Source organism: Cuculus canorus, chromosome 6 (assembly GCF_017976375.1).
Source record: "Cuculus canorus isolate bCucCan1 chromosome 6, bCucCan1.pri, whole genome shotgun sequence".
NCBI lineage: Eukaryota > Metazoa > Chordata > Aves > Cuculiformes > Cuculidae > Cuculus > Cuculus canorus.
The window spans coordinates 28,831,104-29,382,643 of record NC_071406.1 but is presented as its reverse complement, the minus strand read 5'-3'; the positions used below and the strand labels follow the sequence as shown (position 1 = coordinate 29,382,643).

General features: G+C 43.4%; 9 protein-coding genes across 28 annotated transcripts; 6 read left to right on the top strand and 3 right to left on the bottom strand.

Moving 5' to 3' along the window:
* The first annotated feature begins 23,927 nt into the window (after nucleotides 1-23,927).
* Nucleotides 23,928-131,777, top strand: BMPR2 (bone morphogenetic protein receptor type 2). Its single transcript, XM_054069872.1, has 13 exons — nucleotides 23,928-24,254; nucleotides 80,107-80,280; nucleotides 81,445-81,624; nucleotides 108,919-109,029; nucleotides 109,499-109,590; nucleotides 111,596-111,826; nucleotides 114,934-115,048; nucleotides 116,701-116,861; nucleotides 118,574-118,721; nucleotides 119,716-119,852; nucleotides 123,536-123,708; nucleotides 124,808-126,087; nucleotides 127,809-131,777. Exons 1-13 carry the CDS (start codon nucleotides 24,209-24,211, stop codon nucleotides 128,057-128,059), a joined length of 3,099 nt encoding a protein of 1,032 aa, XP_053925847.1. The 5' UTR covers nucleotides 23,928-24,208; the 3' UTR covers nucleotides 128,060-131,777.
* Nucleotides 131,778-148,400: 16,623 nt separating this feature from the next.
* Nucleotides 148,401-176,461, top strand: FAM117B (family with sequence similarity 117 member B). The gene is made up of 8 exons (XM_054070229.1): nucleotides 148,401-148,869; nucleotides 156,274-156,425; nucleotides 161,082-161,174; nucleotides 161,673-161,786; nucleotides 167,729-167,872; nucleotides 168,904-169,129; nucleotides 169,894-170,014; nucleotides 170,590-176,461. The coding sequence occupies exons 1-8, from the start codon at nucleotides 148,440-148,442 to the stop codon at nucleotides 170,912-170,914; spliced, it is 1,605 nt and encodes a 534-aa protein (XP_053926204.1). The 5' UTR covers nucleotides 148,401-148,439; the 3' UTR covers nucleotides 170,915-176,461.
* A 19,317-nt stretch (nucleotides 176,462-195,778) lies between these two features.
* WDR12 (WD repeat domain 12) lies at nucleotides 195,779-207,625 on the bottom strand. Its single transcript, XM_009559775.2, has 12 exons — nucleotides 207,433-207,625; nucleotides 205,856-205,950; nucleotides 205,103-205,209; nucleotides 204,144-204,259; nucleotides 203,472-203,626; nucleotides 202,666-202,711; nucleotides 201,767-201,852; nucleotides 201,445-201,585; nucleotides 201,243-201,348; nucleotides 200,320-200,452; nucleotides 199,430-199,502; nucleotides 195,779-198,681 (listed from the first exon to the last, which is right to left on the bottom strand). Exons 1-12 carry the CDS (start codon nucleotides 207,578-207,580, stop codon nucleotides 198,604-198,606), a joined length of 1,284 nt encoding a protein of 427 aa, XP_009558070.2. The 5' UTR covers nucleotides 207,581-207,625; the 3' UTR covers nucleotides 195,779-198,603.
* Nucleotides 207,626-208,265: 640 nt separating this feature from the next.
* CARF (calcium responsive transcription factor) lies at nucleotides 208,266-258,628 on the top strand. 14 transcript variants are annotated; one of them, XM_054069255.1, is made up of 20 exons: nucleotides 208,266-208,301; nucleotides 213,818-213,939; nucleotides 215,463-215,684; nucleotides 216,475-216,595; nucleotides 218,798-218,927; nucleotides 220,479-220,563; nucleotides 226,429-226,618; nucleotides 228,960-229,080; nucleotides 230,015-230,158; nucleotides 230,608-230,841; nucleotides 231,241-231,403; nucleotides 232,377-232,452; nucleotides 233,852-233,982; nucleotides 235,008-235,377; nucleotides 238,822-239,517; nucleotides 243,754-243,797; nucleotides 245,070-245,164; nucleotides 245,452-245,651; nucleotides 248,665-248,826; nucleotides 249,872-258,628. In XM_054069255.1, the coding sequence occupies exons 2-15, from the start codon at nucleotides 213,829-213,831 to the stop codon at nucleotides 238,938-238,940; spliced, it is 2,217 nt and encodes a 738-aa protein (XP_053925230.1). In that variant the 5' UTR covers nucleotides 208,266-208,301; nucleotides 213,818-213,828; the 3' UTR covers nucleotides 238,941-239,517; nucleotides 243,754-243,797; nucleotides 245,070-245,164; nucleotides 245,452-245,651; nucleotides 248,665-248,826; nucleotides 249,872-258,628. The 14 variants fall into 14 exon arrangements, with proteins under 14 accessions (XP_053925230.1, XP_053925231.1, XP_053925225.1 ...); XM_054069256.1 differs by lacking the exon at nucleotides 243,754-243,797; XM_054069250.1 differs by lacking the exon at nucleotides 245,452-245,651.
* A 13,042-nt stretch (nucleotides 258,629-271,670) lies between these two features.
* On the top strand, nucleotides 271,671-399,354 carry PLEKHM3 (pleckstrin homology domain containing M3). 6 transcript variants are annotated; one of them, XR_008450557.1, is made up of 11 exons: nucleotides 271,671-271,967; nucleotides 277,378-277,510; nucleotides 281,987-282,839; nucleotides 295,695-296,630; nucleotides 307,673-307,818; nucleotides 313,342-313,535; nucleotides 325,178-325,241; nucleotides 343,865-344,022; nucleotides 376,262-376,433; nucleotides 395,505-395,766; nucleotides 398,561-399,354. XR_008450557.1 is itself a non-coding variant. In XM_054070674.1 (10 exons), exons 3-10 carry the CDS (start codon nucleotides 282,236-282,238, stop codon nucleotides 398,588-398,590), a joined length of 2,304 nt encoding a protein of 767 aa, XP_053926649.1. In that variant the 5' UTR covers nucleotides 271,671-271,967; nucleotides 277,378-277,510; nucleotides 281,987-282,235; the 3' UTR covers nucleotides 398,591-399,353. The 6 variants fall into 6 exon arrangements, 4 of the variants coding, with proteins under 4 accessions (XP_053926649.1, XP_053926648.1, XP_053926651.1 ...); XM_054070674.1 differs by lacking the exon at nucleotides 395,505-395,766 and having other exon boundaries at nucleotides 398,561-399,353; XM_054070673.1 differs by lacking the exon at nucleotides 398,561-399,354 and having other exon boundaries at nucleotides 395,505-397,133.
* Nucleotides 379,938-384,381, top strand: FZD5 (frizzled class receptor 5). The gene has a single exon (XM_009559773.2). The coding sequence runs from the start codon at nucleotides 380,017-380,019 to the stop codon at nucleotides 381,739-381,741; it is 1,725 nt and encodes a 574-aa protein (XP_009558068.2). The 5' UTR covers nucleotides 379,938-380,016; the 3' UTR covers nucleotides 381,742-384,381.
* CCNYL1 (cyclin Y like 1) lies at nucleotides 387,997-422,647 on the bottom strand. Its single transcript, XM_054070678.1, has 10 exons — nucleotides 422,266-422,647; nucleotides 408,534-408,608; nucleotides 406,083-406,117; nucleotides 404,337-404,437; nucleotides 402,856-402,891; nucleotides 402,109-402,160; nucleotides 399,374-399,493; nucleotides 397,149-397,315; nucleotides 392,508-392,670; nucleotides 387,997-389,709 (listed from the first exon to the last, which is right to left on the bottom strand). The coding sequence occupies exons 1-10, from the start codon at nucleotides 422,489-422,491 to the stop codon at nucleotides 389,593-389,595; spliced, it is 1,092 nt and encodes a 363-aa protein (XP_053926653.1). The 5' UTR covers nucleotides 422,492-422,647; the 3' UTR covers nucleotides 387,997-389,592.
* A 15,096-nt stretch (nucleotides 422,648-437,743) lies between these two features.
* On the top strand, nucleotides 437,744-444,093 carry METTL21A (methyltransferase 21A, HSPA lysine). Its single transcript, XM_009559771.2, has 3 exons — nucleotides 437,744-437,958; nucleotides 439,850-439,961; nucleotides 441,251-444,093. Exons 1-3 carry the CDS (start codon nucleotides 437,815-437,817, stop codon nucleotides 441,646-441,648), a joined length of 654 nt encoding a protein of 217 aa, XP_009558066.2. The 5' UTR covers nucleotides 437,744-437,814; the 3' UTR covers nucleotides 441,649-444,093.
* A 60-nt stretch (nucleotides 444,094-444,153) lies between these two features.
* Nucleotides 444,154-489,211, bottom strand: CREB1 (cAMP responsive element binding protein 1). Of its 2 annotated transcripts, XM_054069444.1 has the most exons (8): nucleotides 488,914-489,211; nucleotides 469,030-469,151; nucleotides 465,416-465,562; nucleotides 463,505-463,605; nucleotides 460,491-460,633; nucleotides 458,963-459,145; nucleotides 456,953-457,107; nucleotides 444,155-453,086 (listed from the first exon to the last, which is right to left on the bottom strand). In XM_054069444.1, the coding sequence occupies exons 2-8, from the start codon at nucleotides 469,141-469,143 to the stop codon at nucleotides 452,946-452,948; spliced, it is 984 nt and encodes a 327-aa protein (XP_053925419.1). In that variant the 5' UTR covers nucleotides 469,144-469,151; nucleotides 488,914-489,211; the 3' UTR covers nucleotides 444,155-452,945. The 2 variants fall into 2 exon arrangements, with proteins under 2 accessions (XP_053925420.1, XP_053925419.1); XM_054069445.1 differs by lacking the exon at nucleotides 469,030-469,151 and having other exon boundaries at nucleotides 444,154-453,086.
* Nucleotides 489,212-551,540: the final 62,329 nt, after the last annotated feature.

The following is a 551,540-nucleotide window of genomic DNA, read 5'->3' as shown; positions in this document are numbered from 1 at the left end:
AAATTCTTTCTTCTCAAAGAAGGAATTGAAACCAGCTGGGCCAAAACACAAAATATTTCCTTTTGCACAGTGGCAAAAAAGGAGGTTCGCCTTTGAAGCGGTGTAGAAGCACATTTGAAAATTGCTTTAAAACTGGGATGGTCACTGGGCGAGTGGGGCCGGCACTGAAGCCTGAGCTCAGGCTCTATTGCCGCAGGATCCGCAAGGCCATACAAAATGGAAGCTACTGTGGATGAGAAGCTGTTATTTATACAGCTGTGGACGTAACACCATAACACTGGAGATAAAGATAAATGCACTATAATTGCCAATTACTCAATTGGTGGATTGCGACATGTTGAAGCAATAATGGGCAGTGCTGGGGCAAGGGAGAGTGCTTCTTCCCCGTGGCCAGCCTGCCCACACCTGCCCGGGAACAGCAGGACACAGTAAAACCCATACTTGCCCTTTAGTACCGTTCTCCACATTTCTCATTGGTTAACAGCAGCAGGCATGGGAAAGGAAGTGCCAAGCAGGGTGAGGAACACCAAGAGTTCTCCCGTTCCTGGAGCCAACCATGCCATGTGCAGCACGAGGGGACCGCTTTGAAGCAGCGAGGTGTTTGGTGCTTCCTTTTGTGGTCCCTGTGCAGGAGCTCCTCAAATCTATCTGAGGTTTCTGAAGCAGGACTGACACAGACCCTAAACCACATGTGGTCTCCTGAAGAGGCAGTTTCAGCTGCAGGGATTGGTGCAGTCAGCTCTTGTTTCTTGTTGCTCCATGACAATGTGTCCATCCAAAGAGTTATATCCATCCAAATACCATATCCATCCATTTTAACCCCAAGGGGTACAGTGCCTTTAGGCTGCAGTAGTTGAAGAAAATAAGCAAAGATGCACAAACCATCCCAGCACGCCCTGGACGTGGGAATGTGTCACAGGTGAAGTGTAAAAATAGAAATCCACGTGCTGGGATCTCTTAAAAACATCTCCTACAAACCTAAAAAAGAAGCATTTGTCTGGATGGTAGTTTCCTAATGCCAAATGCCAGGAGTTATTGCTCCTGTACCTTTCTGGAGACTTTCTGGCTGGGCAATGTTCTCTTTCCAGAGGAAATCCTTTTAACTTTCAGCAGTTCAAGACTAATTGGGTGAAATAATAGCTTGGCATTCCCCCAAGCAATATGATTGTTATCTTTTTTGTTGTCTGCAAAAGTCTGGCTTGTTCCACTCCTATGAGTCACGGAGGGAATGTGGATGTTGGACCGCCCTGGTATCCAGGGATGGGCTTCTGGTGAGATGGGCATGGGGTCCTTAGTCAGAGGTGACTGTGGGGGTCTGAAACATCCTCCACAGAGCTGAGGTAGTGCTGCCTGTCCCTTCTCCTGCCTTCGCCAGGGCTGGTGTTGTCTTGGTGGTGGTGTGTACGTTTCTAGGCATTTTTGTTCTCATTAGGTTATTCAAAGGGCTTTCTTCGTTGGCTACTGCTCTGGTTTCTCCAGGTGACTCATCTTACAATAATTACGGATTCCTGCTTTGTCTTTGCCAAAGCACTAACTATTCATCAGCTTCAACTAGCATGTTTTGATGTTTTCTGGGGAGACATAGATTTTGATGGTTTATTTAGCCTAGAAATAAGCCTGATAGAGTAAACATTGGAGCTTTGAACCTCTCAGGATTTTGTTGCTGTACGGTGGATTAAACAAACTGAGGTATTTAGCACAAGTCTCTCTTCCTTGTCCTGGAAAAAAAGAAAAGACGTCGAGCCTCGGGGCACAAAGCAGCAGCAGTGGTTTTGCTGTAAGTACTCTGCCTTCCTCGTGTCCCTGGGGCGGCGCAGCTGCGTGCTGTGCGGCTCTGGCGCAGGAGGGGACCCGCTGGCTTCGTCCCACTCCTCTCGTGCTCGAGGTGGGTGCGTGCCAGGGACCACGGCTCACCCACGTGAGGATAAGGCTCTGGTTTTACTTGCGAGTGGCATCAAGCAAACGAACAACAGGAAGCTGCAGGGATGACCTCGTCTCGGGTCTCGTCTGGCTCATTTGAGTCGATCACCAACCAGTTGAATCCAAACGTGACTGTGCCAGTTGACCCCACAGCTCCTCCCTCTGCTCTCAGTGGGACTCCTGTGGGGCTGCAAGTGCTGTTTTTAGCCTCTGGACCACGGAGAACCAGAATGATACTTTGTGCGTTGCTGTTTCCCACCTCCATGTGGAAAATCCAGCTGGCCAAATTCCCTGTCCAGCTGGGGGCTCTATCTTCCCTCTGTGGTGGCTTGGAGCAACGGGGAAAAGACTAGAAGCAGGTGGAGATATGCGAATGAGGAAACGATGCTGCATAAAACACCCTCGGGACCCAGGAGGCTTAACCTCAACTGAAACCAGGATTTCCCTGGAATCCTTGCCTTGCTGGAAGCAGGGCATCCAAGCAGCACAATGTCTGTTGAGAAAGAAATAGTGGGCCACTGTGAAGGTCTCCACATCCTTGGGTCAGATCGAATGCAGGGCCTGACCAGATGCAATTGGAAGCTAAATCTGGAAAAACAAAGAAGTGGCCAAAACAAGCTAAGGGGATATGAGTGCAGATGCATCCGTATTGCTCTCGATTTCTAAGCAGCAAGGTCCCTGTGGCTGCTTGGCTGGCCATGCCATCCTTCACCTACTGCCTGTCTTGCAGGAGCATTTAACCATCCTCCTCCAAGCTGTGCCACCGGATGCTTTTCCTCCTGCCGCCACCAGGTCAGCAGCTCGTACCTGCCCAGGAGGCACCAGCCCCTACAATTTGTTTCATAGATAGGTTTTGCCATCACAAGCAAAGCAGCTCCCTGTGCAGGTGGCTTTGCAGCCAGTGTCCCAGCTGCTTGCTTGGGACAATTTGCGGATGGGCTGTCCCACCTTGTGCCAAGGTCCCTCACACCCTGACGAGGTGGAGAATGGCACTAGTGGGGCCAAGGGGCTTCCTAAGGCAGGACATGATGCTGTTTGACTTCTGCTGTTCATGTTTATCTCTTTCTGTGTTACTGTGCCTTTGCTGACAAGGAGCTCTCGGTCTCCTGGGCTGCTGCTCTTGGAGCACTTTTTTTTTTGTCTTTCTCCTTTTACCATCTTTACAGCTTATTTTCCTTCCTGCATCTGCAAGGCTGCCTCCAACAAAGCCCTGGTAGACAATCTTATCTCGCAGCACAACCAGTCCCCGCTCCTTTCACTACACTATCTCATCTGCTCAAAGGCTTGGCTGGATCAAGGCTCCTGTCGGGGAGCCCGGCTGCTCCTCACGCACCCCTGCCTGCTGACGCCAGCGCTTTGCCCTCTGGCACGGGCATGGGCAGAGCCATGTCCTGGCAGGGAGAGCAGGAAAGGGACAGCTGCACCACTCTGCCTGGGAAAAGGCGCTTGGAGATGTTCACCCTATGCTTGCTGTTTCTGGAGAGGAATGCTATGAATTCAATGGGTAGGAAACTCACCTGAGTCTGTTTTTTCCCCCTTGGTTTATTCACTTGCTTTGAAAGGCATTTTATCTTTTCTTTTTTTTATTTCCTTGAGTTTGAGGGTTTACTATTTAGCGATCAAAACAGTCCACAGCGGAGCATCTGTGGGAAGAGCCTTGCACCGATTTCAGGAGAAGAGGTTTTAAAACCCCGCAGGGAAAGACAAAGTGAGGACATTCATTGCTTATTCCTTGAAGCAGATGTTCCTGATAACTAATGCACCTGAAACTATTAAAAAAAGTGCAGATACAAATAGCACCAAAATTAATTAAAGAAAAAGAACCATTCCTTTTGCCTGGCCACACCCTGCAAACCAGGAAACATCTGATCTTGTGCCAGAAGTGGAAAGCGGTGTGAATCCCAACCAGGGCAGTCTCCCCGTCTCATGATATTTGCTTCATTCCTATTGCTGCGGCAGGGTGGTGAATTTAGTGGAGCTGTGAGGGAAAATCTTCATTTTCCACAGACCTGTAGAAGTTTCCAGTCTCTTGAAAAATCTGCAGGAAATTCAGAGTTACCGGATCCAACTCTCATTGCTATCAGTGGCGATCTTCCTATTTACTTTTAAAGACACTCATACAGGGCCTCACCCAGACGGTGTTGATAGGCAAATGCTCGAGATGACTTGTTTTGTAGTGAAGGTTAGAGCCTTGTTCAGTACCCAGCCATCTGTTTTATCAGATTGTTTACCTTTTGTTTCCAAAGTCCAAATGATGTGCATCATTTTACAATTAAAGGAGCCGAGGCACTACTATAGGACACCACTCCTGTCACTGTATTTAAGGCACGGAGCAGAACCACAAATGTTCTTTTTTACTAAATATTTTTTTAAGCCCTGGGTTTGGTTTTATTTTTACTTCTGCTGCTGCTGCAGGTCCTTTCTCACTGGCTGGAGGTGTTCAAGGCCAGATTGGATGGGGCCTCGAGCAGCCTGATGTGGTGGGAGGTGTCCCTGCCCAGGGCAGGGGGGCTGGAACTGGATGAACTTTTAAGTCTCTTCCAACCCAAACTATTCTATGATTTCCTGGAGCCTCTGGGGATTTCCAACAACAGGCAGCAAGAGCAGGGGCATCCCTTGCTGCCGCTGCTTAGGAGGGTTTGCACAAGCCTTCACTGGAAGCCACTGGGCGCAGGATGCCAGAGGAGGTGGATCCTCCAACGCCTCTTGGTGTTGTGAGTCACAAGTGCAGGTGCCACTGACACTGTGACAATATAACAGCACAATCCAAACGTACCTGTGCAATCTGAAAGTGCAATCTAGGGCAACATCTAAAAGTAGCTCCAGGCATTAACGAAAAATTGAGTGCTATGACCCATACCATATGATCAACTAAAAAATTGAGAGGAGCTTTACAAGGATCAGCTTCCGAGGATTGGCTGGCTCCTGGTACATACACTTTTAGGGCTTATTTTCCCTTGTTTTAGCATAAAGCTTAGAAAATTATGCTGACAAAAGCCAAAACATTGATTAATCACATGACTCTATGGGCTGTCAAAACTATCAGCCAGCGTGAATTTTGCAATAAATCATTTGAGCTTGCAACTCTGACGCTGTCAGTTGAACAACTCCTATTTGTTGAGGTCAAAATTACAAAAAAGGGCTTGAGTGCCTTTTTAACCTAAAAAAAAAAGTCTATGGAATAACAGAATTTGTGCTTATTATGTTTCTCTGATTTCTCAATCAAATTTGCTCAATATAAAACTTGAACATCTGGGTTTCCTTTGGCTGTCAGCTGCTGATTGCCATCCCCTCGTGAAACCTTGACCTTTAGAAATTGCTGCAATGAGCTGTTTTGCCTGCCTATAGTTGTGTTTTGTGCCTGCTAAAGATGCAGGATTTGCTTCATATTTTTTTATGCCTGTCTCTCATTTTCTGTGCTGTTAGTTCAGTGGCAGAAAGCATACAGAAAGCGTAGGAAATGCTGCCTCGCTGGAGCAAGTCCCTCGAAACAGCAGCTCCCTGCCACCACCTTTTGCTAAATTAATGATGTTGGGTGAAGAGCGGTTCCTCTGCCCCTTTACAGAAGGTGTATGTTGAGATCCTGCCGGTCAGCTCATAAATGCAGAGCCACTCTGAGCTGTTAAGGGCTGAGCTCCCAGTGTGCTGGGGGGGGCTTGGAAGAAGGGAGGAGGAAGAGAGAGAGCGAGGATGGACCTGAGCATGGCCTTTCCCCTCACCAGCCCCTTGCCAGCGGTCCCGGGGGTTTCTGCATCTGCAGAGCAGGCAGGGGCCATGCAAACCCCCGTGGGAGCCTGCGTCAGCCACTTGTGCTCTGCGCTGGGGGACGGTTTGGGTCAACTTCATATGTGTTTTTGGCCAGACTGGTTCTGCAAACCAAAAATGAGTGTCCTTACTCTAAAAATTAGCATTCAGGTGTTGGATCTGACACAGCTCCATCATTGCATCATGTAGACATGCTTTAGAAATCCCCTTCAGCCGAGCTGTGTGAATCATCACAAGATGATGCCTACAGGAGTGTGCTTGATGATGTCTTCTGGCAACTACTTCTCCGAAACAAAGAAGCCCAGGTGCTCTCTGAGGTATTTTTGCTGTAAGGGTTATACAGAGAAGACAGCTTTCCTTGTCTTTCAAAGGCCACAGCTAGAACAAGCTTATGAAAGCCAATGAATGAAGAATCCAGTATTATTGCTGGGATTAATACTCTCACCGTGAGCCACCCTGCCCTGGTGTGAGAAGGGTACCGTGGCGAGGCAAACACCAGCGTGCCCGCAGGATCTGTGCCACACTCCTTGTGAAGGAACCTGACTAAGAAGGTGCCAGAGATCCTTGCCCACCCCAAGTCATCCCTATGTGGAGTGGATTTGCTTCTTCCCACACGCCTGTGGGTTGAAGGAGACAGTCTGGCTCTGCACGTACCCACTGCACAGAGTGTACATCTTCGTCTTGCCCATCTACGTGGGGATTAGTCACATCAGGGCTTGGATGTTGTAACTTTGGTGTAATCCTACCGTGTCTTTAGTAACTTGGAGTCTACCTGGACAAGACAGGAAAAGTTTAATGTCTGCTGTGAAAAGCAGAAACATATGCGAAGGTATTAAGTCCTTCAGCAAGAATTCACATGTCATAAAGAAGCGAGACTAGAAGTGGTACAGAGGTGATTTTCTTTTTTATTCTGTCATCACAGACCACTTTCAACCGCAAATTTCTTGATAAATATTGAATATTAATGACACAATTTGATTTTGAACACAAAATCTCCAGGGACATACAGTCGTAATACAGCACACCCCACATACCCCCATTTCTAAAAGAAAGTTAAACTCCTCCTGATCCTGTTCAATGTACTTATTTTAGTCTTTCTGGACTTCTATAATCTCTTCAGGCTAGTTGAGATGCTGCAGAGACCCTTGTTTTGCTTTGGCTGCTGATCCCACGGAGCCGCAATGTCACAAGGGCAGCGACCCCCTGAATTCCCAGGGCATGAGCCAACGGAGGGAGCCCACAGGGACTGAGACCCTTGCAATTTGTGACAAACATCACATGAAATGAGCTGCCAGCACTGGGGACATCCCAACCCTCACCAGAGTTACAAAAAGCAAGAAAGTGGTGAGGAGACCCGTTCTCATCAGTCAAGGTGTGATTCTTGTCCTGAGGCAACTCAGTTTGTCCTGTTTTGATTCAATCACCAAACAAAGCATCATCTCTCTCACGGCATGCAGGCTACCGAAAATACAGCGTGCTTACCCTGCTTTGTTTTGTTTGCACCACATCATGCTTTCATTAAGTTTCTGTCGAAGCATATCAAACACTGTTTTGGGGGGATTTCTCTTCAGCCTTTCCAGCATCCCTCATTGCTCACCAGCTGCACTCCCTCTGCTGCTGTTGCCCTATGGGGAAAAAGCCTCTTACCTAAATATTTGCAAAACAACCTGTGCCATAACAAACCCTCTTGAGCTTCGACAGGGGCTGGACTGCTGAACTGAGTAGGGGGAAAAAAACTGAGAGGTAAAGGTCTGTGCAAGCACTGAGCCAGCCTGGGGGCTGTTGAAGGTGCTGCTGGGCAGAGGGGGAGGAGGACAAGAGTCCTGCCAGGCTGAGAGATGCTTTTGAACACTGTGCTTTCATCTGATATGATTTCATAAAGCTAACATTTAAGGGTCAGATGATGTGATATGCTGTTTTCAGACGTTGCATACACAAGCCCAGCCCACTGTTGAGACAAAAGTGGCTTTAGGCCCCATCTATCTCATCCATCTGTTTGCCGTTTGCCAGCTGGCATGAAAGGTTCTTTTATCTGAAACTATTTCCAGCTATTTCTCCTGTCAGAAACTCTGAAGTGTTTGTATAACTTCAAAGAGCTATTTCCAGCATTTTTTGCTTTGGAGAATTCTAGCTTCAGATTTTACAACAGGTATTTGAGCACATTCCCTTTCTTTTGGAAGAGCTAGTACAGCAGGTCATCTTTCATAGGAAGGATATGTTTCCTGCTCAAAATATCAACAGAATCATAGAATGGTTTGAGTTGGAAGGGACCTTAAAGATCATCCAGTTTCACAGACACACACCCCGCCCCAGCCATGGGCAAGGACACCTTCCACTAGATCAGGTTGCTCAAAGCCTCACCCAACCCATCCTGGCCTTGAACACCTCCAGGGATGAGGCACCCCCAACTCTTCTGGGCAACCTGGGCCAGCACCTGACCACCCTTACACTACAAATTTTTTTCCTTATATCTAATCTAAATCTCCCCTCTTTCAGTTTGAAGTTGTTCCCCCTCATCCTATCACTACATGCCCTCCTAAAAAGTCCCTCCCCAGCTTTCTTCTAGGCCCCCTTCAGGTACTGGAAGGCTGCTATGAGGTCTCCCCAGAACCTTCCCTTCTCCAGGCTGAACAACCAAACCTCTGTCCTCGTATGGGAGGTGCTCCAGCCCTCTGATCATCTTCATGGCCTCCTCTGGACCTGCTCCAATACATCCATGTCTTTTCTGTGCTGAAGGTTCCAGAACTGGACACAGTCCTCCAGGTGGTGTCTCACCAGAGAGAAGAACAGAGGCAGAATCCCTTCTCTCGACCTGCTGGCCACACTTCTTTCGATGCAGCCCAGGATACATCTGGCTTTCTTGGGTTGCAAGCCCGTACTGTTGGGTCATGTCCAGCTTTTCATCCACCAGCACCTCCAAGTCCTTCTTGGCAGGGATGCTTTCAATCCCTTCATCCTCCAAGCTGTATTGAAACCTTGGATTGCCCCGACTCAGGTGTAGGACCTTGCACGTGGCTTTGTTGAACTTCATGAGGCTTACACAGGTCCAGTTCTTGAGCTTCTTCAGGTCCCTCTGGATGGCATCCCTTCCCTCAGGCGTGTTGATAAAATCACACAGCTTGGCGTCATCAGCAAACCTGCTGAGGGTGCCCTCAACCCCACTGTTCATGTCACTGACAAAGATGTTAAACACCAGTCCCAACACCAACCCCTGAGGAACGCCACTTGTCACTGGTCTCCACTTGGACATCGAGCCATTGACGACAACTTCCTTAGGCACCATCAAATCCATATCTCTCCAATTTAGGGACAATTTAGAATGTGGTGTGGGACAGTGTCAAATGCTTTGCACAAGCCCAGATAGATGATGTCAGTTACTCTTCCCTTATCCACCAACTCTAACTCTGTTATAGAAAGCCACCAAATTTGTCAGGCACAGTTTGACCTCTGTGAAGCCACGTTGTCTGCCACCAGTCACCTCCTTATTTCCCATGTGCCCTATCATTGTTTACAGAGCGATCTGCTCTGTGATATTGCCAGGTAGCGAGGTGAGGCTGACCAGCCTGCAGTGCCCTGGGTCTTCCTTATTTCCCTTTTTAAAAATGGGAACTATGTTTCCTCTTGTCCAGCCAGTGGGAGCTTCACTGGTCTGTCATGACTTCTCAAGTATAATGAATAGCAGCTTAGCCACATCATCTGGCAGTTCTCTCAGAACCCATAGATGCATCTTTCTTGGCCCCTCTTCCCTCCAGAGCTTCATCCCATGGGACTCTTACCAAGCAGATTCCTGAAGAGGCCAAAGTCTGCTGTCGTGAAGTTCAGAGTGGTGAGCTTGCTGTGTGCCCTCCTTGCCCTAAGGATCTTGAACTCCACCATTTCATGACCACTGCAGCCAAGGCTGCCTTGAGCCTCACATTCCCCATCCACCCTTCCTTGTTGGTAAGAAGGAGGTGCAGCATAGCACCTCTCCTCATCGGCTCTTGTATCACTTGGAGAAGGAAGTTATCATCAATGCACTCCAGGAACCTCCTGGATTGCTTGTGCCCTGCTGTGTTGTCCCTCCAACAGATATTGGGGCTGTTGAAGTCCCCTGTGAGGACCAGGGCTTGTGAACGTGGGTGGCTCCTATCTGTCTAGAGGATCTCATCTCCTTGGCTCTTCCTTGTCTGGCAGACTGCAGCAGATCCCCACTATAATGTCACTTGATTCTGCTGTCCATCTAATCCTGACCCATAAGCTCTCAGTCAGCTCCTCATCCATCCTCAGCCGGAGCTCCATGCCCTCCAGCTGGTCACCGACATGGAGGGCAACATCCCCTCCCCGTCTCCCTTGACCATCCTTCCTAAAGAGCTTGTATCCTTCCACCCCAGCACTCTAATCGTAGGATCCAATACACCATGTCTCTTTGATGCTAATAAGATCAAAACTCTACAAATGTGCACCCATCCCTAGCTCCTCTCATCTGTTTCCCGTGTGAGGTATATTTGCATAGAGGCATTTAAGTTGGGCACCCAGTGAAGCTGACTTACTGTCTGGAGTGGCCAGAATTTCTTAGCACGGCTCTTCAGGAGCTCTCCTGCTGACCTGTTCCTTCTCCAGGTTCTGGGCATCTATTGCTGGCACTGGCATCAAATTATTAGGAGTAGGATGGACTGAGGATTCTCTCCCCTGGCAACTTTCATTTTCTCCTGTTATTTTTGGTAGCTCTTTAGAAATTGCACGTTGGCACCATGCTGCTCGTGGCAAGCCAAGCCCAAAGCACAAGTGGGAAAGGTTCCTGTGCTCAATAGGTCTGAGACCAGAATGGGAGAGGTGCCAAGAAGGGAGCAGCGTCCTGATGCAGCTGTGGGGCAGCTGCTCTGCCAGTAGTGGCCACACCTTGCTGTGGCCTTAGACCTTATAGCGATTTCCCAGTACCTGAAGGGGCTGCAAGAAAGCTGGGGAGGGACTGTTTACAAAGGCTTGTGGTGATAGGATGAGGCACAATGGGTATAAACTGGAGAGGGGAAGATTTAGACTGGACATAAGGAGGAATTTCTTCACCATGAGGGTGGTGAGGTTCTGGCCCAGGTTGCCCAGGGAAGCTGTGGCTGCCCCATCCCTGGAGGTGTTCAAGGCCAGGTTGGATGGGGCCTTGGGCAGCCTGGTCTGGTGGGAGGTGTCCCTGCCCGTGGCAGGGGTTTGGAACTGGATGATGTTTAAAGTCCCTTCCAACCCAAACCATTCTATCATTCTATGATTTCTGGATGCTCTATTTGAAACTGCACAGAGGCCTCCAGGTGCAAAGCCTAGAGCTGCTGCTGGGCTCTGTAATTGCTGGGGAATTGCATGAAGATCCTGCTGTGGGAGGGAAGATCCTTATGCTGTTCTCACGTGCCTGCCACTAGAGGTTGGTTTTAATCCAGATCAGTTATTCTGAAAAGACATTTTTGTTTCTATTCAACCCAGACACCCTAAAGACCAGTGCAACTCTGCAAAAAAAAAAAGGAAGAGGGACAGCAGTGATGGTCACTGTGTTTTGTCATGGTGACACCCAACTACTATGCAGTCAGTATTTCAGTAGCAGCTTTGATATGTTTCAGTGGAAGGAACTCGGCACCGGTGAGACCGCACCTCGAACACTGTGTTCAGTTCTGGGCCCTTTGCTACAAGAAGGATGTTGAGGCTCTGGAGTGTGTCCAGAGAAGAGCAACGAAGCTGGTGAGGGGGCTGGAGAACAAGTCTTACGACGAGCGGCTGAGGGAACTGGGGTTGTTTAGCCTGGAGAAGAGGAGGCTGAGGGGAGACCTTATTGATCTCTACAACTACCAGAAAGGAGGTTGTAGAGAGGAGGGTGCTGGCCTCTTCTCCCAGGGGACGGGGACAGGACAAGAGGGAATGGCCTCAAGCTGTGCCAGGGGAGTTGCAGACTGGATATCAGGAAAAAAATTTTCACCGAAAGGGTCATGGGGCACTGGCAGAGGCTGCCCAGGGAGGTGGTGGAGTTACCATCCCTGGGGGTATTTAAAAGATGGGTAGATGAGGTGCTCAGGGACATGGTTTAGTGACAGATGGTTGGACTCGATGATCCAAGAGGTCTTTTCCAACCTGGTGATTCTATGATTCTGTGAGCTGCAATACGAATCATCACTTACTTGTTTCAGGGAGCTTTGACTAATGTGTCCTTCCCTTCAGAGCCAACAGCCCGATGTTCCCACTTCCCTGAACAGCAGCCAGCTGAAGGAGCAAGCCCTAAAAATTGTCCAGGCTCTCCTGGTCGTACTGCATGTGTGGACAGTGGCGTAAAGAAGAGAACTTTGGCTGCCTCCCGGAGAGGTGTCTGATCCACAGTGGAGGCTATTGCCTGCTGTGTCGTAATCAGTCAGCTTAAACAGAAAATCTCTGTTTTGTTTTTCTTTTTCTTCTTTTTTTTTTTTAAGATGTAGCAATTTGTAGCCAAATCACAGGGTCTCCAGGGAGCATTCTGGCTGAAGAAGTGATTCAGATTTTGGCCTAACATAACTTCAAGATAAAAGCTTTTAAGTAATCATTAATTCACAGTCGCAGTTACTTTGACTTCTCTCATTATCATTCTTAAGTTATTTTTTTCATGCTGGGAGCTGGATTTTCCTGGCACTGAGTCTGTTTTCAGCAATGTATACACCACAACTGCTGACAACTAGGAGTCGGATCCCATGTTCCTCGACCCCGGCTCTAGCTTGTTTTTTCTGGCACCGCTTTAAAGTCTCCCATCTGCACTTGCCTCCTGATGACCAGCTGCAGTCCTTCAGCTGCGTGAGAAATGCCTGATGTTATCCTGTTGTTCTCGCACTCCTCCAGACCCCATTTCTCGGTCCTGCGCCGGCTGTGTGGCCCTCGCCTGTTCCTAGATAGAGCCTTATCAGGGCTGGCCGTGGCAGCACTCCCATTGCCTCCCAGCCTTCCCTTGTGGTTAGTGGAAGACCCATTAGCTTTGTGCATTTTAGCGTGGCAGAAACAGTGCTCCACTGCTTCTCTGGTTTTATGGTCCTCTGTGCTTCTCTGTAAGATACTCCCCTCTCCCTTGACCTCCATGCCAGCTAGGATCTGTAGGAGATCATCTCTGCACCCTTCAGCTGCTGAGAGCTGGAGGGAGAGCACTCTCTCTACCTGCCTCGCGTGTCCACTGACTGGGACAGTATTTTCCAAGACTGGGTCTGGGACATGCAGGTCTCCAAGGTTGCCCCATATCCTGCTGCTGGTCCTCTTAGCAGCATTTTGAAGGAGTACAGCTGTTTTATGCTCAGATTCCTCCTGTCTTGGCTTACTAAAAGTATGACTTTTTAAGGGATGTGTGCTGGTTAGTAACAAGCAGTTGTTCTTGCTTAATTGGGAGGCTGGATATTTCTCTGAGCTTGCTTTATGGTTTAGTGTGTGCAGGGTGTACTCGACAGATTAACGGTAAGTTCATTTCTGCCTCACTGCTTGTCTGGGTCTGTTTAGTTCTGTTATTCCTGTTATACTCAGTGTCATTTTTGTTTTTTGTTTTGTTTTCCAGGCCTCTTTCTTTTCCTTACTTTTGCTCAGCTTAAAGGAATCCTTTTGCCTAGCTTTCTTGTTATTCGGGGGGCGTGTGGGGTGTGGGAAACTACTATTACTGCTGAGGGCTTTATGCCTCTTTATCGTGCCTCACCAGGCAGGGCATGCAGGAGCTTGTGTATGCGTGCTCCTTCCCTGTCCTCATTCAGGTGTCAACTTAACTTTCATCTTCCTACACCTCCCAGCACGTGTTGAAGCTTTGCCTGGCACTCAGGGTTTCCATTACCCCCAGTACCGCAGCTGACGTGATGTAGCAGTCTTCAGCCATCTCACTTCCAGCTGTCACCCACCAGCCACCACCAGGAAAGCAATGTTACGCCAGGCTGGGAACTCCTCCTGGAGCTGTGCTCCCACCGGCAGCAGCACTGGTGGTTGGGCACGTACTCGACCCTCAGTCGGGAGAGCAGGAGCGTCCCAGCCTGGCTACGTTTTGTGGAAAGCCATTTTTCTGATCTCCTTTCCTGCCTGCTGGTGCCCCACTGGTTTCCATGGTATTCGTGGTTGTGTAGGGGTAGCAATTTCAGCATCCTGGCAGCCTCCCAGGCTGCCTCTCTATAAAATGCTGTACAGTTTCAAACAGATAGATATTTTTCTTATTTTTCCTTCATCTAACAGAGCTGCTGTGTGCTTTTAAGCACTTAATCTATTCCATCCTTCGCTTATCTCACAGGCGCAGTGTGAGTTGTGCCCGTTCTTGCTGGCAAGTTGCTTTTGGATCCTCTGATAAAAGGTTTGTTGTAAAGACGAAGAATTATTTTAGCAGTGCAATAGCTCTGATTTCCAGGGGATGGTACAGAGCATCCTAATAAAACAATAACAGAAAGCCTCTGAAACAACAAGTTGATTCTTGGAGCTAAAATTAAATGGGATGGCATTCCCATTCACTTCTAGCCTATCGTGTAAGGACTCCTTCCATATTTTCATTCACCCTCTGAGAGCTGTAGCACCATCAGTGGATGTGTGCTCCCAGCCTAGCTACACATCTGTAATGGCAGTGCAGAAAAACATCACAGAAATCTTTCTTGTTACAGATGAGGCCTAATTCCTGTCAATCCTCTGTTTTGTTTTGTTTAAAAAACAAAACCAAAACAAACTGGGGCTTTGCTCTAAGCAACAGTTGGAGTGAGCAGAGCACACATCTGGTCTCAGCTTCACGCAGGCTTTCATAATAGTCTCCAGCCATAATAGTCTCATTTTCTGGAAGCGAGTCATTGTTGCTCTTTGAGTTGAATGAACTCTGATCAAGCTTGGACCTCGTCGTGTCAGGGTGAAAAAACACTTCACGTCTGAGCTGCAGGAGGCCAGAGGAGGTAAAGTGAGGGGTGCTATGTTTGAGTATGCACAGAGTAGTCTCTGTTTCATTTAATTTGGAAAGGGTGATTAAATGGTGACCTTCTCAGCTCAAGACGGCAAGTCTGTCATCTGTGGCTTCGGCTGTTTTGGGCTGTTTTATCCAAGGATAGGACTCATTTGACAGACAGGCTAATACTAGATTGAAGTTCCCTGTTGTTGAGACGGGTTTAAAGGCCCCAAGATGAAGGAAGATGCTCTTTGATGTCCTAAAGGGAAAGGGGCTGAGAATTGCAACACATATTAACTGTTTGTATCTGTAGAAAACAGGGGAGGAGAGAACACAGTAGTAACAGCTGCCCCTGGAATTATTTGTGCACGTTTGACTCCAAAGCTTGCTGCCCAGCTGGCTGGAGGTCACTGCAAGCACTGATAAGTATTTGCCAAATGCCAAGAAGAAGACAGGACAAGGTCAGAAGCTCTTCTGGTAGCAAGGCAGAGCATGTTTAGCAAACACCACTATCTCCCACATTGGGGTGAGAGATTTCATCAACAAAATACGCAGGGGAGGTCTGAATGCTAGTGGAGGGCAGGAGAAATCTGTTTTACGGCTTTTGGCTAAGATGAGCAAAACATGGGATTTATCGCTTCCTTCAGAGTGAAGGATTATCTGCTGGCCTGCCCCAAGGACCTGCTCCTCCAGGGAGGCACAGAGAAACCTTTGAGTCTTTTCAAGTTGCATCTGAGTGCGGTGGTGTCAGTGCAGCCGGCCACAGTAGTCTTCTGCCCCTCACCAAATGTCACTGCCTGACCCCTGTCCCATCACTGTGTCTGTATCTCTTGGGGCCCAGACAAACAAGCAGGGCAGCTGTGAGGTGGAGAGAAGTGAAGCCCAGCCCTGGCTCTGCAACAGTGCATGTACCTGCTCTTGATTATCCAAATTCGGGGACTTTTGAAGTGGGGCTTCACGACTGGCAGCCCTTTGCTCGGCTCTGCTCTCATCCTGCCTGTCTAGCGGGGAGTTCCAACTCAGCGTGGCACTGTTCAGTGGTGCAAACAAACAGCTGGGAGGGCTTGCAGGTCTTCTGCATGCCGGGGTGGCCGAATAGAGCATGTGTCCTGCGTGACCACACCTCCCCTAGGGACCACGCACATTGCTGGGAAGTTGAGGGAGATATGAGGGCAAATCTGGAAACGGCCTTTGGAGACCCGATGCTCATCTGTGAGTCAAAACTTGTTAGAGATCCGCAATTTCAAATGACAGAAGATAGTGTGGGTTGAAGGGAGTGACTGTGCCCTTGATGCTGGCTGCATGCCCAAGCAACTCCAGACTGGTGCCAGTGGCTGGAGCTGGTGGTCTAGCCTGCAGCATTTCAACAAGGGGATTCCTGATGGATGTTTTGGGGAAGCAGTTAGTTGGGCTTATTTTTTCAAACTGATCCATGAGAGGCGAGCAGGCTGTACAGAGAAACTGACTCATTTCTAGATCTGAAGGAACATTCTTCACAGATAAAAATAAGTTTCAAAGTTGTCAGGCAACAGATGTCATATTACTGGCAGAAGCATAAGGGATAGAAATCTCCTGTTTGGTGTAGTAAAAGGTAGTAACTTTACTTTTATGTTTCTCCAGGTGATGTTCTCGGAGCTGGCCTCATACAGGAGAGGAATGCTGAGCAGGCACACACAGAGCAGCACTTTCCCCTGGAAGCCATGGTTCCAAGGGAGATAAGCCCTCTGCCATTGTGCTTGTGGTGGCAGGAAGGCCAGCGTTAAAAAATCCTTCAGTTCTAACTCTGTTTCCACTGTTTTTTTGCTTTTGCAAGAGAAGACAAATCCTGCAGAAGCTCTGCTGTTGGGTTCATATTTGATGTATCCTTTCTCACGGCAAAGGCGGACTGTTGTAAGAAGCCTGAGTAAAAGCTGTTGCCTTGACACTGCTGCTGACTCCTTGAAAACAAACATGGAGAGACGAAGGAGCCAGGTAACAGCAGAGAGTGAAGGCTGCACCGAGAGAAGCGGATGTGGGCCCTGTTACTCGAAATGACTGCCCAAACCAGCAGCCTCGGAGGAGAACCACAGCTGCAAAGGAGCTGCCAAAGAGAGGGTGAAAAAAGGTAGGGGACAAATGCAATCCTGACTGTGCAGCCATCCTCACCGGCCACCCAGGCTTGTCAGGCAGCAAGGAATATGTGGGAGCCGTTCAAAGGGTACAATGGTACCTGTATCATCCTGGTATCATCCAGGGACAAACGGTGCCACCACTGCCTCCACTCAGGACGTCCGTGGAGCAGTTACATGAATGGCTGTTTTGCCATTAAAAGATGTAATATAAAATAACAAGAAACAACTGCATTTCGTAGACACTTCTTCTCTCCTTTAGACACTTCTCTCCTAACGCTTGTCAAGCTGGTATGGAATTCAAGCATGGCCAGCCATGAGCATGCACACAGGCTGCTTCTTCCAGACATCCACCATGGTAAATTGAGTGCAGGTCCACCAATGATTTAACAGAGTTTCATTTTGTTCTCCAAGGGTATTTTTATTAGCTTTCTGCTAGAAGTATTGTACTGATTAGAGAAATATTTTTAGGTCTAATAATCTGCAAGAAATTAAAGAACAAAAAGGAAAAGATGGCTTTTGAAATCCAACCTTACACTGCCAAATCGTTCATGTAGTGAGTGATTAAAAAATCCTCAAACAACAACAGCAAAAAAAACCACCCCAAAGCCAAGAAGAAAATGGAAGGTAATAGTAGGAGAAGAGTGTGTTGGAGATGCCATGAGTTCTGTTCTCAGCTGCCTGTCGTGAGTATGAGAAAGCTCGGGTAGCTCTCAGGAATGAAACCCTGCAGGTCTGCTATGATGACATATCCCTCTGTGATAGACCAGGAGATGATTCCGCCACCACTCATCACATCTCTATTTCTGACTAACTCCATTGTTGGATTTAATGAATAAGTGATGTTTTGAGTTGATAAACACCCTGAGGCAAATTTTCCTTTTTCTGTTGTGATGAACAAGCCAAGAGATTCAGACAAGCTGCAAAGGGCATTAATGTACGATTTCAGGCTTAATTCAAAGTGGGAGGCGCTTCTGAGAGCTAGCTTGAAAGTTTCTCTCACCTCCACCCCCAAAACAGAGATAAAGTTTCCACAGACTAAGCAGTGTAATCTCTAAAATGAGACAGCAACTGCTGTGAACGCTATTGGTAGTTCATTATCACAGAGAAATACCATGTGTTATGAAATGTAAAAATGTCTATTAACAATTCCACTGCTCATCCTTTTAGATACAAAACATTCCCTCTATGTGTTTGTCCCACGATGTACACCTTCCTCTTCCTTCTCCTTGAGTACTGAAGACTTACCTGTCCCAAACCTACCTCCTTCCTTTTCCAGGCTTGACCCTCGCATCTTTGATCTGGCAATTATAGGCTTCCTGTGGGAAACCACTGGCTGTACCAAACCCAGAGAATGTGAGGCAAGTATAAAACAAGCTTAATACTAGAATAAATCTTTACAGTCACTGCCAAAAAAGCAGTGGAATTAATTTTTGCATTAATTAAAAGTCTCCTGTCAAAAGGTAAACAAAGCTGTCACAAAATTTCTCTTCTGACATAGCGTGAGAATGTCAAAGACTGTTGTGACTTCATTGCAGAGTATGGTTCACGTTGCAGTAAGTTACACAGCAACACAGAATAGTTAGAAAAGCCCAGGTCTGAAATCACTTACTTCAAAGTTCAGACTTGCAAATATTTAATTCTTTTCAAAGGTTCGAAAGTTATTACTCTTTTCTGTGCTTCAGTGACGGAAAAAAATGAAGTCCAAACAGCCTTCAGACAGACTTTTATGAGTCTAAAGGCCAAAAGTAATGTCTGGCAAAGATTATTTAACTGGACTAAAGGCGAAACAAATTCTCTCTGAGGCATGGATTTTGATTTACCATTTCCTTCAGGCTGTTGGTAGTACTGCACGCTTGAGAGCCTGCTCTGGTGTGCGATACCACTGGAGGTTTTGGCAGTCTCGCATCTTGCCAGGGCAGACCGATCGTCATGGATAGTGTTTTTCCTGCCTATCAGAAAGAACAGAAAGGAACTGACTTTCCCCAACAAAGGACATTTCCAGGGCATCAGCCACAGCTTGATCTCTCTCTGTCTCTCTTTTGTGGATTCTGTTTTCCCAAGAAGAAGCCAAGCCCTGGAAAAGGAGCAGAAAGCAACAATGATTCAGACGAGGTGAAAGGGGTGTTCAAAGGTTGCAAGAAGGCTCTGAAGGGCAGGGTGCCTTTCGCTATTCCCAAGCAAATGTGTCCATGCTGGAGTAAGGTACTACTGGGTCCAGGTTGCTTATAAAGTCCCTGGAAGACTCACCATTTTCTTTCCTGCATGTTACGTGCTGCCCTCCCCATGACCATGTCTTCCCCCAGGGACCCTCACTATCCTGACCTCTGACTCCATGGGGGGGTGTTAATGCCTCTGTATAACACCTTGGATTTGACACTGATGGGAAACGCTATACAAAATAAGTAACTGAATACTTCTGACGGTAACGAGGGCTCTGTGTGATTACTTGTTTGGTTGCATTGGCTGAAGATTTAGCTGCTAACTCAGCAGACTGTAAGTAGACAGTATTGTCTTTTCAGTTCATTCTGGCTGCAATTCAGGATGTTAATAATAATCTAGAGACTATATAAGGCTTGGATCCTAGCTATCAGAAACCACCTCTCCATGTACTGTTACAGGAGGCAAGACTGGGGAGATGATCTTGCTGACAGATCCCTAATTTGGCAAGGAGTGGCAGGTGTTCGTGGTGAAAACCTGTACCAAATCCATTACTTATTGTTATTACTTAGGATCCAGAATGGGGGTGTTTATTTGTAGGAAAGTCTGTGAACATCTTAACTGCTCTTTTAACATAAGTTTATGCATCCAAGTCCATGCAATGGGGATGCTTTGTTTTTGAATTAAGAACACAACATCCTCTAAACGCTGAATGTCGGGGTCATGTTATTATCCTCTTTCCCCAGCACATGACAGCACTGAGAGAACACTCTGGCCAAGCTGATCAGCAGCCAAATATAATTTATGGCTTGTTTTAAACTAATTTGTTGACTTCATGAAAGGCCCTGTCAAAAAGAACAGCCCCCTGAGTCCTAACAATGATAACAGTTATGTTGCGTCAGGGCTGAAAAAGTCTTGGAGAACAGTCAACCTATCCTGGGAAATCTTTGTAAAGTGCCTGAACGTGGCACTTTCTAAAAAAGAAATAGGGCTCAAGCTGTTGTTTGATAGTTGATTTTGGTTTTATTCATGTTTTATTCTTTTTATTTTCCACTGATTTTTCATGCTTCCAAGAGATTATTCCATAGTTTTCCATATTCCAGGTAATTAAAAAGAAACACGTGCTGTGTAAAGGAGATGTTGCTAACAAGGACACATTTAATTTCACTTAGGTACGGTGTTGAAGTTGCAAGTGATATCAATGTGTTTGCGTCTGGATCAGTATGACTGGCAGCAGGGAACGGCCGAGCTGCAGATCAGCCTTATTTCTCATCTCAGTGCCTCTCTTAAGCACAGGGGCAGCCCCAGCCAGCATGCTGCAGGCTCTGTCCTTCCAAGCTCCCTTGCCCAAGGGCAAGACGAGTGCTCTGCTGTGGATTTGGTGCACATCAGACTGACATCTCGGAGAGTTTGCAGCCACCACACCCCGGCTCCTCTGCTACCATCCTTTGTGCCCCACGCTTGCCCTCCTGGTGCAGCCTTGCCCTGGCTGTGAGAATGGCAAACAAGGCTTCAGAAGAGCATCTACTTTGTAAGGTCTTTTCTCCTTCTAATTTTTAACCGTGAGGTCTCCATTAAGCTCAATACCGTTGTTTCACAGGGTGGAGTCCTTCCTGGTGGCAATGCAGTGCTTCAGTCAGAATATTTCCTTTTAAATCTTGCTAAGTTTCACATATTTTCTTCTCTCCCCCTACCCTTGCCTGAACCCACACGATGGATTTACTGTGCTGCAGCTCTGCAAGTTTTCATTGCCCTAAATATTTTTCAGTGGGTTTTATTTGACATTGCTGAATATTAGCCTAGTCAAATCCTAGCGTAGAGATAAAACAACATTGCAGCAAGAGTTATAAATATGTTCTGGTCCAAGCTCGTAACAATGAGTGAGTCTGAGGGTGACAGTTTAGATCTCTGACCTCTCACCACCGTGGGAAAAGGAAGCTGCTTCTGTGCTTAGACAGCAGCGATTACTTCCTACATCTGTGTGGTGAAGCTGGGGTCAGCCCCTCCTTGGCCCTGCCAGCTCCTGAGAAACAGGGGTGCAGTGGATACAGCTCTGCAGCTCGGCATCGCTGCTGACCCTTTGCAGTCACACCAGGCTAGGAGGGACCTGGCCCTCGAGGAAAAGGCTTTTGCAAAATTCAAAATAGAGCAGGGAAGGAGAAAGTCTTGCAGACTGCTGGGATTGCAAATATGGGAGATTAGTCCAAGGACCTGATATAAGCTCAGGCGAAGCAGATCCACAGCCCCGTAGCCTTCACAAGGGTGTTTTCTTAATCAGGATCTGGGCTTTGTTAAGCTGAGAGGAAACAATTGTATTAAAAATGGCACGTCCTGTTCCTTCTTTCTAGGAAAACACAGAACAAAAATCCAATTCATTTTGTGGAGAGAAAACAAGAAAAGTAAATATTTTACGGCAGAATATCTGTTTTGTACAATTTCTTGTAGAGAAGAACTCTCAGTATTAATTAATGAGACAAAACAAGAACCATTAAAACAAATGAGACTTCTGTCATTTACTTCAGGCTGAGCAGGTTTTGATACGCGTCATAAACAATTACAGTAATTTTCTTTTACCATCTGAACAGTGAAAGTGCTGCGCAACCCACACAGTTAGGTTCTTGTTTCCTGTGAACAAAGTAGATCTCGCTTCCTTTATTGGTTGGGCAGAAGGTACATTGCATAGTTTGGTGTCTTTGCTGAACCAGAAAAGAGCACTAGATTTTGGCTCCACCAAAAATAATACTCAATGTTGGTTTTTTTTTTTCTCTTGGAAGTAAAACTATTCTGTTTGTTGTAGGCTGCTTTGTTTTGGTTTCTTTTTTTTTTTTCTACCAATGGTTATTCTTGACAGTTCACATTCCATAAATAACAGGAAGGATACTGGGGTTCACGTGCGGTTGCAGCTCTGGAGAGTGGCAATACAAATCACGATCTGGGATTCTATATTTTGTTGTCTCTCACCAATATATTTTAGATCAGCATGGACTGGAAGTATTGTAAAAAAACTTTTAAAACATTTTCATAGCTATCACCCACATAAACTCAGTTTGACCATATGAATGACAAACTACGTGTCTGGTTGAAGCATCACAAAGATAAAAATCCTATTAGAATTTATTTAATAGTTCTCTTGGTGATGCAAGAATTGGATTACATCTATTTTGCCTGTTACAGCTTGTGAAGAGGAATGGAGTTGTGGAGAAGCACTTTATTATCACTAAAACTGCAACTCTGATTTGCAACCACTCTACTTTTTGTAGCAGCGTTTAATAGTTCCAGGTGTGCGATTGTATTTTTCAATTTGTATTACTTATACCCCATGCTTGAAACTGGTGTAGGAATTCAGGCACAGGGACTCATTTCCCGGAACTGACTCTTTGGGGAGGCTGCCACAAACGCAGCTGCCTTTTGTGTGTAGGATGTTTTCAAGAACCTTTTTTCTATGCTACATCCAGTAAAACTGGTTTGAAAGAGCCTTGCTTGGCCAGAACATCAGACACTGCATTCCAGTCACAGTTCTCCCCTCAGCTGCTGGCCTCCATTGATGATCTTGCTGGTCCTGTGCAATATAGCAAAGGTTAAAGCACACAAACAGCACAGCAACCTGTGCTGTGCTGTTTACCTCTGTTTTGAAATAATAAAATCTCTTTAAGAGGCAGATAATGGTTTTGCTTGGGAGAGTCAGGTGGCTGAAGCTCTGTGAGCTGGGTAGACCTGCCTGAGGAGCTCCTGTAATGCAGGGTGGCTCTCTAATGGAATGGAACAGGTACTGTTCCCAGGGCTCACAGTAGAGGTCAGCAAGGACAGTGACAAGAGGGGCCTGAAGTGGAGGACAAGGCAGAATTTTGGGGTTTTTTGAAAGCGTTCAAAGCTTATGCAATCTCATGGACTACTTTTTTTGTTATTTACATTTATTTTACCTACATCTTTTGTTATTGTTACACCTGGAGTTGTGATTCTTGAGCTTACATTTTCCTGCTAAGAGGCTCGCAGAGCTGTTCCCTGCTGCCCGCCAGGAGCAAGCCCTTCCTGGGCAGGTGTTGGAAGCCTTCCCCATGCCAGATGGGGCCCGGGCCTGGCTCACACAGCCACCCCTCACCTCCAGAGCCCCTGGCTTATCATCAAATCATGGAATAGGTTGGGTTGGAAGGGACCTCAGAGCCCATCCAGCTCCAATCCCCCGTCATGGGCAGGGACACCTCCCATCAGACCACGCTGCCCAAGGCCCCATCCAACCTGGCCCTGAGCACCTGCAGGGATGGGGCAGCCACAGCTCCCCTGGACAACCTGTGCCAGTGCCTCTACCATCTTACAGGGAAGAAATTCTTCCTAATGTCTAATCTCAATCTCCCCTCTTTCATCTTAAAACCGTTCCCCCTCGTCCTATCCCTACACTCCGTGATAAAGAGCCCCTCCCCAGCTTTCCTGGAGGCCCCTTTCAGCTCCACAAGCTGCTCTAAGCCGTCCCTCTCTCCCCACGACCCCCTCCACCTCCTCCCAGTACCGGGGCCCCTTACCACAGCCCCCAACATGGCGGCCGCGCCTCGCGCCCCGCCTCCTGTGGGCCCCTCTCTCCCTACCTGGAGGCCACCTCTCTATGGTGGGGGGAGAGGGAGCCGTGGGGGCTGGGGAGGGGGCGTGGTCGAGGTGGGTGTGTGGCGCGGCGCCCAGGCTGGGAGCGACTCCTCCTTTGTGTCTGCAGCCGCTGGGGCGGGGCGGCCTGCGGCTGGGGGCGGGGGGGGGGGGGGGGCAGGAGAGGAGGAGGAGGAGAAAAAGGAGGAGGCAGGAGGAGGAGGGGGGCAAGAGAGGGAGGAGGAGGGCAAGAGAGGGAGGAGGAGGCAGGAGAGGGGCAGCAGGAGAGGGACGAGGGGGGCAAGAGAGGAGGAGGAGGAGGAGGAGAAAAAGGAGGAGGGGGCAAGAGAGGGAGGAGGAGGCAGGAGAGGGGCAGGAGGAGGAGGTAGGAGGGAGGCAGGAGAGGGACAGCAGGAAGCAGGCAAAGAGGAGGAGGAGTGGGACAGGAGGAGGAGACAGGAGAGGAGGAGTTAGGAGAGGCAGAAAGAGGAGGGGGCAGGAGAGGCAGGAGAGGGAGGGAGGAGTGGGACAGGAGGAGAAGGAGGCAGAGGGAGAGGCAGGAGGAGGAGGGGACGGGAGGAGGAGGCAGAGGCAGGCGGAGAGGCGGAGGAGGGGCAGGCGGGTTGGCGGGTGCGGGCAGCGCCGCTCTCTCCGCTGCCCCCGCTCCGGCCGCCGCTGCCCGCGGGGCCGATGGGGCCGTAGGAGCGCCCTGCGGCGGCCGGGGGGCGATGCCCCGGCGCGGGGAGGCGGCCGCGGGGCGCTAAGAGCGCGGGATCTTCGCCTTCGGGTTTTTTTTTCCTCGTTGCCGTCCTCTCCGCCGCCGGGGATGCGCGCCCTGGCGCTCCTGCTCCTGCTCGCCGGGGCCGCGGCCGGTAAGTACCGGGGGTCCCTCGGCATCCCCGCCCCCCCCCCCCGCCCCCTAAACTCCCCAGCGCTCGGCGTCAGGGCAAATTAAACGCGCTTTATTGTGTAAACGAACTCGCCCCGCGTCGCAGCCCTCGTCCAAAGGCTCCTTCCAGCTTGGGGGAAATAAAGAGCTCGCCTTTTCGCTTTGCATGCCTCGCCCAGGCCATGCGGGGAGCTTTAATTTATGTTTTAATATATATTTTAATCCCCGGCGGAGCCCTGCCTGCCCGGCCGGGGGATCTTTGGGCACAGCCATTTTTAATTCTATCAGCATCGCGGCTTTTTAGGGGCCTTCAGCCTGGGCTGCGGCTCGAGAACGCTCTCGCTGCCAGGTAGAGAGGTGGATTTCTCTTCTTGGAGGACATACAAAGCAAAAACGGAGCTATTTCCATTGTGGGATGTGACTATAGAACGCTCACACCGACTGCTGAATGCATATATATATATATTCATATATATGTGTGTGTATATATATTCTTGGAGGAGTTACAGAGCAAAAATGTGGCGATTTCCCTCATCAGTTGTGATTATAGAATGCTCACGCTGACTACAGAATGGAGATATATGTACCTACTGCTATGTATATATGATTTTTTTTCTTAGAAGAGATAGGAAGGGAAAATATGGCTATTTCCCTCATCAGCTGTGTTCATAAAACACACTGACTGCTGAACGTGCATATATATATATATATATGCACACTACTGCCATGTATATATGTATTTTCTTTTTTGGAGGAGATACAAAGCAAAAACGTGGCTATTTCCCTCATCAGCTGTGATCATAAAACACTCACTGAATGTATATACATATATTTGCTGCGATGTATATATATTTTTTTTCTTTTCTTGGGAGGAGATATAGAAGCAGAAATGTGGCTATTTCCCTCGTCGCTCGTGATTATAGAACAAGAACAGTCACACTGGATGCCAAAAGATCTTGAAGAGTACCCTCTTTTTAACGAGAAGTTGGAAGCATATATGCTAAGAGCGTCCTTAATCGTATTTTTGGACAGTCTAGTCATATTTCTAGTGTTGTTGGGAAGCTCGGTGTCAGACAGGTAGGATGTTGGGCCGTAATATTGGAAGAGAGATGTATATTGGTCTGGCATCTTAGGTTTTCTCTTGTGGTGACAGATGAGCAGGTTGGAGCCTTCTGAGCATTTTCCAGCTTTGTTAGGCACTAATGGCAATTCTTGCTGTATGCATTTTTCAGCGGTTTCGGGAGACTCCTAGGACTTTGGTCTGTTTTTACTAATTGGGACCCAATATGCAGTGCTTGCTTTTTTTAGTGTTATTTTGTAATCTGATGTGTATAATTCATAAATGAGTCCTTGTAAGAAAATTGCTGCATCTTGCTGAGATGAGCCAATAAGGTGGTTCCTGTGTTACATTTCGGTGAGGTTTTTAAATTGAATTATTTGTCAGAGTTGAAGATACTCGGTGTCATTATTAGGAAAATCCTGTAAATGACATGTTTAGGCAGCTCCTTCACTGCTCTGACTGGGTAGTCCCTGATTTTCTTGCTTCTGCTTTTTAAGAGGTCTCTTTCAGGAAGGTATTTAAATGAAAATGTTGCCTGTACCATCCTGACCTTTGCCTGCCATTATTTTAGATGGATGTCTGCAGCATCTCTTGGTCGTAGTTTCTGAGGAGTGTTTCTCTTTTTCTTTTTTTTCTTTTCTGGAAGAAAAGGGACTTCTGAAGGTCAAAAGTCCTGATATGAAAGTGCATAAATCAAGAATGCCCAGCACCTTAACGTTTCTTTCAAATACAAATTCTGAAAAGTGTAGGCTTTTTTCGCCCTTTGTGAAAACTTTGTGGAGTTGGTAATTTCTTAGCCCTGATTGAGGGAGGGAGAAGGGTTACTGAAGGAGTGAGTCTGGATTTGAACCAGGCCAAGGGCTGGGCAGGTGCGGGAGGAGCCCATGGTTGCACAGTTTTGCCAATTCACCTCAATCCTGACAGGGCAACAGCATTCCTCGTGTTTCAGTTCTGGTTTTGCATTGTTAAAAGGGTATTAACGATGCTAGCTTGTTTGGTTATTTTGGGAATAGGAACCTATTTTCCCATTGTGATTTATTTCTTAATTGTGAAATTTTAACAATCTGCATTTCATTTCATAATCCTTTGGAAAAGTAATTACACGACTGATTGGGGCTTTATTTAAAGTAACTAGCGATGGATTTTAAGTTTGCACTGCATTTCAGGAAAAAAATGTCTGTACATGGGGAAGCTACACTAATGTGTAATTCTGCCCTTTTATGTTCATGAAAGAGCCAACACTCTTTCTTCTCTTCCCCTCCCCCAGAGTATGAACTGCGAGCTCCCATCTCAGTGAAAATGCTGCCTTTGTAGCTCTGAAACCCCCTATTAATTCTTATTTCTGATTAGCGAACGGATAGTATATCTCAACAGTGTATAAATTGAGTGTTTGTAAATGCAAACCCATGACATCAGAAGGAAAGCGTTTTCATAACAGGTTTATAAATTTCTGGCTGGAGGAGAATATCTGGGCCTCCTTGGGGAGTGCTCCACAAAGAGCTGGGCTTGCTGTGGCCTGGAAAGGAAAGATGTAAAGATGCATAAAGAAGACAAAGAAAAAAAAAAAACTTACGTCAGGGCCGTAGATGACAGTTTCGCTCATAATCTGGAATATGAATGAAGAAAGAAGGTAGTTCTTCCCTCACCTTTGTAACTGGAGATGTAATGAACTGGCTCTAGAATCAGAATTATTTGCTGATTATTAAGTGAAAGATATTACTGGCATTCTCCGTAAAATCTAGATCTTGACAGGTATCTGATAACTCTGTATTTAAATCCCTTGCAAAGGGAAATGTAAGGACATTTTTGCTATTCTAGTATTCAGTGAAAATCTGAGAGATTTCAAAAGTTATATTGGTAAAAAATTGATTTGCGTCACTTTGTTCTTTATTTCGCAAATGACCTGAAATACCTCTTTGTAAATCTTTTGTTTAGAACTATGAGACATAGTTATACACCCTAATATTTGAGAGGATTTGGATGCGTTAACGGTGAGGGTTGTCTGAAGAGGTGGTTGGTGAACCTCTGAGCTGTTCCGCAATATTGCTGAAGAATTTTGTTTGGGTGTTCATATGGGCCTGATATTAAAGATATAATCTTTCCTCATTTCACTTGCTTGCCTTCTGTGATATGCAATACTAAACCACTTTTCCTTCTTTATACGTATCCAGGGTAGACAGCATTCCATTGTCTAATATGTAAATTATTTGTGGAAAGTATAAAGTGAAAATTAAAGCAAACAGTATTTCCTTTTATCTTTGGAAGTCTTTCCGTACGTCTGTATCCATGTGGTTCAGCAGGGCTGCAAAATTTTCAGAGTGAATGAAATTGGGTAGAGATTGAAGTATTTTTTTTTAATGATAATTTAAATTATTAACTGAAACGAGTGAACTGAAGCATCTTCACCCAATTGTGTCTTGCCAGTTAAAGTTACTTTAGTGTCTCAACATAATTTATTTGAAATATGAATTGTATGACATGAGGAAAAGCCTCCTTTGGCTATTCAACTCAGTTCTTCTAATTCAGTGTTTTGAATTAGTAACTGACTATGTGTCTTGCATATTAAGCAGCTTTTAAACCTATCTGCACCCCAATTTCTGCATCTTCACTGGAGCTGTACCCATTGTCTGTGGTTCATTCAGATGTAATCTAAAACTTGAATTTATTTGTCTGTTTGACTTCAGAGCTGTCTCAGCAGTATTAGCTGAGCAGATGGAAACAGACTGTTTGCTTGAGTGGCACGGTGGGTATGCTGGATGGATCACCACGTATACAAGTGCAGCCTGTACGCCAGCCTAGGACTTCATCAACCGTCTAGTGGTATAAAGAAATAGCATAGCTGTGAAAGCACAGGATTCTGCACAGAGCCACCCACCCTGCTGAGAAGAGCCTTTTTCCATTAGGTAAATTGGCCTGTGTGAACCACTGGGATGTTTCAGCCGAGCGGCTTCCAGTTTCTGAGCAAACCTCACTATTTCTGTACTGCACTGTGAAGGGATGGGAGCTGCGCTCATCTGGTGGCTGAGGAGCCCAGATTTAAAGCTCTGAGACATTACACAGATACCTATTTAGCCTGGTATGAATGGGTTTACCCTCGAGGGAACCACGTGTGAAAGCTTGGCTGAATTGTCTGCTTATCCTCTGATGAAGGCAGGCAAGCCTCGCTCCACCCAGGACAAAGAGGGAAGCGTAACTGTATTTCATGTGTATTTCTTATGGTGAACTTTATACAAATTGATTGTTTTGATTGCATCTCTCTAGCAGGTTTTATAAACTTCTCTAAAAAATAATTTATTGACCTTTACATTTTTTTCCCCCTGCCTTTTTTTAGTCCATTAAGTATTTCTCAGTAGTCTAAATAGTCAGCAGCGTTGTTTCCTTGGTAGATATCACCTTCCTCTGCCTTGCTCACCAGAAGGAGGAGAAAGTTGCTATGTTAGGTTCTTCAGAAATGCTTTATTCCTAACAATACAGTGCGCAGCTTACTGTCACTGGAGCTATAATGTGTTTGGACTCAGTCTGACTATGCGGTGAATGTGTGCTGTCATTTTCTGAGCAGAATCTAACTTTCCCAGCCAGAGCTGCGTGTAGGCAGTGTATAAAGTTTTATTTGGAACAAAATGTTTATGCCCTGAACAAACCAGGCTTGGCGATGCTTTATATTGGGAAGGACAGGAATCTCTGCATAACTTACAGGCAGTTTTAAACATTAATTTTATTAAGCTTGTAGATTTAGTGGAACTGCTCACTGGTTGAATTTCAATTAAAAAATAAGTGGTATAGAAGAACTATTCTCAAAATCACTAATATTTCAATATTCAGGCTGATTTTCTGTGGGTTGTTTTACTTTTTTTTTTTTCTTTTGACTTCTTTTCTGTTTTCTTTATTTTGTTTTTGTTTTCTTTTGTTTTCCTTTTTCTCTGAAACATAAGTTCACTGAAGTGTAAGGCTGGAAGAGACTTCTGTTTCCTTCAGTGAAGAGGGATTTCACAGCTTGTGTAGGTAGTCTGGCCTGTTATAGTGCTCAATCATTATGGTTTTAATAATGCATCAGCAGTAGTATTTTTCCCCCTTCCATTCTAATGCACGATTGTTTAAGATATGCCTTAATTAATAGGTGGCAATCCATCTGAATGGGTAGTGTGGAATACACACATAGACAATTGCCCGGGAACTCAGTCTTGATAAGTTCACATGATGAAGGGTAGTGTGTCACACTTAGCTACAGGAATTCGCGGTGAGAAGCTTGAGTTGACTCCAGTGATTTAAAATGAAAATTTTGCAATTTAAAAAAACTGGTTTTGAAAACTTAAGATGTTGCTAAAATTTTGATTTCTGATGGTGCTCTCCTGACTGGAGGGGTCTGTTTTGCAGAGCGGGGAGCTGAGCTGAGCAGCAGCAGCAGCAGGAGTGGGGTTGGGTGGGAGAGGTCAGTCTGGGTGTGGGACTGGGAGGAAGAAAGGCTAGCAGGACAGTAGAGATTTGAAAGGATAAAGGATGAAGGATTCAATCTGTTTTGCGGTGGGATGAAAACCAAGGTGTATTAGAGATCCAGACAGAGATGGTGTCTTAAGTTTGTCAGAGTTGATTGGAAATTAGTGCCAGCAGTTGTGTGGTGGGATGAAGTTTTTGCGCTGGAGGAGAAAAAGAAAACTTAGTTGTAGGTAGCAGCTTTGAAAATTTCAGTTCTCTTCTGTGAGGATGAGATGCCTAGTTATTTAGATAATGCCTTTACCTTTCTCCCCTTCCCTCAGTCACAGAAATTTGGAAACCACAAGGTTTTTGGGTGGTGATGGTGTTTTATTCCAAGGGTTGATTGTCGCCTTGGGTTGGCATGGAATCATGTTTTTTGTTGTAAACTGTAAAGGTGTCTCTACCTTCTGGATCTCTCAGTACTTTGTATTCTCTATTTTGTTTCTTAATTCTGTGAGAGGAAGGGAGAGAGGGGAAAAAGGTACTGTTGATGAAGAACACTGTCATTTCCATCTGCGAACCCTTCCATCTCCACCAGTATCTTTTGAATCTGCAGGCCCATTTCAACCATATGCAAACGATGCTAGACGTCTCAAGAGATTAATTTGCTACTGTCTTTATGAAAACTAAGAACTGAATAAATGGGACAATTGCAAGTCAGGGGTTCCCTAAGGGGAAAGGAGAGCAGAACTCAGTCCAGGTAATATTCTTTGCTTAAAACTGCCTACCCGGTCAGTGCAGGGATGCTGGTAATCGTGTTGATGCGTACACCATTCTGGATGAAGCACAGTACATTTTGTCTTTTGTTCATTCAGTGTGCTGTAGGAGATCTGGGGGAGAACTGGGGATCTCGTTTGTGAAAGGGGTGGGAGTTGGGTGAGAAGTGTGGGAGGAAGGGCATGTTTATAGGCGTAGTCTACTGCTTGTGGGACAACTTGTGTTTCTGAGACCGTGCAGTGTGCAATTTTTTAAACTGAATTTCCAAAACAGTGCCCAGATCACTTTACTGGATGATTACCAATACATTTATGGCTTCACAGTGTGTATGAGTAACTTGCGTTTTATTGTATGCATTGTTTTTCACACTTTCAAAACTGGATTTAATTGATTATGCTGTGTATGCACTTAGCTTTAGTTCAGATATCCAAGACACTAAACTTTCTTATCTTTTCCAGTGGTGTTGTAACTTAACGCTTTTCCTGTGGTCTCTTTGAACGTTCGTTATGTATTATGCTTACTTGAACCTGTGAAGTGCATGAAAAATAGATTTATTATTTTCGTTAAGCAGAAGTAATGGAAAGGCAGGTACTGTCACCTTCTGGGTTGGAGTAAATGGCAGACAATGACACAGCTCATGGTGCAGTGAACTTCTGAGCTGCTGCGCTGTCACCGGCAAGTACGCTGGGTAATGCTGGCAGCAGTGCACAGCAGCTTGTGCTGTTATGTTTAGCCAAAAGGTTATACTGCATTCATGCTCCTTGTTCTACTGTACATACTTGTCCTATTTTGAGTTGTAAGCAGGATGGGTGTAAGGAAATATGGGTAAGAGGCTTTTTTTTTTTTTGAGTGGGATGACTGAAAGTATAATCGTAGGTCATGTACGTTAATTGGGCCCCTTAATTTATAGATTAGAGAATGCAGCACTTAATTAATAGCAAAGTATTGGGCGTTGGCAGTGTCATCTCCCAAGCTCATCATTCTTGGCATGAAGTACACTTCCCTCTGCATAAGCCACAAAGGTCAGGTTCACCCGGTGTGAGAAGCTTTAGCGTAGTTCTGTGATAAGAACAACTAACTAAACATGCTCTTCTTTTATTGCTTTTGCCTTCTCAGGCTTACTCAGTTTGGCTTCCTTTCTGTTAAAAATAAAACATTTTATTTTTGCATACAGAGTGGTATGGGTACAGATACTATAAAACAACTCTTAGATCATCCATATTAGAGAACCTTAATTAGATTTTCTAAGAATTTAAGCTAATTTACAGTCTTTTGCTATTCTGAAATTTGTTAGACTTGACAAACATATATCGGTAAAAAAATAATGGGTAGTGTTGATGTTCAAGCTATTTTCTATAGCAATGATTGTATTAAATAAATTATCTTACCGGAGCACGTTTAGTTGTCCACTGCTAAAAAATGTTTGCTTTTGTTAGTGGTGGAGAGGTTCTGTTGTATTTAGTTTGTTGCTGGATCTACTTGAAAATTAATCCTTCCTTCTGGTGGTGCCCTTTAGAGAGAAATCAGCAAAAGTGGCCTGGCTGTGGGGCTTTGTGTTCCTGTGCTTTCTAACTTGCAAAACCCTTGGTGTGGATATACTGTACACTGTAGATGTGTGCTACATGCTGTGAACTTTGCCAGTAATTTTTAAAACTAAACCCTAGAAGTTATTTTTCTATGTTTATTTGCAGGCAAGGGCCCTTTTAGCTGAAGGTTAGGATTTTCTTCATGCTAACTAGTTCTTAAATATAAATTTTCATTACGTTTGGTGTCTGACATATGAATGATATGTAGAGCCAATATAGTAAGCTGAGGAAAACTTAAGATTGCACTAGGAAAATTGTAGTTTGTGGCACCGCCATAAGTATGCAAAACAAAACCAGACACTTAGTCCAGGGACAGTCTTTATGAGTTAAAATAATTTAAGTTGCAATCGGAGAAGGATAAAAGGAACACTGTAATGAAGTTCGTCTGGATGCCACCACGGTGTAAGTTTCTAATGTTTGCATGTTTAGAGTTCTTTTGCCTTTATTTCTAGCCCTAATGGCCTGGTGGAGGAGCTGTAGCCGGGGCAGCTGCCCCCACTGAAATAGTCCCTGGCCCAGACTGTGCCAGCTGTAAGCCAGACTGAGCTGGGGCAGGGTGCAGCCTCCTGCCTGGCAGGGCTTGCTGCTGGAATTGGAGCTGGATGCGCCTGGGAAGTGGGAAAACTTGTTCCAGCATTCGGTGCTATTCTTACTCTGCTTTGCAGGCTGGGATGAATGACTCCATGAATCTAAATGAGTGAAAAAAAGATCTGGAAACAGTTTATTTCTGCTTAAATCAGAGTAAATAATTTCTCATGCACACCGCAGCAGATTTGGATCTCTCTGTAAACTTTTTTATATGGAACATATTCAAATCCCTGATTCTAGTGTGTGTTGCACAGACACAGTGAAGACAGCTGGTAATAGGCATATATGTGTGTGTGTGTGATTGTAGGTATATATATCCTTATATACTTATTATGTTACTGAAATTCGGGTATACCAACCTGCTTCACTACTAAAACCTAATATTTTAATGTTAGCAAATTAGCTGCTTGCTTGATGTTCTTAATTTCCAAGAAGTCCATCTAAACAGAAGTCCATCTAAACAGAAGTCCATCTAAACAGAAGTCCATCTAAACAGATGTATGACTGATCAACTTTACAGTTATTAATTATATCCAGAATCTATGAGGTTGTGTTAAATACTTTCTCTTTTAGTTATATTATGATGAATCTGGCATAATTATATTTCAGTTAAATTTAGTCTGTAGTAGTTAATGCTGTTGCAGCAGAACAGTTGTTTGCCCATAGTTATTTAGCCTTGTTTTAGAGGAGAATTTAAAATCTAGTAAATATTTTTTCCTGAGTTTTTCAGTACAAACTTAGAAATATGTTGTCACAAATAAAGAGACTTTCTTCACTTTTATTGTTTCTTGTCAGAGGGGTAATACCCTTAATGAAGGTGTCAGCAAATTTACCTTCTCTTATTTTAAGAGGTAGTGGAACCGAGTGTTTGTGTGCAAAACAAATAAACCCCTAATTGATTATTTTACCACTCTGTGTGCAGATTATATCATGCTACTTGAAATTGAAGATGTGGCCTTTGGGCACAGGAATACACAGTCCAAACATGACACAACGTACTAAAGGCATTTAGAAAATGGGGAAAAGGTGTGTAAAATAAGGAAGACTACAATATAGTATAATAACTCAAACAACTTCATCGTTTCATTTGGAGAATGCAAGAATATTTTCTTCTTGCTTTCCTGCATATGGGGGGAAAAAAACAGTGAGGTCCTAAGACACTTGAAAAATAAGTAATGCTTAATATGTGAGACTGGCAAGCATATTCTGAGCAGAAGTCACTTCACTGAAGGAAATCTAGAGGTGTTTAAGAAGGAATGCAGTAGAAGGGATGTTAAATTGGGTCCTGCTGAGAAATGGAAGAGTTAAATGTGAAAGCAACTATTCAGATGTCACATACTTCAAATCAGTCATCAAAACAAAGTCCTTCATCTTGAAGCAAATGGAGGTCTCCAAAAAAGGCAAATACCGTCAAAGTGATGTCATGGACAACAACTTGATTTTCTCAGCTGGTTTTGGAAGGGTGGGAGAAGGGTTAGTAACAAGGGAGCTGAGCTGAGAACGTAAGGCATGCAGAGGAATGAAAACTGTGTTTTTTAACAGGGTGTAAGCAAAACTGGATAGAGGTGGTGATCGAGGAAAGAGAGAAAGAAGATAGGCTGAAAAGTTAAAAAGCTACACAGTTAATTAAGATTCTCATTAAAAACACTGGGACCTGTTGGAAAGAGTGGTGACTTGTAGCACACAAGGCAATGTGTGTTACACTCCTACTCCTGTATCCTGTTACAGAAAGAAGCTTGCAGTAGTGAAGTAAGAAAGCATTTGGAATTGCCAGTAAATCCAGAATGCATCCTCTGGAATTGTGTCTGAACTGCACTGTGTATAGCTGGTGCTCATAGCAGCCACAAGTTTTTGTTTAAACTGCTTGGAGTGTAGAGAAACAGATGAAAACTAAAATTTTAACTTTAAAAAACCCCGTTTTTATGTGGCAAATAATGCAAAACTTTACTGAGCATATTTTTGTACCAAGAAGCTGGTAGTTGTGCTGGCTGAAATAAGAATTTGCATAGAATCTCAATCCTTTTTATAACTTTACCTCCTTGCGTTTGGTTAGGATTAATCTTCCATCAAATTGTTGTTAAATATTTGTGAAAATCGGTGCAGTGTCTCAGCTAATGCTCGATTGAAGCATTTGAATGACTATGGGGTTTTACAAATAGCACCTATTTTTTAATGATGCTTTACTACTAACAAGAGGAGATACGGCTCTTCTGTGGTGGCACTTTTCATGTATTTGTCGTGCATATGGTATCTTTTTCTGCCAACTTCAGATTTTAAAATGTAGTTTAATAGTTTTCAGACACCGAGATTCAATGTACGTTTTACGATGCTGTTATATATAACTTTTAATCTTCCTGCAATATGTTCATGCATATAATGCAAAATAAAAACTAAACAAAAGACATCAACAGCCTTTAGCCAGGCTTCTAATTGAAGTTAAGATGGTTCTAAATACTAAACTTCTTACTGTATCAGCTAACTCTTCTTCTGTATCTGATTACTGAGGGGAAAATGAAAATTTATGCGGATGTTCTGTATTTAAATGGAAATTTAAACAAGTCACTTTTCTGTGCTGAAGTGATGCCAGTTATGAGCTTCTCAGCATTGCTTTCTTTACATATTTTTGCGTTCATGCTATAAGTTAAAAAGCGGAATCACTTTGGGACAATGAAGTTCAGTACAATTATATTCTATTTTCACATGCTTATTGTATAAGATGCTAGTGTAATCCCACCAGCCTTCTTAGTATTCCAGTGTTCTGAATACTTAATTGATTTGTACAGATTTACAGTTAGTTCTTAGAACTTGACACAGATTTTAGAGATTGGGCATTTTAAGTGAGACTATCAGGAAACACTGAGAAGTAAGGCTATTACAATATCCATGCTTCTCCAGATAAAACTAGACATCCTGGCTGGATGTTATTACAGGGGAAGGTATTTATGTCTTGATTCTTTTCCTAGATTTGCCCACCCTTCTCCACCCTTGGCTGTATTATTCTTTTTAGGATAGTTAGTATAAGCATGTAATGAATTTACATTTATGTTACTGACATGTGCTTTCAACATATAATTGCAACTAAATAGTTTCACATAATCTAGGAATGCCGCATAGAAACAGTTATTGCTTTTAGCTGAAATATATAATGACAAATGAGGATGACGTATATGATAGAATCTGATAGTAAATTCCTCTGTGGCAATTACATAAAGCACTTAGTTTCAGCACTTAATTGATAACACCACGTCTTGCTTCACTTCCGTGAGGTGTGGGAATCTGAGGTGCAGAGGTAACTGCATTCCATCAGGTTTCAGTCTAGACAGGCACGAGAGCATCATTCATCCTGTACCAAACAAGAAAGGCTAATCACCTTCTTAAAAGTGACCTTGCAGCTAAAGAATGTGCTGTGGTGGGCACACGGAATGGCAAGTCAAGAGCTCAGTGCATCACCAGCAATACTCTTCCTAGAGTTAAGGATCCCAACTTGAAAGGATGCCGTCTGGATTGCAGAATGCTGGTTTCCTCTCATTTAATAGGAGTGGTGGTTTTTGAAAGAAATGGTTTAATGAAGTGCTGTTCAGTTAATTATATTTGCTTTGAAGGAAAAGCTTGTTATCTGGTTGGGGTGGGAGGAAGTCTAAGTACACTTAGTACACTTTTATAGCCACAAGTATTAGGAAACACTATTGGAGACTCATCTTTCTCCTTTAATTGAAGAGTAGTAGAGTGAGTTTGACTTTTTCAAACAAGGTTTCCAAAGAACGGGCTTTTTATTTTTATTTTTTTTTTTAACAAGTAGATGTGTCTGCGTCCAAGGTGTATCAAAATGTGAAGGTAAACTGATGTAGGACAAGCTGAGCCTAGTGTAATTAGTTCTGCAGGATTTGTTGGCTTGATTTCTGTGTAGACACTACCAGAATCAGTTGGGGAGGACTGCTGAGGGGAAAAATGATGAAGCTGTTGAGGAAAATGTGGAAAGGTAATTTCAAGTTTTCCTGGTGATGTGAAGACAAACAGCGAGTAGCAGACCTCAGTAGTAGCTTAGGAGGTACAAGCAGTGAAATAAAACTTAACAGCTTGAGGATGAATGTTAAGAACCATAAATAAAGAGATGTTAAGGGGCAGGATCGGTTCAGACGCAAACTAAATAGTTAGCCAATTGCTTTGCTTTAGTTGCTCATGTGAATGCTCCTAACTTGCAGTGAGTGTAAAATAGTTCTTGGGAAGAAGTTGTGGTCTTGCACCTATGAAGTCGCTGCAGAATATTTCACGTACAGTAAATTGCTACTGTAATTTCATATTTTATCTTACCTGGCTTTGTGTCCATCATTCCTTCTCCCATGTCAATTGTTCAGCTTGAGCAGGAGATGATAATACCTCTGCAGTTTAAGATCCTAGTGAAGCATTTAAAGGAGGGAAGCTGCAAATGTTATGTTTAGCAGAGGATAAGCATAATTCTAGTTCTGTTTTAATTAGCAAAATCAGAATTACCTAAAAGCAGGGCATTGAAACAAACATGAAATCAGTCATATAGAGCATCAGAAAATCATTATTATAACTATCTGTCTGACCTTGATTCATCTGCGTTGTGCATAATTGTGACAGTTTTTTTTTTCTCTTCAGGATCTCTACCTCATTTGGTAGAAAAAGGGGTAATTTCAAGTTCTTGCAGAGAAGAGTTTCACAGTTGCAGACCTTCCTCCATCTCTCTTCGCCTGTTTGTAGGGGGTTCTTCACTCTTCTTTCTTGATAGTCTCCTTTTTGTTTTCACTTATTCCCTTTGTTTCTGTTATTGTCAAAAGACATTTTTATTTAAACTTGAACATTACTGTTTCATGCATTTTTTAGCTTTAATGAAAAGCAGCGAGTTGTATCACGTTACTAAAAAGAGATCTTTGATAAGTGCTCGAATCAACTGGGATGCTTAAAGGAAGTGCGAAAGACTGAAGTTTATTCTTCCCTAAAGGAATGCTTAGCTTCCCCGACTCATCTGATATGCTTTTTAAAAGCGGCGCTCTTTTATTTTTCCGCTTTTAGTGTCTGCAGAACACAAACTCTGAGAATCTCGATTGATAAATGACAGACCCTCTGTGAATGTGTGATTTTTGGTGGGGGAAATGTGGTGAGGTGAGGTTGGAGGTGGTATAGGGCAGCCATTGCCTATGTGAACTTGGCTCAGTGTAGCACTAGAGAGGTGGCTCGTCTGCTAAACTTCTGTTCAACATGCATGAACTTGAGTAATTAAGGAAGCAATTTCAGAGATACACTTAGATAATGCTTTCGGAAGAATCATATGAAGCTTTGGTTAGGATTTGGGGAGGGGGCCCGTTACGGTAAAATTGCATGGAGGGCTCTTCCAGTCCTTGAGGAACATGCAGGTTCCATGGCAGAGGTTTCCAAACTGTTTCTTCTGTAGTGCAATTTATTCAAGAGTTCAAGGACTTTTGAAAGGCAAGCTGATAATGTGTGTTTTCACTATGCGTAGAGGCAAACTAAAATTATTTTCAGTGTTGTCAACTGCTGTACGGGGAGGGGAGAGGGTGTGACAGTTCAAAAGGAAAACCATCATGCTCTTTCAGAGATCTGTATCTGTTCATTAGTGTGACAGTGGATACCTTTCCTTGTAGTTCTGCTAGAATTCTTTTAAATTCTCATCTTTGTGTTTAGAGTTGTATTGTGCAAGACTGATGAGATCAGGCTTTGGAAGTTAGCTTAGAATTGCCGTGGCCTTTGCTTGCTCTGCCCTTCCTATCCTTCCGGTTTTTATTCACAAAATGTATACAAATGTGAATACAAAGACTGTCCTCGTCTCAAATGTCTCCGCTAGAGGAAAAGAAGAGTTCCTCTCTCCTTTCCCATACTTGGCATATGATGGCATTTATCCAGTTCTGGTAAGGAGTGCAGAAAACTTGTAGCATATGATAATAAACCTCTCATAGCTTTAAGATAAACAGAATTAAACTAGAGGCAGAGTTAACTAGGTCTTTAGCAATGATACTCCTAGAGAGAAGCTCCTAAATTCCTCTTTAATGATCCACCAAATGTTTGCTTTTGCTTATCAGAAGCTGACAAACCACACAGTGCTGTCTGTCTCTACAGATTCCTCTGCTCCAGTCAAATTGTCTTGAGCGCAAATGATCACACCAAGTAGCAGTGCTTCAGGAACACAAGCAAAATATGCTTGTGTGAGCATTAAACAACAGCAAGTTAAACCTGGATCTCTGCCTGGCCTGCAGGTTTGTGTTCAGAGCCTTACCTTGTTAAGGCTCGCTGTTTCTGTGTGGAACAGAAATAGATGCATTTGAAGGCAAAATTGCCCTCTGCCCTCCTGGGCAGAAGTTGGTTTGGAAGCAGTAAGCCGCTTTTGCTTTCAACCTGTTGATAGCGTTGAAAACAGTACATTGCTGCAAGCTGCAAGCCCGGGTAGGTTGTCAAAGTGGCAGAGAGAAAAGGAAACGGTAGTTAGGGTTGGTAGATAGGGCAAAGAAAGGAAATGGGAGCCTCCCTTGAGTGCAGCCACTAAGCAAAATAGTTAAAAATAGCTGCTTTTCCCCTCTAAGCAATTGTCTGAGTTGCCATAAATGTTGTTGATTCTTGGGAGCTGGAGACAAGTCTCATTCCTGGGATTTTCTGTTCTGAGACACCAGTTGTGTTTTGAGAACTTGTGCTGCACGCACCACTGATGACTGCAGTCCAGTGTTTAGAAGAAAGAAGAAAGAAAAAAAAATTGAGGCCAAACAGTGGTTGTAACAAGAAAAAGCATCTGAGTACTTACAGACGGTATAGACAGCAGAAGGGAGGAGGACCATCATGAGATGAAGTGTCTCACTTTTCCTTAGCATGCCGCCACAAAGAGGAACAGATCTCTGGCTGGCAGGCTCCTGGCCCATTGCCGTCCATTTCATCATTTTGGGTTTCTTTTCTTGTCATCCCAAACTGATCGGGTTTTTTAGACATTTCATGACAGAAAGCTGGTTGTGAAAACATTTTACTTACTAAAACTGCACTTATAGAGAAACGCTGGGAAAAGTGGTGATTTCATTGCAAAACACACAGCTGTTACAGATAGCAATTTTTAAATGAAATTTTGTTTTCAGAAGATTTAGAAATGCATTTATTAATTTCCTACCACTGTTAAGTCCTCTGTTTCAATTCTATACAACTAGTTCAAAAGAAAAAACGTTTTCATTTGAAATATGTTTTGGAGTGTTTTACTGTGTGCATTACCTTGCTGCTTAGCTAAACTGATTTTTTTAATAATCATTCCTGACCTCTTGGTTTCTTCAACTTATTACCCCAAGCAGGTCACAGATTCCAAATCTCTGTGGGTTTGTATCATCCACTCGTCCTCTTAATCTGATTGAGCTGCTCCTGTGAATTACAATAAACAGCTAAAACAGCTGAACAAATGACTAAATAGGATTTTTAGGATTTTTTAGTGTGTATAGTTGCCCAACTAGGTGAATATATGTTAATGATTCAGCAAAAATGTGGTCCTTATTTGGTAGGCACATAGTGGATGTTCCTTATTTTAGGTTAAAGTCAATTTCTAATCTTAAGCTGTGTCTATATCTAAACTAGCAAATCCAAGTGTCTGTACTCTGACGTGCTTTCACTGCATTCCTTAGAAGCAGCAGTAAACTAGAACATTCCCTATGTAAACTCCCCCCCCACTTTTGACAGTGCATATCCTCGAGTTTTGTTATTGCAAAAAAAAAAGCCAAAGCACAAGGATGTGAACACAATGCTGAAATTTCATTTCTCTTGTTTCTTTTTTTCATCTTTGTGTCTTTCCGCTGTGCGTTTTTACTTTTTTTTTCTGTCTTCTGTCAGATGTGCTCCAAGTGCCTGTTCTGCTTGTGTAGGGGAGAGAAGAGGTAATTTGAGCCTTAGCATTATCCAGTTACGTTGCTGGAATGTTTTGGTGTCTAATACTAGTGTATGTAAAATAACTCTGAGCGCTGCCTTCCCTGTAGATTTTAAGAAGCTCCTAGACACAGAAGACATCTAAAATAGTGTATGGAACCCTAAGAGAGTTTTCTGTTAACCTTTTCTGAACCTATTCATTTTTCACATCCCAAGTAGTGAGTTTGGCATGAGGGAATCCACTGGGCTACTATCTTGAGTATCAATAGAAGTGGATTATGTGGGTTTACTCAGACGTTGCCAGTTTCTCAGCACAGTTGTGTGCATTTTAAGTTATATATACTGTGGCAAAACCTAAGGTAGTTGTGGCTATTTTTTTCTTGTAAGCAACCGATTTCCACTCTCTCCCTATTTGTAACAGACTTTATTTTTGCTAACATGAGCTTTGTAAGTTTTCTTAAGGCTCATCCTTTATGTGAGAGAGAGAGAGAGAGAGATCAGGATGACTATGATCTTAAAATCAGTAACTTTGAAATTAAGAGACAGTAGTTTAAGTTGTCTTTGGACATTTGGAACATTTAGCACCGAAGTTCCAAAAAGGAGGCTATAGTGTCATTGAATTCCTGAATTACGATATGCTAGTTGACAAACCTTACACTGTTGCCATATTAAAAACATTATGAATGGACCATGAACACTGAACTATAGTTTCGTTATTGGGAGGGGGGATGGGAAACTTAATAACTAGGTGCAGAGTTCAAACTGTATTAATGAAAAAGTAGAGTAGAATTAGAAGTATCAAGATCTGTTGTGACATACGGATGAATAGTGGATGAGAATAGAATAATGAATGCTATAGTATTGGTTCGTACATGAAAAGATAAAAGATTTGTAACAGAAAAGGTTATTTAAATAATTTACTGCTTGGAAGCACAAGAAATGCTAGTGAGGTGCAAGAATGGTGATAACATAATTGGAGCTAAACTTTTTTTCCTTCTTGTTTTTTTTTCTAAAGCTTCAGCCACAGGCAGTAGATTGGTGTGAAGAATGAATCCTCTTCACAAGAGCTGTGTGATAAAGGCATGTGAAAATAAAAATAAGATCTGAATTAGTCACTGGAAAAGGTTGTACAGAGAGGATTTGTTTTCTGCTTCAAGTCTCTGTAGATTTCTTAGTAGTTAACTTTTGTTGCTGGCCCGACACATGCACACACTGTGTGTGTAATTACCTGTCTCTGTCATAGTATGAATGCAGTTCTGTTTCCCCCATAAGTAGTTTTCTTTGGTACCAAACACAGAAGAATCTTCAGAGAACCAATATTTTAATTAAAGATACATTTTATCTTATTTTTGTTTGTTGATGTAGTTCTCTAAATACTACTGAATACAAATGTAAGCTAGCCATTGAAGTAGCTGAATTGTCTCTTCAAACTAGGTATTTGAAGCACTGGAGTCTCTTTGCTCAGTTAAATATGAGATCTGCATGTCGTCATTTCTCATGTGGAAGATTAACCCTTGTCAGGGATGGGCATTTGCTGTAGTGAAGCATCTGTAAGCTTTTGATTTCTTTAAAACAAATATTTTCTGCTACTGCTATCCTTGCAAATGAGGAAGAATAGTAGAATTATTAATTGGTATTATTCCGAGCGCCAGATAACAATCAGGGAGTATGTCCTAGTAAGATAGGGCTGTGTTTTACTAGTGTTTCTTATGGGGAGTTGAGACGCAAAAGAGAGTGGATTGCCTCAAATTGTCTTTAGTTGGTTTTTGTGGAGTACTGTTTGAGTTCTGCATTTGTAGGTACTGGATACTTCTTGTATCCTATGTGACGTCATTTTTAGAAGTGATTTTAGTTTTGCTTTGGAAACTGTTGCTCATCTTTTGCGGTTTCATAAATCGGCATTTCTAGAAACTTTATCTAGTCTGTATAAGTTTGCAAAGACTTTTTCCCTAGCAGTGTTGTACCTTCTTCTGTAATGCTGATTCTCCTTACACGACATTCCATATCTCATCAGTATATTTGGGTGAATTAGCAGAACATTCAACAATATCCTTAAAATTTTGAGATTTAACTCCACTGATTACTATGAAAAAGACTTTCACAAAGAGTCTTGAGGAAGAAGAGAATTCTAGGACTGAAAAATGAGTCTTGCAGGCTGTCTTGCATCCACATACCCTGGTGAGAGCTGCCTGCAATAAGAATATGAGGATATGGAAGCAATTAATTTAAAAAAAAAGGGAGGGGAAAAAAAAAAAAAGAAAAAAACAACCCCAAATCCAAATCTTCGTATACTGAAAACAAGATCTTATTAAAAAGAGAAAACCCTCTTGCTCTGTCCTTTGAACTGAGCAGTTTATTTCCTACTGTTTTTTACTACAATAGTGGGTTTTTTCCTAAGCGCATCATTGTGGCCAGAATTATGGAATAAATGCCAGGCACCTAGAGGGTGAGCAAAAGAAAAAATAAAGTTGCCTCTACAAAGCAGAGTTCCTCTTTATAGAAGACTACAAGCATTTCCTATCTCTTTTCTTTGTTTAGGTTGTATCTTCTCCCTTGCTTTTGATCTTTGGTTTTGACCTCTTTTGCTTTTGTCCACTTCTCTAAGCAGTGGCACCACTGCTGTGCTCTCCACTGGCCTGTGTTCCATCTCCTCTCTTTTTCTTGAGTTTTAGCATTCTTAGTATTTGGGTTTCTTCTTATTATGTGTGCTCCCCAGGCAAGAGCAAGGAGCTTAGGACAAGTCATGCGTTTAGTTCCAGTTTTACCAGCACGGTTTCTTGGCTGATGGAGGAAGAACTACAAGTTCACCTTTACAAAGCAGGTGAGCATTTTTTCCTGCCTATGGAAGCAGCATGCGCAACAATCCAGTGTCCACTGCTGCTCGTCTGTGAAAAATTGAGTTTCCAAACTAACAGCCTCTTCTGAAGTTTTTAAGAGGCCTATAATTTTGGTACTTTGTCAAGAACATGAGCAATCCTCCCTCTATTCCTCTTCCACTTCCCCAAAAGAAAAAAAAAAGAGCTAGCCGCAAACCGACCAAAGGCCACACCCTTGGTATGAGGCAGCCTGTCTGCCACATCTTAAATCCAGCTTCGTCCAGTTTTAGAATCTGTCAACAGAGTACTTTCAAAAGATATTTTAATATGGACTTTGCAGACTATTTTTTCTATTCTTTCTCTCAGGCATGACCGCATCATTTTAACAGAACCTTGTTTTCACTTCTTGGTAGAAAAACACTTGCTGCGTGAAATCTGTGACCACACTGATAGTTTGGCAAATGTCTTTTAAGCAACTGAAAGTAGAGTTCTTCTAGGATGTGTCAGATCCTTAATTAGAGGCAGAGTTCCAGGTTTGGCTATAATAAATATAATTATTCCCTCCCCTCTCAATTTAAATTAGAAGTAAGTAAATATGAATAATTTCAACCTGACTTTCCCTCAATGCTGTCCTTAAATGGCTAACATTGAAAAAATGGTTAACAATGCAATGAGTTTAGAAGAGGTGCTAAAACTTGAATTTCAGGTTATGTACATGAACATACTTAGCTGAAATAGTGTGAAGATAAACTAGAACAGGAATACTTGTGGTGGTGGTTAGTTTCACCAAACCAAATCGAGATAAAAAGCCAATGACAAATCAGACCTGGTGTGTTAATGCAAATTTTTATAACCTATTTATGCAATCAGATCTTGCACTGTTTTGCAGTTTTGATGAAAACTTTCCTTCTTCTTGAATTTGTTTTGTAACATTATTAATGAGCCTTTAAAAAATTAAATACAATATTCAGTAAGAGAATTTCAGTTTGCAGGGAGAAATTTGTAACTTGTTGCAAAAAGCTTTTGAAGATAAGCAAATACTCCACTATGTAACGATGGAGATTTGGTATTGTGGCTGTTCTGCAGCTTGTCCCTACTCCTGATGCTTCTCAAAGAAGTTTCTGGCTAAGGAGGACAGAATTCTAGCAACGGCTCCATCTTGCTTTCTGCTCTGTAAGGAGGAGGGCTTCTATTCAATGTGTGTTTTTAAGGGATCCGTTCACAGGTTGAGCATCTTCATGCAAAGCATAAACTTCTTCAGAACTGTGCACACTCAGAGTTCCACAGTCATGCTCTCAAATAACAAATCCTTACATCCTTGTGGGGAGAGATCTTTGTGTTCTCTCTCCGGGACTGCCCCAGTGACAGAAACTGTGTGTTTGACAACCGTTTTTACATAGGAGTGGTTGTTCTAAAGGCCTTTACAGGAGGAGTAAAAGTTTTCCTGTCATTCCTCTTGTGAAGACAATGGTACAGGTTTTAATGGCTTGGGCAGGTGAAGGTGTGCAGCAGACTGGCATGGATGAGGTACCTTACCCCTTCTGTGTTTTTAAGAACCTGCACGAGGCAGTATAGTTTTCCAAGGGAACCAGCAAGAAGTCTGATATTTCTTAATTGACTGTTTTCTCTCAGCCTGAGACTTGATGAATCTTAAAAGGAATATGTGTGACTGGCTCAAAGACATGGGGATGGTGTAGAGTACCCCCTCCTTGCTTTATCAGTATATTTTATTTGGAGATTCCAGCGGCTGTGTTGAAGTAGTTACCCTTCATGGAGGGGAGTTTCATCCTCGTCTTGATAGAATTTACTTGGTGGTTCCCACAGCAAGCAGAGACCTGCTCCAGAGCTGCCTACGGGCCACTGATAGGGCTCTGGCTGTTGGGGGGCATTCAGGTAAGTGGACATTTTGGCACTCGTGCTTTAAATTCCCCAGTGCTGCAGTTCCAGTCACTGCTTATGATGAAATCATAGAACCAGTAAATTATTTACAGAGGCAAGGCTGGATTGGCAGAGGTGCCTTCATTGTGAAGTGAAAGCTCCCTAAAGCAATGAAACAACAGAGAGCAGAACTGGGGCAGAATTTAATGAAGTAAAGATTTTGTGGCAGCCAGCCAGAAGGCCAGATCGGATTTTCTGAAGTAGTGGCTGGGTTTGTCTTCATAATCTGATACTGCAGCCCTGGAATCTTGTAGAGCTTTCTGGTTTTGTCTATGAGGTGAATAAAAGTGTGATTGCTGTAGCATCTTCTGCTTCTCATAATAGCTGCTATGGTTTTGCTTATCAAGAACTCAAAGAGATTCACAGATCTTCTTCTCAAGGCTTATTAGCAAGGCTGGAGCGGCAAGGTCACTTAAGTTCAAGTCAAGCTCGTTTAGAAACTGGATATGTTGACCACTCTTGGTATGGCTGAAATACTGTATTGAAAACAACAGCAGCAGCAGAACCACAGTCCTTCCTCTCCACCTCCAAACCTGCTCCCACTCTCCATACCTGGCACAAAACCCTGACCGAAACAGACTTGTTAGCAGATAAAAAAATTCTGTTGTGGCTCTCCCTCATGTATTATGTGGGCTTCTCATGTCCCTTTTCAGTCCATATCCTTGTCTGAACAGAACACTAGTCTGTCTTGGATGGGTGTAAGGGAGAAACCCGATAGAAAGAGCTGTGTTTTAAGGGAAATTTCAGAAGAACTCAAATTTCAATATCTCGTGTATTCTTGCTGCTTTCAAATATTCAGTTACCCAAATTTCAGTTTATTCTCTAGTATTACCCTTACTCGCTTTAGGTTTTGTCAGTACATCTTTAAAAACAGTCTGTGCAAGTTTATAGTTGTGCAGTTGAAGTTAACTTCAAGATTAAAGTGGCCCTGGTGTTTGCCAGGGTCGGTTCTAGCATTGTGATTTGCAATTGGCATTACACCTTCACCATTCATCCCATTTTTGCTTTAGTGAGCAGTTTGTGTTGGTACAACAGGTTCAGTGTTACCTTGAAAATCAAGTAGCCCATGAGATGATCTGCTATTTTATTCCAAAAAGTTTAATATACAATTCTAGCTGCACTTATTTTATGTAGATCAGTTTTAACAAGAAATAAATTTCACTCTTCCATCCCCCTCTGCCCTCTCTCCTCACCCCATTTTTTTAATTTCAGGGCAAATAGAAATAGTTTCTCCGTGGAGATGGTATTTATTGTGGTTTAAAAGATGCCGTATAAATATGTAACTGTGAATACAGAATTTGATTTTTTGCATGGGTTTGCTTTTTAGGAAATGTCTGCAAGTAATGGTAGCTGAACTTTTGTCCATAGGTGCCCTTTGAGGTAGTGAGAGACAGAAGAGTATTTACAGTTCTTCTCTTTCTTGTCCCCAGTTTTGTTGTGTTCTGGCAAGAGTCTTCAGGATCCAGGCAGGAGACTGCAGTTCCTGGAGCTGATGATTTAGTTATCCTTCTACAGCAGCAATCCATCAGGAGATCTCTCTTCCAGCTTCTCTCCTGCTCCTAGCTGTGTATTCCTTCCTTTCCCCTGTACTCATCTGGAACCCCTCATTAAGCAGCTTTATGTCACAAATCTGGCAGAAATTTAAGTATTGTGTTTGTGGGGCTACTGACCTCGTTTTCTGCCAGATAGGCGAGTTATAGCAGCTCATGGAGGCTCGTGCTGTGGGTCACCTCCTGTGCTTGTTAAATAGTGGGAGTGTGCAGTGCTTTTGTACCGTGCTTTGAAATCTTCAATGTTACTAGCAATTATTCTGAGAAGGAAACTTAGCTCTGCCTCCTCACTCTATTTATTCAGGAACTTCAGGGCTGTTGGATGTTGAAACAGTATCTGTGTATGTACTTAGATTCTGGAGTGGCTAGGTTTCTTAATAACACACTTCTAAATTCTCTTTTAAATTTAAAGAACTTGTGACACTTGCCTCTGCTGCAGAATGGGCTATGTTTCTTCTTTTGTCTTCTTGGCCCAGAGTTTCATAGTGGGCTACCTAAACTTACCACTTAAAACATGCATTAGGCTCATGAACATAATTTGTCTGTAAAGCATGATTCTTCTGAATAGGAGATTAATGATTGTAGACTATTATAATGTTATGACTGAACACTTCAAATTTGGAGCTTACGGTAGGATTTTGTAGAGTAATCTAGTATTAATGTGATGTGCAGAATGGCTTACAAGGTGTAAGCAGATAAAATAAATGCTTACTAAGTTAAGTTCATGAGATAAAGTTTTTAAGACTTGCAGAGAAAACTGTATCAGCTGCTGTATATCTGTCCTGTAACAGCTAATATTCAGATCTGAACTCCCTTCATCTACAGATACATTCACCTGCCTTCCAAGCTGAAATATTTGCCTGCTTATTTTTTCATATTTTAGTAACCAGATTGAAAATATGTTCTGAGTGATGAGATGTTTTTTACTTTCATTATTGTCAAAGTTCATTCTCATAAAACTAACTTAAGGTCATTTTGTTGTGATACAGCGCAATTGTCTTGCTTCATAATCTGTCGTATATATACACATCTGCTTCGTTCGAAGCTCTCCCCTTCACAGTGGCTTTACCTTATCTTATAGGAAGACCTGAGATGTTTGCATTGGACTACAGCACAAGTAGTCTTGAATTTCGTGGATGCTTGTGTATAAGGAAAGGCAAGTCTGATTATTGGCAACACTTGAGATTCCAGAGTCCACTGGTATTTGTCCAGGTCATTGGGAGTGAAGTTACTCAGAGTCAGCGCGAAGAAGGAAGTAACAGATAAGAAATGACTCGGGAATGTTTATATGGAATAATGACACACAGGAAGCTATACAGGAACAGGAAGTCCGAAAAGACCAAAGCCAGTGAGTTATAAGATTTGGGGAGAATCCAGGCACCAGTAACTAGCAAGCCCATCACTGATTTTTCTCTTCCACTTCAGTGATGGTTGCACAGCAGCCTGGATCGGGGGTTTGGTATTTTAGTGTATGTCTGGCGGTGATTTCCACATCCCCACCCCCCATCCCCAACCCCACACAGGTAAATGTTTGTTTTCAAATGCATGATTATGGTAAATTTCTCTACTTCTTGCTTGGATTCTAGGAGTTTCTAGAGGCTTGTCAGAAATGAGTGTAAAATGTTTTTCAGGAAGGAAATTGCATTGCTAGTAAATAATCCAATTAAATTTTAATGCAGAGAGTGTATGGATGTCTAATTTCTCTGGGACAGCTTCTGTCATTCATAGTTACTGAAATAATGAATGTTTTCTCTGTAGTTCATTTAAAGGGATCTTCAGAGAACCTCTTTGCATATTCTATCAAAATATATGCAAATTGACTACCCACAAGTCTATTCACTGAGCTATCAAAAATATATTGAAGTACTTCAAACGAATTGAGCCAAGTGAAGAGTCTGTGTCCTGAAGTGATATCAGGAACACAGCAGATTCTTCCTATTTCTCGTTTCTTTAAGAGGAAATTTGGAATTTCTTAATCTGTTGGTGGATGTACTTGGTAATGGACTGCTGTGAAATAGTTGCTGTTGCCTTTCAGCTCCACAGAGGTGGAAGAATGAAGTGCTGTGAAATTTACTCTGCAAAGGTTTAGTAGCTTACTCTTCTTCTTACAATTCTGTATGGTAATTACTCAGTACAGGACTGAGGTGTTATGGTGTTACGACTTAAACTTCCATAAAATTCCCATAAAACCACTGTGACAGTCAAGTCACTGATTTTAAGAATAATTTTCCCATAAAAATAGTTCTTGATTTTAATTCTTGGAAGTGGATGATATCACACAGTGGGATACTGAAAGAACCAGCAAACAGTGACAATTCACTGTTTTCTAACACTTCTCAAGTTAGCATTTGGTGAGCACAATTTTCTATTTCAGTGATCTGACCATGGACTCCAAAGGATTGGTTTCTTTGCATTTGTAGATCTCTTACATGTTTGATTTGCATTGGAAGGAAGCAATGCAGCCCAGGGTGCAGTTCTGTACCAGCTGAAGTTGATCTAAACCTAGAGCTGCCAGGAACCACCTTCCTTAACTTCCACACCCTCCCCCATGCCCTGCTAGCCAGTTGTTGGCCTTGCCTTCTCTCCCCTGCCGTACTTCAGTATGCAGTGAGACCCTTCACAGAGCTGACTTTTCAGAACTAACCTGTGCCATAGTTAGGTTTTTTTTTTCCCCAGATCATCTCTCTGAATTGGTTCACTGTGCAGTTTCGTGCATATCGGCTCTGGCTTAAGAGAAACAGCAGTAAGTAGGGGAGGGGAAGAGGCAAAATGGTGCTAATCCTACTTCAATTTGTTTTAAGAGGCAGTATAATGGCCCCGGGAGAGGAAGAGAGAATTATTCCTGGATTACTGAATAACAGGGTTATCTGGAGTTATTGAGCAGCTGATTAGAAAGGAATCTTTGCTTGACCACAAGTGGTCCACAGAGCACAGAGAGTTGGTAGTTCACAACTGATGTGTAAAAACCATATTAAACAATTTAGAACTACATTGCCTCAATTAAAAACTTGTCATAAGGGTCGATGTTTTGGGAACTTCTTGTCTAAAAAGAAAGAAATGTCTTTCTTTCATCTTCTGTTCCCATTGGTAGTTTCCTTGATTTATAGGAGAAGGAAGCTTGCTTAGGGCTTGATCATATTGTCTGCCCAAAGCCCACTAAAAGCACCTTTTTCTGCAGTAGAAAAAGGAACTGAATAGGTTTGAGCTGGCTGCATGTTATACACTGACTTTCCTTATCATCTTTTGAATTTCTGTTCTGATTCTTTTTTTTTTTTTTTTTTTTTTTTTTGTAACTCTGTTTCTGTCACTGAGTAAATAGCAAGTGGTGGGAATGCATAAGTGTTGGATTTTTTTCTTTAGATTCCTTTTAAAGGACCCATTTCTCCTTGAGAAGTAGTGCTTTGTGGTGCTTCCCAGCCCTTCACTTTTGTTTCATGCAGCCTCCCTAGAACCTTTAAATATGCTAATCCTTGGCAGCAGGAGGGTAAAGGCTTTTTAAACTTTTTGATTTTGTGAGCCTTTGGTTACTTAAGATAATAAGAAAATGTAAATAATAAAGATATGTAAATGATGTGCATAATTATTTACTAAGAAATATACTGCAGACATAGATTGCTTTTGAAGGGTTTCTAGAATAACGCGGAAGAGATAGTAAGAGATAGTAGAGGACATTTCAACAGCAGAGCTCTGATAAATGTTTCTGGCTCTACCACTGAATCATATTTGATAGCTTTTTCCATCACCTACCACTTTAAATGACGATGTTGTTGCTGTTCTAAAAAACTACTTATTTATATCAATAGTCAGTGCAATTTTATATAAGCTTATACTTAACCTATTTATAATTTAAGGATTTCTTACTGAAGATTTGATTGTAGCTACTTTTTTTCTTTTTCCCTTTTCCCATTTCTTCTGCTGCTCCTTTTCTAGATTATTTGGGTAAGTGATAGCTGCCTTATGGGAACAAGCTGTTACTCTGTGATTTTTACATCACATTTGGATAAGCTAGAAGTGTTACACACAGAAGAATCTGCAAGTAATTTCTGAAGAACTTGAGATTTTAACTAAGTTATTTGTGTTTATGAAGAAAATAAGGGACTGATACAAATTTACTTGTTGCTATACAGCTTTATGGTTTTAGAGATATTAGTATGAGACAGAAAAAAGTGAACTAAACCATGCTACTGACTTTATCACCGTATTAATGATCTACTGCAATCCTGCTAAATATGAGGTTCAAAATTGCTTTTGTATGAAGTAATTCTTTATAATTGACTTTTGTACAGTTGGATAAACCTTTTTTTCTTTGTGAGCTGGTAAACAAATGTTTTTGGTAGTAAATTATGGACATTCTTAGCAGGGGCTTCTGTGTACTATGGCTGTATATGTCTGTTCCAGCCCTAGAGAAAGATGTAAGCCTTTTCAAGACTGAAGGAGATCATTGCTAGCAAAATGTTGTGGTGGTGTTGGTTTGAATGCAAGCAATTTCATAGCATTACTTTCCTCAAATGAATATTGATTAATGACATTAAAGGGTATTGAATTGCATTTAAAATTTCAAATTACTTGACATCCGTATTTGCATTTTAGTTGAGTAAACCCCGTTATTGCTTTTCTGTGAAGGTTGTGATTTGATACAGTTGGTTTCTTTTCGAAGATTGTTGATAAGATTATGAAAAGGAGAAATACTGAATACATATCTATGGAGGAAAACTTTCTAGAGGTTTTTTTTACATAAAATGCTCTAATCTCTGACATGGAGAGCCCTAAGCTGCTGGTTCTTAGAAGCCAGAAAGGTGTACAAAAATATTATGTTAGTTTGTGTGACATCTGAAGCTGGGCAGCGTTGGAAATCATCCAAAAAACACATGCAATGTAAGTGCAGGGTTTCAAAAAATACTCTGTTCTGTTAGGGGCACCAAGTAAGTAACAATCTGCAGAGAAACTAATGTAACAGCCTGAAACCTCTTCATACCCTGAGCAGTCAGCTTGCTTGAAATGCCTTTTAATCCTTGTCAAAAATGTACATTGGGTCATTGGGAAAATCCTTTTGCCTCATACAGAAAGTAAAGCTCTTCTGATCATTTTGCCCATACGTTAAGAATGCCAAGAGGTCAGTGTTATGTGTTTTCCCTGTCTACTTCCATGTTAAACATTACGGAACAGATTTGTGCTACAAAGAAGTGGTGGTACAAATAAATAAGAAGTGCAGTTTTCAAAAGAACACGGTTGGCCTGTGAAGAAGGAAGACATGGGAGGTGAGTGGCCTTAACCTGAAGCCTCACCCGTATGGTGATTTTCACCATGTTGTCACGTAGGCACCGAGTGCCATCCTGCCAGCAGTGGGGGAGGTCCGGCTTCCTTGCAGCTCCTTCCCTCTGCTGCGGCTGATCCTGCTGCTTTTCTGCTTCATTACTCTGATGTGGGTATTGTTGATGCCTTTTCACTCTCAGTCCCCCAGTTTAATTCAAATTCTAGTGTATCTAAAGGACAAGGTCTTTAACCTCCTTCTCTCAAAATATAGCCTGCACAGTAAATATTCAGTGGTGTGATTATGGAACTATGTTCATTTGCACTGTTACAAAGGCAGATCTAAATGAAATCCAGACGAAAATCTTAGTCCAGTTTGGTGAGAAAATGATAAATGGAATAACAAGTTTTTCATGATAGCAGGTTGCTAAATTACAGGTTGCTGGATATTGTTAAGAGCAGCAATGTTTCCGTCTCCTCTGTGCTGTTAATTATGTGGAATGACTGTCTCTTCTCAAAGATCCTTACATATAAATCTGTATTTTTACATTTCACAGATGTTAATTTGTATATATATTAAAGTCTGAAATTAGCCAAGTGAGATGTCGATGTTAGTACAAACCTTTTCTACAGTACTATATGGTGGGTTGCCAATTCATTTTAAGATCAGTGACATCTAATAGACAAAATCATATTTAGGTATACATGTGGTTTTGCATTTCAGCTGATAGCACTATTGTGCACAAACTGAAATATCATTTCTGATTAATGTAGGAATGGATTGTGACAGCAATGGTAACCTAGACAGTGCTTTACCACTTTTGTGCGGATGGACTTCTAATCTGCTGCCTGGCATAGTCCTTTTGTTTGAACCCTTTGCCCGCCCTCCTTGTACTTTTGTCTATGCTCCTTTGCTTGCTATTCAGATTTTTCACACCTTGTTTGTGCTGTTACTACTGTATTTAAATGTTCTGCCTTTCTAAAATTATCCAAATGCAGTGCTTCATTTAACAATATGCAATGAAATGCCTTTCATAGGAAGCAAAGTCTTCATGCAAAGTGTCATTGGAGAGACCCATACCCCCCTTCTATCTCTCCCAGCAGCGGGGAGACATTGGGTGTTTTCTATAACATATATTATGACTCCACTCTGTGCTTGTTAAAGTTCACCCACATCTTTTATTAGATGCAGTTTCTTGCTGTATTTATGTATAATAATAACAGTGTGAAACAGATGAACATGTTCAGCTGTACATGATCAAGTAGTAGCCTTCTGCTTGCCTTTGGGAAAAAAATGGTCCATTTGGACAAGTCTTGCCTGCGTGGAGAGAGCAAGTGCCAGTCCCAACCTAGGATTTACTTGGTATTGTCATTAGATATTGTAAACAGAATGTAGCTGAGTCTTTTGATGTAAGCTTTGTAAGTGACTTTGCTAAATACTGTGTACTTACTGTGTAAATGTGATTTGTATATATAACTTGGGCTGAGAACAGTTGTCAACATGAGATGGTGAAGGGAAGTATCAGCAGTAATGAGAGTAAATGTCCTACTTATTAGAATCATAGAATAGTTTGGGCTGGAAGGGACCTTAAAGATCATGCAGTTCCAACCCCCTTGCCGTGGGCAGGGACACCTGTTGCAGTGTCTCAGCACTCATGCTGAAGAAATTCTTCCTTATGTCTAGTCTAAACCTGCTCCTCTCCAGTTTGTACCCATTGCCCTTCGTCCTGTCACCACAAGCCTCTGTAAACAGTCCCTCCCCAGCTTTCTTGTAGCCCCTTTCAGGTACTGGAAGGTCACTCCAAGGTCTCCTTGGAGCCTTCTCTTCTCCAGGCTGAACAACCCCAACTCTCAGCTTGTCCTCGTATGGGAGGTGCTCCAGCTGACTGATCATCCTTGTAGCCATCCTCTGGACCCGTTCCAACAGCTCCATCTCCTTCTTATGTTAAGGATTCCAGAACTGGACACAATACTCCAGGTGGGGTCTCACAGGAGTGGAGTAGAGGGGCAGAATCACCTCCCTCGACCTGCTGGCCGTGCTTCTTTTGATACAGCCCAGGACATGGTTGGCCTTCTGGGCTGTGAGCACACATTGCTGGCTCATGTCAAGGAGCACCCGCAAGTCCTTCTCTGCAGTGCTGATCTCAATCACATCATCCCCCAGCCTGCATTGAAACCGCAGATTGCAGAGTGCAGGACCTTGCACTTGGTCCTGTTGAACCTCTTGAGGTTTGCACATGCCCACCTCTCCAGCTTGTCCAGGTCCCTCTGGATGACATCGCATCCTTGCAGTGTGACAACTACACCACTCAAACTTGCTGATGGTGGACTCGATCTCGCTGTCTATATCATTAATGAAGATATTAAACGGCACTGGTCCCAGTACCCTGAGGGACACCACTTGTCATGGATCTCCATCTAGACTTCAAGCCATCGACCACTACTCTCTGAATACAACCATCCAACCAATTCCTAATCCACCGAACAGGCCACCCATCAAACCCATATCTCCCCAATTTAGAGAGAAGAATGTTGCTGGAGACTGTGTCAATGGCTTTACAGAAGTCCACATTGGTTTTGAGCTTGCACAGTGCTGAGCTTGAGGAAATGGGTTCTTTGTTGGCACATAACATACTGAAGTTATACTTTTCAGATGGAATTCGGCTGCTAGTGGGATCTGAATATATGTTCTCACGCAGTCTCCTCTGCACAAGTGATCTTTTTGAATGGAAACATTTTGGGTCTTGTTAGCAAGGATTTGGGTTATACCCTGTAACTTGACAGCAAGTCAAACTCAATTAAATTATAATTTTAATAAAGTTTGCAGATTTTAGAGAAAAGTGACATTTCTTTCCAAATAAATAAACTCCTGACCCAAACAGGAAGATCCCATTCCATAACTAGGTAAGAGAGAGCACTTTCTGTGCAAAATTCATTATATTCTGGCCAGTTTTTTTTTCTTGCTTGAAACTAAATGTAGAGCAGCTTGGAAGCAGAGAAACTCCTCTCTGTTACATAGGTAGGTTGTACTGTAAGTTTTTATTAAAAAAACGCAAACAACCAAGAGCTTGTAGTCAATCAGAAAAGGAAATCCTCTAAAATACAGATATGAAGCATGAAAATCATGGTAATCTAAAAAATGTGGAAATATGAGGACATTACATTGTTGAGCAAATGACATTAAGTAGCATCTCTGTGTTATTATTGTGTTTCTTTGGTTGAGGACTTAGATACTTGTTTAAAGGAAGAATCTTCTGTCTTGTAGAACTTGGTTCCTGTTGCATTGATTTGCCCTGTTGGTGATGCTTGGGAAAGAAACTGGAACTTGACTACTATTGATTTAATTTTGTTTTTTCAAATATTAAATAGTTAGCTGGATTTCTAACAGTTTCAATTAGCATGGTTTCTTTTGCATCAAATGTTATGCTGACTTGAAAAGCACTGCATGTCAACTGTGTTAACTGTTCTGTTGCGTTAGCACCCCCTTTGCTTCGAGGAGAGTTGTAGTGACGTCGGATGAGCTCGGATGAAGCCTGGAATATAAGATATTCTAGAATGTCTGTCTCTCTATGTTGGAAGTGAAAGCCCTGCTGCAGGCACAGCCAGGACCTTGTTGAGGGCCACTTGGAGTGGGGCCAGGGCTCAGAGACGGGGAGCCTTGGCTCATCCCTCACGGAGAAGGGAAGCAGTTCAGAAAGGGAGGGGTTGGAAAGGAAAGGCTTCTTCACCCGGGGGCTGCTGTGTTTTATTGTGCTAAAAGGGTTAGCTTAGTTCTTGGAAATAAGCTTGGGACGTAACTCCTGCTAGCTGTTGTGCAAATGGAATGTGTTCCCTCCTGTCCCTTGCTTTTCCTTTGCGTTAGTGAGACACAGTGTCTCACAGCAAAATGGACTTCTCTTGTGTCACTGTCTAAACGAAATCGGGAATACCATACCGTAAAGATGTGAACATCACCACCTTAGAAAAATGTGGTCTAGTCTTCACAGTTCCCAATCTTTGGAAGCTGTAAAATATTTCCTGAAAATAAATATTTCAATCCATTCATTTTCTTAACAAAGAAATGACTGAAATAATTTCTCTAAGGCTTATAGCTACTTTTTCACTAATATTAACAGTATGTTCTTTATATCAGTTACCGGCAGAACTTTGGTAATTTGTAACTTTTCAGAAGTATCCAGTAACTGAAGCAACTGTGTTTTAAGAGATAAAAGAACACTTTCTGAAATTAAGTTCTTCTGGACACAGTGATTTTCAGCTTTGATGCCTCTTTTTTCCTCTGTATTTAACCTGTAATTTTTTTGCTCAGGGTAAGATTTAAGGCTTTCTAAAAAACACAGTAGCTCTGAGCAGCACCAATACAAAAACCTTTTCATTTAAGTGCTACCCTGCTGAACGTTTTGAACAACTGAGAATGCAAAACTGTGCCCTGAGATGTCTGTGCAAAGACAAGCCAGAGTAATTTAGTGTAGCTGAGCCATTGTCACGTTAATTGGTTGTAGCAGTGGATCGGGCAAGTGTGTTACTTGGATGTGTCTGAATCAGTCTCTTCTGTCTTTCTCGTGTTTTTTTTTACCCCAAAGTGCCAAGAAGGATTGCAGGGGGAGCATGAAAATGAGTTACAAGCTGCTGCCAGCCAGGGCTGTCGGCTGTGAGAGGTACTGTTTGCTCCTGCTAGCTGACTTGTTTTGCGAATTAGCAAAACCAACTCTCTTCGAGACTTTTCTTTAGAAATCAGTTTAATAGCTTATCTAGAAAAACTACGGCATTCTTAGCGCAGCCGGGGAGACCTCTTCTACCTGAAGCTATAAATGGTGGCTTTTGTTGGTGGTTGTACCGGGTATATGGCAAAATTTATACAGTGCTGTTTTCTGATTTCAGAACAGAACCTGATAATGAGTCAGAATATTCATAAAACTAACACATGGCCCCTCAGACTCCCTAGGACTTGCGAATTCAGCCAAACCCCTTTGTAGAGATGTGGCAGACAGACTGTCGTGCAATTTACTGGTTGAGACCCGTATTTATATTTTTGTGTAGCAGGGAGTATGTCTTGAAGGTATTTGTTACCATTTTTCAGAAACTGGGCTTATTTAAACTCATGAAAAGTGAAGTGCTATTGAATGAGATAAATCGTAGTGAAGGAGACTGTAAGCTGTTGAAACATTGCTGTTTGTACAGCTGCGGATCAGTTAATAGAGACATAAAGAAGCAGGCCAGAATGGGGATCTGAATAGTGAGTCTCGCATTGTCTGAGGATTGTACAGTTACTGGGTTAGCTGGGTTGGCTGTGAAGGAGGGCAGCAGCCTGTCCCATCCCATGGTGTTAATAATCCCCTGGGAGCAGGGCAACGAGAGTGGCTGTACCACTGAGTGCTTAGAGCTTTTAAAACAACTTTTGGTTTGCAATCTGGATAAATTGTATGTGTTGTCTGAAAGAAAACATGCTTCTTGTTTGCTTTTTCAAAGGGATTTAGAATTACTGTAAGGATTAGAAATGCTGATGTTGAGTCAGTGCAATGGTGTTGTCTTCTGCTAGTATGTCTTAGGAATATGGGGCGAAACAAGAGTAGAAATGAATGAACACTTAAGTATTCAACTGGCATATCAACATATGGCTGATTCTTGAGCTAGGGGAGTCGATTATTATTTTTTGTAGAATATCAGTTTAATTTTTAGGAGTGCTGGCCTCTGAGAGGGAGCACGTAGCGATGGCTATCAGTCTCTCTAGATATCTTTTACAAGAAGTGGTAGTTCTGCAAGTATTTAAAACAACATAGTTAAAAGCTGAAAATTTGAAGTACTGCTGACCAAGCTGAAAACCTCAGGTTTTCCCCTCCAGTCTAAAAAGTTAATGTGCTCCAAGTATTCAGTGTGCTAATACTGCAGAAGATCAACAGTTACTGGTAATAGTATGTAGGAAAAGTATCTCTGACTGCTGCAGCTTATTTGTTTAGTGAAGAGTGAAATACAAAATAAAATTATACAGAAGCTTTTGTTGTTGACTTATTTTAAGCTTAAAAATACCTTTATTTTAAAAAATAAATTTAAAAAATGACCTATACCTTTCACATTTATCTCAGAATTTCTATTTGATAGTTTAGAAGGTTGTGGCTTTCCTTGACACAATCTAAATCATGCCGTGGGTCCTTAGAGCCATTTTTTGTGGCCTGGGACCTCTACAGCCATAGGTTTTGCATGCCGTCTTTATTCCTGAAAGTAGCTGAGATAGTTAGAAAGAAGAATTTAATTAAAGTTTTGTTTTTTTCACAAAAGACCCACAAGTGAGAAGTGATTTCCTTGAACTTTTTAGATCACACACATGAAAAGTTTTAGAGATTCTGAGTAACTTAAGATCTGAATCATCTCTACTTGAAGTTAGGCAGACAAGTATATGTGACATTTTTCTGTGCCTTGATGGCATGCCAGAAATGTGTAATCAAATTTGCATGTCTAGATTTGCATTTAGTAACTGAGGATCCATGTATATAATTTAGAAAATAATTTTTGTTTAGATATTCCAGTTAAGAATTTAGACGAGGATTTAAGTAGCATTCTGGTGTTAGCACTAGTCTCTCTTAATTGCTTGCAGGTTAGATGTTGATAATGCTTGAACTTTTTCTCAGACCTGAACTTTATATCATAGGACATCCGTCAGAAATCGCGAGCACTCCCTCACTTGTGATGTTTAAAAATGAAAATTTATTATTCAAGAAAAAGAGCTCGTTACTTCTAACACAATGGCAACTTAAATTTTTTCTTTGCACCTTCATCCCTGGTGACTGTCAAATTCCTCCTTGCAGTAGATGGACTTTGCAGGGACTCCAGCTAATTGGCAGCTGAGGTTATTTTGAGTGTTCGGGCCCAGAGCTCCAGAAGGGAAATACAGATGGTATTCTACCTAGTGTTTTTCAAATCTGACCTAGACAACACTAATAAATTACTTGACCTGTATATTTTCCTCCGTTATTTTTTTTCTTATCAGAGAGGGGATTCGTACTTCTTCACGTTTTCCTACTTTTTGAGTTCTTTGAGATGTGTGCCAGCTATTTGGGATCAACTAGGAAATGTTTTCTCTTCCACTCAGAACCAAGGCGTCTGTCAGCTATAGCAGAAGCTTGTCTTTAGAACTAGAGACAGTGTTCTTTGATGTATTGGTACTTTTTGTTTGTTAAGTGCGAGGACAAAGAGCTGAGTCTCCCGGGCGTAAGACTATCACTTGTACATAACCGTATTGCTATTTGGAAATCAAAGCTTGCGAGCATCCTGTAAATGCTGGCATCTGTGCCTGCTGTAAGCAATGGTAAATTGCTTGTCTTTCTTTGCACGATGCCCTTGCTACTTGATTCACACCAGGAAGGTGCAAAAAGGAAGGTACAATAGATATTAGAAGTTCACCTTGGCACTGAGGGATGCCTTCTGCAAACTCTAAAAGGGATTAGACGAAAGCCAGATGAATGTTGTTCTAATCATTGTTAAGAGTAGAGCCCAAGCCAGAGATTCTATCAGTAATTTTGATTGTTGTTTCTTCCATGTGTTTTGGCAATGGGAATACAATGGAGAACTGATGCATTTTGATGGAGTGTTAGTTTTTGGTTGCATATTCTAATGGCAGTTATAGCTTGTAGCGGCACCTGAAATGAGTTTCAGTTTTTGCTTCTGTAAGGCTGAATTCCATTAAATACTCTGGTAATGAGTCAAAGAGCTGGGCTACGAGAGAAATCTCCCATGAAAGGGGATTTCTACCTCTGCTGAAATATATGGCAAATCTGCCGCTGACTTCGAGGCCAACCCTTGGGTTGTAAAGGGGACTTGAATAAATAGCTTGCATAATTATTTTCTTGTGCTGGTGACGTTTCACCTGGGCATTTGGATGCAGATGTCACGATACTTTTAGTTTTATTTATTTTCAGAACTGTGAAAATAGGTGAAATTATCCCAGTCTGTGTGGTCTTTGCAAGAGCATATTCTGTGGCAGATGTCCCTGCTAGTCTTGGGAGGCTTTGTAGGAGAGAGAGGCGCCTTATAAAAAGCAAGCTAGACATGGCATTTTGTTCCATCTGGAATCGGAATGTGTTGCATCAAGGAAGCTTCAAGAGCTGTAGTTGCTATAGTGATGTGTGCGGCGATGTTTTTCAGTACTTATTTTCTTTGAACACGTATAAAAAGTAAAGCTTAAGAAAATAAAAAATTGACAGCATCAAACTCATTTAGCTTTAAATAGTGGTTTGTGTGGAATTTTTTAGATCAGTTTATGTATATCAAGAAAACTGTAAAATGAAAAGAATGTCCGTTCTGTTCATCCTACTGCCAAGAGTACGTTTTGTCTTTTAATAGACAAAATTCTTAATTCTTTTAAGATGCTGCTTGTGCCAACGTAGGATTAGCGTTAGTGTGTGCTTCAGCAGAAGGTGATGGGGGGTGCATGCGTACATCACTTAGGATTCAACTGTTTGTAACCCCTCGTGAACAGACACTGCTGTGAGGAGCTTAGGTCTGAATGTAGATTACAGCACAGCAAGACACTGTGTGTTACAGTTCTTCCATTTCCTCCCCCGTTCCATTGCAGCTGCTCTTGCTTGGAAAGCCAGTCTGGCTGTGCTGAAGAGGAGCAGGGACGTCCGCAGGGTTTCTCTGCTGCTGCCCTGACGTCAGCTCTGACCCTAACACTGCTGGCTAGGACTTGATTGGAATTTAACAACTTTAGTACAACTTAAAGTGCAAATAATTGTGTGTGTGTGTGTGTGTGTGTACTAAAAAGCTGTAAAAGTGAGAAATGTGGATTAGATCCAGTGACAAGACAAGGTTTGGCAGAATTGGGAGCATCCCACGTGCCAGAGCTGCTCCAAGAGCCGCTGTGCTGGTATAAAGTAGGAGGCACTTCTAAGTCATCTTTCTTCCCCCTGCTAAATCTCTTGTGTTTAATGTGCACCTTTTCTTTCCGTTGGAGCAGTTCTGGTGTCTCCCACCTCTGCCTAGCGCGCTTTCATTGAATTCTTAAGAAATTTGTATCCATGAAGTCTTTAATTTTCTGTCAAATTTCGTTGAAAATAGCAAGTGTGCAGTGATTATTGTGGGGGTAAAGGAGGACAGAGCCTAAAAAAACCTTTTACTTTCTCATCATCTGGTGACTCTAGGTTATAGAGCAGATCTGATTAAGGGGGGACTGCTGAATTTTTGTGCAGGAGGAACTAACCAATATGGGGAGATCTCCACTGCTGTCCATTTTACTGCAGCATCCGTTGGGGAATACCCTCAGGCCCAAGCTCTTACGTGCTGTTGGTCTGGCGAGCCGGGGCTCACCAGCAGGGTCTTCCACAATGAGTGCTCGCGTCACTTGCATTACTGTAGCCCTGAGAGGTCTCTAGAATTCCTTCCACCCAATTCTGGAGTTACACAAGTGAAATTCTATGAAACGAGAACTAATTGCTTCCCCTGTGTGTGGACTTTGATAAATGCTTTGTACCAGTAGGCAACATTACAATAACTAGGACAATTTTGATCTTTATTGTTTTAATATTTTTGATACATCCTTGGATGGAAGCATGAATTGGTTCTTGTCCCTGTTTATATATAAAGATATAATAAATATAATGATTCAGAGTAAAAAATGCCTAAGTGTGGAGGTCAAGCCACAGGCTGAAGAATGCCGAAGACAGTCCCAGTGGGGCTGTGTAGTGCGTCAGCTTAATGCATGTGCGAGTATGGGGGTATGGATAGTTTTCAATTGTTAAAAGAGGGAAACTTGGTTCTTCGTTGTGGACATAATATTAATTTCAGTACAAGCTTGAATGGAGACAACAGAGTGACTTTGTGGCTTGGCAGCTGCTCAGAGGAACTGTGCTGTATGTATAGAGAATGACCTAGAAAAGGTGTGTTGGTGCTTGTGGGAGAAACAGCATCTACTATCAAGTGCATCACGGGAGAGGAGGCACGCAGGCAAGGAAATGATAAGCAGATTGGAAAAAGCAGTGAGAAACTGAATGTCAGAAGACTTTGAAAGGAAGGATGGGAAGTGTAATGAGGTTAAGCATGAAGGGGAGAAATAGTAAGACAGATAACCTTACTGCTTGACAGGTGCGAAAGGGACATTGGAGGGAGCGGAGTGATGAACTCTGTGCTATGGCTTTAAATATTGTAGGTGAGACACATTCTGCACTCATTGTTTCAGTAGCTTTTGAAGTTGAAATACTATACCATCCCTGCTATTACAGGAATGGTGTTTTATGAGTAAACTGTACTGAGAGTATTCAGAGATTGCTGAATTTCATTCCACTTAAATCGTCTGTATTTTTCAGTTACAAGTTAGTTCGCAGGCTTGGCAAAATTACTGTCATGTCGTGTTAATGCTCTTCTGTAGTGTTGAAAAGAAGTAACTTTATTTTCAAATAGAAAACCTGATTCTTTTTGTTGAAGACTTTATTAACATTTTTCCTTTGCTTTCTTATTTGGTTTTGTATTAAAAGAGCCTCAGCTGAAGGGAATGGTGACTTTCTGCTGAAGAACTTACTTTTGTAGTTTTACTTATTCATTGGGTAGAGAAAGCTTGGTTGTGACTGAATAAAATTCTTAGTTTTTCATTCTTGGAAGGCTCCTTTCTCTCCGTAACTGGTAGTCACTGGCTTGCTGTCACTGGTGGGAACAGTTTCACGTTTCCTCTGTTGGACTTCCACGGTTTTCCTTGGCTATTGCCATACAAAGATAACCTTGCCTGCTTTCTTGTTTTCTTGGTTTGTGTTCTATTCTCCTCTTTACAGAGAAGAGACTTGCATATCTCTAGTATTTTTGTTGTTTTACTTCCAATTTTGCATTCATTCCAGAGTTTTTGTTATTTTCCTTCCCGTTTTGCATTGATACCGGTGTCTCACATCCTTATGGTCCTGTGTTCTTAGGGAGCACTTAGTTCATGCTAAGGGATGGGGGTGGCAGGGTTAATGAAGCAGAGCAGGAGCTGCTTTTTTTCTGCTTTGTAAAATCCCACAGATCCTGTTGTTGGAAGCTTCTTCACTTCAATTGCTGTTAGTTTTTCCTGTACCTGAATAATACAGTGACAGGGTAACATTAAAATGCACATCAAAGTATTTCCCGTTTTCTCATCCTCATTGTCCTCGGTGATGCACAGCTAAGAGTTAGAAGACAACAAGATATTATGGAAAATACAGCTCTTAAAAATAATGAGGCCGCAGAGGTGTGAATGAAATTGTGCATAGACCCTCTTAGCAATCTTTACTTGGGTGGATTGATAGGGAGGGGGATTTCAAGAGGTTGAAAAAGCTTGCAAACCTGAGAGGTTTACCTTTCAGTTTTGCGCTATAGAGACAAGCAAGATTTGGAGAGTAACCACATTGTAAACAAAGGAGCTGAGGATAAAACTGAGGTAAGCTTCTTTTCTTTAAATACTCTGTCTCATTCAGACAAAGCATTTGAAAATAATGAATGACTGTGGCTTCATCTCCTACAGAGGACGTTCAGAGACCTTTAAATCCCCAGAAGATGAGGGAAAGAAGACAGACTAGAGAGGAAGCAAGCAGAGGAGGAATAATTTATCTAATCTAAAACCTTTCTGGAAAGCCATGCTTTGAATAACTGGTGCATATTTATACTCCTGTAGTTACTCCTAGCCAGTTGGCCCTCTCTTGGCTGGCTGTGAAATTCTGGTTTTGGCTTCCTCTTCTGAGATACGGAAGCCATATCAATAGCTAGAAGCTGCGATTGAGGTGATCCTGCTTTTCTTCCTGTACAGGAATCCTAGGATTCCACATATCATTCCAAATGACAGGCCAAGCCAGTGTTAGTCGAAGCAAACCATATGCAGAAAAAAATGCCCCATCCACACTTCTGATAACAAGATACAGTTCCACTCTGTCCACTAAGATTACTTCTTTTACCAACTACCAGAGGGATAGACTCAGTCGGGTACTAGTCTTGGGTTTGCTTCAGCGTCATCTGAAAGGAGTGGTTTTACCAGACGAGTGAATCACTGCTGTAATTTCCTTCCGCGTCTGAATTTCCTTTATAGTTGTATCAAGTCGGGAGTGACGCAAACATTCTCCTGTTACCAGTACTGCAACTCATAAAGATGTTGAAAGAACACAATGCTGAAGTGTTAGTAAGATGTTAGTAGAAAACTGAAAACATTTCCTTTTTTTTGGTAAGCAGTGCAGCAAACACTTCAGCATCTTGTTAAGTGCTGAGTTCTGCTTCTTTCCTGTTTGGTAGTAGCTCACTCTCCAGTCAGAACAATAATTCTTTCTTATAGCCTCAAGGAGGAAAGTGTTTGGGCATAATTAACTACTTGGACATTCTTTAATAACAAAGGCATTTCTTTTATTCGGGGCTAAGAGAAATTTGTATTTTGAAATTTTTTCTGCATTTAAACTGAAAAACTATTTGAAAATGTTTTGAAGATACACCTGTGACTTCCAAATTGCTCAGCTTTTCTCTTTCCGTGACTTTACCGTAGCATCTGATAAGACATTTTCAGCAGCAGTTTAATTTTCAGTAAGATTTGGGGAGAAGGTTGATAATTCAGACCTTCACTGCACATCATCCTTAGCTGTGAATGACAGTGTTCTGCAAGTCCCTTCACTTCATCAGTTTGTCAGGTTTTACTCAAAATGTAGTTTATAACTTCAGATTTTCTAAACCAACATGCCATTTAGATTCCGTAAGTTCAATTATTTTATGTCTGAGAAATAAAATAATGTGTTAATATCATATTATCGTGCTATACTCTTCTCTCTGGCAACAATGGAGTATTCCTGAAAGCACTTTCCAAGTAAGCTAGCTGTCTACAGCCTATGATAATCAGCTGTAATGGCATACAGGCAGCTGGTTTGCTAATCCTTTGATTGCAGTATTAGTTTGTCTCAGAGATTCTGAAAACCTGTCTGATCCTGTAAACGTGTTTAGTGAATATTGTAGAATAAATTCTATCTTGCTTGAAGATTCTAAAACACATATTCACGTTATGAGTTGTGATTTTCACTGTGCTTTTGGGGTTTTCCCTTTTATGATAGCTGTGTTTGTGTTAAAAGAAAAAAGAAAGACTTCAGTTCTAAACTTGTTTAGCAAAGAGATTTTGCTTAAATTTATCTAACATTGGAAGGATTTGTATTTTAATCACCAGAAATTGTTCTTATCTGGCTTATCACCATGTCAAGTAATTCAGGCTCAGATCAGGATCTCTTATTTAGAGAGACATTGCAAATAGGATTTCCATTATACAAGCCTATTAAAAAGCATTGAAAACCTATTTTGTGTGTATGTGTGGCTTACTTAAGATATCCAGTAGTCTGTGCAGCACTACTTTTTTATAAAGAAATGTAACTTTAATAATATATGTGCAAACATGAGTGGTTTTCCATGTTATAATTTAATTTTCATAAATTAGACCCAATTTGTTAGAAAGTAAGTACATTAATTAATAAACCTGAACTGATTTTTTTTAAAAGCTGCTATTTAATACTTACTGCAAGTTCTATTGCTTTCTAATGTTCCCAGCTCAAATTAAAGAGAAAAGCTTGACTCATTCAATTCATAAATGATGATGTTCTCAGTAGTGGCTGACATAGTGCTTGATCATAGACTTTTTTTCTAGAGACACCTGAACTAACTAATATTTGTTCAGTGTCCCTATAATAAATATATCTAGCACTTTGTGCTTTTGAAAATCAAGTCTTTCAAAACCGGTGAAAATGTAGAGAAAAAACCCTCCTTCTGCCATTGTGAAACCTCTACTTATTTTTTTCTTTATTAGATGAGATTCATCTTTGTTCCTTCCTTATCACTCCCAAATGCCAGGATGCTATTTGTGCTGATTTTCTGCCTGTAAAGCATAAGCATAAAGTGGAAACTCTAAAGATCATGGGCTGAAGTGCTGATCATATCTGTGTCTGCGATAGGGAGCCATGGGGTGTGTGGGGAACACATCTGGCTCTGTCCTTACTCCTGGCACAGCTGGTTGCTGGGTTAGGCTCACTCTTGACCCGAAGAACCTGGTGTTTTCTGCTCTTACTACCTGTTGTGTCCTGAGAGATGTTTTAACTCGTACTACCTGGGATATATATCTAGGGTGAAGAATTAAGATGGCCTTTCGAGCATATTTGTAGTTATCGTCCTTGGGTGTGTAATGTGAAATGTTAAGCAAGTTGATTGCAGCCTTTCCTTGAGTGTCTATATTTTCGGAGTGCCCTTTTCCATGTTTCCTGTCATTAGCATCAACAAAGATCATTAAAAACAATCTTCTGCTGTGTAACATGAATATGTTTTTTGTTTCCTTGTCTCCAGAAGTTTGTTTCTTCGGTGTGACGTACTGTACTTGAGTACATGAAAGCCAGTCCTTGAAACAAAAGTGTTCAGTAATCTGGTCTTGTCTGCATATACCAACTCTACCCTTTTAAACTGCATCTAAGTTTAGAAATCAGAAGTTAATGGAGAGCTTGTCTTGACTAGACACTCATTTTTCTGACTATAAAAAGTTTGCAGAGGTTGGCTTATATCACTTTCGTAGCTGATAAGGTTGTTATTGGTTCAACAAAGATTTAAATGCAAGAGAATAAATGCATAAAGAAAAGGTATAAATTTGTTTTAAGTAGTCCAGTGCTGTACCCATAAATTTCTAACTAGTTAAGCACTGTAACGCCAAGAAATGTATGAATGGTGACCTCTGTTCAATGGGCTGATAACCTTGAAGGGTAGCAGAAGCAAAAGTCAATATTTTCTGGTTTTGCCCAGTTCAATAAACACCCATAAATACCTTTAGCTCACAATTCTTTCCATACCTTTTCTCAGTTAAGGAACACAGAGTAGGAGTGTTTGAAGTAGGTCCCAAGTTCCTGCAGCAATCCACAGTCTCTTATGAGCCCTTGATAGTACTCTGTCCTCTGCATGAACTGGCTCTCACCTTCCATCGGCTGAATTACCGTGCCCAGGGAGCTGTCGTGTTGGCTCGTGACTCACGGTGCTGCTGCTTTGTGGGATATTCTGTGGCATACCATTAAATGCCATAAAGACTTCAGATGTTTTTGAACTTAAATATACTTTCTTTGAGGAATTTGGAAAAGGTGAGAGGCTTGGTGTGTCAGGGTGGAGGCTGGTTTCAGAGTTCAAGATTTCAGGGCTGAAAATATTATACTTCTGTAGTCAGTGAAAATGTAATGTAATATATACTGAGGGCAAAATAAGATTACAGTTTTGGAACTTAATCTCCTTGTAACTTCGGGTGGCAGAATGTTTGCCAGTTTTCAAGTGTTTCAGTGTAAATTCAGTAGTGTAAGCTTCCTAAAGATGTGTATGGGAGGAATTTTTGTAATACACTGCAGAAGACAAGCTGTGTGGATACAGTCCTTTTCCAAATTTAAGCTACTGAAAAATTTTCAAGAAAAAGGTTTAGTAATATATACAGTGGAAGCGGCCGCCTTGCTGGCTAGAAACACGAGTACGTCATATGTGTTAGGGGAATATCCTGTCACAGACTTTTTTTCAGGGTAGTCTAAAGTAAACTCTGAAATATTCTATTTTGCTCTGGGAAGTTTGTTACATCTGACTTTGGGGGAGCAATACCACATCATTAGTTTGCTTTACTGTTGCTTTTGCTGCAGAGTTTCCTGTGTTATTCCATGCAGATACTTCACTTTGACAGCCTAGATAAACAAAAGCCAGATGCTCATACCCAGAAAAAAACCCTGAACTCCAGCCTAGGGCGAAGATAAAGAATTCAGGGGTTTTCGGTTCTGTGAATAGACACCAGCCACTGGAAAAGATTATGTGTGACTAGGGCTGTGATGGTTTCTGTTCTGACACAATCGCTAAACAGTAACATGAACATACTTATTTTTCTTTGAATGGAGACACAGTCGTTTAGGAAGTGAATAATATTTAGAAAAATAAATTAGAAAAATGCTAGATTTATTTAAATCCTGTAATATACGTATTCATGCTTTCAGAAGATTAAATGTAGGCTGGAATTTTTCTAGGAGATGGAGAAGCTGGATGTCCAAAACCTGTGGAGTCAGTGAGAGCCAGCTACTTCCTTCCCTTTGTTTGTCCAGAAATTTGGGCTTAAATGACCTTTAGCTTGAATCGGAGTAATACTTAAAGTGGAAGATGTATATTGAAGCTGGCTTACAACGTACTTTCTGTTGAAAATGTATCATTTTCTTTTGCCCAGTGTCAGAAGTCCGAGTAGATTCTTTCTGAGCTGACTCAACTATGTGTAAAGTCTGGAATTCCTGTTTGTTCATGGGGTAAAATAAGCAATCGTTTCATCTTGAGACAAGAAGATAGTACAAACCAGACAATGTTATTGGAAGCCACAGAGATACTTCCTGCTATATGAATTCCCATAGAAAATTGTCATCTTCAACTTTATTAAAATTGTGGAAGTTCTAAGATTATTGCAAAAAACCAAGGATTCAGAGTCCAGAGTAAATGTTTTTATGCTTTGTACTCCACTAGTGTGTTTAAATTAGATTCTCCCTGAAGTGATTTGGGTATTTAATGATTTAATCATATAAATTTTATGCTAATCTACTTCTTTCCAGTATTTGAGCTTGACAGGTTTTTCAGAAAACTTTTTGAGAATGCATGGAGCCTTCCATTTCCGCATAGGATATGCTAACAGGTTTTTGCTTTAATATGGAATGTGGAGTTCTTTGAAATGGCTGTAAACTGGCTGTAAGTTGAATTCTGGTGACAAAGATGAGTACTTCAAAGCCAACAAGGCGAATGCAAAAATACCATGACATCTTACTATTTTTACATTAAAAAAAAACCAAAACACAGACCTCCTGTAATCTTTTGGTACAAAAGGTTTAACTATTTCTTAAATGAAAAGTTATGTGATAAAATATCATCGGTCCAGCGTAATGACTGAATTTTGTTAATGTTATAGTTTTTTAACGTAATAGAGTGGGGTTTTCGCTGCTAGCGGGTGATATATTTAGAAATTTCATATTGGACATGTTGGTAACCTTCCTCTACTACCTGCTAGTTGTATACCTTTCATTTTAATTCTGTCTTGTTAAAAATCAATGGTAATTTTGTACAGGGGGAAAAAAATAGAAGGAAGAAACCTGCTGAACTAGACAGACTTAAACAATAAAAACAAATGTCCTAACTGTGTGCCAGCTGAACACAGCGATAAAACAATGTTAAGGAAGATGCTGAATCATTGAGGAAGGTAGATTCTTTCTCTGGAGGAAATCTTGTAAGGTGGGGGAAGCTCAGATTAGTGGCTGGGGTAGAGGTAGTCAGAGGTCAACTTGTTAGGGCGCTAGTTGAGACTTTATGACACATGGTTTTAACTTGGTAGTGTGTCCTCCTCTGACCCTGACTGAGTCAAGAAGGTACAGCCTTGTTACAGATTCAGCTTGAATCGCTTCCCATATCAGTGGAAAAATGCCTCAGCCTGTCAATGTAAACCATGAACCAATGTTAAATCTTTTGGTACAAATTTGCTCAAAATTCTTTCATTTTTTTCCCAGCAGATTTATGCCAGAACATAGATGTTGCAAGCTTTCTTGCCACTGTACCTTGTGGTCTTACTAGATGGGTAAGATTTTGATTCTGTGATAATGCCCAATTTGGATGAGGTTAGCACAGTGGGGTGGTCTGGTTGTCCTCAGAAACTTTTAGAAGGTTGTGGAAATGAGGCAGTGAAACAGTTGATGGGCAGTAAGCTCAGGTATTTTTGCATAAAATCTGGCAATGTTTGGGGGCTACATAATTTGTCAGCTGCTAGCAATAAATCTATGCCATCCTGTCGCTCTACTGAATGGCTCTGCTCGCTTAAGCTGGGTTCTTCTGAGGTAATGCTTCCATTGAGAGTAAATTCAGGGGAAAGGAGGACAAGGTCTTCGCTGAAGAATCTGAGTTGACTAGAGGAGGACTAGTTGACTGGAATTGCAGAGTAGGACTTGGGTGTGCTGGTTGATGAGAAGCTTGATAAGAGCTGGCAATGTGTGCTCCCAACCCTGAAGGCCAACCGTATCCTGGGCTGCATCAAAAGAAGTGTGCCCAGCAGGTCGACAGAGGGGATTCTGTCCCTCTATTCCTCTCTTGTGAGACCTCATCTGGAATACTGTGTCCGGTTCTGGAATTCTCAACATAAGAAGGATATGGACCTGTTGGAATGGATCCAGAGGATGGCCATGAAGATGACCAGAGGGCTGGAGCACCTCCCATACGAGGACAGGCTGAGAGAGTTGGTGTTGTTCATCCTGGAGAAGAGAAGGCTCCAAGGAAGTCTTGGAGTGACCTTCCAGTATCTGGAGGGGCTACAAGAAAGCTGAGGAGGGACTGTTCACAAAGGCTTGTAGTGATAGGACAAGCAGCAATGGGTATAAACTGGAGAGGGGCAGATTTAGACTAGAGGTAAGGAGGAATTTCTTCAGCATGAGAGAGTGGTGAGGCCCTGGCCCAGGTTGCCCAGGGAAGCTGTGGCTGCCCCATCCCTGGAGGTGTTCAAGGCCAGGCTGGATGAGACCTTGGGCAGCCTGGTTTGGTGGGAGGTGTCCCTGCCCATGGCAGGGCAGTTGGAACTGAATGATCTTTAAGGTCCCTTCCAACCTAAACTATCCTATGATTTTATGACTGTTTACTTTTTGGCCACTCCGTCGCTCTCTATTTACATTAATTCCAACTAACAAAATTTCTGGTATGGTGGATGCATCTGATCTGAGGCGTATAACACTGGTGGGTTGCAAGGAGTACCTGTGTTGGTGGCCCTGTTGCAGAGGGGCTGTGCGAAGAGGGTCAATGCATTTTGGGGGGAGTTCGATGGGAGTCCATGGACCGTGTACTGCAGTGGTGCAAGACAGCAGTGCCTGGGTGGGAAGTGAAGCATGAACCTCATGCACAACATGCGAGATACAGCACAGCTGCTATATGATCTCCTTCTGTTTTATTCATTTACGGCTAACATACCACTGGTACTTCAGAATGGAGCTGAAACACCAATGTACTCAAGTACTCTTGAAGAGTACACAAGGGAAAAAGTTGGTGTCTGTCACTGCTGGTAGTGTTTATCAGCAGACACCACTGTGTTAGAAAGGGGGCAAGGAGAGAAAAGGCATTTCAAAGTTACTTTCTTAAAGGTTAGGTAAAAGAGAAGGAAAGTGTATCCATATAGAGGAGAGAAGACACTTGACTTTTCTAGTCTTACGCTATTTTGATGGAAAAGGGTCTTGTAATGAATGATATAGTCATCTGCATGTGCAGTCACTTAATCACTTTGAAATGGTTATCAGTGCTTGCAGTCATTTTAGTTTTGGCACTAGTTCTCAATCAAAGTCTGGCTCTGTGTAATTGCCAGCATTTGAAACCATGATGTTACACAGCAAAAGCAGACAAAACCAAAATAATTCTCATCAATGAAGGCTAAGGACATGCAGTACTGTGAACAGATTATTCCAGATTTTAACACTGAGTATAAACTGTAAGGGGTTTATTGTCAAAATATATTTAGCAGTATATCTTGAGCTATGTAATGTGTCCTGTAAAATATAGGAGAGCTTTAATGATTGTGATGTTTATTTCCTCTATTTTTGTTAGAAGGAGAGGAAAGCTTATGACCACAGATGTGAATTTCTGAAGCATTTTTCTTTACTTCCCTCATGGAAGTTCCTACTGTATTCTTTTGTGCAAATTTCCATTCTTTCTTATTCACGTCTTTAATATATTAATCGAGTGGTTGTGTTTGTGGAGCCTGCCTGGAGGGCTTCTAGCAGAGAAGTTTGCTGTAAAGCTCCCTGTGCTCCCTGGCTGACTGAGCGCTCTGTGGCTCGGTGTTGCACTGTGCAGTTCCTGACATCTTGCTCAAAAAGTCCCTGGACCATTTCTGGTTGGTTTAGACCTTCGTGCTCTCATGCCCAGTCCTTAAGCAGACAATTTATTTCTGTTCCTGACCAGTCAGTGCAGGTCCCTACCGTGCAGTTGGTCAAACACACTACAAAGCCAAGTACTGGAAGTGTAAATACATGGAAGATTACCAGCAGTTTGGCTTTTTCCTTCCACTTGAAGTTAGTATTAAAGGTAGGCTATTTGTAGGAGAATGACTTTTTTTAAAGAGACGTCTGCTTGTGATATATTTTTATATAAATGTATACACGTTTAGAAATACTTGTAATTAAAACCTCTGAGGAGAAAAAGATTAAAAAAGCAGCAGTAGCGTGCTTGATAAGATGATTCCTTCAAGCTTCTCTTTCTCCATGCATCATGCCAGGATTCATCTATCAACACTTGAAAAGATATATACTCAAAGGAGCCGCCTGATGTACATTACTATAATCACCTTCCTTCTAATAGCTTGCGTTATGAAGACACGTGCTATCTCATAACCCTGCCTCCAGGGTGATGATGTTTCCCTGTATTGTGTAAATAAAAACTCCATAGAGAGCTGACAGGGCCAAAAGAAAACAGGTTTTGTGTCTATGGCTGTTCTGATGAAAGTCTCACTAATTCAGGTAACGAGTTACAGAAAAAAAAGCTTTATCTTCTCAAAAAATCTGTTGCAGCATAATAAAGTTCCCACTTGGATACGTGAGGGCCTCTATTTATAGAAGTCCTATTACAGGCAAACAAATGCTTAGAAACTTCTCACTTTGTCTTTTTTCAAGTGTTCACCTATGTGGTCATGAAGGCGGTTGGGCATAATAACTGACACGATACCCGTGTACGTGATCTGTGATGCTAGCAAGTCTGTTCTTGTAGGTTACATGCAAGTTTGTCTTCTGACTCTTATTGGGTTCTTCTGTGTGTGACTGTTGTGTCAAGATATGTATTGCCTGGCATTAATCGTCAAGTGATGAATGTTTATTTGTTTAATTATGTTTAATTCCAGTAACTAGAACATGAAGTAGAATGATTCTTTGTAGCATTTGAGCAAAATTTGGATCCTTTTTACTTCTTTCCCCCCCTCCCTTTGCACTTGATGCAAAATCCATGCACTACGTTGAATAGATGCAAGGTCAGGAAGCGTCAATTAAGTACTAATGGAACTGGCTTCCTATGCTATTAATGACAGCATGACTCATGTTCTAAGGATTTGCAGTTGAATTCCTGTAACTTTTGGTATTTCTGCTGTAATTGTTTTCAGTAATTTTGTTTTCTTAGAATACAAAGTGATCGCAGAACAATTAGTATATTAAAAGCAGTAACAACCTATTCATTTATTTAAACTTGCGCTAGTACAGATGAATTCATAGCACATAAGATGTATACTCATGTATATTCATAGCAGACAAGATTTCTAGCATGGACAGTAGATATGCTTGTGATTTTCTTTTTATCTTTGCTGTCCAGAAATATTTTTAGTGGGGAATGAAGACAAATAATCAACAGTAAACGTATTTTTGTAGCGTATCACCACTAAGTTCCAGAATTCACATATTTGTGTGAATCACTTCTCTGTTCCTGAGCAGTTGGAAATAGGAGTGCAGTTAGAGGGAGAAAATACTGAAAATAGCAATATAATATTTTTTCTTTAATAACTTGGCTTTTTCGGCTTTTTTTTTTGTTGTTGTTGGCTATAGAAGTGATAGGCACTAAGATTGTAATCATATCAAAAGCTGAGCTGTATGCTAAAAGGAAATTCGTGAAGCCCTGGTGCTTTTTCTTGTGGCCATGTAATGCCATGGGGATGAACTCCACGCCCCCTTCCAAGCACCGCAGCAGTAGGGATGAGCCACAGGATGGACTTGGGAAGCTAAGGGCAATTCCCAGTTCCTTTCTGATTTCAGGAAAGTAATTTAGTGTAGTCTGTTTTCTCATTCTCCTTTCGTAAGATGACAGGTTTCAAATCTGCTTCAAGTTAAGTCTGTCAACGTGTGTGTGGTGATCAAATGGACCAGTAATGGCAGCTAAGCCAGCTAAGAACTTCCACGTTTCAGAAATTACTTCCTGAAGCACTCATACTCAGTTGTAATGCTGTGTTTTTATGTAAACATACGTGTAAAATGGACTAGAGCACACAACAGAACTAGTCTTGGATTTTTTCTGGTTTATGATACGGAAGTGAAGAGCTTGCTCTGGTCTCACAGGTTTTTCCCTTGGTAAAACTTCCCTGCTTGTCTTCATTGGAAATCTCAGCTGGATGAGAGAATGAAAGCTTAAGTTTCTTTTATTGTTTTTATTGAATTATTTCGACATAATTTGTCTGGCGCGTAAGTTCAAGAGGAATGGAGAACAGGCATTTAATTATAAATCCTTCATGTTCTGTTGTTTAGGTTTGACTTTTTGTCCTTTCCAATGCCAGCCTGTGTGTTGCTACTACAGTTGATTGTAGTAGTGAATTTTCAGTGATGTATGACTCGTAAGCATTCAATTGCTGTTTGTTTGTTTCAAAATATCTCTCAGTCTTTCATTAACAGTGAATTACAAAAGGCCTGAATCTATAATTAGTTGTGTGTGATGGACGAATACAGTTTACTATGAAACTTACTGTATAAAGATAATAAAAGTGCCAAAAATCCTTCTCTTACTAACGTAATGTGAAAGAAATAATAAATAGTGTGTTTTCAAGTTTTGGAGGTAGCCTTTAATGTGACTTTCTCCTTTTTGTAGTCATAATTTCCGTATTTCTAAAATTACGCTTTTGTCGTGTACTGATTTAACCAGATAATTGTGTTGAAGTCCAGTGAACTTTCCAGAGCTGTGTTCCTGCACCCTTCTCCCTGAAAAGAAGTTGCTCATTTGATTTAGTACATTTGTAATCACTGGGGGAAATACATGCATCTTTGGCAGCTTTTTCTGTTTGTTGTGCCTTAGACCTAGTGATCAAAGAGTTATTACAGACTTACACATTTATAGAGAAACTACAATCCAAAGGAATTGAATTTTATTGAATTTATTTTTGTGATGCTCAGCTTGTGCGGGAGTAATGAGACTGATAGTTTGAAAGGGTGTCTAAAAAATTTCTTATAGTAAGAGCGAGGCTCTGACAGCTGACTTCAGCCGTGCAGCAGATGTCCTGTGAGCCCTGTGCTGCCACTTTGGTGCTAGCTCTTGGTTTTGTTTTTATACCAGGAGAGTTCGTGTCTGGGCAACTATACTGTATGACCTGATCTGTAAATGACGTCTGTGTCTTGCTGGTTTGAGGATACACTGCTGGTGTGTCTTGGGTCTGTGGAATCAGTAAGGAAAGGAGCACTGCACAGTGAACTGTTCCTGGGTTCTTAATATCTGGTGAGCACATCTATCTGCGGGGACTTTGCACTTAAATTTTTTGATGTAGGTGGATATATCAAGTGGATCAGTTCAAGAACCTCAGTCTTCATAGGATAAGTTATTTTAATAACTTATATATAACACTTTATTTTCATTAAAATTAAATTTAATTAAATATTAATTAATTAAAATAAAATTTAATTAATTAAAATACAAGTTTATTTTAATTGCTCTTCTTTAATAAAGACAACGGCGTATTTCCTTGGATTTGGATCTATTTGGACTGAAGACACACAGGAGAATCCAGTAGTTCTATGCTTGCTTTATCATTTTGCCTGCCTTGGAGACAAAAGATAGCAGGTAGCCCAGCTGAGGAATACAATATTTCTGTCTGGTTGCTGTACATTGAGTACCTTGAGACGTGTGCTCCGCAAGAATCGCAGAATTGTTGAGGTTGGAAGGAACCTCTGGAAGTTGTCTTGTCTGACCCCCTGCTCTGGCAGGGTCACCCAGGGCCGGTTACCCAGGACTACATCCAGGATGGGCTCTTGGAAGAAGTAGCTTTGGAACTGTTTCCAACTAAGCTGCTGTTGGAAACTGTTGGTGGCTGCCCTTTAGTGTTGCAGGGGTAGAGCTCCCAAGGGGCAGGTAGATGTGTTTCAGCTCTGAAAGCACTGTGTGTGCTGTTGGCTCCTATAATGGCTGAAAACTGACATAAAAGGTCATCCATGAGGACCACATGTAGATCCAAATGGACAACTGTACTTCACCTTGAAGCTAAGACTTCTGTTGTAATAGATAGAGGTTCTGGAGTGCCAGTTCTAAACTTTGTGTATTTTTATAGTAGTTTCTCCATTTCTCTGGGGGAAGGTTTAAGACATGCTCGTCTAGACGGGAGTTTGCTTTCAAGGCCTGACTTGTGAGTATTTCAATACTAAGAGTTTTTTAGAGCTGACTAGTTTCCACTGCCTGGAAGAAGCAAACCTTACTGCCAAATTCCCTGAGCAGGAATGTGCCAAAATCATGCAAACAAATTGAAGCGACTCGCTGTTGTTCTTCAAGATGGTTTCTAGACATCTGAATGCCCGACCCGATTTTCTTCAGCATTACAGTTTCAACAATGAACCTACAGAGGCAACAGAGAGAAATAAAGTAGCTTTTGTTATGTGTCCCCTGTTCTCCAGATGTTCTGTGCCATCAGGGAAGGGGCAGGGGTCGGCACAGTATTGCAGCGGGTACTGCTCCCACAGGGGCTGTGCTTGTCTAACTTATAATCGAAGCAGGAATGTGCAGTGATCAGCATGAAAACTCTAGCTGTTGGGTGAGCAACCTTTATTTTTTGTTGGAAGAGTTTCCCACTGAGATCATCTGACATTAAACAGTGGCAAGTTAGCTTGCGTTTTTATTAGTTTGCTATGGAAGTGATGAAGTTGGCACTCCAGTCACGGTGGATGTTGTACTTCTCATGCTTGCCCCTTCCTCCCTTCTGCAGGTATAGGGCAATACATTTTTTTTTTAAATCAGAAAAGCCTTTGGTAGCGACTGTTATTTTCTGTAGTGAATGGTCAGACAGCAGCTAGCACAACGGTTAACAACTTTTCTTTTTCTTGAGTATCTTCGGCATGTTCTTGCCTCTCAGCCTTGAGACTGAGAGATACTAAGAGATTTATAGATGGGTGGAGAGACGAGAATTGTAGGCAATTAAAGCTGTATCTGTCACTGGAGCACAGGTGTGACACGTGTAACTGTATTTATGAGTAGAAAGCAAACCAAAAGGTGAGGGTGGTGGGTTTTTTTTCTTCCATTAGTTCAGAGGTTAAAAGATTTTTTTTTTTTCTTTTATCGTATTTATTTATTTATTTTAACCTAGTGAGATGTTATGAAAGCAGACTTTCCTGGAATTACTTATTTTTTTTAAAGCACAGGCTTTTAATAAGGAAACCAAATATGCGTGGCTGCTTTCTAAGTTCTGTCATTTTAAATGTATTTTTCACAGGAAAGGCAAATTATGAAAGCGCTTATCTTGCAGCAATTTGAGCATTTTGTAAACACCAGCATCTCAGATGACCTTAGTCCCACTCAGCTATCACATGCAGCTGATTTAAAAACCTTTGTAGTGTCCCTAGGAGCAGATATGTCATATTGCACAAGGCCGTATAATTCTGTCCTGTTCTCTCTTGAAAATTATAGTTTTATGATAATTTTTTCTCCTTTCAATTTTCAAAAAGCTAGTCGGCTCTAGTTCTCTTAGAGCAGTGGAGAACTGTACTTTCATATGTTGTTTCTTGGCCAGTCCCATGTCATGGAGCAGAGAATGCAGGACAGATGCTTCACGCCTGGCATACTCAGCTGTTCCTGAGAATAAAACCAGTACGTGCGACTGGCGAGTACTGCTGAAGGCAGCATATGCTAGCAGTTAATGTGTGACCTTTTTGTCCTTAGTAACTCAACTAACTCTACTTAGAAAGAAAAAAATGTTAGATATTAAATTTAGGGAACTGAATTTCTGAATATCAAGCTATTGCTTTATAATAAATGTATTTATCACTTCAAAACTCTAGTTCCAGATGTAAATTGTATACTGAGCGATATACAGAGAGGTGAGTGAGTAGCGTGGACTGCCAGCCAGGTTATTGGAGTATGTGAGGCTGCAAGGGATTGCATTACAGTGTCTTAAGAAGTTCCTGTCCCCTCAGCTGAGAGTTCTACCACCGCTGACCTGACATGCAGCTCAACTGATTGTACAGGACCTACTGAAAAATAAGCTAAATAGTGCTATTTTTTTAATTACTGCTGCCACAGAATAATCTGGGAGTCACTGGGAGGCTGCTTTTGTGGGCAGTGCAGCTATTTATGGTTGTCTCAGGATAAGAGAATTTTTGACTGCTTAATGAACAGTAATGGCCTTAGAAGTGAGACAGGCATTGGAGTCTCTTGATTTGTCTTTGTGTTACTGGATCATCTGTGCTGGTGACACCATGAAACAGCATTTTTGCAGTAAGTCTGCCGTGACGGGATGCAGCTTCTTTGGAGCCAGTGCTGCAGAATCATCAAATAAATAAATTCTTAGTGAAGAGACATTTTATACATACCCAGTACCTTTAATAATTTAAAGTTACCTATGCTATAATTTTATTTTAAGTTCAAATTACATTTTCCCAAAAGACCAATCTACTTTACCTTGCATCTTTTCACTAAGAGTGTTTTCATGGCAGTTAAAGAACTGGATGAAATCTCGTTGTTGAGATACACCATACAAATTCTTCTTGTGGGATGTTTGCTGAGGTGTGCTGCTGAAAAAAGGGCCTTGTAATTACACAGCTGGCTTTCTGTGCATTTTATAAAATCATAGAATCATAGAATCACCAGGTTGGAAAGGACTCACTGGATCATCGAGTCCAACCACTCCTAACACTCCCTTAAACCATGTCCCTAAGCACTTCATCCACCCGTTCCTTAAACACCTCCAGGGAAGGCGACTCACCACCTCCCTGGGCAGCCTCTGCCAGTGCCCGATGACTCTTTCTGTGAAGAACTTTTTTCTGATATCCAACCTGAACCTCCCCTGGTGGAGCTTGAGGCCATTCCCCCTTGTCCTGTTCTCAGTCACTTGGGAGAAGAGGCCAGCTCCCTCCTCTCCACAACCTCCTTTCAGGTAGTTGTAGAGAGTAATAAGGTCTCCTCTCAGCCTCCTCTTCTCCAGGCTAAACAACCCCAGCTCTCTCAGCCGCTCCTCGTAAGCCTTGTTCTCCAGCCCCTTCACCAGCTTCATTGCTATTCTATTATTGTTCAAGGGAAGAACAAAAATATTGTAAACGTGATCACTACCAATGTAGGATTTGTTTGTCTTGGACTTGATGCCTTTCTAGAGATTTTGTTTGGATGTTTTTACTCTTCCTAAAGAAAAGATGACAGAGCCATATTGGCATGGTCGACTCCTTTCTTTGAGGTGATATAAACAAAAAGTCAGTAATCATATGGATAAAATGGATGAGTTCCTAAGATACTAACATTTTGAAGTTTATTAACTAGATATTCTTGTACAAATCAGTATGGTTTTTCTGGGCGGTTTCGGTTTTGTTTTAATAAAAAGCCCCAGTGACTTTTCAGGTGATCATGGGTATTTATTTTTCATATGTTTTGTAATGTTCCTGCTGGACATACCACAGGGAGACTTTGCATGCAGTGTTGGTCCTGTTTACAGGCAGTGTTTCCCGGAACTGCTGGTCGATTGTACAGGCTTTACTCTGCCCTTAGTATTTCTGTTGGTGGTTGTTAGTGAAGTGGTGTGAAAGAGCCCAAACTGATAAAAGAAGTAAAAAAGTAAATGTCAGTGCAACAGCTGGATAACAGAAGAAAGAGAGAGCTCAATAGGAATAGAGTGGAAAAAATCCTCTGAGTTAGATAGGCCCTGGTTTGGATGGGAATCTGAAAAAGATCTATCTTTGTTTAGTATCTGGAAACAAGCAACACATGCGGTTGCTGAAGAAGCCAGCTAGCAGTTGCATAACTTACACTTGAGGACAAATGATGTAGATGATGCAGACTATGCAATGAAGGTTTTATTCTGCACCTGTGAACTTCAGATATTGGCACATTCATTTTGAAACTTCTGCTGATAATTTTTTTGTCCTCTTTATGGAATTCACTTTGAGATAGAACTCATTTTTATTTTTGACTGTTGGAATACAGTTTAAAAAATGGATATGTATAATTCAGAATGCTTTGGAATGTAGGTTTCCAGAAGACCTTAATCATCCTTCTGGTAAAGTTAATATTGTATGTGTAAAATCACTGACAAAAAATATTTTCCATTCTTTGTTTAAAGCTGTGCAGAGCGAGGAGCGGCTATGTGCATTTAAGGACCCGTATCAGCAGGACCATGGAATCAGTGAGAGCCGAATCTCCCAGGAGAACGGCACAATTTTGTGCATGAAAGGTAGTACCTGCTATGGACTTTGGGAAAAAACACGAGAGGGAGACATACATCTGGTAAAACAAGGTATGTAACGTTTTGGTGTAAGTGCAGTAGTTTTCCTACTGATCTTGTCAGCTGATACGAAGATTAACAGCTGCAAAGCCAGGTATTTTGTTTGTGCAATGTGCAAATGCATCATTTTAAATTTCCCATTTAGAAATTTTAAATATGAACAGAAAGAGTATTTGAAATAAATGACTTCTAAAAGAGACCAAAGAGATCGATGCACAGCTAAAGGAAAAAACACTCAAATTGCCTGTTACTTAGTCTCCAGAGAAAGGGTGGCTTTCTTGAGTGTATCTCATAGATCTATTGATGTAATGATAAATTCTAGAATAAGTGTCATGTTAGGTAAAAAATCTATATTCATATTGACTGAATGTTTGTTGACAAAGGAAGTTGCAGCTATAGCCCGGAGGTGTCACATATCACTGACAATTCGCTGCTATTCTGTAGGGAGAGTGAGGGTAGGGAGGAATGAAAGACCTCTCAGTTGCTGGAGACGTGTTTTGATAACCATTCTCTGGGACTCAGCTCTTGATTACTTGGGTAAAAGTTAATGTAGCATAAGGCAGAATGTATTTACAAACATCCTTTGCAGTTGTACTCAATGTTGTTGTTTCACGTTTGATCTGGTAATCTGCTGAAAGCAGCAGTCTGACTGCTCACCTTTGCCCCTAGGCAGCCTCTTTCCCTTCCAGGCATTTGTGTGTAAATGAGGTTTAACTGCTATTGACTGTACTTGGGAAGGAACAGTTGCTGCAGGGAGAAAGGCCCTGTGTTAACCAAGAAATAAGTTCTGATTTTGTAGAAAAGTCCAGTGATGAGTGTGGTAATATTGTCTGTGGTATCAAGAAATGGGGAATGCCATGCATCTTCTTAGAACGCTCAAGAATTCAGGTTTTATCACATTGAGGTTGGCAGCTGGACACCTCTCATGTTGGCTTTCATTGCTGCCCATATTTCTTCTTTTTGGCTGTGGTAAATTCTGAAAGAAATTCTTCAGGTTTGGGCGTAAAAGGTGGTAACGAAGTCAGACAAGCAAATTGTGATAACTGTTTTCATCCCACTCTGTAACATTTAATTTGTTAACGTATGGATTTCTATAGGTGTGTTTAATTATCCTTGCAGTAGAACTAATTTTATGCTTCCTTTAAAAAGACTCCTTTAATGTGCCTCTTTTTACAGGTTGCTGGTCTCATATAGGAGACCCACAAGAGTGTCATTTTGAGGAGTGTATAGTTACAACCACACCTTCCTTGATCCAGAATGGAACGTATCGCTTCTGCTGCTGTAGCACGGACTTGTGTAATGTTAACTTCACAGAAAATTTTCCACCTCCTGACCCTACTGATACAACACCTTACAGTAAGTCAGATGTTTCCATCTCTAATTTTATGATTTAGGAAATTTAGAGAAAGGTCCTTATTTCGTGGTACTGCAGAATGTGAGACCTGTGACCTTTCTGTTTACGTGTAAGAGAAATAGCAAACAGAACAAAGCTTTTCCATATAGAGTTTATCACATTTATATATGCCACAGTGCTCAGCAAAGAACAAGTTAATTGCTTACAAGACAGTTGTTTCTATAAGGAACTGCTGATTACATTATCCTAAATGGTCTCTAATCTTGGGTGCTTGGTATTTGGGTGCCCAACTTCAGAAGCCTGTGGGGATGCTCAGAAGGATTCAGACTTCTCTTAAAACAGGCCAGTAAGTGCATTAACATTACGGTACCTTTGAAAAGCCTGGCCTGTCTATTCAGTCATAGTTCACAGATAGCTTTGAGTGGTTGAACCGGTCTTCTATCAGGCTGTTGAGATTCTCTCCAGCCGCCCTATAGTGCTTTGAAATCTGTTTTCTTTCTTTTGCGTATCTCTCGTAGAGAATAACTTTGGCGTAACGTTCAAAGAGTGCTGGTTTGAGCAATGTAGTTTTCTTCCAGATTGGATTGTATGTTAAATTATTTATTATAAAATCAACATAGCATATGGATCCGAATCAAGAGATCAGACGCCTTAATCTCCTGTTACAGAAGCAAGATTATGAGTAGCAGGCAAACTGTTATGCTGTGTTCCAAGAATTAAGAACCTGTAAAAAGGCTGAGTTTGTGTGGCGTCATCTAAACATTTGGATAGCCTTTTCTAAATAAGAATTGTGAAAGAGAAATTGAATAGAGACAGGTATGTAAATGGCGGTGCAACTGTTTCTGTGTTGTGAGATAAAGATGTCTTTAATTGGATAGTATTTACAGCTGTAGAATGCAAAAATAATAGTTTGTGTCTGGGAGTGATATGATTTGAATTTACTTAAAACCCTAAGATAGTGGAGGTGCTGATGCTTTCAAAAGCAGCTGTAGGATGGAATAATTCGAAGCAATTTTGGTCAAAATGAGGGCTTGGCACACTAAAAAAAAAAACAAAACGCAGTGGCGTTTTACTGGGAAACTACAGTATAAATCAGTGAAGAGAGTTGCTAAGACATGGGTAAGACATGGTGCCTCTCAGCTGATAATACTGTTTGTAGAACCAGTAAACAACCACCATTTGGAATCAGTGTCTGAGCTGAGCACTGTGCATTGCAGAATAGACTCTGGTAATAATCATCCAACCGGGCTCCCCAAATGTGACTGAAGTTAGTGCTGGGCAAGGGATTTAGACCAAAGGGGGATAAAGGTGTAAACACAATTCTTTGTCCCCTCCTATCCTCCAAAACAGGAGGACAGAGTTCCTACAAAATCACTTGTGCTCGTGCTTTTCCAAGAGTAGAAATTACAAGCTGAATTAATTCAGTTATTGGATGATGAGATTGTCAAATAATTTAAGTGGAAATTTTAATACTGAAAGATCGAGCTTGACTTGCAAAGGAGGGGGTGGCAGGTTAAATTTTTAAGGGAGTCCTTAATTTACCCAGCTGTAATTGAGTGCTGCAGCATACATTTCTACTGACTCAAACTGTTTAGTGTTATTGTGTCATCTTCCATTTTCATAAAATGCAAATTTATCTTCAGGCATAAGCAAAGTAGGTTGCTGCCTAGCACAGTTGTCTGTCTGCTTTGTCTGGATGAGAGCTGGAGATTGGCCATTCCGGCAGCAAGGATGGCCTCCTCTGCCACTCTGGCGTTTTGTGTGTAAAGCATCTGACAGGGATGGGGCAGCTCCTAGTGCTCTAAATTCTGTATACCCACAGCACTGTGGAAGCAGGGGTGTTTCAGGAATGTGGAAGAGTGAAAAAAGAGGGAGGCCGTGGCACTTGGACTTCTGCAACCTTACTGACCCTCATTCCAGGCACTGGATTCTCCAGTGTCCCTTTTCCAGCCCTCTCATCTGCTTCTAGAACTTAGTGTGGTGTTCTAAGATTTAGTTTTGCTGCCTTGAGGACAAAATTCCTGCTTTGGCCAAGTTGTTTTTACGGAATTGCTGGTAAGCTTTGTGGCTTGGGTGTTTTTCCAGTGTATTAAAGTTGTCAGAAGGCTTTTAAGGACGTTGGTAAGTTCAGCTGCACGGGCTGTGCCAGGCTTTGTCACCGTACCTTTGATATGATTAAACTGAAGAGGTTACAGGCATAGGAGAAATTTTATTCAGAAGGCTGTTTCAATACAGCACGTGAACTGCGACAGCACTATTGCATCTATATTTTGATAAGGCATTAAAAATGTTGTATGTTAAATAGTTCTTGGATAACAGAAAGTTAGGTCTGTGGCCTCCTAAAATCGTAGTTATGGTCCCGTAAATTTCATAGCAGGATTAATTCAGCCAGTAGTTAACTAAGTATTTATAAATGTTTTTCTGATGATTTCCAGTAAAATCACACAGAATAAAAAATTCTTGGAATTACAAGTGGACATTTAGCTATAGTTTAAAAGCTAACAGAACTTGAAAACACTCCTGATGAACCGAGTCCATGTGAAACTTCGTCATTAAGGAAAATTGTAGGTGTTCTTTTAAAGATATTTCCTTGCAGCTATATGAAGGATCTATAGAAAGACCAGAATACTGTTAGGCTCTTGAGCCAAATCCATCCAGAGAAATAATGGAAGAATTAAAAAAATAACTTCATACAATCTTTTGATTACGTTTTTTTGTAGGACAATTAACAGTGGTGTATTGAAAGATGTAACTAGACTATAAATGATTCATGAATACTAAATTTAAGGTAGTTAAGATCTTAAAGCATGTTAGGTATAGCAAATTATTGTCATAAAATATAGCAATTCTTCTCTTAAACGTTGCACTTATTTTTTTTATGTCATTGTCTTTTAGGATGTCAAAAGATGTTTGTCTTGCGACCATACTTGTGTGGAATGGAATACCTTTTTTGTTTTAGTTCATATTTGGTCAGGGCATAAGAAATCCTTCCTATCTTGTAACTAAACTTATAAAAATGAAAATTAAGGACAAACAGGTTCTTGAAGCCTTAAATTTAATCCTTGCTGCTTCTTAATGTGCAGCTGGTAATTTGAAACAATCATATTAACTGAGTAGTCATAATATTCTTCTCTTCTGCCTTAAAGATAATCCAGGTAGATTTGAGTAGCTGTTGGTTGCTAGTCCCTCCAGCTAGAATTTTGCAACTGCTGCAGGATGGGGTGTAGTCTAGAGCCCACAGTCAGAAGGTATTCAAAATGCAAAGATCCAAATAGCTGCTTCCTGATGGCAGAAGAAGTAGAGGTTGGAGTATGGTGTTTATTTCAGATCTGAAGATTTGCCTGTGGAGTTTGGAGCTACTAAAATGCAGAAGTTCAAAACCAACCTCTCAACCTAGCCTTGCACTTTTGGAGAAAAATATGCTTTCTTATGCTTTTCTAAACCACTTATGGATAGATTCATTATTCTCCCGTCTTCTGTTTTCACAAAAAATTGAGCAAAAAGAATTCCATTCTAACTTCAGCCAGTATGTGCATTACCCTTAACCTGACCTAAAAGGGGCCAGCTATGGCTTTCTGGGCAAGTGTTTTGACATGTGTGTTCACTCTGTTGGCTTTGTCAAATATTATTTGGAAACTTGTTAAATATCTGCTTTTTATATCTATAAAATGCTTCCTAAATTCTGAGACTTTTGAAGACAAGTTCATTAGTTGTACAGTCAGTCGTAATGGCCATTAAAATAGAATTTAAGTGGCTAAAAAGGTAAATACTCTCCCTTGTTTGTCATTCACGTTAAAATAACATCAAGATGAAAGTAACAAAACTGGTTCATTTTTTTTTTTCTTTAAGCATGCATTCCTGGCACTGCAAATAAATGAATCTTACAGCAACTGAGTCTTAAGAATGTATCTTTGTATGACAGGTGATGTAAATACATGATCTATGGAAAAAATCCGCAGCAGCACAGTTGAGCATTACTGATACATATTGTTGTTGAAATGATGTAGGGTTTTCTCCTCATTGCAGATAAGGGTGGCTACAATTTTTAGACAATTTAGAAACATGAAACAAAGAAGTGCAGTGAGATTTGGATATAAAGAAACTGCCTCACACAGTGGAGAAAATTGGTATTTCTTTATTCTAAAGCACTGATATGTCTATCAGTTTGTCTTTCTGCTGTATCATCCTGGCCTTTCTTTGCCAGCCTTCTCGCTACATATATAAAATACGTATACAACTGTGTCTTCAAGTGCTCACCAAATTCTGTGGAAACTCGGAGGAAACCTACCGTTAAAAAATAAAGTAATTATTAGTGTATGTTGCCGAGTCAGGTTAATTAAGGCGGTAATAGATAGATTTCATTTAGCTGTTGCTTTTGAGAGGCAGCAGTTAAGCTTATGTTGCTGTGGGCGTGTGGCCCAATCCAGCTCCCACGGAAGTGGAGTTAGATCCTGTAAGGCTAATTTTGGAAAGTTGTGACCATGCTCTGTCTCAGTTGTTATCTTAAGCTGCTTTTTTTTCTGGAGAGCAGCATCTGATATTAATATATAATTGAAATGCATTTACTTCAGCTGAGTTCTGCTTGCAATACTTGCTCAGCTGAGTGTTTATAGCCAATGTTTGAGCTGGTCTTTCATTTCTGATCTGCCTAATCTAAGAAAACACCTTGTAAATAAACTAAATAAGCATTTTCTCTTACTTGCGCTATATATTTTTTCAGGTGATTTGGATGTATAGCAAAGGAGAAATGACAAACTTTTGCAAGCTGGCAGATCTTCTGTCTTAGAAGGTGGAGGTGGCACCGAACCCTGCAAGGATTAAAACTTGTACCTTTGAAGTGACAGGGAGTCAGTCAGGAACATGTTCCCTTCGGTGAAAAGATAAGCCATTAGATGTCGTTAATGTACTTTCACTGTATTATAAGGCAGGCGAGGAAATATTAAGACAGTAATTAAGGATCTTAATAGCTCTAAAAAAGAGGTTTACTTTGAGACATCTTAAGGATTTGGTGTAAGAGGACAGCACTGTGCCTCCCAGGAAGTTACTTTAGGGCACTGCAGCAAACGAAGATGCTGAGCTGCTGAAGGAGATGGAGATGAATGTGCGTGGAGATTTCTAAGTATGTATCTCTGTTAAAGGAGATTATATGTGGAACAGTTAAGAGAGGGGAAAATCAAAAAATGGGTGTTTCTTGGGAACAATTCTTCAAGATACTGACGTAGCAATGACGTATTTTGGGGTTTTGGCCAGCTGCTGATAAATGTATATTTTCTTGAGCCTTCAGTTGCCTTTCTGTCTGCGATTTAATGCATGTTTAAAATAAATTCTTCTATTACTTATTTTTCCTGTTTATTTGGTTATGGGTAATGAATTAACTGTGGAGGGGGTTGTGACACAGGATGCACGTTGCTGCAAATTTTATACAATTTGGAAAAGTGTGCTAATTAAGGCTGTTGCTTGTTGCAACTGTGAGAAAGATGATAGTATTAATTTAGGAGGGAAAAGGCAGAAGTGAAAGTTGTTGCAGGGAGCAAACAGACCATTAAAGCAATTATGTAGAAGTTTGTATGGAAATTCGGGTGAAAGCCTCAGTTTCTGTAGACTCAGTGGAAGGTTTTGCAAGTCACCCAAGATAACTGGTAATGCTTGTTGAGTAACTTCAGTTCAGTGGTTCTCGTCAGAGATGGGTATATCAAAAGCAGAATCTCTTAAAGGTTGTTGATAGCAGCACTTAATGTTTTAACTTCTAAGACATCCCAATCTCCTGAGATTAAACTTGCGTCTTTACTGATTTTAAAAGTAAAGCTTTGATGTGCAATTGAGTCTGAACATGAAATGCTAGCTGTGAAGGCAAAGCCTACTTAGAAAGAAAACTGTACATGTAAATTTTTTCTCTTACCGAAGCGTTTAATCAGGAAGATGAAATTGGAGTGTTTTACTTGCACTGAGATTGAAATGTTTTGGAAATGTTTGGAAATGCTTAAAAATTTCTGTTATGCACCAAATCCACAAAATGCTAAAAACTGTGTTAAAGTAAGAACAAACACGTTTATTTGAAAAAGGCAAACCATTTCAATACTATTTTTGCAAAAAAAGACTCTTGTTTTTTATGAGTAAATTCCCTTTTGCTTTGTGAAACTGCTGTTTGGGGCGTGCTTGATAGGAGAGCTGTACACGGTAACTGCAGAGCTGTGCCAGCAGGAATTGGAACTGTCTTATAATAGAATTATAGAACAGTTTGGGTTGGAAGGACCTTAAAATCATCCAGTTCCAACTCCCCTGCCCTGGGCAGGGAAACCTCCCACCAGACCAGGCTGCCCAATGCTCCGTCCAACCTGGCCTTGAACACCTCCAGGGATGGGGCAGCCACAGCTTCCCTGGGCAGCCTGGGCCAGTGCCTCACCACCCTCAGCGTGAATAAATTCCTCCTTATGTCTAGTCTAAATCTGCCCCTCTCCAGTTTATACCCATTGCCGCTTGTCCTATCACTGCAAGCCTTTGTGAACAGTCCCTCACTAGCTCTCCTGTAGCCCTCTGAGGGTCTCAGACCCAACCCTGGAGGTCTGAGAACGAGGACCTTTGCAAAGTTCTTCTAAAAATCTGTTGGAATCTAAAACAGAGTTTTTTGGATGCAAGTTGCGATTTTATTGTGATGTTGCAATAGTGTTTGTGAAATGCTAGACTTATAACTACACTCTGTTTTAGTGGGCTAAAACATTTTACTTCAGAGTCCTTAAAGAGATCTCAAGCTTTCAAGGAGATGTGAGTGTAACTTTTAGGTTATTCATTTGATGTAATTGTCTGGTACACATCTTTGTCATCTTTGAAGTGTCCTGCATAATTCTAGTACTACACAAAAAATATTTTATTTAATTTAAGGTCTAGAATGAAGAAAGGAAACATCCCTTTTCTGAAATAGAAGAAGTTTTTTTTGCCGCTGTCAGTAACAGTGAAAAATGTACATTTTAAACCCACTAATATCTGTAAATGGGCAATTTGCAGATCTTGTATCATGTGCAGTTCTTGAGGCACCAATCTGTATCTCTGCTGGAAATTAGTTGCTTGTAGTTTGTATGTTTTATGCACTTCTAAGAGTTTAAAGATCCACAAATATCTGTGGGTAATGTGAATATGGTAAATATATTTACTTCAATTTACTGGGAATGCTGAATATTTCTGACTTTCATATTGTTCTGTAATAAATTCAGTGGCATAATTAGTCTCTATCTGTTGTGGCATTGCACACTGGGGCTTTATTGTGAGTGCCTTATAGACCCAAGGCAAAAGTAGATAAGGTTCTTAGGAATGGGGTTCTTTCAGAATGAATTAGGGAAAATGACGGAAAAAAAAAAGGAAAAGCAGTAGGTAAATAATTGTTTTGCCTCATCTTGAGGCAAAATGGAGAACAGACAAGGATGCTATCCTTTTTATGTCTTTATTCAGAGGCTGCAATAGGCAATGTAATACATGTATGCTATCTATACAATACCATTACAATTCCAAAATAAATCCTACTTTGCTATTTAACAGCCCAGACAATTTAAGAAATAGGTAGGAGCAGTCTGGAAGGCAGATCATATGCTTTTCAAGGACGTTCTGAGTCAACAGGCTTTCTGATATAGTAGTTATAATAGGCTTCTAATAACTATTCCACTCAAAAAATTTTAAGACTGAGTGCTGTAAATCTTAACATTCAAGAGCAGGTTAAGACTACACCACCACCATGGAAGCATTTCTCCTTGTGAATGTGGTTAGGTGACTCCTCAACAAAGAATATGGACTGAATTAGCCAAGATATTGCACATTACAGTCATTACCAAGTAAAATTAAAACAGTCTATATTTTATGAACGTTCTACCTGTCCATGTGCCTGTGCTTTTTCAAATAACTTATTTTCACATCAGCTTTGTCCTCATCCCCCTCGTCTTATCATGCTGTGAGCAGGAGTGGCAGAAATGGCTGTGTGCAGGCTTCTTGCGGCTGCAGCTCCTGACAGAGGGTATTGACTTGAAAATACTATAGTTGTGTCTCCCTGGGCTGGCTGGAGCTGCTAATCCTGCTGAGTACGCTGCTCCTTGTCATCAGCTTTGACCTGCGATGTTACTCTTGTAGCATTCCTCATATCTGATGTTTAGCCTGGCTCTACTCAGGTTTTCTTTAACAATGTTGAAATGAATGAAGTTAAGATTAAAAGGAACAGGAACTCTGCAAAGTTCAGCCGTAAATCACTGATAGGTGCTGCCAGCTAGTACTAACAGCTGTACTAACCACTCGTGCCCCATCACCGGTTTTGTCGGTCCCCACTACAGTAGGGGTGAGAGAGGTCTTTGTCCATAGGCTACGGAAATAGTAAAGAGGCAGACTCAAGACTGGAAATGTGAAGCACAAACCAGAACATCACTTGTAAATATTGGGTCTGGTTTTGTCTGCTCAGTACTATATTTGTGTGGAATAGCGTTTAGACCATGGAAAACCTTTCATGTCTTTTCTTGCTCCTTAATTAGACATTTTTGATAAGCCTCTCCTTGGTTCTGTCCTGTGGGCTAAGCTTACGGGCAAAAATCTGATCCTGTATCATGGTTTTGTCTAATATGTTTTATCCCCTTGGTTTTGAAGTGAGTACAATTTAGGAAGGAAGCTTTAGGTTCTTGGCATCCACTTAGATGCGCCCCCTGTTAACCCAGCTGCTTTCCAGTATTACCTGAGTTACATCCACAGCTCAGCGCAATGGAACTTAGCCTCCTCAGAAGGGACTGGAAGTCCAGACAGATGATTAAAAAATGTTGGCTCTTCAGTTACTTGTTAATCACTGTTACTTTTTAAGCCTTCTTTGGTAATTTTTTTTCTTTATCCGGAAAATAGCATCATCTTGAAAATCCAGTGTGTTACTTAACATTGATTTCTGGCCCCTTGCTTTAAGATGTAGCATACAGTACATCTTCAGAGAGGACACTATCTGGGGGCAAACCACTAATGGTATTTCAATATGGCATAATCTTAGAAACTGTAGGTAAATAAGGTGTTTGGTTTTTAACAATGTGATGAGTTGTGTCTAAGAACACTTGAATTACTTTTAGACGAAGTATTTAAAACAACTAGAATGATGTCAGTTAGATATCAGGTGGCACCTGGGGCAGAGCAAGCTGTGGGCAGAGAGAGCCCCAATCCCTGACAAAGGGAGCAGCAACTGTGGGGCAGCCGGGCTGCTCTGTCGGGTCTGGCTTGCACACGTCCTGAGCTCAGGCTCTGATTGTAATCTGTGCTTATCTTTGTATATATGCACTAAATTATTGCTCTTGATGTGATTTCATTTGGTTTTATTGCTTTCACAACCGTGCTCTTGGAGCATCTTCTATTGGAAGTATAAAAAAAAACTTATGAGCTGTACTTGCTGTAAGCTATAGTTTGTCTCTCTGCACTGCTTCAGATAAAATCTCTGTGTGTGGATGCATACTGGGGTTCAGGGTTTTAAATTTGTTTCCCTTACAAAGAAAGGTTTACATACTTTTTATTAATAAAGTGAATGGGAATTTCAAGTACGTGCCTCAGCTGTTTATTGTGAACCTGCACTAACTCGGATTCTGGGTGTGAAGTTTTGGCATCTAGCTCCCGACGTGTCATCCTGATGGTAAATGTCTCCCATTATTTCTGAAGAACTGAGTTGTTGGGGATGTTCTGAAGTCGTACAGATCTCAGGTGATCTTTTGGCTTTCTGGCTAACAGAAACCATATGCTGGAAGACCAAAGAGTTCATAGAGCATCCAGGGAAGCCAGTGCAGAGACAAGCAGCGTTGTGTCAGTGTGCTCCTGGTCAGGTTACTCCTGATTATACACCAAGTGAAGGCTTTTTCAAAGCTGTCACTTTCAAGACCAAGTAATTCCTATTTTTGTTGTCCAAACAGATGATGACGGTATATTCACTAGAATATTGATGAAGAGTCACATGAATGTAATTGTACCTGTTGCAAAGCCTTCAAGAAAGCAGAGGTTCATGTTGATATCAAAAGTCTGTGTACGTTTGTGTTAGTTATATAGCCCAGAAAGCCACTGTTGTTAATAGGGCAGATTAGGGTAAGAGGAATTCCTGAAAATGCTATAAGGAGACTCATATGAAAGATAGAGAGTAGTATTTGTCAATCTATGTACTTCTGTATGCACATACTGAGTCTTTATGTCTTTCCATTTTACCTTGAAGTTTTTATGGTGTTACTCTTCGCAGTCACATTGCGGTTTTGTTTTCTTTCCATGACAGGTTTGGGAATGTTCCTTCCTTATGTCTTGAAACAACTGTTGTTGATGTGTGCCATTTATTTTTATTACTTTTGCTGTTTTGTAATTAATAAATAAAATGAACAGTGCTGTGTTGCTATGGTCACTAATTAATAATAGAGTTGGTAGAGTTGGGAGACTGAGTGTTGTGTCTATTTTTGTATGCGACAGAGACTTTCCGTTGTTGCAGTTCTTATTAGGATCAGGTCTGTGACGGGATATCTGACTTCTAATGCTAGGTGTTAGAAATTTGTAGAATATATAAAATGCATAGATTCATTCAGTATTCAATGCTGAATAATCAATAGGTTCTTTCTGCTTTCAATATTAGAATAGGTATGGTTCTTTCTAAATACTAAAGGTCATCAGATTGATATAGACAGTCCATACGTTTCTTTCTCAGAAGTCTGTTTGGAATATCTGTTTTATTTTGAGATACTGAGATATTTATTCTATAACGCATTTGATAATTTGAAAGAAATCAATATATTCCTTAGTCTTAAAATCTAGCTTATGAGTTTTATCTTATTTCAGTTAATTTACATTGTGTACTTCATACAGAATTGATTCATGGAAGAACATTTGCTATACAGATACTTCTAAAGGGGAGAAGTTAGTAATTCAATCTCAAAGGGTGAGAAAAGATATTGAAAAAGGAAAATGTGAAGATTTTCTATTGCCTTAGCTTTTCTTTCTTATTTTAGAGTAGGAAAAGAGATTTGATGCTTTCTGAGAGATCTGAGGAAGGTCTGCTTTTTCTAAGACATCCGATACCAAGTTGCATTGAGAGTTTGTGATCCAGTTCCTTTAAATTCCTTTGAAGGTTCCAGTAAGATGGATTCAGTGTTTCAGCACTACGGTTCTGTGCATTTATTTTAAAGTTTGAGCCTAAAAATATTCCTTATGTTTCTTGGCATTGGGCCAGTTGTTTCCTAAAAGTTTCTGAAGTATCTGTGAGTGACATTAGGCAGCTCTTGGCTTTGGCCTTTTGATTTTTTGCCTTCCTGTAGACTGGCGACATGAGGCTCAAATAGAAGCTACCTGCAGGACTGTAAATATTTTCTTAGACTAGCAAAAAATTCCTTGTTTCAGACATTTGTATTGACTTGAAAACTATATATACTTTGAGCAAGGGTAAGGTATCCCTACATCCCGTATAAAAGCACTTCACACTTTTGTAACACTTGGACATGAAATACGAGTGTTGGAGCCATAGCAGTGAATGTGGCTTTTTTTTTTTTCCTATACGAAATCAAAATGTTGCCATTTATCTTTGAGTGATGGTTCAGAGCCCGGTCTGTTAATCTGTTCACAAACTGAATGCATGTTGCTGAAGGAATGCGTAGCTGAGATGTGCTCTAGAAAGATGGACCATTGATATGGAGCCACTACAGTCATTGTTGCTTGGTTATATTTCTGTTTCTCCTATTAAAGCATTAACTCACTTTAACAGTAGTGATGTAGGACACAGAAATAGAACTTTAAACCCTAACAAGTTAGTAAAAATGCTATAAGTATGGTTTTTACATATAGTCCCTTTGACAGGAGGACTATATATATTCACACCTCGAGTACTGTGTTCATTCCTGGGCCCCTCACCACAAGAAGGATGTTGAGGCTCTGGAGTGTGTCCAAAGAAGGGCAGTGAAACTGGTGAAGGGTCTGGAGAACAAGTCTTACGAGGGGTGACTGGGAGAGCTGGGGGTGTTTAACCTGGAGAAGAGGAGGCTGAGGGGAGACCTTATTGCTCTCTACAACTACCTGAAAGGAGATTGTAGAGAGGAGGGTGCTGGCTTCTTCTCCCAAGTGACAGGGAACAGGACAAGGGGGAATGGCCCCAAGCTGCATCAGGGGAGATTCAGACTGGACATCAGGAAAAAGTTTTTCACAGAAAGGGTCATTGGGCTCTGGAACAGGCTGCCCAGGGAGGTGGTCAAGTCACCTTCCCTGGAGGTGTTCAAGGGACAGGTGGATGAGGTGCTGAGGGGCATGGTTTAGGGAGTGTTAGGAATGGTTGGACTCGATGATCTAGCGGGTCCTTTCCAACCTGGTGATTCTATGATTCTGTGGTTTAGTGAGGTGCTGAGGGGCATGGCTTAGGGATTGTTAGGAATGGTTGGACTCGATGATCCAAGAGGTCTTTTCCAACCTCTTGATTCTATGATTCTGTGAGGTGTTGCTGTTGAAAAAAAACCCCAAACCACCACCCCTCAACAAAACAAAACAAACAAACAAAAAAAAAACAAAAAAAAAAAAAAAAACCAACAGACCAAAAAAACCAACCCCAAGGGTGGAGGAAATACCTACATTCACACCATGAACTCCTGAAAGGTAGATGTCTAAACTGCTGCAAATATAAATTGGTTATATTCTAGCTGCAGTTCTGTTTCCTCCATTTCTATTCTCTGAGGATATAATTGCAGTGAGTAAGGTAAAATGGATGATGCTAACTGAGCAACACTTAGCAAAATGTTCTTCTTTTGAATGCAGGTCCAGACACTGCTGTTCTACAGCAAAGAAAGTAGAGAAAACAGGGAAGCAGAGAAAACCTGCTGAAAACTTATTGCAAAAGAAAGCACAGGAAAATACCAGATGTCAGTGATAGGTGAACGTATGGAAAATATTTAAACTGTTTTTTGAAAAAAAATCAGATGACTCTCAGGTGTAACTGGAGCTTCCCTGCCTTCATCAGCACTTTCAGCTGATGAAGTCGTGCACTATTTGGCTGTGCAGATGAAGCTGGGAAATGCGCAATGCCACACGTAGGTTTGGGCGAGTGGAGCAGTGGACACACCTACCTTAGACACTCCCAGCTGTGGAGCCATTCATAGCATCTTGGGAGCAAACTAAAAATGTGTGTGGGTGGAATAAATATAGACTGTAAACCAAAAGCATTACACATCTCCTGAGCGCTGTGCCAGGAGCTCTCGGAAGATGCTGTCCATGGGCTGTGCCACTCTTGCAGACAGTGCTTGTACAGGCACACTCACGCTGGGAGAGTGTCAAGGAAGATGCAGGCTAAGCCTGCTCAGCTTTGGAGTTATAAATAAGAGACACCTCCTGTCCAGCACGAAGAGAATAGCTAGTGGTAATGGCAGTGGGAGAGAATGCATCAAGGAAAAGGTTTGAAACTAATTTGAGATTTCAGCTGCATAGCTCAGGTATACTAACATTATTTTCCTGGTTTTATACAGATCAGTTACATGGGAATTTTTTTTTTAATTTAAATATTTTAATTAAACCAGAAAACATCAAGCTCTGCTGTGGGGAAAAGGTTTTCTTAATAGTCTTGAAGTGTTACATATGTGTTATGAAGACAATAACAACTAATTTTTGCTAGTGGGGGTAGCTAATAAATTGTTAATCCTTAATTTCACTGAATATTCCAGAGTAGACCACGTGAGAAAAGATACCAAAGATATTAGTCTGACTAGCTTCTCCCAGCTCTGCTGAACTTGATCCTACGCTGAGTTGTGTGTGGTGTTACAATCTATAGCAGACTACCCAGAGCAGGGAGTAGAGGTGAGCACTCTGTTGTGTTTGCTGTGGAACAGAAGTTTCCTAGAGTATGGGGAGTGCAGTGCTAAATATTTAACTAGCTGAGGTCCTATGTCATCTTTATGTTCATCAAAGACGTGTTCATACCTGTACGCATGATAACTTCTGAGCGAGCTGAGAGGTGAATGTGAACTGGTAAATTTGGAGTTTTCTCTAGCCACGCATATAAGTTTGAAATGATCACTTCTACTCATTTACAGTTTCTGCTTGAGCAGGACCTGACGAATGGCCCAGCACGTTCAGTGCCACAGTGATGCCAGAAGCACACCATGAATTTCTTCACTGTTAATGTATTTGTAATTATTGTGACGAGTTATGTCAGTAGCAGTGTCTTATTCCCAAAAGTGCTGTTGGCATAATGCTGGCCTGTGTTACAACGGAGTCCTTGGCATGAGATTGCAAGGCATTTATCCTAGATTATTATAAAATGAAATAGTTACAAGGTAAGTGCTGGTAGCTGAATTTTTTTCCATCTGCAGAAGCAAATATGTACTTGCAAATGCTTTTTGAAGTTTGAGTATCTGCTTGCAGCTGTAATTTAGATGTATTTCCAGCGTTTGACAGAAATGTGCTCAAGTACTGGACAAATTGCTACTTGCAAGGTGCAGTGAACTGGGCTCCTGACAGACTTATCTTACAGCAAAGGGATGTTTAGGAAGCAAAACAGAAAATATATCTTGTAAGCATTGTAGATATAATAGAACACTTCAGTTTTCTTCTTAAGAGGATAGGTTGTGAAACAAAACTCTTTAGACTCTTGTCTAAAATGAAAATTCCTGCTCATAGGCATAGCTGATGTGATTACCTGCAAATTGTTAGAAGGGGTCAACAAGGAAAACAAACCGAAAAAAACCCCAACCACCAAACTGTAGCATAGGCTGAAAGTGTGAAGTTGATTGAAGTCTACACTTTTAATTGGCAGTCTTAAATCCTTTTTGTCCTGGTGATATTTCATTTTAATGGTGCTCATAAAATGCGTATTCCTAAATCTGATTTCTTTTAAGAGTAGCATGAGAACAATGGGCAAAAAAATTTCAGAAGACAAGTGTTTGAGGATGTCTCAAATTTCAGGTAATCAAACAGGTACATATTAGAATTGGGCAGGTTTCACGGTGTCTTTGCTGAAATACGGAAATGCTTTGATGGCATCCAGTTGGAAGCAGAGTATTTTGAAAACCTTGGCTATGACTGCTTGGATTTTGTGATGTAGTAAAACAGGAACATCTGTCGGGAAAGAGTCAGTGTTAAGTTTAATTTTATTTTGTTGTTTCACAGAGAAGGTTTTTATTTGTTTAATGGGACTTGAGGGTTTTGCCATTCATTTAACAGGATTTCACAGTACACTCAAGATTTGAGTAAATCAGATTGACAGAAGCCTTCTTTGTATTCATTTTTTAAAAGGCTGCTTTTCCCGTTCTAATTTCTACAGTATATGTGTAAATAAGTGTCTGGTGAAGATATCAATCTCAGTCTTACTGTTTAATTGTACAGCATCGTTAAAATAGCTGAAACCAATAGTCATGACTGTGCAACTTAAGGGATCGATTTAAGAAAATTTTTAATTACTTTGAAAATATATTTGAAGTAGAACAGTTATAGAGGCTGCATCATTGCATACGTAGAAGCATTTTATTCAATCTGTGAAATTAATCTAGCAATCAAGCAGATTCCAACATTGTTAGCAAATTAGTTCCAAAGCATTATGAAATGTCTCACTGTGACCTATTCAGGTCTGTGTTGAAATATGTATTCCTGGTTTGAAACAAGTTTGTTACTGTAGGGCAGACAGAACGTGTTATACGAGTGCAGTCAGCTGTATTTCTTATATACCCACAGTGTAACATGGATTGATAGCTTTGATGCCAGCCTTCGTACCTGATTGATGTCTATTTGTTTTGGCAGGGGTGTTGCATTAGATATCATCTTTCCTCCCCTCCCATGATCTCCCCCGTTGTCTTTCGTACCCAGTTCCCTGCTCAGCATAACCGCAGTTGTACAGCACAGCTGTCAGGGCACCACGGGGCTGGAACAGGCACCTGGGAGTAGGAGGCAAAGGATGCTTGAGCTGGCTCTTGCGCTGCGAGAAATGAACATCAAACGGTGTCTGTATTTCATCTGAAATCAAGTACTTAGATCTGTAGACGGGTTTTGCATAAGTGCAAACTAATGATTACTATTTATCATTATTGCCTTTTTCATCTTCATGCTATTTTAAAATAATCAGAATAACCTTTGAAGTTGGGGAAGGTACTGTTTTCCCATTATATAACTGGCTAACATGAAGCACAAAGAAACAAAGGAACCTACCTAAAATCAGGCTATTCTATATCAGAGCCAGAACCAGAACTCAAGTTTTTCTTTGCTTTATATTTCAAATTCTGGAGAATTTTACTTTCCTCTAGGGAAAAAAAAGCATTTACAATAAAACATGCATTTACAATAAACACATGCACTCGTTTACCCTCGTACAAGATGCACTCATCTGTTTGAAGAGGGTCACTCCAGCTGATGCCTTGGAAACAGTAGCTGCATGTCAGTGGAGACTATTGATCTCGCTGGGGTCCTCCAGAGGCTAAAGCCTTTCTCCTCACCGGGCTGTTCTTCCTGCTTCGCCTTCCACCCTGCTGAACGCTAGCCCTGCCTTTGTCTTCCCCCGGGTGCTCTCTCTCTGTTGGACTTGTCAAGTTTCCACAGCTTTTTCTGTCCTTAATTTCCTTCTGCTTAACAATGTCCCCAAATAGCTGCATCTCATATCTGTGGAGGACCTTTGAGAAGGAGTTTCTTCCTGCCCAGGAGCCAGCTGGATCTCCGTTTAAGCAAGGATAAAAATAGAGGAAAATAGTCCTTGCTAAGGCCTCTTGGCTGAGGAGGAGAGCTGACTTTCAGCAGGAACAGGAGAGGTTCAGCTGCCCCCGGCCTCCTCTGCTCACTGGCATGGACACAGATTGCAGCAGAGGGAGAGCGGTGTCTTCAGCGATAGCGCTGTACTGGATGGGACTTGAACCAGGAATGGGAGTGAAAGACTGAGATGCGCTGATGCTGACTGAATGAGAGTGCCTAAGGTCTTGAGGAAAAGAAGGAGAGACACTGTCTGCTGCGTTCCTCAGGGACCCTGAAGCAAGAGAGGAGTGGAATTTTTGACTAGCCCCAAATTCCCGCTTTCTGCTTCACCACTCAGTTCCTTCTAACAATGACTTTGTCTGGGAAATACCTGGTAAGACCAACCAGTCTGATGTTAGAGACTGGGGAAATGTAATGATTATTGTTGTCTTAAAGTTACAAAAAACTTAAAATATTTTTGAAGTCCTAAAAAGAGAATCTGGTAAAAGTTAGAAATTACTTGGCCAGGTAGAGAAGGTGACTGGGAAAAGCAGAGACTATTGAGGGAGGATAATGGAAAGACCGAACACGTACTTTCATGTTAGACTTTGTCCTTCTAAACCGTAATAGGAAGAGCTGGGGCAGATGCATACCTTTTGGAATACCACAGGTGGTGTTTGAGTTGGCATTAGCCAGACAAACACAGTCTTTAGTAACAGTGAATGCTTCTAAAATGTCAAACAGGTTTAACTCGCAGCTCTTTACCACATGCCTTCAAATTTGAAATTACAAAACCTTTTATGTGCAAGAATGTATGTGCTGTACTGTGTTATACTAGAAAAATGAAAAACTTGATTTAAAGAAAGGAGAAAGAGCTAAGTTGTAGTACTAAAATATTTCCTGCACTTGAGGATTACACTTGAGGATTAGTGTTAAGCTGATTTAGGACATGAAATCTGAAGTACTAGGACACAAATCAGAAGTGTAATGAAGGGTGTTGTCAAAACTCATTCTCACCCTATCTGTTTAGATTCATCTTGGGTTTTTAACTGAACAAGTCAGTCACCCAAAATTGTGCTATAATTCAGATTTTGTTGCATGTTTAGGGAAATTGTTTTGGAATAAACACACCATACACTCACGTCCATTAAATTAGTTTGGTTTTCATCACCTGTTGCTGAAGTCAACAGGAAAAAAATATTCCTGAGCATCAGAGGTGTGCAGCTTTTTTGACAGAGCGTTAGCTCTCGATGTGCTTGCCCGCCCAGGAGCAGGCGGCACAGAGCTGATGGTGGGCAGAAGCAGCATCACATCTTCCGCACCATGGCTGGCTCTGCCATAAACAGCCATAAACAGAGACACCCGCTGCTCTGGTGCTCCTCTGGGGTGCACCCAGCGAGTGCCTGCTTGGACAGGCCCAGTCACCCTGCGCTGCTGGGGCTCCACTCAGCCTTCCCACGGGGGAAGCTGCTGGCAAGGTGAGGATGTGGGTTTGTAGGAGAAAAGGGAGCATGACCCATTGGTAGTTAGCATTCCTGGGCTTCAGAGGTCTCGAAGATGTGAAAAATGCAGGGATCAGAACTGCCTTTTCTAAAAGATTTACGGTTTGTGGGGGGAGGGGAGAGTGTTTGCTCACCAGTGTAAAAGTAGACATTTCAGTGTTTTGATGTCATTTTTGGGGCTCTACTATTAGTGCCTGGGAACAGTACAAATATGAAATATTTACCTATTGAGCCTGTTGGATTTAAAATAAGTTAAAATAGCTTTAAAGAGGTTTTCTGAAGTACTTTTTTTTTTTTTTGCTTCTATTGTAGCAAATGCGTTTTTTGATCCAGCATTTTTACAGAGGCTGGAAGAGTGCCATTATATTAAAACTGGTGTTACCATTTGGTTTGATAAGGAGGAAGCCCTGCTGGTGAAAGATCAGTATAGGGGGATAATGTAAATATTTTTCAGCCTTTTCATTAGAAACATTTTTCTGACTATTTTATTTCAGTATAGATGATGTCCCCAGGATGCAGTTAAGTGGCCAGATTAGCTTTCCTTTAAGCTTGAAGGCAAGTTTGAGGTGCAGTCAAGTTTCCCTATAGAGGCAAGGTATTTCTTTTATCTCTATAGTAATCAAGTATTTATGGGTATACAGAGAACTTCAGAAAGATAATCTAAATTTGGGGTTGCTTGGGAATTGCTGTGCATTTTACATAGGTCATGATTATAAGGGTCTATTCAGTAAAGTTAGAAATTACTTGGAGAATGCCTGAACTCAGAGAATAAAAAGCAGAAAGAGATGTTGTACTGGGTTTTTATCAGCTCAGGAATTACTTCTGTACAAACATGACACTGCTCTGTCTGTAGTCATCAAAGAGGGAGCTGTTAGGGATTGCATAACCCACTACTTTGCCAAAGAAATTAACACACATGCTTAATTTTTAAGTTTCATGTATCAGTGCAGCCTTCAGTTTTGAAAACAAACAAAAAAGGTGAATCTAATAGCCCCTGTCTGGCTCCGGATCAGGTGCTTGGTGGCAGCTGGTACCCCAGAGGATGACGGAGACACTGGCAGGGATTCCAGCCCCTGGACCTGCAGGCTGCAGGGACAGCAAGGGAGCCTTCCTCTTCAAGGCAAAGCCCAGAAAGCTCACATCCAAGCTGTGTTTTCTGACACCAGATTGTCAGAGAGAGATGTGCCCGCTGAAACCCTGCCATCACGAATGACTGACTTCTAGCTGCAACAGGATTCCTCTGGAGCATGTTATGGAAAATAAATTTTACAGCCCAAGCTTTATGGTGTTTTAAGATGTTCCCTGAGGAGGCAGACAGGATCTGTGATGCATCGTTGCCAGGTCATGATGTTACTGCAAGTCTGGTGCTTGCTTACAGCCCAGGTTCCATACAGTCATGCGATTATTTGAAAAATTAATTAAAATTTTAGCTTTCCTAATGTGGAGAAAAACATAAAAAAAATGCATTAGGAAGGATAATTCATGACAATAAGTATATAAAATTTTATACAAAAAGTTAAAATCACTCACATATGATGATGCTAAGTGCAAAGTGGAAACATATTTGGTGACTGTTTAAATCTTTTCTTCAAATAATGGAATGATTGAAACTAAGTGCAAATATTCTGCTTTGTCTAAGCCAATAGACGAGAAACCAGGGATCTGCTTTTAAGTCCAAGGAAAACACATCCGTTTTCAGTTATGAAAGAAAATTGCCTTAGGGTTACTTGATGGCAGGATTATTTTGTTAAAGGATGTTGCACCATCTCCCACAAAAAATACGGTTCCCATTGTGCTTTTCAGCTGTATGAGCACAGAGTGCTCAGTCCTCTTCCATAGAAGTTTCCTTGCAAACTGCATTCTGCTTGCAGGTGCTTGGATGTGAAATAGTGTTCCTTGCCATAGCTTTGGTTTAAGTATTGAACATGGTCACACTGATAGGTATAAGATATTTATATTTTATACTGTTTTATTACAAATTTTGAACATGGATTTTATTTTTGTTAATAATTGGTTAAGCACTTATAGAAGGATGCAGCCTCACTTCAAGTTTATGGGCTCATAAATCAAAATTAGGATAATAGTTGTTTTAAAACATGCACCTATAAAAGCTTAGGTGAATGGCAAAAGTTGTTTAGGAAATGCAATTTTTTGCCTTTCATCATTCTCAGCTATGCATACATTTAATGGAAAGCTGGCAAGAGCTCCTGCTGGAGTCACTGTAAAAGTCTGCAGAATGTAACTTTGAGATGTTCCAACCTTGTAGTTCCAGCTTAACTAAAAATGTGGGTTTAAATGCATTTAGTTAAATTGGTATAGAAGACTGTGTGATTGGACTTCTTGTTTGCATATATGAAAGCCTGACATAGGTCCATGGTATCTAAAAGGCTACTATTGTATTTCTTCGTTACAAGTTCTCTGCTTGTTTTTTCTCATTCACATTTTCTTCTCTGCAGGGAATAAATTTAAGATTTACTTAAAATAGTTAAGAGTCATTTCAGCGTAGTGCTTATAGTAGAGGCTTTCTTGTCATTCGCTCTAGCGTGATGAAGACTCTTCTTGTGGGACAGTGGATCAGGAATGAGGTAGTGGACACTTGGCTAGAAAGAGATGTTGGTTCCTGTCCAGCAAAGAGGCAAAAAAAGACCTGATGAGGTGTTTTGGTTTGGTTGGAATGTGCTGGTAGAATGCAGTAAGAGGTGAGGGCTTATTTTACAGTTTGTGGAAGATTTCTAGGACATGGTTGATACGAGCTGTGTGTAGACACAACAAATAAACAGATGTGATTGAGCTCTGTGGGCCCTTGGAAAAGATTGCTAATTGTATGTTTCTTTTCAAAGATGAATTTTACCACTGTCACAAAAGTTGTGCAGGGCTACTGTGAAAAGAAATGTGACTTTAAAAGCGAACAGAATTAATTATACTTGAAAAGTCACTTTCCAGTCTGCAGAGCATGTTTGCAGTTGTCCGCGCTGTAGTCCATGCTGCCCCCACGGTCCGGACTTCCATTTCATGATGACCGAACCGTAAGTTTTCGCTCATGCTTGTGATCCCATCCTCAGGATCATTAAGATTCCTTCATGGAAAAACAACTCCTACAACAGATTGCCAATGAACATATTGAATCTATCACATCAAAGAAATAGTTGTAGGATGGCGTGAAGCCTGCTTCTTGTTAAAGCAATCTGTATGGGCAGATCTTTGAGTCCCTTGTAATTGTACTGGCTGTTATCAGAGTCTGTACAGCTGTAGTTGTTCTGAAGAATCAGATGTTATTGTTGTGCAGTGAAAGTTAAAGGATGATTTTTTCCCTATTTGTTGCAGACTAACATTGATACTTACTTGTTGATGTGGCAATTTAAATAAATATTAATGTTTTGTTACCTATCAGCTGTCAGACAACTTGGCTTCTGATAAACTCGTACTAGAAATTCTGTGGGCAAGTAGAGAATTATTTTTTAAAACTGATTTTCATTATATAGAATAATTGTATGCTTCTCTAAAATGTTTTTATACAATGCTTATCTAAACTTAAACATACACATATATTTTCTAGACTTATTTACGACTGTGTGACAGACACACAGCTGTGAGTCATTTACATGGAGAATATGCAGACTGCTAAAAACTGAATGAAAAGCTTTAATAGCCATATAGAGATCTGATGGAAATTTATATGCAAATGTCCTTTATTATATGATCACCCCCACATAAATACATAGCATGGAAACAACATTTCAAAGCCTAAGGTTTCATATTCAAACATTTGCAGATTAGAAGCAAAGGACGTCAGTGCTTGTATGGTTTTGAGGCCATCTCCTTGTGTGTGTTTGTGTTGTGATACAGCCTTTAATTATACAATCAATATTTTCCCTGTGGGATTCCTAGTTTTTCATCACAGCTAACACTCACTGCCTTTTCTTCTGGCTGTCTTAAGATGTCGCGTCGTAAGCAGTGATCCCTACAGTGTCCCAGGGAGCTCTTTCTCTATTTCTGTGTGTAGAAAGGTGTTTTCAGGACAGTTTTCAACTGCTATAAGGAGGTGACTATCCTTCCTTCTCCTTTTTTTCCCATTCCATTCACTTCATGCCTTGTAGTTTTATAATAATTGTAGCAGGGGCAACGATCTGTTCAGTGGTGAGGTAGGAGATGTGTAAACTCTGCTTGTGTTCCTCACAATTGGTCAGCCAGGCTGGTTTTACGTTCACAGAGCAGACTTTGGTGCCTGAACTGATGCACTAACGTCGGTAGTGGTGGATTAGTTGGTGCTTTATCTGGAGTGGCCACGCAGGAAAGATATATTGGGGAGGGAGATAGCTGTCTGCAGGTCTCGTAGTATTTGCTGTTGGGAAAGGAAGATACAGGAATTGAGCATCCTTTTTCTGACTCCCAGGGAAGGGTTCTGTATGTTCACAGACTCTTTTTGGCTGTTGTTACCTCGGTTTGTCTCTGTTTTCTTTGATTTCTCAAGATGTTCATTGATAATAGGATAAATGCTACTTTTTAAATATGGAAGCAGGAAGCGTACAGAAGAGACTTTCATTTTTGAAAGTTAAATTACAGAGAAATAAAAGAAGTAGCTTCTTGAAGTATAGGCACAGGTTGGAATACTTCTGCATTAATTAATATTACAAGCTTATCGTTATAGTGGGAAAGTTAATTCGAAGGAAAAACATTATTCCTCCTGATGCCGTTAGCACTGTCAGAGGTTTTCATACTATGTCATTCCTGGGGAAGATTAGGAAGGCAGCAGCAGAGCACCAGACGCAACCTCCACATGTGGCAGTATGGAAGCTTGAACTTAAAAAATAATTTACCAAAAGTGTTTGGAAACTATTGTGGCAGTGATGTCTGAGAGAGGAGAGAGAAGTCCCTAATGTGGTAGAAGTGCCTGCAGGGAGGATCTGAAGTGCAGGGCTGGGTTGAGCCTGATGACTCACTTCTGAGTGCTCGGAGCATTCCCCTTCAGAATTTGCTCTGAAATACATTCTCAATTATTTGTGTGCACCTTTGACAAAATTCTGTCTGTACACAGGAGCTGTTGTACTTGGAATTTTGGAACCCGAAAACAAGCTCTTTATTGATGGTGAGGTCAGGACGTTTCTGGGCATGGTGGCTTATTGGTTACCAGCTGCTCCCCAGCCAGGAGGAGACCGCCTCTGTTTTAACGAGTCGCACTTTGTTTCTTTTTCTTATTGAAAAAAAGACGATGGCTGTTCTACTATTTGCTGTGATATTTCTTTGTGATGGGGCTGGTAGACTTCGGAAAAGTGCTGACAGTATCAGAATTAGAATCATGGAATCATAGCATAGTTTGGGTTGGAACAGACCTTAAAGTTTATCTAGTTCCAACCCCAATTACTGGCAGAAATGTTTAAAGGTAGATGTGTGTATATGCTGGGTGCTTTCTAAATGGCATCCTCACACTGCTGCTTGAGGGGTTGGTAGCCCAGTGAGTGGTGCTCTCCCTTTCCCATGCCAGTGGGATAAAAAGTTGGCTCCTACGGTGTTTTGAGACTTACACCAGTTTCTGTTGGTTCTAATTTTTTGTTTTGGCAGATTTTATTTCAGATCAGGGAGCAAGCTGTAGGGCAAACGTCTTGTCATTGCAAATAAACTTCAAAACCCAAATGCACTGATTTGGGGATGGGGTTGTTAACAGTTTCAGACCAACAAAGTCTTACTTTAGAAATTTTGTGCTTTGTGATACACATGGAGCTACTAATAGGAAGTGTAATATCAAATAAACTTTGGTATTGAATTTCCTAATCTTAAAGAGTCAGGGCTGTTTCAGACAGGCAAGTTGTTTCAGGGGAGAAAACATGAGAAGAGATTTGTGTACATATGTATTTTACATTCTAATTATAAAAGTGCCTTGCTTAAAGGTCAGTAATTACTTTTATTGACCCACACTGATCTGCCTTCTGTTGAGCTGGTTAAACACATCTCCAAATAATAGCAAGAGAAATGTGGCCTGCGTGTGTATGTATATTTAGATTTTGAATATGTATTGTTTTACTTGAAAGTAGATAAAAAAAGGATACAAAAGCACCTGTAAGTGCTTTGAGAGGTCCTGTCTGGTTTTAGCTTTGATAGCATTTCACATGTGGGCATTTAGAGGCAACTCAGCAGCTGGTGTAAAAGGCTAAAGATGAGACATATCCAAAAGAAGAGACAGATTGAAAAAATGAATTAGGAAGAGTCGTATTAAGCTTTGGGAGGTTTTAAAACTGGGTCGATAGGTGACCTTTTTGTTCTATTTAAGAAAGACTGATAATCTGACATGAAGTTATTAGTCATACCAAGCAGACAGAGGGCAGATAGAAATAATACTTTTTGTGGTCTTTGGGGGACCATCTGGGCTTTTGGCATTATGTTTGTTTTGTGCTTTGCTTTTCATGTAGATTTATAAGTAAAAGATAGTAAAATTGTCCTTGCTGGGAAATGACTGGCTGTCATATGAAGTGTTTTGCCCACTCATATTGTTTTGAGCTGCACGTTATCACTCCATTGCAATGTTCAGTTACCCTTACTACGAAATTTGTAGTTGTTAAATTTATAAATGTTGTTCAACAACCTGACAGTAGTGACTCACACTGTCTTGGACTGACTTGGCTGTTGGAATGTTGACAACGTTATTTTAAAATGCTTATGAGAATTTAAAAATTGGTTCAAGATAAGCCAATATAGGAGTTATTAAGAAACAGCTCTGCTTAAAAAAAGTTCAAACATTTTGTCCTGTTGAAGGCTGGGGATGTTCTTTGAGGTTCCCTGGCGGCCGCAGGGATGCCCACCAAAGAGAGAAAGCCCCCGGAGCAGATGGTCCATGAAGGACTGGGAAAGCAAAGCAATGATTCTTTTTCGTTGCATGTTTTTTTACTGCAGATCGGCACAAAACGTTGTTATTTGTGGATTTTCTAGTAGCTCTCCAGCTGCATAATGCCACCATTCACTAGCTTCTAATGGGAAAAAGAGGGAGTGTGCCAGTGCAGCCAGAGCTGTTCAATAACCCTTGCTCGGAATGCCCAGGAGGGGAGGCACAGCAAAATCCAGTTCCAGGGAAGAAGAGGACCCTCATGGTGGAGGCATGTGGTTAACCCTTTGCTTGTAAGAAGAACTAGGGCAGAGCAATCAACCTGAGGTATTAGATGGCATTTGGCAAACAGTGGTGGAAACAATTACTGTATATTTGGCAATGGGGAGGTTGTAAATGGCTGCATTGAGTTGTGTGGTCTGAGAGAATACAGGTGGGGTTGTAGCAAAAAGCTCAGCCGCACAAAACCTTTCGTAGCACATATTAGACACTATCTTGAACTGATGCAAACTCCACCACATTTAATATATATTTTAAAAGATAAGCCAATAAAATGTAAATTTCATTAATAAAAATATGAAAGTCAAAATTATTATTTACCTGCCAGTGATTATTCAGCTTCTTACACTTGTGTAATGTTTTATATCGCTTTGTATGATGTAAGTTTCCTTTATGATGTTGTGGGGTTTAATATATATGTATGTATGTATATGTTTTGAATTCATAATCTAGATAAGAATTATAATGTGTATCTCCTGATCTCCTCCCAATGGAAGTCACAACTCTCATTCCACAGCACAGTGCTCTGTGGCAAAAGCTTGTTTTCTTAGTGAAACTTATTTTACCAAAATCCATAGTGATGATATTTCTTTTGAACAGATGTAGAGTTGATGGTGTTGTGATTATCACAAACTCCCTCTTATTTAAAGGGTTTATCAGATATGAGCTGCATGTTATTTTTGGTCAATTTTTCACATACCTCTGTCATAGCTGAAACTCTCCCTAGTATTGCGTTTTACGAGCTTTTTATTATTTCCTCTTACCATTGTGGTTATGTAAAAATGGAAGCCGTTGTCTTTTAAATTTGCTTTCTCTTCTTATCTTCTTCTCCTGTGTCTGTCCGCACTGGGAATTGGAGTAAGTGAATCATGTTTAATTTCTTTTAAATGCAGTTCAAGCAAAGTGAATTTGACAGTTTATTCAGCTAGTGCAGACCGGGAGAAATTGTATTTCAGTCTCATCTAAACATTTACCTGATGTTTAAGCCTTGTGCGCATTTTACGTTTTGTGGTTTTAGCATAGTTAGGTCTCATTACAGTCTTTTAAGGAGTACTTTTAGCAATATATAAGACAAGTTTAAACATAGTTCCCAAACTTGGTTTTGAAGCCAAAGCAAATGAGGTCTTGTAATGCCACATTCCAGTGATTCTGACATTAGAGGAGTATCTGCAGTAATACATTTTTATATTAAAGTGGCTGAATCTTTATATGCTTGTAAGAAGCAGCCTGGGGTCTGGCATGGAGAAGCATTAAGAATATTCAAAACACTGACAGATTTCCCATGGGGGTGTGCATGTGGAAGAAAAAGCAAGATGCTTACAATAATTACATTTTTATGAAACTCAAATGTTGTTTTAAAAAAGGCTCAATAAGACTAGTTATTTAAGGTTTTCTATTGTTTTATTGTTGTTTCTCGTTTCTTGATACTTGACTGCAGTCTGTGGAGATGTCTCTGTCTTTTTGTGAATGAAGGAGTGAGAATTATGTTAAAAATTATCTGAGCGCTGAGACAAAACAAATCAAAACCCCGGAGTGTTTTGAAATATTTGCACAAACGGACTTGTATCAAATTTATGTTGTAGATATTTGAATACAAAATGTTCATTATTCATTATATTTGCAGCATTATTAGCAAACTTCTTTGAGATTTCCATTCTGGTTAAAATAATAAAAAACTTGGAAAGATTGCAAACCTGATTCATACCAGGAAACCGGATTAAGGCACAGACAGCAGAGCAGGACTGCATGCATCAGCTTGGCCTTGCATGGCTGAGCTCAACTTTGCCTGCTAAAAGGAAGATTCACTTCCCATTGTTGATGCCTCTCTCTGTGGTGGGAAGGGAAGACTGGGGAAAAGCTGCCAGTGAGTGTGCACTCAGCTGTGTTTGAGCCGATCAGCAATTTTACCATCCCTATGTTTTGAGAGTTCAGTGCAATGTCTTGCAATACGGAGTACAGTTTGCTTTTTTCCCCTTGTAATAACAGTTACACGGTTCATAGTGTTGATGCTTTCAAATTTACAATTAAAGAGTCTTCATCTTGTTCTCTTTCAGATTCTTCTCATTCTTTTCATCGAGATGAGACTATAGTTATTGCCCTTGCATCTGTGTCTGTACTGGCTGTTTTGATTGCTGCTCTGTTCTTTGGATACAGGATGCTTGCAGGTAGGGTTTGATGATCTTTTTTCTTTGATTGTACTTTTGATTATTTCTCAAAGTTATACTTACGTCTTCTGTTCTCCCCAGGCCCTATTATATGTTTGTACATAATGCTCCCCTTTCTCCTCTCTGGCACTTTATGGTGATATCCTTTTCATAACTGTCCAGAAGCTGGCATTGTGGGACCCATTTTTCTTCAACAAATCCTCTGCTCAACACGCTTATATGGTGTTGTGAACATGCTGTATAGTAATTGCCAGTGACCTTTAATTATCGAAATAGTTGTATAGAAGATAGCCTTAAGTTTCACTGCTGATTTTTCTGACTCCCAGAAGATTTTACAGGATTCCTTTTTATTTATATCCTTGCCTACAATAAGTGTTTCTGCCAAGTCCCAGGTAAGTTGTATTGTTTTCACTTATAGCATAGCAAATCAAAGGAAACTGTCTGATTCCCTCCCCACCCCCTTCCACAGGAGACCGTAAACAAGGTTTGCACAGTATGAATATGATGGAGGCAGCGGCATCAGAGCCCTCTTTGGATCTGGATAATCTGAAGTTGTTGGAGGTAATAACTGGGTTTCTTCATCTTCATTTTTATTCAATGTATCGCTTGTAGTCACTTCATCTCCCAGGTATAGTTACAGAAATAAGGTATCAGTAAGGTATCCTGTAAGGTTGTAAATCACAATTTAAAGAAGAAACAAAAAGGAAAGAAAGGTTACTGGGGTTACATTTTGCCTATTTTGTTAGTAATGTTGTTGGTATTAGCAAGTACATGTTCTATCTTGAGAAGAAAATACTAAACACTGGGAGGTAATGGGGGAAATGAGAATGTGTTGTATTTCAGCATTACATGGAAAGATGTAATGCTCTTTGCCTGACACTGATTGCTTTAAGTACGGTATCCTACCGTAGTCATTTGAAATGCTTTAATAACTCTATTGGAATATGGAATTTACAGCAGATAGGGCAGTATATTTCAGTAGTGATGCATTTATGTATAGTCATTCTTCACAGTGGGGTACTCTCTATTTCCATGGCAACTACAGGCCAAACAGAACTTTCTACTCAGCTTGGTATTAGATGTATCATCAGAAAACTGCAAAATGTTATGCTTTCAATTGATATGCTTGATAGAACTTACAGAATTTTTAAAAGCTTTTAGGCAGAAATAAATCGGTAGAATGACGTAGAGGGATTCAGAGTGGTATGGTTCTCCTTTTTGCCTGTTAGAAATCACACCTAGCGATGCAGGCTGCTGGCATGTAGTACCCCCTGCAGCGTGAGCTGGGCAAATGGGGACAACAGGCTAACCAGCAAAGAAGCTTGGCTGCCTTCTGCCAGCAAAAAAGTACTTGAGGCAGTGTTTACAAGAGTATAAGGATGTGTATTGTAGAAGTGTGCAAAGCCCTGGATGGAATTATTCTTACTGACAGGCAGGCTTGGAAAAAGCAGGGACTTGGTTCATAGATCTGCTAGAGTCTCCTGTCTTCTTTATTAAACCCTGAGGAGCCGACTCTTCACCCCCAGTCACAGGGTGTTGTCCCTGTGGGTCAAATACATTCTGGTTTGTACTTTGAAGTGACTTAATGCTGCTTTGCAATCCGCTGACATGGAAGGACTGAGAAATGGAAAATCTGTCTGTAAATGATTCTTCATTGCTGAAAACTTTCCCGTTGGACAGTTTTATAATCATTAGAAGCATTGCTTGTGTGAGCTCTTCTATTTAGTTATCCACTCTTCCTACATTTTTAAGTATTTAAAAAGTAAAAAGGTCTGTGAAAAGGTGAAAAAAAAAAAAAAGTAAAAAGGTCTGTGAAGTCCTTAACTCTTTTATGTCTAGGTCTTCTCGAAAATTATTTGAATTAAATAGATGCTTAAATTCTTACGTAGTTAGATTTTTTTGAGCTTTAGAAACTAGAACTCTTCCTGAAGGTGGTCCTGTGTTTTGGTTTAGAGTAGAGATTGCATCTTTCTTCAGTTGCCATGGAGATAGTCTTCACAGAATGGCCTTTCCTATCTAACCTAGTCGGGGTAGAATAAAGATTCATAGGACTTAATTGTTCCTTTCTGTTAAAACCTGTTTACCTCTTTTGGTATCTATTTTGCACTACAAATGCATATATTGTTCTTACTAATCTAAAAGGTACAGCTTATAATGCTATCTTAAATCTAAAATGTTTATCTTAATGCCTGCGATTTCTGGAGTTAATTAAAATTGATCACATAAAAGCTATAAATGTTTAGTAGGCAAAAGTTTAATAAGAGGATTAGCAGCACAAAGCACATGGATTTTATTGATTCTCTATATAAAATGGCTGAATAGATTATTTATGATATATTTACTAGGTATTTAGCCTATATCTATTTAGTAAGATGTAAGCTGGCCTATGCTGAGGTTTCCAGCTCCAAAATAGCTTTTATGACAGCATTCTAATTTTAGTTTTCAACACAAAATACCACTGTGTTCACTATTTTTATACTTTAAGTCAGTAAATAATTTAAAGCGGATATTTGGATTTTGTCTTCATTTATTATTTAGTGCATTGATTATATACATTTTTTTGCAGTTGATTGGCCGGGGACGATATGGAGCAGTGTATAAAGGCTCCCTAGATGAACGTCCAGTTGCTGTGAAAGTATTTTCTTTTGCTAATCGTCAGAACTTTGTCAATGAGAGAAACATTTACAGGATTCCGCTGATGGAACATGACAACATCGCCCGCTTCATTGTAGGGGACGAGAGATTCACTGCAGATGGCCGTATGGAGTATTTATTGGTCATGGAATATTACCCCAATGTAAGTGCTTCAAAGAAATCAATTGGATTGGTTTAGATTCCTAAGAATAGCCACATAAAGAGAATGTACCATTGTATTTGCCATTGGTTTTCATTGCTTCCTCTTGCACAGTAATGTAAAAATAATCCATATAAATTACAATTTTAATGAACCTTACTCTGATTCCCTTCAGTGTGTAAAGGTGATGGCTGAAGCCTGTTTTGTTATGGGGACAGTAGGGCAAAAGCTGGTTATTCAAGTAGCAAAAAAAAAAACCCAGAACAGAAATAAATAGCAGTAATGCTGGCCTGTCTTAGGGTGCTTTGGGCTTTACCTATATGCTTGTGTTGGAAGTTAAATGCGTATGTGCATAGAAATATCTACGTATGTATGCAGATGTAAGGGAACATAGCACTTCACAAATACAGAAACAGTGATCTCACTGTAAAGTTTCATTTAAGATACACGTGATCATGGCAGCTTATAGAATCACAGAATCGTTTGGGTTGGAAGAGACCCTAAAGATCATCCAGTTCCAACCCCGCTGCCATGGGCAGGGACACCTCCCACTAGATCAGGCTGCCGAAGGCCTCATCCAGCCATATAAGAGATGGGCAACTGAGAAAAGATTGCAGAGACTAGAAACAAGCATAGAAAAAGCTTCAGTCATGCCCGTACCAGATGGAGAGTGGCAAAGCACATCAGCTCTGGCCTGCTCTGGCAGAGTAAGCTTATTTTCTACTAATTGAGTTAAGTGAAATCAAGCAAGTATTCTGCTCCCGGGAGGGCATAGCATAACTGTCTTAACAGGTGATCTGGTTTTGCTGTTTTCTTGAATGAAAGGATTTTCTGCTGAAATGTAATTTGAGTGGAAATTGTGTCTTGTTGCTTATATAAACAGGATCTGTTAATGATCTGATTAAATGCACAGATGAGGCTTATGACATCATATTGTCAGATTCTCAATATGGTATTAAGAACAGCAAGATTAGTCTAAAATCAGTCCACTGGTGGTTTGGAACTCATTGGAAAAAGTGCACAGCAAGTGTATTAAATACCCAGTGTGATGCTTAATTCAATGAGCAGATGTTCTGCTGTGTGTGGAGCTCACAGCAGAGAAGGAACCCTGCTGTGGCAGCCCTGCTAAAAGGGAATTGCAGCGTGCAAACCGGAGCCTTCAATCTTATTTCAATAAGGAATAAGCCAAACAAGATGTGCACATGAAATACTTCCCATTTAAAACATCATTCTCCCTCGAAGTACTTTCCTTCTTGGAAATGGGAACATATGGACCAGTACATGTTCACACAAAAAACTGTTCCTGGTGTTGCCTCAGTAAGACAGATGGGTTTGACCCAAGTTGTGTTATTATCCAAACATGCCTGCAGACCAAAGAAAGTAGGTGAGCAAATAATGAAAGGAGAAATAAACGTATTTATCAGTCATACTGTTCTGATGGTACTCTAAGGTGTGGCAGGTGAGTAAGCAGTGAATAAGTTGCAAGGGATGACATAGTAGGAACAGCCACAGGATTGTCCCCCCAGTAGTCAGACATTTGTGTCTTTTTACAACAACAGAGGAAGTGTTGTCAATGCCTAGTAGAATCTTATGATTGTTGGAAGAAAAACACTAGTTTTATAAAGTGATTATGACTTTTAATACAGTGAAGAATTCCCAGTCACACCATGACCACAGGACTGGACAGGCTGGTATCTCAGCCCGCTAAGCCAGGAAAATCCATTACTGCACCCAAGTTTCTGGCAGTGAAGGCTAATAAGAGCGTTTGCATTTCTTGAAAAGCTTTAAACTATAAGAAGAATTTTTAACTCGTTTCTAGGTGGATCCTCAGACTTTTTTTTTAATTAGCAAAATCTATTTGAAGTTCATATAACAGTGAAAAAAAATTCTTAGGTAAACCTGAATGAGTGAAATTTGGTCTGTGTTTTCACTGAGGAGCTTATCTGTTCACGGGTTCAGTGTTCTGCACAGGCTAAATCTGGAAAGACTTCCGTAATTCTCATGAGAAGTGTCAAGAATTTGGGTTTAGTTTTAGCATTGGATTAAAAAAATGTCTAATGCTTCAATCATTTTAAATTATCATATCTATGTGCTTCTGTCTGAACTGTGCGTATGTTACATACCTGCGTGTCCACTCTGAATGGACTCAGATGGCTCACACCAGAGTTTTTCCAACCAAATGTTACATAACTGATTTGCAAGGAAAGATGTTACACATTGGTGCATCTATAAGGTGACGGATATAAGTAGGCAAAACCAGGATAGTTTGTAGTCATAAATAAACATTATATTTTAATATGTATGCAGAGACAGATGGACGACCTGTTCTTCAGGCATGTGGATTTAGTTTGTTTAAACTGAGCATATTGTCATTGGGGACTGCGTGCATAAAAACTGCTCATAGTGTCTTAGTTTGCTGGATCTGACTCGTTTCGGAGAGTAGTCTCAGTTTCTAGAATATCTCAGTATTATAATTGGCAGCCTTCTCATTTTCTTGGATATTCCAACACAAATTACTAAAAATTCCCCATTTTTCACATTTAACTTCTCTTTCTAGAAAAGGGGAATGTGATGTTCTTTTTTTCCTGTTTCTTCAGTGTGTGTGGACTTGCTCCTGTTCTGAATTGCCTTTGGGTTTTTTTAGTTTTGGTATATAAATAGATTATAGCAGAGGACATACCAGCGAGAGGTGCTGAGTATTCTTCTTCAAGTGGTAGTGGTTCCCAGACCGCACTATTTAGTAACGCACGCTATTTTGTCTGCAGTTACCTTTTGTATTTTGTTGTCCAGCAAAACTTCTTCAGAAGAATAAATCAAGTACATGCTATGTTTTTGTTTTATAATTAATATCTTTATTCCTAGAGGCAGTCCCGCTTATCTTGTCATAAATTTTCTGTTCTGCTGCTTTTATATAAACCAAAAGGCAGCAGTGGATATTAATGAAACTTTGGTCCAGTCTTGTGTTTTAGAACATGTGAGTAAACACAGAAGCACTTGCAGGATTACGCCCTTGAGGAGCAATGGATAAAACTGACTCTCCTAAAGATTTTGAGTTTTTCAACTGGACAGTGGTTTTAATCCAGTATTTATGTATTTTTATTTTTTTTTAGGGTTCTTTGTGCAAATATTTGAGTCTCCACACAAGTGACTGGGTGAGCTCCTGTCGTTTGGCACACTCTATAACTAGGGGCTTGGCGTACCTGCACACGGAGCTACCTCGAGGAGGTAAGGCCAGGAAAGGCTGCTGAGATGTTCAAGATAGTCAGCTCTCAGGTAGTAGATTCCTGCCTTTCTGTTTTCCATGCAACAGTATGGTGAGTAGGAAATGATGAATGCAAATGGAGATTACTTGGAACTTCTGATATGTTCAGTCCTTCTGAATGGTCTCACCTTATGGGCTGCATCTGCGATGCTTGTATGAAAACGCAGAGTAAAAGCCAGCAGAGGCTGAGAGAAAAGCGAGAGGAGGAGGCAGAGTTGTGCACTGCTGCTGTGTCATGGCAACAGATTAACGAAGACCTGAAGCACTGGATGTCTGTCTAACAGAAAGCAAACAGATGGGGTGTTCTGTTTGTTTTTGCAGTTCAGACACAAATCACCAAAGCAGTTTTTAGTTTGTGTGTGAACTGTATACACAAAGACAAATAATTAAATCTTCTAACCCCACTGTAGTTTTATTTATCATATCTCTTGATTTTTGTCTAGGGATGTGGGCCTGGTCTTCGCTGTGTACAAAGGATACTGGTGGACTTACAGTGTTCTATTAGAGCATCGGATGTGAAAATATGTTGATTTTTATTTTTGTATCTCTGCTTGCATGCTTCAGCCAGCATTTCAGCAGCTGAAGTATCATTATTATAAAGCAGATATTCTGAGATATGTGATGTATCAGGCTGCAGAATATGGCATGGCACTGAAGTGTTAGCTTTTTGGCAGTAAATAAAAGTGTGGTAACTTTAATTTTACATTAAAGTAATTTAATTTTACATTAAACTTTAATTTTACATTAAAGTGCTAATGTTTGAATTAAAATTCCAAACCATATAGCTGAAATGTTAAACATCAGCTCTAGCGAAGGATAACAACTGAAGATGCTGTTAAAATTGCAAGGCTGGAAATACCTAAATCAGTATACGTATGTGTCACTGAAACTGCAGCTATCATCTTAACTTCATTATTTTGAAATGTGCAGACAGGTGTGTCCATTAGCAGCCAGAAAAGGTGTAAACCTTCCATCCTGAAGAAGAGACAGCTGTGGGCTGGTCTGTGAATGCTAGGAAGGAACTCATGGAGTAGAATAAATTCCACAGTAGAATTGGTTCTACGGTGCTGGCTGCTTTACTAACAAAATAAATTGCATATAAATTAGGAACATCTGAGGTTATTCTTTGGAAAAGATCAGATCCTTTGCAAGACGAATGTGTTCAGAGTCTCTGGAATAATGTTGTCTACGTATCTTCTGAATAGGCGCCAATTCTAATCATAATGTAAATTGTTGGTACCATATTTGACACAGGAGTGTGGATATGAGAGAGAGCATTTGGAATGGCTGTCAGGGCTGTGGCAGCAGATCTGTGCTTAAATACACACTGTCTCCCCTGCCAAAATCATGCTGAAATATCCCTTGGAAAGAAGCTTATTGGCAAACACGGAAACTGTATATAGCAGTAGCCTAATACATTGTATAGATAGAATGAAACTCTGAATTTCAGTCAGTTTTCTATAGATAGCTCATTTTAAGAAGCAAAAACATTAGCTTTCTAAAAGAAAAGTTGATTTTCTGTTTATAATAGCTGAGCAGACATAACAAGGTTCTTCATTTTGTCAAACAGTAGAACTGCTCAAATAATAACAAGCTCTTCCATATGTCCAAACAGACCATTACAAACCTGCAATATCCCATCGTGACTTGAACAGCCGCAATGTTCTGGTAAAGAATGATGGAACATGTGTAATTAGCGATTTTGGACTCTCCATGAAGTTAACTGGAAACAGATTGGTACGCCCAGGTGAGGAAGATAATGCAGCCATTAGTGAGGTAAGTATAAGTGAAGATAAACCAGTGTATCAAGGAAGACAAATTGGTATGAAAGTAACGCTGAGAAATAGTTGTTTCTGTTTTTACAAGGAGAATTTTAAGGTGGTACAATTCCTGTGAGGGGGAATTGCTACAATATGGGTGAGAAATGGCTGAAACCTTGATAGAAAGAAACTGCTTTTATTCTCAAAACACTCAAAAACGAACCTGGTATTTTGAAAGGTGATAGACTATCAGCCTCAGAGACTGAAGCTTTCTCTGTGAGATGTGAGAAGACACAAGGTAGTTTTGGTTGCTGTGTTGTTTGTCATGATGCGGTATAGGTCCATTCAGTCTTCTGCTGCAAACATTCACTGAAGACCAAACATTCTTTGGTGGCTTTGGTATTAATTTTTCTAGAATGGTGACATACTGCATTCTACATCCTACCACCATCCCTGTGCATCATCTGAAGTTTCCTGGTCTTTAAATGGATTTGTCTGAGAGAGAGTAGGTGCAGGTAGAAAGACATGGACCAGCTGAGAAAGAACAGGGACAAAGTTAACAGGGGATGCTTCAAAGAGTACTTTATGGGAAAGATTGAACAGTGAGGGTTGTTTAGGGAAGTAAAGACTGAGACAGGTCTTCAAGTATGTAAACAGCTGCTACAAAGAGAAAGGAATAAACTGTATTCAGTGTGGATAGAACAAGAGGTAGTGGGATTATGTTGCAGGAGAGAAAATTTAGGTTAGTTAGGAAGAAATCTTTCTAATCTGTAGAAGGCAGCCAAGGTCTGGAATGGACTGCTGAGGAAGGCTATATGGATTTGGTATCATTTTATGAATTTAAGGAACAGATTGGGAAAACATCTGCTAGGAGTGGGTTAGAATGGATGCTGGGAAGAAGAAACCAGTTTCTTAAGCTTTCTTTTTTATGATGCTGTGATTTTTTGTTGGTTTTTGGGCTTTTTGTTGTTGTTTTGTAGAAGCATGAATGCATTGACACCTGAATATAGGCTACTGAAGTACAGTGAGACTATTTAAAACAAAGAGTAAAAGTCCCCAGTGGTTCGGGATATTTGTTGGCTTTGTGCTTTTACAGAAAACCTTTACATTTCATTCAAAGAATGTGTTTGGCAGCGCTCATCACCTTCCCTTTGAAAGCAAGTGCTCCATTAATAATACCTATTGCACAGGTCCTCTTTTTAGAGCTCCCCTTTTTGAACAAAGAAACGGGGAAAGCACTGTTTAAAATGCAGGGATATGGAACAGTCCCGTGACAAAATGCTGTCCTACATGTACCAATGAGTGATTGCTCTAACCTAGCATATTTCCTAGTGGAAATGAATGGATATCTTCCAAAGCTGTTAGTAACCGTTGGCCATGCAAGATGTGAGGGAGAGTCTTGCTGACAGTCCAGGAACAGAGAATGAGTTCCTTGTTTAGCAGCATCCTCTTCCATAAGTAACACTTCTGTTAACATCATATTGCATATGAGAACACTGAATAAGGGACAAAATTACTTTGATTTAGTACATACAAAAAAGTGACAGAGTAAGGGGAAGGGATTTATTATGAGCTCCTAAGCTGTGTTTCGAAGCTGAGGACATTGATTAGAAGAGAACTGCATTTTCCTTAAATGTAAAAAATATCAAACAGAGTAGGGTATTAAAAAAAAAAGTCTTATTTGGAAATTACTTCCTGTTCTGAAGCTTGACTTTTATGCTTTTCTAGGTTGGTACGATCCGCTATATGGCCCCAGAAGTGCTTGAAGGAGCAGTGAACTTGAGGGACTGTGAATCTGCTTTGAAACAAGTAGATATGTATGCACTTGGCCTTATCTACTGGGAGATATTTATGAGATGTACAGACCTCTTTCCAGGTAAATAAAAGAACTGGAAAAAACAGTAGTAGTAGGAAGTGGTACCAGCAACCATAGCTACTCCCTGGTCATAGCTTTTTAAAGTGAAGAAGGGAAATAATTTTCAGAGTTGTTTTTGCCATTAAGTCGGTGCCATCTAGCGTTCAACACGATTGTTGTCAGTACTGGTAGTGTGTAGCACGGTTCGTGCTGAAAGACTTTAAATTACCTATTCAGGTGGTTTGCAGAACTCATGGAAAGTGCATTTTTAGCATTATTATTATTGTTGTTGTTTGTTTATTTTTTTATTAATTTTTTAAATTATTTTTATTATTATTGTCCAGAGTTTACAACAATTGAGAGTTGGGCTGATGGCAAAGACGGTACTTTCAGTTCTTAGAACTGATAAAAGTGCCTGAGGTGTCTTTCAGGCTTTCCTCATGAAAGAATGAACAGGAAAGTGCTGTGATTTAATGTAGCCTTTTGTCAGTCATACTTTTACTTATGAATAGTGACATTGAAAATAAGAGGAAGTAGACTTTTTAAAATTTAGCACAATGATTGTGAGATTGTGTCATATCCACTGTCTTCTTCCTACGACAGAGCATATAGAGTTAATCTGGCATGCAGCATTCTCTCTGTAGTCAAACAGCTGCACTTTATATGCAGAGACCTGTAATCTCGCTGGGCTTCCACCCAAATGGAAGTACACAAATATATTCAGTCAGTGACGTTTCACAGAAATTAGGTGTCATCCTCAGGCTCTAAGACATTCTGAACATGCCACTCAACCAGGAAAGTCTGAAGATGGTATCCTTTGAGAAGCTGCTGAACAATGCTGAATTCATCTGCTCTTAATTCAACTTTTTTTCTATGAAGCTAGGCTTTGGGGGAAGGTGGAGTACCTCTCAGTAGACAACAACTTTGATAGTACCTTTCATCACCTGAAAGACCTTGTTCTGTCTTTTAATCAGTGATTATTTTTTATCTCTTTCTTTCTTTCTGTTGCTAACAGGGGAATCTGTGCCAGAGTACCAGATGGCTTTCCAGACAGAAGTCGGAAACCATCCCACTTTTGAAGATATGCAAGTCTTGGTGTCTAGAGAGAAGCAAAGACCAAAATTCCCAGAAGCGTGGAAGGAGAACAGCCTGGTAAGATAGAATATTGTCAAAGAAATTATCATTTCACCAACTATGGGATCTAATAACTACTTAAAAGCAATTTTTTAATATGTTCTTTTTTAAAAACAATATTGTTATCATTTAAGGAGTGGGAGCTGCTTCTGTCAGAACTGGTAAATATTGAATTCAGTTCCTAAAAAGCTATTGACATGAAAGCTAGATTCCTTTTAAGGAAAATACAATCATTATTATTGGATGCTGAAGTGCGATACACAGAAGATAACTTGGTATATTAGTTGTTAGACAATAGCTGTAGTATTAGGTATGAAGTGCCCACATGTTCTCTGTATGTTTGATGAGAAACATAGAGCATTTTCTGCTTTTTGACATCTTATGAACTAGTAACACCCTAAAATAGTTGGCAAAAAATGTGAATATTCTCTTCCAAAACTAAAGTCTATAAACTTTATTATAAACTTCTTACGAGGTAATATAGTTCTCAGAATTTGCAGAGGATACAGCTTATAGCAATCGTTTCATTATATCTGCATTAGAAATTTTATATGGCTTGATTTGATCTGCAATTTTTTTTTTCAAGACTATAAACGTAGTACTGTTGTTTGTTGTTTTGAATTAGTATGGCTGTGGCTTAAAGTCTTGCTTGCTGCTGCAGGCCAACAAGTTACAGCAAGACAGCTGAACTCTGGTAAGAGTCTGTGCGCTTGCTTTCATCTGCAGCAAAGGTGAAGTAATGTGAATCCCCTCAGCTTAGCAGGGGTTGTTTGCCTTTTATTGCAAGGAAAATGAGATGCAAACAGTTACTGGGTTCTACCTGATACACAGTGACTTATTTAAGCTAAAATAGTTAGATTGCGAGTATGAAAATGACATATTTGACTCTTATTTTAGAAGATGCTTCTAGTTATTTCCTTACTGAAATTCTGCCCTTCAATCTTTAGAGACTGCTCGTTGATAAGTACGTAGCCACTGGGTAGATCATGGGGAGCCCGAGGTCTAATCTATGCTGGTACTTGTGAAGATGCATAAAACCATTTTCAGAGAGGAGCGTAGCCTCCAGTATTAACACTGTCGTAAAACATGTTGTAACTGAGTTGAGAGCTTTATAGAGTAGTTCTTTTATTGAACGCTTTTGGCCAGCCAGTCAAGGGAGAGCGGGGAATCCACACCCAAATTATATAGGAAATCAAGCAGCGACTCTTTTAACTATAGCCATGTTGGCAAGTTGCAGTGTTGGAAGAACCAAGCTTGACAGCTGTTTTTGAAGACAGTTATAACTAAAACAGTTCAAGAAGGTTTGTTTTGTTTTGCTGACTACTGTTTTAAATGTTAATTATGTTCTAACAAGCTGGTAGACTCCAACATGATTAAACACTGAGCCGGTAAAGATCCCCATATTTAAACTGCCTGACACAATGTTTGTGTTGTCACTAATTTTTTTTTTTTCCAAAAATTCAAAATGATTATAGTAATAATGATGGTAAGTCAAGTCCGGCTCTTAAGGATGTATCTGTGCTTTTGCTTTAAGAGAAAAGAAAGCTAAATAAACAATCTGTAGTTCTCTTGTGGATATTAAACAACCTGCACAACCTAGAACAGTCTAGGATAACATCTGAATGAGAAAATTAAGCTCCAGATAACCTCACCCTAGACCCAGGTACTAACCTCCTATATCTAATGCGTGGAATAAAACACTTTTGTCTGTTTAAATCTATGCTGGCATGTTGGGTTACAACACTTCTATGCAAACTCATGTATTAGAGAAATGTATTTGCCATTTTCATTTGAGAAATGCAAATGAAAAGCAATGATTTATTTTTTAGATCACATAGTTAAGGATCTCAATATGTTGTGGAAAGCTAAATTTATGATTACCTGTGCAATCTGAGACTGTTTCTTGAACTTATGTGTTATGATACAGACCTTGATTAGCAGTATTCTTTTTCACAGTAGAAATCAACCATCTGAGCAGATGATATGCCTAAAATAATGTGAGACCTATAAGCTGAGCTGGGATGTTAGCAGCATTCTTGTCTCATTTCCCAAAGCTGAAGCAGAGCCCAAGCTTGACTTCAAAGGTCAGAACTGAAGGACAACAGAATAAAAGAATGCAGATTTCCTGTCCCTCCTATGTTTTTTTTAATGAGTGCTAGAACTTCTAAATAGTGCTGTTTAGTATAGATGTCTTTGAATCCGAAATTACTAGAAAACACATTTCTGTGGTAGTTACGAAGCTCTAGAACTTCAGTTTTGTTAACTGTCAGTACAGTCATCACTGTGCTCCTTTCATGATCCTTAAAATATCAAAAGGAAATGGTCTGCTAGAAAAGAGGCAATATTAATTTAAACACTGGTTAAAATTACTGGTGGTGAATCCTGCTGGGGAGAACAGGGGGCAAGACAGAACAAAGGGGCAAGAAAGGGGATTAAGGTGTCCATTGACTTACAGGGATGTCTGAATTGTGACTAAATGAAGTCCTAAAGGCTGAATAAAGGCTTTTTATTCTGGGAGAGAAAATGGATCCAATACACTATCCTGTTGTTGTCCCTGAGGGTGCTCTTAGACTCATGTCCCTCAGCTAAGAGAGGCGTAGGTGCTTACCGCCTTTTCATTCTGCTGGGGGAAGGGAGATGAAAGATTCGTTTGTGTGAGAGCTCATCCCCACCTGTGCAGCCGTAGCTGCATCATAAGCAACAGTGACTCGCCAGGTGCGAGTGATGCCAGGAGCCGCTCTGTGGGCGAGGAGCTCTTGGCTAGCCTGCAGAGCTAGTCCCAGCTCTCCCTGCCAGAACTGAACAAGGCAGTTCTGGCACAGAGACAGTCAGTGGGGCCCTCTGAAAGCTGTAGTGCTCAGCTGGGAGTGGGCACAGTCACTGGTGCTGGAGAGGTTAAAAAGCGGGGCTGTAGAAGTGAGATGTTTTGGAAAACTCTATCCTATCCATGGACCATAGTTTGGCAGCAGAGGCCAATAAAAGTCGGCCTGGTTTTTGTACTCTGGATGCAGTGGAAGCAGAAGCGTTCAGTGCTTATAATTTCAGTTCTCTCCTTTCCAGGCCTCTGACCATATGGCACTGTGTTTTGGAGGTCTTGAGCTCCAATTCTGACTGCATCGTTCACCCCACAGAGTGATCCCAGGAAAGTCTGTCTGTTTCTTTCTCCCATGTGTAAAACAAGGGCAGCAGTGATCTCCTCCCACAGAACAGACAAATTCACTGATATTTATGAGGCATTTGGACATTAGAGCAAGAAAAGCATGATGAAATGAGCAAGGTTGTGCTATTTGCATGCAGTGCAGGGAAGCAAGGCAGGCACCATTAGCTAAATCGTGAGGATAACGACAGTGTTTCCAGAGTATCATCAATCCTTAGTGTACAGCTTTCATAGGGCAGGTGGAGTGAGCGGAGCATGCACACAGCAGCGAGGGCTGGCTGAAGGTTGTAAGGACAATGGTGAATGCAGCTTTTCCTACATAGTTGTCTTCCTGGTTGGTGTGTGTGACGTATGATAATGTTAGTGCTGCACATTGCTATTCGTAGGGTCAACCAGCTTTGAAGGAAACAGTGTGTCTTCCATTTCTCTTTCTCACCAGCTTGTGACTAGTTCATGCTATCCTAAAACAGTATATGAGAAGCACAATATAAAGGGGAAATAAGACAAAGCGGGTTTGTTTGTTTGTTTGTTTGTCTCCTGGCAGGCTGTGAGGTCACTTAAAGAAACAATTGAAGACTGTTGGGATCAAGATGCTGAAGCTCGACTAACAGCGCAGTGTGCTGAGGAGAGGATGGCAGAACTCATGATGATTTGGGAAAGAAATAAATCAGTTAGTCCAACGGTCAACCCTATGTCAACTGCCATGCAAAATGAGCGGTAAGAAGAGAAAACTTTTGGTTTTACTCAGCAGCGAATGCCCAATATGATGCTCAGCTCGCTCCAGGAAGGAAGCTAGAGCGTGCTGCTAGATTAACATTTCTGCAGCCATGCATTGGGTGTGTGTTACATGAGCTCATCTGTATATGGGTATTGTATGATGCAATCTTGATTGCCTGTGTTTATAAGATCTCCTATATGTCTCCAGAATTCAAGTGTCTTTTATGTAAACAACAGTACTTCTCACAGAGAGGCCTTTTAAACTGAGCTTAGGCAAACTGTCCAAACAGGCTTCCAAAGATACGAAGTGACGATGAGTTGTCTTTAAGGCCTCTTCTTAAATGATGCATAAAACTTTGTTTTAAAATGTTCTTTTAAAAACTGTGACTTTTCAGGCAATATGAGTTCAGGGAATCACCGAGTCTCAAAACTGTGGCTTTTCGGTTAAAGAACCACAGGGCCATTGTTTAAGTCATTGTTATTCTGACCCCAGGGAGATAAGTGCTGTGCATTCTCTGCTTATGTGTTATCCAGAGGGAACGAGAATATGCAGAACTCACATTAGTGCTTAATATTATGCACTAGATATCTGGATTTGGGAGAAGAGTAGTGTTGCTATATGTGGCAATCTTTATTGCAATTAAAAAAAAAGAGTTCAAATTGTAGAATTCCTAAGCTGTTAAAATAACAGATTTTTGTCATGGTTTAGGACCTTGTGACTTTTTCCTCAAGATCACTTTCTCCATCTTGTGTGTTGAGTTCTTGTCACCTTCCTTTGGCATCACTTTTCTGCAGCTAGAACAATACCTTAGCAGTGGACCGGACCCACAGCATATTGGACAAATGGAAGAAAATTACCATTATCTGACTTAGTTTATAAACAACATCCATGACAAAATTGCTGTCCTGGTAAAAACAATTTTCTGCTACACGGAATTTTTCAAGGAAGTTACTGAAGGATCTCAGTTTGTACTGTGTCTGCCTTTAGTTTGTGCATGAAAAGAAAGAGAAAGCCTTTCAGCTCTCTTAAATGAGAGGCTTTGTGATATAAGGTGATTTTTACATACATGATCTTAATATCACTTATTTTTTCTTAAAGGAATCTGTCGCATCATAGGCGTGTATCAAAGATAAGGCCGTATCCAGATTACTCTTCCTCTTCCTACATTGAAGATTCAATCCACCACACTGACAGCATAGTGAAGAACATTTCTTCGGAACATTCGATGTCCACTACACCATTGACTTCAGGGGAAAAGAACAGAAACTCCATTAACTATGAGCGGCAGCAAGCGCAAGCTCGCATCCCTAGTCCTGAGACGAGTGTCACCAGTTTGTCCACCAATACTACCACCACCAATACAACCGGCCTCACTCCTAGCACTGGCATGACCACCATATCCGAAATGCCTTATTCGGATGAAACTAACTTGCATACTACAAATGTCATGCAGCCAGGTGGGCCCACCCCTGTTTGTCTGCAGCTGACAGAGGAGGACTTAGAGACAAATAAATTGGATCCAAAAGAAGTGGATAAGAACCTGAAAGAAAGCTCTGATGAGAATCTGATGGAGCATTCACTGAAGCAGTTTAGCGGGCCAGACCCGCTCAGCAGCACTAGTTCCAGCTTGCTTTATCCGCTGATAAAACTTGCAGTAGAGGTGACAGGACAGCAGGACTTCACACAAACTGGCAATGGTCAAGCATGTTTGATTCCGGATGTCCCGTCTGCTCAGGTCTATCCTCTACCTAAGCAACAAAACCTACCCAAGAGGCCGACTAGCCTCCCCCTAAACACCAAAAATTCAACAAAGGAGCCACGGTTAAAATTTGGTGGCAAGCACAAATCAAACTTGAAGCAAGTGGAAACAGGCGTTGCCAAGATGAACACTATCAATGCTGCAGAACCTCATGTCGTGACAGTTACGATGAATGGAGTGGCTGGGAGAAGCCACAGCATAAACTCTCATCCTAGCACAACCCAGTATGCTAATGGGACAGTGCCGTCTGGCCAGACAACCAGTTCAGTAGCTCAGAGGGCCCAGGAAATGCTTCAGAACCAGTTCAGTGGAGAGGATAGTCGGCTGAATATCAATTCAAGCCCTGATGAACATGAACCCTTGTTGAGGCGGGAGCAGCAGGTTGGCCACGATGAAGGTGTTCTGGACCGCCTAGTAGACAGGAGAGAGCGACCACTGGATGGTGGCCGAACAAATGCCAATAACAACAACAGTAATCCGTGTCCAGTGCAAGACGCAGCTGCAGTCAGTATCCAGAATGTAGTGAGAAATCCTGGGCAGACCCAGACTAGAAGAGCACAGAGGCCTAATTCGCTGGATCTGTCCGCCACAAATAGTTTGGATAGCAGTAGCGTGCAGTGTAAGTGCCTGCAGGACTTGAACAGTTTCCATGACACTTCTTAACTTAATAATTTTGTATATCCGCTTGAACAGAAAATACTTCTGTCTCTCTTGTACTTCCTCAAAGCATGCTTACTAAATCCTGTATGAATTTAATTTCTATCAGCACAATTTCAGTCTTCTTAATTAAAGTCACGTCCCCATCAACTCCAGCACATTAGGTCACGGTCTTCCTTCCACGTACATGGAATAAATCTGTTCCTTTATAACCTATTTATGCTGACTCTAGGAAAGAGTAATTTCTAATTTCCATTATTCCTTGCAAGGCACCTACCTTGGCAGCTGCAAAGCGTATTGAAAAAGCTTCCTGTTTTTTTCCTTCAGGGACACGTTATACCTTCTTTTCCTTACTTCTCCTCATTCTCTTAGGAGTAGTTGACTCCAAGATGCATTCATTAAAATAATGTATTACAATAAGTACTTATACACTTCATTACTTATGCAGTAGCCCAGCCCAGATGGATGGTCAGACATTCTCTGCTTTGCTATCTGAGCTCCAAGAGTTATAACATTCCTTTGTCAGTTTACCGTGTACATATTAAAAATTAGTCAAAGTAGTTAGAGAAGGAATTGATTTTAATAGACTCCTTCAGAATAACTGCCTTAAGAGTTTTATGGCCAGAAATTTAAGAGGTTACAATGAGGCTCTCCTTTATGCAGTAAGAATATAATTGTGTAGTTAAATGAAGTTCATCCTCAGAGTTTTGTCTTTGGGCCTGTTGGAGCTGTTGGAAAGGCTTCCTTGTGTGCAGTTTTAAGAGATTATATTTCCAGAATGCACGGTAGCCTTTGAAAGGTGCTTGCGAGCCTCTGACTGTGTGTAGACAAACGCTGTGATTCCAGTGAGAGAATCTCAGGTGCCAGGCATGCTTGGAAAGAAAAACTTTAGAAACAAACCAGAGCAGATCTTTAAAGAAATGTAGTTGAATATGAATATTCAGCAGCGGAATGTTTAAACCTTCCTTTTAAGTAGGAAACGTTAATTTTTGTCTTAACATGTTGACTTGAGTTGAAATCTTACCTGAGGTAAAGGAAAAAGATTATATCAGTAAATGTCCTTAATTGAAGGGTAAGTTAAAAAAAGGGGTTGGAGGTTAAGCAAAGGGAAAGTTTTTTTAACAATCAGATTTTGTACTGCTGAGATTTTTGTCATGATTAAAGCTGGTTTTGCCACTCAGAATGCCAAATCCTGACTTAGGATCTTGACAGAGAATGGACCATTTTGTCCAGGTGAAATGCCTTGCCTGGTGCTGTAGGATTAGGAGACCTATGATTTAATGATGCTATTAAAAGCCTAGCCTTTGCCATCCTGTGGTAGCGACATTTTTTTGTACCTCCTATTACAGGTAATGTAAGATACAGTGATAGCAAAAGCCCCTCAAATGTCAAATGCTGATTCTGCTGTTTGATGCCAATGTGCATTCAAGGTAACACAAATTACTTCATTGAAGTAATTTCTGACAGAGGACAGACTCTGACCCCTTGTTGTAGTGGCAGCTGCAGCTGATGTACCCATCATGCCTCTGCCACACAGTTGCTGTCGTGTGATAAGATTTTGTTCTTTTTTTTCTGTTTTGCATGAGTAACAACCCTAGACTCTCTAATCTTATCTTCCTCATAATACTATTTTCTACTCTGTTTTTGTTTTTTTTGTTTGGTTTTTCTTTGTTTCGGTTTCAGTAGGTGACTCCTCACAGGATGGCAAATCGGGCTCAGGAGAAAAGATTAAGAAACGTGTGAAAACTCCATACTCACTGAAGCGGTGGCGTCCTTCAACGTGGGTCATCTCCACTGAGCCGCTGCACTGCGAGGTCAACAACAACGGCAGTGACCGGGCAGTCCACTCCAAATCCAGCACTGCTGTTTACCTTGCGGAAGGAGGCACTGCCACCACAATGGTATCTAAGGACGCAGGAGTGAACTGCCTGTGAAATACTTTAAAAGCCAACAAATGACCTTTTTTTTGCATTATTTGAAACAAACATGCAGAAGACATTTTAAAAAACTGCTTTCTCCTCCTGTCAGCAACCCCTATCAAGGACTCGCTTTAAATAGATTTCAGCTATGCAGAAAATTTTGGCTTATGCTTCCATATTTTTTATTTTGTTTTATTTTTTGAACGTTTTTGCACTTTTATTTAGTATCGCTAAAGTTAAGTCTGTCTGTTTTGACCACGGAATATATATATGTGTATCAAAAATGTGGTCTCAAAATATTTTTTTAAAAAAAAAGTAACAAAAAAAGTATTGCTGATAATCAGTTTGGACCAGTTTCTGAAGGTCACTAAGATCACAAGCAGACTATAAGACAGGTTTGACTGCAGTGGTGTCTTGTAACCATGTTTTGATTTCTGTGCACAAGCTAGTCTGTATATTTCTATGTTACAAAGTGTATTCTCTTTTGAACTCCCTATTTTTCTTGTGTCATGTTGAAATGTGCAATAGTCTGTAGTTCACACTACGCTTTATTGAAAAGTGTGTTTCTAAAACTGCCACATATTCCCCTTTTTGTATTTGTTAATTTTTCCCTGACAGTTGAGCAGTCAGCCGGTCATGGCAGGGAACTTTGCACACTGTAGCCAGCTTGAAACAGCTGCCTCTAACACATTGTGCTCTGAGGTGACAATGCATGAGTTTTCCCCAATTTGAAAGGGCTTTATAAAGAAAGAAACAAAAATATTCTGAGCTCAGTACCTTTCCTTTGATCCTTCCCAATCAAGATGTGTTTCCATTATAGTACTAGATGCCAGCCTGTGAAGTTCTGAATAACAAAACATTGAACAAATGTAAGGACACAATATCAGCCGTTTTCCCTTTTATTTTGTGTGCAGTTTCACCCCCTGGATTTATGTAAAAGCTTATTTAGATCGTTAATGATGTACATTGAAAAATTGATTTTATTCAGAAATCTCAATAACTGTCATACTTTAAAGCTCTCATGAAATAGGTTTTGAATGCATTTTGTTTACACAGAGAAAAAATCATGTATCTTATTTGGCACAAAACAGTTTTATGAGTCACAATCTTTCCTGATTTACCTCCCTACAGACAATCTGAGGTAAAATCAGCCTGATTACTTACACAGGTAGGTGCATCCTAATTGACTGTTGTTGCTGAGGTGAGTTGAAACTCGTCCTGCCTTCACAGTTCTTAGAGCCCCTCGTTCATCTTGTTAGAATTTATTGCATGCTTTTAAAATTCATGGTTATGAGTGTGTTTGGGGGGAGGGTTGGATTTTTTTCCCTCTCTTAGACCCTTCTTTCAGTTTGTGTGCACATTGCTTTTAGGTATCCATGAACAGGAGTATAGTATCTATTGAGATAAATTGGTTTTTAGCCATCTCAAGGAAACCTTGTCTTTTTTAGAATTATTTTACTGTCTACTGAAAGAAAATTTGTTTCCTTATTGGTCAGGACCTCCTCCCACCCAAGAAATATCCATCCACCTGAGAAGTATTCTTTCCAATTGAAGGCAATTCAGTAAAAACTATTTAGATAAAAAAAATATAACACATGTCAGTCTTTGGTACCGAGTAAAATTTTATCGCTGTATCTCAAAACTGGTGATGTTCAAAGAAAGAAAATCTATTCAGTCAGCCTGCCAAGCTCCGGTGGCAGGGTACTGGCAGCAACCAGTTGCCCCTCCAGCCTGTCTCCTTTCAGCTGATTGAAGCAGATGCTCTGTGCTTTCAAGCTCATTTGTTTCCTTGCTGTTAGATTATTTTTCCCCCGAAGTAAATTTTGCCAACCTTGTTCTTCTGTATCAGATGATACAACTAACATAATATATGCCTTGCTCTTTCTGATTATTGGTGTTTCCTAAACTCCCTTATTGATGATTGATTGCTATGATTTTCTCCTGTAATGCTTCTTAATGTTGCTTAGATATCTCCAAGAGGTAACTCTATAAATCCAGATTTTGTTTAACTGTAGTTGTAGAAATACAAGCCATGAGACACATTTTGGACTCCCTGTGTTCTTTGAGCACTAGTTCAAGTAGTAGCTCTTGTCTCTGAGGTGCAATTCTGTTACCCGCCTGTATAAATACAGTTATATCCCCCTTCTTCAGCCTTTCTCTGGTTTTACTTTTAATTCACTCTCCGGTTCCCCATCTGCTGCAATCTCGCATCCCAGATGTTGAAAACCTGCCAGTTGCTCAGCTGGGTTTCAAGACCTGAATCAGAATTTCTGGCTTCCTGTCCATAATGCTGGCGGAGTTTTTCTTCTCTTCTGGCCTTCTCCGTGTGAGTCTCCGTGTGAAGGGCGGTGTGTTGCTTTGTGGTGATCGCTGTCGTGCACATTGAAGATTCTTCACTTCTTTCCCAATGGCTTTTTGCCTTTCCTTGCATGTATCACCCGAGAGTGTTTCAAAATGCAGGCTGAAAAACATATTTAGGATATTCTCATCTTACTTGAAACACTTTGGGGGGAGAAAAAGTTGTTTGCTCTGACTGATGCTGCTTTCTGCTAAGACAGATTTGCACCAGTCCTTTAGCCTTTTTTTTCAGGGCAGTCCTTTGTAAGAATTCCCAACTTTTTATGTTCAATGAAATAATTTTAATACGAGATGAAAACCTTCTGCAGTTTTGCTTAAATATTCTTAAAGCAAACATATTAGTTTCTTTCCCTTTATCTATTTCTGTGACTTGCTGGAAGGCCTTTGGGATAAATTATACTTAGTAGAAAGCATTGGCTTTGCAATCTACCATGGATAAGTATGTTTTGATCATGTTACAAATCATGTACTTTATCACAAAATACCCTATAGATTAAATAGAGAAAAACTGTTTATTTTTAAGTGTCAGTCAGACTCTTCAGTAGGTACCAAAATATTGTAATTCTGCACATTTAGATGGGATCAGATTAGCAGTTTGGGTTTAGTGCTTCATTTAGTAATGCCCCTTTTTTGCTTAGAGCACATAATCCAATCTCCAAGGAATACTTTCTCTATAAATTAAATGATATTGAAATGTATCTCATACCACGGGGAATGATCCTTACCCGAACAAAGTACATGTAAGAGAGAGAATTCTACAGATCAGACACATGGGTAGTTGATAAATGTCTTATTATCAGGGGAGACAAGCGTGTTTTGTTTCTTTGTGGTGTGCTGTTGGTGGTTTTTTTAAGCAAAAAAGGGTAATGATGAAAGTTGATAATTTTCTATCAATTTCTCATGTATGTTGAAGACAAGATAAATATAGCAAAATGAAAATAGAATGATAGTGTAAATACCTGCGAATTGTGCCACTATCAAATAGGCAACAGTAGAATATTTGTTATGCTAATTTATAATGTATAGTTCAAGTAAAATGTTAGAACAAACACTTGTGATGTTTGTGTATATAAGCCAAGATCCAAAATTTTACTGGTTTTAGAAAATGATGTGTGAGTAGTAGCCAGAAGCGTTGCTTAGGTTGAAGCACTGTCTCCTTTTCCCTTTCCTGTAAGAGAGACTCGCCAATCTAACATGGTTTTTAGAATGTGAATTCTAACCATTTGATCAGGCATGCCTCAAAGTCAGATTGATTTTCTTCTAAAACTGATATTTACAAGTCAGATTATCTGCAACACTCCCCTGAATTTGCTTATAATGCTCTATTGCTTCACGTGCTATACAGTTATTGTTAAAAATGCCTTTCTTGAAACTCCCAAGATGCACTTAAATTGCACAGTTAAAGGTAAAGGAATTCCTAATTTAAAAGAAAACCAGTTGATATTTTCATCATTAGACTATTCTTAGAAACAAAGAACATTTCTGTTGGTGTTTTGCTTTCTTACTGCCATTATTTCTCTCCTGTTACAGAAAATTACTTAATTTTCAAAGGCCACATGGTTTCATTTTTTTCAGTGCACTGGGGACAAAAAACGAGGTGAGATGGATGCTGGCAGGTTTCAGGAAACAGACAACAAAAAATCCCTACCTTAGAAATATGTTTAGAAAGCACATGTGTTCCCAGCTGTTAACTTTCTCTAAATCTCTTTAATCCTACCTGCCTTACAAAGGAAAATGAGGGAATTCTGTATTTGTGTGGAAGAGATTATTTGGCCAAATTTAATAATAACAAACTGTTACTTATACAATGCATACATATTTTTTATATGCCTTTGTTTCAGTGTTCAGTGCATTTTGCTCTTTCCTTTTTTAAATGTTAAAAAAAAAAGTTCAGTAATATTGCTTTTTTTAAGTCTATGTTCAAATTATAATTTTCTTTCATGAAAAACACTCTTAAAGATCTTATGGAAAGTTCCAGCCTAATTAGGTAGAATTTTAAAATTCACATATTTAGTCCATACAGGAGAAATTAATTATGATGTCATTTTCGCTTGTAGAAAAGTGATGGCAGTTCCCATTGCTGAAAGAGGCTGGTTTTAAGTCATACAAATAATAATTACCCACCACAGTAATATATTCATGACCTGATGCCTATTGAAGAGAATTTAAATAGGGTTGATTACTCTATGGAAGTTGGATTATAGGCTGGACAGCTCAATATTTGGCATAAATTTGGATTATTTGAATTTTTGTCTAGTCTCCCACTCTCCATTTTAACAGGTAAATATACAAACCTCCTTTTTTAAAAGTGCGTATTATTTTCTGCTCAACTTTAAGCCTTTCTTCAGTGAAAAGCTGTACAGATCACAATGAAGCCAAATACATCTATTTTATGTAAACTCTGTATGTACGTAGATGCATATTTATGTTGTGCATGAATTCCAGGATTACATTCTGTGAGTTACAGCATCAGATGGTGGCTTGGTAGTAACGTTCTTTCCCCTATGCCAATTTTAAGTTGTTGTTCAAGCATCAGTGTAAAATTGGGCCAATACTGGGCACAACATCTCCCGTGACAGACTTGTCACTGATTGTTTAGGTGGAGTGGATTTACAAGAGAGAGAAGGTTGGGAGTGCACGTGACAAACTTTATCTGAAGCTAACTAATTTAAGGTACCTCTCTTAAAGATCAAAACCCAAAATACTGATAATTAATTATAATTTTTACAAGGCTTCTTTATGTAGTAGCTATAGTTACCTGTGTGGTTGCCATTTAAACATAAATTCTTTAGACCATTAAATCGGGTTACATTTTAAGCTTCTATATTGTCCTATAAAACTGTAGCTGTAGAAATACACTCTGTTTTGACCCCCCCAGCAGGTTCAGTTCTGAAGTGAAATAGTAAGAAATCAGATTTCTCCTTTCGGGGGGTTTCTTCTGCACTAACTGAAATTGGTAGAACTTCCGCTTGTGCAGACAGCAGGTGTAGGCGCTCCGTCCCGTCCCAGTGGGAGCTGTGTTTGGTACAAGGTGTCTGAAAGAACCAACAGAACCAAGTTGGTTGCTTGTCTGCCATCGATGACGAGCGAAGGAGGGCTGCGTTCTGCTGTTGGAGGTGTTAAAATGTTTCCTGGGAGGGTCAGCCCTGGGAAAGCTAAGGTGGAATGTGACACCGCATGGGCAAACCCTGGCTGCGGAGGTCTTGAGGGGTGTTAGGGGTGCCTGGGATCAGGCTGGCAGGCAGGTCAGTATGGGTGCCAGCAGCTGTGCCTGTTGTCAGGAAGCAGAACTGCACCATTGGGAGGGGAAGGTGTCAAGTTAAAACCTCACTCACACCAAAAGCCTTTCCTGTTGCTCTGGGCTTCACGCAGGTCGGATTCGGTGGCTGCCGTGGTGCGTTACTGATAGAGATTTCTTTTTCTGATTATTACCCGTTTCTGATTATTTCACTGTGGCTCAATCCACGTTTGTGCATAATAACCGGGAACTAGTCGGAGTTACGTTTATTTATAACGCAGTTTTGAGGTGTTTTTAAAAGCCTGTTGATCAGCAGTTGTGTGCATTTCAGGTCACTCACTTTGTTAACTTCAATGTGTAGGTTATGCTTCAACAGACACAGTAACTGCCAGGGTAAGGAAGGAATTTCTTGCAGTCTTCTGCAGATCTGCAAGAGGAGCACGCAGCCATCGGGCACAACGTCTTGCCTGGTAACTAATTTAAAGCAGAAATACGCCTTCAGAACTTCCTAGTTTCAAGGTCTCCCAAAAACCAATTTTTGTAGCCTATTCACTCGTTTTTTAGGACAGAGCAAAAATGTGTGAGGTTTGTTTCTAGAGCACTTGATTCACTTTTTTTCTTTTGGTGCTTCAGAACTGTATGATGAAGTATCGCACTTCTGTCTTGTTTATTCAAAAGGAAAGAAAATAGTAAATGTTTCTGTAGTTTGTAAAAAGTCACAAGAACAAAGAAGCAAGCAAGTCCAAGTTACAGCTGACTTTCATTTGTCACTTTTGAATTTCCTGGTTTGTGACTCTCCTCTCTCTTTTACACTGTTGAAATGTATTTTAAAAGGTTTATATGTAATGTTTCTTGTCTGCTTTTTGTCTCTAGAGGACAGTGTGCTCTATTCACATTTATATAAGCTGGAATAATATTTTGCAATCGCTGTTGAGTATTTTCCCCCAAAATGCAGTAGAAGAGGAAAGTGAACATGGCAAAGACTGATTTGTAGGGTTTGGTCTTCTGTAGAAGCTGAAATAAGGAGATGTGAAACTGCCATTTTCCTTGTGAAAGACTGTAAAGAGAGCATTACTTTCTGAGCGAGCTTTTCTGGGGAAGAGGGGGAGAAACCCTAGAATACAGAGTCTCATCAGAACCCTTTTGTTAACGGGTATTTTTGGTTTTTCTCTCAAATGACTGAGAAAATATCATGTATGAATTTATAAATAATTGCTTTCAGTTATTTCTTTTGTATAAGCTGCCCAGTACCCTTGCTATGCTGTACAAGTTGTGTTTCATGGAGCAGTGTGAGTATGAAATAAAAAGCTAATTTTTGGGTTTTTAATCATCTGTGGTTGCCACTATGAAAGCTGACATTGTTAAAGCCACTACAGAGTTTTCTATGAATACTTGTAAGAATTGCTTTGTTATATATAAACCTAAATAAAGAGATTGTATTGATACAGAGACATTGGATAAGAACATTTAAAAGGCTATTCTTTAGGTCTAAAAGAAAAGGCTTGCTGTAAAATGGTGCATTATTCCATTTATTAAAGATCATATTAATGACAAGAAGCATTTGGGTTCTGTGGAGTGTGTTTATGGTGTTACTGGCTATGAGTAATAAGAATGCTCGAGGAATGAGAGGAAAACCCCTGCTGCATCTGTGTTTGGTTGGGTGAAGGATAACGAATTACTTGATTACTGAGTGCTGGAGTCTCAGACACCTTAGCGTGTGACAGATTGCACTGCGCTGTCAGCAGGTAATAGGGTGCAATAATGAGGGCTTGCCGTCGCTACAGAAATGCAGTGCCCCTGCTTGCTTTTTTGCCCGTTCCCACCGATCAGCCAGCGAAGATACTTGTCCTGGCAACTAAACACAGTTTTGTAGGCATTTCAAAGCAGTAGGGCCTTTCCCAGCCTCTTGCCGCACCTTGTCTGTCTGCAGGGTTTAAATGCAGAAATAAAAGGTGGGGGGGGAGAAGAAAACAGGAGATAGAGGCATTAAAACTAAATGCCATTCTCCTTCAGTTTTGGTTGAGCTGTGCTTGGGTACTGCAGGACTGACGGCAAACGGGCTCGTGGGTGGAATACAGCAAGCTGCAACCTTTGCAGGTGGGACAAGAATTAAACTAGGAGGCCCCTATCCTTCCCACACAAACTACCACAAGGAGACAGTGTCGTGGCATTCTTACCAGCAGGAGCTTTGCCAGCTCAGAGCTCCTGTCCTGTCCAACAGAGCTCGAAGATGGGAATGAAGTCGGTAGAAGGGCCCTGCAGGTTTGCCCTGCTGCCTGTCCTCACCCAGGAGTTCGCCTCCTCTGCCTCTGGAAGGTAACGGGCAGGGAAGAGACAGTTCTTTTTTTCTACCGCTGTGTCCTTTGGTTTGTTTCCTCGTGTTTTTCAGCTGATGCAAGAACGTCACTTTGAAGGCATTTTCTGGGATTTCTCACTTTGCGATGAGGCGTTCTGTGGCAACGAAGGAGGCACAGACCTTGTGAACTCTAAGCATATTCTTTTAATCAGCACAGCATACAGGAGTCAAATTAAGTACTACTGGCATCTCTCATTCAGGCATATCTTTATACAGCTCTTCAGTTTTCCGAACTTCAGACAAACAGGATGGTTTGGGGTTTGTCTATTATAGACTCATGACTGTTTTCAGACATATCTCCAATTCACTTATTCCCAGGCAGTTTTTCCAGCTTGGCCTTCTCACACATTCAAGGTTCGTTATCCTGTGTGTCTATCTCAGAACACCTGGTATTTTTAATAATGTTTATTCTAATACGCTTGGTACCACCTTCATGCTTTATCTTAGTCCCAATTAATCTTCCATATACTTGGCGTTGCTCCCACAGAGCTCTTCCCCTAGTTTCCCCTCTTCCAGTCGTGCTGTGGGAGCTTCAAACTGAGTCGTTCATTGTAACTACCGCCCTAGGAATGGTAGATACACCATGCCAGTACACAGATGATGCTGTTCATTTGATCTCTTCTCATCTTTCTCGTCCTCTGTGTGACCCCGGTGTGAGGGAATTAATGCTCTGTGGCCTGATTGCCACGAAGGCGGTCCTGAGGCTTTAGGATGTAGATGCTTATGCACGTGGAGAACAGAGGGAAATGAATACAAAAAGGTCCCTAGGACCGAGTAGCAGCCCCGCTAAGTCACCTTCCCTGCCTGACCAGAAGGAAAATAACAAATCTTCAAAACAAGCCCTGTCTTTCTTTCCCTTTCTAGCCATCCAAATGCTCGCTGAGCTTTGAGGCAGCTCTTCTGCCTATGCGTGTGGAGGGAGCGCAGTTGTTACCTCCTCAGTTCTCATTCTGATGCACAAACTGAACCGTGTGTCCTGCTACCACCGCGCTGCAGCTCTGAGGCAAAGTCTTACACAGGCTGCAACTGAACTCAGCTTAATGCCATGTCCCCAAAGTGGTGAACTCTTCGGTTCCACTCCCAGGGTTTGTCTCGGCCTTGGGAAGGGGTTCCACATTAGCACCGGCTCTGTAGCATCCCAGCCCCTGCAGCGCTGCAACACGCCTCACCCCTGAAGGCACCGAGCGCTGTACTCTGGGACCTCGCTGAAACCAGCGATTTGCGTTATACCCAGAGCCGGGGGACACATCCTGCACTTCAGTTGCTTTATTGTTTGTATCTCCCCTCCTTACTTAATTCTCATTAATTTATTTTTCTCTACCCACAGTGATGATTTTTGCAAGCAAATAAGGAAGCGGTGCAAGTCTCATAGCTCTGCAGCCAGAGAACTGCCTCCTACGTGCAAAGAAAGAAGAGAGAATGAGGAGCTTCATTTCTTGCCATCATAAACAAGGAGGAAGCGACAAACGGAGGCAAGGCGGTCGAGCCACCTGCCTGTCCGGCAAATACCCTTGTGAACCGCAAAACCCCTGCCCTCTGCGGTGGACCGCAGCAGCCCTCGTCCTGCAAGCAGGGGCAGATTCGGTGTCCCAGGCTGGGTTTGCAGCTGCCTTGGCGGTTTCTGCTTCAGAGAAGGATTAGATTAGGATAGTTATTGGCAAGGAGAAGGTCTCTCCGTTAATGAGAGCACTGTACTCGCAGGCGGTGGCTTGCTGTTGGCTCAAGACGACTGAACAACACCAGCTTGCAGGAAAGGAGAGGCTGGCCGGGTCTCACTATCTTCAGGGCTTTAAGGACAGGCCTCCAAAGCTCTTTGTCTCCAGGGATCGTAATGTTAGTGGGAGCCTCAGACCTTGAAGAAACCTCCCAGGACCTCAGACCTCCCAGGAACGGCTCCAAAAAAGTCAGCTTTCCCACAAGGCAGCATCCAGGGAGAGTCAGTGGGGCCAGGGATGCCAGGAGCACTAGGGAACCGTGGGGAGCACAGACTCGGGAGGAGGGGAGAGAAGCTGGTGGCAGAGCTGCAGAGAGTCAGGAGGGACACTGAGCTGACCAACACAGAAATAACAAGAGCTCCTGCATGCCCACCTTCCCCAGGGCCCTGGGCCTGGTGCTGCCACCAGGGATGGCGGGGAGCGTGTGGGGACACCCCCGAAGCCACTGTCCCTTCTTGCCAACAGCAACAGCCGCTCAGCCCAGCTCTATGCCGGCAGGTGTGGCTGAGTCCTGTCCTCAGGGGATCTGAGGAGCCGTGACTCAGCTCTGCAATAACAAACTGCTACCGGGGAATTTTACTGATATATTTTTTACTGGGTGTGTGAGCTACTCAGGCTTAAGAAACAGCCTCCTCACAGATTTCCCCATGCGACCTCACACACTTACTTCAGCCAGCTCTCTCTTGCAGAAATAACAACCACTTTTATTCGGCTTTTGCTTTGCTAACGGGAAATGGAAGTAAAACAACAATAATTATATTCCCCTTTGTTCCAGAGCAGCGATGCAGCTGCAGAACGTACTTTGTGGAACGCAGCCACAACAGTCTTCCATTTGTTTCCATTCAGGGTTTTTTTTCCCCATTAACTTCTCGCTAATTCTGATGTTATGGAAATTCTCCACGTGCAGGAGATTATAGACATCTGCTCGCTGCCATGACCCAAAGCACATTCTGTTGGATAAGAAGGTTAATTTTCCATGAGCAGGAAAATTCAACTATACTAAAATGTTTGTATCTGTATAAATTCAGCTTTTCTTGTTAGCCTGTAAGGTTTCATTTTTCCATCCAACGAGGAGCTGAAATGGTTTGACTCCTAGAATTGCAATGGTCATCTGCTTTTCCGCGAATCTTCCTCTTCCAGCTCTCTGTAGCACAGGGAAAGCCTGTGAGAAATCCACAAGTGGTGATCCGTGCTGAAGTTGTGCTTGGGTGATCAGTCAGGCTTCTTTCACAAAGAAAACAGATAATGCTGCCTGAGGACAGCTGGTAGGCTCTGGGGCAGCCCTGTCTGCCAGGAGTGGCCGGGGGAAGGCGATTATAGAAAACAAATCTGCATTTACTCTGTGTCATCTAAAGCAAACAGCATTTCTAGATGGGGCTGGTATGGGCACGGAAAAATGTTAAGGATGCAAATATTGAGAAAGGTTGGAAGCACCTAATCTGAGTGCATTTCAGTTCATGATGGGAGGGACAGGAGCTTCCCAAGACCCTCTGTCACAGTCCAAGCACCTTTGGAGAATGAGGACTTACTCCCAGTACAGGGCAGGTGTGGTTTGGGCAGTTGATGGACAAAAGCAGCATCTCAAGTGCATGAGGTGGATTGGAGGAAGGAGAAAGAGCATGAGAAGGATTGGAGGGAGGGTAAAGATACTTGTTTCAGGCATCAGCAACATGGCAGGACTCAGCACTTTTCTTTCGCCCTATTTCTTTGTTGTTCCTGCCAAGTGCTGCTAGGAAAGGGTAGCGTAGGCCACTGTGATAAAGAGAGTATAGAGATAGTACAGCTCGTTTTAGAGTGTCACTAGTGCCTCCAAGCAGCTCCTAGGAATGGTACTGGCTTTTTTTTGCTTCCCTCTCACTTATCGCAGCCTTTGTTCACCAGAAGTTCATGCCATGGGCTATCAGGTTTCCTAAGGAGAAAGACCAGAAACACACTATTCAGAAGGTCCTTTTATGTGCATGGAACCGTGTGCATAAGAAGTAAGGTGAGTTTCTGCTCTCTCTGGCTTTGTTACTGATGGTTCACCTACAGTGACTGGTGTTTTACCATAATCTGTGATAATATTGAAATTATACCTGTTTCCTCAACCTCCTTCTCCCTTTCCCTCTCTTTCTCCCCTTCCCCCTTTCTTCTTACTCGTAATAAAGCTCTACAGCTGTTACTGAAAGTAACTTCTAACACCTCCAGACCTCTGGATTAGTGAAAAATGAGATCTGATACAAATCATTGCAGTGAGTTGTAGGTCTGACTCTGGCCCATGAGTCCTACTGGTGTGGCCAAGGCACGTGCGGATGGCCAGAGAACCTCCCGCAGGAGGGATGCCTTGCTGGATTTCCGCTGAGCTGGGAAGTATTTATTGTGACCCTTCATTTCTGTCGCCATGCCAAGAATTTTCTTGCAGGACCACTCAAAATTCTGAATCAAGCCTCAGAAACAGCTAGCTTAAAATCACCAGTAAGCAGGCTAATGTCATTTATTGTTTGCTCCTGGAAAACCATAATGCAAGTAAATAGTGTTTGAGTTTTACCCTGTGACCATGAGGGATTGAAATGTGCTTTTAAGGCACAGGCAAGTAGAAGTTCCCATCTGCTTACATAAGCTGTGAACTGAGACTGTAAGTGAAACCGGAGGTATTTGCAGCCGCACAGAAACAAGCAGCAGTATCAAAAAGGTTTGGTTTGGGCACTGTGTTAACCCCGGCACGGCAGCAACCACACGAGGTGCTCACAGGTTCTCCTGTTGCAAACCAACAGTGGTCAGCAAGGTGCAGACTTGGGAATGCTTCTATCCCAGGTTGGGGTGCAGGAGGTGGGTAGAGGAACTGAACTCCATTAGAGGAGGGTGGGAAGGCGAAGGAAGGGCAGGGTAGCTCATGATCTGCCCCTGCTGGGATGCTACTGGGAGACCTCTGGCTCTGTGCTGGTGCGTGGCAGAGCTGAGCAGCAGTTCCTGCATATCATGCTTCTCCTCGGTTTGCAGCCATGAGGCAGGTGTGCTTGGGCAGCTGCTGCTCTCCTTGGGGGAGACAGGCACAGCCCCGCATGCAGCTCGGGGTGGCGTTTATGCTGTGGCTTCTCCTGCAACAAGAGGGTTTCTGTGAGCTGTCAGGTTGGGTGCAAGCGTGTTCAGAGAGGCCAGGCAACACATGAGGGTCACAGAATCACAGAATCACCAGGTTGGAAAAGACCTCTTGGATCATTGAGTCCAACCATTCCTATCTGCCACTAAACCACGTCCCTGAGCACCTCGTCTACCCGTCTTTTAAACACCTCCAGCGATGGTGACTCCACCACCTCCCTGGGCAGCCTCTGCCAGTGCCCCATGACCCTTTTGGTGAAAAAGTTTCCCCTGACATCCAGTCTGAACCTGCCCTGGTGCAGCTTGACAATTCCCCCTTGTCCTGTCCCCTGTCGCTTGGGAGAAGAGGCCAGGTCCTTCCTCTCCACAACCTCCTTTCAGGCAGTTGTAGAGAGCAATAAGGTCTCCCCTCGGCCTCCTCAAGGCTGAACAACCCCAGTTCCCTCAAGTCAAGTGTCTGCATCACCTTCCATCGACCACCACTGCACAAACCCCATTGCTCCGGGCAGGCTGATGAGGCTTCTTTAGAAAGACCCCAAGCAGACCTAGTACAAGAATTTAGCGGTGTTTGCTCCAAGAGCAAGAGACAACCTGCAGGCTCATCACTATGAAGCTTCAGCCTAGCCATGCCAACCACGACTGCTGGGGTTGTCTGCGTGCTCTTGCTGAGCCCACTGTGCCTGGCAACTTGTCTGAGCCCTGGCTGCTAACAGCAGTGGGGCTTGGTGCTCTGCCCACCTTTGCTTTCTTCATCTTCTCAAAGATCACGTCCCCTGATGGCTCTCCGACTCCGCTGGAGACAAAGTCAGGCTGAATGTGAGGTGCAGCGTATCGAGATGTCAGGACAGGATGGCACAACCGAGAGAGACTGATGGCTGGTTGAGATTTAACCAAACTCATTCAAAGCTCCCCCGGCCGAATGCAAGGAGGATTCAGAACACTGCCTGATCCTTTCTTTTTAAGTAGATATTTTCCCAAACCAGAGAATCCCATGCTCCCATCACACACTCTTCTAAAGTTAATCAGTTTAACTACAGGGCCAGTATATGGACGTGGAGGGAGAAGCAAAATCATTTTGTCACACCCTCTCAGTGCATGAATAAGCCACGCCAACACGCTTTTCACGATATCTTTAACTTTTCTAAATGTCACAAAAACAAACAAGCAAAACAAGATTGTGGGCCTGAATCAGAAGGAACGATCTCTCTTATCTGCTCTTTTAAGTGAAGAATATCTACTGTTGTATGCTATTCATCACATATACAGGATGTTTATCATCCTACCACATGGCCATAAAATCCACATTGTTGAAATATTGTCATTTATCAAATGAATTTGAATAACATCAACAATTGAAATAAATGTTTTACAGTATATAGTTCCAGTATATTCACAGTACAAAAATTGTGCCAACAGTTAGTGGGAGCAATCGGTGTTCAACGTTGATAAATCAAGTTTCCTTCTATAGTTCGTACAAATTCTTCTGCCCTGAGACTAAAATACAGAAAGACACGTTATATCTCTATACACCACACAAATACCAGCAAATCTCCGTATTATATTTACAAGCTCTGTAAATATGTGCTAAAAATGCTATGTTTATGGAAGGTAATTTTAAAGAAAAATTACTTGCTTCCTGAAAGGAAGGGAAGTTTTATTGTTGGAGGGAGGAATTATGAACAAATTCAGCATCTTTCTTGTAGGATACCTGCAGGACATTAAATTGTATATTGTTTAAATTATGTAAGTTTCTTTTCTCCGTGTTAGCAAAACCAAAGACTCAGAAATGCAGTGCACAAAGTGGTCCTTCCCGCTGCTCCATCACTTCCCTCCCCAGAACGCCAGAACAGCTGCGGTCGCTCTCAGCTGGCGAGAGCTCATGCTGGGGAACCAAGTTTGACTCCAGCTGCCCCTTCCCTTCAGCTGCTTGTTTTTGCTTAGGGCTGCTGCTGCCTTTCAATGTGTGTTCAAAAAATTATCTGTACGTGTGAAAAAGCATGTGGCACGTAGGTGAATTGATCCCTGGTTTCTAAAGAAATTCAGCGCACACATCTCCCAGGTAATTGCGGATGCCGTGTGCACACAGGGAAACATCTTCCAGGCTGCAGTTAAGCGTTGCACTGGGAAACAGGGTTTGTTTGTCAAAAAGGTGTTATCTTAATGCCAGCGAAGCCTCAGGTTGTTATTTATAAGGTAACTTTTCTTAAGGATTATACTTCCTAAAATGTGGCAAGAGCACATTCTGCTTTAAGTTGTCTTTTGCTTAGCGCATGTAGTTTGATTCATGTCCAAGGTCCCATCTGTTGTTTTTTATTGTTTTAATCTTAATACCTTATTTCAATCTGCTTGCCTCCTCAAATCCCACCAGATATTCTGGAATATTAACTAGGATTTTACAGGTTTTGTGTGAAGCAAATTCTGTTATACTTGTCCTATATTTTCAAATGTCTTTTTCTCCCGTTGATGTTGAACACCCACATAAACAAACAAAACAAACTCACTCTGCAGGGGAGAGATGAGAAACGCAGCGAGATATCCTGGGGCATAATCTAATGTTTAGATTAGACTCCCAGAATCTTTAATCTTTCAACCTTCAATATTACTTGCAGCAACTGTAGGCAAAACAATTCCAGGCAGTACATTGCTCTTTCACGTATGCTGCTTTGCATTAATTTAATTTAGAATAAGACAAGAACATGTTTGAAGCTACTTGGAGCAGAGTCATTTTTCATAGGGTTTGCTATTATTACTATTATCTTTAGCTGTACATTTCTCATAGATATTTCTATGAGCGGTGAGTGGTTCTACTTATAAACTTTCAGGCCTTAGTACAACAAAACTCCCGATGTGATGACACCAAGCTGAGTGGTGCAGTTGTCACACTGGAAGGACAGGATGTCATCCAGAGGGACCTGGACAAGCTGGAGAAGTGGGCCTGTGAGAACCTCATGAGGTTCAACAGGACCAAGTGGAAGGTCCTGCACCTGAGTCGGGGCAATCTGCAGTTTCACTACAGGCTGGGGATGATGCGGTTGAGAGCAGCCCTGTGGAGAAGGACTTTGGAGTGCTGATTGACGAGAAGCTCAACACAAGCTGGTGATGTGCACTCACAGCCCAGAAGGCCAACCATGTCCTGGGCTGCATCAAAAGAAGCGTGGCCAGCAGGTCGGTGGAGGGGATTCTGGCCCACTACTCCTCTCTTGAGAGACCTCATCTGGAGTACTGTGTCCAGTTCTGTGTCCAGTACTGTGTCCAGAACTGTGTCCAGTTCTGGAGTCTCCATTATAAAAAGGGCATGGAGCTGTTGGAACAGGTCCAGAGGAGGCTACAAGGATGATCCAATGGCTGGAGCACCTCCAATATGAGGACAGGCTGAGAGAGTTGGGCTTCTTCAGCCTGGAGAAGAGAAGGCTCAGAGGAGACCTCATAGCGACCTTCCAGTACCTGAAGGGGCTACAGGAAAGCTGGGGAGGGACTGTTCACAGAGGCTTGTAGTGATAGGATGAGGGGCAATGGGTGTAAACTGGAGAGGGGCAGATTTAGACCACACATAAGGAGGAATTTCTTCACGCTGAGGGTGGTGAGGCACTGGCCCAGGTTGCCCAGGGAAGCTGTGGCTGCCCCATCCCTGGAGGTGTTCAAGGCCAGGCTGGATGGGGCCTTGGGCAGCCTGGTCTGGTGGGAGGTGTCCCTGCCCATGGCAGGGGGGTTGGAACTGCAAGATCTTTAAAGTCCCTTCCAACCCAAACTATACTATGATACCGTTCTCTCCTCTTCAGCTTGGTTGTTTGTTTTTTTTTCCCTCCTCCTTTCTCTTTGTTGTTTCTGATTGAAGCCTCCTTCACTTAAAAAGCCCCAGGACGCCCTTCTGAAGGGCTCCATCCTCTGTGGCTGACAATTCTTACAAACCTGAAAAGTGAGACTATGTGTGCAAGCTCTTCAGGATGCTTGGGACTGGCCTACCCAAAGCCTTGAAGGTTAAAGCTCTTGTCAGAGTCAAGAGCTTCTTATGAGAGGTCAGACTGGCAAAAGAGAACAAGACGGATGCGTTTCTGATGATGCGGTTGTTATGAAGTTAGGTCTTGCATTCTCGATTAATTAAATTTCTTTTGAAGGATATGATGCTTGCTCACTGGTACTGTAAGGACTAGTAAAATGGCCTGCAGGATAGCAGGATGGATCAACCAAAACTGGCTACAAGAGGCTCTGCCCAGTCTTAAGAACAATATTGGGCTACCCTTCAAAGTGTCTATTAAGGGAAGGCACCAGAACCCTGGCAAGTCACCATCAGTTCTGCTGTATCTCTTTCTTAAAGTGTGCAATTTACTTAAGTTGCCTTAAAAATCATACACACAGAGCCACTTCCCAGTCCTTTTCTCATAGCCATTGCAAGCCATGCTAGTGTACTATGGCAAAGCAACATAACCCCAGATACCCCACTTAATTAGTGAAATATCCAGGAGATAGTGCTCTTAGTGCTAGGAATGAGTGAGAGGCAGAGAACAGCATGGGCAGCGTACTGCCAGCATAGGAGGTTAAGGGGTCTTGTAATTCCCTCAGTGACTCCATGTACGTATTGAAAAAGGGAACCTGAGCTTCATGCTGCTCCTCAGGTAAATGCCCAGCACATCTAGAGAAATAAATTGAACTTGTTGCTGCTTTTCTGTCGGCCCAGGACAGCACACAGTTACGCTGAAGCAGGTTAACCTTGGCAGCATTTGTTTCATTTCTTTGCTGAAATATTCAGCCAAGAGCAGAAGATGCAATCTCCTTTGGAGTTCTTCCTGCTGTGACAGCACCCATTGCCCGTGCCAGTACAGTTGCTCAACAGGCTCTCATCCGTTGGACAGTTTATTCTCCCCACAAATGCTGGGGTTGTTTTGAAGCAGTGTGCCAGAAAGATATAAAATATTCTGAACACATTCTAATTCCTGTTACTGTATTGAAGTGGCCAAAAATGAAATGTATTGATTCAGATTTATTTGCGTGATGCATGTTATGAAGCCAAGTCACGACTCTGAATGCAGAAGATATCTGTGGCAATTATAGTACTTCTCACGTTATTGTCACACTGCAAAAATGGCACTGCTCCACACAGTTGTTAGGGGAATATAAAGCACAGCATTTATGTATACTGCTCGTCAGCAGTTGTATTGCTTTGCATGCATTAGACGTGAAAGCTGAACATGTAAAGTCATGTACTCAGACCTAATCAAACACCATGTACTTCATACATTCATTTGTTTAAACTGTAACAAATGCGTTACAACAGGATCTTACTCCTACACTTTATGGAAATAATGGAAACAGCTAAAGCAGGATTATGAATTACTCGAAAATAGTTGTGAAACTTTTTTTTAATTACACAAAAAAACCTAGACCAAAACCCCAGCCCCCAGTAACTTGGATCCAGTTCCCCCCAGACTCTCCTTGTAATTCACACCTCACAGGATCTATGTTTTGTTTGGGCTGTCACACTCCTTACTGCTTTCCGACTTTGCCAAACACTGAGCAGGCCAACTTTGAATGACACATTTGATCTGGTTACATGTGGAAGCTTTAGGCTGTGGTTTCTTCACACCCATGATGCCCTTACTCAGGCCTTAATGCCTAATGCAGTGGTGCAGTGATCCGGAAAATAGAAATGAACCTCGTTGTTGGCATGGAGGTGATGAGCCTTCTACCAGTGTCACTTGAAACAGCTTTTTACTGACTTCTGTCAAATTAGTGACTCCAGACGCACTGGAGTTACACATGATCCCCATCCACTGGATCCATCTCTGCGCCTTCAGCTCCTCTATGCCTCATATTTTAATTAACTCCTTGGCCTGCATGAGCTTAGCAGACACTGATATGCTCAAGTGCCACCCCCAGGAGATGAGGAGCACGCCACACCTCACCAGAGGCTTTCCGAGATGTACCGCTTCGTAGTCGTTGTGAGGGACTAAACCTAGGCATTGCAGATGTGCAAGCTGTTGGATCTCTCTTAAAAGAAGGCGTGCAGTGAAACCTGCAGTTCAAACAAGTCAATCCAAGCACATGAAGAGTGCCCTCAAAGGCAGACTGCACAAAAACAATTTGCAACCTGCTGAAAATAGGGACACAAAAAAGTGAGGGAAGCGCTCAAAACAGTAACCATAAAAGAACAGCAGAGAAACAAGCGTTGAAGAGGTTTTACTAAGTGCGCAGGACCAAACCTCACTGTATGGCTATCAAAGCAGCTGATAGAATCACAGAAATTTTGGGTTGGAAGGGACTTTAAAGATTTTGCAGTTCCAACCCCCCTGCCATGGGCAGGGACACCTTCCACCAGACCAGGCTGCCCAGGGCCCATCCAACCTGGCCTTGAACACCTCCATAGATGGGGCAGACACAGCTTCCCTGGGCAACCTGGGCCAGGGCCTCTCCACCCTCATGGTGAAGAAATTCCTCCTTATGTGTAGTCTAAATCTGCCCCTCTCCAGTTTACACCCATTGCCCCTCATCCTATCACCACAAGCCTTTGTAATCAGTTCCTCCCCAGCTTTCCTGTAGCCCCTTCAGGTACTGGAAGGTTGCTATAAGGTCTCCTCTGAGCCTTCTCTTCTCCAGGCTGAAGAAGCCCAACTCTCTCAGCCTGTCCTCATATTGGAGGTGCTCCAGCCCTTGGATCATCCTTGTAGCCTCCTCTGGACCTGTTCCAACAGCTCCATGCCCTTTTTATAATGGAGACTCCAGAACTGGACACAGTACTCCGCGTGAGTTCTCACGGGGGAGTAATGGCCATAGTGTTCTATAGCAACATAGAGGAACACTGGAAAGAAGCAGGTAAGCTCTGGCACCCCAGAGCAGGCATTTGCAATAGAGAAAGGATTTATGGATCCCTTCACGGCTTGAAGCCGCTGCAGTGTGTTTACCCGCCGTCTGAATCATCTAAACACACGAACCCCGGCCCGTTCCACGCCTGTGTCCACCGCTCGGACGGACACACCGGGTTAAAGGGCGGCGGCAGCCCACCGGTGGTGATAAAAAGCTGCGCTGAAGATGCAACTAATCTAAAGAGAAAGAGTAAACACCGCAATTAATGGAAAGGGGGTCAAGTCTGCCCGGATATTAACCGCGTATCGGGAGCCTTTACTGCTGGGCTGGCGGCGAGGCGATTGGACGAGCGGCTGCCGCCCCCCCCGCCCGCAGCCCAGCACGGAGGAGCCGCGCCAGCCCCGGGGGCGCCGCGCACGTGCGCTCGGACACTCGGCGGCGGAGCCCGCGACCAATTGGAGAGCGTGGGGGGCGTGGCGCTGCGCGGCTCGGCCAACGGGAGCGCGCGGAGGGGCGCAGCGCGGCCAATGGGAGAGCGGGGGGTGCAGCGCGGCCAATGGGCATGCGGAGAAGTGGGCGTGGCGCGGCGCGTCTTGACCAATGGGAGAGCTCGGGGGCGTGGCGCGCGGGTGCTCGGGGGCGTGGCGAGGCGCGTTTTGGCCAATGGAAGCGAGAGGAGAGAGGCGGCGAGGCCAATGGGAGCGCTCGAGTGGGGGGGACCGCGGCGCGGCCAACGGGTGCGCGCGGGGGGGGCGTGGCGCGCGGCTGGGCACTATTGTTGATGAGGCGCTCGCAGGCCGGGCGGCAGCGCGGGGCCGCCTGAGGCGTCTCTGGTCCTTCCCGCAGGACACCATGTCGCACCAGCGCGTGAGGCGCGGCGGCTCCCCGACCCCGGGCGCGTCGCCGGGGGGAGGCGGCGCGGCGGCGGCTGGCGGCGGCGCGGCGGGGGCGAGCGGGCGGCCGCAGCCCATGCGGGCCACGGTGCCGTTCCAGCTGAAGCCGCAGCCGCCACACGGCAGCCCCACGCGGGGCGGCCCCGGCGGGGCCCCGCGCGCCTCCCGCAGCGCCAGCCCCGCGCGTGCCCCGCGAGGCGGCGCCGGCCCCGCCGCGGCCACGCAGACCCCGGCGGGAGCGGGGAGCAGCCCCCCCCCGCCCCGGCACCAGCACCTCTCGCCATGCGCCTCCCCGCAGCCCGACGGCAGGGCCCGCGCCCCGCGGCCGCCGCCCGAGCAGGGCAGGGGGTCCCCCGAGAGGAAGAGCCCCGGCTCTCCCGGCTGCAGAGGTGAGCGACGCGGGGGGGTGGCGGGGGAGTGCCGCGGCCACGGGGGCTGCGGAGAGGGGGCACGGCGCAGCGGCCACCCGGGCTCTTCGGGGGCGATGAGGACGCACAGTGGCCACACGGGTGCTTGCGGGGGGAGGGGGTCGCATAGCGGTCACAGCGGTGCTTGGAAGGGGAGGGCAGTGGCCGTAGGAGACGCGTAGTGGTCATAGGCGTGCTGGGGAGGGAAAAGGGGTGACAGTGGCCACACGGGGTGTTGGGTTGGGGGTGATAGTGGCCACACGGGTGCTTGGTGGGGGGGAACACAGTGGCCATATAAGACACATAGTGGTCACAGTGTTGCTTGGGGGGGACAGGGGAACGACACAGCAGCCACAGGGGTGCTTAGAGGGACAGGGGGGACGAGGGCCCTTAGTGGTCACAGGGGTGCTTGGGTCGGGGGAGGGGAACACGACGCATAGGGGCTACGCCGGTGCTTGGGGGGGGGATGGGAGTGACACACAGCAGCCACATGGGTGCTCGGGGTATGGGGAGGACACGCATAGTGCCCACAGGGGTATTTGGGGAGCGGGACACACACAGAGGAGTGCTTGGAGGGGGGATTGGGACGCACAGTGGTCACGCGGGTGCTTGAGGGGGTAGAGGGAGCACACAGTGACCATGTTTTGCGGAATCAAACCCCAGGGGTGCTTGGGGGGGCAGGGAGGGACAGTGGCTACAGGAGTGCTTGAGGGTGGGAAACGAGGGACGTAGTGGCCACAGGGGTGCTTGGGGCAATGGAGGCACACAGCAGCCACATGGGTGCTTGGGGGGAAGGGCCGGGCACAGTGGCCACACTGGTGCTGTGGGGAGGGGAGACGACACAGGGGTGCTTGGGGGGGACGAGGGCGCATAGTAGCCACAGGAGTGCTTGGGGTGGAGACACAGTGACCGCACTGGTGCTGCGGGGAGGGGGGACGACACAGCAGCCACAGGGGTGCTTTGGGGTGTGCGGGGAGACGTACAGTGGCCGCAGGGGTGCTTGGGGACACACACAGAGCGGCCACACGGGTGCTGGGGGTGCAGTAGCCAGCGAGGGGCAGGCCCCAGGGCAGTGCCCGGGCTGTGCGGCGCCTCCCGTCGTGGCGGGGGGAGGCAGGGCCGGGCCGGGGCTGTGCCCGGGCTTGTGCCGCTGCGAGCCGCCCCTGGCACCCGGGGACGGGCGTGTTGGAGGGCTCGCAGCTTTTGTTGTGCTCCGTTGCTTCCTGGCTCTTAGGAGAGGGGCAGAGAAAGCCCAGCGTGCCACGTGGGGAATTGTAGCCACTCCTGTAGTACGTGTGCAAGGGCTGCCAAAGGCTTCCTGGGGAGAGGGAGTCATCGCTGTGGGAGATGCACTTAAGACACTTGGTACAAACTTCGGGTGAATGTAGTGTTTAGGGGCTGCTGTGAAGCCTGCACATCTTCCCTTCCCATGTGTACGTGGAGGGTACGTGGTTTTGATCCAAGCTGTGTCTGCGCGCTTGTGCTTGGGAAACTAGCTAGCGCTGTAGGCATTGAACACAGATGGAGGGGAAATGTGTTCGGTTTCCCTTGGTAGCTACTTCCAATGTGAACCCTGCAGAAGGTTGTGTGAACTTGAATGGTGATGAGCTTAAGCTGCAGCAAAGATAGAAAATAGTGTGACAGTAGCATTTGTATTGTAGCAAACTGCTTTTTAATGTGTTTGAATAATTAAAACGTAGTAAGAACGCTGAAATTTAGGTAATACGTGACATCTGTTTGAGGATAGAGGGTTACATGCATAAGTCCTCGTTCTTGGGATATAAGTTTGCTCAAAAATGCATGAGTGAGCATTTGTGTTAATGTCCTTAAATCAGGAAAAATCTGTGAGTTTTGAGATACCAAAGCTTACAGCTACTCTTTTTCATGAAACTACGTGTAGTAATCTACACAATAAAGCTGACTAGCATTCAGAAGTGTATATGCAGAAATCTGGGACCTACATGATTCCTTTTAACTCTTCTACTTCCTCTAATGTTGCTTTTTCCCTTTGTAAAATGACGATTATAACCAGAAAACCATGTTGGGGTTCTAACTTTTTTTTTGTTTGGTTTGGTTTTGTTTTTTTCCTATCTTGGCTCTTGAGGAGCAATGCTGCCAAATGTGACAGTCATAACCAGTTGGTACAGTACTTAAGCTAAGATATGAGTGACTTGATTTTCTCTTTTTGTGTTTCATTCAGCCTTACCTCCTCAAGATTACCATATGCCCGCTTGTCTGTGCTGTGACAGAGCAGTGCCACAAAGGTGCCTAGGTTCTGCATTAGATTTTCAGCTTTCCAGATAACAGTAATGTATTTTGGTTAAGGAAATATTCTGAGGCTTTGGATTAAGGAATGTGCATATTCTTCATTTGAGATTCTTGTTAATAAGTAATCTGAAAGACTTTATACACATCACAAAATGCCATCTTCTGGCCTGGACAATGAGGAAGAGGATAGCTAACCTTAAGATGAAGGTTCCAAAGCTGTTTATAAAGGCATGCATCACACCACTTGGAGTGGAGAAATCACGCTATCTTCAGATAATTGCATAGTCACCTGCTGAAACCGTGCGAACGTTTTTACTGGGTCTAGAAATTAGTCTATAGAAAGAAACAAGTCATTTGATCATTCAGTTGTCGTAAGATGACTCCTCTAGCTTTTTCCAAGATGTGTGAAAACAAAAGAGCAGTTGCATGGTTTTGAATGTAGCTTTCATCGACCTGCTTAACACTTGAGAACCTGAAATTGTGCATTTACATATGTGACTTAATAGCTTCTTTTGGTTTTTTTTGGTGGTGAGTTTTTTTGGGCTTGGGATTTTATTCAGTTGGGGTTTTTTTGTTGCTGTTTTCTGAACTGAATTACAACTAAATGTTGGAAATACTTAAATTAATTTTCATTTGTTAAGGGGATGATTACAAACTGAAGATTCCATGGCACAATTCCTCAATTTCTGTGCTTGCCGTCTCCCTCCTAAATGTGACCAAGAGCCTAGGTCTTCTTACTAGAGGGTTTTGATCTTTTATTTGCTCTCCCTGCAGTGTTTTATCACTGATTTCACAGACTTCAGCTTCTACTTCCATGTTGAAGTGCTCTGTCCTTCCCATCAGTGGTGTGGCCTCATTTCTGTACTGTGAGGTCTGTCCAGCAATCTTCAGCTGCAGTTGGGTTTTCACATACCTGTCTGCAAACCACCCCTGTCTGAGGAAGTTGTTTTGACCTACCAGTAGACTGTTGCGAAATGAGACAGAGAAATGTGTATGCTTTACCTTTATTTTTAGTGTTATTTTTATGTTGGCTTATCTACTGAGTAAGGATCAAATGTGATCTTATTTGTATTTTTATACAAAACACAGTTCAGCTCAAAAACATTACAGTGCATCAGGCTGTGTAAACAGGAAGGCCAAGACAGAGCCATAGCAGTTGTTTACTGACCCTTTCAGGTGCCTTGAGGTTGTGAGACATTTCTCTACTGTATACTAAACTTTTTGTCTATTACATTTGGCTGTATTGGACTGGACATTTAAACTCGCTCTGAAAATTAAGGAGGAAAATTTGGTTAGTTCTGTTTGTAACTATATTGTCCTTGCATCATTTGGAATAGTAAGTGAAAAAGTAAAATTGAAGCCTACTTGTGTGAAAGGAAATTAGGAAAGTTTTTATTACAGTACATGGAAGATCTTAAGGAGTTCAGATGTGAAACCTTCTTTGGGGTAGGGAGAAGGAGTGAAGCTTCATTGCATTCTTAAGTGACACAGTAGAATTTATTCTTTTTAAAAATTTAGTGGGTGATACAATAATAGCTGCTGACTTGTCAACACTAATTACCAAGGTTTTGCATTAGTTACATAAGATATTACTGTAGGATAGGAGAGTCCTGAAGGCTTTGTGTACCATTGCCTGTCAGTTTTGCTTACCTAAGCTGTTTAACAAATGCTAGGTGTAAAGACAGTAAATTCACTTTTGCAGCATCATGCTTTAGGTTTCTTATGGCCAACAGTGCAGAGGAGTTACTTGAATTAAAAATGTTTCCATTCACTAGAACAAAGTAACTGGAACATCTTGGGATTTCTTAGGTTTGGTTTTGTAAAACAATATTAGTTCAGTCATTCTCCTACCAGGACATGGGTTTGAATTACTGGAAACAAAAGTGGGAGTAGCTGTTTTTCTACATTTATGTAAAGATAATAGCCAAGGTTCTCTTCCAAAGGGAATATCCACAGTTGTGCTGTGTGTCTGTTCTTAGTACTGTCTGAGCCTGTTGAATATTTTCAATAACCCTCCCCAAGTCAATGCTCTTTTTTTCCTTTCACTTAGTTATTGGTAAGCACCTAGATTTGTTCAATGTTGCTCTTCAGTCACATTGTTAGACTGCCTTAGCGTAAATGGCCTTTAGAGGTGCCTGACTTCACGATTGTGATGGATGCGTGTGATACCACTTTACCTGTAGCAGCTTTGGTCAACCAGTTGTACTGCATTGACTTGTGAAAACATGGTAACTTGCTTGTTATTTTCCCACGTTATGGACTTTGTTTTGTATTGTGTGTGTTCCATTTATGTTTTGTTCTGTTATTTTACTTTGTTTGAAGCCAGATTGCAGAAAGACTGTTTCTAAATAGATTTGGAGTAGTGGTGGATGGATAAGAGGGTTGATATTTATCACAAATACTGGTTTAAAGAGATAATCAGGCTAATTAAAACAGATCTAATATTTAAGAAGCGTCTATTTGATGAAACAGCTCCATTGTTTTTCATCAGCCACAGCTGTTGTAACTGTTATCTCTATGGAGGCAGATCTCTTGTTATGTAGGTCACATCAAGGAAAAATAGCAGCTGAGCGCTGGCTTCAAGTATTGTAGTGGAGAACGCGATGAAAACATTGTGTGTGTTCCCATTGAGATGTTTTGAAACGGCAAGAGTTGTGTAGTATGCTTTGGCAATTTGTATTAAGGCATGTTGTGAAGATTGAAAAGTAAGTAAAGACGTATCCAAACTTCCTTGTCCCATCTAAATAAAAGTAATTTGAAAACAATTAATGGAAGGAATTTTTAAGTCAGAGGAAAAGAGAGTAGATACAGGCTTTATGCCTTGAAATGAGTAGCTTCCCTTGAACTTAAATAATAAACAGGCTCTTCAGTTTTCCTTCTCTCTATTTGCCCAGCAAAATATTCTTTTTTTTGTGGAGGAGGAGAGAGGGTAATAGTTTCTGCTGCTTTGGTTTTGAAGCTGTCTGCTGCAGTGGCTTTACAGATTATGTGATTGACTATATACACTTCCTGATTTTTACATTTTTTTTTTTTCCACATCCTTTCTGTTTCGCCTTGGTAAAATGAGAGAAGCTGCTTGAAAAGGAAGAAAAAGAACTTGGAGAAAAAATAAATAGGGAGAGTGTGGCAGCTATTTCTGAGACAAATATGTTTGATATAACTTTGAAAGCAAGTGTAGTTTGTAAGGAATGGCTTTAGCATGCCATATTCTCCCATGGTACAGACAGAAGAAATCATTTTGATGTCTTTTAATACAAACAGACCCCTCAGTGTTCTGTGTGGTGATAGTAGCAATCAGAATTTATCTGATACTAGGGTCTTAAGTGCGTGGTGACTCCAAAATTGAGCTTTGCTGCTGCTCCCTGCAAGTGGATCTGTTTTGAGCTCAGTGATAAGATTTTTGTTGTTATTGATACTAGCAGAAATATTAAACCAGATGAGGTTTCTGGACTGCTGTATGTGAATGTGGCTGATGATAGTGCTAGTAATTATTTCCTTATAGTTTAGTTGAAATATTTTCCACATTTTTAATGTGTACATTTCTAATGTAAAACTTGCATAAGCGTTTTTAATATTGAATGTCACTAGAGTTGCATTTGAAAGACAGATGTTCTGCAAGACTGAGATGTCTGCACCATTGAAACCTATACCTGATGTATTTTATTAATATTTGTGTATCTTTAGTAGATAGAAATGTTTTAGAAATTGAATTCTGGACTTCTGATGGTAGTATTTCTATTTTCTGACTAGCAGTTGGACGCTAGTTGGGCAGAACCTCTTTTGCCCACAAATGAGTTTGTGTGGAACACAAATTGCTATGTTATTTATGCTTTTATGCAGAGTTCATCATAAGGTACAATCAGGAAGGATGTATGACTGAGTTTTTCCAGTGCCCTTGTAAGGCTTCCAGCTGATCTCTATATCTTGTTTGCTGTGTTCTAGCTGTTTAGTTTAGGCCTTTGTGTATTAATTGCCTATAATTAATACAATTCTTCCAGGTGTAATTTTGTTGGGAGTAAATGAACTGATAATGAGCTTAGGACATTGTGGTCTATGGATTTGCATTTTACATCTAGAATAGCTAGTAACAATCTGTGGGAGCATATGTGTGTGTATCTAAACTCTGAGTCTCTCCTGCATGTCAGTCTCTTTAATTTAACAAACCTCAATTAATATTTTGAGGAACGGTTCTTCAGTGTTTATGCTTACAGAACCATAGAATGATTTCAGTTGGAAAAGACCTTCACCAAGCTGAAGCATCAATTCAACCCTGCTAAGTCTGCTATTAGACCATGTCCCCAAGTACGGCTTATTAGCTAGCAGCAGAGTATTTTACGGGAATTTCACATGAAGATGTCATTGACAGATGGGATAGGTGCTAATTTTTGTGTTTAAGCGTATTCTTCCTTCTCACGTTACTTCCTGTGCTTGTTATGCTTACCTTTTTCAGTAAGGGTTCCTCTTAGTGTCTAAATTGTTCTGAAAAGTGATATCAGTATAAATGCTAAAAATGAGGGGTGTGGAAGGTGTAGTGTTGTGCAAATGAGAATGTAAAGGGAGGAGATGTCCTGATTATTTTCTAAAATGTAAATCACTGCCTTATCAAAGTTGACTTCTGGGTCTAAACATTGGACATAGCTCTGCCATATATTGTGACCTGGGTGGTTAGTGAAACATGTCAGTTTATAGTGTCCTTTTAATGAAAGTGGGCGAAGGCTAAAGAGCTAGTGGTATCGACTCTAAACTTGGCATTAAACTGAAAAAGTTCAGCACAGTTTTCCCTTTTTAGCCTTTATATATGAGGGAACTTAGCTATTTTTTATTTCTTCCAAGCCTTCATCATTTAAGACTCTAATGACTATTGTATCTTTGACAGAATAAGTGCTGGTGTGTATCAGTGCAACATTTGTGACATAAGGATGTTTTCAAGGAAACCATAAAAACACATTTCATTGTTTATTACTGAATACAGCCTAGAAAAGCCAACTTAATTCCTATATTAAAATACCTCCTTGTATGCTTAATAACGTAGTAGTTCTGATTTGATATAATTTCTTGTAGACAAGATAATTAAGCTCTCTGTCTTGCTTTCTTTCTAATCAAATGTTCTTATTCTAGCTGATAAATCAAGACCACCTTCATCAAGCCCTTCCAGTACTTCTCGACGGACTTCCTCATTGGATATGCTTGCTGCTCCATACCTTGCTGGACAGTGGCCTCGTGATAATCATGGACAAGCTGCTCCGTCTATGCGAGACAAAGCCACACAGGTATGACAGATTTTTGTCTTCAGAGTATTTAGATGTGAAGACTGGATTTAAATTTAAGTAGCATTTCCCTTGAAAACATTCACCTAGGCTGTCTTGCTTGCAAGTTCCCTATTCAAGTTGCAGCAATGCTACCTTTGCTATTATGGATGTGAGTTATTTGTGTTCTTCTCGAAGAAAATGCTGTGAATGCAGTATCTCTTAAGTGTTCCACTTTCTTGCCTCAGAAACACCAATGTATCTCCCATCTGTGTTTCTTCATTATTCTTACAGTGTGCAGTACACTGGTTGCACTGGTGGTAAGTACTATTTAGCTCAAATTCATACAAGAGCTTAGGGACTGCTTGTATGTATGTCTGCCTTAAAATTTAATTAAAAGGCTTCTGCAGCGCCTGTGTAAAAGTTATTGTAGCCTTTTTTATGATAGAGGCGGTTCATCCTCTGATTGTAAAATCAATCATCTTCTGATTGATTAGTGTTTACCTGGGCTCTATGCACCAAGTGCAGAATTATATACATTGAAGAGCTGCCTCATTGAACTATCAATGATGTTTGGATTTTGCTCAGCTGGAAAGTATTTTAAAACTACCAGATTTGCCAATAAATTTAACCAACTTGACAAGATTTCTTGAGCTTTTAGTGATTTAGTCCTGTACCACCTGTAAAGGCAACCAACAAACTATTGAATGAAACTGGTATTACAAGAGTTACATAGTCATCAGGACACTTGTTTTATCCCCTTGAAGTAGTTGTTGTTACATGGTATCTGTATGCAGAAGTGATTGGAGATAGATTTCTCCCTAGAATATCCAAGTGTTTTGTTTCTCCTTCTGTGGATGCAGCCTGGCAGTGGATTTTTCTGCCTTGTGGAGTAAAAGAAAGAGCCAGACACATCAGGTTTTACCTTCCTATTCCTAGAGCATGGTTTCAAGAACAAGTCTCTGGCAGTTCTAAAGAATATGAGCAAAATGCAGTTGGAAGAGAAACTGACAGTGTGTGACCTGCTTGATGCCCTGCTCAGATTGGATAACAGTAACAAAAATGTGGCATATAAGTTTACCTGTGGTGCCAAAAAGGGTGTAGAGTGTTGAGCAGGTGTTACCTGCAGTGTTGTTTCTGTAGGGCCTTCTCAAGGTCCATAACCTTTTGCAGAAAGGACCACAATTTGAAGAGCATATCAGTTGAAAAGTAAGGTGTTTTGTAGGGGAATATGCCTATTTGTATAAGGTGGAAATAAAAACTGGTGAAGAAAGGAGAGCTGATGAACAAGTTTTCTGTGCAAGAAAATGATTTGGAGAAATGGTTAGAAGATGAGTGAAAAAGGTAAGCAAATCGTATTGAGAGGAGGAGGATGAGGGAAGACATACGAGATACAAGGAATTGCTGTTCATGCTTAGCTATTAAAAGGCATTGTTAAAGGGCAGAACTGAATTAGTGTGGGTGCCATAACGATTTATTTTCATATTTGATTTCTTAGGATGATACTTTTTTCAAAGTAACTGTCTTTCCGTACTAGCCCCAAAGTATTTGTTATATTCAGTTGATACCTCTCAGCTTAGTTTTGGTTTCATCTGATTCATGGTTGGGCATTATAATTGTTGTATTTTACAGGTAGATTTGATATAATTCTTTTTGGCTTATGTTTTTCTTGTCTTATTCTTCCAATTCTGGCACATCTATGTGCTAGGGTAAAGGGGCCTTCATGTATAAGGGGAAGCATCTTTGCAAAGATTAATGGGTAGACTGTAAAGGGCATTTGATATTTCTGCAGAATGAGTATATTTAGTGGTGATTGTTAGCATACTGCTGAGGGAAATGGCATGATCTGTTTGCACTTCCTAATTTAAAATTTATCAAACCAATGGAGACTTCTGGGATGCAGATAGACATCTCAAGACATTAAGACATTGTTGCTTTTAATCTTTCTGGTGTGCTTGAAATAAACCATTTGACCTAGGGACGAGTTTGAAATGTGATTTAAAATAGTTATTTCCCAAGATAGTATAGTCTCTCCATTTGTATTGTTTAGCATTTCTGAAGACATGGTGTTTGAATGGAGTTTCGCTTACAAGATACTCTGGCTCCAGTGTGTAATTTCAGATTTCACAAAGTCTGATGCGAAATGGATGCGTTCGGATTTCAAGAGTGTTTGGAACAGGAACTGAATCCATTAAGATGTAAAATATTTTCAAGTTGAGTAAGCAGGTTATCTTGATTTTGTGTTTATGACGTAGGGAGTACAGTCATTCAGGAAGCAGACCTGAGAAAAGACAGCACCTGGTGACACTTGGGCTTGCAGGTCTTTATAGAGGTGCCCATAGATGTTAGCTGAGAACTGTATTGAATTCCTGGTCATGCAGAGACTGTCTATCAGACTCCTGCTTTGACTGATTATTTTGATGAAACCTATCTATAAAATCAGAGTCATTTATGTCCATGCAGAATGTTTGTTGGATGGTGAATAATTGTATTATTGAGTGTCCTAGGGTCTGGCTAGAATTTGTATATGCAGATATGTAAGTGCTGCTAAAACAGGTGTTCGTAACCTTATGTTTTTTTCACTTTGAATCAAATCTGTTTGGCTTTGCCTGTGGTTGTTTAAAATACAGCTGTGTCAAAATACAAGTTAAAATGAGACAATTGTTTTCTATGTTTCTAATTCATAAAGAATAATTCATTTCAGCTGCAAAGTTTTTGCCTCTAAGACTAAGTATTCTACTATCTGCGATAAACAAGTGAGTAGTAGTGCTTTAAGAACCTAGGGAAACAGAAATCCCTCTTTGTCTATTTGTTATTGGGTTTGTGTTTCTTGAAAATAAGTATTGTAAACTGTGGGGGATGAGTAGGAGGCAAGTTGCTAAAATAGAATTACACATCTGTCTTGATGTAAAGGTCTTCTATAATTTAATGCCTTATGCCTACTCTAAAAAGATTTCTAACTTTGTTTTGAGGATGAGTATCAAAGCAACTTTTAATCCTTGAAAATTAATTGGATATTAATTTATGAAATAAGTCTTGCATCTTAAGTCAAAGTCTTGAATATAACTTACATTGGAAGACTGACTAGAGTGTTAGTTTGATTCTTGTAGGCAAGTGCAGTGGTTGTGCTGAGTCTGAAAGTTAGAATTAGTGGCTAAAACTTACTGTTCAGGGAGATAGAGGATAGGATGAGACTCCAGATTTACAATTGAGAATTGACTATAGACAAAGACTGGTACTGCTGAATGGGGCTTATCAATTAATCTAATCTATGATGACGATGAGTGCTTTTCTGGAAGAGTAGATTGTAATGGATTCTAGTTTTGCCACGAAATAGGAATTTCAGCGTAGTACCTTTATTATCCAGAGTTGTCCTAATTAGTTTTTGAGTTGGAATGATGGAAAGTACCGATAGCAGAGGCTTTATTTATATGAAACTTCTATCTGTAACTGAAGCCAATAGGAGTTGCAGTGTGTATATTTGGAGTTAGGCCTTCATTTTCCCTGCAAGATGGGGATTAATGCCATATCATTGAAGGCCTTGTGAGTTTGTGTTCTGAGTACAGATGGAGGAAGTAAAGTCAGCTTGTGGCTTGCAAACTGTTAGACTCAAATGTAAAAACAACTGTTGCGTGCTGTAGATGTGAAGATTTTGAAGCAATCGAAGCTTCTGATGTAGGAGAAAGTGAGTTATCAATGACTCCTTAGGATAAGTTAGCTAGATATCTGCTGTCTGCTAGGAATTGTGCTGTTGCAACAGTGAAATAAAAAATTCTTTGTTTCTTTCAATGTGCAAGCTGCTTCCAGAAATCCTTCCCCCTGCTTCATTAGGTGTATTTTCTTGTGACTGCTAGGAGGTTCCTGATAAGTGTTGCTATCCTTATTGGAGCGTTTATGGTTCACTGCTCTTGAAGGCTGTTCTGGGTATGGTTAGGTGGGAATATAAAGCTGTCTATAAAGCATGCAGTATTATCAGAGCCTTGCGTGTGCATTTTGCTACCTTAAATAGTTTATATTTGTGATAGTTCAAATTTCTCAAAACTTTCACTTCAGTACGTTTACAAGTTTCTTTATTAAATATTGAAGACTGTTGGTTTAGTGAAACCAGCTTAGTATTATCTATGTTGTTTTCTGCTTGGCCTGAGACAACTATGAAGCTGAAGCCCTTTGAGGCATTAATAAATTAATTTCCTGCTTTGAAATGGCTCTAGTGGGGCTTCTGAGCAAGAACACTATTTTGAAGCTGTACTATTGCAGGCTTTTACAATGTTTATACCTGTGTTGATATGTCAGAAATAACAAGGTCAGCATCTGTCCAGGAAATAAAATATACTATCTCTACCATGTTCAGTACTGTCATACTGGCTCTTCAGAGCTCTGCAGCAGCTTGTGGTACATCTGGCAGTTAATACTGTCTTATGCTCAATTTGGAAGAGACATTAGCACATCTCTGTATTAGAGTAGGTCTGACTGTTGTTGTGGATTTCTTAATTGTATAATTTCACTCCACTTTTTCATATTTTACTTATCAAAGGCTTTTAGTTAGTGACTGTTTTTTCACTCTGAGTTCTGAGTGTAGCAAATCTGAACACTGTTCTTTCTTCTAGTTTGTCTCAAAATATTCTGCCAGAAAGTAGGAATTACCTTTTTTTAATTAATCTTGTAATCTTTTTGCTGCAGACAGAAAGTGCCTGGGCTGAAGAATATTTAGAGAAGAAGAAAAACTCTCACAAACGTTCAGCGTCATGGGGAAGCAATGATCAACTCAAGGAGGTCAGAAATCTTGTTATTTAAGATACATTTGGATTAAACTTTTTACTGGTAGGCAGTGTTACTGTGAATTTTGAGGAAGACATGATTATTGTACTGCATTGTCTTATTATAGAGATCATGGGCTTGGTAGAAAATAAATAGCTGTTCATTCTGTATTGATTTCATATAAGAATGAATAAGGTTTTTTTAATCTGAATGTATGGGAAAGAAAGTGTCAAATGCAGGTGACTTTCCTCATCAAAGGAGGAAATAGAGCAGTGACCAAACTACTTTCAAACTTTGTATTTGAAGTTCTTTTGATAGACCTCCAGATCTTCTGGGCTTCAGCTGAACAGGTAGCTAACAGGTTGGCAAGAACTTTAGTCTAATTTAGTGCTGGCAACAATTATGAATGTTATGATAGTAAAGAACTTTTAAGCGTGATGGAATAAATCGATGAAACTATGTGTACACCTGAATATATCTGGTGAAATCTCATGTGGATTTTTCCTTTATTAGATTGCAAAATTGCGTCAACAGTTGCAGAGAAGCAAACACAGCAGCAGGCATCATCGCGATAAAGAAAGACATTCTCCATTTCATGGTAACCATGCAGCCATTAACCACAGTCAGGTAAGGCTGTGCACATTTTAGACATATTGGGTAGCTGGTACTATTTTTAACTCCTTTCAAGGTTGTGATTTTTCTTAAAGGGAACCTAGAAATTCCATGTACTGTTAAATATGTTGTAACAGTAGGTGAATGCTATGAAATAGATCAGTTTTCTTTGATTTTCTCAAGTATATGGAGTCCTGGCTCTTTCTGTTACTTGGCTGGGTTGGCTTTGAGTTCCCACTTTCAAAGAATTTCATAATTGGATCCTTCCTTAAAGCAAAACTCTTAAAGTGCATTTGGCAGACTGTGCAAAAGAATGACGGATAAGTTTAATCTAAAATCACAGATTATCATTTTCATTGAGTATCACTGTAATGAGTATGAATTTGCATATAGAATATGGCATGGAGCAAACTGAAACAATACAGTCAGTATTGTAGTTTCTGCTGTTCACCTTTTTGCGTCTTGACAGTAGCACTTGTCTACTGCTATAATGGACTGATTTAGAAAGCTTACCTGACAAAAGGCTATTCAATGGATTTTTTATTTTTAGGTGCTCTGTTAGAAGTATTTATGCTTTTGGTGGCTTCACTCAGTCTTTTGTAAGATTTTTTTTGCCTGTTACTTATGCCTTGAGCCTTTAAGTAGTGATCTCTTAAATTGCGATGGTTAGGCCACCACATGTTCTCTGTGCAGTTTGTTTTAAATGAAGGCTGTTAATGAGGTCAGGTTCACAGAGAAGTAATATTTTTAGCTTAATAGGTAGCAGGTGGAAAAAAAATACTTTTAGACACATGCATCCTTTTTCAACTCTGTTTTCCTTGAGTAACTGTAAGAAAATCAATAGAGAAGTTTGGTCATTTTTTACATCAGAGAACTTTTTCCCCCCCCACTGTTATTTTATACATCTATGTAGATTATACAGCAAACGGTTTTGGCAGCAGCAAAAAGAACAACGCCTTGCAAGTCAATGTAGTTAAAAAACTGTGGAACTGTCAGTATTGTCAATTGAGAAATTACTTTAGCTGTGAAGCTGTTCTACAAATCTAATGGTATTCCAAATTACTCCTGGAATGCAGTTAGCATTGTCCTAATAAATATTGCACTTTGATACCTGTTAGTGAAAACTGTTTCCATTCTGTTGTTCTATACTTCTGGAAATAATTTAGGCCAGGGACAGAAGCCGTTGTGAATCAGCATGTGTCCTGCTTTACGAGTACTTATCCATTCTGATGAAAGATGAGATAAACAGAAGGAAAGAACCATACCTACAGCCCTGAGCAGGCAGATTCTTTTGCAGATAGAAGTCAGGTGTCTTGAGTGAATATTTTATACTTTAAGAATGGAATAAGGTCTCCCCTCAACCTCCTCTTCTCAAGGCTAAACACCCCCAGTTCCCTCAGCTGGTCCTCATAAGACTTGTTCTCCAGCCCCTTCACCAGCTTTGTTGCTCTTCTCTGGACACTCTCCAGAGCCTCAACATCCTTCTTGTGGTGAGGGGCCCAGAACTGAACACAGGATTTGAGGTGCAGTACCAGTGCCGAGTACAGGGGGAGAATAACCTCCCTGGCCCTGCTGGTCACGCCATTTCTGGTACAAGCCAAGATGCCACTGGCCTTCTTGGCCCCCTGGGCACAATGCTGGCTCATGTTCAGTTGCTGTCAATCAACACCCCGAGGTCCTTCTCCTCCAGGCAGCTTTCCAGCCACTCTTCCCCCAGTCTGTAGCACTGCACAGGGCTGTTGTGCCCCAAGTGCAGGACCCGGCCTTTGGCCTTGTTAAACCTCATGCCATTGGTCCCAGCCCAGCAGTCCAGCCTGTTCAGATCCCTTTGCAGAGCCTCCCTACCCTCCAGCAGATCCACACTTCCACCCAGCTTAGTGTTGTCTGCAAACTTTCTGAGGGTGCACTCGATGCCTTCATCCAGGTCACTGATAAAGATATTGAACAGGACTGGACCCAGTACTGAGCCCTGGGGGGCGCCACTTGTGATGGGAGGTTTCAGAATGCTAAGCTATTGTCACTTTGGCATAGATAATCTTAGGTTTTAATTTTTAAAATGAACAGTGATGTTACTATTCTGAAAAATACCCTCCCCAAATAAGTATATATTTTTTTTTGCATCATAATTACTTTAATAATTTATGTTCTTGACATTTTGCTTCTTGGTCTTTTGCATGGAGGTCTTTTGCGTTCTGCCAAATTTTAGAGTATGTGATTAAAATATTGCAAAACAGATAATTAGTTTTGGGGCTTGTGAAATGAACTATAAAACATAAACTGAGCTAAAGCAGCTTTTCCAGCAGTGTGTTATAAGACAAACCATTGTTTTTCTTGGTAAATCTTGTGCCAGCTGTGTTGAGCTATTTGCAAAAAGGGGAAAGTTACAGAAGGCTTCAAAAAGAGTAAGTGAAGAGCTTAGATTAATGGCATTTAGAGGCTGCTTTCTAAGTCAGAGTGAAAAATCTGTAACTATAGGCATCAAGGGCAAAGTTCCTAGGCTTTATCATTCCCTTTTAGGGAACTGCTAAACTTGAATTTCTGGCAGCAGCTCAGTTCCTTCAGGATTTGTGGGAAGGACTGTATGGAAGCACTTGCAGTTACTGTTTAGAATATTTATAAATTTTTTTACATTCCCAACTTGAAGAAAACTTGCAGTTGCTGACTCTAGAGGATCATACAAAGATTCCTGAGCTTGAGGAGTTGGATTCCTTACAGGGCTGAGAAAATGTGTTGGGAGATTGCCTTGGTAGTCCCTTCACAGAGACCAAGTAAACTCTGTTTAACATCTTGGAAATGGTTTACTCTTCTAGTTAAAACTAAAAGAAGCAACTCCAGTGGATTTATTTCCTCTTTTCTTTGCTACCAATAAACACTTCAGCTTTGCCACAGTTCTTGAGTTTTACCAAAATTTTTACAGTGCTTTGTACCATTGAAGCCTCCAACTCATTGTTTAATTGTGCTTCTTTCTTCTATGAGTTTTGTCTGAAGAACAAAGTCTGCACAGTCTCTGTGGAGTAAGCTTGCTAGCTATTCCTGTCCTACTCAGAATCCGGAAACAGTTCGCGAGAAACTTGATGAAGTCCTTGCTGCTGATTCCTTTTTTTTTTTTCCAGAGTAATTTAATTTTTTTTTTTGTTTTTATCATGTCAGGAATATTCTGTTCTCTCTCCCAAAGGGGTCTGCAGAAAGGTCATAGCCTCCTCAGGTGATCTCAGGGTGCTGCTGAGAGCTGGATTTTGAGTTATTGCATGGTACTAAATCTGTAAACAGGAGTCAAACCAATGAGCTCTTCCTTTATTCTCAGTGTAAATATAATGGAGAAACTAGAATTAAGGTCAGAGCTGAAGCCAGGCAGAAGAATAGATGGATTATAGTTCTTTCAGAATATTTTTTCCTCAGTGCACTGGCTGATGTTATGCGGCTCCTTAACAGTATGAACCATCAAGCCCTCTCCTTTCACTCTCCTGGGAAGTATGTGTCTGTAATGCCTTACCAATCAATCCTAATCAGCCACTAATACTGAGACAAGCTGCATAGTGTTTGCAGTAGATTTGTATGTTTGTTTCATTCTTACCACCTTACACAGGTAGAATATTTCATTTTTGGAGAGAAATTGCCATGATGCATTTGAACTCAAATTGGTTTGATGTTAATATCCAAAAGCATCAAAAGACCTTGGATTCTGTTTAAAGTTCTGTTGCTTGTTGAAAAATTGGAAAAGCTTAGAGCAGTTTTCTAAGAACTCAGTGAATAATTCAGGTATGAGGCTTGAGACATGGATGATAACAAGAGTTTATACCATACTTGTAAGTTTCAGGACTCTACCCTGCACCAAAACTCCCTGACAGTGCATTATTATGTGAGCACTGTAATTACTATGCCATATTTAGCACCTTGTTTCATTTTGTGCATTCCTAAATGTACAGTCGAAGGTTGGTAGCCTGTTCCTGTATGTCAGAGACCAGCTCTGTGCAGATCTGAGGGCAGTGTTTCTAGTATAAAGTTTCTTGTTTTGAGGACAGTCGTTCTACTCGTGTAACGGAACCTCCTTCACTTCCACCCTCCAGCACTCTGGATTAACAAGTCATCCTCAGTCATCTGCAGAGTATTATTTTTCTTGGAAGTGAAACATGCTGTATTGAATCACGGTGAACTCTATTGGAGCGGCTTGTGGGTTTCTACTTTGAGCTCTTCAATTAAGACTAAGAAATTCTAAGAATTTCTGGGGTAGGCAATCATACCTAAAACATGGAGAATTCCCACGTTTTGCTTATGGTTGCTGAAATCTGAATTGCCTTCTGCTTTCTACTTTTTAACGAGTTCAGTTTGTCCTAAGAATGTGTACAGGTAATAATTGGGTACGTAAACTGTCTTTATTATTGCCTAAACTTGTGCTGCTATACCCGTATTAAATATTGACTTGTATTAGTTTACTGGATTGCTCTTCCAAGGTATTTGGAACAGCATTAGCAGGGTTGCTTTCTCAGACTTTTTGTGCTCTTTCCCAGTGGTTTCTGGTTTCTCTTTTTCATCTTCAAGCAAGACTTTTGAAAGCCTTTCCAAGTTTGGCCATGATGAGAATGTTTAGTTTTGCTGACATAAACAGAGTAACAAGCATTTCCTGAACAGAAGCTTTTGTAATCTTTGTACAAGTCTTTCTTTTTTTTCTTACAGCTATCTTACTGATTTTGCTTTACTGAAACATTATAATTCGTAAGTTTTGCTACCTTACATTTGTGATTCTGAGGATAAGTCTGCATTACGATCTGCACTTGGAATTCTCTTGTTTACATTAATTTTCCTAAGATAGTTTTTCCAGCAGATAAATTTTACTTGGTTTTTGAGAATTTGCGTGTGAAGTTGCAGTGCTTTGCTGTCTGTCTGTGCGGAGCCTTGTAATTAGAGAAAAAAAATCAAATAAAAAGCAACCAGAAACAAGTCACTTTGAAGACCAGGTGAGAATACTGCTGTCCTTAATCAGAAGAGGACGTGCTCCCAGTCACAGCACGCTAGGCCACACTAGAATCTAGGAATTGTACCCAGGAATTCTACTGTGATACTAAGTCTCATGCTGTTCTGAGTTGAACTAAATGTCTGCAGGAAACATTCCATTGTCTGTAGTAGTGACCTGCGTACTCACCATGAGTCTGTGTTGAAGGTCTGACCACTATCTTGTAATGTCCTGGCAGCATGATTTTTTTTTAACGAGGGAGAGGATGGCAAATCTCAGTGTTGTGGTGTACCAAAAGGGTAAATGTCATTAACATGTTTTCTGAGAATGCAGTTGTTGTGCATACTTTGAAACACTGGATTTTTAAAATGTTAATATTAATTCCCAAAGCAACTATGTATTAACTTTTGGGTTTGGGATTTTATTCCTTCTGTAAAAGTTTTCCTAAATTGTTTTGTCAACCTTTTATTCTGGCTTGATATAGTTACTATGTTGGTCTTCATTTCTAGTATAGTGTAACCTTGCATTTGTGGAATAATTTTCCTTCTGCGTATGTCATATTACTGTAGGTAACAGCAGACTTCCATTAAAATACCACTTGTAATTTCATTAAAATTGTAAACCCAACAGTGAAGTGAAATTGTAGTATAGCTTAATTCAGAAGGGACACAAATATATTTTAAAGGCTTCGAAATTACTTATATTTAAATGTTTACTGTTAGATTTTCACTTGTAAAGTAACACTGAGCTGGAGGGAGACCTTATAAAGGGAGGTTCTGAGACTAGATTGTTGAAAACTTTTCCTATTAGAAATTAGATTTGAAACAAAATTCAGGGTGTCTATTTCTGCATTTAAGATATCCATTTTAGTACAACTGCTAGAGTTTCATCTAAATCCTTAAAACTGAGGTGTGGATGTGTTCTTTAAAGGTTCCCTTTTGAGCAGAAATAGTGACTATGCATAGTAAGGAAATCTGTTGCTTTCTCCCTGTCTCTGCTTCTTCAGGCTCCCATCCCAAAGAGTGCTCTTGTTCCTGTGATACCTATTACCAAATCAACAGGATCACGATTCCGAAACAGTGTAGAAGGACTGAATCAGGAGATTGAGATAATAATTAAGGAGACGGGTGACAAAGAGGAACAGCTTGTTGTATGTATCTGCCACCATGATTGCTTTCTATACTTATTTTGGGTTGCTTTGATGTTTTTAAGAGTCATAAACTTTACTTTATGTAGTTTTTGAATTAATTTTCTCTGGAATAAGTTTTGATTTATTTAATAACGGTAGTTGAAAAGCCTATTGGAAAGCAGAAAGAAGAAAAGCATTAAAGCTTGAATCTGAACCTTTTCCTATGTGATTACTGTGATGTAACTATTTTTCCAATAAAATAAATCTCTTATTTGGAGAGCATTTGTAGTAACTTTTTCTTCTGTCTGCCCATGCAGAACTGTCCTCATACTGCTTGATGTATAACTTGCCCATTTTTAACGTTAATTTTATTTTTAGATATTCTTTGAGGTAAATTTAGTACTAAAATATCAGAAATACAGGCCACTAAGACGATTAAGGGCCTGGAACCTCTTTCGTAGGAGGAGAGGCTGAGAGAGCTGGGACTGTTTAGCCTTAAAAAAGAGAAAGCTCAGGGGGATCTTATCAATGTGTATAAATACCTAATATGCAGGAATGAAGAGGAGGGAGCTGCTCCCTCGGTAGTGCCCAGTGACAGGGCAAGGGGCAGTGGTCATAAATGAAAAAAATTAAATTCAGTCTGAACACAGAAAACACCACCTTTTTTTTGTTAAATGTGTGAGGGTGCTCAAAACTGGAGCAAGTTGCCCAGAGAGGTTATGGAATCACTGTGGAGATATGTAAAACCTGACTGGACACAGCCCTGGGCAGACTGCTCTGGCTGACCCTGCTTGAGCAGAGGTGTTGGACTTGGGTGATCTCAAGAGGTCCCTTCTAACCTCAGCAATTCTGTGTGTCTGTGCAAGATTGAAAACTGTTGTCCTTTGTTGTCAAATCCTACTTTATTTTCTGTTGTTGTCTTGTGTAACGAATAAAACTTTCTACTCCAAGCACCTGAAACTTCTGTTAAACACAAAAAACCCTTCAGTGTTACTGAATTTAAATTGCTAACCAGACGAGAGCAGCCATCTCATACCTTTTCCTTTTAACAGCCTCAAGATATTCCAGATGGCCACCGTGCACCACCTCCATTGGTTCAACGTAGTAGTAGTACTCGCAGCATTGATACCCAAACACCTGGTGGAGCGGATAGAGGGAGTAACAACAGCAGCCGCTCTCAGTCAGTGTCTCCAGCCTCATTTCTTACCATTTCTAATGAAGGCAGTGAAGAAAGTCCATGTTCTACAGATGATCATCTTGCTGATTCCAGAGATAAAGGTACTGCGTAACTTATTTAACTTATTGCAAACTGTTAGTTCATTGCTGAGTGCATGAACATGTAGTAAAACAGGGAATTCATGTCTCACATCCATGGAGAAATGGTATTTTTTTTTAATTATTCCAAATACTGTGTGTGCAAGCACGTCTAGTGCTCAGTTATTGAAATTGCGTAGACGTGACTGAGGAATGTGCTTCCCAAAGAAGCCTTTTGGTTTTAAATTACTTCAAGAAAGCTGAAGAAGCAAGAGGTGGAACAGTCAGGTAGACTAGTCCTGTTGTCATGTGTTTAGTATGATCTCTGACAGAATGGGCAACCTTGCAGCATTTCATACATGTGCCTATGAAAGTTTGTGTTTAGGGATTTTAATTATGCTTTTTTACCGTAAGTCTTCTGAGATCTGCTAGGAGAAATTTACAATTGAATTTAGACCTTTTCTAGATTTAAAATAATGTGGCTTCTGCCAGTTTCTTTTGAGTAGATGGTACTGGCATAGGACCATAGATTCAGGTTTACAGTTACAAACTGTCCAGGAGTGAACAGAGATTGCAGTGGGGTGTGGGAGTGGTATAAGGGGAAATAGAAAGGAGGAGAGAGATTGAGATAAAGGTTTACAAATGAAGACTTGGAGATGAATTGAAATGTTCCTTAATTTTGTAACATGGGTAATGAAGTGATTTTCAATTTGGGGGGCGTTTAGACATAGTTGTATTTATTTTTATAGTGTGACACATTTAAACAATGAGATATTCTGTTCCTGCAGAGAACGGGAATAATTCTCCCTTGCCGAAATATGCTACCTCACCAAAACCCAACAATAGCTACATGTTCAAGCGTGAACCTCCAGAGGGCTGTGAAAAGGTGAAAGTCTTTGAGGAAAGCTTGTAAGTTTATCTTTACTACATAAGAAGTAACATTCAACATATGTGGTTACCTGTTGGTTTATTGACTTTGTCAGATCAAAATTACACTTTTACAGAGATTTGGGCCACACTAAGGTGATCATACAAAGGAAGCAGAAGTCTAGAAGAGTGGATCCCTCTGTGATCGAACAGCTCAGAGATAGGCCATACTAGGAGTATTGCTATGCCAGCTTTCTTTCACAAGGCTTGCTATATAAGTTTCTGGAGAACCTGATCAAGAATATGTTCTCATAGATTAGATTTGCCAATTCATGGGCAGGGTTTGTGATCCCCGATATGAAGTTAGTGCATGTATTCCTTGGGTTTGGAGATAGCCTGTCCTAATAATGTGCTGTTGATCTCATGCAAGTGGTTTAAATAATTTTGCTGTTTGCAGTGTGGTGTGAATGTCATTAAGGTATGATTGATCAGCTGAAATACTTCAAGTTTAAACTTCAGCTTGTTTCTGGTGATGCATACAGCAATATATACCTGCCATTAACAGAATTTGATTGTTCAGTGCCATTTTAAAACTATTGTGTGTTTTCCCTTTCTAGGCCAAAGCCACTGCATGAAATTCCAGCCTTCTATTGCCCTGACAAGAATAAAGTGAATTTCATTCCTAAAAGTGGCTCTGCTTTCTGTCTTGTCAGCATCCTCAAGCCACTTCTTCCCACACAGGAGCTCACGCTTAAAGGCAGTACACACAGCCTGACTGTCTCCTCCACCATGACGCCCAGTTTGTTACAGCCCATTGCTGTGGCTGCCTTGTCTACAAACACAGACCAAGACAGGATCTCTCATGGAACAAGTACATTAATACCACAGACCTCTCTACTCCAGCCGTCAGGATGTATTGAGGAAGCTGAAGGACAGATTTAGATTGTCTTGATGTTTTTCTGGGCAACTACTGGGGAAAGAATTGGAACCAGTTGACTGGACCTTTCTGTCCACACTATTTACATCATTTTAACAATTTATGACACTGTCATAATTGAACTGTTTGTATAACTGACAGTTTGGTAGCACAGTGAGAAGTTCAGGAGAATGCAGCAACTGATACTTTGTTGCACTGTCTGCTCATGAAGACTGGTTCTGGTTTGCTCCTGCTTTTTTAAACACTGGTGAAAACAGACTGTCATAATCCTTTGCCACTTAAAGGACCAGTTGTTGTGATGCTGGCTGTCCTTTGACTTTTTTTCCCATTAAAATAAAAATCTGAAGACCAACCAGTTGATCCCATTAACCATTGTAATGTGCAGGGGGAGGGGCAATCGGATGGTTTTGCAAGATGTCTTTTGTATGAAACTGTGTATTTTGTAACAAAACTTGCCTTTTCTGGTGCATAGCAGATGGTGTTTAGAAGATGCTTTCCTGGTGACAGTACACAACCCCCTTTTTTCTTTTTTTTTGTACGGAAGGTTCTTTTTTACTTGGCTGTTTTACAGCTGCTGGGACCAAAGGGTTGCTGAAGTATTTCAGCAGTCTGGAATTATGTGACCTTGCTGAACAGCCTCAGCCCTAACAAAATAAGTTAATGTGTTTGAAAGCTTTGAAACGGAAGAGTATCCACAAAGCAGTGTTAGTATATAGTGTACATTTTTTGATCTTGGACATTTGTGCTCCAGAATAGTCACATTCTTAAAACTCCTTCCTTCACAGAATTCCCATCAGTGTCTTGTTTATTGGCTGGAAAACTGCATTTTAAAGCACTTGCCCAGTATTGTTCCATTTGTCCATAAGATTTTTGTGCAGGGTTGGGGGGAAAAACATGTTATCCTCTTTACTTAGTGTACTTTCTTGCAGAAAATATGCCACTTGCCTCTTAAAGGCTTGCTTGGCTACTTATGGAGTTAGCCTGAATCATTAATTGCCCTTGGTACAAATTTGCTCTGACATGACTCATCACTGTATTATAGTCTCTGGCCACATCCTACTGGAATATCTGTGCATGACCTTTTGTCATAGTGGTGTTTTGTGTGTCCGTTGAAGGTGATGGTTTGTCAGGCATGGTGTCTGTTACACAGAAGTTTACAGCAGCAGATACCTTCTTCCTTTTTGGCTAGCAACTTAGGCTAGCGTGTAAAGCAGAGGATTTTTTGATACCTGGTCTTTTGTTACTTTGAAATTGTAAAAAAAGATGAGAAGAGGGGGAAGGCGATTGAAAACAGAAACTGTTCAGGAGCTTCAGTGAGGTTTCTCAAGTGTTCCTAGAGTGATTTCCTTGGGTTTGAGTAAATACAGTGTAGATATGCAAAAAACTGCAATGACCTGAATACCAGTGTCATATCAACTTACAAATCAAGGTGACCTTGTACCTCTTTTACAGATTTAGATTCAGTGATTTCAAAGTAAGCGTCATCATGGACAGTCTCTGGTGCTGAGTATTGGTCTTTTACACACAAGCAGTTCTCACTGGTTTGCAGGTTTGCGTAGGCATCGCTCCCATGCATCAGTTGCATACTCAGGTCCCCTTGTAACTGCATCTTTAACTGCAAATACAACAAATTCTGTTCAGTGATTAGTATGCTTAATTTGGTTGCAAACATTTCACTTGGGAGAAAGAGAAAAGAAAAAACAACAAACCTGCATATCTGTGCAGATAGACCATAGTTTTCATGCGCATTTACTGTTCCTTTAAATCCTATGTGGACAACTATGATAGCAGAAGTACTTTACTCAGCAAGTAAGTGTAATTCACAATAGCACACACAAGTCCTGTGCTCACAGTAAAATGATGCCCTTTTTAAAACTTCATGCAAAAATTCAGCAGATTAAAAATGTACCAGGAAGTATTAGGTTATTAGACCTGTTAAATCAGCAAACAAGCAGAATTTGGTTTACTGTCTTTTTTCCCATCGAAGTAGATGGGACTGTGCAGGTGGAACTAGAGAACTCTGTTTTGAAGTAGCAGCTCTGAGTTACATTGAAGAAGTCATTGAGGGACAGAGTTTTAAAATGCATGTCTTTTTGCATCAGATTTCTGTAATTTGGCCAACTTATAATTCTTTTCTAGGTTTTGCAGACATTAGTTTCTTCTGAAACAGTTACAGTACAACTTGAAGTCTATAATTTACTGCTTTAGATAGGTTTGTTTAGACACTTCATATGACTGCATTCATGGGAGATCAGATCATTTGGGTGAAGGAAGTGCTTATAAGTCTGGTTTCTGTAACAATAGCATGTAAAGAGCTTCTCCATCGATGCCAAACTGCCTAGTGCTTTATCAGGAAATCTTAACTGAATGGTTAAGAACCAAAGGGCTAAAGTTAACAAATAGCCTTTTTTACAGCCTTGAGACTTAAGTGACTTCACCAAAACTGTATTTGATATTTGTTTTCGCCACGGAGTGACTCTCCCAAATAGCTGTGGGCTTTCTTACTCTAAGACTTTCCTCTGCACCTGTTGTAGTCCTTGAGCATCTCTTTGGTAGTTTACGTTGTGTGTTATTGGATGGTATACTGTACAAATTAGTGAGCTGCTCTGATAAAAACCAAATGTATGTATGTGAGGTTTTTGCTTTTTATAAAAACAAAACTGCATTCAGGACAGCATTCAGTCTCTTTTATACGCAGGACAACTCTACTGTTGCCATGGCAGCTCTACTTTATTCTGAATCCACACTGAAGACTCAGAATTAAGAAAATATGACAGCTCTTGATCTGAGACCAGCTTTTACATGTGTGCATACAAAAATTAGCCTTAAACTTTTTATGTGCTGTCTTGTGCCATAGTAGAGCTGTTAGATAAAGTATTTAAATCAATTTTGAAATAGCTTTGAGAGTGCATGGAGCTTTTTAAAAATTCTTTTATGTATAGAGTGGTATATTCATTTTTTGGGTAAGGTTGACCCATGCATTTACTCAAGCACAGTTTTACTGAAAGAATTCAAGTTCTTTTGGCATACTTTAAATCCAAACTATGCATAGACCTGGTCAGTTCCTTGATTGCCTACTTCGTAGCTAAAAATTAAAGGTCTGTTCTTAGGCACAACTTGACACATTTGGTACTCGTTGTTTTCTTGGTATTTCACGCTTCTAGCCACACTTAAAGGCTGGTGGCACTGTTCAGTAACACTGACAGTTGATTTTGAGATGTACTAAATGGTGTTTCTCCAGTTGTAATTTCTACAGAAGTCACAAGGAAGGAAGTGATTGTAATGAAGGTCCGTGATGGCAGCTATGACTATTGGAATCCTTTTTACAAAAGCTCGAGGCATAAGGGAAGAGGACTTTTGTTAATGTTTGACCTGCTTCAGCTGTTCTGTTGGTGCCATAATCCTGTAGCAACAAATTTAAGTACTTGGAAAAGTGACAGATAATGCTTCAGTAAAAAGAAAGAAATTCTTGGTTGCACGTACGTGTCCCAAGTGATGAAAAAAGGGAGTGAAAATTAATTATTGCGTACTGTGGAAGTATATGATGGCAGTTTCTGATTTACATAAAGCAATAGCAGCTCTTTAAAAGTATATTTAGTCTCAGGGCTATCTTTTTGTTTGTTCTAAAATACAATTTACTGGAATTCAAAATCTGAGATTGTTGGAAAACACTGAAGCTTAGCCTTTTGAGAAGAAAAAAATCAGTCATTTCCATTAACCTTTGTTCTGCCTCAGGCCTAACTTCTTGTTGCTTATTGAGTTTAGTAGAATTCAATAGTACAGCAGTAATTCTTTGCTGAAGGAATCTGTTCTCTCCCTGCTATTCCTGAAACGCTAACTGATGTTTTCACAGTAACTCACTGCCCATTATATCCATATTTCCTTGCTGGATGTTTCCTTTCTGAGTACCTGACAGCTTCTCTGTGAACCTGAAATGGCAAAGGAGAATGCATGGAAGGATTTGTAGTTGCACAGATCACTGCTGCAGGTGCCTTCTTGGGTATCTTGTTTTGCATCTGCCTCATCATGCGCACACGCATAGTCTGTGTAGGTCTGCCTTTTCTATCTTTCTGGTTTGAAACAGGACTGGTATTTCTAAGATTATTTTTTTTATGCAGGCCTGTTGTCATCCAGAACTGACACACGCTTACTCGTGTCTCCAAAGCAAAGCTTGTGTGTCATTCTTACTTGTTTTTATGAAATGCAAAAAAAAAAAAAAAGGCATCAAAACACTTGAGAATGTCAAGACTGTCCTTTCTCCATATAATTCCATAATCTAACGTGTGTGCCCTTCATCAAATGTCATAGCCTACAGGTGTCATTATGGCTTAGACACAAACCAGGTTGGCATGTATTAAAACAAAAATTTTGCTCTTAGAAAAGGTGACAGAAGATTACACCTTTCCTAAGCTAGGGAGGAGAAAAGCACCGTGGAAGATTCGATTTGTGATCAAAGAGTTCTTATGGAATTGCTTTTCTCAACCTGGGTATGCAGGAAAACAAAATGACCACTTGCTGCAAAGCGTACCTGTATATTTTCTTGCCATGAGTTTGTGAGTGTTCTGCAACTCTGAAAATCGGTTCTGTTCTTAGTGCTTTGTTTATACAAAGAATGACCTAGATGCATTGTTTTGAAACTGTTGCTTTGTGCATCAAGTGAGGAGAGAATGTTAACTATTCACAAGTGTGTTGTGAAATTCCAGTTCTGTACCCCAACTGAATTGCAACAGTCTTTTTCTGAATACTCCAAATGTAAGTGGAGTCCTGTTACTGCTTGCTGTATATCATTGCATGTCATCAGTAAATACTTAAGGTATGGTCTTTCTTTAATAGTTCTTCATTGGGATTTGTATTTGACTGCAGAGACTTCTGTAGTGTTGACGGGTTTATCTGAATTGCAGAAGAAGTCTTGGCCTGCTAACACTGCAAGTTAACATTTCTTACAGAAATTCCTTTTGAAACAACTCTTTGGAAAATCTAGTAAGCTAAAAAAAGAAAAAATGAAAACCCTTTCTGGACGCTTCATCCACCCTAATTATCAATGTCCTGGTAGCTAAAGAAGAATATTGCTTAGTTTTATCCTAAATTATTTCATTTATTGACATGCACTTTTGAGGGTAGCGGTCAAGGGGTGTCCAAAACTGCCATTAGATTTGCATTTGTATGAAATTGGCTGTTATATTTTCCTCTGTTACACTGTGATAACTTGTGGAGGTGTTTTTAACTATCTTGTACTGCTCAGTTACTTATTGCATGTAAGGCAATTTTTATAAGCAAGAGGAATTCCAGGGATGTTCTGCAAAAAGGGCCTATTCTGAGGTGATCTACACTGGTGTAAAACTAGAGCAGCTCAACTAATTTCAATGGAATTCTTGATTTAAACTAGTCTCTTTGCTATGTGTAGTTTTGCCAGTACTGTTTTGCACAATGTTATTTTGAATCTCGAGTTCTGACTTGTGAACTGGTTTCTACTGAAAAGGGTGAAAATTTTACAAACTGCAATAGTGGAATGTTTTTGGGATATTTTTTTTTTTTTGCCTAAAATAAAAAATCGTCACTTTGAGCTATGGGCTGATCTTGGATTTATTTTTAGTATCAAGGGGTTTGGTGTGCTCTGACAGCTTGAGGGTTTGCCTAAGAATTTACCCTGAGGGCAGTAGGTGTTTACTTCAAATAAAATACCCACTTTTAACCCTTTTGGAGGGAATTCATCAAGGTAGCAATCTCTGATTAATCCACAGTTTTATTCCCCCAGTGAATCCTCAGAATCGTCCTGAGAATCTGCCTTTCTCCATCGTCATCTGCAGTAGGTTTGGTCAGTTCCTGAGCACTTTACAATTCCACGCTTAGGGGAAGATACCACAAGTCCTGGATTTTGGGACCAGAAGGATTCAGTGTGTGTTCTGGGAGTGAAGGTGTGGGAACCGACATGAGGAAAAAAAGAACTGGATTCCTGTTGGTAGGTTCACACTGCTGCTATTCAGTAGAATGCAAGTGCCGAAGCCTACGCGGGAGGGGGCTTGGGCTGCTTGTTGCAATAGTCTCATATTCCACGTGGTTCTGTTTGCTCTGAGGTATGTACGCCTCAAAGCAAGGAACGCTTGTGCTCTTCTGTCGGCGGAAAGGGTTAAGCCAATACTTATTAAGCAGCATCGGGCTCCCAAGAGAGAGCATTTCACAACCAGAATCCATGGGTAAATTTGCCTCTAGCTCAGAAGCTAATTGGTTAAAATGTTAGAGGAATTCGCAGCTGTTGAAGTCTGGAGCAGAATACAAGAATCTTTCCTGTATTTGATGCTTTCTTACATTCTTTTTCAGCTGTTCTGTTGTCTGTGGATGTTTATCTGTCTCCGCATAAAACAGGACCAATTCTTTATTAAATAGGCTGTGAACGTATTCCCCATTAAACTCTTTCTTCACTACTAATTACAAATCTAGGATTTATGGTTTCATGCATCTAAGGAGGATTTTACTGTAAATACATCTGGTGTTTGAATTCTTTTCACACTTTGTATTACATATAGGTAAACTGCAAGATGTTAAAAAGCAAATGAAGATAATCTGTGAAGGCAGCTGAAATCCTCTAGTTCTTGATTTACTGTTTTCAATTGTGAGTAGTTCTATTCCTTAGTTTAAATAGCTGCTCATTTTGTTTCTTCAGATTGTGAGAGGGGGGACGGGGCACGAGGCTGGCTAGTAAAATTACTCAAGTATCTCATTTTTTTCTTAGTTAGGTCTGACTGCATAGTTAGTTGGTATAGAAGTTGTAAGCTGAACACTGCCTGAGTTTTATCCTGCCCCCTTTTGCCTCTTGGCTCTCTGCTCAGCATTTGGAAGTTGTACAACATGGTCGTCCCACCCAAACATTGAAATTTTCCAAATGTTGCCGTTTTAAAATATTCCTTCTGTATGGAGCATTTACAGAAGTACCGTTCAGCTTCCAGGAGTGCACTAGTTGAGTGCTGTGTAGGGTAAACTTAAAATTAGAATAGGGTGGAGGAAATACTTCAGGTGAAGTTCTTCCACGTTTGAAATAGGTGAGGTTTGTCACCACTGTACATAACCTTTTTCCAAGTCTTACTCCTGCTAAACAAGCCTTCCTTGCCTCCTCCTGCACCGTCCTTTTACAGAACCCTGTTTACCATACAGGGGCTGTGGTCCTGTAACTGGTGCTTGTCCTGATGTAAGAATGTGTCTGTAGTGAATAACACTTTCACATTGTGGTGGCACTGCTTGTAGGAAAGAAAAAATCCAATAGCAGATTAATTACTGCAAGCAAAATGGAACACTGTTGTTCCGTTGCTGTGCTTGTGAGCACAGGTACGCAACTGCTGTGATTAAGCTGTTGATTAAGAAAGAGTTTGTGACACAGTACACAGTGGATGTCTTTTCTAACTATAGATGTGTAGCTGACCGGTTTAAACACTGTTCCACTGTAAAAACTAATTTCACTGTTGATGGAAATGGTTGTTGGGGAGGTTTCCCTGTTTCCTAGCTGCTGTTTCCTAGTTTGTGAATAGTGAGCACTGCCAGAATTCATCTGGCTGTGTGTGTCAGGAAGGAAGGAAGAATATCTTCTGTTTGCACTTCATCTTTCCAAACCTCTGAAGTAAATTACAAGTTAGGGAAGAACTTGACCTACAACATCTTGGACTGGACAAATCAACCAGAAGACTGCATCCTGGCTTAGCCCAGATTTTTTGTGCTGCTTTCACAAATTCAAGATTTTAATTGTCGTAAAATATTTTTCTGTATACAGAATTCATAGAGGCGCCGCTCAGCTGCAAGATGTTTTTGGGTGCTCTGTAAGGTAGATGAAGAGCTATAGTAGAATTTGGGTTACAATTTGTAGGTAAAATTACCTGTAATTGCTGCAGTGGATACAGTTAACATCAGCTGGGAAACTACAAACTAGCCTAAGCAGTCAGATAATTATGAGTTACTTCTCTTTAGATGAGGTTTTTGTTTTCATCTTCCATTTAAATAGAGAAGTTTGTTAAAGAAAAAAACAAACCTCAATCATTTTCAACCTTTTGTGGGCTTGTAGGTGTTTAATCCCTTGTTGAGAGGTTGCTTAATGGCATTTTCCTGCAGTATGTATGGAACAATTCCCTTTCTCCACGCAGAAAATGATCTTTGCATAATGATTTTTTGGTGCAAGTTGTAAGCCACCCCTTCGATATAGGTTGTTGACTTTCAGCTGCTGACCCGGGAGCTGTTTGCTAAGTTCCAACAAATTTCTTCAAAATAAAACTGCGAGGGGATGTCCTTGCCCCAAGAGAAGGTTGGATGGCAGCGTTCTCCTGCAGGTGTGACAGCTGCCATCCCAAATCACCAATATCCATCCTCAGAGTAAACCAGGTACACAGAGAGTGGAAGGTCACACAGTTCAAGAGTTGCAGTATGGGGGGATTCTGATCTTGAACTGCAACCTCTGCACGGCATCAAATGCAGCTGTTCACAGGCAATAGTCGCACAAATGTGTTTCTAGTTGCATTGCTTATTTAAAGCAGTATCGCGTCCCTGTGTTCTTTTCTTCCACAGCACCTTCAGTTGTGCCATACATCTCTTGAGAGCCACAACCTCAGTTACGACGGCCTTTAAAACCCACTGTTGTGCTGTGACAGGGTCTGAAATGGAAGGGCAGCTGCTGTCTGCGTACACTAAAAGAAAAGTTCAAGCCGTGTCCTGCCGTGTAATTCTCCATGGCCTGAGGCTTACTGGAACACACAGAGGGTTGATGCTATCTTTCATGCAGCAAGAAGTTAATTACAGGTAAAGCACGGGTATAAACTGGAAAGGGGCAGATTTAGGCTTAATATCAGGAAGAATTTCTTCACCGTGAGAGTGAAATTTCTTCACCATGTCCTGTGAAATTGTGGATAGGCAACACAACAATTCTAAAGCCTTCAAAATGCAGTTAAAAATGAAAAGTCATGGCTTACTCATGGTTGGGAAATTATACCATCATCCTATCCACTTTTATGTCCCAAATTCAGTTTTGCTGTCTCAGAGGTGTGAGTCCTAAGCATGTTCCTGGAAAATAACTGAATTTAAAAGAGTCCATTGTATACCCTGGAGTATTTTCCTGGAACTAGCGTTTGCCTGGTAGCTCCAGGGATTTTATTTTTAGAAGACGATGGGATAAAAAGTAATTAGTGCGATCTAGTTCCGCCCCCCTTCCTCTGTGATGCATCAGAAAACAGATCTTTTCTGCATTGAACCATACCACCTTAGCGGGCTTTCAAATGCCTGCAAAATATCACCCGAAGTGTTAGAGACTGAGTTTGGTCTTAAAGCGCATAGTAGCATCCTCTAATGTCTTTCTCCTTGGAACTTGAATGTCCACCATCATGCCAGGTGATCATGTACGTTTGGATCAGGATTTTAAGCATTCTTTACAATGGTAAAATGAAATTGGTCTGTATTTAAGCCACTATAACAAAATACTGTAAATATTTGCCTGTTACATAACTCTATATATATTAACCAGACCATTTCCTGAATATTCAGTGGCATCTGGATTAAAAAGGAGATCCAGATCTGCAAGAAGACTGAATCGTGTTGATACAGCTTCAGTTGTAGTCTGAACATCCATGATAAAGATAAGATGAAGTAATGTTCCTGTTAAATCTAATAAGGCATTTTAAAATAATGGAATATAATTTGTTGGCCTACAGAATATCTTGCAGTCAATTTAAATAACTGAAGTATTTTCTTGTCTCTCAACAAGCCGGAAGCGCTGGCCTAATTTGAATTGATTGGTACACGTGATGAGGTGGGAGACTGAGTTGCTTCACTAGTTGAATGCAACTAGAAGCATGTTACGGATGTTAGAATTAAGGACTTGCTGAAGTAGAACCTGTTGATGTTTCTTACCAAAACAATATTTCATAATCTAATATAGAACACAATCTACTTAAACCTTTTCTCCCTTCCTCAGCATGACTTCCGTAACGTGAGATTGAGTACAGCCAATGTCAAATATAAGAGTGTTCGGTACTGTTTTCTCACTGGCACATTTTCTAGCACAAGTGCAAAGTCTGGATCAGATTCTCTCCTTGTGCCGGGAGTGCCGTACTGCTGCCTGACACTGTAGCGCCGAGTGCTTTCCCTTACAAGTGCAAAAGGTGGTTGACCTCTGAAAGACAGAAAAATGGGTATGTGGAAACCACTCAAGTGTAGTGGGAGCCTAAAAAGACTGAAGGGCTCAAGTCACATGTGGGTTTATTTTTCCATTGTGATTCAGATGTTGTCTTGACTTTCACTGACTGACTTTCTGGGAAGTAATGAGCTTTTGAGAAGTGATGGAGATCAACGCCAAGCTTAAGGTGCTGTAAAACACGAGCTCTTAGGTCTAGAGCAATACAGAGGCTACACTGAGGTTACTCAGGTTTTTTTGTCTTTCCTTTGAGCAGCTTAAGGGAACAACACCCAAGTAGACAGCATTGACTGCATCAGGTATTATCCTTCCCTGATGTTTGTGTAGTGCTGGATCCTATGTACTTCAAAGAGAAAAACATGGTCTTCAAGGTCTACAATGATTCCATTATCTGAAGGGGCTACAGGAAAGCTGGGGAGGGACTGTTCACAAAGGCTTGTGGTGACAGGATGAGGGGCAGTGGGTATAAACTGGAGAGGGGCAGATTTAGACTATGTGTAAGGAGGAATTTCTTCACCACAAGGGTGGTGAGGCACTGGCCCAGGTTGCCCAGGGAAGCTGTGGCTGCCGCATCCCTGGAGGTGTTCAAGGCCAGGCTGGATGGGACCTTGGGCAGCCTGGTCTGGTGGGAGGTGTCCCTGCCCATGGCAGGGGGTTGGAACTGGAAGAGCTCTGAATTCCCTTCCAACCCAAACTGTTCTATGATTGTCAGAATTAGAGATGGTTCTTTTTATTTTTGCTTTCGCCTGAAGTACTGATACTGAAGGACTAATTTGTTGTGTGCAAGACAATCTCATGCAAACTTTGAAGTGGTTTTTTTTAGTGAATTTACAGGAAAGTCTACAGCAAATCTGTTTAATCCCTTCAAGCCTCTTCTGAGTCTTATTTTCTTTTACAATTAGTCTTGAAAAAGCCACCTGGATGAGTATTTTTAAATGTATGTTTGAAGAATATGCATTCAAATTGCAGAATTCTGAATCCAACCGATTTTTTGAAAGTCTTTGAAAGATGCAGTTCTGTTCCTGGAGCCAAGGGCAGTGTGTGGAGTTATCTCCCATTTGTATTAGTCAGTAGTGGAATCGAAGATACCGAGGGTGCAGAGTGCAGTCCGTGTCTCTGTCCTATGTGATGCCTGTGTCTCAGATTATGTGATGACAGAGGGGCTTTCCCACCTGCAGCAACCAAATTTATCTCTAAATATTTAGACCGTCCCGTCAGCATGTGCTTATGGTCTGAATGGTTTAAGTATTATGTGCCATATCACAATTGCTTGGTAATCTAAATTTGTCCCTAATAAAGCGATAGTAATTTTAGCCCAAATCATTTTGCTACAAGAGTCTTGTTTTCTGTGGAAGTAAGACTCTGTCTTTCCTACAGAAAATACTTGAGGACCTACGATATTCCTGATGTTTTCAGTGCCGTGAAGATGGGAATCCAGAGGAACTGCCTGTGCTTTCTGATCATGTAACTGACTCCTGAGGTGGCTGCCTACCTTGAAGACTTAAAAATGTATTTTTACTTTGCTGGATGATTTCTCCAATACTGAAAGAATCAGGATTTACTAAGGGATCCAGATGCCTGGAGTATTATTAGGATATATTGCCCCCATGGCAGGGGCGTTGGAACTGGATGATCTTTAAGGTCCCTTCCAATCCAAACTATTCTATGATTCTATATTGAGAATTGACTACTTGTCCTCTTCTTTCACTTTTCTCGTTCCTAATATGTAACAGAATTTTACTTCTCTTCCTTTAGTTCTCTAGTTGTCTTCTCTCCTGCAGAGCTTAACAATGCGTAAAGTAGGACAGTGGGATGTAACGTTTTTATGTATAAACTTATTCAGATAACTGTAGTATAACCTATTTTCAGGAAGAAAATTAATTTCTGTAAGTAATGAAGTTGCATATGGTTGTAAGTGGCTTTCAGGTGGCTCCTCTTAAATAAGTGAATATTCTCATTGGACGTGCACGGTGTTTAGAAGTATCGTTGTGCTCCGGAGTAACGAACTGCAAGTGGCACACAACTTGCTGGTTGGCCACTACGCAGAGCAAAGGGGGTTTTGCTTTCTGTGACTGTATCTGGGACATCTTAATCCGTAGCTGGTTTGATTCATCCTAACGCTGGGTGTGCCTGGAAGGCCTTAGCCAGCTGTGCCTCCCCTCTGCAGAAGATTGTCACGCGTGAGCCTCTGACTGGGAAGCATTTGAAAATGTAAGTAAGCATCTCGGGTTGTGCAACTCATGGTCTGGCGGGTTTCAAGTACTTCCTCCTTCTCATGCAGAATTTGTGTGGAAAACGTGAATTACGTTAGCATGTTGGGTCTTCTGAATGACTTTTGCTACAGATGGGAAGCAATGATTTATAAAATATTAATTGTTGCTGACTACATTAACCCTATGGTATTTATTAAGGCTGATCTCATGGAAAAGCTGTTCCACCAACCCTCTCTTCTGAAGAACAGTAATAAGGAATGTCAAAAAGTAATTTTTAGTACAGGTGTTAAAGGCATTATTTGTTTATTTTTCTTTTTTACCTTTTTCTGGGCATAAAAGCTGACAATCATCAGGCTTGCTTATCTGCATCATTTCTTCATTGAACTCTGTCTTCTGAACTTCTGGAATAACTCCAGAAACAAAAATAGGCCTGAGCTGAAAAAACACTGCCAGAAGAGCTGAAAATTAAAGCCAGCAGCCAGAAGAAATTCCCAAACAAATGTGTGTGCATGGAGTGTGTAGGTCCTATCATTATTAGTTGAAGAAATAATTATGTAAAATTTAGATGACAAAGTATTTGCAGTCGTATTGTTTAAACGTTGAATCATTTTTGCAAAAATTAGGCATTATATTTTGGAAAGTTCCTTTTAAAAAGGATAATGAGAGATTTGACTTTGAGTCTCCGTTGTTTGTAATATCCTCTTTCAGCATGAAAAGATTTTCCGTTCCCGTCAGTTTTGTCGGTTTTTTATTTGGCAAACATGAATATTTTTCCTGAACTTTAAGTAGGATGAAAAATCATTATTTTTGTTGGCTTGCAGGCATTGTAGCTTCCCCTCCAGTAAGACTGGCAGATTTATTTTTAGTGATGTACCAATATATATCTTACACGGTTATTTAGTGAAAGCAGTTTAGACAAGCCTGCAGAAAAGAGCTTAGTGTAGGGCTTGCCTGCAAGACCTGAGTGAGGTATATGTGACAGAGAATACATTTCTTTGCCTCTGTGAATATGCAATAATCTTTACCCCATGGTTACGCACCTACCTGCTTAGTGCTTGGTGCTCTTGGCTGTCTCCATCTCCCTCTACTCCAGCTCCAAAGGGACTATTTCTGACATTCCAAACTGCTGAGCAGTTTTCCGACAGCTGCCATTGAAATCAGAATAAAAACAAAACTGTTTTCTTTGCCTTCCTCACAAGTAACGGAGCCAAATTCTTGTATGCGCCAACTCTACCCTGCTGCTCCACTGCTGGCGTTGGGGTGCTCGCCCGATGCGCAGCTCTCCCCTGAAGAACAGAACCAAAGACTGAGAGTTGCAGTTGCACTCTGAGAAGGAATAGTAAATCATGGGCTTAGCAGTTCTGAGGTGGGGAGGTGTGAGCCTCTGTGTGTAGAGGTAACTGCTTGGCACGTCTGGTGAGGTGGTCCAAGATACTCAGCAATCATTCTTGATCACACCACTATGGTGCCAGACCTTAACCTGCAGTATTCAGGCCTGCAGAACAATTATCTTAGATGCTTTTCAAGTGTTTAATAATTTAGGTTTTAATGTTCCTGTTCCTGGTAATGAAATTAACCAGGTAAAAGATGAAGTACACAATGAAATGTGTTTTCTAAAAAAACAAATTAGTGAAAATATATGATGATAAAGCTGCTGCTCATTTGCCTTTATGGTTATTTGCATCCATTTGGTCTGCATTATAATAGGTACAACAGTGTGGCCACAGCTTCTGCAAAGGTCTCCCTTGACTGTGGCTTCTCTGTCCTCTGTCTTCTTCAGCAGCTTAGCCCACGATTGGCTAAAGGTCTTTTTCAATCAAGAGCCTGGTGCTCCTCTCTCCTCTCTGCCTCGCTAGCTGGAAAACAGCTTGTTCCATGGAGGAACTCCTTGCTCCTCATCAAAAAGTTGTGATTTGGACCTGTGTGGGTCACATGTGACGGCATTTCCTCCTTTGCTAATCTGCCGTGCTGTGTAAGGATGAAATCCACTCTGAAAGCTGGTTCCTTCCTATGCGGTTGGGTGGGTTCAGGCACAAGGGAACTAAGAGGATTCAGGTAGCTGATGATGTGCATGATAGGGATGAATCGACACTGTGCACAGTACTCCTGGAGTGCCTTTGTCTGTTAAGATGGTGTTAATTGATGAGATGCTAAGTCAAATTTCTTGAAAGAAAGTGCTATATCAAAGAATCATAGAATGGTTTGGGTTGGAAGGGACCTTAAAGCCCATCCAGTTCCAAACCCCCTGCTCTGGGCAGGGACACCTCCCACCAGACCAGGCTGCCCAAGGACCCATCCAACCCGGCCTTGAACACCTCCAGGGATGGGGCAGCCACAGCTTCCCTGGGCAACCTGGGCCAGAACCTCACCACTCTCATGGTGAAGAAATTCCTCCTTACGTCAAGCCTAAATTTGCCTCTCTCCAGTTTATACCCACTGCCCCTCATCCTATCACTACGAGCTAGATATTCATGTCCTACCTGTTGTGCCAGAAGGCTCTCTAATGAGGTTAACCTGAAGAGAATAAGAATGAGTTGATCAGAATATGCTCATAATAAGAGTTGTGTTGAAATCTTGGTGACTGACCTGCTGGGTAGACAAGGAGAGCCTGCTTCTCCCTCGTGCTGCTTTGGTGGTATGTGGCCAACCCCAGTTGCTTCACTGGAAATACCCCTGATTTGTGGTGATGTCAATGAAAGGAGATGACTATGATGAAGGTATGGAACCTTACAAAGAAAAAATTTGGTAGGTGTAATATCGCCTGACATAATACTATCAGGAACACTGAAATTTAAAACTACTGTGATGAGGAAGAAGATATATTAGTACAAGTAAGGTGAAAAAAGGGAAAAAATCAGTCCTACAAGTTGAAGGAAAATATAAATTAGCAAGTAGCCTTTTTTTAGATTTTAAGGCTGTTCTTTTTTTTTTTAAGAATTCTGGGAAGCAGCCTTGTCCTTCCTAATAAAACATGTACAGAATGCTTATGCTTCTTCTGGACTCCAGCTTATTTTTTTCTGCTTGCTTATTGATATTTCTGGAAATGTCATTTTCTCTCAATGTTCTTCAGTGGAGTTGTTTAAGGGACACTTCTGTTGTGGCTAGGGAAAAAAAAAATCTTAAGAAGGAAAGAAAACATTAACCTACGCAATGATAATGTTCTCTCAAGTATCTGCTTGTAAAAATAGCAATGCGTTTAGAAAATCTTACGGAAATTCTGGCTATACTTCATCACATTGTGACTGTATATATTTCCTCAGGAAGATGATGATATGCCAGAATTTTGGTCACACCTAACAAGATTCCATCTCTAAGTTACAATGCTCTAAAGCCATTTACTAATTTCATCAGGTTGTTTTAATTCTATAAAAGTACTTTTTAATAGATGGAATTTTAATATATACCATGGCCAAAGACACCTAAAGGGGGAAAAAGTGAGGGAGGAGGAAGAGAAATGTTTTGTTCTTGAGTGTAGGTTGGCAAACGATCATGGGGAATGACCTTGAACATGCTGAAAGTATCACAGCTGTTTAATTCTAGACTAAATGATCATCCTTCTGTTCTGAAACTTTGCATCTGTGAGAAAGCCATTGTCTTAGTACAAAAGAAATATATCTCCTGTGCAACAGAATAGTATGGATGGGAGTCCACAGGCTGCAAAGACTTGGGACGTGAGCTAAGCTATTTTGCAGAAATGCAGAAAGATTACTAAAGGAGGCAAAGAAATCATTGAACAATTTAAAAACTGGATTCTATTTGCATTTTCGTTTAACTCTCTGGTTCTACAATACATGGATCTCAAACAATTGGCTTCCTATTGGATTCACTTCAAACATGAGGTATGTCAATCTTCAGAAACACATACAAAGCCTCATATATTATAAAACTGACTACTGAGGATGCAGTTCTAATGTCCAGATACTTGCGTGCGTGATTTTTGGATAGAAGGATAACTGGAAGAATCAAGGCTGAATGAACACAGAATCTTTTACTTGCTTGGAGGAAGACAAGGAATTAGGGCTCAGCCTTTCTTCATCGTGCCTTTTTAGAAGGCTTTGCAGAATGCTTCAGGCTTCGTTTTTCAAGTTGAAAAGAAATTCTTAAATACTTAGTTACATTTGCTCTCTTTCACTGAAAAATATGAGTAAACTCCGCAAAACCGCTGTTCAGACAGGGCAGGTGGAGCAGGAGTCATCTCGTGCTAGAACTGATAGACTGCCAGGGAATGTGACAACAGGTCACAGTGATTGTCCTAAAGCAGGTTCACCTCCTGACAGACACTCCTTCAGCTTCTCAAACTCAGACTCAGTAACCCTTACTTCCAGCCCATGAAAACTAGAAGATACAACAGCAAAAAAAAAGTCAGTCTTTGACTCCTATTATACATTATACTACCTGCAACAGTTCCTGGTTAGAGAATCAATAAATTCAAACCAATTTAGGAATCCATAGTGCTGGATATAATCTATTGTTCTGAGATTTATCATGTCCTTATATAATAAGGTGACTGTGTCTGTCCCCGAGAAACTGACCATCCATCGGAGATAAATGTAGAAATACTATAATGACTATAATCTCTTTTACTTTCTGGAAGTGAAAACATATTGAAGATATGGAGGCTCTCTTGATGTGCAGTTTTGACTTTCATTCATTTTGTTTTGCAGAGTTTTAACTCTGTGCACTTCACCCATAACTACAATGTCATCCTGAAGGAGAGTGTTCCAGGCAGAAAACAGAGTTAAATTTTCCTTCATCGTTTTGTTTGCTCAGAAAAAGCACTTAAAAGAGCAACTACTGGAGACACAGAAGATGGAGAGACTTCTGGAAGGCAAGTATCTAGCTAAGTAGGAAAATTGTTGCATTGTTCCTTTTATAGTGACTTGTTTATGGTGATAATCTTCTGTTTTAATAACAAGTATGGGAAACAACAAGTTTTGTTCTCCAGGTGTGGAGGGGATTTTTTTAGGTTTGTTTTGTTTGCTTAGCCCACTCATAAGAAAGGACAGATACCAGTAGCTAAAAAATGTACTAAGATGGCATGACTTTGTCCACTTAAATTGTGGTGAACCAATTGTGGTGAACGGTTAAAGCCCATCCAGTTCCAACTCGCTGCCCTGGGCAGGGACACCTCCCACCAGACCAGGCTGCCCAAGTTCCATCCATCCTGGCCTGGAACACCTCCAGGGATGGGGCAGCCACAGCTTCCCTGGGCAACCTGGGCCAGTGCCTCACCACCCTCAGCGTGAAGAAATTCCTCCTTATGTCCAGTCTAAATCTGCCCCTCTCCAGTTTATTCCCATTGCCCCTTGCCCTATCCCTACAAGCCTTTATAAACAGTCCCTCCTCAGCTTTCTTGTAGCCCCTTCCAGGTGCTGGAAGGTCACTCTAAGGTCTCCTTGGAGCCTTCTCTTCTCCAGGCTGAACAACTCCAACTCTCTCAGCCTGTCCTCATATGGGAGGTGGTCCAGCCCTCGGATCAGCCTTATCAACTGAACATCAGCTGTGCTTCCTTTCCACTTACTCCCTTTTCTTTGGGTGCTTGGAAATTCTTCCAAAGGTGGGGGGAAAGCTAATAGCAGAGACATTTGCAGAACAAATGTAAATGACAAAAAGGTGTCTCAAAGGCAAATACTGCCTGTCACGAGGGCCCTGGTGTCAAAATGTAGTCGGTAATGTAAGCAGGAAGAGAAATAGTGTCTGCTATACATGTTAGCCTGCAGGGCAAAACCTGATGTATTTAAAAGGAGGGAGACTTTTACCTCATAGATTTTGTTACTCCCAGGAGGAATGAAAACTTTCCTTATAAAAGATACTTTATATAGATACTTTATATAGATACTTTCCTTATAAAACACGGAGTGAGTGGCAAAATAAAGAGAGTAAATGGCAAAGAGATGCTCCCGCAGAGGGAAATAAAAACACTTGTATTTCTGTCTTTTTATAGTAGCAGCCCTACCAGCTGCTGTGTCATAAATTGTAAAGGATAATTAGAGGTGGCCAGTAGGAAACACTGCAAGCAATACTTGAGTGGGCTAAGCAAAATTATTTACTTCAAATGAGTCTGCAAGATACAAGAGAGACAATTCAGATATCCCAAAACTGAAAATATTTTTCATTTGCTGCACTGTACTGCAGCAAGCTGAGAAAAGAGAAATATAGATTCCTTTTGTTACAGACTTCTCTGGTACGCAGTCTAATATTATTATTCTCAAGAATGATCTGGTCAGATAATGTTTTGTTTCTCATAATCCTCTGTGTACGTCAAGCAAGCGATGCTACAGACACGGCAGAGGCTGAGTGGTGCACGGGTTGTGAACTGCTCTCCTGGCAAAAGCGATGGCTTGTTTTCAGCATGACACTCCAGACTTAAATCACAGCAGACTGGTAAAACTGAAATAGGGAAACTGAAGTCTCGTCATCTTCTCATCTTTGGTGAGTTCATGCTGGATTATGTGGCGCTGGTATCACAGGCAGCATTTTTCATACTAAACATCTGTTGTTTTGATTCCTCTGTTTAAATAGATTGGATTGGAAGGGGAGAAAACCCGTCATCTCCTCCCCCTCATCATTTTGCTCCAAAGCTTAGTTACTATGAAGACAAACCTTATTTATTTCCTGCCAGAAAAGGCTTTGCTCACACACAGTATTTGATTTATTTTTTTTTTTTTAAAGTGGTTCTGACTCAATTTTTTACTAGATCAAGGTGCAAGATCTCATTCTTGTTTGCAGATGACACCAAGCTGAGTGGTGCAGTTGTCACACCAGAAGGACAAGCTGTCATCCAGAGGGACCTGGACAAGCTGGAGAATTGGGACTGTGTGAACCTCATGAGGTTCAACAGGGCTAAGGACAAAGTCCTACACGTGGGTCAGGACAATCTGCAGTTGAACTGCAGGCTGGGGATGATGTGATTGAGAGCAGCCCTGCGGAGAAGGACTTGGGGGAAGCTCGACAGGAGTCGGCAATGTGTACTCACAGCCCAGAAGGCCAACCGTGTCCTGGGCTGCATCAAAAGCAGCGTGGCCAGCAAGTCCAGGGAGGGGATTCTGCCCCTCCACCCTTGTGAGTATTGTGTCCATATCTGGAATCCCCATAATAAGGAGGATATGGAACTGTTGGAACAGGTCCAGAGGAGGCTGCGAAGATGATGTGAAGGCTGGAGCACCTCTGCTATGAGGACAGGCTGAGAGACTTGGGCTCATTCAGCCTGAAGAGAAAGCTCCAGTGAGAGCTTATAGTGACCTTAGAGTACCTGAAGGGGGCCTGCAGGAAAGCTGGGGGACAACTGTTTAGAAGAGTGTGTAGTGATAGGACGAGGGACAATGGCTTTAAATTGGAGAGGGGCAGATTTAGACTAGACATAAGGAGGAATTTCTTCACTGTGAGGGTGGTGAGGCACTGGCCCAGGTTGCCCAGGGAAGCTGTGGCTGCCCCATCCCTGGAGGTGTTCAACGCCAGGCTGGATGGGGCCTTGGGCAGCCTGGTCTGGTGGGAGATGTCCCTGCCCACGGCAGGGGTTTGGAACAGGGCTTTGAGGTCTCAAACCATTCTGTGATTCTAAATTATATTCTAGCAGGTAATTTCCTCTGTTAATCAATATACAGTCCATCGATTTTGGCAGGCTTTGCTGCCTTAACTGACATGCTTTGGAATTACAGCAGTGTAACTGAAACCAGAATCCGCTTAGATCTGTGCTGTTTAGATCTAGGAAACATTTGGTGTAGTATTTCAACTAGATATGACTACTGGCCATAGTGCAGTTTTCTGAGAAGCAACAGACTGCCCATTGAGGGCGTCTCTGTGCTCTTAAACCTAAAGGTAAAACCTTATCATTAATTAATTTAGCATTCTTTTAAATGCTGTGGGTATACTAAGAGGACCACGTGTGTGTGGAGGCAAGATCTTTCGTGTAACACAAAGATCTCTACTTGATCCCTACTACAAGTATTAAAAACCTACTGCCAGCAAATTCCAACACCTCATCTTCTGCACAAAGTCCACAAAAACAATGAGCTACCAATCCAAGATCTGCTGAAAAATGAGAGATCTTACCTGAAATTGAGAGTGCAAATGTCAAAGATCCCTGTGATCTTGCAAGCACACAAACAAATTCTGGTCCCTGTTGTAACTCTGAAATTCTGTCAGATTTTGACTTTTTTTAGAGATAAAAGAGTTCCAGATTGTATGAATCTTCCAGGCCTCAGGCTAAAGTTGATGAAAGGCCTGAGGAGGAGAGGGTGGGAATTTGTTCTTTTTGAATTAGGAAACAAATTAGGGTATTTACTTTAACAGGGGACATCAGAGAACAGATGTTTGTTGTGAATCCAAACCACATCCTGGTAAGAACAACCCTTCCCGCTAATGCACTCCCTGCCGCACCTTCCAGACTTTGGTTCAAAGTACCCATTTTCAGCAGATGCCTCTGGGTGTCCACATCCCCCGTTTGATCATCAATTTGCCTTCAGGCTTAGGATCACCCAAATGAGAGAGTTGTGTCACCCAGTAGCCTCCAATGCTGCAGGTATTTTAAAGGAGAAGGTAGCTTATGTGTTTTTGTTATCCTCCAGATCTCCAAACAAGCCCTATACGACAAAGAATTCTTGATCTGGCTGGCAGGCTCTATGGTTACACTTTGGTTAATGTGGTAAACTCCAAACTGCTAAGCTGTTCCACCAAATGTTAAGTGCCTGCAGGGATATGGGCACAGACGTGGTGATGACACCATTTAGAGCAGGGGGTAATTTTAAGGAAGTCCTCCTCTTTGCTGAATAGATCCAGAAAACAATAATGCAATTCCAACACTCGACATCATTTTGGGGCTTCTCGAACAATACAAATGAATAAGAATGTCCTTTTGAAAGTAACTTGTACTTGTTAGTGGCAGGAAAAACAATGCCATTTTCATGTATTCACGTTCTAGATATTAAATTATACTGACGCTGTTTGTGATCCTTAGGTTTATCTCTAATTTGGCATTCAGCTCTGCATTGGATGCTACCACACGTCCATCTTCATTCTCTGGTGAGCTTGTTTTCATTCCCAATATTTCTTCTGCAATTTGCTGGCTACTCTTTTGACCTGTCTTGTGTGCAGAAATCCATGAGACAGCTCGGTGTGTGCGCACATGTGCAACAAACAAATATTTTTCAACATCTAGGATAGAGATGGAGTTAAAGGAGAGCAATTAAGTCAGTGAGCATTTCCTGAATGCTATTCCAAGAAATCTCAGCTGTCTTCCACAGGCAGCTTATGGCAGCTGTGGTCTGACTGAAGATCAGAACTTCCCTACTCTAGATTTATAAGCCATAGACAATAGAAAGCACGATGAGGGGGACTCTTTTGGATAAGCACCTGGATTTTCGGGATGTTCTGCTATCATTGGCATACCATGTATTTCTCCATCCAAGTTTTTTGTGAATTCTGGTTTGTATTCAGAGATGGTTTCAAACACCTAAAGACCTTTTTTTTTGCTTTAGTTATAAGATGAAAGTTTCAGTAGCCATCACACAGCATTTCTTGTGATGTCTGCTTAGTTCTACCGACGTGTAAACTCATGCTAACATTCCCCATTGGTCACAGGCTACTAGTTGCCCACGGAACAAATTGCAAAGATATGCAAAGTTGACATTTTGAAGTTTTGAATATGAATATTTTAACTGATAAAGGAATTAACATTTTTCGTCGTTTGAGTTATTTTTTCAGCATTCAGTGCGTATCTTGATTTAGATGGCTTGGTAGCCTCATCCAGACTGAGCAGATGTCTTCCCTAGACCAGACTGAGCCAGCTTCTCACTGGCAGCTGAAAAGCGACTCATTTCATGCAATTTGCAGGACAATTTAAATTGGTTTTCATGACTATTAATTTTAACCCAAGTTTTGACCCTAATTTGAGATCTCTGTCACCATGCTTACATCAAACAAAATTGGTGATTCGAACTCAACTGGGCATTTTTGGCATAGGAATTGCAACACGAGCTGACTATAACTTGTTATCCAACAAAGCAGGCTGAGGGGCTCATTGTATCTGTGTGATTCTCCCATCTGAGTTGGCCAAGCAGGAGTCAACTGTACAGAAAGCTGGAGTTTACACTGGCGTTGGTGCTAAACCAGCGAAATAGCCGTTCTGTTTGCCTGGATGCTGGGTTAGAAATCAAGGGCAGGTTATAGTTCTCCCTGTCAGAACAGGATCCTGAGCCTTGTTCTCTGAAAAGCTGTCCCTCAGCCGCCTAACTACTGTATAAAGGTGCAACAGGGCCCGAGTGACAGGGCAACCTGCCGCTATTGCACATTCTCAAAGCATGTTTAGTAAAACTTACAGGTAAACAATAATTACCATTGCAGGGGGCTTGGGACTAGATGATCTCTAAGGTTCCTTCCAACCCAAACTATTCTATGATTCTAACTAATCTGACCAAATGTGAATATCTTTTCATCATTTTTTTTTTTTTTTTTTAAGCACAAGAAACAAAAAGATGTAATAAAACGAATAACAGCATTAAATGAAGCGGGGTCATAATCCATAAACTGCGCTTACCCCTGGACTGGGGCACGTGAGGGCCAGCTTCGCAGCTCCAGCCTGCCAGAGAGTAGAAATCCAAGTCAAGCGTGTTGACCTAGTTCACATTAAGTATTTAATCTGACAAAACCTTTTGCCTTTCCCACAGCAGGCGAAAAGAGCACATGCTGAAATTTCAGTGAGGTCATGGAATAGATCTGCCCCAATCCCATCTGCTCCTTGGGGGCTGTTGGTTTGTTTGTTTTTCTTAAAGAAACATGTTTAGAATCACCCAGTCTTGGCAATAACCTTGTAGTCTCCATTAATTCGGTGACTGAAAAAAAAGCCCAAAACACATTAAACTTATATCCATGTTTAAATAAGCTGATAATTAATAAGATTTAGATCAAGAGTGCAAGAAAAGTGTGTGCTTTTCCTTTAGGCAATCTTTGCACATGCCTACTTAATGCTTTCTGTTGCAGAAATGTCACAGAAAACGCAGGAGAAAACGTCGTATCTCAGGAATTTTCACTAGAAGTGTCTTCCTTTTTCTTTTTTACCTCTAAGCTCTATGAAATATTTTTGTTTAAATCACAGAAGGCAATTTAAGCCTATGTAATTTGGTCTATTTCCTAGCCTACGTGTGCTGATATCTAGGGAAGTATGTTGAGTTTATGCTAGAAATCTATCAGTCTGTACAAAACTCATTTAAACTTCATATGAGTTTATTTTCATTAAGGGAACACCTCACCACCCGGCTATGGGCTGTGTTGGAAGGCAGAGCAGCACTGACTGGAGATCTGCATCCTTACCATAAACTCATATAAAAAGCAGCTAAAGAAGCCCATGGTCCCCTGCCATCCCTGTCCTCTCTGCTCACCTGTGCCTCCAGAGGGTACCCTGCGCTCCTCAGCAGAAACCTGTGTGCGGAGCAGGCATCCAAGGTGAGTTTGGGAGTCTCCAAGCTCTGACTGTGCAGGCTGAGGCTGCTGTTCAAGTGCTGTGGGTGAGCTGATGTGCTCCTCCCTGGCAGGGGGGCTGCCTGACGTACGGAAAAGGTGCTGGTGGTGTGGGTAGTGTCACGGTGAATGGTACTACCCATGCATGCTGGTTTAGGTTGTGTGACACTTTCGCTGGAACATTTAGTTTTCTTTCCCCTTCCCCTGTTTTGAATTCGCCCTTCTAGCTGAGAAATTAAAGATTAAAAAAAATAAACAAAATGCTAACAAGAAAGCAAACACAGTGCTCTGTTAGGGCTGGCTGCAGGAAACTGATGGCAATCATCCAGAAGCAGAAGAAGAAAGCTGAGAGAACCAGCTGGAAAAAAGCAAACGTGAACAGAAAATGCAAGTGTGACACTAAACGAAGGACCAAGCAGGTGAACCATTGTCTTAAACTAATGCTTTTAACCTGAGTCTTAACGCACGGTGATGTTTGAACTGTCTTTGGAGGCAGTGGATGTGTGCTAGTAAAATTAACAGTTTGTGCCAGGTATCAGTGCAGAATGAAAAGATTGAATAGAACAGTTACTTGCGCAGCCTCTCAAACCCCAGCCCACCCCCTGCTCCCACTGATACAAAAAATTAGTAAAGCTTGCAGTAGTTGACTACAGTTCTTAGTTCTATAGTAGTTGACTAGAGATCCTCTTCGCCTGTAGAATCACTTTGATGTTTAAGGAAAACTCGCTGTTAGTACACAAAAGTTCTTTACTGTATATTACGCTACCAGGGCAGTATGAATATGCATAAATGTTTTTTTAGGGGGGAAAACAAGAACTATTTTTGTGAGTAGAATCACCGTCAGCACCTTGGTTCTGGAAGACCAAGTTTGGTTTTGACTCAATTCTTTCGCGATTTTAAAATCAACTCATGCCGGCCATTCTAATGTCACATCTTTATTTTAAATTAAATAACTGCATGCTTGGAGGAAATAAAATAATCTTATTAAAAGTTTTCATTAAGCTTACAGATTATTCAAAGAAGTGTCAGCCAGCCGAATTCAAAAATTGTTCTTGTAGGTTCTGGGATGAGCATGATGTCGTCCCATACGGGGACAGGCTGAGAGAGTTGGGCTTGTTCAGCCTGGAGAAGGCTCCAAGGAGACCTTATAGCGACCTTCCAGTACCTGAAGGGGCTACAAGAAAGCTGAGGAGGGACTTTCTATAAAGGCTTGTGGTGATAGGATGAGGATGGATGGGTATAAACTGGAGAGGGGCAGGTTTGGACTAGACATGAGGAGGAATTTCTCCACAGTGAGGGTGGTGAAGCCGTGGCCCAGGTTGCCCAGGGAAGCTGTGGCTGCCCCATCCCTGGAGGTGTTCAAGGCCAGGTTGGATGGGGCATTGGGCAGCCTGGTCTGGTGGGAGGTGTCCCTGCCCAGGGCAGGGGGTTGGAACTGGATGTGCTTTAAGGTACCTTCCAACCCAAACTATTCTATGATTCATGGACAGTGGTAATACAGATGCACTTCAAAAATGCTGTACCTGTGCTGGTATCACTTCATAACATTAATATGCTTTACTTGGTTGCTTCCTTCTGTGTCTGACACCGCACTTCTCCAAATAAGAGAACCCAAAGTAAAAGGAGGTTGTAAAACCTCTCCTTCTTCTTAACTGTGCTGTGCTAAAACCTACCCTTCTAGTTAGTTACACTCTGTGTATTTACTACAGGTGACAAGTGTAGCAGATCTAATGGATTCAGTGTTTGAAACTGAAACAATTCATGCCAGCTGGGCTCTCTTAAGGCTAAATAGTATTAATCTTTCTAAGTTAAGCTGACAGTCCAAGTGATGTGACCTTCTTAAAAAGTATTTTTTACATCTTTCTGAGAAGGCAAGAAAACCATTTGAAGGTTACCTGCCTTACATTAATGAGCCTTTAGACATATGCACTTAAGAGAATCCACTTATTTTTATCAACAACTTAATTGGCTGGAGGTGCTCCACAGCTCTGACTGCAGACCCACCCCAGGAATTCTGAATGCTAAGCTCAAGCATAATTTATCTGAAAGAAAAACTGAAGAGTGTAATAAAATAGGTTTCTTATAATACAAAAAAAGCTCAAGACTTTACATTAAATGGTTGCTGGGAGCCTTGAAGATAAACTTCCTTCACTTTCCACTAAAACCAGCTCCAAATTTTATTTGGTTAAGGCCTCCAAAATTCAGATATCCTGAATAAGGATTATCTAAAGAGGATATTATTCTCTTCTGTTTTCATACTAAAACATTAATTAGAGATTTTTTTAAAAAAACTTTAATGAGTATTAGGCCAATGATTGCTAGAACAGACTGGAATAGCCACAAACGTGGATGTGAAATTACACAAATCTTTAATAGCGGGGAGGAAGGAATGCTGCATATTCCAGCACATACTAAATTCCTGCTCAAAAAAATGCTTTGCATTTTTGGTAGGTTTGCAAAACAAAATAGTTATTTACACCACATTTGCAAGTTTCAGTTTGTATAGTAAATAAATAGAAGGCAATGTTTTAAAGGAATAAAGTTTAAATAAGGAAAAAATATCCGTTGCTATATTAAGGTATTAATAGTGTATATTGCTTTAAAAAGCACAAAGCACATACCAAGGACATGAACATGGATAATATGATGGTAAGGGAACTAATTCCTTGTAAGCAGCATTAGTAAAAGATCGGCAGTACATTACTTTCAAAGCCAAGGGATCAGAGATCCTTCCCCTGTACCCTTGCCATTTTCTCCATCATTTTCCTGTTCTGCTGTTTCCTAAGCTGCTCACTCAGAACTTGTTCATATTGTAAACTTGGAGGTCAGAGTTTTCACTCTTCAAAAAACAATTAACCTTGCAATTTAAACATTTGACTTGATCGTGCTGTACAGGTCTTATCGAATGCTAAAACATTAGCAATGATATCCAAGTTTGGTTTCCACTTTGTTAGACTAAGGGCTGGTTTAACATCCCATACATGGCACCCAACAAACTGCAATAACAGGTTTTTTCATTTAAATGCCAAATTAAAATCAAGACCGCCAGCAGAGAAAATAAGCATATTTGGATAGTACTTATCCTCTATCTAAAAGCCATCACAACTTTTTGTATCCATTCTTTCTAAGAAGAAAATTTCTTCTGCCCTGTGTGATCCCCCCCTTGTTTCTACACATCTGCTGATTTTTAGGAGTAAGATACAACACTAGTTGTGCTACAACACAATGTGCACTGTGGCATGAGGCAGACACTTTCTGATGAAATCATTTACAACCCTAACTTATGAGCCACAAAAAAATTTAGAATATTTCATCTGCCAGCAAAGCCATCAAGTTCCTTTGTATCATGAGATGGATACTGCAAACATACTAAGAATTCATCCAAGAAAAAAGCCCGAGTTCATCAATTGAGGACCTAAATCATAAGAACCACCAACTGCCATAGCAAAAAGAGAGATGAAGTTTGATTTTTATCTTAAGTGAGGCACTAAATGAATTAACTGTAGATAAAAGCTTTATTACTCAAAATAATTTAGTCCGATGAGTAATTTTTCCGTAAGTATCAGGAACAGTTTATTCCTTATTAAAAGGGCTACACAAATAGTAATTTAAAAGATGTTAATTCAAGGCCATCAAAAGGGGAGGAAATGCCCTTTGCTTTGTTTCATATTGATCACATCACTAACTGTTTGTCGCCATTTTTCTGTGACAAACACAATATAGGTTACCGACACAAAAAAATAGGAACAACAGCTGTCTGAGCAGAAAAGGACTCATTTCTTTAGACACTGGTTGTGTGGGGATGTTAACAGAGCGCGACTGTGGCAAAAATGCTTCTAAGAAAAATTCTTCTGGCTGCTGACCTTCATGCCCCAACATCAGAGGCTGTAGCTGGGTATCTGTAGCAATATAGCTTGTTGTCTGCACCTCCGCTCAGCAGCAACTGATAAGAGGAAAACAAAACTGTGATTAATAGCAGAACTAAGCAAAATACCTACACAAAAGTTAAGACTCCGATTTTCTTTCTTTTAAAGACATACAAAGAAGTAATGAATAATAAACTGTTAATGCATGACTAAAACCCAGAATCAAAGCACAGAAGCAACCATGTCTCTTCCTCCCCTCCTAAAATTAGAAGCAAAGTTTTTGCAGGAAAATTTCTAAGACTTTTCCTGCCTCTTACTAAGCACAAGAGCCATACTGATAATCTGGAACATTAAGAAAATGGGTTTTTTTCCATTTTATATGTGTGTGTACCATTACAGTAGTAGAACAGCTTGCTGTAGAGGATTAAATAGCTCCCCTTCTACGCGTACTGCCATGCCCCAACTGTCAGTTCACAATAATGTTTTAGTCTCCACGGCAGCAAACAGTCCCTTGGAACACGCATTTTCTCAGCAAAGTTTGGTGCTGTTCTCGTGTCTCTCCTTGTTTGGAATACAATTGTAATGCCCACTTAATGCTACAGAGCTTAAACTCCCACCCTACTCCTTCGCACGGTAGCCTGGGCAACTGCTGCAGTGCGCGTGACACCATCACTCTGCTGTAAGCCCAGTATCGACCACAGCATGACTAAAACTTCCTGTTCTTGTATCTATAAGCATAAAGGACAAAATAGTCCATGACTGCTTTTAGCCCTCTTCCTAACCACCATGTGTATACATTGAGTAACTTGCTCTTGAGATTCTTACCCCTGCTTCTGTCCAGTCCACACACAAAACCTTGTCTTCATGAGCAGCCAAGTCATACAGAGGAGCTTTGCAACTGGTAAAAAATAGGTATTTACAGTCACACATTTGAAGTTAAATGAGCAATCACAGAAAACAAAATTAGTCCCTGAAAGAAATACTATCATGATGCTATCAAACAGATGTGTTGTAGTGGTTATAGATGCTTTCAAGGATGACAAGTATCTACCATGTGTCATCTTTTCTCTTGCTTTCTCCAGAGCTGATCATATTAGTGTTAACTCCTCCTACCTCCCCAAAGAGAAAAGCACCAACATTTTTCACCTGCTTGCAAACTACCTTGAGACTGAAATGTAATCAATCTGCTTGTTAGGAACAGTTTATTTTACATGGTTTCTTTCTTCCATGTGTGGATGCTGCTCAACTGGGTGTGTTTTCCAAAAAAGCCATTTAGGTCTTCTGAATGCAAACCATTTCATTGCTTGGAAATTTGTAATGAAAGGTCTGAAGACAGTATCAAGTGAAACTTCCCAGTTTTAGGCTCGTTCCTCACGAAAAGAATGTATTTTGTTCCTCAAAACAGAGGAATGGCTAGCGGATCCTCTGCTGTCCCTACCCCCAGCAGAAATAATATGGTTGCTGCCTTCTGCATGTTAATATCAATGCTGCTGTGAATGCCAGGTAAGTCCCACGTTGGAACTCCATCCAGCTCTCCAATCTGAAGCCAGATGTCCTCTGGTAGACTACAAGTATTTTTCTCCCTTTTGTTAAAAAGCCCGACTCCTAAAACCCAGAGGAGTTTGCAATGAACTGACTGCTTTTTCTATTTCATTAGGTTAACTGGCCCTGTAAGCTTATACGCCTCTAAACAGCAATGAACATGTTTATTTTACCTTCTTGTGTCCCAGAGCTTCACAATGTTGTCCAGAGAACCAGAGATCAGCTGGTGCTCGTGGGTAGGTGACCACTTCACCGATGTCACCCAGCCCGTGTGAGATGTCAGAGACAGAAGAACCAAGGAGCCATCTGAACGGAAAAAGAGGAAAAAAAGGACATCGGTAGCTGCCAAATTAAACCAGCAATTTTAAGCTGCATACAAAGTCCAGTGAGAAATGCAATCAGCAACATATATGTGTTCAAGGTAAGTGTTTCTCTTGACGGTAATTCTAACTTCAAAAATCAAACTGAGCTTTAAAGAAAGCAAACAGAAATATAAGCCACACACGTTCTGGGGAGAAAAAAGACCAAAACCAAACAAAACTCAAAATGTTTCTTTTCACTAAACTATATGTGCAAAGATTCTTGAAAAATAGCAAGCAAAAAAATGCTTTTGTTATTAACACACAAGAAGATAATACTGAAACTCTGGATTAAATTTACAGAAGCTAAACAAGTAAACATGCCTATGAAATATATGTGGTAGGCTTGAGGATAAGTTATTCACAATCCTGTCAAACAGGGCACTGCTCTATTGTAACAAAGTGACTACTATTTCACTTTGATGATGGTCTGACCAACTCAGGTATGAACCTTACACAAAAAGTAAGTAAGGTTCAGGCTTGCAATTGCACAGTTGAGCATTCATTAACAAGTTAAAAACAAAAAGGGAGGAAAACCTAAGCTGAGTGAGTTTTCTAAAGAAATCAAAAGAAGTCTTGCACCTGATTACAGAAAACAGTCATAATCTTTGTATTTAATAGAAGCCCCACAATGGCTTGTTTCAAGCAGAGGAACCAGAAAACAGTTTGTGTCTCCCAACAGGGAGAAGTTCTGATTTGGAAAAAACAACTTTGAGAACATGACTGTTTTAGCTCACCTTTGCTGCGAGGATCCCACAGTCTAATGTGCCTGTCGGTGCTCCCGGATGCGAGGCGTCGACACAGTGGTGAGTAGGATATAGAATTAAACACTTTGTTTCCTGTCTGTCAGAAAAGAAAATGGGAGCTATTATTTTGCAAAACTTTTTTTTTTAATTTGAGCTGGACTTCAGCAGAACCTACAAAGTATAAAAGTCTCACCAAAGTGGATTTGAGATCTCCAGTCTCGGCATCCCAGAGTTTAATGGTGTGGTCCCATGACGCACTGCAGATCTCCTCAGCATCTGACCACAGCACAGAGGAGACGGCTTCTGTGTGGCCAGAGAGGGTGGCCAGGGGAGTCTAGAATTTAAAAGTGAGGAGATTAGATTGAGTATTGTAAAAAAAAATCTATTTATTCAACAAACAAGATGTCATTTCTGATCAGCCTGAGACGTATCACTAATCACTTTTAACAAAGAAATTATTCTGTGTGGCCACATTTCTAAAATAAAATCCTGGACAAATCTGGAGTTCATCTTACCCTTGTTAGTCCCAACTGTTCGGTTTTCTGCTTCTTCCGTGGTCTGTTAGCTGCTTCTTCCATTTCATCCTCTTCATCTGTAGGTACTGTGAGAGAAGACCATCAGATTTGATCTAGAGGTTTCTGAACTGCATTTCCATGTAAGTAATTAAGCAAAACTCCATATTTACATTACTAACTGGTCTAAGATGCATGAATATTTCAACTTGACACATCTGATCAGATCAGTATTATCTCCATTTTGAGCAAGAGGAAAACAAGTACAAACTAAGCGCCATTCTCCAGGCCACTCAGTTTTAAAAATGAAGTCCCAATGAATTTTTAAGATCATCCTTACTCATGGAAAATTCCAACAGTAATTCAGATGTGTGATAAACACAATCTTTCTTTTGGATACAAAACCTATGCATATACTCCAAAAGTGAAAGAGCATGACTTGGAACAGCAAAAGAAACCAGTCACATCAAATGAAATGTGAAAACATTTACATTTCTAGAAAAGACTTGGTTATCTTACTGTCCTCCATATTATGGTGTCAACAACAGAAGAGGAAAATAACCCATAAATGTTTGATTTGCAAGAAGCGTATACTCAAACTTGCACACTTATGTAGATCTATTAAAAATAAATATAAGAGAAAGTACTGTCTTCTGAATAAAATAAGTATCAGTATACAGTTGATAACCATACCTAAAATTGCGTTACCAACCAAACCAGTGACTTCATACAGTGATGCACAACCTTACAGAGCTTACATAAAAAAGAGTTCTAGCTTGCTTTTAATATTACAGACTCAAATGTTCTTAAAGAAAAAAGTATTGAGATATCAATGTTTACAGTTGTTGTTAAGTACCATTTTTTTAAAGAGATTCAAGACTTGCAGCTTACGCTTAGCTTACCTGCAGACCAGATCTTTAACATCTTATCCCAGGCTCCACTGCAGAACTGTTTGAACAGACACATTTTGTTAAAATTTGATCCAGACAGACCTCGTAAGCCAAATTAAACATACTTCCTGCTTGAAAAAGTAATCAATGGGTTGTAACACATGAAGAGCAGTACTAGGCTCCTCAAAAAAAAATCTTAGATCAAATTATTATTCTTCCTTGTTTTGCAGGAAAAATACCTACAAAATATGTCTTTATTTCCTTCAGCATCAAAAGGCTTTATTTTAAATTGTCTTGATATTGAGTCAAGCTGGGAATGATGACTACCTTTGGTGTGAGTGCTCTTAACAGCTGAATTCCTAGATAAAGTAAAAGAACCTGTTCTACAACCTGCTTTTTCCAAGTATCATTCTTGAAATTTTTTTCCCAACAAAACTAACTACTGTGAAAATTTAGGTCAAATTTGAAAATAGTCCATTACAACATAAAATTCACATGCATTAAAAGTAGAATTTATTTTAAACTTTCAGTTTCACTCACAGAAGTGAAAAGCAGCAGTATAATGGCTTGTCATATCTAAAGTCACCTTCAGCTTTTTGTGATATTAGAGGTTAAATGAGTCACTTTGAAAAGCTGGCCTAGTGCTGATGTAGTGCTCCTAGTCCTCAATAACCACCATTTATAACAAGGCTGGAAACTTATCAGTGTTTCAGTCATAACAACATGATGACTAGTACCTACGCAGGGACAAGATGATTTTTGAGATATGGGCTGCTAACAACCCAAAAGACAAAGGTTTCTTTCCAGGAGTCACTCACTTTAGTTCTCGTGCAATCAACAGCTATGGAGTCTACACTCCCAGCGTGTCCCCTGCAACAGTGAAGCGCTTTCACCTTGTTTTTCTCCACATTCCACTCCCATAGCAGGATGGTTTGGTCCATGGAAGCACTGAGTAACAGGCACGATAAACTATCTGCGGAAGAAAGAAAGTCACACTTGCACCCAACAGCTTTCCAAAGTCTTATTTAAACTCTTCAGTCCAAGAAGAAATAGCAGATAGATGCATATCTCAGTTTACTCATACAGATTTCAGTTTATGTCACATGACCCTGCAAGTACAATTAATATAAATATGCATACCAATATTTGCTAATGAAGATTGCAAGGTGGAAAGACAACATACATAGAATAGTTTGGCTTGGAAGGGACCTTAAAGATAATTCAGTTCCAACGTCTCTGCCATGGGCAGAGACACATCCCACTGGATCAGCTGCCCAAAGCCCCATTCAACCAGGCCTTGAACACCTACATATTACTGCTCGTTACTGTTAAAGGACAGCTTTACTTGCACCGTGGCTTCATTTCTAACACAATGACAAATTGAAATAACTGTAGCTTTTAGATAATGAAATGTTCATGGTTGAGGAACACTGAGATTTCTCCCCCAATAAATCAAACTATTACCACTCTCCTAATAAATATATACTGACCTTGCTTCACCCATGCCACATCCTTCACTACTTCTGTATGCCCAGCTATTGTCATGATGGATTTTCCTTCTAAAGACCAGATTCGAGCAGTGTGATCATAGCAGCCAGTTAATATCCTAAAGGGTACAGAATTTGAAATGTTATTGTCTTTAAAACCAACAATGTTTTCATGAAAAAAGCCTCAACCAGAAACTTGGAAAAATACTAGCACAGAAACAAATTCAAAAAACAGTTACTTTGTATGCTTACAAAAAAAATGAGTGATATAAAAAGATATAAAAATATCTTTTTGCTACAGAGCAAAGCTTCATTAAAACCTGCAACTGCCAGGCTAGGAACACAGGCCAAAAAGAAAAGCAATGAGAGTAGTACAATTCTCACAGGTGAGACTTAAGAATGTTTAAATCATTTTAAATGAAGATAATCTGTTGTTTGTGGTATGTTACTACAGGATTTTGTAGTGTTTTCAAACCATTACTTAATATAGGAATGTTCCCTAGTTGATTGGAGAAAGAATGTGAAAATACAGTAGAAAACAATTATGCTTTGGGTTTTTTAAAGACAAGCTCTGCATAAAGGTACAATGTTATATTTATTACTAATGAATGTCACATTTTAAGACAAGGGTTTAAGCTAAAATAGAGCTAAGGAAATTTTGCTGTCCTTTCTCTTAAAGATAGTAAGTAGTATTATCCATTCGTATCTCTTGTTCACTGACTCTGCTACTTGTGATGAAGTCACTATCACCACAGAATAGAGGTGCTAAAACTAAACTGTTTACAAAAGCAAGCAGCTGACTGACTTGACAGTTTAAAAAAAGGCCATAAAAAGAGAGTAAACAGGGGGAACCCTCCCACCCCAGATTATTAAAGCAGCAGAATACCACTCCATTTGAGACCATGGAGTCCTCTGTACACAACAGGAATAAGATCGAACTTAGAACTGTCTTAGTGTGGTACCATTCTTCAGTGGCTTGAACAGAACTGATCCAGTCATCATGGAAGATGCATTCCTCTGGCTGAGGGGCCATATATTTCTCCACATACTCTATTTCCACCACTTCTTCCTGAGCTCACAGACAAAATACATATTTAGCGTGAGTTTAATTATCTTTTTTTTAATCAGTAACAGAAATATTTAAATGTAATGTTGTGCAAATGTACAAGTTTATTGGGGAAAGATCTTGGTCCTTTGTCACATTACTGGAATTTATAAGAAGTGTCTGAATTATATTGCTTTCCCTATTTTTATCAAATTACTATTACTAAGAAGCTGGAAGCAAGTAACTCCACTCTTCTCGGGTTCTTCCTCTTCTGTACTTACCTGTACAAAACCAATGTCTAAAACACTTCACATTTCGTACAAGTATCACTTACCTTCCCATTATCCCCCAGTGTAACTAATACAGTAGGAGACAAAAATATATTAATGATGACATGAATAAAACAAGAATTTCCCCCCTTAACTGTACAGAAATAACAGACTGTATAATGATGTTCCTTGCACAGCTCAGTACAATACTCTCTAACTGCTCTGAAGTTGAGAATAGATTTAAACATACAGACAGTTCCCCTAGGAAAGTCAGAAAAGAAATAAAACTGAGCAAGGAATCTACCTAGTCAGGACGACAGTGTCATCTCTAAGTCAGATTGAAGTAAACTGGCTAAGTCTGTTCGACTGTCCAAAACAGGGAGAAATTGAGTATGACTCACCGTGGAGATATTTTCTGTTTCCATGTGCATGACCAGTGGCATACGCAAGAACTGGCCATTGATAAGGAAGTCAAATTCCACATATTTGTGATCCGCTGAAAGAAGTCAGGAAACATTGGGTGTCACTATATCTTTGAAACCATCAAGAACTGCATCATTCTGTGGCTGGTTCAGCAGAATGGAGCCAGGAAGAGGTAAGTGGGTGGCCCACTAATTCCACAGGATTACAGGAGTTAAGAAAATTTGCTGGACAAAGGCTTAAGTTTGCCTCTTATTGTTAACAACTTATTTTTTTAATCCTTTTCTCTGTGGCTATGTCTAATCAAACTCTATGGGTATTCTGCATGGAGCTTGCTACTGCCAACCCCCACCTTTATATTCCCCAGCTACAGCCTTGTATTTGAAGGTGGCAATAGGAAAATCCTAAGAAATTTTGGGTCATATTTCTCCCTTTGCAATGGCATAGTTGACAAATGCCACCTCCCTGGAGGTGTTCAAGACCAGGCTGGATGAGGCTTTGAGTATTCTGATCTAGCGGGAGGGGTGCCTGCCCATGGCAAGGGGGCTGGAACTGAATCATTTTTAAGGTTCCTTCTGACCCAAATTGTTCTATGATTCTGTAATTTTGATAAAAGCTTTGTGCTTTGCACTAGTTTTCTTTTCAAGGTTGTTTGTAATTTCATGAGTTTAAAGTAACTTGTGGAAATCCCAGCAGGTTAAAATACAATTAGTCTAAGACACAATTAGTCTGGTTTCTCACAGAAAATAGGATTTTTCAAGAACATTGCACAGGCATCTTTGCCCTGTAAAGCCTTTCAAGTCGGTCAGGCCCATTTCACCTACCGTTGACAGAATAGCTAAGCTATTCTCAAACGCTTCCATAAAACCCAAATCTTTGGTTTCATTAGTTCTTTTGCCAAGTTTTAGGAAACACTTCTGTGCCTGCTGGGGCAGCTCAGTCAGTGGTGCTGGGCACACATTCATCCAGCCTTTGGACCGTTTCTCCTGGTGCCAGTTTCACAGGGAGCTCACAGAGCCAGATCCGAGAATCACAGAGTGGTTTGGGTTGAAAGGGACCTTAAAGATGATCTAGTTCCAACCCCCCTGCCCTGGGCAGGGACACCTCCAACCAAACCAGGCTGCCCAAGGCCCCATCCAACCTGGCCTTGAACACTTCCAGGGATGGGGCAGCCACAGCTTCCCTGGGCAACCTGGGCCAGTGTAATTTCTTCCTAACGTCTAGTGTAAATCTTCCCCCTTCCAGTTTAAAGCCATTCCCCCTAGTCATATCACCACAAGCCTTTGTAGAAAGTCCCTCCCCAGCTTTCCTGTAGCCCCTTCAGATACTGGGAGGTGGCTATAAGATCTCGTCGGAGCCTTCTCTTCTCCAGGCTGAACAAGCCCAACTCTCTCAGCCTGTCCTCTATGGGAGGTGCTCCAGCTCCCTGAGCACCTCCGTGGGCTACTCTGGACCCGTTCCAACAGCTCCACATCCTTGTGTTGGGCACTCCAGGCCTGGACCCAGCGCTCCGGGTCACCCCCAGACTAGCTGCGAGCTCCCTGGGCCCCGCCCCTACCGTTGTCGGCAGCCAGCAGCTTGTTGATGAGGTGGCTGAGGTCGGTGGTCTCGGCGTTGGCGGGGACCGAGAAGGGTACATCCTGCACGGCGAACCTGGGGTTCTCGGTGCGGAACCGCGCCGTAACCTCCGCCGTGAGCCCCGCCATGCTGGAACCGTCCACGCCGCGAGTGGCCGCGGGGACTACAGCTCCCAGCACACCCTGCGTGCCACCGCCGCTGCTGAAGCGGCTGCACCGTGCGGCGAGCGGGCGCGGGGACTACAACTCCCAGTATACCTTGCGCGTCAGCTACGGCTGCCGAGAGGACCATCCGTTTGCGGTCTCAAATGCGTGGCCGGAGCAGGAGCCGGGTCCAATTGGCAGAGATTTGACTGTTGTGAATTCATAATAACATTAAAATTAGACCTTGGAAAGTAATAGAATGTGCATAAGACTCCTGGGAAAATTTATCCACATGCCTGTGAGTGGGAAATCCATTCTGTCTCCAGCTCCTGTCTGGCTGTACATGATCGATGGGGACCGCTCCTTCGTGTTGCCCAGGCTAGAACGCTCTCTTTCTAAAGCTCCAAAACGCGTCTTGGAGAGTTTATTTGCTGGCATTTTCGGTATCGGTGGCACCAAGCCTGACAACAGCCAGGAAGCACCTGGGAAGCGCCCTCAGACCCACGGTGTGAGCGTTGGGGTTGCCCTATGCAGAGCAGGAGCTCGTCTCGGTGGGCCCTGAGGGACGCTGTGCTTCTGTGTGACCGCGGGGACTACAACTCCCAGCCTGCCCCACGAGGCCCTGCCCGGGTCCCCTCCCGCCCTGCCTCGCTGCGGCGCGCGTGCGCTGAGGGGCGGGCTCCATGGCGGCGCGTGCGGGACAAGGGTAGGGGTTCGGTAGCTTCTTCCTTCGGGATCCTCCGCCGCTTGTGTGGCGCGTCTGTGTGCGTGTGCTTGTGCTCTCTCCGCCGTCGCGGGGCTGCGGTGGGGAGGGGGCTGTGACCGGACTGGGGACGTGCGTGTTAGGGCGGCAGGGCATGGGGTGTCCCCGCACACACCCCGGTTCCCCTCAGTGTTGGGGCGGGAGGGGGGTGCGCGCTGGGGAGGGCTGTGGGACCGTGTCCCCACCAGCGCGCGGGGCGGCGCGGGGGCTCCGGGCGGGGGCGCTGGGCAGCACGGGGGTGCGGGGCAGGGGCCGGGGGGGGCGCGGGGTAGCGGGCGGGGCGGAGGCTCCGGGTTGGAGCACGGGGTAACGCGGGCTGCGGGCGAGGCACGAGGCAGCGCGGGGCCGGGAGTGCAGCTCCGCGTTCCGCTCGGTGCGGGGCCCGCGGTTCCTGCGCGGGTGCAGTGACAGCGGCGACAGGAAGCCTCTGCCGGGAGCAGCAAAGCCACCGCGCTGAGGAGGGCTGGAAGTGTGGAGGCGAACCTGCGTGTCTGCCTGCGAACCTGCTGCGTGCAGGGTTTGGAGAGGTTTCTTCCCACCTTCTGTCCACTGCTTGCGGGGAAGAGTTGGGCTTTCCCCGGGGCCAGCTGTCAAGTCTTGATGTTTTGTGAGACTCTGAAATCTTATTTGTTTTTAAGCCTACTTAAAAGATCCAACATTTTTTGCGGGCATAACTGACACCTGTCCGTTTTCCTGAGAGCTGGGCCAGCTACACAGGAGTGATTCGCCTGAAATACCCTTCAGTAGGAGCACCCAGGTCTCCCGTGCGTTCTTAACACCGTCTGCCTGCTCTTTCATGATGGCGGCGAGCTAAATTGCAAACCTCATAAGAGTTAATATAAAGCTAATTGTAACAGGTTTTATGAGGAGCAGCTGAAGGGGCTCGGTTTGTTTAGCCTAGAGAAGAGGAGGCTGAGTTGAGACTTTGTCACTGTCTACAACTACCTGAAAAGAGGTTGTAGAGAGGTGGGTGTTGGTCTCTTTTCTGGTGTGACAGGTGATAGGACAAGGGGGAATGGCCTTCCCAGGAGAGGTTCAGGTTAGACATTAGGAAAACTTTCTCCACTAAAGATGTTATCGGGCACTGGCAGAGGCTGCCCAGGGAGGTGGTTGAGTCCCCAGCCCTGGAGATGTTTAAAAGACTGGTAGATGAAGTGCCTAGGGATATGGTTTAGTAGTGGACAGGCAAGGTTGGACTCGATGATCTCAAAGGTCTTTTCTAACCTAGTGCTTTTATGATTCTGTGATTTACTTGAGGGTATCGCTGTGCTCTCATTTCCTCCTTGTTTTGCTGTAATTTGTGCCCTTCATAGGGTAGAGGAGTGTCATCAGAGGCAGTGCTTAATTGTTGCAAGCTATGCAATTATCTTAAATGTTTTTATAAAACCTCTGAAGCATTTAATGGAAAACTCGAAAAAGATTGTTGGTGAGGCATTCAGCTGTTTGTATTTCCTGTCGAGAAGTATAAATTAAAACCAGAATGGGGAATATTCCTTTTGGAAGCACTGAAAACGTGAACCTACACAGTCAAGCTTTGATTTACAGGGTTTTGTTTTGGTTTGGGTTTTTTTTGTGGTTTTTTTTTTGATGGGTATGCATTGAAGACTTCAAACTTGAAAAATGTAAGAGAATTCCCTCCTTCCTGTCCCAACAAAGTACTCCAAGGTGGAATGTGCTTATTATCACCATGGACTTACTTGGTTTTTACAGTTTAAGTTTCTTCTCTTGACTAAAATTTTGCAATATTGACTCGGTGTTGAAATAATTAGCTCTGGGATTTTGAAAGGCAGTACTTTCCTTTGGGATCTGGCTGTGTGTTATGTTCACAAGGGGGCTTCTTAACTGAGGGAAGGCAGAAGCAAGCACTCGTATGAGACCATAAAATTATGTCAGTCTAGAACTGGTCTATTTTTAGGGACTGCTGCTTGTACTTGGTGGGTATGGGTATTCCCACAGAATACAGAATCAGAGGCAGGAAAGTAGAGAAATATAACGCTCTGCCTTAAGGCAGAGTGGAGATGTGGCTGGTCAGTGATAGGATTTTAAAGTAATGCTGGTTTGACTTTTCTGTCAGTGTCTTTAAAAGTTTATATATTAAGAATCAGTATGTAGGCTTCTGGATTAGAGAGGAGATTGCAGCTGTTAGGAGAAAGGTTCACCTTGGAGCAGGCATTGAAATCCTGTTTCTGTTGAGAGCACTTGATGTTATACAGGTTGTGTCTGTGGATGACAGTCAGTGAGAACCTAGCCCTGCAAGGGGTGACCCTTGTGGCTATGTTTTCACAGGAGCTCTTGAAGGCTAAATAAATTGATATCTGACTGCTTTTTGTGTCTTGCTACTTGAACTATTAGTCCACTGGAGGTGAATCACTGAAGGTAGTGTGTAGGCTGGATTGCAGTGCACATTTGCCTGTTGAAGATCCTGTCATTAAGACCATGTATAAAATGCTTGCGATGGTTAGTTATCATGTTTGCCTGTGCTAGCAGTTTCTGCTGTGGCTGCTTGCTCTCTTTGTAGAGGTAGCAATAGCCAGAGATTTCCCCTTATTTTAAGTAAAGTGCTTCCCAAATGGATGTAGAGTAAAGGAAGCAGTCTTAAGGCATTAAAACATAATGACGCTTGATTTGGAAATGGCTTTGGAGTGGTGGACTTTATGGGGAGCAGCCTGTAGAGTGGTTTGAGTGGAGCTGCATTAAGGCTAAAGCTGAATGAAACATAGAGAGCTGCCTGTTTGATGTGTGCACTGAGGGTACAGCTCTTGTTCCCCTTTTTTCACTAGCATTACATTCCCATATTTTTCCTTCAATCTGCTCTTAAATGTGGGGTACGATGATGTTGCATTGGAAATTTTTGTGCCACTTACACATCAGTGTTTATGAAAAACTGAGATATTTGTATGTTATTGTTGTGGTTTAACCCCAGCTGGCAACTGCACAGCCTCTCCTTCCCTCCTTCCTCCTGGTGGGATGGGGGAGGAGAATTGAAAAAAAGGTGAAACTTGAGGGTTGGGATACAGACAGTTTAATAGGACAGAAGAAGAAGGAAGAAGAAAAAAAATAACAGAATATATGAAAGAAGAGATGCAAAATGCAGTTGCTCACCACTCGGTGGCCGATGCCCAGACCATCCCCGAGGAGTGATCCTGCACTCGCCCAACCACCCCACACTCCAAATTGTGTATTGAGCATGATGCCATGTGGTGTGGAGAATCCCTTTGGTCAGTTGGGGCCAACTGAGTGGGCTGTCCCCCCTCCCAGCTTCCTGTGCACCTTCTTGCCAGTAAAGCATGGGAAGCTGAAAGGTCTGTGACTTAGTGTAAGCACTACTTAGCACCAACTAAAACCACCAGTGTGTTATCAACATTATTCTCATACTAGATCCAAAACATAGCACTATAACAGCTACTAGGGATAAAATTAATGTCCCCGATGACACCAGAACATTTACTTACTTCTTTGTGACAAAATTTTCGCACAGCTATCGGTATACAGGACTTCTTTGGGGAATTTGTTAGCAATATTTAAACAGTTATAAAATTTCTTACCTATGTATGCACTTTTAAGTATCCATAAAAGTATAATCTTTGAGACAAAAAAGAAAATCTTTTGTTTGGGGTTGCACAGCATTTATGTTAATCAAACCTGGATGGTTAAACCATGACGTTCATTGTCTGGAGTAATGTGCGTGGCAGTGGTTTGACTGGATTAGAAGAGTGATTAGACAAAGTCACAGGGCAAAAATGTAGCAAGGGCATTATTTAAACACAAAGATAAGACTTCAGATGTTTCTGGGCTGCCTGTGGGAGGCAGCTGCATGAATATCACTGTATGTTTACCCTACTGCTGTCATTTTTTCCCTGAGCTTTATTATTAACCAGTGTTACCTACAGGATATTGTGCTACTTGTGCCGTTGGTCTGTCGTGATACAGCCACCCTTGTTTTCTGTAGTCAGGTTCCAGCACACTCAGAGTACGTACCATCGATATCTCTGGAAAAAACTTCTTCAGTTTATCTCAAAGAACTAAATGTGCCGCTTGGACAAAACTGACTTAGATTTACATCTTTTAACTGAGGGGAAATGATTGAGTGATGATGAAATCTAGTTCTCTGTCTTTTTTCATTTGCTGCTAGCACACTTCAGACATTTTAACTGAAGCATCTCATAGTTGTTCTCAGATCCAAAGCTACAAAATATTTGTTAAACATGAGGTAACTTCATTTGGAATTTGTAGTGTCATCACTTGAAAATTGAATGGAAAAATAAATCTGCTTTAGATTAAAGTCTTTAGTATATTGAGCGTATGAGCAGCTTAACTTCACAGTGTTGTTTGTATCAGCAGGATGCTTTATTCAGCTTCAGAAGCCAAGGAGATATGGATTTACTTTGCCTGTGGTGCTTTCTATCTTTACAAAAAAAAATAAAAAATTCCAAGGTTGTACATTTTCAAGTGACTCTCTAGCTTTTTACATTCTCCTTGCTAGAGCTGTAAGTGGTTGAAATTACACAGCCAAGAAGGTCTGTCTCAAGGAATTTAGTTTGTAGTGTGGTGAAGAAGATAAATCTGGTAGGGGTCACATACTAATATAACACTGCCTATATTTAAAATAAATACTAAAGAGGAAAATGCTGAACACCTTTCCCATTCCCTTACCGCAAAGGGATTAAGTTTTCTTTTATTCAGTTTGGCATATTATGTGTGTAGTCTACTATGTATGTACTCTTGTAACATAGGGGCCCAGTTAGTTTGTCATGTTGTCTCTTTGCTTATGAATGTTTGAGAGTGATCACTGCTTTAAAGGGTATGTGTACTGTCTAGGTGGAAGCCTTATCGTGTGAATGTGGCAATTTGCTGTCTGATAGTCTCTTAGCTTGAAGGCTTATAGGGTGAAGCTGAGCTCCTTGAAGTACTTTTTTTGTGATAGGAGGTAGATTTCTTTTTGTCTTTCATCACAAGATTAATGCTAAGTTTTGGTTTTGCTATCTAGTGTTTTTTCTGCCCAAAGCTTACTTCTGTAGACCAACAACAGTAATTTAATTTCATCTATATGTAGTTTTATAACCCTTTAAAACAAATGTAATTTGCTTCAAGATGGCTAGATGGCATAGCTGGTTAATGCAAATCAAGTGCTCTCTAGGTGTGTATGGTTGTTAATGGAGTGTTTGTGGACATACACACTCATGATTTTCATCTAGGTATGCGTGGTTTGTAAGTGTGTGTGATGACAAGTCAAACAAATTGTCCTTTACCAGAGGCCACATTAAGCTTCTAGAGCAACACTGAAGTTTTTCTGCAGTAAGTGATAACAAGGCAAGGATTTCTTGAGACCTTTGCTGTTAGCTTCCAACAGCATTAGAACTTGTGAGACTAAATTTGTAGGACCAAAAAAACCCCACAGGATTGTTTTGATTGCAGCTAATGCATGGAAGGCTGAAATAAACTTTTGTTAACTTTTTCAGGTTGTTTTGTAATGGAGGAAAATGGAGCTGACCATGACATTACTATGGAAGCATCCAATGACTTATTCATAGGTGACTGTAATACTACAGGAGAGTCAGAAACAAATGATTGGGGTTTGCAGGTAAGGTATGAATGTCCTGTCTTGGTAGACACTTTCTTTACGTCCTCTCTGATGATTGTACAGTGTGATATTTAATCAGTGTAGTTTTTTTCTTGCCTTTATAGTGATACATTGTGTCTTCTCAAAAAGTAGGAAAGTTTCTTCCCCTGGGTTCATGTTACATTCAGCTTTGAAGAGATGAATATCCATATGTTATAGTAATAGTAATTATATTAATAGATCCTGTTACAGTGCTGATAAAACCCCATGTTTTACAGTGTTAACAAAATCCTTTTATTGAAGAATACTTGATGACATGCCTTGGAATAGAAGGAGTTAAGAACACTTGAGGTCAGATTGCTTAGTGACAAAACGTGGCAAATAAGAAGCCAGAGACACAGGTCAGAGAGCTTTCTCTGCATTAATGTTCTGCAGATTACTTCAGCTAATATGAAATAACATTCAGGTAGTGATTTAGAGGTGTGCTTATGGTCTCTGCACAATGTTGTTAACACAACTAGTGCCATTTAGTTGTTGCTGCTTTTCTGGTGTAGTTTGTAGTAGACAGTTTCAGTATAGGAGGTTTATACCTGCAGAATTTTTGAGAAGGTTATTTTGCCTAGGTCTGACTTTTGTATACAATTCAGAAACATTTTTCTCCACTCTGTGGATTTGTAATTTACAATTTTTTGTGGTAGAAATGTCAGAGTTGTTTCTGCAGTTGCTGCAAAAGATACAATAAATTGCACTCGGTCTTGCATTGGCCAAGTGACAGCTGGACATGATACTTTACACAAGGGTCACCTATTTTCCATTATTTTTATGTTTTATATTTGAGTTTCAACAAGACACATATTTGTGCTTAAACATTTAAATTTAATGAAAATGAGATTGCTGTAAGACCTTGATTCTGCGAGCTTGATGAGAATAAGCTCTGAGTACCTATTTTTTGAGGCTTGCAAAATCTGTTTCCTGGTCTTGCACTGTGTAAGTCTTGGACTTGAATTGGTGGGTTTGTGTTGCTTGTGTTTCTTCTGTGGTAAAGAATTAAGAAAGTATATACAAATTTTTTGTCTTCTAAGCTAAATGCATATATCTGAAGACCAAGTGGAATAGTATCTAGGATTTCTTTTGAAGTCAAATCAGGTTGGTGGGTGTTTTACAGTTTTTTGGGTTTTTTTGGGTATAAGGTCTCTCAGTTTCTGCGTAGTCTTGAGATGTTTTAAAGGGGTAAGTGGCTTAGGTGAACAGATTTTGGGCAAAAGGGATTTTCTTTCTCCTTAAGAGAAAGTTTTTTCTAGGAAGCAGAAATATGAATAGATTTTTCAGCATGGAAATGGAAAACAGAAATAGAATTGCTAGTGTTGGCTAGTAGCCTCTTGATGAGAAGGACAAGAGCTCATGTTGAATGTGCGATACAATACAGCACACTGGGTTTAAATTTTCTTTCTTTCCTTTCTTTCTTTCTTTCCTTTTTTTTTTTTTAAAAATAGAAATTGCTACTCAAGGTTAAACTACGTTTTACTGTTTTTCTTCTGTGAAAGCATCTAACCTGCATGGATTCCAGGGATCCATTGTTTGGACAGAGTGACTCTCCTGCAGCCTTGGCCATCGCAGTACGCCTCTCAGGCAGCTCTCCAACTTCAGCTGCCCCGGCACGGCCACCCCAGCTGCAGCCGCACTTTGCAGAGGAGTTCTACCTGATAGACCAAACCAGGCAGCCTCTCTATGATCTGCAGCCCCTAGGAGGGCCCAGTGCACAGATGGTGAGTGTGTCTGAGACAGGGCAGCAGGGTATTCACTGACCAGGGAGCTCTTTGAAGAACTTCAGGTGGTGCTTGTTTGTTGTACAATGGCTGATAAAGGCTTTGTCCCTAGCGACAAGTGAAACTTTTCAGTGGTTCAGTTCACAAATCCTGTGTCCAGCCATTACTAATTTTATTAAACAACTTATGTCTTTTCTCGTTATCAAGCCTGGTTCTTATATTCCCTTGATAAGTCCATTTGTGGGGTTTTGGGGAGGAATTTGAGCATTATCAGTAGGCTAACTCATATCTCTTCCCCACCGCCAAATTAATTTGCTTAAAGCATCACTTTGTAATTCTTAACACTTCTTTTCTAAAAAGGTAACTCTCATCTGGCACTAAAAGACACCTCACCCATTTGAAGTATAATAAATCAGAAACAAGATGATACTTTATGGTATTCTGGGTTTTATAACTTAGTGGAACAAGTCCTTGGTAATTAGGTTTGTGATAGCTTTAATAATAGTGTTGCAGGTTTCAAGTAAATATGTAATTCACTGTAGAATCCTGCAAGGTTGTTTTTTTGGTTTTGTTTTTTTTTTTCCTCTCTCCTTTAATCAATTAAAGGGCTATTTTAAAAGGAGGAAAATAATTTTAAGAAGATGACAGTAAATAGGCTGTTTCTTTGTCATGTGAAATTAAGCTAATTTACAGGCTCTAATTCCAACCAAAATATTTTTCTTTTCTGGTAATAAGCAAATAATGATCACCATACAAACTAGTGCCATGCTTTTGTGTGATTGCCTTACAGATGATTGTTGCCAGCCAGTCAGAAAATGGACAGGTGCTGCACGTCATTCCTTCTGCCCAGCCAGGAATGGCCCAAGTGATTATTCCTCAAGGTCAGCTTCTGGATGTGACCAGCATGCAGGGTGAGTTTAGCTGGTGGGACTTTAGGGTGTGTGTTCCTGTGACTAAGTGTATCCTGCGTGATCTCTTTTTAAGCACCTTGTGTGTATGTGTTTCCTTTCCTTAGTCAGTTGTAACCAAAAATACAGACTTGCTGAATCTGCTTCCTGATTATGTATCTGGCATGACACACATCACGTTTTCTGTTGAACAAAAGCCTGATGAAATAAGAGCTGTTATGGTCACTATAGCTATTCAATGGATAAATTGAGATGTCAGGTGCAAAATTGCTTCTTGTCTTATTTACCATTAATGAGGACATTTGTACCAAGTCAAGCAGCTGTACTGTCAGCTTTGAATTTCCACTGTCTTTACTTAATTTCAAGTGAACTAGTTAATTCGTGTAATGCAGGTAGAAGAACTAACGTTGTTTGGGGCTATTCCAGAGGTCACTGGTGGTGCACCTTTTGTGGAGTCAGGAATGAAGTACCTAGGTAGAAATTCAGTTCCTAATGAAGAAAATTATATGTAACTTTAACTTCATTGCTGAGTTTTTAATTTCAGTGTGTTGTCACATTTTAAGTGTGTGGTGAGATGCACAACTAGAAGCGCAAATTTTAAGCTTTTCTATAGAAATCTGAAAGCATTGATTATTTATCTGCAAGCCTTGCTGGGTGACAAAATGCGATGTACTTTACATTCACAGAATAAGGCTGAGAACTAGACTGTCACATTTTGGTAAATGCTTGAGGTTTTTTTAAACTGTTCATGCATTTTCTGTATAAAATTCTCAAAATCTGAGCACTAGTTAAGTGCCCCTGTGGAATGAGACCTCAAGGGTAAAACTAGAGTCCTGATACTGGGCAGAAAGGAAAGAGTTGGGATTCAAGTCATGCTCCAGACTTTTTCACTTACAGTTGGAATATGGTTTTATAACTGTACACTGAAAGGCTTGCTCCTACCTTAATCCTCCTCCCCTTCCTCTCTGCCTGCTCTTGCAGGGTTAAAACCACCTTTGGTTAGGTTAAATGTAGTCTTCTGTGACTGAGCCTTCAGTTACTAAAGAATTGCTGCTGTTTTTTGTAGGCAGTAAGTTGCAATGCTGAATGGTATTTTTATGTTCCCATTTTTCATCCTATGTGGGGCTGTCTGTTTACTTATAGCTCAATTTCACTGTATTTGAATATACGTTCTGCAACAGTGCTACAGGGTTGGGTTTTTTGTTGTGAATTTTTTTTCCTAGAGACTTACTGTGCAAAAGACTTTGTAGTTATTTGATCTTTAAAAGACAGGAAAACTTGTCAGTGCTTTATTGTGGATATTAAAGGGGAAGGAGAATGGATTGTCAGCCTTTGCGTTTCACTTGCCTATAGGTGGTGATAATACATGAAATGGCACAGACTTCAGAGTTAGTCCATAGTGTTTTAAGGACATGTCTGTGTAGAGGGAACCAGTGCTTCAACCTTTGAGGCAGACTGGTGTTGCTCTGAGTTGTACACTTACGAATCTTTTGGCACCACCTTTCAAGTGGATTGATTTCTGTACTGAGTCAATAGGTTATCACTCTCTCAGGATAGGGGAAAAGAAGCTTTTGTAATTGAAGGGCAAAAATCCCACATCTAAAGAAAAGTTCCATTTCTCTGTGTTGAGACCAAAGTATCAAATATCTGTTTTCACAGTTTTCCATTATTTTTTTGTTTAACTATACATGCAGGCTTCAATCTAATAGTATTTTCTGTCTTATGGATTGCTCCCCCCTGCTACCAAGAAAGACTAAAACATTTGTTCTAAGAGCATGTCAGGTTCAATTACAATAGGCGTTATTTTTTTCTTGCTTGGGTGTTCTTTTCTAAGTGCAGTGTGGTATTGTAATCTCCTTTTTTCTTACTTTAAAAGCCAGCGTGTGATTTGCAGTTGACTGAAATGGTTGTGCATTCCTATGTAGATTTGTGGAAATGTAAAATCTTTACAAGTTCTTCTGATTATCTAACAGTAGCATGATTACCAAAGTCCTTGAGTACAAATAACCTTATCAGGTATATCTTCATATGTGTGCCTAGAGTTTGGGTATTGATTCACAAATGTGAAACTATTTTTATCATCTAGAAATCTTATCTCGTATGTCTAAATGCTTGCTTTTCCAACACACAGAGTTTAATCATAGCTTGTCATTTCCCCATTCTGAGTTCAGTTATTAACCAGAAGGATGTTTTATTTTCGCAAAGATGTTTCAGAAGAGAAGTGTGGTGACGGGAACTTGCAGACTGTGGCAGTGGCTGCTGTAGCAGACAGTGCAAGCAGCTACGTTCTACATCCACAAGCATCCCTTACTGTATCGAAAAAAACAGCCACCAGGTAGGTCGGAAGTTGAAAGGATGAACAATCATTTTCATCCACTGTTAGTACTGTGTTTTTATTTGGAGTTTATTTTTGCAATGGCTATCACAAAATTACCATAGAACAGAGGTTATGAACCCTTAGTATTAGTGAGTAATGTGTAGGTAACTGTGTTTGCAGGCAGTTTTTTATGTGCCAGAGCAGTGGAAAAAGCAATTAAAGTACTTGTATTCCAGAGAGATTTGAATATATTCTGACCAGAACAATCGGTGGGCATTTAAAGTAGCACAGTGCAAATTACTGAAATTACTCCAAATAAATACTGATACTGCCAACCAAGAGTAGAACATGATCCAGTGGAGGAACTGCAGGGAAGTTGAAGTCTGAGGGAACAGAGAGTTTTTTCTATGAGTATATTAAAACCTATATAAACCATCCTCCCACAAGAATGGTTGGTTGTAGGTATCGGTTTTTTAGATAGAGATTTCAAGAGTTGTCTTTACACAGAGAGCTTAATCTTTGTTCTTCAGATAACTTCTTCAGTTTCCTGTGGTAAAATATGAGAAAGTAGCTGCTGATGGTGTGTTTTGGTGAAACACGTAGATAGTCAGATTGGTTAGCAAAGTTTCTAAAGTTAAAATTGTTATGTTTTTCTTTTCTCGGTATCTACCTGATTCTGTCCCTGTGCTAAGTGATGCAAACTATTTTAATTCCTGTATACTCTGGGATTCTTTTATGCTTAATAAGAAAAACCACCAAAAAAACCTGACCGAACGAAAAAAAACAACAGAACAACCAAAAGAAAAACCCAAAGACAATATTTGTTCTCTGGACTACAGGCTGAATTTGCATTGATTTATGTTGTTTTAAAGTTGAGATGTGAGAGACATTAGAATAATCTCACTACAGCACAAATTTTATATTCAGAAACAGATAAAGTGAAGAGAAACAGTTTGTGAATGGATTTTGTGAACACAATCTGTACATGTTAGAAAAATAATCCTGGAAAGGAGACATATTTACATGTACAGGAGGAAATGCACTCAAGTCTTGCAATAGTAAACATTGAGCAAGCATGTTTTCTGCGCCAGGATTTAAGGAATGGAGAAACTAGATACTTAAAATACTTGTTGGAGCTGTTTTTCAGTGATTTAAAATATATTAAAACGTTCAGTGTTTAACAAGTGTTTGATATTGGCTTTAATCTTTAGCATTCTAACATCAGTCTGCGTAAGAAAATGATCAAGAAAATCACCTGGTCTCTTTCAACATATTTTGTTTATTGTTGTCACACGGCAATACAGAGAATAGTGAATGCTCAGAGGTCATCTTCAATGTAGAGAACAGTGGGGTTTTTAACTGCTTATATTTACTGTGAATTATAAAAAATAATATGGGGATAATGTACCCCAGGTTCTTAAGGCAAGTTGATACAATGTCTATAGTTTGATCATATGCTGTAAGGTTACACTTAGTGCACTGGTTTGATATGTTACCTTCAGTTCAGTCTGAATTGTTGCTTTCCTGGATGTCTGTATAGACTTTTGCTAGATTTTTTGTTTTTTTCAGGGTAGTGGAAGATTCATTTCCCATCCTTCTCGAGCCGTTGCCACCAAATACACCTGCATGGGCGCGCCGTCTCAGGAACTGTGAGGTGGGCTGCAAAGAAGTCTGACTCGATGTTTTATCATCTAGATCTAAGATGATAATGTTCATAGTTGTGGAAGTTATGTTCAAGGTTCCTGGTATTATGAAACAGTACCAGTACTGCTAGCGCATTTCAACACATGAAATGCTGTGGAATTCCTTCCTTTTTTGGGAATACCAGAATAACTGACCATCAACAGCTCCTGAAGCAAAACGTTTGCTTCTGAAATCTCGATGCCTTGCAGTGCTGGGAAGAGACACTGATCCACACTTTGTGTGCTGTGTTAGTTCACTGTTGTGAACTACAGTGCAAGCTTTGCTATCTTCTGCTCAGCAAACTGGGTTTTTTTTTGCCCTTAATGATCCATAATTAAAGAATATAATTGCTTTTGTATGGGTTAATTCTGCAACTGTTTGTATTGGTTTATGTTGTCACTTAGAAATCAAAGTCCATGTGACTCACTGAGGCCAAGTCTGAGAGCCTGAATAAGCATTAAGGTGCTCTGTTTACTAAAGATTTCTATTTTAGGTATTCTCGCATTTTTTTGTGGATTTTGGTTTGTGATTTGTTGATTGTTTTTTTGTTTTGTTTTGGTTTGGGTTTTTTTTGTACCAGCTTGCTTATCTATGCTTGCTTTCTGTTTTGTTAAATGTGTTCTGTTTTCATTGCTTGTTACAGTTTTTGACTTGGACAGAACTCTCTTAATTTGCTTACTGTTAGATGTCTGCAGAACTGCTGTGCTGACTGGGCTGGTATCAACAGCTAGAATGCATCATAAATCACTTAAAAGGAAGGGAGGGGAGATGGGAAGGTTCTTGAGAGATCACCTGCCCATTCGTCCTGCTACCAAACTCTTCCTGATAGATATTTATTTTGTTTTCTCTCAATGCTTCTTTACGGGAAAACCATACTGTCTAGCAGGTTCGCCTCTTTAAAGGTGAACCTCCCTACTGTTTGAGGTTATTCCTATCAGTGTCGCCTCTAATAACTGGAAATCACAGCTGCAGGGACTTAGAAATGGAATTTCTTTCTGCATCCACTTAGAAATAATTTTTAAATTAACTAAATATATTACTCTATTCCTGTTTGTTATATGCTTTTTATTTCATTTCATAAGAGCGATGTTGTCCATTGTTACATCAACTTAAACGTTAGGAGGTCAGAAAATTAATAACGCTAGAGCTTCAATGGCGGAGATACTGTTTGCACAGAATAAATGAGTCACTTAATTCAAATGACCAATTGGTTGTTAAAGTCTAGTAAGATGTATAACCGCTGTTTCTATGTTTTTAGCACTAATTGGCACATGCTTTCCTGTCTTAACATTGATGCAACTTAGCTGACTCATTTATTACTGGTTTAATTTTATGGGAGGACTTGTACTGTGGTCTGCTTGGGTGATCTGAATCTATTGTAAGAAATTTCACCTGCTGTGTTTAAAATTCACAGAAAGAGCATTTAAAGAAGAGTTCTTATTTTTAAAGAAAAGGAAATTAAAATACTCTCCATTTGAACGTGTTCTGAGGGTATTAACATCTGCCTCTGCTCTTCAGCCCAGCCATTGCCTGAATGCCTTAGTCCTCCCTGTTGCTTTAAAAAAAAAATTATCTTGTTGCTGTTCTCCCTGCAGAGACAGCCCATCCAAGGAGAAGTAACCCCAATGCTCTTTCTCTTTTTCTCTCTTTTGCAAGAACAGCAGAGCTGCTTTGCTGAGATTCTGAGCTACACAGTTAAGTCGACTGGAGGCTGTTAGGATGTATGTGCTTATTCATGGGCACGGGCTGGAGACAATGGGATTTTGAGGTGTCATTGATCTTTCAGTTGTGTCTTATCTTGTAGAATGTTTTGTTACCAGTAACAGGCTAGGAGAGTCCAATAGAAATCTGGAGATCAAATAGAGGAGTGGATAAATGTGGCAACTCACAGTTCCACCTTTCTGCCAGGGTAGAAACAAACAGCGTGTGCATTTCACAGAAGATGCCAGCAGGTGAAGCCGTGGCATAGCCTTGGTGCATGCTGCAAATTGTGTGTACCTGGGAGTTGGCCAAGACTGAACTCCAAAGGGCAGTAACTCCTTTGGTGGTACTGCAGGCACACAGAGCAATAAAAGCTGCAGCTGTCCAAAATTAGCATTGAGCTCTGTGTTTGGTGTTGATTCCCTGACTGCCTTGAAATGTTCCGCTTATGCTTACTGTGGCTAGACAGTGTGATGCCTCTGGTATCTTGTTAGTTCAGTCAAGGAAAGCCAGTCTTGGTATGTGTACTTCGGTGTAAGCTTTTATGTATGCTTGCTGAGGTGAGACCAGGGAAGAGAGAAGGAATTACTCCTTTTGTTGGCTTGAAGCTCGGCTGAAGTTAAAGGGTTGCAAACTATCAGATTAGTTCAGGGTAATTGCATTGTTAATAAAAAGTAGATTTTAAATTTTAAAAAGTTATTTTCTGTAACCTACTTAGTTTTCAGTGGTCTGATCGCAATGTGTTTCCAGCATATATCAGCATATTGAAATAGAATGTAATTAAAAACCACATTAATTAATCAACTGTACAAAGCTAAGTTCCTTTAATTGGTGGGGCAGATGGTCTCATTTGTCTATTTGTTCCTACTTGGAAGCTCCTAGAGAGTAGGGATCCTATGTGCTATATTATTTTCTTCTCCTCTCCCACCACTTTTGGGAAAATGATCTATGTTGTGCTGAAGTAAACCCAGAATTGGAGACGATGCCTTAACTGTTATCACTACTTTTCTGTCCCAACAGCTCTATCAGTTTTCTCTCATCTCCCTAGAGTAAGGTCAGTGGCCTATTTATAGTGACAGGTATAAGATGTGGAAAGAAAAATGGTCACACAGTATTCACTATGTGGAATAGTGCTGTAATCCCTCTCACAAAAGAGGGCATCACAGGTTTCCACGAAGAATCATAGAATCACAGAATGGTTTGAGTTGGAAGGGACCTTAAAGATCATCTAGTTCCAACCCCCCTGCCGTGGGCAGGGACACCTCCCACCAGACCAGGCTGCCCAAGGCCCCATCCAGGGATGGGGCAGCCACAGCTTCCCTGGGCAACCTGGGCCAGTACCTCACCACCTTCATGATGAAGAAATTCCTCCATGTGCCTAGTCTAAATCTTCCCCTCTCCCATTTAAAGCCATTGCCCCTCGTCCTATCACTATGTACCTTTGTAAAAAGTCCCTCCCCATAATAATAATAATAACAACAACAATAACTTTCAGATTAGGTTTTGGACAGAAATGTTATTTATAATTTCTGGCTAAACTGTTTGCCAGCTTCTCTCTCAGCACAGCTGTGCAAGTGCTGCCTACATAGACTTTCTTAACTGCTGGAGCAGTGTGCTTGCAGTGCAGTGAGCTGCTGAATTGTAAGAACCTGGTGTCTCAGAACGACTCATGCAACATAACCCTCTCCCTTTGGGCTTGTTCTAGCAGCAACACTGTGTTGGCCTGGTTAATTCACAATGTGTTCACTAGTTCTTTGTTGACTTTAGGTCTTGTGAACCACAGACATTCTTTTTCTCTTAGGTGATTATTAGGCAGGTTTTATGCAGTTGTTCTGAATTCAGACAGCAAGCTCTCGTCTGTCCCAGTGCTTTTGGTGCTTGCTGGCGGGCCCTGGTAGACAAGCACTGAATCAGCAGTGATGGCTCTGAGTAGCTGAACAGCTGTCACAGGAGATGTTCGAAAGTCAGCAAGATGGTTGTGGGGTTTTGGGTGATTTTTTTTCGTTTCTATTGTTTTAATTTGGTTGGGTTTTCTTGTTTTTTTTTTTCCTTTGAGTCAGGTTAGATGCAGTTTTTTCTACAGTGGCCCGGGGCTTAGCAGAGTTTATTGAAACCATCATCAGTTTGCAAATGCAGATCTGGTGCATTAAGTTTCTGTGTTGAGTATCATAGAGTCATAGAGTCGCTTGTTTGGAAAAGCCTTTGAAATCATCAAGTCCAGCTGTACCTGTCCCCTACTAAATCATACCTCTGAGCACTTCATCCACCTGTCTTTTAAATACCTCCCTGGGGACCCTCTGCCAGTGCCCGATAACCCTTTCAGTGCAGAGATTCCTACTAATGTCTAATCTGACCCTCCCCTGGCACAACTTGAGGCCATTCTCTCTTATCCTGTCATGTGTCACTTGGGAGAAGAGACCAACACCCACCTTGCTGCAACCTCCTTTCAGGTAGTTGTAGAGAGTGATAAGGTCTCCCCTCAGCCTCTTCTTCTCCAGGCTAAACAAACCCAGTCCCCTCAGCCACTCCTCATAGGACTTGTGCTCCAGCCTCTTCACCAGCTTTGTTGTCCTTCTCTGGATGTACTGCAGCCTCTCAATGTCTTTCTTGTAGTGAGGAGCCCAAAACTGAACACAGGATTCGAGGTGCGGCCTCATCGATGCTGTGTACAGGGACACAATCACTTCTCTGTTCCTTCTGGCCACGCTGTTTCTGATACAAGCTGAGGTGCAATTGGCCTTCTTGTCCCCCTGGGCCACTGCTGCCTCACATTCAGCCACTGCCACCCAACACCCCCAGGTCCTTGTCTGCCAGGCACCTTTCCAGCCACTCTTCCCTAAGCCTATAGCGCTGTGCGGGGTTGTTGTGTCCCAAGTGCTGGACTCGGCATTTTTCCTTGTTGAACCTCATCCCATTGGTCACAGTCCATTGATGCAGCCTGTTCAGATCCCTTTGCAGAGCCGTCCTACCCTCAAGCAGATCAACGCTTCCACCCAGCTTAGTGTCATCTGCAAACTTACTAAGGATACACTCAAGCGTCCCATCCAAATCATTTATACAGATATGGAGCAGAACTGGACCCAGCAGTGAGCTGTGGGAATTCCACTTGTGATTGGTCTCCAGCTGGATTTACCTCCATTTACCACCACTCCTTAGGCCCACCCATCCAGCCAGCTTTTACCCAGCAGAGGGTGCATCTGTCCAGGCCAATGGCAACCAGTTTCTTGAGCAGAATACTGTGAGACATGGTGTCAAAAACTTTACTAAAGTCCAAGAGCAGCCTTTTCGTATTACATTAAGTGTGTAATGTTGTCATAAAAGGAGATCGGGTTAGTTTGGCTGGACCTGCCTTTTACAAACCCATGCTGACTGTGCCTGATCACCTGGTTGTCTTGCATGTGCTGTGTAATAACACTCAAGGTGACCTGCTCCATGCCCTTCCCTGGCACTGAGGTCAGACTGACAGGCCTGGAATTGCCTGAATCCTCCCTCTGGCTGTTCTTGTAAATGGGCATAACATCTCCCAGCATCCAGTTGAGTGGAACTTCCCCAGTCAGCCAGGACTGCTGGTAGGTGAAAAGCATTCCTTGAAGGTTAGGACAGGTATTACCTGAGATTGAATTCAAAGTTAGTCCACTGAGTGTGCAAGTGAGGCTGTTGCTGGTGGTACAAGCAGGTGTATTCTGCTCCAACTCAGTGCTGCGTGTGTCGAAGATGCGTAGATATTTTTAGTGCTTCAGAGATTCTCTGTGGGACTTTAATGAAAATGTTTGCCTAGGGCAAATTTGTCTGTGAGGTGACTGCATCTGAAGTATGTGTGGGGGAAACAACAGGAGTGAAGATGCCCTGTGGAAATCAGAGTTGGCAGTAACTGTAATCTTTCCATGGGTTCTTGGTGTACTTAGGGTCTTGGAGGGCTGACAAACTCCTGACTTTGGTGGGGACTGCTCCGGCGTTAGATCCTATGGTGAATCTATTTGCGAGAATACTAGTGTGGGGAAAAGAAATGCGAAATGCCACAAATCTGAGGCTGTGTCCTCACCTGCCAGAGTCCCTGACTGCTTTTGTTTTCTTCTGTAATGTTCAGCAGTCAGCTTGGTGAATAATCCTATTATTTCACCTCCTTTCCATGCAGAAAATTGGGGACTCATACCGCGGCTATTGTGTGAGCGAGACAGAATTAGAGAGTGTTCTAACGCTACACAAGCAGCAAACACAAAGTGTGTGGGGGACACGCCAGTCTCCAAGCCCAGCCAAACCCGCCACACGGTTGATGTGGAAATCTCAGTATGTCCCATATGATGGGATCCCTTTTGTCAATGCAGGTAACTAACTTTTCTTTCAATAACTACTTTAAAATTTCAACATCAGTTGCCAAATGGCCATAAAGAAGGATCTTTATGGCGTTCCTTAGTGTAGGTAAAGTCAAGGCACAAGCTTAAAAAAAGAACAGCTTGGATGACAGAGTCTGAAGGAACTTGTTTCTCCGAAACCACAGGCTTATGTTTCATTGTAATTCCTTTTGTTCTTTATAAATAAATCAGCTAAGTACCATTTGATGGGTGTTCCTATGATGAGACCTTGAGACCGAGGTTGCCTGTGGTTCCATCAGGACATAAAAGCTCTCATAAGGGCTAAGAGCTTCTTCAAGCGTTCCTCCCTAACCTGGAGATACTTTGAAGAGATTGCTCCAAAGGAGCCAATTAACTATTTATGTGGCACCTTCTAAAAAATTAAATGCATTTAAAAAGCAAAATAAACCTCAGCAGGCAAGTTTGTTTTGTATTTTTTTAACGTGTGCAGACTTCACAAAGTTGTAATTACATACTTAGCTCATGCAGTGCATATATGTAATTACTAAAAGTTCATTTGGAAATGAAATGAACAGGGTTTAATTGTTACATAGAGAACGTGAATGACTGGAATGTAGGTTATGGGCTTAGGGTTTTTTGTGGTTTTTTTTCCTAAAAGTAACTGTAAAAGTGAAATGTTAGCACCAATTTTAAAGCTTCAGCCATAAAAATGTGAGCTATAAGGAAGCTAAGAACAAAGCCAAGACAACTTACTCTTTTTTTTTTTCCAAAAGTACATATGAGACGTCTTTAGTTTCCTGTAAGATCTGCCTAACACATGGGTTGCCCCACAGTAAGATATTTAGAGCAAAAACACATGTAGATTTTTTTTCTTTAGAGTGTTGTAGACTAATAGACAGTTAAGTTGTAATATTTTTTGCTTTGCATAGATGCCCAAACAGGCATTATGTGTATTTCTAATGGTTGTCTTTCCAATACGCTTAGGTTTAGCTTATAACTCCTGTATGAAATTCATGAAAATCCTTAACACTTGTAGCGTAGAGGCTGTAAATGTGATTTACTAACTGCAGTTTAAATCCAAGTTAACAGAATTCTAAACTGTGAGGAACAAAATTGTTTTTCTTGAGGAATTTATCCATTCTGCACAAGTGGGACCTCCCATAAATGGAATACCTTCCCCGCTGTTCTTCAGCTGTGGGGAAAACACAGAGAAGCTGGGTCACTCCTTATAATGTAAAACATATACTAATCATCAAAATCTTGTTATTTTTAGTAAGAATTTTGGATAGTTGATACTATTGTATGATGAAGGCCAAATCAAATTGCTTTTGAAATTCGTATTAGCAAGAACCAGTTTTAAAGTTAAGTATTTTCAGTCCTAGAACTTCAATGTTAAGATTTTAAGTTTGTGTTTAAAAAAGAAGTAATATATATTTGTAAGACATAATTATGTTTTAAATTTTATATTTCTTTATTTGCATTGATTCTATTTGTTTTTGGGTTTTTTTATGTCACACTCTATGGCGATAAACCTTTGAGTGTCTTATGGAAACACATTATGGGGCTGTTGTGATACTTTCAAAGGTTTTGGTTCTATCACTTGTGGTATTGGTATTGGCTCCTTGCCTGTGTACTGGAGTATGTAAATGACAAATAAAAGATAACTAATCTAGATAACTAAACACGATGTGGAAGAAATTTGGATGAAGTTCCTTTCTTGACCACTTTAATGCTATGCGTGTCAGCCCTTTAGTTAGAGACCTGACTGGAAGAAGTCACTTACTGCATGTTTAGAGCAATGTTTGTTTGAGCCTGTCTGGTTTTGTGTAGGTGTGTCACGCTGAAACAGTGGGTTTTAGCAGATAAGATAGGTCAGACTTGCAAGCAAGAATTTATGGCACGATGTGATCTGAAGTATTGATTTAACACAGGAGGCTGGAAATAGCTGCTGACCTTTGATTTCAGCTGTGGATTTTCACAGTTATTTTGTGGGTTCTGCTTCTCTTATATTTATTACCAGCATGGTGCTCCTTTGGTAACTTGCAAGGCTGCTCATCTTGTAAAGTGTTGCTGTTCACCAGAGCAGAATCCAATATTTTGCCTTTTTATATGTTGTGGGAGTTTTGTGAGGTATAGTAACTTTGGGAAATGCTTTGAAAATGCTCTGTGTTCCTTACATGCTGTGAGGAAAGCATTTACACTGTATTTGAATGCTCACTACACTTAAGTGTGTTCTGCCTTCTCAAGAGTCTGACGATAAACAGAAATAACTGGTTTGAAACTCTCATCTTTTTTGATGAAATGGCTTCAGTGGTTGCTTGAATCAATAGAGTACATTACTTTCTGTTCCTAGGAAGCAGAGCCATTGTAATGGAGTGCCAGTATGGGCCAAGGAGGAAAGGGCTGCAGCCCAAAAAAGCTGGTGAGCCAGAAAACACCTCTGGCCATCTGTACAAAGCCACTTGTCCAGCAAGGTAAGAATTGTTTCTAAAGCTGGAAGAGCTACTCAGCATCCTAAGAAAGTGTTCTTTCCGTGAGCTTTGACAGACAGAGCACCACTTGAGGGTAGTAGATGACATGCACTGTAGCTCTTAGCTTTGTCTCCTTGGTAACGTGAGGCTGATACTCATTTAGAGGGAAGAAGGAAATGTTGTCCTATTAAACTGAGTAAGGCTGAGATTTGATAGTTTGCCTGGATGCAAAGTAGCAGTGCATCAATACATATGAAGTACGAGTTCGTTCTGTACTTGAGCATTAGTTAGTTATGTTAGTTATTAGTTTTGGTGTCCATTAGTGTTCATTTTTGGTCCCAAAACTTTTGCTGTCTTATTTGTTATTTTTCCTTCAGGCTTTTAATTGCCCTTGTATCAGTCAGTCATCCTAATTTAGCAGATGTCTTGTTTGCTGATGGAGTTACAGTTCTTTCTGGTCACTGGGTTCTTTCTCCTTATTCAGCACTAATCATTTTTAACTTGTCCTTGAGCATCCTCCTGGGTGCTTGTTCAGTTCATACTGAATTAAATGTGTTTGCCTGGGCAGTTGCAGCTCGGTATGCATGTGCTCGATTCTGGCTTCAAGCTGGGTGACCTACAGTCTGTTTAGCGATGGTATTGTGCTTTTACCATACCAAGGGACAGAGGCTTTTTTACTGACGTGCCAAATCAGTCTGACTGTATGGCTTCCAGACTGGAACAGTGTGTCTATCTTATCCATCTGCATCTGTATCTGTTGCTATCCCCTTAACAGTTCTACAGTTCTCTTGGACTGTTCTCAGCCCCGGCAACTCTCTGCTTGAACTTTTTCTGTTCTGGTATCTGATACAAAGTAAGTGAGGTTTTTGCCTTCCTCCCTGAGGGCAAGGTGTACTGAAGGAGAATTTTTTTTTCTATTCCCCCTGCCTCTTGGAAGGATCTATATTAAAAAGGTTCAAAAGTTTCCGGAATACAGAGTTCCTACTGACCCTAAAATTGACAAGAAAATCATAAGAATGGAGCAGGAGAAAGCATTCAACATGCTGAAGAAGAACTTGATAGAGGCTGGCGGTGTCCTCAGGTGAAACTTCCACTCTTTTCTTTTTTCTTGACAAATGAAGCAAGAAAGAACAATAATTTGCTTGGTTTTCTTTATTTTTGGCAAGGTTACTTTATTAAGCCTCTTGCTTAATACCAATAGTGAAAAATCCCACAATGTCTGTAAGACTTCTGTGGCTCTGTAGTATTTAGTTTGGTAAATGTGTTAAGCACCAAGCGGTGGAACTTCAGCAGATGTATTCATACAGGATATAGACAGAAATAGTTGTATTATTTGTGGGTTTGAGCTGGTTTATTTGCATTGAAAGATGTGAGAGGGCCCTGAGCTCTGAAAGGCAATATCTGCCAGCTCAGTGGCTGTAAAACTTAAATGACTCTCACCAGGTTGTGATTGTCAGACTGCTTCTGAAGAGACTGATTTTTCTGCCTTTGCTTGAGAATTGTGTGTAGAACCTCTTTGCTTTTTGCCAGGTGGTATGTACAGTTACCTACTCAGCAAGCCCACCAATATCATGAAATGGGAACATCCTGCCTTCCTTCTTCACCATCCGATTTTTCTGTGTCTTCTCCTGAGGAGGAGGAGGAAGTTGTTAGAGATGAGAACTGTACGCTGACTTCCCGACTTCATCCTCAAGTGGCAGACAAGATCCGAGAACTAGTGTCTCAGGGAATAGAGCAGGTCTATGCAGTGAGGAAGCAACTGAGGTACAGAACTGTCTGGCATGCTCTCAGCCTGTAGTGCTGTCTCTACTTTTGCATTTGATTAATTTGGTTTGTAATTAAATGACAGTGCTGATGCATTACTGAACATATCTCCTGTATTTCATGAGAATCTGTTTTACCCAGCTTTTGTCTTCCCTTTCCTTTTTGTTGTGGGTGCCCACTAAGAGCTGCTGTCCTCTTTAAAGCTGGTTGAATAAATGGAGATTTTTAATTCCAGACTCTGTAGCAGATGCACAAAGAACCAGGTCAGCAGATCACCTAGCTTGCTTTTGTCGTGTCATTGCAGCAAGGGAAGGGAGAGGGTAGCAGGGTCTATAACAGACTGAAATAGCACAATATGTTTTAAATACACATTTGTTAATGTCCTTTAACATGTGACAGAAAATACGTGGAAAGAGAATTATTCAAGCCTGATGAAGTGCCAGAAAGACATAACCTGTCCTTCTTCCCCACTGTGAATGATATCAAGAACCACATTCATGAAGTGCAGAAGTCCCTGAGGAATGGCGAGATGGTGTATAATTCAGAAAGTATTCCAGCGACAGTACGTTGCCCTTTGTGTTTCTTTTTTATTTTGGCTGTTAGATACTGGAAATCTTATTTTTAATTGTTACCACTTAGCTGAGTTTCATCCAGAGTTCTCTATGACTTTATATTTCCACCAGCAATATTTCAGTGAAATCTCTGATGGAGCAAGATTGGATGTGAATAAAACCTTCTGACCTTATTCTGTATTTATCCCATCAGCATTACATTGCTATTAGTTGATTGAAAAATTATACAATGCTAGCACTTCTTGATGGCTACATAAACCAGAAGCCACATGGTGTAGAAAAATTGGCACACGTCAGAAAATTTTGTTCATGGCTTTGTCATTGTGTTTTTGAGAAGTTGCTACTACTTTTCTGTATATGAAAAATGGGGATGAGATATGTCTCAGGGGCAGGCTTGCACAACATTTTGAATGTGTAAGTATTGATAAATTCACTTTATAGCAAGTGAAGTAAGCATGAACGTAGATACTTCAGAATGCTCACTAACTCTTGTGTGGTGTTTAATTTTCTTCCACCTATTGAGTAACAAGGGATGCACAGTGATCCTAACTTTCCCAATTATGAGGCTGACTGCTAAGGAGTTGCGGATTTAAAACCAGCTTTGATAAACTGTACTGTTAAATCATGCTGTGTAAACAGTCTTTTCCCTCTCCCTATGCTGCTCTTGCCCCAGATGAGTGGGCGATAGTTGTTAGTTAGCCAAACGGTTTGACTGTTGTCTGTTCTAAGGTCTTTGAACTGTCATGAGCAGACTTCGGCCTTCCTGGTATATCGTATCTTGAAAAATCTTTTGCTTTTTCTTTTTTTTCCTTTTTTTGAAAGAACAGCTCCCAGAAAGTATGGTTATAAGGAAATAAGAAGATGTAGTTTTAGACACCTTTTTCCTACAAGTCTGTATTGAGCCTCTGTTCCTGTAGCAGCACCCTTGCACCCTTTATGAGACTGAGATCTTTTTCCTTTCAGCTGCAGTGGACCACAGACAGTGGGAATGTTCTCACAGAAACAGTGACTGTTACATTTGCGTCACCACCTTCAGATGGTAGGACTGCATTAATAACTTAGCTGTCTCTCCGAATGTGATTTGTTTTATTTGCTATATCACAGAAGTTCAGTTTCCTTTCAGAGAAGTTGCTGTCATGTTCTGTCACTCAGCTGAACTTAAGAAGGATTATTTCGGTGTATCTGTTTTGACATACTGTTTTTTAACTCTTTGACTGCATGTGTGGAAAAATACCTGTAGTCGTAATGAGGTTGGCAGAAGTGTGAAAATTATAAATTTGACTTTTATTTAGCATCCTCCAGAAACTGAATATTTTAATGGGATGGTTATGTGGAAAGAACATTTTGCCTTGGATGAAGGTGCTAATAACACCTGTGTAGACAGAACTAAGTTGCTGCTGAAGAGATACATCTGTCAGGGAACATAATATCCAACAGCCGACTGAGTACTAGAATTCCGTGGTGGTTTGTGCCATCAATAAAGAGTTAAGAGTTTTCAAGTCCAGTATAGATGTTGAAAAATGTATCTCCGCTCAGTTTGCTGGAAATTTTTGCATGATTTCCTGTTAGAAAGCCTCATTCTCATTTTCATTTCCATTCACCAGGTTAATCTACATACCTAGGGCAAGCTCTTTTACAGTTACAGGTGTGAAACTGTGAAATAAGATGCTAAGCAGTGTCTGCTTGTGTCTTGATAAATCTTATCCAAAATATTCTGGATGGCTCAAAAAGGAAATTGAATACTTCCCTGGGAAGTTTTCTTGCAGAAATTGCTAGAAGTGAATCTCATTTTTTACAAGTCTTCAGGAAATGAAGTCCATCGTTCTTGCATTAAATAAAAATTTTGAGGATATGATGTAATTGGTAGACTGAAGGGCCTCCAGGACTTGGTGTATTACTGCCTAGGAGGCATCCTAGTTCCTCAAAGATCATAGAACAGTTTGGGTTGGAAGGGACCTTAAAGATCATCTGGTTCCAATCCCCCTGCCATGGGCAGGGACATCCCACTAGATCAGGCTGCCCAAGGCCCCATCCAACCTGGCCTTGTTTGAAAGATGTTTGGAAAGGAGTGGTGAGACTTAGAGGATTTCCTGTGTAGAGTTTTATTTTATAAGACAGCACTTTCTTTTGATCCCTGTCTGTTATTGAGCCCTTGCTGTGGTGTATATGTTGGCAAATTATGTGATTGCTGCTTTGATAGAAAGGTTTCAGTTTTTATGTTATAGCTAGAAATTCAAAGTATAGAGTACATTGCAGTTACTTTACTCTCTAGAATGGATTATTTTGTAGTGCTTTTTTTTGATCTGCATATCTGTATACATACGCCTTTTATGTGCTTATATTGAGATTGAAGGGGCTTGTTCACTTTGCAGGGAAGGACTTTAAATGAGAAGAAGAAATTTGTTGTAACTGTTTGCTTCCTCTCTGTGGCACTGTAGGGAGCTCAACAGGGAAGTCAGCCGTCACCAAAGCAGAATCCAACCAGAGCGGGGAGTCCATGCTTCCAGAAACAGCTCAGTTGTTGTCTTCACTCTCTTCACTTCAGCGCAAGATATTTGCACAACTTCAGGTACAGTCAAGTTATTTACAGAACATCAAACTTTCTGTGCTGGGAATGCTGAAGGCCAGCTGAAAGCAGCACGTTCCCTCTCAGCTAGTGATCCCAAACGCTGGCCAGGTAGCACAGACTTTGAAATAGCTGTCAATGCTTACTTTGGCTTCTCTTGCATTTCATATTTAGCAAGTAGTTGTGGTGCAGGGAATCCCAATACCATCTTTTGAGGCTTTGGAGTTAGCGTCTCTTGTGAAGTCAAAACCAAGACGATGGAGGCAGTGGGCTTCTGCCTCAAACCAAGCACCTGTGCATTTTGCACATGGTTCCATCCCTTTCATAATGAAAACGTTGCAAAACTGAGGGGAGATAAGTCAGTCTTAATTATTCCTTTTATATCCTCCTCCAGCCTCTTAAGAAAATATGTTAAAATCCTAAAACCCCTCCCAGCTCAGATCTGTAAACTTCCACACTGAAAGATTAAAGAGCAGGGTTAAGAATGTCGTGCTAAAGGTGCCTCTTCTAAAGCTCATTTCCCTTCAAAGCTGGATCTCTTAGCTTTCTTCCCTAACTACCACTTTGAAAAGCTACCTTCCTACTTCCTGTACTCTGGTGAAATGTATGATCTCTTCCCTAGAAATACAGTCTGCAGTAAGATGCTGTTCCGCTTGCTGTTTCACTCTTTCTGAAGACAGCCTGTCTCCACCTCACTCCTTTTTTGTTTTAAAGCAGTGTTCTTAGCTTCTAGTGCCCACCTCTTGTGGGAATGGACAGCATTGGGGAATGATTTGAAACTAAATATCAACTCAAAATTAGAGCTTTATGGTCATTAAGCAGTCTTTAGATGCTACTGGGTACCATTGTCCTGATTGTTTCCTCATAAGTGTTCAGCCTAGGGGTACTGGGATTGACAATTCAAATGAGATGATGTACAGGAAGTCAGAAGCTATCCAGTTCCAGCATTGCAGAATATGTGCTGTTAAATGGAAATTCCTCCTGCTGTAAACACTGTTATGTTAGTGCTTCTGTTTTTTCTTTCGCAGGGATTACAGCTGCAGTCAAATTTTACCTCCGCAAATGAATCTACAGCCCTGATAGCTGTAAATAACCATTCCCCTCCCAGCCCTGCAAGTCTTCTGGATTCTACGGGGAGTGCAATAACCAACCATTCTCTAACACTCAGTCAGGAGGCACACAGTCTACAAGTAGGTGCTGGTCTAACACAGCACAGTGCCGCTGCCTCTGCTCTTGGGACTCCACCTGGTTCTGACCAGAGCCTACTCGCCACGGGCCAGTTGGTAGCAGCTGGAGGGGTAGATGATTGCAGAAGCCTAGAAGGAGGAGTCCATCAGATTCTCTTGGAAAATGTACAGACTATTCCAGTACCGATTGTGGACAGCCATCCAGCTCTGAGTAAGTTGCAGTCTTGCCAATGTAAATACAGAAAATATAGTGGATTTTTTCCTATGTGTCTTCAACAAATGAGAGAATTGTGTTGATAATGAGGAGCTCGAGCATAGTCTTCTTTCAGCAAACACAAAAAAAACCTTAATCAAAAAAACACCCAAGGCCCCGAAACTTAGTTTTTGTAGTAAAAAGGTGACTTCTTAGTTAAAGTGCTTATCACTTTCTTTGACCAAATACCAGCCTAGTTGATGAATACAATGTTTTTGCCAAAAATCCCAATATTTAGCTAAAATTATGATCTTCAAAAGAATTCTTGGGAATAAAAATAAGAATAGGAAATACCCAGTGTTGAAACTGGTTAGAGCTCTATAGAAAGAAATGTGAGGAATTTGGTGACTTATTTCCTTGCACCATCCCAGCAGATTTCTGGTTTTTTGTTTTTTTTTTTTAGTAAACTTTTGCTAGGATCCTACAATCATCGATGCGCCTTAGCAGTGGCCGGTTGGAGTTGTATGTAATTGCTTGGAATTTCAAACTTCTCATTGAAAATGCTTTTTATAAAATCCACTAATAAACACCACAAATAAGTCTATTGAAAGAGTAGGTTCCTTAAAACCATTGTTATCAAATATATATGCAGTCTTTGAATTCTTAGCTATGGAACCTAATTGAGAATGAAAGCTTCTATTCTCAAAGAATGATTTTTGATTCTTGGTCAAGAAAACCTATTACATATGGAGCACGTATAAATCAGTGCAACATGTTCTTTTGGCTTTCCATAGAGTCTGAAATGTTAACCATGTAATGCTTTATTTCTGTTTTTATATTTTTTTGTCATCTGTAACTTCTAAAAAGTTGATTTTGAGTAGTTTTGCAGGAATATCTATGTAAAGATATTCTACACCATGATGTAGACTTTCATAAATCAAGACTACCTGATGAAATAAGAAGAAAATAAAGGGTACAGCAGGATATATACCAAAATTCATATGTATTAAACTAATATTGAGATATTTTACTGTGTCAGTATTATCAAAGTTAAATTTAAGGGGTTGTCTGCCTGCTGTACTCAGATCATAGAATCTCTAGGCTGGAAGAGACCTTTGAGATTGTCAAGCCCAACCATACCTGTCCATGACCGAATCATATTCCTAAGCACTTCATCTACCCGTCTTTTAAATACCTCCAGGGGTGAGGACTCAATCACCTCCCTGGGCAGCCTCTGCCATTGCCCGATAACACAACTGGTGGAGAAATTTTTCCTAATGTCTAATCTGAACCTTGCCTAGCACAACTTGAGGCCATTCCCTCTCATCCTATTGTTTGTTGCTTGGAAGAAGAAACCAACACCCACCTTGCTACAACCTCCTTTCAGGTAGTTGTAGAGAGTGGTAAGGTCTCCCCTCAACCTTCTCTTCTCAAGGCTAAACAAACCCAGTCCCCTCAGCCACTCCTCATAGGACTTGTGCTCCAGTCTCTTCACCAGCTTTGTTGTCCTTCTCTGGACGTACTGCAGCCTCTCAATGTCTTTCTTGTAGTGAGGAGCCCAAAACTGAACACAGGATTTGAGGTGCGGCCTCATCGATGCTGTGTACAGGGACACAATCACTTCTCTGTTCCTTCTGGCCACGCTGTTTCTGATACAAGCTGAGGTGCAATTGGCCTTCTTGTCCCCCTGGGCCACTGCTGGCTCACATTCAGCCACTGCCACCCAACACCCCCAGGTCCTTGTCTGCCAGGCACCTTTCCAGCCACTCTTCCCGAAGCCTATAGTGCTGTGCGGGGTTGTTGTGTCCCAAGTGCTGGACTCGGCATTTTTCCTTGTTGAACCTCATCCCGTTGGTCACAGTCCATTGATGCAGCCTGTTCAGATCCCTTTGCAGAGCCATCCTACCCTCAAGCAGATCAACGCTTCCACCCAGCTTAGTGTCATCTGCAAACTTACTAAGGATACACTTGATCCCCTCATCCAGATCAGTGGTACAGGTATTGAACAGAACTGGACCCTGGGAGCACAGAGCCCTGTGGAACTCCGCTTATGACTGGCCTCCAACTGGATTTAAGTCCATTTACCAGTCCTTGGGCCCACCCATCCAGCCAGCTTTTACCCAGTGGAGGATGTGCCTGTCCAGGCCAGTGGCAGCCAGTTTCTCAAGCAGAATGCTGTGAGAAACTGTCAGAGGCACTACTGAAGTCCAAGTGCACTACATCCACAGCCTTTCTGTCATCCACTAAGTGGGTAATGTTGTCATAGAAGGAGATCAGGTTAGTTTGGCAGGACCTGCCTTTTATAAACCCATGCTGACTGGGCCTGATCACCTGGTGTTGGTGTAACTGATTGTTTTCCCTTTTCTAATTGAATTTGACTAATCTGCTGAGAAATTCCATTTTCATTCAGGGTTAAAGAATTTCAGGGTTGTTGTCAAATGCACCTCCTGCATTCACTTGTTTAACCCATGTGTTCAATCTAGATGTTGATGGCTCTGAAAAATTTTTGTAAATGATAAGTGCTGCAAGTGCATTTTTAATGAAATGCTATTTTACACAAAAAGAAACAGAGTGAAATAGGAAGTTCTATAACCACAAGGACTAAACCTGCTGTTCATTTGGGATTTCCTTTTTTTTCTGCTCAGAGTCTTAGTCTATCATCACCAGCCTGAATTTGGAAATTGTGTGAATATTGGTGCCATTCTTATGTTTATGGAGAAGTTGCCTATAAAATGCACAGATACTTTGGGGTTTTTTTTCAGAGGCAAATTCTTTATCTGAAGAGAAGGATGAGAAACTGTATAGACTGACGAGAGAATAATGTTACAGATTCTATTTGGAGGAAACACCTTATGCTTGAAATTAGCAGCTCAGTCAGCATGTATTTCAATAATTTTTTTTACTCCTGTTTGTGTGCCTACACTTACACAGAAGTACACTTGGTTAAAATTATCCTGTGTGTTCTGGAATTCCTCTTGTCCAAGCGCTAACCTAAGAGTAAACTGAAAATGTATGTGCAGTCTTTGAGAAGTGGTCAGTCACGCCTGAAGTGTAAGTCATTCTCTAAATCACAAACTTTAGAGTTAAGTTTTTCCGTAGTAGCACCTCCTTTCCCTTGGAAAAGGAAAAAAAAAAAAAAGTAGCTTTATTTTTCCATGGGCAAGAGGAAGGACCTTTTGTGTGAAAGTTATTTTATATCTCAAAAAATATTATTTTTACAAAAATATTTTAAATATTTTTACTTGAGGCCCCTTAGTGCAGTAAATTCGTGTCAACTTGCAGTGTCTTTTACCATGGTAGATGAGATGACTGCTGTGAAACTAAACAGTTAACTTTACAAATGCCTTACTTATTAGCTCCAGTTCCTGAAATATCTCTCTTTTAAATGCTTACAGTGATTGGGGCTGAAGCTCATCAGTAAAGTGTGAACTTCAATGCTTGATTTTTGTGTTTGTTTTTAAGGGGAAGAAAATACAGAAGATGATATCTGTGTCAGACAAGTTAAACAAGAACCGAAAGAAGAAGCATTGTCTATGGAACCAGATAAAATCAGAGACTGCCAGAGTTCCTCACCTATTTAAATCTGTGAAGCCTGAAAGGATTTTTCAAGTCAAAGAACTCTACATGTTTTGGAAGGAAAGGCAGGCAATTTCAAAGCGATGGCATTCTTTTAAAGTTGTATTGTGACGTTCAGACTAGGCATATTTCACACTAGTTCTGACAGACAGCTGTTTTGATTGATGACTGATGTGGCTCACTGCCAATGCCAGGTCATTCAGTTGCCCTGCAGAACGCCACCTCTCTCTTCCGTTTCAAGTTTTGAGTAATTTGGATGCTATCCAAATGGTCCATTTTGGTTGACATTTCTGAAGGTCTTCCGCAATTTAATTCCTTAGCTTTAGAATGTGGATCACAATGCTGGGTTTACTTTTCTGCTTGAGACCTTTGACTGTTATAGCACTACAGAGACTATAGAACCTGCCAGTTCCCAGGCCACGGAATCCAGCAGCAAAGTCTGTCAATACAGCTGTGGTTTTGTGACAAAATGAAGGTCCAAGATGCTGGATTTCAAAGTGATGAAGGACACGGATGCTTAAGAAAATGCAACTTTGACCTGATCATGATATTAATGCTGTGAAGATCGAGGAGAGGAGAAAGGTGAGGTTGCCAGGTGAACATAAAGTTGTACAATGAAGAAAAATGTGTGAATTGTGACTGTGAATGATTTCAACACTGACATCTTTAAGCTTATGTTCTGACTTTATAATGAGGCCCATTTCTGCAAGATGCCTTTGAACTGGGGCTGTTAGTGGTTGATCATAACTAAAAGCAGGAGTTGTGTCTCGTGGAAAGTGATTGATGCTGCTGTTTCAGCTTATGTACTTTTTGCTTTATGCTTACACTATCAGCTCAGATAAATATGATTTAACCAGCTGTTGTTCATGATGTTGGGCTTACGGATATTTTACTAACAAAGAGAGGCCCAAGAAAACAAAGCAAGTAATATAAATCCAAGCAGTATGTGCAAGTGTGCTGTCACTGTACCATTCAGAAAACAAACATCTTTTTCAACAGTGGCAGCTTCTAAGACTGAAGTGGTCTGTATTACTTCAAATAATTACCAGGAATCTTTAAAAAAATGAATATGATAAAGAAATACCTTTTTAGCAATATTTAAGCCAAAGCCATAATGTGTGACAAGCACTGAGTTGCATAATCTGTGACAGACACGTTGCATTAAGGAAAAAAAAATACACCTACAAGTAACTTGGAATCCATTTAAGGCAGTAAATGAAATGAAAATGATGCCAACGAAGATATAAAATTTAACTATTGCATTGTTTGCTTCAGATGTTGAATTTTAGAGCAGTATTTGGAGTATTTTGTATATAGGAATATCAGCAGTTTTGTTATTTGTTGTTACTAAGTGGCTGAGAGTTTGATCATAAAATCAGATATTTTTGTCTGCATCCAGTACAAGAATGCAGCCAAAGGAGTTTCTCTTTTTCAGACTTCAAAACAAAACCGGGGAAAAAATTGGCTCATTTTTGCAGAGGAGAATGTATCAAGAATATTACACAAACCTGTAAATTAACATTTTTAAATTGTGAAATTTATTAACATACATTCAAGACATTCACAAACGTAATCCAAATAGTGGCCATTTAAAATTAACTTAATTCTCTTTTGAGTATTTGAAGCTGAGACTTATAGAAGTCTCACATTGAACTTGGGTTCCTTATACCTTTATACACAGCATGTTAGGTAGGTGCTGTATCTTGAAATACATTAACTTCCGTGAGGTTAGCTAACACTGTTGATGTTGTTCATTTAAAGCTAATATATATGATTTAGGTTCAATTACAATTTCCAGCAAGGTTATGTTCTTATTAAATAAGAGTCAGTATTTTATCATGCAAGGGCATAGAGGACCTCCAGTTCTTTGGAGTCTTTCATATTTGGTTTCTACACTCATTTGTGGTCTGCCTTACTCATTTCTGGGTAGGTAAAATCCCACAAGGTTCACGGTTCTGGGGCTTTTTTAATTGTTCTTAATTGTGAATGTATGTCCCAAATGTTTCTTCTCTGCTGCGGTCGCAGTTCTAGAGCAGGGAGGCAGCTTTTATTTTCCAACTCAGTAGCTAGATACCAGAAAGGGTACCTCCTGCCACGCTGCTGTGTGCAGTTATTCAGTTACCTTTAGTTTTGCTTAAACCAAGGCATTCTGAAGAATATCCCCTTTCTCAGTAGTACTTATTTTTTGAGAATTGTTCCTTATTTTTGAGAACGTTTATTCTCAAAAGAATAAATTACAGCTAAAGATTACCAGCAAGAGGTTATTTCAGTTTTAGTTCTCTTCAAAGCAAACAAATACATTTGTGGTTGGAGAAAAATCTTAAGAGGTTGTTACATTTCCATTAGTTCTTGCTTAGTTCCCTCACTAACAGATCTGTTCTTTAGCTGTTCTTGCCAGCGTGAGCTACAATGTCATCCTCTCCTGAACAATAATTCTGACAGTACTTCTAGTTTTTGTGTTGTGTTCACAGGAAATACTCTTTAAACCATCTTGAATTGTAGGCTGTGAAGTGAATTTTATAATCTATCTGGTAACAATAGGACCAAAAAATCAGGGAAGATTTAAAGGAGCAGTAAATTATGAGTTGCTTCTAAAAGCTGGGGGTGATTTACAATTCAATTCAGTAAAAAAATTTATTTGAAATGCTTCCTTAGCCAATACTCACATTTTTGGGTTTGGTTTTCTTCATTTTCACAGAATTTCAGTTCTTTGTCTTCCAAATACCTATTCCATTTTATTACTCTGGGTTTTTTCTTTCATTTAGCATGACCTTTCTTTTTTAAAGAATACGCTTAGATTTGTTTTGTGCATGTTGCTAATGGGGGAACACAAACTGGTCACCCATATCCAGTCTATATTCAGCTTAACACCTTAGTTCACTAATGTCCACCTGAATTTTACAGGAAAGGTTCTTACTATGAAAAAAATCACAAGGAAATACTACCACTTTCAATGCACTTAAATTTATTTGCATAGAGTACTTGAGGCTTTTTTTTTTTCTCTTTTCCCAGAGAAAGTTATGTAGCTTGGTGCAAAGGAATTGGTTATTACTTTGGTTTGGAATTGTAAATATTTTTTCTGGTGTTTACTTTGTTTTCTTGTGGTTATGTTTAAGCATATTTTGCAAACCTCAAATTTCTGAGCTTCCACAGTCCTGTAAATTAACAAATTCTTCTCCAATTTATCCTCCTTGTTGGTTACCCAAGAAGAAGGGCTGTGCTTGTGTATGTGCATCCAAAAATAATTTTTGCAAAAATGTAGAGATGACAGAAAAGGGGACACATCCATAGCTCTCATTCAAGCCTCTTCGATGGAAACCTGTAGTATTGAGTCCTTTTTGCACTGTTAAAACAATCCAGACTTGGTCGTGTGGTATGAAGACTGTTGCAGTTTGTACAAAATTCAGAGACAAATGTCTGTATATGTATGTGTGTGTATATATATGTTTGTATAGTAACTTAATGTACAATATCCCTATTCAAATGCAAACTACTTTTTCTTTTAAATTAGTGGTCTGTATTGTGGTTACAGGGGCTTATGGGGAGTAGTGCAAGAGCCACTTGAGGGCAGTGACTTCTGGGGATGAAGGCGAGCAAGTAGGAAGGCTGTGGGGAGAACAGGTAGAAGAAGGTCGTGGAGATATGGGAAAAGCAGAGGTTCTTCAGGGAGGTCTGGAAGGGGCTGTGCTGAGGGTGCTCTGGGGCCCTGGAAAGGGATTGCAAGCCCATCACAAAGGCTCAGTGCAGCTCCTCGATCTACACCAGAAGTGGATAGGGTGAGTTTACGGTAGGTATTTAAGGTATGGTAGAAAAGAGAAGCCTGTCCTGCCTTCAAAACCAACAGAGCTGCTTGGATTTTGGTGAGTACCAGAGGCAGCTAAATGACTTCCCGTAGTCTGAGACACCTAGTTCTATCTTCTATGAAGAAGCAGCTCTTCTCAGACCTTCAACCCAAGAGTGTAGACTGTTTTCTGGAAGAGATACCTTTTCTTCCAAAGGGAATTAATTTACTGCTCTCCTCATCTCTCTGACTGCAGCTCTGTCCACCTCAAGCACATTCAGTATTCACCCAAGTTGCTCTTCCTTCATGCTTATTAGGGCCTCCACACAGGTTGCATGCCCTCAGGCCCTCCAGTTCTCAGTGTATCAATGTTATCCTGTTGAAGCAGCTGGTGAGTTTGCTGCCTAAGTAAACACTGGTGAGATTTGCTTCTGTCAGTTTTTCTTTGTCTCTCCAGGATCCTCAGTCCATATGTTCCTTTTAATTTCATTAAGTTTTTTCCTTGCTTGCTCTGGGGCTTATCATCCTTACCTGGATGAATATCGGGCAGCTACATTTCACAGGATGTTTGTTAAATTCACAACAACTGAAAAGACTTGAGGAAACAAGGAGAAAAAGATCATTTCTGCCAGCTGTTAGGGCTTTAAATTGAGAAACTGGCCTCTTCCCTTTTATATCTCTTGAGTTCCTGATTCTGGCTGTGGTTACTACCTAGCTGTTGTCTGTCTCTTGACAAACTTAAAATTTACTCCCTTAATCCTATTCAAACAGATACATACTCAGGAGTTTAGGCAGGAAGAATCTGTTCCATTAGGGACAGAAAGTGCGATATATCTGAGGATCGTGCTGTGATAAGTTACTGCTCTTTGTGGATCTCTGATGGCAGGATTCTCCTTGATCTGCCCTTCCCTTCTGAACAAATCTTTTGTAGGAATAAACGTAAGAGCCTATCCCATCCTTAACTATTGTATTCTCCCAGCAACATTGCACCTCATTAACGAATGAAAAGGTAAAACAGGCTGTGTTCATTTTTTTAGGTCAGAAGCTCTCCAGCAGGTCTATCCAACAAGCAACAACTAAGGTATGGTCTGGGAGGAGAAGGAGTGGAAGGCAGAAATCTCGTTGTATGACAAGAGTGCATTTCTTTGGGGTTTATTTTCGACATAAGCCATTGCACTTTAGTGTCAGGACAAATGACATGTTTATTTTCTGAAGTGATTTGGCGTGTTTCCTGGGGAGTCTTCAAAGGACTGATCGTAGTACTGTATCATAGAAAGTATTAGTGGGTGTATTTGTCATCGGAGGCTCATCGTGTTCTAGTACAGAAAGGATTTCAAAAGCATGGAGTGCTTTCTGAGGACAAATGCGGAATGTCCCTGTCTGAAAGAGTCTTCCTGGACAGAAAAGCTGGAACGTTGGATGCTGTGAGAGTAATTCTTATTAGTAATCTGTTGGAATGTGCCAGATAAAAGAAAACTGGAAAAGGCATGCATGATGACCTCTTTATGGAAAAAGTTACCTTTGGATGTACTAGTACTACCACACTAACTTTGGATTAGTTACCTAATAGTTTCAAGTGATAAATGCATAAGGGATTGTATGTGTCTTAGGGGAAAAAATGGAAAGAAATAAAATGGAGACATGAATATAGTTGATTGAATGTAGTTCTTTAGTACACTTTTAATTGCCCTTAACTGTGGTTAACAGATACATGTATTTCAGCGCAGATATAATCAGATTTTTTAATGTGGGTAGCTGAAATTCATGTTTTATCTACTGTCCTTAGCTCTCTGCAGGTGCAGGTCAGTTGATGTGTACTGGGCTTCCACTAATGGCAATCTGCCTGTTTAAACAAGAGCATGCTCTTCTATGCAAATTAAATGTCTTACCCTTCCTGGTCTTGATAAGTAGAGCTTATGGAGCTTGATAAGGCTCATAGGAGGATCAAAATCTGTTTGTAATATAGTGATTTCATAAGAGTTAATTTCTAGGTCCTCAGTATGAAAGAAGTAGAAAGCAAAAATCCACACTATTGATTTTGCCATTTGGTCATTTTTCTCTACAGCAAGACAATGTCAGTACAGCATCAGCTACCGCTAAAATACTGTTAACATTTTATCTCTATTCTCTGGTTAAATGTTGATAGTTCAGTGGCCCCAGGAAATATCAGAGTCTTGCAGACTCTGATAAGCAGAGAGGTGTGTGTTGGCAGATCAACGGGAGAGGGAGGAGTTCGGACCCAGTGTCCTCATTTCATGCGAACGTTCGCTGGTTCTGAATGCAGCCTTTGAGAAACAGTGATGATTTGTCTCTGTGTTCTGACATAGCTGTTCTTTCTGCTTGCCCACTCAAGAAGCTGTACAAACCTGCAACGGACGTGGAGATCATGAAGATAGTATGTAAGATCTTATGGGAGGACCTGCAGAAACAGAATGGAGGAGATTAAAGGTTGTTGATATGATTTCTATAAAGCCTACATTCTTTGGTGGGAGGTGTCCTGGTTTCACCTGGAATAGTTAATTCTCTTCTCAGTAGCTGCTGTGTTTTGGATTCAGTGTAATATTGACAACACACATTGTTTCAGTTGTTGACAGGTAATGCTTGTGCTCAGCTGGGACAGGGTTGATTTTATTCCCCACAGCTGTTGTTTTTCAAATTTAGCATGAATGAGAAGAATGTTGATAATAAACTAATATTTTTAGTTGTTGCTAAGAAATTAAGGACTTGTTTTTCAGTTTCCCATGGTTTTCCAAATGTATGGGTGCACAAGAAGCTGGGAGAGAGCACAGCCAGGCAGCTGACCCAACCTTGCTAGAGAGATATTTGATACCATAAAATGTCATGCTCAGTACATAAATGAGAAGTTGGCTGGGGACCAAAGCTCGCTGATCTGTGCTCACTGCTTGGGACAGGCTGCACAATTGGCTGTCAGGTGGTGAGCAATTGCATTGAATTGTTCACTTGTTTTGTGTATTCTTTATTGTTACTGTTATTATTACTATTATTAGTTTTTATTATTGTTATTGCTTCCTTTGTTGTCGTGAACTGTCTTTATCTCAACCCTTGAGTTTTACTTTACTTCCCAATTCTCTTCCCCATCCCACCACGGCCAGAGAGAGTAAGCGAGCAGCTGTGTGATACTTAGCTGCCTGGGCTAACCCACGACAGAAGGGAGAAGATTTTTTTAATGGAGAATAGATCTTCTTTTTCTAACTTACTAGAATTCCAACTTACTTGAATGAATGATACAGGCTCTTTAGAAAGGGAGGTGAGGAGGAGATGTTGCCCTCCATGTCAGTGACCAGCTGGAGGGCATGGAGCTCCACCTGGGGATGGATGAGGAGCTGACTGAGAGCTTATGAGTCAGGATTAGAGGGAGGGCAGGGTCAGGTGACATTATAGTGGGGGTCTGCTACAGGCCACTGGACCAGGAAGAGCAAGGAGATGAGGCTCTCTGTAGATAGATAGGAGCAGCCTCAAAGGCCCTGGTCCTCATGTGGGATTTCAACCACCCCAATATCTGTTGGAGGAACAGTGCAGCAGGACACAAGCAATCCAGGAGGTTCCTGGAGTGAATTAATGATAACTTCTTTCTTCAAGTTATAGAGGAACCAACAAAAAAGGGCTGTTAGGGAATGTGAGGCTCAAGGCAGCCTTGGCTGCAGTGACCATGAAATGGTGGAGTTCAAGATACTTAGGGCAGCAAGGAGGGTACACAAGCAAGCTCATAGCCCGCAAGGCCAACTGTATCCTGGGCTGCATCAAAAGCAGCATGGCCAGCAGGACAAGGGAGGTGATTCTGTCCCTCTACTCTGCTCTGGCGAAACCCCACCTCAGGTACTGCATCCAGCTCTGGAGTCTTCAGCACAGGAAGAACACGGACCTGTTAGAGTGGGTTCAGAGGAGGCCACAGAGATGATCCGAGGGCTAGGCCACCTCTAGCCCAGCCTCTCTGCTACGAGAACAGGTTGAGAGAGTTGGGGTTGTTCAGCCTGGAGAAGGCTTCGGGGAGACCTTAGAGCAGCCTTCCAGTACCTAGAGGGGACCTACAAGAATGATGGGAACAAACATTTTGTCAGAGCCTGTTGCGACAAGACAAGGGGTAATGGTTTTAATCTGAAAGAGGGGAGATTTAGGTTAGATATAAGGAAAAAAGATTTTTACAGTGAGGGTGGTGAGGCACTGGCCCAGGTCACCCAGAGAAGCTGTAGGTGCCCCATCCATGTAGGTGTTCAAGGCCAGGTTGGATGAGGCTTTGAGCAACCTGGTCTGGTAGAAGGTGTCTCTCCCGTGGCAGGGAGATTGAAACTTTATGATCTTTAAGGTCTCTTCTGACCCAAACCATTCTGGGATTCTACACTGTGTCTGATCTGCTTGACAAGATACCTGGTATTTGGGCAGATCTCACTGTTTTTATGAATATGTACCAAAATGTTAATGAATACCCATGTGTTGACATCTTTGTGTGTCATACTGAAACTGCAGGCCTGCAGTAGCACCTTTGAGTCTTTCTGTTGTCTGTGTACATTCTCTTATAGTAAATGAAAGCTCATTTTATGAAGAAACAGTTAAGAGCTTTTGTCTGAAGTCTTGTCAGATATGTGCTTTTTACAGAGTAAGCTTTAAGTTAAAGCGGATAATTTTTTGTTTTTCTGCAGAACTTTCTTATGAGGAAATACTAGTGTACACTTCTGAGCCTATGATAACCTAAAACAACCAAAGCCTTTTCCATTTTTTTTTTTAATCCAGAACAAGGAGGATTCCAAAATGTCCTTCAAAACAGTTGTGTTCAGAGCCTCAAAGTTTTGGCACTTTCATTCCTCTGTAGGTGATCTTCCATCTATGCCAGAAATCACTGTGTTCAGGGTCTTCTAAAAAAAAGATTAGCAATTATAGTACCAAACTCCCACAGGGAAAGCAGTGGGGAAGGAAACAGAGATGACACCAGAATCCTTACTTGGCAACTCTCCAATCACATGGGGGCATTTCCTTTTCATCTGCATAATCTGAGCTGGTCCTTTGACAGCATGTCAGTAACAATATAACAAAACAAACCAGAGTTTCTTCAGAAACATCTGTATCACATCAAGTCTAGATGCTACAAATTTTCGTTGTTCTTGGAATTCGCATTGGTTTAGTGTTGTCTCAAGAACTGACAGAGCCTTCAGTGTTGAATTAGGTCTTAATCTGAGCTCTAACTGAGCTAGGGAGAAATCCCGAGGCTATGCTGATGTGTTCTGCAGTACTTGTTGAGCAAAAGAAAAACCGATTATTTTTCTACTTGATGCAGAGCTGGTTGTATTTATCTCCTCAAGGATGGATCTTAGAATTCTGCTTTCCAGCTTAAGGGAAGATAGAAGTCTCCCTGTATGAAAACTTGATGGTCAGTGTACATAGTCTGAGCAAGTTGTGTGCACCTAGAGCAGTCACCCTCCTGTAGTTTAAGCTGTGTTAGGAGTGGGAGCTGGGAGAAGGAATAAGCAGCTGAAGAATATAAAGGTAAATGTAGGCATTCTTGTTCTTCACGTACTGCTCTCCTCACACAGTACCTTAAACATCTTGAGAGAAACGCTAGTCAGCAGTGGGAATAAATCAAATCTGTTTCTCCCCTGTTCCCCCCAATTTACAGTTTAACAATGGTTTCACTAATCAGTCATTAATTTGGCCCAAACCAGTATCTTCTATCCTAGATCCACGTTTATGATGTTTAATTCCTGAAGGACCATGCTAAAAATTCAGTTGTGCTTTGTCAGGTTCTTTTAGATATAAATTTAACTTTTTTAAGCAGGTGTTTCTCTTAAAGCTGAAATTAAATAGGAGAGAGAATTGGAAATGAATTATTTATGTTTCTTACAGTTGACACTCTTCAGTTTCTGAAGTGTGCAGGTATTTTCTCCTTGACTTCTACTTTTAGCTCTTAGCTCACTATGTGTTGGATGTTTTCTCAGGATCACTTACCTCTGAGAGTACTCCAGATAATTGGCAAGAGACCAGAACGGGGAACAGAAGAGGAAGTGAAGTTTGTAGACAGCTACTTTCAGCGGATAGAAAACTCTCAAAATACAGTCAAGATGGCAGTTTCTTCTGGCTGAAGTGATTTACTTTAAATGGTAAGTATTCTTTTTAATATACAACTTTTTTTTATTCTTGATTTTGGTGCTATTTATGCTCTGAGCTCACATGTAATAAAAGCTAGAATGGTAATCGTGTGTATTTACTTGTATCTTCAGTGCACTAGTTACCTTCTGAATGCAAACTGGTGTTAACAGCTATGTTCTTCACTATTGACCAAGCTTTTATCGCATCTGAGGTATTTTGTACAAGAAAGGAGACAGACAAAGTAGGGCCTTCTCGACCTTCTTAGTTCTACTGAGAACAGATGATCTGTGGAAATAAGGCTTTACCAGTTTTAAATAGATATCTTCACAATAATTTTGTGGGTGCACTGTGTTTTCATGTCAAGTTCTAGTCCCCATCTTATAATACAAGTTATAAAATTACCTCTCCCTGGCCTCCCCACATTTTTTTTGTCTCCTGCCACTGTACTCACACTCAGCACTTTTCAGGAGTGGGGGAATTGTTTTAACACATTCTCATCCACCACTTTTCTGCCATTCTCCCATGGCCTTTTTCTCCCATCCAGAGTCCCACAGAGACAAAAACTTGTCTTTTTTTAAAAAAAAATGCTCTTATCAACCTCTGTTTCCTGTATTTAGGGATGAACTTCCTTTCTGCTTTATTGTGCTGGAGGTTGATTCCTTGTGTGACTGAAATACAAGATGCTGTTGCATTTTTCTTGAGGAGAGGGAGATACTGGGATGAGTTGCACTGCCCCCTTCATTCCAAAAGTTCTTGTAGGAAGCAGCAGCTATAGGTTCTGCTCGTGCACCTGTGACTCCACAAAGGACAGCACAACTGCAGCACTGTGCTGGTTAGAGCAGCGTCTGGCTCTGTGTGTTCCAGCAAATTATATTGGTACAAGTATCTGTCCTTCTCCACTTTATATTGTTTTGAATCCAGATCCATCTGTGGATCTTGGCCCATTGTGCACCCCACAAATGACTCTTTGGGCACAACTTGGATGGTGGCACAAGAGAGAGGGTCAGGAAGTTCTTAATCTCCAGATTTGATGTTATGCTTCTGTTTTGGGTGCAGGTTCCCAGATGCGGGTCTCCCCGTGCAGGACACAGCTGGTTCCAGCCAGCTCTGCAGGATGCAGCTGAGCTCGTCAGGGAGGCTGGTGGAACATCTGGGCAAGCATAGCTAAGAAAGGGCAAAATGCTACGCAGCAAAGAGGAGTGAGGAAGAAAGTGAGAAAACCAGTCCTCTGAACACCAGTGTCAGAGAAGAAGGAGGGAGGAATTGCTTCAGGTGCTGGAGCAGATATTTCCGTGCACCCCACCAAGGACTCCATGCTGGAGCAGGTGAAGATTTCCTGAAGGAACTGAAGTTCACAGAGAGGAGCCACGGATGCAGGAGAAGGCTTTTGCTGAAGGACAGCAGCCTGTGGAAAGGACCCATGGTGGAGCCAAGGCGAAGTGTGAGGAGGATGGAGCAGTACAAAGGAGCTGTTACAGACTGATTGCAACCTCCAATTCTCCTTTGTCCTGCGCTGCTGCAGGCAAAAGCGGTAGAGGAGTTGAGGGTAAAGGTGTGAAGCTGAGCCTGGGGAAAGAAGGGAGCATGAGGAGAAGGCACTGTTTTAATTTGTATTTGTTTCTCACTATTCTGCTTTATTTTAATTGACAATAAATTAATTTTCCTCATCTTGAATCAAATACTTGAAATTTATACCTGGACTGAGGTCACAGTAGGAAATACTTACTGATTTATTTTTGATCACTTTTAGCCATTATAGCCTTTAATCCTTTAAGAAGGACACAAAATGTATCGAATTGTAATCTTTAAGTCATTATGTGTGTAGAAAGGAGTGAACTTTGTTTGAATGAGGAGTTGCATTTCTTAATTGTGGTTTGGCCTTTCAAGTTCTGCTTATTCACCTTTTCACTAGAGTAAATCTTAGCTGCAGAGTCACCTCAGGAACAGGTCTTATCCATTACACTTCTGCTGGAGAAGAATATCAGGCATATCTTTACAGGTTTGAGCATGGGAGAATCATTCTGAGGAAAGGCTGCTGCAGCGGTAGATCCAACTTGATCTACGCTGGTAATGTTCTTACAGATGTTAAAGATGCAGCATCTTCATGGCATATCTAGCTGTGCTTCAGAAGGAGGCAAAATTTGGGTTGAGTGGCATATTTGATGGAAGTATTGTTATTCTTGGACAAGAAATAGGTAGAGTTTGGGAATGAGATTTATATTCCTGTGCTTTTCAGAAATTTTCCTCAATTCCATAAGCTTTCCTGACTATGCTAAGGCCATAAAAGAAATGCATATAACGATTCTCTTTTCTCTTTAAATTCTATGAAAGAGAAAGAAATTCTCCATTTTGCCACTCCCGGGGACAAACATGCTTCTTTTTAAAAACCAGAGAGAAAAGCAGACAAAGTGCCCTAGAACGAAATTTAGCATCTTCAGGAGTTGTAGTAGGGTTTATGAGGTGCAATTGTAAAATGATCAATGTTTTCATAGTGAAACATTTTTTTTATTCTGCCATTCCTTTTATTCAGACTTGTGAATTTCTGTGTAAAATAATCTGAGAGATCACTAGTGAGATTAGCTAATAATTGCAAAATGGAGAAGTTTCACTGTGGATAGGTGGTAACAAAAGGTATCATAAAGTCAGCTAGGATAATTATTATTAGCAAGGTAAGATCTTTCAGCCATTAACCGCTTTGGGCATTATGCTGACATTTATTCTGATCTTGCAAATAAAAATAGTGATTATGAGCCATTGCAGGAAGAACTGGGAGATAAAGCAGTTTGTGAAATACTAGTCTGTGGTGGGTTTGGTTTCTGTTGGCTTTGTCGTGCTTTTACTTAGTGTTCAGCTTCTTTGTGTACCTCTGTAGGATCTGTTTTATCTGAGCTCTTATGTAGAATAAGTCAAAATATGTTAATACTTAACACTCAGAGCATAATACACAAGTTCCTCGTGGCAAGATATACGTTATTTCATGTTTTCTAACACAAATAGTTAAATTGTTTGAATATTATTTTAATACCAGAAGACATTTGAGAGAAACATCATGTGTTCTATATTCACTCTTTTATCTGTGTTTTGCTTTTGGCATTGATGAATTCTCATTTTTTAAAGAACAGTTTTTTAGCAACGAAGTGCCTGTTTTCAAATGAGCTACAGGTTCCTGACTGCAGCAGAAATGACTTCAGGTAAGGAAACCGGAACTGTATTTAATTTTGAGCAGCCAGACTTTCTGAAGAGAAGAGTCACTGAGCTACCTCTGCATGGTATTGCTGCCTCTGGGATGGGACGTATCGTAGCCTTGTTTACTAATTTGGTCAGAAAAGATTTGTTTGCCATTACTTAGGTGATTGACACAAAGGTTAGTACAGTTGGCTGTCTAGAGAAAAACTAGTTTGCCAGAGGTGGAATTATGTAAGGCTGCTGAGAAGGCAACACTGGCTTAAGATGGTGAGTAAGAACTAAGATTTTGAGGAATCAGGGGAACAACTTTTTGATGCTGTTGAATTGTAGCATTCACCAAGGGCTGACAGCTGAAGCAGAACTTCTTTTGCACTGCTCGACTAGCGTTTATCATCTTTGCCCGCAGTGTAAGAAGTAAACAGGCGTTATTGGCTCCTTGACCAGCACTTGCTCAGATTCCTTCTAGCTATTTCAGAATGAATGGTTAACCTTTGGCTACATGAGACCTGAAAGTTCCCAACCATATATTTTGGCTGTCTTCTCAGTGATAAAGACCTGTGTCAGATTTCTAGAAGAGAAGTCATGGAGAATATTGAAGAAGGGCCTAACAAAGTCTGTTCATACAAAGAAAATGTGCACCAAAAGTAACTCCTGCTTTTGGAAAGCCCAGAGAAGCTGTTCTTAAATGCTGGAGCATGAACTAAGCTGGCTTTGTGGACCTGAGCACACTATTGTAAATCTCCAAAACTTTCAGTAGCACCCACACAAGTTTGTTCCTGTTCACCCCAAGCAAGGAAAGGAGTCTCTAGTTAAGCCACTGAGTTAATGTTAGTGTCATTTTACCACATCCCAGTTTAAAAGGGTTGCTTGAGAAAGCAGCTTAAAAGCACTGATGCAGTCAAAAATTGAAACTCCATTTTTAGAAGCAGAAGTTAGAAAAATAAATCTGTGCTCAAATGTGTAGTTCCCCCTGTTTTGCACTGCAAGGGAGACAGAGAGGAAATACTTGTTTGACTATTGCTGCTTTTTTTATGCCTGTCATCCGTCCAAGATTGCTGCCATGAACTTTGGCTGCATGCTGTTTTTTTCCAGTGGTAATTTCATCATGATAAGGAAATGTGTTTGTGCCCTCAGCCATTTTCACCTGTGTTTTCTTCTGTGGGATACGCCTTTCAGATGAAATATTGAGAGTCTTTTCATTATTCTGAGATACTTTCGTGTTTGTATATCCATTGAATACAGCTAGGAGTAGAACCGAATAAAACCCTTGTCCATCTTTCAGGCCAGGTGGCAAGTTGTGTGATGTAATTGCTATGATATTTCAAGTATGTGATTGATTACAGCTGTAATAAATTCTGTAATCATTGTAAAATTTAAGCTGCTGGGTATTTGGGAAGTTGATACTATTGAAACATGGGAATAAGAATCATAGCACTGTGTTCTGAACGTTGACAGGGTTAAAAAAAGAATTAATTGAATTAAAATTTTCAGCAAAACATGAAAGAGAGAGTGGGCATTTCTGGCAAGATCTTGATTTGTCTCAATGGTTATCTTTGTAGCATTGAACTTAGAGATAAGTAATCAAACTGTAAAGACATGCTCTTCCCTTTCATTAAATCTCTTGAGAAGCTTTGAGACCTATGTACACTTGCAACAGGTTTATGCTGTCTGGTACCTTAGTGATATTCCAGAAGTATAATGAGCCTGTAAAAAGTGATCCTATGAAGAGGAAGATAGTTTGAAAGAAATTGTCAGTGGAGATTTTCCTGCACTATGTATATTTGTAAGCTACTTAATGGAGAAGTCTTTTGCATGAGGAATACAGGACAGGAATTTTCCCATGTTTGGACAGGAATCTGTACATGACCTTAGCTGAGATTGAGTCTCTTGACCTGTGGAGGCCTCTCCAGTGTAAATGACTGTTCAGTCAGTCTGTGTTGTCAAGAGTTCGTAGAAAACCCGTATGTGTATAGAGGCACTAGCAAGATGGACAGGGTAACTGTAGCTTCTCATTATGCCATATCTTTGTCCTATCGTTAATGCAGAAGTCATTTATTGCAGAGTATAAATTGCAAGGAGTGTGCTGGTTTGTGCAAGATATCTTGCGGTAGGCTTTAAGATTTTCTGTTTTATTTGACTCAATTTAGTGCTTGAGCAATTAACACACTACTAACATGCTGCTGTCTGAGGAAAAAAAACTTATCCAAAGAGATGCTGAAGTTTTTATACCTTGAAAGAAAAATGAGGTGTTGAACTTTTAAGTGTCTGAAATGTATAATTGACATGAGCTTCTACAAGAAATCGAGGACTCATAAATGCTGGTCATTTGTAATGTAGGTGCTTAAAGTATAATAGCAAAAGCACCAAATTTATCTGAACTATTTTCTTCATCAGTTGTGAATTTAGTTTCTGCTATAATAGGCAAATTTGGTCATTTTCATTCTACAATACTTGTCTTTTAACAGAAAAATATTCTATTAAGTTCTCAATAGATGGTTAGCGTGTCTAGATATAGGCCAGGTTGTTGCTTCAAACCTAAGCCAAACTGGTAATTATAGAATGATAGAATCATTAAGATTGGAAAAGAGCTCTAAGATCGTCGTGCCCAACCAACACCACCGTGCCTACTAAACCATCTCCTGAAGTGCCATATCTACATGGTTTTTAATGCCTCCAGGGATGGTGACGCAATTTGATTACCCTTGTGACGACAGAATCTAGTTTTAGATTGGTGCCCAGAAGTAATAATGCCTGAGAAAAAAAAATAGCATTAACTGATAAATCCTTCTTGAAAGTTTCACTTCTAAAGACAACTTCCTGAATTACTTTAAAGCATGCTAATAGGAGGAAGTTCTTCTTCCTGCATTCATTCTAAAGATGGTAAAGGTACACACAGCAGTGAGTACTACAGAGAAAATAAACTGAGAGTTTCTCTGTTACTTTTGAAAAAAGGAGTTCCAATTAAAAAAAAAAAGCAATTATTTAAACTGAAGAAAAAAGCCCTTCTTTGCAAATGCATTGTCAAGCTACAAAAGATGTGTCCACAAAGTAGTATTGAGGTAAACAGTATTTAGAATTATAACTTAGAATATTTGTAGCTATGTTACTGGTTTTATGTTGAAGTGATCTAAACCTTTAAGGTAGAAGGTATAAGCTAACCTTGAAGTGATGGGGATAAAGAATAATAGGATATTCTTTGGGGATGTGGGGAAATTAACATCCCTTGCACTTCATCCTGAAGTAACTGGTACTGGCAACTTTCAGTGGCAGTTTATTTGACTAAATAGGCCAGCAGTCTGATTTTTGTACCAGAAAGAAGAGTTAACATTGATTTAAACAACTAGGATGAAAAGTACCATTCTTTTTTTATTATTGTTATTTAAAAAAAACCAAAAACCTCTAATTTTCTATCTTTATTTACTTCTTTCAGTATGTTGTATGAGGAAAGCAGGCTTTTTTTTTATTTTTGGATATGGGTTCTTACTGTTAATTCATATATTGAATTTCTAATCCTCATTTATGACATTATCACTTATACAGGGACAAGCATTATCAGACGGGATTAGAGAATTAACAGAGTGAGGCGTCTGAAAACCATTTCTGCTGGCTTTTATTAGAATTTTTTGTTTATTTGAGTGGCTATAGATAACTGACTTTATAGTAAGTATAGAGTCTTTAAGACCCCACTCTTTCCTTGGAAGATCTGTGCTCTGCTGAAAACTTTTTGTCATCTACAGAGTCAAGCAACAGAGACAGGCCGGAGGTGCTACTGTTTGGAAAACAATAGCTGCAGAGCTATTGGCAGGAGATGCAACCATCATCCCTGTATCCAGCATGGGAGAACAAAGAAGGAGGTAGAAGATCAGTGTGAGCCCTGTTTTTGTTCTAGTTGTCCTCAGATCAAAAGGCTTCTAGAAGAATTAGTGAGCAGTGCTGCAAGAGAAAGCAGAGGTGGGAGCTCAGTGACAGCCACAAGTTGAACTCCTGTAAGCCCTCCAGCTATTTCTGTAGAATTTGAAGTGAGAAGGTACTTTCCCAGTGCTCCTTCAGGCTCTTTGAAAGTAGTATGTTTTATCCGAGACTGTCCATTCTCTAGTTCTTGGCTTTGCGGGGAGCAATGGCCAACTGATTATGAAAGGAGGGATGTGTTGGGAAAGTGCTCCCTGCTTGAACAACACATCAGTTGCAGTTCTTCTCAGCGTAGCCAGTTCTTTGTGCAGCGGGTTGGGCTGTAGCCATTAAGAGAGCAAATTTAGGAAGTAGCTATACTTTTGGATGCTGCAAAAACTTGAAATTTTTGTGTGTATAGCCTCACATAACACCACACGCACATGTAATTATGCATATAATTTTTAATCAGACTCAGTCATTTGTTGATAGTAACTTGCTACAAACAGCTGTTGGCACAAAGCCATTTTCAGTCATCCTGTAAAAAGCAACTAGCTTGTTTTCAAGTGACAGCTCGACGTGACAGGAACCTTAGAAACTGTTGGTAATATGTACAGCTGTTTTATAAAGACAGTCATTTAAGAATATATATTTCTTGAAGTGTTAGCTACCTCGCTTGTGTGTTGAAAGAACTTTAAACATTTAGCATGGCTGTTACGTTGTATTGCTGCTTCTGTGCTGAGCAGTCAGTCATTAAAATCTACATTCTAAATCAGTCACACACTCAGCCATTTGATTTTTTTTTTTAATCTTTGAATAGAAAATATAGAATCCAAGCCATTCTCAATCTGACATACATTACAGAAAAATTAAAGGTTTTGTTCTAGTTAAATATTTAAATTTAAGAAATAATAAATCAGTAAAGGCCGTGGTCAATGACAGTCTTATGCTTCCGAGAATGTAAAGTCAGACCGTAAGAAAGGGTCTGAATTGTTTGTCAGTCATTGGCGATTCTGCCACTTTCTCCAGCCAATGTCAAATAACGTGTTTTCAGCTTTTATCAGCTGCTATCCAAGCATTGCTTTGTTCTGCAAACAGATTGAGCAAGAGAGGAGTTGCAGTGGGGTGGCCAATGCAGTCAGAGACAAGAGGTGAGACTGTGCAGGGAAGTCATCAGGAAAAAACAATGAATGGAGAAGAGGCAGTGCCAGAGTTCTCAATGTAGATGAGCGCTAAGCAATACCAACATTATTAGGCATCACTTCTATTGGAGCATCTGTGCTTCTAGACCTCTGCTTATCAGGGCCTGGCCTGACCTGATTGTCCCCATCAGCTGGTTTTCCTGCACTTCACCCTCAGTGTCTTTTCTCCCTGCCCTGTAGGGAGGGGAGGCAGGAGGGCACTTGCTCCTCTTCTACTCTTCCTGCTCAGCTCCATTCTGCTCTTTTCCCAGGAACATGCACAACAGATCTAGCTTGTATGTGGGTCACTGGGACTCTGACCACAGCACAAGTGCATGAAGATCTTGCAGACTATATGAAGAAGAGGAGCAGAGATTCTAGTACTTTTCGGTGCTACTTATTCTGCAACTTGCAGCATGGATCAAAGTCTGTCTCCCTCCCAACAAGGTTGGACCATTTTGGGTTTAGTAGATATAGATTCTTCTTGCACTGACAGCCTCTTCAAAACTGAAACTTTGTAGTGAGTTTAATAAGTGCTTGATCTTTCTGGAGTATTGCTAGTGAAGGAATCATGTTTCACTGATGGACGTGATGTATGTTAAGGACAACGCTTTGATATCAAAGACAGGACAGCAGACACTGGTGCAGAGGAGTCATTGGAAGATGTCACAACTCAAATCTGCAATGCCTGGCCTGGATTTGTGTTATGACTTTCTCTTGAACAGGGGAGAAGGAACTCTCTTACCTACTGAACACTAGTATAAAGGTTGGTCTTGCTTCTTTGTATTATTTTGGCCATCAGATGCATTCGACTTTGCCTCTCTTTTGTCAGGAGTTTTGCTTTCTTCTATTTCACACTCTTTGCTCACTCTGTTTTCAGAGAATTTCTCTGCGACAGAGAGAGAAGCTGCCTGGGCCCCTGGCACAACACAGCTGCTGTAGTCAGTAGAGCAGAGGCATACAGACTTCAGCAAACGTTTGTGTTTGCCACCTCACACCTCTAAAATCACTCCCAAATGCACAAAAAATGATGTTGGCTACATCTCTTCTTTCCCTCAGTCTGGAAAAGGAAAGTCACTAACACATTCATAGATGTACAACTAAACCCCAGCAGGGAGAGACCCCTTTCCCACTCACATAATTCACTGAAGGGACACCATTTAGATACTCGTGGGGAAGAGGAGCTCTTGTGTAATGAAAAGAATCCTCTATTTCACTCCCAAACGCTATAAAACAGAAGTAATGGCTTGAGAAAGACAGTGTCTAAAAGCCCAACCTGAATGTCGTGACCTGAGGTACTCTAAAGGATTATTTTACCTTGCTATAATCTAACTTCATTCTGCCCTGTTATCTCCTTGTTGGTGATAGTGCTTTATTTTTCCTTTTGCAATGAGCACAGTGGTCTCCACAGGAATCTTTATGGCCAGTATCATCATCTTGCCAGCTGACATTGTTCTTCTGTGTGAGCTGATGACCAAGGTGGACTTCTGCAAGCTGTACCTGTGTTTCATGAGTAAGGATGTAAAATAAGATCCTCCCTTTTCCTGTCCTGTGGTTGTGTTTGCCTCATCATTCTTAAGGTGCCAGTGCTTAGCTATGCGCACAAACCTAACTTTAAGGATTTTGGTTGGGTTTTTTTTTATTTCCCAAAATGAAGAAAAGGGGCAGAATTCCCTCATCTGACTGATATTTCCTTACAACATTCACTCTCTGTTCCTTTAGGATGGCAAGTGTGCCAACTGCATTAAACCTTTTTGATACTAGAGGGAGCTCCCAGCTTGAGCAGTCAGAGCAAAGCATGATAACTTGGACAATTCTGGAGGAAACACAGATGGGAAGCAAAGTAGCGTTGATGACTATAATGCACCTTTTTCCATCACAGGCAAAGCTACAAGGGCTGAATTTATCTGCTTAGTAAATTACACATGGCTTTCAGAGACATTCAGATAATGAAATGCTGTAGCTGCAATTTCTTCTGTATCTGAGCCCCTTTCTGTCATGGCTGGATTTATCTTCACAACTTTCTCGGAGGAAATAACCCCTCTTAATAAATGGAGGACTCTAAGACACGGAGTGTTCGTGGTAGTGCTGCTTTCAGACTATATCTGCCATAATGACTTCAATCGGACATCAGTCTTGTGCATAGACAGAAAAGCATCCATGTAGATGGTCCTGAGAAGTCCCATGCACTGCATTTTTGTGCTCAGCGAGTTCCCTGCTGCACAAACACAAATGCAGGCCTGTCACGATACCCTCTCGCCCATCCTAGCAAGACTTTGGTCAGGAGAGACTGCTGGGTGGACAAAGATGAGACGTGCTTCTTAGGCCTCTCTGTGTTGTGCCCTCTCCCCACCTCTGGCTCATCCAGTCATGGAGCTGGAGAGAGGCCATGGGGCCCAGGTCTGAGCACCCACTGTCTCAGGGCAACAAGGAGCTGGCGGCAGGCATCTCCTGCATTCCCATGAGCTACTATTCAGCAAACACCTGTTCAGTGGGTTTGAGGCAATGAAAGGCATTATAGACTTGCTAAGGTCTTCTCTGAGACTGTGAAGACTGCACCAGCCTGGTGGACCTACGGCATCCCAGAAGCATCTCAAGATGGACAATCGGCAACAGGCTGTAAAGTGTTTCTCACTGGCCAGAGATAAGGAACAGCTCACCAGGGATCCCCAGGGAGGATTAGCCAAGAGGGAAGGCTGGGAAAGGAGGCTGGAGGAGCCGTGGAGAAGTGTAAAAAGAGTGTAAGCAGCATGACTGAGTATTGCTGTGTGCAGTGTTGGATGATCAGAGAAAGTGCATGCACATGCAAACAGGTCATAGATGTATACAAACCCACTGTATATGCACATGCACAAAGAAGTATTCCAAGGCAAATTTTCCAAAGCACCCAGGAGGAGACTTTGAAAGCACAAGGTAACATCTCGAAACTTTGGCTGACTTGAAAGAGGCCTACAAGAGAGTTGGGAGGGACTGTTTGCAAAGGCTTGTAGTGGTAGGACAAGGGGCAATGGGTATGAACTGGAGAGGGGCAGATTTAGAGTGGACATAAGGAGGAAATTCTTCACGATGAAGCTGGTGAGGCACTGGCCCAGGTTGCCCAGGGAAGCTGTGGCTGCCCCATCCCTGGAGGTGTTCCAGGCCAGGTTGGATGGGGCCTTGGGCAGCCTGGTCTGGTGGGAGGTGTCCCTGCCCATGGCAGGGGGGTTGGAACTGGATGATCTTTAAAGTCTCTTCCAACTCAAACTATTCTGTGATTTTATGACTCTTTTGCTGCCTCCGTGTCTTTCTGCTCTAGGGATCAGTCACTGTAATAAAGCAGTTGAGAGCAGATTAGCCACCAGAAGCTCGGTGCCTTGGAAGCTCAAACAGAGCCACACTTGAAATGGGCTAGCTTAAATATCTTAGTTAAAATAACTTCGCATAATTGGAGCAAATATAATTTACAGCCATTTAATCACTCAGATTTCTTGACATATGGACTTTAATCCTAGTGAGCACAGCTTGCATCCTGTTTAATTGCATTTCAACAAATCCTTATTCCTTTAGAAGCAGTGAGGTTACTGACAGTGTCAGGGCAACAGTAGGTGGACGATCATATTCTTTCAGTGCCTGAGGCAAAGCAAATTTAACTGTTCTGTTGAGTTTTGGCTCCGTGTTTGTGCAGGGTCAGGTGTGGCCGGGAGAGGGCAGTGATGCACAGGCGCTCACCCGGCAAGGGCTGCTGGTGGCACTCTTGGAGAAGGCTTCTAGGAGCCATCTCCTTCACATGCAGCTGAACTCTTCTTCTTCTAACTCAGTCTGTTCTAAATGCGAAGTGTTTAATGCAAGATAAACAAGTACAATATCACTGGATAGAAGTGTGAGGCTTCTTCGACTCTTTCTGTTTCAGAGCTGAGAAGTGTTCGGTGTCACGACTTTTCTCTTTAATTCCACATCAGCAAGGAGGTTGCAGTGTCCTTTGAGGCTGGCAACCCAGCATCAGCTAACTGGGAGCCTTTAGCCTAGCCTTCATCATAATAGCCGTGGTGGGAAAGTACGATGTATCAGATAGGAAGGGCCATACATACAGGTGGAATTTCCCCAAGAAAGCTGGGGAGGGACTTTTTACGAGGGCATGTAGTGATAGGGTGAGGGTGAAGATTTAGACTGGATGTTATGAAGAAAGTCTTCATGCTGAAAGTGGTGAGGCACTGGCCCAGGTTGCCCAGGGAAGCTGTGTCTGCCCCATCCCTGGAGGTGTTCAAGGCCAGGTTGGATGGGGCCTTGGGCAGCCTGGTCTGGTGGGAGGTGTCCCTGCCCATGGCAGGGGGGTTGGCACTGGTTGGGCTCTGAGGTCCCTTCCAACCCAAACCATTCTATGGTTCTACATTAGATGTGATACAGAATAATCACTCAAATGCAAATCATAGTACAGATATTTCAGTACAATATTACAGCCAGAAACATGCTCTCCTAGTGGAATAAATGTGGTTCATGAAGCTCTGCAAAGGGGCTCTTAGGAAGGGCTGAAGGTGGAAAGTCTTTACAGCATGTTGATTTCATAGATGCCTGGGCTTAAGTACTACAGTTTTCCCAACATTTGATGATTACTATGATTAATAGCCCAGTCTGGTTTGAGGAATAGAAGATACTTGCAAACACACAGCTGGAGAGGGCTGAAGTTTTTCTCTGCAGTATCTTCTGATGCAATTACACAAAGCTAGATTGACTGGACTTTACCCTTAAAGGATTCATTAAGTACCAAAAGATGTTGTTACTTGCTCTCTTATAGTGACACTGTAGAGAATACTCTGGCCAAGACAGTCATGCTCCTTTATCAAAGTGGTTCATCTCATGAACACCAATGGCATCATTTTTATTTAGCTGGATTTTCTGTAAATTCTGTCAGCCCTTTATTTCTTCTTTTTATTTGTGCCCTAACAATAGCAGTTGAAATTAAAAAGGCTGAGACTATTATAGCACAAATGATTCAGGGTTTACAAAATGGTTGGTTATGGGTTTGGATGGACTCTGAACATGACTAAAACAATGGAAAAATGGAATAAAAAGGATTTTAGCTCTTAGGGCAGTAATTATATAGGACCTGCAAGCTATGGGGAAAGTAGACCTGCAGGTCATGTTTATGCCCTTGCTTCTCATACAGCAGAGAAAAAAAGAGCCTTGAGGTTGCTCTTACATGTGTCTGATTGCAGCTGCATTTGAATGGCTCAACATCAGCCCCAGATCTCAGGAATGCACCAGCAACAAAATCTTCCTTCTTTACACCCTCTGCTACTTGCTAATTAAATTAGCATTAAGATGAAGGGTCACTGCAGAGGAGTGCAGAGGCAGACACTGAAGGTCTGGCTGTAACCTCTGTTCTGAGAAGGAATCAAGAGCAAAGTTCTAGCAGCAGTAACTAGCAATAGCCAGGTGTGGAGACCTTTCTTATCATTAGCAGATTATATTTGTGAAAGTTCTAGTATCTCAGACTTCTAGATAGCATCAGTTTCAGGTCCCTCTATCCAAATCTTTCCAGGGAAGCTGAGGCTGGAAGTCATTGCTGTATAGCAGCTAATCACTGATCTCACTCCAGCTTCAGTATTCTCTTCCTACAGTATTTGCTGCCCAGCAAGAAGCTCACATAGGCTGTATCTATATTGCAGGCAAGCTGAGCCTTGTGGAAGATCCATGAACTGGCCTGGGTGGTGGGTGCAGGATGGCTGTTAGCACAGTGCCACAGGTAGGGGTGAGGTAAGTGCTGCACAGCACTGAGGTATCAGCATTACTCACAGTTCTAGAGCTGGCAGGACTGCTGTTGGCTGTGGGATCTCTGCACTGAGCTGCCTCTCGCAGTGCAGATATTTCTCATCTGCTATATTAAAGGTTTCACAGGGAGAGTGAGCAGTGTCCTGAGACCAGAATCAGGTCAATGCCTGGAATTAGAAGCTGGAGAAGCCAGGGACTGCACCAAAGCAGTCCACAAATGTCCAGAAACAGGAGTGGGACAAGGACAAGGAAAAAGATGGGCCTGGAGCAAAGGCAGGCAGGCAGGGAGAGTTCATGGGCAGGGAGAGCAGAACAAAGGCATGTCAGGAAATGCCAGTACCGAATATTCAGCTGCATCCCTTAAGGCTGCCTATACCCCTGTGCCACAAGGCGACTGGACACGGTGCCCTGGTGATCCCAGTCCTTGGATTGTTTCGATACAGAAGCCACATCAAACTGGTCAAGAGATGAGTTCATAAACAACTTAATTTCTCATCCTCTGTCCGTGTAGTTTAAGTGTTCTCAAATGTATCCTTAAAGGCCTTCCTGCTTTTAAACCTTTCAAAATGGGACTGAGTGGACAGGCAAAAATGTCACACAATTGCTGCTGTCCCCTCTGTTCTTGTGAGGCCTTGGTCTACCTGGCTGCTAAGCAGGTGAATATTTCTCCCCTGTATCGCTCTTGTTGGCCAGGAGAATGGCCAGCAAGAATGACGGGCAGAGGGCGGATGCAGCAAATGCTGTCTGAGAGCATTAGAGGGAAAGGGTCTCCTCCCTTCTACCACACGATGGTTTCACTTCAGTCTGCCATGCAGAAGCTGCTCACTGAGTAATCCTTAATGCAAGGGTTTCAAAACACCTCTTTCTCATGCCAAATCTCTTTGACTGCGTTAGCCACCCCTCCTTTCCCATGCTGCATTTGCTTTTTCTGTGTTACCCCAATCTTCTGAGCCATAAACCAACTCATTTTTTTTTCAATTTGCACCTCTCTATTCATTTCCCCTTGCTTTGGATATCAACGGGATCTTGGTTCTTCCTTTTGAGTTGCTATTTTGGCTTTGTTCAAATATTATCTTCGTTTGCAACAAAGCTGGCTGTATTATCTGCTAGTGACCAAGGAAGGCTGACATTTAAAGATCCTTATGAAGCAAACTCCACACCAACCACATGCCAAACCATGTGCTCCTAGTAACCTATTGCTTTATGTATAAGTGTATCAACTCTGCCATCTAGAATGCACAATCCATTGGCAAAGGCAGTTCCTCTGTGCATGTTTAATGATTACTCTTCTAAAAGAGAATATGAACGAGAACTGATTGACGTGAAGAATGAAATGCTGAAAAATAAGACTGATTTTCTATTTCAGGAGTGTGATCCTCCAGACTTTTCAAAAGAGGGAGAAGGAATACTACTGATCTGAGAACACTATAGTAAGGCTCTGGAGAAAGAACTCTATCCATTTCCCAGTTCTGCCCGGCAAGAATGACCTCAGGTATTGTTATTTAATTTCCCTGCAACTTAGCTCATTGTGTAAAGGTGATTGCTCTCTCTTTCACGCAGTGTTATTCTGAGGTGTTTTGATCTTATAGAGATGAGTTGGAGGAGCACCTATGAAAAGTTTCTTTTGTTAGAAGAGATGCAGTTACTGGTGAAATGTAGAAAGGAAAAGGCCAAAATAAAGAAAATTTCAGAACTACCAAGCACTCAGGAAACCAGGGTGAAATTTTCTGTGGAGTCTTTCTTCAAACCAGAGTTTTGTGGTTTAAGCAGTGAGGAGATTCCACTTAGCTTTCTTCCGCTGCTTGTGATAAAACTTGAGCACCAGGGCAAGTAGAGAGGGCTGGGTGGGTGCCTGTACAGAGAAGTTCATCATTCCCTATCTCAGCTGAATAAAAACATCACAAAAAAGGCAGCACTGACATTAGAATCATAGAATAGTTTGGGTTGGAAGGGACCTTAAAGATCATCCAGTTCCAACACCCCTGCCATGGGCAGGGACACCTCCCACCAGACCAGGCTGCCCAAGGCCCCATCCAGCCTGGCCTTGAACACCTCCAGGGATGGGGCAGCCACAGCTTCCCTGGGCAACCTGGGCCAGTGCCTCACCACCCTCAGTGTGCAGAAATCTTTCCTTATGTCTAGTCTAATCTGCCCCTCTCCAGTTTATACCCATTGTGCCTTGTCCTGTCACTACAAGCCTTAGTAAACAGTCCCTCCTCAGCTTTCCTGGAGCCCCTTTCATTACTGGAAGGTCGCTATAAGATCTCCTTGGAGCCTTCTCTTCTCCAGGCTGAACAACCTCTCTCAGCCTGTCCTCTTATCACTGGTGGATCACTAGTGCAGTTTCTGAGACTGCTGCCATGCACACGTACAGACATGGCTTTGCCTCAGCTGTTCTGGAGCCAGTTGCACAGTACGACAGTCCATTAGGGTTGCATAATTTGAAAGTGACATAGAATAGCACAGTCTCTAGGGCTTGGCTTCAGTAAAAGACCTGCATAAACTTGAGGGAATTATTTCCTTTTATTGTTATTTACTTTCTTCATTAGATAAAATGAGTCTAGCGATTCTCAACTTTGTATCCACAACATTTTGCGCACTGTTGTTGAAAAAGGCTGTTTTGTTCATTATTTATATATGTATCATTACAGTTCACTGTTCAAATGCTTTTTCAGAGACCTCCTGAGAACTCTCATCTGCATTTCACTGTTTAAGCGGCCAGCATGCTTCTGACCCTGCAATATTCCAAACTGCCTTAGCTGCTGGACCCTCACAACTGGTGTTTGAAGGTGGGGACTGTGTGGGAGCCCTCAGAAGAATTTTAGCTGCATGATGCTGAGAGTGGCTCTCAAGGGTCTAGAGATGGAGGTTCACTCTGGCTTTGGCCTTACTGCATCACTTCATCTCTCCATCACGAGCAAAGTGCCTGTATCTAGAAGGTAGGAGACATTGATGGCGATAGTGTGGGAGCCCTCAAAAGAATTTTAGCTGCACGTTCCTGAGAGTGGCTCTCAAGGGTCTGGAGACGGAGGTTCACGCTGGCTTTTGCTTCACTCCATCTCTCCACCACGAGCAAAGCGCCATGGCCAGAGGGTGGGAGAGGTTGGCAGTGCTAGATCCCTTCTCCAGCGGCGTGGGGAGGGGAGGCTGCCCTGGTCCTGCCTCCGCAGCAGCATCTCCCAGCCTCAGCTGCCGGATAATGGACACCAGCCCCAGGTTTTGCTGCGAGAACTTAATCTGCGCTGTCATCCCTCATTACTGCCACTCAGTGCCGTCGTGTCCAGCCGGGAAGGGTCACAAGATGACATGAGAGAGGTCGGGCGGGGGGGTGGTACGAAAGGACCCAGCGAATAACGGCAAATATGGAAAGGCTAAAAAGAGAAGAGCGACCGCAGCGATGGTCCCGGCGGCGCTGGGAGGGTTCACACTCGGTTTCCCCGAAGGTCGCTCCGCGCTGGGGTGAGCGGCGGCGCGGCTGTCAGCGCCCATCAGGGCAGCTCCGCTCACAGCGCGGGGGGGCGAGGGGGGGCGAGGGAGGGAGGTTTGTTTAGAAGCATTAGCCCGCCCCTCCCCCGGCCCCATTAGCGGCCCTTATTAAACCAACACAGACAAAGAGCAAAGATGCCCTCGTTAATGGAGAGTCTCCGATAATTACTCTGCTCTGCCGCTTCTTTTGGGGCCTGAATGGCCTTTGAATAATATTTCTCTTGCCGCGGTCGCAGACAATACCCTCGCGGAGCGCTTTAAGCGGTGCCAATCCCATTAGCAGAAGAATAGCCGAGCTCGGGGCTGCGCTCGGGAGGGCGGCGGGGCCCCTCCGGCCCTCCTCGGCCACCGAAACGGAGCACGGGAGCCCTGGGCACGGCTCCAGCTGGGACACCATCTCCCCGGCTGAGCCGCGATGCTCCGGGAGGGCCGGGACGGAGAGGAGGGAGCTCGGAGCTCGAAGGCTGCCTCGTCCCAGCAATCCTGCCCCAGGAGCGGCTCTGCTCCACACCCGGGCGAGGGGATGGAGTGTCTGAAAGGAGAATCGGGCTGTGCTGCTGCTTTACTGTGCAGAGGAAACGAGGCGACAGTCATAGACTCATAGAATGAGTTGGAAGGGACCTTAAAGCCCACCCAGTTCTAACCCCAGCTCCAACACCTCCCACCAGACCAGGCTGCCCAGGGCCCCATCCAGCCTGGCCTTGAACACCTCCAGGGATGGGGCAGACACAGCTTCCCTGGGCAACCTGGGCCAGCGCCTCGCCACCCTCAGCGTGGAGAAATTCCTGCTTATGTCCAGTCTAAATCTGCCCCTCTCCAGTTTATACCCATTCTCCCTTGTCCTGTCCCCACAAGCCTTTATGAACAGTCCCTCCTCAGCTTTCTTGTAGCCCCTTCAGGTACTGGAAGATCGCTATGACATCTCCTCGGAGCCTTCTCTTCTCCAGGCTGAACAACCCCAACTCTCTCCCAAGTCATCCCACCCCATCCAGATTTGTGAAAATGGCTCTCCCGCCCAATTTGGGGACGGTTAATTTTGTGCTGCACACCCCAAGCAGGAGCTAATTAGCGTGTTCAATAGGTAGCTATCAACCAAACTTAGAGGAGCTGGAAAAACTCTACCTGAGCCTTTCCCTTTGATCTCCCCTTCTGTACGAGAAGTGAAAATAGCGTATAGCCGGGCTGGCTGCGGTGTTTAATTTAATCATCTGATGATATTTATTTTCATAAACAAACTCAAGGAACGTTTAGCAGAAAGGTTTCATCTTGTGCTGAACGTGCCAGTTAGCGGCCTTTCTGCAAGGTAATAGCTTCTATGTAGGGAGTCAGTAATTAAAATGTGTGAAAAAAGCCGCCTCCATCAGAGGCAGTGGGGAAAGACAGTGGGTCTGACGCTCAGCTGGTGTGAAGTGGCAAGTCTGTCAATGGGCATTGCTCCTTCCACATTGTGCCAACAAAGGATGTGCCCGAAGGGGTCTTGAGAGTGTCCCAGTTTGAGAAAGATGTTTGGATTCTTATCAACAGCAGCCAAACTCTGGAATACGTGGTACCAGAGTCTGGTCTCTGGAAGATCATTCTACAGTACTTATGGGAGATGTTCAGATCTGAAGAAAAGCGCTTGGTCTTGCAGCTTAGCTGCAGGAAAGCAGCTAAGTTAAGTTTCTGGTGTTACAGATAGAGCCATTTTCCCCGTTTCACTGTTCACAGTCTAGACTTACAGAACAATAATCTAAAAGCTAAGAGAAAGCTGATATTTGAAACGTTCTAAGTAGAAGGAAAATTACTTTCTTTACGTCTTCATTGCGTGGACACAGAGGGCACAGTTAGTTTACTCATATAGTTAACCACCAGATGGCCCTACACACTCTGTTCGGGTTTGGGCCAGATGTTGATGGTTGATGAGCTAAGAGGGACGAAGGTGGAAGACAAGCTGAGTGGAAGGTTCTGTTGGGTAGCCACCGCTATGACTTTAACCAGTATAATCTGCTTGAAACAGCTCGTGGTTTCATGTTGGAGGATGGTGATCCGCTTAAACAATAAAAAGTGCAAAATCTGGAACTTGTATTCTTAACTATATATGATAATAACAACAAAAACATTTCCAAGGTTTGTGTTTCTTCAGAATTAGAGCATGTTGTCCTCAAGCTTTGAAGGATAAGGTTGGTCATTTATTCTTTTATACTGGCACACAGCCTGTAGGAAGAGAAATCTCTGCCAGAGCAGAGGAAGAAAATGTAGTCACCTGTTCCCAGATTCAGTTGTTTTATGCCACTTGAAAGGTTCCCTAGCAGCCAGTGTAAGAAAAGGGTGTGTTAATTGCATTTTGCCTAGGAAATAAAGTATTACCTATCCCAGTACCTTTGCAAAGGGTTTCCATCAGATAAGGACGGTCTTATCAATATATAGAGCTGGGAAAAGGGCTCTTAAGGGGCTGAGAAGGCCAAAATTAAGTATCAGCCTCTTTCACTATGTGTTCCTTCCTTCTTGAGGGAACACACTGTTTCCTAAAGAACCCTGTGGTGCTCAAGGCAATGCTGCAAGGAAGGAGGGGAGGATTGGTTCTGGCTGGCCCCAGGGAAGTGTCTGGCAGGGCTTGGAGCCCTTGCAGGAGGTGCCTTTCCCATCTCCTGCACAACAAAGTTCTGGGCATTGCACAATGCCTGGATGTGTTTGGCAAATAGGGTCTCGAGGAGCCCCGTGGGCTGTAGGAGGGAGAGAAGGGCAGGAATAGTGCCTGCCTGCACTGAATGCCGCAGTCTTGACTTGAGTACTAGAACAGCTGGGGTTGTTTTGATTTCATGGCACGTTGTTACTGTCCTTCCACATTTACAGCTGCCAAGTGTTTCTGAGAGACTGTTTTTGAGCAGAAAGGTGATTGTTCTTGAACAAGGCCTCTGTCCTGCCTTCCTCTAAAAAGCAACAATGTCTGCACCCTGAAATCACTTTTTCACTACAGGTGGAAAATGATACGTGGGCCACTTCCCAGGAAACCACCTAGGGTAGTTTTTAAACACAAGCAATTTCTCTTCAACAGTGAGATCAGAACTGGAGGAGGGAGGGATTTTTACAGCTCTTTGAGTGCAGCGCACAGTGCCCACCTGCTCCCCTCCACTGACATTTGTGTCCCCATAAGTGATGGACCAGCGTGTGCCGTGCCTCCCGTCTGGCTATGCAGGGTGTGGAAGGGAACCCTGTGCTTCATAGCCAGCAGAGAGGCCAAGCCTTGAAGCATTGTCAGACCCCAGGAGTCCTAGAGAGCCTCTTTCCTTCTGAGGAGCCCAAGAGATAAATGTCTCAGTACCATTTAAGAAAAGGCTGGATGGCAATAAATAACACGGCAAATGATGATCCTGACTCGACCTTTGAGGGACTGCTGCACATACAGTTGAATTAAAATAAGAAGATCAATCTTGGACTGTTACCCAGTGAAGAACCCATTCATCTTTAGGAGCAGGACTTGAAATATATGGTGCTCTAGTAGTATATTATTTGTAAAGGCCAAGATTAATTAATTTGCAGTCAGATAAACTGGTATTTTTTTTGTACCACAGGCTCTCATACATCCTTTCCATCACTGAAGTGAGATAACCCATATGAGCACAGCTTTGTTAATTGTGCCACTCACATTTTGCAGTACATACTAAGTGGTTGGCGTGTGAGGAAGAGAAGAAAAACTACCGATGGAAGCTAACCTAATACCTGCCTTTTGTTCTGAAATGTGAGTCCTCTTTATGGACCCGGTTCAGCACCACATTTTGGTGCAGTCGCTTTTTGCTGCTAACCTTGTCCCTGCTGCTTGGCGCAGCACCACCGGCTCCCTTGGGATGTGCAGTCTGTGAAACTACACAGTGCCCAGGATTTTAAATATGTATGTGCTGCTGCTTGGAACTGGTCTGTGTACACCAGACATCAAAATCCAGGTACGTGGGTATCCCCGCACATAGGTATTTCTCGCCAGGAGGTTATTTTTACAAGGAATGTATTTTCGAGTGGGGTGCCATGCTACATTCCGATGAAATACAGGATTCCTAATTGTCTTGTAACTACTTGTTTTCTTTGAGTAACAGGTTGTGCCAGAGATCTTTTTTTGCTGCCCTGTGGTGGTATGAGCTCAGCCGTGCTGCTGCCTGCACCTCAGTGTGCTTCCGATGTGGAGTGTTAAAAACCCATTTAGCATTTGGCTTTGGTTCTGGCTGTTTGAAAGACAAGAGGAGGGCTTAGTTTAAGGTTTGAAGGGAGTTTTTTATTAAACACTGGATTTCTGTCTCTCTTGAGGTCAAGTAGCAGCTCCTTGGGAACCTCAGTGGCTTTACCCATTATGTTTATATAGGAAAAGCCGCAGGGTTTTCCATTATTATTTTTAAGGGGAAGCAAGAAGCTGTGCGTTCTTGAAGTGATAGAAGCAGTAGTTACTATTACAAAAAGTGGAATATCTTTGATTTAAGCTGAAGTAGAGTTGAGCTTCATCTACCTAATTGTATTTCTTGAAAGTTAGACAGAATATCCTTCTGGTAGCATGTTTTCTTTAAAACAGTGCTTTTATGGACACTGTTCATTCTTTGGAGATGGTCACATCTTGGGTTCAGTCTGCTATGTGCTGTGCAGATGTGTCTTCTGTGATCACCTCTGCTTGCAGCCTTTCCCCATCTCGAATGCAATGTCAGGCAGAGCTGGAGCCAGCTCCAAATTAGCAGAGTTTTGACTAATAACATTAACATTTTTGTTTAGTAACATTAAAATTAGACCTTGGAAAGTAACAGAACGTGCATAAGACTCCTGGGAAAATTTATCCATGTGCCTGTAAGTGGGAAATACATTCTGTCCCCAGCTTGTGTCTGCCTACACATGATCGATGGGGATCGCTCCCTCGTGTTGCCCAGGCTGATAAAGGATGCTCACTTTCTAAAGCTCCAAACCGAGACTTGGAGAGTTTATTTGCCTGCATTTTCAATATCGGGAGGCCGTGGAACTGGTGGTGTCCCAAGCCCGGAGGAGCCGGCGGCTGCCACTCTGCTGGGGGGCTTTGTCCTGGCTCTGCCCTGGCTCTGCCAGGGCCTTTACCTGGATTCTGCCCGGGCTCTGCTGGGGGCTCTGCTCTGGTTCTGCCCCTACTTTGCCCTCGCTCTGTCCGGGTTCTGCCCTGGCTCTGACAGGGGCTCTGCCCGGCTCCGTCCCGGCTCTGTTTGACTCTATCCCGGCTCCATCCCGGCTCTGTTTGGCTCTGTTTGGCTCTGTTTGACTCTGCCCGTCTCTGTCTCGCCTCTGTCCCGACTCCCGGTCCCCGCGCTGGGGTGGAACCTTGTTTCGGCGGCGCGGTTTCCCGCGGCGGCCGGGCCGGGTTTGCGGCAGGACGCGCCGCGCCGGGAGCGGCTGCTCGGGACGCGGCAGGTAAAGCAGCGGGGCGGGAGCATCTCTGCATTCCGCATCCCGGCATCCCGCAGACCCCCGTCCCGCTGCTCCCCCGCCGGGAGCCGCGCTGGGGCGGGTTCGGCAGCCCGGGGCGCGGCTCTGTGCGGCAAAAGCGCTTCTGTTAGGGAGCGAGAGCCCGAGCGCAGCCGGGTGGTGCCTCCCGACCTCAGATAGGCCCGACGGGAGCGCGTGTCGTGGGGACGGTATGTGCTGCCCGGGCACCGGCACAGCGCGGGGGGCGCGGGCGCTGCCAGGTGAGAGCATAGAATCATGGAATCACAGATTGGTTTGGGTTGGAAGGGACCTCAAAGCCCATTTAGTTCCAGCCCCCCTGCCCTGGGCAGGGACACCTCCCACCAGACCAGGCTGCCCAAGGCCCCATCCAACCTGGCCTTGAACACCTCCAGCGATGGGGCAGACACAGCTTCCCTGGGTGACCCAGGCGAGTGCTTCACCACTCTCATCATGAAGAAATCTCTCCTTATGTCTAGTCTAAATCTGCCCTTCTCCAGTTTATACCCATTGCCCCTGGTCCTATCACTACAAGCCATTGTAAAAAGTCCCTCCTTATAGTACTGGAAGGTCACTATAAGGTCTCCTCAGAGCCTTCTCTTCTCCAGGCTGAACAAGCCCAACTCTCTCAGCCTGTCCTCATATGGGAGGTGCTCCAGCCCTCAGATCATCTTTGTAGCCCTCCTCTGGATCTGTTCCAACAGCTCCCTATCCTTCTTATTCCAGAACTGGACACAATACTCCAGATGAGGTCTTACAAGAGGAATAAAGGAGCAGAATCATCTCCCTCAACCTGCCGGCCATAAGGGAAGAAAGATGAGATTAGGTTTGTGCAAGGAATTGTGACTTGCTCCTGATCCATTTTCTGTGCTGTGGACAGGGCCAGGTGTGGCCCTGATCCTGCAGGGGTTTACAGACAAACCTACTTGTAGGCGCTGCATGATCCCATCAAGCAACTACAAAAATTCACAATATCTAAGATTAAGAAGGGACTTGAATCTTAGTAGGACAAGTGCTCATATGCTTTAAGCAGCAATAATTTTCATTTTGCCACTTTCAAGGCTTGTTTATCCATAATTAGTGAATTAAACCTGGGATTTTAAAAGGAAATGTGAAATGGGGCACTACGTAGTGGAATGAAGAATCTCATCAGGCTGCAGTAGCTCGATACATCATTCCTGCAGAACCTTTTCAGACTGAAGTCATGGTATCTGTAAGCATTTTGCTTTCAGCAGGTGTTCTGAGGTTTCTGTTGGGCTTTTGCTGAGAACTTCAGTAATGAAGTTCTAATTCAGTTTAGAAGACAGGAAGCGTTTGTGCTGAGTAGTGACACGACTTTGTGGTTGTACCTGTGGTTACAACCAGCCTGCGGGGTCAGCGGTGGTGGCAGGGCTGCTGGCGCTTGAGAGCAGGGTTGTTGCTGTAGTTTGCCAAATTTCAGCATTATTTGGATTATTGCTTCCTTGCTTCCCCCCCTTCCGCTGATGATTAATATGCCAAATCACTGTGGTTGTGGCTCTTTGAAAGACAAGAGGAGGGCTTAGTTTGAGCCTGAAAATGAGTTTGTTATTAAACACTGCTTTTTCATCACCGTCAGTCTTCAACCACTAACAGTATGGCAAGTCCAGGTCTCACTGTACAAAGGCTTGAACTGTCCCCCCTGAACTCCTTGGGTACCACGTTAAAGAGAGGAGTTGGCTACAGCTGCAGGTCAAGGCTACTCAGAAAGCTGCGAGCTGCATAGGTTTGGGTGTCAAGTGTATTTTCTTATGGCTGGGCAATGATTTCAGGGAAGAAATTTATCCTCTGTTCTTGCGAGGGGTGTGGTTTTTACCCTCCTTCCGGCCACTGGGGCGATGGTGGATGTTATTCCCAGCTGTGGGGTTTTACTGGAGCCTGATCATTGCTTCCTACTTCTACTCAAAGCAACTACTCTGCAGAACTAAGTAAAAATTAATTGTGTAGTCTGGCATAGGTGGCAAAGAATTCAGTTATTATATTACTATTTATACTTGCTAGGTCTTCATCTAGAAAGGTCCCAAGGCATCTTGTTCTCCCTGAAGTCCTACTTATAAGGAGATAAATGTCTTCATCTGGTAGACCCCTTTCAGTTTGTCCTTCAGTGCTTAAATGCAGCCACCTGTGGGTATAGTAGGACATTGCTGCACCAAACAGCTGAGAGTTCAGCAGCCTAATTTCTAGCAGTCTCAGTAAATGAGTCCTGGTGGAGCAACATCCCCAAGAATGAAATGTGTCTTTTATTTCTGTTCAGAACTCACGAGGTCAAACTGCCCTAATTTCTCATCTTTTTTTTAAAAAAAAACCTCAAAGTCAAGCTTTTAAGTTAAGGCCTGGCAGTCTTTTCCCTTCAGTGTAGCTCTAGAAAGTGTGGAGTGGGGAGATATTTGTGAAATATTAGTTTGCATTAACCATAAATGTTTATTTTTTAAAAGAGAGTTTTCTCTCACCTGGCATATACAAAGTTCCCCCACATCCTAGCAGAAGACAAGCTGGTACGTTGTGGCAGATACAGTTAGAAGATTAGACTGAATCATATGTTGTGTGTTGTTTGTTGTTTATTAAATGTCTGGTTCAATCACATTTCTTCCTGTATTGGAGGAGGATTTTATTGCCCCTCTCCAGTACCCTTTCCCCATCTCTGTGCTGAGCTCAGGAGGTAACTGGCTCTTTTGTAGTGTCTGCTGGGCATAACAGGCAGGAATTCTTGTAGTCAAAGGGCAGCATGTAAAATGCAGGTTATACCACTTTAAACAAGCCTGTACACACAAAGCAAATGAACCCAAGCACAGAAATTATTCATCCTCCCTTGGGTTGTTTTTTGGGACTACAGTTATGTTTAAGACCATGTATCTGTGCCTCAGGCCAAATCATGGCACTGCTTCCTTCTGTTTGTCCACGTGGAGTTTGTGCCTGAAGTGTCAGTTTGGGGTGTTTGTCCAGACGATCTCCAGGGCAGTGCTAGGACTTGCAGAGTCTCTGTTGCCCTGTGCTTGACATCCTTCCCTGCGAGGTCAGCCAGCCATCACGCACTCAAGGGGGCTGGTGAGTTTGGCCCGAAGCCTGGGCTGCGTATCTCCATTAGCTCACTCCCTTCCTGTCAGCCTGCTTTGCTTTCTGTTCCTTTCCGTGCTTAATGTCCTTTATCCTTTCCGGAGTCCCAGTCCGGCTACTAGGATTTTAAATGGTTACTCATCCACGGGAAGTGATACAGCCCCTCATTACTGGGAGGTGCTCCCCAGCCAGGAGGGATGCGTGTCAGATGGCTGCAAGGCAAAGGAGGCAGAGATAAGGTCTCTGAGAACTGTATTGCACTCAGTCTCGGAAAACAGAAGCTCTCTGTGGTCCATCCACCTCTACTGCTGGGTCCACCTCACCCTCTGGACCCACTTTATTTAGGGGCTGCAGGCTCTTGTGTGCTTTTCAGCTTAGAGTTTTAATTACTGTTTCCGAAGGGCAGTTAAAATTAATGTATACTGTGTTTATATAGTGTTTATTATTCATCACTGTGTGCTCATTACTGGATGCGCTGTTCTGTAGCCGCTGTGTTAGTTCCCCAAGCGGGGAAGATGCCTGGGGAGCTTCCTTGTTAAAGGCACTAGGGTGGATCTGCAGCCGGGGAAAATCTATGCTTCACAGAGTGAAACTCATGTATGCTCACTAAGGGTCTGCCTCCCCTCACAGAATGTGGCATTTTCACCTCTTTCTTCCTCTTTTCTTGGTCGGGTTTGTTTTTTTCGTTTGTTTTGTTTTGTTTGCTGTAGTGTGGAAGAGGTCTGTGGTCTTCTAGCTGGACTGCAATTAGGCACCAAGTTAATTGCAGCTGTTCCTGCTCTTTGCTGCTCCCTGGGTCTAGCAAACAGGATGTGGGAACTCTTCTTCAGTGATAAATGTTGGCAGACAATTTCATCTTTAAAGGGCAATGAGACTATAGCAAACAGAGGGGTTTGCAGTGTGAAGATAGTTATGCTTACACTCACAGTTATCCTCTCTGTAGCCCTATAGCCAAACATTCCTGACCAGAAAGCCTTTTTCACCAATTTTTGTGAGATTTTCCTGATGTCATCAGTGGGTTTGTGCGGGAATATCAGTCAGAAGGTATTTATGCGAGTTACTTTAAAGCTGGGATAGTCTGAACATTTTAAGTGATAGATTTCTCACTTGTGTGTTGGGGAAAGAGGCTTTTGAAGAGGGTCTTTAAAAATGTGATCTAGAGACAATTATCCAGGCCATGTTGAACCAAGCATTGACCGCCACTTGGCAGCCTCTTTGAAAATGTGATCCCCTGTTGCATATAAAAAGTTTCTTGTAGTTTTCCCTTCTTTGTGAGGCACCGTATGTTTCATCTTGACATTTAAATGATTAATCTGGCAAGCTTGTGTGCTGTGTTGCTCACTCGGTATACGCAGCAGTAGATCAGCTGGGGTTTGGAATCACCTGGGGAGAAGGCTTACCTTGTGCTAAGGGAACAAAATACAGCCAGGACACAAGAAAATGTGATAGTTTGCACAGGGACAGTATCCCAGCTGACAGTCGTTCTTTGCAATTGTCCTTTATGAAATTAGGGACAATTATCAGTTGCCTTTCCAAATTCAGTGTGAGAGGCAAGCAGGAGTGTAGCTTTCAGTTGCTGCACAGATACATGGGATTTGTAACTGCCAGGAGTGCAAGTGTTTTGAACCAGCACTACGATTGATACCTGTGGATGGCACACAATGCAGTGGATCTAACTGGGGACATTGAATACTGAGGCTTCAGCCACAGCAGCTGTGATGCTGTGCTTCCTGCACAGCTGAGGGAGAGCTGGCTTCTGGCTGGGAGAGAAACCTCAGTGCCATTGTGCTTTGAAAGAGCTTCTGGTCAGAACAAGGTGGAGAATGTTTGCTGAGTAGGCCTTGCTGTACTGTAAATAAGTAAAGCATCATCTGCCGTCTAGTTACAGCAGGGGGATGCTGGAAAGAGGGCACTCTGCAATACCTTGCTTTGTGCTGCCACTGTCAGTCTTCAACTTTTTATGCAGGCTTTCCGTGCCACCAATGCATAGAAGTGCGTAGGCAATGATAAAGATCTTGTTTGGGATAGTCAGCCATCTGTGCATCCTCATTCTCACTTGTACCCATTCACGTGTGCACACCTGACAAGTACATCTGCTTAACTAAGAGCTAGCACTGAAATCTTCCTAGGTTTTTTTAGGGATTCCGCATGGCAGAGCATGATTTGCACAGACTGTCATTGACCTGAGTGCATCCCATTTAGATTCTGGGCCGGCCTTGGCTGATGGAACCCACCAGGCTTGTCAGAAATCCTTGTAGCAGCAAAACCTGTAGGCTGTCATTGTTCAGTGTGCCACTGGAAGACATTCAGGCTGAGGGTGCTCAGACTGGCAAGCATAAAAGCTTGTTAGGTGCTAGCTGCTCCAGCCCTAGTGGGTTATATTCAAGGAGGCTGTACATCCATCTTTTCTTCAGGTGACTTGTTCAGATCAGGTTTGTCACAGCCCAGAAACTGGGCTGTAGTGATCTGGGCCTGCAACATACCATAAAGAAAGGTCCCTGAGGCCGCTTGAATTTGCTCTGCTACCAGATTGTTACCCAACTGAAAGAATGTTTCTCTCTATTTTCTTTGTTGGCATAGGTGTTTCAGCCCACAGTTGCAATGCAGCACAGGATAAGCAGAGCTGGTTCCCGCAGCAGGTTCCAGGGTGCTGAGAAGGGCATAGGACAGCTCTCCAGTGGCTGAGGCAACCCTGCTCTCTGTTTGCATACAGGTAACTTGTAAAACTCCTCTTGTGCTCTTGAGATAAAATTCTCAGAAACACCCAAATCTTTGCCAGGAATTGGAGCATAAGAGTCACTAGGAATCAGTGAGACTTGGGGGACTTGAAACAGTATTGCCCTCCTTTTGCTATCTTTTGCCACCTGGGAGCATATCTTGTTTATGCGTTTCCTCCTGAATACATTGCTTGTGCACATCATTGATTGTTCTCTCTCCAAATATGAGAGAAAGGGGGAACACCTTATTTATTTGTTGTGTATCACTCATTGTTTTATCCATCTCTATTACCTGTTCACTGAAGAAGAGGTCCTGTGAGCATCAAAACCTACAAGACTGCTTAACCAGTTGTGTGATGCCTCATATTCCTCCTTCCTGCTTTCCCTGTCTGCTTCACGGTGTTTTCAGATCCATCTCACACTAACCACTTGTGCTGTGGCCAATTTGAAGAGACGCACATGGTGGCAATGGCCTTCTAGATGGGATAAAGGGCCAAGTCTTGCCTGCTTTTCTCTTGGCAGGAGGGTGAGTTTGGGCCTGCTTCTATTCCAGAGTTACACAACAGTACAAGAACTGCACCTTTAAGGACACTACTGCTCTGTCACACCTAGTTGAAGTTACCTGTACAATTCAAAATAAAGAGAGGGAAGGAAAAGAGCTGGCAGATAGGTAGGATGGTGGCAGAAACTTGGTTTCCTTCGGAAACCAAACTTAAAGGTGCTCCTTTTACATATACTTTCTTATGGATTGGTGAGCTAAATGGATCTCTTCAGTCACTGGTTCCTGAATACTTACTGGCTCTAGATTTCTCTCCTACTGGAGCCACAACGAACGGTCCTTGACATAATGTGTATACTCAGGGTACGTAATGAGTGCCTGCTGTGGTTATAGGTGTCACCTGTGAGTTTCTTGCTGCCTTTGCCTCTTCTGTGCTTTTTAATTATTGCTATGCAATACTGGGGTATTTTCCCTGGCTTGCGGGGATCCAGAAACGGAAATCAGGAAGTTAAATGATCTCTTCCAGTGTATGTTCCTCGGCGTTCGTTGTCTATGATTTTTCTCTGGTGTCAGACTGTGCTGGCACCTAGGTTAAGTCCTTGTGGCTTCTCTAAAGGAAGTAATCTTGACTAAGCCAAACTTCTGTATCTCACATAGCAAGACCAGCAATCTTTGCTGTTTACCTCAGCCACATGAGTAATGTGGCCACTATAAACTTGTGATATTAAAGGCTTTACTCATGTTGTAAGTGCACATTCATTATCTGACTGCTCCACATTGGTGGACAAAAGCTGTAGCTGTGCTAGAGAAACATACAGAAAAGCATGTTTTTCAGCTGCTGCAATCCCTGCATCCTCCAGTTTTTGCTAAGTACAGTGCACCATGTTATTTCACTTTTTTTTCAGTAAGGCTAGTTTCTAGGGTCTGGATGAGCTGTTAGGTTTCTGCTTCTAATAACAAGTCCCTGCTTACAGTTGCCTATAGCTTTGGCAGTCTTCAATAATTGGGGCTGATGCTTCTCTCTTCCTCTTCTATTCACGGCTTTAGGCTGAATGTCTTTGGAAAATTTCAGATGTTTCTAAGAAACAATACATAAGCAATGCATTTCAATAGTAATTTAAAAGGAGTTCATAGTATCCTGTTGTTTGCCTTTTTTCCCCCTTCACGTGGAGGACTTGATTTCCACTACTTTCCTTCCAGGAGATTCTAATTGAGCTTTACTGCCATATTAGAGGTTGCTTTCATTTGGCATCAAATTTGTGCAGAAGTCTGGATTAAATTTTGTTGAGTGCCAACTGTCAGAAAATGCCAAATCATGTTTCTGAAGGATATGTGACTGCAGAATCCCTGTGCTAGTGGGAATTACTGGCACAACTCTTTCTTTCATCTAAGGAGGTTCTTGGTGGTGTAGGAAGGAGTGAGCCTGCCACCACTGAGGTAATTTTTATTGAGCAGGGCAAACAGTAATTTAGAAGGTATGAGTGCTGCAATTTGCACCGTGTGATGCAGGGCCCTGTCATCTTCTCATGACCTTGTGATTCAGGATCTTACTGGATATGTGGTCAGTTTGTAGTTTGGCATCACTATGCTTGGCTGAGTGAGACTGGATAGCTCTGCCCTTACAGGATCCAGAGATACATGCAGCCACACGAAGCCTCCAGCATTTAAAAACGAACCTGTTAAATGTAAGTGTCAGTTTCTCCGCCCTTGCTTTCCGTGTTTCCTAATCATTTAAAATAAAGAACAGAGCAACATTGCTTCTGCTGCCACTGCAGTGCTTCACTGGAGTGATGGTTACTCCGGTCCCTTGAGCAAAAGCAAGGCTGTATTCTCTGCTGTGTTCACCATTGTGAAACGGCCCCTTTGTGTGGGCCAGCCTGTAGCTTTCAGTGTTGGCGTGTGATGATGTAGTGCTGGTTTTGTTCAAGTCAATGCCTGTTGCAGTTTTGAAATTTTTAAAAATATCATTTTTGCTTTAAAGAAAATGTAAAGAGGACGTAGGATAAGTGGACAGGTTGCACTGCATCATGTCTCTTAGCCTGTTCCTGGAGCTCCCAGGCTCTAAGATACCAGGGAGCAGAATGCTGTTCAGGGTTGCTGGCAGGAATCAGCTTCAAGAGTGAACTCTATGATGCATTAGGTTGACAATGCAAATATGCCCTAGATTACTTTTATTTCCCACTGCTATCAACTGGCAGAGTTGCGCAGACTCTGTTCCCTTACTGTTCTGATTTGAATCCATGTTCAGCCCTCTGGTTGTGGTTCTGGCTCTTACCTTCATTGTCTTACTCTACATTTACTCAGTGAAGTTGATCCTGGTCCTTACTCGCTATGCAAGTAGTGAGGTGAATCCTCACAAAGAGATAAGGTGAGAAGATCCCCGTGTAAAGACTTGAAGTTTCCAGAGTTACGTATGTGATTATTTGTTGCAGAGATCATGGTCTGAACTGCTTATTTGTTAGGAGGGAGGGTGAGCTGCTTCTTTTGAACGCAACTATGTTGTGGCTGGCCCTAACTGAAGCAGGGATGGGAGGAAGCCAGCAAATGATTGTGGAGGGTGTTGATTTGTGCTACAGGATACTGTGCCCCCTTCTTGGGGGGCTGCTGGCCTCCTTCCTCCCTCTGTCTTGCTATAGGAAAGGGTGCCTGTTTAGACGACTTCATAAAGTTAGGCAAATTGACTGGTCTGGATTTAAAAAAACCCACAACCCTTAAATAGAAGTATTATCTGTTTGATGCTGTTTATTAGATGTTTTTCCCTGCTAAGTGTAAGTCTTTGTGGGTCCTAGTAGAGCTTCAGCATCATTCACAAGCTAATGAGCTGCTAATTATCAGCCCTGCCCTGGCTAATTAGTTCTGTTAAGAGTGTATTAATCTAGGCAGAACTCTGAGCTAATGCAGCTTTGCTGCTTCTAGGACTTGAGCTGATGTGGTCAGAACTGGCATGTACATCTCTGACTTTGGGCTGTTCTGCCTATAGAGGCTGTAGGTACCAAGATTTCTCCTGGCAGCTGTGAGAGCTGTTCTCCTGTTAGCACAAATATCCAGTCTCCAGGTCCCGAAAAGCTTGCAGGCATTTGACTGTTTTCCCCAATCTAAACATACCTACCATGCTCTTCCCTCGAGTGTGGCAGCACCGTGGATGGAGCTTCAAGAGGGAAAGATGAGAAGGCAGCAGGCTTGGTGCAACAGGAGTCAGCAATGAGACATCCCTTATTCCTCCTCACAGGCATGAGTTCAAGTGGGTCAATACAGCTCTTCCGCCAGTCTAGCCTTAAAGCCCTTTGCTATCCTGCAGATTTGTGATGGTGCAGAGTATGGTATATTTTGTTTTGCTGGTAGGATGCTTTGTCTTTCTGGGGCTTGGGCTGCCACATGGTTTCACTTAAGTTCCCAGCAGCATTCTAGAAAGAAACTCTATGTGCAGCGCTCTGCAGCAGTCTTAATAGCATTGATATATTAGGCAATATCATAGTTCTTTTTATGCAGACATGTAGGCAAAGTAGCTGCTGTAAAACTTGTGTTGGTCTCCTAAAACTGAGGGTGCAAGCAATGTGAGAGAAAAAGGCAAACTATTTGAGTTTGGCTGGCCTATTTTACTAACCATTCATTTCTCAACTTTCTCTTACGGCTCTTTGGGTACCTGTACTAAGCATTCCCTAGGTGTGCATTTGTGATGTTAGTTAGTACCACCTGTCAGCGCAGCTTTCTAAAGCTTGGTTAACAAACAGCATCCTCTGTCTGATGCCCCATCCTGCTCTCAGCAGGTCCCAGTTCAAGAAGTGATAATACACAGAGTTCGCGTACAGTGAACAGCGGAAACACCAAAGGGGTTCTTTGTACAAATAGTGTTGGTGCCAAACGAAGGAGAAAGTAAAATCGAGAGGACTGTGACTGTGAAAGGAGTGACGTGATTAAATATATTTATCTGGGAAAAGGCCCTTGCTGATGTGATGTTTTCTTTGCCTTACAGGTACTGCCTGTCATTATGAGCTCATTTCCTAGAGGGATAGTAGCCCACTGATGTTAAGTGTCCCATCTGAAGACGGCTTGATTTGGTTCCTTTCCACCACTAAGGACTGTGGTTGGTGAATGTACTTGCCATACCTTCTCTAAGTTAATGATGTGCCAAGGACAGGTGTGAAGCTGCTCTTTCTCTGGATGTTGGTGCGGTATCTTCTTAAGGCGTCGTGCCCCCTTGGGCCCACTTGCAGCACAGGATATGGAGGCTCTTGAAGTTGATGACATTAGCCCTGCCTTGGAAGTGACTGAAGACTTTTTCAATAGTTTTGATACTAAGCTTGAAAAGATTGTGCAGCCCTCCGAGGTGTACGGTGTACAGGAGGTCCCCGAGCTGGTTGGGCACGAGGTATTTGATCAGATAACAGAGAGCAGGAATCTGAGGAACGTTGCATCCTTAGCCAAAAGTAGCCTCATCTGGGATCACTGCAAAAACGGCCTCTTGGAAACCAAAGCTCAGACAGCATTCCCTGCCAAAGACCAGCGTGTGGTGCAGAGAGGAACAGCTGCCGATGGCCTTGCTTGGGCAGGGGAAGGGGAGACTGCGTCTTTTAACATCTTCAATATCTGCCAGCGGAGGAGAGACAGGCCTCGCTCAGTGAATGACATCCTGGTGCAGAATGAGGAAACCTCCACATTCAAGCCAGGACACACCAGGTCACGCTCTGATATCAGCCATATAAACTGGGGAGTGGTCTTCACAGGCAATTCCCTGCAGCAGCCACTTGCGCCTGGTCAGGACAATAACTGCACTCTGCTCTCTTACTTGGCATTAACCAAAGCAGAGGACATCCAAGGAAACACAGGTTCGTGTGCTGCTTTACTGTTCCTGTTGATATGAGGACTTTCCTGTTTGTTTTTAGTACTTACTTTGAAAAAGGAGCCACATGTTTACAAAAACCAAACAACTCCCCCAAAAAACAACTGTGAGGTAGCTCTTAAGTTGATAGAAATCAGCATGGCTCTGTTGTCTTTGATATAGCTATCTGTTTCCCTGTCTAAGGATCAGCTTTTACACCCATCTTGGCTTCTGTTCCTTTCATGCTTTGAAAAACTAAGCTTGTTTTACTTTTTGTTTCTATTTTGTTCGTTTTGACTCAGGAAAAAATAATTTGTTTGTTATGTTTTTTTGGATCATTTCCTTGCTTGATTTTCCCAGACTAAAAAAAAACTTTGAATGCTAAAGCTATTAGGAGAGTGGCAAATCCAAACAAAGACAGTTTTCTTAAAAATTAAAGAGTGGCCATTAAAAAGAGGTTATACAAAGCTTTACTGTGAGGCCTAAGATCTCTGCTCTGTTTCTTTAAGAAATACTAGCTATTCAGTCCATAAACAATTAACAAAAACTCAAGCATACAATTTGTGCTTGTCAATATTAAGGCATCTCTGCCAGCTTTGTATGGGGTACAGGAAATCTTGTTATCAGATTGAGGCAGATGTCTCCAGTGAGCCATATGAAGCGATGTTCAGCAAGTGATACTTTCTCCTTTTCCTTTCTCAAGCGCTGCACTGGAAGAGGTTGCGCTCAGGGCTTTGGAAACACTGAACCAGTGTCTCCATCTCCATGATTTATTTTGTAGATGCCAGAAGTAGACTGGGTGCTTATGGAAAAGAAAAGCAGTTAGTGCCACAAAGGTTTTATAATATAAACAAAGGCAAGACTTCACAAAGGAATTTAAAAAGCAAAGGGTTGTGAAAGAGTGCGCGTGTGTGTGTTTGTGGTGAAATGGCTCCTGTTAGGAACAGGTAGCCTGTTCAGGTTTAAAACAAGCCTTTTGGGTTAGGTTTTCCACATAAGTCATCGTATTTGGAACATATAAAGCAGATGCCCAGATGTTTGTGTTTGTGGATGTGTACATATATAAATATATATAATATATAGAGAGATATATATATGTTTGTGTATGTGTATACTGCTCTGTAAAAGTGCATCGAGACCTGATGTGCAAAGGTGCTGGTGCAAAAATCACCAGCTTTCACTCATCTTCTTTTCTTTTTTCCTTTACTGAAAAGAAAAAAATTTTTGGAGAAGAGGAGGCTGAGGGGAGTCCTTATTGCTCTCTACAACAACCGAAAAGGAGGTAGCAGAGAGGTGGGGTTTGGTCTTTTCTCCCAAGTGGTAGGTGATAAGACAAAAGGGGATGGCCTCAAGCTGTGTCAGGGGAAGTTTAGTTTGGACGTTAGGAAAAATTTCTACACAGAAAGGGTTATCGGGCACTGTCAAAGGCTGCACAGGGAGGTAGTTGAGTCACCATCCCTGGAGGGATTTAAAAGATGGGCGGATGAATGTTCGGAGATATGGTTTAGTAGTGGACAGGTACGGTTGGACTTGATCTCAAAGGTCTTTTCCAACCAAGCGTTTCTGTGTTCCCCTGGAAGCGATGCAGAACAGGAACACATCAAGAAGCCTAGAGGCAGAGCTTTCAGTTTCTGTCAGCTGTATCCTAGGCATCTCCTGAGTTTCTTTTAGCATGGAACACCTTTATATGACCATAGAAACAGTGTTAAAATCTAGGCATTAAAGGTCGGTACATGTCCCCTGGTAGTGTTTTAAGCTTAATCTTTTTGGCCCAATTTCCCCATGCAGCCCTAAAAAAAAGAAGAGAGTTCTGTTACTTAGACTGTTTATAGTAAGAAATACCTAAGCCATTCCGTATTTAAAGACTTGTTCGTGTATTTATTTAGTGGGGGTTGTTTCAAACTGCCACTGGAACCCCAAACTGCAAGAAGCAAGCCGCCAATCCAGCTGGTGCTCAGCAGCGTAGTCCGAGGCTAAAGAGGTCTCCTTTCTGTCAGTCCAGGGCTTAAGTGACTGCGAGAGTATGTTGGGGTGCACTCTTAATGCATTGCATCTCTCTTTGGAGTGGAGCAAATTGCATTCCCCTCTCTCTCACACACATGATGCAATGGTTCATAAAAAGGAAGCAAAATGAAAAATGGAAATGATGTAGGTTTATCGTCTCTTCTGGCAAACAAAGAAATTTTATTAGGGACTCTAGTGCTGGGACACCACTGCTTTCCAAATCAGGGACTGCGTTTTGCAGTGTCTCCCCGCTCCTGGGTGTGAGCCTCTGTGCTTTCAGAAGCTGAGCTGTCTGCAGTGTTCTCCTTCAGCCTGGAATCCCACTTCAGCTGTTCCAGTCCACTTTGCAAGATGACAGACCCCAGGGAGATGCAGTAACCCTCCAGAAGCTGTAAAAGGGCCTTGCTGTATCCAGAATTGAGTCTATAGCAGGATTTCAAACCAGTGGCTACAGCAGCTTGGTAGGAAACTTTCTGTGATATAAACACGAGAGGAAGAGAAAAGAAACATGCTCTGCGTACAGCTGGATCCAGCGGTGGGATTCCTGAAGGTAGGTTGTGTCAAAGATTTAGTCACCCCCTCGCAGTGTGTAGTACCCAAGGCTTTTGCAGTGACAGTGGAGCTCAGCGGTCCTCTTACCGGCCCCTCAGCAGGCACTTGTGCTGTTGAAATGCAGTTAATGCAAAGATATTTTTCTCCATACAGAAAAAATGAACAAACTGTGTTAAGAGTATGATACCCTCTTTATCTTTATGATTTCATGTTAAACAGTTTGTAGTTGTAAGTTGTAACTGTGAAGACATCCTATCTGTAAAGTAGTTTTGTAAAGCATAGCACTATTAGCACTCTTAAGGAAAACAAAAATTTGACAGGTTTCCATGAAGAAAACTCTTCTTTTTATACTATCTGCAGTAATGCCAGGTATCTTATAGCACATCCGTTCCTTGATTTCTCTATGGTACTGGGAACAAATCCTATTGCTGTGCTCAGCACTGCCAGAAGTGTAGGTCTCTTCAAAATAGTGTTTTACAGAAGAGTCTCAGTATGGTCAAGTTCTAGGATCTCAGAGGTGAACCAAGCAAGGAAAGGAAGTGGATTGGTAAGAGTGGCTGAAGAAATCTCCCAGTACTTGTAGCCCAGCAGCAGTCAGTACCTCCACGGTGCTCAGCCTATGCTTTTTCTATTGCTTTTTGCAAAGGGGCAGGGCATTTGTCAGTGCTTGATGTGTGCCCTCCAGGAGCCATTCTGCATGGGATGTTTGTAGGCAGTGATACCTCCTTGGAGGAATGAGAACTTCTGTGTTATGAAAAGACACTCTTTTAGCCCGTTCCCTTAACCTGTTCTGTTCAGCTGCTATGCAGGTTTTAGAAGGTAGCCATGGTACCTATTCTCTCTGCCACAGAGTTTGCTGCTGCTGTGAGATGAGCTGAAAAGGGAAAAGCAAAAGCAAGAAAGTATATGTTGCAGGTACGTGTGTCTGGGACTGGTGATTATCCTCCGCGAGAGACCAAAAAGTGTATTTTAAGGTTGGCTAAAAGCTGCTTCAGTGATTGAAGGAGTCATAGTTTGTCAAAACAACCCTTTCCAGGGCTTTAATACAGATTAAACGGTATGACATATGTATGATATGTATGAGATACTGAGAGCAACTTCACGTACTCAGTCCTCATTGCAGTGGACTTCCCTCTGGAGCCTGCAGAGGTCTCCCAGTCCTCCGAGGCCGACTCGGCTGCTGCATAGATTAACTTAACAATTTTTTTTCCTTATCTTCATAGTATATTTATTGCTGTGAGCTTATCTGCTTCTGCTGCTTGCTTTTTTATAATACAAATAAAATGAAACTGGATCCTTTCCATGTACTTTGAAAGAAAAGGATCTGAAATGAAGCTGTGCCTTTTGCAGCAGCATCTCCTTAAGCTGGCTGACAGAACAACCAGCGTGCTAGAAGGGAGCACTGTTTGTGCCATGGAGCGGTGTCAAGCAGTAAGTGGAGCTACCAAAGACGGAAGCTGTAAGCAAATTCAAGGCAGGCTTTTGTATTTCTGGGCATGTGGCCTGGCAAACAAAGAGAGAATGCTGCTTCTGTAGTATCCGGCAAAAGCTCACGTAGACTGTTAAAACGCAGCGTGTGAGCAGTTATCTTTGATAGTCATGTGGACGTTTTCATTCAAACGCAGCCACTCCCAAGAGAGTGGGTGCTGTAGTACTTTTCCCAGGTAGCCGTTTTGTTTGCCTGCCATGCCTGTGAGCTTGGGCGACTCCAGAGCTGTCATCTTGCTGAGCACCTGCACGCTGACAAACTGTCCTTACTGCAGAAGGCTGGCGCCTTGTGCCCCTCTCCCACAAGCAGTGGTGGAGGCACTTAGACAGCCCCATTGCTTTTGGCAGTATGTTTATGTCAGGAAGCTGAGCCTCTGGGGTGTTCACAGCCCTGTGGCACGGTAAAACACACATACCGGAGAAAGGTGACTGTCTCAAAAATGGCCAACAGGCCCAAATTCAGCTGTGTCTGATCAAGGTCAGGATTTCACCTTTCTTACAACTGACTGATATAAAAAATACCTTTCCTCTCCCCTCCATGTCTTCACATCTTTTTATCTGTCCAGGAGCGTAGCCATCATTTGGGACACTTTAAAGGTATGATCTTAGACTAAGTGTTTGTGCAGGGGATATTTCAAGAGGTGTTTGGGCTCTTCATATAGCTGTTGTACATATTACATACTTTTCTAGTGTGGTTTTGTGGAGGCGAGACATCTAAATCTGTATTCGTGAGCAATGTTTCACAGGTTGGGAAATAGGTGTGATCTTTGAGTTCTGAGGAGTCATTTTACAGTGCTATTTTCTCTTATTCTGGTGACCACACAGACTTTATGTCAGGACGTTTTCTTTTTTTGCCAGACATCCTTACCTTCAGCAGCAGCACTAGCTCTGTGCCTGTGGTGTTGGCTCATGCAGCATTTAGTGGTGAGCAAGTTGCTGGTGGTGGGTCACAGAGCAGCACACAGCAGTGCCATCAAGTGCCACTGTTTATGTCCTCCTCAGACAGGGAGGAGCTGCAAAGACAGCTAGCTGGAAAACGCAGGGTGCTGCTGCAGAGGTGGAGGCCGCCAGAGATTCCAAGAGGTTTGAAACACTGGAGATGTGGCATGCAGCCTTCAAGCTTCCACTCCAGTGATGGCCAGGTAAGGCCTAGCTCCTGACCCATCTGCCAGGGAGATTTCTGAAGCCTGGTTGCCGTTTGTGATTTTGCAAACCCACTCATGTACTGCTGTCTTTTGTCTGAGGTATGTAGAAACCAAACAGCACACCAATAGGCCGTTATTTGCCACTGGGATGGCTGAACATTACTGATTTGTGGTGGTGTGCAGAACATAACTGTGCTGTCATGGATGATGAACTGGTTGGATGGCCGGGCCCAGAGAGTGGTGGTCAATGGAGTTAACTCCAGCTGGAGGCCAGTCACAAGTGGAGTTCCTCAGGGCTCAGTACTGGGTCCAGCTCTGTTCAATGTCTTTATCAATGACCTGGATGAAGGCATTGAGTGCACCCTCAGCAAGTTTGCAGATGACACTAAGCTGGGAGGAAGTGTCGACCTGCTGGAGGGTAGGGAGGCTCTGCAGAGGGATCTGAACAGGCTGGACTGCTGGGCCGAGACCAATGGGATGAGGTTTAACAAGACCAAATGCCGGGTCCTGCACTTGGGGCACAACAACCCTATGCAGCGCTACAGACTGGGGGAAGAATGGCTGGAGAGCTGCACAGAAGAGAAGGACCTGGGGGTGCTGGTTGACAGCCGACTGAACATGAGCCAGCAGTGTGCCCAGGTGGCCAAGAAGGCCAATGGCATCTTGGCTTGTATCAGAAATGGGGTCACCAGCAGGTCCAGGGAGGTTATTCTCCCTCTGTACTCGGCACTGGTGAGACCGCACCTCGAATACTGTGTTCAGTTCTGGGCCCCTCACCACAAGAAGGATGTTGAGGCTCTGGAGCGTGTCCAGAGAAGAGCAACAAAGCTGGTGAGGGGGCTGGAGAACAAGTCTTATGAGGAGCGGCTGAGAGAGCTGGGGTTGTTTAGCCTGGAGAAGAGGAGGCTGAGGGGAGACCTTATTACTCTCTACAACTACCTGAAAGGAGGTTGTGGAGAGGAGGGAGCTGGCCTCTTCTCCCAAGTGACAGGGGACAGGACTAGAGGGAATGGCCTGAAGCTCCGTCAGGGGAGGTTCAGGTTGGATATCAGAAAAAAATTCTTCACAGTAAGAGTCATTGGGTACTGGAACAGGCTGCCCAGGGAGGTGGTCGAGTCGCCTTCCCTGGAGGTGTTTAAGGAACGGGTGGATGAAGTACTTAGGGACATGGTTTAGGGAGTGTTAGGAACGGTTGGACTCGATGATCCAATGGGTCCTTTCCAACCTTGTGTGATTCTGTGATTCTGATTCTGTGATTCTGTCATCCAAGAGGCAGATGCGTGGAAACAACACTTATGCATCTCTCTTTGAAGAGCAGGGAGCTTTAAACTACTTGGAAATAATCCCAGAGGTATCAAGCCAGTTGGAGAACAGATGTCCCCTCTGTGGCCAATTTATTTGCAGCATTAAAAGGTAGTAAAGAAGGAGGTAGCTGCACTGCAGAGATTTGGCGCAAGGGAGTAGGGACAAAGAGGGGGAAGGCACTTTCCTCAGGATCAAATGGGAGTATGATTTGGATCAACTGACTTCAGCTCATCTGCTGGATGATAGTTCCCGGTCTAACCTCTCTGGCTAATTTAGGGAGTGCAGCTCTCATTCCCTGCAGGCTCACTTCTCATTGCTGCTTGGGCTCGAGCACCCTGTGAGCTGGAAGGGCCGTGGGAGCTGGCAGAGAGCAACAGCAGCAGCAGCGGAGGGGGCCAGGCTGGGCAGTTGCCTTGGGTGAAGGGAAACGTGACCTGGTCCACTCCCTTGCTTGGGAGGGTGCAGGGTGATGGAGAGAGGAGCGTGGTGGGAGGCAGTGGGAAGGACTCGCATACAGGAATAAATTCACAGTGGAGGAGGATTACAGCAAGCAGTACTGATGAATTTGGTTGTGAAGCTGTTCTAGTTGGGAGGGTTATTCTTCATGGAGATTTTTGCTCTGGAGTTATGACACTTCATCAAGTTTTCATCTCCTGGGGCAGTACAGATTGCTTCTGGTGATGTTGTGATGACTTTCATACCTGAATTTTCAGATTAGTTGCTATTCTTCCTTTAGTGGTGTCAGCTAACTCTCCAAATGTGAACTGACCCTGTTTTCATAGCTTTGACAGTCACTTCTATTTAAAGCTGCATTGAGTTAATTTATTAAAAAATCAGCAAATCTTTCTTTGATATTCTTACTTCTTTTAGAAGTGCTACTGTTTTATGCCTCTCCTGGCTGGTGGTAGATAACCATCTCTTTCAGCTCACTATAATTCTGTCTCTTCCAGAGTTGAATCCTGTTCTGGATTGGTCTTGCACTTTGACTGAATCCAGCCATCCTCTCCACTTCCCTCTTGGCGCAGGCACTTTGCCAGAATGCACGGGCTGCTGCTGGTCTGCTCAGCAAATGCTACACGAGTGGTTGACTCCATGCAGAGGACCAAACCGGATTGAGTGGAGTGGCTGGGCAGCTGGGATCCTGTAGAATTCAGCTGAGATTACTGAATGTTTCTCATACAATGCCGCCCCTGAAAGGAAAGACATAGAGTAATTTGTTCACTTGCTTTATCCATCTCTTTAGGCAGTTCATCAAGTAAGGAAATTTTTTTTGGTGAACAGCTAAGCCAACCTCAGTAGCTATGCATAAATCTAAAATTAAGAGTTTGCAAGTTTAACACTTTTAAAGCAAGTTTTGCTTTCCCAAAGCCTAAGGAAGATGAAAAAGAATGAATGCTGTTCTAGTGGGGAGAGATGCTGTCTCTTTATGTAAATGAATGCAAACTGCTCCCTAGTACAAGTCCCATTGCAGTAGTGGTCTCCTGAAAAGTGGTGGCATTGGGAGAAGAAGCCAGATTTGCCTCCAGGACTGCTATCTGCTGGAAGTTTATGGCTAAATATCAACGCCATTATTTCAGGACCCAGTAGAATCAGATACATCTGCCTGTAAGGTCTACCTGCAGAGCCAGATGGGAAAATAATGGAAGAAAAGACTGTATTTTTAAGTAGGAGGGAAGCAGGCATTGTGGATCTGAGTCACGCTGGCTGAGGTGCAGTTTGATCTAGCAAACCCCACCAGGCAGGTGACTAGCCCAAGCCAATTAGAGAACATTTTGGGTTTCAAAGGTGACTAAGTTCTGTGAAATCAGAGAGAAGGACTATTGACAAAAATTGTGTAACTTATGCTCATCTCTTACTAAGCATGAGAGAACCTAGAGAGGAATGTCATGTCAAGAGGCAAACCCCTCAGAAACCAGGCATCTCTAGTTTCTAGGCATTCTACTAGTTTCCAAGTTACTTGGTATTACTGGAGTTGGAAATGTTTCAGTGGTGGAAAACAGGGCCAGTTTTCTTGCTCTACCAACAGGGACACAAGTACAGTCGGTTGTTCAGGAGCTTATATCTTCCAGACATGCTAAGATGACATTTAGGCTCCCTCTCCTTGGTGCTGGTTGCACCAGCTGCTCCTAAGTGTGGAGAGGGGTTGATGTGTGTGCAGTGCACGGTTCCTAACTGGGATGAATGGGCAGTTCTCAACGGAGAGGAGAGACACTGAGGAACATACTGTCCTGTCCCCAGCTGCTGAGTCTCTCTTTGTTTCGCTCTGCCTTCTTCCCCCTCTTCCCTTAAAATGATAACTCCAAATGGCTCATGTGTGGGCCATTTACTGTGATTACATCCCTTTTTTTACTCTTCCTCAATTTATTCTCCCTGTCTCTGTAGGGAGGAAAAGAGATAGTTTCTGTTTGGAAGGTAGATGGAGAGATGATAGTGTTTGCTCTCTGAGTGAAAAGGTATTATCTGGCCTACTGCATGTTGAGGAGATAAAGGAGCAGAAGGTTATAAGGTTCATGTGTGTGTCTATCTGAAGCATATGGATTCAAACTGTCTCTGCCAACATCTATTGCCCTGACCTAAACAATACTAAGCATTTCAATTTTAATGAAGTTGGCTGCTGGTTCTATCCCAGTGAGACTGAGTCAGTGGAGCCAATTCATGGGAGCCTGAAGGGAAGGAGTGGGGCGAAGGAGGGAGAGAGGGGGGTGCCTCTGTGAAAGGCAGAGAGAGATAGCCTTTCTCTAACTCAACAATAGACAAGCAAACCTGCGTGCAGATGAAGGAGGGGTGGCTGGGGGAAGGTTATGAGTTGTCTTATTATGGAGAAGCTTGAACTGTCATCTGTACTTGATGGAAGCGAGAGAGATTGCAGTTGGAGCTGCAGAAGCGCTGCCTCCCTGATTGGATTAATAGAAAGGGAAGATGACTGTAGAATGGCTGCCCATTATCTGCACTACAAAGGGATTAGTGTGGGTTTCAGAGAAATTAATGGCTTTTGAGTTAGTGCAGAAATACTAATGAATGTCAGGGCCAGAGATGTACGGTGAACAAAATTGGTTCTCTTGTAGTGCGTGTGCACGCGTGCATGTATCTGTCCATTTGGGATACGAAAGTGTGCTTTTTCTCCAGCATTTTGAGTTTTATATTAGGCTTTCAGTTTTCATCTATACCTAAAATACTCTCGAGTAGCTTATTTGTTGGTGAAGTATAATTGTATTGATTTATTTTCCACCTTTTCAGAATGGGACACTTTTCACCTAGTGCCAAAGTAGCAATTTCTTAATTGTTGTTTTGATTTTAGTTGCATATGCAGGAAATCTTTGTAACTAAAGTATAGGGCATCTTGAACATCGTGTTAAAGGTAGGCTACGTTCGGAGTGAGTGAGTGTTGTGGTTTAAGCCCCACACAGCCATTCACTGGCTTCCCCCTGATGGGATAGGGAAGAGAATTGGAAAGGTAAAAGTGAGAAAACTCATGTGCTGAGAGAAAGAGTTCAATACGTATAGCAAAAGCTGTGCATACAAACAAAGGAAAAACAAGAAATTCAGTCACCATTTCCTGTCAGCATGAAGGCGTTGAGCCATTCCCAGTAAAGCTAGGCTCCATCATGCGTAACTTACTTAGGAAGATAAACACCGTCACTCCAAACATGTCCTGTTTTCTTCTTCTCCAACTTCTATATGCTGAGCATGATCTCCTGTGGTATTGGATGTCCCTTGGGCCAGTTTGGATCAGCTCTCCTGGCTCTGTCCCTTCCTAGCATTTTTTCCCCCTCTGTCTGGTGGGGTGGGGAGCAGAAAAGGCCTTGGCTCTGTGTTAGCACTGCTCAACAATAATGAAAACATCCCTGTATTATAAACACTGTTTCCAGCTCAAATCCAAAGCATAGCCCCATACTATCTTGTATGAAGAAAATTAACTTGTCCCAGCCAAAACCGGCACAGTGGGTGATGTGGAGAAGCTGAGGCTGAGCTGGCAAGGCAAAACCGAAGTGCGTCCTTTTTGTTAGTGTGAATGGGAAGTAGCATGCATTTTTTAACCCCCATGAGGTTTGTATACTTACATTAAGTGTATCAAACCATTAATTCTCATGTATGTTCATTAAGTTTAACTGAAACTTGTCTACTTAATCCTTATAAATCTTTAGTTTTGGTCTTCACTGAAGAGCTAGCCAAAGCTTTTACTTCTGTGTTGAAGACATCCTAGATATGCTCAGAGGTACTTGTCTAAAACTTGTTAGACCATAGCCTGTTAATGTTAACTGGGGAAGCTGAGACAGTGAAAATATCTTGTGCCTCCAGCTCTCTACCCTATTCATCTTCCAAAGGTTTTCAGCCCGAGGGCAGAAACCACATGTGAAACAGGTCCTGTATTGCTGCGATTTGTAATGCTGCCTGTTCAGGTCAACTGATGCTGGTTTTGTTTTGACGTAACTGTGCCAGGCAGTGGATGAGGAGCTGTTCCCAGGTGGCTACCTTGCTCCTGCAATGGGAATAGCAGTCTCCAAGGGAAAGGAACAACTGGAGACAGAAACTTCTTCACCTGTCTCTGTTAATTCTGCTACTGCTTGTAAGTCAAGTTCTGTCACAGGTATCCTTACTGGAAGGGTGAAGTAGAAGTCAAATGGGAGCAAGAAGTTGTTCCTCAGGCTGGGTTGTTTTGGGGTGCCAAGTCTGTGTTAGAGTGAAATGGTGAACGCCACTACATTTATACAAGGATCAACAAAACCTGCATAGAGCCACATGTCCAGCCCAAGGTGAAAATACAATGTTGCATGTATTAATTGTGGCTGCAGCAGTGCAAAGCAGATTGGAACAAATTTTGCACAGATACCTTTTTTTAAAACTCAGAAATGCTTTAGAGAACTCCATTGAAATTCGTATCACTTTGGTGCCTGGAGTGACTTAGATATGGGCTGGTTTTCTTGGGATGAAGAAAATTTCGCTCCACTGCCTCGGGCCAGGCTTTATTAAGGGGTCTGCTGCAAAGTGCCTGAAGTGCTGAGGGACTTGGTTATGTGTGTTTAAGTCTGGGCAGCCTCCTGTTTTTCATTTTTGGTTGTCTGCTGGTCCTGAGCCTGATTCTTATAAACCAGCAAAGCTCCTCTCTCGTGAATGGAGCTGTGCAAAATGTTCCAGTCCCAGGTCCTGCTGAAATGTGATAAGAAACTGCTGTCATTGGGCACAGTTCCCCATTCCCTGTGTCCCGGGTAAGTCCAGGTGCAGTGCTCACGTACTGGCAGTGGGAGTGTTCCAGTGGCCCCACTGTGGGTCACAGCTCTGCACGGTGGTGTGAGGAAAAGAGTGTGAGGGAGCAGCCCAGCATCAGAGGAGAAGAAGGTGCTGCAGTCACTAGGGCAGGGATAGAATCCTTCGGTTGGAAAAGACCTTTGAGATCATCAACTCCAACAGTACCTGTACACTACTAAATCACGTCCCCAAGCACCTCATCTACCCACCTTTTAAACACCTCCAGGGATGGTGACTCAACCACCTCCCTGGGCAGCCTCTGCCAGCGCCTGATAACACTTTCTGTGAAGAAATTTTTCCTAGTGGCCAATCTAAACTTCCTCTGATGCAGCTTCATACCATTTACACTTGTCCTATCACTTGGGAGAAGAGACCAAGACCCACCTCTCTGCATCCTTTTAGGTAGTTGTAGAGAGGAATAAGATCTCTCCTCAGTCTCCTCCAGGCTAAACAACCCCATTTCCCTCAGCCGCTCCTCGTAAGACTTGTTCTCCAACCCCATCACCAGTTTCCTATGCTGGAGAAGGTAGTGATTTCCTGAAAGAACCATGGCTGTGGAGGGCTCATGCAGGTTTATGCTGAAGGAATGCAGCCCCTGGAGAGGACCAGTGCTGGAGCAGGGGAAAAGAGTGAGGAGGAATGAGCAGCAGAGAGGAACTGACCATGATCCCCTTCCTCTTGTGTTGCTTGGGGCAGAGGGGAAGTAGAGGAGTGTGAAGTTGATCCTGAGAAAGAGGGGCAGGAGGGGGAGGTGATGTTTGAATTTGTATTTGTTTCTCACTGTCAATTTTAATTGGCAATAGTTTGTTGCTCTGTCACTATTCTCCTGGATAATCTCAGGAAAATTACTTTGTTTCTCTGTCCCTCTGTTTCCCTGTCCCCTTTTGTAAGGTGTTTTGGTACCTCTGGGTAAAAAAGTGCTGTATGCTCATCAGATTAAATGTAGAGTCCGTGCTCACATTTGATAATTACAACCTACTGGGTGAAGGCTATTTCTGTGATCCTATCCTCCAGGTATATCATGTGTGGGCAGGAGAGATTTTTAAGCCACAATGATGTAGCAATTTGAAACGATTATTTAAAAAGAATTAATAGTAATGTTCTCATTTTGTTCCCTCCAGAACACAAGCAAATGTTCCCAAATATTCTGAAGAAGGGATACTTAGAAATTAGAAGAGGCAATGACAACTACTGGCAGACCTGCTATGCTGAGCTCTCCCCATACAAACTGTACCTGTATTGCTTGGACAGCAGTGGCAACCAGACTCTTCCCACCGTGTATCCACTCATGCATTTTCAAAGGGTCACTGTTACTGGTTGCATTGAGACCAAGGTGGTTGACGCTGTCCTGTCAGACAACTCGCAGCTGCAGCTGAAGGCAGAGTCCTCGTGGGAGGCTTTGGACTGGGGACAGAAGCTCTGGGAAGTGGTGCGTGCTTCTGTGCCTGCTTTCACGAGGCAGCAGGAGAAACTGGAGAATGTACCAAAGACTGAAAATAACAGTGACCTTTCTCAAACCAGTGGATTGTTAGAGAAGCCCATGGAGCTCTTCCTGTCCATGAATTTAACTGAGAACACTAAAGAGTACAAAAATATTCTCAAATCAGGGACTCTTTACAGGTTAACTGTCCAGAATAACTGGAAGGCATTTACCTTTGTCTTGAACAGGTCTTATCTCATGGCATTCCAACCGGGTAGGCTTGATGAAGATCCTCTGCTGAGCTACAATGTCGATGTGTGCCTGTCGGTCCAGACGGATACTCAGGATGGCTGTGACTCTTGCTTTCAGGTCATTTTTCCTCAAGATGTCCTCCGCCTGCGTGCAGAGACCCGTCAGAGGGCCCAGGAATGGATGGAGGCACTGAAAGCCGCGGCCAACGCTACTAGAAGTTTAACTCAGAACCCACAGGTCACACTTAGGAACAAACCTGGAGATCGACCCTTTGGAAATGATCTTAGAAAAAGCAAGCGTCAGTCTGTGACTACCAGCTTCCTGAGCATCCTGACCACACTGTCTCTAGAGAGAGGGCTCACAGTTCAGAGCTTCAAGTGTGCAGGTAAGCAACCAGACTGCAGCATCTGCACCCACTCCCCTTCTGCAGGAAAAATAATCACTTGGAAGAGCATGCATGTGTTTTAGCAGCATGCAGCTGTTTCCTGCCTTTTACTATGACTGTAGCCACTTTGGTGTGCTAGGCTTTCTTTGCTCTCTGTGAAATGTGGAGAAAAGCCTGTGGGATACTTAGGAATTCATCTGCATGTCACGAGCAGCACTGAAACATTAGATCCTGCACACGTAATGTACAGCACTACACAGGCCAGCACTGCCTTACAGGGTGGCTGACCTGTTTTCTTGCCTCAAGACACTGGAAAGGCAGTCCAGAATCAAAGGGGTTTGAGTTCTGGATACTTTGCAACTTTCCGACTTCTGTTTCTTTTTATTGTTGTGTCTCCTGCAAGTTGGTTTTGGACCTCAGTTTCAGCTGTGGGTCTTCTGAAGGAACTCTTCACACACATATGCTTCCCTGAACGCTGTCATTTGCCATTGTGTGTTCTAGTACTGAGGTTCAGGCGTGAGCTGCTTGGTATACTCAGCTCTTCCCTTGAGGCAGGGGTGAAAATGTGACTTTATGCCTCTGCACCTAATTGTAAATCTCAGTTCATTTGACTGCTGACTCTAGTCTGAGGCAAGAGTGTGATTTTATACAGTTTGGGAATGAAGTGAAAATAGGACCCATGTGAACACAGTTCTTTGTCCTTTTACTTCAGCAAGGTCACCTTTGTGGAGCAGATTTGGGAACTTTGTGACTAAATTGTGCTCTCTGTCTGGCTTTAGTTATGTTCACTTAGAAACCGACAGCTGTATCAGAAACAGCTATTCTGGAGGGTTTTCCACTTCGGTTGTGGGAGTTCTGAGGGTCCTCCCTCCTCCTCTCTCTGCTCTGGGGTGGGGGAGCTGTCTGATGTGGAACTCTTCTGTTGCTCTGGAACCATACATGGCTCTAGGGGGAGAAATCTTTGTGGGCCCAGGACCTGCTGGCTGGCCTGAATCCCTTCCAGGGGACAGCTGAGCCCCAGAAGCCCTGGGTTGCCCTCAGGAGTGACTGTGAGTGCAACTGGGTTTGTCTGTCTCTGGTAGTCACTTGCAGGTGCTGTTCCTATTCACCTCTCCACAGTGCATGACACTAACCTGGCAGCCAGAGCATCCTGAAGTTTGGCCTTATCTGCAGTTAATGATTTGAAGACAATACTGGGGTTTCTGCCTGAGTTCAGTTCTGTTCTTGGCCACAAACTCTTTGTGTGACTTCATGGGAGATTTTTTGGGGAGTGATTATGTGCCAAACTGCTGCTGAATCTGAAGGTACCTGGGTCCTGTGATAACTCTGATTACCTGAACACTGTTGGACAACGGTCATGCCTTTAACTTTTAAAGGCAGTTGTGAGAGTGAAAGCTGCTGGGTCAGATAGGTGTCCTCAAAATTGATCCAGCCTAGGGTGATACCCAGCAGACAGCCTTGTGAAACTCAAAAAGTCATCAGAATTAACAGCCTTATTTTAAGATGATGCCCCAAACAACATTAAATCTTTATTCCTTTCTCCTTATTTCTTTTAATTAATAGGTCAGTGGATGAAAATTTTATAATTTTGCCTTATCTTCTGACTGAGGTCCAGGAGAGTTTCAAGTGAGCATTCCCAGTGGCTGCCTCAAAAATAGGATCAGGCTCTGGGATGGCACCAAAATGCACATCTGCCATGTAAAACAGGTTTTAGTCTTGCATTATATAGTATGGGATCAGACTTTTCTATGGGAGAGGGTGGATTTCCTCTTTGAAACATGGGACCAGTCATCTGCACTCGCTCATGTGTTCCCCACAGAAACAAGGCGCTCTGGCGGTGCCAGGGTTGCGTGGAGCCCTTTCCTGATATACGCGAGGCTCCTGGGGTTTCCTTTTTGTCTTCAAAACTGAACAAACTCTCTAATGCAGAGACCTGTGTGTTGAGGAGGGTCTGCGAAGCTGGCCACTGGCATCCTCTGTGCCTGAGGGTGGGCACGCACAGGGCTGCAAAGGGAGAGGACCCTTTGCCGTCTGAGACCCTTGGAGTTGGTCTCTAAGAGTCAGCTGGAACTTGCAGCAGTTACCAGGGCGCAAAGAAACGAATAATTGTAGTTCTAACTAGGAGAAACTGGGAAAACTTGTCTGGCTCAGAAAATTTGTGCTGAGGAGACTTTGGAGGCTCACCAGCAAGCAGGGAAGCTGCTTGGAGCTGGCTCCCTGCGGGCAGTTTGTGCTGTTTAACCCGAGGGGGCTGCTGTTGGTAATTACAGCTTGCAGGCATTGAGAGCGGGTTTTCCCCAGGGCTGCTGGGAGGGGTAAGCTTGGAAAAGGATGAGGAGGGGGGAGGAAGAAAAGTTTAGCTGTGAATTCTTCAGCCATTTAGTGCAAATTCCTGTAATTACCGTCTTTGTGTCCTGTCCCAATAGCACATAATACAGCAGAAGCCTTTCCTAATTGAGACCTTACAGGAGGTACAAATCCCTCCTTTGTTCGGCCTGACAAATTAGTGCCAGAAAGTGGCAAGGTCCGAGTGGGAATCAAAGGCAAGCAACACAAAGATGGAACTTAAGGCTACAGTAATAACCCTCTCTAGTCCTGCAGGGGAGGGAGGGAAGGAAAAGTAATGACCAATGAAAAATGAAGGGTTTTTTTGTTATAAATTCCCTTGACATGACAGCACCTCAGGGCTGCTTTATTTATTTAGGAAAAGTGATTAAATAGTAATACAACAGGGCAGACCATTGTCTCTCAAGCTACCCCCCTTCCTACAGCCCCCTGCTGCCTTGGCTAATTGATTGACAATGAACCTCTGATAAAGAAGGTTGTTGGGAGGACCTGATGGGGACGGGGTGGTTTTTTTTTCTTATTTTGTCTTTGCAGTCTTTGTGGGGTTCCCCTCCACGATTTTGTTTTTTTTTTTTTTTCTATTTGAAATGCCCTCTGAGTCCCCCTTTCCTTTTCTCCTTCAGCAAAAGCTTTTCGAGGGACTGCTCCCAAACAAACAGCTGACCCTCACAAGCAGGTAGGGAAAGAATGTGAATGTCTGTGCCTCACTATTGACAAGTTTATCTTGGAGTCTGACTAGCACTTTTCATCTGGTGATGTTAGCCAGGGCGGTGGTGTCAGATGTAGTCATGGGGCAGGGAGGACAAACTGTTGATACACTGGAGTCAGAAGGGCAGCTTGAAAAAAGTTTTCTTGTGCTTCATCAACAGATACAAAAGCTTTTCCTCACATTTCTAACTCTTTGTCTTACTGTGGAAGGCAGGACATTATTTCTCATAACTTCCAAAAATGAACTAATAGGTCACTGGTTAACAATGGAAATATGTATTTTTATAAACCCTTTTACCTTTGCTGCCATTATTTCTATTTTTGGCTTGGAACAGCAACACGTTTTGGAACAGGAACACTTTCAGAAACTGAGGCACTGGAAAGGCAGCCTCCTCTGTCCTTTGTGTTTTTGTATAACTGCAGACTTGATCTTGCCGTGTTGCTGGGGTACAGTGATGTTCCTGTGGGAACTGTTTGGGGCTCTGATCAAGAGTGGCATATGTGAGCACTGATCTGCCCAGGAGAGACTTTGGAGGGACCTACCCCTTGTCTTGATATGGATACAAAATGAAAGTTGTTTGCAAGTCCAAGCTGGTAAATACAAGGTTTTATGGTTTGTTCTTTAATATGTAGGAAATGAGACACACATCATGTTAGGATAATCTGTTGGAAGGTGTGTTATTATCTTTTATGTATTTATTTCACCTGGATTCAAGAGAAATCCCCAAACCGTTCACGTTAACAAATTTGAGATGAGGTGACTTCCATCAAAACGTGTTTGGCAAGAGGTGACTTCCATCAAAAGGTGTTTGGCAAGTGCAATGTCTTGAAGGCAGCGGTAGCTGGTTGTGAGTACTGCAGTGGCTATCCCATTTCCCTGCTGGGTCTTCTGTGGGCTCCTGGGGAAAGGCGGATGATTCTCCTGGAGGTCCATAAGGAGCAAATGTCCCCAGCTACCCTTCACTATTGCTATTCCTTTGGCATATGCCTTCATGTTTCCATAGATGGGGAAGACAAACGGCCTCTGCCCTTGCCTCCTGTTTTTGCACAGCTCTTGTTCTTTTGATGTCTGTCTTCTTTTCACCTTCCACCCCCCTACCCCCCCTGTATTGAAGCAAACATTTTTTCAGTGAAGTCAATTGTGTCTGCCAGGAATTCTTGTTGCTCAGGCAGCGAATCCTAATGAATGTGGGAGTTTCTCCCTTCTGCAAGATGTGTTCTACATCCTTTTGTTGATCTGTATGACTTTCCTTGCTCCTCTTCTGGGGTCCCTTCTGTCTTTTCCTTCCTGCTTTCTCCATGTCTCCTCACTTGCCACAAGGATAAATACTGCTATTAGGGCTCCCCTGACTTGGCTGGCTGAGCTGAACACTAGGTGTGAGAAGCCCAGCCTGGTAAATGGGCTATTTCCAGAGCTTGTAGCCCTGTCAAATTGAGCAGCAGATGGAAAGCTGTTGACTTCCAAGGAGTCATTCTGCCTCTAGTGCTATGATCACATGCATGATCTGGGGGGACAGTTCAGTGCAACGTGCCCAGCTAGTCCGGCCTCTGCTCTAGTTCTCCCTGCTGGGCTCGGTGCGATGTTGACTTTATTCAATTTCTCAAAAAGCTGTATAGTTGAAAATTCTCAAATCCAGATAGTTGAAAAGCGTAGATTCTCCTTCCTTGAATATAAGAAATACTTTGTGAACTGTCATTGTACCTATTTGTAGCATCACTGAAATAACAATACTAGGGAACAAATCTTAGCAAATGTAGCACTATGATAAAATACCAGAAGGTCCTTTGGAAGGTTGTCAGCACTCTTGTCACGTTTTTAGTTGCATATATGAACTGTTTCTCACCTGTCCAGGGCTTTTAGGATTGTGCTTCTTAAGTGCTGTAAGTATTTTGTACTTGGTTTCATGTCAGTTGATCCCTTTGTTCCAAGACTTCAGCAGCTTTTTCCTTCCTTGTATTTCAGACTCTGCAAAATCCCCTGAGAAGTGTTTTTTGCGCTGTAAAGGTTTTATTGTTTCTTTAAGTAGCTTCGCTTTAGACCATAGTCTTACAGTCTTGTATTTGACTTTCAGGCCATGTGTCTGTTGATTCAAAAGTAAACTTCCACTGCTATCAGTGGTTTTTCTAAACTCTTTTTTAATTCCTCACTAGCCAAAACCAGCTGAGCAGAAAAAACATTATCTGTATCTAAATTAGGATTGGGAAAATACATCATGTCTAAACAAGGCCACTGACTTGTTTGGAGGAGTCAGGGGAACCTTTTCAGGCTAGGGTGACTTGAATTTATGTAGCAAGGAGTACCTAATTTGCAGTGGACCTACGTGCTCAAAAACACAAGGTTGCTGGTCCACAGTGCCTTTGCCACGTGCTAGCTCTTGTTTGAGGAAAGATACGGAGATATTGCAAGGTTATTTTACTTGCCTGAGTTGATTAAACCTGTTGTCAGTGATAAGTTACAATCACATAAGCCATTTAATCTTCAGTGGTAAGGTGAGTGAGCTCTTCAATCCAGTTTTAAGATGGCTTGATTAGGGGATATGGCAGTGAAAAACATTAGCTTTGTTTAAGCTAGTAGAAGTTAGTTTGTTATTTCTGGAGAAGCTGATCTAGATTGTAATTAACTTGGGATCTATACATTGCTGACATAAATAATGGGGGATTTAAATGTTGCTTAAATAATTATAACTGTAGGGTCAAACCCACATAGCTTCAGCAGCAGAAATTTTCTGCCTTTAATCTGTTAAGGTTTTGTTGTGGGTTTGTTTCAAGTCTGTAAGCAGCTCACAGAAAAAGTAGTCAAGGTGAGTAAAGTGTCACACTTTGCTTGGAGGTTTGGGAGTTTTGATCATTTCTTTAGAAAGAGAATTGCTTTGGGAAAAAAAGTCATACTGGGAACAGGGCAAAATGTAATGCAAATTCAAACCTGGATAGGCATGAGGGAGAACTGAGCTGGACTGCTAGCGTGTCTTCCTCATGAGTTTGAGTTTTCCTTTGGGGAACTGGAATAGATGCACAAAAACACAAGGCCATAAGCTGGAGTAATTCTCACCTTCTCTTACTGTTTGTGCTGAGCAGCTAGCAGTGTTTTATGCCTGATCCAACGCTGAAAATTCGTTGCTGTGCTCCTTCTTAGTCTGTTTTATGGCTTTATAAAGCTGAAAGCCTTTTGAAGTCTGTGGGTAATTTTCTTTTCTTCATATTTATGTTGTTTCTAAATGAATTAGATTTTAAGCTAATCCGTCACAGATTTAATTATGGAACACATTTACAAGGGAGTTGGTTTTTCCTGAGCAAGGAACTTTATTGAATAAGGAAAACAGTTGTGTACATCAGTCTAGTTTGGTCTTTCACTTTCTCTGTTTCACTGTGGAGCTTCTCCAGTATCTTCTTGCTGAAAGATTAAAGAGAAAGGTATCTGGATTAAAATAATAGTTTTGTGTGTCCTTCTTAATTGCAAGAGCTTGCAACACCCTGAATGTGGCAGAAGTGGTGTTTTCCATACTTTGTACAAAAGGAATTGTGTTCAATTGTCTTGGATTCTTACTCCATACTGTCCTTACCACCACCTTCAGTCAAGGAGAGACTTGTTATGACTTTTTAACCTGCACTTCCTATACTTCTTTCCTCTTGAAGTTTTAGCACTCGGAGATAAGCCTCTTGATGTTGATACTCCTGCTCTGCTCACAGACATTGTTGAGAGAGGTTCATCTGTGCTCAGCAGCACTTTCTTGCTGTTTTTTCTAACCCCTCTTTTCTTTGCTTGATTCCAAGGCTGTTTTGTTACATTTTCTGTGATGAAAGGTTTGGAATTATTCCTTCCCTCACTTTGCTAACAGGATACCTACAGCTGCACTTCTTCCCTCTGTAGCTTGCTCTGTAACATCCTTTAAGTAGGAATGATTTAGGGTAATAGTAAATACCGCAGTATTCTCCTTGCGCTAGGCTCAGGTTTTGCCGAACCTTTGTACCGAGTTATGTGGATAATATTCCATGTAAGCATTGGGAATGGGTGAGAGTTTGGTGAAAATTGTGCTGCTTTTTCCCCCCTATCCTGTGGAAGGTGCTTTCTCTACCTGTAAGCAAGTGTTTTCTCAGTAAACATTAAATGGTCCCTTCCCCCACTCCTAACTATTTGTTGTGTTATGGATCTCTGAGGTGGTCAGCTATGTCTGACTGTCTTGCTGGGAGGGATGCTCCAGAATTTCAAGCCAGGGATCAGTGCTGCCTTTCCTTCTGGTAAACATGATGGCAAGTTTATGTACCTGAATATCCAGGTGCAGGATTTCCAAGGGTATTAAGCCACAACCTATTCCTTCCTCTTCTTTATTCTCTCTCACTCTTGCTCTTTTTTTTCCATCTTAAAAAAACCAAAGTAGCATAAGTGGTCTATGCCACAGAAATATGTTTGTCACAATACATCACTTTGAACTGCATAACATCAAAGAAAATCAGTGCTTTGATAACTTGATTTGAAAGGATTGTAGAAATAGCCATCATTATGAATCACAACAGATAGGAATGGGAAGGATGGTGATTTTCGAACAGCAAAGCTTGTAAGGTAAGGGAAAATATAAGGTAGGTGCCAGTGCCACATTCTCATCTGAAATGTTCCAACCTTACAACCATTATCTAACTGTGCAGAATATGATTTTCTTGAGAATATGAAGAGGAATGAGAAATGCTGTAAAAATGTGTATCTGAGGAACTGATCCTGAAAATGCTGGCAAATAAAACTCTGTAAGACATGTTTTGGAGTTTTAGAAAGCAAGCATCCTTTATCAGGCCTGGGCAACATGCAGGAGTGATCTCCATCAGTCGTGTACAGTGAGACAAAGGCTGGTTACAGAATATATTTCCTATTTACATGCATATATATGAATTTCCCAGAAATCTTATGCATGTTCTATTACTTTCCAAGGTCTAATTTTAATGTTATGAAACTTTGCAACAGTCAGAACTCTTGCTGATTTGGAGCTGGCTTCAGGTCTCTGCCTGACCTTGGCTTTAAGATAGAAAATATTGGAAACACAGATGATTATAGAAGAAGAGATGTCTGTTCAGCACGGATCAGACTGAACACAAGGCATTATCATCTTCAAAGAATAAACAATGTTTGGAAAACACCATTTTAAAGAAAACATGCTATCAGAGGGACATTCTGTCTAACTTCCAAACAAACACAGCTGCTCAGAGGAAACTTAACTGCACTTTAGTTTAAATCAAAATATTCCACTTTGTGGAGTTTCAAAATATTCCAGATATTGTATCAGAGCAAGGAAACAAATGTGGACTCAGAAAAGAGCTGGAATAAGGAAGAAAGCAATGCATGCTGCTTGAGTAGGGAACAACTTTTGCTTTCTCCTCTTTGTAAAACCACCCATCCTGAAGAAGGAAAGGGCATCCAAGATTGCTTGCCGGGACCCTCCTCACCCTGGATACCTTCAGTTATTATGCGCTGGACATAGCCATTTAGAGGGAGGAGGAGAGAAGCTCCCGCAGCACTTCTGTGCTTTGTCGTTCCTTCCTGAGGAAACTCACAATGGACTGGAATGAGCTCCTGTCTCTAGGAGGTTGCAAGAAATTAGACCTTAAAATGGTGAGCAGACGAGTGGGCATACTTCTCAGTTTCCTTTATAGAGGAGCAAGATTTGCCTCTGTTGTGCTTTTAAAAACATGGGCTCCATAGCAACAGTGTGAGTACCTTCTGCGAGCATCTTTCAGGGCCACAAGTCAGGGGAACGTCATGTCAGATGAACAGGACTGGTATTTCATATCTAGTCAGCTGTTCAAAACCTTCACCTCTATTTATGAATGCATTTTAAACATTGAAAGAATAGTTCTGTAGGTACTACAGAGCACCGATACTGAGCTTCCTACCATGCATGCCGACTGACTTCATCCATAACTGCATAGTGAAGCGAGACTATGGAAACTCTTTTACCTGACTGGTCAGGAAACTGCTTTTTTTAAAAAAGGAAAATAACAGGAAAGGAAAGACTGGGAAAATACATGTTTTGCACAGAAAGAAATACAAAGTTGTTGGCTCTTAAGTTCTGATCCCAAGCCTCAGTCATAGAGGTCATCCTTTTTTGCAACACGCTGCTGAATTACTTGAATTGACTTTACCTTTATGAAAGACATACCTGCAAATATTGCTTTGCAAAGAGTTCTGCTAGTATTTACTGTACAAAAATTATTTTTGTAGTGATCGTAGTTTACAGTCATGATTTTGCATTATGTATGTTGACATTAACATAAGTATCTCTTTCAGCAACTGACCTGTTTATATATTTGCCTTTTTCAAGAAACTGCCTATCCTCACTTCAAAAAAAGGGGAAGGAGGAGAGAGGGATGGAGACAGGACCTATCCCACACTGATTCAGTTGATAGTGTGTATAGCAAAGGATTGATGGCCACATGGCTCTGGAATGTGGAAGAGGTGAAAATGAACTCATTGTACTAGTCAGGTTATTCTAATTATTTTGATTAGAGGGAAGGGGACGTTAGTGTCAGCTAATGGGGAGAAGGAGGAGTTTGATTTATCATAGAATCATAGAATCACTAGGTTAGAAAAGACCTCTTAGATCATTGAGTCCAACCATTCCTATCTGCCACTAGAGTAATTGAGCTGTAATCTCTCCACAAATCAGGATGACTTCTACTGGGGAGAAAAGATGCCTTCAGTGGGAGAGGTTATGTAATTACACAAAACAAAGTCAGATATAGTGACAAATGTAGTTATACTTGACTTCTGCCTGAAAAACTGTTTAACCATTACTTTTGCCATGTAATTGATGTACAAGGGTTCTGCTAATCAGCATTACTAATCGGCTCCAATGGAGACCATCTGAGCATACAGCACACATCGGAGTGGGGCTCTGGTGCTAATTGTGTCTGTAGCTGTAAATGTCACACAGGGACACTAGCATTTGAAGGAAAAGCAGAAATGCCGTCATGCGTGCTGCGTCAAAGAGGTGCCAACAATCACAGCCATCTCATTATATCTTATCCAAAAAGTTTTAGCTTTGCTTCCTGAGCAGGTTGTTTAATGTTACTGTGCTGTCTTAAGTCCTACACTCTAATATTATTTGAACCTGTTGGCTTCTTGTAGCAGCAGTTGAGAGGAAGGCAGAGGTATCAAATACATTGTGTTTCTGTGTGTTTTGTGAAAACGTGGTCAGGTGAAGGAGAGCTCTGTGTTAGTTCCTTCCAACTAAAGCAGCAGCTTTTTACTACGTTGTTTGACACCAGGGACTCCATGCAAGAGGGCATGGGAAGAGGTGAGGGATCCAGCTGTGAAAAAACTATCAGGCAGATCTCAGGCCCTGTAAGGCACAGGGTAATCCAATCGTAAGGAAAAAAAAAAAAAAAAAGCCTGCAGGAAACTGAGCTGTGTCACTCCTGCTAGTCATGGACTACTCATTCTCAATGTGACTACTGCTCATAGTTATTGCTCATGGCCTGACTGTGGTTTGCCTTGGCTGTGCTAATTTTGTGGCCAAATCTTACCTGCCAAGCCAGTATTCCTTCTGGCTGTCAAGCAGGAGCTGTCTTGCACTCCTCCAGGCAGCCAATGCTGTCCCATTCTGTTGTGGGGAAAATGGGAGCTGTCTGGAGCAAGCGTGCACTACTTCTGTGGTCTGGTGTTTCCTGCCTGGGTTTTGGGTCCTGATTTTTAGATGGCTGCAGTTTTAAACGTCCAGTGTCTCGCAGTTGATTTTGTGCCTTTGTTTCTTGAGAAGTGCTAAGTATCCTTTGACTGTGTTTTGAGCTCTTTGTCATAAATGCCTGCTGTGCTTGTTCAGTGCTAGTCCAAGAATACTGATATTTAATCTTTTATTTTTATGGAATGAGAAATGGCTTTTTGGTAAAATAAATAATGTTTAAAAGAGGCTCAGATGGGGGAATAATTATTTTTCTTACTGCATCCTAGTGTGTACGTTGGGCATGGTGTACAAACCCAGAACTTTCCCCTCTCTCTTCTCCAGGCTGTCAACGCTCCATAGGCTTGTCCTATGGGAAAGCCAAGGTGTGCAGCTATAGTGGATGGTATTACTGCAGCACCTGCCATGTGGACGACAGCTTCCTCATCCCTGCACGGCTGGTTCATAACTGGGACACTTCCAAATACAAGGTAATCTCCCTGCAGGTTGGCTTGCTAGCAAGTGAACTGAGTTTCCCTTTAGGCAGAAACACAGACATTGCAACAGGTTGGAGGTTAGGGGCGTTAACTGCTAGTACTGTTGTCTTTGTCCCTCTTGCCAGAATGAGCCATGGTCTCTCAACAAGACAGATGTTTCCTTAGCCAGGCCTAAGGCATTGTGTCACAGGAGCAGCCATGCTCCTCTCTCTTGGTGGCTTCATTTCCATCATTGCTTATCTGGTTATTCAAGAGACAGGGAGGGACAGAACACAGAAACCTTTCTTGTAGCCCCAATCTTTGCAGTTATTGGGCCCTTGAGGAGTACCTGTTTCATGAGCGGTAGAGACTATGGATTATCACTGCTTGGTGATGGATGCTGAAATTGTGAAAATGCCCACAGGAAACTGGCACACCCAAATGTGCTGTTTGTGAGACGCAGTATGTCCTGTCTCTTGGTACAAACACTTTGAGGACACTAGAAGGACTTTGCTATGGCATTTTTTTTTTTGACCAAACTGCTGAAAGTAACATAAAGAGAAAATTGTACAGTTCTTCACTTGCAGCTTTTCTAAAACTTCAGTAATCTGCTATTTGCTGCTGTCTCGGTGGCTGGTTGCTTGATAGGGGCAACTGATTACATGCCTCAAAGCATTATGCCAGCAAACACAGTAGCGGTGTTGTTTTGCCGTCTCGCTGCCATCTCAGGGAGCATGTGCTGAAGCAATAACAAACTCATAAGGAATCCAGACCATGCTAGAGCTGCAGACCTAGCAGCCACTGTTAGGAGAGGCTGTTTGATGTTTTGTGTCTGCGAATATTATTATTATGGCTATTTGAAAAGGAAAAAAATAACCAGTAAATGCCCTATTAGAGGAAAAGCAGCTTCCTTGAAGAAGAAAATTTGTCAGATGGAGAGATTATTAAAAGGTAGCCAGAACCTGCCATCAGGAAAATGATAGTCTTGCGACATGAAATGCAAGATTCTTTAGAGTTACAAAGCTCCTACATGTGGAGACAAAACCCCCTTCCTTTCCTAGAAGCTGGGAATAAATATTTAAGAGTTCTTTCTTTGGATGCTTTTGACAAGGACTAAACTTGCTAGCTCCTGGTAGCCTGGATATGGGGAAGAGGATGGTAAGGCAAAGACCTCTTATTGAGCTGTCCGTAATGCCACCAAGAAAATAAAATGTTTTGTTTTCTAAAGCAGCAGGGTAAAAACTGTGCTCTATGGTCCTTTTACTGTGGTCTTGGTATAGGCAGTTGAGGCACAAAAGGAAATGGGACTTTTAATCTTAAGCATTCATTGAAAACGTAATCTACTGTAATCTCATATAATAGTGAGAAGTTCTCAATTAGCACACTGTTGAGACAGACATAACAGCTATGAGGTGGCTTGAGAGCACAAGTAGATTCTGTGCAGATACATTACCAGTCTCTGTGCTAAAGTGCTTAGAGCGGTGGATTTAAGAAAGTAACACCATCCCCTACGGAGGAGGACACTGCAGCGTCCCCAACTGTTAGAGCAGAAACTAAGGAAGGTAGGGAAAGTGAAGAGGACATCGTGTGCCACAGTGGCAGTGTGACAACTGAGCCAAGATCACTGGTTGGATCTCTTCAACTCCATTCCATCCATGTACAGCATTAAAATAACAAGTAGTTCCTGTTACTTTTGTGAAATCTTTGGGGTTCTCCCCTTTCTGTTCCAGTCTGTGTATATGTGTGTTTATTTCTGTCCCTGGTATACCTCCATGAGAACTAAGCAGTACTTTTCTGAGATAGAGCACATATTGTATGCACTTACACTTCCACATCTCCTTTCTCCATTCACAGATAAGGTCTGATGTTTATTTCTTCTGTATGGTCTAAAAGGTAACTTAGCGCTGGCTGCTGCACTTAATAGTTATAATAAAACTGCTCGATTCCTTAGTAGCGTACGGATTAGAAGTGCTGATTTGGCAAAGACAGATATCTTGTCCCGCTTCCTTGAGGTAATCTTGGTAGTAATAATTTTCTTTGGGCTCATTTTTAAAGGAAGATCACTTAATTTGTCAGCATTTTTTCTCCCATAATTGGCTGTGTTCCCACACAAAGCTGTGCAGCAACATCCCAATGAGAAGGTAAACAGCAGAGCTTTTCCTGAATGCCCAGTCCTGCACAGGTAGCACAGCAATGCCTGGAAGTGGAGTTGCTGTGTCAGGAGACTTGCTCCTAGACGGACTTGGAGCATACCTCAGAGATGTATGCGTCATTTCCCGCAGGAAATGATGGTCAGGCCTGAACTAGGGCTTCAGACTTCAAAAGCTTCTGTGTTTCACACAGTCTGAAATGTGCCTGTCAGTCCACAAAATGGAAAGAAAGTGAATGAAGAGTTTAAAAATAAAAACCTGTGCTCCTTCCCACTGCCACTTTTCCCCCGCCTCTGCAGGCGTTTCTGGTGTCTGTCCTGGCAAAGCAAGCACCAATAGCTGCTCTGGGACATTAGGTTTTATGATGATATGTGTACCTGAGCAGGTTCATATTTTATGTTTCATGTACTCCTAGACATTGGAGCAGCAGCTGTAAACTAAAGTGTTAAGTAAGTCTTGCAAATTGAGAGATTCTTGTCTGCTTTTGGCAAGACAGGTCATGAAAAAACCAGAAGCAGTAGAAATCTTTAGAATTGTCACTTACCATACCCAGGATCTTGAGAAACAATAATACACTTCACACCTTAAGCACATGAGTATGAAAAGAAAAATCCCCTTGTCTGCAAAAGAAGCTCTTTGAAAAGACTTGGCAGTTAGGTGTGTTTCTTCTGTCATAATCACAGCGGCAGTTCAGTCCCCACGTTCATTTTGCTTTCCTGTCTCCCTCCTGTTTTCGTATTTGTTTTTTTCTTGTCTTTACATAAAGGGAAAGAAAAGGAAAGAGGCAATCTTGTGAGAATCCTTTCCTTCTTTTACTTGGGGCAACTGTTTTCCCTGTTTGCCTGCAAACCCTGGTAAATGTTGCACTTTGGTTCAGGTGGCTTCCAGCCTGTACAGAATGCCAGGCAAACACAGCAGGAAATGAGCTCCTGGTGCCAGAAGGCTTCAAGGGAGACTGAGTTCTGGTAAAATGATTTCTGATCTGTAAGTTTGCAGCCTCTAGAAAAGAATGGTTTGGAAATGTTAGCATCCGTCTTTGTGTGACATTTAAAGCTAAAACCCTGTTGCACTTTGCATCTTCTCGCTCTGCCTGGGTTATTTAATGGGATCGTCTACTCTGCCCAGTAAAACTGGGGGACTATGAGTGTGCTAGTACATGTACTAGAATATCAGCTGGTAGCAAGCTGAATTATTATGACTGCCTAACCATACTGTTATAAGACTGCATTTCAGCTTCTCGTAGCTTTGCTGTGGTTGGCAATGTGAGTTAATGTTTTAAATGACCCATCTGCCTGTGTCAGGCATGCAGAGTGTACCGACACCCACCTGTCAGCGAGTGATGCTGGGCAAAGCTGCTTTTCCTGCAATCAGCGCTCTGCAGGTTCCTTGTATTGGCAAGGAGAAGGAAAGGTTGGCTGCTGCTCTCCTCTCTCCTCAAAGGCTGCGTTCAGACCGCGCAGCACCAGAGCCACACAGCAGTACATTATCGTAGTGCACACGGTAATGCAAAGTCACTCAAGTGATCTCAATCCTGGTAAATTTTTTTTGTTTCTGTGCTCCCGATGTTGCAGCCTCAGGAGGTTTGTGCCATGCAGGGTGTGAGTACGACTTGGGCAGTAATTGCCCTCCAGTTCTGAGACAGCAGGGCAGGTGGCTGAGGAGCAGGGGTTTTAAAGCAAGGAAGACGGGCTACAAAGAGCACTGGGCACCATGTCCTCTTGGCAGGAGGTGCTAGTCGCCTTCACGTGCCTCCCAGGGAATGACTGAATATGTGGCTTAATTTGCTCATTGGTGGAAGCGGAATACTCTTTACTATAGATACAGCAGTTGTCAGGAGATTGCTGAGATATTACAGGCAAATAGTTTAGTGATTTTTAAAAGCAGGTTGTTTAACTGCAGTCTCTCTTGTGCACTGCTGTTAGCATATCTAATAAAACATCAACATGGCTAGTGTTGGAAAACTTGACATATTTGGGGTTTGTAGACTTTTGTTCTACAAAATCCAAGTTATGTGTGCTGCTCCTTACACAGCAGGTTACCTGTGCTTCCATTCAGACAGTGCAATTCCTTATATGTACATTATTGAAAAAAAGAAAAATAAAGAAAAATAAATGGAATGTTTAATACAAATAGGCAAGATATTTAATACAGCTTCAGGGCTTGGGAAACCTATGGACTTATGGTCTGCTGTATTTAAAACTGAACATTGTATTATCTTTGTAGTTATTGGTGGGAAGGCTGGCCTTGGCATTATTTCTTATATTTTTATTATGCTTTGTGGAGAGGTTACATTTGGGGCCAGCTTTCACTGTAAGTAGCTAGTGACTCCTATAGCTGGTAACTTGTGCTGGTTTTGGAAGTGGTACTCTTCATAAGGATGTATATTGCCTTTTCCTAGTTCCTACCTTACAGCATCAGCTGGGAAATAACATCCTAAATCTCAGGAGGCTATGGTGTGCCCTTTCTCCTTTTGTTAACCTAATTCATCCCTCCTTCAACTCAGTGTAAACAGTGATTTAAAGATTTGGGAGGAGTAATTTAATTGTGGAGTGAACAGTATTTCTGTAGCACGGTTTCACATGATTTGCAGTTCATTTCAAATAATCCCGTCTTCTCTCTTCCAGCTGTGCTAAAACGCAGAAATAAAGAATGAGAGGGGATTTGGCCTTCTCACTTCAGAAGCAGGAGTATCTTTTCTAGCGGGAACAAAATTCCTGTAATTTATTGAGATTACAGTAGCTCTTTGCAAGTGGAGGTAGAACAGGGCACTGTCATGAAAAACATGGAATGTGAATGAGTAATACCAGTAAAATTCAACTTTATTTATCTGTATTTTAAAAAGCACATAACTTGATAGATGTGCTTCTGATAATTTTCTTTTACGTAATTTTAACCGTTCTGGCTAAGTATGAAACAAACGGGAGTAATACTTTACACTGGAGTTCTGTACCTTGGGATAGTACAGTGGGATTGGATTTGCAGTGTTTCCTCTTCTAATGTTGTGCTTTGGCGCTTGCCTAATCACTTGCTTCTTGCCAAAAAGAAAACAGCAAGCAAACAGAAAAATATTACCAGGGAAGAAACTTGGTAATCAATTTCTAGACTTAAAAAACTATGTAAACTATATTACCCTACAGTGAAAATGTGTACCCACTGTACTTTGGGTAAGCAAGCAGTTATCTCATACGCTCAAATTCAATGGCGTTGATGAAGTTTGGCTCAGCTATAAGCAGAGATGGTTGGATTTCTCTCTGCTCTATCTTCATCTGTACTTGGTAACAGAGTAAGTTTTCAGATGGACAAAATAGCTGTCAGATCACAGAGGGGAAGATCTGCTTAAGAAGGGTTGGGAGGAGAGCCTAGCTAAAGTGGTCGCTGTATTTTTCAGGTATCAAAGCAAGCCAAAGAGTTCCTGGAATACGTTTATGAGGAGCCGTTGATTGATATCCAGCAGGAAAATCCCATGTTGTACAATCACGTTGAACCTCTGGCAACTGTTGTCCGCCTGAGACAGCAGCTAAAATCTCTCCGAGCCTATTTGTTCAGCTGCAGAGCAGCAGTAGCGGAAGATCTACGTAGAAGGTAAGAACCACAGACACCACAGAGCACAAGGACACAGTTTCTTTGTAGTGTTGATTTTCTTTTTTTTTTCCTCCTTGCAGTCCAGTTCTGAAGGTATGACCCATGTAGAAAGATGTTGTGGTTGTATCTGTCTTCCCTGGGCAGCTGGGTTATCTGCAGATAAAGAAAATGGTTTAAAAGGTCTGAATGTCTGAAGTTGTTCTTGACAGCTATTAGCCCAGGAGTCATGCATTGTGGTGAACATCATCTACTGCTCCTCGGTCTTCCTGGCTGTGCATGAGTGTTTTCAGTCAAGCATAATACCTCATGCTCCCTGCCGTGGCGTCGCAGTGTTAGCCACTGTTGGGACCTTTGAAATGCCTCACGGTATGGCAAAGCACGAGAGAGGCCAGAGTCAACCCTGTCCAGCACTTCTGCTCTCTTCTGTGATATGATCTTGCGCAAAGGCGGAGGCCAGATGTAGTCCCCGGGCACATGACCCAGCAGGTGATTTATGTAACACCAGAGCAGTTGTGCTCTTGCTCAGCCACTATCTTTTCCATCCATGACATGGCTATGGTGAGTGTTTTGTTTATTGTAAAACACATAGTCACCACACAGAAGAAGGTGTTTTGTATTGAGTCTTTGTGGTGGAAACAGTAGTTTTATAAAACTTCATTTTAGAAGTGCTGTATTTTTGTCCATTCAGCTGTTGCTGCATTTTCCTAACAAGCTAAAAATAAACAATATTCTTAAAACCATCAGGCCACAGTTGTGACCTTAAAAAAGCCAAGTTACTTCTGTTGTGGATCTCTGAAAGAGAAGGGGAGACATCTCTGCCTGTGCCATACTGTGAGGTGAGTGACTTTAGGGATGTGCAGCTGACGTGGTGGTAAACGCGTTTGTGTACCCCAAGTTTGTAAGTGTGACAAGACTGCGAATAAGAAAGCCACTGCTTCGAAATTATGATCTGCCAAAAGGCAAAAAAAGCATATGACATTAGTGGCTATATTTTGAGCATGGTGTTTCAGGGGTGAGTGATCTGAATTCTCTGTGAGGGAGAGGAGGCCATACTAGTGCCTTTTTCCTAGGTAAGGAGTGAGGTGATCTGCTATTAGGTACATCGCCTCTGTCTTTGCTTTGATGGACTACTGAGAACATCTAAGAGATGGATATAGCAACAGGTTTCTGGAGAGTACTACTAAGTTCTTGAGTCAGCCCCGCTATGTATTAACGTGTGTTTATGTCTTACTGCTCAGTTCCTGTTACTTGATAGGGCAGCTTACAGCATTTTAGAAATTAGGATGATTTTTATTTTTTTTTTTAATTCTAGAGGGTGGTATTATCTTGCAGAACTGTTTTGCTATTCAGCTGTAATAACTTTCCTTTACCATCCTCTTCAACTGCAATAGAACTAAAAGAAGAATAAGGTATGTGGAGGCTGCCGTTCACAAAAAGTGGAAGAAAAGAAATTATGCTGTCTGATTAATGCTGAAGAAAAGAATGCCCTGATTAAAATAGACAGGAGGAGGCATGAGGCTGAATGGGCTGGGGTAAGAGACTGAAAGACAAGAGATCAAAGGAGGCCTAAGCAGAGGAATGAATGGACTAGGGACAAAAGGATGAGGGAAAGCCAGGAGAAGGAGGAGATTCAAAGAGGGAAGGGATCTCAAGAAATTAAGAGTTAATGAAGAAACCAGGACAAAGAGGGAGTCCAAAAACCTGCCTCGAAAAAGGAGAGATGACAAGTGGTGAGGAAATGGAGGCGAGAGAATGGACAAATACTATCATAGAAATATGTGCATGGTCTTTTCTTGGGGCAGAAACCTCCCTGTATCAACATGAAACACCCAGCGTGGTAGAAGGGGAAACTAGGAAATACTGCAGATGCTCCCTTTTCTTATCTGAGTTCCTTCACACTGTCTCCAATTAAAGCTCTCTGTGGTAGAGAAGAGGATCCCAGACCAAAGAAGGGTTTGCTTTTATACTGGGGAAGCATCTCCGGTTTGGTAGGACTTGTTAAAAGTACTGTAAAAGCCTTTGAAGGAGTGTACAAAACACTTGTTAGTGTCCAGCTCCTTCTTGGGCTGTGAAATCTCTGTTGGGATGGGTTTGGTGCTCAGCTGGTCCCTCAGATCTCCTGTAAGAGATTCGCAGAGATGGGAAGGAAGAAAAGTTCTTTTCCCAGAAGGAGTTATTCCTTGCTCAAAACTGGTCCCAATGGCTTTGCTTTTTGCGTGTAGTATCACAATGTGCAGATATTTGCTATCAATACGGTGGCTTTATAGAGCACAACTGAAGAGTAAATGAAGGAAATATGTGATTTACATTTCTCTTTGGCCCACCACGTGGGCGAGCTGCAAGAATAGGAGGAGTTTAAACAATATGATGAAACAGCATTCCTAAATTTAGTGCTGTTTCCTAGTTAGAAATGAAAGGCTGGGGGAGACAATCCAGTTATCTGTCCTGCTCTGAAAACATTCTTTTTCTGCTTGGTCTTCACCTTAGCATGTGAATGACTATTAATCACAAGCAAGTGAACACAGCGTCTTGAAGACCTGTCAGACCCATATAAACAGACTGAAACAAACTGTTACCATTGCTGTCTAAGGAGAACAGACTGATTAATTGTATTGGCATCTTGCTGCTTTTAGGACACTGATAGACCCTGCCTTATTAGGGAAAAGCAGATCACTTTGAGGTTCCTTTTATTAATACTATTTGCATTATCATCATCTTTAAATGTATACCTTGCTCTTGAACCCAGATTGCATAATGAAGATGGCAATGAAGCTGGAAACTCTTGGTGTCCTCTGGGAAGACAAAACTGTTTACAGTGCTTACAAGTCACTTTTCCTGAAGAATTCCAGATGGCTATAAACCAGGTCAGCTCAGGATCCAGTTGGCCTAAATGTGGAAATGTTATTTGTAATGCTTGGTGTGCCTAATTAGGTACTTTGGGAACTTTGAAACTTGGCATCTAGCTAAGAACCCGGGGCTGAACCACATTGTGAACTTTGAAGAAGCAAGTAGAAAGAAGGGAAGAAAAGAAAGAAGGAAAGGAAGCAGAAGAAATCCTGAAACTAGCTGGAAGGCTCACAACAAAAGTGGTCTTCATCGGTTATAAGGATTTGTTCTCACCTATTGCTCCACTGAATTCAAAGCTCTTTATGTATTCTGCAAGGGAAAAAAATAAAAGACTGACTGGGAAGAGAAATAAGGCCCTCCAACGGTGTATATCAGCAGTGTTCCTCTGAGAGTAGCTGAGACTCTGAGTCTGTTGCTGAGCTCCCTGTTTTACAAGCGACATTATTATGCCTGGCTGGCTGTGGCTGTCACCTTAGTGTTGCAACAGATATAATTTGCCTAAAATGTCTTTACTCAACAAGTTCTCGCTTGTTTTGGTTGCTTTGCTTGTGTGGATGCTGTTCAGGCAGAAAAATACAAGCCTGAAACCTAGAGCCAACAGAGAATTAGTACAAGTGGAGCCGTACAGATCCTACCACCACCTGTAGATTGTGGAATGAGGAGTGATGAATGAATGGCGCAGGCAGGCAAGATGGAGTCGATAAAACTGATAGCTGGGAAAGAGCAAGAATGTCCAGACCCATTAAATAATGAGGATATATTGTGAAGCCGTGCTGAATGATGCAAGTTTTATTCTGGTTTTACTTTCTTCCTTTTATCTCTACACATAAGACACACTAACAGCATGTCCATATACCACAGTCTCTTTTCCTCTGTCTTGTCATACTTGAAGGCTCTTCAGGTCAAGGAGCTGTCAGAATGATTTTTGGGAAGTCTTGAGGCACCTCCACGTCTGCTGTAGGTTGGGCTAACCCAGGTCAGCCTTGGAGCTCTCTTTGGGCTTTCTGCTCTCTCAGCTATACACTTAAACTTGCAGTTCAGGCGTTGCTAGCCCAGATGTTTTAGACAGATGGCAGTGACACAAGGTAAACCTTTTGTAGCACATGCCCTTATACCTTAGTGCCCCTTGCAGTGCCCTTGATCTTTGAGTAAGTCTTCTGAATGGTGGTGAGAAACTGTATGGAAACATTTCCCTCTGTTACTCATCTCTGATACCATTTGTCTGTCAGGTCTAGAACAGCAATACATCACTTTTACGTAGCAAAATTCTAGTGCTGGATATTACCTGGTGTCTTACAGGAAGACCAAATTAGAGCTTGTTGTTGCAGCAGGAGGTTAAAGGTACCCCTCCAGTGCTGCAGACGTGTGGTCCTGGCTGAGCCTGCTGGTCTGTCAGCACGGTGCGAAACAAGCTCAAATTCAGTTATGCTGAACAATAGAGTCCTGTCACTTCCTACAGTGAGGCCTTAGACATATCACTTCTGACACAGGAGTAGATTACTTTCAAAATATTTGTGTGGCAATTGGGGAACCTGTCTAAACACATCACAGGAATCCTGATTGATCTTATGCAATCACTATACCACCAAATACCTCACGTATGTGAAGATGGGGCTATGTCATCTTTTAGACCAAGGACAACAGAAGGTCATTAAGTCATGTCTAGACTGTTAAAGGGGACTCTTTTCTCCGTTCTTGGCAATGGGTAGGCCGTTTGGAGTATGGAAAAGCCCAGAGCAGGAGAACAAACACACAACTTGTGAAAGCAGATACTGCAAAAAGAAAGTTTGAGCAGGAAAGGAATGGAAGGATATGGTTTCATAGAACTACTCTCAGGGATCTCAGTTAACAGCAAGAACAACGGAAGAAGAAAATCTGTTGCACGGCTGATTGGAAGGAGAGCAAGAGAGAAACTCATTCAAAGAGAATATGTGGATATCCTGAGAGAATCCAGTGTTAACACCAGAGTGAGAAAATAAAAGCAGAGACATATGCACAACCCACTTGTTGTTTTATATAGATACTGCATCCATGTAGGCATTACAGTAGCTGAAAGAAAGTATGCCGGCTGATGGAGCTCTTACAAACCGACTGCCTCTTTGCTTCAGCGCTTGTCTTTTTGAAGAGGTAACTGTGCATGCAGGGTCCCTACAAGTTAACATCTTCATAAGTATTTGGCTAGAAGTGTGGGGGATGGAGTTAATCTGGACTTGTATCTTTTGTTTCAGCTAAGGGTACTAAACAGAGCTGGAGCAAACAAGATGTGTGTGCGAGCAGCCAGAGTGGCAGGGCAGTGCTGCTGTCTGCTCAAGACCAGGGAAGGTTAAAAGCACAAGACAGTGCTCTACTGTGGTAAGGATCCAGCCAAGGAGCATGGCAAGGTGTATATGCTAAGTTTTCCAGAGGACACATGGGTCTTTCAGTTCGTGTTACCAGTCTAGGGGCACACCACCTTGTCAAATAGATCAGTCATATTAGACATCTTTCTAATTGGTGGTTTTCATTCAGCTTTTGAGACTAAATTGCTGTAAAAAAACATAATGATTTAAAAAGAAGTTCCTATTAGTTGTGGACGTTCAATATGACTTGTGCTATTTTTATCCTTATGTTTTTTTATCAGAACTTCCAGCAGCAAACTCCAAGGGTTCAGAAGTGCCTGATGAAAACAGAGAGCATTTTCTTATTTTTCATTTCCAGTTAATTTGGTGATCTAAGCTATTTTGATTTCAAAATGAAACTATGTGCCTCTAATTCACTGCATCTCGCTTTTAGTAACAGTGGTATTTGATTCCTGAATTTGATCTGTAGTAATTCTTGTCTTTCACAATGTTGCCATAACCTTGTTCAACTAACCACAGAGGGAGAGAGTTAGTGTACTGCGTTTTAATTGAAGATTTATGTACTGGTTCAGGATTGCTGATGAATGATAAAAGTAACTGTTTTAACATAGGGATGCTCACGGGGAATTTCATAACAACGTGAAAAAATACCTTACCTGAACGTGCTTGCTCATAAATCTAACTTAAGTGTGGGCTGAAGGTATTTAGGAGTGGCTGCTCCCAGAACATAGCCAGGAGTGTGAAATGGTTCACAAATGTTTTTTTAGACAAACCCATAGAATTAGAAAAAAATCATTAGTATTGTATAATACCACAATAATTAAATAAATAAGTCGTTATTTGTTTTATTTTAAATTCTTTCATTTATTATTACCTTTTGGCTTTCAAATCCCAGGTTTTCCTGGGCCTCGCTTCCCTGAGTAACTTTTTTGGCTGGAAGGTTAGAGTTCTCTTTTCCCAACATACTACCAGGAGCTGGGATTTTCCAGGAAATATGAAATCAAATGCCTGAATAAAACTATAAGAATTTGCAGCACTGGAAAAAAAATCCTGCCTTTTCCCATCATCTCTGATGCTTTTCTCTACCTTAAATTTACGGATTCCATGTCAAATTAATTGCAAGAGAAGACCTAGCAAGAGATATTATTTACGCAGCCACGTATATCTGGGATAACTGGCGATTCGATGATACTCCCCTGTACTTTTTAAATCAAATGGTAGCTCTGAACCATTTGAGCTCCTGCCAGTGAGATCAGAGTGCACACGGTGGCTGCTGCATCTGGGGGTGAGGCTGCCTGTGGGGCTGCAGAGGTTCTCTTGCCCCTCATCTGGGGTGGAAAGATCCACAGGAACAGCTGTCATCAGCATGTGCCTGCCTGTCAGCTGCTTTAGCTTGCAGTGTGCGCTGGTAGCCTGAAAGTAAATTGGCAGTGGTGTAAGTTGCATTGCCAGGGTATGAATTGTGTCGGCTGAGGAAATGGACTTGGTCCCTGCGGTGCTGTGCCAGCTGTGGGTGTAGCAGCTTCCTGCGAAGGGGTGGAGAGGACATCTGAATGTGGCTGCGTGCTAGACTGGTGCATCTGCGTCTCCTCTGAGTCAGAGCTCAGTCATACAGTTCCCAACCTGGTCAAACAAGATGCTCCTGGCTGGCGTGTGAAATCGTGGTGCCAGCTTCCTCTTCCCCCTCCCATCCTAGGTTTCAACAGGCTTTTTGGTACCAAAGAGACTTGGTTGTGCCTACCTCCTAGCTAACTTGATTTCTTTCCATTGCGCTGTAAAAAGAAGAGTTCGCTCTGCTTATCACGTTTGTACTTTGGTTCTACTGTCAGGCTTGGGCAGATTAATTGCTTGTAGCTTTAGCAGAGCTGTCAGGGTATTTAACCCGTTGGAGAAAAATTACCTAAGGTGATGATAAACAAGCTTTAAACGCAGGGCAATTACTTTGTGCTAACAAAGCACCATGACTATACACTTTGTCCAAATGCAAAAAGCAAAGTCTTATCTGTGGTTCTGTTTGCAGGAGGACACTAACAGATAACCTTTGTTTGTGCAAATACTTACCTGATAAGATCATCCAAAAGGGAACAGATGAAATTTCTGGTTCTGTCTTGCCTGAAGGTTGTGCTTCAGATTACAAAGTATCAAACAAAAAATAATAACAATAATGACAAACTGAGAATGCTCAATTCTTTCTTTTAGTTGGACCAAAAGTCTCTGATGGTGGATTTCTTTCCTGCTTGCATTGATTGTTTTTATTTCTAGGACATGACAATAAAGCAATTTAGAGACCTTTAACCAGTAGGACTTTGTATTTCATTGTTTGCAGGAACTGGCAAAGCTAGAGGGCTGGTTAGCATTGAACTTGGTTTGTTCATTGCAGGCTTAACCCTGACCGGTAGCAAGGGTTTACAGCCCAGCAATCCTGTGACTCACAACTGTTCTGTTTTGCATCAGTGGTGAAACTGGTCCGGGAGTTTCCAAACTGTGAAAGCTTAGGAGTTGCTTTTAGTGGGACGTGCACTCGATACCATTTGCCTCTCAGGGGTCACAGGTCACATTCTGAAGCAGCAGAGGTTTGGGTTTTTATTGTGATGAGTCTTAACATGTGTTTGACCTCTGTCTAGCTCATTCCAGTTTCTTTCTGTGTTAAGATTTGACTGAAAGGACGCTGTTTATTGAATGCTTTTAATTGACCAACTTTAAAAAAAAAAGTCTAGTTTGTTGTAGTGCATCAATCAAAAGGTTTACAAAACTGACGTCTTTTATTTTGTTTTCAAATAACTTATCAGTGATATCCCATTTGGTGTTTGTAAGGGCCTTTATATTAAGGGAAATATAAAATACAAGCACGTGTTTTGATCTTTTTGGATTGAGGCCCTATATTGACCCAAGCATGTTCAAAGTTCCATCTCGTGCAGAAAGTAAATATGTATTTTGTGGTGAAATACTTCTAAGTGCAGTTATCTTAGCCTGTTCTGTGGTCTGTGCCAGATTTTTAGACATGAATGTCATTTTAGGTTGATTTGGATGCCATGTAGTACTTGGGATGCTGATGCAATGGTGTTTTGTTTGTGTGAGCCCATCTCACCTGTTGTATACTGACTTCAACTTCCTTTGGCCAGTTTCAGTTGCTGTTGACAGCGGGATGGAGATGGCAGACGTTAAGTTCCTACTACTTACATGAGAGGCAGTGTCCTGGTCAGAAGCAAGACGCTCTGAATTAGTCCTGTGTGTCCCCTACTGACAAAGATTTTACATCAACCATCCCCTCATTAGGCTCAGGGAACCTGTGCAGACAGGCAAGCCCTTGGAAACCAGCCATCCTTCATTTTCTTGTGCAATGGACTACTTAGGCGGTGTGGATTTCCTGCCCCGACTGATTTGCTTGTGTTTTATGATGAGGTTTAAGTGTGTTTGAGTTTGATATTCTGGTGCCTCTTGCGCTCTTGTTCCCCACTTGCTAGAGGCTGACAAAACTGGCAATAAACAAACGTGGTTTTGGGAAGTGGCTTCACTAGTTATATTCAGGTAGATGTTGAGGTTTGGTTTTTCTTTCCAAATTGGACTCATAGAAGTTTTCTGGAGGAGATTTTAATTGCAGATGTGCAGCACAGCAAGATGTGTTTTGAAGCAGCCACTCAACTCACCGTGTGGTGGGGGCACAGCGTTTATATTTTAGATGATCAGAGACTGAGCTGTCTACTTTTAGGTCATTTCAGTGGTTTCACACTCATGGAGCTGTGTGCTCTCCACCTTTGGTGACGTGGGCAGGTGCTGAAGGAGTGTTTGTATTGGGAACCATTCAGGAACTTGTCTGGTTGCTTCATGAGACATTTTGTAAATGCTGTTGTATCTGCAAGCTTGAGCTGTTTTTCTGTGGCCCACCACAACCAAATTGTGATTTTTTTTCAGGTCGATAGAAGGACTGAAAATCTGAAGCTGGACCAGCCTTACTTACTGAGGGTTTTTTAATGCCTCAGTTTCCATAGCAATGGAAATAAGCACTCCACTCACTTGAGTGCTGGGTATGTGCGTGTGTGTTTTTCATAAGACTGGGAGGGCAGTGCCTACTTCTTTTCCTGGAAATAGATTTGGAAGGGAGGAGGAATGTTGGATGATGGTTCTGCAGAGCTGCTGCTGTAAACTAACGTATCTTAGGGAGGTGAACAGGTACAAGGAGGAGATGACTGTCACCAGGGCCTGTGCTGACCCTGACAAAAGGAGTCCCTTGATCATGAGTTTGTTTTCATTTGCATGCTTTTTATTAGGAGTTAGCACTTGCAGGAAATAAAATGCAGTCCTTGAAGGCAGGGGAACGTGATGTTAGTCATCGATATTAGTCGTTCACAATTTCTGCCTTATGGGCTATTCAGGTTATTTCCTGCAAAAGGAAATCTTTCATTAGCTAATTATTTTCCTAGGCAGCACTGTAAGGGCATCAGCAAATAATACAGTTCCTGGCAAAGCTACCACACTGTTTAGTGCCTGCCTGTGTGATCAGGGGAGGGAGAATGATGGGAAAATTTTAATGAAAGAAATTTTGTCACAGCTGAAAAGTACTAATGGCTTTAAAATGCTGTTCGGAGTTCACTCCTTAGCAATCAATTTTAATGAATCTTCTCTATGAGTACCAATATTATATGTTGTCTGGTATCTGGATTTTGACTGTTTTCTAGTGCTCTTTGACATTGTGCCAAATTCATTATGAAGGTGTGATGCAGCAGAGCCACTGAAACATGTTCATTTCTAATAGGAGTGGTGGTATAAGGGGGAAAAGGCAGTATCTCGGTGAGACTGCAGCTGAGAATTAGGTGGGTAGAGTGGACGTGCTTGGTGAGCCAGAAGGAGCAAGGGCACAGTCCTACTTCCGAAGAGTGCTGTAAGATTGGCAGTGCCCAGTTATCAGTGCCTTGCTTGCGGGACTTTTCCCCCTCCCACCCCAAAAAGTAGAAAAGGAATATGTGGCTTTGTACACCTCACCTTAACAGCAGTGAAACGTCCCTCCAAGACAGTTTTGAAAGCATCAGTTTAAGGTAATTGTTTAAGACGCCTAATGGAGTAGAATGAACTGAGGTGCTTCCATTATTTCTTAGATTCGGTGTTCTGTCGAAGATTGCTGTTGGTACCGTTATCCCTGCTAATCTGTGCTTTAGCTAATGGTGTTGTGGCAGCTTCTACAATCTCTTCTTGGAGTTCCCGTGTACTTTCTCATTAGTCTCATATCATGATCATGTAAATTCATATCATGATCACGTAAGTTCATATCAGTATCACTGGCTTTCTGCACGTGTCCAGTGGTCTTTCTGTTCACTGCCATTCAGTTCTACTATTACAAACCAGTCTTTGCCAGAGCTTTGTTCATGCATTTAATAATATCAAGAATTTTTTTTCTGTATTGCCTTAAAACTACATGGTTGTAACGTAGGAACTGAGTTCGCAGTTACTTCTCTAAGCAACATGTAGTGTAAAGTAGTTGCACCTCTTGAGTTATTTGGTTGCATATTTTGCAACTGATGTGATTCTCCACTCTGTGCGATACCTTAGTGTGGTGTTTTATTTGTCCTGTGTGGATGGAAAATAGAGCTGGTTGGCTGGTTGTTTCTCTATGTGTGGCCACAAAGACAGGCATTTTCATTAGATGCACTTTTTCTCTTCCTGACATCTTTAAGGCAAATACATAGATTTTCATAAACTTCCTTGCTAATATCTACTTACCTTTACAAGGACCATTTTTCTTTGTATTGTTGCTTTAACGTAGTTTTTTGTTTTACTGCAAGTCACTCTATTTAGGCCATCTCTGTTCAAGTTTCTGTAATTTAGCTTTACTGAACAAGCCAGTGCATAATCGATGGTCTTGCCTGAAATCTTGGTTTCTGTATGGAAGGTGTGGGCTTCTCGAATCAGTCATTATAAAGTATATATGAATACATCTATTTCTGTATGCAGAAGGGAATCAATATAAATTTCTGAAAGAATATGTATGTTGGAAGAAAGGTGTCTGCATGACCTTTTTCCCAATGTAGTTGTTTCAGTTGCAAACCCATAAATCAATCACATCTGAAATTAACTTTTACAGCTTTCTAGCAGACCAAGAATCTTGTACTGAAAACCATAAGAAATACTTTCAATGTGTAGTTTGAGTTATTTGTTTTACTGGGTGAATTGTTTAAAGAAACACCTGTGCTCAGGATGAGCTCTCAACGGCTGTAAATGTTCTGGTACATGGTTACCTGGCAGTTGGAGAATGACACGGGCACAGCTTTCCTTCTGATTGTTGAACTGTTATGCCCATGAGGAATGCTGTAAAAGTAGCTTATGCTTAAAGGGTGACATAATTCCGGTTTCTGACAAACTCACTCTAGCATCCTTGTTCTGCAGTCTCTTGGTGGGGAGAGGAGACTTTTATGTTTCCCAGTCAAATAGGACATGACATAAATCCACTTTTCTCTTTTCCAGGATCTTTCCCAGAGAGTATCTTCTCCAGCAAATCCATCTTTATTCTCTTGCAGACCTTCAGCAGGTAGGTTTCTTCAACTAATTCCACCAGTTACACCTCAAGCCTATTCTCATCTTCAGTACTAACTGTACATTTCCCCCTTCTAGCTAATTGTAGCATAAATAGCTTTACTTCCAAGCCATCTCTATGGTTTATAGTTTAATATAAAAATGAGTTAACGGAGGCATTGGTTAGGGATGAGAGATAAAACCTAGAGCATCAATGTTGAAATGGGGCTGGAAAGCGGCTGTGAAAGAAGACTAGTCTGCAAGGAGAACTTTGCTGTGAGAAATTCTTCATCTTATCTATGAATGCTCATCTAAGCCTCAGCCTACAGGTGACAAGTAGTAGTTATTTCTTTGCTTGAAAGAATAGTTATTCAAGAATTTATGAGTTTGTACAGTGCCTGGTGCAACATGCTTAGTTACAAAGTCCGCTAGGCATTACCACAAGAGAGGGAAAAAAAATTGCAAAAGCCTCAGCAGGCCTGCTACACAAAGTTAAACTGTGCAGCGTTTCTGTGACAGCTGTGACTACAGAAGAGGTTATGCACCAGCAAAATTTGTCTTTGCAGTGATATTGATTGAACTAAGGAAGCACACGTACAGCTGCCTGAACAAGACTTTTGTTGCATATCAGAATAAATAAGAAGAATTAGGCAAAAGAGAGTTGAAGAGATGGTAGATTGTCTAAGATTGTCTAAGGGGAATGTGCTGCAGCGCTCAGATGGGCAATGGAGGATTCAATGGAGTCGGATGCACTAGCCGACCAGGGTACATCTGTGTTCACACACTAATGTCATTGCTAGTGATATGTGAAACGCTATTTTAAGCTTCTTCCACTGTTTCCCTTGTCTAGTGGTGCCTTTTCTGCAGGATAACAGGTAGCATTGTCAGTTCTGGACGTTCAGCTGACACTTTAAGTTGAGAGAGTTCAGATGCCCCTCAGAGCTGGAGACTACACAAGTACGGGAAGCGTGGCTTTTGTTGACTGGTGAAGTCACAGAGTAGAAATTATAACATATATAAAATCATTGGAGTCACTGGAGGTCTAAAACTGCTTCCATATCTTTTCAGCGTGTTCTACTATCTCATCTGTAATAATCAAACCATGAAAAAGCAAGCTACTTAACTCCAGAGCTGCAGTCTCCCTGGTGGGCCTGCCTATTAGCCCCAAGTGCTTTGTAAGCTGCTTAATCAGTTCCTAACATTGGTAGTAGATGTTTTAGAAGCAATCAGCAGTTTATCAAGCACCCTGTGGGAGGGAGGGAGGGTAGAAGTCACAATTCATCCATTGATTTAGCAGTTCCCTTTAGCATGTTTCTTTGTGTTTGTGTTTGCAAGACACCTTCTCTTCCCCTGAGGGCCCCAGCTGCAAACTTATCATATTTAGGGGCAATATAATTTGATTACTGTTTCTGCTGGGTTAAATTGCATTTACCTTTTAATCTAGCTATATCCTTGTTGTCAGCCTAGAGAAGGTTTTCCACATTATAGAGGCTCCAAGTTTGAAATTGGATTGCCGGCTTCTGTCAAAGTGGAACCAGAGCGGAAAGGGGGAGGAGAGCCCCATTAAGGAAATGAATCCAGCAGCTGGAGAAACACTAATACCCTCATAGCCTCTGCCTCCTCCCTGGATTGCCCCTTACCACTGTTTTCACCCGATTGCTCATTGTTTTCTTCTGGTCTACAGTTTGGGTGCTTTTTAATCCTAAAAGTTTCCCCTCCTTTTGATTCCTCTGCCACCTATTTCCTCATATCCATGGGCTGTTTTTGCACTGTATCCTGCTGTCATGTAGATTGCATGTGTTTGGGGAATTAACTAAAAGGTTTATTAAAGATTAATGGAAAGATAAGGCATGGTGAGTGAATTAGAAAAGCAGAGAGGGGTAATCTGCAGATATAAGCAATATTTACCCTGGTTAGTCCAGCTCAGTTCTGATTTGTTTTCTAGCCAAGTTCTCTTTAAAGATCCTAGAAAACATGGGTCATTTCCTACCAAGCAGCTGAGTTTCAAAAATGTGGTATAAGGGCCTATTCTTAGATGCAAAAAAAGTTGGAATGTCTGTTTGCCAGTACATGAAGCAGCATATAGTACTATTTTAAAATTAAATCCAACTTGAATCTCTTTCCAAGCTTAACAGAGCTCCGTGCCTGGACCTTATGGATGTGGCAGAGTACATACTTGAGCTATGTGGTGGTCTGGGAATGGTTATCGCTTGGATCTAGTTGGACAGGGCTCTACTGGGGAAGACCTTGCCTGTGAGGTTAAAAGCAGAGCAGGAAAATTTGAAACAAAATGTCCTAAATTTTTACAGTCCTTAAAGTTTACAGCAAGTCTATCAATGGGCATTCCCATGGTGTACATATTCTTAGAATCCTCTTGTCATTGTCGTTGGAGGTGTAGCAGGTGACATAACTAATTAGGTGCATTGAGATTTAACCAGCAGAAATACAAAGTGTGACAGCTTGTCTGTCTGCCCCATTGGCTACACTTGCTTTTCTTTCCATCCCATCCTGACATCATCTGCCTGGCATCATCGTCAGCATCACTGCATCGCTGTTAGCCAGTTTATCCAGGGCTAAAACGGTCAATTAAATCTTTAAAGAGGAAGATCTCCAGTTGTTAGGAAGCAAGTACTCAATCCTGAAGTTGCTGGTTTTAGCAGATATTGTACAGTGGAAAAATGGATTACTCTCATTTAAAGGATGGGATGTCATCCCAAGGGACCTAGACGAGCTGGAGAAGTGGGCCATTGTGAACATCATGAGGTTCAACAGGGCCAAGAGCAGGGTCCTACACATGGGTAGGGGCAGTCCACGGTTTCAGTATAGGCTGGGGGATGATGTGATTGAGAGCAGCCCTCCAGAGAAGGACTTGAGGGTGCTGGTTGATGAGAAGCTCGATATGAGCTGGCAATGTGTTTTCAGAGCCCAGAAGGCCAACCATATCCTGGTCTGCGTCAAAAGAAGCGTGGCCAGCAGGTCGAGGGAGGGGATTCTGCCCCTCTATTCCTCTCTTGTGAGACCTCATCTGGAGTACTGCATCCAATTTTGGAATCCTTAACGTATGAAGGATATGGAGCTGTTGGAAAGGGTCCAGAGGAGAGATATGAGGATGATTAGAGGGCTGGAGCACCTTCCATAGGAGGACAGGCTGAGAAATTTGGGCTTGTTCAGCCTGGAGAAGAGAAGGCTCTGAGGATACTTTATAGCAACCTTCCAGTACCTGAAGGGGCTACAGGAAAGCTGGGGAGGGACTATTCACAAAGGCTTGTAGTGGGGCAATGGGTATAGTCTGGAGAGGGGCAGATTTAGACTGGACATAAGGAGGAATTTCTTCACCATGAGGGTGGTGAGACACTGGCCCAGGTTGCCCAGGGAAGCTGTGGCTGCCCCATCCCTGGAGGTGTTCAAGGCCAGGCTGGATGGGGCCTTGGGCAGCCTGGTCTGGCGGGAGGTGTCCCTGCCCGTGGTAGGGGGTTTGGAACTGGATGTTCTTTAAGGTCCCTTCCAACTCAAACTATCCTATGATTCTATGATTCTAATTTATGTGCATTACAGTCCCTGATGGTGCAGTTATAGTCCAGGGTAGCTTCATCCTACACCTACTCGAAGTGTAAATAAACTCTGTTCACTGCAGACATTGCAAGTGGACATATCCTGATTTTGTGGACACAACTCATGCAAGCTGGAGTTCAAAACTGTTCATTTTGTGTGACTATGGGGCTGCTTTTGGTAACACTAGCACTTTTTACACACTTAAGCATTGATTTGGACAGATGCTGACTCAGATGAGACTCTTGTATTTCTTAAGAAAAGTAATTCTTACTACTTATACTGGATTCCATGTTAATGGGAGCTTTTAAAATAAAAAACCTGAAGATAAGTGTTGTGACAAGTTCAAAATTCAGATGCTTAATCCACACAGAGAGTTAACTAATGTGTTGCCTGTTTTTTATGTTAAATAGCAACATATACAAGTGTACAAAGATTATTGCAGTGGTGGCCTTTACTGTAGAAACACTCCTAATCAGTGCAATTATTTCGCCCCGGTTATTACCTCCAAAAGATACAGTAAAATAAAAAGGATCCACGTAATGGCAGAAATGACTGGATGTCAAGGATGGAAATTGTGAATGAGACAGGCAATTTAAAAGTCAATGATTCGAAGACTTGTTTATATGGGAACACTCAGAAAAAAAATTGAGGTGACAAAATACGGGAATTTAAAATGATGAGTTGAATTGCATTGAATCACACCATAAAGACTGTTATTCAAAATATAAGTGGCTTTCATTTGGTTTATCTCCATTTACTTTGGAAGCAAAGTGAGCTAAATTTTATTAAGGCCACTTACATTCTGAATGTGTATGTCCATACAGGGGTTTAATGTAGTATAATTTATCCATTTTAACATTGCAAATAAACTAATCTGTTAAAATTTAATTGAAACATCCATTTACTTTAGTTCAACTTTTTTGACTATACCCCTGTAGATGAACCTACAGTGTGAGGAACGGTGGAGAGAATGGATGAACAGGAGAGCCTTGTTCTCAAAACAATATAGCACAGGTCATACAGGGAATATGAGAACCGCGTAAAAATCCTTAATGGAAATGATTCTTTGCAGAACACACAGCGAATATGAGGAACTTAATGCCACAGTAATATTACTGAGGCCAAAAGTTTATCATCTTTGAGAGGATTAAGTGTTCATAATGAGAATGTCCACAGTTACACATAGATAGACATATTATTTACTGAGGGGATTATGAAGATGTCTTCCGTAGTGACAGAGGAGTCAATGCTTTCATCTTCCCCTGATGTATATAATACTGATTACAGTGTCTGATAAGGTTTTGGACTAGGTAAGCAGTTCAGGCTAATAGAAGCTTTGCCAGTATGAAAATCTTAAAGTTTGTGTTCAAGATTTTGCTCATATAGTGTTCCCTAACAAAAATCTAGGGAATAAAAAAGAACTTAAATGAAACCTAAGTTACACCTAATTTGAGCCTAGTGTATTGTTAAAACAGGATTAGGAAGCCTAATGAGAAAGAAATTGTTAGGTTTTGTTCAGTTTTCTAGGCTTTTAGCCCATGCTGTATTTTCATCACTCCTGCTTTTCCAGTTGCAAATTTGGGTCCTCTGTGTATTTTCCTGAACTGAGATGAAGGAGGAGATTGGCGATGCTCTTTTTAGCATTTTTGCATGCGCAAAACTTTAGGTTGTTTTAGACAATTTACTTCATGAATCCCAGCAGTAGCAAAGCCTGCAAGGAGATGTGGACTCCTTTTATGCTCTTTACTTGCTGTTTTTTTCAAAAGTATATCTTTTCTGGTCAGTGAGTCCTCATAAATTACTGAGAAATGCTCAGCTTAGACTTACAACATACAGCCTGATGACTTCTGAGCACATTAGTGGTGGGGTCCGTGCCCAGCAGTTTCTTTTTATTTGCACATAAAAGGGATGAGACGTGGCATCTCGCCCACGTGCCTGTGCTGGTGAAAGCTGTGGTGTGCATGTGGCCCTCCTGATTGACAAAGCTGGCTTTTGGCTAACAGACTTTGGGCTTCCTCTAGTATTAGAAGTGTTACTGGGAGGTGCATGACAAACACCCACAGCCCTTGTTCTTAACAGGTATGGCCATACCTGTAAAAGCATTAGTGCAAGTTGGTTGTATCAATGAGAAAGTCTTTTGCTGTCACTTGTTTCATTCAGTGATTCAGTATAAGCCATATCAGCTTTAACTTTTGTTTACCAAAGAGGTTTACCCATGTACCTGTACCAGCAGATCCTTTTAAGTTTAGGCAAGCCTTTTTTTGCTTGAAGGGCAAGAGGTAGCAAATGAGGAGAATTAGGTTTTTGTCAGGCCTGGCTGGGCGGAGGTGGTTGAAGATTTGTCCGTCACAGTTCTCTGCTGGAGCTCACCGTGCTCCACAATGGCAGCAAAATGCTAGATGCGTCTATGCCATAGCTGCCACAGGTCAGAGTTCGGCACTGTAGTGAAAATGTTGATTTACACCCCCAGCCTCCCACGCAAGGGTTGGTACAGCATGTGTGACGCAGGTGCAGGTCCTGCAATGTGTTACTACCGGTATTCTGCTGGCCACGGGCTGGTTGCTCAGAGTAGAGCTGGTTTAAAACAGTGGTGGGTTTTAACTCAAGTGTCAGGCACAGCTCCTGCTCTTAAATATTTGATAGGAGGTAGAAAGAAACAGATGGTTGTGTAGGGGGGTGAGAAGCACACACTCTGTTAATTAGTACAGTGATCCAGTTCTTATCCTGAGGCACATGAGATACGGACTCTTTTCCCAGCTCTGCTGCAGGCTTCCACTGACACACAGGACAAGTAATTTCTAACAGGATTAAGGTAAAATGGGTCCCACTTTAGTATGTATATGATTATAATAGACATCCTAATGGCAATTAAGTTCAAAAGAGGGAAACCAGCCCTTTGGAGGGGTTGTCTGTCTGACCTATTTAAAATATGTTGTGCAACTGAAATACATTAAGATTTTGAGGCACTTGTGTTTGTGTGCTTGAACTATGTAAACATGCATCTTGGACCATAATGACATAAAGCTAATAGCCACCGTTGTGTCCTTCCTTTATGACTTAGGACTGTGGTAACTCTATTAGCAGAACAATATGAAAATAGTCCTACGATGGGAAAACCACACAACATACATTTCCATAAATATTAACAGGTCTGATAGCAAAACGGGAATTAAATAGCTTATATACTTTCCTGTGGCTGTGGCTCCTTTATCACTCATTTCTTTCACTCCCTGGAGTTCGCTAGCACTGAGCTGCCTTTCAGTAGAACAGGAAACTGCAGGTTAGCTGATATTCCAGGTGTGTGTATAATTCCCCAAAGTGCTGACAGCTCTGCTTACAATTACTGGTAATGGCAATGATCTTACTGATATTTCTTTTTTACTGCAGCTCTGCTGGGGAAGGGAGTTGCTATTATTCAGAATGGCTCATGGTCAGGTAGAGAGTATGGCAGAGCCAGCCAGGCTCGTGGAGGAAGAGCTGACCTGGAGCGTTTTGGCAGCCAGGAAGACAAGTTTAACTGAGTTGGGTGTGTTTAAAGTCTTGGAGGCAAAGTGTGGAAATACAGCAAGATTGCTAACAGAGATTTTTAATAGCAGACCTGGTTTTTGTGCTGCTTGAAACCAGTTTTCAACAGAGTTTGTTAAATACATGTGGTACTTTTGCATGTGAATGTGTAATCTAGGCTGTTTGGGGTAAGTGTGGCTTTTTAGAGTTAAACTCTGTTTAGAGCAACCCAGCAGTGGTGCCAGTGGCTCGCAGGAGTTCCTGAGTTGAAATCGCTAGAAGTATTTTAATTTTTTCAGCCCGTAGAAGAGGCAGTAGCAATATAAGCTATCCCTTTTCTAGTGCTTTGTGTTAAGCATATTCCTTCTTTTGCTATGCAGAATGAAAGACCCAGTACTGGAGATCAGGGTTAGCAGTGTGGGCTCTAACATCATTGCTGTATTTCACATAAAATGTCTATTCTGGAGAGGCAGCTGGGCATATCTCGAGCAATAACATCCCAAGAAACCAGAGTTTATAAGGAAACAAAATAGTGTCTCATGGCTACCTGAGAGAAGAAAAATGTTCACTTTTTTTAAACATACTTTGTACTCACAGAGGGTTTTTTTTCAGATTAATCCTAGCTATTTTCTTGGTATGTTGCTTTATTGTTCTAAAATCCTTCAGAGGACTCCGCCTTAAAATGCCCTGATCCAGTCCTGCACAAGGCAGGGAAGTTTTTAATTTTGTGGTATCACTCATGAAATAACATCTTACTCAGTGGGCATGTAGAGTCAGTTAATATCTCTGCATGCAATTGCCTGCTTAATCTTAAAAAAAAGTCAGAGAAGGGGGGCAAAACATTTACATATATATTCTGTGACTGAATACATATTTGCTTGTGTGTGTGTGTTTAGAGTAACGTATGTTTTTAAGCTAAGGAAAGTGCTTTCTGTTCTCTACCAGCCAAATTCCTGGTACTCTTTCAACCTTGTTTGATTAAAACAGCCTTTAACCTTTGCTTGAATACCTGTTTCTTAAAACAACCTATAATTCATCCCTGCAACAGGATTAGGAGAACTTGGGGTGTGACAAAATTGCCATGTAGCTGCCTGGAAACCGTGGGCAAAGAAGAAAGGAGGAAAGAGGAATGAAACACACTGAGTGTAAAGGCAGAAGCTGTAGGGCTGGGGTCTTGTTGCAGGACTGGCTGGGGAGTGGGCACAAGTCAATTCCCGGTGTTTTGCTTATGCTGAGACAATTCCATCTCTTTCCCACTTGTATCAGCTTGTACCCAGAGACCTGAGGAATTTCAGGCTTTTCTTCCTTTCTATGAGAGGAGTGAGGGAGGGCTTGGAGAGACCTTGCCATCCTCTCTGCCTCCTGCTATAAATTCACTTGGGCTGTCACCAGTTTGTTCCTCTCCTTCAACCAATACAAAACTCTTGTCTTCACCTTGCCCCCTGCCTATAGGTGCCTGTCACAGATATAGCAGCATTTGCTCTTGACATCGTTTTGTTTTTTCGCCTCTTGCCAGTGCCTATTATGGTTAGAAGCTAATTTGTGGAGTATCACTTTAATACCAAATTAAAGTGCAGCGTGTTTAGTAGTGTAGTTTGACAGCACCACAACAGCAAATGGCTCTGCTGTCAGTGCAGACTGCCTGGTGCAAAGAAGTCAAAGGGAGCTTGGGATTTCTGTTTATTCAAATTCTCACTCATTTCTGCTTTGGTTTGATTTATTTGGTGGCTGTTTTTCTGGGGTTTTGTTTTTTTGTTCTTCAGAGTGTTTATCATCAGGTTTCCTTTCGGGATGTTCTCTGCCCTGTGTGGGTGATGAGTTAGCACGGCACAATGAGTGGCTACACAATATTGCTTTGTCTATGTCAAGGCCGGTGATGGCGAAATGGTGTTGTGTGACAGAGCCAACACTGTGCGCTGGTGTTAGCAGTGGATGAATGGAGGGGTAGCTGCCCCATCTACTCCTGTCCACCCTGCTGCCACCCGTCCCACAGGCTGAACGGGCCATGGGGACAGCCAGGGACCTGCCAAGGGGCTGTAGAGTGAAAGGAAAGAGAGGATTAGGTGGTATCCCCCTTACTGTTGGGAGCTGGAATTGTGGCCTGTAGCATGGTGTAGCAGCAAAAGATGGGGCTCTCTTGAAGTTGCTGCCGTGTGGGGGATTATTTGTTTTACAGCAAGGCATAGTGACTGACTCTGGTGTGTGTGCGCACAAATATTAAGAAATCATTCTTCCCTTAAGTCACATGCAATTTAAATAAACAAGGCAATCTGAGAGAGATGACTGCGAGTCAAAATGGAGCAAGGAAAGCTGACCAGACCAGCCTATTGCACATAAGTTGGGGGAGAGCTGAGGTCTGATAGCTGCCTCTCTGGGGCTTTTACCTCGTGATCATCCTTCCTTCTTCCATTTCCCTTTCCTCTGAACTAAAGATTAATTGTGCATTGAAATTGTAACAAGAATTGCGGTGTTAAGAATCTGGTGAACGGAAGGCAAAAAGTCCTCAAGGAAGTTAGCAGTCCACAAGCATTGTCTGTTCCCTAGATATAAATTACTTGGAACTTCCCAGCCAGGGAATATGTTTTCTTTTTCTTTTATCTTTCTTTTTTTCTGCCCCTTGCATTGTCCTCAGCTAAACATTTTGTAGCGTACTTGCCTTCGAGTCCATGTTTTCAACACTGAAGTTCTGACCCTGCTGAAATCTGTTGTAGGGCAGAGATTTACTTTACGCTTTGTGCTTTAATGCCCAATCTCCATGCTTAATGAATGCAGAAAATACCTGCTTGTTCTGCAGTTAGCCAGTAGATAAGGCAAACATTGTAGCTTTCCTGCACCCGGATCTGCTCTTGCTCTTCCCAGCTTGCAACAGAGATCACCTGTGACAGAGTGCACCAGAAAGTGATTTCTGAAACAGATTTCACAATGTAAGGATAGAAGGTAGAGTGTGCAACAGAGACAGTCGACTGCAGCAAAAGAGACATGAGGCAGGGACCAGGGAAAACTTGCCAGGCGTTTGGAGTGCTGCGGAGTTGTGGGACTTCTGTGGTGAGGAGTCTTTAAGCGAGTCAGACAGTCGTCTGTCAGTTCGTTGTGCTGCAGGGTGAGGAATAAACTGGAGGTTTCTGGAGGTTTTTTTCCTAGCCCTATTTTCTTATATCATTGGTAGTTCTTTCAAAAGCATCTTTCTCATCTGTCCTGCAGGTGAAGAATGATTATTGGGTGTTTAGTCCTCCTCTACAAAGCTCTCACTGATGGAATTTGCAGGCTATCGAGCACAGTGGTGAATCTGAGCCAGTCTGTTCAGAAGGAGAGTTTTTGCCCTTTCATTCAGTCCAGGAAGCACTTTGTGGTACTCTGGATTCTAGGCAAAGCTGGAGTTCACCTCTGAGCTTGTTAGCAAAAGGTGTGATTCAGACTAGCTGTTTCTAAGGACGTGAAAAGAAAACAATCAGGAAGAGGCAGGAACCTTGATTTTAGAGAATGGTGGAAAGCTGTGCACAATTATCCACTGCTCCTTCAGATAGCTTCCTTCTGCCAGGCATGCTTGTGACGCTAATCCCAATAATTAAAGGACTTTATAGCCCTTCAATGTATGTAATTGGGGATGGCGAATGAGCTTCATGTCTACCACCCCTTCTATTTTCTCAGTGCCTCTTAGCCTTTTCATGTCTCTGCTGCATTGCATCAGTGCCTCCTGGCAAATTCTGTCTGTCTCTCAGATAGAGTGTGTCTGGCCTTGAGAAATAATCATAAATTTTGTTCTGTTGAGAAGAGAGGCTGGGACAATCCAGTTGAGATGTGAACCTGTAGTTCAAGGTGTTTTAGAGATTTCGTATCACTTAACCCATCCCCTCCAGGCATCACTCGTGTCTGACAATTAAACCAGACTGAAGGAAGAAGTGGAACAGATTGCTTATGCTCCAGAAGAAGGTTACGAGGCAAACCTGTGTTTTTAAAGAAAAGTGCCTTCTAATAAATGTTATCTGCAGAGAAATACATCAGTTCCTACGAAAGTGGTTAATGTTACTGCTTCAGTGTTGGCTTATAAAACAGCCTTATCACGTCTATGACGATAATGATTAACAAGCTGATTTGGAAGGGTGGGGTCACAAAGCCATTTGGCATATTTACCTTGTCTCACAGTGGCAGTGGTACAGTACCTGAGTTCTACAGTATTTTCACCACTTTACCTGGAATACTAAACCCTGGTAGTGAGGCTCTTAAGCAGAGCAGTAGCAGCAGATACTCCTCCATGGAGATAATAACCTGTGCTTCTCGCACATGAGGAAGTTACAGGTCCAGGTCTGAGAGTTCAGGAGAGTTTGGGATGTTTCTATCTCCCTTCTCACTGTTTATTCCCTGATTGCCGGGCCACGGTGAAGTAGGGATGTTCCTAGACATGCTTTTACATGATGCCTGTGGTTGTTAGCTGTCTCGTATGTCAGACTGGTGGAATATACAGATGTGGGTAGATTTCCTGCTCTTAGATTATGGATAGCTTCTATTAAAATTTCCTTCATCTGTGGATTCTTCAATATCTTGGATCTTAATATAAGAAAAAAAAAATTTAACCGCATCTGATTTTACTTTCAGAATCAAATCTTGGAAATTACACGGAGTAGCAAATTCAGTCTAACAGTTAACATACCATGATGCTTTTCAGAATTTGGACTTCTTAACCTTGGCAGTTCCTCCCATTGAGCAGAACAGTGTGTCTGAAAGCTTCGCAAGCTACATCTCCTTTACCGCCTGTCTTGACAATCCTCGTGTAGGTGTTCAAAGCTATTTATTATCTCCATGCTGTGTAAACACCTACTACGCTTTTAGAAGTTGCTAAAAATGCACAGACAGGGTAGGAGATTTGATGACCTTCACTCAAATTTGCAACATAGACTCCTGCAGGGACAGAGGTCTTACATCTTGGCTAGCACTGCCGACAGGAGTCCTGCCCTAAAATCAAAACAACCACTCACTGTCCTGAGAAGTGTCTAAAAACTGTACTATTTTTTTCTCTCCTGTCAAAGATTATCACATCTGATAGATTTCAGTGTTAATTTGTGTGACTATGATGCAAAGGATGGGTATTTCTGTGGACCCGGTCTAACAGGTGGGTGGAAGGCTATGGAGGCGTGACCTGAGGTAATAATGGATTACAGCTGACTCATTTTTCCTTCTCCTTCTACACATGCCCCTTCTAGAATCATAGAATTATTAAGGTTGGAAAAGACCTCTAAGATCACCCAGATAACCATCAGCTCAATGCCACCGTGCCTACTAAACTATGTCCAGAAGTGCCATGGCTGCCTGCTTTTGGAAAACCTCCAGGGAAGGAGACTCCACCACTTCCCTGGGCAGCCTGTTCCAATGTTTCAGCACTCCTTCAGTAAAGAATTTTTTTCTAATATGCTATTTAAACCTCTCCTGGGGCAACTTGAGGCCATTTCCTCTCATCCTATCACTCTAGTTCTCCCTAAAGCCCTTGTAATGTTACCTCCTTGGAAATGACAAACTGAGTTTGAAGGGGAATTCCATGCTTATCTAATCAATATTTGATTGATTTTTGGTGACACCCAGTGAGAGAATGCTTTTCTAATGTGAATAACTGTAAGGGACAGGAACAATCTCTTAACTTATTTCATATTAGGGGTTTTTTCTGTGCATTTTTCATCTTATTCTGTTTTCCAAACGGGGTTATCACAAGCGGTGAGTTTAGGTTACTATCTGCCTGGGTTGGAACTCTCAACAGAGGTGAGAAGTTCTGTCACTGTTACCTTGGCCACTTTTCTAGTTTGTTTTTTTAATATGAAAACATATATATTGCAACATGGTCGTCACTCCATTGCTCTCCCATGGGACTGGTTTGTGCAGCCCTCCTTCATGCTGCTAAGTGTGGCTTCATACAAGGAGTCTTTGTTGTGACTTGAGTTCTCTTTGCTGTGTGTAATGGGCTGGTGTTTGGACCCCCTTTATTGTACTGCATGGGAGGAGGAGGTTTAGGGGTGAGGCTGGGGCTGTGGGGAGTGGGGGTCTTCAGAGGTGTATTTCTACCAGCATTGTGCTTGGCCTGGAGAGCTCAGACAAGGGATGGAGTCAGGACAGAGCTGGAGCCCAGCATTTGTCAGAGGTGAAGGGACTGCCTCTCCTCCAATGCAGGGCAGTGTCACGGGTTCAGATATCTGTCATGAAGGAAGGGCATAGTGAGCATCCATCGGGCTACACGTGCTGTTCCTGGAAGTTGTCTGTTGTCAGCGGTGCATAGTGGGCCACTGCTGAGGATTTCTCTGCTTGTGGAGGATGTTGTGTTGTAAGGCCTTTCCTGTTTTTATTCTCTAGAGACAGTTGGCTGCCCACTTGTTTCTGAAAACGTCACCTTGATAGACTGTATGAGTAGCTTCCAGTCTATGGATAGAAGGCTCTGGAAACCTCTGGGGGCCAGCAGCCCTCCTGACAGGTTTGACTGATCACAGATTGCCCTCGTGATCATGTTAATGTGATGTATCCAAAGGGATTTCAGCTTGTACAGTAGCCACTGCTGCCTTTCATCTTCTCCGTCTTCCTGCTGAATCAGGAAAAGCATAACCCAGTGAGTGCATGTGCATCGTGTCTTCCCACCACCCAAGGCTCTCACAGCTGTTGCCAGCAGCGGTTTGTCTGCTAGCGTTTGGCAGTCTCCATGTTTCACCCCAACCTAACTCATACAGAGCAGAATTATTTCTTTGGATTTATGCTGCTACACAACTGAACAGTGGCACAAAAATATACAGAGAAGAAAGTTTGATTTACCTTTATTCATAACTTTGACTTGTATGAAAAGCCCTGTTCTAGAAATCATCTAAAATAGTAGTCCAACACCCATTTGGTGTGTGTTCAGATACTGTGTACCCCATTAGTTTTTCCCACTGCTGCAGAGTAGTCTCTGCCTTGCCGATACCACCTCAGCTTTCCCGAGGAGGGTGCGGGAGGCTGGGCAGCAGGGAGGGTTGCTGCTCCCCCTGGCTCCCCTGGCTTCCCCTCTCCCCTTCCCAGTGGCCCCAGGACCTGCAGCTGTGCTCTGCCGGGGGAGCGCTTGGGAGTTGGTACAGGAGGCTCCTCAAAAACACGGTTTGGTCCCTTTAGGGTGGGAGATATATGTCAGTTAGTATAAAAAGCACTGTTTATTCTGTTGGTTTGTATTGTGAGTGCTTTGAGGACAGGGCCTGTATTTTATGTGTGTATTTTTCATAGAATCGTAGAATAGTTTGGGTTGGAAGGGATCTTAAAGATCTTCCAGTTCCAAGTCCCCTGCCATGGGCAGGGACACCTCCCACCAGACCAGGCTGCCCAAGGCCCCATCCAACCTGGCCTTGAACACCTCCAGGGATGGGGCAGCCACAGCTTCCCTGGGCAACCTGGGCCAGTGCCTCACCACCCTCATGGTGAAGAAATTCCTCCATGTGTCTAGTCTAAATCTGCCCCTCTCCACTTTATATTCATTCCCCCTCATCTTATCACCACAAACCTTTATGAATATGCCCTCCTCAGCTTTCCTGTAGCCCCTTCAGGTACTGGAAGGTCACTCTAAGATCCCCTTGGAGCCTTCTCTTCTCCAGGCTGAACAAGCTCAGCTCTCTCACCCTGTCCTTATATGGGAGGTGCTCTGTCCCTCTCATTATCCTTGTAGCCTCCTCTGGACCCATTCGAACAGTTCCATGTCCTTCTTGTGTTGAGGATTCCAGAACCGGATACAGTATTCCAGATGAGGTCTCACAAGAGAGGAATAGAGGGGCAGAATTACCTCCCTCGACCTGCTGGCCACTTCTTTTGATGCAGCCCCAGATATGGTTCCTAGTACGAGACATGTAGTTGGGAGCTGCAGCACGAAGCCTCTCTGTCCTGTGGTAGCTTAGAGGAGTGTTTTTCCAGATCCAGGGAGCTGGACGGCGATTCTGATGTGAACGCTGGGCCTATTCAGAGATGCAACTTGCTTTGGGCTTCCAAACACAACTGTTCCCCTCCTGTTGTCGCCAAGCAGGGTACTTCAGTACAGTCTAGGTGCAGCAGTGATAAGCTAACTGTAAGGGCATGGCCCCATGTCCATTTGGGATGGGATCCTTGACCAGTCTAGGAAGAGAAAGCTGCATTCCACTCTCCATCAGGTGGTGACCAGAATGCTGTAATCAATCACTTTTCACCCTTAATTTTGGACAGTGAAACAATTTTCTTGCACTATAAAGAATTTAGATTAGAAAACAGACCTTGCTCGTGTGTGCTGTGGGTAGAAGAGGGCCACCACTCAGCAAAATTTTAATCTGTTTTAAGCTTGATGTTCTTTTTTTAAGCCTTTGCAGGTGCACGTTGTGGCTTTATTATGTTGCAGGGCCAAGTCAATGGTGGCATTTTTTGAGTCTTTCTGGTTTCTGTTCCTCTGGCATACTCTAAGCTTAGTTTTGTGCTGAATTTCCACGTTTCTTATGAAGTGTGATGGACAGTTCTGCAGCTTCTAGTGTGTGATTTCACAGTTTCTCTATTTTGTAAACTTATTTTGTAAGCTTATGTTGTAAACTGTCATGTCCTTAGGAAAGATTTGGGTCAAAGCTTAGAAGTGAGTCTAACAGTAAGAACAGAAATGTGCTGTGTTAGCCGGCATGGGGGCTGTGGAGTCTCTGTCACTGAAAGGCTTTAGTCATGGATACAGCTGCGAAGAATGACACGCGTGTTACTAGCTCTGCCAAGAAGTCCTCTTGAGGTCTTCCCCCACCATGATTTCGCTGATACCTGTATAATGCATTATATTTGTTTAACACTCCTCTATTCTTGAATCTCTTGTGTTTCCTTGAAACTCAAGGTCAGATTCCAGCATCAGCTGGGAGATCATCCTGGGTTCTGCCATTGTGGTTCAGGGATGTCTAAAATGCTGCACTTCTGACTGTCAAAAGAGAGAGAGCTTAGTCATAGGAGAAGTTTTGACACCTTTGATTACATGTCCTGCACTCATTTTCCTAAGCCATAAAACACTCGCCAGCAAAGTGTTACCATGAAACTCCTCTTGGGGAGATGGCAAGTATAACAGAGATCATACCTTTTGCTTGGAGATGAGGATTTTACTTTTATTAGCTATAAAAATGAATGAGAGAAGGCTGCAAGGAAAAGTCATGTCCTATGCATAGCCCTAAGGTTATGATGGAACAAAACGACACAAAATTTACAGATGCTAAAAACAGCGGTAACATCAGCTTGATGTTTCATCTTGTCTTCCTCCTATAATACAGTAAAATGGCCTGTAATTCATATTGCAAAATTGGTATGCATGGCTCTTTGAAGATATCATCTTCATTGTGTGTCTGCAGTGGCCAAAGTTACAAGCCAGTACAGCGCTACATGGATCCATATAAAGAAATAAATAAACAGGGACAAATAACTCCAGCCCCTCGGGTCAGCTGCCCACTTTGAATCTTTCTTGCTTAGGTTGCCAGCTCTTTGGCATAGGAAGACTTCTGTGCCTTGTACAGACGTAAATTCACCCCTGGTGCTTAGGAAGGTAATAGATTATATAAATTTTCTGTATTACATTATATAAAACATTATTTTAATTCAGAGATTTAACTTTTAAGTCCTTGCTGATAGTGGCATTCATACAGACCTAGAGAGTTTGTTTGCAGCTCTGTCTTAAACCTGGCATTTTAAGCTGAGTTCTCGTGGCCTGTTAGAGGTGGTTGCTGCAATGCTTTGGAAAATATGTATGTATTATGTTTTATTTATTGTCGTTGTATGTGTTTTTCATCTATTAGTGCTAAATGGCTTTTAGGAAGGCGGTTGTAGCCATGTCACTATCTGGGTGGCTTCACTGTTTCTTTCCTTCTGTTTATTGAATACAATTAGCTTTTGTGCCTTTCCCCTGCTCCCAACGTGTTTGGCTTTCAGACCCTCTGTAACTCTGGAGTCTGCAGGCAAAAAATGTCTTCCTTTGAAATGGAAAACAAAACCCAGCCTAGGGGAGCTAAACTAACTTTTGGCCATCTGTTAGAAGGTTGGTAATATCGGCACCTTGAACTGTGGCTTCTTTTTCGTATTTCATGCAGCAGCTTCTCTACATTGTTTATATTCTGGCTGAAGGGGATCTTCCTATACCAGGATGCAATAGAAGCGTCATTTTTCCTCTAACATGAGCAGATGGCCTATCTGCAATACTAGCAATAACATTGCCGCTTCCTGTTGTTGCAGATGTTGTTAGCAGGCGAGAGCTGAAAGCGAAGAGGGGGCACCTCTCAGCCTGTGCCATTCAGTGCCGTCAGCATCAGCGCTACCTGTGCACCTCCTTTTCCACATGCGCATTTTATTAGTGGCTGTCTTGGCTAGTGGGCAGGAAGTTGCCCTAGAACACAAATTTATTTCCTTTCTACTTCACGTAGAAGAGGAATGCTTCCAAGATCTCTGTTGTTCTTCTCTGCCTTGACCTTTGCTTTCTCTAGATTTGTTTACACTAAACCCAAACTACAAGTGATGTGTTACCTTACGGAGGAAAGGGGTGCCTGAACTGAATCTGGCACCCGTTTAAGTGTAAATTTCCCTGTTATTAGGTTTCAGGGCACAGCCTTGTGCAAACCTTCAACGAGCAATTATTGCATTCTTTTTCCTTTTTAAAGGAGGTCACTATCAAATCCCGTGACACATTTCTATCACTAATCTGGCAGGCTGCCATTCAGACCACAGGAAACCCAGTAGAGAATATACACTTAGAGCCTTATTCGGTCTTCATTATTCCCTACACCAGCAGAATTCCTTAAAGTCTCTACAAGTTTGATCTGAATGGAAAGTACTTTGCCTGAATAGCACCTCTTATTGAGACATTGTCACCGAGTCACAAATTTAGATGAGTGTTGTGGCTAGCAGTTTAATCTATACTGCACAGCGGTTTTTTTCACACCAACACAGGGAGTGCTAATCTCTTCTAATGGTCTAGCAGGATTGTCTGGCAGTGAGGGACTTCTTGATTTGAGACCTGGACACTGAAAGGAAAAAAACACAGTTCCTATTCAAAAGTTTATCTAAGAATTTATTCATTTTGGCAATGAGGAGAATATTGTATTTTAATGGTTTTCAATAGGAAACACAACCTTACTAAAAGAAGAAAGTCAGGGTTCTGTTCACAAAAAAAGTATGCAAAAGGAAAAAGAATAAAGACAAATTGTGGTTTTTGCACAAAAATTAACAAGAAATTAAAATCATAAGTATAAAGCAGTATCCTAAGCTGTCAGTTAGATGATAACATGGATACCTTAAACTCTTTTCCTATCTGCTTTTTTGTTCCTTAATATATAAATGCATTGTTGTGCTTAAAATGACTACTAATCTTGTGTGTTATTGCCATATAGAGACTTACAGAGAGATAGTAATTTTATTTTTACTTCTAGATCATTGCCAGTTCATTGTTTACTATTATCACTTGCGATTTTGTGGAGCTATAGTTGTTGAGAAGTAACGTTCCTGTTGTTTTAACTAGCAGCACTTAGCTGCATTTCTCTATTAATAAATATTGTCTTAGTCCTCCAGAGAGTTCTGGTCAGTTTGGGGGGTTCATTCAATACTGTCTTCTCCTTGTTTCAGGTTATTGAAGGAAAGCTGGCTCCTTTCTTGTTGAAGGTGATCAAGTTTGCCACCTCTCATGTGTACAACTGCAGCCTTTGTAGTCAGAAGGGTTTCATCTGTGAGATTTGCAACAATGGAGAAATCCTTTATCCCTTCGAAGATGTTTCTACAAGCAGGTACTGTAATGTCAGTCATATATTTGACTCTTGTATTGTATCCTTGTGGATTCTAAGCCTAGTGACCTCTTACTTAAATAACTAGGGACTGGATCCCACTAGTGCACATTTCTGGGCAGCTACAGTAGATCCAGAGAGGCCACCACGAGCAGTCTTGGAAATAGATGGGAAGAGCTGCTTCCCAAAGCCCTGTAAGTCTCAAAACAACTGATGAAAAGGAAAGGAGTCTCCAGCAGCATCACACTGTGTGATTTATCCAAAGCTCTTCTGAGTTTGCAGTGTCCTGAAAAGCCGAATGGATTCTGCAGAGTGGTCACAGGCATCTTTCTGGTATCTGAGGTCATTGGATCCATGATATACTGGGATTGTCCATTATAAAACAATAACCATCTATTCTGAAGTGTTTGCCCCATGAAACATTGTGGCTAATTCTCTGCTTTCTGTGTGCATACTCTTCTGTGCCTATCTATGCAAGATTTTTTTTTTTAATGACATTGTTATTATCAGGTGGTTACAAAATAAATATAAGCGTATGCCAGTCCTAAGCTAAACAAAAGAACCTTTATTTCATATTATATTGAGTACTGGATGCCAGATCAGGGACAGGAGTTGCAAGGAAAACCTAGAAGCAAAGTGGAGGAAACCAGACCAGACTTGGCAGCACAGCAGCATTACTACTCTTTTTCAAAAATGCCTTAGATTTTGAATAAAGGAGTTGTGGGTTGGTTGTTTTTTTTTAACAGAAAGATGGTATATCTGACAGCACAGCGTTCCTCCATAGATAAGTACTTTCCTGGCTGTTTCAAATACAGTCATTTTAATTTGTTTGCGAAGTGTTCTATAGAAGGGAAAAAAAATTGAGGAGCCACCTTTGGAAACAGTCAGGACCATCCTCTTAAAGGGGCTTCATTATGAATCTGATTCCTCTGCATGCACAAAGACGTTAAATTACAAGTAACCAAGAACTACTCTTCAGGGTTTTTCAGCCTGACCTGAGTTTCAAAGACTGTTTGCACATTCTTTTTTTTTTTTGCAGACTCTCATTCTAAAAAATGCGTTAACAAAGCAGTGGGTGTAAGCTAAACAAGGTGTGCAGCTGAGCTCTGCAAGCGGTTTTCAAGAATGAATGTATCTAGGGTGCATGGTGAGATAGACTGAGTTACAGACAGAGACAGATGACATAACACATAAGATATCTATTGAGACGGTATAAAAGGTAATTGAAGATATTCCTGAAAGATTGATGAGAATGCTTAAGAGCATTTGGGAAGACACGTTTACTTGAAATGTCTGCGTATTTGATTTGTCTGGGGGATTTTTGGTCACAAAAACATTGTTGGGTGTATATTGTTCCCCCGCCCTTCAGCTGAGATCAGACATACCTTGCAATTACAGAGTTTAAAACCTTCTGGAATCAAATAGTGTTTGTCAGCAGTTCAGTGAAAGCCAAAAGAAGCTGCTCGAGCTCATATTTTTATGTGAATTAGAAGCCACGAGTGTGAAATTGTGGTTGATGTCATGCCAAAGACAGCGGTCTTTGTTAATGATTTTAATTAAAACACAATCAGCATGAAAGGTTTTCCAGTATTTATCTTTCTTATTTTGTCAGACGTCATTCTGCTTACTTGTTTTGTACTCCTTATCACTAAACCTTGCTTTTATCCCCAGCAATTTGTGTTTCACTCCCTAGTTAGTTTTCCCATTACTGGTCACGCATGCACGTGCACCTCTGTGAATAAAACGAGATTTCAGTTCCATATTTTTGCTTTTCTCCATCTTCAGACTGGAAGCGAGTCATACCAATGGAGAAGCTCATGTGTTTTACTGTGCAGCAGTGAGAGAGAGGGCCAGGTAGAGCGGCTTTGTGGTTGTTTCCATCTCTTACAGATGGGAGAGAGTTCTGAGGTAGATGTGCTGACAGGCAGGGTGAGAGGCGTAAGGTGAGGAGGCTGCTTAGACATAGGTAGATGTGCAGGGTAACCTGTGGCAGGTGGGAATGGCAAGTCACAGAAGCTTTGTGTGAAGACATACAATTATACCTGATATTTCTAATGACATGTTCAGCTTCCCGTGTTAGTTAATTGTCATAGAGAGCTCTGAGTAAATAAACAATTAGCTCAGATTAGTGATTTAGATGTGCTATTCTGAGTCCACGGTGTGAAGGGAAAATTGACTACAATTCTCATTCTCCATCCTGGTTTTCTGGAATTGCTGTCTACAGCGAAGTATTCACGTTTTGTACTACTAGACTGCTGAGTATCCTGGCTGTAGCTGCCGAGTTAAGGAGGGAAGAGTACTTCATCTCTCTGTTGAATATTTGAAAAGTGAAGTCTATGTGTGTGTGTGGAGGGGGTGTGTGTGTCTGTTGTGAGCTGGCATTTGTTCTTCTGGCTACCACCCTGACCTTTCTCGCTCTTTGCAGAGTGACAGTTGTCAGGCCATTACAGTTCCAAGGCGGTTCTTAGCTGGCTGTTACCTTTCCATCTTCATGGTCTCTTAAATCATCATTGAGATGGAGAGATTATTTCTCTCCAAAATATTCTTAGCAGTTTTCTGGAGCCATCTTCAGTAGGTAGTTATGAAGGATGGGTCTTCTTTAGATAGGTAATGCTGAGAAAAAAAGGAGGGCTCCTCTTCCTTGAAGTGCTTAGGGACATGGTTTAGGGAGTGTTAGGAATGGTTGGACTCGATGATCCAATGGGTCCTTTCCAACCTTGTGATTCTGTGTGATTCTGTGTGATTCCGGGCTGGCTTTTCTCTTTGGTCAGGTTGTTTGCTTCAGAGTAATTTTTGTCAGTGCTTGAGCAAACAGAGTGAATACCTGGGTTATGCGCTCCTTGGGTTTTGAATGCATGTATATTACATACTCTTCTTTCACTAATCAGCATGACACATTCCTTTGTTGGCAAAAGGTTTCAAAACAAACACAATCAGTTCACTTAATTAGCGGAGCTGTGGGCTGTGCTTGGCAGGCTCTTTACATCCCGCACAACAATATAGCGTGACAATTTGCTGCCTTGAGTGTAAGGGTGGGCTCACAAAGTCATAAGCTTTCTAATGATATGTCCTTTCTGTGGCTTTTCCTGGGAGGTGGCCATCCCGCACGGAGCTTAATGAAAGCCATGATTCAGTAGTTAAGCAATTTCTTAAAAATTGTCCCATCCTTTTAGAAGCCTCTTCCAGTCAGTTTGATTCCCGTATCTTATTTTTCCCTTTTCTGTTTCACTCATACTTGCATAACAGTTCATCAGTGTTCTTTCTAAATTTCATGATTTTGGTGTCTTTTTTAAGGTTGATGAGAACTATGTTTAAAGCTTCGTGAGTTGATTGCACGTTTCATGGAGCAAATTCCCAGCTAATGTAAACACTCGCAGTTCTACTTTTGGTGGAGCTCTGGTAACTTAACCTGAGCATCTATCTCCTGTTTTATTTCTTGGACTAAATTTGTCCCAGGCTTAAATTTAGCAAATAAACTTATAAAATTATCCTATTATATCACTCATTTTATTTTTACAAATGTTGTGAATGAATTTAAATATCCCTGGTTATAAGTTGGCTTGTTACAGCTATCCTTGTCCATTTGTTAGCAGCCTGCCACTGACTTCAAGTTATTCTGAAATTACTTGTTCTTCGTTAATGCAGTGAAAGTTTTTGTTTCTCCTAAAATAAAAAAAAGCAGAAGTGAAAAGAAAATGCCTGTGTAGTGGTCTATAATATGGCCAAATTTGTTTTCTAACCTAGAACAAGTTTTAATTCTTAAGGAATACTGAGAAAAATGCCATTAGAATGAGAATAGAATTATTCACTAAAAAGGCTTGGGTTTTTTGTTCAATTACACAATTAAGTAATTATGGTTAAGATTATTAAATGCTAACCGGTTGTTAAAGTTTTGGTCTTGCCTGTGTGTTAGCATCCTAGTGACTAATTTCGCTGTTTAGTCAATTCCTTGCCTTTCGTGCGATACCTATAGATGTATGTGAACCACGAAGAGTTGCTCCTTTGTGTTCATATAAATTTATCAGGGCCAAACTGTTTTTACTTTGTGAAGTTAATTTGTTCTATGGATCAGTTAAGACACGTAGACCATTTAAGATACAAACCCGAAGACCGTAGTTTAAAGTAGACGTACCACAGAACAGGCTTGACTGTATCAACCAGCTTGGATGCCTCTATAATCTTTGGCCACCATCCTGATAAGACCTATGAAGGTACTTAACTTTATGGGTAGCAATAAGTCTTACTAAAGGCTCTGAGGCTGTACTTAGCTTTATGTGTATGCCAAAGTCCTCGCAAGATTATAGCCCAGCGTTGTGGATGCTGCGTCACTGGACAGAAACAGCTTTGAGCATTTGGAAGAATGTTAAAGATGGATATTAGGTGGAAAGACTGAAATATGCAGTATAGATCATAGGAAGTACTTTGGCACAGGTCAAAGGCATTACTCAAAGTACATAATTTTCCCTCTTGCTTTGATTAGTTTGTTTTATGCTAGACAGCCCTGCCCCACGCCCAATTCCCCTGAGCTGTGCTAGTAGTTTAGTACCTAATTCTTGAAAGAGTTTAGCTTGCTGGATGATGATAGTTGGTTCAAAGCACCCTGAAGTGATCTGCTGAGCACTTTCTTTAGAGAAACTTGGGCATCCTGGTAGATGCTAAATTCTCTTGACAGTTTAATTTCACCTGAATCTGTCAAAGCCGATCAAATTCTTCTGGTCCAGATCTTCTGTTTTTTGTCTGCAGGGTAGCACAGTAATATTATCTATGATGACATCTTATTATCTAAGATGACTAGATAAAAAGAAAGAGATAAGATATACTGGCTTTTTCATCAAGCGTTGTATTTGGGAACTGAGTTAGCTTTAGAGGTTCATTTTACCTGTCTCATGTCAGTGTTAGCTAGAACATTCAGTGTAAAGGCGGATATTTATTTTAAGTAGGAAGGTCCCTGCAGTGCTGCCTCGTGCTCTTCCCACTGTCTGAACATGGCAGCCATCCTGCCTCCCATTTCTGTTTTGCAGCTTCCCTGCTGTGCCATCTTCCTCACTCTAGACATTTCCAATTTGCCAGTCAAGACCTTTTAATTCTTCCTCCTCCTTCCTCATGCAAATCCCCCTTTCAAGATAGACTTCTTCACCTCCCAAATACGGTTCCTTATAGACTAGGCAACAGCTTTTCAATTGCTTTTTAGCTCATGAAAGCCAATACTGCCAACTCTAACTCCTCAGAAATTCTAAGATTACGTTAATAATGTTATATACTTACTTTATTTTTTAAAATGTTAAGTTCCTTTATTCCATCTTGGGTCCACATAAGCATGTCTTCAGCTATATGGCAGAGCTACAAAGTCCAGATGCCTTTGCCTTTCTCTTTTATTCAAAGCATAGATCCTGGCTTAATCACAGGATTTCCAGACTTTAAACTTACAGAAAAATGCGAAATAGTCAAATCATGCAGTCAAACTGTAATGGTTGGGGGCAGTATGTTAATATTACTGTTAATAGTATTGCCTGACTCTTTGCTTTTAGGTCTTCAAACACCACATTTTGAATACAGTTCACTAGTAATAGGAGAGGTAGAAGGACAAAGTCCAGTTCATGACGTGGCAGCCAGGAGAGGCAGAGGATATACATGTAAGTAATGTAAATGCTTGAGTCTCTGTGGCATCTCTGCCTCTCCAATGGTTTACAGGTAGTAGATCTACCATGTGTAGGGCTTTTCTCCTTCCCAAAGTAATTTAACTCCACTGGCTAATGTGTAAACACACGAGTTTCAGATTAGATGTTTCAATACTGATTTTAGTGTCCCTTTACTGATTTCTTATGACCTGCTGTGTACAGGCCACATTACTTGGCATCTCTGAACTTCGACAACTCACAAAGTGCAGTATTGAGGTCGACAGTCAGTCCTTAGTTCTCCTGCTGGGTGCAAGTACGGAAGCATACAGAGATAAGTGTAACATAAATCCCTGCAGCCACAGATGGGTGGAACCTGAGGACACGTTTCCTTCCTTAATCAGGAGTGACAGAGCTCTGTGAAGATGGCTTTGGGAGCTGCAGGATCCCTTTGCTCCTGCTTGACCCTACTGCCATGCTCCAGTGCAGTAACTCAGCCTGTGTACATGATTGTCACGGGAGGACAGCAGGTGGGTAAATCAAGTGTTCTTTTTACAGTCCTGGCCCCTACCAAATAGTTCTGTGAGCACCCAAATCAAACATCTGCTCTGCGATTTCTCCAGGTCTAGCAATGGAGGAGTTGACACTGAGGCTCCTCCCAGCCGGTGCAGCACTGATTTTCTTTCTTTTGCAGTGAGCTGGCCACTTTTCCCCTCATTTGTGAGGCTTTAATATCTCTGACCACTTTGCACATCTGTTGGATGCAGTCGACCTTGGGTGGATGCTGGCATGACAGGACAAGGGGCAAGAGGCGGTGCAGACAAGGAGGCAGTGGCAAACCCTGGGCAGCTGAGCCAGGACAGGCCCTTGTTCAATCATCTTCTCCTCCTGGCTGAGGTGCTCCTCCAGCAGCTCAGTCTAAACCACACTAGGTGAAAGGGAGCAGACCCTGGTCCGGTGGTTTTCATGCAGGGATGCAGGGTAGCATGTTGTTGGCCCATCTTGGGGTGGCATTACTAGAGCAGCAGTAGTGATGTTGGTCACAGATGCTGTCAGGCTGTCTTTGTGCTGGTCCCTTCAGCTGTTCCAGAGGTGCGAACCAAGGACACTCTCTTTAGTGAGTCCCATCAGCGCAGGCTGGCAGTCGCTGTACACCCCTTACTAGCTGCCACCTATGACCATCTTGCCCCTCTGCACTGGTTCCCCCAGCACACGAACTGGGCTGATGGTGGGCAGTTCCAGATATTTCCATTGTTTCTGTACCCTCTGGGGCTAGCCCAGGACTCAGCTGTGCCATTTTAAAGGAGGAGCATCTTCAAGCTCTGCTGGCATATCATTTTTGTAACCCCCATCGAATGAGCAAGTATAAGCAAAGGAAAGCTGTGATTATGCTTTGCTGGTTCCCTGGACACAGAATTAGTCATTTAGAGTGGATTTCAGGCATGTAACAGTTTGAGGGGCTGGCTAGTATGCTGTGCTCTGTTTTTGTTTGGCCTTCTTTATTCTTCAGAAGCAAATTTTTCAAAAGCCAAGTCTGAAGCAGTAACAGTTTTTAAGTGTGGCATTTAAAAAAAATACCCCGTATCTAGTAAAGACCTTGCATCATATGTTATTCTAACAAGCTTCTTACAGGGACAAACAACGTCCTATTAGTGCCAACTTTCTTCCCTTCATTTACTACATGGGCGTCCCTCCCTAGGCTCCTTGCATTGGTTCCTAGGCAACTGTAATAATATTGCTGCACGTGTGTGTCAGGCATTGATTGCCTTTGGGGCTCTTTTTGTGTTGTTAGTGAACACCAGCTAGTCCATTTTCCTTTGTGTTCTGCTGAAGTCTCTTAGAGTTTTGCAGGGTGCATCTGTGATATTCACTGCTGAGCCATTCAGAAATACTTGGAGACAGGCACATATACATAGTGTGGGATGATGATCATGCTGGAATCCCTGGGCAAGGCTTACTTCAGCTGCTGGGGATTGCTCTTTGGAGTTTGTTCATAGCCAAGTTACAGGTGGCTTAGTATTTTGGATCCTTGATAGATGTGTAGCGTCATCTAAAGAAAACGTAATAAACAACCCCATTTTATCTTGGTTTTACTGTGTGTGGAGTCAATAAAGAGTTCAACCCTAACTCAAATCCTTGCTGAAATTCCTTTCAAGGGATTACTCAGTTGAGCAAATGTGTGCCAAGTCTGGCACAGAGGAAGTGGGTTTTTTAAATGAAAAAAGCAAAGTTAATGTATGAAATGACAAGAGAAAAGAAGGTGGGAGAATATACACTGCAGTGAGGCAAGGGAACTCTTTGCCCTTCTCAGCTCTTCCAAGCGCTCCTGGCTGACCTTGAGCAAGCCAGTTCACCTCTTGCTTCCCATCTGTGAGGTGGGAATGGTGGTATATCTGTCATCCAGTGTTTGTTATTTAAGGGACAAACAGCATAATCATGAGCTGCTTTGATTCCCTGTGTGGTCTTTAAGGCCAGACAGGTATAGCCTATGTGCACGGTACTGAGCTGTCCTAATAAACCTTGCTACTCCCGGCTGCTTCATCCCTACATAGTCATGCTGGTCAGTCTGTCAGCCTGTAAGGTTCCTAGGAAACAAATGAAACTGTCGTTCAGATGATGTCCTGGGCCACCAGGACAATTGATTGTCCCTCATTTATTTTGTCTACTTAAGTTGGTAGGTCTTTGAGGCCTCTTTGTGTTTCAACCCCTCTTTGGGCACCTAAGCAGTGTCGCAGTACAGAGTGGAGATACACATATATTCAATAGGTTGTGCAGAATCTAGAATTATTTGAGCCGTAAGCCTGTGAAATTCATGTGGGAAGCATGAAAACACTTAGACAGAATTTACAGTTCACAAGGTATTGATATGTGTATATTTTAAATGCCCAGACTTAATGTGAGATACTAACATTGGCATTTCCTCAGCGTACAAGGAATGATTTTATACTTTTCATGTAGAAAGGCTTTTCTTTTGTAACTCGTAATGATAATAACAAGAGCATTATAATGCCTCTCTGGCTGGGGAAAGCTTTGCCCTTTCTCTCTTGCACATTTCAGTGCAATGGAAATTATTTAGAGGAATGAATAATTCTCTGCATTTTTGTTACTCTGGTGTTTAGACAAGTAAAACATCCTTAAACATAAAACACCTCCTGTAGTCTCACAGAAATTGAGTTGTTTGGGAAAGGGCAGAAAAAGAGAGAAAGCACTGAAACAGAGAGGAAGGCATTTCAGATGCTTTCTTTGAGAACCGAAAGTCTGTATGGAAACAACATGCAATGTTCACCAGTTCTTCAAATAATGTTTGAAAAGTAGCAAGATGCTGTTAATGTGCAGTATCGCACTGTCCTTCGTAAGAGAAGAAAACATGAAAGGCCTGAGTGGCTACGGGCTCATCGGTTTATTGTCAGTGGTGTATAGAAGTCTCACAGAAGATGCAGGGGCTTCTTGACCTTTACCTAAAGAAGTTGTCAGGAGTCAGAAATGGTACCTGACCTGCGATTTACCTGTGAAAACAAACAAGGTTAAGGGAAAGACAACTAAGTGTAGTGAACTATTACGTGAACCTTCTATAGACTTCAAAATGTACTTTTTTTCCAGAGAAAGAAAATCATTTTTGAATACTGAGGCTTGAAAACAACAGTAAAGAAAAGCTGTGAAACTCGCATGTGGAGATACAATTAGATGTCAGTATTAAATAAGAAGTGATCTATTTGTAATATTCTAAGAAGGAGTATAATTTTGGTGGGAGGGTTTGATATCACTGGAAAATTCCTCCCAGTGAGATTAGAGACGCTCAACCAGTTGACGTTTCCAGGGTCGGTTAAGACTGACCATGTTTGATATGATGAAAAGCAGAGCTGTAGATACCTCGGGGTAGGATGGCTCCATCACTTTAAAGGGAGAAACTTAGCATTTGCCCAAAGGCAGAGCAAGATCAGAGTTGTCCCCCAGCCCCAGTGACTGAGTTTCTTTAGAATAAAAGCCAGCAGTAAAGGCTGACCCAAGCACCCTCTCTACCTGTCCCTGCTGAGAGAGAGAGGTAGCTTTGTTCTTCAATTCACAGCACCATTCTTCCAGGCTGCTATTTTGTCATCATCTGCACCCCACATTTGGGACTGGGAATACATCAGCCTTCACTGGAGAAAGCAGAAAATAGGTTTGCAGAGCAGCAGTAGGGGGTAGCGGCACCAGGATGGACTGGAAGCGGTCACGATGGCTGCAGGTGCAGTTAACTGTTAGATGCGGAGCTGGCTGTTTGCGCTGCCTCTGGTTAGTGCCTGACAGCGTGAGGTCCTGGTCAGAGCTTCAGCTTTTGCACTAGCTCTAAAAAATAACAGTGCCAACATTTTTTCTCTCTCTTTTGGTTCTGAGTGATGTGAGAGAATATTGTTAATTTTTTCCACTGAACTTATTTCTGAAAAATGAATTCATATTAATTTAAACACCATCGATCTTTGGTTTCTCTGCTGATGACTTTTGAATAGGGAGAGCAGGTGTGCTGGCTCCGGCAATTTCTGGTAAGTTTTGTCACCTCCATGTATACTGTGGGGAAATATTGAGCGAGCATAAGGAGTGGCAACGCAAGAACACAAAATTACACTCCTCATCAATCATTACCCTCTAGCAACTTGCAGGGCACGGTAAATTGCTGGCTAACAAGGGAGAATTAGCTTGATAAAATCACCATTAGTGTCAGTTCAGAATGATATAAAGTTTTAAAGACAGTGCTGTCCTCTCTGTCTCTCCTTCATCCTCTCTGTCAATCCATTAGTGTGTCTGATTGTGAAGATCCCGATCCAGCAAAGCACGTGCTTTATTATAGGCAGATCAGTAATCTCAAGGAAATCACTGGGATATGAGTCCTAAGCACGTGTTTATGTACTTCACTGGATCAGGGCCATAACACACGCTCTCTGAGTGCAGAAATGATGAATATCTGTGTGAGCCATTTTCTTGATTCAGAACCAGACTTAGACTCACTGGCTGGACTCAGAAATACGACAATCAAGTTCTACTTCAAGAGAGCACAGTAGTTAGTAGATATACGGCATTAAACTTGGCCTCTTTAGCCTTTCTTTTCTTGTTGTTTGAGCTTTATCATTTTATGCTAGCTAGAAATATGCCTCTAAATCTGTGCATAGCCTTCACAAAGAAGTGCAGTCAATAAAATTTAGACTTTGTTTGGACCCATGCATATAGCTTAAAGTGCAGCCAGATCAGGAACAGGTTTTTGAAAGTTACAGGTGAGATGGAGGTGAAGGTAATGGAGCTAACAGGTTGTCTTAGCTTATGGACTTCTCTCAGTATTGTGGCGTACTGAATACTGCAGTTTACCTTATGGCTTCCCAGTGTTTGGGCTTTGTTTCTTCAAGTTTTCAGTTTTTCTTCACAGTCTTGACAATAAGAACCTTCTTTCTAAGGAAAAAAACAAACCACAACAAAAAAAGTTCATAGAAAACAAACAAAAAACCACACTAAAGGTATAACGATGGACACTTGGATTCTCGTATAGTTATTTAATTACAATACTTATGAAAAAGGAAGGAGTGTGAGACATTGCAAGACATCCCACAGAATCATCGGGTGACCAGTGCACCTCATTTGTAATTCGAAATTGCTCTAAAGTTTGATGGTTTGTTGCTTTCATTGTTTGATTATCCTAATGGAATCCAAGACTTTGTACCTCTGACACTGTCATCCTTTTATTTTTTTCACTTGGTTAAAAAAAGCTGTAGTGACTTACTCATCACTACAGACAGTAATTTACATTGAAAGGCTGAGAACATCCATCTGATGAGTTGTAGCCCACTCCATGATCACCACATGTTTCATAGCTCCACAGTCACCTGGAAATGGGGCTTGTTCTGCTCTGACATTCGTCCGTTGCTTCAGAGTGCCCCCAAAGTAATGCAGTCATCTTGTTTGAGCAGTTGATTTGTTTGAAGTCATAATATCGCATTTGAGAACAGGATACTTTGTGGAATGACTTATTTCTCTGCTGTTGAAGTGGGCTGTAGTTTTATTCTTTCCAGAACAGCTGGTCACTGGAACATCAATGAGGAAAATGTCATCTCTTGACTGTTGGAAATGCCCTAGTATATCTTGATGGAAATTAATATTGTTACTCTTCACTCGCAAGCCAAAGCAGCAAACCGCCCTTCATAAACCAAAATTGATGTGTGTTCTGTGATAGACCTGAATGCTAGACAGAATTTCTGTCTGTGAAGTAGAAGTGCTGGGACAGATTCTCAACAACTGCAAATGGATGGAAGTCAACTTATTTTAGTCCTGAGTAGCTTTACAGCAGCAAAAGTGCAGGCAAGCCAGTGTCTTTTACAACTCCACTCTTTTCAAACAGCACTCTTTGAGCTACCAGAACTGTTTAAAGCAATGGCTGCTGCCCATAATCCGTGTGAAGTCCATTGTATGCTTTGGTCCTGTTTTGTCATTCAATTTTGACACTAATTTGTGTTTGCAGGTGTGAAAGTTGTGGTGCTGTCTTCCATGCTGAGTGCAAAGTGAAGGCTGTCCCGTGCCCCAGGTGTGTGCGTAAAGAATTGCAGAAGAAGCAGAAATCCTTCTGGAGGCGACTGAATATGGATGAAAACTTCGAGGAGTCTTGCAACATGTTTGAATTGTCATATCAGAACACATGAGTTCCTTCAGGCGGTGGCCAGCCTGAAGAGAATCCCTTTCCCAGCTGCCAACTCAAGCAACTTCTCAGCTTAGCCAGGCAGAAATCTTTCTGCAAAATAATAGCTGACCTTCTTCATCTGCGAATAGCAGCTGCCAAAGTGGCCATAAAGCCTTGTTGGCTTTGAAATACCAATGGCTAAACTGCATTTTGCATTGAAGTCCACCCGCTAGCTCTTATACAAAATGTGGTTTACTTGAAATGCTTTAGGTCTAGCTAGGTAAGCACCCAACTTTTTCTTTTCTACCTATGGAGAAGACTTTCCCTCAAGGCAGGAAATATTTCCTGCCATGTTCACATTATTTTTTGTGTTGTTCATCTAGAAATAATGAATTATCTACTTATTTATGTGTATTATTTATTTATTATTAGCCTCAGCAGAGGTTCTGGTGAGGTGTTTCACAGAACCTAATAGGGCAAAAACTATTTTAAATCCGCCTGCTCCTTCTGATATGGACACATGATTCCATTTCCTCATGTTTCCAGAGGAAACATGTTTTTAAAGGATCAGTGCATTTACATGTCACTCCTCCCTGAGGAAAGAAAAGTATGTCCCATCAAACTTTTTTCAGGGTGCTTACAAACACAAGACACAGTAATTCCTCCAGCTATGTTTATGTATTTATAACCACCCCAATGAACTATTCTATACGCAGATAAGCAGGGGACTTGCTGCTGTTTTCGTTCAGGCTGGGTATATCGGTCAAGCTCTGTCACTGAAGTTCATTGAGTTTTACTCTGGTTATTCTTGATCTCTGTGAGTCCACGTCCTCGTTTCCAATAACATGATGATGGTTCTGACCTTCTGCTACTCTTATGTTTTTAAGACCTTTTAAGTGTCTACATTTGCTTTGTTTTTATTTCATGAAGTTTACTTTCATTGTTTTCCTAACCTGAACCTATTAGACTGTTAGTCAGGGAAGTGTTCTTACCCGCATTAGTTAGAAAATACCTCCAAAATTGCGAAACACTAGTTTGCTGTGCTCATGTGCAGTTTGTGTCCTGCATTCTCTGTGAGCTCTAAGGGACCTTATACTTCTGTAGTGACTTCATGGTAAGGAGCGAAGTTCTTTCAGGTATGGCTCTGCTCCACACACCTGGAACACAGGGAAGTATTAAACACAGTAAATTACATATATGGATTTAACTGGGGAGGTGTGTGTCGTCGCTGGCAGTATGTTTAATTCATTGCAGCTTCACCTCCGGTGAGCACTTAGGGATTGTCCTCTCTTCAATCCACATTCTCAGCTTTTTCTCCAGACCCTGCAGTTATGTGTGTACTCATACACATGAAAGCAATCATATATATATATATGTGTACACACACACAGGTCTATATAAAGAAAGCAAATATGGTTTCAGGAGAAAAAAGCCAGTCACATGCATGTGTATTTCTATTCTCTACTCACAAATGTTTGTGAAAATGAAGAATACTCATCTTTGCTTCCTATGTAATCTGCAGGTTCTTGTATTTGAGGCAGAAAGTAGTCTTGATCGTTGAAGCACTTCACTAATTGCTGGAGTATTTTACATAAAAGAACAGGGTACATCATGCTTACATTAAAAGGTAGAATGCTACAACGAATTGCCTTGTACTGGAGCGCAAGCAGTTCCGTTTTCCAGCCTCCAGTCAAAGAAAGTAGCTGAATCTGAGCTTTTTCAAACTTGAGTGCAACTACTATATATATAAGCATGTTTATACCTGTATACATTAGACAACCAGTGCCTTTCTTTTCCAAAAGTCCTTCTTTCAGTGGGATTCTTTGAGAGGAAGTGAGGGGTTTTCCATGTTCTTGGCACAATAGTGTAGGGGTTCCCATCTTTTATAAACCTGGTGAATCATACACCTTTGTCGCTAAAATTAATACTTCTCCTACGTGGCGATGTTTCTGTCTCAGCTCACTGTTCCTCACGTGAAATGAATTTGGTTTTGACTATCATCCTTAAAGATACAATGTTCCTTGCGAGTCCATTCCCACATGAAGAATTCCCTGCATGTTCACAAATGCAAACACTGGGGTAGTATTGTGGAATTAGTCATGCAAACAGGAACTGCAGTGGTGCTGGCTGAATAAACATGACGCTCCGCTGTTTTTCAGCATGTGTCACTACAGCCGGTGCTGGGGCAAAGCCAGTAGCTCTGAAGCTGTCAGAATCTGGCAGGTACTATTTTGAATTAACTCTACGCATAACGGTGGGTCAGTAAACTAAAAAAAGTTGGTGTTTTTCATATCATCGTGCTCTGGTATTTAAGATACCTCACAGCACTGGATCAAGTCCAGTCTAAGTGGTTTAGAGAGGGCTGTTTGTCTGTACTGTCAAAAACCCTGTGGAGGCAAAGAATCAAGATTCAGCCATTGCAGACTATTAGTTATTGTGACAGATGTCCCGATCTCCAAAGTACCAGTTGTGTGGGTGGTTAGGTATTCTAGCTGAATTCTGGAATAACAACATAGACACCATTGGCGTTACTCTGGGTTTGTGCAGATATTACAGAACAGTTTATTTGCTAAGTGAGATTTACAGAAAAAGAGTAGGATGTCAGTGAAACTGCTGGAATTTGTCATGGGTCTGAAACCACTGCCATTATTAATGGCAAAGAGCAAAAGAACATTGTTACAATATGCTCGCAGCGCCCAAAGCTTTATGTAAAAGGATACTTCACAATACGTATCAGGTTAATTTCTTTAAAATCCAGTATTGTTGTAAACAAGCCAGTTGCTAAAATTGACACACGTTCATTTCTACCTTGGAAAAGTAATATAGCTTCTCATGGTAGTTATAGGAGCAGACTGTAATACAGAAGATGCTTTCCTCTCAGGGATGCCTAGTTCCTGTCCAAAGAAAGTTATTGAATATGGACGGTTAAGATGAAATCTTGTGTTGCTGCCTTTTGTAGGTGGAATGAAATGCTTGATCCTGCCCTCAGAAGGTGCGGCTGCTGTAGGAAGAAGCCCTATTTATTTTTCAGGGTTGCAAGGCAAAAGAATAAACTGAAACTACTGCTCACGTTACTAACTCTTGAAAGATCCAAATCTAAAAGGGCAGCTTTCCAGCAAGAGCTGTGTGCTAGCAGGAGACATCCTGGGCTTCTGTAGGTGATTTGGGGCTCAGGCAATACTGCACCCTTGCATGGCTGTCTCTGCTGTACTGACAGTGCCGTATGCTGGTCCGCAGTGCTACTCTTCTCCCTTTCTGCAGCCCATAGCCTGCACATTCTGCTTTGCAGACTTTTGGATGGGCATCAGCTGGAAAAGTACTTGCAGTCTTTCCAGATTGCAAAACTTTCTCCCCCTCACAGATAAATTAATAATAAAATAATTTTCACAGAGGTGAAATTATGTATTGGTCCTTCTAGTCTCGTTCTACCCGCCCTCAAATACATTTGAACAATTTCATTGTGAGTCAAGAATGAAACATGCTGTTAGTCTCCTTTGCAGAGAAGGTGCTTTCGTAGCTGATGGAAGAGGAATTGTTCTATATATTGAGTACTGCTTTTGCTTGTACAGAACTTGTAATCAGTGTAAAAATAAGGTGCTTGACTGCAATGGACTATAGCCTGACCCTCTACAACTGCTTAGAAACTTCTTATGTTGGTTTTGCTAGTCTGAGATTATTTTAATTTAGGACACTGTAGAGATCCTTATTCAAGTTTCCTTTCCTCTTTACCCTGACTTATCTTCCTTTTAATGGGGAGAAAGATCTACTCAGGGGATGCAAACCACAGCTTTTTTTTTATATTATCAACCAATAAAAAGATAATTTGGGATCTCTTATGTAGAAATCTTTCTGTTGCTTTTCTTTGTCTGATTTAGGTGATGAAAAATGATGGTTTTGTGATGTGACACAGTATCTTGGCTGAAACATGTCAATATGAGCTCATTGCAGGAGTGATGGGAATTGGCAGTTGTGAGGGTTCCCTAGGTAAGTGAGAGAAGGTATTTTCAGGTGAGAAACTTGAGCTTTTCACAGTACTCCACAGGCTCTGATGGCTCTGTTAGGAGTGAGTCATCGTCTTGTCAAGGATTCTCTTAAGATCAGGATACTGTGTGTATTATAATGGATTGATGATAAGGTCCTGAAAGACTTTACCAAAAAAAAAAAAAAAGCAGAGGATGTCTGCTTACAGTGAAATGGGGAAGCTGTGCTGGTTTATTTTGCTTTTTCCCTGCAGCAACAGAAGCTACCAAGTTTCCTGGGCTTCCCAAGGTCATGTTCTGGATTGCAGCCAACTGTTGATCCGTATGAAAGAAATGTAATTGAATAATCATCATAATTTTCTTTCTTTTTACTGCTACTCAGCTGCAAGCCTGTCTTCTCTCTCTTTCTCTTTCTCTCACTCTTTCTGTCTCCAACTTTGCTCACAGTGCTGAGCCTACAGCTAGACTTTGAGCTTTATAGCTCAATGTGTTGCTTTTGAACCAGTCGAATCTGATCATTTTCTCCTTCCTAATTTGCCCTCCAATCTTCCCTTCCCAGTAGGAGTGCCTTACAGTACTGTATATTAGTGTCTGTCTTCTTGTTTTGGCTTTCCTGATTGAATCTGCTGTTCGATTAACTGATAGGCTTAAACGGAAACTCTTCTGTGGCTGCACATGCTCTTTTGCAGGGGCAGCCGAGTAAATCAGTTGGCTCATTCCGCCCTCATGAAGTAAGCTCTACAGGCTGCGTATGCCAGCTCTGAAGACACCAAGCTGCATGGTAACTCCTCACTTTTGCTCAAATTTGGTGCCTTAAATTTTCAAAAGTGAAGAATTTTGTCAGAAATGCTGTGCCGTGGTGCAGCGTGTTTGGCACTGGAGCTCAAAACCCTTGCTCATGGCAGTTTCCCTCTTGCTAGGAGTGGTGACTGTAAAATTTGCCTACTATCTGTGCTCTGGGAGAGAAAGAGGCAAAAAGATAACATGGAGGTGGGTTTTATTACCTGTATTTCAGAGGCTAGCTGGGCTTCTCTTCATCCAGAAGGGCAGTTGTGCTTATATAATGATGGCAAACACCGGGCATAATACAGGATCAGGTCACGTGCAGTTTTGCTCCTTCTGGAGCTACTGGCCAGCCCATGGCATGTGGTGAGGGGCTTCCCTGGAGCGCTCCCTGGCACAGCTGGGTCCTGTGGGAGTAAGGACATTTCCCCAAAGCTTAGATCTGATGCAGCCTGGTTCCCTGAAGGCTAAGCCAGTGAGGGTTTGGTCAGCTTTACCTTACAGAGAGGGTTAACCTGCATAAAGTTCAGCATTATTTGCTAAAGTATGCAGCTAACTCTTCCAGCATCTGTCAGCCTTGGGCACGTGTCCGTGCTGATTGTGATCTTTTAAGTCCACCAGTAGCAGGAATCCTGTTTGGCACCTGCAGTGCTGTCGCTGCATTTTAGCAGTGTAGCGAGGAGACAGCCTGGGTGACAATGTGCAAAGACTTTCTTTACCTGAGAACTCTGGTGTGCACACACGGGCTTGGGTCATATCTTAAAATGCCAATTTCCTTCCAGTTCCTTAGGGTGGCCCTTAATCCAAATCACAAAGATGCCACTTGTGAGAAATCCAGCCTGGAAAGCTATCAGCTGCTTAGGGCCAAAGGGGATTAGGTCTCATCTACGTGCAGAAGTATCAGTGGCTCAATTATTTATTTATTCATTTGTTATCTGTGCATTAAACCAATAGAATCCTTGAATACACAGCATTTTTTTGGTGGAAAAGAGATTTGTTTCTGTTTTGCTTATGAATTTGACTACAAAGTCACTCTTACTTAAAGCGTGTTTTCAGACTGAATTTTAATGGCATTGATACCTGTGATATCGGGTTTACTTATACTGTACTATATTTGAGCTAAGCTAAAAATGAGGGTACGTGAGCAAATGTGTATTTGAAGGGGTGTATGTGATAAAGACAGCTTCCAAATCAGCTTTAGTTCAGTCGAGGCAGTTAGAAGCTGGAGGAAGCCAGGCTTAAGCTTCCTTGGCAACCCGGGCTTTCCTTCCTGCCGGGGCACGAGCTCACCTGCAGCACTTGCAATGGATTTTAGCATTACTGGCAGCGCACACTGAGTTTTTTGAAACCATTATTCGTGTATGCTACTCTGTTAACTTATTTGCAATGTCATTATGTGTGTTTCATTGTTCTTATCTTTGTTTTGGTTTTTTTTTTTTTTACTTTTGACAAGGATTTTTTAAACTTATCTGCAGCAACTAGGCAATAGTCTTAATTTATTTTTGATGTGTAATGATGTTATGATTTAAATTCAGTGAGTTGAATTGCTTGTTGACACTTGAGCAGGGTTTATTTGGGTTCAGTTGTGATGGCATCAGAGCACCAGTCCCTCATGTATAAAGGCAACTCTCAATAAACACTGAAAAACTGTTACTCGTCCTTTTTATTTTGCCTTCTGGTGGGTGCTGCACCGTGAGGAGTACAAGTGCTGAAAGAGTGCTAGTTTCCTTCAAAACACTAATCTGCTGGTGAAAGTCTTCCAAATCTAAGCAAATTATGATATTTATTGTTCCTGGATCTGAGCCAGGAGGTCTCTGGAAATACAGTCAATGACTCCTCAGGCTTTGTGGGTTTGGATTTCCAGTTAAGTCTCTTTAAGTGTTTCTTGAAAGCCACGAATACCTGGGCTTTTAATGGTGCTGACTCCCAACAGCTCCTTGGGGAGCTTATTGGGAGCTGTTGTTGGGCGTCTTTGGATACGGAGCTCTTGGGAGGCACAGGGTGGGCAGCTCCCCTCTGTGTGGCTGTCACATTGACCTCTGCCAGAAGGGTCCAGGCTCAGGGCCTCCAATCCTAAGTAAGGGAGCCGTGTCCCAGCTGGACTGAAGGGACCACTGAAGGGCTGCAGAATTTTGCCCATGTTGTAAAGGCTCTCCAGCTGGCGGATGTAGGAGCAGGCATGATTCCTGCTCTTCTGGGCTGCTTTTTCTAGTGCACCAGATGAGCTTCCGCAGCTCCTTGGAGCTGTGGATTTGGTGACTAAGGATTGCAGAACTGAGCTGTGGTGGAGCTCATGGGCCTAAACCCCCTGCCTGAGGGCTCCCAGGAGAATTCACGCTTACTCCCATGTTCTTATAGCCTTCAAGGAGAAGAATACACACCCTCCTTCAGTGCCCTCCTGCCTCTCTTCAGAAAGACCAGAAGTCCACCAGGAATGTCAATCCTCTCTTCTGCAAGAACCTTTAGACTTCATCCCTGTGACGAAATCGCTTACAAGCAACAAGTTAATATTTGACTGGGACCACACAAGCTGCACAAGGAAACCATGTGCAAGACCTTCTCTTCCTCATTATTTGCTTTACAAGGTGAGCAAATTCTGTTGTGACGTCTCCTCCCCCTTCCACTGCAATCTCCTCTCCTCACCCCACCCTAGAAGCAATGGTGGGAGAAAGCATCAAACCAGAGTAGAGACCATAGGGTCTTGGGAGACCTGGAAGGAGCACATTGGTGGGTTTTCTTCTGTCCTCCTGTAGCTGTATTCATACAGCCTCCTCTCTCCTCCTTGCCCCTCACCAGCTGCCCTGTTGTGCCCTGCAGCGTATGAACTGTCACTGAAATGAGCTGCTGAAAGGACACACTCCAGTAGCTGTCACAGGCAACTTGGAGCTGGAGTTTAAAGCAACATTGCTTTATGTTTCAATCAGGAGCTAAAGCGGTGGGATTTTTCTCCCTGATGTATGTTATCATTACGTGAAAGCTCTGCCTTCCAGTGAAGTGTAACTCTACCAATAAAACCTTACACTGGCAGCCCTGTTCTTTTGGGGTTGTTCTGTTAACCACTTGTGTTAATTTATGAGCCAGTGTTTAACGTGGCAGGCCACAGGGAATACCAGGCAGCCCGCGGGTTGCAGCATGCCCTCCATGTCCCCGGGAAAACAGTAGCAAAATGACATTTATTTCTGATGCTGAGCAAGGGGGACAGACTGGCACCCACAGAATATTCCCTCATCTTGTTCTTTGTGTGATTGATACTCCTCATGCTGGTGTGACAAGTCAGTGTTTTATAACCATATAAGCTCACGTGTTTGGGACTATTAGATCATGGTCAAATCTGTTCTTTCCTGTTCTCGTTGCATATTAAACACTTTATTTTAAGTTGAGCCAAGAGAGTTGATCATCTCCCGTGGCCACGGCTCATGACCAAGCTCCAGCTCTTCTCTTAAGGATCAGGACAGTTCATTTTTTAAAAGTTGTCCTTCTGACTCTTAGACAAAAGTTAAAAGTATTTGGCGAAGTTGATTGATTTTCTAAAAGGTGGCAGAACTGGAAGGCAGCTCTTTCTCTGGGAAAAAGGGACGGTGTACACAAGTTTATGAAGTCCTGAGGACGCTGTCTAAAATAAATCACATGGTACAAGCTTCCTGTCCAGAACTGTGCTCCAGGCTTAAGGAAACAATTTTTTTTTCTTTCACCTTTTCCGTAACATGTATGATAGAATCCCGATTACAGCACCATAATAGGTTATCCCAAATGGAACTAGCTTCCTTCATCTTTCCTTAGGGACCAAGAGCGACCTTGCAGGTCTAAGGCTTACCATACCTTTCCAGTGAAAAGCACGCCGAGGGCAAATGAAAATATTTTAGGAGTGTGTGTACATAGCTGTGGACTGTCTTTTTAAAATAGATCTTCTTTAACTAAATACTCTCCAAAATAGTGGTCTCCTCTAGAGGCCTGAGTATTACCATTATAAGGAGGTGGTGAAAAGCATCTCAGATAATCAGGTGTCACAAGTAAAACCAGACAAAGTCTCCAATGCAAGCAGGAGTAAATTCCAACCATTTAAAGTGTAGACAAATATAAAACTTGGCATTGAGTCTGTAAACATGCTGAAGTCCACTGTTTATAGTAAGTGATTTTTGATTTTCTGTAATTGAGTTCAGATACTGATATTGAAGTAGAGAGGCTTGTCTGCAAAGCAAGAGAAGTCACATCAGAGCTTGTGCTAAGGGCTGAGCTTTGCTTGATGTGGAAGGTCGCAGGTGTTTATCATGTGGGTACAATATGATGTATTTACAGGTGAGTGAGAAGGAATTGTTATAAAGTGAATTATTGTTTAAAAAATAAGAAACTGCAAGTTATTGAATCTGTGTAAGAAAGTAGTAAGTGTGATCAGTGTGCGTAGAGCAGTTCAGTCCAAAGTGCTTTCATAGCACCAAAGGTTATCAGTTAACCTTATTTGTGGCTGGCTCTGCAGGCAGGTACGTAAAGTGCAGCAACGAAGTCAGGAAACATGATGAGTGTCTCTCCACTGAATTGTGCCTTGCCCGGCAAGAAGTCCCACTGATATCCAGGAGTAGGGCATACAGACTCCTGTGGGAGCAAGGTTAGGGTGGAAGGACTGAGACCTCAGCACCATTCTTTCATCAGACATCCATATGCAATTGCACACTGGTGGATGCTATTTGTTGTGTACATAATGCCTCGTACTGGCTTGGACTCTGCTTCGGAAGAGCGCTTGTCTCTGATTTAACAGACAGCACGATTGATCCTTTGAGCAGATACAAGCTCTACTGGCTCAAATGAAAGCTGCAGTTTGTGAAAGAACCAGGTCCAGGCTCTCAGTGTTTAGAGATGTGAGCCATAGCAGTGCATAAAATTGGCAGATTCCTTGTAAAATGTGTGTGCTTCAAGCACTGAGGTAACCCTGGGTGATAACGAGTAAAAGAGGGCAAAAGTATAATAAAATATCGGCCTCTACTGTAGGTATTTACACAGTATTGACATTGTTAGCTGTGCTTAGAGATTTATGTCAAGTGTTACCGTGCTGTCATAAAACAATAAAGTACTTCTGTGAAGGGCTTAGGGAAAAGGGGAGGCAGAGGAGTCTCACTATATAAGGCCCTCCTCCAGCAGCAGTGGTAAGCCATGGGAATGTTTCCCTAGCTGTGCGGAGGCCTGCTAGGGGAGGGCAAGCGCTAAGTGGCACATTTGCTATGTTTAAAGCAGGTAACTAGTGGTTTTGTCTTGGGGAGGATATTGCCACCACCAAATTTTAGAAGCATAATGCAACTGATAAGTCTGCCTTGCAGTCAGTGGAGAGAGATGAGGGTTCCTCCTAGGAGCAGGGATGTATCGGAACTGAATTGTCCTCTGATGTTTCATAGAAATGCTAACAAGGACCCATGAGAGCTGAGAGATTACATTAAAAAAACACTGCTCTCAGGGTGGCTGTGAGCTGAAAGGGGCAAGAGTCCAGGGTTTCTACGCACCGCACCCTGGACTCGGCACACTTTAGGCAGTTGCAGCTCCCCTTCTCACATTGGGCTCACAGTAGGCTTCCCCTCAAAGTTTTGGCTGCAGGACCAGACTTTGCAGCTGAGTTCAGTGTTTATATGTAGTGGACCAAACTGAAATGCTGGTCCCAATCAGTCAGAGTGCCAGGGAGTTTAGATCCAGGCACAGTGCCTGCTTGTCCATGGGTCTGCAGCTCCAGTTTGTCCTCCCTGCTCATTGTCTCTGCTCTTTGTGAGGTTATGGCAAGATTTCATCTCCAAGCCACGCCGAGATATGGACCTGTTAGTCTTGCTGCAGAAAAGTATTGCTTTTCCACTACAGGTGGTTCCTATGTAGTTGTTCCCTGGTTAGATGCCACTGCACGGGAAGGTGTTTTCCTGCTTCTTGCCAAGTGCAGGAGGTAATTCTTTTCCATCAAAGCATTTAGGAAAAGTATTCCTCACCGTAGCAGTCCCACAGCCGCACTGTGAGGGGTGGGAGAGTCACCAGCTTCCTGACCCTGCTCTAGACAACGCTTTTGAAAAATCAGCCACCTTCGAAAAAGAGAAGCATCTCTGTGGAGGAGGGACATTTCGGAGCCCTTCATAAACCTGGGTGTTGCTGGTAGCGTGGCTTGCCTTGCTTTCCCTATCAGGAACCAGAGTGCTCCTCACCTGCTGGTCTTCACTGTTGCCCCATCCCTGGAGGTGTTCAAGGCCAGGCTGGATGGAGCCTTGGGCAGCCTGGTCTAGTGGGAGGTGTCCCTGCCCACGGCAGGGGGGGTTGGAACTGGAACTGCTTCAGCATCTGACCCCATGTCTCTCACCTCTCTGAACTCATTTTGAGCCTAGGCTACTGGATGAATCTCCCATAATTCTTTCTCGGAGGCATTCTCAATGCTGTTTCCTGCCCCAGATTTTATCTTAAAAGCTTATGAATAGAGCTGAAACCTGTCCCTTACTCATCAGATACACCAGCCTCCAAACTCCAGGGCTAAATTCACACTGGAGCAGTTCTCAGAGTGCATGGACCCATGGTCTTACTCCAGACGAATCTCAGTCGGTCCCTCTCTCTGAGTCCTGGGAGGTGTCCAAGTGTCAGTAAACAGCCTCACTCGCATGGTGCCCCATGTTCTTTTCATTCCTCCAGTTCTCTGCTCAGCTGATGCTGAAGATGTGGACCAGGTGTGTTCCCCCACTCCCAGCAGCACTGCGGGCTCCTGCTCCACCACCTGCCCCAGCAGAGCACTGTGGGACACCATATCCTTGCATCCCACTCTTCTCGTGCAGACATAGGGAATTTTAAGCTCAGTTCGGTCAGAGGTGAGCACTCTCTCCCACATGCACACCCAGAGCAGAGCACTGCAGCACCAGCATCCCCTTGGCTTTGTGTGCGATCTTTTCCCATGAATATCTCATGAGCACTTCAGCCTCTGGGATGGTGAGACAGCCCCAAGACATTGAGATGACCTTTTTGCTTTGCACCTCTCCTGCTCTGCATATGCACCCATTAAAATTATTCATTTTACCCTTCTCCGCAGGAATTTGGGGGAGACCTTGGAGCGAAGTGCTTGGGACTGGCAGGGACGTGCACGCAGGAGACCCAGAGCAGAGCGTGTCTCTCACTCCTCGCGCTCTTTCTCTTCTCTCTATTGACCTGCCTCGCTGATTGGAACGGACCCGTGTCCCCCCCATGGCCCCCTTTTCCTCCCCAGCCGCACAATTGTCACCGCCAATTAGTGCATTGTGGGGGCGCACAATGGCGCAGTGGCCACTGGAACGGGCTGCCTTTGTGCGTCTCCAGTCGGCCGTAGGGGCAGTCAAGATTCATTTAGGGCCTTACACAACACGGACAGAAAATACTATCAGAAAAGCAAAAGGGGGGAAAGAAAAAGGGAGTGAGAGAGAGAGAGAGAGGGAGCAAAAGGAGGGGGGCGAAGGCTGCTATTGACGAGTTAGCCCAGCGGCATGAAAGGCTCAAGAAGCAGTGCCACATTGAGGACGCCCCTTGGAACACAAAAAAGGAACCAGGGCTTAACAGTAATTAGTGGGCAAACTGCAAAGAGCACCGTGGCTCTCCAGTGAATTGTTCCTGCGCTCACTGCCACCGCTGCCCCTTCCCCCTTCCCTCTGGATCCTCCGGGAGGGGAGCAACTCGGGGATGGGAATTGGCAGCCCTCCTTTACCCACCGCGCTCTGGGGAGGCCCCATCCTGCTCTTCTTTGTGGCAGGTAAATTGGATTTCATTCTGTAAAACCCGTAGCCAATTACAGGAGGTACTTTGCAGGCAGAGCAGGGCACAGGACTACGGGTTTGGGATCAGCACTATGCCGGTGTCAAGGACCTTTAAAGCAGTCCCATCCCTTTTTGCAGCCTGGCACGACATACTGTGTGGCTGGGCTGTGTTTGTCCACAGCCTGTCCCTGCCCCAGCAGAGCCTTGGAGGTCACTGCTGATGTTCTCCTCTGTTTCTGTGATTTCCCTCTTTGCTCATAAAACAGTCACCTGTACGGGTTTTTACAATGTACTCTGTTGGCTTAGTCGTGGTGAGGAATCTGCCCAGGCTGCAGCCCAGACTTTGCCTTCCTTTCTCCATCAAAGTCTACACAGTGCAAACAGCACCTGCGTCCACCCTTTCCCCTTCGTTTCTGTGCCAGCTCTCAGTCACACTAAGGCCTTCCTTGATACAAACAGAATTTCTTAAAGCACATTTTGGCCCGGCTTGGGCTTGCCTTGGGTAGCTGTATTAGCATGCAGCTGAATACGTTTAACGTCTGCTTCTGCAGAGATGAGCTTGTTGCTGTTATCAGTCTCAGCTCATCTCCTGAACTGCTCGTACTAGGCTTAATCATGATCTTCTGTGTCCAACAGAGTAAGCTGTGTCTCATGAATACGCCAAGTTAACAGATCTGTAAGACAGGTTTGACCTCACATAAATGTGCTTAAGTATTGAGGAGAAATCTTAGCCCAAATGGAAGGTACACAGAGACACAAAATTAGGAATCATTCATTTTACATTGTCAGGGAGTCTAAATAAAAGGAAAGCTGCAGGGCCAAGTGGTGAGTTTGTTGGTCTTCTTAGCAAATGGATGTGTATTTCTGCTGTCCTCAGACACGGGAGGCGCTGGAGTGGGTGTTGATCTCAAGCACAACCGCACACAACCCCACAAACTTCAGCTGAGCTCTTGCAGATTCAGCTCAGTATAAATTAGACCAGGCACCAAGCAACCAAATTTAGTAATCTCTGCTGGAAATGTTTCCGAACTGTGGCACGTGAAAGTGATACAGGCACACACACACACACGTAAGTTCTGGACTCCTGGCTCTCTTCAGGTAGAGACTGAAAATACCTCCTAATTTCCTCTGTTAGCTACAGGTGCAACACTCTCCTGTCTCTAAGATACCTAAGGAAGCTTAGAAAATGCAGTTGCTGCTCCAGTAGCAATCTTTTTTCCATGACCTGGATGCCGCAACCCCTCTGTACGGCTATACGAAGCAGGTTTGATTGTATTAGAACAGTGAAAATAGGATTCACAACCAAGACTTTTGGTCTGTCCAAAATCCCATCACGGGTTTCACACGAGGCCGAGGGCAGCACAGCAGGCATCAAGGACTCTGCTGGTGTTGCTGGGATGGCTCCTGCAATGCAAACACCATCACAGTGTATGTCTCACAGACAGAGCTGGTGGAAGGCTCCGTCTGGCAACACAGAACGTCTGTCTCTCACCAGCCACAACACATCGTCTCTCTGCTAATTAGCAACATCCCTGGCAGAGTCGCAGCTGAAAGGATTACACCGTCTTCCCACCTTGCCCTCTCCCTTCCTCCCCCAAAGGCGGATGTTTAGTCCTGTTGCGGTGCAGCCTGGCCAGCCCAGGTAAGGAATCAGCCTTGTTCCCCTCCAGGCTGCCCTTCTACCAGAAAAGGGATTTTTGTCTCCAGGACAATCCGTCTGGCCCTGCCTGGATGGCCGCACAGCCTCGCATCCCTGCCGCGTAGCACCAGAGGTTGTCAGCCTAATGTGCTCTAGTGGAACGGAAACAGAGAGCAGCGTCTGCACCAGGAGCCAGAATGGTCTTTTTCCAGTTCAGGACTGAAGGGTTGATTTCCCAGCTCTTTGTGGCCCAAGGGCAAACCACGGAATTTTTCTGTCTGCAAAAGCAGGGAAAATTATCCATCCTTTCTCCCGGTTTTTGCGTTCCTTGGCTGCTCAGCCTGTTTGTACTGTAGGTACACTCAGCACCTGGCACAGTGAGGGGCAAATAGTGAAGTTGCATGGTGGAAGCTTGCACGGTAGATTCTCCAAGTGCACCCAGTGAGGTCCTGTCTGCCTCGTGACGCTGGAATGGCCGGGGTCTGGCTGTGAGAGGCATGGAGAAGGGCTCGGCTGCTCTCTTGTCCCAAATTGTGGAGCAGTTGGTCTCACCAGCACAAGGGAAATACATACAGACAGTGAATTCTGCTGCAGCTAGACAGACTTTGCTCAGCAAAAAGCTGAACAAAGCTACTCCACCATTTTTATGCCATAAGGAAGGTGCTGGCCTCTGTCAACCTCATCTTTGCTGTGGTCATGCTACCTTTTTTTTGTCAACTCGTTGCTCTTTACATAAAATCAGTTTGATTCTATCAGTTTGGTAAAAAGAGCCTGTGAGAAGGCTACGAAACCTGGTCATCAAAGAGTTTTGGCAACACCGTGCCCATGCTCATGGAAGGATTGTGGAGTACTGTGTTGCATCACAAGGGGGTTGGAACTAGATGATCCTTAAAGACCCTTCTGACCCAAACTATTCTATGATATCCCAAGCAGGGTAACATTATTACGTGCTTGCTGGTGCTGCATGTTGCAGTGAGGTACAGGATTTAGAGAATGGATTCCTTCTTTTCCCCAGGAAATTTCTTGGTGTGCCCCAATTCTGTAATTCTGATCCTTGCTAAAGCCATTGTTTAATAAGATTGAGCTTTGTGGATCACTAGCATGTATTAGTTCTTCACATCTAAGTAATGCCTGAATATGAAGTTTGCTAGAAACACCCTTTAAAAAAAACCACTTTGACCTGTGCATCACGTTACCCCAAGAATAACTTGCAGAAGGAAGTAATTAAAACATGCATAGTTCCAGCTAATTGCCTTTTCATCTGTTTCTGTGTCCTTTTATTTGTGTCCAATAATGTCAATTATGTAGGGATTTCAATCTGTATTTCAGCATCATTCGGTTTATTTGATGTGAATGACATGATTCACTAAACCTTAGCTCCAAATATTCCTTCAGTCCTGTGTCAAGCACTTTAAGGTGTCAAAAGCAGATAAGGGGAATCTGAAGTGCCTGGTCTTAGCAAAAATGCCTGAAAGGTCAGGGAGAGGCCATTGTTTCAGGAGGTCTCTGGCCTTAATGCTTACTAGTTCCTGAAAAACCTGAAAACACAGCACATTTATTTTGCGTGTGAATATTCTCCTTCTAGGTTACTGTAGATGAGTACACGTACAGGATAAAACTATCAGATCTTGTGTGATTTTTGGTTGCCTCGGATCTTGGGTGAGCAATGTGGCATGTCTTAAAGGAGTCCAGCGGACAATTTATGGAATTAAAGAGCCCTTAAAGTTGCCTAGAGAGGATCCGAAATCACTGCATCTGGAAAATCTTGATCAAAGCATCTTAAAAGATTAGTGAAGTGCAGTCAGAGTGGCTTATGTGCTTGAAAGCTATTTTGATTATGTGAAAATTTGTATTTTGGGGAAAGACCAGACTGAACTTGAACTCTTCTGAATATGGACTGAATTTGCTCTTAACGGTGATACTTGTTGTCATATGCTTTTCACCAATTCATAGAACTTTAAGGGCAGGAGGGACCACACGTAGCCACCGATGTTCATGCTGATAGCAGTTTCTCTGTCAAGCACTGTTTCAGCATAGACAGAAAGTTTCTTGGGAATCTCTCTATTTTGACTGACAACTTTCTCTGAACAAGCGCTGATTCCTGGCTGAAGTCTGCCTGGTTTCCCAGCAAGCCTCTGGCACGCTAGGATTTCTGTCCCACTCACTCTGGGATCTCTCCCACCCAGTGCTCCCAAGGCCTCACTGGGCAGGAGGCTTCTAGGACTTCTCCATGATGCAACAGGAAACCTCTTAGCTTTTCCTGATGCTGCAGGATTTCTCAGAAGTATGGACAGCTTTCCCTGTTGGCACAGACTGGTATGTTTTATATTGGTTTTAATGTTGGAATTTTCTACAAAACAGCAAGTTTCAGCCAGCGTCAGTCCAGGCTGCTCTGAGTGTTCTCTCCAATGGATTTTGCACATGGACCGTTACAAACTTGCATCCTAACTCAGAAGTATTTGCTGAATCTTCAGCCAGAGGTTTCTCAAACCTGTCTGTCTCATTGCTGGATCAGAAGACGAAGTACTTTTGGCCCAAGAAATAGAGTACTGCAACTGTAGCAGATATTATTTTAATTTCAACGTAAAACAAGCAGCTTTCCAAAGGTTGTAACTTAGGGAAGGGGAAGGACTGTGCCAAAGCTGAATTGCTTTGAGCAGTTTCATCCTGAAGGTCTCTCACAGCAAGGAAAGAACAGGAAAAGGAAATACCTATTTAGAGATGGTGTTCATCAAAACAGCATTGGTCTGAAGATAAAGCAAGTAGTAATTAGTCTGTATTATTTCATAGAGGCATTTGATAGCTCCCATGACTGAGTTTCAGGTTTGTTTTGCTCATGTGGTCAGAGTCAAGGCTGGTGTAAGGCCGTCCCGACCTTTGCCAGCTGGTAAAGCTGTGCTCCCCTGGCCAGGGATTAGGCTTCTTGCATCTGCACTGGTGTTCAGAAGCCAACACTTGTATTTTTGCGTGCCCAGCGGGTTACAGGGAAGCAGTGATGATCCCACCTCACAAGCACATGAATCATAGACTTCTGAGATCATTGAGTCCAACCATACCCACCTGCCACTAAACCATATCCTTAAGTACCTCATCTACCCATCTTTTAAATACCTCCAGGGATGGTGACTCCACCACCTCCCTGGGCAGCCTCTGCCAGTACCTGATGATCCTTTCGGTGAAAACTTTTTTCCTAATGTCCAATCTGAACCTCCCCTGGCACAGCTTGAGGCCATTCCCCCTTGTCCTGTCCCCTGTCACTTTGGAGAAGAGGCCAGCACTCACCTGTCTTACAACTTCCTTTCAGGTAATTGTAGAGAGCAATAAGGTCTCCTCTCAGCCTTCTCTTCTCCACATAGAGGGTTAGATGTGCCATAGTGGAAACCAAAGCTTCCTGGCTGTTCAGGTCACCTCTGCTGGACATTCAGATCAGACAGGGCAAAACTCAGGTGGTTTGTGGGAAATGCCGCGCTCTCTGACTGGGAAACAGCTTGGGCCACTCAGGCTGCTAGAGAGGCGAGCACCGGCCCCTTGCTCAAGAGAAAATCTTGGATGCTGTGCTTCAAGGTTGCTCATTTGGCAGCTTTCCTGAGAGCTCAATTCATTTACAGCTATAAGCATACAAATGTATGTGTGGTACAATTGCCTCGGTTGGAAATCCCAGCGGAGGAAAGTATTTAACTCTGGAAAATACTTGGAGTAACTTCTTTGCACTGTATAGAGCAGCAAGCATTTCTGAAACAATCTAACCGTGTATTTAAACAGTCATTACTGCCTTCTGGGTAAATAACACATGTTTCTAAAATGGTCTCTACACACAATAGACGCTAACACAATAAATCCTAATTGCTCTGAAGGACCCATTAGGCTCAATCAGGTCAATGCCTGGCAGAGGTTTTTTGAAAGTCACTCACCCTGTTGTTACATAAGCCACAATTTGAAAGTCCATAAATAAGTATTTGCCCAATGAAGAGTGAGGGCTTTGCCAGGGCCATACTAATTTATCATGTCAACTTCACTATGGGGACTGTTTTCTTTTCAAGGGCCAATGTAAAAAGAAAAAAGCGCAACGTGATGCGTTTCAAAAACTACGTCTGAAAAGTTTCAGGCTGCAATATGCCACCCAAGAAAAACAAATGTAAAGTTCACTCCTCCTTTTTTCAGCATTGAGTGCATGACAGTGAGGAGATTTGAAGATCAGCTGTGGCTGTGGCGTGGCAGAGACCCCTGTGACCCTCCTGCGCCTTTGGGTCAGGGCCTTGATCCTGCGTTCGCCTCCTGCATGCTGGAGTGGCACCCCAGGGCAGGACCATTCCTTTGTTGTACCAACCTGCTGTGCAAAAAGGAGTCCCAGTCTCTGGGGAGACCGACAGAAATTTTGTACATTTTATGTGCACTTATATGCACAAATATAATAATGGATGAGTCCAGCAAAATGAGCTTAAAATGCAGCCCCACTTTCTGATTTTACTTCAGTCTTACTTCTCTGAACTTCTGGCAGCATTTCACAAAATGGACCGCTTGCATCCAGTGTTGCTGACGTCTGCATCACCGTAAGAAATCAAGTTTTGCATTAATTCACTTAGAAGTTGTCTAGTTCTGTGTAGCTTTTTGAATACGACCACAGTTTGGCATGGTTTTCTTTTCCTGCAATACGTTAAGGGTGTGTAATTCTACAGGTAAACATGAAACCAAACAGTATCAATGTAGGTTAGGATATTCAAGGGAATTTCTACAAGGCATCCATGGTGAAAAACATTCAAGTGATTTAAATCTGAATTCCTGTCTTCAGCCCACAGCTTTTAAAATGTTCAGGTACATGAGAAAACGTTCGCCCCTGCTGCCGTTGCGTGTTGGTAGGATTTGGGCACCAGGATTGCTCTGCAAATGCCAGCAGTGACTGTCATTCTGCTCACGAATGCCTGAGAACTGCCCTTTCTCCCAGTGGAGCAGTGAGGACCTTGGTCTCTTATTTAGGAGCCCCAGTCTGGGTCCAGTAGCGTGAGGTCATTCTTGGTGCCAGGGTTTGCAGTGCCGGCAGTCCGCAGCCTCGCGCCTCTAGGACACAAATGCTCGCCACGGACGGCAGCAAAAGCGCGCCTGTTTTAGTGCAGTGTAACCAGGTCCTGTGCGTCGGGGAAATATTGATCTCCTTTTGTCCCAGTGCACGGTGGGTCTGCTGTGCTGGAGCTGGCTGGGGGCTGCATCGTAATGCCAAACGTGACAGCTGCCCATCCCTGCACCCGTGGCAGGCAGGAAGGCACAGCCTTGCCAGTCTTGTGCTGCTGAAAACCATCCTGTGGTCCCCAGCAAACCCTCGCTCAAGCGGTTTGTTATCAGGGGTCACTGAGCTAGCACAGCCTCCAGCTGGGCTGACAGGCAGGCTGCCCACCAGCACCCACAGTCCATAATCACCTGCACTGGGCCCCCACCACTCCCTTCCCGGGACCCAGAAACTGTGAGCAGTGCAGACAAACCCTGGATTTTCTCCTCCAAGCAAGAAGGGTCAAGGGCCAGGGGCGGCGTGCTGGCCCCACAGCAAGTGGGGCAGGGGATTGCTGCCCTGCTTTGGTACAGGCAAAGCCAAGAGCGAGATCAGTGCTCCTCGGCTTTGTCCCTGCCCAGAGCCTGGACTGAAAAGCTCTTTGGAAACGTCTGCTGAGTTCTCTAACAAGGGCAAGGGCAAGGGCAATAGCTAGTCTGTACAAAGGAAGCTCACTTAGTCCTTGTTCAGAGTCTTTTAGAAGTCACAGTATCCTTCACAAAGGCGGTTTGACCAGGTAAACAGTGTAGGCTGACAATTCAACAGTGAAAGAACCAAACACAGAAGTATTTACTGCCTTTTCACTTTCTGCTTCTACCAGGAACCGCTGCAGCCCTGCTGAAAATGCCCCAGTGGGTAGAAGATACATCCAGGGGACACATACATTGTCAGCCCATGCCTGTATCCTTTGGGCTGGAGCCACTAGCTGGACTCCCAGGCAGACCTCTCTAGCATGGTCGAGCTTCATCAACACCTCTGCACGTGGATTAAAGGTAAAGTGATTTCCTAATAATTTGTAGGGTTTTTTTAACAACAGCAAATTCTTAGGGGTGGGAAGCATTTACTTTTTTGCCTCTAGGGTTTGGCAGTATTGCTTCTGTGCAGGCACAAGCTTCTGTCACTATTACTACAGCTGGATACGCATAAAGCACTGTAATCACTTACTGTACTGTCGAGATTAATAATAAGCCTATCAACTGTACTTGCACTTACACCATATTTAATTCTGTTCTGGTTGCTCTGCTACATATTCATAAAAAATAAAAAGGAAACAGAAGCACAGAAGAAGCCAACAGATGCCTACCTGGCTCTTAATTGGTGTTTATGTGTCCCCAGTGTAGCAAATACAGTATTATTTACAGCCATGGTCTAAGAATTAGATACATCTGGAGGAGCGGTGAAGCCTGAACCAGGCTACAAAAGTTGATAGATTAACTGAAATGAAGACCTGCCCTGTTTTCCGCTTCTTATCTTCTCCCTTCCCACCTATGTACCTGTTGCCCATTGTCTGTCGAATCAAACCAAGACTGCCCAGGGGAGCACTTCTAAAAATGAAAAAACACCAGCAAAAAAAAGAGAGAATTTCTGCTCTTGTGGAGCTTCATCAGCATTTTCTAATTGTTCAGCAATGATGATAATTAAAAGGCTGCCCTCTGCTCTCGGGTCTAATGTGGATAATCAGCTGAAAGCCCTAATGAAACTGTCGGTGATTGCTTTCTGCTGGGCTGCTGGTGCACGGAAACTCGTGGTTGGGGAGGATTAAAAGTTATGACTCCCGCTACAGGGAGGTGCCACTGTATTTCAAAAGAACACAACTTGTAATTCTCTTCCATATAGCTTTATTGCAGGAAAAACTTAGAGCATAAAGCAAAAACATGTAAGGACTTGAGCTTTTTTTTAACATGAAAGTTGTTAAGTATCAGGGCTGGTGGTGCCAGACGATAACGCATGCCTAGGCTGGGCAGGCTGGGAGATACAGAGGATTTAGGAGGTGGTAATGAGGTCTCTGGCCTTAAAATCACTGAGGACTGTGGTGTGTGGTACCAGCAGTCAGTGCTCTGAGAGCCACAGAGCAACAGGTAAGACTGATTTTACCTCTGGGAGGAAGGTGTGAGATAAGTCATGCTTCGAGTCTTTGCTTTCCGGGCTCTGGAAGCAGGTGGGAGTATTTTGGGTACATGAGACTTCCTTCACTGGGCCTGAAAGTGAGTTGTCTCTGTGCTGTGGGTGTGTCTTGACTAATGGTTTCAAGCAGAACCAGATCCAGTGCTGGATGTGAGTAATTTGGTCCAAATTGCCCTTCCATCCCCATCCACAGAGGAGGTGTGCAAAGGCTTGGAAGCAGCCTTCCTCTTTGGCCAGAATAAGGGTGCTGCCATAGCAGATGCAGCCTGTGACCCCCCAAATCTGAAAGCAGATCTGTTTCCCTTCGTGCCCTGGAGATCCCGTGGGCTTCAGGAGCAGTGGAAGCCGCTGAAAACCAGGCTGGTAACTTAGGTGTTTGCTACTGCATGGATTCAATTTCCTGATGTCAGGCCACTGAGTGTGATCACCGCAGTAGCTCTCCAGGAATCCACATTTCCCAGGACCCCTGCCCCAGGTGGGGTCTCCTGAAAGCTCCACCTTTGTCCATTCACACAGCACTCCCGTGTCTGCCGCCTGCTTGGGAGGAAAGTGGCTCATGAAACATCTCCTGCGGCTCCAAAGCAGAGCAGCCAGGAGCCAGGAACACGGTGGTGCAACCGCTGTACTCTGCGTGCCCACCGTGCACCTTATTACAGGCAAAACTCAGAGCAGAAAGAAAAAACATGTAAGGACTTGAGCCTTTTTTTAAAAAAAAAGAACAAAGTTCTTAAGTATGAAGGTTGGCAGTGCCAGATGATACACTGGTGTGTATGGATGGATGATGTAGATGTATAGATGATATTGTACGACAGGCTGAGAGAGATGGGGTTGTTCAGCCTGGAGGAAGTGTGGCCAGTAGGTCGAAGGAGGTGATTCTGCCCCTCTGTTCCTCTGTTGTGAGACCTCATCTGGAGTATCGTGTCCAGTTCTGGAATCCCCAACATCCGAAGGATATGGAGCTGTTGGAATGGGTCCAGAGGAGGCTACAAAGATGATCCGAGGCCATATGAAGACAGGCTGAGGGAGTTGGGGTTGTTCCGCCTGGAGAAGAGAAGGCTCTGAGGAGACTTTATAGCGACCTTCCAGTACCTGAAGGGGCTACAGGAAAGCTGAAGAGGGACTGTTTACAAAGGCTTGTGGTGATAGGATGAGGGGCAATGGCTATAAACTGGAGAGGGGCAGATTCAGACTGGACATAAAGAGGAAATTCTTCATGAGAAGGGTGGTGAGGCACTGGCCCAGGTTGCCCAGGGAAGCTGTGTCTGCCCCATCCCTGGAGGTGTTCAAGGCCAGGTTGGATGGGACAGCCTGGTCTGGTGGGAGGTGTCCCTGCCCATGGCAGGGGGGGGGAACTGGATGGGCTCTGAGGTCCCTTCCAACCCAAACTATTCTGTGGTTCTGTGACTCTGTTACTGTATGACAGACGGTGACAGGTGTACGTGTACAGATGATATAGGTGTGTCTATGTAGATGTACAGATGACCCTGTGCAGCAGCCGTCCCGTCCCGCTCTGCTTACTCGCGGGTCGCCGAGTCCCGGGTGGGGAAGTTGGAGTCCGGGCAGGGCCACCCCCTCCTCCCTCCGCCGCTGCGGCGGGCAGCGCGGGGACCCGGCGGGGACGGGGACCCTGCGGGGGCGTGGCCTCGGGTGTGGGCGGGACCTCGTGCTGCAACTAAACGGTAAGGGGGCGTGGCCTTGACTGACCTTTATGGGAGTGGGCGTGGCCTCAGCCGACCCCCCCGAGCTATGAGAGGGCGTGGCCTCGGACCATCACTGGGCGGTGAGGGGGCGTGGCATGGGGCGGGCCATAGCCTGCGCGGGACACGGACGTGGCCTCGAGTGAACACTGAGCGTTGAGGGGCGTAGCCTCGGGCAAGTCCCCAGCGGCGCGAGGGGCGTGACCTAATCCGGAGGGGTGGCCTCGGCGGTCCGTGGGCGTGGCCTCTGTTATCATTGATAGATGAGGGGAGTGGCCACGGCCTATCCCTACTCGATGTGGCGTGGCCTGCGCCAGGGGCGTGGCCTGCTCTATGAGTGGGAGTGGTCTCGCATTATCCCTGACGGGTGAGGGGGCGTGGTCTAGGTCGTGAGGCGTGGCAGCCGCGGCCGAGGGCGTGGCCTCAGGCTATTCCCGCTCTATGAGGGCGTGGCCTCGTTGGGGGCATGTCCTGAGTTGTCTGTGGGCTTGGCCTCGGACTCTCCCGGCCAATGAGGATGCAAGTCCCGGCTGTGGGCGTTTCCCGTGCTGACGGGGGCGTGGCCTCGTCTGCTTCTGACCAATGAGAAGGCGTGTCCCGGCGGGGGCGTGTCCAGACGGGCGGGGGTGTGGCCTCGGTGCCGGCGCGGCGCGGGCAGCGCTCCCGGCGCAGAGCGCAGGTGGCGGCGGCGGCGGCGGCGGGTCCCGCTGTCCCCGCTCCGGGGCATGCGGCGGCGGTAGGAGGCGCGGCGGCGATGGGCGGCCGGGGACTGCCGCTGCTGCTGGGGCTGCCGCTGCTGCTGGGGCTGCCGGCGGCGGGGCGCGCCGCCTCCAAGGCGCTGGTGTGCCAGGAGATCACGGTGCCGATGTGCAAGGGCATCGGCTACAACCTCACCTACATGCCCAACCAGTTCAACCACGACACGCAGGACGAGGCCGGGCTGGAGGTGCACCAGTTCTGGCCGCTGGTGGAGATCCAGTGCTCCCCGGACCTGCGGTTCTTCCTGTGCAGCATGTACACCCCCATCTGCCTGCCCGACTACACCAAGCCGCTGCCCCCGTGCCGCTCGGTCTGCGAGCGGGCCAAGGCGGGCTGCTCGCCCATCATGCAGCAGTATGGCTTCGCCTGGCCCGAGAGGATGAGCTGCGACCGCCTGCCCGTGCTGGGGGACACCGAGGTGCTTTGCATGGGCTACAACCGCACCGAAGCCACCACCTTGCCGCCTTTCTTCGGGAAGCCCACGCGCCCGGCCAGGGACGCGGGCAAGATGCTGACGCCGCTGGGCGGGCAGCGTTCCTCGGGCTCCGACTGCAGCCAGGCTTGCAAGTGCAAAGCGCCCCTGGTCCCCGTCTCCAAGGAGTCCCACCCGCTGTACAACCGCATCAGGACCGGGCAGGTGCCCAACTGCGCCATCCCCTGCTACCAGCCCTACTTCACCCAGGACGAGAAGACCTTTGCCACCTTCTGGATCGGCCTCTGGTCCATCCTCTGCTTCCTCTCCACCTCCACCACCGTGGCTACCTTCCTCATCGACATGGAGCGCTTCAAGTACCCCGAGCGCCCCATCATCTTCCTCTCTGCTTGCTACCTCTTCGTCTCCCTGGGCTACATCGTGCGGCTGGTGGCAGGACACGCCAACGTGGCTTGCAACCCAGAGCACCACCACATCCACTACGAAACTACGGGCCCTGCCCTCTGCACTGTGGTATTTCTTCTTCTCTACTTCTTCGGCATGGCCAGCTCCATCTGGTGGGTCATCTTGTCCCTCACCTGGTTCCTGGCAGCTGGCATGAAGTGGGGCAATGAGGCCATCGCTAGCTATGCGCAGTACTTCCACCTGGCTGCCTGGCTCATTCCCAGTGCCAAATCCATCGCTGTGCTGGCACTTAGCTCTGTGGATGGTGACTCGGTGGCTGGGGTTTGCTATGTGGGCAACCAGAGCCTGGAGAACCTGCGGGGCTTCGTGCTGGCACCGCTGGTGGTTTATCTTTTCACTGGCAGCCTCTTCCTGCTGGCTGGTTTCGTCTCACTCTTTCGCATCCGCAGTGTGATCAAGCAGGGCGGCACCAAGACTGACAAGCTGGAGAAGCTGATGATCCGCATCGGCATCTTCACCGTGCTCTACACCGTGCCTGCCACCATCGTCATTGCCTGCTACATCTACGAGCAGCACAATCGAGAGGCGTGGGAGCGGGCACATAACTGCTCCTGCCCGGGGGACCCCCACCGCCCCAAGCCCGACTATGCCGTCTTCATGCTCAAGTACTTCATGTGCCTTGTGGTGGGCATCACCTCTGGTGTCTGGATCTGGTCCGGCAAGACACTGGAGTCCTGGAGGCGCTTCACAGCTCGCTGCTGCCGGGCCAGGAAGCCCGCGGGTGCCTCCGTGTATGGTGAAGCCAGTCCGGCGCTCGTTGGCAGGACGGTGTTGCCCAGCATGGCTTCCTACCCCAAACAGGTCCCACTGTCCCACGTGTGACCAGAGGGAGCCTCAGTGACCCCAGCCTCAGGGAAGAGAGGGTTGCGAAGACCCTGGGCCACAGAAGAGGGGGTGGCAGCTGGGCCACTCCTGCAGTCCTCAGCCCCACCGCGACGGTGCTGCCCAGGACCAAGCGTGTGCGTCCATGGGGCACAGAGCAGCTGTGTCCCCGGCAGAGCAGGGAGAGGTGCTGCCAGTGGTGTGGGGGCAGAGGGACAAGGAGACCTGGAGCCTGGCACTGCCGCATATGCCCCTTTTGGGGTCCCACGCCCTGTTCGGGGTCCCGGGGTGCTGCCATCTGTGGGCTGGTCAGGTGGTGGGTAGTTCTGGAGCGCTGATTTGTGTCCTGAGATGAGCCCCTGGGCGTCTCGGTGGTGCTGGGGTGAAGAGGAGAGCTGCTGCAGGCACGGTGGGTGGTCACCCCCAACCTCGCGTTGCGTGCTGGCACCGGCACCGAGCCACCCACCAGAGCCCAGGGGTTGGGAGGGGGCTGCCTCCCTGCCGTGCTGCACCCCGGCCCCGTGGGCAGAGCGGGACAATGTCCCCAGGGCTCCTGGAGCCCCTGGGCACAACTATGGGTGGCAGAGGAGAGGGCTTGGGGTCCCTGCTGCGGGGCTGGGGGCTTCACAGGCGTTGGCGGTGCGCGAGGAGGGGGCTGTGGAGAGGAACTGCCACCCAGCCCTTGAGGTGGGCAGAGAGGGCCTGCAGGGACCAGGCGACCCCAGAGGTCCCTTCTGGCGTGGGCAGGGGGCTCAGGGCTGGGCAGGGTCTGGTGCTGTGGGGGTCCAGCTCACCCCGCTGCTCTGCAATGGGCAGCCCCACCGCCCGCGGAGCAACTCCCCACAGCGCCGAGGGGCTGTGCGGGTGACGAGGCTGCCGTCCCAGCGTGGGGTTCCCAAGGAGCCTGGGACACCGCTACAGCTCTGGCACCGCGAGCAGCCTCCTCCTGAGCTGCCCTGTGCTCTGGGAAGGGATCCGTGCTGCTCCGTGCCTCTCGCCTCTGCAGTGGGGTGAGTTTCTCGCGTCTCCCTCATGCTGTGAAGGTTATGTGGGGTGAGGTGGGCAACGCCGCCTGCCAGGCTGTGGAACGCTGGCGCAGCAGCCGAGCGTGGCACAACCAGCACTCCTGGGGCGGGGGGGGCAGTTTTGCAGCAGGTAGTGTGTGCAGGAGGTGGGTCTGAGCCAGGCGGCTGTCTGTCTCTCCTGGGGAACAGCTGGGTTTATCGGCCAGCCTGCCGCTTTCAAAGCTGTGCCTCTGGCAGAGAAGGTGCCAGGCTCAAGAGTGAGCAGTTGATTTAGGAAAACTCAGTACAGCGCTCGTGCCCCCTTTCCTCCAGCTTCCCAAGCCCTTTTCACTTTCCCAGCTCAGGCAGAAGCAGTGCATGGCATTAAGTGGTGGTGACGGCTGGGTTTTGATGAGTGATGGGTTAGGGGGGGCTGTTGTCAGCTTCCCCAAGCAGGGTCAGGGCAAGGGGCTCCGGCTGTGGCACAGGATGGGGCACAGCTGGTGAGGGGCGGCTGTCTCTGGCTTCAGCCCACTTGCGAAAGCAGCCCCTGTTCTCTTTTAGGGGTTTTTATTCTCCCCCTGTCCTAAGTGGTGATCCCATTCGTAACCTCCCAGCTGTTACTTGAATCCTTTTTGCCCTCCTTCAAGCGTGGTACTGTGACCTGGCCACTCAAGCACTGGAGAACAACTGCTGGCTTTGCTCCCGCCGGACTGCGAGGATCCAAGGTTGCTCTCAACAGCCTCGGACCACTTCAGTCAAGAAGGTTTCCACCTCATTTTAAAACCAAAGCCCGGGAAGTGAGGGGACACTCAAGTGGCACGTCTACTGATAAAGGCACCGCGTAAGTGTCTCCTGGGGCATTCTGGCCATAGCAGCCATCGCAGCAGGGATGGAGGGCTCGGCAGAGGCAGCTCAGCCGCACATATCGGCACTCTTGCGACAGAGGGCTGGCTCCCTCCAGCATGTTGCAGTACTCCATCGTGGACAGAATTGCACCATATTGTGTTACGCATTGTAAACAGTTGTATTATAGCCTGGTTTGTACATACAGGAGCTGCAGTGACCTTTGATACGGGTTTGGGACAAGTGTGTTCTCGGCAGCGAGGCAGGTCGGGTGCAGAGGCGCTGTGGGTAGTCTCATGCTGTAATCCAGGGCATTAAATGACTCTGACCTGCTCCAATCCACGCCTTGCTGGACTCCTCTCTTTCTATAGTGCCTTTTGTAGATACAGCTAAACACACATCACACAATACAATGAACAAAACCATGTCAAAGGTGGGGTTTTGTTGTTTTTGGTTTTTTTTCAAAGTGCAACTGACTGTGTAAAGATTTTTTTTTTAAAGAAAAAACCAAAAGCACTCCAAGATTAGCTACAAACCGTTGCCTACTGAAAAATGCAAGAGCATTTTCAGCTTTGATCTAACGGTAGGTTAATACGATCAACTTGTGTTTGTGCCTGGCTTCTCAGCAACAAGTGGCAGGTGGGGGAAGGAACCAGTGCCGTGTGCTCCAAGTGCTGTTGCCGATTTACATGTTGGGTTTGCTTCTTCCGTAACTGATGCCGTTCAACATTGTTTAAATAACTATATTTTGTGAAAAGATGAAGAAATTTTATTCAGAGAGAAGTATCGAGATTAGTTATTTATGAGGACAAAAGAAAAAAAAAAACAAACAAGAAAGTGTGTGTTGTTTTCTCTGTTTCTGCTATTAATTGCCATAAAACTTAACTGTGAGAGAAGAGGAGGCGTGTGCTGGAGGGCTGCGTGGGGCTCTTGTCAGCAGGGATCATGGGGGACTGGGGAGGCGTAGGAATAGTGTGTTCCGTGTGCATGAACCCATGCGGCGCTGCCCTTGGCGTGGGGGATGTTATGCTCCTGTGCCCTCATGGCTGGTGAGCAGTGAGTGGCTCCCGGTGGCACCGTGTGTCTCAGCCTGGCTGCAGCCGCTCAGCTCCACGCTGAACTGGGGTTAAACCCCAGGGGCTGCCGTGCTGCCGACTGGTGCCCCTGACCCTGCTGACACCGTGTTTCCTTGTCAGGCCAAGGTCACAGCTTGCAGAGGGTTAACCATCAACTTTTATTGGTGTTCTGCAGTTTGCACAGTGTCAGCCCCTCGCCCTGCGTGGAGCTCAACTCCTGAAGAGGTGCCCTTTGATAAGTGTCAGGCCAAGCAGATGACAGCTCTGAGCCAAGTGGGATGCTGCGTGCCGTGTCCGTGTCCGTGTTGCCATCTGCTGTGCACTCTGGTGTTGGGAGGAGCGCTTTAGGAAGGACAGCAAGGCAGCAAGGGGTTAAGGCTGGTTGCATGGTGACTAATGGAGCAGGACTCTGCTATCTAGTTAGGTGTGTAGGCACACACCAGGTCCCACTAGATAGGATCTCTTACCTGGAAGCAGCATTCCAGCACCCAGTGATAAACCTGACAGACTGACTCACCCGATTCTCATGCCCCCCATGCTCAGGTACAGGCACAGCATCCCGCCAGGGGCTGATCCGATCACATACAGGGCGACTGTTTGGGGCGTGGAGGGGACACGCATCATCTCAGCACCAGGTTCTTACTGAGAGGCTGTGAAGACTCCCTGCCTGCCTCCAGGAGTACCTCCAGCACCTTGCTGGCAGCCTTGTCACCCTTGCCTCCCAGGAGCTCTTCAGTAAATGGGAGTTTGGCAGAGCGACCATCTAGCACCAACCTGGAGGCAGAGTTTTGGGGCACGGGTAGGGCCATGGCTGCAGGCAGCCCTTTGCTCTTCAGCTGCAGGGTTCTGTTCCTGTGAGCACACGTGTGGTTGTGCACAGCTCAGCCTAATACTTGCACTGTTGTGGTGCTCCAGTGCTCTCTGTGTCCCATTTCAGCCATCCCGGAGGCAGTCACTGGCTTCCCTGAGGGCGAACAGCGCAAACGTAGCACCATTTCAGGCTGGGTGTTACGGGAAATGAGTGTCTGACAGCATGGGGACCATGTGGCTTCTAAAATAGGTTATAATACCAGAGAAGAAACCTAAGTGGCTGTTTCACTTAAAAAAAACCCCTCATGTCCACAAACGCAGCCTGAGACGTTTCTAATCCCATGACAAGCAAGCCAGCATTCAGCCAGTTAAAGGCTCTCTCCCCTCCTCAGCTGTCAGGGTGGGCAGATGTGCTAGTGAGTGCACTGCAGTCATTTTGGCAGCGTCCTCTAAGTCACTGTTCATTGACAAACAACTTACCTGGTGCAAGTGCAGGTTTCTGAGATAACGATACAGTCCTACAGGCTACCACGCTATCGCACTATGGTTAATACCAGCAGAGGACGGGGCAGCAGCCTGCCCGCTGCTGACAACACCGCAGCTTACCCTGCCAGCCCCTGCGCAGGCTCTTGCTGCAATCTCTCTTCAGTGTTCTGCTTGTTCAGGTTATACTTGATGCCTCTACTCTTATCCAGAGCAATGGTCTTGACATTTATTCCATCCCTGAAGTGCCTGTTCTCTTAACTGCCAAACCCACACTGAAGTAGTTCTCATAAGATTCCCTTAGAAACAAAATACACAGTCCTCGTACACAAAAGCAAAGGGCTGACGAAGCCCAAGGGCATCACAAACACATCCGTGACTTCCTGCCCCTGCTGACCGCTAACACACGAGGCTTGTGTGATGTTTGCTGCTCACATTATTCTTGCTGGGCCATGACATAGCTATTGTCACTGCAAACAGTGCTTACTGTCAGCTGGGGAGTGCTGCCCTGGAACTGAATGCAGGCAGAGGTCACCTCAACATAGATTAAATATTATTCAGCCGTTGGGTGAAGAGAAGCAAGGTACACTGACCCTTAGTGAACCTTACAGGGTAACACCCCTGCCCCTGCAGTTCATCGTCCAGCAGAAGCACCTCAATGCAGTTCCTTCTGAAACAGTCACTGCTCGGCCCTTTGAAGGGGAGCTGTATGGTTTACTTCTTATTGGTCACCTACTACGTGTGTTTTCCAGACTCTAACCCTTTTAGGGGTACCAGAATATTAAATAGAACTGCTATTTTCCCTCTCTTAAGCACCCACATTGTAGCTGAGCCCTGCTTAGCAACTGCTGGAGATCAAAATCCTATTGACAACTCTATGCTGCGCTACAGTAAAACTAAAGCCAGTTAAAGTTGGAGCCAAAATCAAGTTTAGAGGAGCAGTTTCCTGCAGGATATAGTGCCGAAGCAGCTGTCAGCTCAAATGTTCATTCACCTGCCATCCAGATTAGCAGGTACCGCCTCCATCTCATCTGGGAAAAAACCAATAAATGACCCCCCTCAAGTTTCTGCTGAGCACCTCGCAGCTGAACAGCTGCAGATGCAGCGTGTCAGCCCACAAAGTGCATCCAGACCCATCTCACAAAGTTAAAGGCACCTGGCAGCACTAAGGAAAGAAAAACTCATTAGCAATTAGGTCACAAGTCAATCCAGAAGTTGGTCACTTATAGCTTCCAATTTAGTGCTCCTCAAGGAAGGACTTAAGCACCAAATGACCTTCAGAGAGACCGTCCCTACCATTCCAGTGCAAACTGTCAGCGAGCACTTACTTGAGCAGGGTGGGGCTGGTACAGGCAACGGAGGGGCCTTTTTCCTCCCCCTCTTGATGGGGGGGTCCTTTCTGTTTTCATAGAAACATGGAATAGTTTGGGTTGGAAGGAACCTCAAAGCCCATCCAGTTCCAACCCCGCTGCCATGGGCAGGGACACCTCCCACCAGACCAGGCTGCCCAAGGCCCCATCCAACCTGGCCTTGAACACCTCCAGGGATGGGGCAGACACAGCTTCCCTGGGCAACCTGGGCCAGTGCCACTGTCATGGTGAAGAAATTCTTCCTTACGCCAGGCCTAAATCTCCCCCTCTCCAGGTTATACCCATTGTGCCTCGTCCTATCACCACAAGCCTTTGTGAACAGTCCCTCCCCAGCTTTCTTGTAGCCCCTTCAGGTACTGGAAAGTTCGCTATAAAGTCTCCTCAGAGCCTTCTCTTCTCCAGGCTGAACAAGCCCAACTCTCTCAGCCTGTCCTCATATGAGAGGTCCTCCAGCCCTCGGATCATCTTCGTAGCCTCCTCTGGACCTGTTACAGCAGCTCCATATCCTTCTGATGTTGGGGATTCCAGAACGGGACACAGTACTCCAGATGAGGTCTCACTTTAGAGAAGCTGCACAGCACCAAATCCTGGCACGGGAGAACGAAACCACAGAGCTGTACAGAACACACAATTCACCTTTAATTTAATTAAAATAGAGTTTATTAACTTTTTTTTTAATACAAACATGAGAAAGGAAAACCACCTGAAGATGTAGCATTATTTTCAAAATTGAATTACGATCAATACCTGAAGTGCCAAGTTCCGTGGATTTGGGAGTCAGGGGCTGGCATATTTGCATACTGCAAAAGACCGTAGGCGTTATTTTGAGTGCAGCCAAAGTGATGATTGCACTCAGACAGCCCCACTCTCAAAGGCATATGGACTTGCTTTTCCGTTTAAGTTTCTGGGCCTTGGCTGGAAAAGGAAGTGCACAAAACCTGTGCCATTCAGAGGGAGATTGCTCCTAGGACAAACCTCCTCGAATCTAGTTGGATCCAAGAAGGGAAGATACTACAAAGACTTGTAACAGGAAGAGTCTAATAATACTTATCCTGTTTAGAGTTCAGTTTCAGAGCCTGAAAGTAAGCTCCATTCCAAAATCTCAGAAAGAGCAAAACTCAACCCTCTAGAGCAGCCACACAAGATAAATTCACATCAGGGAAAAAAAAATATTAAAAAATGGGTTTTCTAGAAAGCTTTCTGATAATTCTCAATTGAACATGGTATTTTTCAATCTACCTTGTCAGGCAGTCCAGAATTCTCAATGTAAATCCCTGCGAGGAAACACACACCCCAGGAGAGCCAGATGGATGCACAATATCAGCTTTGGGAACTCCACTGTATATAGCACAAGAGATCCGCAGTAGAACTCGGAGAAGCAGTGCTGCACACACGCCATTCACCACTGGACTGCTACACTGTTCGAGATGGTGATGATGTCTCCAGACCAACTTTCTCACTCAATGCCTCAGAAAAATACACAGATTGCGTCTCTTCCAGAGCAGTAGAAGTAATAGAAAATGGGAGAAGCACCATAATTCACAAGAAATGCAGCATGGACCCTATACATTTTAACAATACATAAAACCGTATCTCTGCCCCCAGTCAAAACATTCAAAGTCTTTTGACAATCTCAGCTGGAGTGAAGTTGTGGGTGCAGAGCTGGAATTCTTTCCTGCTGGGCAGCTTCTTGGTTACGAACAGATCACCAATAATAGCAGCTTTTAGTAGCCAAACCAGGGAAAAGCTGTCAACACGTCTATGCTACTGTTTTCACCTCCAGAGTGGCTTTATACTTTAAGAGTCCCCATGTTTTGTTTTGTTTTTTTGTAACACTGCATCGACCCCGAATACAAAATGCAGCAAGACTCTGGATGACAGGGGAGAGGAGAGAAGAACGTTGTAACTATAGTCATGTGGTTAGTGTTTAAATTCTAAAATTTAAAACTACTTATTATTAAAAACCTCAAGAGTTCACAGCTATAGGCCTACATAGTAAGCAAACATCTGTGGGGGAGAGGAGAGAATTTTGTTTTTGCACCTCTGGATACATTAGAAGGAGGAGAGAGTTGATTTGACAAAGACCTTGTCTTTTGCACCAAGCATGCTCCTCAAGCTCTGGGCTCCCTTGGCTAGTTTACCCTCCTCTCCTCCTCTTGCTGGAAGATACCATCACCGCTGGCTTGTGTGCATGGAGTGGTGGCATTCTTCCGATTCAAATGGATGCTGGTTCTCGGTGCTGCACCCTTCTCTCTCCTCACCTCAGGAGAGGATGGCATTAGAACGGCGGATACCAACTAAGTTATCAGCACTGAAAGATCGTCTCATAGCAGCTTTTGACAAGTCTTTGTATTTGTCTTCACACAGCCGGGAAATAGCCTGGGTACCGTGTTCAGATACAAAATGGAAAGGACACATTAGAAAGGTTAGAACATATCAAGGAAGCTTTCAGAAGTGCCATGCCATACTACCTTTTTTCCCTAGAATGACAGTAAATAACATCTACTTTGGAGGGAAGGTATGAAAGGGGTCTGTTCCCATGCTAATGGGACCCTATCCATCTGAAAGCAAGACATGCAGCAGGCGAGTGGTTTCCATACCCAAGTATCTTCATTCTTTTACCAGTCTATATAATGGAAAACTTCAATGGATCCATTGAAGACTGAGGAGTTTATGGAAGCTAAGTTCAAAAGTGTACCTAGTGGCTAGGTCTGCTGCAGGCAGCAGCACAAAGATTTTATTTTAGTGCTACAAAACTGCACAGAGCCCATTTCTATGGGAGAAAAGGTTCAATCTGAAAAGGTTTCTGCGCTCCGTCAGGCACCTTGCCTTTGGCCAGTCAGTGCAAGCATGCGTAGCGAACCAAGATCTACTGGGATGTCTGTTTTGCCTCTACCTTCTCTACATCCTCTCCCTGGGATCACTTATACAAGCAGGTGTCTGAAGAGATTTGGGAAGGGAAGGCAGTCCACTTATCAATGGCATGGCAATAGCCATGGCACTTTAATACAGCTATTAGATATCAGCGCATGTGGACAACTTAACTGCTTTTCCACCCATTTATTGGCTTGCCTCTGCTCTACTTATCTATCTAGTCGAGCAGCCTTTATGAGCACCTATTCTAGTAACAAGCCTAAGTATTTAAATTCTAATAGTACACGATCATCCACAAAACACTATGTGTCCTCCTCTGCAAAACCTGTTTTTGATTGGAGCCTTCCTGCATTATCGATGCAAATAAATAGATACCAGTAATAAAAGGCTGAACTGAATTTCAGTCCTGAACATTTACTTCCATTAATAATTTACCACCTATCACCAGATGAACTTCCAGAGTCCTGCAATCAGCTACAAGCCTACACATTCCCTTTAAGGCAGCACCCATTGAGCACAGCCCAGTGTTCTGGAAGTTCAAGAGGTGAAAAGCACTCTGAGCATGAATAAACTCCTAAGTGCATTTTAAAATAATTATTTACATTTATTTCTGCCGACCTTCTGAAAGCACGCATTTGGCTCAAGAGTGGCATTCTTTGACACACTGGCTGCATGAGCTCCCAGTGCAAGACCAGACAGACTCTCTATCCTGTTTTAATGCTAGCACATCAATCATAAAGCAACCCGTGTTGACATATTTAGCCCCAGTTGCCCATATGGTGTAAATCAGTTTTCAATCTCTGGAATACTAATTCACTGCTTCATACAGGCTCCTATCAACTGCTGTGTACTTCGAATTGAAAGGTAGACTCAAAAATTTTCACAAGTGTTTTAAATATTTATCACATTTTAGAATTAAAAACCAAAATGTCCTATATAAATGCATTACTAAGTACATTATGACAAATCATACTGAACTGAAAATTACTCTGGTTTTAAATACCAAGCCTTCAAATGCTAGCAAAGAAGAAAGAAAACAGGCTTACAATCTGTAAATCATCCACTTATTCCTGGGCACTGAGCAGTTCAGTAAACAATTTCCTGTGGAATATGAAATGCCCTACAACCACATTTACAATTAGTGACACTGTTAGCTTAAAGTGGAAGTAACAAGCGTGAGATAAAGCAGAAGAGCTGCATTGCTTAACTTAGAGGAATTTGTAGGCATATTATACCTAAAATTCCAAAGGACTAGGAGGGATCACACTCATTCCCAAAGTTCAGCCACTTCTGGGATGAAATAAAAAAAAAGTGGTGCTTGGTAGAATTATTGGGGGTAGACAATCAATATAAGCCATGAATCCCGTAGCACACCCCTCTCTGAAGGGGACTATGGTATCAGTGTACACAGGGCCTGTGGTAAAGCCTTTGTTGAAAGGTCAACAAAACAACGCGCAGAGTCATCAATTAAACCTGGACAGATGAAAGGTTGCATCGATCCAACAGGAAATTTTGCCTGGGAACTCAGGTAATGTAGATATTTTCAAAATGTCTTATGTATCTCCAACAATGATGAAGAAAGACTGACTCTGCAGAAGTCCAAGTGTTTTTAAAATGCGCCTTCACACCAAAGAGGGGGGGCACCCACAGGGCAGCCTTTCCCATCAAGCAGAAAGGGCCAGTAATCTGTATTTACACTCCTCTGACTGTTCTGAACGACTCCTAAGAAGTGGTTATCCCAAAAGTTTATCTGAAAGTAACATCTCTTTGGAAAGATAAGGTTCTAGAAGTTCTGAAAAGAAGCATATTATAATTTCTGCAGCTGTCCCCAGACAAATGGTTTAGTAAACCATGAGAGCAGTAAGAACGCTCCATCTAAAAGCAGCTGTGCAGCGGGATGCAGTGGGAAACCTTCAGCTGGTAGAACTTAGAAAGGTTTGAGTGTGACTGTCTCTAGGTGCTTAGAACACAGACTGTGACCAGGGAAGGACAGACAATCCATTACATGTGACACTAATCCTTTCAATCTTAAGTAGTCTAGCTGAGCTACAGCTATTATTCCCAAAATAACATCCATTTTATTTTGCGACCTGCTACTCTTTGGTAATCTCTGTCCCTTCCCTTCTTCAGGGTATCACCTTAGCCTAGGCACAGCTTTAGAAGCGCTCACTGTAGTTAAAGGGGTTAAATTAGCCAGTAATATACTAATCTAAAAGCTTTTTAGTTTTTCTAACTGCCACAATATGATTAGCAACAGATGCTCTTACTACAGAGTCTCCTGCTCAACCCATCTCAGACATTACCTCCAGCTTCTGTGCTCTCTCCTTACTGAGAGGCTCCAGCAGAAAGCTCAGGTTGTTGTCATCTGCTAGGGAGCGAAGATCGAAGTAGTATTTGGCGTAAACACTGGCAGGAACGTTGATATTAAACTGCAGTAGCTCCAAAAAGTGTCTTTCCATCTCGTTCCTGGGAGGCATAAGGGACAGAAGACAAAGGAAAAGAAGGTAAGTTTTAGCTGGCTGAAAATCCTGATGAGACCTCAATCTCGTTTTTAAAACCAGCAACTTTGAAAGAGTCAGAGAGCTATGCATTATTAGCTTGGAAAGACAGGTCATTCACTAGTGCTCAAAACAAGGTGCAGCTTTTGAGTCCTGGTACCTCCGGCTCGGAGAGAAAGGTAGTGCCCTGTCGTGCACTCGCTCGGCTGACTGGGGAGGTTCATTCTTCGGAGTTCCATTAGTGCAGCTGTACAATTCATGCGCCATTCTCACTCTTGTACGGCCCCACACTATAGTGATCAGATGAAAGGAATGATGTATGCTGTTTATTAGCTCTGAAGAACTTGCAGACATTTTCGCCAGGCTGATAACAGGAAGGGGGTTTATTGAAGTAGAGGCGACTAACAAAGGGAGTAGGCAGATCACCACGGCAACAAATGGATCTATGAAGAGCCTGCTGCTATTATCTCACAGAAAAAGCCTCTTGAAGCAACATGGATTCATCTCCAATAAATAAATAAATAAGCAGCATTAGGTGGGAGAAGGAATTTTCTCCTCAATAGCATTAGGCAGGATAACAAAGTACTATGTCAAAGGGCACTGCCCAGTTTTTACTCACTCGTGTATTTTCACTGGGCAAAATATTTGGAGGAAAGTGGGGAGAGAGCCATGATACGACAAAGGCTGCTTCAGCTATTGTACTGTGGTCAGCTAAATCAGAGGTGTTCTACAGAGGAAAAACAATGTTTTACAGATTAACCTAGAAGAAACTGGTGGTACCCCAACCAAACAGTTCAACACTAACTCACAGCCACTGTTGCTACTGGTAGCAGACCTGTCTCTACAGAATTTGGCAGCTGTACAGACCAACCGTGAATATGCCAGAAGAGAGGTTGTACAAATTCAGGGCTAAGGCTGTTCTTGCTTTTAGAAGCTTTTAAAATGGATGTTACACCTATCATAGCGGGGAATCAAGGAATCATCCAGGTCATGTCTCGTGTTGGATGGCAGGTCTCAATATGAATAGCAGCTTTGTGCTTGTTTCTTGCACAGTGGACTCGAGTACCATTGAACCTAGTGCCAAAATTAATTTCCTGTTCATATGGTCATAAGCCTATAGAAATGTAAATCAGATAATGTTTTGATGATCAGCTGATCAGAGCTTGATTTACCCTGTGAATAAACGTTCTTCACTCCCCTTTTGTACTCACTACACTAATACATTTTAATTGTGTAAAAATACAATTCTTCATTGGATTAACAAGTCTATTAACAGTGGTTTAAAACCTGGGAAGGGATAATGCCCATGTGTTTTCTGTGCCTTATTTACAAATATACGTAGTCAAAAGAATGAACAGCATGTGTCCCCTTACAAGCAATCATAGCAAGATTAGCAGCTGCACAGTTAATTTTTCAGTGATTATGGATTCAATCTCATCAAAGCAAGCAAGTTTTGACAAAGGACGACTTCCAAATATAAATTTAATTTCCTTTGATTTTTTCGCCATTAGAAAGAAATAAAACAAACCAAACCACGCCTGCCCCAACCTAAAATAAAAAAACCCCTTTCAGTAAAACCCCCACCTTTGTTTTGGTCAAATGAGAAAGGGCTTGTGGTAGAAAGAAATAAGATGAGCACTTTACCTATGTTGAGTAGGAAGAGGCTGAGGCAAATAACTCATCTGCCAGGTGTGAGGCCTGGATCCTGTATCCTTTAAAAAACTTGAACCCAACAGCAGTTTCTGTAAGAGCCACACAGCCCACACTAACAGAGTTGTGAAGTGGGGCTGCCTAACCAGGGTCTTTACGGAGTAGGGAGAGTGTGTTTGGTGGGGATGAGGTGCATCTCCGTGGCCTTTAGAAGAGGAGCCTGGCTTGTACGCGCATATGCACATGCACACAGATTTGCTGACTAAACAATCTGTTAGGGGGAACTAAACCACACATGAATCCTTCTGCCAGTTCCAGAGTGGTGTAAATCCCATGCATGGCTTTCAGAAAGTAGCTCCACAAGAGTCTGGATCAGGGCTGTGAGCTCATTCTAGACATGTAAAGCCAAGAGAAAAACAAACGCACAGAAAATTCACAGACAAAACTTGCCAGCAGTCCTTGTGTCACCTTTCCTGCACAGAAACGGCTTTTCCAGGGAGCAACACCTGGTAGAGTCCTGCCAAACAATCTTCAGCTGGGAAGCTGCCGGGGTTTTGTGTAGGTTTTTTGGCAACACCACCAGCCATCTTTAACGTTAGAATGCAACCGTGCCTGAAACCCTTTGGAAATTGTCTTCTCTTGGTAATGCTTGTATTCAGAATCCTTCATACTCACCACTGACTACTTTAAAAACATACTGGAACGACTAAAGCTGACAGTTAACCTTAGTATCTAGTGCTAACTGAAAGCAGACTTATAAATGTAAAACTCGATTTTGCTGAGAATTTGAAGCAGTTTTCCAAGATCCTGACTGTGGTGATGTTACTCAGCCCAGCAGCAGTGAAGTCTGCTCAGCTGCTCCAGTGCAAGGCCTGGGATGGACAGCCCAGGCCACTGCCAGAAGTGGTTGTACAGTTTCTGCCCGTACCTCAATTCAAAGGTCTAAGTCATTTTAAATGAGATGGGACGACAAAAATCCCATCTTGAAATTAGGGGAAAAAGTAAGCCTAAATTCAGGCTATTTTTCCTACCACCATCCTTGCTTTGAAAATGTAAGTACCGACAATTTCAGGACACCCAGCATCGGCAGTAGAGAATAAACATCCTGCTTGTTACAGATATTTTCACTGCTATCCATTTGATTTGTCCCAGATAGGGCCAGAAGAGGAGACATCAAAAAGAGCAAGATGTATACTCCAGCACTCCTACCATCGCTGAACCCACTTCAGCCATCTCAGAGTTATTTGCAGCAACGCTTCAAGTATGTTCCTCAGACAGATGAGCACTCTGAGCCAGGCGGAGAGAAGATGTACATTGTACGAAATCGCTAATTATGCTTTGCTGAAAGCATGGCTGGCACAGCCCTGCATTTGGAGACAAAGAACTCCCAGGCAAGGTGTACGTATAAAACAAGGTGCTATGTTTGCTGCTGCCATTTGCGATGTGAAATAACTTGAATAACAAAAACTGCCTCGGTGCAGATAACTCCCCTGTATTTAGAAATGCCATGCCCTCCTAAAAGGAAAGAAAACTGGATATTCCTTCCTAAAGAGTCCAAGATAAACACTTACTGTTTTAAACGCTAGCTTTAGACTGAAGGTAGGGAAGAGAGCTTGGGGCAAGAACAGACTCTATCCCAGAGGCAGCCTCCCAGGGTGTATGCAAACCTCTACCACCTCAATCTGTTCCTGTACAGAACTGAGTGTTACTCCACAGGCCCGGACACACACTCCATCACAGCACAGTAGCGTGATAGAGCTCAAACGCGTAAAACATGTAACGAATTTTACTAAGGCCAGAAAGCTTGATATTAAGCTAACCTTCTAGTGCTTCCACCGCTGTGATACGGGAAATAAGGAAACACCTGGCAAACACAATTAAAACATTGGCATCTCCAAGCTCTCAGATCTTTGCAAGGAGGAATTTAACAGAAAACCCAATGGGCCAAATCCATTCCACATATACATGCCTCCAGCCTGAAGCAGGAGTCTGGAGCCACAAGGATGAATGTCCTCTGAAACTGCAGCAATCGTAGGGCTTAAAGCTGAGCGCACCAAGACAAGACGGCAGACTCAAAATCTCTGAAAAACTGAAATCTACATCTGAGACAAGAGCAGATATAGGAAATAGCCTTCATAAACAAGCAGAAGTAAGACTGAGTATTTTGTTCTCAGCATTGTAGGCAAGTCTAAGAACTCATCCAAAGAGGATGAGCTGCAGCAGTAGCTGAGTATAACACACGCAACCACGGATACAAAACATAAATGACACCTGTGTGCCAGCAGCAGTGCCTAGGAATTCAGACCTGGAGATATTCAGGCCTTAAATGGATACAGGAGCAGACACATAACTCACAAGTTACAGCTTACCTTGCAGTTTTTTACATTTTAAAACCGAAAAGGCAAAGAAAAAGGTTTTTTTCTTCCTAAAAAGACTTTTGGTAAGAATATAACTTCAGCACTTTAGAGTTACATCAATGAAAAAAAAATGAGTGGAAGCATGCAGCCAGTTTCATGGTTCATCATGGGGAGAAAAGAGGTAAAGAAAACTAATTTTGAAGTTACTGACCCAAGTCATTAGAAATATTAATACAGATTGGTCTCAAAGTAAGGTTATCCAAAGTTTCTTAGGTTAAAAAAGGGAATGAGGCCAGACACCAGATACAAACCATGTACGTACGCCACAGCACCAGAGATATTTTCTCAGTGTGATCACAAAAATAGCCATTCCAAAAAAAAACCCCAACCCCAACAAAAACCCAAGCCCACTGCAGATTAGCCAAACCTTGCAACTTACATGTCCTCAACAGTAATGTCCTTCAATATTTGGCAATAATCCACATTCCACACAGCCTGATCATCCCAGACTTTAGAAGCCAGCAGAATAGCTCCTAGAACTATCCTCTTCCAGTTACTAGGGCATATGTCAATCTCTGCATAGGTTAAAAGCCTTTCCAAATAAACCTATAAAAAGAAAAAGAACAAAACCAAAAATCAAACCAGTTCAATGTGTGTAATAAGACCTAGAACTGAATTCTGAGCAGCAACCACGCCAGTCCAATACAACTGTTCTATCCCATTTCTGTTAAATGTGTCAAAATAAGTGTTAGTGATTTTTACCTACACTTTAGGATCCAAACTTTCAGGAGTCACAGGTTCCATGTTTAGTATAACACAAGAACTGGACCACCAAAGTAAACAATAAAGACAGTGAAGAATCAGTTCTGAGCAATGAGCCCTGCTGTTTCCGTGAGGCACTGCTAGAGTTCTTTGCATCCCAGAGTCACGTAGTCCCCCACGGGTTCTCACTAGGGCCTATCTGGGACAGTAAATCACTCAACACGGCACTAGCCTTTCATCATGGTTCAGGTTCAGCACTTGTAGCTTAAGAGGAAATGCTAAAACCCGCACTGTGATCTATAGTCGTGGGACGCAGATGCATTAATTGCTGTCCTTCCACAAGGAAAGGTGTTACAGTGCTATTCCTACTTCACCCTCTAAAGAACAGGCTTCGATCCTTCACCTACAACAAGGTCATCCTCTGCTTTCATCTGCACCTCCAACTGCTTAGATAGTTAAAGATAGCCAAGTCCAAAGATATGTCATGGTCTTTTACTCATTCCTCCCACATAATCCCAAACCAGCCCAAACATGTTGAATCCTGCTATTTCACACTCCTCTAATGATCCATGTATGAAGTAATTTATTTATTTAGTAATTCACTTTCTAATTTGAATAGAGATTGCTTTTAAGGTTCTATTCCCTAAACTAAGTCCAAGGTCCTAATGAAACCCGAGATAAACTAGTGGGTGCAGGAAGCTGTTGTACAGGTCTAAGGGCAGAATAAATCTTCATTACAAGGGTCTCCCCGCGCTTTCTTCCCATCCTTTGCACGTAGCCTCCAAGTAGACTAAAGGTGTTCCTGTAATAACAGAGCCATCTAGTGGCAAAACCCACTTTAAAAACTAACTCTATTTTTTGTAAATACTTCAGTCGACTGGATGGCCCGGGGTTAACTTTCATCTTGTTCTGTCAAAATTGCTTGCATGTCTTTGGAAAAGCAAAAATCTCCAACTACTTTGAGTTTCAATAGCTCTAGCTATCTGGCCTTTTTAATTACTTATTTCCTTATTAAAGGGAGTCCTTCAAGCTGACTTCGTTTAACTGCCACTCTCTTTTGGTGACAGATCTCTTCTGTTCTTCTTTCAGAAAGAAGCCACAATGAAGACTGAAGTCTAGTACGCAATGAAGTGCAGTTTAAGACACTGTCTAATGTAGCGATTATATACGTTGTGCTTTTCTTTCCTTTTGTATACATACACGTATAAGCATGCATGTGTGTATATAAATAATTGTATCATCATCAGTTTTTTTATATCCATCTTGTTTTCTGAAATCAAACAATGAACTGTGATGAGATTATCTTCTTACTGTTGTTCTTAAGTTCAAGTCCCTCCTTGTCACCTGGGGAAAAAATGTTGTAGACTCCTTGGTTTAATTAAAAAAAGTATGATAGAAAGGTGGCAATGACTGAAGGCCATGATAATGAGAAATCTCCTGCACTTTCTATGGTACCGACCCTCGGCCCTTCAGGTGGTGGTGGCACTTGTAGAGTCCTGGTTAATATGAACTCAAAACTCCCACCTTCCCCTCCACAAAACTGAAATAAAAGATGTCTTTGTGTCTGATCTCATTATACCCCACTGTTCATGGTGTCCCACTGTTCTGCCTTTCCCAAGCTTCTTCAACATTGTTATATTATGAAACAATGTTTGATTGGACAAGTAATTAAGCATTACATATTCATATATAGAAAAGGCAAGTTTTTTTTACGATAATCACTTCTGTAACTACTTAGAAATCTTTGCTAATGAACTCCCTTGTACAGGGTCTTCACTATTAGCAAGGTTTCACAAGATATCATAAATATTTAATAAAACGTCAGTTCAGCCCAGTTCATTCAATGAGGGGTGAAAAAAAGTCTTCCAAAAACTCCAGTTTCAGTAATTGGGCATCTCTTACCAGTGTCACTATTGCACATTCAGCTGTCAGCTGTGCAGCACTGAAGAGCGTCCGAACAAACCGGTAGATGTGCTTGTGATCAGGGTCATGCTTGTAGTAGTCATCTGGGACTTCTTCACGCTGAAAGATAGTTCTCCAAATTACTGAAAATCTGTCTTATTTAATACTGACTTTAAAGAACAGACACACATGGTTGCTTCTTCTCACTGAGTAGAAGCGTATATAACCCTTCGCTGTCACAGAACAAAGTAATTCAGAAGTGAAAGCAGCAAGCAGCCTTACAATATTATGATGTTCTAAACAAATCACAATAGCTTTAGTTGATATCTTTATTTTGAACACTTTCTTTTATCTGTGAGGCCAACCGGAAAGAGCACGAACTACCACCACTATTACAGGTGCTAACTATTGTCCATGGAACATCTTGCACGCTAAAAGAGATTTAAGAAAAAAAAAAAGGGGGGCAGTGGGTTCTCCCTGAAATAAAATCAGATATATGGACAGACCAGGGAAGCACCGGCTCTTCAAAAGGCAAAACTAAGAAACTTCACAGGATTAGCCTTGCAGCTAAGGAAGGGCTGATGAACAACATAGCGATAATTCTGTCACAGGTAGAACTGGATGGTAACTAATGCAGTCTTTATGGTACTTGTTCTTGAGAGATCCCAGAAAGACAAGGCTACTGAACAGCTAGATTTAACTTTGAGACAATGCTAAACTGTTTCAAATACAGGGGAGAAGAAAAGCTTTGAAATAAACAGTCTATCAAAGCAATCCTAAAATGAGTGTTTGAGAATTCTGACCCTGTCCTCCCAGACATTCTGATTTTCAGCACTCTTCCCGGAAAGATGAAGCTTCAGCCTCACACACTGGTTCTGCAAGACTGATACTGAATAGGTTCCTGTCTACAGTCCAAATTAGACCTGTAGTATGGTAAAGATACCAGACGGGAACAGCATAGCTTTACATTAAACAAGCAGTCATAAGGTTAGCAAAGCAGCAAGCATTTTCATGTGACTTTGTGATTTAACATAGCCAAGTAACAGCGTCAAGTAAAATGAAGAGGTAAGCTAACTTTTTTCTCTCCATACAGTCTTCTGATACACCACTAACCAATGGAGGTGGGCGTGCAACTTTAGGAATAACATGAGCACCATCCCCCTTGCAAAAATCCTGCGCTACGAACAGTACAAAAGCACATCTGGAAGCGCAGATTTGCTGACAGGGGCTGAGAGGAAAGGACCGAGACTGGTATTTGTGACCAAGTCCTGCGATGCTGGTAACTTGAAGTTTGTTATTTCTGCTGTTAGGATCAAAAGAACCTGGATTTGGACTCCTTGTGACTGAGTCTTCAGAGGACAAGGTGTTCCGAGATTTCATCCAGTCAACTAACCTTATCAAAGGTACTGCAGGTAGCCAGACAAAACTCCAATACTACAGAAACTAACAAGCCATTTGTACCTCTCCCCTCAGAAGTATGACACCCAGCCCTTGCTGTGTTTCTGCCTGTGTACTGCAGTAACATAGAAGAGACCTTTAAATGTTCCCTAAAGGACACAATGATTTTCCTCCATCCATACTCATTAAATAGGAGATAGGCTATGTGAAAGGATCAAAAGATACATCAGGTTGCTAAATAAAGAAGAAGAATTGTCTGATGAAGTGGAATTCATTTTACAGAAATAATTTTCAATGTGAAACAACAGATTCAGGCAGTTAAAACAGTTTTGGACCAGACCTGTCTCTTCAAGTATCGCAGTCCATACAATGAATCTTCTGTGTAGCTCTTCTCCCAAAGTTCATTATTTTTACTGAGTAGGGAGTTGTATTTATTCAAGCGTACAATTCCTAGCACAATGGGTCATGTTAAGAGTGGAACTCTAACTTAAAACATTCGTTTATTTAAAACTGTTTACCAACAAGCCAAATCTGTGAGAGAGATTAAGGTGCATCCACTCAGGTAAATTCCAGAAAAAAAAATTAGTTTTTTTAAAGCCATTAGAGCTTTGCTAAATTAATTTCAAATGAAAAACAAAGGAAGTAGTTCTGTAGGACAGTCATCAAGCTTGTAGTGCTCCAACCAGACATGAAAAGCACACACTCCACTCTTGAGCTTGCCTGTACTATGAAGTTTTGCATCTTAAGGATTGTGTAAAAAGGTGTACCAAGACTAACCACATTAATGTCACATGCTGAACGTTCCCAGCTGTTACTGGAAGCAGTATTAAGCATATTTGCTTTAAAATCTTGCCTTTTGGATTTTTGAAAGGCCAAACTCACTGTCTTCGTGTGATGTTTCACATACTACATACTCCTGTTTGCAGCCATTTAACAGGCTAGGCACCTACCTACTAACCATGCCTTCCTAAATAAATAGGAAAGATTGCTAATAAAAGTAGCGTTAAAGAGGGAAAGAAAGGAGTCAGACAAGAAAGTCTGGATACGAAATGCTGCAAGAATTAGCAGGTACTTGCTTTCTATTTATATTCAAAGCATAGAAAATGAAATATACTTTGGAATATATAGAAAGAACGGGTTCTGTTTGTGATCTAGCCGCTACCAAAAGTCTGGAGGACACCTTCTGCACTGTATTTTACATATAAAGCTCCAACTTAATACCAATTTGCTTGCAGCCCCGTGCTAAGACATTCTTATGACTTACACAATACAAGTCAAGATGATAAAATATATATGTATGTTGATGCACATTCAGAGGATCAAAAAGTTACACTTACTGTGAGAGGATGAGATTTTTCATCAAAAATGTCCAATGATCTGTCAGAGTCTCTGCAAAGTAAAAATCGCTGTTTTAGCAACAAGGGTTAATTAGTAATGCTATGCTCCACAAAAAAGCATTATTCATTAAGAGGACAGTGACATATTTTGTAGTTCAGCTTTTCACAGAATATGATATGAAGTTAGACTGTATTTCTGCGAAGCATTTAATAATGAGATCTTACAACTGAATGCTTAAGAAGCTAAACGATGAATAGCTATCTATGTCCTCATATTATGCTTCATACAGTTCTCCCTTAAAATGCAAAACCATCTCATTAATAGCATTTATTTCAAAAAAGCAGCTGTAATTTTAATAAGCTGTAACTAGCTTTAATGGCAAGGGTTATTTGTACATGCAATAGTTTTTCCTTTACCCATCAAAACTAATCTGTATTCAGGAAAAATTAAACTAAGTCCAAAGGCTGATTTGTGGTGAGTTAAGTGTATTGTCCTCAATTCCTCTGTTTTGACTTCTTACGTTTCATTCTCGACGAAGTACGTGCCACTGAATGGGTGTGTTGCTGACCCTTCTGTATTAGCTCAAGATGGGGCACAAACAGGAAAAAGACACAGCATAAAGTGTCCAGATTTTTCAACTGCCTTAAGTTACACTAGCTGTTACTGAAGTGTCCAAGACCATATCGCTGTCTGAAAACCAAAGCTATATTTCAGGAAAAAAAACCCCAAAACAACAGTTCACTCACCTGTTCTTTATATGGTAGAATATTGCTAATGTTACACTAAAAAAAAAAAAAGAGAAAAAGACTTAAAGCACATTCTGTGCACACTATACCACAAAAAAAGCTGTTGTTCAGGGCAGTGTTCCAAATCCATTAAATACTGGCTTCCTCTCACATTCTTGAGTACCATGTCTCATTTCTGATGTTTAACTGCCTGAACAGAAACTGGCCAAATCAAATTAGCTAACTACTTTCAAATTCATTGTACAGATATCTGTGCCACAAAATAAGTATTAAACTATGTTTTAAACACACCTTCATTGCCTGATTAGGTGACATTTATTGAAAATGTGGACTACTTGCAACTAAAACATAATAAAAGTCCTACTTGTTGGTACGTCTACTGTTGTAGATTCTGCTGATGCTTCAACTCCATATCTCAGGCTGTCTAATTTAGGACCTGTCTGAAAAAGTGAATAATAAAGGTGATATTATACCTGCCAAGAAGGGGTCAAGAAAGGATCTCAGTGTCTGCTGATTCAAGTGAGGCAATGAATTTCATATTGACACTCATTTACGGTGGCCAAATTTCACATACGTTTCTGGCAGTGGCAACAGGAACGCTGCCGCTGCAGGAATCTGTTCTGGGCAAGCTCTGATCTGTTGCCAGCTGTATACTACTCCAAAATGGCACAAGAACAATCTTTTAGGTTTTTTTTCTCTAGAAAAGGAGTAACATACCTCTGTTTGAAACCAAATTTGAAAGTGACAAATGAACTCGGACATTTCTGAACTCTACTAACTCTGGAAACAGTGAAGCCTTCTGGGCCTGAAGCTACTTTGCCTTACTTTCCCTTCCAGCACAGTAAAACTCTTCTCAATTCTTGGCTGGCATAATCTATGCACAAAGAACTGTCTCTGTGGCACTCAGAACAGGCTGAACCCCCATTTCCGCTGGGGAACCAGTGCTATCAAACTCATCTACCCAAAACACAAATATACGAAGAAAAGGTAGAAAGGCTAGAACTAAGACCTAAGCCAGCAACATACTGTTATCCACAACTAGAGGGCAGACTAACACTTGCAAGGAGCAAGAAAGAAGTCCTACAAACTTTCTTGCAACTCGATACAAAATCCATTTCAAGTTTTCCCAGATTGAGAGCTTCTGGATTTGGCTTTCAGTGTGAAGACTCTGAGCTTCCCAGCCCAACTCACACTTCTGAACCCAAAATGCTGACACATTTCTGCACTGCCTCAGATTCTCAAATGCACAATGCTAACTACTTCGAAATACAACAGTACCTTAGCTCTGTAACTGAAAAAGCAGCTCGCTTCAGCAGTCATAATTAAACAGACCTTGACACCCCTTCCACAACCAACCTGAATAAGCAGTGCTCCTCTCGTTCAAGTGTGTAACTGGCTTTGAAACAGAAAAGAACACCACAAAATCCCAAATAAACCTCTTAATGCTACTCAGTCCCTTGTTGATTACACACGGTTCTTACCACTTTATTGTGCTTCTAAGGTTAGGTTGACTGACGGTGCTGTCATCTATAAATATTGTTGAGCATGAGCTGTATTTTTTCGTAAGCTGCCCAGGAGAAACCTTAGAAGAGGAATAAAAAAGAACAGAAATACGTTAAAGAAGATTGATTCCGTGAGCTCTCTTTCACCACACTGAATAGTGGCTTTACACCTCAAGCAGCTACTGCAGAGGAGGTCTTTGTAAGTTACCCTTTAGCCATTAACTTCCTGAAGATATCCTTTGTCTAAGATAGGTTTATAAATCATCCCTTGTAATATACAATAAGATGTTTTCAGAAAATTTATTTTCAGCAGAAATAGCTGCAGCTAAAGCAGCAAGTCCTCCAATTTTCTCAGTCCTCCTCCAATCCATTCTTGCCAGTTTGGGTCTCAGTCTTCCTTCTCTATGATGTACTCTATTAAATTTCCCTCTGACTCCATAATAATTTTCACCCTTCTTTATACCCTATGCCTTTGCATTTTCTGGTTATCCAGTATCACTCACTGGGAAGTCAGTTTTGCATGTGGGGTTTTATCCTGTTAAATTTTAGGAGAAAAGAAATCTTTCCCTGACAGTGCTCAGCTCACTCATATCTTGTTCAGGGCCTGGAATCTGGAAGTATTATAATTACCCTTACTTTTACTACTTAGAGCTAGCAATATGTTCCACCATATATCCTAATCCTGTAGATTTTATACAGTAAGAAATCTTCCTATAGGACACAACATCAGGCTTCCCTGTGCATTTTCAGAGAATGCCTTGTACTAGAGCTAGGATATCATAACTGAGGGAGGAGTTTTAATTAAGCAATTCAAGATTCATTAGTTCTTGCGAGAATATTTTTAAAGTCTTGTCTAAAAACTTGCAAATCTCCCATATAAAAATGTTGGCACCCTTCACAACTCAATGGCTAATGGGGAATATTTCCTATTCCAGCTGACGTTTGCTAGAAAAAACAATCTGATCACACTTCACCTTGGTGAAGCTAGAATGGTAGTCGGAAAAGAAACAAAATTGTCTAAAAAGGAGCCACCCCCATAATCAAGCTAAATACCACAGCTTCGAAATATCATTATGTTACCAGATACTTCTGCTAGATGTTATTTTTAAGCTCTGTGTTAGTAAGTTCCATCCTTAGCATTACTAGTCTATTTTCTTTAACCACTTATTAATAAAATTGAGTATTTTTTTATAGTTTTTGGGGTAAGTGAAGTGTCAAAATAAACCGATGTTTACAGGAGAAGCTTGAAGCTTATTTTCAGATTTTAAAACCAGTGGATTATCACTTGTTTATTGTGTTGATGATAATGTTTGCACATCATTCTCTTTTCATGTTGGACACATTTCTTAATATATTCTGCAGTGATGCTCAATCAGCAAGTTATTCAAGACTTGCCATCTCAGCTGAGAAATTAATCCAGTTGTATTTCTGTTTAAAAAAAACCAATGTGGCAGTTTGACATATTTTTTCCTTCACTGTTCTCAAGACTGATGCAACCTAAAACCCATTCTCACTCTTTTGACATCAGCCATTCTCTGCTCTGTCATACCGTGACTGTTTCTTTTTTAAAGACAGGCAAAGATAATTCAGTTTTATCTTGGGAAGGAGGATTTGGAACACATGTAGGACTACAGACCTAGAACTACCACAGTTTTTCTTGAATTTGTCTTTGTCCCAATACGTTAATATTACCTATACAGCATACAAAGAATCTGTTTTACTTACATGATTGATGTGGTTACTCTTCCTCTTCTCTCGCACTAGAAAGAGGGAGAAAGAATGTGAACTGAAAGGTTTTTAAAATTCAAATTTACATTCCATAAAGTCATTCTATTAACCTAGTCTTCTGAAGAATAGGAGTATTAAAAGTTCCAAATTTGACCTTAGGTGTCTGGGAAAATAGTTTGAGGAAAAAGACACCGAATTTTACCAAGCTAATGAACTACATACTACTTCTAACTATTCACATGTACTTTTAGAAATTAAAGGAAAACAATGTTTCAGCCTTGAATGCATTATGAAAAACTGGATGATTTCAGACAGTTCAAGTAGACATGTCCAACATCCAACAGCGACCACTTAGCAAACGGAGGTAAAAACATCACACACTGAACGTGCCACACAGACACAAGGAGGAGGTGAGGCTCACAGTATTATATATGGGTTCTCTCTCCTCCTGTTACACAGAAGAGGGTAAAAAGGTATTCGCTACATAGACATGGCTTGTGCTGGCATCTTCTATTTATCATAGCTGTGACCATGTTATTTTGTTATTTAAAACTATGTCAGTCTTTCAAAAAACACTGTAAGGTTTAACTTCCAGCTATATAACAGTAGCAGTAAAACAGTGCTGTTAAAGGAGAGCTAAGAGTTGCATACATGCAGGAAGCTATACAAATGTGAGCAGCCTGGACAGGCAACTTCTCCAAAGTTCTGACCTCAGGTCATTAACACTTTCTAGCAGGAGGCACTCTCTTAAAAATTTACAAAAATTAACAACTGGAAGAGAATATACAAATTTTTGTCTTTTTGCATAAATTAAAAATCATAATCCTGATATCATCCTAGTGAGAGAGAACTTACAGATATTAATTTTTCTAGTTCTATGAAAGCTTAACTAAAGAAGATCCAGTGAAATTAGAAAATAAATTCTTCTGCCTGACTTGTTTATAAAAATACCTGGTAAAAAATTGAGTCATCCATCTAATACAAACTTTGGGGAATAGTTTAATAGTTATCTCACTAGCAGACCATTCTCCTACATCAACACAGGTGTATCCATTTCCATACATCACATGTGAAGAATACCAAATCATGTCAGTATTCTGCTCAGGGAGGCAGTGGAGGGCCCGTCCCTGGAAACATTCAAGGCCACGCTCTGAGCAACATGATCTGGTTGAGGATATCCCTGTCCACTGCAGTGGGGTTGGAGTAGATGGCCTTTAGATGTTCCTTCCAAACAAAACCATTCTATGATTCTATGTGTAAGAGTAATACTATCACCCATAAAGACGTTCATGTAGCGTGAATGTTATTTGCCGCAAGGCAGTAGTTGCACTACAACGTTCCAGAACTATGTCAACTTACTAATTGCAACTTAAGCAGCACCCAATTAGGAGGTGTTTGAAATGTGCAGGTCAGATCCTCCACGTGTTTGGAGGCTGACCTTCGAGGCCTTGATGAAAAGAAGCCTCCATTTCATCGGTATTATCTCTCCCAAAGAGTCACGCTAGTACTCATTTCCACCGCTCACAGATCACCGGAGCATCACGAAGTCAATACCATTGAGAATTTCACTGCTTGCCCCAAGACTCTGAATAGCAGGACTGCAACTGAAAGACCCATCAAAATAATTCTACTTTTCTGTAGCAAAGCTATCCCAAAACAGAAGATACACTGCAGCTTTCCATCAACCCATCCAATCTCAAGTGCAGCGCTGTCCTAGGAAAAACAGTGATTCAAACAAGAACCAACTATAAAAGGAATGGAAGCATTTTTAAAAGAATATCTTAAATTTTTTAGTTGCAACTTCAAAATTTACTATTGTCAGATTTTCATTTGTGCAAAATGGAAACATCTCCTAAAGCATCTTGGAGTGCACAAGCTATAGTAACTGTTCAAATTTGACTTTATCAAGCAAACAAGGAATCTGCAAAGAAGCTGGAAATACCAATTTATCCATGTCATTAAAGCCAAGATTGAAGAATAATTATGCTACTGAAACTATTCAAACAGTTTAAAACAAGATATTCAAAAGCAGCTGACAAAGACCGACGGTTTAGGTTTATTCCTTACTGAAAACTGCCCCTTAATTCTTCTGGGTTCTTTTTCCTTTTCTTTTTTAATTTAAAGCAATTTTTAAAACAGTCCTCGGTGATAAAAAAACCCTCACCACTGCCTGAAGCTTGAATGACACTAGCGAAGAAAGCCTTGCTCCTGCAGACTGCTAGACACTGAAAACGCCTAATATTTAAGCATTTAGAAGAACAAGGGATTTCAAATGTTAAGTAAAACAGACTATGAACAAATTTCTGTGTAAACACACTAATTATTAATCCCTACACTTTGAAAGAATTAAAGCAATTTAAATGTTCTAGAGCTAAATAACTAAAATAGGCAGTTGCTTTTCCATGTTTTTTCCAATTTAAAAAAAAGATGGGAGAAAACTTAGCTTACCGTCTGTTTGAGACTTGCTCAGGAAAATTGTGCTTGCTCTGGGATGATCAGATGGATTAGATTCCAAAGCTAAATCTGAAACAGCAAGGACAGAAAAGGGAGAGATGTTTAACAGAAGATGATTACTGCAACGATTCCCACCCAGCCTTAAAATGCTCAAGCACAGTGTCAGAGACAAATCAGAAACACTCAGAATGGGTCATCTCTTTAAAGCAAAACCCAAGATAAATAAAAGTCTGACATTTTCCTCTCTGAAAAAAAAAGCCCGTGGACTTACTCCTACTGCCATAAAGCTCTGAAGTAGCTTACAGTTTCCACCAAGACAAAATCTGGAAAGGGAGATCTCAGAAAACAACAAAAGTCATTATGCGTCTGCATGTTGGGGTAGCTGGATGTGGAGTCTGTGCTCAGAGAAAAGCACAACTTTAGCAAGAGCATAATTCTTCCACTCTATGGTTTAAGTACCCAGTACTGCAAGAAACAATCTATGTGGTCTCATAAAAGAACCTACTTAATTAACTTCTACAGTGCTGATAAATACCAAAACACAGATCTTACATTGCTCTGTTCTTTTGGAATTTCAGGTAAAACCCTGCAGAGCTACTGAAGAACAAAATTATTGCTTTAATCCTTTGCCACAATGGACTAGTGATGACATTAGATGAGGATACATTACCCCTTAGATTGAGATGGGCGTGATCATTAAAAAGTGTGTTGATGAAACTGTAAACATCCTGATGAAATTCTGAGCTGCATCAGCTTTGACAGAAGAAACAGCTGTTCTCAGGAAGCGACACTACAGACACTGATTTATGTGGCCATATGAACAGAATAAGCTAGTACTGCGATCCTGTACAATCTGGAAAGAGCAAATTCACATCCTTTTACATTTGTCATTCTGATTTTTCCTGTGTGCTGCTTTACACCATGCTAACCATAAAAACCTGCACACATTAGTGGTTCAAGGCAGTCTGCCAATAATGCAGTTGCCAGAGCCTTAAAAAACAAAGTCATCTACGAATCATCATCAACTTTTAATGAAAAAATAATTCTTAGGAGCTTTTTATGCATTCAACCAGCAGAACTCTGGTTAAATAGTAGCCAAAGTATGCACAAACTGTCTTGGTGCTGAAAGTCTTCATTATGTGAATGTTTTGTGCTACTGCACCTAACACACGGCACAGTCACCACCCTCATGTGGCAGTTGAGTGACTATAACTGCAGAAATACGCGTGTCCCCAAGACTTCTCATTCCAGATCCCCACTGGTCCACATCACTGGTATCCACTGTTCTCCAGTACTTGGCTTACATCACCACTGATCTTAGTCCAACAGTACTGCTCTGATGCTGGTCCAGGACGCAGATCACTGCAATATTAAATCTTTACTGTATAAGTAAGGCAGCAAATGCCTATTCAGGAACACAAACGTTCAGACTGGACATGAGGAAAATTTTTCACAGAAAGGGTCATCGGGCACTGGCAGAGGCTGCCCAGGGAGATGGTGGAGTCACCATCCCTGGAGGTGTTTAAAAGACAGGCAGATGAGATACTTAAGGATATCGTTTAGTGGCAGACAGTTATAGTTGGACTCAATGACCTCAGAGGTCTTTTTCAACCTGGCGATTCTATGACAAAGATTTTTCAATTAGGAATTTCCCCCCTCTCAAAAAAGGCCAAAGTCAGCTATGAAAGCAGACCATCTCCAGCAGTTTTTAAAAGCTAACTTACAAAACCAGCATTTCTATTTTCACCTTACTGTGCTCATTCATGGCAGCCAGGGAACAGACACCTTAATTTAATCATGCAGTTTAAATGCATTTAAGAAGTTCTGGTTTAGAAGCCCTGGAACAGAATTTGCCTTACATCTCATACCTGAATCATCACTAATACACTTTGATTCCCTGAAAAAATATCAAGCACACACTAGTATGTCATACTGGCATGTTTCTAATGACCCTTTGTAATGTCTCAACAAAATAGTGTAACTGTTGTTTTAACATCTGTTCACAACATTGACAAGTTTCTAACACTGATTTAGCAAAAGCGATTTTAAGAGACAGCATAGAGACTAACTCTAGTTTCTAATGCTAGCACTCTATTAAAAAATAACCCCAAACCAACATTTTGACATAGATCAAGGAATTCACTGGTAATGGCAAATACTAAGCAACTTTTTAAGAGTTGAGAAAAGAACGATTCAGCTATTGAAGCATTTTTCTAGTCTACCAAATAACTGAAGAATCATCAACAGGCAGAGCAAGACCGCAATGTACAGATTTAAAATACAGATCATTATTAGCAAGTTATACTCAGAACTTATTTATTTATGGTTCTGCAGCTACTTTTAGAATAACTGGGTAAGTCAGGTCAGAAAGAACCTTGGGAGGTCTCTAGTTCAACCTCTTGCTCAAAACAGCATCAGCTAGGAGGTACAATTAGGCTGCTCATGACTTTATTTGGTTGAGCCTTGTAAAGCTCCAATGAGGGTCATAATGCCCATCCTCCCTTACCCCATAAAAAAAGCCCCATTAATATCTTGACTTCCCTCAAGTTTTTACTTGCTTTGTAACTATAAGACTTAAAGCTCACTTATATTATTTTTTTCCCTTTTTGTGTTCTGCCAGTCCCTGTATCCACACTGCTTAGATGCTAGAAATCAGGTCTAAAAGCACCACAAGAATTAAACACCTGCAATTATAACCAACTTTCACTCCCACTAAGAAGGGTCTAAGATCTGCAGCACTGCAGGATCCACCCAGGGACACAATACTGACGTGTCCCCTCTGAACACATGAGAGGAGAGGAACAGCAGTGAAAGGAAAACACTTTACTGGCTCCAGTTCCACAGTGGCTCTGCAAGACACAAAATGCTTTCTGCTGGACAAAGTCAGGTGTATCAGCACCTATAGCACATTAAACCCACAAAAATACATTATACAACCAGAGTTATGGTACTAATAAAGTCCAAGACACATTGTGCAGCCCCTGGTATGAAACCTCACAAAAAGCGATCAAGACCAACCGTACCAAGGCTTCTTATCCCAGAATAATGTGGCATTAGCAGAAACAGTACATCTTGTTTTGTCTTGCAAGAACTGGCAAAAAAAGAAAGGTGCGTTTAGACCACCTCCCTGTAATTTTCCTCTTCTTAGCAGCCCAAGAATTTTAAACACCTTTTCTGTGCTACTCTCCCGGGACAATGCTTTTTTCCAAGCAACAGAAAGATTAGTAACATGATTTGCTCTTCCTAAACTACCAGTGATGCTCATGAACCACCAAAAAGCAAGAGCAATACAGCTGATGAGGGAAGCATAAGGCAAGAGGCAGATAAGGATGTGGGAAGAGGCAAAATCTAATGGGAAACACAGCAAAAGAAAACCCAGGAGAAGAGATTATTCTCTCTGCAAACAATTTGACTCACAGCCAAGTATAACGCCTAATACTTAATCCTTGTAGCACTTGAGTCCAAGTGCTACAAGGATATCTAGCCCTAAAAAAAAGGGCAAGTCTTGATTAGGAGCTACACCAGATGATGCATGACAGAAAGCTCAAGTAGAACAGAAAAAAAATGGAATTAAAACATGCAGAAACAGGAAGGAGAGAAATGAGAGAAGCAACAGGATGATATAAAAAGCAAGAAAACGCCAAGACATTTTTGTTCTATTGGGTTGACAGACTCTAGAAGTCAAAACATATTTTCTATTGGATCCTCACACTTAGTGATAAAGAGGTGAGAAGATTCCCACGAGAAATTCAGTCTGTGGGAGCAGCTCAGTAACGTTGCCACGCTACAACAGCCCTCCACCTCCATGAGCTGTGTATTAAAAATAGCCTTCCCCCTTATTTCTCTGCATCTCTCAGTGCCATTTACTCACGTGGTACTACCGAGCTCGTCAGATCAGCCCTGTCTCCAGCTGGAGCACAGAGAGGCCTGAATTTGCCTCCCTCTCTCACCATTCTCATTTTAAAGAGGCCCTTCCAGCACACTTGCCCTTCAGACAATTTCAGCTACCTCTGCTGCCGTGTGCTCCATGCGCTGAAAAGAGTGTGCGGTCCCCCCTGGGGCAGACCGTATGACTTTTAAGAGCAAACCTCTGCCCCTAGCTCAAGATCTCATGTCCTTTCCTCAACACCAAATCTGTACGAAGACTTTACCTCTGTTCATCTATGTCATGTATGAACATGTGTGGGTTTTGTAACTTTAAAATGCCAGCTACTTACCTACCATTCTACACACCTCAACTGGTGATATCAAACTATTGAGAACGTATTTTACACACCACATCATGCTACACATATTATCCCATTAATAAAGCTGACAGTCAAAGACGTCAGTGTTACTAAGCAGCAGCCCTTTGATGATTTCACTGCTTTAGAACACTAAAATATTGCATTGCCTTTAATAGTTTTAGCACCATCCTCTGTTTTACTAGACAGTGGTAACATTTTAATACAGCACATATTTAAACCATTAAATCATAAAAACCTCTCTGCTGTAACTCGAGTTTCTTCCTTTTCTCAGTGGGTTGTGAGCTTTGATTAATGTTCCAGCTTCCCTTGCATTTCATTACCTTACATTGTGAAGGATGTGAGTTACTTAACACTCCCAAAAAAGATGCAAAAATCAAAAAAAAAAAAACTAATGTGTTAAAGAAAGTTTGTTATTCATAACAACAGCTTCACATAAAATTATTTTTCCTCTAAATTATGTTATTCTATCCAAAACTTCCCTAGATATTACAACTCTGGTTTCTCAATCCAACCCATTTTGTCTACTCCTCACCAGCCACACCAAACCCAGCACACATCAGGTATTTATCACATGCAATCTTGTTATGTCCCCGCTTACACACAGGTTGGTCTATCCTTTAAACATTCCATGGGTGGCTTCTTCCCCAGATCTAGAGAGAATGAAAGCCCTTTGATCTCCTGATTATTCACCTTCACCAGAGTTCATCTCTCTGGAGTTGACTCAAAAGATATGAAAGCAGAGCAGGTTTTGTAACTAATACAAGCAAATTTGAATATATAAAGACTGGATCTTCATTGTGAACTAAGTGCTTTTAAATACAACCAGTTCCCAAAAATGAACTCTATTTTGAAGGGGAAATCTTGCTGAAAACTATCCTAACCAACACTTGGCACATGCACATGTGCCTTAAAAACACTCATAACTTCCCAGAGGAAATCAACTCTATTTCAAAAGAGAAACAAATAAAACTGATCTACTCAGTCGCCTGTTGTTCACAGAAAGGATCACTGAGGCTGGAAGAGACCTCTTTAAAATCATCCACGCCCCAGCACCCTGCTCCAGCAGGGTTAGCCAGGTTCCGAGTGTCTCCACAGAGACTTCACAGCCTCTCTGGGCAACCTGTCCAATGCGTGGCCACCCTCACTGTCAAATGACAATTCCTAAAGACCGTGACTTTACAGAATACACACAGAAGGATGTCATAAAGCTATTTAAAATCTGTCAGTTGTTCCTTACAGCACTACTAGGAGAACAGTAATATCAGTACCAATACCCAGCAGGTATCCAGGTGTATGATGATGTTCTAGAAGGCTGCAGAAATTACAATATATAAGCAGCTTTTTTAATTAAGAATGAATTATTTGCTCTTTTATACCACACTCCTGGGTTAGGCTGGTTCAACAAGAAACAGACACGGTAAGGCATTTAAAATTTGCTACTATAATCAGAAGTATTTAGAAAGAAGAAGTGTAGCCAATCTACTAAATACCATGGGCTAGCAAGGGTTCAAGTTGCCTATTCATTCCTGTGGTTGTTAAAAAAAAAAAAATCAATATAGTATTATTGGTTTTGTATTTCTTAAATTGCAGGAAGATCCACAGCGTTATCGTTGGCCTCCAGAGCAAATCCCAGCATGATCCTACAGCACTTAGTTCACAGCCCCTGCTAGGGAAACATGACTGAGAGGTCTGTTCCACTGTACAGAGTACCCAGCCTTTCTGAGACTGAAAGAAACCAAGTAGGTTTCCATGTGTTTCATGACGGATTATAATCATCTCTACACATTTTATGATAGCTAGGCAGAACAGCAGGATGTCAGGAGTGGCCCAAATTCCGCAGTGAAGGCAGGACCAGTTTAAAGGGAGGGAAACAAGGCGTCCCTAGAAGGAAGACAGGAGTTAATAAGCTAGATCTTAAAGTAATGTTTTGTTAGATGTGTTTCTGTACCGCATCTAATGTAGGACCATTTAAAGAGTAAAGGAGAAAGAACTGGTTGCACAGTATCCGCTTTATAATCCCCACATAGACATTCACATGTAACACAACTCACTACCACAAGAAGCTAACGCAGAACTCCACAGCTGTAACTTTTTAAATGACAGGCCAAAATACAAATTTCTAACTGTACACAATAAAGAACAACCAAATTTTACACTCCTGGATCCATGCCCAGGGAAGTTGTGGCTGCTGCATCCCTGGAGGTGTTCAAGGCTGGGTTGGATGGGTCCTTGCGCAGCCTGGTCTGGTGGGAGGTGTCCCTGCCCAGGGCAGGGGGTTTGGAACTGGATGGGCTTTAAGGTCCCTTCCAACCCAAACTATTCTATGATTCTAGTCTGATAAGTGGAAGTGTAAGGGAACCTTTCCTCACCTCAACTCTTCACATGCTCTCTGCCTTACTTCTCACAAGACACGGTTCAGAAAGAAACAAAAGGTGAGTACCAGAAATTCCAGTCCTGTCTACTGCCTGCAGGTAACCAAAAGAAGATGCGCTGTACCGTGCACTAGGTGTCGTGTGCCACCTGTGGGACTGGCGTATGTTAGCTTTTTCTCCTCTTCCAATTACTGACATTATTGCAAACTTCAACTAAAGTTTCAGCTTTCAGGAAAGTTAACAAGTTTTGCGCCATTTCAGGCACAAGCTCAAACACAGTCACTCTTTATGGTGGCTTTGAGGATTCTCAGCTTACTTGCATTTTGTTCTATAAAATAACTATGTACATAACAAAACATGTCCAACAGTGTTACAGAAGAGCTTTTCCCATGTTTGAGAGAAACTGGCATTCAACAGCTTATTATCCGAGTCTGACTGACGTGTTTGATGACAAGCCAGTGTAACTTTTCACACTAGAAAAGAAAAAGCCATGGTTGATTACTGCAGTGACTCAAGACCCTCTCAGAACTCCAAACAGAAGCAAAGCTGTGCTACAAACACACAGCTCAAACACTGCAGAACACTACCTGGCTGACAGCAGGGTTTTTATGTAAGCTGTTGAAGTATCCCTGATATTTGCATCACCTGCAAGTATGATCTTCAGTTTTATTAATCTGGCTTTACTGTACATTTAAATAAATAGCACCAAGCTTTTTAAGCCAGTTGCATCTTTCTTTGTCCATTCAACTGGAAGCATTCAGTTTTCTTCTGAAAACATGATTTTTCTAGTGACTGAAATAAAAGCACATATTCAAACTATACCTGCAATAAAGAAAAGAAAAAATATTTAGAAATCTAAAGATTAGCTTGTTGGCAAGGAACTCCAGATCCAAGGTCCAGGTTCTTAATGTTTGGTAGCATTTTCCTCCTGCCTCCACAGTAACTTCTTACATCTTCCTATATGTGGAATAAACATTGTCAGAAATCTTAATTTAATGTGTAATGTGAACTTGGGAGGAGTAGGTTTCTGTGTTTTGTTGGCTTGTGCAAGAGTTCATTCCCCTGTTAGTCAGCTTTTCAGTATGACCTCATCACACTGATTGTACTTGAGGGAACAGATACTTCTGGCCACAAAACTCCTGCTGCTCTACAACATCTACTCTGACAGGCAGGAAGGTAAAGAGCAAGCCTCCTGATGAAAGCCAGAAGAGGAGAGGATTCTAGAGACAAGTTACATGAAGATGATAGTAAAAAAATTGAGTAAAGATGAAAATTAATTCAGTTTCCTTAATTCCACAAATTTAATCAAAATCCTCAGGGTAGTCACATACTTCATAGAACAGAAGCATAGAAACATCTAGTTTGGAAAAGGCCTGTAAGAACCTAGCACTGCCAAGTGTCACTAAACCATGTCCCCAAGCACTACATCTACACAGCTTTGAAATACCTCCAGGGATTGTGACTCAACTGCTTCCCTGGGCAACCTGTTCCCATGCTTGACAATTTCCTTTCAATATTTTCCATTTTATGAAAACCAGCTGTTACACTGGAAGCCTGAGGAAACACTCACCAAGCCAAACCAATTAGTTTCCCTCCATATGAGTTTCATGTATATACATTCCATATCAACTATTCTTAAAGACCTACCGGTTTACATAAACTTGCTCCCTCCAGAAGTCTCCAATATTTGGTCAAATGAGAAAAGGACAGAGGATTCCTTAGCTGTCAGCAGTACCCAAGCATAAGAACAGAAATACAGATACTATAGCGATAATTTCTGTTTCCAGTTCCCTAATTTGTAGATCGATTTCACCATTGTTCCAAATCAACTCATTGATTCAGTCATTTCTACTACAGGCACTTTACAGATCATTTTGTAAAAGCTATGACATGAGGCCTCTTAAGCCAACAACATGGAAGGTGTTTCAGGTTTGTAGATAGCAAATTCTTTCACATTTTTCAAGATCACATACTACCTGTAACTGCTACAAATACCTTTAATTAATTCCTAGTCAGTTATAGGGACGAGATATTGAGAGTTCTGGGGAAACAAGAGTGAGCACAAGTTAGACGAAAAATTCAGTGGATACAAGGATAAAAGGAGAGGGAATATCAGAACGGGGAGCAGAGCATCCACTGGTTTTCACCTCTATCTTCAAATTTGCCTAACTACACAAGGGTATTCATCAGCCTTTGCACCTACAGATCTTCAGATAGGATAGAGAGGCACAAAAACCAACAAGAGATGGTTAAGTCCCCCCTGTGCTGAAAGCTGCTGGCACCAAAAAACTGACTCCTTGGAAAGCATCTGGGTTTTTTTTTCCACTTAACTTACTAATATTTTAACCAGGATTTAAAAAAAAAAGAAAAGGAAAAAACTCCACCCACCCACATGCTTGAAATAAGCTGACATTTATATAAAGAAAAACAAATGAACAGTATTTAAACCTTCTGCAAGGAGGTTTACAGACAAGTAGTTGGTGAAATCAGATCACAGACAATCAATATATTCAAGTATCTGTTCATCTCCAACACTGTGCGACAACTGCAGCACATGGGTGACTCGAAGCTTTCATCATGGCACAGCGTCTGGAGAGCCAGGGGGCTGCTGAAAAAAAGAAAAGTAAGCTCACAGGTGCATGAAGTGTTATTCTAGGCACTAGTCGGAGCCTGTTCAGGTCAGTCTCACTTCATTCGCTATTAGCTCTCTTCTCCAAAGACCTCTTCCATTTGTTTCCCCACATAACCTCTGTTTGACGGGCCACACCTCACTCAGCACCACCTCCTGACGCTGTTCCCTGTAACCTCTGATTGTCTTTTCCCTTGCCACTCTCCACTCCCCAGTTCTTCAGGTGAAGGTACCAGGTCATTTTGTCCCGTCAGCTCAGTAGGTCAACAATCTTTCCCTCAGTTCATGTGAATCAGGCAAACTTCTGCTCAAAACTGCTGAGCTCAGTAAACACCAGTGGTGGAAGGAGATAATATGTTCAAGTACAAGTGAGAAACGTCTGCCAAGCGAGGCCTTGTTCTAGTTTTATCCAAGGATGTGAAATCCAAGAATTTATGAAAAATTAGATCTTTGTTTAAACGTAAGAATCTGGTAAGAAAGTATCAGCCGTAAGAATTTCTCCCCCAAATAACCAGAAAAAGTGATAGGAAAAAAGAAGCCCAAAATAAAGATGGGCAGTCACTCACTGGGGAAAACAAGCCCAAACAAACAAACAAATCCAAAAAACAGTAATCAGGAAAGCCAAATGGTATATTAAGATCAAAGTGCAGCTATTTCCAAAACTAGAGAGGAAAGCCTTTCTGGTCAATTCAGACTGCTTTGGATTGTCGTCTGCACACTGAAAGAAGGAACACTTAATGCTCATCAGAGGAATCAACTGGCACCTTTAGGGTCATTTTAGCTTTTAACATCAACAGTGGGCATGAACCTATTTGGAAGAAACTATTGTTTTCAAAGTTAAGTTTCTTCCCATTTACTTAATACAGCTCAGCTTCATGTATCAAACCACTAACACACGCTCATTTCTCACTCCAAAAAAGCATGCACTGGACAGGTTATGGCTCAGGATCTCAAGAGTGATAAAATACATTTAAATCTGCTCTACGTAGTGGATTTGAAAATTCCATCCCACTTGAATTGACTTTTGTTGAAACATTACACTTTTGGTTTCACAGTGTGTTTTATCTCCATCCCACTTACTACTCCTTTTCCCATCTTACATAAGAACCACTTTATAATCTCCCCATTTTAAGAAAGTAAAATTTTTCTTGTTTAATTCTGGCATATGACCCAAGCAGTGCTGACTGGAAAGCAGTGCCTGTGCAATACTGTGCTGGAGAATAATCCTCTTTTAAGACCACGAACCTGTGAGGACCACGTTCTGCTTGCTACAAAAAGGCAAGACAAAACAATACAAAACTAACATCCAAAGCTCAGCAGGTAATTTCTGCATTTCCAATACAAACAAAACATTACATTAAATTTCAGCAAAACAAGTGCAAAAGTATTAAGACAGACTTAAGAACAACAAACAACTTGAGGTTAGAAATTTAAGGAATGAAGCATCTCCATCACACTGCTTTATGATATATTTAGCCGTGTACTTAGAAACTCCTAGAACTGAGCAGCGTGGAACGAAAATAGCTAAGATGATCTTGACTTTTTTTTTCCCCTGTAGCTCCCTTTCCCCTCTGCCAAAGCATTCGAGAAGAGGCTAGGTTCCCAGCCTTCTGTTATTGATAAAATTAGCATCTCAGCTAACCTATGAAATTATACATTACAGAATCACAGAAATAATATTTATCCCCCAAACGAAAGTGCTGGACCCCTTACCACCACAGCAACAAGCTAAAACTCTGTAGCAGTCAACAGCACAGGAACATGCAGGCTGCCTGCATGGTTCGGGTATGCCAACAGTTCCTAGCGTTAAGAGGGATGAGCATAGCTATCTGCTACAACCAAGTGCTGCGTTTACAGATTTGTTATTTTCGTAGAAGGTCTTAAATGAAACAGACAGCAGGTACCACTTAAAATTTCATGGTCATGCCTGTTCCATGTCAGACTTGACAAATAATGCTTCACGTTTTGAAGTTAACTGCTTCAATCCTAAGCAGCACTTTCTAACGTTCAAAAATGAGCACAAGAAGTTTTACTTCCAATATCGACTGCCCAGAACTGTATTTCTGTAAAGATATGAAGTTCTCTGACACTTTTTGCAGCCCTATACAGTTATATCTATTGGAAAACTGTAGACAAACAGCATCTACTGTTTGTAGCAGATTTACTTCGGAGGCCATGCAACAAGGAACCACACGCTGCTGTAAAAGTCATCTTTAAAATAATCTAAAACATATACTGCTTATGCAGTTGCAAGTTTAGGATTACCTCGGGCCTCTAGACTAAAGTTACCATGGCAAAAGAGTAAAATTTGTGATAGACAGCTACTATTGTACTCACATACTATTGTACTCATGCCTGCAAAATAAAGACATTAGATACTTCCCTACTTCAAGACCAGTTCTGACATCTGGATAAATTCGCAATTAATCCTAGCTAATTAGCACTGCTCACATGACCACGTACTAAAAATTCAAAAAAATACAACCCTTATTTCTGAGCAGATTTATTTAGCTTAGACATTTTTGCTTGGCTTATTAGAATCTTTAGAGAGTTTAGCTCCTCCTCCCTTAATAAGTACGGGAGAGCCAAGAGATTCCTGCAATATCGTCTCACAAAAATAAAGTTTTATTTCTCCTAGAAGGCAAATGTAATTTCTCCTACTGCTGTATCGCACAGCTGTCTCAAAGGAGATCCAAGGGGCTGACTGTTCCATCTCGTTTCTGGAACAGCTGCGCCATATGGTGCTGTGCAGAACCCTGCAAGTTTAATAATTCCATTTCTGAAGGTTTCCGCACACTCCCCTGCAGCCAGTTTCTCTCTGATAGCCAAAATGTTTTTCTTAAGCTCAAGACGAGCACGGAGGGACAGTGACAATTGTTATTACATCCAGGAAAAATGTCACACAGGCTATCTTTTTTCAATGAAACATATTTCATAGAACCACAGAATGGTTTGGGTTCGAAGGGACCATAAAGATCATCCAGTTCCAAGCCCCTGCCCTGGGCAGGGACACCTCCCACCAGACCAGGCTGCCCAAGGACCCATCCTGCCTGGCCTTGAACACCTCCAGGGATGGGGCAGCCACAACCTCCCTTGGCAACTCGTACCAGTGCTTCAACACTCTCACAGTGAAGAAATTCTTCCTTATGTCCAGACTAAATCTTCCCCTCTCCAGTTTATACTCATTCCCCCTTGTCCTGTCACTACAATTCTTTGTAAACAGTCCCTCCCCAGCTTTCTTGTAGCCCCTTCAGGTACTGGGAGGTCGCTATAAGGTCTCCTCGAAGCCTTCTCTTCTCCAGGCTGAACAACCCCAACTCTGTCAGCCTGTCCCCCCCGTATGGGAGGTGCTCCAGTCCTCTGTAGCCTCCTCTGGACCCGAGGCGTGGTTCTAATTATGAAACGGAATAGCAAGAGGCTTGTGAATTAAACGAAGTTTTGAATATCACAAGCTGTGCGCCCGCGGCACCATGTGAGCGCACGGAGAGACAGGAGCACCCTGTTTCACGGTGTCTTGGAAACTCCGCAGCACAAACGTGCGAGCTCTTCCCGGGCACGGCTGGAAAGCAGACCCATCACAGAGCCAGTCTGCGACACCGGGTGCTCACGGAAGGAATCTGAAGAGCAAACATCGTCTTTTCCTATGAGCTCGAGGAAAGCAAACCAGGAACCCGGAGCGCTACCTGACGAGGAGCCCTGGTGCAAGGAGAGCACGGCTACCCCCGCGCAGCCGGATTAGGAATGACCACGTCCAGCCGCAATGATGTCACACGCACACAACCTTTGTAATTCCCTCGGTCCCCAACACACCCTCTTCCTTCCTCCCGTTCCACAGAGGATGGAAACGCAGCTTCGAGCACCGCCCGAGGGCCAGGACGGGGTCACGGGGTTCCGCAGCGCAGGGGACACCGGCGGCCACCATGTCCCCTGCAGAGGAGCTGCGGGGCTCTCTCCGGCGGCACCGGGCGCTGCGGGCTGGGTGCGGGACCTTTGCTCGGGGCCGGGCGGGGCCCCCGCTGCGGGACAAAGGCGCTGCTGGTGGCCCCCGGCTCGCGGGGACGCGGGGTGCGGAGATGGGAGGGAGGCGGGGACGGGGGGATGAGGGGATTTTGGGGGGGACGCGGGGAATTTGGGGATGCGGTGCCTTCCGTTCGCCCCGCGGGGAACGCAGGGGGACAGAGGAGCAGGAAGGCATTGGGGGGAATGCAGAGCGGCGGAAGGGATCGGGGCGGATGCGGGAGGGATTGGGGAAACCTCGGGGACACGGGGGAATGCGGGGGGACAGGGAGGATGCGGGGGGATCGGGAGAAACGCGGGAACGGGGGAATGTGGGGAAGATGCGGGTGGACGGGGGAGTGCGGGGACTGGGAGACGCGGTGCCCGGCGTTCCCCGCGGGGAACTCAGGAGGACAGGGTAGAACGAGGGGATTGCGGGGGCCGAGGGGGACGCGGGGACGAGGTTCGGCGCGGCCGCTCACCATCCGGGAGCTCCCGGTCGCTGATGTGCTGGAGGTGGGGTCCGGCGCCGCCGCCGGCATCTGAGTCCCCCGACTCGGCCTCGGCGGGTCCCGCGCCGCCTCCCGCCGCCGCCGCCGCCTGGTACGCGTCCCCCCAGCGCTCGGTCCCCGCCGCCGCCGCCCCACGGGCCCGGCCGAGCTTGGGGCTGGCGTCCGGGGACACGCAGCAGGTGACGGTGTTGCCCATGGAGCTCGGAGCTCCCCCGCCGGGCCCCGGCGACGCGGCTCCCGGGCTGGGGCGGAGCCGGGAGGGCGGGGCGGAGGGCGGGGCTCAGCCCCGCATCGCCACCGCCTCCGCCCGCGCCGGGGCTCCGAGCCGCATCCCCGCGCCCCGCCCGCACCACCGCCCCCGCCCCGCGCCCCCCGCAGGACCCCGCGGACACTGCCCCCCCCCCGCCCCTAACCCAGCGCCGGGGGAGCGGCGGCCCCGCCCCGCGCCCGCCCAATCGCCGCCAGCCGCGCCGCCGCGTGACGCCGCTCCGCCAATGGCCGCCGGGGCCGTCACGCGCCCGCCGCCGTCGCGCCCTTCCGGGGCCCGACACGCCCTTCCTTCGCCCCGCGCGCGCGCACGCAGACCCGGCCGTGGAGACTCGGACACGCCCCCGCTCAATTGGACACGCCCCCTCAAGTGGCGAGAGCCATCCGTTGGCCACGCCCCGCCACCGAGATGTCATCTACGCCCCCTCATGTTTGGCCACGCCCCTACCCCAGACCACTCCTCCTCTATTGGTGGTTCACAGGTGTTGGCCACGCCCCCTTTTGACCACGCCCCTCCATCGGCGACGCCCATCTATTGACCACTCTTCTAATTTGGCCACGCCCCTTCTATTGACAATGCCCATCTATTGGCCAAGCACAGTTGCTTGGTCATGCCGTCTCTCTTGACAACGCCCCTCTATCGGTGATGCCAATCTACTGGCCACGCCCCCTTCGCTTGGCCACACCCTCTCTCGGCTGGTCACGCTCCCTCCATTTATGATGCCCATCTATTGGCTTTGCCCCTCTTGCTTGGCTGTGCCGTCCCGCGTGACCACGCCCCCTCTACTAGCCATGTCAATTTATTGACCACGCCCCTCTCTCGGCCACGCCTCTTCTCTCTTGACCACGCCCTTTCCTAGTGGCCACGCCCCTCCCGCTGGTGTCTCACGTGCGGGTCCTGGCATGGGAGCCTCAAGGACACCGTGACAATAAACTGGGAGGTGTCCCTGCCCGTGGCAGGGTGAGTGGAACAGGGTGAGCTTTAAGGTCCCTTCCAAGCCAAAGCATTTGATGATTCTATGATTCTGTGAAAGTAATAATATTGTATAAGAAAACAGTGCATACATGCATTCATTCATTTGCCTGGCGGAGAAGGACCTGGGGGTGTTGGGTGGCAGTGGCTGAATGTGAGCCAGTGGTGGCCAAGAAACCCAATGGCATCTCAGTTTGTTATAGAAACAGTGTGGCCAGCAGGACCAGGGCAGTGATTGTGCCTCTGTACTGGGCACTGGTGAGGCTGCACCTCGAATCCTGTGCTCACTTTTGGGCCCCTCGCTACAAGAAACACATTGAGAGGCTGGAGTGCGTCCAGAGAAGGGCAATGGAGCTGGTGAAGGGGCTGGAGAACAAATCTTATGAGGAGCGGCTGAGGGTTGTTTAGCCTGGGGAAAAGGAGCTGAGGGGAGACCTCATCACTGTCTACAAGTACCTGAAAGGAGGTGGTAGAGAGGTGGGTGTTGGTCTCTTCGCCCAAGTGACAGGCAACAGGACAAGAGGGAATGGCCTCAAGTTGCACCACGGGAGGTTCAGATTGGACATTTCTTCACCAAAAGGGTTATCAGGCACTGGGCAGAGGCTGCCCAGGGAGGGGGTTGAGTCCCCATCCCTGGAGGTATTTAAAAGACAGGTAGATTAAGTGCTTAGGGATATAGTTTAGTAGTGGACAGGTATGGTTGGGCTTGGTGATCTCAAAGGTCTTTTCCAACCTAGAGATTCTATGATTCTATGAATTATTAATAATAAATCAAAAAAACACCGCTCACGCTTTGCCCCTGTGGTGGCAGCGTACAGCGGCTCAGAGAGGCTTAGTGAGGGATGCAGGCAGCCTCATGGTGTTCTCGCAGGTTAAAGACTGTTTGCGAGTGTTGACAGCTCTTCTCCCCTGTCATTAAAGGTTTTAAGGGGTTCTGGGTTGGTCTGGAGTGTTTTGCCCAGCCATCCCCACATGGGCTCCAAGGATGGCTCAGAGGGCTGGGAACAGCAGTGGCCACCCAGAGACCTGGTGGGTTCCAACGATTCCACTGCGAAGTCTGTGAAGGAGTTGAGAGGAAGCAGTGCTGCATCCCAGTGCTCGCTTATGGCTTATGATTTGCTGCTCTGCACACAATACCTGCACACAGTCTGGGGAGGAAACATTACACACGGCCGCTGGGATTCCCAGAGGCGCTTGTTCTGCTATATCGAACGTCTCCAGCAGCTGCAGTTTTGCTTGGTGAGTCTCAGCTCCCTGAGAGTCTCTCAGAGGACTGGAATGCTCAAATACACTCCAGAGAAGATGGATTAGAGGGCGAGGTAGCCACAGCCATCAGAGGCCCTGATAAACACGAACATAAATCGTTCTGCAATGGATCACTTCACTATCACTACAAAAATTTAACTCTGGCCTCTGATAAGGAGAATGGCTCTGCAGAAGGCTTAGGAAAGCACAAAGTATTACAAAACACTGCTATCGTGCTGGCAGAGATAGCCAGGCTCAGAGTTTTACTCCATTTTGTAGGACAAATCCAAGTGTTTAGCTCTCCCCTGTGATCATGGGCATGGAATTTTCAGAGAAAACCCTGCCTAGTCTCTTTGAAGAGAGGAAGTCATAGATGATGTATTTCTAGAATCTGTACAACTTAATCCCAGGCACAATAAAGGGAGGAACTAAATGATTTATACTCTTGTGTGAGGATTATTCCCTCAGACTGATAAATTATACTTTTTCACTTGCCGGCAAGTTCTCTAAGCTGTGTGAGCTAAGCCTCTCTATGCGCTGCTGACAGTTTGTAAAGCCTTGTTACTCCGGAGAAATCTGACCTCGCTGTGGATTACACGAGGGCATCAGAGAAGATTTGCTTTCAGCGCTATTTGAACCACTTCAGCCCGGTGTCCCTCTGCAGCCTCTGTACTCTGCTTGCAAAGCTGTAGGACAGTAGGTCCTGCTCTGAGGTCTCGGGAAGACCATCAGGTGGGACTGGAGACTTGTCTGAGTCAGGGAGGGAAAAACAGGGTTTCACACAAAACAGCCATTCAGAAGTTGGTGTTTTTTCTCCTTTGTCATTGCATCCACTGATTTTTAGTGAGGATGGTGGGGGAAGAGAAGAAAGCTGGAGGGTTGGTGTAGTTTAGTGAAATAATTAATTGTCAAGCAAGAATGAGAGCTGGCTTGCATCTGAACTATTTAATACTACACCAGGTGTAATTTACCCTCTTGCATCAGGAGAGCAATACCCTTACTTGTTTGTAACTGCCCGAGTTATTTCAAAAAGCAGCAGTGGCTGAGCAAGCTGCCTTCCTGCTGCCATGCCTGGCCCCATCCTGCGGCCCAACAGGCCCTACACCTGGGTCAGGGCAATCCCTGATTTCAATAGAGGCTGGGGATGATGTGATTGAGAGCAGCCCTGCAGAGAAGGACTTGGGGGTGCTGATGGATGAGAAGTTTGACATGAGCCAGCAATGTGCGCTCACAGCCCGGAAGGCCAACCGTGTCCTGGGCTGTATCAAAAGAAGCATGGCCAGCAAGTCAAGGGAGGGGATTCTGCCCCTCTACTCCATTCTCCTGAGACCCCACCTGGAGTACTGTGTCCAGTTCTGGAATCCTCAGTGTAAGAAGGATATGGAACTGTTGCAACGGGTCCAGAGAAGGGCTGCAAGGATGATCAGAGCGCTGGAGAACCATCCATACAAGTGCAGTCTTGGAGAGTTGGGCTTATTCAGTCTGGAAAAGAGAAGGGTCCGGAGAATCTTATAGCGAACTTTCCAGTACCTGAAGAGGCTACAAGAAAGCTGGGGAGGGACTGTTCACAAAGGCTTGTAGTGATAGGATGAGGCACGATGGGTATAAACTGGAGAGGGACAGATTTAGATTAGACATAAGGAGGAATTTCTTCACCATGAGGGTGGTGAGGCACTGGCCCAGGTTGCCCAGGGAAGCTGTGGCTGCCCCATCCTTGGAGGTGTTCAAGGCCAGGCTGATATTTGGCTTGGGCAGCTTGGTCTGGTGGGAGGTGTCCCTGCCCATGGCAGGGGGTTTGGAACTAGATGGGCTTTAAGGTTCGTTCCAACTCAAACTATTCTATGATTCTACGATTCTATGATTCTGTGCTTCAACAGCAATGGAGGCGGGCCTGCTCCACGTGGAGCAGTGCTAGGAATCACAGGCAAATATGAACATCTCAGCCAGATGGCCCCAATACTGAGTATCTGTTTCTTAAACCTTCCTCATCCTGTTCCTTGCAGCCACACCGGTGTGTGCCCAGGGGCTGCCTGGCTTAGTTGGAGGGAGGTACCACCATGGCAAGTGCCTCATGGGATCCCAGCAGCAAGCTGGGTCCTCTGCTAAGTCTGGGCTTCAGAGTAGCCTTAGGGAGCCCTCTGCCAAAATTGAGGTTTTGGGCAGTGGAAAATCCTCCTTCAAGGGCAAAGAAGTGAGAAAGAGTGGCTCACCAGGCAGGACCTGGATATCAAGGGCAACAGCCAAAACCTCATGTGCCTGTTCCAGTAGATGAAAAATGCTGGGAACTTGGAGCGGCTGGAGTACGTGACGTGTCTCACAGCTATTTGGGCATGAAGGTTTTGGTTCGTCTGCCTCCCAGAGGCTGAATTTTCCTGTGGGTGTCACGCTTATTCTCAGTGTGTAATGCTGCAAAGGGGAAAAGAGGAGGCTCTGCCCCTGTGCCAGTGCTGCTGGAGGGTGTCAGGATTTATACTAACATGCAGAAGGAGCAAAGAAACCAGTAGTTTCTTTCCTTGTGTAGCCTTATTCGTGTATGTCTTAGGAAAGAGGAAGCTGACTTTAATCCCTGGAAATCACAGAAGCAGCAAACTGTCCCACCTCCCTATCGTTCCAGGAGAATTTAAGTTTCCGCTTCCACATACCTCAGCACACCAGTACTTTTCCATATCTGTGCATGTTCCGCTGTAGCTGCAGTAATGAGGAATATTCATTTCCCCTCTCCATTCTGTCAAAATAACTCTTAAAATCTTAATACAAATCTGATTTATCAGGCTAATATTACAAAACCTGTTGCTGTGGGTATCTTTTGCAGAATGAGGTGATCCTTTTAATAGGTATAGCCTGAGCAACACCCTGCAGAGATGAAACACATTATCTTTTATTTATGTGGCTTAACACTCTATTGACTTACTGCTATAGCAATATACTGAATACTATCTGTCATGATTTATTACTGGTCCTGGTTCTCTTCCTATTTTCTGTCTTGTCTTTCTAATGTTTTGCTTGATTTACCCCAGTGAATCGTCAGTTTCCATTATAAAAAAATCAATTACTTTGATATACAATGGGCAACACATACCTAGTTCCGCATTTTGCATGATAAGGAGGCATTTTGGATGGTGGATCTTGGCAATAACAAATGCATAAGCTGAAAATAGTTTACCACAGACCTTTGAGATTCTACCTCTTTTCCTCCTCCTCTCGGAAGAGAGGTCTGTGGCGTGGGACACTCAGTCACTGCTCCTTCTCTCTGAACAGGGCACCCAGTGGGCAGCAACCTCTCCTCACTCGCAGACACCAAATACCTTTTACATAATCCGTTGGACCAAACTGTTTTTCCACCCTGCTTGAAGTGTTTCCCGTTAGTTGCACTCTTCACCCTCCACTTGGTTTCAGAGATGTTCTGGTTCTGCAGGGCTGTGGGCAATTCCCAGTAGGGCAATTTCCTAGGTGGTGGTGCAAGGAGGGTGGGTCAGTTTTACCGAGCTCTTCTGATCACAGGGGTGGCCCATAAAGATTACTAAGTCCTAATGCAGAGTCTCAATAAAGATGTCCTAGGTAATGGGGGAGAATCGCTGCTATTCCTGGGAAGGAGCTGAGGGTAACACTAGCAAACACCAGTCCCATCGGCAGCCGTTCCTGCACCTTGCTTGGGAAGGTGCAGGAACAAATCAGAAAGAACTTGGGTCATCCTCTGCTCTGGGGAAACGCTTCTTAAAATGGTGACATTTTTTTCCTACAGGATGAGAAAATATCACTCGGCTTTAAATGCAGGCAGCATTTGTTGTCTGGATTAGTGCAGAGCATTCATGCTCAATTAACCTCTTAGGGATTATGTTTAGTTTCATTTGAACATGGCCTTTGCATTGTGTTCGAGCAGGATAACTCAGGTAAAGAGGACACAGACCAAAGTTCTGCATTTTAGGCAAGCATGAGCCTGGAGTTCTTATTTTTCCCTCTTTTCCTCTTTCAATTGCATGCCTAACAGGTTTCAGGCACTCACTGTGGGAAGGAAGGACCAATTCTCAGCACTGTCCTGAAGGTTGGCACATAAAAATCAAGTGCCTGGTGTGCTGGCTGGGCTCCGAGCAGCGAGCAGGGTGATGCAGTGGGAGATGCTGCTGCACTGTAGCCATCAGCCACGCACTGTGCCCACCCTGGCTCAGGGGGGAGCAGCCCCTCTCCCACCTGGCAGCTATGCCCAACCAAGGCATTTAATGGGAAGGCAGGTGTTTCCCGGTGAGGGGGTTATAGCAGGTTTTCCTGCAAGGAGCTGCCCATCTGAGCCACAGCAGGGATTTGCAGTGCCCAGAGCGTGGGTGGATGCTGTTAGGGCAGGGGCACAGGTCTAAACTGTGAGGAGCAAGATGCACCTCTCTGGAAACCCAGGGTAGGAGTAACTTCAGCAGAGTCCCTAGGTCTGCTCCTCAAAAGCATCCCGCATCTTTCTCCCAGGGAACAGAAAGGAGCAGAGCAGCTTTTGACTTATTTTGGCATGACAGGATTCTTTTTGTTTTTAACCCTGAATGTTGTGTTTATGAAGATAAAAATAAATTCTCTTGCATTTGTGTTCACAAAGAAAACGTGACCTAAACGTATCCTACAAAGTAATAGGTCAAGGGAAATAAGCTACTCCAGCAGATCACAAAATCATAGAATTGCCAGGTTGGAAAAGACTTCTTGGATCATCAAGTCCAATTATTCCTTCTTGGATCATCAAGTCCAACTATTCCTATCTGCCACTAAACCATGTCCCTGAGCACCTCGTCTACCTGTCTTTTAAACCTCTCCAGGGATGTTACTGCCAGTGAGGATGGGAGTTAACAAATTTGGCACAATGGCACTATGCCCTAAAAGAGCAAGTTTGTTATAAAGGCCTTAATTTCTGCTCCAAGCAATGGCTCTTGTTTAACTTTTAATAAAGCGTGGTGGGGAGAGAGTATGTTTGCTTTAATTTTCACAAAAGGGAAAGCAACTTTCTGAAATGTGGGAAACAAATCTTAATTCTAGCCCACTGAGGAAGCAGTTGTAATCACCAGGAGAGCTCCACACAGCCTTTAAGGAAGACCAGGAGCGATTCTGAAATGAAACCTAAGTCAGATCCTGGTGACAGCCGAAAGAGAAGCAACCTATATTTTTGAGATGTGGAGATGAAAAAGGCCTATGATTAATCCAGAAAGTACAATGGACCAGATTCACTCCTGATGCGAGTCTAATAATGCCAAAGGATCTATACCAGCAATGAATGTACTCTGCCAGCTACTGAATGCAGCTTCTGAGCTATAAGCTTAACTATATGTATAATTATTTGCAGGCTGCATAATAAATGAAGACTGCCAGGCTTGGCAGGACTAATATTAGTGCTGCTAGCTGTGTTTTGGCTTGTTGGTTCACAGGGGAAGATAATTCTGTCTCTGTACTCGGCCTGTTTGCCCCGTACACATGAGCCGCTGTCTGCTTGTGTTCAAAGGAGCTCCACTTCTCAGACAAGTCTTTACATTTCCTATCTCAAGCTTTCCCTGTGGTGGTTACTTGTAGGTAGATTTGTGCATGTTTTTATTTAACTCCCTCTCTGAAAGCTTAGCGCTTGTGTTCGTAATCACACAACACCGTAGTCCCTTGCTTCACAATCAAAACCAGGCTTCCCCTCATCTGTGAGCAGCAGTATTCCTGAGAGGAGACGTCTGAAACCATAGTTACCAGCTCCTATCTGAATAATCACTCCTGAAAGATTCACAAATCCAAGGGTATGTTTTTGCCCACACCAACTGCAATAAGAAGCCGAGAGTCTCCCAAAATGCTTGAAATTAAATTGTAGGATTTTCCACAAGCCATCCAGCTTCACAGTCACCATCAGTTACAGAAATAGAGAATGGCTCCTTGCAAATGCTCAGTTGTGATTCACAGGGCAAAGTATCTTAAATCCTGTGAATTCTGCTGTTATCTTCACTTTGACTTAGTACTGCACATGCTTTTCCAAGGCCATGTGCCTTCTTGCTTTCTGCAGGGCGATAACAGCAGCTCTGGGATGTGTTCCCTTCTTAGAAAGTATCCTAGCTGTGGGAGAAGGAGTGTTTTCTGATCTTACTCTCAAGCAGTCTATGGATAACTTGGAGAGGAGCCAGGACTTTGTCTTTTCCTGGAAACGTGGCTGCAGGAAGAATGAATCACTAGGTTGAACCTGTATTACCAACTGAAAACAAAAGCTCAGGCTTCTGCGTCTCACTGTTGCAAATAATGGGGGGAAAAATAGGCATCCTGTTTTGAAATCCACTACAAGCTGACAGGACAAAAATATGGCACGTGATTGTCTTTTGAAGCTGACAAGAAGCAAAAGAATATGGCCATTTAAGGGAAAAAGCCTGAAGGAAAACAGTAGTTAGGGATACAGAAAATTCCAGTGTTTGGGGGGGATAAAAAGTAGCCAGTGAGGTTGTTCAGAACTCACAAGTTGGATTTTTAGTAGCCTGAAATTTTCACACTTTCAAATAATCTTCTGTGCTGCTCTTGGCTAGCGGTGAATACACGCAAAGCAGGGTCTGTCTTTCACAGCATAAAGACAGACTGCAGTGCTGGTGTCATTGATTAAATCTGTCCTTTTGCCTCTGCAGCAATCTAAGATGTCATTACAGGCAATGCAGAGGCTGCCTGGCTAGCGTGTGAGCATCTGGATCACTGCAGGGGTACCAACAGCACAAACATATGGCAGTTAACATAGCTTTACCTTCATTTTGTCTTAAGTAAAAAAATAAAACTAGCTTCACAGCTATCAAAGGCTAAGGTAGAGTTAATGGAGACCTAATACCTGAGAAGAGAATTTGAGATGTACTGAAGCCAAGATAGACGGAGGCCTGCAAAGCTTGGGCACAGGGCTGGCAGAGCTACTGTTGTGATGTACCAAGTATGGGAAATAGCTGTTACTACAGATCATGGAGACAAATTTCCTACAAGGAAAAGGAATTTTAACACAAATCTTAACATGGATATGTGACTTCATTCCAAAAAGTCAAATTGCATGCATAAGTCCTGCACTAAGTTTCTTTAGGGTAAACTGCTGAAGGTTTTATTCCAACTCTGGGTCACCAAAGCCTGGACAGTGGCTCTAAAGAGCCCTACCCATAGCTTTGAGGTACTTGAAACTGCTTAGACTTGACTTGACTCTTAACCTTCTTTTTCATTGTCTGAAGGATTTTCTTTCTAGGGGGTGGAGAAGAGAAACGCTGCCAATACCATTTCAAATAACACTAAAACCCTCACAATTTTCCTAAACTTGGATTCTGCTTGGTTTTAAGAGACCAACCTCTGCACTGGTGCAGATGCTTTTGCACCTATATGAATGCTACAGCTGTTGTCTGCCTGTCTATATAACTGGTTTTAAGTTGTTTTAAATTAGTTGCTGTTAACTAGTTTTAAATTAATACAGTATATTGCTTGCACTGTAATTTCCTCTCCAATTATATAATTATATAATATAACACTGCACCTACAGAGTGCATCAGAAATTTGGCCATTAAATAAATGTAATGTTAAGTTAAATAATTTAACATTAAGGCTCTGGAGTCACTCAGACTCCAAAAAAGGGATTTTTTTGCAGCATTTTTCTCTATGCCAGCATCCCACACGCCTGACACGTGTCTGCAACCTGGCCTGCAACCACCAACCAGCTGCAAGGAGCACAGAAGCTGCTGGTGGAGGAGGGAAATCACAGCACCCCAGCTGTCATTGCCCCACCACAGCCCCGTGCTCGCTGAAGCCCCGTCAGAACTCTTTCTGAGGTGCACCCATGCCTTCTCATGTCAGTTGTGCACTAATACAGTAGGGACTCTTCTATCACCAGACCCAGTGCGTGGCATCTCTTTACCTGGAAGTCCATTGACTACAGCTGCTGTAGGTCTGTGAACATCTGAAAGTGCAGGGATAAGTGGAGGAGGTTTCCAGCAAATGAAATGCATCTGGAACAGCAGTGATTGCTTCCAAAGAAGAGCTTACTCACTGTGCTCTTTTTTCCTTAATAAAATCTTCAGAATAATGTCAGCTTTCAGACCTGCGAGGCCTTTGAGAGATCAGTCACATAATTTCACTAAAAGCTAAGTGTACTTTAGTAACAAGACATTTTAATAAATATGGAGATTATGTATGACAGTTCATCAAGATGCAAGGTTGAAGGCGTTACTAACGGGAACTATTCAGCCTCAGAGGCTCCACAAACTTCCTGCGTTTCAGCTCAAGCACTTACAACTTTATATATCTTCATATTTTTGATCATTCTTCCATTGTTTAATGTAACTCTGTGGGTAAAAGAAATGACACTCTAGACCATATATTTATTTCAATATTTAACATTTTTTTTTCAAGGTTCCTGCTGAAGCAGCAAGTTATAAGGTCTCCTGACAACCTCTCAGTTTCTGCAGAAACTTAAGTTTTCTTTTTTAATTCACCCTATTGGTTTTAAAGATCATCCAGATCAATTCAAGCTGAGGCTGTCTTGTTCTGCAACAGCAAGCTGTCATCAGCCAAATTAATCTCTGGTTTATTCCCTTTGTATTTAAAAGCAAGCAATTCACTGCTCCTATCTCAGTAGTGTGGAGAATCTGGAAGCTACTGGAGAAGATGAAAATGTAAAAACAGTCATCATTTCACTGCTAGGTCTTTGAATGGCCACTTAGAGTGATGCTTGGGGAGAAAGACTGCTTTCTTTTCCATGTTTTCCTCCAAGCTTTGTGTTCATTTGGTTGATGAAAGCTCTTAGCAAAACAGATATTTGTCCAAACTTTACTTCAAAGACAGTTTTCATATTTCGCTGGAATGACAACCAGAAGTAGCTCCTATTTATTTAGAGGGGAAAAGATTAAACATGGGTGAGCAGAAGTTTCTACACAAATGTAGAACAGAACCATGTGGAATAAGGCGTTGCTGTCAGAGGGTTATCAACAGCACAGGTTTCGAGACAGAGTTTATAAAAAAAAATCAGATTGTTTCTATTTATACCTGCTTTTGCCTTGGTAACCAGAGACTGCATGAGGGATGCAGTATTTTCCCCATGTTGTGGATGGCTCCAAAATTCATGCGCAGCTGTGCGGTACAGGCAGTGTCTGCAGAACTACCACAGGAACTGCCGCATTCATTTCTAAGACAGGATTTAAGCTATTAAGCAGAAAAGAGAGGATTTCAGAAAGGGAGGTATATTAGTTGAGCTTCAAAATAATTTGTACTAATTTCTGTCTCATTTACTTGATTCTTTGATCTTTTAAGTATTACAAGGACCATTGTTCTTAAACAGTTTTTCTTAATTACCCCAAGCAGCTTACCTGTCTCTGTGGTAGTAAGATTTACTTATTACTGTAAGTCTATAATAATACAATTAATAATTCTATAATAATATAATTAATAATATAAATAATATAATAATTATATCAGGACACATTATGCCTGCTCTATCATGTAGCAGAATGAGATAAGAATGGACTTGAATGGGTGTTTCTTTATACTTTAATTCATTCTTGCTTGCCTTTAAATCAGCTATTTCCTAGTTTGCAAATTTATCTGCATCTTAGGTGTCCTTACAGACTTCTGCAGCGTTTAAAAGCTGAACCAGGCTGTGTTTTTGCAACTTTATCATTGTGCTAACCCCTAGCCCTGCTGGGACAAAAAAAAAATAATTCAATTCTGGGCAACTGTTTTAGCCATAATTCTTTGTTATTGCATTTTCCTTATCCTTTTAGTGTCAGGAGAGGTGGAAGAAATGAAGTCTCTCTCTCTCTCTCTCTCTCTCTCTCTCTCTCTCTGCCCTCTCTCTGCCACTATAATACCCAGGTATTGTACCTTCTTAGAAGATGGAGGGGAAAAACAGGTAAATAGAGGCTTGGGGAACTATGGGGAATCAGGGCCCTCACTGAACTTGTACTGGACTTGCTTCCCTTTTATAACTTCACTATCCAGTTATGATCTGGAAAGGAATCTCTGATCTCTTATAGTGAACTTTCCAGTACCAGAAGGGGCTACAAGAAAGCTGGGGAGGGACTGTTTACAAAGAATTGTAGTGATAGGACGTGGGGCAATGGGTATGAACTGGAGAGGGGCAGATTGAGACTAGACATAAGGAGGAATTCTTTCACGCTGAGGGTGGTGAGGCACTGGCCCAGGTTGCCCAGGGAAGCTGTGTCTGCCCCATCCCTGGAGGTGTTCAAGGCCAGGTTGGATGGGGCCCTGGGCAGCCTGGTCTGGTGGGAGGTGTCCCTGCCCAGGGCAGGGGGGTGGAACTGGATGGGCTTTAAGGTTCCTTCCAACCCCAACTATTGTATGATTCTATGATCTCCCGTGTAAGGCTCATGGAAGTCAGTGCCAAAGTAACATTAGCAGGAAAGCAAGCAAAATAATTCTGGGAAACATGGCAGGTTTGGTACAGAACATGCTGGGCCCCAAAGATATCAAGGATATCTGACTTAAAATACTATGTTCTTGGGATAAAAGCACTTGCTGTGTTATCATCTTTTGGAACAAGTGTATAAATGTTCACATACAGTGTTTTTCACTCTAGTTGCTATTCAGTGAGATCCGTGATGTTATAGAATCATAGAACGATTTGGGTCTGAAGGGACCTTAAAGCCCATCCAGTTCCAACCCCCTGCCATGGGCAGGGACACCTCCCACCAGACCAGGCTGCCCAAGGCCCCATCCAGCCTCACCTATGAAATACTGCAGGGGCAGAAAAGGTGAGGGAAGGAGGCAGCTGGGAGCACTGGAGCCCCACCATGCTCCTCCACATCATGGTTGGAGATCCCATGGCTGGAACGTGGTGCAGGAGGCAGAGGCAAAAGCTTTGTGTCATTTGGGAGATTCCCTCCATTTGCCTGATGGTGTATTTTAGGCACAGCATAAATGATTCAAACACTCTTCCATGCAGAAATCTCGTTTCTGTAATCACCGACATTGCTTTACCCATACTGCCTATATAAATAATTAAAAAAATAATCGAGATAATCACAGCATCATAGAATAGTTTGGGTTGGAAGGGACCTTGAAGATGATCTAGTTCCAACTCCCCTGCAATGGACAGGGACACATCCCACTAGACCAGGCTATAATAATAACACAAGCAGTCTGAAACTCTCAAAAGCAGGAGTAGTGGCAAGGGACCAGCACTTTAGGACATAAAACCATAATAAGCTGAATCATCGCACCCGCTCTGGCATGTGTATGCAGAGAAGTCTGAGTTGCCATAAGACAAGTACAAACTGGTTTAGGGCAAGTGAAATTCTGGCTTTCATTTCCCCACAGTAGCAGAACCCTGAAAACAAGCTTTAGATCCTGCTGCCCCTGTGCAGCCTGTAACGCTCCTCCACAAAGGCTTTCATGAACCTTGAGCCATTCTGTTGAAATCAACAGTGTTGAGATGGAACTGCATCGGCCTTCGTCTGCCAGCCAGACCTGCTGCTCCCTGTGGGAAAGAGTGGTGATGTTTTCTGGAGCTGGTTACACTCTCCAGCTTTGAGGGCCAGCCTTGTCCCATCAGTGGCGACACTGGGAGCTGCTGAGGCACCCAGTTATTCGAGACTGGTGTAGGGAAGGTCCTTTGCACCCAAGGCTTGGATGCTCAAGACCTGGGGAATTCCCTCAAGCTGCACCAGGGGAGGTTCAGATTGGATATCAGGAAAAATTTTTTCACAGAAAGGTTTATTGGGCACTGGCAGAGGCTGCCCAGGTAGGTGGTGGAGTAACCATCTCTGGAGGTGGTTAAAAGACGGGCAGATGAGGTGCTCAGGGACATGGTTTAGTGGCAGATAGGAATGGTTGGACTTGATGATCCAAGACATCTTTTGCAACCTTGTAATTCTATGATTCTATGATTCTCTCAAGGACTGAGGAACATGGATAGATGTCCTGTGCTTTTTGATGGACCTGCAGCAGCGCCTCTGGGCAGCTGGAGTGCAAGTTCTGCCAGGACACTTTCCCAGCCCTCCCATGGCCTTTAGTAGTCTTTGGAGCAAGTTCAAGTGACTGGAGGTGGAGACACACAAAGGAGAGGAGCACTGTGTTGTTTTGCCAAACAAGATTAAACAGAGCCAAAGGTAAGAGCAGCCCACGCGCAAACAGCGCCGCAGGGACACTGCTGCCGCACCACCACCAAGAGCAGCTCTGGCTCTGCCGCCCCGGTCGCCGCTCTGACTCTGCAGCCCTGGCTGGAGCTCTGGCTCTGCCACCCTGGTCACGGCTCTGGCCGAGGGGACGAGCGGGGCTGCTGACGAGGCCTGCAGAGCCCACGTGCACCGTGCCAGCAGCAACACGGGACGAGGCCGGTGGCCTGGGCACATGCCTTTGCTCTGCAGTGAGCTCCGAAAGACTGTCCCACGTGGTGTGGGGGGTTGAAAACCGGAGGAGCCACCGCCGCAGCTGCAGGACGCAGCGCGACGCCGACGCCGACACCGAGCTGCGGGGACAGGCTCAGCCCCACCCGCAGCCGGTGCCCAGCGATGGGCAGGGCGGGTAGTGGGCGTGGCTGAAGGAAAGGGGGCGTGGCTAGGCTGTAGCGGAGCTGAGCAGAGTGGGCGTGGCCGAATGTGTGGCGTGGCCGAGCTGGGAGGGCGGGGCCGAGGGTGGGCCTGGTTGACCGAACGGGCGTGGCTGAGTAGGGAGAGGAGCTCGGCAGAGGGGGCGTGGCTGAGCGAAAGGGGCGTGGCTGAACAAGGAGTGGAGCTGAGCTGAAGGGGAGGGTTTGAGAGGAGTGGTGGCTGTGCGAGGGGTCGTGGCTGAGCGGAGGGGCAGGCTGGAACTGAGCGTGACTGAGCGAAGGGGGCGGGACCGACCAGAGGGGGAGTGGCCAGGGGAAGGGGGCGTGGCTAAGCAGAGAGCGGCTGAGCTGAACGGGAGGGGTTGAGAGGGGCGTGTCTGAGCGAAGGGGGCGTGGTCAGAGCAAGGGCGTGGTCAAATAGAGGGGGCGTGACTGAACAGAGCGGAGGAGCGCCGAAGGGGCGTGGCCTCGCGGCAGGGGCGTGGCCTGAGGGGCCGTGTCCCCGCGGGCTGGGCGCGGGCCCGGGATGGCGCTGGTGCCGTTCGATCCTGGCGGGGCGGCGACGCGGCAGCTGCACAGCCCCTGGACCAGCTACCGGTTCGCCGGGCGTACCGTGCGGCTGCGGCAGGACTGGCGGCGCCTCGGCGTGGCCGCCGTGGTCTGGGACGCGGTAGGTGCCGCCCCGGAGCCTCTTCGCCGCGGGGGCGCCTGAGGGGAGCCTGGGGGGAGGGGCCTTAAACGTCCTCTGATTCCACGCCGTGCCGTGGGCGGGGACCCCTCCCCCGGGCTCCTCCAGCTCTTCCTGCGAGGCTTTCCTTTTACAAAAACAAACCCCTACATTCCGCTTTACCCTCCCCCCCTCCCGATACAGGAAGGAGTTACTGTTATAGAAAGTGGAATATCTCTGATTTAAGCTAAAGGAGAGTTAAGTTTCCTCTAAGTAATTCTATTTTCCAAAAGTGGTTCGGTGATTCTATGCTTCTGTGGTTCTAAGTAATTGTATTTTTTTTTTAAAGATAGACAGAATGTCCCTCTGATACCATGTTTTGTGTAGCATATTATGTTATAGCATATATTTATGTTTTTTATAGCAAATTTTCTTTCGAGCGGTGCTTTTCCAGAACCTTTTTCATCCTTTGGAGACGATAACGCCCAGTGTTCAGTCCAATCTGTGTGAACAGATGTGTTTTCTGTGATCACCTCTGCTCGCAGCCTTTCCCCATCTCAAATGCAAGGCCAGAGCTGGCTCCGAAGCTCAAAATTAGCAGAAATTTGACTCTTGTGAGGCCCACAATAAAAATTAAACCTTAGAAAGTAATAGAATGTGCATAAGACTCCTGGGAAAATTTATCTACATGCCTGTAAGTGGTAAATCCATTCTGTCCCAGCTCCTGTCATGCTGCACACGATCGATAGGGATCGCTCCCTTGTGCTGCCCAGGCTGATAAAGGATGCTCACTTTCTAAAACTCAAAAACGAGTCTTGGAGAGCTTACTTGCTGGCAGTTTTGGTATCACTGCAAGAATTTCTTATGCAAAAAGAAAATGCTAAACTCTGCTTTACGTTTCCGCCCCCCTTGTCAGTGATGCTGGAGGACCACAAGGCAAGGGGCCACCTCAAACGCTGCGTGGCCAAGGCCAAGACAGGAAATATTCTGGATAGTGCACAGAACTCTCACCCATTTCTTAGCAGCAATGTTAGCTTAGCCCCCTCCAGAGCACCACACGGCTCCTGCTGCGTCGAGGACTGTGGATAGGCTTTGTCGTGGGGATAAGAGCCATCCAGAATGCAGAGTTCTGTGCTGGGCGCAAGGTTGCTGGTCACAGTGCAGGAATGCAAGGGCTTCCCTCTGTCCAAACTGCAGCTACCTCTAGTAACTGTGGGAGGTGTCCCTGCCCATGGCAGGGGCATTAGAACTGGATGATCTTTAAGGTCCCTTCCAACCCAAACTATTCTATGATTCTATGATTCTAGTTTTAAAGACCATGCATAGCAGTTTTAGCAAGCTCCTCAAATGAAGTTGGCTGTTAGTCTTTCCTGACATCAGCTTTGACAGAACTCGCTATGGACTAGCATTCCTTGTCAATGTTTCTGTAAAATGCAGTGTGTTAGATACAACCACATAGAAATATTACTACTTTTCTTTCTCTGTGTCTTTCCTGACAGCGTTCCAGTATAGGCCTGAAACCTTTTGGAATACCAACACTGTACTCTGAATCCTTATTTGGATTTCTGCAGTACTGTGTTCATTCACCAATATTTGCTGCCCTCCACCTTTTCCTTTCCAAATGCAACTATTCCTGCCTCCCGTAATGTTTGGGGATTCATGAAATATTTCTGAACTAGGTTGCAGCCTCCAGGGTTTATTTTCCCTTTGGCCTCTAAGAGTCTTCCGTAAAACCCATAAAGGGATCCACACATGCAGACAGTAAGCAGTGAAGGGCTGAACAAAGTTTTGCTGGAGACCTGAAGTTCTCAACCCTTCTTATAACCTTCTCTCTCTGTAAATCAGAAAACCCTGCGTGAGCCCTGTGCTTTATTGTCTTTGTCTCTTGGCTTAGGCTGTTGTCTTGTGTGCTTATCTGGAGATGGGAGGCCTTGATCTCAGGGACCGGCCTGTGATTGAGCTGGGAGCTGGAACTGGATTGGTGGGAATAGTCGCCACATTACTAGGTAAGAGCTTTTTTTTTTGCTTGTTTAAATCAATTTACAACTGTAATAAAACCACCGCTTTTACATTTACATGCCTGGCATGGAAGTTAGCACCAAAGCTACATATACGAATTGCGGTGCTTCCTTTTTGAGTCATCTTCATTTCTTACAATCATAGAATCACCAGGTTGGAAAAGACCTCTTGGATCATCAAGTCCAACCATTCTTGTTAGAGCCTGCTGTGTTAGCGATAGTGCTACGGCAGTTTACGTTATGTTGGGACCCTGTGAAGGCTGACCCTGTGACCATAGCACTCAGCTCAGCAGCATTCAGTTCTGTTCTCCCCCAGGGAGCAATGCCGTACTTGTAGTCTCCCCTGTGGTCTTCCCCTTGTCCTCCAAGGCAGCACAGATAAAGCTACAGACAAAACACACACTCTGAGCTTGGCATCAGCCTTGTTAGCCTGTCCCGCAGACAGGGAAACCAAGGTCTGGAGAGATGAAGTGATCTGCCTGTGATCTGTCTGTGGCTGAGGCAGGGACTGGGTACTATGTTAAATTTGTGCTGAGTGTCCCACACTAACTTTGTAATTCAAAGCTCTAGTGACCGTGGAAGGTGCGTATTGAAATAATAAAACCAAAGCAGTTTGACAAAATACAATTATGCCATGCAAAATCACTTTTGTCTGACCTATGAAAGTGGTTCTCTAGCTGCTTCTGTCCTGCTGAACAAATAAGGAATTGGAGCAAGTTAACTGTAACAACCCCTGCAAATTATTCTGTTATTTCTCCACCTTGGAGGTGGTGAGGCACTAGCCCAGGTTGCCCAGGGAAGCTGTGGCTGCCCCATCCCTGGAGGTGTCCAAGGCCAGGTTGGATGGGGTGTTGGGCAGCCTGGTCTGGTGGGAGGAGTCCCTGCCCATGACAGGGGGGTTGGAACCGGATGGGCTTTAAGGTCCCTTCCAACCCAAACTATTCTATGATTCTGTTGTTACTGATGGAAGGGCAGAAAGTAACTTCTCTGCTTTCATGCACTAAGAAAAAGCTCCAGAAAACACTTTTTGTTCCCTATCCAACTTAATCTTCCCGTGGACTACACATTATATTCTGAAGCAACTGGTGAAGGGTGAGATGTAGATAGCGGGCTTTTTGCTTATTTTGTTCTTCTGTTTGTTTGTTTTTAATCAGGCAGCTCATGGTAGTTGTTAATGTTTAACGGGAACTAAGGAGCCTGCTTGACTCAGAGTATTGTATTCGAAATGCTCTGTTTATGGACATCGACTATTTGAGACTTTACTCCTGTTCCCTCAGGTGCTCACGTTACCATCACAGACAGGGCGGCAGCACTGGAATTCCTGGAGTCAAACGTGCAGGCCAACTTACCTTCTGAACTACGTCCGAGAGCTGTGGTGAAGGAACTGACTTGGGGAAAAGACCTGGGCAACTTCTCTCCAGGAGCATTTGACTTCATCCTGGGTGCAGACATTGTTTATCTGGAAGAAACTTTTGCAGAACTGCTTCAGACACTGGAGCACTTGTGCTCAGACCAAACTGTGATTCTTCTTGCCTGTCGTATCCGCTACGAACGGGATCACAAGTTCTTGAAGATGCTGAGAGGCTGTTTCTCTGTGTATGAGGTCCACTATGATTCCAGTAAGGATGTTCATATCTACAAAGCACAGAGGGGTAGTCGCAAGGAAGACTTTTGACTCTATGCTTTGTCATGATGCTGTTCATTCCTCCCCTTGCTTCTACTCAATACACTTGCTTCTAAGCAGATCATTGCAGTCGTGTTATTTCAGTGGCTTTATGTTCTGATGGTCTTTCCTGCTCGCTCAGCCTGGTACAGCAAGGATTGTACTTCTGTTCTGCATATCGAGCCTCTGCTTTATTTCTTTACAACTCAGTAGAGTTGTACAAGGTGTGCTATAAAACGTCTTTCTATCTTTCCATCAAGTGTAATTTTTGAGATGGATTGAAGTTGCAGAAATCTCCAGGCATCAAAAAATGGCATCAAAAGACCTGTTGTTTAAATTCAACGCTTACTTTCTGTGGGAAACTTAGAAATAGATTACAGTGGGTGGCCCCCCCCCCCCCCTTCCTTAACTCTAGAACAGTAAAAGTTGGTGAAGTATAAGCTATGCTCCAGATCTACATGCTTTAACTCTTCAGGCCTTTTGCATCTTAATAGTTGTGCTAAAAGAATCCACTTGAAGAGCAAAACCAACAAAGGGAGCTGCTATAAAGTTGTTCTGTTGCCATCACTGCTGAATTGAAGGGGCATAGGGAAACAAAAGGACAAGATGGAGTGGGGGGTAAGCAGGCTGGGAATCAACAGTGCAGAATAAACTAAATTAGAAGTCAGTGATGTTTTCACCTGACGTGGAAGCAATGGGGCTGTGTTGGCAGTACCGGAGCAGTCCTGGTTCTTGGGTTAGCCTTAACAAGATAACTTTCCCTTGTAAAGATCAAGGCTTCTTGGAGCAGATACACATGCACAGTGCCTTCAGGGAGAGTGAAACAAACAGACTCAAACTGTTCTTAAAGTATCAAAGCAGTCCTTGACTCTCAAAGTACCTCTAAATAACTTTCTACTTTCTGCCTTTGTTTGTGGCTCACTCTGTCTCTGGGAGATGTTATTTAGGAGAGGACGGTGCTGCCCTAAAGGCTTTGTAGCCAGGGAGTATTTATTCTTATTAACCTGGGACGTTGGGCCGGTGTCAGATCTCAGCATACAGTGGTAGTTAAGACACTGTTTTAAGTAACTGATTTCATGCCTTAAGCTTGTAAAAACACCTCTGTGTGTTTATTCCGCAAGATCTTATGTGAAAAACACTGCAGCCTGGAATCAGGCTCACACCAGCAGCAGCCCTCCTCTTTGTAGTGATGTAAGAATTAAACCAATGAAAAGAGCGGGCTAAGAGAAGACAACTGTGCTTGTAAATGCAGGAATTACTGTAGCACTTTTTTTATCTTTAAACTTACAAAGCCCCAGGTCAGGTTTGGGCTTTAAGAGTGGGCATATCTTTGGCACTGGTGGCAGCGAAGACCAGCAGCTGCTTCAGGCCATGGGCGCTAGGAGCTCTTTATCACTTCTGCTTCCATCAGGCCTCCTAACTGGAAAAGATGCAAGGGTTCTGTGGTACAGAAGTGATGTGCAGACTAATCTGGAAATGACACATTTATCACTACAGCTCCTGTGAATGAGGCCTGAAGGTCTCATAATGCATCTCTTGTGGTTTGGGGTAAGTTCTGTGCTTGGCTCTGGACTCAGCGTGAGGAGTCACAGCTCTGGAACGCTTGCTTAGCACAGTATCCTCAGAAGCCACGTGGTGTCACTAAAACAGTACTTACGCAGCTGGCTGGGAATCTGCAGGCTGCAACTACAGCTGAAGTCCCTCTGAGGGAAGGAAGACACCACCTTTAACTAAAAATGGAACATGACATGAGCCGTTATGTGTCAGACGCGGCTTTTTCTGTCCTATCAACTGGCTGAGCAACAGCTGAAAAAAATTATGGGCTCTCCCCACTCTGTGTCTCTAGTTTTCCGAGCGTGGCTGTAAGTTTTCTCACTACTCCTGTTCCTTTTGGTCCCCACTCATGTTTCCTTGTCTACAAGCTCGTCTGCCATCACCGTGTATTAGGCTCCCTGTGGCTTGAGCTGGGAGCAGTTCTGGTGCTTGGGTTTGTGAGTCCAGGTGTCCTGGTTCAGAGGGAAAGGCTGCAATCTGGCTGTGCCTCACCCTCACAAGAGGCTGCAGCTTGCCATGCTGACAGCCTTAGCTCTGGAAGAAACATGCTGAAAAAGCCTGCTTAAATAGCCCATAATAAAGCCCAGCATAGTACAGAATATGAACTAGTGCAGCAACCTATGTTTTAGAGAAAGGACCTTTGCTCCAGGCCTTGCTTTAACGACAGGAAAAGTTTCGTACTCTTAAGACAAATGAGTTTAACTGCATCTCTTTCTATTTGTTTAGCAGCTTTTGGTGTCTGTTTTCCTGTTGCTGTTCTTACAGCCCATAGTCTTCCTGAGAGAGCAAGTAAGTGCTGGAGAGACCAGGCTTGGCTTCTTTTGCTGTGTTGCTGTTGTGCAGCAGCTGTATGTAGACCTGAGGCAGTAGGTTTGAAGGCTGAAGCAACGATAGTGCCTGTGGGTAAGTATTTGCGGGGAAAAATGTGAGAGCAGCCCTGCGGAGAAGGACTTGGGGGTGCTGGTTGATGAGAAGTTTGACGTGAGCCGGCAACGTGTGCTCACAGCCCAAAAGGCCAACCGTGTCCCGAGCTGCATCAAAAAAACCGTGGCCAGCAGGTCAAGGGAGGAGATTCTGTCCCTCTATTCCTCTCTTGTGAGACCTCATCTGGAATACTGTGTCCAGTTCTGGAATCTTCAACATAAGAAGGATATGGAACTGTTGGAACAGGTCCAGAGGAGGGCTACAAGGATGATCAGAGGGCTGAAGCACCTTCCCTATGAGGACAGGCTGAGAGAGTTGGGTTTGTTCAGCCTGGAGAAGAGAAGGCTCCAAGGAGACCTTATAGTGACCTTCCAGGACCTGAAAGGGGCTACCGGAAAGCTGGGGAGGAAGTTTTTATAAAGCTTTGTAGCGATAGGATGAGGCACAATGGGTATAAACTGGAGAGGGGCAGATTTAGACTGGACATAAGGAGGAATTTCTTCACCATGAGAGTGGTGAGGCACTGGCCCAGGTTGCCCAGGGAAGCTGTGGCTGCCCCATCCCTGGAGGTGTTCAAGGCCAGGCTGGATGGGGCCTTGGGCAGCCTGGTCTGGTGGGAGGTGTCCCTGCCCAGGGTAGGGGGTTTGGAACTGGATGGGCTTTAAAGCCCCTTCCAACCCAAACCATTCTATGACCTGTCCGGGTGGCCCCTCCCCAGCTCAGCAAGTGGCACCCTCTCAAGGGGACATCTCCCCCAACTGCTTCTGGAGTGTGGGTGTCCTTTCAACTCAGGAGATCAGGCCCAGGAATATTACTGTTAAGACTCCACATGCACATTGGTTGGTTGGTTTCTAGGCCACAGTGCTTAGGGGCAGGGACCCACCATGAGAATGAAACCCACGGGGCAGTGCTAACAGCCCCATGCACCAGGCACCGAGCAGTGTCCCTCGCTGGGCTTTGCAGCTTTCTTGTATTCCTGTCACACTTGGCTTCAGGGCAGGAGAACCACACCAGACATGCAGGACAGAAGTAGCAGAGGTGCGACTGCCCAGTGGGTGAGCAGAGAGCAGCCCTCTGCGATGACACCTGCAAACTCTGGTGCCCTGACCAGTCAAGTCCCAGGTGAGCTTCTGCTCTGGTGGGAGATACACATGAATGTTTCTGCGGCTCTTCGACAATGATGCCACCGCCCTGCCCAAGCACTTTCTGTCACCCTGGGGACATCAAATCTAATACCCTAGGGAGAGGATCCAGGCCACAGGGAAGTGACCAGGTAAGACGTGAGCACACTGTGAGATTGTGAAACCATCCCTGACAACGTGCCATTCTGCAAGGGAGCAAACTTCTCTAGATGTCACTGCAACTGAAGTGATGATTGATTATTAAGATGTGGAATGGAATATGAAATTCAGCTCTGTACCTTACAGATGAACTTCTTCCAAGGTCCAGCAGCGTCAGAAGAATCAGGTTTACCAGCTGACCTACTGACTGCACAGGGATCTGTGCTACCAAATTCCTTCAGTGCAAAATTCATGCCAAACTGCATTTTTATCCCACGGGCTAACCCTTGTCTGGGACTCTCCCTCCTTACCGAGATGCAGATTTCTCTGAGCAAGTACGTGTATGGCATTATGAAAACGCTCTGTTGTGAAAACCACAAAATCTCAGCCACAATAAGCTGACCTTACTGCTTCCCCTTGATTTCACTGGAGGTGTTTACCTCAGTGTTGAATTTGTTCTCCTGGCTTTCATCCCAGTGTTTGGATCCAGCCTGGCAGATTATATAATCGGGTTGCGATCCTTGCTGTGTTCGTTGCCTTCTGCTCTGCTCTGTTATTAACATCGGTGGTACGTGGTTTACAGGAATGCTTACAAGTGGGAAAGGCAGCACATGACAGGGAAAAGTCCTTCACACATTATTAAACAACACAACTAATTACCATCAGAACACATACTGGAAAGCAGGTTTAAAAATGTCAGAAGTGGAAGAAACACTTTGTTCTTTGGGATTTAACCTCTCAGTAATCTAATTCAATTTAATTAAGATTTAAAACTCTCCCCTCTGGAGAAAATATGAACACTTACAGGGCCACAGATCATGAGAGGATGCCACAGTCTGCTTAAAATACGCCTTTTCCCATATTCCTGTCCAGCTACCATTTGTCACTAATTTAGTGTAAATGGAACATCCTGCTCAAAAAAGAGACTTTATAGAGGTTTTAAAAGCATGTTTATGTGACTGCACATAAATGTTTGTGTAAAAAGGGAGTTATGACAGTTTATACCACAAAGGTTACAGTAAGAAAAAGCACTTCTTTATGACAATAATTCACAAATTCACAAGAATCACTTTAATATACAAAGCAATTACTACCATTCTGAAACACAAAGCAGCTAATATGTACATAGTGTTAATAAAATGCATTATAACCCGGTACATTTTTTAAAACAAAGCACAAAAAAAAGTAAAAAAAAAAAAAAAAACGAAACAAAACCACAACAGCGATGTTTCTAGATTTTTGAGGAAATATAAATAAGAATTTATTTTCCCCAAATAATGGGTTTTCATTTAGTCTTTTAAGTTCCACAAGTACGTGGAGTCAAGCTCAAATACCCTGTTCTGTGCTGACATGGTTTGGGTGAGGAATCAGAAATGAACATGAGGTGAACTTACTCTTTCCACCTTACGACAAAGGGAGAATAATAACCCTCGCTCTGGAAGCTTCCCTGAAAAACACTGTTCCAGAACAATTCTTATCTATAAATCGAGAGCAGAAACAGATCATTTTTGAAGTGAGCACCCAGTCTGTGGACACGTCTGTGGAGGGGTTGGCTGCCAACTGCCACCTCTTGTCCTGTTCCCCATCTCATCCCTACAAATCCATATAAGCAGCACAGTTTCAAATCTCGTACAAACTCGAAGCTCTATAACTTCTTCAAAATAATGTTTTAATATAAATAAATGTCATTATACACACAAAAAAAATGGAGTGGCACCTGGATGAAACACAACTTGTGGAGAGCATCTGAGCATCCGTAGCTCTTAGGAGTGGCCGTTGCCAGATAACTACACCTGGCCGAAGGGCCGCCCTCCCTCTGCTCTCGCTCAGCTATTCCCTAATTTAGAGAAATATATAGCCAAGGTCGAGACCGAGCGACCCCGCTGCTCCCAAGCTGTGAGTACAGTAAGCGGTCAGCTTACGGAGTGCACCGACCGCGGATGATTACAGCCCAGCCCTGGCCCTTTCCCTGCCCACACGCAGCTCCTGAGGACAGCGGAGTTCTGCCTCACACTGGCGAAAGCGAGACCTGAACTCACCACTTACACAGCGAGCCGAAAACAGCGCTTGCAGTGCCACAACACAGACACGGCACTGCCTTCCGCCTGTGCCACGCAAAGCAGCCCCAGCGAATTTAAACTCTTTGTAAGCCAGAGCTTAAATACATTTAAAAAACGCATTCCGAGGCAAAACACTTGAAATGCAAACCCTCTTTACCAACTGGATCTGAGCCCTTTTCCCCTAAGACCTACAGATTTAAGCCATATCCATCCACAGACCTGAACCTGTCACAAGCACGCGGTAGGTAGGATTTCAGCACGCGGCTCTCTTCGTCAGTCTCGCTCCTTCCAGGCCAACTGAGCTTCCCGACACAGCCGGGTTTCTGCAAAATCAATGTCTTTCACAGCTAGCAAACGCAAAAGCTCGGGGAAACGGAGTTTCCAGCACAGCACAGAGAAACATCCACGTACTGTATGCTTTTGAAATCTGCTTGCTGTGACGAATTTCAGGGTTACAGATAAATTATTGTTGTTCCTGCAAAAGAAAGATGGTTGTGCTTTTTTTTTTCTTACTCTTTTAAAGCAGGGTGACACATTGCCAACATACCTTTACATCTCAGTGCCAAAGAATTGGAAAAACTTTTGATTTATTTCCTCAGAATGTAGCTTGTAAAATTTGCAGCCAAGTTTCAAATTAAGAAAAGGGAAACCAATTGACTGAAAACCAGTTTGGATTTCCTTCCAAATTAACCTCCCTTTCCCACTTGGGACCACTGAACTAGTTCTGTTCTAAAAATAATTTCCCCTTCCTCCTGTACACACTGCTCTGAGATACCACACACTTCATTCTTTCCAGCCTTCAGTACCACCAGTTCGGATCTCCTGCCGCTCTGCAGCAATGCCAGGCGCTACCAGCAAGGGAAACCTGCGGGAATTCAGCTGCTGTGGGGCGAGGAGTGAATCGTGGGCAGGCAGCAGGATTACAGCTGTGCCAGGGAGCTGCTCAAGCTCTGATTTTTCTTTATTCTGTGGTTTTGTTTTTTTGTTTCTTTTTTTTTTAAAAAAAAGTGCACATTTTAATTAAACATTTACAAAGAATATAGTGTAACAAAAATAAATATGTGACCTTTTGGTTAGATCACTGGCAGATGTTACAGCTCTAACCAGCTTCAGGGTGAAAAAATGACAACAGGGTCTTAGATAACCAATGAAATCCTCTAGGAATTGTCAGAGATTTGCAACCACTGATAACGAACTTGCTCTATGGGGAGACTTGTCTTTACCCACAAAAAGAACAGGTTGCCCAGGGAAGCTGTGTCTGCCCCATCCCTGGAGGTGTTCAAGGCCAGGCTGGATGGGGCCTTGGGCAGCCTGGTCTGGTGGGAGGTGTCCCTGCCCAGGGTAGGGGGTTGGAACTGGATGGGGTTTCAGGTCCCTTCCAACCCAAACTATTCTATGATTAACTGGCTGTCATAACTTAAAAATATGTAAAATACCAAAGCAGAGGCCAGTTTTCGCTCAGAGATGACTACTCGCAGCTGCAGTCTACTGGAAGCCCAGATTTTAAGAAACCTGTAGAGCAAATTTAGATCAGAAACTATCAGGGCTGTTTTACCTTATTAAATCTAACTTCCTTTTCTTTTTTTTTTTTTTTTTTCCTGAGCTTCTTAATGATTCCAAACACCCCACCAGTTTTCTGATCCACCTACAAGTACTGGAGGTGGTCTGCAGTACTGCTACAGTGGTCTGCAATGCAAATGCCAATGACAGAAGAGCCAGATCCCACAGGAGACTGTACAATCCTGACGAGCTACAATTGTGCTTCCAGAGACAAGCAATGGTGCTGACAACTACCTGATCCTGGTGAAATCGCTGCCTGAATAAAAATGCATCGCCACTACCCCAGGAGGAAAGCAGAACTCTTACCAGTGGTTCCTTTAGAAAACAACACCTTAACAACTTTCCCAATTGTTTTGCCTTTGATATATAGCTGCCAAAGAGAAAAAGCACAACAGTGAATTATTCTGGGGGGAGGTGGTTGTTGTAAAACAACTGTTTACATAATTTCAAAGATCTCCATCAATAAAAAACAAAAACAAACCTCACTAAAGCCATGAAAGATGAAATAAAATTCTTGAAAATAAGTAACTGAGAAACAGCACAAAACAAATCAGTAATAAGCGCTAGAATAATGCAGCCCAGAACTACTGGGGTGAGGGGAAGCTTTCACACACACGCACGCATCCACACATCCAGACACACACAGAAAAGTAAAAATTTTTTCTGACCTCCATATACTATAATACTCAGCATTCCTGACTTAAAAGCTCTCAGAGCCGTAGATTATATACTGTGTGTATATATATATATGTACATATATTATACATATGTATTTTCCAAGAATATCTAAATTAAAAGAGCACCTCTGACAATATCTTAACTGCCTGATCGGTGCTGTTGTTTTGCAAAATAATGACATTACAAAAATTATATTTCAAATCAATTCCTGTTTATTATGAACATAATGGATCTAGCCCTTTCTAACCCTCTCTTCAGGTAAACCAGGCTACCGCTTCTTGAAAACTCGCAACCGTAAGGTATAAAACTAACCCTCCCTCCCCCCTGCCAGCATAATTTCTGTCCTCCTTCCATATGGCCTTAGTTTATAGAAGCCAATCACCCCAACCTCACTACATGGTAAATAACATATGAATGGGTTCCTGTGTCATATTCTTTCCCTTTCTGGGTCAATATAAATAGTAAAGCTTGTATGGGTAATGCTAGCCAGCCCTGCGCTTGGTCTAATACTTTTATTATTGTCATTTAGAATTGCCATTAAAGACATTCAAGTCTCTAAATTCTCAGTGCAGCATAAGTCAAAACAAAGATTCCTACAGATTCATACGTACTGTAAAATAATGAAACTTTAGTTGCTAATGACTTCTAGACTAATAAGACTACAGACTACTCACAGACCACGCACAGGCAAACCAGTGACACAGTTCTCTCGCTGCCGCATAAATCTGCACCGACTCTGTATCAGAAGAACCCTGTCCAGGCCCCGGTCCAGGCTCCCTGGTCCGTTCGCTCCCAGGCTTTGTGTTGAGAGACTCTGCACCAGCACTAGACAGTGCTCGTTACCCACCAGAACAGCTCTCAGACCACAGCCAGACGCATTCAGGTTCACTGCAAAAACTCAAGTTTTGCAAACAGATGGTTCTACAAAAGAAACAGCTTTAACGCAGCCATGTACAGACTTCTCTGTGTTCCTCAAAGCTGGAGGAACCATTTCACAGAGCTGTGTCAATCAGGCCATCATGAGCTTCATGCTTTACAAGAATGACTCCTGCTTCATCAACATTTCTACGTCAGCACTAGTTCTGAAAAACTGGTAACCTTTTATGTATTCTCTGACCTTAAGAATCACACAATTTTTACAAAAGCATTGCTGAGAATTTAGAGTCTTCTTTTAATTTGCATTGCTAACCTAATAAATTCATTTTCCATTAAATAAAACCATGAAAAACAATTCTCTATGGCAAATAAAAATAGATCATTTATAAATCTCCTCAAAACTTGTGAAAATGAATTCTTCCATAATTGTGATACTTATTTTATCTTCTTGAAATACAAACATAATTTGAAATTAGTCATAACTCGAGATTTAACAATAATGCTACAAGTTTAACCCTGCTCCTTTTAAAGTCTCTTGGAAACTGAATGCCCTCTCAAATGTGAAAACTGGAACATTTAATACTGCTCAGCTGTTTGAGACTCGACTGCCCAGAGTCTTCCAAACATTCTTCGTATAACATCACATTGACTGTATAACCTTTTAGAAACTCATGTTTGAAATAATCTTAAAAACAGGTAAACGAATGGGTAAAAAGTACGAGATAATACTTCCCTAGGCTAGGCGTTAGTACAGACCAGAGTCTTATTCCTATGTCTCTATACATGAGAGTTTTACCACAAGCCCAAAGTGAACTTACTCCATCGAATGACCCAAGTTAACGTATCAAGAGACTGGTTTCCGAGGGCCAATAAACAAACTGCACACAATTCTTTTTGACACATTCTTTTTGATCATTTCTTGACATTCTTTTTTGGTTCTTTTTGAGCACGACTCCTTTTAAGTCCTAATGCTTAGTACAGAGTTGCTTTTAAACGTGAACTACCTTTTTAACAAGGTAAATCTGGGAAAGAACACATTTCCTCAGTGCACATAAAAAAACCTGATCTTGCAAATGTCTGAGGCACAGGAGTAATTTTACTCACAGGAATAAACGACTTGGTAAACTTGATCCTTTACATGAAAAACATCCTCCGAATAAATTAAGAATTTAGTTAGCCAGGCCAGGTTCAAATAATTAATATTGTCTCTTTCAAAAGAGAAGCTGATTATTTGTGTTTGAAGTCCTCTTCAATATTTGAGGACATCCTGGTAGTTGTCATACTGCAACTGAATTTCTGCATGGAAGGCAGCCTCAAAGTCTGAAAAAGAACATAGCAAACCAGGCAGATGTTTCCATTGAGTGCAATAATTTCCATTATGTAAGATAGTGGTAGGGAAATAGAAATAAACCTCATCGCTTGAGAGGACTTGGGACACAAACTACACCGTCATCAGGGAGTATGGCCACGCTTCAACTGCTTAGTTGTTCTGCACACAAATACACACTGCTCACATGTTACACTTGCTTAGTATGTGACTGTTTTCTAAACGTCAGAATTGTACTTTTTTTATTCTGAATTTCTTATCCATCCAAATATCATTTCCCAACCAATATCCCGTGAAGCTGGTGTTTGCTTTTTATGCGCTCAGAATGCTGAACACACTTGCACACACTAAACTTTGAAAAGCAACAAATGACCAGCGAAGTTCATTTCAATGCACTTGTTTCTGAGGTATGGAGCAGTTTCCACTAGTCCAGGAGGACTTAATACACCTTACAAATCAAAGCCCCTCCTGGGCTAGTTTGGAAAAGGTATATTATCTCCACACCAAGAACGTGACAGTGAAGCGCCTTTCCTTTGGCAGGCCACTCAGCCGTGTATATTTTATAGTTCGTAATGAATATGTGAAACCAATTTGGCAACCATTGCTTCTTCGTCGCACCATGCACGCTCCACGGATGTGGCCCATGGTTCTCTGGACCAAGAGGCTGGGGTGCTTCTGTCTCTAAGGCAATGGAAAATGCTCAGCATAAATTCTTGAAATCGTTACAATAGGACCCTCCCCACCATAACTTCCCAAGTGACCACTGTTACTCCTTGAAGAGGATGGGGAGACAAGAAAGAAGCCTGTTCTTCTTCTTCATGCTGAGATTGATGAAGAAAATAATCTTGTTGGGGGAGAAGAGGAGGCAAGTACTTGAACATTCACAGTTTGATGCAAAGCACAGATGAAGTATATTCTGTAGTTGCTTCAGGCAGTTTTGCGCATAGAAAAAAAGAAATGTTTAGAAAATAAAAAGTTTATTTTGTCTTTCTGGGTATAGCCAGAACCAGTCTCTATCCCACCTGCACAAATGAAATTTGGAATCCAAAATTAATCTGATTTGTGGCAGTAAAGGTCCTTAAGTGCTTTCAGCTCCTCAATCAGTGTCTTGTTTTGGTTTTCAAGCACAGCCACTCGATTTTCTAGACATTTCACATACTCCTTTTTCTTCCGGCGACATTCACGTGCTGCCTCCCTGCAAAGCAAAAAAGGCCATTCAAACCCAGAACAATTACTTGCAGACGTGAGCTACTTAACCGTTTAAGTCAAACCTTTACCTCGTACTGCCATTTTTAGAACATGATGTATTGTTAAGAAACAAAAGATAGGGAAAAAAGGTTGAATTTGTAACCGTTGTTTCTCACAAATCACACACACACACAAGATCCCCAGTTCATTTCAACATGCAGATCCCACTAAGTCAGCACCAATAAAATTCTGCTTCTGTGAGAAAAGAATACCGCTCAGTGACAAAATGCTGCTTGCCAGATTTACATTACAGCCTTTAGGCCAAGCCAAATGCTGCTGCAATAATGTCATTGATATTATTATAATAAATAGATGAATAATAAGAACATGGATAAGACCAATGTTCATCTATTATCTCTTTATAATCTTAAATCATTCCTTTGCTGCAGTCCAACCAAATACTAACAGTGAGGACGTTCAACTGGTGCAAAAAAAGCTGTATTTAGAGGACATCTTCATCAATGATCTGGATGAGGGGACTAACTGCACCATCAGTAAGTTTGCAGATGGGCAGAAGCGTTGACCTGCTTGAGGCTTAGGAGGGTCTACAGAGGGATCTGAACAGGCTGGACTGATGGGCTGTGACCAACAGGATGAGGTTCAACAAGGCCAAGCACTGAGTCCTGCACCTGGGAAACAACAACCCCACACAGCGCTACAGGATTGGGGAAAAGTGGCTGGAAAGGCGCCTGCCAGAGAAGGACCTGGGGGCGTTGGTTGACAGCTGGCTAAACATGAGCCAGCAGTGGCCCAGGGAGACAAGAAGGCCAATAGCATCTTGGCTTGTATCAGAAACAGCGTGGCCAGCAGGGCCAGGGAAGTGATTGTGTCCCTGTACACAGCATCGGTGAGGCCGCACCTCGAACCCTGTGTTCAGTTTTGGGCTCCTCACTACAAGAAGGACATCAAGGGGCTGAGGTGTATCCAGAGACGGACAATGAAGCTGGTGAAGGGACCGGAGAACAAATCTTACGAGCAGCAGCTGAGAGTTGTTTAGCCTGGGGAAACGTAGGCTGAGGGGAGGTCTTATCACTGTCTACAACTGTCTGAAAGGAGGTTGTAGGGAGGTGGGTGTTGGTCTCTTCTCCCAAGTAACAAGTGATAGGATGAGAAGAAATGGCTTCAAGTTGTGCCAGGGGAGGTTCAGATTAGGTATCAGGAAAAATTTCTTCATGGAAAGGGTTATCAGGCACCGGAACAGGCTTCCCAGGGAGCTGGTTGAGTCCCCATCCCTGGAGATATTTAAAAAGATGGGTAGATGAAGTGCTTAGGGATATGGTTTACTAGTGGACAGGTACAGTTGGACTCAGATGATCTCAAAGGTCTTTTCCAACCAAATGATTCTATGTATTTAGTCTCAAGCAATACTTTCATTTTATTCATAATATCTGCATCACTGTAATGATAATATAAATGACTCAAACAAAAAAAAATCACAAAAACAGTCAGTAGCAACCATGTAATTCTTGTCTGCTGCGCCAAGAATATGGCAGTGCTAATGTGCTGAGGGAGATCTTGAGACAAACTGAAGCCTTGCTTGTAAAGACTGAGCTGCCTGTAGGTAACATACTAAGAACACGAAGGAAAAACACCTGAAAGGTGTTAACGTGCTGCTGAGCATCCTGAAGGCAGTAACAGCAAGGGCGAGGCTGTCTCGCACAGCCACAGTCATGGTACCAACGTGCAAAGTAAGCACAAGGCTCAATGCCACAGGTGGGTGGAAGGCCAGGCAGAAGGCTCTGCTCCTGCAGTGCAGCTTGTCAAAGCAGCACACGGCAGAGATATGTGCGTGTCCATGCTTGTTTGCCCTGAACCTTTAGGTGCAAAGCAGAGCAGCTTCACAAGGAGAGTCTGAGTGTCTGCTCATTGCAAATGCTGCACAGACTGGTGATACAGTCACTGCTCTGGGAAATGAGTGGACAAAACTGAACTTGATTCTTCTGCTTACTAGATAAAGAGTAGTTGTAGTACTAGATAAAAAAGAATGCCTGTTCAGGGCCTGGCTGGTAGGAAGACTCTAGAAGTAATTTTTGAAACTTAACTCCACAAATAAGACAGGATGAAAAAAAATATAGTTTGTAAGCCATGAAAGGACTCAGGTATCCATCTGACACTCCTACAAACACAATTGCACGTGCTTGCTTCAGTGGTCCATGTGCAGCATTTAGAATTTAAGTCATTTTGGGCTGTTCCTTGTGTCACCAGAAGATTAAGTACTACTGGATAAGAAAGTGCCTCCCAGTGGAGACAGACAAACCTGCCTTCTTGGGTGACAACTATTTCTTTCTTTTTGTGATATCTGTGCCAGCTTGGGCTATATATTAATCTATCTCAGGTCTGTGTGAATTAGTTATTCATTATGAACAGCTCCAGTTATACTGAGTTACAAGAGAGCTTTTAAAATGTAAAATTTACAAAGCAAATTTGCACAATAATACCTATGAATATTTACGCTATAATCCTCCAGTAAGTACCACCTCACCATCTGCCTCTCTCTATCCCTTTCCCCTGCTTTGCTATGGAGTTTAGATTTGCAAATACTTAAGTAGGCAGGCTAAAAGCACCACATGCAACATGACACTGTTGCAAAAACTGTCAATTTAACTCAAGTCAGGGTAATTCCCCATTGTTTTTCTTGGCTTTCCCATATACAAAAGCTTTCTTTTGCTGGAATAAGACTCCTGACTATGTAAGGGGATTCAGAATGTTAATTAATTTTTCCTCAAATGCAGAGCCTGAAAGGGTGACCTTCACTATTCACTGCTACCAGAAAAATAAATAAAAAGGGGAGATGGATGACACTATAAAAAAACCTTTTCAAAAAGTGAACTCTGCTGTTTAGCACTATTTACTTCATCAAAGCCCCTCAGAGAAGCATTGGGTCTGCTCATGTAACTTTCTAGTGTGATCACAGCTTAAGCTACGCAAGATAAATGCACCTGTGCAAGGCAACAGTTTTTTCAGACGGACTGATGAAGTAAACAGCGCTTTTAGGGGGACTCCCTTCCTCAGAGAGAGGGAAGTGCTCCCGTTTTCCCAGTACAACATATAGGCTCGAATCTGCAGATGGAGTTCCAGCTTGGTGTGATAGGTCAACTCAGTCCCACACTTTCCCTGTCCCACAGCAGCAGGCTTAAGAAGCATCATGCCCAACTTCTCTCTGCTTCTTCCTTCACTGCCTCCACCAAGCCCCACCTCAGCAGGCTTGGCTGCTCCTCCTCACACCACATCCTCCAGGGTCAAGTCTCCTCTCTCTTTCTTTCAGCCCTCCTTTTCCACTACTGGCTCCACAAGTCCTCAAAAGGAGTAGCTGCTCACTTAGGCTTCCCTTGAGACTTTCTGTCTCAGGAGGGTAAAATCCACAAGGCAAGCAGCTAAAGAGAACAAGCAGGAACAATCAAGAAAGCACTCGTGAAGAGTGCCAGTGGGCCAGCAGCAAGGAGAATGCATGCAGAAGTTTAAGGTGAAGAATCCAGGAAAGGAAGCTACACAAATATGTTAAAAAATCAACTCAACTCTGCATTTCTAAGAACATATTTGAAGTCATACAAGTCTCTCACCAAAGACTTGTCTCCTTATGGCAACAAATTAATTCACACACCTCAGGAAATGAGTCTGATGCCATTAATTATGGTTTCATAGTCACAATTCATGGCATTGCAGATGTGCTTCTTTGCCTTGCATCTTTAAATCAAGCCAAATTCTTCACAAAGCATTTAATGAAATTACTATGAAAGATCAGGATTCCTAGTGCTTAACATTCTAGTTCTATGCAGAAGCAACTGGGAAAAAAAGTGATCTAAATGTACGTGCCTGTTCTTCATTAGACGCACTTCTCTCTTCCGTGCGGCCTCTTCTGCTGGCTGGGTTGGAAGTGCTGGAGAAGATGCCATGACTACGCCTGGTGCAATGGTGCTGGTAGGGGCGGTGCGAATCTGGTAGGTCTGCACATCTCCTGAGGCAGCTGAAAGACATAAAGGAACTTCATGTCAGTTTGGTGACAACGCTGTTAAAACATGGTGTGAAGAGCACCTCATCATCTCTCTAACGGTACAGCAGGGACAACCATCATCTGGGTCATCACTGCCATCTCAGTCTTAGTTTGTTAATATATGCAAGGTTTGAGGCATTCTGGAATCCTCAACATAAGAAGGACATGGAGCTGTTAGAACGGGTCCAGAGGAGGCTACAAAGATGATCAGAGGGCTGGAGCACCTCCCATATGAGGACAGGCTAAGAGAGTTGGGCTTGTTCAGCCTGGAGACGAGAAGGCTCCAAGGAGACCTTAGAGCGAAGTACCTGAGAAGGGGCTACAAGAAAGCTGGGGAGGGAATTTTTATAAAGCTTTGTAGTGATAGGATGAGGGTCAATCAGTATAAACTGGAGAGGGACAGATATAGGCTAGACATAACAAGAACTTCTTCATGAGAGCGGTGAGGCACTGGCCCAGGTTGCCCAGGGAAGCTGTGGCTGCCCCATCCCTGGAGGTGTTCAAGGCCAGGTTGTATGGGGCCTTGGGCAGCCTGGTCTGGTGGGAGGTGTTCCTGCCCATGGCAGGGGGGTTGGAACTAGATGATCTTTAAGGTCCCTTCCAATCCAAACTATCCTATGATTCTGTGATTCCTGCTGAAGAAGTCTTCACCTGTGCTTGTTAACTTGATTCGCCTTGCTGTATTGCTGTCCTTCTTCCTCACTTAGTATATTTCTTTCTACTTCTCTGGTTGTTGGGCAGTTTTAGCAGTTTTAAGAAGATGAAGAATGGCAAACAGCACCTCCAGCTATGCTCCAAAAGTCTAGCTGCAAAAGGAGAGACTGCATGTGTAAAGTATTTGGCACAGAAAAAAGGGTGTAGAAATTTATTCCAAGACAGACAGTGCAAGATAGGCGGCCAACTTCACTACTTCTCTAGAATGAAGAAGGACTTTGGTTTCTTTTGTTTACTTATTGTAATCCAGAAGTGTGTTATATTTGTCTGAGCTCGTAAACAAATATACCACCTAGAGAACTCACATGTCCTTAAGAACACAACAACCAGAAGATCGGCACACCACCAGTATTTTTCTTGGCTATGTATTTTCACTGATGCCTGGAGACCTTTTCACTGGATAATTACCAAATCACCTGCTTTACACTCATAAAAGCAGGGCTACATTCTTCTGTTATTTTAAAGAAACCAAAACATTGTCTTAATACAATACAACCCACCAACTTAAAGCTCAAGTAGCTCTGCTTGTTTTAAGTGAAGGGCTAGAACAAATGAGCTATTAAGGCACTTTCTTCAATTATTCTATGATTCTAAGACTCAACAATTAAGTACTTGGTGACTACTTACAAACGCCAGAGCAGGAAGAATCTATGACTTGTAACTTAAAAGGTGAAAAATACACTAATAAATTAAAGTGTCCTTATAGAAAGAAACTATCAACCAACCTCATTTCTTAACACTTCGCTTTATATTTACTATTGTTGCAGATGACTACCTGGGAGAACTCAGAACTCTGAAGTGATAGGAATTTTTGCAGAACACATTAAAAAAAAACAAAGACTGGACAAAATGCAGGAAACGCAGTATGGAAAACAAAAAATAAACCTATTGTTTTAAGAAGCATACCCAAAATATCCACAATTTTATCAGTCTGAAGGAAAAGGCTCCAGGATGTGACAACTAGCTTTGTCCAGAATTTTCTTCAATCATTTTGGGGACTTACTGTGTCAAAGCTGTAAATTCTGTTTCCTGACACATTTGAAGGAGTTAGGTTGGAAACTTACATCTGGATGGAGAAAATATTATACAGAATACTGGCTGTAAAGTTTCTCACCTTGTACAACGACTTGGTTGCTGGGTACAAGTATCTGTTGTCCATCTGTGGTCTGTGCATATTGTAAAATGGTGGTGCCAGGTTGGGTTGCAGCTGCGTTGGTCATAGTCAGCGTCTGGAGGCCTTGTACCCCATCTGTGCCATTGTTAGATAACTGTATTGCTCCTCCTTGAGTAATAGCAACTGAAGAAAACAAATCAATACAACATTTAAGATATTAATCTACTCATTAACTTACATTATTAAACCTAGATATGGAAGAATACTGGTCTGAGTTAAATCTCTTGAGCCCTTATGCACCCTCAATATATACATGGAAGGAATCAGGCTTTGAAAGTAAGTTTTCAATTTCTCATGAGACTCTTATTTTTGGGGGCACCAAGAAACACAGCTAAAGACACAAATTAATTTCTCTAACAAAAACAGCATCACACAGAGGAGCCACAATCCTCCCTTGGGGAACACTTTAATTTGTTAGTCACAATTTTTCTTCTTGGTTGGTTTAGGTCTTTTTCTCAGTCCTCTCATTTTCCTTTTCATCTGAACCTCCTCTCCTCTTCCATGCTTTGTGTCCTCGACCCTCCTCTGCTGCTACTGCTATCCAACTTGTGTTTCACTTTCTTTTTGCTTTGGCTTTTTTTTTTCCCTTTGGATTGTATTCTCCCTTTCCTGCAACTTTCTCAGCACTTTCCTAGCAGTGTTTTCATTAATAAAGTTATAGTTCCACACTTTTTTTCCCTCAGGCAGTCTTACTTTGTTGTGTTTGTTTTTCCCTTTCTTTCCCTCAACCCTGTCGTGCAGGTGTACTGAGACATCACCCCCCATTCTTGACTCCACAGAATATAACTCTGTTCCTTTAAACCAAAATATCAAGTATCTGCACAAGCAGTTGTTTTTAAAGAGATTTGAAAAGAAAGACGTAAACAAGTAGTTCTTTTTCCCCTTGGTATATTTAATACTGTGTGTGTTTGTGTAAGAAAGCTCGTCAATTTATAGCTTTACTGCTATATCCTCAATCCTTTAAATCAAAGCATTACGTCTGTAAAATCTAATGAATAAAGAAAACACAGAAATGTGTATTTATTACATATTTTAAATAAGGTTGTCAAGTTTTTATTTTTTTCAGGACTTTTAAAAGATGTAATTGCAGATTGCCATGTTTTTTTTCTATTAATGAGGTTACAATTTTGTGAACCAGGATTAATAATATGCCAGAAAAAAAAGAAACTTCCATATTACTTTATCTCGTTCCTGAAATTAAAAGTTTTTAATAGCATTACAGTTAATTCATATGTTGCCTCAGGATGTATTAACTACACCAACTAGTAAGCAGTCCCAAAATGTTAATTGAACATTTCAAATATTTACAATAGGAATGTGTTTAAAAGGCATAGTTATCAAACAATTAAACTAAAGAAATCTTAGTTTCACCCCCTGCTTTGCCCTAGTCCAAACAGTTAGAGAAATAATAGTTCCTCATCTTCTCATGCCCATTTGCTAGCACCACTGAGAAATTCAGACTACATACTGTACTGCCCACTGCTGGTTTGGTAAATGGGAGTTGGCACCGTGACAGTGGCGATGGCAGGTGCTGCTGTTTCCTCTTCAGACTTTTCTTCTTCGATCCTTGGCACTCCTGGGGCGTCTGAGGACAAGTCATTCAAAATTTTTCTGGCAAAGACAGTGTGTTGTAGAGATTTTAATAAAAAGTGAAAAAAAAAAATAGTCTATTTGATACATAACGCTGGAGAAAACTGAAAAGTGCAGTAAGCCAGCAGGGAAAAATACTGGTGCAGAATGAAAAACCCGCACTATCTTCAAACTCTTATTGGAGAGGATTGTTCAAAATGCCATGCACAGATGGGCAAGGTGGTGAGCACAACAGCTGTGCTTATAAACACAAGATACACGTGCTTCCTAACACGTTCTACAAAAACCAAGAAACAGCTATCAGAACCTTCCCTTTTTCTTAAAAACCTGTCTCTCTTTTATCTATTTTCACTCATTTCCTGCTTTTAGCCACATAAATATTTGAAGAAGGGAAAAAGTACGTAAAATCCCATCTCCTCGCCTACATGAGGGGAACTGCTCCGTTTCAGAGACCATAAAGGCCTCAGCCAGAGACTTGAGTATGAAGGAAGTTAGCAGAAATGCTTGTGAAGAGCAATCGGTTTGTACACTAACACCTGCCCGGGAGACAATGCTGACTGACTGAAGTCATGCAGCTGTTTACAGGCGCCCTGCCTGAGAAGAAAGCTGTGAGATTAGCACAGGGAAAGGAAAGAGCAGTTTGTTCAATGACTTCCACGGGTTAACTATCCAAAGCCCAAACTGCCACAACCTCACTGCTACAGGTCGTACTGAACAAGACTGTAAGACTGATGACAGCCCTTCCTGCACTCTGCATGATTTAGACCAAACACTATCCCTTGGAGGACTGTCAAGCCCTTTTCACTGCTGGCATATTCCATTATGTCACTACAAAACACTACTAAGGTAAAGGGCAATGTTCTTTGTCATCTTCCTCAAATGTTTTCCTGTGGACTGGCACTAGAACTCCAACTGTGAGGAAGCAAACACAGCTGTAGGCCCCCAGCTCTGAGACAACACTCATTCCTTAAGTAAGGCTCTAGGGGAGCCAGAACATCTGGATGGAGCTGTATGGGAGAGCAGACACTCTGCTAAGCAGCTTAACAAACAGAGCTATGCCGTTGCTGTTTTGACTCCGTGTGCAGGCAGGAACTCCAGCATTGCACAAGCACTCCACCGTGCCAAGCACCACTTGGAAAAATAAAAATCTCCCTGTCCAGAGAGTCTCAATCTAGGTGCTAAGACCAGAAAAACTAGTGGACAAAACAGATCAAAAAATATGGAGAGAGTGGGAAGGATGAGGAACAAAACCCAAGAGGCTCAAAATAGAAAAGAAGAAATTAAAACTCACCACTGTCTAAGCTTGTATATGATCTGGTGGTTAAAACCTATCTCTGCTGTCATAAAGATGGATTTAAGATAGAAGGTAAGGTGGCAGCTTTACGAATAGAGGACCCACAAATTGACACGGGGAACGCAAGATGTACTTCAGTAACATGATCAAAGCAGTGCTACTGAGGAAGAGGTATAGCACTTCAATTCTGCGAACCTATCTGCACCCATCTTTCTCTGCGGAGTTGCAGCAGCTTGAATAATGCCAACCAGGAACTCACTAAACACTGCTGGACCTTTGTGACATGTCCCCTATGCTGGCCCAGATGCTGAGCTGTGTATACAAGTTTTACAGCTACAAAGTTTCATTGAGTCACCAGGATCTGGTTTGAGGACAGAGGCTGTGGTGTGGCATTAGTGTGCAAAGCAGTCCATCTCAATGAGAAGTTAGCATGACAAATCCCCTCTTCTCACTTCTGCTGCATGTTTACTTCGCTCTGTTGTCTCACGATATATATATACAGCCTTTCTTCCATATATAGTAAAAGCAAGCGTCTCACGCAGACGCAGACTGCAAGGAAGTCTGCAGCAGCCTTGATGCTAGCAGCACTGCTCCTCACAAGTAAAAATATCTTCCTGCATCTATTATGGCTAGGGAACTTTAGCAATGATTTCACTATCTTCAGCAGAACAGCCTTAAAGGCTGCTGGAGAAGGTAGGAAATCATCTGTGAGTGCTAAAAAAAACTATGGGTGAGATGCATTCAGGCCTAGACTCTAGCTTATATTTCTAAGGTGATGCTCATAAAGAAAAAAGGAGCATCTGAATTTTCTGAAGCAGCAGGAATCCACAGGTCACTTAAAACCTGCTGAACTCCAGACATCCTCCTTAATGCTATTTAGAATGTTTTAAGTGAGACTGAGTACAGCCAGAAAAAGCTGTGCAAGGGCTTAATTAATAAAGTAATGGATGACTAAAACTATGTCAAGGAGCACTTCAGCTGGTCTTACTGCAGAAGTATTTGCCATGACAACTAAAGATACCAGATGCCTATCACTACATTCAACTCATACCCTGACTTCTTAAACTTTAAAAACAACCAATTTTGCTCAAGCAGAAACTCTTTCTGAGCTACAGAACACCACATGTTCATTGAAAGTCTCATGGGAAGAAGGAATTAAGTTTGATTGCTGCTAGCATTTCAACAATAATGAAAAATAACAGAGTTGATTTTTTGCAGACTACAGATTATACAGCAGCCACTTTCTTGCCAAGTTTCAGTGTATTATAATTATGTATATAATTTCATGTATTGAATATCCATTAAAGCTATCTCTAAGGCACCCAGCACAATGATACCTTAATGTTTCAAAGATTTGCAATTAGCTTATTCTCAGCTCATTTCTGTTTTAACTAAGTCTAACAGCTGAGGCTTCTTCCTCCTCCTCCTCCTCCTCCTATTTGCTTATCTCTTTACATCCTATTCCATGGAAAGACTTTGCAGAAGAGATATTTCTGTTAAAAGGCAAACCTAGAAAGAACTCTACAATCACGCTGTTTGTCTCCCCATGTGAAGAACGCATCTGTCAAGCAAAATACTTCTGCTTTTAACCTCCATACCTGTAGGAGGGTCGTCTGGAGAGGATTTCTCTTCGTTTCTGTGAGTCTGTGACGCTGTCTACTGATTCTTGTGAATCTTCACTTTCTGCTATAGTGGAGATCTGTAAAAAAGAACAGCAATCAAATTTAACAAGACCTTTCCAATGTCTTCATTTTAAGGAAATGCTGACTGACATCATGTGAAAAACACTGCAATGCAAGTATTCTACAGTGCTTCAACCTAGGCAATGAACAGAAAGGGCAGGCTGTTCAGCAACAGATCCACTGAAGAATGACCACAGTCAGTTATCTATCCCTTATAATGTCCTTTACCATATCTACCCTTCATAAAGTCCTTTACCATATCTACCCTTCATAATGTCCTTTATAATTTAAATACTTCAATAAGAAAATATAAGCAGTAACTCCAAATGGCGCTAAAAAATAATGCTGCACTGCAATTCTGAACATCTGTGCTAAAAAGGACAAGGATTTATGTAGGAGAGCTAAAATGTTTGTATCAATCACATTTTGATAATTTTCATTTTGAAATGTGCAAAAAACCATAAAAACATCTCTAATACATAAAAACAGAGACTGTTTTCTGAAAGGCCACTTGCACGTAACCAATACACAAAAGCTCTCGATGGTTAGCAAACAAAGAAATGCCTCTGTGAGAAACATAGCTCACAGCCTGAGGTTTTATGCACTGATTGGGAGGTTACTAAATGCTCAAAAAGCTTGCTGGCGCCCAGATCTCATGGTTATCAGATAGAGGGCCTGAACAGGTTCAAGGCTGACTGTGAACTACCCGGCTTAGAATGTCGTAGCATTCCAAACTCGTTCTCTCTTTGCACTGAGCCAAGTAAATTCCAAGCATGGTTTCATTGTCAGACTCTTTATCTTCCACCCCGGGCTAGTAACCTGCGCACTGATCTGAAAACTGCTCACCTCGGATAGATTAAAACTCTAAACTTTTGACTCCAACGACTGAGGAGGATAGAGCCTGCCAGAAACTCAGCACTACAGCTGACACAGAGTAAACAAAGATTATTATCAGAATGGTCTAGATTTAAATTATGCATGCCTTATTATCTTTTTAAATAATAGCCAGCTAAATATCTGTATCAAATGGTCACAATGTCCACTTCTTAAAATCAAACTGTTTTTTGAGCTCAGTGTACTAATAGCAAAAGAATGATGTACAGTCCTTGTCCTGAGTAGCTGCTGCACACCAAGCAATTTCTCTTTTTGCGTTCAGCAACACTGAGCTTAAAAGTGGTTCAAAAAACCCTGAAGTTACAGGTTTTAAAGATTTCAGACTAGTTGTCTCCCATGTCTTCAGGCATCATATTGCATCATCTGTCTCGCTTTACAAAAGAGAAAATGCAAAGGCTTTACAAAGCAAACAATATTAAACGGGCAAATTTAAAACCACTTTTATGAGAGGACCGAGGTTTATTTTAAGGGCCATTAAGATACAGACATCTGGTTTGTACACCAATGTAAATATTTTCTAAGCAGCTACAACTCTAATCCCAGAATATCAGTCTCGTTAATGATTAAAGATTACATTATAAAAAATCCCTTTTGTTCGCTTCAGAGTGGCACGAACTTTTAAAGATGCATGGAAATACAGCAGAGAAAAAAAGTAGAGAAATGCTGTAAGAAAAACCACGAAGCTTTTAAACTCACCAACCAAATTCTAGAGGGAAATGAAACTCAGCAATGTTTGAAAGTGAAAAGTGGTTAAACCAGAACAGAAAAACAGTCACAGACTAATAAATATGGTACAGATCTTGCCTCCCAAACTCTTAATAAGTTTATACAAGCAAAACCACAATTCAGGACACAAACATGTTAGAAATGAGTGAACTGGCGGGACTACGCAAGAGGCCCAATTCACATAGAAGGAATTTCTTCAGTCAGTACCTGAACTGTCTGGACCTGTGGAGACTGAATAACTGATGGCTGGGCTGCCTGAATGACTCCATGCACTTGAACTGTCTGCCCATTGGGCAGCTGAACTAACGTCACCGTGGGCGCAGAAGACGTGGCGTGGGCTGCTGGCATAGATACCTGCAAAGAGAAAGGAAGCATAAATTAGGTTATTGCAAAATCTTCTTATCTCACTATCAGGAACATTTTTTGGTGAAGCATTATGTCTTTTCTAGACCCCAGTTAGATGACCCAAATGTTTCAGCGTAATATAAAACCCCCATGAACTGCCTAAGCCCAACATCTGACCTACTTTACAAATTAATCTAATGCAGAATTTCTGCAGGCTCAAAACATTGCTTGTAAAACCACTGACAAGAATGAGAAGAACACAGCTGCCTCTGTTTTGATGTAACCTAATAAAACCAATTACCTTTCTCTTCCTTCAGTTAGATATGGCTAGGACTTGAGTGTACTCCCACAGACACTGCTGAGTCAAAGCCAGAAACATATGGGAGTGGAGCTATTTTTGTTCTCACTCAAGAAAATGCGAAGTTATTGCCAGATGTAAGAAGTTAAATTTTCAAGGGAGTCATACCTTTCAGACTTTCTACAGACTATACCATGCTAAGAAACTGGCAAAGTCCATTTAAACGAAGGAAACTGACCACGTGTTCAGACAGAAAACCCATGGGTTTGCAGCAGAAACAAATGGTTTGTAGGCCATTATAGTGATTCAGTGTTACGGGTCAACACAAACCCTACTGTTGGAGTTGTCTCCATGAGGAAAAATTGCCCATATTTTAAACCCTTAGTTCCTACACACAACTTTGTTTCTCCAGCACTGACCTGGAGGCACAGCAGCTATGCCAACAGGATACACTAATGACTTCAGCGTGGTACCCTAGTGATGTGTGCACAGCCAGGCATGCCTTGTGCAGGGGCTCCGTCTCTGAGGACAGCGATGCCCACACAAAGCTGTTCACATCATGTGGGGACGTGTCGCTCTGGCAGGTCACAAGAACAATGATGGGTAGCTGAAGGGCCATGCTGCAAGGTTACTGGGCAGATGCCCCGATGTGCATCCAGTAATCAGCAACTGCCCAGTGACAAGGATGCACATGTTCACACCTGGGGGGCTCCTGACAGGCAGGAGGGCGCGAGGGCTGCCGTACCAGCGCATGTAGCCCTTGCGTTGCACCTCTCTTGCACCACTGTAGCCCTCAGGGAAGGGCTGCAGGCAAGTGTGAGCTCTTGAAGGCCACAGCCAGGTTGTGAGGCCCTGACTAGCCAGCCTTCTCCTAGGCACTCACATTTGGAAAATTTAACAGTTCTCCACTGTTCAACAGCATTTTCAAGAAATTCAATCCGCGTAGCTGCAATGTGAGCAGGGGCTGCACTGCTGTCCTACCTAATCTCGAAGAGCTGCTATGAACCGGATGCAGAAGTAAACCCACTGCTGTCCCCATGAACACGTGGTTTTCAAAAAGCTGCAGCAGCTGATCTCTGAATTTCCATAAACATCCACCACTTACAAGGAAGTCTTGCTTAACAACAAAACTAAGGGGAATTACATGTAGCTCTCTCTCCACCACAGCTGTCTCTCCCTAATCCACAAATTTGTGTTTGCCTTTACCTTCCTTTTTCAGGGCAGTGGCTGCAGCATTACATGGAGGTACTTAACTTGCATCTGAGACAAACCAGGGCTGAGATTAACATAAGCAGACTTTTCTCTGGCAAATTATATTCCTTTACCAAGCAACCTTTTTTAATAATGCATGTCTGACTAAACAGTCCTTGGCAATGACGGCAAGGCTGATCAACTGGAGGCCACTCTGTGGTTGGATTAAGCCAACAGCACAGTGCAACTTCCGCAGTTGTCTCTGACTCATACCCTGTGGGACTGGAACGAGTTTCCTTTTGACTCTGGAAACCACCCTTAACTCACTAAAAATGCAGCAATAAAACTAAGCTTACAAGAGGGGAGACCTTACAATAGATAATGAAAGAATTAAATTCACATAATTAGTTATTTAGACTTGCCGAAGCCTCTGGGGGCATTTCCTAATGCCAAACGCTGCCACTTCACATATTAAAAATATTGTGATAATGTAACACTGACGCGAACAAGACAAGGAATTATGTTCAGACTGCCGTATCACCCCCACAAGGAAAATAAAGCCTAGGGAAAAGCCAAGGTGCAAAGAGTACAGTGAATGACAACAGAGGAAATTAGGGAAAACGTAACATATTTCCTTGTGGTTCATGTGAATTTTAACTGTAGCTGAACAGCTTTTTCTTACTCAGAAAAAAAATCTCATTCATGTACTGGGGTAATTTTGCCCAAGTAAAATCCATTCAACCCACAACATACCTGTAAATTCAGCTACCTAGAGGTTAGCACGGTGGCACACGGATTTGAAACATTCTTGCTTCTCCGGACTAAAGCTTAAGGCACAACAAGTGAGAAGCAGTTTACTGGTTTTGCTAGAGAAATAAATGACTTCCAGTCAGTTCACACTGAAGTGTTATTCACACCGCCTACATCCTGTGCCTAAGTTAGATAGTGAGAAAACTGCCCAAAGAGGCAAGCTGGTACAGGGCAGCTGGTGTCCTGTAAATCAACACTACAGCTTCACTGCACAAAACCATCCTCAGCATTTTAACAGCTCCAATCCCTATACTATCACTTGAATGGAAAGGTACTACCTCTGGTTTACCAAAAGGTGTAATGATTTTAAGAAGACATCAATCATTTATAAAATTATGAGTGATTTAACACTTGTGCCACTTAAAAGACACTCGATTCCCCAAACTATGAGATTTAAAAACCCGTTCATTCTTTGCAGACTGAAAATAGTTTTAAAATGAAATGGTTACGGAAGGAAGCCAAACAGATTCTGTACTCGTTTACACAAAGGAGTTGCTTCTGCCAACCATCAGTGTATCCAAGAATGACACTGGGTTCCAAAATTAGAGATGTGGTTGGGATTGCATTTCTTGTCTCTCCAAAATAATTTGGGGATAATAAATCATCTACTATTGTCTCTTTGAACAGCCAATAATTCTGTGAAATTCTGCAGACAAAGGATAACACGAGCTGTCAAATGCCAGGTTGTTTCACTTGATAATAATGTTTATATTATTAATCCCACCTCAGATGTTGTATTTACTGCATTATTTATCTACATTTTGAGTTTGTTTTCTTCAGAATTAAACTGACTGCTATTGACAAGTTTCTAACAAAACCCACAGCATCAAAATAATCTAGTCAATATAAAAGACAGTAAATTACAGGTTTTGAAAAAAAAAATGCCTTCTAGTGGTATGGTTGTGGTAAAGAATGCCAGAAATATTTTAATTCATTATTCTGTTAACATTACACAGTTTACACACATACAGTTCTCCAGAACTAATGTAGCCCAGTGTGATGGGAAGTTAAAAGTCTCTACTGCTTTAAAAATGTGAAGACAAATATTAAAGTACTATATATCACACCTGTTTCAGAATCGTAGTAGTGGAACTTTCTCTCAGGCCCATGAGCAGACATTATCCCTCTTAAAAAAGTTACCCAATAGGTAAAACTATTACACCATATGATTTTATACCTGGGCTAACGTTGCAATCTGTGGTTGTGCCTGTACTGTCATCTGTTGGGTTTCTGCCTCTGTAACGGCTGCATCTCCACTCTGCTGGTTCTCTGCTCCAGATTCCATGGTCATTTAGTTACCTACAATCACAATATTTGTCGTAAGTCTGGGTCGGTATGCAAGTCCATTATTCTTGGTGGATCTGGTAGCAATCACTGCAGCTGAATTCCCATTGCTACAATATTGTTTTCACTTGCTTATTAAAATGTTTTAAAATTTTAAAATTATTAGCATTCAGGCAATTTTTTTTCATGCCAAGTGCCTGCCTCAGGTTGATCTTTCTGTATGTAATGTTTCTGAAAAACAGGTCCAGTGGCCTCCAACAATGAGATCAGGAAAAATATGTTTTGCCCATCTTAAAAAAAAATGCCTGAGCAATTGCTCTGTGATGATCTAATACCTCTGCCATTGGGAACAACGACCGGCAGCATGTCAGCAGGGGCACTCCCTCGCAGCCAAGGTGACAACATGCCCTGCTGCAGCCCACCCTCTCCCCCACAACTGCAGTTTGCAGATAACCAACAGCAACTGCTTCTCTGTTGGACACTTAGTTTTCAGCCTTCTTCTGTCTGAACTAAACGTGCAACATCTCCACGCAAATCCTTTCCACAACCAGACTGTGCATGCCTCTACGTCACAGCTACTGACTCTTTTCTACAACGATGGAAGCCATTCCTACATGGAACTTAATGCAAATGAATATTTATATATTTAGAGGTAGGCCGTAGCTTGTCATAACCTATGCTTTGTATCACAGATAGATAGCTCCTAATACACTTATACTTCTAAGCAATAACTGCACAAGCCTGGATCATTAGAACACACAACTCTATAAAAAGAGGTTGCATAACTTCCAAACCCATGCATGTAGGCAGAGTGCAATGAATGTTAAATTCTGCACCAATCTGTGAAAAATTACTTTTCAGTTCTTTAAATACTGACATGAAAATATTTAATATATAACCCCCCCCTTCAAAACGCAAGGAAATGCTCCCAATGGTGATACAGCAAAATCACTGTTTTATACAGAACCAAATATTAAGAATGGCTGTTACCTCCATAGCCATAACACCAATCCTGTGTCTGGCCCTGTGCGGCCCAAGCTCCTCAGACTTCTGGCCCCTAAGGCAACACACCTCTCTTCAGAGTTGGAGCAAAACATTTCTGCTTTGGGAAAGGGCTCGGAGGCAAAGGATGCTCAGATAAGAAAGGTGGAAAGAAGGAGAAATGCCCCTCTCCATGCTCAACTTTACTGGCCTCCTTAAGGGAAAGACTTAGAAGTGTCAACACTGGTGGTGGCACCATGGCCACATGCAAGACATTTCATTTTAAAAATAGAGTCAGGGAAACTTCCATTTCAACCCAAATTCTACTGAAGTATTACAGGAAAGATAATACTCTCCAGAGATGTGTTGCCTAAAGCAGTAGAGTCACACGTGAGCCCTGAGCGTAGCACAAAGTTTGTCTTACAGTAAACCATTGCTAATCAACAAAGATAAACCAGCATCTCAAAGCTGCATCTCACATCAAAAGCCAGCAAGTCAATGTGTCTAAACAAAAATCTCTATATTTAGTACTGAAAGTGACCGTGCAAATGAGCTTTTGTGTTCGTGTGTGAAGGTATACACCAAAATGTTTGAGTATCAAATATTTAGTTCCAATATCTGTTTAGAAACTCTTAAGAAATGAAAAGAAGGAAAACTAGTAAAACTCAAAAACAAACAATGAAAGAAAACTTACAAATTTTTGGAAAAATCAAATTAAATTCTCCTAAGCACCTGGAATTTTGCTCTGCCTCTCCCTGCTGCCATGATTTTTGTTCCATGTAAACCAGGTATCAGTCCAACACATGCTCACAGATAAGCATGTACACCTATACGTATATACTGGTAAACTGGCCATGAAAGAAATTAACTGCAAACTCACTGCGTTTTAAGTAGTCTAGATGTTACAGTTTTTCTAATAGCCCATGTTCATGCAAATATGCTCACCCCTTCTTGCCTATAGTACCAAGTCTTCTCCATGTCATGCTTCATTTTACAGAAAGCAGAAAAAAAACCCTTGCACTATTTCTAATATATATTAGCAAATATATATTTCTAATATATTAGCAAATAGTTCTTAAATACTCCATTAATGACAACAGTTTAAGTAGTTTTCTATCCAAACTGTAACAGGAGTTATTTTAACAGTCTCGGCTCTCCATGTTATAAACCCCTTTTTTCTTTTTGAGTATTCTGCATTTTCAAAAGTGCAAACCACAACCCCAACTACTGTAGGTTCCCCTTTAATCTTTATCATTTTAAAGGAGGTATCTAGTTTTACCACTTTTCTTGTGAGTATCAGCCAGTTTGTCCAAGGTAAGCAAATCAACAACTTTCTCCCAATTCCTATGTGTGTATCATGGTGACTCCAGCCAAAAGACTACCTCATTGGAACCATTTCTGGAGCACATCAGCAACATCTCCCAGCAAAGCATCTAAAAAGACCTTTAGCAAACAATTTCCCAGCTATGAATTTAAGCATATTGCAAAGCTAATAATGCTTTTGTTTGCCGATCTCTAGATGGAGTCAATTGCCATACAAATGGAATTAGAAATAGATGAAATGCACAAGCGAGGGGTCTCCTGAATTAGGTATTTAGTTATGTTCACAAAGGCAGATGCTGCCAAATTCCTCCTGATAAATGCAATGGAAGATTTTCCAATCCTCTCTCATGCTATTCAGCAAAACCCCTCTCTTGTTTGACGAGCTTCGTTTCTACACTTGCATCATCTTTTGCACATGTAATCAGCAAATGCATTAACTGCTTGAGGTGCTCCTTCCTCTAAAGCACCAATGTCTTGAGAATCACATCCTTTGACTTGCAAACACCTAAAACGAACCTCCTTATAACACACAGTAAGCACCAAGCAATGCAGGAAGCTGCCTGCAACAATTAAATCCTGACACAGACGGTTTAAGTGAGTTTCCAACGTGACCTGAGTTTCTGGACAAGCTCTTGGTCTCATGTTACTTGCAGGTTCCAAGTACTCCTGAATTCAGTTCAATTTACCTTGCACTTACATGTCATCACGTTTGTATTTTAACATCTTCACTACCACCTTTTACAATAACTTGTGAGAAAATGAAGGAATCAAATTTTTGAGCATCATGACATCATATTCCAGATAGTGACTACTACATTGTTTCATGTTTGCTTTAGCAATACAGTGTTATTAAGATTGCCAAGACATACAAGACCAGGCACCTAGAACACAAATACTTCTTAAGTCGTGTGTACAGGTAAGATCACGATGGCTAAAATTAAGCTTGTCAATCCCTATTAGTTCTTGCAATTTACAGTGTAACAGACGAAATTATGTTTGGTTTCAACCCTTAAACACTCCCCCAACAAATGAATGCAAATCCTCACATCTCCTTTCTAAGGTCTCATATATCCCCAGCCTAGACGAGCTTTGCTGACTGGTATCTGAGTGTCCTTCTGCTCTTGTGGGTGCTCAGGCACACACCGTGACCCCATCCTTTCGCTCTTCCTACCCATTTTGCAGTGGTGCACGCCGCTCCCTGGCACTGATTTCCCCGGCAGACACCACTGCTGCCGGGACTTCGCTAACAGAGGTGGGGATCCAAAAGTGTCCTGGTGTGGAACAAGTGTCTGGGACAGGGGAAGAACATGGGAGCAGAGGGAGCATATTTTCTTCTCATTCCTCTGCTTCTAGGCAACTTTCTGTCTTGTCAGGAGAGGACACACGACTGCTTTGAGGAGAAAATAGCAACTGCTATATTTCACCTTGAACCAAGTATTCTAAATGAAACAAACTGAAAGAACAGTTAGCTACTAAAAACCAGAGTTGGAAAACCAGCTTCTGCTTGCCTGAAGTACACTGGCTATGAACTCTGCGCACAGAGTAAGAAAGCTGATGAGATTACCTCGTTAGAGATGGTTTAACTGGTGACTTTTATGTAATACGCAATTTTCTTTATTAGTTCAAAGGAGCTGATAATATACTTACTAATACTTTCTTAATAACATGCTTGCTAATCTGAAACTCCAGAGCAAAGAGCCAAACAGCGAGATGTTTAGCTGATACCCAGTAATTTGTTTCAGCCTAATCAAGTCTGGGAGAAAAAAGTTCAGCAGCAGGTAACAAACTGTAGTAGGAAAATTACACCAGGACAGGAGAAGATGGATGCTAATAAACACACACCTTTGCAGAATGCAGGGGAAACTGAACTACACAAACTGTAGAAAAATCCAAATACATCTGTCCCGTTGATTGCACAGACCTGGGAAAGAGGCTCGGGCACTACTGCACAGTTCACTTCAGATTTCTGCTTAACACATCTCTGTGGCATGAAAAGGCAAAGCGTTTGACTGCAAGAGTAATAAGATGATATTTGTAACTGATATTTTAAATTATATTTAAAAGTGCTTCTTGTAAAGATGGAGCCTATACGTCAGCTGGCTCACAGGGCAGAGGTTGGGAGCCCATCTTAAAAACAGGTTTGTGGAATTTGGGCACTCAGAGAAAGCAAGCCTTCAGAGCAACGAAAACCTGTGGTATGAAGAGACTGGACAGAATTACATTATTTACCCCAGTAAGGAGAGAAATGCTTCAAACGCTAAAAAATAATTTAAAATTAGTAACAGGGTAAGTAAACGCTAAACATTCACTGTCTGACTGTAAGAACAGCAAAGCTAAAAGGTGGCAAAATTTAAAAGTATAAAAATGAAAATTTTAATAATATCTAATAAAATATATGAAAATTGATACTTCATGTACTGCACAAAAGGAGCGCTGATGCTGCTGACAAAGAGCAGTTTATCAGGATTCAGAGAGAGGTTAGACATACACATGGTTAACAAAAATACCCAGAATTAGTGTGGTTATTTAATACCAAAAGTAATGCAGAATTGAAAGGTAGGCAAAACCTCATGAGTTGGGATTTAAATAAATCTCTAATCCTTAAAAATTCAAATAAAGTTTTTCATGAGGGGGAAGATTATGTTACATGTAATTCTTGCAGGTTCCAGTGGTCTTTTGAGATACCCACCTATCTTCAGTAACTTAAAGACTATATGCTGAATTAGGTGTGCTGCGGACAACGGTAATACCCGGAACCTCTGCTATTTGAAGTGAGCATCACTGCTGTGTATTTGGAACATGAGCAGACTTACCTCCCCTCCTACCTGCTTACAAAGCCAGGAAGATACAATTCTCTCTTCCCACAGCTTTCATATAATCTTTTTCACTCTCTAGTACCCAATCACTGATATGTCTGTGGTCTTCCCACTATCTCTGTCTTTCTTACTTCTTTCTCCACCTCCTGTCCCAAGTACTCCCTGAACTGCCCATCTCTCCTGAATGTTAGGCTCTGCTCCTTGGTTCCTCCTTGCTCACAGGAGCCACAGAGCTTTCCTGCTCTGCAGACAAGGCTGCTCTTTGTTTCCCAGGATGGACTGCAGAAAAAAGGTGGATGTCCTTCCCTAGACACCACTAACTCCAAGAACCAAAATACCTCACTAAGGCTGTTGCCACAGATATAACTTTCCATCCACTTTCATATGTCCTGAATATGAAATACAGGTTTCTGTACTTTTCATTTGTACCAGCTGTCGCACTAAGACATGCTACCTCCCACCAACGTCCTTTTCTGTCTTCAACCATCTCATGCTGACTATTCACTGTTATCAGTTAATGCTGACAGTTATTGGCCAAACAATAGAACTATACCTTGAGGCAACATGATTAGCTTTGCACCTCAGATGCGCTGTCACAGCAAATACAGCTTTACCAAGTGACACGCTTTAAAGTCTCCTCCTCCTCCTCCACAGCTAGATGATGAGTTCGGGTTTTATTTTATTAAGGTACATACCTAAATTTTGAAGAAAACATGACGGCTTCCAAAAACAGTGCAGAGACCCAATGAACCTATGCCTTCCCCATCCAGACATGACCAGCAGAGGCCATCCCTACTGCCATGTTAGGTTCCTGATCCAGCCCCACATCCAGCCACCCACCGGCTCATGGCAGTAAAGGGCTGGGGCAGCAAGGGCGCTGAGGGAATGGAAATGGAAGCAATGCCTGTTTCTGAAGCCCTGTATTCAGATCTATTCATAGCAGGTGTGCCGGTGCGATTGCTCAGGAAGCAAACAGCTCCACCATCCAAAGTTCCAGGAATTTGATTCACTCCATATTTACTATACGTGGCTTTATAAAGCCACAGATCCACCATGAAAGCATTGAAAAGGCCATCGAACACCACTCTCGTATGCTATTATCTGTTTTCACCTTTCCTGTGTAATTACCAGGGACATTCACATGAAATCTGTAAACATTTCCGCTGTTACTCTGCAGCGCGGCAGCCCTTTCAGCTGCAGCTCAGCAGCTGCTTTAAGAACTCCATTCAGTACCTGCCAGACGGAAAACGTTCAGAGAAAAATAATTTTATTTACAGCTAACACATGGGACTTCAAATAACCAGTAATAAATGCTTAACAGGACAAGACAGGGCCATAATTACCTCTCTCTGTCACTAATGACTGCAGTGGGTTGGCACAGGAATTGCAATTTACACCAGAGCTTCTCTGTCATCCCACACTGGCACTGCCACTGCCCCCAGCCCTGGGGTGTCTGCTCCTCCTGCCCTCTTCTCAGGGTGACAGGGTGCTGCACCATGCCAGGAATACAATTAACATTTGCTGTCTCATCTTAAATCTATCTTTTACCCCTTCCCTGAAGCTATTCAATGATCAAGCCAGCTTCTGGTCAGGGCAGTGCCAGGGCCAGACAAACTGACTGAAAGTCAAAGAATCGCCTCAACAACCACCTCCACTGAAAATGCAAAAAAATGAAGGGCCTTCAGATTATTTGCATTCACACACAGCAATGTGCCAGGTAAATTGAAGAATAAAAAGCTGCAAAAATTCTTCTTGCACCAAAGTTGAAGTATTTAATCTTGAACTTAGAGGAAAAGGTGAATCTCACTGTAAAGAGATCCTGCACAAATTAGAACCGGGCCATAAGGTGAACATAATACCTGCAATAACAACATCTGTCTACATCAATGTGACACTTGGAGAAACGTCTGAAAACTCTTTGCTGACTGAACACATGCTGTACCGGCCCATGCAAGAGAGGTGAACAATACAGTGCTTTCAAAAAGATCACAGAACAAATGCAACTAAGAGCCTTGATTACAAACTTGTCCGGCTCCTGACTTTTCCAACAAAACTTGTAGTAGCTGCACTTCCAAAGTCAGTGAAAATTTCTCATACTTAACAGATTTAGATATGTAAATGACAGAAGTATCGGAACAAATCACTTGCGTTGCATGCCAGTCTCCCTTTCACTAAAGAAAAAGTGGTGGCAGATTTTGAAACAAGGGCAGATCAAAAATCTAATCTCACAGCTACGGTGGTGAGCACCCAAATCAGTGGTCACGTCTGGATTTTGTTTTCTGTCAGCATAACACAAGAAAGCCGACGTTTGCCAGGCAGGCGTGCTGGTATGCACAGGTACAGTGTCTGAGTGCAAGTTGCTTCAACACCCTTTGCTGCTGCATTTTCCTGATTTGACTTCACTCTCCAGGCACTGCACTAGGATCTCATGTTTCTGCCTTCAAGCTTTTCAAAAGGAAAAGAGACTCTGACAACAATTAACTGTAGTTTATTACTTGTATCACAGATTCTATGAACAATTACAAGAGAATCCAGCAAGCACTTGATACATGCACATAATTTAATTCAAGTTTAACCTATATTGCCTTTTCTTGCTCAATAGAAAACAAGTGACCTAACTGAATTACAACCCTTTCCTTCGAGACTGACTTGGGCACTAAAAGTACGACTGAACTCTGGTGCACAGCTTAAAGAAACCAAACCTACATATTTCAATTCTAATTGTAATATATAGCTTAAAAAACCCCCAACTTTTTCCTAACATTACCTTATAGTTGGGATGGGTCTTGTGTGAACACACACAATTCTGCAAAGAGAAAGCCCGAGGGAAGAGACTAGAGCAAGCATTTCTTGAAGCATTAACCATGGAAAGCAAACAAATGCCTCGCTAGCGTCTTATTCCCTTCACATTCAGAAATTCCCTCCAAATCAGAAATTTCCTCCAAATACTCTCAGACTTCACTTAGACAAAACAAAATGTCAAAACCGATCCCAGAAAGGTTATGAAGTCATTGAATAACTATTATTACTGAAAACGTAATCCATAAAAATGTTATATTTATAAATGTTCTCTGTCCTCATATTGAATGCAGTTAGAGTATTAAACCACAAATTCACATGCTTTATGTCTGTGATTCTTAACATGTGACAGAATCATCATAATTACATCACTGTGATAACTATAAACACCTTTAATGAATGTGGGTAGTAAAAAATCCACCACACCCCCCCCCCCCAAAACATGTCTGCAAACCGGATTTCAGGGAAAAGAGATTTTTAAGGCTCTCCTGGGCGGTATATACAACCCATTCACAAAGACTTCATGAGAACTTGCTTGTTTCTGAGAATTTAGCACATTTTGTAGTTCTTAAATGTTTATCGCCAATATCATATTTATGCAGTGCATTTACATACAAACTGATGGCACTTTATATCAAACTGACAGCACAGCTTACCATCTTTTCTTTGATGTTATTTTCAGAAGATAAAAAGCACCTAATTTTCAACCTATGCTGATTTCTTGTTATTCCTACTAACTGTAGAAAGAGGCTTTCCTTTCACGAAAATGAAACCATGTGAAATTGTCAAAATACATGCCTCTTTTTTTTCTCTGTGTCTGCTGAAAGTACTGTGGTTCACTTTGCGATGTGCAGCTGCTGATTACTTAATGAAAATTATCACAGTAATGTATGTGAACAGCATCATTTGTATGCAGACTTCTTTAACACAACATAAAATACGGTCATCAAATGACTTTTTATGATGACATCTGGGAGCTAACGCTCCCACTGAATACATCACTAACTCCAGGAACAAGCTCTTCGCAACTGGTACAGGTCTGGCAAACTAATAATCCGCATAGTCACTGAATTTCTTGCCCTAGTCAAATTCTCCTTTTTCCTTTGACTGAAACAGCACTGGGTGGACAAACGAGGAATAAATGATTCCATGCAACTGAATGATTCACAACTGAATGCAGTGACATGAAGCCAGCCACTTCTCATACTTGCACTTCTAGCTTCAGCCCTACACTGTGACGATGCGCTAGCCTGATGGCAGTTTTCAATAAAAAGTTACATCTGTACTAAGACTGGCGAGGCACCTACGTGTGCGTGTGTCTCCAGAAGGGAGCCCCTGCGATGCCCCTAGGTGCTGCTGTTCACCAACACCACTCTCTTCTGCCAACAGCAGATACCTCACACGGCGAAGTGGCGATGGCACCTGCTCAGCTTGTGGTGAAAGCTTGTTGGACATGAACCAGCACCCATTTAAAAGCCACGAGGTGTATTAATGGAGCCTGAATGCGAGTAATGCCAGTACAGCAATGGGTACAATAAACTAACATCTCTGTTTGGCTAACAAGGCCCAGTACCCAAGGTGGAATACCCTAGCTCCCAGTGTGGGTTGTTAGCTTGGGCTCAGTGCCACGCTCAAGAGGCTACGTGACTCCTGCCTGCACAAGGAGGTAAATTGTACCCGGCTGGCACAGCAAGCAACTTAGAAAGAGAGCTCGAGTACTACCCAGCTACTAGATATACCAAGTAAATAGTAAATATCCTGCTGTGCTGGTCAACAAGCAGAATGCTTTTGGCCACCTCCTTGCACGGCAAACACCGGCATGTGAAGGTGTTGCAGCAGAAGAGGTAAGGTAGTCCAGAGTGACAGAACGGAGAGCTAATTCTGCAAGTTGACAGAGACCTTCTCCTTCCCTAGTGACAGGGAGACAATGGGAGATGGTGTTGGAAAAAAGGACTGTGTCCCTACCAACAATGAAAGGAGTATTTGGAGCAGAAAATGATGACAAGTTAACAGGCTAAGATCCATCTAAGAAGGTGCATGTGTTCAATTTTTCCTCTGGGTAGACCTGTCAGGACTTGAGACTTCCACTTGACATGCCACAGCCATTCAGATGGATGATATTTGTTCTCCTCCATTTGCATCTCTGTGTCTTATGGCCTTTTACTGCCCCGTCATTCATTTGGGCAGAATAAGACCCACCTAAATGCTGCATGAAATATTTGACAATGTTTTGACATGTTGTAAGGATCTTTGTCCACATGCCAAGCAATCTTTAAACATCCCAGGTCAGAGGCATCAGCTGGAGGAACTGCTGTAATCCCAAACCTGTACCAGCATGCAACTCTGTAGGGAAAGACTCTACACACATTTGTATTAAATAAATTAATAAAGCTACTTTGAAATTATATAGAAGATCGCCCAGCTCTCTTTTGGTGCTCAGAGCAGATCAGGAACAACCTACTGAAAAAAAACAAACCAACCCCACAGCACCGCACAGACTCACATCAGTCTGGTTAACAGAATGCTCCAAGTGGAAGGGCCAAGAACACAACATACAGTAATCCTACACCTGTAACAGAGAAAGGAATTGCCTCCATACAGCCGTTTCCTTCATTCTAATAATTTAAATTACATACTAGGCATGATTTAATGGAAGCACATGCAGGAATGTGATAAAGACAGATAACCACATAAACATGCTTATTATTACCTGCACTCTTTCCATTCCAAAGTAATTTGTTTCCAGAGTTTCTGTTAATTTTACAGTGTGAAAATATTAACAGACTCATCACATTTACCAGAATAGCATACTGCAAGATTGGACCGAAGGTTCTTAAGAGATTAATTGACCACAGATGACATTCTAATGAAATATGAATGTAAACTTAAGTTCTGAAGATTAATCTTCTGCAAAGTCCCAAAAATTCAGGAGACTCTCCCATGAATAGAGTAAATACTTCCTTTCACATCCTATAATGAGGGAGGGCAACTGTAGTATTTAAAGTTATCTGTTTGGTCTAAAACGTTGATATCTGAATTTCATAATCCCTTTGTTTTATTAATGTGAAAAGAATAATTAAAAAAGCTGGGGGTCTGAATACTGTGGGTCACCTCTGCAAAATACTGCACACAGAAAAGGGTCAGAGGTCAGAATCCCAAAGAGATACATGTCACATTTGTTTTCTCATCATTTTGTTTCAGAGAACTATCCAATCCGTTAAGAAATTCCAAGCAAGCATGGAGTATTAGGTATTAGCAGCAGCACACTTGCAAGAGAGTTTTAGGTGGAATTTGTGACTGTGCTGAGATTTTTGTCTGTTGGCAAGAAGGGAGAACTCCATTGCTAATGTTTCTAACCCACTTCTGAATGTCAGTGGCTAAAGGATTAATTCATTAAAAATGCCACTTCATATATTTACGCTGCAAGCTTGATAGGCATAAACTATTAAAAGAAGCACCATTAATTGTTTGATGCTTAGAACGCATGTGGTGTTTCTAGAGTTCAGCACACAGTGAGAGAGCATGAAGTTACATATATTGGTGAACACTGGAAAGCCTTGCTTAAAAAAACTGCAACACCTCTAATGAGATCGGAAAGAAAACACAACAAAATGGATGCTTCAGACCAATGCTTTCACTGTTTTATTAACAGATTATCTTTAGAACTGGCCACCTGAAAGTAAGATAGACTCAATTATTTATACACAGCTGACAATTAGCAGATATAAAGTCAAATGCCTGAAACAAATTCAAAATAACCTGTATCTGTACAAGCAATATACTTTATGTTATGATTCAGTCACTTTGTTTCTTTTGTAACCAGCAGTACAGACTAATTTGTCCTTCAAAGATCTTCGGTAAGTGAAAACTTCTGAATTCTTTCTCCAGTTCGAGTGCTACAGTAGAACATGCCCAGGTATGCACAAAAACCCCAGCACTTCCTCACAAACATTGCCCTTCTCCAACTTCTGAATGCATCCTATTCACAAAATCTATTGCAACATTAAAACTGAAAGATTTGGGTCTTAAGCCACAGCTCAAGACTTGGAAATATTTTAAATCCTATAATTGCTCTGGTGTTACTAGTTATGTTGAAATCATCATTGCTTGGTCAATTAGCACTAGTCTCGAAGCAACAACAGTCACATTAACTTGCTAAATACACCAAAACTAAATCTATGACTGACCTCCCTCCCTAAAAAACAATTGAAAGTAAATGGTGACTAAATTTTGTAGTAAAAAAATAGCTGACTGATGTTATCCACTGAGTGGCTTCTGGTATATTTTCCCTGTATTCTTCTATTTTCCTGGACAGTGCATGAGAGCTTCTTAAATGAGAAAGATCTCTCATATGCCTGCCAGGCAGATCTACTCTACAGTAGTATCTCCAGAACAGAGATAATTTATCTTGGTTCTCAAATGCTTAACTGGACTTTAAGACCTGCATTTCCTATAGGCAACACAGCTCTCCCCATGGAACGCTTGCTGGTAACGCTGAAGGTCAGAAGGATAGCCCCGAGTAAGCAACAGCCGTCGATGAACCAGCAGGGGCCAGAAACAGAATCCATGTTTTGCATCAGTGTGTTGCACACAAAATAAAATCTCCATTTTGCTTTCTGTAACTCCAGTCTTACAAGCTTTTCTGTTGGCAGTGCTGCCAGCTCAGGCTCCACTTTCCTCCCAATTCTGATTTACACCTTTAGCTGTCTGTAAGGCTGTGTAGTAAAAGGAACTGGCCAACCAATCTGCACTACACACGCACCAGAAAGCACAACTTAGTTTTATCCTGAACAAGCTCTCCAATCCAGCTCACATCACTGCCTCACAGCCAGCCACACTGCTGCTACTGGCACACAAGCAGGAACAGGGAAGGTGGAGCAGAGTCTACCCTGCTGCAGCCAGGCCTGCCAATGAAAGAAAAGCAAATCAAATCATGGATATAGGTGTCTTAAGGCTGCAGGAAGTCAACAAAGATACTGAAGAAAAGGAAACACCTCTGTAATTTCATTATTATTGTTTTACTGATGACTTTGCTCAAGAGTGGGGGGCTGGAAACAGGATGATTATTTTTTTATATAGTCAACATTAGCGTTCTGATGGTTGGGCAGAGAGAGGCATTTTTCAAACAGCCACATCGCTGACAAAGCAGCTGTTTGCAGCAGGTAACACACTTCTTCCCCTACCCATTGCAGGATAATGAACACTGGTTATACATCCCACATTAACCTTACATTGCAAACTTCACGCTGGTAGTTTAAGCCACAATTATTATTTTAAAATCAGGAAGACAGGCCAAGGCATCCATCAGTTTGTAGTAATAGTGAGACTAGAGTGAGGTCATTTCCAAAATGCCTTGGGCCAACTGCCAGGATTTACACCAAGGTGCTGGACCTGCACACTTTCTGGAGCTTTGTCTTCCCACTCGGGCACAGTTAAAGAAATGTTATGTATAATTCTTCCCATCTGACTGGGCTCTGCATAAAGAAAAGGACACAAGACTTATACTGATCCAACCACTTGAGAAGTCCCAAACCTGTCTCTGATGAGTAGCTAGTTCAACCACGGATGTGTCACCGGCTTTCAAAGGAGGGGAAGCTCTCCTTGTTTGTCCTAGCTTTCCTAGCTGCAGAGACAAACTGACAAGGCTCTGATCGCCACCAGAGCCCTTCTCCTCCTCCTTTCACTTCAAATCAGGGATGTATTGCAGTTCCCTGAGACAAGTCTGCTGACCCAACTCTCTGCTCCCAAAGGGAGAAAGTTGCGTCTCCCTCTTTCATTTCTCTACAGTCTCCCTGCAAATTTGCTCCAGTGCTGGTGCTAGCAGCATCTCAATCACCAACCAATTCTACTCACACAGAAGAAAACTAATCTGACAAAAAAACCTCCATGTTTTTTTACCCTGGGTTAGCGATTTGAAGTGCTCATTAAATTTTACATACAATTGATGCTATACTCAATGTAAGGGATGGCCAAACAGCACACAACCAGGAGCAGAATAGAAGGAAGAAGACGTCTGTCTCTGGGGAGCCTCCTACATTTGTGCCAGCTCAGATGAAACCACAACAGACTGCTTCTGTTGGTATTATGCCGTGTCCTCAGAATACACTGCCCTTTGTCGTATCTTCCCTCCCTTGGTATCTCCTAGAATTTTCCTAACAGCACAACAGAGAAAAATTTGGATGAGCAATAAGAGGGGCAGGGTTCCTACTTCTGTAGTAATGCCCTAGGCTTTTTTCCAAGGAATAGGTGTCTACCATCCACAAACGCATAAATTTACAAATCCTGCTCACACTGCATATCACTTGGAGGAATGGACAGGCACCAGCAGAGTTTGAGGCCAGGCCAGCTAAACAGAGTCACAGGAAGAGTCACAGGAAAGGGCAAGAAAATAATGCTTTCCATCCACCATTCCATGAGGTATAAAAGATAAGCTAGATGAGAAAAGATTTCACACTCAAGCCTTAGGAAAGGTGCAAGGGAAAGCAAAACCCAATTGATATTTCAAAGGGAACAGAGAATGAGAGAACATTTACAGTAGCATCTATGAGAAAAATGTATGTAGTGTTGGAGCCAAAATGTCACAGGATGTTGTGGAGTTGCTGGATAGATGATTAAGAAGATTGCAGCAAAGAGTTGCAGGGGATGGTGATGAGAGGTTAGAAGTTGGAACAAAACATGAGAGACAGCACTGCGAAAGTGAACATAATAGGTGTTACAAACACTATGTATATATGATATTAAAGCTTGGGAACAGCTGCTGGTCATGTTAATTTGCTCATCTTTAGCACATGCAAAAACTAAAACTTAGCTAAATGATCAAGTGCTGCACTAAGAATCCCAATGGAATCTGTGCCATCCAGCTGAGTTATAAACACAGCAACAGTTTAAAATGTTTTATGGAGGCTGCATTTTAACATTTTGCAGCACTGCTGCTTGAGCTGCCCTTATCTTTCTGTTCATTCCCGCCCCACCCCTTCCCCTGATTATGCTGATATAGATACTGAGCAGCCATGCAGCAATCAAGGGAAGGAATGATCCAGGTGAAAAATAATCGGGCTCCCCACCCTTCTGGATCATTTCTCCAGTCAAGTTTACCATGCACGAGCCCAAACATTTGCACCAGTGCAATGGACGAAACAACAAATCACCAGACATGGAGGTTCCTTCAGTCGAATTTACCGTCAAAAAACCCTATGCTTTCAGTCCATCAGGAAGTAAATAAACTTTAGAAAATCCTGGTTTTCTTAGACTACCAGTTTGGGTGGGTTCTTGTTTGCTGAAGAAAAGAACCTGCTCCTTTTAGAGTTTAGAAAGCTTTCTGAAAAAGTTTGTGGCAGAAGAGGAAAATGCAACCCAGCCTTATGGTTCTTCCAAATTGGGGGCAAAATGCTTTGCTGATAACCTCATTGACCAAATAAGCTATGCTGAAACAACACTTAGAGGGTGAGAGATTTTTACTCATTATTTGAACTGTACCCTCCAAAAAAGTGTGAAAACATCAAGGGCAGACATTTTTGTTTCAGTTTCCTGCATGAAGGCAGCTTCAAAACAGTTCATTATAAGGCTTCCTGTAACTTTGTCTGAACTAGATGGCAGTGTCTTGTCTCAGAGATTAACTTAAAAGTAATGAAATCCAGAATAGTGATCGGCAGGACTCTCCTTGTCTTTAGGACTATTTTTCCATCTTTTATCTAATGGGCTTGATTTATGACAAACATCACATCTCACAATACCCTCGGGAGAAAAACTGGTATGCTTATCTTAAGTGGTAAAAGAAACTCTCTACCTATGCACTTCGCTGCAAATCGCTAAGAGTACCTAACATCAATGCTGCTTTAAACTTGTATTTTACATATATATGAAATATATATATGCATCAAAACAGGAACTTGATTACTCCAAATTCTTTATTTTCTCCCTTTAAGTGCCTCTTCTACCACCTACTGTTTTTTTATTCTCTCCAGCTCGCACAGGATACTTGAAATCCAGCACTGCCAGAAAAAACCCAAAAGCAGCAGCATGAAATGAGAAATTCCTGGTCAGTTTTCAAATGCTTTAACTAAAAGACCAACCAGACCTTGGCACATCTTCATCTCCTGCACAGCTGACAAGGCTGGTTTAGAAACATGGAAAAATGGAAGGTGTCATATTTGTTCTCACTCACCTTTTTAATTGCAGTACAACCAAGTGACCTAAAAGTTTTGGAGAATAAAGTAGGTATCAATGCCTTCATGCTGGGAGTACAGAGATCGATAACCGCAGACTGCTTAGGTTTTCATAGTCACCATGAAATACGACCACACAGACTGCAGATGAGGCAGAACAATTTTTGATTCAGAGATAAGAAATCACTGCCTTGTCATGAAACTTCAACTGTACACAGGCAGGGCACGCAAACCAAATTCAGGATGGTTGTTTCTGCAGATGAGGATAGTGTCATGTCCCACCAAACTAACTTTAGATTATAGGCAGAAAGCTAGCATGGCCTTCCCACCGCACAGAATCCTTGAGAAGTGTGGCATTATCTCAATTTGTTTCCAGAGATAGGAAAGTAGAGGTGAATTGTGAACATCCCATTTGTTTCACAAGAGTGCCAACAGAAATTCCTTCTCGGCACCTTGTCTACTATCAAAATCTGCACCTACGGAGCTTTAACTGCACTTGGGCCGGAAGATGCCGTTTGCTTCTTACTGCAGCAGAACAGCTACTTTCCAGAATAACATCTCTACTACTACAGAATATTTCATATCTGACATCAGTACCAGCAACAGCTACGCTGGCGCAGGCTTCCAGGAGACAGACTGATGACTTGACAGTCTAAATGAGATGTTTCCAAGTTTTCTGGATCAGCAAACCCCTTTGCCCTCTCAGGCCTTTGTTTTTTTTCTCCCACCTGGGGTAGCAGAGGCCCTTATCAACAGAAGTATGGGAGGGAAAAAAAGTAGATCAGATGCCATTTATTGCAGATCACAAAAGCTGTGAGTACCAATCTAAACATGGATGTTCTATGAATGAAATTAAAGCATTAAAAATTATTACAATCTTTTTTCCTACATGGAAATAGTTCATTTTAGGTCACCTGTAAGGGATGCTTAGCAAATACACAACCACCTCTGCTTCCTTTTACCTCTGATCTGTGAGGATATAAAGCTGCTGAGGAAATGCAGAGATCTGTGTTAGGAGGTGTAGATCTGAAAACCTTCCTTTCTACTATAAATTGTGTTTCTAAATCTACAAAAAAAAAAGAATAAGCAAGGATTTACTGTCACATTTTTGTATTTAAAATGAAGTACATATTCCATCAAACCAAGAATGAATGAAATACACCAACCACTGAGCTCTCTTTAATCGCTATCAACAGCTACATTGCTTACTGAAGTCCTCAGGTGTCTATTAACCGATTACAACTTTAGAAACTCTCTTCTCAGGTTGGTATATTCAGAGTGGAGCGATGCAGAGCGCCTTTGGCCTTCATTTCAAAAGAAATGGTGAAAGTGACAGAAAAACAGAAATTAATTTACAAGGAAGGACAGGCCTATAGACATATGAATCACAAATAGCCATCTTGAATAAAGACTTATTTCAATTACTTCACATTTTGCAGTGAAAATACATGTTTGATGACTCAGGGAAAGGCAGAGATTCTAGTACAAATGCTTTAACTAAAAGAATTCCTGTATTTCAAAGTACAGTGTTTGATGGTCACAAAGGGACTGAACAGAAATATTTGATATTCCTAAATAAGTCTCTAGTCCTTTATTTAAGAAACAGGAAACTTGTTTCTCACCCCAGGGGAAAAAAAAAAAAAGTAGTGATAGGTGTTATTCCAGAAGCAGATTATGTGCAGGCATTTCAATATTTAAGAGGGAGCAAAACACAACAAAATATTTTTTAAAAAGGTTTTTTCAGGAAGATAAGTCATATGACGTATAATTTTTTTTAATCCTTGCATACTTCTGAGAGGTGTAACAACCTTTGGTTAAACTAAGTGTTATTTTTAATAAGACTGCCACGTCGTTTTTAGTTATTACTGTACACAAAAATGCAGATATCCAGGTTTTGGAAGTAGGAATAAAGTCAAAATAACGTCTTCTGTTTTAGGCAACATAACGGGGAAAAAAAGCTGCAGGGCTGCAGCCAGGCAAGGCTGGTGTGAAGTGGAAAAGGCGGCCGAGTTGACATCTGCTATGAAAGCAGGGAGAGAGGTCAAATCCTGCTCGCTGCGCAGCACCCAAGAGTCCGTGGAAAACCGGCTAAAGCAAATCCCAAACCGAGATTTGCCAGCCACGGCCAGGCTCAAGTTCACTTCGGGTTAAAAATACTAACGGGGAAGAAACGCGGCAGCAAAAGGGAACCGTATCTCTGTTACGTGATCCCAAGGCTCTTCCCTCCGGCACTCCCGGCGCGGTGTTGGGTGACCGAGGAGCAGCGCCCGCTCCCCGCGCTGCGAATGAAACAAACCACCACACCAAGCGCCGGCCCCGTCCACATTTTATTTAAACGCTTCTCGTTGTCGTTACGGAGCCGGGAGCGCCGCCGCCCCCGCTCCTCCGCCGCGGCGGGGTCGGCTTAGGTTTTATTTATACCCCGGCACAGCGCTGCGGGCCCCGGGGAGGAGGCACCGCGGGGAGCCGCCAGGAGAGCCCGGCCCCGCAGCCCGGGGAGGCGGGGACGGGAGGAAGCGGGGAACGCGGGGGGGCACAGGGGATGCGGGAGGGAAGCAGGGGGAGCGCAGGGGGTGCATAAAGGGTGCGGGGGGGGGGGGGGGAAGCAGGAGGAGCGCGAGGGGGGACGGGGGGTGCGGAAGGGAAGAGGGGGAGCGCAGGGGGTGCACAAAGGGTGCAGGAGATGCGGGAGGGGCAACGGGGGGAGCGCAAAGGGGTGCAGATAGCGTACAGGGAATGCGGGGGGGTGCAGGGGGAGCGCGGGAAGGAGCACAGAGGGGGTGCAGAAAGGGTGCGGGGGATACGGGGGGGGCGCGGAGGATGAGAGAGGGAAGCGGGTGGGTCGCAAGGGGTGCGGTGGGGGAAGCAGAAAGGGTGCAGGAGGTGCGGGGGGGCGCGGGAGGGAAGCAGGGGAGCGCAAGGGGTGCGGTGGGGGTGCAGACGGGGTGCGGTGCAGGGGATGCGGGGGAAAGCGGAGGGGCGCAAGGGGTGCGGAGGGGCACGCAGGGGATGCGGGGGGTTTGCAGGAAGGGTGCAGGGGATCCAGGGAGGGGTTGCGGGGGGAAAGCAGGAGGAGCGAAAGGGGTGCGGGGGGGAAGCAGGGGATGCGGGAGGGAAAGCAGAAGGAGTGCAAGGGGCGCCGAGGGGATGCAAGGGGGGGCGCCGAGGATGCGGTGCGGGGCTCAAGAGGAGCGCAAGGGGTGCGGGGGGAAAGCAGGGGATGCGATGGGGGGCGCGGGGGATGCAGGGCGCAGGGGGTGCGCGGGGAAAGCAGGAGGAGCTCAAGGGGTGCGGGGGAAAAGCAAGAGATGCGATGGGGAGGCTCGGGGGATGCGGGGGGAAAGCGGTGGGGGCGCAGGGGACGCGGAATGGAAGCAGGGAATACGGTATAGGGCGCGGGGGACGCGGGAGGGAAGCGGGGGACGCGGTGCGAGGCGCAGGAGGAGCGCAAGGGATGCGATGGGGGCCGCGGGGGGTGCGGGCTCCCCGGCGTCCCCGCTCCCCGCCGCAGGGTGTCGGCGGCCCGGCGGCCGGCTCCCATCCGCCATGATCCTTTGTTCGCGGCGGGGCCGGTGCGGGGCTCGGCTCCATCTTTGGCGCGAGGCCGGGCCCCTGGGGCTCCGCGGGCCCCGCCGGGCGCCGCGTCCTGCCCTCCCCCCCGCCCCTGTTCGCTGGGCGCCGTCCTCCTCTTACCGGTTACCAGGCTGCTCCGTCACTGCTTTCGTTCGCGCCCAGGATCTCGCCGCAGTTTTATTCTCTCCCCCACGTAACACACCGCGTCAAACTACACCTCCGCCGCGTCACTCGGCGCACACACGGCGCTTCCCAGCCCGGCGACAGCGGCCGACTGAGCAGCGCCAGCCGGGGGAGCGAGCGCCGAGCGGCCCCCGCGCGGAAACACCCGAGCGCTCACGGAAACACCCGAGCGCCCGCCGGGCGGCGGGAACGGCCGAGCGCGCCCCGCGGCCCTCGCGGAAACAGCCGAGCGGCCGCGGAAGTGCACGAAGCCACCCGTGGGGGGGAGGGGGGGAGGCGGAAAGAGCCGAGCGGCCGCGGGAAGGCGCGAACGGCGCTTCCGCCACGCTGGAGGAGGGGAGCGAACCCCCAACCCCCACGGGGAGGAGAGGGAGCGGCCCCAGAGCTGTGTGAGGGCTGTGGGACTTCCACATCAGCCTGGGCAGCGCCAGGGAGCGGCTCCAGCGGTGTGTGCAGCCAGACAGGAGCTGGGGCGGCATAGATTCCCGCTTCCATGCATGTGGATAAATTTTCCCACTAGTTTTATGCATGTTTTGTTGCTTTCCAAGGTCTAATTTTTATTGTGAGCTTTCACAAGAGTTGAATCTGCTAATTTGGAGCTTTGGAGCCAGCTCTGATCTTGCATTTGAGTTGGGGAAAGGCTGCGAGCAGAGGTGATGGCAGCAGACACAGCTGTTCATACAGATCAGACTGAACACAGGGCGTTATCATCTCCAAAGGATAAGCAGGGTCTGGAAAAACGCCATTGGAAAGAAAACATGGTATAAAAAACATATGCTATAACACAATATGCTATAAAACCATAAATATATGCGTTAACATAATGTGCTATAAAAAGTGGTATCTCAGGGACATTCTGAGGAACATACCTTTCAAAAAAAAATAAATCCAATTACTTAGGATCATAGAATGGTTTGGATCGAAAGGGGCCTCAAAGCCCATCCAGTTCCACCCCTGCCATGGGCAGGGACACCTCCCACCAGACCAGGCTGCCCAAGGCCCATCCAACCTGGCCTGGAATACCTCCAGGGATGGGGCAGACACTGCTTCTCTGGGCAACCTGGGCCAGGGCCTCACCACCCTTGTCATCCGTTTACAGCCATTGCCCCTCGTCCTATCACCACAAGCCTTTGTTAACAGTCCCTCTCCAGCTTTCTTGTAGCCCCTTCAGGTACTGGAAGGTTGCTGTAAGATCTCCTCAGAACCTTCTCTTCTCCAGGCTGAACCACTCCAACTCTCTTAACTCTACTTCAGCTTAAATAAAAAATATTCCACTTTTTGTAACTAACTCCTTCTCGTATCAGCTGAGCGGCACCTCCTGCCCCAGAAACCCTGCACCTCAGAGGTCACCAAGCACATTCCCAAGCACACGCTGGTGCCCCGGCAGACCTGGCACCCACAGCCCTGCACTCCCCTCCCTGGCATCCCCTTCCTTCATGCCCCACTGCCAGGGCAGCCCCCCCCAGATTCCCTTCCTCTGGTCCTCAATTCTCCACCCTGAGACCTAACCATGCTTATGTTCACAGGCAACACGTGCTGGTAGGTGAGGTGCTGTGGTGGGGCCATGCTGCCCCTCAAAGCCTCCTGCCTGCCTGGCATCCCCACCATCCTCTCCCCACATGGCGAAGTGCTCTCATCTGATAATGAAAATGCTGGCAAATAAACTCTCTAAGACTCATTTGGGAGTTTTAGAAAGCGGACATCCTTTATCGGCCTGGTGAACACAATCCCTATCGGTCATGTGCAGCCAGACAGGAGCTGGGACAGAATGGGTATCCCACTTATGGATATGTGGATAAATTTTCCCAGAAATCTTACGCACATTCTATCACATTTCAAGGACTCATTTTAATCATAGAAACACTAGGTTGGAAAAGACCTCTTAGATCATCCAGTCTAACCATTCCTATCTGCCACTAAACGATGTCCTTAGTGTTATTATGAACTTCACAACAGTCAAAACTCTGGCTAATTTGGAGCTTTGCGACAGATCTCGGCCTGACCTTGCATTTGAGATGGGGAAAGTCTGCAAGCAGAGGTGATCACAGAAGAAAACTCGTCTGTTCAGCACAGACCAGACTGAACACAAGACATTATCATCTCCGAAGAATGAACAGTGTGTGGCAAAACACTGTTTGAAAGAAAACATGCTACCAGAGGGACATTCTGTCTAACTTTCAAAAAACAGTTACTTAGATGAAACGTAACTCTGCTTTAGCTTAAATAAAAAATATTCCATTTTTTGTAATAGTAACTACTGATGTATCCCATACTTCATGTTGTTCTTCTAAACTTTCCTCTTCTGCCTGGTGCTTGCTCCAGGTGCCCACTCCAAGCCCACTCCTTGCCCTCTCTGGCCCTATGGCCACCAGCCATGGTGGCCCAAAACCAGGTTGGGGGTCACTGCTGTTCACATGTGATACAAATATCCCGAGGAAATCCCCCAGCCCTGAGCTACTGACCTCCACTGGCGCTAGGGGGGAAAAATGTCTTTTGGCAGAGGTGCAGGCACTAGGCACCAAAGCTGTAAAAACACAATTTTCAGAGCAGCTGTGGTCAAGGCGGCTGTTTGTCCCCATGCACCAGCCCCATGCTTTGCCACCTCTCAGGAGGGACAGACATTGTCACCATGGGTCAGGGGATGAGATAAGGGCTTGTGTCCCATCAGAGAAGAGGAGCAGCCAGGTGCTATGGCCCTCAACCTCATCTGCAGTGGCAGCATAATCTGTCACTGGGGTTTTTAAATGCTGGATGGGTGAACTTTTTCTAGGAAAGGTTTTTCAAAGAGTTGATGCCACCATGGAGCAGGGAATGTGGTGGTGGTGCTTTAGCTGGATGAGTCCAACTTCATCTTCTCTAGTTCACAAACACAGTTGAATGCACCTGAGCTCACACTCTGAGGAATTAATTGCTTCAACTACAGCTGAATAGAAACCATACGTAGCCCTGAAGAAACTCTTTTTTCATTTCACAGAACCTCAAGATGGCACCACATAACAAGATTTGAAGCTCCAGAGCTGGTTCATTTTTGCAGCTGGTCTGTTATGACCACCCCAGTGAGACACTGCTGTGAGCCCGTAACTGCTGAGAGGCCAAAAGTGATGAAGGTGCCACATCAGACAACAGTGATATGCGGTTTAAATTAGCTTTGCTCTTTTCAAGTCTTTGTTTTCTCAAGAAGACTGAACTGATTTTATTTATGCTGAGTTTTGTCCAACTCCAGAAAAAATTACAAGAGAGTGGAGAGAGCAATTACAGGTTTACTTTGCCTTTGATTTTGTTGATTACATTTATTCTACAGTAAACTGGAAAAGAGCCACCTCTGATATTAGAAAAAAAGGCAGCTGACGTTAAAATTGTTTTACTGTCAACACATCCTATGGCTTGGGCCATAGCTCATTTTCTGCTTCTGCTGCACTTTTTCCCTCTGCACTGCCTGCAGGCAGGAGCTCCGCGGTTACAGCGAAGTGGAACCTGGGCTCCAGCTCTCCGCACGTTCTTGCTTCTGCACCTGGGTGCTGTGGACCTGCGCCGTGCCTTTGGCTGGTACCCGATCCTGCCTGCAGTGTGCAGCTGACATCCAATTTTTGGAAATGATTTTCTCTTTTTAGAATCTGCTAGGATATGAAAGCTCCATCTGCTAAATAAGTCTTTTACGGCTCCCGTTGGAAGCAGAATTTTCTGCCATTTAAAGCTTTTGAGACAGGTGAGAAACCTAAATTCAGTGTTTCTAATTTGATCTATTCATTGAGAATGAATGAAAATGCTTCTCACTCCAAATCACTGGTGAAGGTGTGAAAGTCTTGTCTCGGAATCACATCCTTTTCACCCCAACAGACACTGAAGTAGAGAACTGTTTTTGGTAGTGTTTTGACATTAGAGAGGTGATTCTGCCCCTGAATTCCTCTCTTGTGAGTCCTCTTCTGGAGTACTGTGTCCAGTTCTGGAATCCTCAGCATAAGAAGGACATGTAACTGTTGGAACAGGTCCAGAGGAGGCTACAAGGATGATTCTAGGGCTGGAGCACCTTCCCTACGAGGACAGGCTGAGAGAGTTGGACTTGTTCAGCCTGAAGAAAGAGAAGGCTCCAAGGAGACCTTATAGCGACCTTCCAGTACCTGAAGGGGCTACAAGAAACCTGGAGAGGGACTGTTTACAAAGGTTTGTGGTGGTAGGACCAGGGGCAATGGGTATAAACTGGAGAGGGGCAGATTTAGGCTAGACATAAGGAGGAATTTCTTCACCATGAGAATGGTAAGGCACTGGCCCAGGTTGCCCAGGGAAGCTGTGGATGCCTGACTCCTGGAGGCCAGGCTGGTATTGGCCTTGGGCAGCCTGGTCTGGTGGGAGGTGTTCCTGCCCAGGGCAAGGGGGTTGGAACTGGATGGGCTGACTTGGGGAGTAGACTGGAATGCTCGGCACTTTTCTTCTTCATCAGCAAAAGTTTCCTTGATGATGAGTGAAACCCAGCAAGATTGATTACTTTTCTTACAATTAAGCCTCAGAGGCGAATTCATTAGCCTTTCAGCTTCCAGGTTGGTTATCCTGGGCAGTGGACTCCTTTCATACAGCATTGCAGGCTGATTGCCTGTGGCCCAGAGTTCATCGAGGCTAATGGGTGGCATATAGATCAAGAAAGATTTACGTCTGGCTGTAAGGTGTGGCAGAGCCACAATGCATACGCTGCAATATGGAGCAGTTGATGCTGCAGATGCTGGTAGCATGCAAGATAATATTTGTTGTGGAAGCACAGATACACATGCATTTTCAGTCTACACCCTGTTGTAAAGAGAGCAGGACGAAAGTATTTTCCACAGGCCACAGCCACCTCTGGGAATGATTTATAACAAACTAATATTTCAGCATCAAATACTTGCTAGCAATTTCTAGATGACCAATGCGGTCTTGCAGTTCAGGGACAGAGAGAGGGTGTTCTGTACAAGTATGACATTAAGGACAAAGATTGCTGGGGAGGAAAAGAAGGCAGGGCCTGCTCTGGGACTTCACAGATGCTTTCACTAATGGGCGTTCTCCCAAGGAAAAGAAGAAAAGGAGTGTTTGCAGATATGGAGGGGGACAGATGTTACATGAAGCAGTTAGTAAAGTGTCCAGCACTTTTCAGTGTAAGGACTGTGTTTTCCATCCTATACAGATAGAGCAGCTGTTTTTAAAGCAGATGTAGGGGGAAGAAGGAGGTGCCACCCCTGTTATGGACGTGGCCATTCCATAGGACAGATGAAGCACTGAACTGATGATGACCTTCCAAGGAGAAGATGAAGATACCAAAGAGGTGTTATTCTGAAACCCAATGGCAAAGGCATGTCAGTCCTCCATTTCACTCTCTGCTTCCAAGATGGATGGAGGCATAACTTCAAACTCCTGTACTGAGCAGTCTTCTATCATTTCGTAGCCTATTAGATTCAGCAAAAACTGCTTACTCATCAAGATAAGGACTAAACCCTACAGGTTTAGTATCTGCCACAGGGCACAAGATTCACTAGACTCCCTGAGCACTTTATTACAGAAGTAGGTCTACATCCACCGTTAACTCAGAGCAAACTAACCAAAAATAGATATGGTTTTTCAACATCATCCCACTTAAAGTTAATGAACTGCAGCTCAGGTCTGCCCTCACTGCTCTTGGACATTTATCATTGCTAAAAGTAATAAATCTTCCTGGCCAAATACAGGCTTTACAAGCAGGCAGATTGCATGCTCAATTAGTCCAAGGAAATTGGTCACTTTGCTTAACCCCTGCTGTTTGAAATATGGAGTCTCGCTGCTGCACCATCCTGCTGGAGCACGATCACGTTTCTTCCACTGATGGAGCAGCTGGGGAGGGGAAATCCTCCTTCCAGGGCCAGGGACACAGCCACTCCCCAGCATGCCTCACCTTGTGTGGAGCAGAGGAGCTTCCCTGGCTCGCATGCTGTGGCGGCAGGATTCGCATAGGATCTGCCTGGCATAGCAATTAATTTCCGAGCTCCAAATGTTTTTGGTTGTATTCTCTACTAAATAACAGCCCATTTCTGAATTCTCCAATACCATCCCTCTGGAAGCAGAGGGAATGTTTCAAGGGCAGGAGTGCAGGAATAGATGACCATAAGCATCTTTTCAACGCTTTGACAATGTGGTGTGCTTTCTAAGCATAGCCAGTAAAATACATCTTCTGCCTCCCCCAGAACACTGCAGCAAACCCAGCCTACCCCACCGTCTGAACAACTCCCTTTCAGACTAGGGCAAAGTCTAGGCTTTTCCTTCAGTTCGTGAAAAAACCCTCTTGAAAGTCCTTATTTTCTTGCCACTATGGCTTCGCTTTTCTTGTCTTCCTCATTAACCTGAATTTCTTCTCGCTTTTTTTTTGACCCCTGCTTAATCCCTGCTTTAACCATTTCTATTTTTGGTGCCGTAGTTCAGAGTTAACTGTGAATTTAGACCAAATTCTTCACACAGCGTCTTCTTATTGCAGAGACGTCCTAGCTCACATAGTCCCAGTGGCTTCTGGGGGCCCCCACTCTCTGTCCAAAGATAAATGATGAATTGTGTTCCCACTAAATCCCCTTCCTGCCAGGCTGCCTTCTGTGCCCCTATCTCAGTCTGCTTTGTGACTTAATGAAGCTGTGGCTTTACCTGGGCACTGCAGTGTAAGCTCAGGTACGGCCTCATGGCTTCCCTCCTTCTCCCTGTTGCCTTCCCTGCCCTGGATTCGACAGATGACAGCGCTGCTGAAGGTTGGTTTTTGTTGTTATTTCATCTTATGGCAAGTCCCCCGTGTGCCAGATGTCAGCAAAACTGCTTTGGGCTGAACCTCTAAAGGTCACATAAGCTTTGAAGAGCATCTTGTATTTTCACGTGGCAGACTGTCACACAGAAGGAAGAACTGCAATTAATTGCTGACCAGGAGGGACTTAGACTGCTATAAATACCTGTTTATGCTCTAAACAGTGGTGACTTTTTTCTTGTCTATTAAGCCCTTTTATCACATACATCATGGCTTGGGGGCCATGTATACTCAAAAAATTTCTTTTGCTTTTAAGAGCTAGAGAAAAGGTTGGCTGTTACTCTCAGGACTCATTAAAGTACCAGGCGTGGTAAATACAATATGAATGGGATACTGACCTGGCAGAGAGAGGTGCTGTGGGTGCACTAGGGATCTTGCATGCCATGAAGCAATTGCTGTCGTGAGGCAACATTGGCTCTACTTGTAAAGGTGAAGGAGTTCAGGCTTCCCAGTAATGCACCAGTTAGAGGGCTTTTCCTTTGGAATGGGGATGGGATTTCATCTGTTGCACATGGAGGAAAAAGCTGTTGGATGAGGCTCAGTGGAAGTCAAAGCTGAAATGACAAACCAAACCAAACCAAACCAAACCCAGTAACTGCTGTCTGAGTGAAATGGGGAGGGGAAATTGTTAGAGAATAATTCTCAGAAATACCCTCAGCTTTTGCCCTGAGTGCCCACATTTTAGCTTAAAGGAGGCTGCTGGGGATGGTATACGTCCCTCTGCTGGTAAATACCCCGTTTCTATTGGCACAGTCTGCTGGATTTGAGTCAGTATATAGAAAATATTTAGACTGACTTTCACACTTTGAGAAAATAAGTCTTACGCCTCCCTAGCTGTCTTTCATCCATGCAAGAAACCAGCAAACACTTATTTGGTGGATAATTTTGGTAGTGGTGGAAAGAGGGGAGCCTGTGGGTGGTGCGTGGTTTCAAGATCACTGTCTCACTCCCTTGGTTTTACAAATGTACAAATGTTGTACAGCTCCACTTTTTAGCATGTCTATTTGCTATAAAGTCAGGTTGCGGGAGTTGTGGGAAGGAGAGGGAGATGCTTTCAGAAAAGGAAAAAGGGTGGAAACAAGTGGTGCGGGTCGTTCTGAAGCAAAGTGTCAGCAAGAAAGAAGGTGGGTGGAAGAGAGGAATGATTGCCATTAGCCTTCTTTGGTTTCCATTGCAGGCGTGTGCTATCTATTACTAATTTAGCTGTATGAGGGAGCCACAATTTCTTTAAAACATGCCAGGGCTCCGGTCTGTCTCTCAGCTCATAATATCCAAACAACAAATTGGGTCCCAGCTGGGTTGTGTTTATCAGCTTAGGAGGAACTGATTTTCTCCTCCCCAGTCAGGAGGAAAGCGTTGTCTGACAACATGAACTGAGATTGACACTGGCTCAAACTCCCTACAAATGGGCAATTTCAACCATTTGGTTGTCCAGGTACCAATTTCAGCTCTGCAAGCTTTAAATGTGTCTTGCAGTTGGTGGCACGTCCTCATCATCCATCCCACCGGCGGTGTCTATCATCACCTTTTATCCACCACCATCATCTTCTGCATAAGTAATTATGCTTTGACCTCTCTGTCTAGATGCACTGGCTTAAGTGAAAATGACTCTAAGCTGATTTGAATCACGCTTAAACAGACGAGCAGGAAGGCTTGGTTCAAAGAACTAGGTTTAGCCTTTTTTGGTGCTTGTTCTTGCCTATTGTCTTCCAGGTCGATTTTCATGGACTGCTACCTATTAAAGCACACAGTGATTTGTACAGTACTTCCACTAGCCTTGCTATTATGTGTAGGTAAGAATGAGATACTGTATCTAATCACAAGTATTTATTTATCCAATTACATAACATATTTACTTGTGAGGCTATATAACACATAATTTAATTTGTTCTATGAAAATAGTGAGCCTTCCTTACTAGATTTGTGTCAAACTCTCTGAACAGAAATTGGAATTCAAATAAAAAATCACATTACTTTAAAGTATTCTTATTTAACTATTGATAAAATAGCTCAGATGGGCACAGTGTAAATGACAGTAAAATTGGCGTTTACAACAGACCTATTAGACAGAAGGGAATTGGACTGAGAAAAACAAATCGATTTTTTTCTACACATGCTTGAAGGAAAATCTGTGTGTACAGAAGGGATCTACTAATTTAAAAAATCTTGGTCAGTTGATTGGGGGACAAATATTTGCTTTCTCCCTCTGCCTCTCCCCCTGGGGTTGACGTGGGGGCAGATGAGTACCATTCGCTTTGGGACAATGGCTCTCAGTCCCACTGAACTGACCCCCCATGCCATGCTCAGCACTATTTTTCAGCATTGCTTGGGAGGCTCCTGATGCTACGATGTGCACCCACGTTATCATAGAATCATAGAATGGTTTGGGTTGGAAGGGACCACTGAAGCCATCTAGTCCAGTGCCCCTGCAGTGAGCAGAGGCACCTTCAACCACATCCCAGAGCCCCATCCAACCTGACCTTGAATGTTTCCAAGGATGGGGCTTCTCCCACTGCTCTCGGCAATCTGTTTCACCACCCTTGTAGTGAAGAATTTTTTCCTTATGTCCAGCCTGAATCTACGCTCTGTTAGTTTAAGTCCATTACCCCTTATCCTATCGCAGTAAGCCCTACTAAAATGTCCCCATCATTCTTATAAGCCCCCTTCAGGTACTGGAAGGTCGCTATAAGGTCTTCCTCAAGCCTTCTCTTCTCCAGGATGAACAACCCCAACTCCTCAGCCTTTCTTCACAGGAGAGGTGCTGCAGCCCTCTGATCATTTTTGTGGCTGTTCCCAGTGAGGTATAGCTGAGAACTGGGGAAATGGCCCCAGGCCCAACTGCATGAAAATCTGCATGAGAAATTAGTGTCTGAAAAGCAGGTCCTCCTCACCTGTGGCTTAAATGCAAAGCGCTGGATTTTTTTGAAAGCCTCTGTTCTTACAGCTATGGAAGCGCACCCTCCCCCCCTCTTCTGCTGTCACCCCTAACCCTGAGGGCTACAAATGTTTGTGTTTCCAACCCACAGCCACGGCCAACAGCCCTGAGATGCTTGTGGTTCCTGGAGAGCCGTGAGGCAGAAGCTGTTGCCCGCTCCAAGGATTTGTATCTCCTGGCCGAATTCTGGGTCACAGAGGAGCGAGCTTCAAGGCACACGTACCCTGGCCAGGCAGCAGGCAGCCTGCGCCTGCACAAGCTGTCACAGCAGCCCGGCCCGTGGGGAAAGGAGAGGCTATTGATTTCAGGTCTCTTTGGCAAGATAACTATTGATTGGCCCTCTTCCCCCCCCCTTAACTGGTAAGATTTGATATAAATGAGTTGCCATGCAGAGCTCCATAGAAAAGGGTATTATACAATAGGGAAAAGCCAAACCCAAGCATTTGGCTGAGTTTAAGCTGGTTTGTGCCTTTCCAAGCACAACAAAATTAACAGTATTATCTCTGTGTGTGTGCTAGCGCTTTCTGAAGGCTAATGGTGTCAAAACGGCAAAAGAAAACAAAAGCAGGTTTGGAAAGACAGCAGTGTTATCCCTAGAAGAGATTTGTGGTTTAATTTGAATAGCGCCATGTTGGAAAGACTCTGCACTGGATGGAGAGTGAGTTATTCCGAGTGAGGGATTCTCCTGTCCATTTCTGTCTGTAGGAAGAAATTAAGGAGGACAGAGGCAAGGACGCTGCCAGAGAGCAGCATGTGGGGACCTGAGGTTGTTTAGTGGAGAATATTTCCTCACTTTTATTTAAAGCTCTGGGGCATGGGAGATCTCTAACCCTCTGCTCACCACACCTGTCTCAATCTGCCAGGTACATTTAGCTCTTCTCGGACCATAAGCAAACAAGTAAAGCCAATGTAAAATATCCGTGGCAACAGTTTGGTTTCATTCATGGATGCTTTTAGCTGAGAAGGAACGAATGGATGCTGTCTATTCGAATTTCTTGCTGAAACTAGGAATTTCTGGTGAACTGCATCTGGATGATCTTGACTTCTGCAAAATGGAAATGCAGTAGAAACTCTGTTGTTTGCGAAGCCGTAATCAGGTCTGATTTCCCTCCTGATGGGTCCTACTGCAGATTCTCATGACTGACATGAGGCTCCCCCTTGAGCTACAGCAGGTTTAGGGCTCCTGAGCACCAAATTTTATTCTCACTCTCTGGGCTTGCCTTCACTGTCACTTCCATCATCGCTACAACATCAACTACAGCATGACAAATAGGAAGGTGGGATAAATATCCCAAAGCTGCTTTTGGCTTTGAGGCTTGGCAGCCCTTACAATTACTGTGATTTGTGGGGAAGAATCATGAGCTATACAGTGAGAAAAGAACACAACGTAGTACCATTTCAGTGCCAAAAATTCATGGGTTGGCTGACACAAACCTCTCAGCAAGGCAGGAGTGTGAGAGCCACAGAAACCCAAAAATGCAAGAGAAAGCACGATGCTACAGCACTGTCTCTTGGTTAACAGGAACATGATGTTTCTGTAAGTACAGCGCTGGAGCTCTGTTAGAGCATGCCAACCCCAGTCCAAAAGGAATAAACTTGGGTTAAACAGCTGCGAAGCCCAGGTAACCTGAGGTTAACTTCATCTGCAGAGGGTGCCAGGCCGGGTGCTGGTTACTTGGAACCAAGTTAAAATTCGGATGGTGGTGTCTGCTCTGTTAGGCGAGCTCACATGAACTATCCCAAATGAGACACCTTGGGGAGTGGGAATTCTTGTTTTCCCCAGCACTAGTTTCTTTGCCCTGGATCCCTGCTTGCTAAGGACAACTCCCCCCACGTGAGCCGCTACACAGCCATGAGCCCATCAGTGCTTTGGAGCAGTGTCTGTTGTTCATACTTTTGGAATGATAAGCTGCCAAAAATCCTGATAATAGTGTTCTTTGATCATTTCTTTCCCCATCACTCCTCTCATGTCATCTCTGTGGAGAGGTATCTCAAGTGATAAAAGGGTTGTAGGGAGAGATGATATTTCTGATCTGAACAAAGAATGCAGTTGGTAAAAAAGAGGCAGGCTTTGGGCCAAGCCCTCCTCCAAGCTGCCGTGCAGCATGGGGCAGGGATGCTGCCGAGTCGCTGGTGGGACACCAGCATTCCCCGAACTCCTTTGTCTGCTGTTACTGCAGCAGCAGGTCCAACAGAGGGTATTGCCTTTCCCTGCAGATCTGGTCTTACTTTTGAGAGGACAGGAGTGGGTCTGCATGGCACCTCTGTGATCACATATTTAAGAAGGGGAAAAAAAACTGCTGCAAAAACAGAAGTGGGGAGAGGAGTGAGAATATGTGAGAGAAACAACTCCGCAGGCACAAACGTCAGTGAACAAAAAGGGGGAGGAGATGCTCCAGGCTCCCAAGCAGAGATTCCCCTGCAGCCCATGGGGAAGAGGATGGTGAGCAGGCTGTGCCCCTGCAGCCCATGGAGCTCTATGACAGAGCAGATATCCACCTGCAGCCCGTGGAGGACCCCATGCCAGAGCAGGGGGATGCCCGAAAGAGGCTGTGACCCCATAGGAAGTCCACACTGGAGCAGACCCCTGGCAGGACCTGTGGACTTGTGGAAAGAGAAACCCAGGCTGGAGCAGGTTTGCTGGCATTATTTGTGACCCTGTGGGGCACCCAGGCCGGACCAGCCTGTTCCTGAAGGACTGCACCATGTGGAAGAAACCCACACCGGAGCAGGGGAAGAGTGGGAGCAGTCCTCCCCCTGAGGAGGAAGGCGCAGCAGAGACAATGTGTGATGAACTGACCACAAGTCCCATTCCCCATCCCCCTGTGCTGCTGTGGGGGAGTTGGTAAAGAAATTTTGAGTGAAGTTGAGCCCAGGGAGAAGGGACAGGTAGGGGGAAAGTGTCTGCAGAGGGGGGAAAAAATTGGTTTCATTTATCATTTCCCTGTTTTTGCCTGTCTTTGTCCATGACAGTAATTGGTGAGTGATCTTCCTGTCCTTATTTCAACCCATGAGCCCTTCATCATATTTTCCTCACCGTGTCCAGTTGAGGAGGGGAATGATAAGGTGGCTTCATGGGCACGTGGTGCCCAGCCAGGATCAACCCACACCAGGAAGACAGAGGCAGCACCCTACTTTCTCCATCATTCCCGCAGCCGCCCCCGTTCCTGGGACTGGAGGAGCCTGGCTGGGGGCATGAGGTGGCTGGAGACCCACCTTCCTGCTGGGGGCTCTGTGCCAGGACATGCTGCCCTGTTCCCCCTTAAATCGCCTCTGCAAATGCCGTGCCCAAAGCTGAGCAGGTAGGGCTGCCGCCCTGCTGGGGCACTGGCACAGTCTCCTTCTCCAGCATCACAAAACAGCTTCTGGGAGACCAACACTGTTATTTCTTTTCTCCTTTTAAATCTTCCAAACAAGAACTTATGTGCAGCCTAAGCAAAAAGTCCTGAGGCTGCAACTAGCAGAGGAAAGAGCTATAATGACTCTATATGTTTAATGGCAGATCATAAATGACTAGTGATGTGTCAGCTGGAGGTCTTCAGCAGAGCAAGACTTGATCTCGAAATGGTAACTGCCACCCGTTATCTGCAATGAAACAAATGGAAATACTTTTGTGCCTTTGCTTGATGCTTTTTTTATGTTTCAGATTTGGAGATTTTCCCTGTTCCTGTGAAGCAAACTGTGCTGACAAAAAGGAAAATGCCTTGCAGCCAGCTTCTCTGAGGTGACTGGCGCTGCTAGCACAGCCTGCACCCTCCTGGGCTGCTTTCTGGGGCTCGGTCTCAGCTGGGTGCCTGCTGCCCTGCTTCCACTGCTGTCAGGAAAGGTGAGGCCCTAAAGACAGGGACAATCTCCTTCACTTCTCAATCCTTCACCTCTTGCTCCTTCCTAACTCCTTGTGTGGACAGCACAGTCCCGAGGGGACAACACTGGCTGACAGTCCGCTTCAACCAAGCACAGGTACTGGCAATGGCATCTGCTGTAACCTCGGTCAGACTGGTTATCTCTCTTCCCTTTATTTGCCTTCCTGCCTTTGACCTTATCCACCTAGATTTGTGCTTGTAAAGAAAAGAATAATTTCTTACTCTGTGTTTTCTCTTATGCAGTCTGTGGAGTCATACAAACAGCGCATTTCCTGACAAGCTCAGGGGAAAAGATGTAGTTCGGATCAGTCCAGATTGTTTGGTTGGTACAGACCCTCATGCCTTGGAGTTATTTCACCCTTTCTTAAAAAAAAAAAAAAACCCGTCTATATCCAATATAACAACAAAAACATCTGTTTTGAAGAAAAATTAAAATATTTTGGTGCTTTCCCTTTTGCTCTGTCACCGTGAATGCTCTATAAGAGCCATACAAACATCTTGGGCCTTTAGAAACTCATTTCTGGGGTGCTAATTTTGGGGTGGCGTCTATTTGGTGAAGGTCCCTTGCTCAGCAGCTGGCACCAGCTCTCGGCACGGTGCCAAGAGCTCTTCCCAGGTGCAGCTGGAATAGGGTCTGCTTGTGGGAGGTTTTGGGGTTGTGTGGGTCACCCCAGCCTGGCTGTCCCCATACAGCCCCACTGCATGTGCATTATCAGGGCAGAGCTGAAGATGGCAGCAGGAATTTGGTTTCCCTTACTGTATTTTATCTCCTTGGGAAGCGCAGCTGGGAGAGGGAGTACTGTGGAGTGCAAGTGGGGCTGCGATACGGGTTTAATTCCATCGCTCCTGTGGTCACTGCAGAGAAAGGTAAACTTTTCTCCCCTTGCATTTAACCCTACTTCATGCACAAAGAGCACTGAAAAAAACCCAGAAATCTCCATGTAGGTCTTCAACTGAGGTGACGGCCTTTCTAGGGATCCCTGAGCTGGAGCGGGGACCCTGGAGGCTGTACCTGCAAGCTCACGAGGTGCCTGCTCACCTGCACTGCTGCCCGGGGTGACATCTCCATGCTACCTCTGATGGCTCTCAGGAATGGGCACCACGCAGGTTTGCAGTGCACAGCTAGAAAAAGAAAGCAAAAAATCCAAGATAAATATGCATCTTTCATGCCAGATGCCTCGCTTGCAGGGACCGATTGCTGAGGGGCTGGCCGTGGGGAGGGGGCACTGCCAAGAGTCCTGGGCACCGGAGGTTCGCCTGCTCTACCAAACGAGGATTGCAGCATGAAATCTGCCCGTTTTATAGCAGTAGGCAAGAGAGAGATGCCTGGTGCTCTGCCAAGTGTGCAGTCGTGAGCACTTGACTCTCAAGCCAACAAAAGAGAGGCCAAAGAAGACAGCAGGAACTTTATTCTGCATCTTAATTTATAGATGTTTCCCTAATCCTCTCACAGACCTCATCTGTTTGAGAAGTCAGGTTCATATGTCATCTGTAATGTTTCCTTTCAGACAAATAGCAACACAGCATCTGCAATTTCCCTAAGTGTGTTGCACTTTGAAGACGGAGATACATGGGACACTTCAGCATAGCTTGCTTTTAAGTGCTGCAGGATTTTCCTCATCAACATGAAGGCCTATTCACTGTTCAGTGCACGCCAGTATTAGTTTCAGGTTGTTTAGATGCATCAAGAGCAGAAGAGCCTATTGCTCTGGGAAGGCACTGTCAGGTGATGCATTGCCTGGTTCCTCAATAAGAAGGTAGAAATAGAGAGGAAGCCTCAAAAAAAGGATAAAAAAAAGGGAAAAAAATCAACCCCATAAACTTTACATAATTTCCTTGGTTTCATTCATTTTGCTGTAATTTTACACACGTCTTCACATTAAGTGCTTATATTGTCAGAGGAGCACTCAGGATAAGTAATGTCACTCAGCGAGTCACAAATGGAAGCCATGTCAGCTGGTGTTGCAAAATGGATCTATAACTGGCTTTTTCTCCCTCAATTTGAGATGATCTAATTCAATTTCTGTGATTTACAGCTGAGAGGAGGATGCTCGCTGGCCTCCAGCTCCCTCCATGTGCCTGGGCTCGATGTCTTCCCCTCTTCTGAATATCCCGGGTTTTGGAGGTAATTAGTCTTTGAGAGGGCAGTGCTCGTATTTCGTGCCTAAACTGATTTGTACATCCATAACAGGAAGGAGAATTTTTTAACCTGCCCTTGCTGACAGCCCAGGATCGCAAATATCACTCATGCCAGACCTGAATCTGGAGATCATGGTGACACTGCATTTGTAAGAAAAACGAGTGAGGCATTTGGGGTGAGTTATGGAGACCCACAATAATTTATCACCACACCGTGGAGCTGCCTGTGACAGTGACAGTCCCCTGTGCCAGCCCAGGCTGCTGCTGCTTGAAAACCTTCTTTTTGCATGTTTATTTACTCGCTGTAGCTCTGACACAAAACCTCCCGCGTTTGTGGGTTTCCACAAGTTTAGTTGGGCATTGGATCAAAGCTGTGACACATTGAAACAAACCATCTATAAAATCTTACAAGCTACCACTCAGGCAAAGAAAGAATTGGTGTTTAATGTACCATGTCTGATTTAGCAAAAGAGGTGTTGCATCTCAGCATCAAACACAATTGATATTGAGATAACCATGCACATATGGCATGGGGCATGAGAGGAGCTCTGAGAGCTTCCAGGGTAGAAGATGCCACATGAAAGGGAAGATAGTCTTGCATGGTCCACAGACGCTCATGTTGCTGGCTCTGTGAACGGCGCCAGGTAAACGCTGTCCTGACCTCATGAGCCAGGATTTTGGGAAGAAAATACCCAAAGTTGCCTTTGTGCACCCCCTGGCTGCCCACCAAGCCCCGACACTACGCTCCCCTAAAATTTGGGCAAGATTTTCTGCTGGCTTTCAGCAGCGTCAGGACAGACGGACTGGCAGTTCTCTTGAGGCTTCTCAGCACCCTCCTCCCTCACTGCATCATGCTCCAGTCATGAATATATGTATTAGCTACAGAATAGTCTTAAGCAAACATTTATCTTGCAGAGCAATGGCCGTTGTTAAAGACTTCGCGGATGGATGTTTGGAGAAACAAGCTCATTCAAGTGGAGTGCTGGAAATGAGGACGTTCTCACAATAATTTTTTCCTCGGGTTAACAGTTTCCAAATAAGCAGGTGAAATGGTCTGAGGTGATTAAAGCAATAGAGAAGATTAGTTTTGTTATATATAATCACCTTTGCTTCTCTTTTATGTGTGGAGTGATTTTCTCAGCAGGATGCGTTGTCTATTTTAGGGAACGCTAGACTTTTTTTTCCGTCCTTTTTTTTTTTTTAATGTAAATCATCGTTTTAATCTTTTTGTGACAATTTGATAGACTGTAATAGCAATTCTGTTTGGTAGTAGTTTCCCCCCTTCCTTAAGCACTTCTTTGCCTTTAATTGCTTTAATTGTTCTAATTTGAATAAGTCTGGGATCACACCTTGGCTCACGGAAATTCGCTGAGGGTCTATGGTGTTCTACATGGAGCTGCTGCTTCTTCAGACCTCTCTGTCAGCTCTCGTGGGTGAGATGTGGGTGTGGGGGGAAGGTAAAAACCAAAGACAATGCCTGACCACAGCAAAAAGAGGATAGAAAGGCTGGACTTCCTCTAGGATAGGCTACGGCTTCATCTGAACTCTGTTTTGCTATTGGGGGTGGACACCTCCTTCCTCCTGGTTGCTTGCATCTTCTCAAAGCCATGAAGTTTTGGTTGGAAAGGAGGAAACTCTCAAAACACACATTTGTTTTGACCATTGCAACTTCTTCTAAGAGTAGATGCCACGCTGGGGCACTCACTCTGCAGCATTTCCTCTCCCTGGACCTCAGAGGAAGGCACCGATGTAAAATACTTATTTTCAGTGGCACAAAGCAGCAGCAGACTTTTTCAGCGGAGCTGCAGACCCTGAGCTGCCCACTCCACTTCGGATGACAGCCAGAGAGAAGAGAAGAGAAGAGAAAGGCATAATTTGGCGTCCTCATGAATCTTACTGGTGAGCTGAGATGATTTCACCCTGGTAAAATATCTCTCTCCATCAATCTCTGGGCCTCAGTGGGGCATCTTTGCTGAAAGACGCAATGTGGAGAAATGCCTTCATCGACACAGGATGTGTTCATGATAGCGCGTGAGCCGATACAGCCTGTCAGGTACACGACGAGGCGGAGAAGAGATTGAGAAATCATTTCATACAGACCGCTTGGAAAACAGTCCCCAGAGCAGCCTGGATGAGAAAAGCTCCCTTGGGAGCGCTGGGAAATTGGCATTCATCTGTCAGGGATGTCTTTAGGAGAAGGTGGAGATAACTGCAGCTTGCCTCCTGCACTCCCTGGACCTGATGGGAAGACCCACGGATGGGGAAAGGTTCCTTGCATTTGGGATGCTGCCTGGACCAGGAAGCTCTGAAGTTGAGGAGGAGGCAGAGAGGGGAATAGTTTTCAAGGGAATTGTGTCTAGAAGACACAGGACAGCCCAGAGAGGCAGTCCTCCTTGCTCAGCCTCTCTCCCCACGCCTCCCCTGACCCAAAAGCTGCCGAGACTGGGGTGGGAGAATGCTTCTTTGATGAAGACACCACAGAGGCAGTCACCAGCACTGGGGCCACCGCCTGCTTTTATAGAAAAGTTAAGTGTTATTGGGAAATAAAGAAGGAAAATCCTTGATGATTATTGAGGAGGAAGAAAGGTTACAGTAAAAAAAGAATTAAGAGAAAAATAACAACTTGACCATTATTAGGGAGGGAGATATGAAGAGATAAGGAGCCGGGGGCGGGGGGGTGGTAGGAACAAACATCTCGTACAGTACATTAGACTTTGGTGTGGATGTAAGTATAAAATGCTCCACAAGTCCTGTAATTGAGAAAATCCATCAAATGTCCTGACAGCTGTTCCAGCACTTCCAGAAGCGATAAAACTTGAATTTATTTCACTTCTGGAAAGGGGGCAGTATCACCTTCTGGCGGCTTTAATGAAATGCCATAAAATTCGAGGAAAAACTGTGCTGTAAAGTAATAAAAAAGGGCAGTCGGCAGTGAGTTGTTTGCTGAAACACTGTCAGACGGGACGTGGCGGGGTGGACCTGCTCCTAGCAGTCACGACACTCAACCTGCAGGCTCGTGGCAGGGACGCTTTGTGCCTCGGTCACACTCTGCTCAGCCCGTGTGCCTGCGAGCAGCGGGAGCCCAGCCTAGCAAGGCTGGGGCTTGGCCCTGCTGGGAAGGCTTGGAGCTCATGGAACCCGCAGACGCCAAGGCCCAGGCAGGGCTACAGAGGACCTGGAAGGAGCTTGTGTGGCTTCAGCCCACAGCAGAGTGGCCCTGGCACCTGGGTGAGCTCGGAGTGGAGGAGGGCTGCGAGTGTAGGCACCAAGAATATTGTTTTCTTTTGGGGTTTTTGTTTTAACTGTATCATTTAGTGACAGGAGGAAAGGTCAAAACAGTTCCCCTCGTGGTAAATGCTAGGCAGTAAGCGTGTTTTCTTATTTAATTTGTTAATTGAAACAAAATTTGTAATACAACATTTAACTTGTATGAAGACTCACAGATTCTGTAATTTAGCCCTAATTTGTTGGCAGGAGAACACACCTTTTGCATCCATTTTTCTTTTTGGCTCACCCTCGTGTCTCACATAATTGCTGAGATGGTTTCCTTCCATTGCCTAATTTTGTGTAAATGCTGCAGGCATCTTGGGAGCCAGCATTACTACCCCCAGCTGGCAAATATTATGGATCGAGGTAATATGTTTAAACAAGAGTAGGAGAAGAAGTCTAAAAATAGAAGAGAAGGAAGGAACGTTGCTGGCCATGCGGAGGGAACCCTCTCCTCCTCCCTGCTGCTTGCAGGGATCGGGAGCAAGGGGCACCTTGCCTTCCCCCGGAGGGGCACCAGGGAAAAGTGGCTGGGAAAGCAGAGTGAGAGCCATCGATTTGCTCCCAGTTAGGGCTTAGTGATGTAAAATCCTCCATGCCAAACAAAAAGCTCTGGGTGAGGCTGTAAAAACGATCTGGCTAACATGTGCACTGGTCGTTATTAGCGGTAAAACACTGCGTAACGCCGGTTTCTGCTCCATGACCTGCTGTGCTGCTGGCAGCATCTGGCACTCTTGGGCACCTCCTGCAGCTGATGCACTGTTAGGGGACTTTCTGGGGCAGCTGGAAGGGATGGGAAGTCTATACTTTGGTCAGGCTGTGATTTCCAGTAGCTCAGGTGGAGGATGGGAGTCGTGTGGGAACGGGAGCCTGCTGGAGGGGACTCGGATCAAGGGGAGCATCTCATCTCCTTGCCAGCACGCATGAGGTGGGGCCACTCGTGCTCTGCAGCACACCAAGCTCTTTCCACCACAAGCCAGAAAATAAAGACAAAAAAGGTGATCTATGAAAGGATTATGAAATTCCTAAGTGGGCTTGTCTTTCCACATGCACCAGCGTACGTTGGCCAAATCGGGGAGGCTGAGCCCTGCTGATCACCCCTATGCTGTTTATTCTGTGTTCCCAGCCCGACTGCTTGTGATGGTGTTGAAACCAGCAAAGGAATGATCGCCTTCAACTGGCGAGGAGAATTCAGAGCCCTTTTCCCCCAGAGGGTGACAGGCAGTGGGTGGCCTCGGCTCTCTCGCTGCCTGCTAAAAGCCTGCGTGCGTGGGACGGCAGGGCCAGCCCGTGTCGTCTGACCGGCTGTCACTGCTGTTTCCTAGACTGTTCGTGGATAAGAGCTTTCCCACAAGAAGTGCTCCGAGGCAGCCCATGACTTCCAGCAGGAATTGTTTGAGTGTTAGGGAGGGGATTCCCCAAGAGTTTGGTAACTGCATATTAGGGACTGGTACGAAAACACCCTTGGGAATGAGTGGGGCAGAGCTAACCGCTGCCAAGGAACGGCGCTGTGCTGGCACCACAATGGGGGAAAAACCAACCCCTGCCCAGCCATGGGAAAGATCCTTCTGATTAATCTGAAGTCCAGATTTCTGTGTGAAGGTTCCCATGGCAACCAGGCTGCAAAGATTAAAAATTTAAAAATATGAGAGCGATGCTTGTGTGCGAAGTGAATGCGAGAACTCTGGGGCACGTGATATCTCCCTGCTCCGTCGTGGTCCACGCTGGTGTCCTGCAGCCCTGCTGCTGCCACCTCGGCTGGCGAGGCTTCCCCAGCTGCTCCCTGCCTATCGCTCACCCATCGCTCTGCCCATCGGCGTCAATGCCCACAGCCTCGTGGGACAATTCCCCTGTCTCCACACCATTTTCCGCAACAGAAGTTGCGGGGCACAATGATGGCCCCTTTGGGCAGTTGCTTCCATTGCTACGAGGGCTTCTCAGCAAAGAAGTAGGAGGAATGCAGTTTAAGTGAAGGCTAAACCTCTGCCAGGGAAATGGCATTTGCAGATAACTGCAAAGTTGCTCCCAATAATTTGGGGTGGGGAGAGCAGACCGAAGAGCGCTGCTGATTTGCTTTCCTTTTACAGCACTACTGTTGGGAAATGCTGTCTCGTAAGAAGCAAATGCTTTGTGAGAAGCGATCAGTTTAATGATACCTTGATGGAAAGTTTCTAACGCACTAGAAATGAGTAATTTGTTTTGGCCTCCTTGTTTTGTTTCTGACCAAAGTGCGTCCATCGCTTGGGTGGCAGCAGCGCCGCTCACTGCGGTATGATCGTTCTTCTGACACGAACGGTACCTACCCTACAGTAAACCAAAAAATATCACTTACTTCACTGGGAGTTGCACATTTCAAGCTTAAGGTAGTCACTTCTTTTCCCACCGGTCAACATTAATTTATTGACACAGCGACTGAGTGATAGTGGCAATAGTAAAGGAAGGCAGTGCCAGCATCTGGGCATCTGCAGAGCTGTACAGATGGCCTCTCCAGACACAGTGGAGCTTTAACAGCACTACAATTTCAGCTCCTGTCTTTGGAAAAGAGATATCTCATTTCTGAAATCACTGGAAAGTTAGGGAAGTTGAGTTTTTAATGGCACCCACCATACCTATATCCACGTTTAACATTTCAGCCTTGTCTCTAAGGTAAAGAAAATTGAGGCTCATTAGAGCCCTTTTTCTAATTAGCTGCTGCAAACAGATTTTCTTTTATAAATGCCAGAATGCGAAGTTATTTGTGTACCTAATTTCTTTTTATGTTACATTTATTTTTAAGTGTAATTCACTAAGGCTTAACATTTGTAATTCTTGCAGGGGCATTACAACCAACGATGCACATTTATTACAACCCCTTAAATTGCTGCATTTTATTTCCATATGCTTTTGAATTGCTATTGAGCTTGTTTTGTGCTCTTCCCATCGTTAAAGTGTATTTTTTTATTGTACATAAATGGTAAATAATTGATACCTGCCATCTGGTGCTAATCATTCTGCCAGCCCTATGTCTCTACCCTGTCCTTTTAATTTTTGCTAGCTCTCCCCGATCAGTTCTTCCCTTTTCTTTTCAGTTTTTGCTGCATCTTCACCCCTTTCCTCCCTGGAGGTGCTTGCAGAGATACAGTGCTAAGAAATGCACTGCCCTTTGCCTCTGTTAAGCCCCAATCTTCCTCCTCCCCAACATCTTTCAGGGGATGCTCCTCCCTCCCTCCCCACTCAAGCTTCCCTCACCCCCGTGGTCCATCCAGTCCCATTCCACGGAGGCTGCTGGGGCAGCCCTGAGCTGGAGCCGCTGTGCCCCGACGCTGCTGGGCTTTGCTGCATGACTCCTACGGCACCCATGTGCCTCGTTTCTCTTACAAAGGCAGCATCCTTGACAGCGTTTTCTCCCGTGTTAGCATCTGTGTGTACAGACCCGTGTGAGATACGCACCCCGGCTCTGGTGCTGGGTTTCTCTCAGTATGGACTGTCCAGAAAAAAAAGCATATGGGTGTTATGGTACTCAATGGCAGCAAACCTCAAGTTCTGGTGGCTCCAGACAGAAGCAACAAGCCAGAAGCCACAGTGACTTAATGCTGTGACTGCCTCCTGCCCGGTCAAAGAACAAAACTAAGTTCCTGCGACCCCCAAAGTTGCTCAGCGGTGACTTACATGAGCTACATATGCTAAAAAAATGCATTTGCAAAATATTCCATTGACAAAGCCAAAGAAGGGAATCATAGAATCATAGAATCACAGAATCACCAGGTTGGAAAGGACCCACTGGATCATCGAGTCCAACACTCCCTAAACCATGTCCCCAAGCACTTCATCCACCCGTTCCTTAAACACCTCCAGGGAAGGCGACTCGACCACCTCCCTGGGCAGCTGTTCCAGTGCCCCATGACTCTTTCTGTGAAGAATTTTTTTCTGATATCCAACCTGAACCTCCCCTGGCGGAGCTTCAGGCCATTCCCTCTTGTCCTGTCCCCTGTCACTTGGGAGAAGAGGCCAGCTCCCTCCTCTCCACAACCTCCTTTCAGGTAGTTGTAGAGAGTAATAAGGTCTCCCCTCAGCCTCCTCTTCTCCAGGCTAAACAACCCCAGCTCTCTCAGCCGCTCCTCGTAAGCCTTGTTCTCCAGCCCCTTCACCAGCTTCATTGCTCTTCTCTGGACAGAGCTGCCTGCAGTCAGAGCACACTTTCCATGAGTAAAACAATTTCTTTCTCTTAGCTTGAAGTAAATCTTTCCAGACTTGAAAAAGCCCTTTGGGGGCAGATTAGAATCATAGAACAGTTTGGATTAGGAGGGACTGTTGCAGGTCATCTAGTCCGATTCCCCTGCAGTGAACAGGGACATCTTCAACCACACCAGGTTGCTCAGAGCCCCATCCAATCTGGCCTTGAATGTCTCCAGTGATGGGGCATCCACCACCCCTCTGGGCAACCTGTTCAGTGTTTCATCATCCTCAGCATAAAAAATGTGTTCCTTATAGCCAGGCTAAATCTATCCTCTGTTAGTTTCAATACCATGACCCCTTGTTCAGGGCAACAGGCTATCCTAAAAAATCTGTCCCCTTTATTCTTGTAGGCCCCCTTTAAGCACTGGAAGGCTGCAATAAGGTCTTCCCAGAACCTTCTCTCCTCCCAGCTGAACAACCTCAAACTCTCTCAGTCTTTCTTCATAGAAGTGCTCCGTTCCTTTCATAATTTTTGTGGCCCTCCTCTGGACCTGCTCCAAAAAGTCCATGTCTTTCCTGTGCTGAGGGTTCCAGAGCCGGGTACAGTCCTTCCAGATGGGTCACATCAGAGTGGAGAGAAAGAGCAGAATCCCCTTCCTTGACCTGCTGGCCACGCTTCTTTTGATGCAGCCCAGGATACAATTTGCCTTACAGGCTGTGAGTGCCCATCACCAGCTCGTGTCCAGCTTTTCATCCACCGGCACCCCAAGTCCTTCTTGGCTGAGCTGCTCTCTATCTCTTCATTCTCAGTCTGTATTGATCCCAGGGGTTGCCCTGATCCAGCTGCAGGACCGTGCACTTGGCCTCATTGAACCTCATGAGGTTCACACACGCCCACTTCTCCAGCTTGTCCAGGTCCCTCTGGAGGGTATCCTATCCATCAGGTGTGTCAACTGCACCACTCGGCTTGGTGTCATCTGCAAACTGAGAATGCACTTGATCCCCCGTCTATGTCATTGATGAAGACCAAAGTGATGGAGAATTTCTGTCTAAATCGTTAAAAATTCAGCAACGCTCCGAGTGACAAAAAGGAAGGTTTTATGATGGGAAATGCTGGGGAAAATTAGTAGCCAGTGTTATTACCAGCCCAGCCAATAGTAACAGCTTGTGCTGTGCAGAAATGTGACCATCCTTGCTGAGCTAATTGTTGATAAAATCCTAGGAGTTCTAATTAGCCCCAGTGGGACTCCTCATGTTGCTAAACTGAAGCGCGTGCCTCCCTGTTTGCAGAGGGGAGCTGCAGGGCAGGGCGGTGGCGCAGCACCCCCAGGGTGCAGGATGCAACCCGGTGATGCAGACTCCACCGGGCAGCGCTGTCCCCAAAGGAGGAGAGGACGGGGAGTTTTGGGGGTGTTGGTAATACGTGAGTCAGTGGTTCACTAGATCATCTTTAAGGTCCCTTCTATCCCAATCTATTCTAAGTGGCAGGAGAACCAGAAGGAGGTGGGAAAGGCTGTGTGCCAGCACTGGGTCTCAGGTAGCCCGAGCTCTGCAAAGCAGAGGTGGGTCAGAGGCAGAAGCCTTTGCCTCTGAGTACGGAAGACCAGGGATCCTAGGAGACAAGAAATACAAGGAAGGCTAAAGTCATCCCTCCTGATGGCCCCTGCAGTGTGTTTAGTAACGAGCTGAGATCCTTTGCATACTGCCTGTATTTTAGTGCACAGGGGACACTCCTACCCGACGTGCCTTCAGCAGGTAATTCCCAGAGGGATGCAGATTGGCTTTACTCTGTCCCGAACTCCTCTTTTTTTGACAATCTTGCTTCACTGGAGGACCAAGCAATCAATAATTAAAACATGGGATAATTAAACATCTCATGAAAACCCTCTCCGAGTCCTCAAAGTGAAACACATCAGGTCTACACCACTGGTCCTGATTCCGTGACATCCCCTAACCCTAACGGTGATCTGACCACAGCGTCTTGCTGCTGCGGAGGGCTGAAGAGGACAGCCTCTGGGGTCACCAGTCGCTGGCAGCTCCCTCAGGGGCTCTGATGCATTTCCACCATTGGTTGCATCATTTGCATTACGGGTGCGCGTGGAGACACGAGCATGTGTGTGCGTGCCAGCTTTTGCTTGGAAAATGAAGTGGGCTCAGCCACCAGAGACAGGAATCCTTGTGCCGCCTCTCGGCTGTGCAGAGCACCCACCAGACAGGAGCAAGAGTCACTGTGAGATTCCAAAGTCCAGCAAAATCCCATCACAACGGAGGAAGACTAGAGGCATTTTAACTCTTTGCTGCCAGGTAAAAGGCGACCGTAGTACAGGCTGAACCTGTAAGGTGGGCCCTTTTTTATATGTTCATAAATCTAGTGATGACAATAAAATGGCAGTTTTCCTCCAGCAAACACAGACTTTTTCCAGGCATCTAAATGTTAAAACACATCAAGCAGCCTTTGTACCCACAGTGCCCCCTCTCCCTCTGGCAGAGCTGAGCCCCTCTACCCAGGGATGCTTTCCTGGGGACATTCAGGCCTCTGAAACACTCAAACTAAATGACATTCATTAGTCCAGGGGAATTTCTTTAGAGAAAATAAACAAACTGTACTGGAGCCAGGCGCCACCAGAGTGTGATTAATAGCAAGTGGTGGGGTCTGCCCTTGCCAGCGGAGTGGGGGGGAATAAATGCTCTTTCACTCCAAAATGTCTTTGGCACAAGCCTTGGCAGCTCTTTCTAAGCTTTTCCTGAAAAATAGCTGTCTTGTGGGATTAAAAAAGGCTGCTTTGTCAAGAGCTGTGCTTAGAGGAGCAGGTGAAAAGCAACTCTGATGTTTCCAGCTTATCCGAACAAGAAAATTCCTGCGTGTGGCTTTGCCTGGATGCTAATTTTGGCTGCTGGGCCACATCCTCCACAGCTGTCAGACACAAAGGGGAGCAAGCCCACCCGTGTCAGTCCCATCCCTGGGTGAACCCGGGTGTCCAGGAGCTCATCTGCACCGCGCTGCAGCCTCCACATCCCTGCCAGCCATGAGTATCCAAAGAAAAGGCTGCTGCTGCCAAGGCTGCCAGTACCCAGGGCTGCCAACAAGGCTGCAGACACATCCAAATCCCCCCACGCCCCGGTGAGGTTTTGAGGCTGGCAGCGGTACCCACCAGCTTTGCAGTGTGCCATGGTGATGTTCACAGAGGAGGGAACACGGCAGCTCCTGCACCTGAGTATTTTTGCATGTCTGATGGGCTAATTATGATTGATTGACATTCTTGGAGCTTCCGGGTCACTTTGGGGCGAGAGAAGAGCGTAGGAAGATGAATACGTTGACAACTTTTTCACATAATCCTTTCCAACCCACTCATTTTTCAGTCAGCTATGGAATGTGTCCAAATATCTGGGATTTTAATGAAATTAAAAGCAAGCAGACACAAACCCCTTGGAAAAATAAAAGAAAAAACCCACAAATGGCCATTTTCCTCCTCTCCAGTCCCTGTGCTGCACGGCGGGGATGGGTGTCTAAGGGGATCTGATGGTGGTGTGGGGAGGCTTCCCCGGGCAGGGCAGATCTCCCAGCTTCGTGGCGCCATGTGACCACCCTGTTTGGGTGCTCAGATGGTGTTTGGTGTGAGTATCTTCCCCTCCCTCCATGGCCTGCCACCATGGCCTGCAATAACGGGTATTTATACAACTGTCCTCTGCCCACACCAGGAGCTGCATGGCGTCCTCAGTTCTTTTACAAGGAGAGAGCTGGTGTTTTTGCTCCAACACCCTGTGCGCTGAGCTCTCTTAAGCAGTGTTTCAAGAGCCATAGCTGCTGGTGTGTATTTATCCTAAGCCCTGAGCGAAACCCCACTGGGAGCTGCATCTCAGCACACACCGTTCAGGATCCCCAAAAGGCTTCAAGCAGGTTTGTCTCAGTGAAAAAAAAAAAAAAGCTCTTTGTATTAATAAGTAACAATCTACTTCATCTTAACTGAAGTGAAGCACGCAATTTGTATTGCACGTGTTATAAAGATGCAGTTAAAGGTGGTTACAAGGGACAAATAGTTGTGTACTGGATACAATGAGCGTTGACATCACAGAATCACAGAATCACCAGGTTGGAAAGGACCCACTTTCCAAAGGATCATCAAGTCCAACCATTCCTAACACTCCCTAAACCATGTCCCTAAGCACTTCATCCACCCGTTCCTTAAACACCTCCAGGGAAGGCGACTCGACCACCTCCCTGGGCAGCCTGTTCCAGTGCCCCATGACTCTTTCTGTGAAGAATTTTTTTCTGATATCCAACCTGAACCTCCCCTGGCGGAGCTTCAGGCCATTCCCTCTTGTCCTGTCCCCTGTCACTTGGGAGAAGAGGCCAGCTCCCTCCTCTCCACAACCTCCTTTCAGGTAGTTGTAGAGAGCAATAAGGTCTCCCCTCAGCCTCCTCTTCTCCAGGCTAAACAACCCCAGCTCTCTCAGCCGCTCCTCGTAAGACTTGTTCAACATCTACCTCAGCTGCTATAAATGCATTTACACAAGTTTAACCACCGCTGCTGGAGATAATTCTTATATTATATTATGTACAACACAAACTGATGTAGAGTGAATATCTAAGTAGCAAGCCGGATTTTAAATTGGCCTCAAATCTTGACTGGGAATAGCAACCCAAACTGCATGGCTGGAAGGCATCCCTGCATCCTCGCTGTCACGGCTGCTGGCGCTGGGCAGAGCTGGCATGACGATGTCTCCAAAAAGACGCTCCTGTTCCATGCTAATACTGCGAAGGTACAATCCAGACACAGCTGGAGCCCTGGATCCTACAAGATACTCAAATCTCAGCCTGCAAACACGTTCTCTTTGTACTTTCCCTGGGCAGCCTGCTTAGCCTTTAGGCTTCCTGGGTTTTGAATCGACTCTGCCTTTTGAGTGGGAATTCTAAGGAAAAAAACCCAGCAGGTTGAAAGCAAAGGAGCCAGCTGTGCTGACTAACCATTTTGATTTAAAGCAAATGTGGGAAATACCAAGGGGAGAAGCAAAGCCTCTGCTTTGTGAGCAGCGCATCAGCAGTCAGCAGCAGCATGTGCTTAAAATGGAACCCAATACCTGCCGCACTCAGTCTAAGATTATTAATGTTATTTAACCTAAACAAGACTGGACAGGAGGATTTTCCCCCAGAATGGATTAGAGAGTCAGGAGAAAACCAAAATTCAGCAGAAATCCTCTTAGTCATTTTTATTTGGGTTAGATTTTTCGCATCTGAATCTCAGCTGCCAATTTGCATGGATAATCTCAGATTAGCTTTAGTCTACGGTTTATTTTTTTTTTCCTCCCTCCTTAATAAGTGCACTTTTGCAGTGACAAAGGAGATGAGCGATCCTTTAGGAGAACGTCTGTGACATCTAAATAACAATGACAAAAAAAGTCCATTGGAAAATGAGCAGCTCGGCACTTTTAGCTCCCCCCTCCTCACTATGCATTATTCATAGTAGACAACAGGACCAAATGTGTACGCTCCTGCGCAATTACCAGGAGAACATATTCAAAGACATATGCTAGTGCCTCATAGTGAAAGGAGATGTGCAAGTACCCATTATTTACTAAGCACTGTTATAAAATCTGCAAGTTGACTCCAAGGTTGCAGCTTAATTGACTCCCCCTGGTAGCTCTTGTCATCTGTCTAATTCAAGCCATGCTAAAGCATGGTTGTTGTTTTGTGTGCATACAATACGCTGGCTGCTTTGGCACATGCTGGTAGAAAAATGTGATTTGCATCAATTAGCCTTTTTTTATGGCACGAGAGTGGCTGAATGAGGGGGCATCTGAGGAGTATGTAAAACTTCAGTGCTTCACTCAAAGCAAATCATCACCGAGGTCATCTGTGTTATCATCACAGCTGCCTTTGGCCCTGAGCACAGAAGCCTCAATAAGGATCATCTGCTCAGTTTATTGCCTTCTTGAGCCAATAAATATATATCCTGTGAGAAAACCCTTCTGAGGGATTTATTTAAATCAGCCTCCCAAGTTCATCTCTGCAAACTTCCTTCCTCTTCCTCCCACACTCATTCTCTCTGCGTGCTGTAAGCTGCAAGGATCTCTGCAATGATTCCTTCCTGTATCTCCTTCCTAGGCAGGCAGAAACCTTTGCGCACATGGAAATAATTTGCCTCCAGCCACCTAGACCAGTCCAGCTCCTTTTCTCCCCAAAGCACTTTCTTTCCTCGGAGATGCATGACCTTTTATAAACAATGTACTTACAGGTGGTGGCATAGAGGCAATACCAGAAGCATCAGATGAGGGTGCTCTCCTCCATCCCCTTTCACAGTCAAGACAAAGAAATCTTCAGTTATTTATTTCCAATTGAGGTGTTTAACAAGGGTGGTACAACCACTGCCAGAATAAAGAGCCATGCAAGGGATGGGGAGGCTATTGGATAAGTAACAGAGGTAAAAAGCCACTTTCCCCAGTGCCACAAAGCTTCTACGTGCAGGCTCTGAATGTCATAGAATCATAGAATAGTTAAAGATCATCTATTCTAACCCCCCTGCCATGGGCAGGGACATGTCCCACTAGATCAGGCTGCCCAAGGCCCAATGTCCCCAGAAGCTGCCCTGCACCACAGGTGGGGGTGAGGGCTGCACCCCCTGCAGCACCGAAACCCTTCTGCCTGGGCTGGTGCCAGGGACTGTCAGTGAGTGATCCCTGGTGTAGGCAGGGACTCAGCCCTGGAGACCCCGCTTGGATGCTGATCCATTGGGTGGGCAGGAGGGGCATCTATCCCAAAGTGGAGCTTGGGGGGTTTGGTTGAAGTTAATAAATAGGGATAATAAACCTTCCCTGGGCAGGGTGTTCATGCTGGCAGTTATCACTGAAATGAAGGAAAGCAGCAAGGTCTTTGTTGTGCTGCCTGCGCCAGGCATTGGGATGTTTTAGGCAGCTGCTCCAACCAGGAAAGGGCTCTGCAACAGCTCCAGGATCAAACCCATCTGGCTGGAGCTTTCCCATATGCTGCTGAGGGATGTGCTGGGCTGGCCTCGAGGCCGGGAGCTGCAGCAGGGCCAGCAGCAACGCACACACCATGTCATTGCCGCATCTCAGCATGATTTAACAGTGACTTCTCTCTCCTTTATCCTCCTGTTCAGTCTCGCACCAAACAACGTTTCCCGTGGGCTGCCGTCTGCCAGGGCAGCCGTCCTCCGGCACCGCAGAGGCCAGGAAGCCCACAGCACCAGGCTCTCTCCAGGTGGGACCCTGGAGAAAAGCAGCAGCAGCTGACATGCCAAGGATATGCAGGCATGGAAATGCAGTCCCTCTTGCCTTTTAAAGTGTGAGTGCTCCCAAAAAGGAAAGTCAACACTTAAACCGTGTTTTGGGATGACAGCATTGTACTGTTCCTTAGCAAGTCAAATAAAAATGAGAATCTGTATGGAAGCACTCATCCTAATTTTGAGTGAGAACAAAATCAACTCAATGGGCATATTTTAGAGAATTTGTGCAAAAAATACACCCTGTTCTTTAAGAAGCCCTGCTCTCTGCAGTGCTTCGGGAGGTAAAGCATCACTTCCAGCGTCCTAGACCGGGAGGAGCAACAGAAGCCGCGATCTGATGTGCTTTCCACGCAAATCCTTAATGTAGACGTGCTGCAGCACCGCAAAAGGGAATTGACTTTACTGCAAATGAAACAAGGCCTTAAGTGCTTTGTTGAACAGCAGCCGAGCTCTTTGGTAATGAACAACAACAACAAAAGAAATAAAGAAGTAGGCTGTGATAGCTTGATGTGGTTGCAATGGAGTAGCTCTTCCGATGGTTGCTGGCGTGTGAGATGATATGCGAGTACAAGCTATCTCCACATGTTGCTGCAGTCTTTCACCAGAGGATAGCTTAAGAACCTTGAAGACTTGGCAATTAAGAGGACTTCTAATTGAAGCAGAACAATGGTAGGATTTTAATTGCCATGCAGCTCCTCTCCGGAGCATCGTGGTCTAGGAGAAATCCAAGGTTTCTACAAGCAGGTTTACAAGCAGGTTTTGAAAATCTTACTGAATCATTGTCATGCGTGTGCTTTGCCCAAAGAGTGGTTTGCATTGCTGGGGAAGGGCTTAGTAATTCCACAATGTCAGGCTACACATGGGGTTAGAAAATACATGCTGCTTCGATGGGTGACACTTAGCCTGGAAACCATCATGACAGAGGGGAGGGAAACCAGAATCTGCAAGCACCGGGCAATTTAAAATGCATTAAACCGTGTTCTGGAGCCCAGAGTTGAGCCTCCTTAAAACAAATCATTGGCTGCTAATGATTAGGAGCTGGACAGAGCCAGGGAAAACGGGCATTGCAGACACTGGGATGGTGATGGTGTGATGTGCTCCGTGGAGGTGCTGCAGAAGTCCAAGCCACATCAAAGGAACAAACAAACAAATAAACAAAACCAGAAGTCACGATATTCTTTCCCATGACCTGTGCTATCCTTCAGTTTGGCTGTATCGACACAGAGCTCTGCAAGGAAGTGATCATAGAATCATAAAATCGTAGAATCGTAGAATAGTTTGGGTTGGAAGGGACCCTAAAGATCATCCAGTTCCAATCCCCCTGCCCTGGGCAGGGACATCTCCCACCAGACCAGGCTGCCCAAGGCCTCATCCAACCTGGCCTTGAACACCTCCAGGGATGCTAATTTCTCCTGTTGCTGGGAAGAGGAACACTGCGGGTAATGTTTACAGTGATAATAAACGGTTTTAGAGCAGCAGTCTCACTCCACCACAGAGTGACTCTAACACCGCATGGTTGTGGCCCCATCAGGGAAGGAGGGAGGTGCTGAAGTCACTGTCAGCAGTGCAGGTGTCCCCTGTGGTGGGTGCCAGAGCCTGCGCTGTGCAGGAGCCGCTAGCAAATATATGTTGTAATATATTAATACCCTTTTATAATTCCTTTCATTTCCGACAGCCCCAAGACATGCCACCATAGATAATCCTACTGATTAGCCAAATCAAAGGTTTGTGAGCAAAACCTGTGTGCTACTTAGGGAGCTGTGCAATATTAAATCAATGTATTGAAAAAGTACTCTCTACAGCAAGCGCCGCTGATTCACAGCCCCTGTCTGCTTCCCATTTCAAGATAAGTGACATCCAAACAATGGCTATGGTATTGCTTTCCATTGCTAATTATCTGCTGGAAGTCTAAGGCCAGGAGGGGAGGTTTCTGCTGCACAGTCTGTGCAAGACACCAAACCTGGGATGAAGCTGCAAATGTGTTGTAGGAACAAGTCCGCAAAAACTGTTGAACAGGTGCATGGCACAAGAGGGAGAAGAAACACAGAACATCGGATTAAGAATAAAGATCTTTTCCTCTACCCAAAAACCGTATCAGGAATCTTGATCTAAAACCAGCCGAAGACAACCCCCTTGCTGGAAGCTTAGGATTTGCCCCTTATTTGTTCAGAAACCCCCAATGTTAGGTGCTCCTATCTGCAGCTGATTTCCATTGCATGTTTCAAAACTAGGGCTCGGTGCTCCTCGAGAGGCAACAGGCAGCAGTGATGGTGCTGGGGGACGCAGAACCCCACAGGACCCCTGACAGAGCCCTCTCTTTGCAGCTCCCATGAGGAGGCACCACCAGCACCCTTGGTTTCACCCCCCTGGCCCAGCAGCACCGAGGCAGCCTGATGCTCCGCTGTAGGAAGGACCTATTAGATAATTGACTGTATCCCCTGCCAAGGCAGGAGGGAGTCTCCTGACAGAGGCTGTAACAGATATTAAACATACTGCTCTTGATCTCAGCAAAAAAGGCCACTGGAGTAATTTTTTTTTAACCCACTAAGCAAAAGCTTTCTAGCTAATATTAATAGGTTTTATCTGATGAAAACGGTACATTCATCAGGGAAGGGCTTTTCTTTTTTTTCTCCCCCATTAAACTTTCAACGAAATGTTTTAATTTTTTAAGATGTCATTGATTTTTTTTGTAAGCAAAAATGGACATGTTCAAGCAGAAAAAAATCCATTTTGTTGTAAAACAATTCTCATTTAGAAAAACACTCCAACGGTCTAATTTTCAATTTGGTATCATCGCATCCTCCTTATCCTGCTGTTGCATGGGTCAAAACGTTACTGAAGATTGATAAAAGTGCAAAAGAGTGAGCCTGTTTTACCAGTAATTGGAACTTTAATATTATTTTCCAGACAGTCTTGTCTCGCTGCTTTCCTTTTTTTTTTTCCCATCAGCCCAAGAGACTAACGCCCTCAGGCGCGTCGGTGGCAAACCCACTACAGCGAGATGTGTTCCTCTCCCTCTTCCCACTTCTAAATGGCTTTCTCAACCAGACATGGAGTCAGAGCTGTATTTGGGTGAGCAGGCACCAGCACCACCTCTGCAGGTGAGAACTGGCAAGTATTTTCCCTATTATAACTTATCCCCTTGCTGAAACGCTGCCTGTCCCTCGCTCGCAGCCCTCAGCCTTGCCCTGTTCCAGCCTGCCTGGCTTGGGATGAGGAGTAGCGTGGGGGATGCTGTGAGGACCCTGGCAAGGTCCTGCTCCTCCCAGCTTGGAAACATGGGCTCAGCAATAGGGTAAACTGCTCTGTTCACATGGATAATGACACCCACCGGCCTTTTGGGTATTGCAGTGGTCCCTCGGTGCTGGTAAATACTGGCACGGCTGGTGGTGCCAGCGCTGCAGCTTTCAGCCTGTGCACCTTGGGCCTCATGAACCCCAAATTACATGACTAGGGCCGTGTACGCACCAGCCTCCAGCAGCCAGGGCTTCCCACTGCCAGCTCAGCATCTCTGCCTGCAGCCTTGGATGTGTTTTGCTGTCGTCTCTGGTACCAACTGAAGGAAAAGAGGGAAAAGGTGAAAGGCAAGGAAACAGACTCCCGCATTGTTGGTCTCCAAAGGAGGGAGGGAAGCTGCTGCTACAGCCCGCAGGGGCACCGTCTGCCGTGAGTCAGCAACCAGCCAGATTTACTGCCGATTGATTAAATTAACATTTGTTATAAGCCAGGGAAGGGAGGAAGCGGAGGGAGAAGTCCTCTTCACGGCTCTTGAATTATTTATGTCCTGGAAGCCTCCACGCGTGCTTGGGGCAGGCAGCAGCGACACAAGGTGCAGCAGAGACGCAAGGTGCAAGTCCTCGCACAGGGAGACAGCCTGTGCTCCTGCAGGACTGCTTGTCCCCCAACAAATTATAGCAACACAGGGTGCTATGGGGCATGCAACACGCACCACTCCAGAGGGCATTTTCCTCTTGGTATTTTGGCTACGAGACGTTTTTCCAGTAACAGTGTGAAGGATGGAAGTAAAATGCTGCGGTATTTCTAATGTCCTGTACTAAGCCCTCACTGACTGTTGCAGGGGCGAGGGCAGATTTGCATGGGCAAGGGCAGGCAGGGCTGACTTTGCTCTTCTTCCCTGGCAGGGTGCCAGGAGGAGGAAAAAATCCAAAGCTGAATTCCCAAGAATTTGATGTGATTTTTTTTTTTCCTACGTGCTGATAATAAATCTATATGGAGTCCACTGGGTGGATGCTCTTAGATCTCTGAAACCTGCCTCCATGTGCAGCATGTGTGACGCGAGGCGCTGAATCCAGGGCTGGGCTCACGTTGCTCCGTGGAGGCTGTCTGGGCTTGGTGTGTGCCTGGTTGGGAAGGGGAGAAAACACGGTGGCACTGCTGAGAGACAACGCCGGAGCAGGCTGGACCTCCAGGGAGAAAACACCCGTGCAAAGCTGGGTGCGCAAGCTGCTGAGCCAGCAAGGAGTGGGGACCACAAGTCTTTTGTTCTCATGGCTCAGGCTGGGTTCCAGAGCCAGGCAGCCTTGGTACAAGACCAGAGTCCTGACCACTGCGGCCATCTATTTGCAGAGCTGGCAGCTGGCCTGAGTGAGAAATAAGGCAACTCTTCCATTTCTCCTACAGGCTAACATCTGCCGCACAAACACGGTCAGGGTGCATTCCCCTTCCACCAGCTGACCTGCCATAAGGGGACAATGCCACGAGCCACAGGCGAGAACCGTTCTCCCTGCAGGGACGAGGACGCACGGAGTGGTCAGTAGAGCAGAGGGGGGAAAGGAAGAGCACGGCAATAGTGCACCTCCTGTCCTCACCAAGACTGCCTGAAGCCCAGCCACTGCCTGCTCCTTTTCGGGGTCTCACCACACAGCCCGTGCTGGCACATGGGGAGTCGCTGGCCCCTCGTAGCGCTGAGCAGCCCAGCCAGCCCTCCCCAGCCCCAGGCATCAGCAAGACAGCCCGTGCGCCTGTACGGGAGAATAAATTTAGGTATTTAAATTCCTTGTTACAGTCAGCCATCAAATATTCACAGTAACAGATAAACAAGGAGAGGAGGGGCAAGCCTATTGCGTGAGGGCTGGAAAGGGAAATAACTTTTTACAACCGGCCGATTAAGTTATAAATCTAAATACATCCAGGATTTATTTAATGTGCTCTCTGGATGGAAGCACGATGCAGTTGCCGGGGTAAGTCACAGCTGCGAGCAAGGGGAGGAGGTGTGTGGTTTGTCCAGCCATGCGACAGAAGTCCGAAGGTGTAGTAGTTAGAGGAGGGGGCAATAAGTAAGAGAGGAGCCTGATGCTGCCATCAGGGCGTGGCAGCAGGGCTGATACCCAGCAAACCAGGGCACCAGACCAGTCTCTTCCCTCTCGCTGCCCAGCCTCACCTAGCCTGCAGGATGCTATAATCCTACCTGCCAGGAGTTAAGCTGGGGGCTCTGGTTGGTACTGCAGCACAAGATGAAGAAGGTAGCAAAAGCTGAGAGGTGGGCTCAGGCCACTGAGCCCCTTCCCACAGGCCCCTGAAGGGCCATTGCCTGAGGATCATTTCACTGTCTGTCAAGAGGCAAAATCTCTCTCTCCCCAAGTCCTGCTGAGGAAAAACCACCCTGCTGTCCTGGTTTGCAATGGTGTGGCTTGAAATATTCCAGTGAAAGAGCCACATCACTGACATGAAGGGATGAGACGTAGTACCAGGGAGGAATAGCATCCACCGGCACCAGCTGGAAGATGGCAGGGTAGCCTCGGACCCCAACTGCACCGCAGGGGTGGTTTGGGTTTCCCTTCCCCTCCCAGTGGCTGCTCAGCCAGAACTCAGCCTCCTGGAGAGACACCAGCAAGAAGCTGTCTCAGCAGATTTTTAGTTTCCAGAGAGAAGGTGGTGCATGCAGGTAGCTGCCTGCTGTCCTACTCGCTGAGCTGCTGGCAGGCAGTGTCCAGCAGGTACACAGCAGCCCCGAAGGTCATCAGCAAATTTTCACCCATCACTGATAGGAAAGTGGGTGAGTGGGGCGCAAAGGCTGTTCACTCACTGGGCATCCCTTCCCTGAAGCCCTCTCTCCATCCCCGTTTCCCCAGTGGCTGTGGCTGCTGTGGGGCATTGGCCACTGTAGGAGCCCAACAGCAAGGGAAGGGGGAGCTTCTGTGCAAGGATTGTCCCTCAGCCAGGCCAGGATTTTCCTAACCCCCAAAGGCCCAGCCCTGTGAAGGTCAGGGCGTATCTCGGCAGTGCAGCGCATCCGGCACGATGAGCGGATGCATGCATCCCTCTCCCAGCGGCCGGTGCAGATTCCTGGACAATACTGCGTTGTGAAGCTCCACATTTTCTGTGTCCCAGGGAGCAGAGCTGCCCCACAGGGTCGGAGGCATGCCAAGGGGAGTTCAGTCCTGATGAAATTTCCAGTCATATTCTATTTTAATGTTGAGATCCTCCATTTGTTCAGTTCTTAAAGGTGACCCACAAAGGAAAGTACAATTTGGGCTTGTGCCCAGTGTTCGCTTCCCTGTGCTGAATAAAAAGACCTGGAAGTAGATATTTTTATAAAGCTACTTTTTGGCATTAGAAATGTGGATCCTTGCTTTATGTCAAGACTCTGGGGAGGCAAAAGGACTCGCAAATGGTGCAGTTACAAAAATGATACAAATATGAGCTGAGCTGCTGAGAGGTGACCTGAGCAGACTGTTTGCAGTCCAGCCTTTCTGTTTGTTTTATTACTAACATCCACTTAATTTCAACGACCAGCTGACATTTTGGATAAAAAGCCCTTGCTAATGCCTCGGCATCCTTCCTCCCGCGCAGCCTTCCCCTCCCGGTACACTTTCCATGGCCTCCTCCTCCATCTGCTTCAGAAAAACATATTGACTATCACTTCCATCAGCTAAAATGGCAATGAGGAAAAACCTTTAATAGCTTTTCTCCTCCAGGATTTTTGTCATGCAGAAAAGATACCTATGAGACAGCAACTAAAATAAGCAAAACTCCATTCTAACCCCCAGGTGTCCCCAGGTCTGCCCTGGCTGCGTGGGGCTCTTTGCTTTTCCATGAGCCATGGACAAAGTTGAGCGTTGTTGTCCCATGGACACATCCCTTCCTCATCACAGTCAACTGCCCCGTTTTGGGGCAGAGTTGGTGGCTTTCCTCCTGTCGGAGGCTGCTGGTGTGACGCCTGTACATCTTTGTGCAGGCTTTTGTCTCAATTTATGTGCTTGTCCCTGGAGCTGTACCTCTGTCACCTCTGCACAGACACCCTCTCTTCTCACCTTTCTCTCTTTTCCAGAGCTGCTGTAAAGAACTGGGGAAATGTCTGCCTGTAGGTGTACGCCTATACAGTTGACAGTAAAAATACTTAAGGAATTTAATCACTAATAGAAATCCACTCCCCGGGGGGCTGACACCACTTGTTGGTGCACTGAAGTTTTCACCCTGATGCCCCACCTCTTCCAGTCCTTGCGGTCTTGCCAAGGCTACTGCCAGCCCTTCAGTGCTCGCCCCGGGGTTGGGCACGCCAGGGTGCTGGCAGCCAGGAGGAGAGCAGTGGTGCAGGGCTGGGGACGCTGCTGCAGCTCTGCCTCTGCTGAGTCACACCCGGCGGATGCTCCTGCAAATCCCTCTGTTTCCTTCGACACTGGAAAGGTACCAAGAGCATTAGTGTCGCAAGACCAATCTCTGCAAAATAAGACAGCCTGATCCTTGCAGTAGCTCCAGTAACAGCCCATGGCTTCCTTCCCTGATGTCCTCCAGCCACCCGTCTCACACAGGTCAGGCAGCCTCCCTTCAGCATGTGCTGCTTTTCCCATGTTCAAAGCAATATGCTTGGGTCTTCTCCAAAAAAAGCCTCCAGGCCTGGTAAGGTTCTGCCATAGCTATGGCAGAACATACAGATTTGTTCCCCATCCCATGCTTCTGTCTCCAGAAATTACAGTGCTGGCTCCCACCTGTTTGCCCCATCCCGTGGCACTGCCCAGCTGCAGGCATCACCATGTCCATGCTAGGACCAGAGAGACACCGAAATAGCCTTCAGCAACAAAAGAGACTTGGATGTTGGCCTTTGTTCAACCCTTGCAAGCACAGGGGAGGCAAAGGCCAGGAGGGACTGGCCTGCCCTGCAATCCAGAAGGCTCACAGCCCAAGAGGTCTCCTTGCCTTCAACTGCAAACAAGTGATTTATGGCTTCTGTGCCTCTGTTTCCCTGCCTGGGACCCAGACAAGTATCCCTCCTTCTCCAGGCTGCTGTGACGAAGGCTGTTTTTAAAGCCTGAGGTTCCTGGACACTATGGCAACAGGGCCATACAAATACTTTGGGCTGAGCCACCCTTTGTTTGGGGTTTCTGGAGCTCTGGAATGACTGATGAGCTCTCACCAGACCAAAACCATCTCAAGCAGTCTCTGCTGGGGCCAGGCTCCTCTTGACGTCAGTAGGATTTGGACCCGGGCCCATCTTTCAGAGGAGGCGAAGCCAATGCTACTTTTAAATCATGCTGCTTCTGCTGACGGTGGTGAGGACAAAGCAGCGTACAGCTCCACAGTGGATCTCCAGGGACGGAGCTCAACCAAATCCACTGTGTTTAGCTGGCTGGTCCTATCTACCACATTGCCTGCCCCCTAAACCCCAGATCTCCTGGCATGGGCAATGAACCTGGCATGTTCCCTAGTGTGAATGCCTCAACTGTTGCTTGGGAAGACGGGGCTTCTTCTGCCCAACTCCTCAAGCATCACCCATCACCCCTCCATGACTTCCTTTACTGCCACCATGCTCTGCTGACACCTGGAAACCAAGGGAGACAGAGAGTCTGGAGGACCAGCTCCATCTAGCATTCGTGCTGGGGGAGACATCGAGGAGACTAATTGCATGACCCCATGATCCCAAAGACATCTCTGAGGCAAAACTGCAAATGCCAAACAACCACCAGTTCAGGCTGTACCAGTGAGTCTTGCCATCCTGTTGGGCCCCCATGCATCTCCCTCCCAGTCTGAGTCCTTACTGCAGTGTCAGAGAGAAGGTGAAGCTCTGCAGATAGAAAGCAATTCCTTCATTGCCCATTGTGTCTCCTCCCCATCTTGTTCTCCTCGTGCCACGCGCTCCTGGCTCTGGCTCCTGCTCTCCTGTTTTCAGTTTGTACAGGGGCCCCTCTGGGCTTTCCCTCATGCAGAGGCCTCCAGGGACACTGGGCCACCAACCCACCCCCTATGCTGACAGAATCATAGATTCACAGAATGGTTTGGGTTGGAAGGGACCTTAAATATCACCTAATTCCACCCCCCCTGCCCTGGGCAGGGACACCTCCCGCCAGACCAGGCTGCCCAATGCCCCACCCAACCTGGCCTGGAACACCTCCAGGGATGGGGCAGCCACAGCTTCCCTGGGCAACCTGGGCCAGTGCCTCACCACCCTCATGGTGAAGAAATTCCTCCATATGTCTAAATCTGCCCCTCTCCAATTTAAAGCCATTGCCCCTTGTCTTATCACCACAAGCCTTTATAAAGAGCCCCTCTCCAGCTTTCTTGTAGCCCCTTCAGGTCTTGGAAGGCTGCTCTAAGGTCTCCCTGGAGCATACTCTTCTCCAGGCTGAACAACCCCAACTCTCTCAGCCTGTCCTCATAGGGGAGGTTGCAAAGTGCAGAGGGTGTCCAGAAAGGGCCCTGGGCTGCAGTAGGGGGTCCAGCATTGGTGCTCCATGGGAAGGGAACATTCCTCTCCAGGCAAGGCAGCATCCCCGAAGAGGCACATGTCCACATGCCTGGTGTTCACTTTTGCTGTCCCCCAGCAGCGAGCCTGCCTGTCACCCCACTCCTGGAGGCGCTGGGGCTCAGTGCACCCCAGTTCCCCGCTGCAGAGCCCACGCCAGCCACGGTGTGCAGGGACCCATACTGCCTTTCTGTTCTGGCTGTCCTTCCCTGCACAAAGAGAGGGGAAAGGGGCAGGAGGGCATGAAATGCCCATCCAGAGCCTGAATCTGGCCAGGACAGGCACTCCGAGCCGGGCTTCAGGCATGCTCCAAGTGCCCGGGGATGCAGGGAGCGGTGTTTGCCAGCAGCAGTGGTCAGGTAGCCATGGCTTCTCAGCACCCGCTGTCCAGGCTGTTGGCTTTGTCTCTGGGTTTGCCATGTGCCTGGAGTCCTGCTCCAGGCCACAGGTTCCCAGGCAGACTGGCAGTGTAATTAACTGCTAATCTTCCTCCTCCCTGGATTTGTTCAGCTCCGCTAGGTCTCCCAGACACTGCTTCCAGGGATTTCATTGTCTCCCAGCTCCTTCCTGCTCACCCTCTTCCACCCCAGGGCAGCTCTCTGAATCCACCAAAGCTGCTTCTTGTGTCTTACACTAATTTTAACAAAGGCTCTTCCTTACCCTGGGGATTTTGCTAGTGTCTCTGTCAAAGCTGCCTCTGAAAGCATTGCAACTTATGCTCACTAATAATTTAGTGTTTGGCTTCTGCATGGCTTCCTACTGTTCGCCTGGCTCCACTGGTCTCCCTCCTGCTTCACTTGTCTTCTTCCTCACACAGGTTGGGAGCAGGGACCAGTTAATATTTGATTTCCCTCCCAACTGCTGTGTCTGGGATGCAGAGGGCGATCAGCCACAGCCGCCCAAGGAGGAAGCAGGAGCTCCCCTAGAGCTATTCACAGCCCTCCCAGATGTCTCACTTCTCTGCCTTTGTGCCTCGTGCTGTCCAGTCCCCTTGTCCCTCCCTGCTACCCCCCCAAGGTCTGTTCTCCCTGTTGGTAATCCATTATCTACATTTAATGCCTCACTGACGTCCTCCCCTTTGTCTGATGGTGAAACCCAGACCAGATGTGTAGCTTCTTCTGTTACTAATGGCAAATCCGTTTGCAGTAGCTGGTTGGAAAATCAGGAAACTGGTTTCATGAAATAAAAATTGAAACGCTGGACTCATTTTCATTTTGTGGGCCTCACAAAGGAACAGGTTTTGTTTGGTATTATTTCTATCATTGTGAAGAAAATCACTTTTTACAACTGTGGTTCAGAAGATGGGTTCCTAATGTCAATACTCATCCTGCTAAGTGCTTCTTTCGCTGTCCCAGTGCAGTTACTGTTGCTCTCGTGGTCCATTTGCCTTTGAAAAAAAAAAGGGGGAGCAAGAAATGGATGAAAAAAGTGTAAACGTTCTATTAAGTGTTCAGCCCCCAGAAAACTGAGGTCACTGGTAACATTTCCAGAAACACGGCTGCCCTCTGCATGCTAAACAGGCCCTGGAGATGTGTAGATGGGCTCCGGGAAGAGAGTGAAGTGTGGCTCAGAGGAAAGTCTCCAGTTAACCCTCAAACTGTGTTTTTACTACTTAGCATAGCTTCCAGAGTGCTTCTGCAAACTTCTTTGCTGCTATAATAAGGTGTTAGATTGTCCCACTGTGCCACCCCCACGTAAAGCCACCCCCATCCAATTTACTACTGAACTACAGCAGCGCTGGCTGCTGTGCAGCGGCAGAGCTTTACAGCCATAGCAGAGCTAAGGTACCCAAAGAAAGTCCTCAAGCCATGACAGATGGAGCCATGCCACACCTGGCCAGCACCTGAATGGAGACCCTCAAGGTCCAGAGATGCAGATAAGGCATCAGCACGTGCCCCTTTCTGGTAAGCCAACACTAGCATGGCGCTTTGGTGCTGCATTTGGGCTCTGTGTGCTGGGATTTGAATCATCTTCTTCGCTGAGACAGGCAGTAAGAGGAGATCCTGGACTGCAGGAACCCAAAGCACTGCCAGCAAGCTGGGAGAAGAACTGTTCTCTCGACCAAATGCTTATTCCCATCACTACAGATGTGCCTATCTATGTTTTTCGTTCAGATGCAAGCATTCATTTTTGCAGCTAGTCAGACATTCAGTGACAAATGCCAGCCTGAAATGTTTCATCTCCTGTTCAATGAACGGTCATTGAACCAAAAAAAAAAATATCTACAAGGACATGCCTGGGCTCCTGGTGGGTCTGCCCAGAGCCAGCATTTGAGGAGCCTCCCAGATTTACTTGTGACACATTTCCAGCTGAGGGGAAATCTCACTAGTTTTTAAGTCTCAGTCTATTTCAGAAGGACTTCTTGCTTTTAATTTCTGGATATGATGACATATCCTGTGACCTGGGAAGCCTGTGCACCAGCAAACTGAGTTAGACCCGTGGAGGTTCTTGCGCCCTGTAACTTGGGATGAAGAAGTCAAGGAACTCATGTGATACCCCAAAGACTTGAAACAATAAACAGAATATGCAAACTGCAGCTACGCAAAGCAGCAGGAACACATGAGCTGCCCAAGAGATTTAAGCAGAGCTGGTGCAGGAATGGCTTTGGGTTGTGATCAGGAGATGTCCTGGGGAGAGAAGAGCAGGCAGACAGAAGAGTTGTGAGGGATGGCTGGGGGGGAAGCGTGAAAGCAAGCAGCCAAAGGGACTGAAGGAAAGAGATGGAGGGACCATGCGCCAGTGAAAACAGCCCTGGAGTCATCAGCAAAGATATTTTCCCCACATAATTTTTGCCAGGTGCAAGGAAACATTTCTTTGTAAGGTATAGCTCGACAGCAGAGGTGCTTCATTTTGCCACTGTTTTCTCTTCCCAAGGCTTAGAGTCTGCTGGGCACTGTCACTTCAGCTCTCTGCCACCACCAAAGAGAGATGGCCATACAAGGAGAGACTGACCTCAATGAAGCCATGGTTCACTGAACCATACAGCTCTCTTTGATCTAGTATTAGAAAAACTCTGGAAATGGTGACAGCACCTGTCCCTGGCTTTCCCTCTGGAGCTGAAGGCAACAGCAACAAGCACAGTGATAGGAACAACCAGGACAGCCCCTCCTGGGCCTCCCATCCTTCAGTGTGCTCACCTTGGCTCACAGTTTTGTATTCTGCCCTTAAGACGTGTGGGTCTCACAGGGTGAGATGGGCACTGCCGGCTACACAATGTCAGCAGGAGATGCTCTTTGCTCCCCTCTTTTTTTTTCCCCCCTTCCCATGTGTTTTGGGTTCTTTTTCTGGAAGCTTGAGCTGCCGAGGTGCCCTCCCAGTCAGCAGGGGCAGAGCTGTCTGCATGCAGAGGTGCCACTAGCACAGGGCACACACCGGGCACTGCTCCACTGCAGAGTGAAACGAAAGTAGGTCAGGAAACTAGGTTTGGCAGAGCTGAGGACTGGACTTGTCACCTCACTTGCCATCAGCATGAGAACCAAAAACTGCCAGCACCAGCCATTAAGCAGCAAAGGCGGCTGCCAGGATGCCAGGCAGAGAGGGCAGCCCTTGCCCTCCCGGAGCCACCGCACGGTATACAGCTCTGCTGCTGCACCCGCATCTGGCAAAGGCTGAAGATCTCTGCGAGGATGCTTCAGGTCTTGCAGGTTCCCCAGCCACCAGCTGCACTCGCCTGACTGACAACTGAAGCAAACCCGTGAGCGCAGAGTGAAGGCACTAACTGCAAACACCCACCGGCTCCACTAGAGCAGCAGGACAGTGCCTACAGCCAGTGGGATTCTCCTCCACAGAGGGGTCTGCCACCCATCACAGATAGGGGAACAGAAATCACCACACAGGGCTCCCAAATACTTGATTTTGCCCAGTTAGTGAGCCAGAAAATCACCCACCATGCTGCTGTCCCCCCGCAGCAGGATTGCTCCTTCATTTCAGATGCTTTCTGATGGACATGCTGCAGAGCTATCATGTGTGCGTTTCTGTGATGCCCACTCCAAAAGTCCACTAAATATCTGTGGAGCCCAGTACAATGGGCTGTGGGGTGGGACGAGACTTTGCAGGTCAGGGCAGCAGAGAGGATTTCTAATGGGCGAAGATTTCCACCTGGGGTCTGCAGGCAGAAGGGCTGGCATTGGCACACAGCGACTTTCTGGGAAGAGAAGCTACTTGTGATAAATCCCATGTAAGCAACTCAACCCACGCAGATCGTGGTTGTATTTTGGCAAGCAGGGCCCTTCTGCACGAGGTAGGGATCGCAGCAGTGGCTGAGGCTGGGCAGGCAGGAGCAGAACAAAGCCCCTGCTCCCCGCAGCAGCTGGGACAGGCAGCCTGAGAAACACAAACGCAGTGGGCGCACATTGAAACTCCCGTCCCTGGCCGTCCCCCGTCCCGCAGCTCCCCTGGCGCTGCCACCTGTGCAACTTTTCAGGGGCTAAAACTAGTGCCGCTTCCTCCTAGCTCTCCGCTAATTGCTTTAATGCATCCCAAGGCACCCACCCTGCCTTCCTCCCACCAGTGGCTCATCATTTATTCACAGGGCTGAAACCCCCCGAGCAGCATCCTGCTGGCCGTCACGCTGCAGGGGGTTGATGCGGGGTGGCTGGCCGGCCATGGAGAAGGATGACATCATTTTCGTGCCAGGAGTGAGGCACGCGGGGCTGGGGGAAAGGCTTAGCCCACTTATCTTCCAACATACACCTACAATTTTCCCTTTCAATCTCCTTCCAATCTGGCTACTCCCACGTGAGTTACTAATATAGGACACGCAACGGGGCTTCTCCCTGCCTGGCCTATCCTCATCTATTTGACTAATTAGCTCAGTTTCGCTGCGGGGGTGTGGGGGTAGAGAGGGAGAGAGGGGAAGAAAAGAGAGGGGAGGATCCTGTCCAAAATCCACCCTTATGCTCCATCTTCCCCACGCCTAATCTGGTCAAGTGGAGCACGGCTCTACTGACACTGGCCAGTAAGACCCACTGTGAGGCTGGTGCTCGGTGGCTACAATGCCATATCCAATGTCCTGCAAAACTGGGGGGCACACTGGTCCTTCCCACCCTCCTTGCCAAAACTTCTCCTTGCAGCAGCCCTGCGAGGGCTGCCTTGAGGAAATTACAGACCCTGGCGGGCCAGTGAGGCAGGGTGGGAGGGGAGCAAAGAGCAGAGGGGTACCAATTTGTTTTCCTCCTACCCCCACATGCAGCCTGTCCTCATGGCTGGTCAGACAGACAGAGGTGTCTGAGAGATGTCCCCGATGGGAGGCAGTCCTTTGACCTCCCAGCACTGGGACCCACCAGCACCAAAACTAACTGCAGCCAGATCCGCGACACATGAGAAGCTTTATGAGTAGTTTGGCAGGGAATGAGTGGTTAATTACCACGTGCCACCACTGTTAACCTCTGCAAATAAGTCTAATTATCACAGATTAATGAACAGAGCACAAGCACATCCAAGGAGCCATCGCTGAGGGTCTTTCTAGGGCCACATTTCATTATCTTTGTAAGTATTGCCATCCTGCCTCCCCCATTGTCCCCGTCTCCAGCCATGTACCCTACTGATACTCCAGCTGGTCCCCGAGAAGTGTGGCCCCACGGCTCCTGCACTGCTGCACCAGTGGAGACATCCTGGGGGTGCACTGGGGAAGGCTTGAAATCAGACCTGGTGACTCCCAGAGCTCATCCCATAAATGTCGGTGTGTTCTTACAAGGGCTCACACATCGGGGCCATCTCCGTGCATGGTGTGTTATGGGGAGCCCTACGATGTTTGGGTTGTGCCTACCCCAGATGTCCTAGCTCCTGCAGGCAAATAATCAGATGAGATCCTATCATCTAATCTGGGAATCAAACAAACACCAGACATAAGCATGTCATTAGCTCTTGTGGTGGCAGGGAAAAGCTCAAGTGAATCTCACAGGCTGAGAAAGCAGACAAAGGAAAAAGAGATTATGGTTATTGATTTTTTTATTTAAAAGCCCACTCCTCCCCCCTCCCGCACTTTATGAGAGCCCGTGGCTGGGTAGAGGGAAGGCCTGGCACACGCCATGGGATGGGCAGCAGCATGGGTAATCCCCTTTTGGGGCACAGTCATGGGACCATGCTGAAGATGACAGGAGTGGCAGAAGGCTGAAGATGGCACAAGATGCAGCCTCAAAGCAAGGAACATTAATAAATGATAAGATTTTACGATCATGTCAGGGAAGCTTACACTTCCAGCATTAAAATAAATAATGAAACATTTTTTTTTAGCAATTCTGGCTTATTTTCAGCACTTGCTGAATGGCTGATGCTTTGTTATGGTTGCTTACCCAGCACTCAAGAGCATCCTTTCAGATTTGAACCAATTAGCCCACGCTCACCTCAACGAGCTCTGCAAAAACTCATGCACACAACTGCCGTACTGAGGCTCCCGTGCCAGCAAATCAATGGGACCTTTTTTTGTTATCCAGTCTGAATTTAAGAAGTTGTTAGCCCTGTTTTCATGTGGTCTGATGCCAGGAGGGATTCTCACCAGCAGGGAAAGGAAATCTGCATGTGGGGGCAAATTACACTTGCAACTGCCATCTTAACTGCCCCCACAGAAGAGCCCCACTGGCTTTGGCTGTGTCAGGATCGAATGCGTCCCACTGTCTCCTTCATGGTGGTTTTGCTGCACAAATGCATCTCCAGCTTCAACACGCTGTCATAGAGGAGAAACCAGCAGATGCAGAGGAAGCTGAACGGGCAAATGAATGTTAAAATAATTGGAGCAACCATTTCAGACTTGATGAATATGTTGCTCAAATTACAGCTCTGCCTTGAAAACAAAATGAAACAAAAACCTCAATGAATGTAACATTAATTTAATAATAGTGAAACTTGTAAATAATGTAACACTCATTTAGATGGTTCCTCATGCAAGATCTCTGGAGAGGAGAGTGAGGGACTTTGTAATTTTTTGGGGCTGGGATGACACATGTTCTGTAAGACGTGATGTTTTATTCATCAGCTCCCCGAGAGCCAGCAGGGCCGTGGGGCCAGGGCTGAGGCGCTCGCAGGCAGCCCCTAGCCCTGCCACCAGTCACACGTGTGCCTGCTCCTCCTTGCTGGTCCCTTGGGTTTCCCCAGCATAGTCCCCCCTTGCACTTTGGCGCTGTTGGCTCCTCTGGGGCTCTCCCAGCCTGGGGCCTGTCTCCTCCATCCTGTGGACATCTGTGACACCCACACTTCAGACGTCTCTCCTCCCTTCACTGTGGCATTTATTTAAATGTTTCTCTTCTCCTTCACCCTCCACCACAAGGTGGAATGAAATTCACAGAAAAACAAGAAATGCAGTCCAGAGCCAAGCTAGTAATTACCATCAAGTCGAGAGAAAAACAGAGCAGAGATACTCAGTTTGACCCTTTGTCCCTTCCATTTTTTCAAGTTGCCCTTTTTTTACCTCTTTTTACTGCTGTGAGAGCCTATTACCAGCATCTACAACTTCCTTTCACCAAGGACCTCTGGGTTTTTCTCTGTCTGCTTCCTCTGCTTTATTTATTGACATATTCAATAATTCAGAGAAATCTTATTTTAAATGCACAGGGCAGAACTTGCCCCCAGGTTTGAAAAACAAATCCTGTCACGTTTGGCAAACAGCTGCTCACAGAGGGCAGACATCAAATGTATATATCTAAATATGTAAATTCAAAGAATCAATAGATATGGCGTATTCTTTATTTTCATTTTTTATCCGGAAATAAAAGCTTGCGCGTAACATTACCATAATATTGCTGTATTGATTTCCTTGCGGTAAGGAGGATCCTACGCGACGTGCCCCAGGAATAAGCTTACCTCCCGGAGTGAAGGTCAGCCTGCTGCCACAAAGACTATTCTTACACAACCAAAAGCGCTTGCTGAAGAGCTGATTTGCAGGGCTGGGCTCTAGTGTGACCATCTTCCTCATTCTCCTCAATCCGCAAGGCACTTAAAGACCAGTTAAGGGAAGCCCTTAAAAACAGGGCTTTCAGTGCAAGTCCATTGGCACCCAAGTGCTTGCCCAGCAAAGACCTAGGGTCTGAACTGTTGACACGGGGGCTGAAGACTGCAGACGGACATCCACCAGTCATTTGCCACCTGTCCATATTGATCCTGTGCACCGAATTTATCCTGTTCCCATATGCTATTAGGAAGGTTATGCCTCCTCTTTTATAGCCTGTAGTATACGTATTTTTAACTTCTCTGGTGCCCATCACATTAACCCGCCTCACAGCTGACCAATGCTCTGCAGACATTACCTGCCATGTAACCATCCTGGTTTGTTTGTAGATAATTGAGAAAGAAATGTAAACACACTGAGATGATTAAGATGTACACAATCTGGGGTGACCAGAAACGGGGAAAAGGAGTGAGCACTATGTATGAAAGAGCAGCCTGTGCTATTTCACACTGACTCATCCAGGACCGTTAGCCTCCAGATGATGCCAAAGGCAAAGAGGCTGCACTGCAAAACCACTAGGCTGTGCCTCTGGGATTTCTACATGCATTATCATTTTCATCTTGCTGCTGTCAGTTATAAAATAAATGTGTACATTGATACAGTAGTGGCAAGCAAGTATGTGTTTTGAAGAGACGTTGGCATTGTCTTATAAATGTCAGCAGCTGAACAACAGCGGGCTCCATCATCTGCCACTGCTTCTATCACTTCCCTTTTATTAAAAATACATATTGACAATAAGAGCTCTGGCTTAAAAAAAAAGAAAGCCCCTCCCTCCCAAGAAGAAAGACCTTGCTCTGCTCTTCTTGGAAAATCTTTAAACGGATGCCCCGTGAAATGACCTTACACATCTCCTCTCCTGTGAATGACACTGAAGTACAGATTTAAAACCATCAGTAAAAAGTGAGGCTCCTGTAAGCGGTTTAACAGTGATGTTTCTCACAGCTGCTGCAGCAGCACATGTTTGAGCTTTCTAAAATACTGCATTTTTTCCAACCTGCCTTGCTCCTGGCCAGGCGGTGCCGTGACGTGCACGCACGTCCGGTCAGTGTGCACAGCTGCCTGGCACACGGCTCCTGCCTTGTCCCTGCAAGTGCTGCAGTGTCACAGGCAGTGGGGACGGACATAGCCCAACACCAATGCCTGATGCTGCTTGATTAAATCCAGGGGTACTGAGTGCAGAGGGCTTTGCTACTTCTGGCACATGGGAGCTGGGCTGGAGCTTTCTCTCACTTCTCTGGGTGCAGGCAGTAAGGAGAGGTCAGAGCTGGGCAGATCTGGAGGGGATTTGTCACAGCTAACCGAAGCACTGCAGGTGACATTGTTACAGCTTTACTATGATACTGGTTTAAATTATTTTTTTCCTTTTTCGGTGTTTGGATTAATTTTTAATTGAAAATTACTTTTCTAAGTAACACAGGAAAGAAAATTTAGAAAAGCATCCCATGAAAGCAAACAGGCTTTATTTCAACAGTCTCAGCCTAAAACCTCACTATTTGAGTTTCTGTCGCTTTTTTACTGCTTTCCTTCATCTGGCGTCTCAAGGAAAGAAGGCCAGTGATGTTTTAGGAGGGAAGCTGACTGTACTCAGCCCACTGGGTACTTCAGACTCCCATGCTATCTTGGCTTTGCAGCAGAGATGCTGTTATACAGACAACGGTTGTGCCTGCAGTTTGCATCCCTTTACACCTCTGCAGCAGAAAACCAGAAAGCTGCAAGTCCCAGCATCTTCACAGAAAGCCCAGAGAAAACAAGTTGTTCAGGAACATGAGCACATGAACATGGCCACATAAATGTCAATCACCGCCAATCCTAAATGTTGGCCATTTGTAAACTATTCAACTGCAAGTCAAATTGTTTTATGGTTTGAGGAGTACTTAATATACTATAAACAGTTTAAACTTAGCATTTCATATTCAGAGTGATTAATGACACCATATTGTATTTAAATTACTAGGAGATACTTCCCCATAATAAACGATGACAATAATATTCACATTAAGTCAATAAAAGGCATCTTCAAAGTGTGATGTATAAATGCCATTTTCACAGCCCAGCGTGAAAGCATCATACGACAAGTTACCAACACTAATAACAGAAACTCTAGCACCCAAAGGCAGATGTTTATGTGAGGCAGAGGCATTGCCCTCTGGCTGGGGAAGCCATACCAGCTTCTAGGTACAACCTGATAAACTCCCACCCAGGAGCTGATGAGATGGGGACTGCAGGCACGTACATCCTGCAGTCATTTCCTAGGCACTACGGCTGATAAGAGCTCCACAACAGGTCACATCAAAGTCTTTCATCCTCTCTCTCTTCAACAACACGAATCCTCATTAACTGAAAAGGGAAATTATTTTTGCTCATACTGTTTTAACCTGTTTCCTTGTACTTGCTTTTTAATTGCTAGCACTTATTTAACTTGAGAGCCCAAGAGCATACTGACTGGAAACAGCTGCTTTTCACAGCCTCACATCTAGAATACAGTTGCATTCCCTGTCAGGAAGTAGAAAACTGAAAACAAATAAATTTCAAATCCAAGAAAATATTTAATTTCAATTAGCAGTGAATTGTTTTGCCTTGACATCTTAATTTAATTTTTTCATTTCACTAAAATAAAGAGACACTTAGTGCTAAGATGTCAAAACAGAACAGCATGTGTAAAAAATTAGATACAGTACCAAATATAATATAGAAAAAGTTAAGGACAAATTAATAGCTGTTATGAATAGTGCATTTATAACTAGCAGAAAATGTAGTAAAATGAGAAGGTGGAGGTAAACACTTTTGCATCATGAAAATGACAATTCTGTCCCTGTCAAAACAAGACATTTCACCATTACCAAAACAAAACAGAAAAGCCCAAATTATTCACTTTGACTTTCCCGTTGAAAGTTATGTTCAGATTGACACATTCTCATAAAATGCCTCAATTTAAAAAAAAAGCTGCATGTTCTTTGGATGAAAATTCACTTCTGCTGGAGACCTTTGCAGCCACTCCTACTGCAGGGCCTGGGAGAGCAGGTGCCTCTGGTCACATTGGGCACCTCTGCCTCTCTAGTTAAGGATTGGAGACCCCCTGCTTGAGACCCACACACTCTCTCCAGTCAGTGGAGGCTGGACTCAACAGTTCCCCCTGTTTCCAAGGTAAAACTTGTCTCCCCTCTGGAAGGGAAAGGAGAAAGGGAAGGAAAAGGGAAAAAGGAGAGGAGAGGAGAGGAGAGGAGAGGAGAGGAGAGGAGAGGAGAGGAGAGGAGAGGAGAGGAGAGGAGAGGAGAGGAGAGGAGAGGAGAGGAGAGGAGAGGAGAGGAGAGGAGAGGAGAGGAGAGGAGAGGAGAGGAGAGGAGAGGAGAGGAGAGGAGAGGAGAGGAGAGGAGAGGAGAGGAGAGGAGAGGAGAGGAGAGGAGAGGAGAGGAGAGGAGAGGAGAGGAGAGGAGAGGAGAGAAGAGGAGAGAAGAGAAGAGAAGAGAAGAGAAGAGAAGAGAAGAGAAGAGAAGAGAAGAGAAGAGAAGAGAAGAGAAGAGAAGAGAAGAGAAGAGAAGAGAAGAGAAGAATAAAACATTTTTCTTTCTTTGCAGGTCAGCTTTAACTCACCCGGTACGAGGATTGCAGGAGAGTGAGGAAATCTCAGAGGGAGCCATTATCCGTAGATCACTGCCCAGGCAGACCATAACAGCCTCTCCGAGCTATTAGAGGCAATTGTTTCAATAAGCATTCGTCCTGCAATCAATGGCAAGACAAATAGGATGCCCCTCCAGACTCCCGCCAGCACAGTGGGGAGGACACAGTCCTCAGGCAGCGTGTTGCAAGGGCACAGGTGCCCCTGGCCTTGCCCCAGTGGTCTGGATGGTGAGGTCCATGTTGGTTCTTGCCCTGCAGCTGGGGCTCGCCTAGCACTGCCTCCCCATGCAGCTGAACTGTTGACTGGTGTTTTTCTGAGGCTGGGTGGCACCTCCACCAATATGCTCTGCAAAGCACTCCTGAGCTACCAGTACCTCGCACCACAACTACACAGCCACAGCCCTGCACTACAGACTGTTTCTGCGCTGTTTTATAAATCCCTGACATTAGGACCAGTGACTTTTATTAAAACAAACACTGAGGCAACTTAGACCTGGCTAAAGACTCCGAGAGAGCTGCCTCCTGGTGCTCCAAGAACCAAGGTCTGCATTGGTCTTGGGGTGACCGTATGGGCTAAGCTAAGAATCAGGTATTGAAACCCTCCAGTGGTGCCTGCTCCTTTCAAGGCTGGGGGACCTTCACCCAGTTTCCTGCAGCCAGTGAGTGCTGCACTCAGGGATGTGCACTGTGTCAGCTATAAGGATCACTGCAAGTAACATCAATGTAATTTTACTGTCTACTCTGCTCTGAATGAGAAAATACCAGCTGCTCCAACAAGCCTGTATTTAAGTTTTCCTCTCCAAAGGCTGCTTTACTTTTTATTCCTAGACTTTTCTACCAGCTTGTCCAAAACAGGAACAAAACATGCATGACAAATACTGGGGCCATGCACCCTGACAAACACTTTGTCCAAGCCCAATTTAAAGTGGAAATTACCGGTAGAAAACAAAGAAACTTCCATAGTTTATCAGTTCTAATCCGATTAATGCTAATAATGTAGATTACTAATAATAGCACGTAGCTCTCTTGAGCACAAATCAAACTTGTACTGCTTACTGTACAACTGAAGAGATGGAGTCAGACATAGCAGTAAAACACAAGTTGAGTCTCCAGGTCAAATCAGGCCATGTCCCGATCATAGTAATCCTTGCTTTTCAAGTTTCATATTATTCATTTCTTGAAACACATGCTCCTACTTAAGCCAATGGGAAATTTGCCATTGACTTCAAAGGGACTTGGAGTGAGCTCCTGCAGCAGTCATTCTCCTTAAGGAAAAGGACTGTGTATCCCCAGTTTTGGCACAGCACACACAATCCTACAGTCACACTTAACACCGCAAGTGCTGGGTCAAAATTTTTGTAGGAATACTCTGCTAACTTTCATCATGAAAAACACAAATGTAATTTGTGCAGAATAAGGTGAATGGGTTCATAAAAATTAAAATATATATATGCATGATCTAGCAGCTCTGCCCAGAAATGGATGACTCAGAGTTTCTTGGGGAGCTCTCTGAAACAGGACTACATGCTTGAAAAATGCAAAAGGGCAGAGGTTCAGCTTCCAGTCAGTCTCCCTGGTGGGTCCCTGGTGAACCAGAGTCTATCCAGGGTGGAGGAGATGAAGGGTGGGAAGCTCATAGCCAGGGCTTTTCCTTCTCATCCAAACAGGGGACTACTCGTTCCCCAGCAAAGCTGTACTGACAGTAAGGATAAGGTAGCGTTGTACATCACCATCCAGGTCATGCAAGACCTTGTGGCTCCCATGTTAAAACCCCAGTGACATCTTCGTGCATTGCCATGGAGAAAAGAGGCAGAGACTGAGGCAGCCTCTGAACCTGCTTGCTTGCTTCTAAGAATCTACAAGAGTTTCTTGAGACACTCATCTCCCTCTTCCTTTGCTCCTCCAAGGCTCTGCCTCTCTATCTCTCAACTCCTGGTTTCAGAAATCGGCAGGGATCCACCAAGCAGGATGGACGTCTGCCCTTTGCTTGGCAAAGCTCTGGCAGGAATGATGCACAGCATCCCTACCCTCAGCCACTCACAAGCCAGCTCTCAGGGCAGGGTGTTGCAGAACAAGACTCAGACCTTCTCAGATACCACTTATCACCCATATGACCTCTTAATTTCTTTCCTCAGAAAGAACAACTTCCCAACTCACCTTCTGCAGGCAACCTCTACTTTATAAAATTATGTCCCCCACTCCTTATAAAATAATCTCATAATATTCCCTGTGGCTTTAATAGTAATAACCAATTACTCACTGTTGGCAGGAATTGCTATGGGTAGAAAGCGCAGGGATGACAAACTGCTGCCCACATTGCTGAGCGCTGCCCCAGAGGAAAAGACAGCTCAGCAGAGCTCCCTCAACTCCCAGTCTTCTCCAGCCACAGAGGGTACTGAGGAAGCAGGTACAATAATGAGCAGGCCAGACCCTGCTCATTAACCTACAATTTGCAGATTTATTCTGGTTTATTCTGGGTTCTGACTTGCTGTGTTGGCCTTGGGCTAAGCTTTGTCTCTCTTGCATTTAACCCATGAACTCTTGTGTGGTGCAACCAACACCCTTGGATGACTGGAGTGCCCTTGGTGCTATCGTCTTTCTACCAGCAGCTAGATATCCATCTGACTCAGCAACACAGCTTGCAACATGGGCTGAACGGGTATGACATGTTCCTCTGAGTGCTGCTCCTGCTATAGATGGAGCCATGTAGATCCTCAAGGGAAATGAAAGCCAAGGAACAAACACTGTGGTTTCAGAGAGCCCGAGGATCACCTCTTCCTCTTGAACAACATCCATTTTCCTTTCAGCACTCCACTGTTGTTGGGCTGAGACCCCAGGAGAGCTCTTTTGTGAGCAATTTTTTTTTTACAGATTGTGCCTGAAGGGCCTTGTTCAAAGATCTGCCTTTGAAAAAGCCAGGTGAGGGCTGAGTTAGGGAAAAGCCCTGGAAGTGCACCTGGTGTTGGCATAGGAAGAAGCTGCCCAAGGGAAAAGATGTTTCCATCTTTTTTTGTACAACACCCGTCCCCAAAGAGATGATCTTCAGAGGTGGAACTGTTATGATACCCAGGTGATGCCCTTGTGTCACACCAGCTGAGTCTGTGTGCAGAGACTCTGGCCCATGGTTCAGTCCGGTTAATTTCTATGAAACCTGGTCAAAGCTGCGGGGAATATGGGTCCTTGTGCCAAACCAGGAATTTTATTCTTCATGCACCTCATGCTGGGGAGCATGAAAAGCAGACGAGGAGCAGCACAGCTGGAAAACCTGCATGCACCCAGCACAACTCGCTATGGCATGTGTGCTCAGAGTCTCAGCTTGCTTGCCTGCACTCCAGCATTTCCTTATTAATTCACATATCTGCACTTGACTGCAAGAGCCACGTCTTCAGCAGCTTCTCATAAGGAACAAGAATAAGAGAGAAACCCCGAGAGGATGTGAAAACAGCACAGTATGAGAGTCTTGCAGCTTCAGCCAAAGACAGGCTTTGCTTTGAATGCACCAGATCTTCATCTGTGAAAAGTCTAGGGAGAAAACCTCAATGACACAGCTCTAGTACCTGCTTTCTGGAGAGCCTCCTCCCTCCCACAGGCACCAAGTGCTGCTAGTGTTTGCTGTGGTGCCACAGAAAAGCTGTCCAGCAAGCCTCCCTTGCTGCAGGTGCTACCTGTGCTGTGATGCCAGCTCTTCTTGAAAGGGCTCTTGCTGGCTAAAGCCAAGACAAACCAACACTTCATCCAGAGTAATGTGTGTAATAACACAAGCCAGTCCCCAGTTGCCATCTGCTGAATCATGCCAGTATCCTCCTATTTTATTGTAAGGTTTCCTATAAATTACCCAAGTGCAATTCAACTCAGTCTTTAAAAGACCACCAACCCAGAGATGCTGCATGAAAATGTGTCTTTCTCATATCTGCTGACAGCTGCACAGCACCTTCCAAGGCTGATGAGACTCCCTCCCAGGCCACTCTACAGCAGCAGCACTGCACTGCCAGCAGCAGCAGCCCAGAAATGTCTACAAAGTGGATGTCTCAGGTGGAAGCCACGAGAGTCCAGGCTGAGCCCGAAACTCAAGAGGTCTTCCTTGCAGCTCCTTATTATTTATTATTTGTACTGTAGAAGTACCTGAGAGCCTACTAATACGATCAGAGACTGTATGTCAGAGGCTGAACGCCAACAGAATAACAATGATAACTGCCCTTGCCAAGAGATTCAGAAACATACAGATCACTTTGGGCAGAATGGAGGACTTTAAGACAGCAGAGGGAGTGGTTAGATCCAGATGGGTTCAGAGCTCTCGATGGGACCCAAAGAAAATCACTTTTCCCACTGGTAACACCGGGGTCGTACCTATCTGCCACTTTGACCCATCACCATAGAGCTCTGTGCACAACTGCAGCGCTCTCCTGGACAGCACTGCTTTCCATTCTGGCTTTGAAATTGTGACACACAGACCAATCCTAATGCAAAGAGCCACAGCCATAGGTTAAAAATGATTACAAGAAATACAAAAACCTTAGGGCACATGAACAAACCAACAGCAGATGAAGATTCCTTCCCCAAAGTGGAAACTGAATCCTGTTACACGCTGAGTGTGCTTGGTGCCTTTTCAGGATGCAGGGTCAGAAGCCTCTAGGCCAGATCCAGATCAGGCCCGCTCAGCTATGATTTCTAACCTTCCCTTGAAGCATCGGGCTTTGTTTGTTCTCTAAGGCCAGAGAACTCAGCTGGATAATGTTTCCACTTCAGGATGGCACATTCTGCAATCCCACCAAATAGCTGCATCTGGCCAGTGATCAACTTGCAAAGTCCACTGAGACTTCTGGATGCCCTAAGCTATGATTATGGGTTAAATCCATTCATCTCCAGTCCTGCAGGTGCTCGTTAGCTGCTCTGCAATTAAACCCATTGCAATGACCACAGGTGACTGATTTGAAAGGGGAGCCAAACGGTGCCTGTTTTTTAGAAAGGAGAGGAGACACAGGAACCTGCTGTGCCACTCTCTGGTGCCCGTTTCTGTAGCTGCAAATCTGGGGAGCAGTTTGTGGCTCACTGGAGGGCAGGAGGCACTTCCACCCACTCAGGCCCAGCACAGAGATGACATCACTCTGGTTCACAATGTGTCCTACCCAGGTAGAACCAAGTGCTGGTAAAGGTGATGGCTATGAACTACAGCCACGCTGCTTCCCATGGTGGAGATGGGAAGGGAAATCACCTCTGCACCCTGGGCTCTTGGTATGCTTTTTCTGGATTGTACCCACCAGAAGGAAGCATGAACTACTCTCTAGGTCACCAAAAAGCCAGTGTAGCAAGGACAGGAGAAGGATGTGGGGCCAACAGTAGAGGCTTTTCTCCAGGAAAACACGGTCTGAGGAGGAGGCAAGAAGTTGGGAGGGTGGGAGGTATCGAACTCAAAGGGGAATGGGGCATGTCTCAGACCTGCAGAGAGATATTTCATGCTAGGAAAGGAAACTGTCTCCTTCAGCTGCTTGATGTCTGTTGGGATTTTGGTTCTCATCAGACACGGACGTGGTAATCATGACAAGTCCTCCACTCCTCCAGCAACAGCTTTATGCACCCTGGAGAGGGTGCAGCTGCAAATCCAAGCACATTCCAGCAGGCTTCTCAGCGCTCTTCCCCTTTGCTCTTCTCAAGGCTTTAAAACCAGCAGCAACCTCAACCCTACCAACCTGCAGGTACAACCTACTACTCTCCAGGAGGAACACTGACTGAAGAACCAACACCTTTGAACATCCTTGTTGCAGGTTTTAAGCACAGGAAGGTTGTATTAGCTGTCTATTCAAGATGGGAAAAGGAAGGATGTAGCTGGCAGCCTAACATGCAGATGCAATAGTAGAAGAAACTGATAACCCAGGCACCTGGCGAAAGTCCTCTACAACTTTTGTTGGCTATGGCAGACACCACAGGCTTTAAAACTGCATCATGAGCTGTGTACAGGAGATCTCAATGTAGCTGTTTCATTGGTAGCAAAGAGACTGTATCCAGTGAAATGTTCAAACTATAAATTGATGTACTACCCAATGCTTACTGGCACCTTGTCACTACTCAGACCAGAGCAATGAAACACAAACCCAACAAGTCCACTGAAAATCAGCCTTCCGTGTCGGTTCCCACTATGCACCCCTCACTATTGCTCCTGGGGGGCAGCAGGGCTCGAGGTATCACAAGGGAAAGCAATCAGAGTGACCAAAATTGTAACTCTCTGCACATCAGTGGCTTGCAGAGAAACAGCCAAGTGCAGGGGGTGATTCCGCTCTCCCAACTTGGACAGGGTAGAAGAGGTTGTTGCCAGAGGTCTGGGGCAAGCAATGAGAAATTCAAGCTCTTCCCAGAAAACAGTGAAGTCACCTCTCCTCTTTCTCTAGATGAGCAGAAAGAACAAGGAAATGTTTTCCTTCCTTTCATTAAGACTAAACTACTCCCATTGCCCCTCAATGCGAAAATTACAACCCCTTCCCCTTTTTCCAGCTGCCAAGACCCAATGGTGCTATTGTGCAACCAGTCATACCTTCCCAACATTTGAGCAAGTAACAGGAATGATGCACCTTCCTGACATTTAAGCAAGTAACAGGAATGATGAAGTTTGGGGTTGTCCTAAAAAAACTCTCTTCCAATCCAGGCCATTCTCTTTACCCCTTACAGGACAAGTCTGTGCTACAGCTGAAATACCCGTCCTTACTTCCTGCAAGTCCAGCCTGCACCCTTTACCTGAATTTCTGTGTAGTCCTCTGTGCCCTTGAGCCCAGCTGCGCAGCAGTGGGGAGGTATTGCTCCTCCTTCATGCCTGATTGCGTTGCTGTCCACGATGGGTGGTGTGGTTGGGCTAGAGCAGGGAAAGTGGCTATCTGCCAAGAGTAAGGTCAGTACAGCCTGGGAAACAAAAGAGCGCTTGGCAGAGATTGTTACCTCTGGGTTAGCATAGGTAGATGCTATCTCAGATTCTGGACCAACAGCACTATATCCAGCGTATCACCACATTAATTTTGTCTAGACTTTTCTACTTCTGCCAAGTGACAACCCATTCTGCTTTCTCAACTGACCTCCAAAGCAGAATATCCAGGACAATAAAAATGCAATGTCTGCCTGGAAACCACCCAGGCAAGCAGCCAGATCTGTAGCCCAGCTCTTCACCTCAAGGCTCACAGCCAAAATGCTGCCCTCAGACACAATTCCTCCTGAAGCCAGCCAGAGCAGCAGACCAGCATCTGCTCATCAGATCTGGCCATCAGTTACAGGGCACAGGCTGGGTTCTTCACTGGTGTAAAGCAGCGGAGCTCCACAACTGAGAGCAACCTTCACCCTGAGGGTGGAAAAGTGGCTGTTCATACAGGACATGTGTTCAGCAGAAAGTTGATTCAAACGAAAGCTCTCAGTAGCAAGCAGAGTTGACTATCACAGCAGAGGAGACTCCTGGGCTGCCTATGTACACGAACCATTGCAATAAAACAAAGCATGAGCAACCCACAGCATGCACAAGCCACGTCTACCCTCACACCAATGTTAAATGGGAGCTTGGACATCAGAGCACTAAACTTTCTACACAATGAAATGGTAGATACACTAAACAAGGCCAGAAGTATAGCACCAAAATGATTTTCAGCCACAGCAGTTACAGAATTTGAAGACAAAAATGTATCTTTAAGTGGCTTGTACCATAAAGCTTCTCTGCTTTTGCCCTCTATTTCCTTGCTTAGGTCAGAAAAAGCCTCTGCATATGCATACGGCCTTGTTCTGACAAGCTCTTCAGGATAAATGCTTTATCAAAAGCTTTTTCTGAAACAGGTATTTCTTGCATAACCCTCTCAGTACAGAAGCTCTGTTACAACACCCAAATGCTGCTGCTTTCCAGTTCTAACCATCTTAGTCCAGTTCTCTCCTCTCCTGTCTTTAAATCTTCCCTTCCCAAGGTGCCCAAGAAAGGTGTTGCTTTGCCAGATTGACGCATGCCATCTTCAAGTGAGCTGCCCCTGGACCATCCAGACCTGCAGGCTCAGGGTCAAAGCTCCCTCCAAAGGTCTCAATAGCTCCCATGAGCCATCCTGCTGCTTCTGCAATGCAAGCACCCAAACAAAAAGTATTTTCTGTAGAGAGGAAATGTTTTAAGAAAACTGCCTATGTCCAGTCTCTCCTGATTAGTGCAGTTATTTCAGCTTCATTTCCCCCTTTCCCCTCTACATTTTGACTCCTCAAACTAGAGACATGGTGCTTATTCTGCTTTATTCTGAAGTTACAGCAGCGTTGCTTGCTAGCACCTACAAGAATTCGGGTTTGATGCAGCCATTACCTGGGCTTTCTTTAAAGATTTATTCTGAGCAGCTTTCTTCAAACACGGCTTTCAAAATTGTTATCATAGATCCAGTCTTGGAAAAGGCAGTTAGTCTTCATCACACAGAAACAAAACATACAACGATCTAATTAGCACTGATGAGTTCTGCTGCCTCATGCTTTCACATCAATTTGAGTAGGACACCTGGGGTGAGACATGTGTGTACGAGTGGCATTACACCAATTTACACCAGCTGCAGCCTGGCCCAGGCACTGCATCTGGTTGCAAAAGGAAGACAATTGTGAGTAGAGACATCTTACTTAAGGCAAGAAAAGTGGGATTTAACTGCTCTAAAACCAGACAGCTTAACAAAGCCTGGCAGCATGTGCTTGCCTCATACTCAGTTCAACTCTTGCGGCTGGCAAGGAACCATAAAAGGGCCAGGGGGATCTTCATCCAGCAGCCAGATATGGCCCTGGCAATGCAGCTGATGGGACTACAGGGCCCTTCAAATTTGAGGGGAACAAAGAGAATGTTATTTCTTCTATTACTGGACACCCCACCCCAATCATCCTGAAACGAACACGCTCAGTTCTGCAATCCTTCCAAAAGCAGAAATGCAACTGCACCCAGTGCCAGAGCAATTTTGGGGAAGCTCTGCACCACACTCACCATTTAAGGTCAAACAGCTCATTAGCCAACCCAAACCAGCACTGGAGAGGACTCTGTTCACAGCAAAGCCTGGTTAAACACCGCAAGAGATGCCTTAATAAGTACAGGAGCGTTTCTGGGGACAGCCTGGCTCAGTGCTGCCCACGCTGAAGGAAGGAATAAATCATTATGTTAAGGGAATGAATTAGCTTAAGCAATAATAATAAGAATCAAATCTTGGCCAGCTTGCAGTAAGAAAGAATGTGATTGTAACAGGAGTTTAGCTTGTTTACTAGCTGAAACAAGCAACAAATCAAGTATTGTGTATCTCAGAAACTTATCTCTGACTGATGTTCCAAGGCCGAAACAAAGAACAAACCTGAGCTCACCAGGAGGACACAATGAGGAACGAGAAAAGATAAAGAGCATCAGAGGATTCTTAAAACACAAAGGAACTGTGATGTACATACAAAGTGGGGTGATAAGATGTGATAATGAGTTCTATGTACGTTTAACCAATATTTCCCAGAATACATACCCAGTGTTTTCTCACAATCTATATGAAAATGTACGTTTAACCAGTTTAAAAGTCCTGCAACCAGCCTCAATGGACAGACACATAAGATGAAATAATTTCCGGTGTGTCCAACATCACATTAAAGAAATACCTGTTTAATAATCAAATTGACATTGAGTTTAGCTTTTCATGGCATCAATGCCTCAGCACAGACACCCAGTGTGTGCTCCTTGCTCAGGGCAATTCCCACTCTCTCCTTCCAACACTCACATCAGTGTTACGGACTAGGGGAAGAGTGGCTGGAAAGCTGCCTGGAGGAGGGGGACCTGGGCGTGCTGGTTGACAGCGATTGAATATGAGCCAGCAGTGTGCCCAGGTGGCCAAGAAGGCCAACGGCATCTTGGCTTGTATCAGGAATGGTGTAACCAGCAGGTCCAGGGAGGTTATTCTCCCTCTGTACTCAGCACTGGTGAGACTGCACCTCGAATCCTGTGTTCAGTTCCGGGCCCTTCACCACAAGGAGGATGTTGAGGCTCTGGAGCGTGTCCAGAGAAGAGCAACAAAGCTGGTGAGGGGGCTGGAGAACAAGTCTTATGAGGAGCGGTTGAGAGAGTTGGGGGTGTTTAGCCTTCAGAAGGCTGAGGGGAGACCTTGTTGCTCTTTACAACTACCTGGAAGGAGATTGTAGAGAGGAGGGAGCTGGGCTCTTCTGCCAAGTGACAGGGGACAGGACAAGGGGGAATGGCCTCAAGCTGCACCAGGGGAGGTTCAGACTGGACATCAGGAAAAAATGTTCACTGAAAGGGTTATCAGGCACTGGCAGAGGCTGCCCAGGGAAGGGGTGGAGTCACCATCCCTGAAGGTATTTAAGACACTGGTAGATGACGTGCTCAAGGACACGGTTTAGTGTCTGATAGGAACGGTTAGACTAGATGTCTTTTCCAACCTAGCGAGTCTATGACTGTATCAGCCACGTGCGTTTCCAACTCATCTGTGACGAAGAACAACACGCTTCTCTCTGCCCCGGCCACCCTCACCCCTGGGCACGCGGTGGCTGCAGCGCCATCCTCCCATTTCCCCCCTCCCAGCGCCCCCGACGCCTCTGAGCGCACCCACACTCCTAAACCACCACTACCCCTGAGCTCTACCTCCGCCGCGCTCCCCTCCGCCCCTTTATATAGCGCCCTAAAAATAGCTCGCCGCGCGCGCGCCGCCTCGCGGGGAGGGGAGGGTAGAGATGGAGGCGGGACATGCCTTCACGACCAATCACCGATACTGGCCACGCCCCCTCGCTCCCCTCGCAGCGCTTCTATTGGTCGATGGCGACGTCAATCACCGCCGCGAGGCCCGCCCCTCCCGCCCAGCCGTTTACCATATATGGTCACGCGCTGGATGCGCGCGGGGGGGTGGGTTGCCGGGGGGGAGAAGGGGGGGTAGCGCTCTTGGCGTGGGAGGGAGAGGGAAGGGAAAG

What these genes read in the sequence shown, in the direction of transcription:
- BMPR2 (XM_054069872.1), top strand. Translation starts at nt 24,209, where the DNA reads ATGCGCGCCCTGGCGCTCCTGCTCCTGCTCGCCGGGGCCGCGGCCG. An exon ending in CATACATCTGGTAAAACAAG is followed by an intron (nt 80,281 to 81,444) that starts GTATGTAACGTT and finishes CTCTTTTTACAG; the next exon opens with GTTGCTGGTCTCATATAGGA. An exon ending in TCATGGAATATTACCCCAAT is followed by an intron (nt 111,827 to 114,933) that starts GTAAGTGCTTCA and finishes ATTTTTTTTTAG; the next exon opens with GGTTCTTTGTGCAAATATTT.
- FAM117B (XM_054070229.1), top strand. Translation starts at nt 148,440, where the DNA reads ATGTCGCACCAGCGCGTGAGGCGCGGCGGCTCCCCGACCCCGGGCGCG. An exon ending in CGGCTCTCCCGGCTGCAGAG is followed by an intron (nt 148,870 to 156,273) that starts GTGAGCGACGCG and finishes TTCTTATTCTAG; the next exon opens with CTGATAAATCAAGACCACCT. An exon ending in TGCGAGACAAAGCCACACAG is followed by an intron (nt 156,426 to 161,081) that starts GTATGACAGATT and finishes TTTTTGCTGCAG; the next exon opens with ACAGAAAGTGCCTGGGCTGA.
- WDR12 (XM_009559775.2), bottom strand. Translation starts at nt 207,580, where the DNA reads ATGGCGGGGCTCACGGCGGAGGTTACGGCGCGGTTCCGCACCGAGAAC. An exon ending in AAACAGAAAATATCTCCACG is followed by an intron (nt 205,210 to 205,855) that starts GTGAGTCATACT and finishes CTGTGAGCTCAG; the next exon opens with GAAGAAGTGGTGGAAATAGA. An exon ending in GTTCAAGCCACTGAAGAATG is followed by an intron (nt 204,260 to 205,102) that starts GTACCACACTAA and finishes TGTACCCTTTAG; the next exon opens with GATATTAACTGGCTGCTATG.
- CARF (XM_009559806.2), top strand. Translation starts at nt 213,829, where the DNA reads ATGGAGGAAAATGGAGCTGACCATGACATTACTATGGAAGCATCCAAT. An exon ending in CAAATGATTGGGGTTTGCAG is followed by an intron (nt 213,940 to 215,462) that starts GTAAGGTATGAA and finishes CTTCTGTGAAAG; the next exon opens with CATCTAACCTGCATGGATTC. An exon ending in GAGGGCCCAGTGCACAGATG is followed by an intron (nt 215,685 to 216,474) that starts GTGAGTGTGTCT and finishes ATTGCCTTACAG; the next exon opens with ATGATTGTTGCCAGCCAGTC.
- PLEKHM3 (XM_054070673.1), top strand. Translation starts at nt 282,236, where the DNA reads ATGGAGGCTCTTGAAGTTGATGACATTAGCCCTGCCTTGGAAGTGACT. An exon ending in TCAGAGCTTCAAGTGTGCAG is followed by an intron (nt 296,631 to 307,672) that starts GTAAGCAACCAG and finishes TCTCTTCTCCAG; the next exon opens with GCTGTCAACGCTCCATAGGC. An exon ending in GCGGAAGATCTACGTAGAAG is followed by an intron (nt 313,536 to 325,177) that starts GTAAGAACCACA and finishes TCTCTTTTCCAG; the next exon opens with GATCTTTCCCAGAGAGTATC.
- FZD5 (XM_009559773.2), top strand. Translation starts at nt 380,017, where the DNA reads ATGGGCGGCCGGGGACTGCCGCTGCTGCTGGGGCTGCCGCTGCTGCTG.
- CCNYL1 (XM_054070678.1), bottom strand. Translation starts at nt 422,491, where the DNA reads ATGGGCAACACCGTCACCTGCTGCGTGTCCCCGGACGCCAGCCCCAAG. An exon ending in GAGCAAGTCTCAAACAGACG is followed by an intron (nt 406,118 to 408,533) that starts GTAAGCTAAGTT and finishes CCCTCTTTCTAG; the next exon opens with TGCGAGAGAAGAGGAAGAGT. An exon ending in CTTAGAAGCACAATAAAGTG is followed by an intron (nt 402,892 to 404,336) that starts GTAAGAACCGTG and finishes TTTTTTTTTTAG; the next exon opens with TGTAACATTAGCAATATTCT.
- METTL21A (XM_009559771.2), top strand. Translation starts at nt 437,815, where the DNA reads ATGGCGCTGGTGCCGTTCGATCCTGGCGGGGCGGCGACGCGGCAGCTG. An exon ending in CCGCCGTGGTCTGGGACGCG is followed by an intron (nt 437,959 to 439,849) that starts GTAGGTGCCGCC and finishes CTCTTGGCTTAG; the next exon opens with GCTGTTGTCTTGTGTGCTTA. An exon ending in AATAGTCGCCACATTACTAG is followed by an intron (nt 439,962 to 441,250) that starts GTAAGAGCTTTT and finishes CTGTTCCCTCAG; the next exon opens with GTGCTCACGTTACCATCACA.
- CREB1 (XM_054069444.1), bottom strand. Translation starts at nt 469,143, where the DNA reads ATGACCATGGAATCTGGAGCAGAGAACCAGCAGAGTGGAGATGCAGCC. An exon ending in CACAGGTCCAGACAGTTCAG is followed by an intron (nt 463,606 to 465,415) that starts GTACTGACTGAA and finishes TCTTTTTTACAG; the next exon opens with ATCTCCACTATAGCAGAAAG. An exon ending in GTCTAATGAAGAACAGGCAC is followed by an intron (nt 453,087 to 456,952) that starts GTACATTTAGAT and finishes CTTTGCAGGGAG; the next exon opens with GCAGCACGTGAATGTCGCCG.